This window comes from Rhyacophila brunnea, unplaced genomic scaffold (assembly GCF_057557595.1).
Source record: "Rhyacophila brunnea isolate RB1 unplaced genomic scaffold, BYU_Rbru_1.0 scaffold_10, whole genome shotgun sequence".
In the NCBI taxonomy this organism is placed as follows: domain Eukaryota; kingdom Metazoa; phylum Arthropoda; class Insecta; order Trichoptera; family Rhyacophilidae; genus Rhyacophila; species Rhyacophila brunnea.
Window position 1 is genome coordinate 5,680,548 of NW_028232752.1, and position 520,110 is coordinate 6,200,657.

At 33.8% G+C, this 520,110-nt stretch overlaps 1 protein-coding gene across 2 annotated transcripts; it reads right to left on the reverse strand.

The window, feature by feature from the left end:
- Positions 1-10,229: 10,229 nt before the first annotated feature.
- LOC147078842 (acetylcholine receptor subunit alpha-like) lies at positions 10,230-314,022 on the reverse strand. Of its 2 annotated transcripts, XM_085950067.1 has the most exons (12): positions 313,989-314,022; positions 312,644-312,801; positions 189,614-189,658; positions 166,801-166,910; positions 146,158-146,338; positions 98,909-99,024; positions 94,050-94,218; positions 63,615-63,751; positions 17,809-17,955; positions 15,983-16,058; positions 13,778-14,050; positions 10,230-10,618 (listed from the first exon to the last, which is right to left on the reverse strand). In XM_085950067.1, exons 1-12 carry the CDS (start codon positions 314,020-314,022, stop codon positions 10,421-10,423), a joined length of 1,644 nt encoding a protein of 547 aa, XP_085806193.1. In that variant the 3' UTR covers positions 10,230-10,420. The 2 variants fall into 2 exon arrangements, with proteins under 2 accessions (XP_085806193.1, XP_085806185.1); XM_085950059.1 differs by lacking the exons at positions 312,644-312,801; positions 313,989-314,022 and adding an exon at positions 14,702-14,735 and having other exon boundaries at positions 13,778-13,973; positions 15,988-16,058; positions 189,614-189,655.
- Between the last annotated feature and the right edge of the window lie 206,088 nt (positions 314,023-520,110).

Sequence of the window (520,110 nt, forward strand, 5' to 3'; positions counted from 1 at the left end):
AGAAACGTATCAAAAAATTCAATGGATAAAAGATAAGTCAATATAATTATATCTCCTGCAAACACTTTCTTATTAATGTCTGTGGAATGTAAATTTACTTGTGTTTGGGGTCTCCTGTAAAGTAGAGAAAAATGAAATACTTACGTTTCTTTGACTCTAAGGGGCCGAATTAAGGCTATGATTTTACTGACAAAATTTTACGATGGCGTCATGTTTGTTAAAACAAAATTTGCGAATATATCGAAATAAACATTTATGGAGATAATTGACTTTGCAACCAATACCCAATAATAATTAATACGAAAACAATAATGAAGATTATGAATCTCATTAAGTACTTCATTCATGTTGTGTTTTTTTTTTAAATAAAATCGCATGGGTAAATTAATTATCAATAATTAATTATTATTTTTTTTAAACATTTCGAAACTTCAGTTAACTTTAACGCTTCTAGAATAATTTCCGCTATAATGTATATTAAATTTACTATTTTTTTTTACATATGTTACATATGGAAAGGAGTTATGTCGATTTTTTTTTTATAATAATAATTAATAAATAGTTTTATTCATATATTATCTATATGATATTAAATTTGAAACGTGGACCCCGAAATGAACATCTCAATAAGAAACATGACAACTAAAATACATAGGTACCTACACGATGTTTTTTTTAAATATTATTAATAATAATTGAATACGTGTATTAATTAAGGCGCTAAGTACCAAAATAATAAAAACTGACATTTTTATAGAAAAATGTTCTACATACCAACGCCAATAACTTCAACTATAGTCTAAGTGCCTCAAGCAAGTCAAAAAAATACAGCAAAATAATTAAACCTGTCGACGTTGTAAGTCCGTTGGCGTGTTTTATTTATAATGGTGTAAGTAGCACTGCAGTGGTCAACGGCATTCAATATAAAATAGCTGACAATGGTATGTTGACACTTGCGAGTTCTTAATACCTAAAACTATATAGAAGCTGCCGTGATTGCTTCACACTATAAAACTACATTTTTCAAAAGGTCTGCTTCATGAAATTTTACTGCAATGACTCGGTATTTTATAACTACAGGCAATACTACTTTTTGGTACTTAGAGCCTTATTTAATACACGTATTCAATTATTAACGATGGTGACCAGTTCTTGTACTTTCTTATAGAAAACGAATACGATTGCAATAAGATACCTACGATTTTTTATTTCATTTATTTATTCATAATAATAATAATTGTAATCGACTAAGTATCTAAAATCACATTATCGAATTTTTTATTCTCGTTTTTCCATTAATATTATACAATACTTAATAGATAAATAATAGTTTTTTTTTCATATTTATCTGGACGCTTACTAGTTTAATAATAATATATTATTATTATTTTAAATTTTATTTCTAAGAATTTACAAATTTAATAATAATATACAAGATAAATACTATTTTAATTCCTTAGTAATTCAGTAAAATATTTCGTAGCCGTTCGGTATAAATTCGATACCTACTTACTAATATTTTTTTATAATCTTACACCTACCTATTTTTTTTTTAATATAAATTATCTAAAGCTGAGCAAATAGTTAAGGATTCATCGGTTTCTAATTTGTTATTAATAGATAAACAGTTAAAATTATTATTTATCAAACATTTTTCGAAATGGAATTAGGTACGTCACCAATCACTCAGTAATAATTTCCAAAAAAGTAATACATGCATCAAAATTGCGTACAAATAAATAAATATATGGAATGAAAAATTATAATACTGCGTAGACAAAAAAATCCTTGCTAGTAAATAGTAGGTTTAAACCAGTAAAACTCTCAAAGGTGTGGGGAAAAAAACTGCGTTTCGGTGACCATGTTATGTGTATAAATCGTGAGATTTCCACCACGTTTCTTTTGCTGAGTTCTGTCAGGATTACACTCATTGATAAAGTAGTCTTAAATTCATAAATTCTGACTGAATTGGCTAAAAATTTCACATACGCTCATCAACGACTCGTAAATTATCTTGAAAACGCTTCGCGTTGCGTTGGTCTATTTAACATGTACCTACCATTAATTTTTCTGCCTAAAATTTTTCATATTACCATACCTAAAGCTTGTGATTTTACGCCTTTTACGTTTCTCGAGAATTCGAGATTAGTTTACTGATTTCTCGAGAAATAATATTTTTATATCTTTATTTTTAACTCATTCGGCCCAATTTTCTGCCGATCGAATCCATTTAAAATCAAATTCGAGACCCTTTTTTGGCTTTTCTTATACTTATCTTTTACCGGTGAATTTGGAAAATTCTATTCATTAGCCAAAAAAAAATTACAAAGCGCGAATGTATACAGAAACATCCGTTCCGCTTCAAAATCCTTTTTCTTCTTCCTCGGGGAATCCTATTTCTGATAAAAGTCGGCGGCTTTCTATTTCCTATTCAAGGTTCATTTGCTTATTAGATTTCTCGATCATAAGATTTAATCATTCATATTCCTCTTTTCCATTCTCGATAACTCACTATACCAATAATAATTGATCATACAACTTCGAATTAGCAATCATTATATTATTATTGGAATGCATAATATTTTGAATTTATTCCAACTAGGTATATATATTATAGTTGTATCTAGGCCCATCACTTTGAAAGAAAATTTATTGATTCCCGGTACCTAGTATTGTATCGAAAGAAAATATTGACGCTCCTATGACGAACTAGTTGTACCTACATACATCTTTGACTGATTAAATAATATAACATATATATGAAACCCATTGGCGAAGGGTGGAGATAAGCTGTTAAAATCCGACATTAATAATAGTGCACACTAAGCTATGTCACTCAAACGTTTTTATTTTCATTGAACTAAGACTACAATGTGTACAGTGTGTTTGTCTATTTTTAACTTCAATTAAACCCTGCGTAATCCAAGCCATAGTAGATAATAGTAAAAAAATATTCATTTATCTATAAAATATCTAAAATTCTGCCATTAAAACATACACAATGTTGGATATTTAGAGATAGAAGAATGTTTTTTTATTTAATATAGGCAGGGCATAATGGATTTAAAACAATTAACCAACGCCATCTAGTATTATTAATTCAACGAAAACAAAATAAGTATGACGGAAAAAGTATGCACTATTTTTGTCGGATGGACCATAGCATACCCAAACTTTTATGGTTTGCTTTAGGAAGGGTTTAGTTGATTTTTAAAAACTTACCAGCACGATCTGTAAACTATTCTTAGCTCAATGAACACAAATAAATATGACTGACAAAGTTTAGCGTGCACTTTTTATGTCAAATCTTAACAGCCTGCCTTCACTCTTCGCCACTGCTGTGAAACTAAGACTTTAAGTGCTGTAAGCGACGACTGCAGCTTTTTCAGCCACGGACATACAATATGAATTCGTTTGAAACCATTTGTTTTTAATTAGGAACTATAGCTATCAATATTGGGTATATGAGTTTTTAATGTACAGATAACAAGGTATGCATATTGCATAAAAGAATTAATGTTTTTAAATGAGTTACTGAAAAGGTTGTGTTTTTCAGATACGACACTTAGGCTTTGTCCATATGACGGGATTTGACTCGCGCGTAAAAACTCGCGCGCATTCCAGGCACATGCCATATCATTGAGCCGTCCACGTGCATCTGTAGTGCATGTACTCGCTGGATTCTTGACAACGCGCCGTTTTTATAGCCATTCCAAAATGAATTATGACCACCTAGCGTTCGAAACGACAGTTTTAATGACCATTTCAAAATAAATTACGCCACCTAGTTGTACTCCTACAAGAATATTTCGCGAAATATTCTTCTCGCACTTGATCTTGTTTGTTATGCCCATTTTAAAAGTGAATTATGTTACTTAGCTTGTTGACTGCCGAAATTAAACTATGGGCGCAGGGCAGGCATTGCCGACTCAAGTAGAAAGCCGATACATTCACAACCACTGATCCTACTTTTCCGCCCCTCCCGTTGTTGTATTTGTATGAACTGTCATTGTTCTATAGAGTGCTCATGCAGACGCGTCTGTCGTGTTCACACAGGGAATGGTTTGATTTGAATAGATAAGTTACATGATAAATAATACACTAGTTTTAACACACCTTCTACAAATGTAATGCATAGACCAATGCTACATTTTTTTTAGAAATCGATATTACCACCGGTTTTTTGTGTGAAGGACTAGTCTGACTTTGACAGTGCTGATGAATAGCAGGAAAGTATAATATTTATTAATAACACCGATAATTAATATATTTGATTTGAGAATTTTTTATAATTCAATTTGAAACGAGAAAGGGCGAATCAATATGTCAAGCAATCTGGGATCTGATTTTGACAGCTGAAAAGTGGACCACTAGTTGCTTGTGCAAAAATTTATGCTCAGGCTTTAATTAATCTAAAGATGTGGCGGTGGCGCAGGACATTTTTGGTACTAAAGCGCGGTAAGACACGCGCCATCTGGACAAGGCCTTATACTTCTGAGAATATGACCAAAGACTACTTATGTCGTCAAAACATACCTTGACAATAAAAAAAAATCTTTCACACAATTCAAATTACATAATATTATATTGAAATTTTCAGTTAAAGCAGAATTACATAGTGACTTTAATAAATATACATACGTGTATTTTTGACACTAACACACATTCTATATTTTATCAATTCCATACTTAAGATGAAAATTATAATATTACACAATAGTTATTACTTACTTGAAATATTTTGTGAAATTCTGTGTGTGAGTACTTAAATCTATCGTTTTACGAATTAATGGAATAGGTGTGATCGACATGAATGATAATTATTTAAATATACTAATTTATAATTATAAGGAGCAGTTTATAACTATTTTTCGGCAGTATTACAGTACACTGGAAGAATCGTTAAATTGTTTTTTTATTTATTAATATCGTTAATAAATTATTAAACACTCCTGCATTGAGTAAGAGACATTCAGTGTAAACAAACATTTGGTTTTACTTAGTTATAATATCGCACCCCTAGTTTTAAAGTATGACAAGTCAAAAAACAGCATTCTGAGATAATTGGATTCAAAGATTCAAACCCTCTCAACTAAATCTAAAAATGTATGTACCAAACTGATTTTCTTGCTCGATGTGTATCAGGGCTTATATTTTTGTATGAACTTATTATTATATTGAAAAATTATACAGAACACATATTTTTGGTAGTTTTTTTGAAATGTCATAGTCTAAAATTGGACTATTTTGATAAATTTTGAAATAACCCATCATGCACACAATACAAACTAATATGAAACAACATAAAATCTCTTCAATATATTATGCATATCAAGTAAAATAATAAACGAAATGGTTATTTGAAATTTTTATTTCAAAATAAAATAACTGGAACAGGTAAACCATCACATACCTACCGAATTTTTAAAATATATAATTGTATAAGATTATGATTACCTATTCAAGATTCTTGCACATTACGTAATGAAAATTATTATATAATTTAGAATTAATCAGAGTAATTTCCATCACTTTCTTCGTAAACCAAGTCATTTCTTGCCACTTGAGTACTTCTAGCGACTTTCAAATTATTGTAAAAATTGTGGTATGTCATCGGTATCATTTTTTTTGCATATGGTTAAAAGATCTTGCCTTTTCTGCATGGTTATTCCTGGTGGTTCATTATAAGCTTTCTGTAAAATTATCATATTCATGTGAACCGGACGACCCGTCATGCGATGCCTTATATTAATTTAGTCGTAGGAAGTATCAATAAAATTGGTTTTAATGAAAAAACTATACGGTGATTCTCTTTTCAAATGCATGACTTTGATTGCTTGCCATGTTACCTTTGTACCTACGGTAGTTATAACATAATTTTGTTCCAGCTCATCGGACAGCAATTTCAGGTCAAATATATCATCAGTTGCCATTGCATTAACTCTATAAGGTTCACCATTCTTTTCAGCCATGGCTATAATGGGTATCTATATTGAGCTGGTATGAATACTGAAGCACTTTTAGCATTCCCTTTTTTTCTTTTTCAATGAGTGAGTGCATCGCAATCCACTGATCTTGGGTGTGACCCATCAAATATTTTAGCTTTATAGACTTTATATTTTCTGTTTCCAATGATAAATACATCGCAACTAAATATTTATTCTTATTCTGTCTAGCACAGTTATCGGACCAAAAATGCACATTCTTATTTAGATTTTTTTTCAAGTAATGGTATGTAAATATAACTACCAATTTCATTAGAACCTCTTTTCGCAGTCACTTCGTCCCAGATACAACAAAACCCTTTTTCTCAGCAATATCAAAGATGGTGAAATATGTTGCAAGTTTTCTGGTGTAATAGAAGTTTGAGACTTCACCACAAGGTTATGAGAGAACTGCTTGCAAATCTAAACATGAAACTATCATAATAATACCTGGATCAGGGATAGCTCCATTTTTCACGCCATTTTTAGGATATGACATTGAACGAAATTAATTGTTTTGCTTTTTGTGTATCATTTAAATTTGTATATTATGCTGTGCTGACCATTGATATTTTTTGACTGAAAGCGCCCAATATTAAATTCTGTATTAAAGATCGTAGAATACTGAGATAACTTCACGAAAGGTCGATCATTTTGTTGACACTTTCCTTTGTATAGCCTATAGTGTTGCTAAATTTAAAGAGCCATCAATAAATTGTCTGGTAGTTCGTCTGGTGTAAGCGTCGTGGGTCATAGGTTCAAATCCTGGGTCTGGCAAGTACACATATTGTTTTTCAATATGTGTATGAGTCAGATTATGGACCTAATAGGTTGAGCAAGTGGCTTATATCCATATCTCGAAAAAAAAACAAAAATCTGTTAATACAAACCACACCGTGGAGGCCCATATTATGATCTTATTAGATCGGACATGGTTGAAAGTTTGAGCTCTCAGGAAGTGGGATTCTACCCTAGGAATGCAATTGATGTGATCTCTAAAATATTGTTTTAATTCGGTATCAATTTTCTTATGGTTTTCATGTGTTCCTCTGAGATCCTTTTCTATGATTCCATCACTGTTTGTTTTATTTATTATTGTATTTATTAACAAAGTACTGTTCAATTTTCAGAATGGCTAGTCAACAGTGTGACCACAACACAAGTTTTATTTACTTTGTCCATTCCTGACCTATGATAATTCAAGATGTCATAGTTTTAAACTCGCTAAAATTTTGAATCCTAATTTAAGACCATAACAACTCAAAATAGCATAGTCTTTAAATATCACACAATACTATTTATAAAAATGATAGACTATTCTTTCTGTCCTGTATTTCCGTAGAATTTATTTAGACTTGTGATAGTCTTTGACCAGATAAATAATGATATTTTCAACCTTTCTGCATTAATAACTCAAAATGTCAGTTTTTTGACTTGTAATAGTTTAAAACTAGGGGTGCGATATGTTTTAGTTTTTAGTAGATATTTAGAAAATCCTTTGTGAAAGATAAGTAAGTATTGCATTTGTTTTCATTCACTTAGTCTAAAATCAAGACTTGCAACATTGTGTTATAATATTATAATACTTAGTGAGATGTACCTTTTAGACATCACCCAGTGTAATAATGCTTCAAATACACTCTATGACGATCGGTCATATATATGTCGAAAAACCCGTTTCTTATGTTGGCGTCCTGTGTCACAGGGTGTCACAGAGTGTAAATAGGATGTCACAGCTGTCATACAATATGTATGTATAATATGTTGGAATGGCATAGATTTGATCATAGACACTAAAACGCTCTTAGCATATATGTGCCCGATCGTCATATAGTCTATATGAACCTTAAGGAATTGAATTCTGGTAATGAGAAATGATCATAGTATAATACAAGCTTATTTTCTTAACGGTAAAATTACGATTGCGTCCATACGAAGAAGTTTCATCAAAATGACAATGAAAAAATATTCAATAACGTATGTAAAAACGTATTGCTGCCAATAAAAGTAATTACAAAATTCGACTTTCTTTAAAAGAGCCAGAATATTTTTTGTGAGTATGTTAGGGTTGGTAATCATATACATAATAATATTCTATATTTTGGTAACATTGCTTGTAAATAATAAAGAAAATGTAATGTTATTTACTATTTTAAGTGTTTTTTTTATTCTAAATAATGTTGGCTCATTAGAATAGTATATCAAACGTCTTTTAGACTTGTTATACTAATGCGAGAAGTTTTTTTTTAAATCTCTACGCCATAATATTAATTACAATAAAACACAATAATGTTGTACCAATTCCAAATATTTTTTTTAAACTATTTAACTATGTAGAATAAGAATTCTACTACATACTGTATTTTATTTTAATTAATTCAATGTTTTTCTAACAAAAATTGATAGTTAAATCCACCAAAGAGAAAAATGTCATAATATTATTGACAATAAAACACAATAATGCATATTCCAAATATTTTTTTAAACTTTTTAACTATGTGGAATAAATACCGACTACGTGTGTTTTATTTTAATTAAAATAATATCTTTCCAACTAGAATTTTATTATTATTGACAGTTATAATCGTCAAAGACAAAAATGTCATATATATTTTTAGACCAAAATATTGTGCATGACTAGTTAAGCTAACTTAGTCATCAGGTTTAGTAACCTTTCAGTTTAACTTTCTTCTATTTCGTTTTGAGAATATATTTGATATTTGAAGATGGGTTTTTTTATCTTTTTTAAGTGTAAGTTTCTAATATCAGATACATTATATAATAATTACAAGATAAAAAAAACTTTTTTAATACAACGTTTTTAAATTTTCTGTTGAATAATTATGCTCAAACTTGTACTTGATATGAAGTAAATAAAAAGAAAACAAATATAGAATACTGAAATGTCATTTTGACATTTCATTTTGATTTCCATAGTAACGCACGTATATATTAATAATTTAGTTGCTAGGACCCCAGACCGCTAGCAACCAATAATAGTGGATTGGATTGCGGATTTATTCCGAAATAACTTTTCATACAAAACAGAATTAACTGAAAATGAATTCAATTCTACTTAAAGATGGCTAAAAGTATTAAAAGAATGCACTGGGACCGTGTTATGATATGGTCTAAAAGTTTCAAATGTCTAGCTAGTCGGGAAGTTAGTTAGAAATCGATTGCAAGATTTGTACTGGACAAACAAGAATACGAGCTAATAAAAACGTTGTAAAAATACAAAATTATAGCAAGAGTGATGGCTGAATATTTCTTCATTGTCTATTTGTTAAAAAAAAAACACAAGATGCCAGTACCGGATTCAGACAGAAAATAATCCATGATTCGGTCTACGCATTGCAGATACTGTCATTTTTTACAGACGTTAATTATTTCATAAAATTACGTGACTACGTCTAATACGTCTTAATATTATATAAATTCCTTTTTATAATGAGAACTGTCAATTCACGGCGGAAATAAATTGTATTATTAATTTAAATAAAACGCTATTTTATAGTACTAATTCTAGAGAGACATTTTCTGAAGCGAACGAAACCGGTCCAGTTAATATTTAGTATAAGTGGAAATGGTACTCCAGAGTAATAATGTAAAGAGAGAGTGTATTGTTCTGCTGTATTAAGCCATTTTTCTTGCGTATAATGCACAGTAGAACTTCAATTTTATTTTTCTTAACTTGACTTAACTATAGAACGTTATACAATCATGTTGCTTCTTGTGCGGCTACCAAATTTAAATACATTACATAGTTAACCACATTTTCTACAAAATTAACTAAAAATAATGACCACTTTCTTTATATTTAACACACAACAAAAAAAATGGCAATACGTGCTCGCAGTTTTTAAATGAGTGTAATCCTTTAAATCAATATTTACCGACGAGGCAACGTGTACACAATATATTTATTTCAGTCGTAGAAATTCTATCTTACTCTAACGCATATTGCGGAGAACACAAGCGTGCCGAATGATTTCTCATTCGTACTTATGGTTCGTTTTGTTCAGGCCTTGAATTAGTACTATAAATTTGCATTTTATTAAAATTAATAATATATATTATTTATAATTTATTGACATTTATCTGGGTTCAACATTTAAGAATAAAAACAAAAATGTAACGGAAGTGGTTAGCGCTAGACGCTCATGCGTTAGCATATGCTTACCTGCGCAAACCGGTTTGTATCGGGAAGCCCGCGTGTATGGACGGGAAAACTGTAGCTCGCGCAAACCGAAAAGCGATGTAAAAGTGTTTCGTATTTTCATCGTCGCTGCCGTCTAGCCGGAGCATAACGTGAGAAAGAAATGGTAGTTTTACTTCGAGAATATTAAAACGCAAATGTCGTCTACTTTAAATCTCTTCCTCAATGCAGAGTACAGTATCTAGTTATTCTAGTGCCTATGAACTAGAACGAGGTCTTAGCGCGGAGGAGGCGGCCTAGGCTTGGCGGTGGCTGACGCGATCTCGGAAAGGCGCACGTCGATCGGCGCCCTGTCGTCGTATAGCGTCGGAGCCTGCAGGATGATGCCGGCCGTCCCCACCACCACCGCCAGCGTGAAGATCCATAGGAATAATCTGTCCAGCACCATGGCTACGTACTTCCAATCTTCCTTCACCTGAAACGAAAATATCAAATTATTGATACATAATATTATACAGTCCGTAGGGTTTTCCACGAAAATAAATAACACAAAAAAATCAACACGCGTATATTCCATGTTACGGCAGCCATCTTAGAATATGGCAATCGTTGCAAATACGATTAAAATTATCTCTGAAAAAGTGTAATAATTATTGGAAAGACAATTTATACAAAAATAGACTTAATATAGAAATAAAACCAGTAAAACAAAATAAATTGGACAATATTAATAAAATATTAATACCAAGTAAAATATGACATTATAATATTAACGAAAATATCTACAATTAAGTCAATATATGAAATTATTATAAAAGACAAGTTGAGTAAGTACCTACCCAAAAAAATTGTATTTACTGTTAGTACTTTAGCGCTTGAACTGAGGTGTCTATTGAACATGTAAATGGAAGAACTATTAGAAATGCTTTTTAACATTTATTTGAAAGATGTCTATATATTTATAGTGAGATAAAGCTGAAAAATTAAAAAATGTCCGCTATTTTCCAAGATGGCGGCCGTATGATAGTTTATATTATAAGTGTTAATTTTCGGTAATAACGGGGCATTAGCCTCGTTGCATTGCATCTTCTTTTGGTGAATTATTTTCAGGGAAGGGGTTATTTTCACCTAATAGGTATGCCTGGTCCTAATATAGAAAGACCTTCCCACGCGTTGTTTCACACGTAGTAAGTAGGGATTAGAATCCCTTATAGTATTTTTAATTCTGGTACATCGGGATGGTGACAATGAATTTCCTTGAATGATCATTTTGGTCCGATCCCAAAATACCTCGAATGTCTAAATTTAATATGAATAAGTATATAGTAGTAATATAGTAGTAATAACTATTATTATAATAATATATTTTTATAATAATATATTTCTAGTAAATATTTTGGTTGTTAAAAAATAACGAATGTATCGTACTTGTGTGGGGATGGGATCTATGATAGAAAGAGGAATGGAGCGCTGTAGACGATGACCGTAAATAAAAACAAAAAAACACCATTCATTTTCTCAATTCAAAATGAGTAATGATGTTCATAATGAATGAATTACCTGTGACAGGATCTCGTTGTTTAATGTTTATGCAATAACCGTCTTGTCCCTTCCAGAAAATTAGCGGATATTGGAGAGCGTCGTATGAACAGTGTATGTCAGCGATGAACTCCAGATTATTGTTTCTTCTTCGAATCACGATTTCTCGCGTCGATGTGCGGTCGCCAACCATGATTCCAGCAATGTCGTCAACAACAGGTGCATTGAATCGACGCACGTGCTCTCCAGCTGGTGTTTTATCAGGATTGATGACAATAGCGTGATTGTCACTTTGCAATTCATGCATGTGTGCTTTGAAGAATTTCAATAATTCATTGTGCTCATTCAATAGGGCGTCCAGTATGCCGACAATGCGCCTGGCATTAGGTGAATTAAGGTTATTGTAGCCGCAGCGTGCATCCACACGATTGATGTCCTCACCGCCCATGAAGTAGATTTGTAAAAATGTATGTGGTTCGATTGGCATTGGCAGCAATGAGCCTACTTTGTGGTATACTTGGCCTTTGATTTTGAACGTAGAATGGAATTGTTGACCATTTGCCGCAGTATTGTGAACTATTTCTGTTGCTCCGAACGAAGTAATTTGGAAGCATGAATTGAATGTGCGAATGGACTTCAGGAACAGGTTTGAATCTGGAACCGTGCCGATGAGCAAGCCGTTCAATGGTTCTGGTGGTATCTCAATTTCTGGTAGTTGCACTTTTCCTGATGCGCAACACATCCCGGCTGACTCATGTTTGAATTTGAGCGCATGACAATGGGGACATTATTTGTCCATAGCACCAATCAGCATTTTCGGATGAGCGGAATATTCAATATCTGGCTCGTACTCGAATGCGAGATGAAGGAACGAAGCGGATGTAAATACTCGATATACTTGTTGGCGTTGTCGCTCATTTGCTCTGCGTGTGTTAACTATGAACCGGCGCGCTTGGCTCCGTTCTAATTGTCGTTGTTGATTTCGTTCAGCTCGTGCCTCTTGTGGTTGAGATGCACGCAATTGCGACATGCTCACACGCACGTTTTTGTTATTTGTTGGATTTGTTCGTCTGTTCTTTCTGCTCCACTATTTTGCATGTTTGTTGCTTTATTCGTTCGACGGCCCAAATGGCCCCCCTTGCGTCTTGCTGGTATTTTGCACTGTAATACACGCACACAAAAATAGATAAATTAAAATAAATCGTACAAAATTTTGCACGCACTGCGTTGTGATATGCCGAATGAAATGTCAAAATGACGTGACGATTTTCTTGAATTCTTCTTGGACGTAGCGCCATCTGTCATTCAACAACATAAATAATTTCGTTCTGTTTGAAATACGATCGACGGTTAAATTTGTTCATAGAAAAATAATAAAATCGCGATTTAAAAATGGGAGGGTGGGGGTAGGAGAGTGAAAATTTGGGGTTATAGGTATTTTTTAATGCCAAATAATAAAAAAAATACAAAAAGAGAAAAACAAAAAAATAAAAGAAAAATTTTTCTGGATAGAGATACCCTAATTACCTAGCGGTATAAAATATACTTGTTGACCTATTCTCATACCTATCAAATATACATAAAAAAAAATCATAAAAATCGGTCGAGCCATTTTGGAGGAGTGCGACCACAAACACCGTGACACGAGATTTTGATATATATAGAGATACGAGTATTATATAGGCAGAGACATTTTATTAGAAAATATAATACTGTGTTTTTTCCTCTTATATAAATGAGCCTTTTTTTCTATTCTAAGAATCCGACTGAAACATTTTCCCTTCAAAGAGCTTTTGACGTTTACAATATTTTCAATAAATTTAATAAAAAACATGTCGTATGAATATATATATATATATATATATTGAATATTCACAAGATTAAAAAAATGTTAGACTTTATTAAATAAAATATATTATTTTGAAAAGCCTCAGAAACATACCTGTCCTATCCTAGAAAATAAGATAAACCGAGTGGGGTTAAAACTCACATCTTTCACTTTTTTCTATGATATAGAATCTAATATTTGTAAATCTTTTGTGTATTCGCTTCCTATTGAATTATTAAAAATAGGTAATATTGTTAGTTAGTTTACCCTCGTTGATTCCTCTTCTTTCTTCGTTTGGTCTGCGATGTAGCGCACTCCGTCGATGGCCTTGTGAAGCTCGGGACACTGGTGCCAGTGCTGGATCCTGGGGCAGAGGTTCTCCAAGTTGAGGGGGTCCGTCAACGTAGGAGGAGGCGAGCCGTGTATACGGCACGAGCTTCCCAAGACGCTCGGATCTAGTTCTCTGAAAAATTGAGATACAAAATTGAATTTTACGATAATTACGGACAAAAACTTAAGCAGAGAATTTAGTATCCATTTCTGATAAAGCGGTTACGTTGTTTCCAATAAAAATGTTTTGATTATGGTATTCGTTATTTTTTTATAAATGAAATATTTTTACGAAAAACAAATCCAATTAGGTACATAGTAATGCAGTGTTGAAAGTAAAATTTATATTTTTTAACTTAATTTATTAAATAATTACAAGATAAAAAGAACTTTTTGTATACAACGTTTTTAAATTTTCTGTTGAATCATATAAACATGACTTGACTAACATAAACGTTCACAAAAAATGTATTTGATAGAAATAATACTAAAATGTCATTTTGACACTCGTATTGATTTCCATAGTAACGCACGTATATATTAATAATTTCCTAGCAACCAATAATAATAGTGGATTGGATTACGGATTTCTTCCGAAATAACTTTTCATACAAAACAGAATTAACTGCAAATGAATTTAATTCTATTTAGAGATGGCTAAAAGTATTTAAAAAATGCATTGGCATCGTGTTCTGATATATTCTAAAAGTTTCAAATGTCTAGCTAGTCGGGAAGTTAATTAAAAAGCGAATGCAAGATTTGTACCGGACAAACAACTACCGGACAAATAAGAATACGACCTAATAAAAACGTTGTAAAAAGGCCAATATTGGATCTCGGGTAGAGTGTACTTTTTATAACTTTGCACTTTTTACTACACTGATTAGCTGATTACCTCACATAAAATTAGATCAAATGATATTCACTTGTATTAATATAATAATATATAGTAATAAGAAAATAAATAGATAATAGGTAGGTATATGTAAAATAAATATTTTTAGAATATTTTACATTTTTAACTTAGAGTGCAAAGTTATGCAGTAGCAACTCTACCTAATTAATTTACTGACATTTAGAGAATTCTTATTTTTCAAAAATTCATCAATGATATTCTAGACTCTGGAGAAATCGGGATATTGTCACTACGCTAAGCTGCCCAAGAAAATTTGATATTATCTCGGTTATATTTACCGAAAAAAGTTCTTGATTGTTTCTGAATGGAATTTAAAAAAAATCATGACCGATAACGCTTAAGAATGGTAGATATTATGTAATTTGCAGAATTTATCAAGAATCTTTAAAATTCTCGGGAAATAAAATAAAAAAACAATTTTAAATCTCGAAAAATTGTCAATACGCTAAGCTGCCCAAGTTTTCTTCAAGAATCTTGAGAACTCTCGAGAAATCAAATGAACCAATTTCAAATCTCGAAAAAAAAAGTCGAGTTCACACAATCTCTGTGTGCAGTGTCTTTCTTCGGTACAGGCTTACCATTTTATAAATATGATATAAACTTACATAATCATAATAAATGGACTGTAGTTACTCAAAAGCCATCCATCTCAAAATAAGGTGTATACATAATATATGTATAGGTATATGACAACTTCACGGCTCCCTGTTTGTGTGTAGTGGGTTAAAATCCAGCAGCCAGGTCGAATTGAATTGCTATTTTTTTGCGAGTTGCCAAAACCAAAATAGTGAAAAACAATCATAATGTCACTTACCTATACCCGATTGGAAAAATTGGAGGCGCAACACTACCTACTGCATGATTAGTATTAATTTTAACTATGCAACAATATATTAGGTATTGCGTTTCACTTCCCAATTATTATTCATGGCACACCGGTATGGAGGCTCCAATTAAAAGCACATACCCATCGAATTTTCAATAGGTAATAATAATTATCAATTTATTAATCTTGATGGAGAAACATGACGTGTACATCACAAATGGCTGCTACAACATTGATGTGTCCTTGTAGTTTGGTAAATGCTAATCCATAGAGATACCAAGGTCTACAGATGACATACGTAGTCACAGTTGTATTCGATTTAAAAGTCGAGCTTCCGTTGATGATTTTCAAGATCAGATAATAGTGATGGTTTCCGTTACCTTGTGAGGGTTGGTGGTGCCATGCAGGGAGGTGGCGCTCTTAGCTCGAGCCCGTTACAGGTCCGCACCAGTACTCTTTGCCTTGCCGAATTTATTCTAGAAACAAATCATACAGATTATAAGTAATTACTAAGTGAAAATAGAAAAGGTTACCCAATAATATTATTAATTATTAAGCGCTTAATTGAGAACTATTTAATATAGGCTAAACTCTAGAAAACGAGCACATTAATAGCCAAAAATGGGATGGAGCAGCGCTTTCTAACTGGCGGCCCGCGAGCTGTACTGAAATTTTTTCATAAAACATTGGGAAGCAAAACTTTGTCAGAATTAATATTTGACATGAAATGTCCGGTGAAAGAAAATATAAAATTGTGTTCAGAATTACCCATCATACATTAAAATATGAAAACATTTCATTAAAATACTAAATATTAAGAATTCTTTTTCAAAACAAAGAAATATACTGCTTAATTTTACCTCAATTAGATACCCTGATTGAAGATTTTAATACAAGATTTTCTCAATTTGATGACCTTAAGCTGAGTATTAATTTATTCAGTGATCTATTCAATAGCATTCAAACTATAATTAGACTTGCCACAACAAATGTTGATATTGACATAAAAGAAATTGTTGCTCAACAACTAAGGCCACAATGCTACCATTAAATAACTTATAAGTACGTATAAGTATAATCTTTGTTTTGTAAACGTAATTAATTTATGATGAATATTTTTTTTTACAAAAAAAAAAATAGCTAACTTAATAATATTATTGTTTTTATTATTTCTCGTTATGTGTTATTTTTGATTTTTTTTTTGTATAAAAAAATTACTTTTGAGTTGACATTAACTGAGTTTTTAAAACGTTTTTCTTAGCTCGTATTCTTATTTGTCCGGTGGTTCTTTGTCCGGTACAAATCTTGCAATCGATTTTTAACTAACTTCCCGACTAGCTAGACATTTGGAACTTTTAGAATATATTAGAACACGATGCCAATGCATTTTTTAATACTTTTAGCCATATTTAAGTGGAATTGAATTAATTTTCAGTTAATTCTGTTTTGTATAAAAAGTTATTTCGACACCATTATTGGTTGCTTGGGGGTCTGGGGTCCTAGCAACTAAATTATTAATATATACGTGCGTTACTATGGAAATCAATATGACATAATATTAAAATGACATTTCAGTATTATTTCTATCAAGTACAAATTTTTTGATCGTTTAAGTTAGTCAAGTCAAGTTTATATGACTCAACAGAAAATTTAAAAACGTTGTATATAAATAAATCTTTTTATCTTGTTATTATTATTTACCTATCCTCTTTGGTCCCGAAATGTTTGCTAAAGAAAAAATGGCCCGCGGCTTAAAAGAAGTTGGACAGCGCTGGGATGGAGGACACATTTTTTTAATGTAACTTACATAACTTAGACATAATATATTTGACAAATGGTATTAGTTATATTTTTTAACAATTCATGGTCCGCAGAATTTTTCTTGTCGTACGTAAATTTTTGGCGTCCAAATGTCTATGCGTATAATTACAATAAAATCTTCAAAACCCGTGCACTTGCAAGTATTTGTGCATTGTATTTTTGTTCTTAAAATAGATCAATGTTTTTACTTGATGAAATCAACCGCGATCAGGTGTTATTACACGTTATTGTATAAACAATGTTTTTTATTTGTGCGTTAGAGGTCCACAAAACGTTTCTCCTATTTTTAGTGGTCCGCAGGTGGCTTAACTTTAAGCTTTAAACTTTGGTATTCCATCACGAAAAATATAAATGTACACAATATTATTGAGGTAATAGGTTAAAATATATATTTTTACAACTCACGCTCGTCTGTCGAACTGGTAATGCGGCCTCCGCATGACTAACATCCTCGGCAGAATATGGATGAAGACTCGCTTAACCCAGGGAGCCATAGTGTGCGTCTGAGGCGATCGGAAGTGGACGTTCAGCACCACTACCGTCACGCATATGCTGAAAAATAAAGCCACACAACATCAGTAGGTAATAATATAAAGTAAAACATATAAGGTTTAATAAACAGCTGATATAGCATGGTCATATCTTCATACAGAATATAACACAGCGCGATTGTTGCAGTATAATATCTACCTACATAATTGAGTTGCCTAGAGTCAGAACTCACATATTCCAAAAGTCGCGTTTTAAGATAATCGGAGAAAACCACCAGAGCACTGTTTTTTTGTAATTAAAAGAATGGTATTGAACTCCCTTGAATATTAATGAGTGAATAAAATATAATATATAATTCTCCAAGGCTGCAGACACACTATGAGAAATATAATAGCTTCCTGATTGGTTAAAAAGGTTTAATTAGAACTCACATTATTCATTTTATGACACACACAACCAACTTTATCAACGATTTTCACATGGTTTAAAATGAATTTTGAAATATGAAAAATGTAACTATTTTTCTTTATATAGATTAATGCATTTAGAATCAATTGGTATATTTAACTCAAAAATGCATAATGTGAGTTATGAGTTATGACTCTAGACGACTCATAGATGCGCTGTGTCATTTTGTTCGTTCAAACACAGGCTGTAAAAGGCCAATACTCATGGGTTCAAAGACTGTAGCAATCCTTACGTGTGCATCTTGTTTTATATAAAATACCATGATAGCTACGGGAAAATTGTCGTGACAAATAGGAAAATTGCACTAAAGTTTGAAGGCACATTTAAAATATTAAAATTTATTTAATCTCTTATGGAAAAAAAACTCCAACTTTTTGTCTGACAGTATTGTGACTCACATAATACTAACCACATCTTCTTAGAAAGTCTTGAAATGTATATTCAAATGAAAGAGCTACTCAAGTTCGCCACATCGTTGGCCCCAACGGATGGTCCAGAATCCGGATTGCTTGCCACAAGCGATCAAGTTGCCTCAACTTGTGAAGAACTATTCTCCTTGTCAGGACCACTTTTCGTACATCTAATTTATTTTTTCTTTGCATTTCTCCCATAGTGTTTTAAACAACAAGACAACAGAACAGAGGTACTTAAAAAATAATAGTTTAATGTTTTATTTATGGATTATGTAATTTTAATAATAGGTAAAATATCTGGAGGACAATGCCGGTATTTTCCTTCATGTTATATTCAATTGTTTTTGGTTACTATGGTTTCCAACTCTAATATTTTCTGCCTGTCGCCGGTGTTGCCATATCTGCTGCCTCGTTACTTTAATTTTTCATTGGAAAATTAATGTTCGAAATTTAAATAAAAGTATTTATGACAGCTGTAAATAAATGGAACGTATATGTACTATTATATTATGTCGATTTGTTGTTTCGTCGATAATATAACCACTATTAAAGTCGGTAATTTTAATGTGATAAATTATTTGTTGTATTTAATGAATGTATTATACATTTTTAAAATATTTTATTTATTTACTTTAAAAATTACTCTCTTTGCGATCTGTTTCCCTACAATAAAGTGTGAACCAAATCGATTTATGATGGCGATGATTTTTACCCCACTAAAGGTGATAAAATTGAGAAGAAAAAAAATTGGAAATGTAAAGGTTCAAAGAACTTATTTTTTTAGTTTTCCATAAGAATAACTAGTAAAATTCTGTAAAATATGTATTTTTATAGACTCTTTCTCATGCTAGTTTTTTCCAATATAAAATCTTTGTAATAAATGTTCATTTTTTAATAGCTTAAGCCTAGCTCACATCAACATAATATATACACATATACGAGTACGTAACTAAATTAACATTGTATAGTCGTATAAGTATCATTTTTATGCTCAAACATTTAAAATACGTTTACACAAATGGCCATGATTTTATTATATTTTATGGAAAATGCATTGGCCATATTTGGAGGAAAATTTTTATTATTTCATCGGAAGTAGTGATGCGTTTAGTTTAACTCGATACCATTGTTTGTAGGATTTGACATGTGTTGAATTTAAAACAATTAATGATTATGCCGTTCAATATTGTCTCACGTTAAAATTTATTATTCCTAGGTACATTACCTATGTAATTAATTATTTGCGGGGATATGTAGGTATTTTTGTCTTGATTATGCTTTAGAATTATAGACATTTTACCACCTTTTTATTAGCTCGTTTTCTTGTTTGTCCGGTATAAATCTTGCAATCGATTTTTAACTAACTTCCCGAAGATATCAGAACACGATGACAATGCATTCTTTTAATACTTTCAGCCATCTTTAAGCAGAATTGAATTAATTTTCGGTTAATTCTGTTTTGTATGAAAAGTTATTTCGGAAGAAATCCATAATCCAATCCAATATTATTATTGGTTTCTAGGAAATTATTAATATATACGTGCGTTACTATAGAAATCAATATAAGTGTCAAAATGAGATTTCAGTATTATTTCTATCAAATACAATTTTTTGTGATCGCTTATTCTTTTAATACTTTCAGCCATCTTTAAGCAGAATTGAATTCATTCTCGGTGAATTATTCTGTGTTGTATGGAAAGTTAGCTCGGAAAAAATCCGCAAGGTGGAGCTTCGATCGAATTCAATGCTTGCACTTTTGCGTAACGGCGTTCGACGCTTTTGAAAAAAGAATTAACTCGCTTTCTTGTTTTTTGTTTGTTTGTTTTTTACTTCATATCAAGTACAAGTTTTAAAAATGTCATATATGTTATTCAATTAATAAATGTTTGAAAATTTCTTATAATTGCTCTCTTTATTACGCATTACACAATACACTATGCACCTGGTGCATATCTTATCTCGTGGGATTTTGAATGAATATATTATATGAATAGCTATATGAAATACTCTCATTATGTAGATACTCTACAATACTATACTGCCCTTTTAAGGAAGAAGGCAGTAACTGAGTCACACACTTTCGAGATAAATGACATAATGTGTTTTTTCTCAAACTTTAGTACTGTGAATTAATAAAAAATGGTGATAATTTTTATTAGTAGGATGTTAAAATACAAACAAAGTAATAATAAACAAGCAGTTACTGCAATGAATAGGTGCAATTACTGCATTTTTGCTAAAAAAATGTATTATTTTTTAAGATTTCTATTTTTTCGCTAAGGATTTTAACGGTATTTTAGTGATAATACTGATTTTAAAGTGAACAAAATATATAGCTTTCAAAATTACCTAGCGGATGGCATTCATAACTAAATTTCACAAATTTCGCCAGTTACCTTCTTCCTTAGAAGGACAGTATAGGATAGGAAATAAACTTTTTGTCATATTCAATGAAAACATTGGTGATGAAATACTTGTTATTTTGGACTGTTGTAGAGTATATTATAACAAATGTATTTCGGATAGCTATTCAATTTCTTCACTCAAAATTCCACGTACAATTTAATTATAATTTATTAGGTATTTAGTATACATTATTTTGCTGTTATCTTTTTGTTGTAAGACTTATACGTCAAAAGCGTAAAGATATTATTATTATCATATTATAATCGCGCCGTCTTATTTGTATCCTGATTACCAAAGTGACATGTATATACGTAAACATCTACAAACTTGTGCTGTAAAGTTGGTATCACGTCTAACAAAATTTGTGTCGTAGGGTTGGTATCGTTATCAGGGTTCCGGTTATGTGTGATGCGTCGTACTGATGTATCACGCGCGTTACAACACATCACCTGCCGTAAAAGCCTCGGGTAGGTGGGCGTCAAATCACTCGTAAATTATGTTCAGTTTGAGTAGAAGGGGGCCATCCGATCTGACGTAATGGTGGATGTTTGCTATCAACCGACGGTATCGTTGCGAAAACTTCTCGTGAGGATATAGACGCGTGGTAGGTACTAACTTGAACTGGGGGTCGTGAATATTAATAATAATTAATATTATCAACTGAGGGTACTACGACTGAAACTAGGTAATGTGTTGGAAACTGAAGGGCGGACGTGCTCAGCGTGGGTAAAAATGGAGCTTTTATTCTATTTTCAAAGCATGATCCTGGACATTCCTTAAACGTTGTAGATAATCTATTTATATAATTTTGAAGCCTTATTATCTTTTATAATTATTTTAAACATTTGATGACTGCATAAAGTATTTTTATTACATAAAATAGTATTCTTTTAAACCTCTCGCTCTAATGTTTTAGAATATAGTCATATTTCAGTACGTCCATGTAAAGTGGTGTCAAGATTTTTTATATTTAATAATTTCTAAAAGCATTTATAAAACCATTAGTATAATTTATGTCGACATTATTATAGTGAAATATTTACGATAAAAAATTATATTGATAATCTCTGTGATCCCAAATTTGACAAGAATTAGGCATTTTATTATTCAAAAAATGGGCAAGATTAACACATTTGAAGATATTTCTAAAGATATTTATTATAAGCTATGTTTTTGACCATTCAAGTGTAATAAACATCCTATGAATAATGATTGTTTTATAATAATTATTGACCTAAGAAAAAGGTAGTGTTTTTTTGAAATACGCCATTTCTTTTGGCATTCCCCAGTGGTTAAGCTACAACATACGGCCGTAGCCATAAATTGATAAACTATAATTGAAGTAGGGAGTAAAATGATGTTAAAACGCGTGTTTGAACATTTACTGTTTTCATTCGTTTTCCATTTTATTCGTGTCTATCACCGCTCTAAATTCAGCTCAAAACAATATTTGAGGTTCTTGAATCATAACGTTATTCCTAAAATCTAAGAAGCAGACGTTGATATTATCTCTCGGGATTAGAGTATCCAAACCGGTTTAAACCGAAACCGGTTAATCGAAAAACCGAAAATTTCTAAACTAAAACCGGTTATTAAATAACGGTAACCGACAAAATTCGTAAGTATTTTTACGAACAAAATAATAGAATTCTGTGAAAGGAAACATCAACAACAGTATAGATTCACATGATTAAACATAATAAAACATGAACTACTTATACTAAACTCTTACTGCATACTGCTTAACTGACAGTCATAATTACTGAGATCTAGTCTTCCGCAGTAGTCACTAATTAAACTTTTTTAGAAAATCTCACGTACATCATTTTTTTTTTAATTCTGACGGTTTAAACCGGTTATTTTTGAAATAACCGCTAACCGGATAATATTTTCCCCTGGTTAATTGGATGCAAAGTAGTACCACATTTAGATGAAGGGCAGCAGTGTTACAAGCATACATGTAGTTTTTTTTCCATAGAAAGACCCTGGTTGTGCATGGCGTGTACTGTGCAATATTATAAAATTATTATTATTAACGTTAACATTATTTAGATGACTAATTGCATCTAAACCTAAGAAGTAGGTGTTGTAAAACTCATAAATCTGTTAAGAATCATGGTTTACACCTGGCATATCCAAAGAAATGATTACACCATATACCTGTAGGTATTGAGTGGTAAAAATGTCAAGAGGTCAAGGGTAAATCTAGTGCGTACTTGCTTTTCATGCGTGATTTTCTCGAAGTCTGGTTGCCTGTGATTGTTTCACTTCTATTACTAAATGCACTACTGTCATTGGGCCTCACGACCAGAGTTGTAGTGTTAAAAAAATAATATATATCTGTACATAATAATTGAATACGTGTATTAATTAAGGCGCTAAGTACCAAAAACAAAAAAACTGACATTTTTATAGAAAAGTGTTCTACATACTAACGCCAATAACTTCAACTATGGTCTAAGTGCCTCAAGCAAGTTAAAAAAAATACAGCAAAATATTTAAACCTGTCGACGTTGTAAGTCCGTTGGCGTGTTTTATTTATAATGGTGTAAGTAGCACTGCAGTGGTCAACCTCATTCAATATAAAATGGCTGACGATGGTGTGTTGACACTTGCGAGTTCTTAATACCTAAAATTATAGAAGCTGCCGTGATTGCTTCACACTGTAAAACCACATTTTTCAAAAGGTCTGCTTCATGAAATTTTACTGCAATGACTCGGTATTTTGTAACTACAGGCAATACTACTTTTTGGTACTTAGAGCCTTAATTAATATACGTATTCAATTATATATAAATTGAAATCATTAAGTTTTTGAAGAAAACCATCTTAATTGAAAGTAATTTTCAAATTAACCATGAAGAAAACCACGCGACCTCATTGTATTACTTAATTCGTTTTGCACAACTCACGTCTTGCCACAGGATTGAGAGAAAAAGAAGATGGGAACCTCCGCGCTTTAAATGCATATTTTCCTCTTACCGCCGCGCAGCAGACTCTTTGCATTGTAGGAGATATTTTGACGATGAGCGCCCAAAAAAGATCAAGACCTATAATATAGTATAATATGTGACCTGTTGTTCCATTTATAACGCCTCACTTTTCCAAGCCAAATATAATACGTTTAATATTAATACTATCGACCGAAGGCACTTGATGGAATTTGAATTTAAATTCTAATGGATTTAGGTCTATTACTATTCCATTTGAATCGTTTTTGGCGACCAGGGTTTCGTCTTTAGCTATCTTCCGGCTCTGTGTATACTCACCAAAGGCAAAGTTAATGTCGTTTTTACCTACTTTATTGTATTGATTTATTATATAAATTAGAGTTAAGAGTGTTCGTTGTCAGTGTGTGTTTGCCTTTGGTGAGCATAAGCGCCTGAAAATGCCGAAAGGCGAAACCCGGGTCGCCAAAAACGACTCAATTGTAATAGTACAAGACTTAAATCCATCAGAATTTATAATACGTTTGTTTAATTTCTTTTATTTTGTTAACTGTCAATTGCATTGGAACTGCATTGTATTGTTGTTTTTATTTAATAAAACGCAATTTTTTTGTAGTACTTATTTCACTTTTAATCAATAGATTAGGACCGGTTTCGTCCGCCTCAGTGTCACATTTTCAACTGAATACATTTTTTTTAAAACAATTTTTATCAAACAAAATCCAAAGCGATAGAAATAATATAGCAATAGGTACATAACGTTTGTTTAAATTAAAGAATGACAATAAAAATTGATAGTATGATAGATCATTGCCGTTTTTTGTATTGAATAGTAATTGTTGATCACTGCCTACATAAAGTTGAACATCCCAGTTTACACTATCGGCACGAACAATATTGTATTGTAGAAAAGGATTCGGTTTTAAAAAACGTTTGAGAATCTGTGATATACATAGATAACGCATACCTACTTATTGAACTTCTTATTAATATGGGAATTGATGGCGTGTAATAAAAATAGGGTGCCGAGAAAGTGTGTAAAAAATTACTACGCCATACAAAAATGGAATGACGTACTTACATAATACATCAATCCTAAATCATTGACGCCTTCATAATTTACGTATTTAAAGGTAATGTAAACATTCTGAAAGTCATTTCATTAAGCTTGTGTAACGAATGAGAAGGAGCAGTGTTGCCGACAATGTGGTGGAAAATTGCTATCAAATGGGGAAGCCCCGAACGATGACGTCGTAAAAAAAACCGATAGAAAATCACTGTGGAAAATAAAAAGACGATCAAGTTTTCTTTGCAGTGGGGAAAATTTCAAGTGTAGAAAAATCATTAGCATTTCGCATCAACAACGCATATTCGTTCCTAACTACCAGAATCAATAACGAATTAAGTCGGTAGGTATTTCAGAATACATTAATATAATGTATTTAAAAGTCAACAATAAAAACTGAAAGAAATTATTTCGTCACATCAATACTACAACTAAATAACTTAATTTTCACTGTTTTTGAGATAGCTATTTAATAGGATTCTACATCTACGAAATGAAGCGCCTAGTTTCAAAAGCCCCTAAAACGGTTTTTGAAAATTTTTGAGTTAGATATTGTGTATTTTGATGGATATTTTTGCTACCTATATGATGGCCAAAGATTGAACTTAAAAAAACGCCAAAAACCGTCAATACGAATGATCAAAAATTAGGGTAAATTTCAAAACCCACTAAAATGGTTGGGTGTGCTTTTCAAATACCCCTAAAATTGATAATCCAAAATTCTCTTTAGAATGTACGTATTAAATAATAAATACATAAAGTTCACAGATCTCAAAACTACCTAAAATCGTTTTTCTCATTCTTCTCCGAACTACCCAAAATCGCTTCAAATGATAAAACTAGGTATGTGCTTAAGTCAGAAGCTAATGGGAGCTGTATTAATTTTGTGTTTGAAAATATTAAATAACTTTAAAACCATAAATGCATTAAATAAATACAACAAAATATCTACAATATTTTTTTCATTTAATTGAATATTATTTAATTGTTTCCATTAGACAAAGCACAATTTTCCATTTTTATTTTAAACAACAATTTATGTTAATCAAGTAAAGTTTAAATTTCATTTTCCTAACAGTGACCAAATCAGACTAGTTGTAGTATTGAGGTGACGAGATATTATAATATATTGTTATAATAGCATTATTTTATATTATTTACATAATATTTCTGGTCGTCCAGCCCCCTCCCACACTTTGTCAAAAAAATCTTTTACCCTCCTACCTCTTAATTTCATCACATTTTTGAACTCACTGAATTCATTGAAAATTATCGATTTCGAATATTTCATTCTTAGAAAAAATGAGTTTATATTTTGTTGGTTTTGGGACGTCACATTACCAACAACCCTCGCCCCGTACTATTTTGTCTAAAATCATTACATTAATTATATCAGACACCCTCCCTGTAATAGATACAGGGTAGTCCCAGAAGTACCCGACCTGACGTATAGATGACAGTTGTTGTTTGAAAATAATGACCATAATAGAAAGTACCAACCTTTTAAGGCTCAAGCTTGAAGTTTGACGATGCTACGTTATTCACTAATTGAGCGTAGTTATGCACAAAGCAGCCAAGCTGCTGTCATACAAAAATGTCATATAAATGCGTTCTAAAAATATGCCATGTTCGTTCTGCAAAAAGCAGCCAAATGATAATATTATGTACTTACCTTATTTTTAAAATCGTGACTGTAAGGTGTGTTTTTCTACATTCAATTAATAAACATTATTTTATCAATTACATTATATGTTTTTCATTTTATTATATATAATATAATATACAGATTTTTCATATAAAAAATAGTGCCAGGCAGCTAAATATTGATGTATAATTTACAAGTTTTTCGAATTATTTTGAGAATTTTGCAATTCCCATAATAATTTAAATTTAAAAAACTTTCTTACAAAAATAAGATATGGCTGCATTCTGCAGAATGAACATTCTAAAAAAACACCCTGGACTGCTAAAACACCAAAATTTTATAGATTATATGCTTTTATCTCTTCAAAAGTTATACAAAATCATATATATATATATAATATATATCATTCAAAAAGTATAAACAGTATACAGAGGCTTTGCTGATTTAAAAAAAAACACAATTTACATAAAAGTGCTTCTATCTCTGTTTGAAGTTTGTGTGGCTCGGCTGCTTTGTGCATAACTACGCTCAATTATTTGTCAGCCATCAACAGTGAACGCTCTCAGTGAATTTGTAAATATGAATAAAATTTGTCATCGTTATGTGATACAATACTTTCATTTGAAAGGCTTCAGTCCAACCAATATCAAAGTGGCCCTAGATTCTACTTAAGGGGTGTCTGCTCCTTTGTTTACAACAGTAAACTATTTATAATATTAATACTTTCGACCGAAGGTACTTGATGGAATTTGAATTTAAATTCTAATGGATTCAAGCTTGTACAGAGCAAGCCCTGCCTAAACCAAGCTATAATAATATATAAAAGTATTATTATATCTATAAAATATCCAAAATTATGTATGATTATTTATTGTCATAATTATAAATAGTTTATAGATAGACGAGTATTTTTTTACTATTATCTATTATGGCTTGGTTTAAGCAGGGTTTAACTGAATTTTAAAACCAATACCATTTGTAAATAATTTGTAGTCTTAGTTGAAAGCAAATACGTATGACTGACAATGCTTAGTGTGCACTTTATATTGGATCTTAACAGCCTACCTCCACCCTTCACCACTGGAATTTTCTGGAAATGGCTGGAGATATTGAAGATCGATTGATAACGTTGGCAAACGTTATTTCGGATGGCAGCTTTTAACGCATTTGCTGCTGAGCAGATAATGAGTTTTTAATTAGCACCTTTAAAATGCCCGTTAATTACATCGATCGGCCGCCTGGTCATTACGCGCATGTGCGTCTTCAGCGTCCAAAGTATTAATTAATTGTGAATTATATTAAACGAATATTTTACCACAAGTGGATATAAAGGTTGTAACCCCGTAGAAAAAAATAACTTTATATAACATATTAATGTCCTATACATTGTCACTAGGGAATCCATTTTCGAGCCAAAATTCTGATCCCGGGATTTCGGGATTACACTTTGACAATAACGGGATCCCGGGACCAGTCCCGGGATTGGCATTTTTTTCCATTGTTAATATATTTTTTTTATATTTACACATAACATTGATAAAATCGGTCAAAAATAAATCTAGTATAATTTATACTATTTAAGTAATATATGTATTGTTAATATTGTATATCTACGTTCAATCTTGGAAACACATAAGTTTAATGGAGTAAATAATATTATATAATATATATATATATAAATAATAATGTGAATTTAATATGAGATTGCTGTTTCTGATAGTAAAGACTTAATGAATGGGTTAGCGAGATTTAAAATAGTAAAGCAAATAATCATGGTGTACTTATGGCCTTTCCGCTTCATAAATCTAATTAGACAGCCAAATATGAAACTGCTGTAAAACGTATGAGGCCATGGTGGAATTACTTTGTTAAAAGTGCAAAGTATTGTTTTTTCCCAATCTTTCTCATTTTTAATAATTTACGTGGAAAAATAAAATGAATCGGCAACTTACACGTGGGTATAAATCAAACTTCATTCAAACTCAGTTTATTTCAAATGTAGTTATTTTTTATTAAAAGTATTTTTTCTGTTATATTTTCGCTTTTATTTTATTCTCCATAAAAATTGATAAAAAAATCAATCCCGAAATCCCAGGATTATGTTTATCAATCCCGAGATTCATAGGTATCGAAAATAGCTCGGGATCCCGGGATTGGAATCCCTAGTAGGTACCTATTCCTATATATATTTATTGATTCTCCTCGATTTGCCGCCCTTTGAGTGACTGCCGCCCCCAAGCGTCGTTCAATCTGCCTACCTCCACGGGAAGTCATTGTTTATTAATATTAGCAAATTAATGTTAGAAAATATCTCTTTATACTGCTGAAGGAACTGTCAAAATGGACATGATTCATATTCAATTTGATGTCTTATCAATACTAGTATGGTCATTTATGCAGAGAATTGTAGAGCTACGATTGTAATATTAACACACAATATAGAAATCTGTTTTATCTAGACATTGAAATAAAAAAAATCGAATTATTTGAAAATTGGACTTGATCCATAATAATTATTGTGAACCACCGATTTATTGGTTTTTACGATAAATGGATGTTAGACACTTGCTCAACTTATTAGATCCATACTCTGGGTCCAAACACATATTGTTGCCAGGTCCGGCATACAATAATAAAGCAATGATATATCTAGTGTTGTGGTTACATATTATACTCGAATAAATACTAAAATTCTATGTTTGACTATATTGGGGTAAGCGGAAATAATTATGTGAATCTGCAAGTGACATGTGATTAAAATTAATAACACCCGTCCGCAAATTTGCCTATTACCTACTAGAATTTCCGACTAAAAAATATTCACAAGGACAAAATAAATTATTTTAGAAAACATATTGATAATCATGCCTATAGATAGACAAGAAAAAAATGTAAAACATTCACAAAATAATGAAAGAAATTTAAATGAGTAGATCGGCGGCTGGGAACTGAAATGCCTAACGGGGAAGGAAAAGCAGGCAACCGATCTCGAGTAAGGAAGAATACGGTATAAATTTAAACACGTGTCAAGAATATGTCATACGTCGAATACTGACAACTGCTCTCAGTTTATGCATTGACGCTCATTTAATATTGGTGTATTACATAGACTATTGCACGTCTATAATGCGTGGCTCATTTTCGCAGGACACTCACACATTCAAAACCCTGCGTCAAAATTTACTATATTGGTATATAGCCTATCGGAAATCTATTTATTATCTGTTCGGTGATCGGCGGTTTCAACGTGTACGCCGCGTTGCCCTGGGTAGTTCACTGAAATGAGACACGTAGTTTTTAACCGTAAGGGGGGACATGCTCAGCGTAGGTCAAAACGGAGCTTTTGTTCTATTTTCAAAGCATGATCCTGGACATACCTTAAACGTTGTAGATAATCTATTTATATAATTTTGAAGCCTTATTATCCTTTATATTTATTTTAAACATTTGATGACTGCATAAAGTATTTTTATTACATAAAGTAGTATTCTTTCAAACCTCTCGCTCTAATGTTTTAGAATATAGTCATAGTCAAAAAAAAAATCGATTAGGTACATGTTCAAACACGCGCGTTAACATCATTTTACTCCCTACTTCAATTATAGTTTGTCAATTTATGGCTACGGCCGTATGTTGTAGCTTAACCACTGGGGAATGCCAAAAGGAATGGCGTATTTCAAAAAAACACTACCTTATTCTTAGGTCAATAATTATTATAAAGCAATCATTATTCGTAGGATGTTTATCACACTTGAATGGTCAAAGACATAGCTTATCATTAGTATCTTTAGAATTATCTTCAAATGTGTTAATCTTGCCCATTTTTTGAATAATAAAATGCCTAATTCTTGTCAAATTTGAGATCACAGAGATTATCAATATAATTTTTTATCGTAAATATGTCACTATATAATGTTAAGATTAATTTTACTAATGGTTTTGTAAATGCGTTTAAAAATTACTAAATATAAAAAAATCCTAACATGGATGTACTGAAATATGACTATATTCTAAAACATTAGAGCGAGAGGTTTAAAAGAATACTATTTTATATAATAAAAATACTTTATGCAGTCATCAAACGTTCAAAATAAATATAACGGATAATAAGGCTTCAAAATTATATAAATAGATTATCTACAACGTTTAAGGTTTGTCGAGGACCATGCATTAAAAATAGAAAAAAAGCTCCATTTTGACCCACGCTGAGCTGACTTGTAAGAGAGAAGAAAGCAAGTTCTGCGAAAATTAATTTAATAAATTAATTGAAGGTGGATTTATGTATTTTTTTGCGATTTCTAATGCACTAAACAAAGCGCTGTGAAGCGCTGGGAGTCTCTGGATTAGACCATTTTATTCCTTACATGCTGATTTCATTAGAAAATCAATGGTATATATATTATTATGAAAGTAGATCACTTTTATAATATAATTAGTGCACAAATGACGCACGTCCAATTTTGTTAGGAGATCGAATGTGAAATGGACATGACGTAATATTATGTAGTAAAATGGGATAATATTTTATATTCGTAGAATATTTTTTACAGGAAGGCAAAAAATAAAGCATGACGTATAAATCACAAGAATTGCGAAGGATGGGGGTAGAATGTTAAAATCCGACATAAATAGTGCACGTTAAACTTTGTCAGTCATACTTGTTTGTTTTCATTTAACTAATAATACAAATTACAGATGGTGCTGGTTAGTTTTTAAAATTCAATTAAAGCCTGCCTAAACCAAGCCATAATATAGTGGAGGTAAGCTGTGGAGATCCGACAAAAATAGTGCACACTTTGTCAGTAATACTTAATTAATTTCATTGAATTGAATGTATAAATTGCAGATGGTGTTGGTTAGTTTTTTAAAATTCATGTTACCCCACCCTCTAAACCAAACCACAAAGATTAAAAATATTCTCCTATCATTAAAATATCTAAAAATTATGTATGATTTAATGGCATAATTTTAGATATTTTATAAATATACGATTTTTTTACTATTATCTATTATGACATGGGTACGCAGGGTTTAATTGAATTTTAATAACTAAGCAACACTATCTACAACGTGTAGTCTTAGTTCAATGAAAACAAATAAGTATAACTGTCAAAGCTTAGTATGCACTATTTATGTCGGATCTTGACAGCCTACCTTCACCCTTCGCTACTGCATCACAGACACAAATTCTACGAGGTATTTGAGGAATTTAACATAATTCAAAGCATCAACATATCCTAAATATGATGCCCAACGAATTGAGGTAAACCAGCGCCATCTTTAGATTAATAAAGCCTGAGCATATATTTTTGCACGAGCAACGAGTGGTCTACTTTTCAGCTGTCAAAATCAGATCCCAGATTGATTTGCCCATTCTCATTTCAAATTGAATTATAAAAATTCTCAAATGAAATATATGAACTATCAGTGTTATTTATAAATAATATACATTCCTGTTATTCATCACCTGTCAAAGTCAGACTAGTCCTTCACACAAAAACCGGTGGTAATATCGATTTCCAAAACATAATATGTAGCATTGACCTAAGCATTTAATTTGTAGAAGGTGTGTATCAACATTAGTGTATTATTTATCATGTAACTCATCTATCGAATCATCATTAAATCAAACCATTCCCTGTGTGAACACGACAGACGTGTCAGTATGAGCTCTCTATAGAACGATGACAGGTCATCTATATTGACAACAACGGGATGGGCGGAAAAAGTAAACTTGAGTCGGCAATGGTTAAACCGATCAGGTCGGAAATATTTTGATGCAAAGCAATCAGAACTCGGTCTGGCCGTAATTCGTCTTATTAGTATCATTAAATGGATTAGAGGAGATTAAATGTGATGCTACAAATCAAACGTAGTTATCTCCAGACAGTGATTTTTTTTGAGATGTTTGGTTTGTCTTATTAAATTATGTTATTTTACATAATAATATTCAGTTCAAACATGGCCCCAGTTTCTGCTACAAAAATTAATTCAAATAATAGATGTGATTTTTTTCAAACTTAGTCATTCATACCCATTGATTTTACCGCGTTTTTCTTAGCTCGTATCCTTGTTTGTCCGGTGGTTGTTTATCCAGTACAAATCTTGCAATCGATTTTTAACCAAGTTCCCTAGCTAGACATTTGAAACTTTAAAAATATATCAGAACACGATGAAAATGCATTCTTTTAATACTTTTAGTCATCTTTAAGTAGAATTGAATTCATTTTCAGTTAATTCTGTTTTGTATGTAAAGTTATTTCGGAAGAAATCCGTAATCCAATCCACTATTTGATTTAGTTGCTAGGTGGTCCTAGTAACTAAATTATTAATATATTCGTGCGTTACTATGGAAATCAAAATGATATTTCAGTATTCTATATTTGTTTGTTTGTTGCAAAATAGCAAAAAAATGATTTGTTGACAATTGCCTTATTTGTCCTAAATTATTAATACATAGAATTGTCAAGTTTATAATATGATTCAACAGAAAATTTAAAAACGTGGTACCTATATAAAAAGTTCTTTTTATCTTGTAATTATTTTATATCAAAAAATGGTCACATTCCTCTTAGCCAATCACGATGTAGCACTTTCTGAAAATAGCCGTAGTATTTTATCAAGATGGCTCCCGTTAGAAAAAAGTTAGCTATGTATGTAAACGGTGTGCGGTTAGCTTAATAATTATTTAACAATAGAAAATAATACAAATAAAGTTGAAATAGTCTTAGTGGTTGTGTAATAAAAAAACTGAGTGTATTTATTTCAAACCTAGTCAAATCCAGATGACACAATATAACAAAAATGGCCATCTCCAAAATTAAAATTTTTAAATTTCTTCATGAAAGATTTGTAAAATTATTGAGCATTGCTTCAATCTACCGTCTGCCTATAGCGTTGTGGGTCCCAGGTTCGAATCCTGGGTCTGGCAAAGTACAAATATTGTTTTTCAATTTGTGTAATAGTCAGAGTATGGACCTCATAGGTAAGTTGAGAAGTGGCTCACATCCATTTCTCGTAAAAACAAAATCTGTTAATACAAACCTCCACTCTGTAGAGGCCCATATGATTTTATTAGGATCGGACATGGTCGGAAAAAAAATTACGCATATAAATTAACCCCAAAAAGAAAAAAGATGATTTAATCAGTTTCACTTATGATGGAGATGGCCACCTTTGTTTTTCAGCGTTGCAAGTAATGACTTGAGGAAACTAGATTCCACCCAATATGTGAAGGGTATGACGCAGAATATGTAGAAATCCGCCTTATCTCCGGGAATAAATGCTGGCATGCCTGCAAGCGACTGGTGGGGTCGAAAATTCTAGGCCGAAGTAGTAAACTTCTATTATATAAAACAATTATAAGGCCAGTGGTCACTTATGGCTGTGAGACTTGGTGCTTGACTCAAAATGAGGAAAATAAATTAGCTGTCTTTGAGCGCAAAATACTCCGAAAAATCTTTGGACCCACGTTGGAAAATGGGAACAACAGAATAAAAATGAACCACGAGCTGGAAAAGCTGATTGAACAGCAAACAATCGTAAGATATTGTAAGTCCCAAAGACTACTGGGCGGGACATGTGGAGAGAATGCCTGAAGTTAGATCGCCAAGGATGAAGTGGCTACCCCAACGGAAGAGACCCAGAGGCCGACCAAGAAGGAGATGGGCTGACGCCGTAGAAGTGGACTGGCTTCATATAGGAAGACTCGGTAACTGGAGAAGTGTGGCGAGAAACCGGAGTGAGTAATAGCGGTTGTGTAGGAGGCCAAATCCCATCCCGGGATGTAGCGCCGTGGAAGAAAAGAGAGAGATGACGCAGAATAAATTCCAGTAAAAGATGGACATACAATTTATATCTCTTCGACGTATTTTCGTAAAACTTACTTAACAACTCTACTTCATAAAAAACCGTCTCACCCAGTTCCACAAAGAAACCTTGATTCTTCCAATAAATCACTTTTCTTTCGGAAAAGCACGTCCTTTTCAATGGTGACGTCACGGCCAAAAAGTCGTTTTAGATTCGCGGTTTAATTCTTTCCGAGCCCTCGCGGAAGTTTTCAATCGAAACCGATAGCCGATGAAATGAACAATGCAAATTGAAAATCAACGAAGCGTCGATCGCTCAGACAATAGACCTTGGCCCAACACCACCCTCGCGTATACACAATGATTTCAATGTTTGGCTGTGAACGGGAAAAGACTGCCTCAACTAAGGATTCCAGTCATTCGCTACCATCAAATTGAAAAGATACCACGCAAATGGCCGTTTTAACTCAAGTTTGACGAACAATAACTGTGCACAAATAGGTCATCAATATTTTGATTATTTTTTATTTAAAATAAGACAGATTCAATCTTGACTTCTTCTTTCTTTCTTTCGACCATGTCCGATCCTAGTAGGATCATATGGGCCTCCACAAAGTAGAGGTTTGTATTAATAGATTTTTTTTTGTTTTTTTACGAGAAATGGATGTTAGCCACTTGCTCAACCTATTAGGTCCATACCCTGACACACACAAATTGAAAAACAATATGTGTACTCGCCAGCCCCAGGATTCGAACCTGGGACCCACGGCGTTATAGTCCAACGCTTAAGCCGCGCTGCCACCGTGGGTGTGACTTGACTGCCTGATCTTAAATAAACAACATTTATCAATGAGTGATTGCACATAATTCGTCACTGTACAGGCCAAGTAGTGTAACCCTCAAATGCCAAATTGTTGAGAAAGTGAAAAAAACTGTGGGCATTGGATTTACTTATTATTTATATCATCATCAGCCGGGGTCAATCCACTGCTGGATGAAGGCCTCCCCAAGCTTCTTCCAACTCTCTCGTTCCTGTGTCGTTCGCTGCCACATATTTCCGCCGAACTTTATCAGTTCGTCAATCCAGTGGCTTTTAAGGCAACCCTGTGGCCGTTTCGTGTCCCTTGGGTACCATTGTGCTTCGTGTTCGGTTCCGCTAGCAATGTGCCCCGCCCATCTCCATTTCAGCTGTTTGGCAACGTCTATTACATCGCGTACTCATGTCGGCTTCCTAACCCATTCATTTCTCTTACGGTCCTCTTGCGTGATGCCCAACATACACCTCTCCATGCCTCGCTGTGCGACTCTTAGGCTTTAGACATCCCTCGTGTTGAGGGTCCACGTCTCGCAGCCATACGTGAGCACGGGCATAATATGTATATATTATTTTATTACAAATTAAGTGGCTTACTCTGTACGTACCCCATGGCTTATGTTTAGAGAGGGTTACAGCATTTGGCTAGAATATTTTTCGTCAAGTTCCAAATGGTTTAAAAAATAGTTTTGAATTATTTTGATATGAAATATTTTTTTGGGATTTATGATACTTGGCCAGTTCATGTAAGAGTGTGCAATAAGTCCATTGCCATAAAAATATCACTTTGATCAAAAGTAAGGGTTACGGCAATTGGACTGTAAAGTGACGATATTATATTATTATTATTGTCCTGTTTATTATATCATAATAATTCATTTTAACAATTCTGTGTTCCCTGATTTCAATATATAATTTGAATACGTGTATTAACTAAGGAGCTAAGTACCAAAATAATAAAAACTGTCATTTTTATAGAAAAATGTTCTACATACCAACGCCAATAACTTCAACTATAGTCTAAGTGCCTCAAGCAAGTCAAAAAAATACAGAAAAATAATTAAACCTGTCGACGTTGTAAGTCCGTTGGCGTGTTTTATTTATAATGGTTTAAGTAGCACTGCAGTGGTCAACGGCATTCAATATAAAATAGCTGGCGATGGTGTGTTGACACTTGCGAGTTCTTAATACCTAAAATTATAGAAGCTGCCGTGATTGCTTCATACTGTAAAACTACATTTTTCAAAAGGTCTGCTTCATGAAATTTTATTGCAATGACTCGGTATTTTGTAACTACAGGCAATACTACATTTTGGTACTTAGAGACTTATTTAATACACGTATTAATTTATATTTTCTTAACATAACCGAATGTTTGTTTGTGTTTCGTGGACGTCTTGGAGTTGGTCATAACATAAAAATATTAAAAATTTGTGAGCTAATACTATAAATGAAACACATTAGATTGTACAAAAAATCTTTATTAAAAAAAAAATCAACTAGAGAGCTGCTTAAAAATGCTTGAAATATACTAAAATGATAACATTAATTTTACCTACATATCTTGAACAAATACTTTTATTATCATTTTTAATAAATTTGATAACACATTTAATCTAAAACTTCGATTTCGTGTCTTTCTTCACTTTCTGTTGTTTTCCAGTTGATTATTTCATTATAAAAATCAAGTGCTGTTGGACCAATATATTTTATCAAGCCTTTTAAATCATTATTTTTTTCTTGTTTATTGGTACATAACCTTGAGAATAGACCTTAGAAGTAGGCATTGTTACTGAAATTCTGCCATCCCTATCTCACCCCTCTCATCTCATCCTACACTCTACAGGACTTCCAATGAATGGTCGAGTCTAGGACTTGTGTTGTTTTAAAAGTCAACAGTTTTTTTTCGCTTGGTTTTATACCAAAGATATATTTGGCTGCAGTTGTTTTGATGTGGAATGGTAGATATTTATTGAAAATATTTTTTTAGAATATAATTCGTAATTTTTAATTTTGTGAATTATGTTCTTTTCATTATAAGTGATTCAATTATAACGATCGTTCTTATACTTGCTGTAGTCAATTAATATAGTTACTATATTATTTCTATATCGGAATGCCTCAGTGATCTACTTCTGTTATATTATAGAATATCACCGAGATATTAGTGCACTATGTGGAATATTGTAGTTGTGTGAAACGGACTTTAGTTTCAGTGATATACGAGGGTGGGTCAATAAGTCCTTAGAAAAGCCGACAGGTGGCGCGACTAGTACTGTAAGCGGTTTGTTTTCATGCAGCGGCACTACCGATTCAGTATGCTGCGAAGTTTCAATCAGATTGGTCGGGTTGTTGTGTGTTTCTCGTACATTTAAAAAAAAATGTGGAAAATGGAAAAATGGAAAATGGAGAAAATTGAGTTTAGAGCTGTTATTAAACATTTTAATATAAAAGGGTTAACAGCAAAGGAAATAAAAAATGAGTTGGATTTAGTTCACGGCATATCTGCTCCTTCACTTGCAACTATTTATAACTGGTTAAATAAATTTAAACGTGGTCGTACATCAACAAAGGATGAACCACGCTCAGGACGTCCTGTAGAGGTGACTACACCAGAAATGATCAATAAAATCCACGATATGGTGTTAAGTGACCGAAGATTAAAGTTGAGTGAGATAATTGAGGTTACAGGGATCTCAAAAGGTAGCGTCATTTCTATTTTACATGACAAATTGGGCATGAAAAAAATTTCTGCAAGATGGGTGCCGCGTTTGCTCACAGTCGACAATAAACGCAATAGGGTGGTGGCCTCTAAAGCCCTGTTGTCGCTCATGCAACGCAATCCGGATGAATTTTTTCGTCGCTTTGTGACTGTAGATGAAACATGGATACACCACTATACTCCCGAGACGAAAGAACAGTCAAAGCAGTGGATTGCGAAAGGCGAACCATGTCCAAAGAAGGCGAAAACCGTAAAATCAGCTGGTAAGGTTATGGCTACTGTATTTTGGGATGCACGTGGAATTATTTTCGTTGACTATTTGGAAAAAGGAAAAACAATAACAGGGGATTATTATGCATCTTTATTGGACCAGCTAAAAAACAAAATTGAAGAAAAACGGCCTCATTTAAACAGGAAAAAAATCCTCTTTCATCATTACAATGCCCGTGTTCACACATGTTTACGATCAATGGCTAAAATTGAAGAATTGAAGTTCGAATTGGTCGACCACCCACCGTATTCGCCAGATTTCCCCCAGTGACTTTTTCCTTTTCCCAAACTTAAAAAAATGGCTAAGTGGACAACGTTTTTTTTCAAATGAAGAAGTCATCGATCGGACAAATGCTTATTTTGAGGACCTTCCGAAAACTTATTTTTCTGACGGTTTAAAAAAAATTGAGAAACGTCTAACCAAGTGTATTGAGCTCCAAGGAGATTATGTTGAGAAATAAAAAAAAAATACAAAAATAAAAACTGTTTTAATGCTTTTTTCTAAGGAATTATTGACCCACCCTCGTAGCACACATTTACTTACGAAGGTTGAATTCTTAAGAAGAATGTCTGGATTGCAAAAGGGACTTCGGCCACATTGTTCGTAAGAACTGCAAAGCAAGAGTTCATTACATAGATAAGAGTGGAGGTGAAATATATACTATTAGTAGGAACCCCGTATAATATACTACAAGTTTATATAACATAAAACGTATAATTATGACTGATTTGGTGACGGTTGAAAATGCTTGTTTGACAAATCTTAAAAATATTGGTAGGTACCTCAGAATAATAATATAAAGAGAGTGGCTATTGTTCGGCAAAATGATGCCGTGTTTCTTGCATATAACGCACAGTAGAACCTTAATTTTATTATTGCTTCTCAGTACGGCTACCTAATTTAAACACAACATTTTCGGACGATGTACATTCCTAATACAATCATATGGGCCTCCACAGAGTGGAGGTTTGTATTAACATATTTTGTTTTTACGAAAAATAGATGTCAACCACTTGCTCAACCTATTAGGTCCATACTCTGACTCATACACAAATTGAAAAACATTATGTGTACTTGTCAGATGCCGGATTCGAACCTGGGACGCTATAGGCCGCAACTTAAGAGCATATTTCAGTGAAACGGCAAATAATTTTCAACTATAGGTGCGATGAAATTTTGGAATCGCTGCCAACCGGAGAGCGAAAGTCGAGCTGTGAACACGTCAATTTGTTTTATGATGGCGTTGGGGGAATTAATTCTTAAATCGTGTAAAGATGACTAAAAAACGTTACCAATTTACTTGAAAAAGAAAACAAGTCAATGAATATATTATTATTATTACCAATAGAACAATAAACATAACATTAAATGGACGCATGTTGAATTTTTATGACAAATTATGTTTTGTTCTACACGTGTCGTTTGCACAATCTTCGCGTCGCGTAGTCACGATCGTTTTAGACCGTGCCCCAGCTGAAGTATAGCCTTAAACTAAGGGACCCATGAATGATGGTGGAGAGTGGAAAATTAGGTACAACACGGAACTATACAGCTAATACCAAGATTCAAAACTCTCCACCTTCATAAAACTTCAGAGGCTAAGCTGGGCAGGCCATGTCCAGCGCATGCCTGAGTCACGGATACCGAAGAAGATCCTCGAAGGAAACCCAGGGGGGGAAAGGCCAGTGGGAAAGCCACGCACACGATGGGGTGATAACATTACAAAAGATGCCAACCAGCTGCTAAAAATCAAGAACTGGAAAAGACGTGCGGAGGACCGTTCCGACTGAAGGACGGCGGTGGAGGAGGCCAGGTCTCGGCTGTAGCGCCATCGAAGAAGAATAAGAAAGAGTCCTTGGCGGCCAAAGTCTTGGTCACTTCTGAGACATTGTTATGCAGGAACAAACTGGTGGTGCTTCACATAAAAACGTAGAGCCTCGTGCTACGCTTAATTAAGACATAGTGTGGTGCGGAGCGGCTTGATTTGGAGTTAACTATTAGGTAGTTACTTTACTCTGTTACTTTATTTAAATATATACCCAATGGTTATATTTCCACGCATTTAGCCTTTATGGAGTTTTCATACTTGCTTTTCCCTCCACCACCCGCCACGTCTCCACACCCGTTATGCAGGCGTATACCGTGGCGTAACGAACGATATACTTTCTTCAAGTTTGTGCCGAAAGTGTCCCAGGAGCAACTTCCCAAGACCTCGGTTGGCGTGCACTAGAGTGTGCGTGATCCCTACTTCGATATAATGTATTATGGTCAATTATTATCGATGAGAAAAGACCTTCTTGCTCGCCGTAAAACGCCGCAATTTTTTTAAAAGCTGAGAAATTTTCCAAGTCGCAATGGCCGACCGGTCCAACTGAGGGTCGGACAGACTTGAGAAGCTCTTCATTTTCAACCGAAATATGGGGACACTCCCAGAGGATGTGATCGGCATCCTGGAATTCGCCACATAAGCAAGTCGGAGATTCTATTTCTAGTTTTCATACTGATTATCTGAAGTAATTTTAAACCGCTATCGGAATCACTACGTGAAATGGATTCTGCCAATATTTATTTAGGAGCAAATTAAAAGCCACCTTTCAGTAATTCTTCATTCGTTACGAATAAGCTATATTAAGTATTATATATCTATTCAAGATAAGCTAATAACTCAGTAGAATTAAACCAGCGACACTTCTCTGATTTTAGCATATTAATCATCGGAAATTGTCGTGTTCATTTCATCCCCTTTGCTCTCTTTGAGATGTACCTAGATAATTACCTATTCTTGAATTGAGTGGCAAAAACTACTCTGCAAATTTTGTATAATCATCTCTGGATTTTTTTTATAATTTACATATTATTTCCTTGCTATTTTTAGTATTTGACGTCATAATCGTTTTATGTCAGTACTTATAAGATATGACGCCTACGACAGTCGAAAGGATAACGTGTTGGCCTGTAATGTCATGGGTCTGGCAACAAAAAAATAACATTTTAGTTTGAGCAAGTGGCTAACATCAATATCTCGTAAAAAAATATCTGTTCATACAACCTTCACTCAGTGTATGTTAAAGTTCCGATGCTAAGAAGATCAATATAGATATGGATATACATAATTTGAAAACACTTCTGAGAAAAGTATCATATAACCAATGGAAAATATTTTTTTTTTAAATACGACACCCAGCAGGAATCGAACCAGCGTCTCTCGGGATTCGCGGCCACGTTCTAAAATCTTGTGAATTATTCATCTTAATATAATAATCTGGATATATTGATCGTCTTAGCATCGGAAATGGTTAAAGAAATATGTGAAAATAAAATTAACACGTAGTAAGCATGAAGACCCGACGTGTTATGTTACCTTTTTCTTAAGAGCGTACATAAGTGAAACGGCAAATAATTTTCAACTGTATGTGGAATGAAATTTCGGCCGCGTTGCCATTCGGAGAGCGATAGTCGACCTGTTTGCAAGTCAATTTGTTTTGTGATGACGTCGGGGGAATTAATTCTTAAATCATGTAAAGATGACTAAAAAACGTTACCCGTTTACTTGAAAAAGAAAACATGTCAATGAATATATTATTATTATTACAAATAGAACAATAAACATAACACTAAATGGACGCATGTTGAATTTTTATGACAAATTATGTTTTGTTCTGCACGCGTTGTTTGCACAATCTTCGCGTCGTGCAGTCACGATAGTTTTCGACCGTGCCCCAGCTGAAGTATGGCCTTAACCATTTCCGATGCTAATAAGATCAATATAAATATGGATATACATAATATATATACATAAACAGCAGGATTCGAACCAGCGTCTCTCGGGATTCGCGCCCACGCGCATCGAACACAATGCTATGGGCATCTTATCTAATTTTATTCAATAAAAAGAATGTTACATTCTTAAATATTGTAAATTTTATTAATCGTTATTATTATTATATGGATATATTGATCTTCTTAGCATCGGAAACTGTTAAAAATTATTATAATATAAAATGTTATATATTTACGTAATAATCTTGAAGACCCGAGTTATGTCACCTTTTTCTTAAGTAAAAAAGTCACCTGAGTGGATTTTGTGACACGACGACTATATTATTCGCTTCTTTGATGTATCTTACCTAACCCAGTGGGTATTTTGATTACTATTCAGACATAATATGTATGTAATATTCACATTGATTTGAATGCTGTTCCTGCAAGCCGAATGCTATCGAGATGATTGTAACTTTGACAGTTTATCAGTGGCGAAGGGTGGATGTAAGCTGTTAAGATTCTACATAAATAGAGCACATTAAACTTTTTCAGTCATACGCTCAGAGTAATGTAATACGTATTTGTTTGTATGTAACTAAGAGCGGAATGCAGAAACATTTGTCATAACTAAAATTTCCTTAGCAGAAAACACTACGCAGAAACATTGTCCTTAGTTAAGATCATTTCTATTGAAAATAATACCATATTTAAAAATTCTCTTTCCTATAGTTTAGGTAAATTATTTTATTATTGTTAAACGATAACAAAACTATGACAACTGCATTTTATAAATGCAATAACTATAAATACATATTAATATTTAATTATAATTTCGTTATAAGTCATTGTACGTGATTCCACAAGCACCGCAAATTTTTTTTTAACATGGTAACACTAGCGTCTAGTGTCATTCTATCATCTGGCATCTTGTATTTCTGCGGGCTGGCGTATAAAAGTAAAATAATATTCTGCAAGTAGGGAATCCAATCCCGGGATCCCGAATCCCGGGATCCCGGGATCCCGAGCTATTTTCGATACCTATGAATCCCGGGATTGATAAACATAATCCCGGGATTTCGGGATTGATTTTTTTATCAATTTTTATGAAAAATATAACAGAAAAAATACTTTTAATACAAAATAACTACATTAGAAATAAACTGAGTTTGAATGAAGTTTGATGTGTAGGTTGCCGATTCATTTTATTTTTTCACATAGATTATTAAAAATGAGAAAGATTGGTAAAAAAACAATGCTTCGCACTTTTAACAAAGTAATTCCACCATGATATCATACGTTTTACGGCAGTTTCATATTTGGCTGACTAATTAGATTTATGAAGCGGAAAGGCCATAAGTACGCCATGATTATTTGCTTTACTATATTAAATCTCGCTGATCTATTCATTATGTCTTTACTATCAGAAATAACAATCTCATATTAAATTCAAATTATTATTTATATTACAATATTATTTACTCCATTAAACTTGTGTATTTCCAAGATTTAACGTATACAATATTAACAATAAATGTCTTCAATAGTATAAATTATACTAGATTTATTTTTGACCGATTTTAGCAATGTTATTTGTAAATATAAAAATTTTATATTAACAATGGAAAAAAATCCCAATCCCGGGACCAGTCCCGGGATCCCGGGATTGTCAAATTGTAATCCCGAAATCCCGGGATCAGAATTTTGGCTCGGGATTGGATTCCCTATCTGCAAGTACATGCCAAACGAATTAACACTATCAATATCCATATTGAGATACATTGTTAAATGTATTTGAGTGTATGGACTGTTTTATAGACATGCGAATTTATTTTGACAGCAGCTGTCAGTGGTAAATGGTAATACAGAAGGGGGCGTGTTCATAATAAAAGTAGTCTATGGTTAATACTTTGGACGCGGAAGACGCACACGGTGCGTAATGACCAGGCGGCCGATCGATGTAATTAACGTACATTTTAAAGGGGGTAATTAAAATCTCATTATCTATTCAGCAGCGAAAGCGTTAAGGATTCCTTAACTCTATACTCAGTATAGTCTATAGTTAAGTCATGCTATTCGGAAACTTATCCTTAGGATCGAAATCTTGGATTCTGCATAGGGCTCTAAACTACAATTTACGGATGGAGTTGGTTAATTAAAAAAAAATCAATTAAACCCTGCCTAAACTGAACAATAATAGTTTTGATATGCTTTGGGCGATTCGACAAAATTGAATACACTTTTAACTTCATACTAATTATTTGTTTTCGTTGAATTAAGAATACATATTACACAATATGTTGTTGGTAAGTTTTTTACATTCAAGCCCTGCCTAAACCAATCTATAATAATATATAAAAGTATTATTATATCTATAAAGTATCCAAAATTATGTATGATTATTTATTGTCATAATTATAAATAGTTTATAGATAGACGAGTATTTTTTTACTATTATCTAGTATGGCTTGGTTAAGCAGGGTTTAACTGAATTTTAAAAACTAACCAACACCATCTGTAAATAACTTATAGTCTTAGTTGAAAGCAAATACGTATAACTGACGAAGTTTGGTGTGCACTATTTATATCTGATCTTAACAGCCTACCTCCACCCTTCGCCACTGAAATTTGCTGGAAATGGCTGGAAATATTGAAAATCGATTGATAACCTTAGCAAAAGTTATTTCGGATGGCAGCTTTTGAATAATTGTGAATTATATTCAACGAATATTTTACCACAAGTGGATCTAAAGGTTGTATGTAACCCCGTAGAATAATATAACTTTATATAACATATTAATGTCCTATACATTGTCACTAGGGAATCCAATCCCGAACCAAAATTCTGATCCCGGGATTTCGGGATTACAATTTGACAATCCCGGGACTGGTCATGGGATTGGCATTTTTTTCCATTGTTCATATAAAAATTTTATATTTACAAATAGCATTGATAAAATCGCTCAAAAAAAAATCTAGTATAATTTATACTATTTAAGACATTTATTGTTAATATTGTATACATTCAATCTTAGAAATACATAAGTTTAATGGAGTAAATAATATTGTAATTTAAATAATAATGTGAATTTAATATGGGATTGCTGTTTTTGATAGTAAAGACTTAATGAATGGGTTAGCGAGATTTAAAATAGTAATGCAAATCATGGTGTACTTATGGCCTTTCCGCTTCATAAATCTAATTAGTCAGGCAAATATGAAACTGCCGTAAAACGTAAGAGATCATGGTGGAATTACTTTGTTAATAGTGCGAAGCATTGTTTTTTTCTAATCTTTGTCATTTTTATTAATTTATGTGAAAATATAAAATGAGTCGGCAACTTACACATGGGTATAAATCAAACTTCATTCAAACTCAGTTTATTTCTAATGTAGTTATTTGTTATTAAAGGTATTTTTTCTGTTATATTTTCGTTTTTATTTTATTTTCCATAAAAATTGATAAAAAAATCAATCCCGAAAGTTTCGGGATTATGTTTATCAATCCCGGGATTCTTAGGTATCGAAAATAGTTCGGGATCCCGGGATTCAGGATCCCTAATTGTCACCATATCAGTTTGCCGCAGTCCCCAATCGTTTAAAAATTCTCCTTCAAGTAAATAACCCAAAAAAGAAGTTTCATTCTCAAATGTCAAAAGTAATGAGAAAAAGTAACATTCAAATTCCTTGTCTCCACTATAAATGTTGTAACTTCTAATACAAAGGCACATTTTCAAATAGATACTTTTCTCGAAAATGTTGGAAAAACGTTTTATTTTTGTTTTCCTATTGTTTGTGAATTACATTTTCAAATTTAATGGACCCTCACCTTTTACATTCTATGGATTCTTTTCTAAGGAACATTTTTTATTATTCGTTTAGTGTTATCTTATATCGGGAATGGGACAACTGGACGCCAGGACAATTGGACGCCGCACTGTCATAGACACGTAAACAGAACGCAGACGATGAATTTTAATCAGTTTCTATCTACTACTTGCTTTTTATTGCGGATTGAGAATTACCATGCCTAAGGCTTTATATAAAAATAAAAACTCTCTTTTCGTTGGTACTTAAACATAAATGGACGATTAAAACATTATTTACGAGTACATATTTAAATTATCATCAACTATTAAATCATAATATAATAATTTAAATATAAATAATAATATTAAATATATATTTAAGTGACGTATAAGTACCTAACGTCTATTAATTTTCGAATTGCGTGGCGTCCAGTTTTCCGGCGCCAAATCGTCCTAGACACTTTATATCGAAGGTAGAAAACCAAATTTCAGTATAGTATCAGTGCAACTATTCTTAACAGTTAACACGTTTCCATTATTTTCATTAGTTCAGATTAACACGGAAGCCATTCCATACACTTAGCGGTTATCTACAATAAATCTTCTTCTTCTTCTTTTACCCCGTTACGACCCATCGTTGGGGCATAGGGCAAGCAGAAGTTCGCGCCTCTTCCCTCGATCCATCGCCAACTCTTGCGCCTCCCGCCATTCCAGACCTGCCGGACGGAACACTTGAGGCTGTGCCACAAGGGTACGAAGTGTCACACTCTTTGACAGCATCCGGAACACATGTTCCAGCCATTTTTACGTATTGAACTCACTTGAATATTAATGAGTAAGAGAGTCGATTACTTTTTTTTTTTTTTTTTAAATATAATACTCCGAAGACCTCAGACATACAGCACACTATGAGAAATAGAGCTGGTTAGGTAAGGTTATTCATTGAAAAATGTGAGTTATGACACCAATAGTCAACTTTGTCAACGATTTTCCCATGGGTTAAAGTGACTTTTGATAGCCAACTATTCCTATCACCTGGTATATTTAAGGGGGGACATGCTCAGCGCAGGTCAAAATGGAGCTTTTGTTCTATTTTCAAAGCATGATCCTGGACATTCCTTAAATGTTGTAGATAATCTATTTATATAACACGCACGTTAACATCATTTTACTCCCTACTTCAATTATAGTTTGTCAATTTATGGCTACGGCCATATGTTGTAGCTTAACTACTGGGGGATGCCAAAAGAAATCAAAAAAACACTACCTTATACTTAGGTCAATAATTATTATAAAGCAATCATTATTCGTAGGATGTTTATCACGCTTGAATGGTCAAACACATAGCTTATAATTAGTATCTTTACAATTATCTTCAAATGTGTGAATCTTGCCCATTTTTTGAATAATAAAATGCCTAATTCTTGTCAAATTTGGGATCACAGAGATTATCAATATAATTTTTTATCGTAAATATTTCACTATAATAATGTCGACATAAATTATACTGATGGTTTTATAAATGCGTTTAAAAATTAATAAATTTAAAAAATCTTAACACCACTGCACATTTATGTACTGAAATATGACTATATTCTAAAACATTAGAGCAAGAGGTTTAAAGGAATACTATTTTATGTAATAAAAATACTTTATGCAGTTATCAAATGTTTAAAATAAATATAAAGGATAATAAGGCTTCAAAATTATATAAATAGATTATCTACAACGTTTAAGGAATGTCCTGGATCATGCTTTGAATATAGAAAAAAGCTCCATTTTGACCCACGCTGAGCACGTCCGCCCTTAACTCTACATGACTCTTTTGTCTATTACTATTTCAATCATACTTCAATGATTAGATCAACTGATAATCTATAATGATTTTGTGAACAAAATTATTTTAGTGATAGTATGTGGTTTGCTTTTACTGAAGTTATTACTTGGGCGGATTCTGAAAGAGCCCAAAAATAACAATGAATTCTCTTGGCACGAAATCAACAAAACGCGTCCATGTCTAATAAACGACACCTGAGGCAAACGGCGTTACAGCTTACATCATACTATGGATAGTTTTGGGCGTACCTCCATTTATAGTGGGGATTTCATGTCCTATACCAGTGATACTCAAACTATCTCGACGGCACACTCATTAAGCGCACAAAAAAGTAAAAATTAATATAAAAGTAAATAATGACAGTGATTTTGTTACACTTTATCTAGGTAGGAGTAATGATGCTCTGCGAATGCATTTTTTGAAATTTTAAAATGGCGGACATTATAATTAATGAAATATCTAAAAACGACCATTTACGAAACGAACGAAAATTAACCATTTTAAACGTGTTAAAATACCATTGTATGGTTTACCTGTGACTGATTGGTTGTAAAGACTCCGTTTCATTTAAAAACTATTGAAAGAATTTTCTCCTCACATTTTATTAAGCGTAAGGTATCTATTTTTAGCCCTTAATAGCACTTCATTTTGTTTGAATGAAATACGGAATATGTAAATACAAGATGGCGAAATAGATCGGTTCAAATTAATTAGATTGACAATATTTGGACGTAGGTGCGCGTTATTCTTCTCGCACCTCACCTCACCTCACCACTCCACCGATGCTATCTTACAACTTTATTTACTAATGATCAATAATTGATAATTGAAGAAGGTTGTTTCAAAGAACTTCCTTGTGAAATATTTCAAATGTGACTTTGTTATAGGTCGTTTTTTTCTATAATATTTGTCTTAAATTCAAAATATTTGGAGACAGGTATGAAGATTTCCACTAAATTGGCAATAAAATTGTAGTAAGTATACAAATAATAATTATCATTTGACTTATAACGGACTGACTACAAATGATTTAACATAGATACACGGAGTTAACCTACTTTGAAACTAATTAACTCATAATCTTGTGTAACTGTTTTGCATCGCGCACCACACTTTGAACAGGACTTTTCTATCTCATTTTCGTGCCCAACATTTCCACACGTCTTCCCCGAATTTAGTTTCGTCTTTTTTGCATTTCCTTTCCCTCGAGGAACGTTACTGACTACTACACAACGACTCCCAAAGCTGAAAAATGCCAAGTCGTATCATAAAATAATAAATCTGTATTTTTTACATTGTCTCGTATTTTAAACTTTCTATACGCGTTGCGACATATTGCATAATATAAGTTAATATAAAATAGGTTACTAGCTACTATTTAACTTTTTTTTCCGACCATGTCCGATCCTAATAGGATCATATGGGCCATAGAGTGGAGGTTTGTATTTACAGATTTTTTTGTTTTTACGATAAATAGATGTCAGCCACTTGCTCAACCTATTAGGTCCATACCCTGACTCACACACAAACTGAAAAACAATATGTGTACTTACCAGACCCAGGATTCGAACCTGGGACCCACGGCGTGATAGTCCAATGCTTAAGCCGCGCGGCCACCGTGGGTGTCAACTTTTACTGTACAGTAACTTCTCGACATATGACGGTGTTCTGTTCCACAACTATAGACGTACACCATATCCTCTTTTTGTACGTCTTATTTTGGCACGGTTTCAAATAATACGGTTTAAAAAAAGTATCGATTATTTTTTATTTATACTGATTTTTTTGCTTTGACACGATTAAAAAAAAAACAAAAGAACAAAAATACGTATGTGTGTACATATTTGATCAAAAAATTGCGTTGCAATGGACCGCACACCACTGGTGCATACTTATGTTGTCACCGGATACCGCCTAGGCATACATACGTACATAAATGGCGCTACTAGTCAGTCACTTCGGGTTCGATACGAGAGTCGCGCCGCGTGCTTCGGCGTCAGCATAATTAAATATTTCCAGCGAAAAACCGCAGTAAACGGGCACGTTTATTGTCAAATAGCGACACTAAATGAATATATATTTTCTCTATGCTAAATTTAATTTAAATCGAAAACTATGTATTTTTATGTATAAATAATAAATAAATTCGATTTATTTTTGAGTTCAATTATTTCGTATTTTGAGTTGATTTTAAGTAATGGAACCTATCTACCATTTTTGTATGGGCACCTTATCTTTTTTTACACGGATTTTTTTTGCACTGTAATCTTTGGAACGTATCTCCCGTGCAAAAAAAGTGGATCGGGTGTACATCGAAATGGTCGTAAGTCAAATTTCATACTGTATAAAAAAAAACATTATAACCTTCAATCTATAATATCATTTTATTTTAATTTGGCTAGGAACTGTAGCCATTTCTATCAGCGCATTTCTTTTGGGTGAATATTTGTATTCATCTATTTCAACGTTTCTAAACCTATGGGTCGCGACCCAAAATTGAGTCGATTGGTATATTTAGTGCGTTGCGAAATATTCCCAATGAAACAATATTTTTGGCAGCATTAAAATTTATGGTAAACATGCTGGCAAGATTGTATTGAATACAATATTCTGGCAACACTGATAACGTTGGCGTTACACGCGATCGCAGTGATAAAAACTATTAATTTCTTTCGATACGGCGTTCTCTTCTCTGTTTATCTGTTGTTATTATATAATCTGTTAATATTAAAGTTGTTAATAAATATGGTTTGGTGGGAATGGGACAACTGGACGCCAGGACAATTGGACACTGCAGTAGACACGTAAACAGAACGTAGACGATGAATTTAAATCAGTTTCTATCTATTACTTAGTAGTTTTAATTCATTTTACCCTTAACATAATGTTTTTTATTAAGGATTGAGAATTACCATAAGCTTTATATAAAAAGAAAAAACCCTTTTTTCGTTGGAACTTAAACATATGCACGTTATTCATTATTTACGTGTGAATATTTAAAACGAACTATTAATCATAATATAATAATTTAAATATAAATAATAATATTTTTTTATAACGTCTTTTTATGTTTGAATTGCGTGGCGTCCAGTTATCCCGGCGCCAAATTGTCCTAGACCCGGTTTGGTTAGGTAGAGTTTAATTGATTTTTTAAAACTAGCCACCACTGTCTGCTGTTTGTATTCTTAGTTAAATAAAATCAAATGAGTATCACTGAAAAAAAAATGTGTGCACTATTTATGACGGATCTTAACTGCCTACCTCTACCCTTCGCCACTGGTATCATGACAATACTTTATATATTAATATAAACGTTGTTTAAGTACATTTCCACATATTTTAAATACTTGTAAAATTGTAGATCCCGGAACCTTTTTCATTCAAAACGTAACATCGTGCAAACTTGTGATGTTATATCCCTCCTCACTATTTTCATTTATTTCTTTTCTGCTTACAACTTTGCTAATCTTCGTAAAAAAGATACTTCCATATTAAACGTGCACATGCTCTGTCTCTGAAAGCGTATAAAAATGAAAAAAACACAAAGGATAAATTTTGTTGTTAATGACGGTAGGTATAGTACAGCGGTGGCAAAGCTTTGGCATGCGCGGAAATTCGGCTGCCACGCAAAATAATTATAAATCTTCATGTAAGGTTTCCAAACATCCCGGTTTGGCTAGGATTTACCAGGAAAAGAATACCCAGCTCCAAAACCTCAATGTCCTGGACAGTTAGAAATAATAGGAACTGAAATACGAGTACCTAACGGGTGTGAAGTAACGGGCAACCGATCTTGAGTGTGGAAGAATATGGTATAAACTTAAGCACGTGTCAAAAACACGCTTGTCTTTTGTTCTCACAACTGCTCTCGGTTTATGAACCGACGCTCATTCAATATTGTTGTGTTTTTAGGTTTCAACACACACTATTGCACATCTATACTAACTGATTCTTTTTCGTAGGACACGCACACATTCAAAGCCCTGCGTTAAAATGTATATTGGAGGTTTAGCCTATCGGAATAATATTTATTAATCTCGGAGTATACCTATTTTTTCAAAACAAGTTTGTTTGAACGAAACGTAACGTAACATTTTTTGTGTTAAATTAAAACAGACAAGGAAATTTATTTTAAGTGTCTGAGAGGAAAACTGCACGATCATGAATTTTAGACGTTTTTTTTTAAAGGGGATTGGGCTGAGAGTTTTATAGTAACTAATGAAATAATTGAGAACATTGATTTAAGAAGAAGAGTTAAAATGCTTTCATTTAAAAATAAATCTATTGGAACGCCACCCACTACAAAGACTTTTTTAGTTTGTGACGCCCAAGTATAAAAAGGTTCGCTACTTCTGGTAATATATTATAGTATGTATATTGGATGATACTTATTGAAATAAAGCAATTTATTATTAATAATAATTATGATAATAGTTCACTTAAGGTTTATTCATTTATTGTCTATAATGTATGTATAGTATATAAATAAAAATGTAAATAATAGTTATGACACGGCATTTGTATGTAGGAATTACAATACCGAATGAAAATATCAATTGATATATCAATATATTGAATACCATGATATTATATTCAATATATTGAATATAATATCAATATATTGAATACCGGTATTCGTAAAATACTTGGAAAAAGCAGAAGTATTTTATACCAACAAATAATAGTAAATTTTTTTCTAAAATATTAATATTTACACGGTGGCCGCGCGGCTTAAGCGTTGAACTATCATGCCGTGGGTCCCAGGTTCGAATCCTGGGTCTGGCAAGTACACATATTGTTTTTCAATTTGTGTCTGTCAGGGTATGGACCTAATAGGTTGAGCAAGTGGCTGACATCCATTTCTCGTAAAAAAACAAAATTTGTTAATACAAACCTCTACTCTGTGGAGGCCCATATGATCATATTAGGATCGGACATGGTCAAAAAAAAAATGTGTCATGTCTTGTCAAAAAAGACGACAAAGGGCCACGGAAGTATACCAAACATCGCGTAATACCACAAATTGCAGTTCTATTTTTAATTCATTTTGTTTCCATTGTCAATATCGAATATATCGGTATTGTCCGATTTTTAAAACCGGTATTCCGGTATCGAAAAATACTGAGATATCGGTTTCGAAATACTGGTATTGCAATCCCTATTTTTATGAATACACTTGTACGAATTTTTACTTTTTGGTCACACCGTTACATAGAAAATATTAATATGAGTGAGCGTGGACACGGTAGCGGAATTGGTCAAAGACGTCCATGAAAGCGAATTTAAAATATGCGAACTTATTGCAGTGAATCTGTAATCACTTATTTAAACGTGAATTGTTTGCGGCATTATTAAAGCTAGAAGTGCTGTAAACATATGAACGTGAATTTGCAATGTGCATACATATTGTAAAATATGTAGATAAAGGTTTTTTTTTCGAAAATCATTCTGAATTCTTTTAGAATGATTTCATTTATTTCGAAAAGGGGGACATGCTCAGCGTACGTCAAAATGGAGCTTTTATGGTATTTTTAAAGCATGACCCTGGACATTCATTAAACGTTGTAGATAATCTATTTACATAATTTTGAAGCCTTATTATCCTTTATATTTATTTTAAACATTTCATGACTGCATAAAGTATTTGTATTACATAAAATAGTATTCTTTTGAACCTCTCGCTCTAATGTTTTAGAATATAGTCATATTTCAGTATGTCCATGTGAAGTGGTGTTAAGATTTTTTATGTTTAGTAATTTTTAAAAGCATTTAAAAAAACAATAGTAAAATTTATGTCAACATTATTATAGTGAAATATTTACAATAAAAAATTATATTGATAATCTCTGTGATCGCAAATTTGACAAGAATTAGGCATTATATTATTCAAAAAATGGGCAAGATTTACACATTTAAAGATAATTTTAAAGATACTGATTATAAGCTATGTCTTTGACCATTCAAATGTGATAATCATTCTACGAATAATGTTTGCTTCATAATAATTATTGACCTAACAATAAGGTAGTATTTTTTTGAAATAAGCCATTTCTATTGGCATTTCCCAGTGGCTAAGCTACAACATACGGCCGTAGCCATAAATTGACAAACGATAAATGAAGTAGGGAGTGGGCCGTTAAGTATGATGAGACCCAAATGTATGAGAACAGGGTCGTTTGACAGAAACCGTTTATAATGTAGACGCCACATCCGTTAAAAAACCGATAAGTACGAAAGTCAATTGATTGAAACCATTTGGTCGATTGATGAAAAAACTGTAGAAAAGCATTCAAGCCGAATGCAATTAGTTTCTTCAATCTGCTCTATGATAAAATGGTTATTTTCAAAATAATTACGATGGCTACTTGTTTACATATTATCTAGTAATTTATATGAATCAACATGAAATGACGTTTAATAAAGATGATATTAAAACGTGAGTACCTTCCACAAGCATTCACAATGACTAAAGGGAAATGAAGTCAGTCAGACAATGTTAATCATCTCCTATATATTATTATCCTAAGAGATTTTGGAAAATACGTCAACTTTTTTATTTAAATACCACTTTGTTGATTATTAAAGGAATTCACTTCAATTTTTGGAGTCCCGAATCTACTTCCATTTGAATCGGGCACAATCTGATAAAACTCGACACAATCACAGATACTATCGTTTTTAAATCGCGTTTTACATCCGTCACCATACATTTTCGCATCTTGCCTTTCGTCTACCGCAAATCGATTATAATGTCGCTTAATTCTTTCTATATAATCAATATTGCAAAATATCTAAATTAATATTCCACAAAATTATTCAAATCTGTAAGTAGCACATTGGCGTACGAACAAGAAATAAATACATATTTCCTCACTAATTACTACGAAAATATAATCTAAAACCATGTCACTGCTTTTTATCTGTCAAACTAATAGACTTCGATTGTCATTTGTATTCTTTCGCAAAACAAGTTCATTTGACGTGTCAGAATTCAAATTTAGAATTTGCAGAAAATTTCAATCAAGACATTTTTATTGTAAGATGAGTTTTCTATTAATTAATAACAAATTTGATTTTTTTTAAATACTTCTTTGTGGCTGTTTACGCACTATTTTTTTATTGAATAATTACCTAGGCTACTAATTTTCATAGATATGGTCATATCAAGTTGCCATTGCAAACAATGAAATAAATTAATACGAATTGTTATAATTAACAAAATGTGTGATATTGTATAATATCTACCTATTTTTACCATCCTTATCTTCATCAATCTGGACCTATCCACTGCTGGATGAAGGCCTCCTGAGCTTTATTCTACTCCTTACTTACACATGGAAATCAGTGATATTATACTATCTATATTTATAATGCCATTTTTATCACGAGCCTTAATAAATCCACTGCTGAATGACGGCCTCTCTACGTTCATTGTATTCTTGATAGTCTTGAATTTCATCATCATCAATCCACTGCTGGATGAAGGGTTCCGTAACGTGATTCTACGACTATCGGTTTAACGAATTTGTGATATTATACCTATTTCTATCATCCTTATCATCATCGACCTGAACCTATCCACTGCTGGATAAAGGCCTCCCATAGCCTGATTATACTCCTTTCTGTCATATGAATTGCTGTATTTATCAAAATCGGTGATGTTATATTTATCTACATACTCATATCGTCATCATCATCAACCACGATCAATCCACTGCTGGATGAAGGGTTCCGCAATCTGACTCTACTACTATATAGGTTTACCGAATTTGTGATATTATACCTATTTCTATCGTCCTTATCATCATCGACCTGAACTAATCCACTGTTGGATAAAGGCCTCCCATGCCTGATTCTACTCCTTTATATCATTTGAATCGCTGTATTTATCAAAATTGGTGATATTATATCTATTTATATTGCCATTACCATCATGAGCCTGAATCAATCCACTGGTGGATGAACGCCTTTCTAAGTTGTTTGTATTTCTGTTGATCATATGAATTGCTATATTTATCAAAATTGCTGATACTATATTTACCCATTCATAATATCGTCATTATCATCATCAACCATGATCAATCCACTGCTGGATGAAGGTTATGCCAACCTAATTCTACTTTTCTTAGTCATACAAACTGCTATATTTTTTTTAAATTTGTGACTTTATATACCAACCTATTTATATCGTCATTAATCCACTGCTGGATGAAGGCCTCTTTAAGCTGATTCCACATTTTTAGGTTTTATTAATTAAATTAATAATTCCTATTATTATCAAAATTGGTCTATTCCTCTCAGATATAATATGTATTGCTTTCTTATTTATCAACATTTGTCTCGATATAAATGTCCCGCACAGGGAAACTATATTGGTTAAGGTTAATTTTGAATTCAAAATTTGATTTTTAAACATTATTCTATGGCTGCAAGCATTTATTTTTTATAGACAATGAAACAAAACAATGTTTAAATTTGTTTTTAATGCTACTAATCTTTTTCTATTATGTAAATGGGACCCGAAAGAGATTAATATTGGGATATATTGGATCGCTTTTAATGATAATCACATAATATTGCTGTATATTCGAATGAATGAGATGTATAATTATTATTTTATCATATTTAAATGCACATACCTACACATATAATGTATTAAAATTAAAATGTCAATGGTAGCAATCGTTGATTGCCAGCTGTTCTGCTAGGCCTAGCAGCCTGAAGTGGTGTCAGGTAATATTGTGAAGGCCTGACTCCAGAATAGACTACGCATATGACTCCAAATTTGAATTGGCAGTGACGACATGCAAATCGCAAAACTAACAAATCAGGGAAATGTCAAAATGTCTGACGTAAAACTATAAGGGAAAACTATGGCGCCGTCTATACATACTTTACAATTATATTAAAATCCAACACCATGCCATTATGACGAAAAGCTGTCTGCAAGACCTAGCGAGACAGACTGGCGAGAGCCAGCTGGCTCAGCTAGTTATCATAAATATACGTAATATTATTCTATTTTCAAAATTAATCTAAGTGCAATATATATAATGAATGGGTCTAGGACGATACGGCGCCGAGACAACTGGGCGCCAAGCAATCGAATGAAATTTGAAGATATAGACGTCCGTTAATTATAGGTACTTTTAAAATATGTATTTAATATTATTATTTATATTTAAATTATTATATTATTATTTAATACCTACTTGGTGAGAATTTAAACAAGCACACGTAAATAATGATTTAATTATTGTGCATTATGTTTAAGTTTCAACGAGAAAAGAGTTCTATTATTTTCATATAAAGCCTCAGGCATGGTAATTCTCAATTCGCTATAAAAAAAGCATGATCAAAATTAATTAAAACTAGGGAATCCAATCCCGAGCCAAAATTCTGATCCCGGGATTTCGGGATTACAATTTGACAATCCTGGGATCCCGAGACTGGTCCCGGGATTGGCATTTTTTCCCATTGTTAATATAAAATTTTTATATTTACAAATAACATTGATAAAATCGGTCAAAAATAAATGTAGTATAATTTATACTATTTAAGACATTTATTGGAATATCTTGGAAATACACAAGTTTAATGGAGTAAATAATATTGTAATATAAATAATAATGTGAATTTAATAGGAGATTGCTGTTTCTGATAGTAAAGACATAATGAATGGATTAGCGATATTTCAAATAGTAAAGGAAATAATCATGGCGTACTTATGGCCTTTCCGCATCATAAATCTAATTAGTCAGTCAAATATGAAACTGCCGTAAAACGTATGATATCATGGTAGAATTTCTTTGTTAAAAGTGCGAAGCATTGTTTTTTCCCAATCTTTCTCATTTTTAATAATTCATGTGAAAAAATAAAATGAATCGGCAACCTACACATGGGTATAAATCAAACTTCATTCAAACTCAGTTTATTTCTAATGTAGTTATTTTTTATTAAAAGTATTTTTTCTGTTTTATTTTCGCTTTTATTTTATTTTCCATAAAAATTGATAAAAAAATCAATCCCGAAAACCCGGGATTATGTTTATCAATCCCGGGATTCATAGGTATCGAAAATAGCTCGGGATCCCGGGATTGGAATCCCTAATTAAAACTACTAAGTTGTAGATAGAAACTAATTAAAATTCCTCGTCTACTTTCGGTATTCGACAGTGCAGAGCCAAATTGTCACGGCACCCAGTTGTCCGATTCCCTCGTGAATGTATTGTCTTAAATATTTTATAAAAATCGTACAAATTACGTTTAATAATAGGTACAATTCGGCATAAATACTTATCAGCTATTTTGAATGGTTCTGATGGTTTCGGAAAATTGTCTTTCGTACAAATGTTTTCGTATACAATACTAGTTACGAAAAGATCTGTATAAAATATACTAAAGTACTTGTACATTTTTTTTACTACCATAATTTATTATATTCAACGTGTTTGGTAAGCTACGCGTAAGTAGCTTTATCAAATAATATACTAAACGTATAAATTGGTTTGTTTGCTACAACTATTAACTGTATGTATAAGTATAACATACTTGTAAATAACATCATTATGAATGAGTTGTGGGAAATTACCACACGTCACATGAATGTTTGTGGATTGTGTTAATTTGTTTCCAACTGTCCTCTGCAATTAAACAGTATTAACAAAACAAAACAATTTCAACAAATTCAGACATCCGTGTGGATCCCTATTAATTTCATCTTTCATTAAGGATCAAAAAACGATAGCTCACATAATATTCATATTATGTACCTACGTATATTATTATATTATAACAGTGGCGAAGGGTGGAGGTTGGCTGTTACGATCCGCCATAAATAGTGCACACTAAACTTTGTCAGTCACAACGCACCCTCGCAACTAAACTGCCACAATCCAAAAAAACGTCAAACAGAAAAAATCAGCTTTGAAGTTTTTACCTTTTGCATTTTTGTACTGTGTTTTTGAAATATGTTTAGATATTGAATGAAGTTTTGACTTGAATTTGATGACTTAGAGATATGAAATTTTCGGTGCATATACTATGAACGATAGACAAAGATAGACTATCGTAGCAATTAACTCAAAACACGTAAATTTGGACTTGTGGCGGTTTAGTTGCGAGGATGCGATTAGTTTTTGTTTTCATTGGAATAAGACTACAATTATTTACAAATGGTGATGGTTAGTTTTTAAAATTCAATTAATCCCTGGGAAACCCAAGCCATAATAGATAATAGTAAAAAAATACTCGTTTATGTATAAACTATTAAAATCATGCCATTAAACAATACATAACTTTGGATATTTATAGATAGAATAATATTTTTATCTATTATAGTTTAGTTTAGATAGGGTTAAATGAATTTAAAAAATGAACCAACAATAAAAAATTGTAAAATAATATGTATTCTTAGTCTAACGAAAATTTTCAATGAAAAGGTGTGCACAATTTCGTCGTATTGTCCAAAGTATACCAAAACTATTATGTTTTGGTTAGGCAGGGTTTAATTGATTTTTAAAAACTAACCAACACCATCTGTAAATTGTTGTCTTAGTTCAATAAAAACAAATATGTATGACTAACACAGTTTAATCTGCACTTATTATGGCGGATCTTAACAGCCTACCTACACCTTTCGCTACTGTTATACAATAATATATAAATGTGTGTCATTAGTATTCCTGTTTAGATACTAAACAGGTAGGTAGTTATGTTTCAATTTAGAATACGTTTATTGGCATGACCCACCTCAAAAAATCATAACGTGTCAAACACGTCACGTTTTTTTGTCGACATCTAAAACAGTTAAAATAAACATAAAACTTTGTTGCAGTTACCGAATGATAGAGTACTTACAGCAAGTACAATTACGTAGCGGCGCTTTATCATTCGGCTATTGGCGTAGTTCAGGTGAATACTTCACTTACCAGAGTCACCTAGCGGAAAAATATGAAGCTTGCAATTTGAGGCATTTTCTTGAGAAAGTGTTTTTAATTAATAAATACGTATATAAAAACATTTTTTTTATTTATTTAAAGTCAAATATAAGCTTACAATTATTTAAAAAAAAAAATGTTACAAAATGTGACTTCGTTAAATGCCATCATAATATTATTATTTTGGGATCATGTTTACTATTGCTTTCTGTAATGTACAGAACATATTTTTGATACATAATATAACGTTTAACAAGTATAGCATGAATTCTTTCAATTTATAACAAATCGAGCTTCAATATTGTAATGGTACCAAAATTAGTAATTTGTCTCAAATTGCAAGCGTCGTATTTTTTTCCACTAGGTGCCTCTGGTAGGTGGATTATTGTAAAGTATCTATTCTAGTTCGGACGCAAGCCAAAACACGTGTAATAATAATTGTTCGTACCTACATATTTTACGAATGACTTTTTCGTGTAGGCTGTATTATAAATATAATAAAAATATGTATGTATAATATATTTAGAATAATTCGGGCCTAAACACCAATAGTTCCGTTTGTTACAGAATCATAATTTGACTTTTTTTTAAACAACAAAGTAGGTATTTAAATAATTACAAGATAAAAGGAACTTTTTATTTACCACGTTTTTAAATTTTCTGTTGAATCATTTATACTTGACAATCCTATATATTAATAATTTAGGACAAATAAGGCAATTTGTCCACAAATCATTTTTCTGCTATTTTGCAACAAACAAATTTTTATTTTTTTTTCCATTTTTCTGAAATAACTTTCCATACATACAAAACAGAATTAACTGAAAATAAATTCAATTCTACTTAAAGATAGCTAAACGTATTAAAAGAATGCATTGGCATCGTGTTCTGATATATTCTAAAAGTTTCAAATGTCTAGCTAGTCGGGACGTTAGTTAAAAATCGATTACAAGATTTGTACTGGATAAACAACTACCGGAAAAACAAGAATACGAGCTAAGAAAAACGTGGTAAAATGGAAAAGGTTCAACTAAGTGGAGAAGTTTAACTGTACGTACTTCAGGTTAATCTCTGTAATTGCGGTTCAACAGGCATTGAGATTAATGAGGACCTACGTGATATTTCCAGGTGACAATATAAAAATCAGTATTTTTTAAAAATTGTACCTAAGTTTGCGTTTTGAAAATAGCCGATAAACTGGATTATTTGTTAGTTAGGGTTAGTTAAGGTTAGGTTAGGTTGGGTTAAGTTAGGTTAGGTTAGGTTTGGTTAGGTTAATCTAACAAATAATCCAGTTTATCGGCTATTTTCAAAATGTGATTTCCGCTGTATTCCGTATAACCGAACAGTACCTTATTTTTTATGAAAAAAATGGGGAAAATCATTTTAATGCTCTTAGATACACATTAATTATTTAAAATGAAAATTCGGAGTAAAATACCATACATATGTAACAGTGATAATTTAACGTTTTTAGCAATAACTGTAACTTTAACACGTTTTACATTTTGATACTAATTATCAAAACTGAAGATCTTGGCATAAAAACATCAAATTTAATGTCACATACAGTGGCGGCTCTAGTATATTTTAGTAAGTGGGGTCAGATGGCGTGAAATATCTTATACATATATACATAATTAATATCAATCAAAACGTATATTATATTTTTATTAATAATTTGAATTATAACATTACTTGTATGTAAGTCATTTATTTTTGAGTATAGCTGTTGCTTTAGATTCTATGCAAGGCTCGAAATGGAACGGAACGCACCGGAGCGCCGTTCCGGCTCGTGAAATTTGTAAAATTATCGCTCCGTCTCGTGGAAAAAATATGTTGACCGTCTGAGCTAGATATGCCATAGAATAAAAAATCTGACACACTTATTTTTATAAAATACACATACAATTTGATGACTATGTAAATAACTTCAGAAAATTTGTCGAGCTCTCCGGTTCGTAAACTTTTCCATTTCGAGCGCTGATTCTATGTCAATGTACTAAACTTATATTTCAATAAATAATCCACCTCATTCATCATACCTAGTACCTAATATTATTTATCAAATTTATTTTACTAACGTGAGATGAAAACTTAGTACTTTAAAATACTAATAAAGAGTAGGTATTAACCATTGATCAATGGTATTAACAAATAATATAATTTAAAACGTATTTAATAGATAGATGACCGTTGATCACTGTTGTCTGACTGGCAAACTAAAGCGGTGTGTAGCAGGACATGCCCCGACCGACAAGATAATATAATATAATATAATAATAATATGTACCTACGTCAACTCTTACCTAGGTACTCACATTTATGCAAGACTGTGTATTTTGAATCGCATCACCGAACCATCACCAATACATGTAGGGCTAAACGTGCATATGACGTGCTTAATGTTCTACACAGTTACGCGATACAGAATTTTGAGAATCATAACTGACAATCGCATATAGCATCTCATAATATAAACATTGCTTTGATTTGAAAGGGTCCATCTCCCAAGTCCCCGCCACAGAGAACTATGTAGTCAGAAATCTGTTCCCAGAAGTTCTGTGATCCGCCGGTATCGTTGTAAATACGTATTTGCTATGTAGGTAGACTGTAGTGTAGTAGCATTAACAGGGTTGCGCCAAGAAACAAGAATCAAGGATGGAGAAACGGTGCAAATAAATATATAATTAATTTATACTTAAAAAAATAAATGTATTGTCCCCCGCCCCTGATTACACATATAATTTTTTCAGGAGAGGATAAAAGCATAATAATTATCTTGGTTGTAAAATGCATTTTTATTAATTTGACAATGAGAAATCATGGAGAAGCATAATATGCACTAGGTATAGGGTGCATTTATTTCGGTTAAATAGATATTAAAAAAAATGAGAGTGACGATTGCTGTCAGTTACTGACTTTGAATAAAGGTTAATAGATTGAAAGCAAAAAACACTAGGTACATGCAGCGCTTGAAATGGATATTTTTACGAATTGGAGTGCTCGATAATTTTACAAAAGTATTAAGAGCATACTTCAGTGAAACGGCAAATAATTTTCAACTATAGGTGCGACGAAATTTTGGACTGGCTGCCAATCGGAGATTGAAAGCACGTCAATTTGTTTTGTGATGGTGTCAGGGGAATTAATTCTTAAATCGTGTAAAGATGATTAGAATACGTTACCCATTTACTTGAAAAAGAAAACATGTCAATGAATATATTATTATTACAAAATAGAACAATAAACAACACTAAATGGATGCATGTTGAATTTTTATGACAAATTATGTTTTGTTCTGCACGCGTCGTTTGCACTAACTTCGTGTCGCGCAGTCACGATCGTCTTAGACCGTGCCCCAGCTGAAGTATAACTGCTGAAGCCTTAACCTATTTATCTAATTGTATTGGTATTTTATAGAAATGTGACCGAAACTGCGCTCCGGTACGCTTCGGTCCATTTCGAGCCCTGGGTACATATACTTATACATTAGAGTTACTGGTATACGTATATTAATCAATTACCTAAGTATACTTTGTCCGTGTTTATGACAGTCTTGACATATTTCTCAATTCTAACATGTTCGTTAAACCTCGTGAAAGTTAAGTGTTAAAATACAGTAGTGGATTTGTGCTGCAAATTTTTTTAAAGCACCAGCTTCTGAAGAATACGCACCTGTTTCACCTTTTTAAACATTCTGACGAAACGAACATCTAATATAATATATTCCTCAAGCAAAACAGATACCTGATCGACGACTCTACGAGTAGGAAAGAATAACATGGTTAAATGACAAAAATGTTGGTAAATACCTGAACGTGTCCAGTATCATAGTGAAGAGCACAAATTTTCCTAGCAGTGGCACAACAAGGGATGTCGGAGGGATGATCTCAGCAAGCAGCAAGAAGAACACAGTGAGAGACAGCAGGATGGAGATGGATAAGCTCACCTGGATCAAAATAAATGTTTATCATTAACACTATTGATACCACTGTGTTGACACCAAATATACATCTTAATTGTGCCTAAATTCCCCAATAAAAACCTAAACATAAACATAACCAGCTTGAAAGTATCTATAAAATAAAATCAAATTAATGTAATTGCACATCGCATAGGTGCGGGATATCTTGTGTCAAAAAAAAGAAGTGAGAAAACACTAGTGACATTTCTAATAGGGATTACAATACCGGTATTTAAAAACCGGTACTCAATTATTAATCGATACCAAAATACCGGTTTAAAAATCCAAAATACCGGTATTTTCGTATAGGTATTAAGATATCAAATAGGTGTATGTTTTTCAAAAATGAATTTAATGTTCCTTTTTCATTACTATTATATTGTATCGTATACTTATAAATCCTATAATATGTTTTATGCTACCAAAACCCAAATAATATATCGACTGAAATCAAAAAAGTTAAATAATATTAAATCAAAATCCCTCAAATATATTTACAGAATTGTCGCAATGAATTAAACATTTCGAAAAAGAAAACATCCGTGACAAATGTTCAATTATTCAATAATAAAATTATTGATGACTGTACAAGCCTTTAATTGAAGAAACTTTTCCTGCAGCCATACTATTTGTACTTAATGAACTAGTCTTTTTGAGGGCTTTAGTTAAATTTATCAATATATTCAAATTATTTTTAAAAATCACAAGTTCCACAATATTATGATTAATACAATGACATGTTTTTTAATGCCAACATAATAAATGTAGGTAGGTAGGTTTTTGATATAAAATAATATTTTAAAAAGATTTTAATATCTATATTATTGCTGATAAGTAACCTACTTCTTTTTTTATGTTTTAGTGAATACCGGTATTTACAAATTTAAGAAATACCAAAAAACCGTTATTGATATTTTCATTTGGTATTGTAAGCTATACTTTTGAGAGCGTGACATTAAACCGACTTTTACCAACCAACTGATTCAATAAGTTAAGAAATGAGACCAGGTCACCACGGCCTGGTTGAAAAACACTGGTCTAACGTATTTATTTGTGGTAATGTGAAAACTCCACTTTACTTATTTTTTAAATCTTTGTTGTCAATTATAATCCTTGAGATCTGAGTCAATTTAATAATAAAACACTACATAAGACTAAGCCTTGCAATACCGTTAGTTTGTTCAAAAAGTGCACGTGCATTTTATAATAGCTCTACGCGAAGAGCGTCTGTATTTCTGTTTGTAAGCCTTACTTGTTAACTGACTTATTAAGTATGAATGAACCAATTTCAAGGTACGAAATGAACCAAAGGCTTAGAAAACTTGGCATGGACTGCGCTTTGAACTCAAACTCGATTAACTTTCTCTCAAATAATTCTATTTCACTCAGAATCTTACTTATTTCACTTCCAGGGATTTGGCCATACTGGGTAAAATACCGGAAATGAAAAAAAAATATGATGCATTTCCTCTTTTTTTCGTAACATGTTGTTTTGGATAATACCTCACTAATTTCTCCGGAACATTAAAAGCCATAGGCAGTAGTTTCATCCCCTCAAATCTTCTCAAATCAGTTCGATAGTCAGTACTAGAGATCCTGAGCTATTTTAGATGCCTATGAATCCCGGGATTGATAAACATAATCCCGAAACTTTCGGGATTGATTCTTTTATCAATTTTTATGGAAAATAAAATAAAAACGAAATTATAACAGAAAAAATACTTTTAATAACAAATAACTACATTAGAAATAAACTGAGTTTGAATGGCAACTTACATATTATACCCATGTGTAAGTTGCCGATTCATTTTATTTTTTCACATAAATTAATAAAAATAAGAAAGATTGGAAAAAAACAATGCTTCGCACTATTAACAAAGTAATTCCACCATGATCTCATACGTTTTATGGCAGTTTCATATTTGGCTGAGTAATTAGATTTATGAAGCGGAAAGGCCATAAGTACACCATGATTTGCTTTACTATTTTAAATCTCGCTAACCCATCCAATAAATCTTTACTATCAGAAACAGCAATCTCATATTAAATTCACATTATCACAATTTTATTTACTCCATTAAACTTATGTATTTCCAAGATTGAACGTACACAATATTAACAATAAATGTCTTAAATAGTATAAATTATACTAGATATATTTTTGACCGATTTGTAAACATAATTTTTTTATATAAACAATGGAAAAAAATGCCAATTCCGGGATTGTCAAATTGTAATCCCGAAATCCCGGGATCAGAATTTTGGCTCGGGATTGGATTCCCTAGTCAGTACCTACTGTCAGTAGAATTATTTCATCGATATTAAAACGTAATATTATAATTATCAGAATTAGAATCACGTATAATATACCGCACGTTAAACAACGTCGCTGTTCCTCTTCTTCACGATTGTCGTGTGAATCCGGCCTAAAAATAGGAATTGTTCCAATTTGGTCAACACTCCAGGGAACGACTCAAAAGTGATTTTTTACGATATGACTGAAAATCTACCAATGCAATTAAGCATTAGACAAGTAACCTTTTCTTACCGTGAGTAAAAACCAAGGCATCTGCAAATTTTTGAATTTCGAGATTAAATGCAAAACAACTGCAAAAGTCGTGAACTTGATAATGTAAAACTGAAGTAATTGAAAGAACATGCAATATAATGTAGATATAAACCAAATATTATGTTTTTTTTTTTGAAACTCTATTTGTCCTAACAAAACGAAGACTTCAAACCCTAATATATCCAAAATATGTCTTTTGCAGATGCCTTGGTTTTACACTCACGGTGCGTTTTGTTGTTGAAAATATTATATGACTTGGTTTCCTATATATAAAAATAATTACAATATAAAAAGAACTTTTTATAAACACTACCACGTTTTTAAATTTTCTCTTGAATCATATAAACTTGACAATTCTATGTATTAATAAAAACTTTTTATTGTACTTGATGGAAATACTGAATAAATATAGAATACTGAAACGTCATTTTGACATTTCATATTAATTTCCATAGTAACGTGCGTATACATTAATAATTTAGTTGCTAGGACCCCCTTAGTAACCAACAATAATAACTTTCCATACAAAACAAAATTAACTGAAAATGAATTCAATTCTGCTTAAAAATGGCTAAAAGTATTAAAAGAATGCATTGTCGTCGTGTTCTGATATATTCTAAAAGTTTCAAGCTAGTCGGGAAGTTAGTTAAAAATCTTCAATCGTCCAATACAAATCTTGGACAAACAAGAAAAATGTATACTGGACACACAATAAGAATACGAGCTAATGAAAACGTGGTAAAATATTACCTATCAGTTATTTGTTTGTTACTTTCGAGATTAACGCTATATCATTATCGCGATGACAAAATCACGTAGCGGAGTACACGTGTCTAATAACATTATGAACAGTTTTCCGTGAAAATTTTTGTAACGCTATCCAAACAGCTGATGTTATTTGATACTAATCTACCTTCAATGGATACGATAGGAACAATTATTGACTATTTGAAGAAAGGGTTACCTCTGACCTTTGTATTTAATTCCTATAAATACCGACATACTGCTTTCGAAACGGAAATGTCACGAACAGAAACTTTTAGGCTTCGGCCACATGGGTAGGTGCTTCGCTAGTGCTAAGCTAGGTGCTATACTTGTCTACTAAAAACACTACTGCCGCATTGCACGTATAGCTGGGAGTATGCGAGGAGAGTATGGTTAACTTAAATGAATTAACAGGTTGGCGTGTGAAAATTAATCCCCAATTAATTTACTGCCTACTATTAAAAATTGATTAATTCTACAGGACGATGAGTATTGAAAGTTACCGATTCTAAATTATAATAATTAATAATTATGAATATCGTGGCTGAGATGAATGACGGCTCGATGGACGTTATGACGTTGCAAGAGATTTGAATTGAATGTTTATTGGTAGGTAAAAATACCTCCGTTTTAAATTGATTTAATAAAATGGAAGGGCGTTAGATAGGGCTGCGGTCAGCACCTTCTTAAAGGGAATGGGACGACTGGCCTCCGGACAATTGGACGCCGCACTGTCATAGACACCTGTAGACGAGGTATTTTAATCAGTTTCTATCTACTACTTAGTAATTTGAATTCATTTTACTCTTAACATAATGTATTATTTATCGCGGATTGAGAATTACCATGCCAAAGGCTTTATATAAAATAAAAAACTCTTTTTTCGTTGGAACTTAAACATATGCACGATTAAATCATTGTTTACGTCTGCATATTTACATTCTCACCAACTATTAAATCATAATATATTCATTGAAAATATAAATAATATATTATATAATAATATTGAATATTTTATCCTAACGTCTATTTATTATCACTATTATAAAAAGATAACAATCACCACTTATTATTAACGTCTATCTATATAAGTACCTAACGTCTATTTATTTTCAAATTCCGTGGCGTCCAGTTGTCCGGTGCCAAATCGTCCTAGACCCTTCTTGAACGTAGCGGTCATTCGTCTCGCCGTTGTGTGCATCTTTCTTTCGAAAGAATTCGCTTACAATGTGCAATTTGATTTTGTTCCGTATTACAATGTAACCAGAACTCGCGAATTTAGCGATTTAACAAATAATATTGCTGGTTTGTGTCTGAATCAAATGTCACTTAGTCTAGATGTCGAGAAAGGTGACTTTGATTGAGTACGTGTTGAAACATGATTTTGATGAATAGGAAATACATGATATCGTTTACATTGTAAGTTCACTTATGAAGTCTCAAATTCGAACTTGTTAGGTGCATAATGTCAATTCATCTCGAAGTACTCTTGGAGAGTTTCAACTTCTCTACAAAGAATTTCGGAAATACGCTGAAAAGTTTTTTAGTTATTTGAGGATGAACCAGGAAACATTTGTCTTATTGTTAGGAAAATTAAAAGAGACATTACAAAAGGTTGATACCTAGGGGCGGCAGGTTATATGAAAGTATGGTGAGGCAGGCTGGTAATCAATTTGCGGCAAAATTTCCACGTTAACATTATACTATATGAGTACGTTATAATGACCAAAGTAAATCCTCCGTGATGCCCTGCATTTTTTTTATCGCGTCGCTAATTATTGTAAGTTGTTGGTTTGTTTCATTCAGTTGTGTGAGAAAGCCGATTCCTTGCTCCTCTTTTTATTTAATACCTCTATGGTTGATACGTATTTCAGATGTTCTATAACACCCGAGGAACAACTTGTTGTAACATTAAAGTATGTTAAATCATTTTGCATCTCTCTGCCTCGCAATATTTTTCGTCTATGGGCACACTACGGCCCATGACGTCATTATTCATAACCTCAAAATATACGATGTTTGACGTTTGTCATACTGAAGAAATATTCTAACAACTCTACTTTCTACTGTTATTTTATTCAAAGTGACATAGTGGGTTCCACAAAGGCTCTCTTTTATAAACCGCTACTATCAAAACATCCTCCATCTTGTAAAATCACTAGGTGACACAATAAAATTAACCAACACGTTTGTTTGCCGGGAGACTCACTAGTAATAATCACGTAGCGAGGCGCGAAGCGTGCAGTGTGGCCATTGCGATAGTATAGTGTGCGTCCGTTTGCTAGGATATGTCGCCTAGCACGTAGCCACCAAGCAAGGTACCTAACTATGTGGCCTTAGCGTTACAGATATTTAAAAGTAGTTTAGTAGTTTAATAATGTATTCATATACATAGTGTGATGGTACAGTTTATGGATTAATATATTACTTTCAGTATATCGCAGTGTCAAAACGGAAAACATATTATTGGTAGGAAATTAAGGTAGGTAAGTACCTACCTATAATAATAAATCGTACTTCTCATTGCTGCCCATATTCAAATCCAGAAATGTCTACAGAAAAACTAAGATCCGGCTCTATAAAAACGCCATACGCACAGTTGTTGCATACGGGTGCGAGTCATGGACGCTAAATGTGAAAGCAGCTGATATAGTGTATTGCTTTGGGACAAAGATCCTGAGGCGGATATACGGACCCATGAATGATGGCGGGGAGTGGAGAATTAGGTACAACACGAAACTATACCGCGATTCCGCGAACCAAGATTCAAAACTCTCCACCTTCATAAAACTCCAGAGGCTGAACTGGGCAGGGCATGTCCACCGCATGCCTGAGTCACGGATACCGAAGAAGATCCTCGAAGGAAACCCAGGGAGGAAAAGGCCAGTGGAAAAGCCACGCACACGATGGGGTGACAACATTACAAAAGATGCCAACCAGCTGCTAAAAATCATGAACTGGAAGGTGCGGAGGACCGTTCCGGCTGGAGGACAGCGGTGGAGAAGGCCAGGTCTCGACTTGAGCTGTAGCGCCATCGAAGAAGAAGAAGAAAGAGTCCTTGGCGGCCAAAGTCTTGTCAAATCTGTTAATACAAACCTCTACTCTGTGGAGGCCCATATGATGCTATTAGGATCGGACATGGTCGAAGAAGAAGAAAACTTCATACTAGGGTTATTATCTATTATTTTTCATTAACCATTTTTTTTATTCAGCGAATAATTCACAAGATTTAAGGATGTAACGTTCCAATTATTCTTCTATTCTCGTGTTCTGATATATTCTAAAAGTTTCAAATGTCTAGCTTGTCGGGAAGTTAGTTAAAAATCGATTGATAGATTTGTACTGGATAAACAACCACCGTACAAACAAGAATACGAGCTAAGAAAAACGTGGTAAAGTAATACAAGTTTTAAAAAGGTGAACATGCGGCACATCCCCGCGTATTTACAGAAAAAAGCACTGGTTATAATAATATAGACTTAACTACCATCCGATGCCTAAAATAATATACAATACACAAATTTATAAAAAAATCTTTTGTTTAGCGTTTTTATTCGCGCGGTAAAAATCAGAAACATCGCAAAACGTGTAGTACATCAACCGCCATTTCGACTAAACGAATAAAGGAAACATTTTCAACAAAAAAAAAGAGATTCCATTGTTAGCCAATACAAGAGAATAATATCACAATAGTTGAAACCTTACTTATATGAAGCTGGTGGTATGTGTAGTAATATACTTACCAATTTGCTAACATTGCGAGTTAGCCAATATAATACCTATTATATGAATGAATAGAAACTATTATTCTATTCGCATTAATAACTAATTTACGATGGCATATAGCACAGATGATAATATAAACTAAATTTTCGTATTATTTATTGTCAGTGAGTTTTGTGTGGCAATTTAGTGTAATAGTAGAAAACTGTTTGTTCTTAATTGTTATAAGCAGCGCTCGAAATGGAAAAAATTTACGAACCGGAGCGCTCAAGAGTTTTCTGAAGATTTTTACATAGTAAAGTTATCAAAGTTTATGTGTTTTTTTTTTCATAAAATAAGTGTGTTAGATTTTCTATTATATGGCATATCCAGCTCAGACGGTCAAATTATTTATTCCATGAGACGGAGCGATAATTTTACCGATTTCACGAACAGGAACGGCACTCCGGTGCATTCCGGTTCATTTCGAGCCCTGGTTATAAGCCAGTGGTGGTGAACTTATGGTACGCGAGATGATTTTGCATGGCACGCGAATGTTTTAGTTTGAAGAGAGAAAAATAATAAGTACCTACTATAATTTTTTAAATACAAAAAGTTTTACACTCTGATTTTGATTGATTTACAGTGATTGAGACCAATCGGGCAATTATGAATAAAAATATTCATCTAACAAACCTGATGAAATTTATCGACAGACATTCAAATATAACAAAACATAAACACTGAAAATGGAAAAAATGGAAGTTATGGGGAATATAATAATATGAAAGAAGCTAAAATGCTTCCACGATCTCTTTGAAAATTAAAAAAACGAGGAAAAAATATTCAAATAATAAAAGATATGCCTTCGGCTAGAAACACGGTAAAAATAGAATCTCTAGAACTCAACAGTATTTTTTAAACTTTTAAAATAGCATTTTTAATGACTATTTTTTCCTCATGAAAAACTGCTCGGAATGTCAGACAGTCAAAAAATAATATTTGGGAAATTTTGGCAAGCGTAGGTACGTAAAAAGGTTCGCCAACCCTACTACAGACCGATATATATAAACATTGTTAATAAATGAACACTAATTAGCCGTTATTCGTGTAATTCATGTTTAATGAGGAACGAATGAGCGAATGGATTCAATCTTGAAATAGCTATCTAAAAAAACTTTGAGACGAGACATTTTGATTATTTAACCTCTACTTACCAACTCCTAGTAAACGACAAACATAAAGAATATGATTTTAAACGAACAATTTTGTTGTCCGCTCAGTCTCCGTTTCAGTCGGCTGTCAGTTAAACTTGCGTGTAAATGCTAAGCTCACGCGGCCGACTGAAACAGAAACGGAGAGGAGACAGGATGGATTTTTCATCAGTTATCTTATTCGTTTTTACAGTTGCCAGTTAAATTTACGTGTAAATTACTATGTTGCCGTCTTTTTTATACTACTTTTCTAATTTCCATATTACTTCTTCAAATATAGGTACTATGGTTTGAGTTACCCCATCTCCACCCGCCATGTATATGCAGCCGCGATTTGTGTACAGCCGCTTTCCATGACGCTATAAACGTGTCAGAACGAAAAGATTTTAGTGCCACACTTCGTTGTCCCGAAATGAAACAAAGCTGTACGGGACTGATACAACAACCATGCACCTTCGTGCTTAAATAAAGAGTTTAGAAAATAAAAAAGAATCCTGACTTGCTCTGCCGTCATTTATTTTTAATGACATGAAGTGTACTCTGTACCCGTGTACTGAAACTCTGCCGAAACAGAGCTCCTCATGAATACAAACCTTTTAAGAAATAAAATACAAACCATGAATTCAAACTTTTTTTATTATTTGTATAAGTATCAAAAATTAATACCATTGACTGAATGTACTTGGTGGAATTTAACTATAGTTCGTATTTTTGTACTATTCCTATTCTACTGTACTGTACCTATTCTTAATACTTTGGACGCGGAAGACGCACACGGCGCGTAATGACCAGGCGGCCGATCGATGTAATTAACGGGCATTTCAAAGGGGGCAATTAAAATCTCATTATATAGTCAGCAGCGAATGCGTTAATGGCCAGTTGACCTTGCCCAATATTGCAAAATGGGCATTACTATATCGAATCTGAGATTTAACATACATTTATTTTACATAATGGTAATGATATGGACGGGGAAAAATGCGTATAAAAGTACGTATGTTTAACTAATCTACAAATGATTTTCGTAGTTTAGTGCAGCGGTCCCCAACCTTTTGAACCTCGCGGAACACTAAACTCAAAATCTTGAATCCCGTGGACCACTACCACGTATTTTTTCCACTCTTGTCAAAAATTCGATATGTCAATATAATGATAAAAGAATTTAAATAAATAAACTTATTAACACAAATATTCATTACGAAAAATGCAAAAGAAACATTTTATATTTCATTTTTATTAAAAAAGAATCATTAAAATTATTAAAATAATTTGAATTCTACGTCGACATAGAGGTGCATGAAGGATTAATTACAAGTAACAGAAAGGTAATCAGTGTGACCTTTGTTGCAGCTTGTTTAAAATAAGCTGTTGGATTCTTGGTTCCAATGACTTTTTAATAAATACGAAAATTGCAAATATATTCAAATTACTCTGCGGACCACCAAAATCCTCTCACGGACCACTGGTCGTCTACGGAACACCGGTTGGGGTTCGATGGTTTAGTCCGTGAGGCGCTGACCTTTCAAACGGGGGTTCCTCGTTCGATTTCCGGCGAGGTCATAATAATATTATATTTATGTGATTTCCTCAAAGCCTTGTTTTTGATTGTTTCACTTATATTACTAATTACACTAGTATTTCATAACATTATAAACTGCCATTGTGTCCTCATGGCATGTTGTAGTGTTAAAAATAATATATATTTATTAAAAAAAATAAAGTCTTTCATTTTGGTGCCACAGTTGTTGCATTTTGTGATAATTCCCATAAGGTAATTTTATTAAAATCCTAACAAGTTACCTAGTTCCATTTTTTATGAGCAATGAAAATTTAAACCGTTTACTGAATGAATTAATAGTGAATATTATCTAATGTATCAACTACGGGTTTTTACAAACAGTTCCAATTTCCAAAATTAGTTTTTATACTTTTCTGTTACTTTGTAGCATGCTATTAATGTTTCACGTTGTTTTATTGTATTGACTTGTACAGCTGTATTTGTTACCCGTCTTAAATTACCATTGGTGAGTGCGCATAGTACCTGAAGATGCTAAAAGGCGAAACCCGGTTTACGTTTTGTAATGCGTCAATCAATATTTCACGCTCAACTTGTGATAATAACGTTTAAGATTTTGTGTTTCATTTAATAATTTTCCAACATTTGAACTGTTTTGAGGCCCCCTTTTTTTTAAATAAAACCGCTGCTGCTTTCACATTACAAATATTCAACAGTGTCATGCGGTGACGGCTGATAACATTCGTCACCGTTCAGGCAAAAGTCACCAACCCTAAAAACATGGTTTTGAGATATCGCAATTTTAAAGTTTGAAAATGCAGGAAAAATCAGATTTTATTGTTTTTAAGGTTTTATCTACAATAAATTATTTTCTCATGTCTTCTTAATAATTTCTTTAAGATAATTTTACTTTTTGATGCTAATTAAAACATCTGGAAGGTTTTGAAGGAAGCAAGGTAGCTCAATTATGGTTTGGTGACTTTTGCTTGTTAATAATCTGAACAATGTTAGCCAAAAGAAGGATCAGTAAAACTCACCATCCATAGTATAGTGACTTTTGCTTGTATATTTATAACGAAGGATTTTTTTTATATAGTCAATAATGTCTATTCACCTATAATGACTTTTGCTTGTTAAGTTTTTATCGAAAGTCATTTAGTGAAAAATAAATAATTCGGATTTAAGCAAAATTTTACTAACTAATGTACCGTGGTGAGTTTTGCATCTTAAAGAACATAATTTTATGCTTCGGGTGACATACTCAACTCAAAACTGCCATTTTCAGGGTTGGCGACTTTTGCCTGAACGGTGATGCATTTAAAATGATTTCCAAATTTACATTAGTATAAGATTATTATTGGGTACCTCCTACACCAGCCAGTCAATTACGAGTTCCGATATAAACTATCGCGGTATTGATCCATTAATTCTGGGTAACCTTCTACTTGTGGGTGGGTATGTGCTCTACTATTCAATTCACACACGAAAATCCACTTATGGCAACGGTTCGTTATCGGAATTCACAATCATTATTGATGGTTCCATGCGAAAATTGAATAATTTTGAAGTACAGTTTGCTGTTTTTGTTAGTATAAGTGCTATTTATTCGCCTTGTCAATGTACCAATAACTAATATAGTATACATTGACAATTCGTATCTGACATTCAACATTTTTAGCAGTGGACATACAAAATTTTGAAAAACACTTTCTGAGAAATATAGAATACTGAAATGTCATTTTGATTTCCATAGTAACGCACGTATATATTAATAATTTAGTTGCTAGGACCACCCCCTTAGCAACCAATAATAGTAGATTTGATTACGGATTTCTTCCGAAATAACTTTTCATACAAAAAGAATTATTAACTGAAAATGAATTCAATTCTGCTTAAAGATGGCTAAAAGTATTATAATTCAATTCAATTCAATTTTAATTTATTTTACATATTGTGGACATTACAAATTATAAGTTTAAGACGTTCACAACATGGCATTTAGAAACAAATAAATATTATTAAAAAAGTATTATGTAATATTGTAATTATGCAATATTAAGTTATTCTATAGTATAAATGTGTAAATACAAAAAATATGAAGTATATAGGTACAAGGAAGTACAACGGATGAGTTAAGCAGACCCTATTTTAAGAATTTATAAATAACATCCACCTATACTCATTCTCACGTAGATGGAATATATCAACATCCGAAGCAATTTGGTTGAACAGAGTTATTGCTCTACCAATTGGCATCACCAATGGCAGGTTAGTTCTGCTCCTCGGGAGAACAAACAACTGATGCTCCCGATTTCTAAGATAGTTATCAGGGACACACAAGTCAATATTACCAAGAATGGCAGAGTTCTCATTCACACCACGTATTAGTCGAAAAAAATACGTGGTAATAATGCATTGGCATCGTGTTATGATATATTCTAAAAGTTTCAAACGTCTAGCTAGTCGGGAAGTTAGTTAAAAATAGATTTCAAGATTTGTATTAGATAAACAACCACCGGACAAACAAGAATACGAGAACAAGAAAACGTGGTAAAAATAGAATAGAAAAAAGATATTGCAACCAGCAAAGTTTCCATATGGGTGTCCAAGTTCAACTGCTTACTGATGTACATCTCGTAAAAAAAAGAAAATCGTGGTAAAATTGAATAAACGTTCATATTGAATCTAATAAAATTGAAGACCGTATAGTATACGATCAACTCTTTTCGATAAGGAAGCTTATGGCGGACTGTGCCATGGTGAAATGTTTTACGTAGAATTTACATGTAACCATGGAACTTTATCACGTCGTGGTATAGGGGAGCAGCTTTAACCAAGTATTATTTGAAATATCCCTAATGCATTATTGCTGTTAAGAAATCTCGGTATGGGTCACATTAATTAATTTTATTAATAAACCTTCTTGCCTGGGTCTCGATATACGTGGTTTTAAGTTCCAATCGGATATGTTTTTTGCAAAGGCAAAGATGTGGTGCAGATGTGGTAATTACGGATGCCTTAAAACTAGGGATTGATATACCGGTATTTCAAAACCGGTATTCAATTATTTATCGATACCGAAATACCGGTTTCAAAAATCGAAAATACCGGTATTTTCGGTATTAAGAAAGCATACACTTATTGTATATTGTATACTATATTGTATATTAAATTTAGTGTATAAGTTTTATGCTGCCAAAACCAATAAAACAAAATCCTTCAAATTGTCGCGATGAATTAACATATTTCGAAAAAGAAAACATTCGTGGCGAATATTTCCAATTAGGTGCTTATTCTATTTTACTATTGATCGAACGTTGATAGTAACATCTAACAAAAGTTGAATTTTAGAGAGATTTTTCTGTACCTGGACTTTTTTAAAAATTAGCAGTTCTAAAATATTATGATTTTTATATATTTACAAAGGTCAACATAATAAATATAGGAAGGTACTTCAGGTTGCTATACAATCGTGTTTTAATTAGAATTTAATTGTTTTATTTAGTATTGATTATTTATTTAAGTAGTTTGTTTCTACAATATGTTTTACCGAATACCGGTATTAATACGGAGACGGAGACTGACGGACTGACCGGGTGACAAATATTGAAGTTCTCAATCGAATGGGGAAGGACCGAAAAATTCTACGCAGTATCAAAACCAGGAAACTACAGTACCTCGGCCACATTATGAGCGGATAAAAATACAGCATTCCCCAACTTGTCATTCAAGGAAAGATCAATGGGAAGCGTAGCAGAGGACGGCGCCGCATTTCGTGGCTTAAGAACCTCCGTGATTGGGACGAATGCAGCTCCACTGAACTGTTCCGGGTAGCAGACGACAAAGATAAGATCGCCTTGATGGTGGCCGACCTCCGCTAGGGGATGGCACAATAAGAAATACCGAATTGCCGTTATTGCAATCCCTATTTAAATCTGACTAAACTACCTTTTGTAGTAATAAAACAAATTTCTTATCACTCTAGCTTATTAGTCCAAACTTCTTTTTACACACCCTGTAAGTAAACTACCCTAGATGTTGCGTAGTTATATTAATTTATTGTTTCTAAAAAAACACGACTACTTCTGCACGACTCCCAAATGTGTTTTAGAGTGGAGTCAACAAAATATGGCGAGCGAAATTTCGGTCAATCTGTTTTTCTTTTAAGGCATTTAAGGAGTCTAATGTTGCTGTTATAAAACGATAAGAGAGGGAGAAAGAAAAAAAAAGTGAGTAAGCAGATGCCGCCCGAAAACTTTTCAATTTTTTATATTCATTTTCATGTTTACTGACTAAAATAAGGGATGTTTATATATTTTGAAAATGCCGTAATATTTCGTAAATATTATTTCTTTGCTTGTTTTGCATATTACGTAATGGGTGATATTCTTTAAAATACTGATAAATTTATTATGCATATAATCGTATATAATATCAAGCATGTCCAACTTTAAGTAGGACAGTATCAAAACTGGAAGTGAACAACTATAATCTTTTATTGTCATTATTCAACTTGATAAAACGTATTATACATGGCTATCAGTGACGTCCCAAGACAAAATTCCGCCCCTAAGCAGCGCCAGAATGCCGCCCCATTTTTTTATACCATACTTTTTATCATCCTTTCATGACTTCAATATCTAAGAAATACATTATTAACAAAATATATACCACAAAATTTTATTTAAATGTCATCTCTGCTTCAATAGACAATATTGCGAGTCCACGGTTTCAGATACATTTAAAAATACACCTGACAACTTCCAAAACTCGCGAGTGAATCTCAAAAATATTTGGATAAATTTTAAATTAAGTATGTAGGTACCTACCTGTAATTCAATTATAATTCGCAAATCTCCACATGTCATTGTTGATCACCAAGGACGCGACGTTCAAGAATAAGTAAGTAAACTAGACATCGCGAAACCGACAAAAAACTACAGTCCTGTTAAACCTTTTATAGTAATTGATGCAATTTGGTTCCAACCAGTGAGCAGATATTTTTGATGGACAGATATTTCTGTTATTACTAAGCTGTTTAGGTATCTATTGCTGTATATACCTAATGATTCTCCTCGATTTGCCTTTTGGGTAACTGCCGCTCCCAAGCGACGCTCAATCTGCATACCCCTACGGGACGTCACTATTTGTGAGAGATACTAAGTCATTACAAATTAAATAACAGCACTAACTATTCTCTTTGCTATTCTAGCACGATTTGGAGTATGCAGATGACGCATCGTGTTTGACTTGTCGATCGAACGGTTGGAGATAACCGTGAACAGGCTCGCCGTGAACTCGAAACGTGTGGGTCTTCATCTGAATGCGACTAAAACCAAATCCATAGGCTGTGCTGCATAGATTGAAGCCGACAATCCTCCTAAGAGACGTTTTCCATGGCTGGGACATGTGTTCCGGATGCTGCCAAAGGGTGCGATACTTCGTACTCTTACCTACCTACTTTCTCATACTATACAATATGTACCAGGCAATTTATAATAATATGATTTTATTAATGAGGAAATGAGTAACTTAGCAGAATAAATTATATGATTATCTGAGTCGTTACTTAAAAATATTAACTTAATTAATATCTAATAATAATTATTATAGACTTATCATTAACACTTTTGAACAACGATATACAGCGAGCATTTTTACCTATGGGGTCATTTGATTCGCATCCCCAGTATACATATACTAACACTAACCCATTCACTTGTAAAACGAGATTTGTACCGCGGCGACGGGATGAGAATGAGTGACCCGGTCAGCGAAAATAGACACCATAGATTTCATAATTTGTACATAGGTATCACCGTGAAAGATGACGTATTTAATTAAATTAATTATTTTCATACCGCGTAATCATCATTATGTTATTACATAATTAAATTTACAATCATTGCTTTATTTATTTGTATAATAATAATAAATATTTCTATAAAGTTGCAATGGGTTTAGATCATGGGTGGCCAACCCGTGGCCCGTGGAGCAGTGCGAAAATAAAAATAATATTAAATGCTGCCGTTAGATGTGCTAATTTCGCAAATTGAGATTCGATATTGGATCAGGATTTTAAAAAGCACGGTGTGGTTTTTGCTGCATTTGCAACGCCATTCTCCGTAGACGTGAATTTATTGCCGGGAAATTTACAAATGGAACATTATGAAATATGTTGCGATGAACAGTTAAAGGAGAAATTCCATCAGGTTGGTTTGGAAGAGTTTTACAAAACATATTTGGACAAGGAGAAATATTCTGCATTTTACAAAACATGCTCTAATAATGACTTCGCTATTTGGAAATACTTACACGTGTGAACAGCTTTTTAGTCGGATGAAGCATATCAAATCCCGAGTGAGAACACGAATCACTGATGTACATTTGGAAAACTGTTTGCGTGTAGGAACAACCTCCCCCGATATCGATATTAATGCAGTTAGTTCTGCCACACAAAATCAAACTTATCACTAAAATTTATTATTTTTATATTACCTATTTTGTTTAATTTTTATTATTTAAAAAAAGTATCTAATAAATATGCTTGATTCTAATTTTTGTTTTATTTTATTAATATATAGGTAATATATATTTCTTCTTTGTTTGGTATAATAAAAAAATCGGTTATGCGGCCCGGTAGGAAATCTCATTTTTAGAAACTGGCCCGGCTGCTGAAAAGGTTGGCCACCCATGGTTTAGATGGATACAATAAATTAAATATTTCATTTAATCATGTAATTACGTAGGTATATTGTGACAATGATAAAAATATCGGATGTGTATTTTTGGCATGATAACGATGTGGGGATGGTACCTACGAACCCTTAAGCTAGAGCCGTCCCTGTTTTATACTGTCACACTTGTTTTTATCTTTTATGCTGGACGATAGATAGACGGTGACGATAGTCACAATATTATTGAACGTCTGACTCTATATAAATATCTAAAGATTTAGGTCAATGATAAATGGGGTCAGTCCCAGTAAATTAATACAAACATTAAGATAACAATGGATGCATTTCTTAAACACCTTATTATCAGTAACAGACTAACAACGACATCTGTATGTTATATGATAATTCGATGCTCGTTGCAATGTTGGCGTCGCATAGTTACGCGGTTACACTAATAACAGCTATGCATTCAAAGGCGTTTGTACTCTTTATGTACTACTTTGTTTTCCCACCACCACCCGTTATGTATGTACAGCCGTGGATATACACGGCCGCCATCCATGACGCTATAAACGTGTCTGAAAGAAGTGCTCATTAAGTCCCGAAACGGAGCCGCACGGGACTGATGCAACAACCATACACCGTATCAAGTTTGTAGATAGGTAGGTACAATACGTTGTGCCATCATAGAATCAGCGCATGTATTCTATATACAAGAATGCTTTCGGCCGCTATTTAGGGTAGAAAAGTATCCAAGTATCAGCACTTATTCTAAAAGTTACAATATGTTAGTTGTAATTGTTACAATAAGTGCTATGTTTTAACAGCACCTCTCTTAGCTGTGATAAATTTTAGAGTGAGATAGACAGTTTTGACAGTTCAGCGGGTCTATTCTATACAAAAGGCGACTATCGACTTCTAACGTGCTAACGTGATAATGTGTTAGTATTTGTTACATACATTTTATATTGAAATATTATAATTGTAATTGTATTGTAATCAGTTAATCAGTCGAAACTGACTCTCTCTCGCTCTCTCTCTATCGCTCATGCTCTAAATTTTAGCACAGGCAGGGGGCATGCCGTTAAAGTATATCATTTATTGCAACAATTAATACCGGCTAATTATAATTGTTACAATACGTGTTATTAATTTGATACAAACACACCCTAGTTAGCGGTTTTAGCGGACGAAAGCAGCCTTTTGTATAGAATAGACCCTCAGACGGCTAACTTATTTTAATTGTTACAATAAGTGTTAATTGTCAATACTTTCCTACCCTAGTTAACTACCGTTAAGGCTGAAAGCTGTCTAGAATGACTGTGTATAGAATAGATGCGCAGATCGGAAAATTCTATGGAATGACACGCTCATGGCATAATGAGGAGCTGAACACACTTTTTGGGGTGAAAAGATCACGTGGCATATGAAAATGCATTGAATGCCGAAGAATATATCGGTGAGGCGGGCTACGTACGCAACCCCCGATGACAAGAGAAGACCAGTGGGTCTATTCTATGCTTATCGATCGCTAAAGTGATAAATATTATCAAACTTAGGGTAGGTTTGTATCAAAATATTAGCACTTATTGTAACAATTACACGAAGTTGGTTTTTATTGTTGCAATAAGTGCTATATTTTAACAGCATCTATCTTGCTGCTGTTAAAATATCGCACTTATTGCAACAATAAAAACCAGCTTCGTGTAATTGTTACAATAAGTGCTAATATTTTGATACAAACCTACCCTAAGTTTGATACTATTTATAGATTTAGTGTTCGATAAGTATAGAATAGACCCACTGGACGGTCGAAATTGAGATGGGTAGACTGCGCCACGGGAGATTTAAAAATGCTCCGTCAAAGCAACTGGAGAGTGTTGATGCTGGATCGTCCAGAATGGAGGAAGTTTTTGAAGGAGTAGTAGTGCCATAAATGATGATGATATATGGTTATCAAATAAAGGATTTAATATAATATTACACAGAACTTTTCTCTCAATAAGTTGATTGTGTCATGAGCTGTAGGAAAAATATTGCACCATCTTGTTGGAGACACATATCTTCCAGATCGAAATCATTTAATTCATGCCAAAAAAAATATCTGTAATGTTCACTATTAACAGTACCTATTTGCCATTTTCGTTTTTAAAAAAATACGATCAAATTACACCTCCAGATTGTGGCAGCAAAGATGGCAATACCGGCGGAAGATAGGAGAAGGAAACCATAGCAACCAAAAATAATAAAATATAACACGAAGGAAAAAGTTGGCCAGATATTTTACCCATATTACTTAATTACATAATCGATAAATAAAACATTAAACTGTTATTTTAAAAGATCATAAAACACACCGAACTGTTATTATTTGTGGATGTAAAGGTGTTTCAAGAATAAAATGTGGGGTTTCATTACTACAAAATGCGACAAGTGTGCTTATTTACGAAGCGATTTAACCAAAAACTCGCTGAAGAAGATTGTTTATGAAATAATGGGTCTGTTTCAAGTTTCTCTAAAGCTCGACCAGCAAAATTTTGATGCGTCAAATGGACATTCGGCTTAAGTTATTGTATTAACTGTATTTTCTATGCCTTCAAATGTAAATGTTTATGAAGAATATTCCATCTAGTGCCATAAGAAAATCCAAGTTCTTGAGAACGACGTGTAATCGGGGGGTGAAAGTTCCATACAACGAACGTGACCACCTAATACATCAGAAATACTCAGTTTTCAGAATAGATGGCAGCACGGTCACACACGAAGTCGCATGATACAAGGCCATTTCAATGACCAATCAGAGCTTACCCATGGTCCAGCCAATCAACATTCGAGCTTTCGATCAGTCTTTTTAAATTGCATGTCAATTCTACATGATATTTTCAAAACAAAAGCAGTCGCGCAATATTTTTCGAGTTGACATAATGTCAAGTGTCAGAATAATATTGCTGTTCGGCGTTTTTAAACCATATTGATAAAAAGGTTTTGCAACCCGATAGCTGATAAAATAAGTAATGGGTAAGTCTACTTTTATTATATTATGTTTATAGGTATATTATACACTTGTATGCCCCTGGCATCGAAATAATGATAGTAGCTACCTATTGTAATTTTCACGTTTACAAATCTACCAAGGCAAACATAAAAAATAGGTAGGTATATAAATAAGATTATGTTTGAGTAAATTACGTACCCACCTATATAAAATGTATATATTATATTTTTGCGCATCCTTACAAAAGTGTAAATGGCGACCATTGTCATTTTATATTTTGACATTAAAGTAGATTTAAAAATTATTGTTTCAGAATCTACATCAATATGTTGTCGATCGTTGGGGTTTTGACTGCGAGAATAACAGCAAGCGATGAAAATTTATAATGAAACACAATATGAAATAATTAAGAAGTCATCAATCTGACATGAAGTGCTGACAAATAATTTCCATGGTGGGAGTGCGTTACTATTATTATTATTACATAATTCTGTCCTCATAAATTTATGTTGTTATTCATAATTTGTCAATATGATTATCATTGCCTGTACCAACGTGTACCTATCTGAATTGAAATATCGACTTTTATTCATTTTTGTCACAATTTCGTTTTAATAATTTTAAATACTTTTTTGGGTTCGGATCTATGGTTCTGTCATAGTCAAAACTTCTAGTCTCGCCAATAGATGGTGCCAATTATAGGGGCATCTTCTTGCATGGAACTTACGAATCTATTTATATATATATATACATACGTCTGTTATCTATGCGCGTAATTGATTGTTCTGAATTTACGTCTTTTTTGACCGGTTGAATTCTTAACATCACAAATATTACCATCTAACTCGAATTTTCCAATTAAATGACAAACAGTATGCAAGCTCTGTACATCGATTATTTTGACCATGGTTTTCACGTAATACCCGAAACTTAGCACGAATAGATTCATTACTATTGTATAGCAACTCATGAGAGGAGCATTGATAAACTCCCCATACCGCATACAGACTTTTTGAAACATTCAAGAAAATAGCCAAAACTGAAACAGATAATTTATTAAAAGAACAAGGTCTAACAAAAGGGAAAAAGTACTTTCAAAATTATTACAATTCTGAAACCAAACCATGGTATACCAATAAAATGTTAAATAGGGAAACAATTGTCACAATCAATCGCTATAGAGCGGACCATTATAATCTTGCCTCATCCCTGGCTCGCTTGGGTATAATAAATGACCCTGGGTGCCAGTGCGGAAGTGAGATTGAAGATGTTAATCACGCTGTTTGGCAATGTCCTCTGTATGATACCCAGAGACAGCGGCTTCTTAAAGATCTAAGTAAACAAAAGTTCCAATTGCCACTGGATCTTGCGATATTTTTGGCTCGGCCGAATATCAAGGCGTTCCAGTGTGTCCAAGTGTTTCTGAGTGAGTGTGGCCTACAAGTTTAAATTGTTTTTGTTTTTCTTTCCTCTTCTTTAAATTTGTATTGTAATAACTGTATGATTAATTATTGTAATACTATGTATTAACAGTGTATGTTTAAAAGTAAAGCTAAACAAGACTCAATTGAGACTTCGTAGCTTATTAAAAAAACCAATTACCTTCGTATGATTATTTTATCCAAGACTGGATGGATTAAAAAATATAACTAATTATTACTGGGATCAAGTGGGTATTGGATATTATTTTATAATAATAGTTTCATTTAATTTTTATATTTTCACTGTTCTTTCGTATCCCTATAGTCTACCCTACCTCCTTCAAAAAGAACGAATAAAGACACACTTACCTAAAAATTGAATATACATAATTTTGAAAACATTCATGAGAAAATTTAACCAATAGAAAAAATAATTTTTGAAAAAAGTAAGACACCCGGAAGGTATCGAATCTGCGTCTCTTGGGTATAGCGCCCTGTTCATTACCACTATGCTACGACTACCATGCTTAATTGCGACAAATTTTAACTATTGGCCTTTTTAATACCTGCTCATAAGCGCTCTCCAAATTGAGTTACGGTAGGCGATCGGTTTCTGTATTCTGAATTAAAGTTTTTATTACTTTAATTACTAACCGACGTCACGGATCCCTCCAATATTTTCTGTTATAACTAACTTGAACTTGATAATAATTTTAATAAATTATTTCTTTTATCCAACGAATAATTCTCAAGATTTTAAGAATGTACCATTCTAATTATTAAACATACATATTATATAATTTTGAAAATACTTTTGAGAAAATAATATGTTATAAACAAAAGAAAAAAACTTTTTGAAAAAAGTAAGACACCCCACTGGAATCGAACCTGCATCTCTCGGGTATCGTGCCCATGCATAAAGTTAATTAAATAGTTATTAATGATAATAAAAAGTAGTTAATTATAACCTGATTAATTTATAGCAAACTATAGGCACAGTATTATCAACTGACTCGCATATATTTCAACATTTTTTTGATACATTCAATCGGTTAATTTTATTCTATAATTATTTATGAAATGTCGTCGGAATTCCTAAAGGTCAAATAATACTGATATAGTCCTATGCCGATCATCTGCACTGCCCCCATAAGCAAAAACACAGCTAATGGGAAAAAGTCAATTTTGAGAAAAGAGAGGTTATCATGTTTTTCATTGCTGCTTAATCAATTTTAATAAATGTTTCGGTTTATAATAGATTATTTAAAAATTGATATTTTGATTACAAAAAAATGGCAAAATTACAAAAATATTGATTATAAAACTTCACTATTGTCTTTTTATTTATGATTTTGAATAGGATAATGTCAGTTTCATAAGGAAAAAAACAGTAAATATGTTTTTTTGCTTATAATTTAAATTGTAATGGATATTTTTGTAAAATTAAATACTTTTTTTTTAATTTAATGGTATTTTATTTATTAAATTATATTGGAATGACAATATATATTTTTAAATATACAAAAATTCGTCAGTTTTGGTGGGAAGACTCCCAAAACGTCATCCTATTTGTAGGCAAAACTCTTCCTTATTTTTGAATTATGTATTTCTTATTTTCCTTTGTTACTCCACATGGTGCAACGTACACTTGAGGTTTTGGTATATTAAGGAGAGAAGTTTTAGTCAAAAACCTCATATCGTGCTACGCAGAAGCGATATCAAACGAAGTTTTGTATTTTAAATGTATTGCCTCTGACGGCTTTGACAATCATAATGTCCTTCATGTAGGGTCTACACCAGTGGTTTTCATGTGTGGCCGTGGTGGCCACCACGGCCACACATGATAATATTTCAAAAATGTATTTTTTAAATTATGAAATTGGTTGATTACACATGACTTGTCTTAAATTTCTTTCCACGCTCAAAAATGATCCATAAACTGCTGACCTATTAATAAATATTTAATTACCACATTTAAATATCATGGTAATTATATCTAATGGCCAGTCGCGCCAAACGCGCCTGTCGCAGTGTCAGCACTAAATGAGTTAATATTGTCAATTTTTCCTACTACTGTATACTGTGAAAGATTATTCAGTGAAATGCACTTCATAAAAAACAAATATCGAAGCCAGTTGACAGATTTAAACTTAGAAGCAGCCATGCGGCTCGCATTGGAAAAAAGGGATATTGAGGAATTTCCTTTTGCATTATTTTTAAATATCAAATGTTCAGAGACATAAGTACAAATATCATTAATTTAATAAGACTAGATAGTTAGAAATGTGTTTTATGATAGATTAAGATTAAAATTAATAAATCTCATTTAGTGCTAACAACGGGCTGGAGTGTTTTCAGTAGTTGGCCATTAGATATAATTAACATGATATTTAAATATGGTAATTAAAAAGTAATTAACCGGTCATTAAAATTTTATTTGCCATTATAATTTCATTGGATTTTGCAGCATTTTGATCAAGTTTATCCAATTGCACACTCTCCAAAAAAAGGTTGAGAATCTTTTTTTCACGATTCTTAGTCCAATTTCTAACTTAATCACTTTTGAGTCTTAAAATATCATTAAAAATGTAGGGCGATATGAAGTTAGTGAATGATTAATTTGAGGTTATCTTATTATTACCAGTTACATGCGGTATTACGTTTATGTAAAAATTCTAGAATCATAAACAAGAAAACAGTAGGCCAGCGTTTTTAAGCAAAAAACACAGCAAATCGATAGATGTGCTGTGTTTTTGCTTATGAATCATTATTTACTGTTTTGTTGCATCGAAAAGCCTAACATTTTTGCAAAAGTAATGAACACATTATGATGATTTCTATATTAAAATAAATGATTTGCAGTTTGTTTTGTTATGCAATTATGTTCAGAATTTTATCTAGTATGTCACCTCATACTTACTTTAATTTTTCATTTTTTCCCATTAGCTGTGTTTTTGCTTATGGGGGCAGTGCACCGATCGCCCTAAGCCCAGCCAATAGAAAAAATCTTTTTTGAAAACAGTTAGATACCCAAGATGTTTTCTATTGGCTATATTTTCTCATCTCTTTATCCAACTGACTTTCTCTTAGGCATGCTTACATACTGCAGTCTGCATTTAGAAGAAATCTTTATTTAGCTATGTATTTTTTTCGACTTATACGAGGTATAAATGAGAACTCTGCCATTCTGGGCAGTGTTGATCCGTGTGTCCCTGATAACTATCTTAGAAATAGAGAGCATCAGTTGTTTATTCTCCCAAGGTGCAGAACCAACCTGCCACTGGTAATGCCAATTGGAAGGGCGATAACTATGTTCAACGAAATTGCTCCGGTTGTTGATATATTCCACCTACGTGAGGATGAGTATAGGTGGACGTTTTTTTATAAATTCTTAAAATAGGGTCTGCTTAACTCATCCGGCGTACTTCCTTGTACCTATCTAATTTATATTTTTTGTATGTACACATTTCTACTTTTTAATAACTTACTATATAATATGTATATTCTTATCTATCTCTTTTTTATGTAATACTGTTTTATATTTCTTTATTTATAAATGTCATGTTGTGAACGTCTTGAACTTATAATTTGTAATGTCCACAATATGTTTAAAATAAAAATTGAAATTGAAATGAGTTTTCAAAATTATGTATATTCAATAATTAGAATGGTACATTCTTAAAATCTTTTGAATTATTCGTCGAATAAAAGAAATAGTTACTTAATTATACTTAAATATGCTAAAAACTGTTATTATTACTTAGGGTTGCGTATTAAGGGGGAGACGCATGCCAGCAGAGAACCTAGCGGAAATATACGAAGCTTGCAATTTGAGATTTTTTTTTGATAATTTACAATTTCAACTGTATCAATTAATAAATATGTATCCGAAAACATTAAAAAGATTTTATATTTTTTTTTAAACTTAAAGATAAACTTACAATTGTAAAAAAATGTGAATTCGTTGCAGGATCAAATCTTATTATTGCATTATATTTTATGGTCATAATTATCATTAAAATTTAGTTTATTAAGTTTTAGATTTTATATCGTTTAGATTTTTGACTAATTCATCGTTTTAATATGTTTTATATTTATTTTTAAAAAACATCGATTTTTATAAAAATATAAATATATTTATATCAACTCGAGCTTCAATATTGTGACCATGCCTAAAATAAAATTTGATATAAATAAAAACGATTTCAAGTTATGCACATTTATAATTTTATAAAAATCGATGTTTTTTAAAATATATATAAAAAATATTAAAACGATGAATTAGTCAAAAATCTAAACGACAAAAAATCTAAAACTTAATAAACTTAATTTTAATAATAAATATGGCCATAAAATATAATGTAATAATAAGATTTGACCCTGCAACGAATTCACATTTTATTACATTTTTTTACAATTGCCAGTTTATCTTTAAATTAAAAAAAAATTAAAAATCTTTTTAGTGTTTTCAGATACATATTTATTAATTACTACAGTTGAAATTGTAAATTATTATCAAAAAAAATCTCAAATTGCAAGCTTCGTATTTTTCCGTTAGGTGCCTCTTTTCGCCTCTGATAGTATAAGCATCCCCCTTAAGCATTATTTAATTTACAGGGGTATCGATTTCTGGCCAAGTTATAAAATATAGTATTTATTAACGATAAAATGATCAGCAAGCATCACTCAATCAAACTCTGTTTTCGGGATCAGGCAGCACATCTCTCAAATCAAGGATAACGCTTCTTCTGAGTTTCTCCAACGTCCGGCGGATACGCTGAAAAAGTGGATGTTCAAACAATTGTGCCGACAGAGAAACGAAGCCGATGCTAATGAAGATAAATGATGAATAATGTATTCGGCAGAGTCAGCCGGAGCCTGAGACACGAAAAGTTTTCTTTCTCTTGTAAAAGCTTGCACTTAATTAAAAATGGAAATTACCGAGAGCTTTTAATTATTTGGGCATTTTCGCCAAAGTTTGTACATTGCGTTTTTGGCATGTCCCATGACTTTGATTGATTTTTTCATAGTTATTATATTATAAAATGTTGGAAAGTTATGTACTTTTAACATGCAAATTTATTAATTTACTCTATTCAATCAGTTAAATACAACTATCTGACCTGTATATATTTTTAATTGATTATTTAGATCGAAAGGTAGTGCGTTTTTACCATGTCCCACCCATAAATTCAAATAAACAAAGTCTGATTTCGTCATTAATTTTGAGTGTGTAAAATTAAATTCGTAGTGTTTTCAACAGCTTACATTATATATTTTTGGAAAATATATAGTTTTTTCGTAAATTTGTACCAATATTGAAAAAAATCACGTTTAAAGTGTGTCCCAGGATATTTGAAAAAGTGGAACTCCACATTCCGTTACCACGATTTTAGCATGAAGGCGAAAAATTTTCACTATAAATATGTTTTTTTTTAATGTAGCAACATTTTTGTATAACACTGATCGCCATGTACACTTTAAATTGTTGGTGTGTGTCGGTATCGCTATCGGAACAGGTTGCTTTCTGGGTTGGTCATTTAAGAAGTTCCACTACTGTTACCACGATTTATAAGGTAAGAAAACACATATTTCTATTTCACATACTACACATATGGAGCTTATCTTTCATACTACAGATATAATAAAACATATCGCAGGTTTAACAATAAAACTAAGCTAAATTTTGGCTTCAAACACTTCTGAAACAGAATCCGTTACTTCCACTCCGAAACTATATTGGTGGTAACGTATATGTGGAATGTAAAAGTAACGAAATGGCATGCATAAAGTTGGGTTTACAGTGTGTGTTTAGTTCTTCATAGATTATAAAAAAAATTATTTTGTCTGTTCGTATGAAAAACAAAAATATTTTCATTAAAAAATATAAAAAATAACCTGACTATAATATAATAATATAATAAAGATTAAAAAAGTATGTGATATGTCTGAATACGCAAAAATAGCGCACATAAAAGTATGGAGATAAAAAAAAACAACAGAAGGAAAAGAAAAAACACCAGACTGAAATAATTGCGAGACAGGCACTGGCTCTGTCATACTCTTTCTGTTATACGCCACCAAAATTTTAAAACTTCTCCATACATTTTAGGCATAGAAATTTATAAAAATGTATGAAAAAGTATTTTTTTGTCACGTTTAACAGAAATGTGTACTCGATTAGATTTAATACCTAGAACTGTAGGTATTCACGAAATGTCAGAAAAGTACGTCTTGATTACAATCAACCTGTATAGCTACATTTTATGTTGATGAATACAATTAAATTTCAAGACAACATAAAGTCGAACTTGGTTATTACGAGGAAGATGGGACCGACTGAATTTGCTTGTTATAAGCGTTACTCGTTATATCAGAGAATAGGTATTTTTAAATGAGCATGTCACATTACACAAAAAGCCGAAAATAAAAAATTTGGAAACCATCGTAAAAATCCCCGAAACGAGCATGGCATTCATAAACTACAAAAGAAGTTGTTTATTGTAATTAACGCTGGTAGGTACCTACGGACTTCACAAACCTTGGATTTTTCAACCATATGCGTGGATACTTTTTTATTATTGTCGGTGAAACACCAATAAGGTAGGTACTTAGACACTTTACTAGTGTCATAAACGTAATCCGACCCCGGCGGCATCCTGTCCAATCGGATTTTATTGCTTAGGGTCGAAATGTTTTAAAACGGTCGACACATTAACAGTATTTTAGCTCGGTATATCCGATAAGTTGCTCGTTATAACAGTGAAAGAATTAAATGTATGGCGAAAATCATAAACCAATTGTCAACAAATGTTTCGTTATTACATCCGAGATCTCGCTATGTCAGAGATCGTAATAACCGAGTTTGACTATAATTATTTTCGTAAAAGTTATATACTCCGTGCCGCGCTAGGAACTCGCGTCTGAATCCCTTGCTGATTTTTTTTTTCATATATTGTTAATTTGCTTAAAAATATTTTTTATCTGAGTTACAAATAATATAAATGCCAAATAAAGTTATGGTAATGTATAGTGTGTCAAAATTATTACCTACCTTATTTTATAAGTATTGTGAAATTTATTATAAAATATGTCTATTTTAGTGATTAAGTTTGATTTGTTTTGTTATTTTGACGCACGTTGAATATTTATCTGTCTATCAAAAAATTCAAATAAATTTCATAAAACAAAAATTTGTTTTTATGGTAACATGTAACTTAAGCTTTACAAATTACACTCCGTTACCATTTCGTTCCATTCCGAAAATGTCCCCAAAAAAGTTGAACGTTAACTATTTTTCATTTGATTATTAAATAACGAAACTTATTTATTTTTCCAATAAAATTTAGTAAAAGTGATTATTGTCTTTAAAAAAATAGCAGAACGAACATTGATTGGTTTTTTCAAATACTAAAGGAAAAATGCTCTGCCATTATAGACATAGGGTAACGGAGGGGAACGAAATGTGCCCAAGAATTAAAATTCAATAATATTTTTTGACTATTTGTAGTTTTATTTTGAAGTGTATGGTTTTTTTAATCTAATAGAGCTCTTTTAAGTGATAAAAAGTGTTTCATTCATGTTTTAAAAGCTAAGTTTCGTAGTCACGGAACGGAAACTTATTATGCCCAATTTCATAATAAAAATGATATAAATATTGTATTAATCAATATTTTGCTGAAAAATTGCTATCACCAATTCAGCAATAGAACAAGGAATCTGCTAGCTATATAAAAATGGTTAATTTGAGTGAAAAAATAATATTACCCAAATTTCAAACATGTACAAACTTTGGCGAAAATGCCCATTTCGTTTATTTTTCCAAAGAGTTACCGGATTTATTATATCAAGCGTTTCTTACCTGCTTGTAGAAATATCGTTTAAGCTTTGATCATACTTCATGACTCGCTATAACTGAACATCAGTGACACTTGATTAAAAGCACGGATATTGAAAAAAAAACATTCTTATAAGTATCTACTAATATTATAAAATTGTATTCAAACTATATGAAAGTGTTACTGAAAAAAAATGTTAATAATAGCCCGTTTACAACTCTTTACATGGCCTCCATATCCTGAAGCGGGCCCTTAGGCTACGATCTATGACGGCCCCCTTACCTATCTCTAAGGTTAAATACAGTGTGACAAACAATAGTAGCATTATCCAAATAGTGTTCGAGGTAAAATTAAGTATATTCAATGTACTTTTCGCAATCTTTTAAAAATGTATCTACTTGAATTAAAGAGTTGTCGAGTATCAACACAAAAAATCCAAAATTGCATCGCACAACCATATATTTAAAAATGTTGATAAACTTGGAGCGAAATAGCGCCGCAGCGACTTTTAGAGAAAATTTGTGATATGTGCGTTTATTTCATGTATCTGGTTGACCTGCCACGACGGGCCCCCAGGCTAGAGTCCTGCCAGCCCTCCCCATGTGGGGGCCATGACTATACATTTAAAAAAATATAGTTATTGTAAGCAAGATAAAATCTTTTTGAAAAAGATCAGGATTCAAATCCGCGCCCTTTACGATTCGCGCTTATGTGCTCTACCTACTAAGCTATGTGTGTCCTATCTAATTGCGACGAATTTAACTAGTGATTTTTACAATTTTCACTAAAGTAAGCTAATTTGCTTACTAAACCAGCTGGGTGTCATTTTTTCTAGTAGTTATATATTTCTCTGACATGTTTTCAAATTATGTATGTTAAATAAAGAATGTTACATTCTTAAATCTTGTGAATTATTCGTTGAATAAAAAAATAGTTTATTAAAAGAATATACGTAGTTACATATTTTCTACAAGGCATGCTTACTTTTCACTCTCTTGAATCTCGTCGGTCTCTCCTTCTCTTGCAACACTTTTGCTTGTTAGCGCGAGGGATGATTTTCAATCCTGATGTCCTAATAAATTTGAATTTACATGCGCCTGCCAATTACCTACGTGGTCGCATCCATGATTTATTCTGCATTGGAACCGTTTCCTCGTGTCAAGCCTATCAGGCACCATTAGCGAGGGGTGCAAGATTAGTAAATGCGCTCCCTAAAGACATTTTTGATTTAATTTGTTTTTCTGTTATTATTATTATTATTATTATATTCTATATTGTAATATTTGTTATAATGTCAATCTCATGTTGTGTACGTCTTGAATTTAGATTTGTTATGCCCACAATGTTTTGTATTCTTAAATAAATAAATATTTGTATTGAATAGTATGACGTTTACAAAGGATGAATCATCAATTTATTGAGTGAAGTCCAGGGGTCATGGTGGGGTCTGCCTGACTAAAGGGTGATAGAACGAACGAGGATCGAGAGAAGAATACAACAAACTAATGCATTGTACAACCAAACTTCAACACAAACACAATCTATTTGTCAACAGAATCGTAATAGAGATAGTATTGTATGTTTACCTTTTCTCCGCTGTCTGATGGCAGATAGAACACGAGGACGGTAAGAAACGATATCCCCATGCAGGGTATGATGAGGTTCACCGTATAGAATAAGGTTTTCCGCCGCATTGTGATGTTGAAGGTGATATCCAAGTAAGGCTCGTCACAGCAGGTATAGTATTTTTCGTTCCTGGAAATAACACCAAACTATTTAATATTGGAAAAAATATTTGAAAATAGAATATTAGTTGTACTGTACGAAAACATCTTTTTGGCTACGCTTCCAGGCGCTGTTGTTTACTAAATGCGGGGAACTTATTATGGAATTCCGGTTAAAAATGGGCGGAGCTAACAAGTTTTAACACGTAGCCAAGAAAATGTTTTCGTACCAGTTCGTTTCAGTTTCGTGTCAGTTACCTACGTCTAATTCATTTTGTTTTGTCGTTTCGTTACTCTATTTATGTGGATCAGAACCAGACTTGTCTAAAGCGCAAACCAAATTGGGGTGCATTTCGCCTACTGTCGCGGTGACAAATTTAGTCTATGGTTTCGTCATATTACAGAATATTTTGAACGATCACCATCTCCCTAAATTCACTGAAGAATGACGGTGATGAAGAGTGCCAACTATAATGTATTTTTAATTTGAATTATGATTAATTATTCATGCTAATTACAATTTATTTTAACAGTTTTTACGTGTGCGTGCGTTAAAATTACTTTCGACATGACTTCCATAGATAATATTTTGAACTGCAGACCATAGAATATAATATACAATATTCTTATCGAAAATACACAGTGCCAACCGCTAAAAGTGAAGTGCAGTTCAATCTGATGTGACCTCATTGTTGTTTTAGTGATATCGGCAGATTTTGCCAACTGACAATGTCCGTTTAAAGGTTCAAAATGTGCCACGGAATGGGAGCATCAGCCTGATAACATTTTAAACACCAAGCACAGCAACATAACAAACCTTTTTCTGTAGCGGCAGCTTACTGGATGTTACGTGATAGTCCGCGACATGCACCTCAATTTGGTTCGCGCTTTACGTCCAATTTGTTTTGTTTTATTTTGTAGTTTCGTTACCCTATTTGTGTGGATCAGAACCAGGCTTGTCCAACTCACAAAAACGAAAAACCTGAGCTAGACATCTCATCGCTATTAAATATTCATTTTTTATCAGGTTCAAGTATGACTATAACTAAAAATTATCGTCTTATGATACTACCATCTACAGCAGGGGGGGGGGGGGGCAAACTGCGGCCCGCGGGCCGCATGTAGCCCGCCGGGATTTTTTTTGCGGCCCGCCATCATTAATTGTACTTCTAATTACGAATAACTTTTTTATATATTTTTTAAAAAATATTGACAATAGATTAAAAATTGTTTAGCAATAGTACGCGATCCATTTTCAATAGATATTGATAGTGTGCCGACAGAGGTGCAACTTGAGATTATTGATCTGCAGTGTGACACTGATTTAAGAGAATTGCATCGTCGTGAAGAAATCTCCAAATTTTACAATGCCCTTAATTCAGACAAATTCGACCTAACTTAAAGATTATGCAAGAAAAATGTTCGTTATTTTTGGATCAACCTATATATGTGAACAAACATTTTCGATCATGAACCTCAATAAAAATTCTTAATGATCAAATATCTCTGATGCCCATTTACAAGCAGTTTTGAGAATATCAACTACAAAATCAACACCTGAATTTTAAAAAAAATGTTAAAAAATGTACAACAGTTTCATTTTTCTCATTTATTTTTTTGTAATGTTTATTTTTCGTGATAATAAATAGTGTTTATCTAAAAATGGTATTTTACTTGCGGCCCGCCGCTCATTTTGAATTCTTGAATTTGGCCCTCCATCCAAAAAGTTTGCCACCCCCTGATCTACAGTCATTTCTTGCAATCACATAAAATAATTCATTATTAGTGCCATATTTATCTAATCCACATAAAAATGGCGGACAAGTCTGACATTCGTGGAATGCTGAAAGAAACAGATAGAAGGTTTTTTAACAGATAACAGTAAATACCTGTAAAACAAAAAACATATTAAAACACTAATTATCTCAGAACTGAATAATTGTGGGTTAGACAAGTCTGGTTCTAGTCCATGTATTTGTCATCCCAAAAATTAAAAAAAAATACTTTTTTGAATATTTTCAATACATTGAGAACACAGAATTACTGGAAACTGAAATACTTAACGGGTGTGGAATAACAGATAACCGATCTCGAGTGTGGAAGAATATTGTGTAAACTTAAACACCTGTCAAGAATACGTAATTCTAAGCTTGTCCTTCGTTTTGACAATCGCTCTCGGTTTATGCACTGACACTCATTCAATATTGGTGTACTAAGTACTTGAAGGTTGCAACTCACATTATTGCACGTCTATAATGTATGTTTCATTTTTGTAACACTATCACGTTCAAAACCCTGCTTCAAAATGTAGTGTATTCGGGTATAGGCTACGTTAAAGTTCTCACCACCATCCGTCATATATGCACAGCAGTGGATATGCACGGCCGCTTTCCATGACGCTTTAAACGTGTCTGAAAGAAGTGATTTTAAGTGCTCATTCCGTCCCGAGACGGAGCCGCATGTGACTGATGCTGCAACCATGCACCGTAGTGCTTATAGAAGAAAGCCATCTGAATTTTATTTATTAATCTATTCTGTGACAAATCTCAACGGGGAACTATTCTAACTATCGAATTGCTAATTGACCAGAAGAGCTTTTAAAAAATACAGTTTTCATTATCAATCTCAATACCTACTTGACGGAATATGAATTTAAATTTTAATGGATTTAAGTTATGTACTAGGTATTCCATACGAGTTGTTTTTTGCGACCCGGATTTCGCCTTTTATATAGTATCATAGTGCCTTAAGATGCCGATAGGTGAAATTCAGATCGCAATAAACGATTCAAATAGAATTAGTACAAAACCTAAATCCATTAGATTTTTTATTCGTTACGAAATTCTGTCATATTTTAGGTAAGTGTTAATAAATTAATAATTCGAAAATGTTAAATTAAAAAAAAAAATTGACGACGGAGAGGACAATCACATTATCCGGAATCTGTATAAAGCAGGTTCGACTGCTGTCCGGTATCAAATTTTTTCATTTTTTTTTAAATCTTAATTGGAGGATAGTAATCAAGAAAATGAACAAGATGATATAAATATCTAAATCTTTCTTATTTTACCGCAATGTGGTGTTAGTGTTTTTTTTATACATTTAGCTGTATTGTGTGAATATATTCATACAGTGCCCAGTGGCGAGGGGTTGAGGTAGGTTGTTTAGATCCGACATAAATAGTCCACATTAAAGTTTGTCAGTCATATTTATTTGCTTTCATTGAACAAATAATACAAATTGCAGTTGGTGCTGGTTAGTTTTTAAATTACCCTGCCTAACCAAACCATAATAGTTTAGGTACGATATAATATTGACGATACGATAAAAATAGTGTATACTTTTAAGTCATACTTATATTTTATTTTCGTTGAATTAAGAATACATATTATTACATAATATGATGTAGGTTGGGTTAGGTTAGGTTGCCTAAACCAAATCATAATAGATAAAAAAATATTCTTAATTCTTAAAAAACCTAACTGAAAAAAAAACTTTTTTTTAAACGGTACATGTTCAAACACGCGCGTTATCATGATCTTACTCCTTACTTCAGTTTAAGTTTGTCAATTTATGGCTACGGCCGTATGCTGTAGCTTAACCACTGGGGAATGCCAAAAGAAATGGCGTATTTAAAAAAAACACTACCTTATTCTTAGGTCAATAATTATTATAAAGCAATCATTATTCGTAAGATGTTTATCACATTTGAATGGTCAAAGACATAGCTTATAATTAGTATCTTTATAATTATCTTCAAATGTGTTAATCTTGCACATTTTTTGAATAATAAAATGCTTAATTCTTGTCAAATTTGGGAACACAGAGATTATCAATATATTTTTTTATTGTAAATATTTCACTATAATAATGTCGGCATAAATTATAAGTACTGATGGTTTTATAAATACGTTTAAAAATTAATAAATGTAAACAATCTTAACACCACTGCACATTTATGTACTGAAATATGAATATATTATAAAACATTCGAGCGAGAGGTTTAAAAGAATACTATTTTATGTAATAAAAATACTTTATGCAGTCATCAAATGTTTAAAATAAATATAAAGGATAATAAGGCTTCAAAATTATATAAATATATTATCTACAGCGTTTAAGGAATGTCCAGGATCATGCTTTGAAAATAGCATAAAAGCTCCATTTTGACCCACGCTGAGCACATCCGCCCTTAATTTTAGATATTTTATAGATATACAATTTTTTTGACTATTATCTATTATGGCTTGGTAATCCAGGGTTTAACTGAAATTAAAAAAACTAACCATCGCTATCTGCAATTTATAGTCTAAGTTCAATGAAAACAAATACGTATGACTGAAAAAGTATAGTGTGCACAATTTATGTCGGATTTTAACAGTCTATCTCCACCCTTTGCCACTAACTCTGTAGATTCAATCATTATCACTGATTAAATACTTAATTATTTTTCAATAACTGTGAGAATTATTTTTAATAATAATGTTTAGAAGTTAAATAATCGTTTAGTATTCACCACTGCTACGCGTACAATACAGATACGGTAATGAGGTACTTAAGTCGACCCCACATTTCTATTTTTCACCATGATACTGTCAATATTTAAATGACTTTTTTGCCGTATCTTCTTTTGTTATAAATGCCGCACGCCCTACGTTTGGGCGCCAACTTAAGGCCGCAATATATTTTATAAGCTTGAAAGTGACATCGGCATTACTCACCGAACTGCTGGCACTTCCAAGATGTCCCATTCGACCGAAGTGTAGAACTCTGACAGGTCGACGCCGATGTCAACCACGTTTGAACCCTTCACTTCGTCTATATGCCGCAGGTCAACCTGTGAACAAAAATATTCATTACTAGATTATACATAGGTACTATTACCAACATGATTAATTAATTAATTATTTTATGACGATATTTATCTTCCCAATGATATTATACCTCGTTTACATGTTTCCATATTTACTGCTGACAGTACATATTATCCGTATCCGGAAACTTGTACGGAAGCCAGCAGCAAACAAATTTTGAAAATATGTAGCTGATATACTGGATTATTATTTATTAGGTTAGGTTAGGTTTTCATTCTTGAATTCATGAATTTTGCCAAAATCAGATATGAAAATTGGATTAATGTTCATATTGATTCTTTCCGATTAGAAAGCTCTCGTCGAACTGTGCCACGGTGAAATGTTTTACGTACAATTTACATGTAACCCGTATTTTCGCGGCTATAACAAGACTATGCACGTGTAAATACGTTACTATTATCGTGCAAGTTGCAAGATTGCATACACGAACCAATGCAATAATAATTGGTACTTGCATGGCGGTGCTCATGCGCAGTAGAACGATAGTGGCGAACCTGTCGGAAGAAATACTAACTACACCGCACAGAATATTATGACGTTTAGGATGCAAATGGTTATTGGAAAAGCACATTGGCGCGAATCCAGTGGATACGAGTACATGTCCCGTCGGGTGTCGTATGTTTTTCGAAGATTATTTATAGTAGGTATCAACTATACCTATAGGTATTTTCAAATGATGTATGATCAATATAAGGAATTATTCTATGTTTACCATGATTCCGGTGATATTGTACGATCTGGGGCGATCGGTGCAGACGATCGGCATAGGATTATATCAGTATTATTTTTTGACCTTTAATAATTCCGGTGACATTTTATAAATAATTATGCAATAAAAATGAACGATTTAATATATAAAAAAAAATGTTGAAATATATGCGAGTCAGTTGATAATACTATATCTATAGTTTGCCATAAATTAATCAGCACTAATTAACTATTTTTTTATTATTATTATAACTATTTTCTATGTGCATGGGCGCGATTTTCGAGAAATGCAGGTTCGATTTCTGTGGGGTGTCTTACTTTTTTCAAAAATATTTTTTCTATTGGTTTTTTTTGTGATGTTACCGAAGCTTTGACTGCGACTCGCTGTCATTCGCCTCTTCTCTTCTAGAAGGAAGATCCGCCGATCAGGTCCTCATTCCAATTCTGTTAAATAACTTTACAATTTTGCCAAGCTCTTCCATCTTACCCACCGCCAGGGCACCTTTCAATTCGTTGATATTCTCAAAGATATCCGCAATTCGCAGCTGTACTCTGTGTCGTTCATATTAAGGGCATTGTACTGCTATATATACAATGTCCTCGAAAACATCACATTCATCTCAGAGCTGCGAATCGTTTCTTCCGATGAGGACATCATATCTTTTACCCATTGTGTGCCCTGTTCTTAACCTCAGTATCAGCTTAATCTCGTTCCTCTTCAAAGGAGACTCTACAAACTTTTCTATTGGTTATAATATATTTTATCAGAAGTGTTTTCAAAATTATGTATGTTCAATAATTAGAATGTTACATTCTTAAATCTTGTGAATTATTTGTTGAATAAGAAAAGTAGTTAAAAATTATTAGCAAGGTCAAGTAAGTTACAACAAAAAATTTGGGGTGATCCCTGACGTCGGTTAGTAAAATTAAAGTAAAACCTACTTTGATTTAAAAAATACAAAAGCCGATCGCCAATAGTACCTAGCTCAATAATTCAATAATTAGAATGTTACGTTCATTGAATAAAAAAAGTAGTTAAAAATTATTCAAGTCAGTTACAACAAATTTTTTTGGAGTGATCCGTGACGTCGGTTAGTAATTAAAGTAATACCTACTTTGATTTAAAATACAAAAGCCGATCGCCAATAGTAGCTAAATTTGAAAAGCGCTTCCGAGAGTATTAAAAGCCATTAGTTAAAATTTGTCGCAATCAAGTATGACGCCTTTAGCATAGTGGTCTATGTGCATGGTCGCGATACCCGAGAGATATCATATATATATATATATTATTTTCCAGAAGTATTTTCAAAATTATGTATGTTCAATTAGTAATAACTTTAATCTATTGTTTATAATCTACAGTTAAAGATAAGGATATTTTTTAATTTGTTTATAATGTTCGTGTACCTATTTTGTCCTTTCCACACCACATTAGATGTGTCATTGTTTCACTTACAAAAACGATGTACTGAGTGCTCACTCTAGACCAGCATTTGACGTAAGTGGACCTCTTTTGTGACACTACTTCCCTTGAGGACTTTCAGTAAGCCCTGAAATTAACTACAGACCTCTCTAAATTACATGATATTACATACATCCTAAGCTATTGTTCGAATAAGTGTCCTTGGCGGGTAAAGTACTCCAAGTTAGCAGCGAGAAAAGTTTTTCATAATGTATGACATATCTTAAGTGTTTGAAAAAACAACCCCCTTTTTATAAAAGTAGAAAATTGCCTTGGCTTATAAATCACAAGATCGTGAGAAATGATGAATAACAAGTATTTTTTCGTTTGGCGTTATATTACCTGATGATATTTCTTTTAACATAATATTTTATATGTATATAATATATAACTATTTTACTTTCGATAATAATTCTTCAAACGAATATTTTCAACTACCTTTCTTAAAGGCATGTTCACTTTTCATTCACTTGAAGGTCGTAAATCACTCCAGCTTTTTAGGGTGAGTGTAACGCTTTTAGCAAAAAAAAATGCAGATTCAAATCGACATGTATATAAGAGCATCAAAAAGTACTTCTTCTTCTAGGTCGTACCCTCGTGGCTGAGGATCGTGACCATCTTTGAATATTGAATAACAAAACTTTCCATCCCTCTCGATCTTCTGTTTCTCCCAGGTTGAAATGAGTCAGCGAATGGCTGCGTCACTGTCAGTCCAGCGCGCCGACATACAAAAAGTATTCAGTAATTTAAAAATACAATATAAATGTTTGAAAAAATACGACTTCCGACGGGACTCAAATTAAACTTGTATCTACTGGATTCGTACCAATGTTCTATGCCAATCAAACCACATTTGTCCAGTCTAATTACGACGAAATTAACAGGTAGTTTTTAAACATACATCATTTTGAAAAACATTTTCTGAGAAAATATATTATAACCAATAGAAAAAAGTAAGCCACCCCGGCAGGGAATCGAGCCCTGCATCTTCTGAGTTTACGCTCCGTCCGTCGCATTTACCTATATGCTACGCAATGACATACTAATTGCGACAAATTTTACCTATTGGCCTTTTTAATACCTACTCATTAGCGTTCTTCTAAATCAAGCTACTTTGGAAATCGGTTTTTGTTTTTATTAAATCAAAGTAGATTGTGAAACGCTTTACAAATTAGATATTTTAATTTTTTTTCTAGTAGCTACGTATTTGAGTATGTATCCGAGGTATTTTCAAACGATGTGTGTTTAATAAAAACTATGTATGTTACATTTACAAATCTTGTGAATTATTCGTTGAATAGGAAAAAAATACGATTTTTATTAAAATTTAGTTTGATAAGTTTTTTATATATAAATATAGATAAGATATTTTTTTAAAAATCGAATCGAGCTTTGATGCAGTCAAAATATCAAAGCTTGAAATGATATATTTTTTCTTCAACTATACAAAATATACTAAACTATGATTATTTACATGTAGCTACCTAGTATAGACCAAGATTCATCAATTGTTCGTGAACAAATAATTAAAATATTCTGCTAACACAATAAATGTTCTAACGCAAATTTTCCTGTACCTACGGTCGGGTCCATTTTTTGAATATTTTGAAACTCAATGCACGTCCACACTAGTAAACATTGCGATCAAATGAAATATAGTTTGGATAGATGTTATTATTAATTATAAATGATTACAAGATAAAAATAACTTTTTATATACAACGTTTTTAAATTTTCTGTTGAACCATATAAACTTGACTTGACTAGCTTAAACGATCAAAAAAATTTGTACTTGACATGTCATATTGATTTCTATAGTAACGCACGTATATATTATTAATAATTTAGTTGCTAGGACCCCAGACCCCTAGCAACCAATAATGATGTCGAAATAACTTTTCATACAAAACAGAATTAACTGAAAATGAATTGAATTCTACTTAAAGATGGCTAAAAGTATTTAAAAAATGCATTGGCATCGTGTTATGATATATTCTTAAAGTTTCAAATGTTTAGATAGTCGGGAAGTTGGTTCAAGATTTTTACCGGACAAAGAACCACCGGACAAATAAGAATACGAGTTAAGAAAAACGTTGTAATAAAATACACTTGGCAATAATAGTCCATGGGATCACGCAACGACACTTTCGATTAAGCCCACAAAATCCCCAAATATAGTAACTTGGTATGGTACATGACATACGATAGCCGCGCGGTTTAAGCCATGGCTAATAGCCGGGTTGGAGAACCTTTTTACGTACGGGTGCCAAAATTTCGCAAATATTATTTTTTGACTGTCTGACATGCCGACCAGTTTTAGAGGAAAAAAAGTTTTTAAAAATCCTTGATGTTCATCCAAAAACATGATGTTCTAGATACCACTCACAGAACATCTTCTTTGCCCATATCCGCCCCTTAGCTGGAGCATATGGACACCACGCGGCGCCTCCAAGAATCCCTGTCGCTCGCCAGTCTTCTTGCTTCGTTCCAGGTCAAACCAGCATCCCGTAGCTCCGCCGTATACACTCTCTAGATTGTATTTAGCGGCCTTCCAGGACGCCGGAATCCGGTCGGCTTGAAGAACAGGCAAGCCAGGTTAAAGTTCTCTTCTGGGATCCGCAGCACGTGGCCGAGCCAGGTCCAACGTCGCCTCTTCACTTTCAGCGTGATGAGAGGCTGCTTGGTACGTTCTCTTATCTCCTCGTTGCTCCTAAAGTCATACCACCGCACACCCAGTATTCGTCGCAAACATCTGTTTTCGAAGCTCAGTATACGGTTGCTCTGAGCATTCGTAAGGTGCCATGATTCGCTACCGTTAAGCAGCACCGTCAGAATGCAAGCGTCGAAAAGGCGGCATTTGGTTTTGACCGAGTACAATCGTGAGTCCCAGACATTTCGCATCGAGTTGAATGTTGCTCTAGCCATTCCCATTCGGATAGCGAGCTCTTTCTGAAAAATGCCATCTCCCGTGATGTGTACCCCCAGGTACTTGAAGCTGTCGACGCTCTCGATGCTTTGTCCATCGCTAATCAGAGGAAAATCTGGATCAGGACAGGTACTATTCCACTACTCACAGAACATAGCACACGTATAATAGCTGCCAGAAGTACCACTACTAGCTTCACCAAGTTTTTATTTCTTATTTGTCATCATGTATGGGTAAAAATTAAATTGTTTGTTAATTTATTTATTATTTTGGTTTTTACGCACAAATTGACATCAGAATTGCTCCGATCAAATGTGGCATTCTCCCACTGCAGTTCAAGCGTTGTGAATCAATCAAAATTAGAGGTTAGCGGCGCGGTATCCTCCGCCGCCTTATGAGGTTAGTGCGATAATATTATATGTGACGAATAAAGCCTACGGATCAACCTATGCCAATATTTATTTATATTAAACGTAATGCTTATTATTGAAGAGTATTTGACTGTTTTTTTTTTATACAATGCGATCTGTCATTTATTATTATTATATTTCAAATAATTATTATATTCTTTTCAAACGCGTGCCATAGGTTCGCCACCACTGTACTATACAGTATACAGGGTTCCTAATTTTATTTGGCTTAATTGGTTGAGAAGAGACATTCTATTGCTCCAAATAACTATACCACAATATGGTTATCGTTATACAATAGTGCAAGAACCTAAGTAACACTAATGGAAATTAGATTAGTCCTACTAAAGGTAGGGTGGTTCAAGTTATTCTTCCCGTTCAACCGACATACGGTGATACTCCCAAAGGATGTGATTGGTGTCCTGCTATTTACCACTTATTATGTGTGAGTGTTTATTAATTAGTCTAAGCTGAAACAGAGAACCTTCGAGATCGATTAATTTGTGACCATTGGCGTATATGTACCAGGGCACTCCGACGTAGGGATTCCAATTCCGGGATCCCGAGCTATTTTCGATACCTATCCAGGATACGAAATCCAGGGATCAGAATTTTGGTTCAGGATTGGATTCCCTACTCCGTCGTATATAAATATATATTCACGTCACTACGTTAGTAGAATAGATCGATAGTGTCGCTTAATTTTTTCTCGTGCTGCGTTAGTAACTCAGTCATATGGTAGTCACTGAACAATTTTACTAAAAAAAAGATATTGATTATTTAATAAAACGCAAATTTGTTAAGTACATAGTTATTCCACTTTTAATAAATAAATCTGGACCAGTTTCGTCCGTTACAGAGGGACATTTTCAACTTCTGTTGAAAATTTGTGTTTTATTAAATTATTAATCAATATATTATCAATCAATAATACAATGCAGTTCCACCATGAATTGACAGTTAACACAATAAAATAAATAAAAAAGATAACTTTGCAAATATTTAATATTAAAATGCCTGCGTCTCTATTCTATAAACAAGGCTGCTATCGGAGGGTATCGGCGGCTATCGAAGGTAGTTTATCATATTTATGTATTGAGGAGGTAAATTGTTACAATAAGTTAACCGTCTGAACTATCAAAAAGTGTTTTAAGATCACATCTCTTGGCTGTGCTAACTTTTAGAGCGAGATAGACATCCGATTAGATCCGTTAGATGCGTAACTTATCGTAATAATTATAATACCTACCCCAATACATACATGTAATAAACTACCCTCGATAGCCGCCGATAGTAGCCTTGTGGATTTAATAGCTGAATAGATTGTATTTTTCGGACGTTTTTAGTGTTGTTGATTTGATGACTACAGCAAAATCAATATTTTTTTTAGTTGGAGGATTGGAATACAAGATACGAATAACATGGGTGATTACGATTCGTAATTTGAATTCTTATAAATTTCTTGGCAAGATCTACATAATATTATAACGCCTGTATCTACACATGCATGTGTGTATTTTAAACTATCGCGATAATAACCGTTTACACGTAAGCCGGCTCTCACATCGAAACTCGTCCGTCTTCAACGTGTCGAATACGTCGATGTGACGTCATTGCTATTACATATTTTTCCGACTTATACGTGGCGTAAATGGAAACTCTGCCATTCTTGGTGGTGTTGGCTTTTGTGTCTCTGATAATTATATTAGGAATCGAGAGCTTCCATTGTTTATTCTCCCAAGGTGCAGAACTAACCTGCCACTAGTAATGCCAATTAGGAAGGTAATAACCATGTTTAATGAAATCGCTTCGGATATTGATATATTCCACTTACATGAGGGTGAATTTAGGTGGACGTTGTTTTATACGTTTTTAAGATAGGGTCTATCAAATAGTTCACTCTGTGTGCTTCCATCTACTTTTATTTTTGTAATTTTATTTTATTTCTTTTCTTATTTTATTACTTATTGTATTGTTAACTCACATTGCTCTGTATTTTTATTTGAAAATTGTTTACTCTTATTTTATGTCATGTCATGAACGCTTTAAATTTATAATTTGTTATGTTCATTAGGTATATGTAAAAAAAAAATGAATTGAATTGAATTCCCAAAACACACGTTGCCAAATGGAGCTCCGCAGATTGGTCGAATGCGACCAAGGCCTGAACAAAAACGATGCATGAGTGCGAGTGAGAAAGTATTCGGCACCCTTATAATCTCTGCGACACGCGCTAGAGTAAGATAAAAGCTCTACATATGTTTTAGTTAGTTTCCAAAAGTATTGCTGACAAATCGCGGTGAATCGCTTCACGTAGCGTCGTAGCTCGTGTTGTTAAATTGCTATTTTTTGTGTTAAAAATAAAGTCAGTGGTAAATATTTTTAGTTAATTAAGTAGGAAAGATGGTTTTGTGTGTTGTATTAAAATATAGTAGCCGTACTGATAAGCAAGAAGATGGTATTACGTTTCATAGGTAAGTTGATACATGTTCGTGATAATTTATTTGTATATTATTATATATTTTAATATCAGTGACCTAGTGTTTCTTTAAAATAACTTAAATTATGGATATCTTTACCTAATGGTTGCATTTTGACCGCTTAAAAATACTATATAACGTAAAAAAAATAGAAAATTATATTTTAATTCTGAGCGTCTAGTACGAGCACTTTGGGCGAGCACTACCGAAATGGTCTATGGTCTCGAACATTTGTAGACGAATGCGTTCGCTCGCTCACAAACCAAATGCATGGCACGCAGCTTCATTTAGCAATGCAACGGGTGGCGTCTAGATGTATCTATAGTCTATGAATGCGACTGTTTAGTTTGGAAAAAAAAGTCTGCTGTTGCAATCGACAAGTTGCATGCTTCTCGGGCTCCTAGTCGACGGCACCTACGAATTGGTCATTCCTATACCGGCTCGCCGATCGCCGCATTCAAATATCTATACGTTTTGAAGGCTACGTGCGACTGTCGCTAGGTAGATCTACACGGTCTTCATATGCAACACCGGATTGCCGTTCTTAGAAGGTATGATTTATGGTTGTGCGGCAGACAAGGCGAGTTTAGATGTTAGAGCCGGCTTAAAGTGCTGATTGTCTTGCTAATCTCATTATTGAAGAGTGAGCGAGACGTGATGTTTTCATGTTATCGTACTAATTCATTTTTAAAAGTTATTATTTTCTCTGTCATATTATAATTATTTAGGTTTTAGTGTGGAAGGTTTTCTTCAACGTATTCAACAGAATATTATTATGCAGAGGAACTACCTAAATTGAGAAAATTGGCTGTGGTGTCTAGCTCTTAATGAGATAGCGAACAAAAAGAAGAAGGATATACGGTTAAGTTAGAAAAGCAAATAGCTGGATTATAAGTTCTCGACAGCAGGTTTTTTGTTTAGTAAAGAGAGGAGACGATTTGATAGGCCTGCGTCCGGTGTATAGAAATTACAGTAAAGAAAAATAAATCACAGAGATTTCACGTTGTTTCTGTTCGCAATGTTTTTATTGTGTACAGGACGGGGGTGAATTTAATTCGGTGAATCAATCATTCTCGCTTCCGAGCGCGGCCTGCTACGCCATGCTACGCCGTAGCACCAATATAATCGTAGCGCTCGTAGCTCGGCAGCGCTCTCTTATCCGGATACATTTAATGTGTTTATTTTATAATATTTTTTTCCTGCGCCACCCGTGCGCTAGTATACATTGAACCACGCGTGCATGTGGCCGGTTGCCTGTGTATTTGTGATTCATAATTCAATGTAAGAATTACATCGTACATACTATTACATAATTTAAGAGTTGATGCCTACGACATAGACAGACTTATACTTTCATCCTATGCGGAACACGAAAATAAAAGAGATTGCAAGGTATTCGAGAGAAACAGAACGAAGGTAAATATTTTTATTGTTGAATTGAATTCTTCTTCTTCGTCCCTATCCGCTCCTTAGTTGGATCATATGGACACCACGCGGCGCCTCTAAGAATCCATGTCACTCGCCGGTCATCTTATTTCGTTTCAGGTCAAACCAGCATCCTGTAGCTCTGCCGTATACACTCTATAGATAGTATTTAGCGGCCTTTCAGGACGCCGGAATCCGGTAAGCTTGAAGAACAGGTAGGCCATGCTGAGGTTCTCTTCTGTCATCCGCAGCACGTAGCTGCGCCAGGTCCAATGACGCCTCTTCATTATCAGCGTGGTGAGAGGCTGCTTGGTGCGTTCTCATATCCTCTTTGCTCTTAAAGTCAAGAGTCGACAAGAGTAAGTCGCAAATATCTATTTTTGAAACTCAGTATACGGTTACTCTAAGCCTTCGTAAGGTGCTATGATTCGCTACCATAAAGCAGCACCGTCAGTATGCAAGCGTCGAATAGGTGGTATTTGGTTTTGACCGAGTACAATCGTGAGTCCCAGACACTGCATCGCGTTAAGTGTTGCTCCAGCCATACCCATTCGGATAGCGAGCTCTTTCTGCAAAGTGCCATCTCCCGTGATGTATACCCCCAGGTACTTGAAGCTGTCGACGCTCCCGATGTTTTGGCTGTCGCTAATCAGATGGAAATCTGGATCAGGACAGGTGCTATTACACAAAACATTGGTTTTCTTCGCGTTGATTTTCAAATCAGAATTGAATACACGTGATCTAAATTGGGTAACATAGCCCACCTATATAGAGACATGATTTAATTATACTTTAAAACATTTATCAAGATTAAACATTTTAAACATACATAATTTTGAAAACACTTATTACCAATAGAATAGAAAATATATTATTACCAATAGAATTTTCTTTATGAATAAGAAATCGAACCTGCATCTCTCGGGTATCATGCCCATACACATAGGCCACTGTGCTAAAGGCATCATACTTAAATGCGACAAACTTTAACTAATGGCTTTTAATACTCCCTGAAGCGCTTCCCAAATTGAGTTACTCCTGGTTACTATCTGGTTACAATATATTTTCTCAAAAGTGTTTTCAAAATGACGTATGTTCAATAATTCGAATGTTACATTCTTAAATCTTGTCAAATATTCGTTGAATTAAAAAAAAATATTAGTTAAACATTTTACATGGCGATTATTACCATAGTCTAGGGTACGACAGTCTCGACAGGTGTAACAAATTTTCCCTAAAGTGACAAATAACTTCGGGTATCTGGAGAAACAAGGATGGGTCATTATGGTAAAAAATAATCACGTTTAAATCTTAATCTTAGGTACTATTTGTGTACACTTAACATATTCAAACCGATATCACTGTTTAAACTGGGTAAAATTGAAATTTTACAGTGATATCAAACTGCTGTCTTCACCTGGTGACAGAATTATAAATATTACCATCCTCAATCGAATGGGAAAAGATCGAAACTTTCTGCTATATGGGTATCAAAACCACAAAAATACTTCAACTTGGTCATAATAGGAAAAGATAATATAACATTTTTGTCCAAGTAATTATCAAATAAAAAATTAACTGTAAACGCATCGGAGAGATACTTTTGATACGGTAAGTTTGTGGCATGAAAACTTCTGCGATTCATATGAGTGTAGTTTCTCCTAACTGTTCCAGGCAGCAAACGATTAGGTAAAAATCGTAAAAGGATTGCAGGGAAAAGATGCACAATTTGAATCAATCACAGATGCATACATAATATGAAAAAAAATCGTAGGATTTTTTATCAAATTTTCGCACAATTCAACAAACACGAACCGGGAATAGTTAAATTTAAAAGAACTCTCGACGAGACAACTGCATTTTAACAAATTTCATATATAAGACGAGAAAAGACGAAAGATTTGATAAACTTACTTCCATACATTTCACCGTATTATAGAGAATTTTATGAGTCACTTGAGACATCTGAGATAGTCAACGATATTTAACCTGATACCATTGAAGAAATCCGTACTGAAGTTTAATGATAACGACGAACCTTTATAATATTCAGGTTTGTGTCCCTTTTCACTACTTAAATAACATTAAAGTAAAAAAAAAAGTTATAAAAATGCTACATTTAAATTTATATAATATTTTGTTCAATAAACCAATAAGATTTATGTCTAAAAAGTGTGTTTTATTGCTAATATTAGTCGGATTAACGTGAAAAAATAACATTATTACTTTGTGCGTAGTAAGGTAAGTCAATCATTTCTTGTGCAAATCCAGTTAAGTCAATTCCCTTTTTTTTAAACCAATTAAGTTTTAATGAAACAAAATAGTTATAATACTTCTAGGACTTATAATTGAAAGCCAATTACATGTACTTTGATTTGTTACCCGTAAAAAAATATAACTATAATTAGGGGAATGTGGGAATTTGCTATATCTCAAAATGACAATTTGTGACTTATCTGACTTCACATCCCGACCCACGAATTATGGATATTAAAAGTTAAATTAATTCAATAAGTTCACAACCAGACATATTTTTTTTTTATAAATTAGAATTCCTAATACCTTTAATAAGCTGGGAAAATTCTTTCAAATAGCAATAATTCCATTGACATCAAAACGTAATTTCGATGAAAAGTGAGAGATACGACAATAAATTGGCCTGGTGGCGAAATTATAAAACAACGTTCATAGAGTTGAATGCAGAATTCAATATTTCGATCTTAAGGATAAGTTGCCGAAAAGGATGACTTAACTATAGACTATTCTGACTATAGAGTTAAGGAATCCTTAACCATATACTACTTTTGTTATGAACACGCCCCCTTCTGTATTACCATTTACCACTGACAGCTGCTGTCAAAATAAATTCGCGTGTCTATAAAACAGTCCATACACTCAAATTCATTTAACAATTTATCTCAATATGGATATTGATAGTGTTAATTCGTTTGACATGTAATTGCAGAATATTATCTTACTTTTTATACGTCAGTCCGCAGCAATACAAGACGCCAGACAGACTGACACTTGACGCTAGTGTTACCATGATAAAAAAATATCTTGCGGTGCATGTGAAATCACGTATAATGACTGATAACGGAAACATAAGAGTATTATAATAATACTAGCTGACCAGGCAAACGTTGTTCTGCCATATAAATTATTTCTAGTGAATATTTTGGTTGTTAAATAAAAAGTAACGAATGTATCGTAAGTGTGTGGGGATGGGATCTATGACAGAAAAAGGAATAGAGAACTGTAGACGATGACCGCCGATAAAAACAAAAAAACATCAACCATTCATTTTCTCAATTCAAAATGTGTAATGATGTTCATAATGAATGAATTACCTGTGACAGGATCTCGTTGTTTAATGTTTATGCAATGTCCGTCTTGTCCCTTCCAGAAAATTAGCGGATATTGGAGAGCGTCGTATGAACGGTGTGTGTCAGCGATGAACTCCACATTATTGTTTCTTCTTCGAATCACGATTTCTCGCGTCGATGTGCGGTCGCCAACCATGATTCCAGCAATGTCGTCAACAAAGGTGCATTTAATCGATGCACGTGCTCTCCAGCTGGTGTTTTATCAGGATTCATGACAATAGCGTGATTGTCACTTTGCAATTCGTGCATGTGTGCTTTGAAGAATTTCAATAATTCATTGTGCTCATTCAACAGGGCGTCCAGTTCGCCGACGATGCGCCTGAAAATAGGCGAATTGAGGCCATTGTAGCCGCAACGTGCATCCACATGATTGATGTCCTCACCGCCCATGAAGTAGATTTGTAAAAAATTATGTGGTTCCTTTGGCATTGGCAGCAATGAGCCTACTTTGTGGTATACTTGGCCTTTGATTTTGAACGTAGAATGGAATTGTTGACCATTTGCCGCAGTATTGTGAACTATTTCTGTTGCTCCGAACGAAGTCATTTGGAAGCATGAATTGAATGTACGAATGGACCTCAGGAACAGGTTTGAATCTGGAACCGTGCCGATGAGCAAGCCGTTAAATGGTTCTGGTGGTATCTTAATTTCTGGTAGTTGCACTTTTCCTGATGCGCAACACATCCCGACTGACTCATGTTTGAATTTGAGAGCATGACAATGGGGACATTCTTTGTCCATAGCACCAATCAGCACTTTCGGATGAGCGGAATATTCAATATCTGGCTCGTACTCGAATGCGAGACGAAGGAACGAAGCGGATGTAAATGCTCGATGTACTTGTTGGCATTGTCGGTCATTTTCTCTGCATGTGTTAACTACGAACCGGCGCGCTTGGCTCCGTTCCAATTGTCGTTGTTGATTTCGTTCAGCTCGTGCCTCTTATGATTGAGATGCACGCAATTGCGACATGCTTACACGCACGTTTTTGTTCTTTTGTTGGATTTGTTCGTCTGTTCTTTCTGCTCTACTATTTCGCATGTTTGTTGCTTTATTCGTTCGACGGCCTAAATGGCCCCCCTTGCGTCTTGCTGGCATTGTGCACTGTAATACACGCACATAAAAATAGATAAATTAAAATAAATCGTACAAATTTTTGCACGCACTGCGTTGTGATATGCCGAATGAATTTCAAAATGACGCGACGCTTCTCTTGAATTCTTCTCGGACGTAGCGCCATCTCTCATTCAACAACATAAATAATTTCGTTCCGTTTGAAATACGAATTACGGTTAAACTTGTTCATTCAAAAATAATAAAATCGCGATTAAAAATGGGAGGGTGGGGGTAGGAGGGTTAAAATTTGAGGTTATAGGTATTTTTTATACTAAATAATAAAAAAAATACAAAAAAAAAATTGTCAAAAAAATAAAAGAATTTTTTTTTGGATAGAGATACCCTAATCACCTAGCGGTATGAAATATACTTGTTGACCTATTCTCATACCTAAAAAATATACATAAAAAAATTCATAAAAATCGGTCGAGCCATTTCGGAGGAGTTCGACCACAAACATCGTGACACGAGATTTTTATATATATAGAGATTAATTATGTATTTATAGTTATTGAATTTATACAGTGCAGTTGTCATATTTTTGTCATCGTTCAACAATTACAAAATAATTTTCTTAAACTATAGGAAAGAGAATTTTTAAATATGGTATTATTTTCAATAGAAAAAACGAACAAAGCTTTAAGACGAGGTGAACCATAGACAACATAATCTTAATTAAGGACAATGTTTCTGCATAGTGTTTTCTGCTAAGGAAATTTTAGTTATGACAAATGTTTCTGCATTCCGCTCATAGAAGTTAAATAATATATTTATTTAAATCCGGAGAAATTTTGTTAAACCCAGTTGGTTTTGTAATCAATGGTTTTACTTAAGCCTCGACGAAATTTAGCTACTTTACAAGGTGCTTGTTGGCGAATTCACAATCTGCTTGTAAACTCGCCCAGTGTCCTCATCGAACAAGCTAACAAGCAGATTGTAAACAATCTATCAAGAAAAATTGAAAGCCGGGCTACTTTACACACTACTCACTGGCGTGTGGGCCGGTCTGCGTCTGTGAAATAGAGCGATAGTGGCGACCTCCCGGTAAAAAGACGAACTACGTCCTGTCAAAATAGTCGCTAGCTTGTGGCTTCTCAGCGAGTGGAAAGTTTTGTTTGTCATCATCACAATTGCACTAGCTGACTCGCCCCTTTTTAAATTCGCCAACAAGCACAAGCTTAATGTCATCGAGGCTTTATACACCTTTGGAGAATTAACAACTGATGTTTTTGATTTATTAAATAAATAAAATGAAACTTCTATAATGTAGCATATCCGACACGCTTTAGCGCTGAATGTATAACAAGAAGAATGCAGGAGGGCAAAAGTGTAGAGATGTACATACGTAAAACAGTGTGAGAATTAATAAATATTATAGAATGCGTAAAAAACAATTTCATGTCACATCTGCTCTTTTCATTTTGTATTTGTTTACAGCTGGTGATAAAACAAGAGTAAACATACAGAAACGAGTATTTAAACACAATTAAACTAGACTACGTGCCAACTAAATCAATAGAGAAATTCACGAACACTGCATTTGTTTTGCATAAAAAATAAACAAGAAAAATAGAAAAAAAATAATGCAACACTGCAGGAAAATGTTATGATACCAAATACCAAAGCGTTGTTCACAACAATAATTGTTGCTATTTCTACATATTTTTATTTGCCTGTTTCCATTTCATAAAAGATGTTTTCCTTTAAAACTTTTCAGAATGAATATGTGATTTTATTTATTGTTTTCATACAAACTACATAATATTCACTATAATGCACTAGGTCCTATGGGGAATGGGACGACTGGATTCCGGACAATTGGACGCCGCACTGTTGTAGATACGTATACAGAACGTAGACGAGGTATTTTAATCAGTTTCTATCTACTACTTAGTAGTTTTAATTCATTTTACTCTTAACATAATGTATTCTTTATTGCGGATTGAGAATTACCATGCCTAAGGCTTTATATAAAATAAAATAAACTCTTTTTTCGTTGGAAATTAAACATATGCACGATTAAATCATTATTTACGTCTGCATATTTACATTCTCACCAACTATTAAATCATAATATAATCATTTAAATATAAATAATATTATTAAATATTTTTCAAAGTACCTATAAATACCTAACGTCTATTTATTTTTGAATTCCGTGGCGGCCAGTTGTCCCCGTGCCAAATCGTCCTAAACCCGTCCTATGTATAGTCATAATTTTATTGTATAAATAAAAGCGGACAATTCATCATCAGCCTGAATCTATCAAGTGCTGAATGAAGGCCTCTCCAAGCTGATTCCACTTCTCTCGGTCCTGTGCGTTGCCACATACTCAATGCAATCCCTGTCTACCCGAAGAGTGATTGTTCTTTTAAAGCATTTCTTTTTACTTCTTCGTGGGTTCATTTACAATCCGCATATACTGGCAAATATTAATTTTCATGTTCCCACCAATATCACTCGCAGCTCCACGGTCTTCAAGATACCTCGTCGCAGGACAGATGTTATGTTTCATGATGCTGTGTATCGTGCAATTAGCTTATTCGATGGCACCATAAAGGTTGATTTGTTTTTTATTAATTATATAATGTTTGTAGACGTTTTAAATAGGATAAATTTATAATTGTATATATTATCATATTTCTTTAATATTTACACATGCTGTCTTTCCACTTTCTTGTCATATTAGTTGTTATTTGTAATTAAGATATTTTTATATATTTGTATGTATTATGTATTATGGCGCATTGGCCAAAAGCTGTAATGCCGTAATACTCTTTTTTATAAATAAATAAATAAATAAATAAATAAATACTTCCTCAGAACTTCATCGATCCAGCCGCCTTTAGGTCTACCTTGCGGACGCTGTGTACCTCTTGGGTATCACTGGGTGACTAGATTTGCCCAGCAATTGTCCCTTCTTCAAGCTATGGGTCCAGCCCATTTCTATTTGAGGTTTTTTTAGCAAACTCTATTACATCAAAAACCCTAGTCTGTTTCCTTGTTAATGTGACAATTATTTGCCAATAATTATTGTACCTACTAAATATTTTACTTTGTTTTGTTATGATACACTAAATTTTAAATGTCAAGCTACAAAAAAAAATTAAATGTCAGGCTACAATTCGCATATTTTTACAACGTTTTTATTAGCTCGTATTCTTGTTTGTCCGGTGGTTGCTTGTCCAGTACAAATCTTGCAATCGATTTTTAGCTAACTTCCTGACTAGCTAGTGAACTTTTAGAATATATCAAAACACGATGCCAATGCCTTCTTTTAATATGTTTTGCAATCTTTAAGCAGAATTGAATTCATTTTCAGTTACTTCTGTTTTGTATGGAAAGTTTGTTCAGAAAAATCTATTAAAAAAGACTATTAAGACCACACCCTTAGCAACTAAATTATTAATATATACTTAATATATAATATACATTATACATAAATCAAAATAAAAATAACATTTCAGTATTCTATATTTGTTTGTTTGTTTGTTATTTATTTACTTCATATCAGTACAAGTTGGAGCATATTGAACATAATAATTCAACAGAAAATTTAAAAACGTTGTATATAAAAAGTATTCTTTTTATCTTGTAATTATTTAATTTAAATTTGTTCCTATCTATTTGAAAGATCTTGCAGTGTTCCTAGTTCAGTCAAAAATTGTACTTAAAATCATTATAAACAATCGTAAAATAATATGTTCCTTGTATCAATATGAGTAATGTTTGTATTAATATTTTTAATTTTTGAAAATCAAAGATTTAGCATTTGCCTCTCGCAAATGCATTCCGATCCCAAGTAACGCATAATGCATAGTATGCCTATTTGTGTCGCTAGATTCAAAATCAGCCAATTCCATACTAGATGAATAGAAGAAAAACAGCTTTTTGTTTTCTCAAATACATACAAGGGTGAAAGTTTATATTATTTCGAGTATAGAATATTTAAAATTAATAAATTCCATATTTTGATAATGCAGAAATGTTAGAAAGCAGTAGTTCTTCAGCAATTCACAAAAAAAGTCAAAAATACCTAAAGGTGGACTTGGCTGATTTTGAAATGTAGCGAAACATTTATTTATATTCCCAGTGTGTTTTAGGCCCTCCTCCCACGGCGCAACTGAAATCTGACAGAACTGGTTTGTGAAGGAACTCATAAACTGGCCAATGTGATGCTTCGCACACGGCGCTACTGAAACCACTTGAAATAATAATCACATAACCTCAAACTGTCAAACTCAACCATCAGCTGTTTTGTACAAAAACCGACAACACGCACGCTGCTGCGTTTATTCGATTAGAATTAAGCTATTTCAATTTTTCTTATCTTGTACTTTTTACGTTTTGGGTTGTTAATGATTTTTATAGCATGACACATGTTCGCAGTGTGACCAATTTTGGTAAAAAATATGATTTTTCACCGAATCTAATGATGTTGGTACCACTGTTTTACGGTGACTGGAAACTTCAAAGACCGCGCGACTAGCATGTCGCGTCTCTTTGCGACCGTTTTGAAGCTGAGAGATTCCAGTCTCGCCGTCAGCGAGCCGCCATTGAAATACATTAGCTAGATACTGGCTGGAATTTTAGTTTCAGTTCCGACGGACATAAGTTGCGCCGTGGGAGGATGGCCTTAAGCGTAAAGTAACCAATATAAATTGTTACTAACATATTATTATGCGTCTAAGACGGGTCTTGTGGTACAGTGCGTAAGGCGCTTGCCTTCCACCCGAGAGTTCCTGGGTTCGATTCCCGGTCAGGACATACAATATTTATGTGTTTTTCTAAAAGCCTGGGTGTTTGTGATTGTTCAAAATTACTAAAAACCATCTTGTACGAAAAAGCAAAGACATGGTTATTGATTATTCTAAAAAAAAAACAAGCGTCTGAAACATGGACTCTTAATGTAAAAAAAATCCAAAAATTCCGAGTCAACGCAGCATGGCATGGAAAAGTGCATGTTAGGTATAACGTGGAAAGATCACAAAATAAACCAATGGATAAGGAACCAGACAAGATTACGTGATGTGATAGAAGTCTCTAAGCAGATGAAATACCAAGGGCTTCTAAACGTCCACAGGGACGCCTTAAAATCTGCTGAATGAACGTACTCATAAAGTTCGGTGGATGTACGTGGCAGCGAAGAACTAAGTACTGAGAAGTGTGGAGGGAGCTAGGGGAAGCTAAGGAGCTGATGATGATGATATATAATATCATCATCAGCCGGGGTCAATCCACTGCTGGATGAAGCCCCCCCAAGCTTCTTCCAACTCGCTCAGTCCTGTGTCGTTCGCTGCCACGTATTTCCGCAAAAATTTACCAGTTCGTTCCGTATGCTTCCTAACCCATTCGTTTCTCTTACAGTCCTTTCGCGTGATGCCCAAAATACACCTCTCCATGCCTCGCTGTGCAACTCTTAGCCTTTGGACATCTCTCGTATTGAGGGTCCCGTCTCGCAGCCATACGTGAGCACGGGTAGCACACATCGAGCGATTCTTCGAGCAATTTCATCGTGCATGCTTCCGTCTATGGACACCTACTGTCCGAGATAGACGTCGCTGCTGGCTTGCTCGAGTTGGGTGCCATTAATACAGATAATCGCAGGGTCCGAAAAACAGTTCCTCATTACTTTTGTCTTTGAGACGTTTATATTTAGGCCGATCGTTTGACTGATATGATGCAGGATATATAATATATATATATTTATAATATGAAGCTTTTATGGCGTCTCTGTGGGCATTAAACATCCACAGGAATGCCTTAAAACACACCCATTGGAAAAATAATTTCGATGGTTTGAGCTAAGCTTTGGACATTATTGTCATCTAGCGAAACCAATCTGTCCCACGACCGTGATATTATTTTTTTTCATGCATGGTTGTAAATTTAAAATATATTATTTTCAAAATAATTGGTATCGACCGGTTAGAACCCTTGTACTAGTACAGGGATGGAAAACCTATGGCACGCGAGATGATTTTGCAAGGCAAACGAATGTTTTATTTTGAAGAGGAAAAAAAAACGTATTAAAAATACAAAAGATTTTTACAAATAAATATATAAGTAGATACGTAATATTAAAAAAATAATGACGATATAGCCGTGCGTATTTTCTTATTATATCGATATTATTATTCTTATATATTATTTTTACGAATAATATTTACCAACGAACGACGAAATGCATAAATGACATATCGCATTGCATAAAAAATAACAAGCAAATACTAAAAAAATCAAGAATATGCATTACGTTAGTACAATAAATGTAAAAATATAATTTTATTGGTCGATCCTTAGGTTTTGTGCGTCACACTATTGCACTGACCTCATTAGGCGGCGGAAAAAGCCGTGACGTCAACCTCTGATTTTGATCGATTTGCCAATCAGGCAATTACAAATAAAATTATACAATCAACAAACTTGATGAAATTTATCGGCAGTCATTTAAATATAAACAGATGTTTGTTATTTTGCCTCAAACATAATCGCTAAAAATGGAAGAAGTAAAAAAGAGTAGGTATATGAAGGAAGCGTGGTTAAAATGCTTCCACGATCTTTTTAAACATGGAAAAAAATATTCAAAAAATAAAATATATACGTAAAGGCTAGAAACACATTGAAAGATAGAATCTCAAGGACTCAATTGTAATATTCAAACTTTTTTTAATAGAATTTAAAAAAAAATATTTTTCATTGTCCCCCATGAAAAATTGTTCAATTTTCTGTTGAATCATATAAACTTGACTTGACTAGCTTAAACGATCAAACAATTTATACTTGATAGCAATAATACTGAAATGTAATTTAGACATTCATATTGATTTCCATAGTAACGCACGTATATATTAATAATTTAGTTGATAGGACTCCAGACAGCAACCAATTATGGTATCGAAATAACTTTTCATACAAAACAGAATTAACTGAAAATGAATTCAATTCTACTTAAAGATGGCTAAAAGTATTAAAAAAAATGCATTGGCATCGTGTTCTGATAATATATTCTAAAAGTTTAAAATGTCTAGCTAATCGGGAAGTTAGTTAACAATCGATTGAAAGATTTGTACCAGACAAAGAACCACCGGACAAATAAGAATCACGTCATCAAATCAATCAGTTCATGCACGTCAGACAGTCGAAAAATAATATTTGAGAAATTTTGGCACGCGTACGTAAAAAGGTTCGCAAACCCTGTGCCAGTAGATACTATTAAAACGGACAATATCAGAAGAACCTTTTCGGACTGCCTTGGATGAATCACAAGACTTGACGTAGTGGACCAGCGTAGATGTTCAGTAGCGGACTTTTACAAGTGTTAAGAAGAAGAAATAAAAAAAATGCTGTGACTGGTAAGAGTTTTTCGGTGGGTACTCATAAATAATTACATTACATTAAAAAAACATTTCATTACGCAAATAGAATAAAATTAAATTTCCTAAATGAAGACAGTCTTCCAAATATTTATTTATATTTCATGGGACTACTCAAATGAAACAGAATTATTTAATTTGTTTGAATTGTAAAGTATAAAAAATATGGAGGTACGTGATATATTTGATTTACAATAAATTATTTATTTTATTCAGTATTTTTTTCTAAAAATATTTTTTCTAGTGGGCACATTAGAAATTATGTATGTCCAATGTATGTATATTTGGGGGTTGAGGTGGATGATGAATAAGTCGAAGATGTATGCAGGAGCGAGTTTTATTTGCAGCGTAATGGTTGGTACAATAGTATGTTACAGCAGTTCATGTTACAATACCTATGATACGGGTCCGAGGTCCGCATCTCGGTACAATCAGATGTTGGCGAAGCGATATAGAGACTGCGATGGTAACAGACTGAAAACGTATCTTCGAGTGACATTTGATAAATTATTCTTCGTAATTTATATAGTCGAAAGTAATACATAAACATTATATTCTAGTACATAATTATCTTGAACGAGTCAGCGGCTTAAATTCGAGTAGCTTGTGAATATTATTTATTATTACAGTCATAATATAATATGATACTATGGGAAAGGATTATTCGAGTAATTTTCCATTGCGATACCGTATTTCATATCGCCAATCAATCTGCTGATCCAGCTAAACAGTAAACTTGTTTACCGTTATATGAGTCGCTGAGAAATTATTATTGATACATTAAAAAATAGATATTTGATCGCTAATATACTGACAGCTACATATATAATGTTACATTATCAAATCTTGTGTATTGCAAGTACGTTATAAAAACTAAATAATGGAGTGATCAGTGACGTCGGTTAGTAATTAAGGAATTAATTGATTACTACCTTAATTTAATATACAATAACCGATAGCCAATATTATAAAGCAATTCAATTAGCATTAAAATTATCGTAATTAAGTAGGATGCCCGTAGCTAAATTGAAAAAGCATACTGACGTGAATCCTGTCAACTGTCGTATTTTTTCTATTTTGTTTCTAGTGGGTATATGCATGATATGTTTTCAAATTATGTATGTTCAATAAATTATAACATAAAAATCTACCAAGATAAAGTCAAATTTAGTAAGCGGCAAAAGTTTATTTATTTAAGAAAACAAAACATTGTGGAGATATGAAATCAAAATTCAAGACGTTAGCAACATGAGATTTACATTATAACAAAATATTACTCTCACAAGAGAGAAGAAGGAAAAAAACCAATTTTATACGATAGAATAAAGTTTCAAAAACAAAATGCAAAGTACATCATTGAAAATGTCTACTAATTATGTCTTTAAGGAGCGCATTTACTAGTCTTGCACCCCTCGCTAATGATGCCTGATAGGCTTGACTCGATGAAACAGTTCTGACCCAGAATAGGTCATGGCTACGACCACGTAGGTAATTGACAGGCGCATATAAATTTCAATTCTATAGGATGCCAGGATTGGAAACCATCCCTCGTGATAGCAGGCCAAAAAATTTTAAGAGCATAAGTGACCTACGAGATTCAAGAGAGAGAAAGTGATGATGTCTTGAAGAAAGGCAGTCGGAAAGTAATCGTTTGACGAATTATTAAAATAAAGATTAATATGTCTTATAATAAAGATATCAAAGAAATTTCTTCTGGACGCGCTCTAAAATAAGCTTAAAAGTTCGCTGGCCTGTGTTATTAATAATTAATGAATTTAATATATTTTCTTTATTTTTTTAGGATGACAATAATTAAATAAAATCGAGATAACTTTAAACAAATACATGCTAATTTGACTAACAGTTAAATATTGTTTCAGTATTTACGTTGTGCATAGTGCAGACACACCAGAGCTTTGGAATTATCGCGCTTCGAAAGACGCTCGCGTTTGGCGGCTTATTTAAAAATTCTAAAAGCTTTGTTAGCTGCAACAAAGCTTTGCGATGCACTTGCATGGAAAAATTTAGTAGCAGGAAAGAAAAGAAAACTTATATAAATACTGCAAAGTTTTCAGAGGTGAGATGGGGTTATAGAGACGTGAATCTTTAGGTTAAGCAGCTATCTCAATTCGAAAGCAACTTACTAAGAATGCAAATTAATAATTAATACTTAATCTGATTTGTATTGCTTTTCGTTAATCAGGCGTAATTAGGGATTGCAATACCGATACTGTACCTCGGTATTTCCTATTGAATACCGGTATTAAAACCGATATTCGTAAAATAGCTGGAAAAAAACGTAAGTACTGTTACACTCCCAAATGGTCCCCACTTGGGGATGTCTCTGTGAATCTGGAGAAACCCGAATTGGTACCAAGCCGACAAATACTAAGGGTTGATTACAAAAATAAATAATAATAAACTGGCAACGTTGTCCATGTTTGGCGTCAAAATTTAATATTGGCAACGCCGCATTGGTACGTTTTTTTTTGGCGCGACAGAACGCTGCAGACAGTCAAAGAGTTAACATTATTAACTCGTGCTACGCATAAAAGAAATTATAAAAATGTTACCATTAGTAGATATTAACGTCAATAAATCTCGTCGTTTCTAACCACAATTCCAGTGTGTTATTTGTTCACCTCCAAGTCCAGTCCGAATCCAGACGAAAAATCATCAAAAAATAATAGTGACAGCATCTTTTCACTTTCGCAAATGGAGGGAGATGACAGTACCTATATACCAATACACTCGCTAGATCAATGCAACAGTAGGACATTCTGGAAAAAATGTATTTTGAGTTATGAATGCAATTTCAAGCAAAAAATTATGATAACAGTCGGATATTTTATATCATTCTTCAAAATTCAACCTGTATGGACACCAAACTTATAAGCCATCCATGGACTGAAACCGTATGCGGTTTTGAACCATGTGCCATACTAAGCTTATCTTTTCTGTTCACGGAAATATATTTTCACAAAGTATATTTAGTTTCTGTCCATGGATGGCCTCTTACTGTTTCACTTGGGGAAATAGTAAAATAAAACAATCTGTATTACTGTTGTACAAATTTATTGTGTTGTGTTCAAAGAAACGTCAAGATAAAACGTCACTTTGTCCTAGTGTAGCATAAACTATTTATTAGAATCATAGATAATAAATAATGAGAATACCAATCCGATATTAATTTTTTGGAAGATTTTGGAAGGCACAGACGTAAAATATCTTTGTCCAGGACCCAAAAAGAGGCTGACAAACTATTGTGCCTTCGAAAAGAAGATAGTGTTATATGCTCATTTGATTTACAAGCGATGATACCTCTGCCATGCGGAAATATTTCTACATTGTATTACTAAGTAAATTAAATGTGTTGAATTTTTCAATTTTTGATATCTAAAACAAACAATGCTATATTATTAATACTATCGACCGAAGGTACTTGATGGAATTTGAATTTAAATTCTAATGGATTCAAGCTCTGTACTATTCCATTTTTTATATCAATCGTTTTTTGCGACCCGGGTTTCGCCTTTCGGCATTTTCAGGCGTCGTGTACACTCACCAAAGGCAAACACACACTGACAACGAATACTCTTGACTCTACTTTATATAGTAAATCAATACAATAAAGTAGGTAAAAACTCCATTACCTACCTATCTAGTCAGAGGTCACAAAAAATATTAGGCGACTAATATATTAGGTGAGTTATATATATTATATTAAGCGAGTTTATATGTATAGTTTTTTTATGGAATGTTTTTATGAATGGAATAGTTTTAAATGGAATAGTACAGAGCTTGAATCCATTAGAAACAATGTTATTGTTACGTTTGGCATGAAGAAACTGGTAAATCTCTTTAAAATATTAATATTTTAAAGCATGTGTCATTGCTGGTCACTAAGGACAATGGAGGACCACGGAGGTAAACCACGCATCGCGTCATTGGCGCACCCAGGATTTAATATTGGGGGGGGCAAGGAGGAGAATGTAAATTAGTCCTATAGGATCCTTTTCTTCTTCACAGCCTAATTTCTCGTTTATTGGTCTTTTGTCTATTGCCCTCGGTGTACCTACACCATGGTCCCCACATCCTGAAACGGGCCCTCGCTAGGGCCAGGCTAGGATATTTGGCGGGCCCACTACCTACCGCTAAGATTAAAGGCATTGTGAAACACTATATTAACGTTCTTAAAATTATGTTTCAGTTCAAATTAAGAGTACTTATACAGTGAATTATTGGCGATTTTTAATACATCTACTTTAATAATGGAGCTGTCGAGTATCGACACATAATAATCAAAAAATATATAGCACAATTATATAAGTAATTGAAAATGTTCATGGCCATGAAGTATAATAGCGCCGCAGGCGACTTTTTTTACTATTAATGCTAATTTATGATGTGTGTTTATTTCACTTATCTGGTCAACTAGACACGCCGGGCCCCCCACAGCCCGGGCCCCCAGGCTAGATCCCTGTCAGCCCTCCCCAGCCATGACCTACACCACTCCCGAATTCGGTTGGACACCGAGAGTTTTTTGACAGTTCTATTAGGGATTGTGTTTCTAAAAAAACCTGACATTAGTGTTTCGAAATTTTTGTGTTAGAAATTAAAATCTAAGAAATTTTTCTAAAAGGGTGCTGGAGAATTATTACAAATCATTTTTTGCCGTGTTTTTATTTGTCTAAGCCCAAAGGTATAGTTTATTGGCTTTCAATTTCAATGTTTAAAATCATTCTGATAATTTTCATATTTGGGGGGTGCCAGGGCCCCTTGGCCCCCCCCCTGGGTGCGCCACTGCATCACGTAGCCCTACAAAAAATACAGTCCTGTTAAGCCTTTTATCGAAACGAATTCTTTAATGGATTCATATTCTATAACGTTTTATTAAAATTGTGAGTTTATCTTTGACTCTAAATAAAATATATATATAAAAAAATTAGGATAGGCATTGATTATTTAAAACACGTAAAGAGTAAATTAATAGTTAATTGTCTCAAATCAAAAGCTTCATATTTTTCCGCTAGATGTTTCTGGTGGGGCGTAGGCGGAGCATTCAAATTGGTGTCTCCACAAAGCAGTGACGAAGGGTGGAGGTAGGCTGTTAAGATCTGACATAAATAGTGCACATTAAACTTTGTTAGTCATACGTATGTGTTTTTATTGAACTAAGACTACAATTTATTTGCAGATGGTGTTGGTTAATTTTTTTAAAATCCATTTAGCCCATCCTAAACCAAACCATAATAGATTGGTACCTATATTTTAGGCGACCAAAAAAAATGTACACACTTTTTCATTCATACTTTTTGTTTTCGAATTAGAAATACATAATATTAGGTACACGTCATGTTGGTGGTTATTTTTCATTAGCCCTGCTTAAAAAAAATATAATAGATACGAAATTATGTATGATTTAATGGCATAATTGTAGATATTTTATAGATATACGACTATTTTTTGACTATTATCTATTATGGTTTAATTTTCGCAGGGTTGAATTGAATTTAAAAAACTAACCAATACCATCTATAAATTGTAGTTATTGTTCAATGAAAACAAAAACGTACGACTGACAAAGTTTAGTGTGCACTATTTATGGCAGATCTTTACAGCCTACCTCCACTCTTCGCCACTACCACTAAAATTTGATAGAATACGGCACCAAAAGAAGACGAAGAACTACTGACAAAACAACTAGCAAATACCTACATATTAATATTATATTTTCAAAAACGGCATTCCTATTTTAAAATATTGTCAGATCAAGAAACTAGTTCCGGAACGCAAAATGACGGCACACGGCGGAAACTTGGATTTCTACTGCCAATTTCTTGGCTCCGTCTTTCAGATAGTTTTGCAATAAAAGTATGATTTTTATTTGATTTCTTCCACGCAATGCAAGGCGGGATCAATTTTTATGATTGCTTCAAGCTGTTGCATTTCATATAAAGAAATATATTTGTGGACACATACAAACGTTTGATAGCTTTCTCGAAATGACGGCACGTCGCAAATACTCGTACAAAGATAATATATCGGTTCACAGAATATTGCCCACAGACGATATCTTTTGAAACATCGGTGTTTCCGAAATCCGGTTTCCGGTGTCAAATTACTATCAAATAATGGAAAAGGCACTAATTATGATGTTTCCAAAAAAGCTATTAAAATACTATTCTAATGGATTTAAGTTTTATACTATTCCATTTGAGTCGTTTTTTGCGACTTCAGGCGGTGTGTATACTCACCAAAGGCAAACACACACTGACAACGAATACTATTAACTCTAACTTATATAATAAATCAATACGATAAAGTAGGTAAAAACTTCATTACCTACCTATCAAGTCAAAGGTCACAATAAAAAATATAACAAACAAATTATGAATACTTGAAGTGTTGGTAAAAAAACCCCTATCTTATTAATAATATAATAATAATACACATGATAAGCATATTATAATAAATCGTCAAAACCTAATAATAGATCATTAGCAAGTTGGTACCTACTTATAAACAATAAAAGTACTACACTCGAGAGGTGTAAAATCGTCAATTCTAGGAACAATGGTAACGTATTGGAAATTAATGGATTAAAAATTTTATGTTTCAATAAAATTCCATCATGCATTCTTCATATTCGCCTTTTTATTCGGCAGCATTTGAGTACTTCAGATAGCATCGTTATTAATAATAAGTTGGTATAACTTATAGATGGATCGACACCTCAAATAAGCACTTATTCGGCTATGGATTATAGCTATGGATTTTTTTTAAATCACTTCCATAATAATAAAAACCTCAGAAACATACATATTAGAAAAAAATCACAAAAAAGTAAGTCAAATCGAGTGGAATATAAACTCAAATCTCATTTTATCAGTGATTTCTCTGTCCTTTAAGCTATCGATTTGTCCAAAACTCTGACTCTAAAATATATGTACGAATGATGTTAAACTATTTAAAATATATAACTATATGTATACATATAACTTTTTTTTTTAATGCTACAATAGGCCATGTGGCCCAATGTCATAAGTGTAGTGAAACAGTGATAGAAGAGAAATAATCACAAATACCGAGGCTTTGAGAAAATCACATAAATATATTGTGATCTCGCTGAGAATCTAGCACTCTTAACCCTTAATTGCATGGTATTGCTTATCAGTGACAAACTGTATTATTCTTTATATTTTGTTGTGTGAATGACATTTCTCGGTAGGTACACCGGCAGATATCGAAGAACGATTTTTTAAAATACGTACCAAATAACGTACCGAATAATACGTACCAAATGACAATTCAAGGGCGCGATTGTATTGCCATTTATGGAAATGTTTACTAGGAATACTTTATCCTTTCGTGCATTGGAATTTAAAAAAAAATGTGATTAAGTAACTGATAAATTATTTAAAGTTAATAATAATTATTCATTTATAATTCAGTATTAAATTTATATGGTAACGTTCGCATACTTTCATACCTATTGACAATTTCAAAAATTTTAATTAATTATCGGGGAATCAAAATTAATAATTACAAGATAAAAAGAACTTTTTATATATAACTTTTTTAAATTTTCTGTCAAATCATATAAACTTTACTAGCTTAAACGATCATAGAATACTGAAATGTCATATTGACATTTCATTTTGATTTCCACAGTAACGCACGTATATATTAATAATTTAGTTGCTAGGACCATCCGCTTAGCAACCAATAATGGTGTCGAAATAACTTTTCATACGAAACAGAATTAACTGAAAATGAATTCAATTCTACTTAAAGATGGCTAAAAGTATTAAAAAAAGGCATCGTGTTTTGATATAATCTAAAAGTTTCAAATATCTAGCTAGTCGGGAAGTTAGTTAAAAATCGATTGCAAGATTTGTACCGGACAAATCAGAATACGAGCTAAGAAAAACGTTGTAAAAACGTTGGCCAAAATAATACGAAGTCATGGCGCGATATGACGTCACTAAATCTATGATTATGTTAACATGCATCCCGCGCACTGTCACCTTGTCACGGTGACAAATTTAGACTATAATTTCGTCATTTTGCAGAATATTTTAAACGAACGTGACCTCTGTAAATTCAATGATGGAGTAATCTAGTAACGAGTCTCTGTAAATTCAATAATATTTTGAACGGAACCCAACCCGCAGACCATAGATAATAGACAATATTATTATAGAAAATACATGGTGCCAACCGCTAAAAATATAACACACGCGATATTGACATGATTCGAAAATGTATAGGCATGTAGAAAATGATAAAAAAAACCTTCAAGACGTCATGCAGGTGTCGATGTAGTGCGGTTCAACACGAGGTAACCTCACTGTTCGGCAGATTTTGCCAACTGACAATGTTCGTTTAAAGGTTCAAAATATGCTACGGGATGGGAGCATCAGTTTGATAACATTTTAAGCACCAAGAAAAACGACATTACACACTTTTTCCCGTAGCGGCACCTTAGTGTGAAGTCACGTGATGTAGGTACGCGACATGCACCATAAGATATTTCGCGCTTAACTAACAGTTTAGCGACTGTCAATGTATTTTCGTGCATGCATATAAATTGATGTTATTAAGATTGAAATTAATTTGACGTTCTATGCATGCTCTTCTAAATCTTATGTTTATTCATCAAAAGCTGTAATTATTTTGTGTGTGTGTTATTTTATTAAAATTTTCTTTGGGTCACATAACCAAAACTTTTACCTTATATGGTGTGGCTTAAAAAGGTTAAGAAACACCTATATAAAGCCTCACATCTCAGTTGTATTACTATAAATACTAGTATACCCAATAGTATGGATATGTTTAAACATGCAGCAATATTAAATCTCACAAGCCTGTTCATCGGATTTCCGACGTCTGTACATATTTTCAATATTAAATTTAGATACTAGGCAACCTAAGAATTTCCAATATAGCGTACAACAATGCGAAGCAGTCATGAATTGTTGTTTTGATAGAGGTATCTATCTTTAATATTGCGAAGACATTTGGACATTTATATTAAAATATAATATACTAAAATACCTAACACTTAGTACCCCCTTTAATGGATTCAGCATTTTCTTGTTGCTAATAATTAATGAAACATTAATAATTAATGTAGTGTTGTTGAATCATTAATTAAAACAATCAGTACAAAGTATTTCCGTCAAGAATATTTGAAATTTATAGTAAAGGCTATATATACCTCAGCTGATGCATATTCTAAAAATACCGTGACTAGGCGATGCGCGGATTGCGGGTCGCGGGTGCAAATGACGCAAGCCGAACGAAATATAATTTGTCATAAATGTTCAACATGCGTCCTTTTTATGTTATGTTTATTATTATATTCGTAGGGACTGGCTTTGCCACAAACTCTCGAGTAAGACGTACATCGTGTAGCTCCCGGGTCTTTTGTGCTTTAAAAATCGAAAAGTCATCCGATTTTGAAAAAAAAAAGGTTTCTCTGTTTTGGCTCATGAATGTCAACCTGGTGATACAAAACTTTTCCGAGAGATTCCTCCGGAAAGCCGTAAAGCCGGAAAATCTTTTTGAATGTCAGTTTTTTGATAAAGTGTCGCGAGAAAGTGTTTCAGAAAAGTCGGTTTTTGCTCCCAGGCGTCGACGGGAGCCCCCTTGCATTCGAAGTCGTCGGAAAGTTTTCGGAAAATCTCAAGGTTCTTCGTGAATCGAGTGAAAACCATTTTTTTTTGTCTTTTTTGTGCTATTTGTGACATTGTGAAGGCCCCCTTTGGGCTATAGTGATAAATTGTTTGTGGAATACAGGCGTATGTGCCCTCAACGTTTTGGTGTTTGTCCGAAGAAATTCGGTTCAGACCAACCGATTCTAGCTCCAAAAAACCATAATTTGTATTGTACCATTCCCCGAACACGTGCAAATTATTCATGTTTTGATTTGAACGATTTCCAGAACTTTCTCGAATGATCTGGAAGAATCGAATTTCGAAATCCGCATAGCAATTACACTTAACTGCAAATCCTTCTAGAAGTTTCTCGAAACTACTGGAGGAAATCGAAAACTTCGAGGGACTTTTTTATTAATAATATTACTTGCATATATATTTTAAGTTTAAATTTAATTTAGATTATTTTATTGAATTGAATATTATCATTTACCTAGTTTCTTTAATAAAGAATATATATTTTATATATATTTTTTAGAAATATTTTTTAATTTTTTTTTTATAATTCTAAAAAAGGATTTTTTAAATAGTTTTTTAATATTTTTTTTAAATAACATTTTTTTTTTTTTTTTAAATATTTTTTTCAATAATTTGAAAAATATATAATTTTTTTTTTAATTTTTTTAAATTTTTTTTTTTTACTTTTTCTTTTACTTTAGTCATTTACTTATGCCACTAATCTTATATATATATATATTATATAATAAGCTTCTCCACAGCAACTCCACAAGAAAAGCAACGGCATGGGAAAACCTGCAGTCGATCCGCCCCCGGGAGGGGATAAGCCAATAGTTCCCGAGGACTGGTACAATACGCAATCCGACCCCTCCTCCGAGGACTCTGACACAGATGCAGTGCTTGACACCACCAAATCCGAAAAGGAAACGGTGAGAACTAGGGCGGAGGCTGCCACAAAGGCGAAAATCCTTGCTCGAAAGGCTGCGGATCTGAAAGCGGAAAAAATCCTAGCGGAAGCTGCCGTGAAAGCCAAAGCATCCGAACGCCAAGCGGCCACAGAAAGAAAAGAGAGGGAAGAGGCGGCAGCCACCAAGGCCAACAAGAAGGTCAAAAAGGTCAGGAAGGAAAGACGTTCCCTGGCTGAGGAAATACCACAGGACTCCGAGGAAACCCCGAGGCCAAACGCCAAGAATCCAAAGAGCGTTGCCCCTCCCGGGGATAGGATAGCCGACTCGGATGTTACGGACTCACAAAACGGGGCTACTAAGGTTGCTCAAGCAATCCAAAGAGTGAAAGAATTACTCTCCGGCGACGGAAATATCCCCGCATCGACAATTAAGGCGATAACAATAGAACTGGAGGCAGTCGTCGCGGAGACTTGGTCTCTCGCAATCAAGCTTGAATCCAGCAAAGCCATACTGGAAGATCGTGCCTCCTACATAAACGCGGTTGCCGCTGCCACTGGTGACGCAGTCAGTGAAGGAACCAAGTATTCTTGGAGCGACGTCACTCGAAAAGGCGCCAAGCCGGTCAAACAGACTTCTCCGGAATGGCCAATTGTGCCACCAACAACCGCCGCAAGGCCCGGCGTGTTCTTTTTTCCTACACAAGAAGGAATGGAGTCTCCGGCCACTAAAGAAGTCGTCAAGAAAGCCATCGTGCCCGCGGAACTAAAAGTCCAAATAACGGGCTTGAGAATGGTACGTGGAGGTGGGGTAATCATTCACCCCAGAACCGAGGAAGAGGCCAAACGACTGGCCGCCGCTCCTGGTCTAAAGGAGGCCGGTCTCCGGGCTGAAATCGCAGGAAAAAGGCTCCCGCGGATAATTGTATTCAACGTGCCGGTCAAGACGACGGAGGACGACCTTAAGGAAGCCATTAAGGCCAACACTCAAGAGGTCACGGGTCTCCCCTCGGAGGCATACCGCCATGTTAAACTGAGCCACAGGGCAGGCCCCAGAATCGGAAAATGTCACATGGTGATATCGGTCCCGGCAAAGGTGAGGGAAGCGCTCATCAATGACGGGCGCATATATATGGGATGGGAATCCTTCCCAACTAAAGACTTTTGTGGCGTCGTCAAGTGCACAAGGTGTCACTTATACGGCCACATGGCAAAGAATTGTTCGGCGAGAAGCGCCACATGCGGCCATTGCACCGAGGAAGGACACGATAGGGCTGAATGCCCTAATATTAAGGCCCCCGGAAAGTGCCCGGCCTGCGCCAGGCACAAGAAGCCGCATCAACATGCAGCGATCGACCCTGATTGCCCAGCGCGCAAGTACGCAATGGCACAGGAGCGGAACCGAACGGATTATTCGATTCAATGATTCGGTTCGGTCAGTTAAATGCGGGCAAAGGGAAGGCTATAACGGCGGAGCTGATCAAGACGGTTCGGGAAATGGACATCGATTTGGTCCTGGTGCAGGAGCCTTACTCCTACGGCCCCAACCTGGGTTTCAGTGGGGGTCGGGTAATGCACCACGGCCTGGGGTCCATGGCCTGCATCTTCGTTGCGAATCCTACCCTAGTGGTGCTACACCTTGCCCACTTGTCGAGCGAACTCTTTGCCGTAGCGGAGGTCTCCGACCGATCGGGGAACTCCATTGTGGTGGTCTCTTCTTACTTTAAATTCAGCGTAAACATCCTGAAATGCGTCGAGCAGCTCGATAAAATTCTGGTTGCATGCCGCGGCAAACAGATTATAGTGGGAGCGGACGTCAATGTTCAATCATGGCTGTGGGCCCCCCGGGGGCCGCGGTCTGGCCGGGACAATCCGGCGCCCCTCGAGGAACTCGTGGCAACTCACGACCTGACGGTGCTGAATAACTCTAATGGTCCAGCCACATTCTCTACCAACAATGGGGAATCTCACATTGATGTCACTTTGATATCCAATGGTTCTGCCGGACGCGTCGTGAACTGGACTGTCCATTTGGAAGCGTCAGCAAGCGACCACCGTCTGATCACGTTCGCCTACAGGACCGAGAGGGGCCACGCGTCTCTCGCTCCACTTGTGAGCGAGTCACTGCCGAGGCGTTTCAGGACCAAGGGAACCGACTGTGTACGTTTTGACCGCGAGTTTGCTGAGGGTCTGGACAGGATGGCCTCGCACCCTCCGCCAAAGGACATGCACGCTGCGGCTGAGGACCTCACGAATCTCATTATTGAAAAAGCGGAAGGCACTATCGGAAGGACGACCCCGAGACCGCCGAACCTCGCACCCTGGTGGAAGCCGAGACTGACAAGACTGAGAGACACGATGAGGAGGGCCAGAAGGGCCTTACAAGCAGCGCGAAGATCGCTGGAGGGGCCGCTGCACGCGGACCATCCGCTTGCGGTCACCTACAGGACCACTAGACTCAAGTTCAAAAAGGCAATCAGTAAGGCTAAGAAGGTGTACTGGAGAGAGTTCGTCACTGAAATGGGTGGCAATGATCCGTGGGGCCCCCCCTTCCGCGTGATGAAGCTGGGCTTACGGCCCGGAAAAGTCATGTCGGCGGTACGGCGCCCCGACGGATCGTTCACCAATAGCTCTGAAGAGTCCGCCACAGTCCTGTTGGATGCTCTTATCCCGCAGGACAACGAGTCGCTCGACATTGACAACGACCGATTTCAGCAGCTTCGCGTCTATGCGCTGCTCCCCTTAAACACTCCGCGATCCGCAGCCACTACCATGTCCGAGCTAGGGATCCTGTTTGCCAGCCTCCCGATTGGCAAAGCCCCGGGGCTTGACTGCATAGATAACGCGCTAGCGAGAAGGGCGTGGTCTCTTGCCTCACACGAGATCACGCAACTCTACAAAGAATGCATGAGTAGTGGCATATTCCCCGACTGCTGGAAAAAGGGTCATCTCACGGTGATCCCCAAAGCCGGCAGTCGCCCTCCTTGTGACCCGAAAGCGTATAGACCGATTACGCTCCTTCCCGTCTTCGGGAAGATATTGGAAAGATTGATAAACAGCAGGATTGAGTCCCACCTGTCGGAAAACTGTCCAATCTCGCAAAGACAATTTGGGTTTAGACCCGGAAAGTCCACCGAGGATGCGATTCGCTTTGTGATCGATTCTGTGGAGAGCTCTGGCAAGGACCTCGTTGCCGGGATTTTTCTCGACATAGCGGGCGCGTTTGATACTGCGTGGTGGCCCTTGGTTCTGGCAAAGCTTAGGCTGAAACAGATCCCCGGGGACCTCTTTGCCTTAGTTCAAAGCTACTTCAGCAATAGGGAGATAACCTACGACTCCGGCCCCAGCCTGATTCACAGGAGGACCACCATGGGGTGTCCCCAGGGCTCCGTCCTGGGACCCCTTCTGTGGAACATTCTGTTTGACGACGTTCTGTCCCTGCCACTGCCTCCGGGCTGCACGCTCGTTGCGTACGCCGACGACTTGCTCCTGCTTGTTGGGGCGACCAGCCAACCGGCACTTGAGCGTGCAGCCACGGACGCCTTGGGCAGAATCCTTAATTGGGGGTTGCTGAACAAGCTGACCTTTGCCCCGAGCAAAACGGAAGCTGTCCTCCTCAGGGGTAGTTCTCGGGTCAACATAACTCGACGGCCGCCCACGGTTCGTTTTGGCCAGACCTCAGTGCGTTTCTCCGAAAGGGTTACGAATCTGGGAGTAATTCTTGATGACAAGCTGTCTTTCGTTCACCACGCCAAGACGGCCGTCTCTAAGGCCAATTCGGCCTATCAGAGAATGGCCCGAATGGCGGGCAGCAATTGGGGACTTAAGCCTAGAGCCCTTAAGGTTGCATACGGCGCGATTTTCATGGGAATTGCCGGTTACGCCTCCAGCATTTGGCATTCTCGAGTAAACTCCTTAACTCTCGTGAGACGCGCACTATTAAGCGGGCAGCGACTTGCGCTGATCTCGCTTACCAAAGCCTACCGCACAACTTCTACTGACGCGCTTGCCGCACTCGCGGGGGTGCTACCCCTCGATCTGCACGTCCAAGTCAGAGGATCGATCACCCTCCTCTTGAGGGGGATCAGCACAATACTCGCCGGTGTCCATCTGACACCACCGCAGAGATCCGAGGACGTTCCTTACAGGAAGACTGTAAGTGACATTGTGTACAAGACCGCATTTGCGGCATGGCAGGCGAGGTGGACCGCCTCCCCCAAGGGGCGGCACACTTACCGTTTTTTTCCAGACGTATTCTGCAGGCACCAAACTAGAAGACTCCAACCTTCGCACTGGATTAGCCAGTTCCTCACCGGCCATGGCAACTTCGCCGCCAGACTCCACGAGTTTGGCTTGATAGTAGATGGGCCGGGTTGTACCTGCGGGCATGACCACCAAGATGTTGAACACATCCTCTGGGATTGCCCGCTTATGGAATTCAAACGAGCGGAGCTGTTTGCCAGGGTCCGTCCTCACACGGGCCCAATTGGTCATGGAGATCTGGTAGCAACCGAGGCCAACTTTGCGGCATTTGAGAAATTTGCAGCGTCGTATGGGGAGCGGGATAGTCCCGACTCTTCTGTAGACTCATCCATTTCAATTCGTGACACTCAGTATGCGGGTACACAAAGCGCTTAACGTCAGCGGACAGCAGAGCCAGTCCAAAAACAAACATTTTCTTTCTTAACTTTCTTCTTTCAGCACTACGGTGCATGGTTGCAGCATCAGTCCCGTGCGGCTCCGTCTCGGGACGGAATGAGCACTTAAAATCACTTCTTTCAGACACGTTTAAAGCGTCATAGAAAGCGGCCGTGCATATCCACGGTTGTGCATATATGACGGGTGGTGGTGGGCACTTATTTATTTATTATATTCGTAATAATAATAGTATATTCATTGACATGTTTTCTTTTCCAAGTACATGCGGAACGTTTTTTAGTCATCCCGACTCGTTTTCTTCTGTCTACCCGAAGAGTGATTTTTATTTTAAAGCATTTCTTTTTACTTCTTCGTGGGTTCATTTACTATCCGTATATACTGGCAAATATTAATTTTCATGTTCCCACCAATATCACTCGTAGCTCCACGGTCTTCAAGATACCTCGTCGCAGGACAGATGTTATGTTTCATGATGCTGTGTATCGTGCAATTAGCTTATTTGATGGCACCATAAAGGTTGATTTGTTTTTTATTAACTATATAATGTTTGTGGACGTATTAAATAGGCTAAATTTATAATTGTATAAATTATCATATTTCATTAATATTAACACATGCTGTCTTTTTATTGTTATTTGTAATTAAGATATTTTTATACATTTGTATTTATTAAATATTATGGCGCATTGGCCAATAGCTGTAATGCCGTAATACTCTTTTTATAAATAAATAAATAAATAAATCTTTACACGATTTAAGAATATATTCATCCGACTCCATCACAAAAGAAATTGACGTGCGAACAGGTCGACTATCCCTCTCCGAATGGCAACGCGGCCAAAATTTTGTTCCACATAGTGTTGAAAATTATTTGCCGTTTCACTTATGTACGCTCTTAACACTAAAGTTGTATTATTTTGTATTTACCACATATTTGAGAGCCCAATGTAACAAAGCGATATTTCGAATTTAGCTTATTATATCGTCTATTTAAAGAATGACAAAAAAGTGTGAACAAGCACTTAATGCCTTGTCCAGATGGCGTGATTTGACTCGCGCGCATTCCAGGTATCAGTGCCCTCACACTCGCGGCGAGTCATCTCTAACTGCGACAAGCGCAAGTGATCGCCAGACTCTCGAGTACGCGTGTGATGCGCCTCGAGCAGCCTGTGATGTTGACCGCGCTTAAGGCGACGTTTTTTACGCCCATCGGACCGTCCGAACAAGTCGCCACTAAAGCCAATTTTGCTGCATCATACTGTCAACGTGAAGATCTCTTCACTTAGAATGTTCGGCAGTTTTGTATTAGTTTTTGTTACTTATTACTATTTTTAATATTGCCTCGACGTGCTCATCTCTCTCGTGGATACTCTTAACTCAAAGTCATGTAAATTCAGTCAAAGCACATGTAAGAGGCCATAGAGTTTAGTTAGACTATGTCGTTTTCATACGCCGGGTAACCTAAATGTATTATAAATAGTTTGCGTGTCATTTACTTGTTCGGGTACAAGAAAATCACAAATTAAGTAGGTATTGATTCATTGCTATAATTGATCTGTCGACGATCATATTATGGGATTTCACAGAGTATAGGTTGTAAGCTTTTAATTTTTACTCTAAATGGATGTTAGCTCCTCGCTCAGCTTATAGATCCATACACTGGGTTACATAAACAACATGTGAATTTGGCAGACCAAGCATTTCAATATGTAAAAACTAATAGTTTATTTCGTGGTAATTAGACAGAATTTCCGTGACTTAAGGGAGAGAGGCACGCCAGCAGAGAACCTAGCGGAAAAATACGAAGCTTGCAATTTGAATTTTTTTTTTTGACAATTTACAATTTCAACTGTATCAATTAATAAATATGTATCTGAAAACATTAAAAAGATTTTTTATTTTTTTTAAATTTAAATATAAACTTACAACTGTAAAAAAATGTAAATTCGTTGCAGGGTCACATCTTATTATTACATTATATTTTATGGTCATATTTATTATTAAAATTTAGATTACTAAGTTTTAGATTTTTTGTCGTTTAGATTTTTGACTAATTCATCGTTTTAATATTTTTTTATATTTTTTTTAAAAATATCGATTATTATAAAAATATAAATGTGTATAACTTGAAATCCTTTTTATTTATATCGAATCGAGCTTCAATATTGGGACCACGCCTAAAATAAAATTTGATTAAAATAAATATAAAAAATATTAAAACGATGAATTAGTCAAAAATCTAAACGACAAAAAATCTAAAACTTTATAAACTAAATTTTAATAATAAATATGACCATAAAATATAATGTAATAATAAGATGTGACCCTGCAACGAATTCACATTTTTTTACAGTTGTAAGTTTATCTTTATCTTTAAATTTAAAAAAAATAAAAAATCTTTTTAATGTTTTCAGATACATATTTATTAATTAATACAGTTGAAATTGTAAATTATCAAAAAAAAAATCTCAAATTGCAAGCTTCGTATTTTTCCACTAGGTTCTCTGCTGGCATGCCTCTCTCCCTTAATTGGCGCGAATACAGTGGATACGGGATAAGTCCTGTTACACGTAGAGTTGGGTATTTCCCGAGAAAATCCCAATCTCGAGATTCGGGATTTCCAGAAAAGAATCCTGGAGAATTCTTGAGAAATCGGGCAATTTAAAAAAAACCTGTAAAAATACAAAATAACAACAATTAAAACAATTTTCAAAAAATATGATTTTTTTATACATGTAAGAAGACAAACAAAATAGAAGTAGGAAAACAAAAATAATTCAAAACATTACTTATTAAAATAGGATTTCAAAAAACACAGACTGTCAATCGCTGCGTCTGATAATCGCGTACGCTTTTGGGAACAAAATTCCCTGATGTAGCAAAAATTGCGTTCATTTTGAGTCGACGTTTGAGTTTTTGAGTCGACGACATGTTTTCTTTTTTAAGTACATACGTAAAGTTTTTTAATCATCTTAACACGATTTAAGAATATTTTCATCTGACGCCATGACAAAAAAAATCAACGTGCGCACACCTCGTCCTATCCATCTCCGATTGGCGACGCGTGAGAAATTTCGTCGCACCTACTGTTGAAAATTATTTGCCGTTTCACTGAAGTACGCTCTTAAGGAAATCTAGAGGGGCGACGGCATAAAAATCCGACGGAATTTAGACACGACACCACTTGAGATGCGATTTACTACTCGAATGCTTGGAGTTCCATATAATATATGGTTAAATTAGAGTCGCTTATTAAGTAATAATAACTAACTAAATAAAAGTTATAATAATTAACTAGATAAAATTGTCTGTGATTTCCGATATTTTTTTGTCATGTAAAAATTTTCGGTCGATCGCGGCGATTTTATCCCTATCCGAAATTCTTGAGATACGATTTTAGGGTTGAATACTTGGAGACCCGTATAGACGAAAAAAACTACGCAACAGATGGTAGTGTAAAAAAGTAAGTTAAAAAATAAGGGGGGCACTAGATTTTTTTTAAATCTCAAAGTGGGCGGTGGTCGAAATAAGTTTGAGAACCTGTGATTTAAACTTTCATAATGTGCGGTGACTCATTATCATAAAATAGCACCGCCAGATTGAAATCATTGCACTGACTGTATTTAATCCTAACTGAGTCCCAGATATTCCGGATCGAGTCGAATGTTGAGCCCGCCATTCCCTTTCGGATAGTTACCTGTCTTTGCGAAGTGCCATCTCTCGTGATGTACATCCCTAGCAATTTAAAATCGACCCTCTTGATGGTTATCGTATTGCTAATCAGTGGGAATTCTGGATTGGACAGGTGCTATTGTACACAACGGTGATTTGCAAACCAACGCGAGACTAATTGCTATGCAGCCCGTCTATCGCCCCTTGAATACCTTTGATAGATTTAGTAGATAATTAGCTATTCGAGAAATCCATTAAACTACGATGTGTGTTTTATCGTGTCCGGAAATTTGTACGTGTGCAGTTCGCCGTATCACACTTCACCGTGAAATATTGTATCGGGAATATATATGGTCGAATATTAAAGACTGTCCAACCTCTTTGGGTAGTATAGTTATTTGTTAGGTTAGGTTATTTTTTCATTATTGAATTCATGAATTTTGATGATTTTTATGAAAATAGGCGCGGTTCCCGTCTGGCTTTCTTTAAACCGACTTGCACCTAAAACACTTGAACCTAACCGATTTTTTTTAAACGGTACATGTTCAAACACGCGCGTTAACATGATCATACTCCCTACTTCAGTTTAAGTTTGTTAATTTATGGCTACGACCGTATGTTGTAGCTTAACCACTGGGGAATGCCAAAAGAAATGGCGTATTTCAAAAAAACACTACCTCATTCTTAGGTCAATAATTATTATAAAGCAATCATTATTCGTAGGATGTTAATCACACTTGAATAATCAAAAATATAGCTTATAATTAGTATCTTTAGAATTATCTTCAAATGTGTTAATCGTGCCCATTTTTTGAATAATAAAATGCCTAATTCTTGTAAAATTTTAGATCAAAGAGATTATCAATATAATTTTTTATCGTAAATATTTCACTATAATAATGTCGACATAAATTATACTAATGGTTTTATAAATGTGTTTAAAAATTAATAAATGTAAAAAATCTCAACACCACTGCATATGTATGTACTGAAATGAACGAAAATATTAGAGCGAGAGGTTTAAAAGAATACTAATTTATGTAATAAAAATACTTTATGCAGTCACCAAATGTTTAAAATAAATATAAAGGATAATAAGGCTTCAAAATTATATAAATAGATTATCTACAACGTTTAAGAAATATCCAGGATCATGCTTTGAAAAAACAATAAAAGCTCTATTTTGACCAACGCTGAGCATGTCCGCCCTTAAGTAGGCGAAAAATCTGTACCATTACAAACCCTAAGCATAAGTTCCAAAACTAATTTAGTTTTAGATAATAATACTTCAAAATTTCAACGGTTCAAAATAATTAATTGTCCTATGTATCAGTGGTTTTCAACCGGCAAACAATTCAAACAGAGAAAATCAATGAATATGAGTGCATTGCTTTGTCTTTATGAAACAAGTCTGCAACCGTGGTTATCAAATATTCTAGCAAATTTATTTTCATAATTATTATTAAGGTCATTTGAATTAAATAATATTGCTTTCTCAAAAGTTCAATAACATTTTTTGAATTCTAGTTATTATAAATTGAAATAAATATATACAGTGTTTTCATTTTATATGATAATTATTTTTAAATAAATACACATAATAAACATTTTATATTTTCACCGGTCCGCAGGTGTAAAAATGTTGAAACTACCTATTCTTTAATGAATTACCCATACTTCGTTACCGTACTCATATAGTTTATCGTAGTATGAAAACAAGAATATATCTTTATCAGTTTATCATTTTCATCCGAGGTCTTTGGGTTTAATTTCCGGTGAGGTTACATTATTATTTAAGTCTGCGTGTTTGTTTTTCTTGTAACTATTACACACTACATTACTGTTTCAGTACACTGCTATCGTTAGACCTCACGGCCTATTGTAGTCTTAAGAAAGCATATATATTATGTATGTCTTCTATTCTCACCGGTCTGCAGGTTGTTTGCAGGTAAAAATGTTAAAATCTACTGTCATAATGACTTCTTACTGGTCTACAGTGGATTCTCTGCCAAGATCTTTGATCTTGGACCACATTTTTTGGGAATGTCCGACAATGTTCTTTGAAAGGGAGGATATACTCAAGTTGGTCCAATCAGCTGTTGGGCCTATCGGGCAGTCCGACTTGCTTGCCACAAAGGCCATTTTTTTTGCGTTTAAAAAAAATGTGGCGTCGTATTGTGGACTTGAAGATCTCTTCACATAGTTTCAAATGTCTGTATTGTTTTTTTAAGTACTGTACATTCATTAATTCAAATCTTTGTTGGTTCACCCTCCTCTCATCCATGGGCACTCTTCATTAGAAAGTCTCTGTAAACTCAGTCAAAGCACACTTAAGTGTGTGGTGATATTAGTCTTGGGCATCTGTTCCTGAGACATTCTTCTTATTATTTGTGCCATCCCCTAGCGAAGGTCGGCCACCATCAAGCCAATCTCAGCTTTGTCATCTTCTACCCGGAACACTTCATCGAAGCCGAACTCGTACTAATCATGGAGATTCTTAAGCCACGAAATGCAGCCTCGTCCTCTGCTACGCTTACCATTGAGTTTTCCTTGAATCACAAGTTGGGGAATGCTGTAATTTTCTTCTCTCATAATGTGACCGAGATACTGTAGTTTCCTGTTTTTGATACTACGCAGAACTTCTCGGTCCTTTCCCATTCGATTGAGAACTTCAACATGTTTGTCATCCGGTCAGTCCATGGAATTTTGAAGATGCGTCTACAGCCACATCTCGAAAGCTTAAACTCTCCGAGACATCTCTTTCTCTTTGTTTAGCGTTCATACTTCCATACCATAGACGTTACCAAGCTTAAAAAAATGCCGATGCTTCACATCAGACGTAGGGTCTCATGATACGCTTAGTTAAGACCTAGTGTACTTCAGGGTGAGTTGGTTAGGAGGGGTGAATGTCTGTGTTGTCATACATATTATATACCTATTACATAATTTCGCAGTAGTAAAATTAATATAATTATAATTAATGTCCATTATTACAACGTTTTTATTAGCTCATATTCTTGTTTGTCCGGTGGTTGTTTGACCAGAACAAATCTTGCAATCGATTTTTAACTAACTTCCCGACTAGCTAGATATTTGAAACTTTTAGAATATATCAGAACACGATGCCAATGCATTCTTTTAATACTTTTAGCCATCTTTAAGCAGAATTGAATTCATTTTCAGTTAATTCCGTTTTGTATGGAAAATTATTTCAGAAAAATCCGTAAAAATGAAAGACTATTATTGGTTACTCGAGGGGTGGTCCTAGCAACTTAAATATTAATATATACGTGCTTTACTATGGAAATCAAAATGAAATGTCATGATGACATTTCAGTATTCTATATGTATTTGTTTGTTTGTTTTTTATTTACTTCATATCAAGTACAAGTTTGAGCATATTGAGCATAATAATTCAACAGAAAATTTAAGAACGTTGTATATAAAAAGTTCTTTTTATCTGGTAATTATTAATTCTGCTTTAGTGGTCCATAAAATATGTGTCTTATTTTACCGATACGCAGATATAAAAAAGTTGACACTTTCTGATAACAAAATATATTACGTATAGTCAACGTGATTATAAAGTTTATCATATTAATATGAAGACACGTATATATTATAATGTAGCAGTGTGTCGTGGTTATTGAATTTGTGTAAGTACCTTTAATGTTTAATCTATACATGGTGTTATATTAGGGTACACCGGTTTGTGAAGTAGTTATATCATGTGACGTCGCTTACAAAGCCGGTAAGTTGATTAGTCACTCGAGACGAGGGCTTCGGCAAACGAAGACAGGGACTCATTACTGCGAGTGGTTGAATAATTTGCATCCTTCACCTGCCACAGCTCAGCTCTTGTAATAATTATATTATTTATCAAATATGCATACTATCAAAGTTGCTGAGGAACTAGAAATGTTATATAATTCTTTTTGAAGTTATACTTCTTTTGGCGCGTTTGAAAAATCAGATCAGAGTGTATTTTTGGCGTGTGACATGTAACACATAATTTATTTTTTCACACGAAAAAAAACGCATTCGATTGGATTCAAACAACCGATTGTTCAGCTATCAGCCGAACGCACTACCTTTACGCTACCGTATGATACTGCAATCGGTACGATTATACAGTATAATATTATAGTGTAGAATTGTTTCGTTGCCTAGACAGCGAATTTATTATTGTCGGCCATTTGCAATTCCTTACGTAAACAAACGATTAAACGTCAAATAGACAGTTGGTACTTTAAAAATAAAAACAACGAGAAACCATTATATAATCTAGTAATATAAGTTTAAAGTGTATAGAAATAAACCAACGGCGTTCCAGTAAGCGGTCCTTTTTCTTGAGTGTGTAATTTAACAAGACAATTAAGATCTAGACAAAGAATCTTGTTTATCAAAAGTTTTGTTTATGTTTTGTTACGCCAAAGAAGTATAACTTCTAACGCGCGTACACAAGTACACAAACAGATTTTTTAAAATTTAATTTAATTTTTAATTATTAAGGAAAACAATCACTTATTATTACAAATATGTATAAAAATAGAATCTTCTTCTTATTGTGCCATCCCCTAGCGGAGGTCGGCCACCATCAAGACGATCTTAGAATAATAGAATAATAAAAAATAGAATAGAAAAAAGATATTGCAACCAGCAAAGTTTCCGTATGGGTGTCCAAGTTCAACTGCTTACTGATGTACATATCTTTTGTAATTTAGACCTCTTGTCAAACTTTCAATCTAAATTTAACCAAAACCGGGAAACGCGCGTTTCGTAAACAACCGAAAACCGGGTATTTTTACTAGGCTAACCGCCCAAAATCTTAGTAGGTATTTGAATTAATGATTCGATAGAATATAATAGATTAACGACCAATAAATTAGGTATACCGTATATGCTTGTATATTAAGCAAACCAATATGCTAGGTCAGTTCAAATCAAATCAAATCAAACTTATTTATTTTACATATTATAATGAACCTAACAAATTATAAATTCAAAGCGTTCACGACATGACATAAAATAAGTGTTAATATATTTTTTTTTAAATACAGAGAATAAGTAATAAAACAAGAAATAAAATAAGTAACAAAATAAAAGTAGATGGAAGCACACAGAGTGAACTTTGATAGACCCTATCTTAAAAACTTATAAAACAACGTCCATCTAAATTCACACTCACGTAAGTGGAATATATCAATATCTGAAGCGATTTCATTAAACATGGTTACTGCCCTCCCAATTGGCATTACTAATGGCAGGTTAGTTCTGCACCGTGGGAGAACAAACAACGGATGCCCTCGATTCCTAAGGTAATTATCAGAGACACACAAGCCAACACCACCAAGAATGGTAGAGTTCACATTTACGCCGCGTATAAGTCTGAAAAAATATGTAGGTAAATAAAGATCCCTTCTAAATTTTAAGCTACAGTATGTAAGCATCCCTAAGAGAAAATCAGTCGGATAGAGCCACGGATAATATCCATACAGCCGAAAATAAAGGAGTCTTAAAAAATTCTTTTGGACTCTCTCCACCATAAGGCCGTACTTCAACTGATGCGGGGCCCAAACGATAGACCCACTCTCAAGTCTGCTTCTAACTAAGTTGTCTTGCATCTCGTCTTTGCAAAGTAGCTCAATTTACGGCAATGTAATAAATCATTTCAATACTCTATTTTGCGCTAAGTATATGAATCCATGCTATTTTAATCTCATTTAAACTAATAAAAGCTGTGAGTTACTAATTTATATTTTTAAACAATTTAAATCTGACGGTTTAAACCGGTTACTTAATCCTAAATAAACCGAAAACCGAGTAGTAATTTTACCCCGGTTAATTAGATGCCCTATCCCTCTTGACCTCAATGTTTCAACTAGATTTTTTTGGCATTTAATAAAAAACCTCCAATAGTTCCAACAATTAAAAATGGTGGAAAGTCACTGCTCTACAGAAACAACCACAGATATACTTGGATGTCTCCGGACTCGTGTCCAGAAACTTGTACGTATGCAGTTCACCGTGAAATGTTGTATCGGAAATATATGGCCGTAGGTATATTAAAGACCGTCCAACCTATTTAGGTCATTTCGTACTTACAATGTCTAAATAAAACACGGTTCTTGTCGGTTCAGGAAGCCAGCAGCAAACAAATTTTGAAAATACCCAATATACCTACTGGATTATTTGTTATGTTAGGTTAGGTTTTCATTTTTGAATTTATTGATGAATTTTGCCAAACTCAGCTATGAAAATTGAATTATTAATGTTCATATTGAATCTAATAAAATTCGAGACCGTATAGTATACGGTTATCTCTTTCCGATAAGAAAGCTCACGACGAACTGTGTCACTGTGAAATGTTTTACGTACAATTTACATGTAACCCTCTGGACTTGGTCGACCACTTCGTGTACAGCACTTGAGCACAAGGTACCGAAAGCAAATTCTAGACGCGCATACTTACAAAGGTTGCAATATCTAATGACCATGAGTAACTCGTCGGAAGTATTTTGGTTAAACTTTGTCTCCCGGCGAGACTTCTGGTACGCGAAAGAATTTATGTCCAAAAGCTCTGAGGTCGCAGGGAGCGACTTAACTTCGAAACTTCTCGACGAGAAGGAGTAGATCGTATCCACGAGCGGCGACCTCATCATGCGGATTGATGCCTCATAAAGAGTGCCATTGCTCGTGCCGTCCTCGGTAGGTACTAGAATGAAGAAACCAAAGTGGATATCTGAGGAACCATGTGGTGAAATTGAGCGAGCCATAACAAATCCACTGAGAGACGAAGAAACATATCCTAACCAAACCGAAAGCGGCTAGATGGACATGCATACCATATTATAGTGTATGAAACTTTCTATAATGAAAATAAACGTCATACCTGGAAGCCATCGTAGGTCCAGGATCCAAACTTCATGACGCAGGTTTGCTCGTCGAACGGGAAGTACTCGACGTCGATCTCGCAGGAAGACTTGTAGATGGCTGGAGGGCGCCAGTCCACCCGCCCCGTGAAGTTCAGCGTGGCCTTCGTCGCCAGCGTCACTTCGAAGTTTCCATCAGCGCTGCAAAACAATGACAGTATTAGATGGACGTTTTAAAGTCAAAAGTATCATGTGGCAATTGACGAGAAATCAAATTACATTCTCATATTGCCATTCATATATGATACGTATTAGCTAAATTCGGATAAACTTGACGCGTACATACTTTTTGACAATTTAGATTTCGTAATTAAATTATTGTTGCCGTTTATTGGTCGGCCTATTTGTATTAGGTGGATGCAGCTAATGATGTGTCGAACCATTGATAAAGGTTTTATATCGCCAATGTCTAGATAAATCAAAACTTGAAGTGGACTATTGGATTTAAACAGATTCATGCAGATTTAAAGTACAAAAGCCGATTGCCAATAGTAACTCAATTTGGAAAGCGCTTCAGGGAGTATTATGAGCCATTAGTTAAAATTTGTCGCAATTAAGTATGGCGCCTATTATCATTGTGGTCTATGTGCACGGGTGCGAAACACGAGAGATGCATGTTTGATTCCTGCTGGGTGTCTTACTTTTTTTTAAAAAGATTTTTTCTATTGGTTACAATATATTTTCTCAGAAGTGTTTTCAGAATAATTATGTACCTACTTATGTATGTACATTTTCAATCAGTTTTTCAGCCTGTTTTCTTTAAAGCTATACTTCAGCTGAGGCACAGTCTAAAACGATCGTAACTATGCAACGCACAGATTGTGCAAACGACGCGTGACGAACAAAACATAATTTGTCAAAAAAAAATTCAACATGCGCCCATTTAATGTTATGTTTATTGTTATTTAAGTAATAATAATAATATATTCATTGGCATGTTTTGTTTTTCGAGTAAATACGTAACATTTTTTAGTCATCTTTACACGATTTAAGAATTAGTTTCGCCGACGCTATTACAAAACAAATTGACGTGCGAACAGGTCGACTATCGCTCTCCGACTGGCAACGCATGCAAAATTACGTCCCACCTATTGCAAAAAAATATTTGCCGTTTCACTGAAGTATGCTCTTAATATTCATACTAAACTTAAAATCTTCACAATACCAATTTTATTTTTCATTATTTATTTATTTATTTATTTATTTATAAAAAGAGTATTACGGCATTACAGCTATTGGACAATGCGCCATAATACTTAATAAATACAAATGTATAAAAATATCTTAATTACAAATAACAATAAAAAGACAGCATGTGTAAATATTAATGAAATATGATAATTTATACAATTATAAATTTAGCCTATTTAATACGTCCACAAACATTATTTAGTTAATAAAAAACAAATCAACCTTTATCAAATAGAAAATCTTATACGACACCACATTTGCTTTTGAGAAAGTTGTTCCGAGCAGTTAGTTTTAAATTAACCTAATAAAACATTGTTATTTGCGTACTGCGATTAAAATTGCGGGAGAGTATTAATTCTGCGTTACGTTTCTTCACTTATCATACAAATAAATGTTATGCATTTTCATTCGATGGATGCAGTCCATTAAATTCTACTGGGCGATTCAGGTGGAAATTGTAAGTAATAAAAATAACTTCACACTCCACTCCGACTAAGTGAACACACTTGGGAAAATGTGGTCGATTTGCAACCGTAAACTGACCATAACACTAAGCAGTTTCCACTAAACCATCATTGTCATACAATACTATTTTTCTTTTTGAACGTTTTGGGATTCGTCGTCAGTTCGATAATGTTTGTATAAACATACCACATAAGCGTGAAGTTCGATAGTTTTGACGGAAAATATAACGCAGTTAGAGCGACGCAGAGCGAGAGAAAACTATACAATAGGCTTTATGTAAGGGCAATTGAAAATAGGGATTGCAATACCGGTATTTAAAAACCGGTATTCCAGTATTTATCAATGCCAAAATACCAGTTCTAAAAATCTAAAATACCGGATTTTTTGGTATTAAGAAAACACACTCGTTTACGTTTTTGAAAATAAGTTATGTGCTGCTAAAATGCAAATATATTGAGTGAATCCGACAGAGGTGAAAAAACAATTAAACAAATTTCATCAAATATATTTATATAAGTAATTGTTGCGATGAATTATCATAATATTATTTTGAAATAGAAAAAATCCGTGACAAACATGTTCAATTATTCTATAATTATTGATGGCTGTAAAAAAGTTGAATTTAAGAAGCTTTTCCTGCAGCCGAGACTTATTAGTTAAACTTATTTTTATTTATTTTAGTTAAAATTACCAATATATTCAAATTATTCTTAAAAAATCACTAGTTCTACAATTATGATCAACACATATTTAAAATAAATTTAAGTATGTAGGTTTTTGCTATAAAATAATATTTTAAAAAGCTTTTAATAACTATATTTATTGATAAGCACGTACTACTGTTTTTGTAATGTTTAAAAAAATACCGGTATTAATACCGATATTCAATAAGAAATACCGAAAAACCGGTATTAACATATTCATTCGGTATTGCAATCCATAATTGCAAATAATAATGGTAACAATAATAAAGTTTACCATACGTAAAAGACACCATTGCATCTATTCTATAGACAATAATGGTATCGGCCGCTATCAGCGGCTATCTAGGGTAGTTTTATACCAGTTAAGTATTAGCACTTATTGTAACAATTACAATAATGTAGTTGTAATTATTACAATAAGTACTATGTTTTAATAGCAACTCTCTTGGGTGTGATAAATTTTAGAGCGAGATAGACAATTTTGACTGTTTTTAGACGGCTAACTTATTGTAACAATTATAATACTTCGATACAAACATATAAAAATAGCCCTCGATCGCTGCCGATAGCAGTCTTGTGTAAATAATATAATATGCGCATAGACCAGGGGTCGGCAAACTGCGGCTTGCGAGTCGCATGTGGCTCTTTGGGTATTGGGGTGCGGCTCTTTGCCAAATTCCCAATTCCCAATTTTTACAAAAACTCTTGCAAAATTCACAATTTTTATTTTTGGCATTGATTTATACACTTATGTCGATACTTACGTACAACACAGAACAGATTAATAAATAGAAATGTAAGAGCCATCGCCATGGACCAAAGTTTTGAATCAGGGTTGTTTATGGCCTGACCGCCATGAAACCTAAGTTAAAAAAACCGCATAAACTGTCTCAAATATTGAAAGCACGTTAAATTGACGTGAACAACTAAAATGCATATTATTATGATACAATACAAAATAGGACATTATTTAACACGTGTTTAAGTGTATCCCATTTTTTCCATATTCGAGATCTATAACCTGTTATACCACACCCCCCCAGTAGAGTAAGTTAGTTTCCATTAATTTTGTCTTCCCTGACAAACACTATAGCGTTTTCAGAACTACTATAACTTGTACCCACTTTGCGTAAAATGTATTATACTTCTATGAAAACCAGATGGCAGCACAGGTTGAAGCCATAGACTAAATATAAATGTCAAAGTGACAGACGAAAGAATGTTCAATGATCAGCACAATATCGCCTGTATACGTGCATGGATTTACTTGCACCAATGGTGTGTATTTTAAACTATCGCGATAATAACTGTTTGCACATAAAAGTGCTGACTGTCTCGCCAATGTCACATTACTTACTTACATTTCTAATTTTAAATTTTGTATCATTTCCTACGTACAAAGTGAGCCTATCGATTTTCAAATAACAAACATGGGTTTTTGAAAGAACTATAAATGTAGCAATTATACCACTCAGCATTACACGGATGACACATTTTAATATGTATGTTTTGTTTTCAAAACAAAACAAAGGACGGAAGCGATTGCAAGCATTTTCTCAATCATAACTAAATCTATTTTATTTTGGTAACTGTTGATTCATGGTGGAACTGCATTGTATTGTTATTTGATTTAATAAAACACAATTTTTTTGTAGTAGTTTTGAAAATGTTTCTTTGAGGCGGACGAAACCGGTCCAAATGTATTTATTTAAGTGGAATAATTACTAAAAAAAATTAAAAAAATGCGTTTTATTAAATCAAACAACATAACTAAATCAATAGGTTCTATTATGATTTGTTTAATTGCGACAATATTATAATGTATTAAGTGCATTTGTATAAATAGCAAGGACAATCACTCGGCTTACTACTCACACCGAGTCCGGTCACTTGACACAGTCAACCGTCATTCCACTCAAGTACAGTCTCTCAGTTATATTAACATATCGGTACTTCTCTCGTGAGTTCAATAGTATAGTCAATCTCATCAGTAGATCCGTACACGCGATTATAACATTACTCTGACATCTTTATCATTGTATTTATTTATTCTTGAAACGACAATTAAACTCTCTCATTGAGACTTCAAGCAACCACAACTTTTATCTCCTCCACACAATGACATTAATATGGACGAAGCATCTGGAAAATAAAATGACACTCACTTTGTGTCGTGTCTGCCGGATGGCGAAATTCATATTTTAATATCGGTATCCTACGCTCAAATAAACATTCTGCTTGCAAGCGGTCTGGCGACACCGCTGGGTCTGCCCATACAAAATTTCTGACTGTTAGGTTTCGATTCCGCCGTTATTATTGTGTTACAAAATGCCAATGTGCCTAGTTAAAATTGTAAAAAAAATCTACTTAACACTCCAAAAAAGATGGGATATCACTTTTCATGTGTTTGTATTATTTATTATTGTTAAAATGCCATTTTAAGATATTGATGAATGTTTATTCAATGCAATTGAATGACAGAAACCATTGGACAGACGCCTGTGATGCGCTGGGCTCACTTGCGTCTAATCTCCGAGAAGTCGTAAGTAACCGATAATCTGTTTCTAACGCAATGACACTAATACGCCATTACAATAAAGGTTATATTACTATTATATTCTCGAAGATTGTATCGCATAATGGAAATGGTACGTCATATGGTCACGTGACGTCTACCTATACATCTGTGAATGACTTTCATGCACAATTTCTCGTGCGCGCCGATATGAAGTGAGTTGTCTATTTAATATGTCATTGCCTCCACACCTCATCATCCCCAAATAAATCTAAAATAATTACAAGACAAAAAGAACTTTTTATATACAACGTTTTTAAATTTTCTGTTAAATTATTAATGCTCAATATGCTCAAACTTGTACTTGATATGAAGTAAATAAAAAACAAACATACAAACAAATATAGAATACTGAAATGTCATTTTGATTTCCATAGTAACGCACTTATATATTAATAATTTAGTTGCTATGACCACCCCCTTAGCAACTAATACTAGACTTTTACTTTTTACGGATTTTCCTGAAATAACTTTCCATACAAAACAGAATTAACTGAAAATGAATTCAATTCTGCTTAAAGACGGCTAAAAGTATTAAAATAATGCATTGGCACCGTGTTCTGATACATTATAAAAGTTTCAAATGTCTAACTAGTCGGGAAGTTAGTTAAAAATCGATTGCAAGATTTATACTGGACAAACAACCACCGGACAAACAAGAATACGAGCTAATAAAAACGTTGTAATAAAAATAAGAAGTCCTCTAAAGTAAAGGACGAATGGTCATCGTACTTGTCACATAGTCTTACGCTGTAGAATTTAAGTTCACAACGTTTATTTTCCTCAGTTTATTTTTTCAAAGTTTCGCAAAAATAAAATTGCCTAAACTAAACTTACATACAACAAGACGACAAAGTGGTAACAGTTTATAAGTTTCTAGATTTCGCCCTTAGGTGACGTTTTCAATTTGCCTGACTACAGTTTTTATATAATAATATTCTCTTAACTTTCATTTTCAGTCATATGATTAAAATTGCGGACGGGAAGAAAAATGTAGGTAGGTACTACAAATTATAAGTAATACAACTTTCTGATTCAGCATTGTTTTATATAACTATTTTTTTTTTTTAAATATTTGGTACATAGTTAGTTACAACGTAGGTTAGTTACAACAAAAAATCTTAGTAAAAAGTACTTAATTAAACCCTTTGGCTGCTACGATGTTTTTCAAAATCCGGGCGAGGATTGCTACCAATAATTGTCGATAAATTAAAGTAAGTATTGTATTATTTTTAGACACCTTACCACTCTAATTGATTCTGCGAAATCGGAATATTATGAAAACACGTTTCGAAATTAATTTATCGTTTTGAATAGATACTCAGGCAATTAGATATCCTGCGCTGCATGTACTGTTAAAAGTAATTGACATATCTCTTTCTCGCTCCATCATACGGACGATCGCGATCCGCGCACAGAGTTTTCATTTTTACCCGGCTGAAAAGAAAAATTTTTCATGGTGGCCTCGTTAAAAGATCGCGCACAATATGCGTGATTTGTTGATAAAGGTCTTTATGGTGTTTGTTTATTGGAACATTTAAAATATGTTTTGCAAATGATTCCATTTAATTTTTTTCTTCTTCTTATTGTGCCATCTCCTAGCGGAGGTCGGCCACCATCAAGGCGATCTTATCTTTGTCGTCTGCTACCCGGAACAGTTCGGTGGAGCTGCACTCGTACCAATCACGGAGGTTCTTAAGCCACGAAATGTGGCGCCGTCCTCTGCTACGCTTCCCATTGATCTTTCCTTGAATGCTGTATTTTTGTCCTCTCATAATGTGGCCGAGGTATTGTAGTTTCCTGGTTTTGATACTACGTTGTTCATTTCATTATTTTTTTATAAATGAAACTGTTTTTATATAGCACAAATCCACTTTACTTTAAACACTGAGTTGAGTTAAAGACTTTTCCATTGTTTCAAATCCATAAAATAGAATATAACATTGTCCTTCCACCAAGAATTTGAATGTAAACAAAATTTTATATTGTAAACTGAAATTTGTATTTTTAATTGTTTTTATTGTAAAAAGGGTGATTCATGAAAAAAATATACAATAGTTATAAGTTCTAAAACTACACAGTCACAAAACATATATGAATCGGGTTATATTACACAACAATAAAACTAAATAGATAAAACAATGTTTCGTACCACTGGTGCAGTAGTATGTTCCCAAATTAACTTAACATTTTAAGCATCAAAAGCAAAACGACGATAGTTGTTTGCATTTCTGGCCATTATCAAAAACAACGATATTTATATCGTTGCGTAGCATTCTAAGTGTTTAATACGCTCATGAGAATATAATAACCTCGTATGCCACAAAACACTAGATGAAGAAAACTCTCTAGTCAGTGTTAATGGATAAAAATTCTTCATTTTTGTGTTTCAGTATTAAGGTAAATAGTAGAATACGAAAAATACGTGATAAATTTGATGGAATCATAGAGTTATATAGATTTTTTTATCTCATGTACAAAAAGTGCCATGTGGCATACGAGGTATTGTTTTATCATGAGCGAATACCTAGTTTGATTTAAAATACAAAAGTCGATCGACAATGTAGCTCAATTTAGAAAGCGCTTCAGTGAGTATGAAAATCTATTAGTTAAAATTTGTCGTAATTAAGTATGACTCCTTTAGCATTGTGGTCAACGTGCGTTAACGCGATACGCGAGAGATGCAGACTCGATTCCTGCGGGGTGGGGTTCTTACTTTTTTCAAAAAGATTTTACTCTATTGGTTTTAATATATTTTCTCAGAAGAGTTTTCAAAATTAAGAATGTTCGATAGTTAGAATGTTACATTCATAAGTTTTGTGAATTATTCGTTGAATAAAAAAAACAGTTAATTAAAAATTATTAGTTAAGTTAATTATTAGCAAGTTCAAGTAAGTTACAACAGAAAATATTGGAGTGATCCGTGACGTAGTTTAGTAATTAAAGTAATACCTACTTTGATTTAAAAAAAAATACAAAAGCCGATCGCCAATAGTAGCTCAATTTGGAAAGCGTTTCAAAGAGTATTAAAAGCCATTAGTTAAAATTTGTCGCAATTAAGTATTTTCTATTGGTTATAATATATTTTCTAAGAAGTGTTCAAAATTATATAATGTTACATATCCTCCTATTTTCATATGAGACAAAAGCTCCGCACACACAGCGACCTATAATAGCAGGATGTCGCAAATTTTATGTTCAATGCATGGACCGTTTAACCACATATATTATGGTAGTAACCAAAGGGTCGTACAGACGTTGTGATACTTTTAGTGTGAACAACAGCGCTTTCAAAAGGGTTAATAATTGTGTGTACCTGTACTTTTTCCATTAATAGTTAGGGTAGTCTAGAAATCAAAATTAAAAGAAGAATCATGATAGGCAAATTTCGATCAAATGAAAGTACTACTTTGCAAGGCGTTCAACTGACACTTGAAATGCATCTTTCAGAAAACACTAATAAAACCAGTTGTCGGGTATGTCTCACAAGCTTGGTGCATAGTTAAAAACATGAAAGAGTATTGGGCTCATTTGACCGGTGCGTGCTGTGCTGTATCTTCGTGAGAGTCCGCACATCGTATAGTAGGTGTATCAGATGGGATACCAAGTTCCTAGTAAACCCATCTAGTAAATTCATTTTTAATTGGCACTTCTCGTCTAGTTTCGATGTTTGATTGGCGAAAATTGTCCGTTGTCGGGTGGAGTTTCATATTTATATTTATCTATTTTGTATAAAATATAATTATGTATGTGTAACCTACTATTGATAATACCAATTAGGAGGGCAACAACTGTATTCAACGAAATTGTTTTGGGAATTAATAATAATATATTCTTTTTAATTATAGATTTTTCTATTTATTCATATATTTCTTGTATTCCTAGGACGTGTCACGCATGGTAATGAAACTGATATTCTAGATGCCGGAAGGTAAGCAAAGAACTGGCCAAACTCGTATAGTATGGAAGGATAGTGTCGACTTGTTATCGTCCCTCGTAGTACAGTGCGTAAGGTGCTGAACTTTCACGAGGGAGCTTCGGGTTCAATTGGCATGTATGTTATCGTTTAGCTTCTACTACTGAACTACTGATTTACTACACTACTGTCATTGGGCCTCATGGACTGTCGTAGTTCGCCTATTTAATTCTAAACAATGCTAAACGCCAAACCATAAAATGTGCAGGAAAGCGAAATTTAGACATTACAAACCTGTAGGTATTTAATTCGATTTTAGTTCTGTAATATCGAAATATTAAAAGAATCATTTTTTTGTGTTTCAAATTACAATTAATTTTGGGGAATTTTTTCCAATTTTAAATTTATGAAAAATTCAATATATTGGCAAATAATGTCACTTAGGATACTTAAGAAGTAGCATGAAAATAATTGTTTAATCCTATGCACTTAGGCTTACACAGAAATGTTGGAAATTTCATAGAGAATCGATTGCTGTAAAAAAAACGTATTTCGAAAAATTGGTGAAAAAGTGTTTAAAAATATAATATTTACATGAACATATAAATACCTCGAGAGAACAACTTTGGACTGGACTCAAAACCGAAACCCATGACTTTAATAATGAACACTTTACCTCTGGTCTACCGAGGAAAATGGACTCAAATTTAAAAATAGATAATCGGTTTTCATATTTTCACGCTGGTAAAATCTTGACATAAACTGTAGAAAACTTTTCGTGCACAAATTTATATAACTTAAGATATTTAGATAACGCAGATGGGGTAGGTATCTAGATGTTTTGAATAATAAAGGGGAAGATTATTTAAAACGTGAGAAAAAATATTTTAAATACCAGATCTGCGTTTAATGTTTTAGGAGCAAAGTTTTTTAGCGGACAAAGAACTAATCACGGAAAGGATTTTCTTAATTTTTAGACTCACTAATGAAGGCTGTTAAAATGAACTCACTCTATAAATTATATTATCCAACATTGTTTGAGGTTTTTCTTAAGTACTATGGGACGATTCAAGGAAACTTTTTTTATTAATTAATTAATTACTTAATTAATTGAATTTGCATTTACCTGGTAGTAATTCAATGTTATGGTCTTAATAAAACAAGGTTTGTTGTTAATTCTACGATAATTGAGATAGTTATGTTGACATTTATTATTTTTATATATTTTTGATTTTCAAAAAAGTTTTAAGAGAGGTTGTTATATAGGTTTACAATATCTACACTAATATTAGGTCAGCTCTGGTTTAATTACATTTAAGGTGAAGCCTTTACTGAGCCGCTTTTAAAGAGGCACCTAGTGGAAAAATACGAAGCTTGCAATTTAAGATTTTTTTTTTTGATAATTTACAAATTCAACTGTATTAATGAATAAATAATAATTATGACCATAAACTATATGTAATAATAGGGTGATTTGACTTAAAATAAAAAATATTCTTCTTTTTAATGTTTTCAGATACATATTTATTAATTAATAGTTAAAATTGTAATTTATCAAAAAAATATCTTAAATTGCAAGCTTCGTCTTTTTCCGCTAGGTACCTCTTTAAAAAAGGCTCAGTAAAGACTTCACCTTAACGGAAAAGACGAAGCTAGGTTTGATATTATCAAAAAAAAACGGAAGTAACCGACTTTGAAAATAATAACGTTAATTATGTACATGGGTTTATAGAATATAGTTGATGGGTTACGTGAGTTACGTGAGCAACCTACTCTATTAGCCATCCACCATTTACAACCAGGGTCTTGGAGAGCTCTTCTGAAGGTGTCAATATGTGGCAGGTGTCGGAAGGGAAGCATGTGTTTATGACACACCTCAAGGAATCACACTTAAATTTAACATACATAATATTAATTACAAGTTTCATGATTCATTGTAAGTTTTCTTTACATTGGCTTTCTCCTTTGAACTGAAATACTGATATCACAGATGAAATTGGCAAAATAATTATGTCAACGAATAAATGATATCAAATAATAAATCTTTTACAAGACAGTTGTAAAGGATGTGTTCAACCACGTCTCGGAAACCTGTACAAAACTCTATTGGTAGGAAGAAAGAGTGGAGAGGTAGGTTTGGTTGACTCCAAGAATGAGAAAGCTTGGTTGCGTGATTACAAATTATATCCCCATTTATTAATCCCCAACAATAAATAATATTTACAGAGAGTATTACAAGTACAATTCAATGATGTTATTTCTAGGAAGTTACTAGACCGGGTAGAGCAATTACCCGATCGTCGTGGTTACGTTGATTGACTGTGAGGGCTGAGTGATAAGTGAGTGATAAAGTAGGTAGAAATACCTCCTTTATTATATTAATCGAATGCAATGGCATGTATCGAGGTGACACTGTTGTCAGCAAATTCATTTTGTCGCCCGGAACCAACTTGTCAAAGGTCTGAGTCTAGACAGCCTCTTCATATTGCTTCCGAAAGAATTTGTTTACGAGGCAACATTTGATTTGTTCAATTGTTTTAAATTCAGATTTGTTTTAAAGATACATTGTAATGGGAAATCACGAGTTAAGCGATTTGATAAAAAAATATGCAGACTTGCGTCTGAAGCAATTGTCACTTTGTCTAGGTAGATGAAGACAAAATAATGTGACTTCTGGCGTACGTGTTCAAACATGATTTTGATGAAGGGTACATAAATGATATAGTTTATATTGTAAGTTCAACTTAATGCTATATAGGTATTACTTAAATAAATTAGGCATGTTTGAGATTCACGATGGGCAGCCACAGCTCTGTTAAATCAACGAACCACCATTTAATTAATCTGGGAAGGCAAAGAGAGTAAAACATCAATCAATCCAATAGGACACAGAAGAAGAGGCAGGTCAAAAATTGGCGATGTATGGAACTGAAAAGAGGCCAATATAGCTAGTAACATCCACTAAATTGAGTACCAATTCGTAGATTATGGTAGAACCTGCTTCTGATAGTCTTATAGGTACTAGAAGTTATCTTAAATTTAGTTCGAAATACTGATATTAAGATAGATTTTTTTGGTGTATGTGCGAATTTGATTAACTTCAAGAACTGTATTATGTAACCTAAATTTTATCTGGTCCCAAATTCTGAGAAATCTAAATCAAGTATGACGCAAGATTTAATTTTACATTCGTAATTTAAGTAACAATAATTTATAATTCGCTGTAATAGTACTTTTAAAAATAAAAATAAAACCTTTCTTCGTCAAGTTGTATTTAGTGGACACATCCCCTTTGTTTTACTACTAGTATATAAATAGAGAAAGTTTCTAGAGGAAGCGTTAACCCACTCCAAGTTGTCACAACCCTGATGGTCGCAATATTATTTAATATTGAACTGATCATTAATTCAATCAGTGACGTCCCTAGACAAAATGACTCCCCTGGGCAGCACCATAATGCCGCCGCATTTTTTTATACAATATTTTTTATCATCCGTGCTCGTGTCGTTTCTAGTCACCAACGACGTCGAATGGCAACGAAAGTAAACTAGACATCGCGAATCCGACAAAAAATTGAAGTCTTGTTAAACCTTTTATGCTAATTAATACATTTTGTTTCCAACCAATGAGCTTAATTTTTGAAAGGAAAGATATTTTCATTATTAAGTAGGTACTCAGTTTATGTAATTAGTTCTGTATATAACAAATGATTTTACTCGATTTGCCGCCCTTCGAGTAACTGCCGCCCCCAAGCGACGCTCAATCTGCCTACCCCCCCGGGACGTCACTGAATTCAATGTGAGCCTTTATTACAAACATGTAGCTAATTCGGCGTTGGATTATCAACTTATTATGTGAAATTTTAATAAGGTTGCGTATGAAGGGTTTTCTTTCCTTTTATCCTTTACAACCCCTTCCATCTACCGAAGACTAAATAAATAAACTATGAAGAGAATCTTTCACATTTATAATTAAATTTATTTACTGTCAATCCGCTTTCATACGGATAATATAATAATTGCACATTTTTAGTTAGTAAGTTAGTAGTTAGTAACATTAGGAACCTACCTTCTTAAGTTTAAACTTACCGTCAATAAATTGACCTCGTTAAAATATTTTCCGTTTATTCTTATTTAAAGAAATAGGTATATTAATTTATTTAGGTAAACAGTTCAAGTACAACAATCATTTTGAATTACTCGTAAGAACAAAATCTCTACGATTTTTGAAGTTATACTTCTTTAGGCGCGTTTGGAAAATCAGATCAGAGACAAAGCCTGAACAAAAATGATGCATGAGTGCGAGTGAGAAAGTATTCGGCACCCTTGCAATCTCTGCGACACGCGCTAGAGTAAGATAAAAGGTCTACATAATTGTGAGCTAGTTTCCAAAAGTATCGCCATCAAATCGGGGCGAAACGCTTCACATAGCGTCGATAACTTGCGAGCTCGTGTTGCTAAAATTGATATTTTTTGTGTTAAACATAAAGTCAGTGGTAAATATTTTTAGTTAATTAGGTAGAAAAGATGGTTCTGTGTGTTGTCTTAAAATGTGGTAGCCGTACTGATAAGCAAGAAGATGGTATTACGTTTCATAGGTACGTTGATACATGTTCGTGATAATTGATTTGTATTTTATTATATATTTTAATATCAGTGATCTAGTGTTTCTTTAAAATAACTTAAATTATGGATATCTTTATCTAATGGTTGCATTTTGACCGCTTAAAAATACTATATAACGTAAAATAATAGAAAACTATATTTTAATTCTGAGCGTCTAGTGCGAGCACTTTGGGCGAGCACTAGCGAAATGGTCTATGGTCTCGAACATTTGTAGACGAATGCGTTTGTTCGCCCACAAACCAAACGCAAGGCACGCGGCTTCATTTAGCAATGCAACGGGTGGCGTCTAGATGTATCTATAGTCTAAGGATCAGAGTGTATTTTTGGCGTGTGACATGTAACACATTCAGACGAAAAATATCGCACTCGATTGGATTCGAGCCACCGATTGTTCGGTTATCAGGCGAACGCACTACCTTTACGCTACAGTATGATACTGCAATTGTGACGATTATACAGTATAATATTATAGTTTAAAATTGTTCCGTTGCCTAGGCAGCGAATTTATTATTGTCGGCCATGTACAATTCCTTAAGTAAACAAACTATTATACGTCAGAGTGACAGTTGGTACTTTAAAAATAAAAACAACGAGAAACCATTAAATAATTTAGTAATATAAGTTAAAGTTTATAGAAATAAACCAACGGCGCTTCAATAAGCGGCCCGTTTTCTTACGTGTGTAATTTAACTAATGTAATGTAATTTTAAGATAATTCAGAGCTAGTCAAAAAATCTATTTTATCACAAGTTTGGTTTTTGTTTTGTTACGCCAAAGAAGTATAACTTCTAACGCGCGTACATAAATACACACCATTTTTTTTTGTAGGAAACAAACATATGAAAAAAACATCACATTTAAATGTGTTTTCGCTATTATGTGTCATTTTAAATGGCGGTAATATGTTCTGTAATACGAACAAATAATGCATTTTAAATATTTTAATTAAACTTTAATTTCCAATATACGAGTACCTAACATTATTGACTAATTTTATAATTGGCAGTTTGACGACTACAAAGAAAAAAGAAGAAGACGTCTACTGAAATATTATCATAATAAATTAATATCAAGGTTTTAGTTGTTTTTTTTTTTGTTCGTTTTACGCCGAATTTACTATCACTTTTATGTTCGCATATATTATTATAACATTCCAAAATCTTTTTGTCGAAAAACACAGTTTCTATAGGATGTCGTAAAATATTCGCATCAAAGCGTGTGTTAAAAATTTACGTGATTTTTTCCATCTCTCGTGCACATATAATTTTGTAATATACTAACTGTACCGCATATATACTATAATATAGGTTACAGCAGCTTGCAAATTAATGAAAGTCAGAGAGTAGATTCAAAGATAAAGGTGTCAAAGGCATATGTAATGCACTGCTTTGATGATCCCAGGATATCCTTTTCAATGGAATAGCATCTTCGTGTAATCTTGGATAACACATGTCCTTCAATACACAAACTGATTTTGAGGAAAATACAAAATTTAAAAAACAGTAGAATAAATAAAACTGGGACGGAGTGCATTCAAATGTCTTGTCTGCCTTCTTAATGATGCACTCGAGGGTAAAATAAGATTAGTAAAGTTTTTATCAAAAACTGTAATTCAACACAATAAACTCTCCCGTCTCTACATATTATATATATACTAGCTGACCCGGCAAACGTTGTTCTGCCATATAAATTATTTCTAGTGAATATTTTGGTTGTTAAATAAAAAATAACGAATGTATCGTAAGTGTGTGGGGATGGGATCTATGGCAGAAAGAGAAATGGAGCGCTGTAGACAATGACCGCCGATAAAAACAAAAAAAAACACCAACCATTCATTTTCTCAATTCAAAATGAGTAAAGATGTTCATAATGAATGAATTACCTGTGACAGGATCTCGTTGTTTAATGTTTATGCAATATCCGTCTTGTCCCTTCCAGAAAATTAGCGGATATTGGAGAGCGTCGTATGAACGGTGTGTGTCAGCGATGAACTCCAGATTATTGTTTCTTCTTCGAATCACGATTTATCGCGTCGATGTGCGCTCGCCAACCATGATTCCAGCAATGTCGTCAACAACAGGCGCATTGAATCGACGCACGTGCTCTCCAGCTGGTGTTTTATCAGGATTGATGACAATAGCGTGATTGTCACTTTGCAATTCGTGCATATGTGCTTTAAAGAATTTCAATAATTCATTGTGCTCATTCAATAGGGCGTCCAGTTCGCCGACGATGCGCCTGGCATTAGGCGAATTGAGGTTATTGTAGCCGCAACGTGAATCCACACGATTGATGTCCTCACCGCCCATGAAGTAGATTTGTAAAAAATTATGTGGTTCGTTTGGCATTGGCAGCAATGAGCCTACTTTGTGGTATACTTGGCCCTTTATTTTGAACGTAGAATGGAATTGTGACCATTTGCCGCAGTATTGTGAACTATTTCTGTTGCTCCGAACGAAGTCATTTGGAAGCATGAATTGATTGTGCGAATGGACTTCAGGAACAGGTTTGAATCTGGAATCGTGCCGATGAGCAAGCCGTTCAATGGTTCTGGTGGTATCTCAATTTCTGGTAGTTGCACTTTTCCTGATGCGCAACACATCCCGGCTGACTAATGTTTGAATTTGAACGCATGACAATGGGGACATTCTTTGCACCAATCAGTACTTTCGGATGAGCGAAATATTCAATATCTGGCTCGTACTCGAATGTAAGACGAAGGAACCAAGCGGATGTAAATGCTCGATGTATTTGTTGGCGTTGTCAGTCATTTGCTCTGAGTGTGTTAACTACGAACCGGCGCGCTTGGCTCCGTTCTAATTGTCGTTGTTGATTTCCTTCAGCTCGTGCCTCTTGTTATTGAGATGCATGCAATTGCGACATGCTCACACGCACTTTTTTGTTATCTTGTTGGATTTTTTCGTCTGTTCTTTTTGCTCTACTATTTCGCATGTTTGTTGCTTTATTCGTTCGACGGCCCAAATGGCCCCCCTTGCGTCTTGCTGGCATTACACGGTAATACACGCACACAAAAATAGATACTTAAATTAAAATAAACCGTACAAAATTTTACACGCACTGCGTTGTGATATGCCGAATGAAATGTCTAAATGACGCTTCTCTTGAATTTTTCTCGGACGTAGCGCCATCTGTCATTCAACAATATAAATAATTTTGTTCTGTTTGAAATATGAACGACGGTTAAATTTGTTCATACAAAAATAATAAAATCGCGATTAAAAAATGGGAGGGTGGGGATAGGAGGGTGAAAATTTGGGGTTATAGGTATTTTTTGATGCCAAATAATAAAAAAAAATACAAAAAAAAATTGTCAAAAAAATAAAAGAAAAATTTTTCTGGATAGAGATACCCTAATCACCTAGCGGTATGAAATATACTTGTTGACCTATTCTCATACCTAACAAATATACATAAAAAAAATCATAAACGTCGGTGAAGCTATTTCGGAGGAGTGCGACCACAAACATCGTGACACGAGATTTTTATATACGAGTATATAGAGATTTTAATTATTAATAACCATGTCCTCGCTTTTTCGTGCATTGTGGTTGTTAGTAATTTTGAACAATTACAAACACCCAGGCTTTGAGAAACCTTACTATTAAGACCTCGTAAGTCCGATATTATGAAACAATTAAGTTTGTTTGACAAAATTTAAACATCAAAGCATAACTTTACTGTCTCACCATATTTTGAAAATTTTCACAATATGAGAATAACGACAATTCTATAAGAATGAAAAAGATATTTTTCTTATTTCTTTGTCCTTCAAAATATTATTTTTATTAAGTAGGTACTTTATTTCCTCCCTCTCAACATATTTCTCAAACAGACTTACGAGGTTCTTACGACATTCACTGCTGACCAGATAATTACTAATTAATTAACACATTTAAATATCATGCTTATTATATCTCATGGCCAACTAATTGTTACGCGCCTAGCGCGTCTTTAGCACTGAAAGACTTAATAGAATTATGATGATAAATATATTGTGTCCTCACTGGGAATCGAACCCAGAGCTTCTGGATGGAAGGCCAGCGCTTTGCGCACTGCACCACGAGAGCTGCCTCTCTACATCATTAGATGTAATGTCTCTGAGTTTTTTTTTTGGTGCAGTCTCTGACACAACTTCTGTTGTTTTTGCGGACTCTAAGACCAGCTGGATAGACGAACTCACAATTTTCGGTGGATGTACATGGCAGCGAAGAACTAGGGACCGAAAGAGTGGAGGAAGCCAGTGACGTCCCGTGGGGGTAGGCAGATTGAGCGTAGCTTGGGGGCGGCAGTTACTCGAAGGGCGGCAAATCGATGATAGTCATTGTGTATATACCTATATAGAAATAGCTATCTAAACTTAGTAAAAACGAAAATATCTTTTCATTAAAAAAATCAGCTCACTAACTGGAAACAAAATGTATTAATTAACAGACAAGATTTAAGGTGATTCATCAGTGAAACGGCAAATAATTTTCAACCATAGGCGCGATGAAATTTTGCACTCGCTCTCATTCAGAGAGAGAATGTAGAGATGGAAACACGTCATTTTGCTTCGTGATGGCGACGGCCGTAATAATTCTTAAATCGTGTAAAGATGACTTAAAACGTTACCCATTTACTTTAAAATGAAAACTTGTCAATGAATATATTATTATTGTTACTGATAAAACAACCAACAGAACATTAAATGGACACATGTTGGATTTATAAGACAAATTATATTTTGTTTGACATGCCTCATTTTCACCCGCGACCCGCAATCCGCGCATCGCCTAGCGACGATCTTTTTAGACCGTGTCTCAACTGAGGTATGGCCTTAACAGGACTGTATATTTTTATCGGGTTCGCGATGTCTAGTATACTTCCGTTGCCCTTCGACGTCCTGGGTGACATGTGCACGTGATGATAAAAATACTGAATAAAAAATGGGGCGGCATTTTGTCTAGCGACGTCACTGGAGGAATCTATTGGACGCCTTTATCTAATAGTGGATCGACCCCAGTTGATGATGATGAAACGAAAATTGTTTTATTCAACGAATAATTCACAAAATTTAATTATGACTCATTCTCTACTACTGCTGGAAAAAATCTTTGAACAAATACTTATTAAGGGGGGACATGCTCAGCGTAGTTCAAAATGAAGCTTTTGTTCTATTTTCAAAGCATGATCCTGGACATACCACGTTGTAGATAATCTATTTATATAATTTTGAAGCCTTACTATCCTTAATATAATATAAAGGATAGTAAGGCTTCAAAATTATATAAAAAGATTATCTACAACGTTTAAGGTATGTCCAGGATCATGCTTTGAAAATAGAACAAAAGCTCCATTTTGACCCACGATGAGCACGTCCGCCCTTAAGTGTTTCAGATTTGTATGAATTCAGCTAATTTCATCGTAATTAGATAAGGTGGCGCACATTAGTGTGAATCCAGTGGGTGCAAGTCTCTATTCAAGTCAAGTGACGTATTTTTGGGTATATGTTTGAAGTGCTTTGAAATTCAATACATATCTAAGACATGTTCATACGATAGTTTAGTGATTAATTTCATTTTAAATTATCAATACGTATTTAAAAACACTAACAAGATGTTTTTAGTTAAAAAATATTTTTGTGATTAATTAAATGATTCGAATGAACAATAATGATTTTTGAATAATTTATAGTTTTATATTACATATATTATATTTTTTTTTATATAAAAATATCGATTTTTATAAAAAATGTTTTTGTTTTATTTACATAATAATATCGAATCAAGTTTGTCATTCAAGGGATCAAGGAATTCTATTTATTAATCTGTTATGTGCTCCGACCCATCAATGACATATTTATTTGGGATGAAAACAAGGCCCACTATTTAATATCTTGTTGGTGGTTATAACTAGGGAACACAGAATTAATGGTAACCGCAATACATAACGGGTGTGACCTAACAGCCAACGGATCTCGAGTGTGGAAGAATATGGGATAAACACGTGTAAAGAATACGTAATTATAAGCTTCGTTCTGACAACTGCTCTCGGTTTATGCACTGATGCTCATTCAATATTGGTGTACTTGAAGGTTGCAACACACACTATTGCACTTCTATAACGTTTGTGACACTCACACATCGCCCATTGGGAGGGCGATAACTATGTTCAACCAAATTGCTTCGGGTGTTGATATATTCCACTTGCGTGAGATGATTTTAGGTGGACGTTATTTTATAAATTCTTAAAATAGGGTCTCCTTAGCAAACTCGGTGTACTTCTTTGAACTTTTGTAGATGTGTTGGGTCACTACTGTGGTATTCGATGTGTGGTTTGAGGATGATGATAATGAAGTCTACGATGTAGCAGGGTGAGATTTATCGGTATAATAGTATATTATACAATGATAGTACATATAATATACTGAGATAGTTACGAGCTAGGTACTTGGATTCGAGTGACATTTAGATAAATTATTCTTCGTTATTTATACAAAAAAAAGTAATACATTAACATTAAATTCTGTTACACAATCATATTGGACTAATTATAGAGTCAGCGTTTTAAATCGAGTAGCGAAATGAAATATTATTTATTATTACAATCGTAAGAAAATATAATACCATGAAAAATGATTATTCGGCTAATACACCGTAATGATATAATGTGCTGTGATATGATGTAATAATATACCGTATCTAATATTGTCAATCAACTTGATGATCTAGCTAAGAGTTGTTTGCTGGAAAATGATTCGCTGGGAATATATTACTGCAGAATAATTTGATACATTAAACAATAGATATCTGATCGCTACTTTTCTGCAGCTACTGATGTATAATTATATTTTCACTGCTTTTGTATGTTTATATTATGTTATATTTTTATATTTTAATTTATAATGCGGTCACAATACCTAAGCTCGAATTGATATAAAAATAATTTTAATTATTAATTTACATTGTATTTTGTTAGTGCACTACCGGAAGCGCTCGGTGGAATTGTGTCTACTCTATATTAAGGAATGCTTTCTAATAATACTCGAGAAGCTCCACTGAAAGCCGATCCGCTGGTCTGCATAATTAACCAGTTAATGGGAATACACGTGAAAAGTTGGTACTCACTTGTTGTAGAGCACTATGTCGGGACGCCATATGTGGTCTGAGGGTACGTGGAGCATTTCCACGCCACCGTACTCCTTAGGGTCCCACTTCAGCTTGTAGTCGAACCAACTCTGCAAAAACCATAACGAAACATTAAATTTCTTAATTTAACCTGCTAATGCAGAATATTTTTATTTATTACTTTACATACTCCTGTTGTTGAATAATTAATACCATCGATCGGTAGCAGAGTTAACAGTAGCAGTGGCGAAGGGTAGAGGTAGGCTATTGAGATCCCACATAAATAGTGCATAAATGTCTTTACCTACCAGAGGTAGGTAATTAGGAAGAGGTAGGTAGGTAATTTTTTGATAATTTACAATTTAAACTGTGTTAATTAATTAATAAATATGTATCTGAAAACATTAAAAATATGGAATCCTGCAACAAATTCACATGTGATTACATTTTTTTTACAATAACTGTAAGTTTATCTTTGACTTAAAATAAAAAATATTTTTCTTTTTAATGTTGTCAGATGCTTTTACAGTTGAAATTGTAAATTATAAAAAAAATGTCTCAAATTGCATGCACTATTTTTCCGCTCGGTGCCTCTGTGGGTCTATTCTATACTTATCGACCGCTAAAGTGATAAAGTGATAAATATTATCAAACTTAGGGTAGGTTTGTATCATGGTATTAGCACTTATTGTAACAATTACAATAAAATGTTTGTAATTGTTACAATAAGTGCTAATACTTTGATACAAACCCTAAGTTTGATAATATTTATCACTTTATCACTTTAGAGGTCGATAAGTATAGAATAGACCCAATGGCAGGTAAAGACATCGCTTTATTCTAAAATATAAAAATATATAAACAATTACTAATATTAGAACCGAAAATTTTCGATAAAAATTCTATGCGATTAATTTCGAAAATAAATAACGCGGTCATAATTGATTGCCGAAAAAGTCGTTCACGTTCAAAATGAATAAGTGAATTGTTAGAACGACAAACATTATTTGGCTGTGGCTAACATTACCAGGACAGAGAGCATCCGGTTCAAACCGCAATAAATAATAAGCCTCGCTGGGCAACAAAACCAGCGCACCGGCCATGTACAGCTTATGACAGGGATTGTGAACATATAGCACGCGTGCCACTAGTAGCACGCGAGAAGATTTTGCATGGCACGCGAATGTTTCATTTTGACAAGAAAAGAAATTACTATTTTATATATATATTTAAAAAATGTTTTTTTATAAAAAAAAATACAAATAAATATATAAGTAGGTACTTAATATATATTATAATATTATGATTTTATAGCCATGCGTATTTTTGTATATGCTGGTAAAAATCATGAACTGGAAAAGACGTGCGGAGGACCGTTCCGACTGGAAGACGGCAGTGGAGGAGGCCAGGGCTCGACTTGAGCTGTAGCGCCATCGAAGAAGAAGAAGCCATGCGTATTTTCTGCGATTTTTCATTATTATGTTTACGCATTACGATGCGCAAACGGAAACGACGACCGAATTCATCCATAAATAAATTAATGACTAATCGCATTGTATAAAAAATAGCAGAAAAATCGGTACAGTTCGGTTATGAGGAATACAGCGGAAAACACATTTTGAAAATACCCGATATACTGGATTATTTGTTAGTTTTGGTTAGTTTAGGTTAGGTTAGGTTAGGTTAGGTTTGGTTAGGTTAACCTAACAAATAATCCAGTATATAGGGTATTTTCTAAATGTGTTTTCCGCTGTATTCCTCATAACCGAAATGTACCGAAAATCCTTTACAAGAATTATCATTATGTTTAATAATACAAATATTCAATCTACAAACCTTATGAAATTAATAATTATCGACAGTCATTCGTAATATAATAACTGCTTGTTATTTTGCCTCAAACATAATCCATAGAAATTGAAAACCGTTCAGTGATAGAGAATATATTATAATAAAAGAATGGCTTAAATGTTACCACGATATCTTTGAGAATTTTGAAAGTAATGAAAAATATCCAAGGAATAAAAGATATGCCTTCGGCTAGATATACGGTGAAAGAACTGAATTAAAAAAAAAATAGAATTCTTAAAACTGTTTTTTTAGTAAACTTCAAAAAACTTTTTTTTTCGCCATGAAACACTGCTTGGTACATCAGACAGTTGAAAAATAGTATTTGGGAAATTTTGGCATGCATACGTAAAAAGGTTCGCCAACCCTGGTTTATGATACGTTCACACTGCGAATGCTACACCGGGTCGCTAAATGGACCGTTGATGTGGTGCAAGTTCATTTAATTTGGACGGAACCAAGTCAAATAATCCTTGTTCTAAAATAATGACGTTTTAATCTAAAAACCTTATTTTTTATGAAGTATCAGCTAAGGCTTATTTAGCTGTTACATTCCATATACACATTACACAGTATTAATGAGTAAGTATAATATTATTATATTTAAAATATATATATATACTTTAAACTATGTGGAATTATATTTTATACTTTCTGGTTATATTAGCTAAACCTTGATTATTGAAGAAAATATGTTTTATTTTCTTCAGCGTAATAAAAGTTATAAATATTTAATGACATTTAATTATCGCCCACGATAGCTGAGCAGGTAACGTATCGGCCTATAATGTCGTCGGTCTCGGATTGGAATTCAGCGTCTGGCAATAACACTCAAGTGTTGTTTTACAATATCTCTTTAGACCCAGAGTAGCTATTGACGTAATAAGTTGAGCAGGTGGATAACATCCATCTATCGTAAAAACGAATATTTGTTAATATAACCTCCACTCTCTGGGGTGCCATATTATGATGGTTTTAGGATAGAACAGAGGTCGGAAAACTGCGGCTCGTGGCAGCCGCATGTGGCTTTTTGGGGATTGGCGTGCGGCTCTTTGCCAAATTCCCAATTTCCAATTTTCACAAAAACTTGCAAAATTCACAATTTTTATTTTTTGTCATTGATTTGTACACTTGTTATATAATATAATGACATTATCGCGAGCCTTATTTTTCCTCCGTGCTGGTTGATGCAAAAATGTATGATTGTTGTTGTTTTAAATCCGCCAATTGCAAAAGTCGACAAATTAAAATTTTCTCCATTTATTAATGACACGAGCACTTTTAAAATATAATTTTATTGGTGGATTTAACAAGCAAAGAGTTCTGGAACTTGGATTTAGAGAGATAAATGTAATTTAATTTCACAACACATGTGGAGCGCTTTAAAAGATCTACATAAGGTAGATACTACGATTTTTAATACATAGAATAGCTTTTCGAAATCATATTCGAGTCTACATAATAATAATATATATGTGAACAATCATTTTCAAACATGAACAATATAAATAGAGAAGCCAAATAACCGATGAGAATTTGGAGTCGCGCCAAAAATTAAAAACTACAAGTTACATACCAAACATACAGAAAATCTCCAAAGAAATGCAAGGAAGGTCATTGTTCACATTAGTTTTAAGGAATGCGTAAAAATTGTATGTAATTCATATACTGTAACAATTATATTTATAATTTCAACAATAAAAACATATATTTACGTTAGTTTTATTCGGGAAATCTTCATCACTTAATAAATAAACAATTATAAAATGTAATTAATTCATTTAAATAAATCATATTTATAAAAATATACGTATGGCTCTCAAATTTTTTTTAACCGTTGTGCCACTCATATTTGGCTCCTTTGGTACAAGAGTTTGCCGACCCTTGGGATAGGACATGGTAAAAAAAATGTTGAATATGGAATCAACCCAAAGATTCTAGTAAGTATAGAATATAATGAATCACTGCAAAAAGGGTTTATTCGATGTGACTACAGATTCAAGAAATTTTGACTTATTTCAATGATAAATAACTAACCTATTTTTTATTAAATCTTTAGAACACGTTAAGACTAAAATTTGGAAAGATTCCGATGGAGGCTAGTAATCACCTAAGTAGATAGTATTGGTATCTTAATTCAAACCATAACATCCGGTTCTCAATATATTGGTTAGTTAATTTAGTCGTAATTAGATAGGGTGCATGTTAAGCACATTACCACCCATTACTATATTTATTAAAGATTTTATATATTGTTTCTAATGTGTTTCCAAACTATCTATGTTCACATTTAATGTTACATTCTTAAATCTTCAGAATTATTCGTTATTTATTATCAATATATTTATATTACTATCGTGTCTGTCATCGGATTCCTGTAACCCAGATCTCAATAATAATATTATTTAAATTCCAATGGATTCAAGCTCTGTACTATTCCATTTAAGTCGTTTTTTGCGACCCGGGTTTCGCCTGTATATTATGTGAGTTTATATATATATTATATTAGGGGAGTTTATATGTATTTTTTTAAAATATGTTATAAAAAAGTAGGTAGGTACCATGTAAGAGTATTATTAAAGACTAATATCTCATTAGTTAACCCCATTAATTATTTTTCTTAGAATTGACGATTTACACCTCTTGAATGTAGTATTTTATTAGTTCATAAAGAATAATGATCTAAAAACATTTTTGACGATTTATTATAATAATATATGCTATCTATCGAGGGTGTTGTTATTAATAATATAGGGTTTTTACTAATTAGGTTTTTTTTTTAATGACACTTCAACTATTCATAAGTTCTTTATTGTATTTTTTGTAACCTTTGACTTGATAGGTAGGTAATGGAGTTTTTACCTACTCTATTGTATTGATTTACTATATAAGGTAGAGTTCAAAGTTTTCGATGTCAGTGTGTGTTTGCCTTTGGTAAGTGTACACGGCACCTGAAGATGCCAAAAGGTGAAACCTGGGTCGCAAAAAACGACTTAAATGGAATAATACAGAGATTGAATCCATTAGAATTTAAATTCAAATTCCATCAAGTACCTTCGGTCGATAGTATTAATAATATAATATTATTTTTTCACGTATAATCAGTCAGCAGGTACCTATATATTATAATATGATTTCGTAATGTTATAAGATAGCGGATCTGCAATTTCATAACATTCCAAAATAATATTATTTCATAATAATTTCAATATATTATTTCGTTCAATAAGTAGCGGCCATCCTTGATTATAAGTTTCCGTTAAAGACACATCACACCGAATTACCATTATATTATGTATTATATTGCATCGATTGTACCATTGTAGTTATTTGAAACAGTGAATAAATTCTGGCCTCCTACATCATCATGAACAACTACTACAGTCTTTCATCTGCAATACCTGTCCTCCGCCGAACCATAAAATACAACATGTATAAAAGAATATGACACTATAAAGATATCCTATATCAGTTTCTCCATCGACTCACAGATGTCGTTTCGTAAAATAAAAAAAAAACTGAAATATACTGACTCTCGGCTATGTCAAGATTGGAAAACCCTGGTATATGTACCTATGGCTCTCGATTCAATTAAGTGAACAGGCAGGGACGGCGTAATTGCACGCGGCACCCGTAAACTGCAATCGTATAAATCCGCTAGTAACTAGTGGTGGGAATAGTAGTTATAATTTTAAATTCGATTAGAAACTGTGTAGAAATTAAAAATGTGAGTATCCGTTGAAGGTTTTTTTCTTCCACGCTATTGTATTAATAAATTAAAAAAGTGTTCATTTTTTATATCAAAATCGGTCATTGTTTCTTAGATAAAAGCATTGATAAACGGCAACCATTGTGTCGTGATCCAAAATTGTAATATTGCGTGAGTTGCGAAATACTTTTAACAATAACAATATTATCATGGCGGCTCTCGTGGTGCAGTGCGCAAGGCGCTTGCCTTCGGCCCGAGAGTTCTGGGTTCGATTGCCGGTCAGGACACAATATTTATGTGAGTTTTCTCAAAGCCTGGGCGTTTGTGATTGTTCAAAATTACTAATAACAATCTTGTACGAAAAAGCAAGGACATGGTTATTAATAATTCTAAAAAAAAACAATATTATCATACGATATGTTACAAATAATTAATATACATCAGTGGCGAAGGGTGGAGGTAGGCTGTTAAGACCCGACATAAATAGTACACAATAAACATAGTCAAGTAGTCTTAGTAAACTTAATAAAGTTAGTCCAATGTATTTGTTTTCATTGAAGTAAAACTACAATGTGGAGAAGATGGTTGTTAGTTCTTAAAATTCAATTTAAAAACAGTCAAAAACTATTCGTTTATCTTTAAAATATCTAAAATTATGCCATCAAACCATACATAATTTGACTGAAAAGGCATACCTAAACTATTATAGCTTGGTTTTCGCAGGGTTTAATTTAATTTTGAAAACTAACCAACACCATCTGTAGATTGTAGTCTTATTTCAATGAAAACAAATAAGTATGACTGACAAAGTTAGTGTGCACTCTTTATGTCGAATTTCAACAGCCTATATATACCCTTTGCCACCTCATTAGACCATGGCCCCCACAAAGGGGGGATGACAGGGCTCTAGCCTTAGAGCCCGGGCTCAGGAAGGGCCCGGTGTGGTGAGTCGACCAGATAAGTGATATAAATACACATCACAAAGTCTCTCTAATATTATTATTTAAGATTATCTGTGTGTACGACAGTTTTATTTGTGTATCGATAAACGACAACTCCATAATTCAAATAGATGTAAGTATTAAAATATAAACAAACACTAAAAATATACACACTAATTTTACCGTGTACACCATTTGGAAAACGCTACTATAGAGCGTCATACTGTTTTTTATCCTTAGCGATAGGTAGGAGGGCGCCAAAGATCCTAGCCTGGGAGCCCGCTTCAGGATGTGGGGGCCATGCATTAGACCATTCCTTCTTTGTATCACCCAAAACACTTTTAGCAAATAAAATAAATCAAAATCTATGGTCCGTTCTCCAATTAAATCTTTATTAAGTCATCAGTGATCTATCGAATGCCCAACACTATTGAATACCTACTAGTTGTGGCGTTATATCGATGCTTGTGTGACGCCTTTCGAGAGCTAGGTGCAAAAAAATGTTAAAGTACCAATCCACTAAGGAACTCTTTACCAAAGGGTTCTTTTGCAGTAGACCTCCATCAACAAGAGAAAAGCGACCGGCAATAAGTTTTTAATTAGCATACAGTAGATTTGATTAGATTGTATTATTAAACATTGTATTTAATTAAACTTTTTTTTTATTCAACGAACAAGATTTAAGAATGTAACATTCTTTTTATTGAACATACATAGCATTGATTATACATCATTAAACTTTGTTATTATTATTTTAATATTGGTTACATATAAAATACATTACATAATATACAATTACAAACAAATTAGTTAGTTACATTAATTGGTTCAATTAATAGATTATTGGATGGTGAGTTGATTACGTTATATATGTTACGCCGAATGTGCGAAATTAAATATTACATGAAATGGGCAAAATTTTGCCTAAATCATGAAAAATGCAAGCCCGTTGCCTTATTCATGAATTAGATAAAATATCTGGAGAGTGCGTGAATTCGGCAGTAATTTTTCTGCCTAGTTCATGTATTGGACAAATTAGATAGTAGCGCTATGGTGGTATTTTTTGCAACTAAACTAAATGTATCAAAAATGCTCATGCATTGGTCAAAATGTACATATATTATCTATGGTCAAAATAGATGATCGCGCTCCGGTGGTGTTTTTTGCAACTAATCAAACTAAACAAATGTGTCAAATGTCATTGATTATAATATAAAAATATACCAATCAATACCTACAATGACGTTCATATCAATTTACTATGCGCAAAAAAATCTAGAACTATAATAATATGATAACGGAAGAATTTTATTGAAAAGTATTTTCGCGATTTGATTCGTGCTTGGGTATCAATCGTGCAATGGTCGATTGAATGTTTTTTATAGTTTGTTGACACTTGATAGCTAACCTCAAAATGGACATTCAGTTGAATAGTTTAATTCAGAATTACAAAACCTAACCTAACCTAACCCAATAATAATAATATTATATTATGTCCAATTATAACTAATAAAACAATCCGTATTAAATTTACTTTTTCTTCTGTCATGTTGACAGTTCAAGAATTCCATACCCTGGCGAATTCATGTACTCAGCAGAAAATTTACCTAATTCATGAATAAGGTAACAGGCTTGACTATTACATGAATTAGCCAAAATTTTGCCCATTTCATGTAATAGTCAATTTCGCACATTCGGTGTAACATATAAATATGAGTGATTCACAACCATAGTGAACCAAGTCCATTCTGGTTATTTTTGAGTAAGCTATGTTCAAACATAATATTTGAGTATTTCTAATTCTGTAAGGGTATGATTACAATTATAAAGTGTTATTTTGAGTACATTTAAGTTATTGTGTAAGAGAAATCATGCCCTTAGAGAAACGGAAATACTCAAATTATATGTTTGAACCTAGCTTACTCAAAAATAACCAGAATGAACTTGGTTCACTATGCTTGTAAAACACTCATATATTTGTACTGAATTGTCTGTAACGCATGAGAGAAAACATATGAAAGTGTGTAAAAGAGAGCGAGATATGGAAAAGACGTGCTATGCTATGGCTATGTATATATTTGTTGGGTCGATGCTTGAAAGAGATATTCGCAATGATCTTTTTGAATTCTTGATAATGATCATCGATTGGCCATCATTAATTGAATGCAATACTTATGTAATATACTGCGATATATTTTTCAATTGCTCGCGGCACACATGTTAGGAAGCTCTGATCAATTGTAGTGTATTGGGGTGACGAATATTGAATGTCCTCCATCCGCAGTTATAATTGGACAATGGTCACGGTTGCGGAAGTTCCGCTATTGTGAGAGCGAGCGCGTCAAACCAACAACGTCATACAGTGCCGCTGTGCCAAAGTGGCACTTAGCATCGATAGGTATTGGAATTGTTTTTAGTGCCGGAAAACAGAGGTACCTACAAGGCGCAACGTTTTCACGTCATCCGACATTACAATTTTATATGTCTAACTTTATATTATACATTGGCGTAGTATTCAAAGTTTGTTTTAAATATCCAAATATAATATGAATTACAATCAAAGAATGAAGTTACTAAAATTAAACATTAATTAATTTAACTGCAAGTTAGTCCGCATTGCAGATTCATCTGTAGCAAACGATATACCTTCAGTAAAACATTTTTTTTCAAAAAAAAATTACACTTTTATTACTCTAATATAGAGAAATAAAATTTCAAAATATTAGTGTAGTGAAAAAATCAAAGAAACACCCTGGCTTTAGTGACCTAGCCGAGAATCGACCCAGGAATCATTTATACTTATTTTATTGCTTGTATTTATTTGTTTTTTTTTTTTTAATATCATGGTGTGAACGTCTTGAATTTATAATTTATAAAGTTGACTATATGTAAATAAACATATTATTTTAATTTGATAACGTCAGTGTTTTCTGCATACTACGAAGGACGCCTTAGCTTAGATACTGATTCTAATAATTATAATGTGAAAGAAAAGCTATTTTTTTCTGATGACAATGAATAAATTAACTGTAAATTATTTCGCATTGCTGATTAATTTGCAGCAAATAACACACTTTTTTTAAAGATTTATTTTTCGGGCATTCATGTTAAAACTGAATATTTAAATCCATTTAACCATTAAAAAAACATTTATTAACTATTATTATATTGCCATATTATTTTGTGTGACAGTAATTATGGAGAGTTATAATATACACATTAAAAAAAACCGTTTCTGACCTTAAGAAGATGATAATATGGGGCTCTATAGAAGACCCAGAATGCGGCTTAAGCGTCGGCCTATAACGCCGTGGGTCCCAGGTTCGAATCCTGGGTCTGGCATGTGCACATATTGATTTTCAATTTGTGTATCAGTGAGAGTATGGACCCAATAGGTTGAGCAACTGGCTGACATACATTTTTCGTAAAATACAAATCTCCACTCTGTCGAGGCCCATATTTCATCTTATTAGGATCGGATATAGTCGAAAAAAAAATAGAGTGGAGGTTTTGTTTTACGAGATATGTATGTAAGCCTTATTCACAACCTATTAAATGCATACCTTAGTTCCAAATACACTAAGAACCCACTGCATTATAAGCAGACACGCCACCGCCTAGACATTGTGGACACAATAATAACAATAAAAAGAGTAAAACAAAATAACAATGAGCAAAGTACATATATATTAACTAAAAAACTTTTAATATCCTAGGTTTCCTTTAGTAGGTACCTATATAAAATATATCTTCTAGTCTCCTGGATACCTCAATAGTACTAAAAACAGCGTCTGCAATGTCTTTCGCAGTCTCGAGTAATCAGTTGAACGGCATTCTCCTATTATATCAGTCAAGTGACGACTAATCTCAACCACGTCTTCAAAGCAGAAGGTTCCCAACGTCAATGTCTCGAAACACTGGGAATCGACGACATACTTTGGTGTTTTGGTATTTTTTTTCCTTGTTAGACACTGCTGGACTGAAGTACTTTTGGCCTTCAAAAGTGACCTCCCACTGTGCCTAAAGCGCAAAGTGTTCAAACAGTGATCACATATGCGTGTGAAACATGGACCATAAGTAAAAAAGAGATCCAACAACTTAGAGAAGAAGGGACAATCGTTGGGGAAATCTAGTCATCCAGTGGTACCCAAGAGGTATAAAACGTCCGCAATGTAGACCTAGAGAGGCCGCTGGATCGATGAAATGGGTACTGCTCGGGTTATCAGGAATACAGCGGAAAACACATTTTGAAAATGGCCGATAAACTGGATTATTTGTTAGGTTAACCTAACCTAACCTCACCTAACCTAACCTAACCTAACCTAACCTAACCTAACCTAACCTAACCTAACCTAACCTAACCCAACCTAAACTAACCCAAACTAACAAATAATCCAGTATATCGGGTATTTTCAGATGTGTTTTCCGCTATATTCCTGATAACCGAACAGTACCATGAAATGATTTTCTGCGGAAGTGTGTGGTAACGTAACACACAGGACCGAGAGAAGTGTAATCAGCTTGGAGAGGCCTTCATCCAGCAGCGGATAAATTCAGGCTGATGTTAATGAGTAGGCTTACCATAATTATGAAACTGGGAAACCGGGACAGGGACGGGGTATAGGTCAAAGAAACAAATTTAATGACCAAAAATTGTTTTATTACCTTTTAAAAGTATGTAGGTACAAAAGATGAATGCATAAGGTCTTCTGCAGTAGATATTTAAATTATTTTATTTATTTATTGTACCAGTCGTACTTCTCGCTGGAATGAACTATTTTCGCACCCTTCCCCGCTATCTCATCACATAATACGCTATTACGGCCAATCATGACAATTTATTATTGACAATCATTCATACGCAGAACAACAGCCGGGACAAAATGCCAAACCGGCCGGGACGCCGGGACCAATGTGTGAACCAGGACAATCCCGGTCAAACCGGGACGTATAGTAAGCACAATATATTTACATAGTTTCTATTTTGGAAGACTGTTTTGGTCGTAACCTTTGTGAATATAGCCTAAATTATATAATTTTGAGGTGCTTTGTATTCTATTTTAAAATTTTATTTATTGATAACTGTACATCTCATAATATGTATTTAACCGAATGGAGACAATCGGTTCCACTTTGACGCCGCTTGTCGTTGGTTAGATGAGACACTGCGAAAATATGTTGACTGTTCAACTGATTTATAAAATTGATTTTAAATAGGTATCTACGGATGTATTTCACTTAGCTTTATTTATATGTACAGTAAAATTAATTGCATCTAAACTAAAATATATAATATACATCAAAGTTCCGTCATCCGGACTTGATATTTTCGCAATAATGTAAAGTCTCATAAATCCAATAAAATATAGTCTATGTAGGTACATCCGGAAATAAATAACATTGCATCATAATATATTTCATATATATATTTCTCATTTCTTCAATATACTCACGCACTAAACTAAGCTCCACTTATATAATGACGTTGTAGGGTTGGAGGGGGGGATGAATGGCCAGGAATTTATGTAGATATGAGCTTATCTTGCGTCCGCCACTGGAATACTTTATTTGGTGGAAGTAACGCAGCAATTTTCACAAGTTTTCCATGTATTCAGCTGACAATAAAAATAATGTACTCACTGAATATTTTTGTGCTATGTGGGTATACTTATTTTTTATACAAGAAATAACAATTTGTTTATCAATGTGCCTATATATAAATTACGGCGAAATGTACGAGCTTTCTATAATATTATCATAATTCTGAAATTGACCATTTACAACATTAAAAAATAGTAGTTTATACTTGTAGTTTTTACAGATGCGGTTTTCGTAATGAGAAATGACTTACAGTTTATTTAATCATTAGTCTTATAACTAGTGACATCCCTAGGCAAAGTGCTGCCCTTAAGCAGACCCCTTTTATATTTAGATTTTTAAAATATCTGAAAAATTGTTAGATACCTACCTGTCTATTTACTTATTTTATTATTTATTTTCGGCTATTTTAAACGGACAAATATTCAAAAAAATCTTAAATTTAACACCATCTACAGCTGAAAATTGAAGCATTTCCACGAAATATTCTCTCAAACAGCGGTGGTTTCAGACAAATGGAGGTTTTTGGCGCTGACAGGTTTAGAGGCACCTTGTAAAGATTCTGCCCGTGCGATAAACCGCCATAACAACATTATATTGCAATACAATGATGTTTGTTGTGCATACATGAAAACACTTCTGTGAAAATATATTATAACCAATAGAAAACATCTTTCATGAAAAAAGTAAGACACCCAGCAAAAATCGAGCCTGCATCTCTCGGGTTTCATGCCCATGCACATTAACCACTATGCTATAGGCGCCATACTTGATTGCGACAAATTTTAACTAATGGCTCTTAATACTCTCTGAAGCGCTTTTCGAATTGAGTTACGATTGGCGATCGGCTTATGTAATTTAAATCAAAGTTGGTATTACTTTAATTACTAACCGACATCAGTCCAAGATTTTTTGTTGTAACTTGCCAATATTTTTTGAAATAGTACCTTATTAAAAATAATGTTTAAAATAGTTAATGTTTTATGCTTCGACTAGTTGATAGGTAAACCCATTTTTTAAACAAAAATATTTTCTAACGATTCAACCGCATTGTCTGTTTCACAGAAAATCGCTACTTTTCTCAAAAATTATTATAATATCATTTGTATTCGTTCCTTCATTAGCCGCCCTTTATAATGTGTCGCCCCTATGCAACACATAACCTGCCTACCCCCCCATCGGACATCACTGTTTATTACAGTTATGAGCATGGCCCCCACATATTGAAGCAGGTACCCAGACCAGGATCTTTTCCGGGCCCCTTACTCATCGCTAGGGTTTAAAGCAATGGGACGCTTTACAGATTAGTTAGGTAAAATTAAGACGGTACTTCAGTGAAACGGCAAATAATTTTTAACTATAGGTGCGACGAAATTTTGGACTCACTGGCAATCGGAGAGCGAACGTCGAGCTGTGAACACGTCAATTTGTTTCGTGATGGCGACGGGGGTATTAATTCTTAAATCGTATAAAGATGACTAAAAAATGTTACCCATTTATTTGAAAAAGAAAATATGTCTATGAATATATTATTATTGTTACTAATAGAACAATGAACAGAACATTAAATGGACGCATGTTGGATTTATATGACAAATTATATTTCGTTCGGCACGCGTCATTTGCACAATCGGCGCATCGCCTAGCCACGATCTTTTTAGACTATGCCTCAACTGAGGTATAGCCAGGTATTCGGTGTGTGTTTTAGCGATTTTTTTTGTATTGTTGAATAAATCCACTTGAATAATTATAGAATTGTCGAATATCGTCACATAATCAAAAATTGCATCACAAAACTCGACAATTTAAAATGTTAATACTTTTCAAGTAAAATAGAACTGCAGCAACTTTTTTCTCATTAGAACAAATTTGTGATGTGTGTTCATCTCACTTATCAGGTCGACACACCACGCCGCCCTCCCCAGAGCCTGGGCCCCCAGACTAGAGCGATGTCAACCCCCCCTTGTGGGGGGCATGGTTATGAGTAGGGATTCCAATCCCGGGATCCCGATTTATTTTCGATATCTATGAATCCCGGGATTGGTAAACATAATCCCGACACTTTCGGGATTGATTTTTTATCAATTTTTATTGAAAATAAAGTAAAAACGAAAATATAACAGAAAAAATACTTTTAATGACAAATAACTACATTAGAAATAAACTGAGTTTGAATGAAGTTTGTTTTATTACCCATGTGTAAGTTGCCAATTCATTTTATTTTTTCACATAAATTAATAAAAATGAGAAAGATTGGAAAAAAAATGCTTCGCACTTTTAACAAATTAATTCCACCACGATCTCTTACGTTTTACGGCAGTTTCATATTTGGCTGAGTAATTAGATTTATGAAGCAGAAAGGCCATACACCATGTTAAATCTCGCTAACCCACTCATTAAGTCTTTACTATCAGAAACAGCAATCTCGTATAATATAAACACAATATTGATTTTACGAAATTTTATGAATGAAGATTTATTTTTGACCAATTTTTTCAATGTTATTTGTAGATATATATAAAAAAAATATATTAAAAATGGGAAAAAATGCCAATCCCGGGATTGGCTTCCCTAGTTATGAGTCACTTTCATATGTCTATTTATTTAAGCTCTGTCATGTTTATGTAAAAAAAGACTTTTATCAACGTTTTTGATTCATATAAAAATATATATACCTGTATATTATTATCGTTGCAAGACCGCTTTCACTGTGATTTCCGATAAATCTCAAATTATTCACGTCGTAATATAAAGTAGATACTTACTGTCCAAAAAGCTTTTGTGTGTTCTAATTTCTTTCAGTTGAACCGGATGGAACCCGCAATGTCTATTATATGAAATATATCCTATTACCTATAATACTATTTACGGGATTATTAACCATTCAGTTCGCTCTTATCTAGAGAAAGGAAGAGAGTAGGAATAATAATTGAAATACCCATATAATTTATCTAATTGGCAAAGAGCATAGAGCCACTATGGCTCTATTCTATACACAAGGCGGTTATCAAGGGTAGTTTACCAAATTTAACAGTCTAAACCTATACGGTAAAACATTCTTTTAGGAGTAATTAAACAATCACATTTTAAAAAGAAATGCTATTTATAATAAATTGTCAAATTAAATGACATTAAGGGGGGACATGCTCAGAGTAGGTCAAAATGGAGCTTTTATTCTATTTTCAAAGCATGACTCTGGACATTCCTTAAACGTTGTAGATAATCGATTTATATAATTTTGAAGCCTTATTATCCTTTATAATTATTTTAAACATTTGATGGCTGCATACAGTATTTTTATTACATAAAATAGTATTCTTTTAAATCTCTCGCTATAATGTTTTAGAATATAGTCATATTTCAGTCCATAAAAGTGCAATGGTGTATAAATTATACTGATGGTTATATAAATGCGTTTAAAAAAATTAATAAATGTAAAAAATCTTAACACCACTCCACAATTATTATGTACTGAAATATGACTATATTCTAAAACATTAGAGCAAGAGGTTTAAAAGAATACTATTTTATGTAATAAAAATACTTTGTGCAGTCATCAAATGTTTAAAATAAATATAAAGGATAATAAGGCTTCAAAGTTATACCTATAAATAGATTATCTACAACGTTTAAGGAAAATCCAGCATCATGCTTTGAAAATAGAATAAAAGCTCTATTTTGACGTACACTGAGCACGTCCGCCCTTAAGAAAGATCATTTTTTACCACGTTTTTCTTAGCTCGTATTCTTGTGTCCGGTGGTTATTTATCCAGTACAAATCTTGCAATCGATTTTAAACTAACTTCCCGACTAGCTAGACATTTGAAACTTTTAGAACATATCAGAACACGATGCCAATGCATTCTTTTAATACTTTTAGCCATCTTTAAGTAGAATTGAATTCATTTTCAGTTAATTCTATTTTGTATGAAAAGTCATTTCGGAAGAAATCCGTAATCCAATCCACTATTATTGGCTGCTAAGGCGGTGGTCCTAGCAACTAAATTATTAATATATACGTGCGTTACTATGGAAATCAAAATGATATTTCAGTATTCTATATTTTTGTTTGTTGCAAAATAGCAAAAAAATGAATTGTTGACAATTGCCTTATCTTTCCTAAATTATTAATACATAGAATTGTCAAGTTTATATGATTCAACAGAAAATTTAAAAACGTGGTATATAAAAAGTTCTTTTTATCTTGTAATTATTTTGTTATTAAATTGAACACTTATATACTTACAGTAGATCGGCCGTCTTTGTACCCATGAAAACTGACATCTATTTTTCATGAAAGAGTATGATAATATTTATAACCTTCACTATATGTACCCTTATGTAGTCATTTACTTTTGTTTTTCAAAAACAATTTGTAAATGTTACGTGAAACGTCCCTTTTGAAATTTGTGTTTTCAAGTGGTGAGAAATCGCTCATGGAGTTTTTCAGCCTTATTAAAAGAAATAATCATTCTACTCACAAAATGGTTTAGTCGAGCACCTGTCTATGGAGCTGTGAGTTGCGGCATTCTGGCATTCTTCATCCTCGTGCTGATCAATGTTCTTTTAGTGTGTGTTTAATCCAGTATGACAGCCTAATGAGTTAGGTAAACTAACAATCATTTCGCGTGAAAAATTCTGTTTATATAAACCAATGGCGTAGACTGCACACTTGGCGATTATTTAAAGCCTACCTTCTTATTTTTTAATTGCCAATTAACGTATTTAAATAATATCTTTATTATTTTATATTCTACAAAAAAAACAATTTGCCAACGATATCATTCTGTCTGTAGGTATGTACTTGGTCAACCAGATGCACACTTAGCAATGCCACTAATACGTAACCAGCCAAAAAAACATAATCAAAGTAATGCTCTAAGTAAGGCGGTAAATATCACGCATACAACACATACAAATGATTACACATAAATTGTAAATAAACACCTACACACGATGTCGAAACCTGAGGATGTACGTATATTAGCCTAACATGTTTATAGCGATGTAATTTTGGTATTATATCAATTAATTTTTGCGCATTAGATTCGGCGCCAAATTGTCCCTTCGAAAACACGCTGAACTACGAAGAAAGTAATATTTTCTACTCCGTTTTCGAATCGCGGATAGGTATAAAATATTTAAAATCTATTTTTTCGTGAATTAGGTACACATCTAACTTAAAAACGTGAAATATTTTTTAATATTTTTTTTTCAGTAAAATACTGATAATTGACAAAAACCTGTAAATGTAGCTGTACCAGTGCATTCTTCAGTTACCTACTTTCAACAGGCACCCTTCACTACTGATATTACCCTTAATATAACACTGTCTAGGCCCAAAATATGACGACCTTAAGGTGAAGCCTGAGCCGTTTTTAAAGAGGTACCTAGCGGAAAAATACGAAGCTTGAAATTTGAGATTTTTTTTTTGATAATTCACAATTTCAACTGTATTAATTAATAAATATGTATCTGAAAACATTAAAAAGAAAAATATGTTTGGTTTTAAGTCAAAGATAAACTTACAATTATTTAAAAAAAAATGTAATAAAATGTGAATTTATTGAATCAGACCGTATCTTATTATTACATATATTTTATGGTCATATTTATTATTAAAATTTAGTTTATTAAATTTTCTAAGCATCGCCTAAGAGATTTTTGACTAATTCATAGTTTCAATATTTTTTATATCTATTTTCAAAAACATTGATTTTTATAAAAAATATAAATGTGTATAACTTGAAATCCTTTTTATTTATATCAAATCAAGCTTCAATATTGGGACCATACATAAATAAACTACACCTTAAGATCTAAATTTGTCAAATGTCTTTTTGAAAAATATTTTATAGTCTAAATTTTATAAAATATGCCTTTTATAAAGTTTAATAGTATGACATCATATTTTACCAAAGCTTACTTCATGATACTGGCGTATTGAATGTCTCGCAGTGTTGTTAGATCAAAATTTCGAAATTCAGTTGATTGACCAAATGTATAATAATTACAAGATAAAAAGATCTTTTTATATACCTACCACGTTTTTAAATTTTTTGTTGAATCATATAAACTTGACAATTCTATGTATTAATAAAAACTTTTTATTGTACTTGATAGAAATACTGAATAAATATAGAACACAGAAATGTCATTTTGACATTTCATATTGATTTTCATATTAACGCACGTATATATTAATAATTTAGTTGCTAGGACCCACTTAGCAACCAATAATAGTGAGTAGTAAATATTACTTTTAACAATTTTTTTCCGAAACATACAAAACAGAATTAACTGAAAATGAATTCAATTCTGCTTAAAGATGGCCAAAAGTATTAAAAGAATGCATTGTCGTCGTGTTCTGATATATTCAAAAAATAATTTCAAATGTCTTGCTAGTCGGGAATAGGGAATCCAATCCCGAGCCAAAATCTTGATCCTGGGATTTCGGAATTACAATATGATGATCCCGGGACTGGTCCCGGGATTGGCACTTTTTTCAATAGTTAATATTTAATTTTTATATATACAAATAACGTTGATAAAATCGGTCAAAAATAAATCTAGTATAATTTATACTATTTAAGACATTGTTAATATTGTGCGAAGCATTGTTTTTTCCAATCTTTCTCATTTATATTAATTTATGTGAAAAAATAAAATAAATTGGCAATACATGGGTAATAAATCAAACGAAATTCATACTCGTTTAGGTCTAATGTAGTTATATATTATTAAAAGTATTTTTTCTGTTATATTTTCATTTTTATTTTATTTTCCATAAAAATTGATAAAAAAAAATCAATCCCGAAAGATTCGGGTATCATAGGTATCGAAAATAGATCGGGATCCCGGGATTAGAATCCCTAGTCGGGAAGTTAGTTAAAAATCCTGGACAAACAAGAAAAAAATTGTACTGCACAAGAAAAAATCTGTACCGGACAAACAAGAATATGAGCTAATAAAAACGTGATAAAAATCAAAGATATTAATAACTTGATCAAAATTAATGAGTGGTCTTTAAAATGTTCTATTGTTATAATCTTACAAGATTCTTTTTTTTAAATACGTAAATATGACAATTTAATAATTCTACTTAACTTTCAGTAAACATGACAATACTGAGGCACTGTTTAATAGCTCGTTTCAAAATGGAAGACGGCTAGAAATTTACCAACAAAATTATTAATTGTAAAAGATTTAAAAAAAATACTATATACCTAATACCAGTAGCGAAGGGTGGAAGTAGGCTGTTAAGATCCGTCAGAAATACTACACTATTTATGTGTATATACTTATTAATGATATTACAGAAGAAATCAACAAGAGATTCATGTCTGCGAATAAATGCTACTTTGGCCTGTTAAGACATTTTAAGTCCCGCATACTATCTCGCCGAACTAAAAGCACTCTTTACAAGACACTTGTAAATCCAGTGCTCAACAACGCATCGGAAACCTGGACATTAACTCTGCGAAATTAACGAGCCCTGAACATTTTTGAAAGAAAAGTTCTCCGCCGTATATATGGACCGATCAGGGACGGCACCAATTGGAGGAGAAGATATAATGCTGAGCTCTACGGACTATACAAAGATTGCAGCGCAGTTCAATCAATTAAGATTGGGAGACTGCGATGGCTAGGTCATGTGAACCGTATGAATGACAATGAACCCGCAAAGAGAGTGATGTCCAGCAATCCAATGTAGAAGAAGAGGCAGACCAAAGATAAGCTAGTTGGATGGAGCTGCCAGTGACTGCTGTATTCTGGGGGTAACAAATTGGAAAGCGGCCACACTGGATAGAGACAGGTTGTCCTGTCCAAGTTGTCGCGCCCCTGATGATAAATATTACACATTAAACTTTGTTAGTTATACGTATATGTTTTTATTTAACTAAGACTACAACGTAGGTACAGATGGTGAAGGTTAGTTTTAAAAATTAAATAAATCAAACCATAATAGTTTTGGTATATTTTGAGCGATACGACAAAATTGTGCACACTTTTTTATTCATACTTATTCGTTTACACACATTGTTGGTTCATTTTTTTAAATTCATTAAGCCTTGCCTAAACCAAACTATAATATTATATAAAAAATATTATTTTATCTATAAAATATCAAAAGTTATGTATGATTTGATATTTTTAGATATTTTATAAATATATATTTATATACATATATCTATTGAAGTTTAATTTAATTTTGAAAACTAACCAACACCATCTGTAAATTGTAGTCTTATTTCAATGAAAACAAATACGTACGACCGACAAAATTTAATGTGCACTATTTATGGAGCATATTAACAGCCTACCTCCACCCTTCGCCACTCCCTGATACATTACAAGAATAAAACACTGGAGATATTTAAACGTATAAATAAGCCAACGTTAATTGTCCATTTTTTTTATTTTTGATGACATCTTTTGGGGCGAGAGTGAAATTGAGTGAGCTGCGAATCAGTCAGCTGTATACAAACCCAAGTTTGATAGTAGAATTGTTACGTTGCCTAGGAAATGAATTTATTATTGTCGGCCATTTGCAATTTCTTATGTAAACAACCGATTAAATGTCAGAGTGACAGTTATTATTTTAAAAATAAAAACAACGATAAATAACTAGATAATTAAAAGCTAGTCGAAGAATCTAGGTTTTTGTTTTGTTACGCCAAAGAAGTATAACTTCTAACGCGCGTACATAAGTACACGCACTGATGTTTTTTATATATAATGTTAGGTCTCTTGTATTTTATAAAATAATGCTATTAAACATAGAAAGTATAAATTTTCTTGGTATTGAATGTAATAATTGTCAGATTGGAAATAGCTCACATGTTATAAACGTAACTAAATGCAGATTTATTTTCAGGTGTTTCCATGTGACGGCGATATGACGGTGGTAAATTGCCAGTGCATACGAGAGGGTGCAGATAACGAATGCCATTCAGAGGATCATGCCGCTTAAACACGCTTCTGCAGATAACTGTGTGCTCTATATAAATACAATTTTGTTTGTGCCGTAAAGTGTATCTACAATCTACATTATGATGTGTTAGTTCACAGATTGATAAACATTTTTTTTACCCGCGGGATAAAAGAGTCGCGAATGTATCAGTGTGACCTTACAGTGGAAGGTACACAATATATAATATAATATATTATATATTGTGTACCTTCCATGTTACCAAAGTTTATTAAATGCCACTAAATTTTGTCATATTATATTGCATTATAATACACATCGCGACAAGAAATTGATAAAATGTTTTACATAATATATTATTATTAGATTTTGCGGTATCCCAGTTCAACGTGAGTTGTCATACATGAAAGAGACGTTATTCCAAAAATATCACAATAAAATAATTAATAAAAATACAACGATGTGTAAAATATCTAAAATTATGCAATTAAATCATAACTTTGGATATTTTATGGCTAGAGTAATATTTTTTTATTATAGTTTAATTTAGGCAAGGCTTAAAGAATTTATAATAATTATGCATTCTTTATCCAACGAAAACAAACAAGTATGAATGAAAAATTGTGCACAATTTTGTCGTATCACCCAAAGTATACCAAAACTATTATGGTTTGGCTTAGGCAGGGCTTAATTGATTTTTAAAAACTAACCAACACCATCTGTCAATAAAATTGTAGTCTTAGTTCAATAAAAACAGATACGCATGACTAACAAAGTTTAATATGCACTATTTATGGCAGATCTTAACACCCAACAACTTCCACCCTCCGCTACTGAAATATCATCATCATCATCGACATGAAAGCTTCCTTTAGCTCTCTCCACTCTTCTCGGTCCCTAATTCTTTGCTGCCACTTCACAACGATGAAATTTTGAATAATCGAGATTCGGGATTTCCAGAAAAAAATTCTCGATAATTGTCGATATATCCTAAAACCACTGTAAAAACAGAGAAATTCCAAAAAAATATGTTTATTTTTATTTATGTAAGAAGACAAACAAAAGAGAAGTAGGAAAACAAAAGTAATTCAAAACATTAGGGACTTATTAAAATAGAATTTCAAAAAACACAGACTCAATTGCTGCGTCTGACAATCGCGTACGCTTTTGAGACACAAAATTCCCTGATGTTGCAAAAACTGCGCTTATTTTGAGTCGATGTTAAGCTTAATTGGGTTAAATGCCCCGATCAGTCTTTGAACGTTTTGTGTTTTCTGTCCACTTTTTTCATAATATAAAAAAATCGTTTTTTTTTCAATTAATATTAATTTGATAATAAAGAAATCCCGAATCCCGAGAAACGATTCTCGTGGTCCGGGATTTCCCGAAATGTTAAAAATTTCAATTTTCGAGATTCGGGATGGAAAATTCCCGAAACCCAACTCTACTCTTGTCTGCTTCCTTATCTTTTCGATTTTTTGCGATTTTTACGCGTTATGCATAACATGCACCTTTCCATCCCACGTCGCGCTACTCGTAAATTTCTCTTAAATAAAGAGTCTATGTTTCACATGCCGAGCACATATTGGTTGAAAACTTTACACTTAAGAAACAGTGGGAGGTCACTTTTGAAGATAGTATTCATGCGCCCAAATGCACTCTCCAGCTTGGTTTTGCGACCAATCTCGTCATACGTACAACCCTCAATTACAAAATAATTCTGGGTTTATAATAATATTATAGTCTATATTAATTAACCTAGTAAATAATTAAAAATATATTTACCTGTTCCACCCACAAATTGGTCGTCATAATTTGGTTCTTAAGATTCTGAAAAAAAAAGAAAAACATATCATTAATAATTAGATTTAAATTAATATTATTACAATTTATGGCACTATATGATTAGGCGAGTAGTGGGATCCACTACCACTCGTAGCTGGCACCATCAGTTCTCATGTATACTATTGTCTCAGGTAGACGGATTATGAAAAAAACCACGTCTATCGTATTATGGAGACGAATCCAAGGCGCGCGCGCGGTTCCCGTCAAGTACCAAGTTACGGAAATAAGGAGTGAGAGCCGCAACCACTTACGGGTTAGACCACTGAAATTTTTAGATTAATAAATCCTGAGCATAACTTTTCGCACAAGCAACGAGTGGTCCACTTTTTAGCTGTCAAAATCAGATCCCAGATTGCTTGACATATTGATTCGCCCTTTCTCGTTTCAAATTGAATTATAAAATAATCTCAAATCAAATATATTAACTATCAGTGTTATTTATAAATAATATACAATCCTGTTATTCATCAGCTGTCAAAGTCCGACTAGTCCTTCTCACAAAAACCGGTGGTAATATTGATTTCCAAAAAATATGTAACATCGATCTATACATTAAGTACATTTGTAGACGGTGTGCTAATGCTAGTGTATCATTTATCATGTAACTTATCTATTCAAATCAAACCATTTCCTCTGTGAACACGACAGACGCGTCAGTATAGAACAATGACAGTTCATACATAGACAACAATGGGAGGGGCGGAAAAAATAGGACCACTCGTTGTGAATGTATCGGCTTTCTACTTTAGTCGGCAATGGTTAGACTCAATGTCATGACGTTTAGTGTATAGTGTCGACTCGTGTAGACGAATCACAAAAAAACTGCATCTCTCATATCATAATGTATACGAAAAAGGTTTCAGCATCTGGACTATTATAGAAATTACCCAGTTATCGTAGAACACAGCAGATCTAGACTGGGCAGCAGGAATTACCAGCACTGAATATATGTATATTCCCTAAGTTAATTATTGTAATTACCATTTTATTTACTCGCTATCCGCCCTGTCTAAATTCATGTATTATTTTTATCGCTAGATGAATGCATCGCAGTGCATGCGTAGCCTGCGCATTGCATGCCTCAAGCCGGTTTCAAAATAGATCACGTCAGTGTTTTCAACCGAATGATACCGCGAAAAATGTATATTTGCATATTATTTTAAAATAGTTTTCCGCAAAATAAGCCAAAAATGCTATAATTTTGAAGGATTCCAAATGAAAAATAATGTTCTATGTATAGATATTCTTCTTCTTGGTCGAGCACTTATGGCTGAGGATCGTGATCACATTTAAATTTCGCCATCCTTTGAGCGACCAAGACTTTACATCCTTCTGGATCTTCCGCTTCTCTCAGGGCAGAATGGATGGTGCCCCCAGTCAGTTCTTTCACTCGGTCGCTCCATCGCGTAGACGCTCTTCCTCTGCTTCGCCTTCCCTGGAGGCTACCCAAAACTACCAGTCTCTTGAGGTTGTCCGGTCCGCGCCTGACAATATGTCCAAAAAACTGCAGAATTCTTCTCAGACATATCGTCGAGAGCCGTTCCTTTATCTTCAGTCTCTGGATGATTGACTGGTTCGGCTGGGTAACGCTGGGGTGGCCTTCCAGAGGATCGGCCGCATGGCTGGTGAAGGATGAGGCTTAAAAGTAAGGGCGCTCAAGATCGCCTACGGTGCCATTTTTATGGGAATCGCGGCTTATGCCGCCAGTGCTTGGTGCCCGCGCATTCCCAAAAGTGTCAAACTTAGAATCTCTCTTTTAAGAGGACAGCGCATCGCGCTTCTGTCCATTACCAAGGCCTACCGTACTACCTCAACTGACGCGCTCCCGGTCCTGGCCGGCATTCTCCCACTTGACCTGCATATTCAGGTCAGCGGCGCTTCAATATTGCTCCTCAAGGGCGAGGAGGCCGACGTTGGTGATTTTCACCTCGTCCCTCCCCCTCGGCTAGCTGGCGAAGGAGTAGCATTATTGAGGCGTAGAATTAGACTCATGTCGCTCAACGCGGCCATTACGACCTGGCAGCGAAAGTGGGACGAATCGACCAAGGGCCGGCACACATATACGTTTTTTCCAAACATACAGTGGCGAATGGAGATAACCAAATATCTGACTCCAGACCATTACACCAGTCAATTTGTGACTGGTCATGGTGGATTCGCTGGCAAGCTCTTCGAGCTTGGACTTGTAAGCCGTCCGACATGTCCATGCGGAGGGGAAATACAGGATGCCAACCACATCCTATGGGAGTGTCTGAGTATGTGCTCCGAACGGGAGGAAATGCTCAGGTCGGTCCAACCAGCTGTTGGACCCATCGGCCCGTCCGACCTGGTTGCTACTAAGGCCAATTATCTTGCTTTCAAAAAATTTGCGGCGTCTTACTACGGGCGTGAAGATCTCTTCACATAAATTTTGCTGCCTGTATGATTAGCTTCGTTCTTTAATTTAATAAACAAGTAGGTTCATTTTCTTTTTAGTAATTTCCATGTGCTTTTTCTCTCCCTGGCACTTTGCATTAGAGTAAACTCAGTAAACTCAGTCAGAGCTCACTTTGAGCGTAGCAATCTAAGTCTTGGGCATCTTCTCCTAGGACACTCCCAGGCCAATTCTTAGATGCTTCACATCACCAATTGATGGGTCCCGTGATACTCTCGATTAAGACCGAGGGTGGTACGGGGCGGGTTTGGTGGAGGGACTTTAACTTCAATATGACTGGTTCGTCCTGTGCTCCGTCCAAGAAATGCGAAGCATTTGGCACAACACCACATCTCAAAGGCATCAATTGCCTTCCGTTCTCTTGCCTTTAGGGTCCACGACTCGGCTCCGTATAGAAATATCGAGAACACTAATGTTTGCATAAGCATCATTTTTGTAGCAATCGAAATTCCCTGATCCTTCCATTTATAGTGGTAAGGCGTGTCATCGCATTTTTTGCAATCTGTGTGCGCCTTCTTATTTCCGCTTCGCATCCGCCCTTTCCACTGATGGTCGATCCCAGATATACAAACCCGTCGACTGTTTCGAGGTTTTGGAGTGTACTTGGTGTTGGTAGAAGGTTGACCCGATCAACAACCATTAACTTGGTCTTATTCCTATTAATAAGGAGTCTGTATTTGCGACTCTCTTCCTCTACCCGGTGTAGCAGCTCTGTGAGTTCTCTTTCATCAGCAACGATTAGTGTGGTATCATCTGCGAATCTTAAGTTGTTTATTTTCTGGCCACCAATTGTTATTTCGCCTTTATAGATATAAATCATCATAAATTGCCCGGTGTTCGAATTTAGAACTAAGCTCATCGCGATATAAAAATTATTGAATGGTATATAAAATTTTAGCATGTGGCGCCCTCACTCAGTGAATAACTTATACTGGTGGATTAAAGTACTTATATTTTTTTCAAAATACTATAATGTTTACATCATTGTATTGAAATCAGCATTGTAAAAATATAACAACACTGCTTCCTGTGAAACATTGAAAACTATTTGACGTACACGTGTAGACAGTTGACGCGGTGCACGTAACATGCTTTCCACATAAAGCATACACAAAACTACGTGGTGTTATAAATGAATTAAAAAGTGAACTGGAAGATGAAGTGATCAATAATGTTGTAGACGTAAACAGGCATTCGTCAATGTACAGGCCAATCCCCGTGACCCTCACTTTTCACCAAATTGACATTTTGATGGTAATGGACACAGAACAGATAATAAATAGAATACCGATAGGCTATATTCAATAGGCCGCGTGTTGATGCCGGGTTTTGAATGTGTGAGTGTCCTACGAAAATTAAGCACGCATTATGCACGTCCAATAGTGTGTGTAATACACCAACATTAAATGAGCGTAAATGCATAAACAGAGAGCAGTTTTCAGTATTCGACGTAAAACGTATTATTGACACGTGTGGAAATTTAACCCGTATTCTTCCTTGCTCGAGTGGGTTACCTGCTATCGCCTTACCCGTTATGTATTTCAGTTTCCATTATTTCTGAGTTCCCTGGTAATGGACTTATTGCATACTCTTACACGAACTGGCCAAGTATCATAAATCCCAAAAAAATATTTCATATCAAAATAATTCAAAATTAATTTGAACGTATGTATTTATAACGCGACAAAAAATAATATAGACGAATGCTGTAACCCACTAAACGTAAGCCACGGGGTAGGGACAAAGTAAGCCACTCAATTTGTAATAAAATAATATATATATAATAATAAATAAATCCAATGCCCACAGTTTTTTTTTACTTCCTGAACAATTTGATATTTGAGAGTTACGACAATTATTGGTATGCACAGTGACGACATAATGAACATAGATAATCGTTCTTGTATTAAGTAAGTAATTCAAATAAAGACATATTCAGTGATTTTCCAATTTTAAAAAACAAAAAAAGCAACATCCGTAAACTCTCAACACGCGCTCTGAAAAAAAACACGCGTCACGTGCAAAATAAACAAAACACGGAAACGAAGGAAAACGTGATCTAAGTTACGTCACGTTGTTATGTCATGCGCCCGACCAACCGAAGGAAATGAATCTCTCATAATAGCATTATTAATATTATTATTTACAAATCTGAAAGCACTGCGATTCAATTATTTTATACATATTAATCTCACATGGTTACATCACAAAACATAATTGAAACCAGCCGCCATTTACCTGTCGAGATTTTGAAGCAGAATATTATTTTATTCCTTGATATTTCGGACAGGCAGTAAAGACATACAAAGTCTACAGAATGTCCTTAAATATATTGCCAGTACATATCTAGAGGGCTGAGAAGCAGATGACGGTAAGTTCACTTTTTTTCGAAAATGATTTTTTGATGCCAATTTTTAAATGAGACTAATATCTACGAGAAGCAGATTGCAACAAGTCCAAAAATGTTATCCTTCTTTTAAAGGTAAATATAAAAAGAACTTTTGTATATACCACGTTTTTAAATTTTCTGACAAATAAAGTTATTAATTGTCAAAAAATCCTTTTTTTGCTATTTTGCAACAAACAAACAAACAAATAAATATAGAATACTGAAATGTGATTTTGATTTCCATATTAACGCAAATATATAATATTAATAATCTAGTTGCTAGGACCACCCTCTTAGCAACCAATAATAGTGGATTGGATTACGGACTTCTTCCGAAATAACTTTTCATACAAAACAGAATTAACTGAAAATTAATTCAATTCTACTTAACGATGGCTAAAAGTATTAAAAGAATGCATTGGCATTGTGTTCCGATATAATCTAAAAGTTTCAAATGTCTAGCTAGTCAGGAAGCTAGTTAAAAATCAATTGCAAGATTTATACTGGATAAACTACCACCGGACAAACAAGAATACGACCTAAGAAAAACGTGGTAAAATAGATCATAAATTTGTGCGGCAAGTCCTAACCGAAAAAAAAATTTTTTTTTTATACGCTACATGTTCAAACACGCGCGTTAACATGTTCTTACTCCCTACTTCAGTTTTCGTTTGTCAATTTATGGCTACGGCCGTATGTTGTAGCTTAACTACTGGGGAATGCCAAAAGAAATGGCGTATTTCAAAAAAACACTACCTTATCCTTAGGTCAATAATTATTATAAAGCAATCATTATTCGTAGGATGTTTATCATACTTCAATGGTCGAAGACATAGCTTATAATAAATATCTTTAGAATTATCTTCAAATGTGTTAATCTTGCCCATTTTTTGAATAATAAAATGCCTAATTCTTGTCAAATTTGGGATCACAGAAATTATCAATATAATTTTTTATCGTAAATATATCACTATAATAATGTCGACATAAATTATACTGATGGTTTTATAAATGCGTATAAAAATTAATAAATGTAAAAAATCTTAACACCACTGCACATTTATGTACTGAAATATGACTATATTCTAAAACATTAGAGCGAGAGGTTCAAAAGAATACTATTTTATTTAATAAAAATACTTTATGCAGTCATCAAATATTTAAAATAAATATAAAGGATAATAAGGCTACAAAATTATATAAATCGATTATCTACAACGTTTAAGGAATGTCCAGGAGCATGCTTTGATAATAGAATAAAAGCTCCATTTTGGCCTACGCTGAGCGGGGGACATGCAAGCTTAAGAACTTAAGAGCAAAATTAATTAAAACGACTCAGAAGTATATAGAAACTGAATAAAATTCCTCGTCTACTTTCTGTATAAAATCGTAACGAGCGTCCATTTATTTCATTCGACAGTGCGGCGCCCAATTGTCCTGGGGTCCAGTTGTCCCATTTCCCACCTGATTGCTAATACCACACATAGAAGATAGATACCATCACTTTTTACTCTTCTTCTTTTTCACTCAATACAGTAGCTAGCAAGTAAATTCGCGCGTAGCGACATTCTCACATGTATAGGTAGACGTCACGCAATTTCCATTATGCGATATCACGCATCGGGAATTCATAGAAATATCACCTTTATTGTAATGGCGTTAGAACAGTGTTTTTAGTGTCAATGTTCATTTGAGCGAACCCGTTCGAATCGAACCATTCGGCAGACCCGACAAAAAGCATCGGGAATTTAGAACAATATCACCTTTATTGTAATGGCGTTAGAACAGATTATGCCATTCGGCAGACCCGACAAGAAAGTGGGTGTCATTTTTTTTCCAGATGCTTCGTCCATATTAATGTCATTGATCCACCCCTTTCGATTCTCTGCTTCCCTCAGGGCTCAGGCTGTCCTCAGAGAACGCCTCTACTTGGCCACTTCAGCGCGTCATCGCTCTTCTTCTGCTTCGATTTCCTCGCCTTACCCGACTTTTCCTGAGGATATTCTGGTGCATTATTATGGTCGAAAAGATTATTTAACTTGTACATAGTACTGAATTTAATTTGATAGATTTCAAATTAATCGCGCTGTCGGGACAAGCAGGATTCAAAAATAAAATGAATAGAGGCTTACTAATCTCAAGAAGTAAAAGTTTTTGCCGCTTACCTGACTAAAAAGATCATTTTAGGGTTGCCAGTCGAGAAAGAACGGCAGACAACAGACCTGTGTTATATTTTCCCCGTAACGTCAATTTTATGTTTTAAAAAAATGTAATTAAGCAATTTTTTTGGCGGGTGGCATGGCGTAACGCTAAACAGACCTCCACCCCTTCCATTATGATGTTTTATGTAATGGCGTGTAAGATTGTATATTACGTAATGTTTTATACACAGTTTAAATTCCATTATTTGAATAAAAAACCTTGTGATCACGTGGTAAATTCAGTTTTGAAATACACTTAACCACCCTCAAACATTCACCACCGCTAGATCTTCTGTCATATGAAGATAACGCAATATCATTAGGTTACAATATATTATTATATAATGATTTTTTATTTATTAAAGAAACAAACAGTTACATTTTTAATACAAATGTGTTTAAAAAAGAACATTGAAATTATATTGCAACCAACAAAGTTTTCATGTATAAATTAAAATATAGTTAAGCCTAAACAAGAATAAAAAGTGAAAAAGTATGAAGAGCATAAATATAACGAAATTACATATTATAAAAAATGAGGAATAAGAATTATAGACAAAAAAAAAGTTATATTTAAAATATATACATACATTTTAAATTTGGTTAATATCCATTATACAAAATTTTGGAGATAGCGCGTTTAAACGAAGCAGACGTATTATTGAAAGGATCAACGGTGGAGAAAGACATATTGTAATTTAAAGAAGAGCGCCGAATAAAGGAGTTTTCTGCATAATTTGAATCACTATGACTAACATGGTACAAAGCTTGGTTTTGCGTAAAGCTTGATGGACAGTGGAAACCCACCCTTTGGAATAGGTTTGGCGAGTCAACAAAATCATTGATAATTTTGTAAAGAAAATACTGATCAGAAAGATAACGTCGACTTTCCAAAGATGGTACCATGAAAGATGCAGTGGTCTAGATAGAAGCTTCGTCGTTTCTGTCATTATATAAATCATAACAGTAGGTTTTATGATTATGGTTTATGATTAGAACGACATTTTACAACGGTTCATAAAAAAATATGGTACTGAGTATCCTATTAACAGCAGTTTAAGAAAATCTAAACTGAAAGAATTGAAAGCCACATTAGTTGCCCAACAATCTATATTATTGACTAAGGGCCGTATGTATGAGATTCCGAAATTCTTTATAAGCTATTTAACCGATAGCCATATAGCGTATAGCACTGTTTGTGACGTAAGCAATCTGACGTCACCCGTCATTCAAAATGGCTGCTTTATATGTCACTTTCAAATTTCATTTTAATAATGCATTCATTACAACAAACGTTTGCTTGAGGCCCTCGTTCATTTTGTAGACTCTGTAAAACATTTGCGAACTTTAAAAACAGTTCCTAGTCGTGCTGTTTATTCATATTATCATTCATTCATTTATTCTTATTCCGTTTTGACATCTCATAATAGAAGTGATTGAAGTGAAGTTAGTCACAATATAACTGTATGTATTGCCACCAAATAGAAATGTGTACTGGGAATACTCTATCCTTTCGTACAGTAGAATTATAAAATAAATGTAATAAAATAACTGATGAATTATTTAAAGTTCATAATAATTATTCATTTATAATTATTAAATTTATATGGTACCGTTCGCACACTGTCAGACACATTTACAATATCAAAATTTTAAATTAATCATCGGGGAATGAAATTTTATAAGTTTGCTATTATATGGACGCAATGACACATTATGACGTCACATCATGACGTCGCTAACCAACGGATTACATTTTCACTCATGCATATAAATGAGCAGCATTTAGCCGATAAAGTATTTGGGAATCTCATGCATACGACCCAAAGTCCGTAACTAAATCAAGAGGTGCTACAATTGATTCATTTAAGTTTGCACATAATACTTGCAATGCATAAAAAACCCTTTGACGACGGCAACAGGCACAATAAGTTTTGTTTGTCCTGTATTGTTTTTTACTTGTAGTAAATTAGAAGTAGTAATAAACAGTATCTAGTAGTAATATTATTGTGTTTTCTTTTACCCATTGTGATGATTTATTATTATTGTGGCTCGCATACAATTTTTAAATTCTTAATTTGCTAGAGATATACTAACGGGTTGGGCACTGATATAATCAATTGACGATAGCAAGATAAAAATGTATAAGAAATAGAACAAAAACAAAATCATAAAATTAAATTAGTGATATAAAAAGTTACAATGGAACCGGTAAACCATAAATCCTCTCATCAACTTCGGTTAAATTTGGTATTTGGCTGAAACTCCTATGTAATATGTAAGTCGCAAGACTACATGATGTGCTCCGTGATATGGATCCAGGGCCGCTACAAGGGGTACAGCCGCATGTGTTCAAATGCCGTCCCAAATTATAATAGTCTTATAAAAAATAAAAAAATTAGTTATCAGAGACACGTCAGGGCTTAAAGACGGCTTTACACGCTCAGGTATTTTACTTCAGTACATCTGCGTAGACTTGCGTGCACAGTAAAGCAAAGTTTCTGGATAATTGCTAATCTGAGTCATTATAATATACTACAGACTAGATGACGTGCAAATCGTATGTGCTACATTAATATCAGTTAAACGTCTGTTGACTACAAATGGTGAAGTTCTCAATCGAATGGGAAAGGACGAGAAGTTCTGCGTAGTATCAAAACCAGGAAACTACAGTATCTCGGCCACATTATGAGAGGACAAAGGTACAGCATTTCCCAAATTAAAGGAAAGATCAATGGTAATCGTAACAGAGGATGATGCTGCATTTTGTGGCTTAAGGGCCCGCTGAAGAGCCCGCCGTTCAAATATAATTCAGTATACAAAGGACCTCGGCGTCGTAACTACGTCAATTTAAATCGATCTTTTCGCAAAAATCACTAATCATCGGAGATTTTATTTCAAGAAATATTATTATTATTACTGATAATTTCTGCCGCGCGGAGAATTATTATTATTTTATGAACACCTGCGAGATGAAGCCGATCAGAAAACAGGGCTGTCAAAATAATATTAAGCATTCATTTTTTTTAAATGTTAATTTCATCATGGTTTTTAATCAAACCTGTGCAAGTACGTACTGATAACTTGGGTGGATTTTGTAGCAAACATACTATTGATATATATACGGGTATATTATTATTATAACCCAATTCAAATTGAACATAGGTTGATACTCAAATACTATTATAGTATGTTTATGATTTCGAGAAAATAATACGATGGTATAATTAATCCATATCAATTATTTGAAAACATTACATTCGCACTTTGCACAAAATTACAAACACATTCGAAGTTTGCCGCACACGTACAGACCACGTGATATTTGTTTACGCAAAATCGTCGCTTTTCAAAATGGCGAATTTGATTACCAGATTTTACTGCGATGAATCAGTATGTTCCTTTTTGTCTTTTTTTATTCGTAGGTTTGTTTACTATGTACACCGAGAAATTTCCATTTATAAACTCGGAAACGATTTTTACAGAAGAGTTTTGGAATATAATGCAACCAAAACTGGAAAAAATTCTATCATGAGTGTTGACTTCCTGAATTAGCTAACCCCAGGTCCATGCCACTACGTGAACCACAGTGGATATTAAGCCATTTCCACACTGGCAACAAGTTGCTGGCAACCTCATTAAATTTTACGATACTTACCGTAATTGCTTAAGAAATTTTACAATAATTATCGTAAAATCTAACGAGGTTGCCAGCAAATTAACTTGTTGCCAGTGTGGACCCGGCATTAGGTGCACAAAACTTAAATAATATATATTATAAATAAAAATTTAAAATTATAAATATATATTATGATTTATGTCTTCGACAGCCCTGATGAAATAAATGTGAAATATGAGTCGGATCAGTCACAGAGCAAATTTATTAACACAAACAACTTTGACACGACCTTTTTATATTAACTAGTAGACCAGATATTATGGACCACATGTTAAAAAATCATATTTTCAATTCTCAAGGCCAATTCTGTAGAACGTCCTCTTAAGAACCTCCGTGATTGATACGAGTGCAGCTTCACTGAACTATTCCGGGTAGCACATGGCAAAGCTAAGTTTGCCTTGTTGGTGGCCGACCTCCGCTAGGGGATGGCACAATAAGAAGAAATGTCTGAGCGTGTAAATTAGTTCATTCATCGTTACTTGTCTCGAGTTGATAAATCAGATCGATTCACGTCGTTAATTAAAATCGTGTTTATATTCAGACTGGCGTCATTCTTTCCACCAGACATTTTTTTTAAATCTTAATTGATTAAAATTTTGCACAATTCATTTTTTTACGACTAGGACATCTTCAGGTTACTATGTATAATTATCGATACACACTTGTACAGACAATAGTTAATTTGCGTTTATATACTAAATTAATACATTAAATACCGTAGAAAACATTATTAAATAATGAAATTAGTTGAAGGTCTGAGATATTATTTGAAGTGTTTGCAAATATCGAACACTTTCATTTTTTTACCGTTTCAGATCCTAAGAAGATCAGGTCTTCACGATTCTCTCTTGCAAGACGGATGTTATGTTTCATGATGCTGTGTATTGTACAATTTACATGGTTTATGGCATCATAAAGGTTGATTTTTTTAAACTATATAACATTCGTGGTTGTGTTAAATAGGTTAAATTTATATATTTTTTTATCATTTTACTTTATTATTTACATAAGAACATACTTTATTGTTGTCATTTTTATATTTTATATTTATCATATTATGGGCCTCCACAAAGCAGAAGTTTGTATCAACATATGTTTGTTTTTACAAGAAATGGATGTCAGCCACTTGCTCAGTCTATTAAGTTATTTCCTCTCATAAATACTCTATGTTAATATATAATTTAACAAGACTATTTAAATACAATTAAGACAGGTAGAATTTAAATTCAAATTCCATCAAGTACCCTCAATTTATAGCATTATTTTTCTGAAATTAATCGTGATTAATGAATCGCTCGTGAAGACCGTTAAATCAATGTTCGGCTGGTGCAGAGAGACAAATTAATGAAATGTTAGCCTGCGACCGCCCCTTGGTTCGGCTGCCAATATGCGTTGTACACATTACACATTGACTGTAGAAAGGAAAACACAAAGGACACAATCCACACAAATCAAATTTTACAGGAGACACATAAACATTTTTGTTATGGCTTTAGGTCAAAGTTAAAATACAAAATAAACATAACCTTGAAGTGCATGATAATTAATAAATTAGTTTTTATATTCTTAATCTGATAATAGTTACTATCGAGCTAATTAAAGAAAAACCAACAAAAGTATGGTTAAGTCGTTTATCCTACTTCACTTCCTTCTTTTTTTTTTTAAAAAAATGTCAGCTAAATTTAAATAATAAATCGGTATTTGCATGGACACAACGTGTATTATAGTCGTGTACAACTAGAGATTCCAATCCCTGGATCCCGAGCTATTTTCGATACCTATGAATCCCGGGATTGGTAAACATAATCCCGTGATTTCGGAATTGATTTTTGTCTTGATTGATTGATTGATCAATTTTTATGGAAAATAAAATAAAAGCGAAATATAACAGAAAAAATACTTTTGATAAAAAAAAAACTACATTAGAAATAAACTGAGTTTGAATGAAGTTTGATTTATACCCATGTGTAGGTTGCCGATTCATTTTATTTTTTCACATAAATTATTAAAAATGGAAAGATTGGAAAAAACAATGCTTTGCACTTTTAACAAAGTAATTCCACCATGATATCATACGTTTTACGGCAGTTTCATATTTGGCTGACTAATTAGATTTATGAAGCGGAAAGGCCATAAGTACGCCATGATTATTTACTTTACTATTATAAATCTCGCTAATCCATTCATTAAGTCTTTACTATCAGAAACAGCAATCTCCTATTAAATTTACATTATTATTTATTTTACAATATTATTTACTCCATTAAACTTGTGTATTTCCAAGATTGAACGTAAACAATAAATGTCTTAAATAGTATAAATTATACTAGATTTATTTTTGACCGATTTTATCAATGTTATTTGTAAATATAAAAAATTTATATTAACAATTGAAAAAATGCCAATCCCGGGACAAGTCCCGGGATCCCGGGATTGTCAAATTGTAATTCCGAAATCCCGGGATCAGAATTTTGGCTCGGGATTGGATTCCCTATGTACAATGTTATTATCCAATAAAAATATGAAACGTCCTTTTTCCTTCCTACAGTCGATATTATAAGAATGTGGCACCTCTGTCTGCATCTCGTCGCACCCACAAAATAAAATCTGTTTCAAGCCCCAATAATGCATATTAATTATTATAATATTACTAGCTGACCCGGCTAACGTTGTTCTGCCATATAAATTATTTCTAGTGAATATTTTGGTTGTTAAATAAAAAATAACGAATGTATCGTAAGTGTGTGGGGATGGGATATATGACAGAAAGAGGAATAGAGCGCTGTAGTTGATGACCGCCGATAAAAACAAAAAAACATCAACCATTCATTTTGTCAATTCAAAATGAGTAAAGATGTTCATAATGAATGAATTACCTGTGGCAGGATCTCGTTGTTTAATGTTTATGCAATATCCGTCTTGTCCCTTCCAGAAAATTAGCGGATATTGGAGAGCGTCGTATGAACGGTGTGTGTCAGCGATGAACTCCAGATTATTGTTTCTTCTTCGAATCACGATTTCTCGCGTCGATGTGCGGTCGCCAACCATGATTCCAGCAATGTCGTCAACAACAGGCGCATTGAATCGACGCACGTGCTCTCCAGCTGGTGTTTTATCAGGATTGATGACAATAGCGTGATTGTCACTTTGCAATTCGTGCATGTGTGCTTTAAAGAATTTCAATAATTCATTGTGCTCATTCAATAGGGCGTCCAGTTTGCCGACGATGCGCCTGGTATTATGCGAATTGAGGTTATTGTAGCCGCAACGTGCATCCACACGATTGATGTCCTCACCGCTCATGAAGTAGATTTGTAAAAAATTATGTGGTTCGTTTGGCATTGGCAGCAATGAGCCTACTTTGTGGTATACTTGGCCTTTGATTTTGAACGTAGAATGGAATTATGACCATTTGCCGCAGTATTGTGAACTATTTCTGTTGCTCCGGATGAAGTCATTTGGAAGCATGAATTGAATGTGCGAATGGACTTCAGGAACAGGTTTGAATCTGGAACCGTGCCGATAAGCAAACCGTTCAATGGTTCTGGTGGTATCTCAATTTCTGGTAGTTGCACTTTTCCTGATGCGCAACACATCCCGGCTGACTCATGTTTGAATTTGAGCGCATGACAATGGGGACATTCTTTGTCCATAGCACCAATCAGCACTTTAGGATGAGCGGAATATTCAATATCTGGCTCGTACTCGAATGCGAGACGAAGGAACGAAGCGGATGTAAATGTTCGATGTACTTGTTGGCATTGTCGGTCATTTGCTCTGCGTGTGTTAACTACGAACCGGCGCGCTTGGCTCCAATTGTCGTTGTTGATTTCGTTCAGCTCGTGCTTCTTATGATCGAGATGCACGCAATTGCGACATGCTTACACGCACGTTTTTGTTCTCTTGTTGGATTTGTTCGTCTGTTCTTTCTGCTCTACTATTTCGCATGTTTGTTGCTTTATTCGTTCGACGGCCTAAATGGCCCCCCTTGTGTCTTGCTGGCATTGTGAAATGTAATACACGCACATAAAAATAGATAAATTAAAATAAATCGTACAAAATTTTGCACGCACTGCGTTGTGATATGCCGAATGAAATATCAAAATGACGCAACACTTCTCTTGAATTCTTCTCGGACGTAGCGCCATCTGTCATTCAACAACATAAATAATTTCGTTCTGTTTGAAATACGAACGACGGTTAAATTTGTTCATACAAAAATAATAAAATCGCGATTAAAAAATGGGAGGGTGGGGATAGGACGGTTAAAATTTGAGGTTATAGGTATTTTTTTATGCCAAATAATAAAAAAAATACAAAAAAAAAATTGTCAAAAAAATAAAAGAAAATTTTTCTGGATAGAGATACCCTAATCACCTAGCGGTATGAAATATACTTGTTGACCTATTCTCATACCTAACAAATATACATAAAAAAAACATAAAAATCGGTCGAGCCATTTCGGAGGAGTTCGACCACAAACATCGTGACACGAGATTTTTATATATATAGAGATTATCTACAACGTTTAAGGAGTGTCCAGGATCATGGTTTGAAAATACAATAAAAACTCAATTTTGACCTACGACGAGCATGTGGGCCGTTAAGGCGATACATCAGTGAAACGGCAAATAATTTTCAACTATAGGCACGACGAAATTTTGGACTCGCTGCCATTCGGAGAGAGAACATCGAGGTGGGAACACGTCAATTTGTTTCGTGATGGCGACGGGGGTATTAATTCTTAAATTGTGTAAAGATGACTAAAAACGTTACTCATTTACTCTAAAAAGAAAACATGTCAATGAAAATGTTTTTTTTGTTTCTGATAGAACAATAAACAGAACATTAAATGGACGCAAGTTGGATTTATACGACAAATTATATTTCGTTTGGCATGCGTCATTTGCACCCGCGACCTGCAATCCGTGCATCGCCTAGCCACGATCTTTTTAGACCATGCCTCAACTGAGGTATAGCCTTAAACGAAAAAGACACAAGATTTGAGAATACAACATTCTTATATATTGAATATACATAATTTGTAAAGACATCATGCATATACATACTAGAAAAAACATTTTATAGAAAAAATACGACACCCGGCGGACGGAACTTGAACCTGTAATTTGGTGGATTCGCGCCAGTATGCTTTTCCAATTAAGCTACGGGCATTTCATTAAATTACGACGATTTTAACTTACTGTTATAATATGAAATGCTTATCGAATTGCGTTACAATGTTGTTCATGGTTATCGGTTTTGGCATATTAAATTAAAGTAGGTATCAATTAGTTCCTTAATTACTAACCGACGTCATGGTCTCTATCTTGTTAATCTGATATGTGAATGGAACAAATCGATATATAGAAAGACTTAAATTTGTATACCTACGACGCATCCAACGCGTGCGCGCTACATGTACTCCTGTATTATAGCTGTTGTGAGACATTGTATCTTTCCACGCTTCAAATGTCTCAACTTTTGAGCTTTGAGAATCGAATTGAGAATCGTCTCCGTCGAATTTTATGCGGACATTCTTACGACCGCGTTACAAACACTCGAGTTAATGAACGGATACGGCAGCCTTCGGTAATTGAAGTAATCAAGAAGAAACTCTTCACATTTTGGGATGCCGCCAGCCAGATGGTGCATTACTACGTACCCTTGAGATACATGGTGTGTAAAACTCTCACCTCCGCTCCCGTTATGTATATGCAGCCACGTTATACGCGGCCGGCTAACATAACCCTTACGTGTGCCAGATCAAAGAATTTAAGCCCTCATTTTGTCCCGAGCAGAGCCGCACGGGACTGGTGATGCAACCCTGCACCGAAGTGCGAATGCATGATGTTAATTTATATGGCAACCATCAAAGTAGTAAAGGCCGCAAAATTGGTCTCGGTTTCCACCATGTCTGCGTGTCCTATTGGGCCCGAATGGGGTCGGACCCGGGCAAACAACTCCGCTCGTTCGGGGCCCATAAGTGAACAGTCCCACAGGACGTGCTCTGCGTCCTGCTGGTCGTGTCCACATGAGCAACCCGACCCATGTCTTGCCAAACCAAACCCCTGCAGTTTGGCCGCAAAGTTTCCATGGCCAGTCATGAATTGACTAGTCCAGTGGGTCGGCACCAGTCTCCTCGTCATGTGTCTCATCGAGACATCTGGAAAGTATATAAAAGTCTGGCGGCCCTTAGGGGAGGCCACCCATCTCGCCTGCCATGCCGCATATGCGGTCTTGTAGACCAGCTCAGATACAGTCTTTCTGTAGCTCACGCCCTCCACTCTCGATGGCGGTGTCAGAGGGACACCGTCGAGAGTTGTATTGATACTCCTCATAAGGAGAGTGATCGATCCTCTAATTTGAACGAGCAAGTCATGGTTCCGTCGCCATGACCAACTCTCCATCCTCCATGGTGTGTGGTACCGTCGGCATGGCGAGATTTCGTATTTATAAATGAACGCGACACTCGTGTGTCCCCGTCTGAACGCGCCTATTCAGTTATGTGTAAATGCAGAATCTCGGCGCCACACAGGTGTCCCGTGTGTAACGGGTCTACTTCTCCCTGCAGCGGTGCTACAAAAGTGATCTACACGCTACAAGCGTAAGACGTGACGTTGGACCGTAGGAGGTTGTGCAACATTGTGCTTTATAAAATATCTCTTATGTATCGTGAAAATACTGAACAAAAATGAAATGTTTCCAAATAGAAAATAGACACTTGAATCTTGTTATTAGTAAAGATACCTAATGCATATTACACCAATGGGTATATTCTATACACAAGGCGATTATCAACAGTAATTTATGACATTCATGTATTATAATTTTATTGTTTCAATAAGTTAGCCGTCTAAACTGTCAAAACTGTCTATCTCGCTCTAAAAGTAAACACAGCCAAGAGAGGGGCTATTAAAACATAGCACTCTTTGACAGTTTAGAGTGTTTAGACGGTTAACTTATTGTAATAATTAACCGCCGATGGTCGCCTTTTGTATAGAATAGACCCAAAAGAATCATTAAAACAAGCATACGAGGCATTTATTATGTTGGTACGTTTTTTTTTTTAAATATTGTTAAATAATATTGATTGTATTTTTATAATATTTTTGAATAGATACTAATTAATAAATTCTACATAATTATAAGAAAAAAATTAAATAGTTTTTCCAACATTTTTCGAAAGTGGAAACTGCCGTTTTTGTTTCCAGTCCCCTCATATTAAAGAGAATGAATAACAGTACCTATTTTGATGTATTATATTATAAGGTCTGGTTGCTTTAGATTGCCGTCTCACATCTACTGTTGCCTATACTAACAATATGTAATTATTTATTGTTGGAGACAAGTGGAGACTTGGTATTATATTGTATTTGCGAGAGAGAGTCTGTGAGATTCTCTCTTCTCTGCTTCATCGCTCTATACGACAACGTTACTCGAGCTTTGCTGCAAAAACAAGCTAACGAGCTTTACGAAGATGTCTATTCGCGTATAAGTAGATGGATGTGAGATTATAATGTATTATGATGAGGCTTTGTGCTTATGTAAATCACTTTACTGTCCTTACAAAGGCATGGTGCGGAAATCATGACTTTCATTAATAGAGGACTCTCAGAAATTAACGTCTACTAAGATAAGATGTACCTACAAGCTAAATAAATTCATCATAATCATCAGCCTGAATCTATCCACTGCTGGATGAAAGCGTCTTCAAGCTGCTTCCACTTCTCTTGGTCCTGTACATTGAGTTTCCACGTACTTCCGCAGAACTTTATCATTTCATCGATCCAGCGGCCTCTAGGTCTACCTTGCGGAAGTTTTGTACTTCTTGGATACCACTGCATGACTAGATTTGTCCAACGATTGTCTCTTCTTCGAGCTATGTATCCAGCCCATCTTCATTTAAGGCTTTTAATAAACTCTTTTACATCGCAAACCCTTGTCTGCTTCCTTATCCACTCATTCCTCTTTTTATTCTTTCGTGTTATGCCCAGCATGCACCTCTCCATACCGCGTTATGCTACTCTAAGGCCATCCTCCCACGGCGCAATTGAAGTCTGATGGAACTGAAACTAAAATTTCAGCCAGTATTTAGCTAATGTATTTCAATGGCGGCTCGCTGACGGCGAGACCGGAATCTCTCAGCTTCAAAACGGTCGCGAAGAGATGCGACATGCTAGTCGCGCGGTCTCTGAAGTTTCCAGTCACCGTAAAACAGTGGTACCAACATCATTAGATTCGGTGAAAAATCATATTTTCTTACCAAAATTGGTCGCACTGCGAACATGTGTCATGCTATAAAAATCATTAACAACCCAAAACGTAAAAAGTACAAGATAAGCAAAATTGAAATAAATTAATTCTATTCGAATAAACGCAGCAGCGTGCGTGTTGTCGGTTTTTGTACAAAACAGCTGATGGTTCAGTTTGACAGTTTGAGGTTATGTGATTATTATTTCAAGTGGTTTTAGTAGCGCCGTGTGCGAAGCATCACATTGGCCAGTTTATGAGTTCCTTCACAAACCAGTTCTGTCAGATTTCAGTTGCGCCGTGGGAGGAGGGCCTAAGTTTCTGAATTTCTCTTTTACTTAGGGTCCATTTTTCACACGCATATGTCTCACCGTGAGTATAAAACCAAGGCATCTGCAAATTTTTCAATTTCGAGATTAAATGCAAAACAACTGCAAAAGTCGTGAACTTGATAATGTAAAAGTGAAGTAACTAAAAGAACATGCAATATAATTGTAGATATAAACTAAATATTATGTTTTTTTTAGAAACTCTATTTGTCCTAACAAAACGAAGACTTCAAACCCTAATATATCCAAAATATGTCTTTTGCACTTGCCTTGGTTTTACACTCACAGTGCGAGTGATCGCGGGATCACGATTTATTAAAAGTGGTAAAATTTACAAAGTATATAAATGTCATCAATAATTATTAATAAAAAAATTAATACATTTTATCAAAATCCCTAGATCTTAATTCATTTATATTTTACTAGTATGGCCACTTGGTTAGGTTAGGTTAGGTTAGGTTTTAATTCTTGAATTCATGAATTTTGCCGAAATCGGCTATGGAAATTGGTGCGGGTTCCGCCTGGCTTCCTGTAAACAGTGTAAACCTAGAGGCAGCAGGTTATGGTGAAAAAGTATGGTAAGGCAGGCTGGTAATCAATTTGCGGCAAAATTTCCACGTTAACATTATATTATATGGGTACATTATTATGACCAAAGTAAATTCTCCGTGATGCCCTGCATTTTTTTTTATCGCGTCGCTATTTCTCGTAAATTGTCGGCTATTGTTGGCCTGCTTCATTCAGTTGTATGAGAAAGGCGATTCCTTGCCCCTCTTTTTATTTAATACCTCTATGGTGTAAACTGACGTGTACCTAAAACACTTACAAAATATGTAATAAAACTACCGAAATACAAAGAAAAAACATCCGAAAATAGGTATGTAATTGAATTAGAAATACAGAGCAACGCGTATTTTGACATCTCGGTGCAATACTATACGGTCATCTCTTTCCGATGAGAAAGCTGCTGACGGCAAACTGTGCTATGGTGAAATGTTATACGTACAATTTACATGTAACCGTCTGACATTGGTATTTTTGATATTAAACTTTATAAAACTATTGTTTCACTAACTAGTAGATTAAATTATAAAAACATTGTTATAATATCTATAAAAATACTTTTGTTTTTACTATCTGGATACTGATTTTGAGGAATCCATAATATTTAGTCAGGTTTCAAATTGATGTCAAAATTAGTATTTTTAAAGAAAGTCGTACAGGAACCAATGTTTTAAGCATCATAAAAAGGCGAAACTTCACTTAATTTGTACCAGTAATGTAGGCATGTAAAACCTGTGGATATTTCATCAATATTAGAATGATAGTTTTTTAGTTATTTTATTAGACAGTTATTTTATTAAGTAACTAGTATCAGTAGCTCTTTTTCTTCTTCGCAGCCTAATTTCTCGTTGTCTATTGCACTCGGTGTACCTACACCATGGTCCCCACATCCTGAAACGGGCCCTCAGGCTAGAATATTTGGCGGGCCCCTACCTACCGCTAAGATTAAAGGCAGTGTGAAACACTACATTAACGTTTTTCAAATTGTGTTTTAGTTCAAATTAAGGGTACTTATACAGTGAATTATCGGCGATTTTCAATACATCCACTTTAATAATGGACCTGTCGAATATTGACACATGATAATCAAAAAATATATTGCACAATTATATAAGTAATTGAAAATGTTCATGGCCATGGACTTTTTTTACTATTAAAGCTAATTTATGATGTGTGTTTATCTCACTTATCTGGTCAACCCGACACGCCGGGCCCCTCTCAGACCGAGCCCTCAGGCTAGAGCCCTGTCAGCCATCCCCATACATGGCCTACACCACTCCGGAATTCGGGTGGACACCGAGAATTTTTTGACAGTTCCATTAGGGATTGAGTTTCTAAAAAAATCTGACATTAGTGTTTCGAAATTTTTATGTTAGAAATTAAAATCTAAGAAATGGTTCTAAAAAGCGTGCTGGAAAATTACAAATCATTTTTTTGCCAGTGTTTTTATTTGTCTAAGCCCAAAGGTATAGTTTATTGGCTTTCAATTTCAATGGTTAAAATCATTCTGATAATTTTCATGTTTGGGGGGTGCCAGGGCCCCTTGCCCCCCCCCTCCTGGGTGCGCCACTGACTAGTATAGATAAAAAAATGAAACAATACACACGTATGTTTATCTGTTAATGAAAATTAATAACTGCAAGAAATAACTATGTTATAATTGAACATAGATTATACATAGATATAGATAGACATTAGTGTTTTTGAACTAAAATATTGATCAGTTTAATTCATATCGTATGTGGCCTCGCAGTGACGTCCCTAGACAAAATGCCGCCCTTAGGCAGCGCTAAAATGCCACCCCATTTTTTATACAATATTTTTTATCAGCCTTCCATGACTCCAATATCTAATAAATGTGTTGTATGGATACAATACTAACATAATATTATATAGGTCTAATTTAAATGCCATCTCTACTTCAAAAATTACTTCAAAATACAATATTGCGAGTCCACAGTTTTCAGATACAATTCAATATACACCTGACAACTTTCAAAACTCTCGAGTGACTGGCAAAAATATTTGGATAAATTAATTAGGTACTCTCCAACAAGAAGATTTAGGCAAACGCTGGAAGGCGCTGTTGTCGACTAAATGGGAGGAGCTTGTAGTTCGCAGTTTTAACAATTAGCCAAGAAGATGTTGTTCGAGTATAAGTACGAGTATGTACTTACCTATAATTCAAATATAATTCTCAAATATGCACGTGTCATTGCTCGTCATCAAGTATGTGACGTCCAAAGACAACGGAAGTAAGCTAGACATCGCATACTCGACAAAAAAATACACTCCGGTTAAACATTCCATATCAATTTATACATTTTGTTTCTAACTAGTTATATTTCCGTAATTACTAAGTTAGGTACATATTTATATATGAACCTAATGATTGTTCTCGATTTGCCGCCCTTTGAGTAACTGCCACCCCCAAACGACGCCCAATCTGTCTACCCCCACGGGACGTCACTTTAGCCTCGACATTAGTCCACGCCTGCGGAGTTTACGTATTTTAAACCACCACTTCTGATGATCGTGACATTAAAAAAATATACTCTACTTCACCGGACATTCGTACATATCGAGGACGATACAGGGAACAAAAAAATACAATAATTAAAACACAGTTGACAGCGCAGTAAATCAACCGCAAAGGGTTGTCAAAATATCGGACAGCCGAAAAAGCAATTATCAGTCGGCATGAGAGGATCTCGACCACCTCCCACGACTGATGTTTGGACAATTGCGAACGGCTCGACTGTCAAAACGGATTTCTAATTCGAGCCGTAACTTTACACTGAACGATCCGAATCGGTTAAATTCTACCTATAAAATTATAATTGTATTTACAGTCACTTCTTTTTGGAACGACATTATAAAGGTTTATCTATAATATACTGAATTTTTCTCTCAATCAGTCGATTGTGTCACGGGCTTTATGGAATGTTGTACCATCTTGTTGGAACAACATATCGTCCAGATCAAAATCATCTTATCGTTTAAGAAAAAAATTAGTAATCATTTCTTTTATTGTGTTAACTGTCAATACATGGTGGAACTGCATTGTATTATTGATTAATATTAATAAAACGCATTTTTTTATACCTATTCCACTTTTATATTTAATAAATTTGGAGCGGTTTCGTCCACCTCATATACAACATGATCTTACTCCCTACTTGATTTATCGTTCTCTATTTATGGCTACGGCCGTATGTTGTAGCTTAACTACTGGAAAGTGCCAATAGAAATGGCGTATTTCTAAAAAATACTACCTTATTCTTAGGTCAATAATTATTATAAAGCAATCATTATTCGTAAGATTTTTATCACATTTGAATGGTCAAAAACATAGCTTATAATCAGTATCTTTAGAATTATCTTCAAATATGTTAATCGTGCCCATGCCTAATTCTTGTCAAATTTGGGATCACAAAGATTATAAAATATAATTATTTGTCGTAAATATGTCACTATACAATGTTAACATTAATTTTATTAATGGTTTTTTAAATGCGTTTAAAAAATAATAAACCTGAAAATTTTAACACAACTGCACATGGACGTACTGAAATATGACTGTATTCTAAAACATTAGATCGAGAGGACTTTATATAGTCATCAAATGTTTAAAATAATAAGGCTTCAAAATTATATAAATAGATTATCTACAACGTTTAAGAAATGTCCAGGGTTATGCTCTGAAAATACCATAAAAGCTCGATTTTGACCTACGCTGAGCATGTGGGCCGTATTCTTAAACTCTGTGTTTATCACACTAAGCTAGAGTGCACATTTAATAAAGCTAATTTCTTAGATTTATTGGCCAAAATACAATCAATTAAAAGTGTGCCATAACCATTATTAAAAGCAATTTGCTTATCGTCTTTAACTCTAAATCAAAACTATTTTCAGACGTAAGAACCATTAATAAGCGATGTATGTAAGCATGGAAAACTGATAATTTATGTCAAATATGATGTCTAGAAGTAAAAGGTTTATCCAATACTTTTTAACTTCTGCTGACAATTTTAATTAAATATAAACCGGAATCACATCGTCCAGTGTAATATGGAAATTAATTGAACATGAACGACATTTTTTTTAAATCTGGACGGGCGCTTTGTACACATTTCCACCTCATCCAAATACCGGCCCCGCAAAGAGAAGGTAAATTTTCACCGTAATGAAAATGAATTGTGGATTTTACGAGCGATTTCATATATTATGTTACACCCCTTCATAATTTGACATATCAACAAACTGTCTTATTTAATTTATTTTATAATAATATATATTTTTAATAATATGACATACATAATAATATGTTATTTACATAAAGATTATTTACAACTTTTTTACATGACCATTATGTATTTTACAAGGTTTTTATTAGCTCGTAGTCTTGTAAATAATAGGAAAAATAGTAGGAATAATAATTGAAATACCCATACATTTTGTCTAATTGGCAAAGAGCATATAGCCACTGTGGCTCTATTCTATACACAAGGCGGCTATCAAGGGTAGTTTATCAAATATAACAGTCTAAACCTATACGATAAAACATTCTTTAAAAAGCAATTGAATAATCATATTTTAAAAATAAATGCTATTTATAATAAATTGTCAAATTAAATGACATTAAAACAGATCAATTTTTACCACGTTTTTCTTAGCTCGTATTCTTGTTTTTCCGGTGGTTGTTTGTCCAGTACAAATCTTGCAATCGATTTTTAACTAACTTCCCGACTAGCTAAACATTTGAAACTTTTAGAATATATCAGAACACGATGCCAATGCATTTTTTAAATACTTTTAGCCATCTTTAAGTAGAATTGATTTCATCTTCAGTTAATTCTGTTTTGTATGAAAAGTTATTTCGACACCATTATTGGTTGCTAGGGGTCTGGGGTCCTAGCAACTAAATTATTAATAATATATACGTGCGTCACTATCGAAATCAATTATTTCTATTAAGTACATTTTTTTGATCGCTTAAGCTAGTCAAGTCAAGTTTATATAATTCAACAGAAATTTAAAAACGTTGTATATAAAAAGTTCTTTTTATCTTGTAATTATTTTTAATATATTAGGTACATGAGATGTTTTCGAATTATTTATATTCATAAAGTCTAATTAATCGATTTTAGTTGTAGAGTGGCTGCCACCTATAAACCAATCAAGTGCTTGGAATTTACTAGTATAATTATGCGGCGTAGGTGAGTAAGCCAAGCAAGTGCCTTTTTTTTACTAAAACAATTATACAGTTGCGTACACACACAAATCCTTGTCACTGTGTACAATGGCAACGTTAACTGGAGGATACTCTACCTACTCGTAATATGGATAGATACCTATTCATATTTTGTCTCATTGGAGAAAGAACTTTTACTTTCACGTAGCGGTATCTAAAACGTCCTTAAGGCTTGCTATAAAAACAATAAATGAAAGTAGTTGTACACGTGATAGCTTATTATAAAAAGTGCCTACGTTGATGGCCATATTTATTTACTGTGAAAATTTGTCTTGCCAAATATATTATGTTAATTTTATAAAAATATTATGTGCCCACATCAAATCGAATAAATACATCCGTAAAATAATTTTGGCATACTAGTATATCGGTGGACACGTTTATTTAAATAGTCTGAATGACTGCGTATAAATTTGCGTTAGGTTTTATAACAATTTGATAAAAAGCTTATTTTCATATTATTTTCAAAAACATGTGCGTAAATAAATGAAAAAAATCCGTAGCTCAATAAAATTATTAGTATTGGCCATATTCGCAGCCATGATTTTTTTACTCTGAATATTGTGAGAGTACGTAGCTCCGTCTATTGGTGTTGATTTTATTTTATCAAAACAACATTCCGCGAGACAACGTTTCGCTATTTCCAATGTAATACTAAAAAAAATCTCAAACATGGCGGCATTTGCTAGTCTGTCGGTATATTAATATACCTATAAAGGTATGTAAAAAAAACATGGTATCAAAACATTTCAAATGTTCTTTTACAATCATCTGCAACTCGTTTTTAATCATGTGTTCACGGCACGCACGCACAGAGAAAATTGGTTTGGGAGGGGGTCCATTTTAAAAAATTATCCTTAAAATTTTTTATTGGTTTTTAAGACGACGGGTGGAGGCGGAATTAATAAAATCTGGCAGGTGTCATCGTCTTCTATATTTACCCCACCTGCTCTTTATAGATTTTTGTCGCTTTAACCCAAAAATATTGCACTTTTCCGTGTAGGTACTCTCTTCATACCCAGACACTCCACACTTTGACTCTAGCGATAAATACAGGGCCTGTAGGTTCATTTACATGGTATTGCGAGTTGTCGCATTCACAAGATGTGGCTATAAAATTCGCATGGCTTCACAATCATAATTATTAGGATTGTTAGTGAATATTTGACAGGAGGTGTCATCAAAGCTGTCTTATCTTTTAGACATGTGACATTGGAATTTTAAAGCAAAAATTGGATGCCCCAGATAGTTGCACCAATTTATTAGTGAAACGGGTCTTCAAATGATCAGAGGCCTTGCGTGCCGTAGAATGCCGAGAGGAGTGAGGCCACCCCTTGAAAAGCTGTTTGATAGTCAAATCGTACGGGTCATGATTCTCAGTCATGAGGTCGTGACGAAGATTGTAATTTGAGTCGCTTGGAGTCATAACTCACATATTGCAATGTTGTCATTTTTGAGTTAAATAATATGCCAATGCATTAATTTATATACAGAAAAATATCAAAAGTCACTTTAAGCCATATGAAAATTGCTGAGGAAGTTCATTGTTGGTATCATAACTCACATATTTCAAAGAATAATATGAGTTTTGTCACCAACGCCTTTTTAACCAATCAGGAAGGTCTATTTATCATAGTAGGTATGCTGTATGTCTGCAGCGTTAGGAATATATATTAAAAAAAAAATGTAAATCGACTCAATCTGCACTCACCAATGACATTATTAATGGACAACGCACACAATACAGTAGCTAGCAAGTAAATTCGCGAATAGCGATATTCGCACATGTATAGGTAGACGTCACACAATTTCCATTATGCGATATCACGCATCGGGGATTTATAGCAATATCACCTTTATTGTAATGGCGTTAGAACAGTGTTTCTAGAGTCAATGTTCATTTGAACGAACCCGTTCGAACCGAACCATTTGGCAGACCCAACAAAAAGCACGGGGAATTTACAGCAATATCACCTTTATTGTAATGGCGTTAGAACAGATTATGCCATTCGGCAGACCCGACAAAAAAGTGAGTGTCATTTTTTTCCCAGATGCCATATTAATATCATTGGCACTCACTCATTAATATTTAAGTGAGTTCAATACTTGTCTTCTAATTACAAAAAAATAGTGGCTCTTGTGGTTTTTTGCGACTATCTCAAAACTTAATTTTTGGAATATGTGAGTTATGACTCTAAGCCTACGCGACTCATTTACCTAGTAATTTGTATTTTTTTCCGTTTCTGTGGAGGGCGGACCGGACCCCCCCCCCCCAAATAGTTTTTTCAATATATGCTGCCCTGTTGTTTCAAAATAATATCACGTATGAGGCCTTACTGACATCGGTGTTAGTGATCAATTTTATTCTTTACGATTAAAATATTTAAATTAAATAAAATGCAGATGTCTTTTTATAAGTTCACAGATCATTAACTTATTAAAAAAAACCTCAATCGATAAAATTCGTCATTCGCTGGGTCAGCGTATCAGAGTTTCAAGAGATCGCGAGGCGAAATAAAATGGCGCTGGGTGGCTGTAAATAATAAATCCGATGAGAAATTTGTCGGAAGAAGCTGTCTGTGGGCGAGAAAGTAGGACGAGGCCTTGAGTCCACCCAGAACTGGGTCATCACACATGCACATCTACAATAGCCTTTCCTATCCCATATCATATTGTATTTACCTACTTCTCAGCCGTTTCATAGTTCCTAATATAGTAGAGTAGTACGCTGAAAAAAAACCCTCTTCATAGAAACGGAACCCAAATACAAGTACGTGAAACTGGGAAAGGTTATTAATGTATTGTGTACGGTTTAACTTTAACAAAGCAGTTATAATTATTCAAAATTAGTAACTAACGAGTTTATATTATTAAAACACTTGGATTCAATTAATTGACAATTTATTGTAAAATCATGTATTTAACATAGCTTATCAGCATGGAGTCTGATATGAAAGTTTACCTTACATTGGCTACAATATATAAATAGGTTAAAAAATAGTGAATAAGGACTCATTGTTACTTGGAATCTTTCCACGGACAAGGGTCACCGTGAGAATACCTACCTAGATCCCTTATACAGCATAATGTGTTACACAAAAACATAATAAACTATGGATTTTTTGATGTGAACATTACAATTCATGATACTACACTATATACAACATTGTGAGAATAATATAGCTAGTTCTTAAATTTACACAATAAATATTAACTTCGTCTATTAAATGTACCTCTTATTTAGTTATATAAAAATATTCCTTGGAATAAATTTGACAATATAATAACACAATACTAAGGAAATTCGTTCAGTTATAAACTTACTAATTGATTTATGTCTTATATCTAATAATATTTTATAACAATTTGTTAAATTAACTTACTGTAAGTCATTTTGTTCATTTTTTGTAGTGGATACTTGGACCAGTTAAAAAAAATCAAACGTGGCGCATTCATATTGACGGTGAAGTATTCGAACAATTTAGTCCCGATATAGATTTCTCACTCTTTTTTTAAACTCTACAATAGGCCATTTGTCCCAATGACAGTAGTGTGACAATAATTTTATTAGTGTAGTAGTTAGTATCAGTAAAACAATAATTGAAATGCTTTGAGAAAATTATATACATGTAGGTATATACATAATTTGGAAACACCTCATGGCGCCAGATAGATTTTTTTGGGTCTAGGACGATTTGGCGCCGGGACAACTGGACGCCACGCAGTTCGAAATTAAATAGACGTTAGGTACATAAATGTGCTTTTAAAAAAAATATTTAATATCATTATTTATATTTAAATTATTATATTATGATTTAATAGTTGGTGAGAATTTAAAATATGCACACGTAAATAATGATTTAATCGTGCATATGTTTAAATTCCAACGAAAAAAGAGTTTTTTATTTTATATAAAGCCTTAGGCATGGTAATTCTCAATCCGCAATAAAAAAAAATATATTTTAAGAGTAAAATGAATTAAAACTACTAAGTAATAGATAGTAACTGATTAAAATTCTTCGTCTACGTTCTGTATACGTGCCTACAACAGTGCGGCATCCAATTATTGTTCCGGCGTCCAGTTGTCCCATTCCAATTTTTTTCTATATGTTTTTCTAATTATTATAATGTATGTTTATCAGGTGTTTCCAAATTATGTAACTATGTTCAATAAAATTTAATGTTATATTGTTAAATCTTTTGAATTATTCGTTGAATAAAAAATATTTTATAACATAAAATGTATTATGACCTCACTCGAATACAGACCCCCGGTTGAGAAACCAGTGTCATACGTATCTGACTGTAAGAGCCACCTTGCGATGGATCGAGCTATACATAACGTTTGTGAAGAAACCTCGGAGAAGGTGGATGGAGAATGTTAAGAGAAAAGCAAAGAGGTTGGGTGTAACAGATTGAGAGGGAGCTCGAGATAGAGATCTGGGAGGACGGTTACGTATTTATCCATGAACCTAAAATTATCTCGAACGTAAGTAAGTACAATATAGTAGAATCTCCAACCCGTCGCCAAGCCGTTGAAAAGACGGTATTGTCCAAATCATTTGGGTCACGTTCCCAGTCATGAAACCCAGACGAAGAATAATATAGTAGTTAATCAAATATGTTGAAAAAACCCTGTGAATCCGATGCTTTAAACAGAGGCGTAGTTCCCTTTACCGCCACGCAGTAGACGCTTAGCATATTAGGAGAATAGCTGTTTTACGACCAATGTTATTATTAAATTTGTAACAACTCAGTGTCGTTTGTAGTAGTTTGTTATATTACTTATATTTTAATTTTGTATTACGTAATAAAAACACAGAACTATTTTATGGTTATTTATTATTGTTTATTGTTGTTTATGGTTGTTTATTGTTTGACATGATAGTATGGCTTTATTATTTTGATATATTGCGGACAAGCACAATACGCGAGGAATGGTTATTCAATTTAGAGGTTATTTGTAAACTGCTTCATTGAAAGGTTTGATATCGTCTTCTGTTTATGTCAACTGGTTTTGTGACGAGTACTTCATTATTTACTGAGATCATTAGTTATATTTTATATCGATAGATGTTACCATACGTCAGGTAAATATATTATACAGGCTACTTAAAGTTGGATATGTCTGTTTTATAAGATGAATGGATAGTACGGAAATTGATTTAATGCTTAGACTATAGATATATCTAGACGCCACCCATTGCATTGCTAAATGAAGCTGCGTGCCTTGCGTTTGGTTTGTGGGCGAGCGAACGCATTCATACACATAATATGTTTGAGACCATAGACCATTTCGCTAGTGCTCGCCCAAAGTGCTCGCACTAGATGCTCAGAATTAAAATATACTTTTTTTATTTTTTTACGTTATATAGTATTTTTAAGCGTTAAAAATGCAACCATTACGTAAAAATATCCATAATTTAAGTTACTTTAAAGAAACACTAGGTCACTGATATTAAAATATATAATAATATACAAATAAATTATCACAAACATGTATCAACTTACCTACGAAACGTAATACCATCTTCTTGCTTATCAGTACGGCTACTAAATTTTAATACAACACACAGAACCATCTTTTCTACTTAATTAACTAAAAATATTTACCACTGACTTTGTATAACACAATAAATATCAATTTTAGCAACACGCGCTCGCAGGTTATCGACGCTTAGTTAAACAACAAACTAAGATTTGGCGGCGACACCACAGCAAATCATCTCACACATCTGTAAACCTTGTATCTTACTCTAGCGCGTGTCGCAGAGATTATAAGGGTGCGGAATACTTTCTCACTCGCACTTGTGCATCGTTTTGGTTCAGGCCTTGATTTAATGTTAAACGTCAAAAAGACAAACTAGAATGCAGTTGCTGGAGAAAAACCCACAGACTACTAATAATAATTATTGTCATTACTCATTATAATGCTACTGTTGCTTGCTTTTAAAATACATAACATGACCCATTATGTTATGTATTTTAATAAAAGTTTGTAGATAACACTATAAAGCTTTTTGCACTATCATGATAAAGCTATTAGTGGTAATATATATTTTATTTTTAGAGCCGCGTCACATTTTTGCCTGCACACGCATACCCCCAAATTAATTACATCACCACTCGAATTACGTAAAATTTGTATTTCCACAATGTGTGTTACGAAATTTTAACAACATTTTGGCTGGCTACATTTTCAAAATGCGGAGCTTTTTACAAAATCAAATTTGTTCACAGGCATGGAATATAGTAAGTAGTTAGTAGACAAAGAGCTTTTTGAAATAAATTTGATTGGAAAAGCTTTCAGTTTACTAACATATTTTCTAATTACAACCTATGCGATGAGAATATTCTTCGTCTTCTTATTCCATCGTATATGAGAACGTATACTTATTTTCAATCTACTGTATTTGCTATTAAAGGGTACTATGTAGCCCGCGCGCTTGCGATTCAACTAGCATTTAATTGACACTTACCTCAGATGCATTTGAATGTCATTCCACCTCAATTGATAGTGTTTTAGTATTTTTTGAGTATCTGCCTTAATATCGTGAGAGTAAGATACGTTCTTAACCCAATACTTTTCTCCTGTGAACGGATTGTAAAGTAAAAAATAATATTTGAGATAACAAGAAGATACAGATTACAGATAAGAAGTCACTTAAGTTTGTAGAGGCTACGCATATAAACCTACAAACTGTTATGTTGTTGTCTATGGTCATTGCTAGACCATAGACAACTACGCAAAAACGGAAAAGGAAACGGATGCATCTCGACCTTCCTAAAACAGTTGCATTTTGGCCGTTTAACAATGTTGTCAATATGCGCGCAACTCCGCGTAACATTCAACCTATATTCAAATTATAATGTAAACACTCAAACTCAGCATTAAACCAATGTAATAATCCTTTATTAGTGTCGTGTTTATCCCAACTTTATTTCTACAATATGAAACCAAGAAAATACCAACACCGTGTATTATTCAACTGTGTCCCGAATATGCCATATCACGCACACCCAACGCAATCTTCTAAACAAGATATTATTAACATCGGGGGTAAGAACAGCACATACGTTCACCCCCCGATAAATTCTTATTAATTATTGGATTCGTTCAGGGCTCAAAGCTAGTGGCTTCTTTGAAAATTGCGTTCCGTTTCATGTTATTGAGCTAATATTGCATGTAGGTATGTAGTTTTTAAAGTTGTTAGAACTGATTCGTGGGAAAAAATTCGCCTGCGGCGCTGACAAAGTATGTATATTATTTATTAATGATTAGTCCTACAAGGTCTATAATATAATATAGACTGTTCGCACTTCAGATGTGTTTACAAAAAGGGCTAAAGGGGCTACAGGTCCAGGACTTTAAATTAGTAGGTCTCCGGAACGTGAAAAATAATTTGAAATCACAAAAGAACCTTGCAGCGAAGGAATACACAAATGTACGATCTTCTAGAATTTTGAATTTGAATTTTGAATTCTAAGAAAATTGACGAAAAATAAGTGATTTTGCAAAAATGAGTAGGTACTCATTTAAAAAAAAGGCTACATTTTAATGTTGTATTGGGGGGGGGGGTAATGTTTATTAGCGCAGAGCCCCTTCAAGTATAAATGAAACCCTGATAATTAGGTATATCGCCCTTATGATATCCGAAAAATATTTAACATAATTTGATATTTTTGAATGATTATTCAGCGCTCCGGTTCGTAAGATTTTCTATTTCGAGCACTGGATTCGTTCACCTCCAATTGTAACAATATTTAATGTTTTTCTTTGATTTATTTTTATACTAATAGTAACGTCACAATTCTATAGTATAGCGTCCCCCCTTGTTAAATAGCACCCAAGTGTGTACTTTAGTTGTCTCGAGTGCTGTTTGATGTTTCGTTTTTTCCAGGCTCTTTCCGTCGCCGGAAAATGCGTCCGGTTCCCTTAAATGTCTTTTTAAACATTGTTTATTTCAGAGCGAGGGTGACGTCAGCATCCGAAACACATTATGCTGTATAATGCATATTGTCTGGGCTTGTAACTTTCAAGCGTCGACATTAACTAACCTTTGAAAGTCTTGTGTCTTGTGTCTTTGAATGTCTTCAATGGAAAATACGAAGTATTTATGTACTTGGTCCAAAGTATATTTTAATGATAAATACAATGTAGGTACATACTAATAAAAATTGGAATACTTCAAGTTTTTTTTTTTTTTTAAATAACAACGTATTTTTATTGTTTTTAAATGATTAAATCAGAGGGGGGCAAACTTTTTGGATGGAGGGCCAAATTCAAAAATTCAAAATTAGCGGCGGGCCGCAAGTCAAATACCATTTTTAGATATACACTATTTATTATCACGAAAACTAAACATTACAAAAAAATTAATGAGAAGAATGAAACTGTTGTACATTTTTTTTAAATCCAGGTGTTAATTTTGTAGTTAATATTCTCAAAACTACTTCTAAATGGGCATCGGAGATATTTGACCGTAAAGAATTTTTATTGAGGTTCATGATCGAAAATGTTTGTTCACATATATAGATTGATCCAAAAATAATGAACATTTTTCTTTCATAATCATTAAGTTGGTCGAATTTGTCTGAATTAAGGGCATTGTAAAATTTGGAGATTTCTCCACGACGATGCAATTCTCTTAAATCAGTGTCACACTGCAGAGCAATAATCTCAAGTTGTAGCTCTGTCGGTATACTATCAATATCTATTGTAAATGGATCGCGTACTATTGCTAAACTTGTCTCAATTTTTCGGAAGTCACCAATCTTTGTGAAAAACTGTCATTCAGAGCTTTAATAATTTTACCGTATTCTTCAAATTTATATTCTGGTATATTCAGCAACTTCAACGTTGGAAAGTGGTCCACGTTGTTATTTGATATTTTTCGAAGGAATAAATTGAGTTTTAATTGTAATCCATTCAAACTTTTTACCATACCATGGGCATATATTTTTTTTCCTCGCAACGCGGAGTTAAAAGTATTTAAATGTATCACGATGTTCAACGTAAAAAATAGAGGTTACATAGTGTGAGACGAGACGCAAGGAAGACGTACCTACTGAGATAATACATTTACGAAACAACAAATTCTTCAAATTTTAATCTATTGTCAATATTTTTTAAAAAAATATATAAAAAAGTTATTTGTAATCAGAAGTATAATTAATGATGGCGGGCCGCAATAAAATACCCGGCGGGCCGCAGTTTGCCCCCCCCCCCTGGATTAAATGATTATATAAATAATGTAGATTATTATTCCACTAATATAATATATTAGTTTTAGACATCGTGGAGTAATTTCCAAAAGTTGGTTTTTTCGAAATCATGTTATGGAGTAGGTAATTAGAATTTGAAGTTTGACATGCCCTCTAAAATCAGGTATTAATGCCTGTGCACGTGCATGGATTTACTTGCACCAATAGTGAGTATTTTAAACTACCGCGATAATAACTGTTCACACGTAAAAGTACTGACTGTCTCGTCAATCTCATTCTTCAAGAGTAAGCGACGCGATGTTGTCATTTTATGGTACTATTCGACAGGTCTTGAAAATCGGTCTCAAAACGAGTCTATGCGCGGTGTAGTTCGTTTTTTTACCGGCAGGTTCGCTACTATTAGTTTTACTGCGCAGCCACAGATAGTGCACTGTCCTATTGTCGCGTGAAAAATCAGAAGCTTATGAACTTTTTAAATATATGCATGCAATCTTGCAATTTGCACGATAAAACGTATTTACATGTGCATTTTGTGTTATGGTCGTGAATCGCGACGGTCTAGCTTTAACAAGCCTAGGCACGTCCGCTGTCTTGATGTAACTAAGTGTTCTACAATCGCCGTCGACTGATGACCCGTAACTGAGTTATACATGGACTTGTGACAATAAATAGGGATTTGAGATAGGAGGGAATATAGGACGAGGACGACCATAATTGGCCCAACCACTATTAAAAAAATATTTGTTAATACGAAACTTCAGTGAAACGGAAAATAATTTTCAACTATAGGCGCAACGAAATTTTGGACTCGCTGGCAGTCGGAGAGCGAACGTCGAGGTGTGAATACGTCAATTTGTTTCGTAATGGCGACGGGGGTATTGATTCTTAAATCGTGTAAAGATGACTAAAAACGTTACCCATTTACTTGAAAAAGAAAACATGTCAATGAATATATTATTATTGTTACTTATCGAACAATAAACAGAACATTAAATGGACGCATTTGATTTATATGACAAATTATATTTCGTTCGGCACGCGTCATTTGCACAATCCGCGCATCGCCTAGCCACGATCTTTTTAGATCATGCCTCAAATGAGGTATAGCCTTAATATAGGTAGTGGTAGTATTAAATAGTAAGTCATACACTATACCAGATTTGCTTTCATAGAGGGTAGTACCGGACAGGTTGTATGTTATTAGACAACTAAACCAAGAGATGTCACGGATACTTGAAGCTTTTGAGATGTGGCTGTATAGACGCATCCTCAAAATTCCTTGGACTGACCGGGTGACAAATGTTGAACCGAGAAGTTCTACGTAGTATCAAAACCCGGAAATTACAGTACCTCGGCCACATTATGAGAGGACAAAAATACACCATTCCCCAACTTGTCATTCAAGGAAAGATCAATGGGAAACGTAACAGAGGACGGCACCGCATTTCGTGGATTAAGAACCTCCGTGATTGGTACGAGTGCAGCTCCACTGAACTGTTCCGGGTAGCAGACGACAAAGATAAGATCACCTTGATGGTGGCTGACCTCCGCTAAGGGATGGCACAATAATAAGAAGAAGACATACAAATAGTTGTATAGATTTTAAAATTAAATATTATGAAAACGACAAAAATACTGTTCGCTTTTAAAACAAACGACATTTGGGAAGAAGGATTTTTCTATTTTTAAGATCCTGAAAATGAAGATACAGAAACCGCTTGAATACCAAAAACATTCTCCAAGTTACTCTGGCATACAAAAAGTCTTGATATATCATTTTTTCATAACCTGAAGTAGAGACATTTTGAAAGAAATGTTTAGGTCCTTCAATTATTACAACGTTTTTCTTAGCTCGTATTCTTATTTGCCCGGTGGTTTTTTGTCCGGTACAAATCTTGCAATTGATTTTTAACTAACTTCCCGACTAACTAGACATTTGAAACTTTTAGAATATATCATAACACGATGCCAATGCATTTTTTTATTACTTTTAGCCATCTTTAAGTAGAATTGAATTCATTTTCAGTTAATTCTGTTTTGTATGAAAAGTTATTTCGACACCATCATTGGTTGCTACTCTGGGGTCCTAGCAACTAAATTATTAATATATACGTGCGTTGCTATGGAAATCAATATGGCATTTCAGTATTATTTCTATCAATTTTTTTTTTTGATCGTTTAAGTTAGTCAAGTCAAGTTTATATGATTAAACAGAAAATTTAAAAACGTTGTAAGTATATAAAAAGTACTTTTTATCTTGTAATTATTTAAATATCAATTAACCATTGCTTAAACCAAACCACAATAGTTTAGGTATGCTAAGGGCGATCCGATAAAAACAGAGCACATTTTTTTTATCTTGTAATATTGCATTTATGGCAAATATTTTATTATTTCTTGACCATCTGGAAAGTTTATTCTTCGTGTAATTGACAATTACTTACTTTTGTATCCTAGTATTCCAATACGTAAGGCATTGACTTTTTATACCAGGAGTTTTGTTTTGAATTCCCTGTGAGGTCACAATACATTTATGTGGTTTTAATATCAGGTGTTTCTGTGGTTTGTTTTACTACCAAATGTCATGTTATGTCCTCGTCGCCTGTTATAGTGTTAACACAAAAATCTGGAGTCGTAGAATTGTTTAGTAAAAAAAAATCTAAAACAGTTTCCCGATCCTTGCTTTGAGAGAAAAGTAAATTGATTTTCCTTCATGAATAGGTGTATACACAATAAACAAAATTGTTCAAAGAAGAAATTCCCAGTACTGTGGAAAACAAAATTTGATTGAGTACTTGATACCGGGAACTGAACAGGGTAGCGTTCCTTTCTCGATTGAAATATAACTTCGAATCAATTTTAATATAATTTTCGAATTGAATATACGCTCCATTCGAAACAGATGTGATGAAATTAGGGTTTCCAACCGTCCCGAATTTACTGGAACTATCTTGGAATGGTATTGATTAGAATGCGGGTACACTAGCCATCATATCAATGGTAAATAAAGCAAGAACAGAAACAGAATGTAATATGGTAATTTGGTAAAAACAGAATCGTAAGTCAGATTAAATTAATATTACTTAAGTATGTAGGTACTTAATTATATACTTACGAAACTTGAAAATTTCACTTAGTTAGTAAGAACTACCAAAAACCGAAAAGGAGAAATAGAAAGAGAGTTTTATACGATTCTCACGTAAGAGGTAAGTGACGGACATCCTCTTCCTGATTTATTTTTTTACCTGAAGCCCTCACTAACTTAGGTGCTGTGTGACATTCTCATAATTTTTGTTCATGAACGTTTGACTAAGCAGGTATTTGGTTATACTTATTCTTAACCGGACGTATACAACAAGCGCGTTTACACGCTCTACCATTTCGTGCGGTCACAAAAAATAATCCTGTATAATACACGCTGTACTTTACACTCACACAGCGCTGGTCGATTGGTTTAAATAATTTAATATATTACACTATAATATATACTTCTTAAATTATTAATTTATATTTTAACTAAATATATGTTAATGAGTGAATACTAGACTAAATTGACGATAAAACATATTCTTCTATTTATAAAATATCTAAAATTGTGTATGGTCTAATGGCACAATTTTATATATTTAATAAATAAATGAATATTTTTTGACTTTTATCTAATATGATTTGGATTTAGGGTTTAATATAAATATAAAATAATATAAAAAGTAACAAACACTATCTACATCAGTGGTCGGTAACCTTTTGAGAGACTGGGTAAATGTGTCTGGGGTGAGACTGAGACTGGTGATATGTGTCTTCAATCGCTCTCAGACATATACATGTTCTTATGTACTTCCGTGTAGCGGAGGTACTCATCATCAGGCAACTGATGATTTTACATAATTTACTTTTTTAAGTATTTTATTTTTGTACATCAATGACCTATGGAGAATATTATGAAATTACATATATTTTTATTTTATTAATTAATTTATTTATTTATTAAGGAAACAAACAGTTACGTTTTGAATACAAAAATATGTTTAAAAAAGAATAGTAAAATTATATTGCAACCAACACAGTTTCCATGTATAAATTATGATATAGTTAAGCCTAACAAGAATAAAAAGTGAGAAAGTAAGAATAGCATAAATATAACGAAATTACATATGAAAAATGAGGAATAATTATAGACAAAATTAAGTTTATATTATATAATATATACATACATTTTAAATTTGGTTAATATCCATTATAAAAAATTTTGGAGATAGCGCGTTTAAAGAAACATAATATGTATTATTGAAAGGATCAACGGTGGAGAAAGACATATTGTAATTTGAAGAACTATTTAAATATTACACTGGTTACACGAGTTACTCGTACATGCCCCAATTTTTTAAGCGGTTGGCAACCCTAGATAAAATATATCATTTCAAATTTTCATACAGTATGATAAATAAGGCATAATATTTATTTTTTGGAATGTCTCCGAATGACATTTAAATTGGTATTTTGAAAAAGCGCCTCACGTCACGTAGTAAGCGAAGACTGTTTTTTATTATATCATATCAGGAAAACATAGCATCGGCAAGGAGGTAAGCGAAAAGTGTAAATTTTCGCGGCAGATGAAAATCTGAAAACAAAACATCGCCCCGCGCGCGGGAGGGAGACGGGAACTGGTCGACCGGAAATTTCGCGACTCCTCTCTCCTCTGCGACCCTGAGAAATATAAACACAGAGGTTTACAGTAGCGACCGTTTCACCAAAAGTTAATAGGTCAAAAAAAAAAGATTTATTTCAAACATTTATCTGCGTTTGTTCTACAATTTACGTTATTAGAAAAGGGGGTTGACTGAAATTTTTCATGATACTTGGGTTGATTACGCAATAACCAAAAGAGTTTGGACTGTACCTAGAAGGAATAATTAATATAATACTTATAAACTTTTCGCAGGTACAACATTTTATTGTTAAAAATGTTAGAATACAAAAATCATTTTTTTTTATATTGGCAGATTTATTAGTAAACTTGCAATGCCACTCAAAGAAAGAAATTGTTTGTTATTTCAGATACACAATATGTTTTATTTTTCCTTCTGGTGCATACACGAATAAATCAGAAGCTTTTCCAACGCGTGAGCAGGCCACATACAGCTGTTCATGTGAGAAGCATGAATTTTCCAAATTTCTTATAGGAACGCATACGAATAGAAGATAGAATATAAGAAGAAGATGGTTGTACTAATTCAGAAACCTTTGCGGGCGTGCGCACAACAACTGACGAAAGTTTCATCGCAATCAGATGAATGGTATAGGAACGCATACGAATAAAAGATAGAATGAAGAAGAAGATTGTTTTTTTTAATTCAGAAACCTTTGCGGGTGTGCATACAACAACTCACCAAAGCAATCGGATGAATGGTATAAGAATGCATACTGGACAGACAGACAAACAAACTAACATTCATAATTATATATAGATAAAAAATAAAATAGTAAGTAATAATTGTAAATTTTGACGTTTTGGTTTTTCCCTTACAATGAGTTAGACACTGGTTAACCCACGATATCCGATCGGTTACGCGTCAGGCTTATAATTTCGTGTGTACCAAGTTCAAATACCGGGTCAGGAAAAAATTCACATGTTGTTTTTCAACGTGTCTTTGGATCTAATAGGTCGAGCAAATAGTTAACATCAATTTCACATAAAAAATCTTTTTATGCAACCTTATGGCCCACAATTCGTGGGGTTACTGCCATTTTTTTTAAAATTATATATAAGTACATTGACACATAATCCGTACCAACTTTTGGCAGCAAGGAAATCCAATCCCGAGATCTCGGTATCCTGGGCAATTTTCGATACCTTTGTATCCCGGGATTAGTAAACATAATCCCGAAACCTTCGGGATTGATTTTTTTACCAACCACAATCAATTAGTATGTGTATAAAATTATCTTGGTAAATAATAAATAATCACTTTTGTTACCATACGCAATCGTAAGAATATTAGAACGGCTACCAGAATCTATCAGAACCAGCTAGACGCCACTGACGTTCTGGCACGCGAACGGCGTCTAACCGCTAGTGCCACGGACGTGCAAGCAGGCACTTGTTTCTATGCCGAATTTTATGAATGTTATCTTTTCTTAAATAAATTAAAAAAAAAATACCTTTTTTTTCACACAAGAATGGGGTGACTTTCATCTGGCAGTAGATCGACCCCAGTTGATGATGATAGAAGACAATATAAGTTTAGTAATAATAAAAATGTATTGAACATTGAAAATCGGCAGTGATACCCTTTTGCAGAAGTTTTGAATTAATTTATGACCCTTTGTAATTCGGATTCACTTATGCCTACGTAAATTTCTGGAGTCAATTATTTCTCATCCGCAAGGGTTGCCAATGCCGGAACATTTAACCTTCGTTAGTAATAGTTACTAATCGAAATGACCTGTATCCCTAATTGTATCGTTTACCCACGCAGGAAAATTTTACATTCGACGTATTATCGACATTGGAAAATTAAATTATTTATCTATCTACTTAATGTGTAGATAGGTACTTAACATAATGTATTTTTAGTAAGGGGTAGGCAATGACATTAATATATGGACGAACATCTGGGGAAAAAATGACACTCACTTTTTTATCGGGTCTGCCGAATGGCATAATCTGTTCTAACGCCATTACAATAAACGTGATATTGCTATAAATTCCCGATGCTTTTCGTCGGGTCTGCCGAATGGTTCGGTTTGAACGGGTTCGCTCAAATGAACATTGACTATAGAAACACTGTTCTAACGCCATTACAATAAAGGTCATATTGCTATAAATTCCCGATGCGTGATATCGCATAATGGAAATTGCGTGACGTCTACCTATACATGTGTGAATGTCACTATGCGCGAATTCACTTGCTAGCTACTATATTGAGTGCGTTATCCATTAATAATGTCATTGGGGGTAGGTTTTTGACATTTGTCGATTTAAATCAAATCAAATCAAATTTATTTATTTTACATACAATGAACATAACAAATTACAAATTCAAAGCGTTCGACATGACACAAAATAAGTGTTAACAATTTTTAAAATAAAAATAATTACAAGATATAAAGAACTTTTTGTATACCACGTTCTTTAATTTTCTGTTGAATCATATAAACTTGACAATTCTATGCATTAATAAAAACTCTTTATTGTACTTGATAGAAATACTGAATAAATATTATAGAACGTTGGAATGTCATTTTGACATTTCATATTGATTTTTATAGTAACGCATGTATAGATATATTAATAATTAAGTTGCTAGGACCCCCTTAGCAACCGATAATAATAACTTTCCATACAAAAAAGAATTAACTGAAAATGAATTCAATTCTGCTTAAAAATGGCTAAAAGTATTAAAAGAATGCATTGTCGACGTGTTCTGATATATTTTAAAAGTTTCAAATGTCTAGCTAGTCGGGAAGTTAGTTAAAAATCTTCAATCGTCCAATACAAATCTTGGACAAACAAGAAAAAAATGTACTGGACACACAAGAGTACGAGTTAATAAAAACGTGGTAAAAATATAGAGTAATGTGACTTAATAATATAATAAGTAATAAAATAAGAAAAGAAATAAAATAAAGCAACAAAAATAATAGTAGATGGAAGTACTCAGGGTGAACTATCGATAGACCCTATCTTAAAAATTAAATTTATAAAACAGCGTCCGCCTAAATTCACCCTCAAGTAAGTGGAATATATCAATATCCGAAGCGATTTCATTAAACATGGTTATTGCCCTCCCAATTAGCATCACTAATGGCAGGTTAGTTTTGCACCTTGGGAGAACAAACAACGGATGCCCTCGATTCCTAAGGTAATTATCAGAGACACACAAGCCAACACCACCAATAATGGCAGAGTTCACATTTACGCCGCGTATAAGTCGGAAAAAATATGTAGCTAAATAAAGATCCCTTCTAAATTTTAAGCTACAGAATAATATAAGCATACCTAAGAGAAAGTCAGTCAGATAGAGCCACGGTTAATATCCATACAGCCGAAAGTAAAGGAGTTAACTCAGATAACACAGAATTAATGGAAACTGAAATACGCGTGTGGAGTAACCCGCAACCGATCTCTGTGGAAGAATATGTTATAAACTTAAACACGTGTCAAGAATACGTTATTCCTTCGTTCCGACAAATGCTCTCGGTTTATGCACTAGTGCTCATTCAATATTGGTGTATTTCAAGGTTGCAACACACCAATGGCGAAGGATGGAGGTAGGCTATTAAGATCCGCTATAAACAGTGCACATTAAACTTTATCAGTCGTACGTATGTGTTTTCGTTGAAGTAAGACTACAAATTTTAGATGGTGATGGTTAGTTTTGAAAATACAATTAAACCCTGCGAAAACCAAGCCATAATAGATAATAGTCAAAAAATTACATAAGTATATATTTTATTTGTAGAAAAATATTTTTTATCTATTATAGTTTGGTTTAGGCAGGGCTTAATGAATTTAAATAAATAAACCAATAATATATTATGTAATATGTATTCTTAATCCAACAAAAACAAAGTATGAATGAAAAAGTGTGCACAATGTTGTTGTATCGCTCAGCATATACCAAAACTATTATGGTTTGGTTTAGGCAGGGCTTGATATTAGTTCAATAAAAACAAATACGTAAAGTTTAATGTGCACTATTTATAGGGTATCTTTACAGCCTACCTCCACACTGCACCACTGCAACACACACTATTTCACGTCTATAATGTGAGGTTAATTTTCGTAGGACACTCACATATTCAAAACCCTGCCTTAAAATGTAGTGTATTGGGGGTATAATAGCCTATCGGGATTCTATTTATTAATCTGTTCTGTAATTTAACTGTTAAGCTTATTTATTCTAATTGATTTAATTTTGGACTTATATCCCAGTCAATTTAGGGGCTTACGTGGAAATAATCCTCATAAAAGGGAGGTGCCCAGTTACTTTTACTAATCTTTACTTCACCATGTTCGAATTCCTGAGAGGATTATTATATAGTCCTCTACCGAATGGAGGTTGTATTAACAGACTTTTTTTAAACGAGAAATGGATGTTAGCCACTTGCTCAACCTATTGGGTCTATACTCTGATTCCATACACAAATTGAAAAACAATATGTGTATTTGCCAGACCCAGGATTCTAACCTGAGACCCACAACTTTGTGAACCGACGCTTCAGCCGCTCGTGCATCGTGGGCGTCAGTTGGCCAAGTAACAACATAATACGAAAAATCAACACTCGTACATGCCTATACGGCCGCCATCTTGGAAAATGGTGGAACATTTTCTATATTTCAGCTACATTTCACTAATGGCTGAATGCAGCCAAACCACCAAAATACCAAAATTAGATTTGATATAAATAAAAAGATTTCATATTACACACATTTTTTTTAAATTTAATATAGAATAAAACTATGAATCTGTACTAGTCAAAAAGCTCTTCAATATTATCAAATTAGAGAAAACTTAATAAACTAAATTTTAGTAATAAACGTAACCATAAATTAATTAGATTATCTGTCTGTCTGTAACGCACGATAGAAAACATATGTAAAGGAGAGAACGAGACGGGGGGGGGGGGGTATTTATATGTGTACATAGAAACGTAAATTTTAAATTTGAAAAATAAACTGACACGCGTATAAAGGAATTGTTTATTTTAATCGGGTCGTAAAGAAAAGTGATTAGATACTCTCATAATAATTAACTATTTCTTTTATTCAACGAATAATTCACAAGATTTAAGAATGTACCATTCTAATTATTGAACATACATAATTTAGAAAAACACTTTCTGAGAAAATATATTATAACCAAAAGAAAAAATCTTTTTTGAATCAAAATGAATGAAATAGGAAATCAATTTGAATGAATGAAATAGGGAATCGAGCCCTGCATCTCCAGGGTTTACGTCCCATCCGCGCATTACCTCTATGCTATGCAGTGACATACTAATTGCGAAAAACTTTAACTATTGGCCACTTTTAATACCGACTAATCAGCGCTCTTCCAAATCAAGCTACTTTGGCAATCGATTTTTGTTTATTAAATCAAAGTAGATACCTATTACTTCAATTGCTAACCGGCGTCGTGGATTTCTCCAATATTTTTTATGATGTAGGATGGTGTTATGATTTAGGATGGGACGTAAACCCGGGTGATGCAGGGTTCGATTCCCTCCCGGGATGGCTTACTTTTTTTTAAAAAAGATTTTTTCTATTGGTTATAATATATTTTCTCAGAAAGTGTTTTTGAAAATTATGAATTTACTTGCATAATAGTTTAACAGATGCTTGTAGTGTAGTACTAGCATTTCGCCACATCCAAGAATGTTGTCAGACGGCACTGCCACCTGATATTTTTTTTAACGAATTCACATTTATATATTTTTTTTTGATTATAACGCTATCTTATTTATTTGATGTTTTTAGATACATACTGATTTATTAATTAAAATAATGTAGATTATCAAGAAAATGTCTCAAATTACAATCTTCGCATTTCCCGCTAGTTGTCTCTGTCCATTCAACTTAAGAGATAAATGATTTTATAATTCGAACGATGTACTAAACAACTTAATATTTTTGGTATTTTAATTCGAAACTGGAAATATTTTATGATAAATTGAATAGAATAGTAGATAATATGTAACAGAGGTGGAAAATATTAATCAAATACGATATAAATTATATTTTACATTAATTAAAAAAAAAATACGGTGCTCTATGAAATAAGTTATTGATTTCTTTCTGATAAAATACGGATAAAATAAAATCAAAGTTTATTAAACAGAATATCAGCTTTATTTTTCATCAGACAATGGATTAAAAAACACTTCTTTTAATATTAATACTTCATGCAAAAAAAGAATGCTGGGCATAACGCGGATAAATAAGTTTTTTTTTAGGAAACCGCGCAAGGCACGAGCTGGACACTTTTCTTTAAATAGTATTGCAATATTTTTAGATGGAAATGTTACCCGGAAAGACTCATGAAGGCATTTAAATTGAACTGTCAGTCATATTGAAAAAGGATTCATGGCCACATGTAAATTGGTCAGGTCTTAAATGGCGTCGCTCATTTTATTCGGCTTTCAGTATTTTTTAATCGTGAAAGAGATAATGGGAAAGTGAGAAAACGCCGCTAGTGAGAGGTACCTGCATTAAACTTATGTACCTAACTATTGAATATACATAATCAATTGTAAATACCTCAGATATTATGTTAACAGGGCTCGAAATGAACCGGAACCAAAGTTATGTCAATGGGAAGGATGTATTTGTTTCTTATTTTTTCTTCATTACAGTTTTAGCATCAACTTCAACTTTAGTTACTTTTAATCGCAGTGAGTTTGATATATCCAATTTATTTCGGTATTTAGTTTTAATGTTAACCATAGCCAAAAATCCGACCTCACATAGATATGAGGTAGTAAAGATGAGGAAGATTTTCATAGCTTTATCGAACAGGCAAGGATAATTACCAGCAACTGAGAGCCAGAATTTCGTTAACTGTTTACGATTGAAAGTATTTTTCAGTGATGTATCTTCTGTTAAATCAATGAGTTCTTCACTTGCTTTTGTTGACATACTAGTTGGTAAGTCGTCTTGAAATGGGTTACAAATCCAACGCAACGAATCAAGCCATCTGTAGTGCATTCATTGTCAATTCAAATTATTCTTATTTTATCACAATATTTTCCGTAACTTAAGTTTATTTCAATTTTTAAGAATTTTAAATAGCTGAATGAAATATCAAATTTATCACTTTCTATTTTTTTAAATTCATCTATACAGTGGCGAGGGTCCACTCAATATTCGCTCGCGACCCACTGGTGGGTCGCGATTCATAGTTTGGGAAACCATGCTCTAAAGTCTAAATTCACAGCTTCGTGCCCCGGTCTGAATATAGTCGGCCTTAGGCTCTATATAAAATAATAATGCTATTTCTATACAGTGAGAGTTCAATTTCCATAAAAAAATATTGTTACATTCATGGTGTTACTGCCAAAAGTTGGTGAGTCTCAAAATCATGTTATAGAGTAGGTAATTGAAGTTTGACATGCTCTCTAAATTAGGCATAATGCTAATTTCTCTGTGCTTTATGTACTTAATATATTCTATACATCGGATGACCTTGATTTTTTTCTAGCATATATTATATTTATACAAAAACAGAAGAACATGCCATATGCCGTGTGGCTCATAATCGTATATGATTTTTATGGATGGATAAGACCCCTTAAACAGGCGTTAACTTCAATGTTGTTAAGAATAGTATAATTTTGATGTCAAAACTAATTTTAGGAACTATTTAACTAACATTTTTCCTACAGTTAGTGTTCGCCTAATGAGTGGACTATTTCCAAAAAGATCATATCAGGCGCCTCCGTCAGCGATGACTTTGTGTGAAAGATAAATGCACCGATGAGAGAGAAAGGAAGACGATTACACGCCGGTTACCTGTGACTAGGGATTCCAATCCCGGGATCCCGAGCTATTTTCGATATCTATGAATCCCGGGATTATGTTTATCAATTGTTTTTTTTATCAATTTTTATGGAAAATAAAATAAAAAAGAAGCAAACTGAGTTTGAATGAAGTTTAATTAATTTATACCCATGTGTAAGTTGCTGATTCATTTTATTTTTTCACATAAATTAATAAAAATGAAATGAAAAGATTGGAAAAAACAATGCTTCGTACTATTAACAATGTAATTCCACCATGATCTCATACGTTTTACGGCAGACTAATTAGATTTATGAAGCGGAAAGGCCATAAGTACATCATGATTTGCTTTACTGTTTTAAATCTCGCTAACCCATTGATTAAGTCTTTACTGTAAGAAACAGCAATCTCATATTAAATTCACATTATTATTTATATTACAATATTATTTACTCCATTAAACTTATGTATTTCCAAGGTTGAACGTATACAATATTAACAATTAATGTCTTAAATAGTATAAATTATACTACATTTATTTTTGACCGATTTTTTCAATGTTATTTGTAAATATAAAATTTTTATATTAACAATTGAAAAAATGCCAATCCCGGGATCAGAATTTTGTCTCGGAATTGGATTCCCTAGTCCATATTATCATTACTATATGTAAAATTAATGTTTTGTATGTTAAATCTCAGATTCTATATAGTGTCAATTCTATATTGTCAAATTGTAATCCCGAAATCCCGGGATCATAATTTAGGCTCGGGATTAGATTCCCTACCTGTGACAGTAGGTCCGTGTACTTCAGTCAGCTGTATTCTGAATAAACTGTAATGTAGGCTACTTATATCCTTTTTGTCAAATAAAAACTGTTCTCTGCAACATGTTGTTAATAATTGATACCAACATTACTACAGTCTCATTACCCAAGATACGTCATTCGGCTAGGCCCCCTTTAAAAGACTAAGAAGCCATCCATAGACAGAAATCGTATGCGGTTTAGAATCGTGTGCCATACTAAACTTATGATCTCTGTATATTTTCTTATATTTTCACAAAATATAATTTATAATCACCTGATCGTATCCGTTTATATCATATACTTACACTTACAGATATCATAAGTTTAGTATGGCACACGGTTCTAAACTGCATACAGTTTCAGTCTATGAATGGCCTCTTATCAGTTTCTACTGGGCATTTTTGTGAAATTATAATTTTTTACGACAGGGTGTTGTACATTTTTTTTAAACTCACAATTGAGGCGTCTAATCACAAAAAGCGACAAGTCCACAATTCAATATTTTCGGGAAATAACGATTTTATGTTTCAAGCTTCAATTATTTGTTTTAACCTGAGATATTTTTTTCCGTTGTATTCTATGTCGAAATTAGAACCAAATAATGGCAATCTGTTTCAGCCGATAAACTCTTTAATGTAATAAATATAGGCAAAATAAAATTGGACGTAGCGCTAATTGTACCTCACTTTTTAATTTATTCCGCATTTATAAGGCACATATTTTCGTGGCAATGTCATGAGTTTACCATATGCTACAGTATGGGAGACGCCCTTTTCAATATTGAACGTTCCCTCATTGGTTGACTTAAACACGCGCGAAATCGACCAAGCTATAGATCAATACATATTGTGTAAAATTATACAAAGAATACTTGTGTATTTTTTTCTCGATTTTTACCAGATGTGGACTTATCGCTTTTTGGAATTAGACTCCCCAATTATTCTAAACACTTAATTTTCTTACATTATAATCTATCCAATCTATATAGCTTCAAATTCGTTATATATTTAGGCTACATCGCAATAGACAAATCTTTGTGTTGAACGTACCTATATTGAAATAAAAATAACGATAATGGTGATTTGGCTATGCTGATTGCCTTTCTACGCCCATGAAACGGCCCAAAAATGTCTCGTGATGCGAATTCCGTCAAAAACTTTCGAATAAGTATCGATTTTTTTTTATTCCCCGCCTCTGGCTGTATGCTAATTAGAGTGCCACTGTTCAAACTAAGTACCTACTCTACAGTAGTGATTTTCAACCTTTTTACATCCCCAAAGAACTATGTTTTTATTTTTGTTTGAGTACTTTTTATACATCATTGCACTTTTGAAAATGGAAAACTTTAAACTCGCGTGTTTTGTGTTTCTTGACAAATTGTGACGTATTTTTTAATTCAATGGAAATAAATGGTAACACCATTTTATACATCGCGAATAAATATTATACTTTGATTCGAGTGACATAAAGCTATTAATACATATTAAGCTTATTCAAATAATTTAAATTGGTAATTCCATTTTGACTTTCTTTCATTCTGATTTTTTTAAGGCTATACTTCAGTTGAGGCATGGTCTAAAACGATCGTGACTACGCTACGCGCATATTGTGAAAACGACGTGTGACGTACAAATCATAATTTGTCATACAAATTCAACATGCGTCCATTTAATGTTGTTTATTGTTATTTAAGTAATAATAATAATATATTCATTAACCTTTTTTGTTTTTCGAGTAAATACGAAACGTTTTTTAGTCATCTTTACACGATTTAAGAATTAATTCCTCCGACGCCATCACAAAACAATTTGACGTACTCACAGGTCGATTATCGCTCTCCGAATGGCAACGTGGGTGAAATAACGTCCCACCTATTGCTGAAAATTATTTGCAGTTTCACTGAAGTATGCTCTTAAGATTTTGAAAACGGAAAGAAACGAAATGAAAACTAATAACATATCGAGGCTAAAACAGACAGAATAAAAATTAAATAATTCGCTACCCGAAAGCAACAGTGAGATGAAGTGAATAAAGTCGATTTATAAATGAATATGCTAATCGATTGCTGAAAACTATACCTATATAATGAATCACTGAGATTTTTTTTAATGCCACATTTACATTATTGAAGATGTTGCTGAGGCATTGATATACTTCTAGATGAGGAGTTTCCATACAAATGTCATTTTAAAAATGTACCACAAAAGAAGATATTACGAATATATTTCGTTGTAGGTATAATGCGTTAAGACCGTTAACATGGATTCCCGAATTTCATCCGTATTTCCCTGGCTGTAAAACTAAATTTGCGTTCTTGGAATAGTGACCCTAAGGGTTTCTGCAACCCAAAGCTTGCAAGCTACCAAAAATTCTTGTCTGAACGGACAGAGCAAGTCGTCATGCGCTGACTATTAGTTAGAGTAAGATGCAAGCTAGATCGGACTTACTCATAATTATTGCCAGGTCGTATTCAAGACAAATATTAAGTGAGCTTATATCGAGTTAAGTCTGCTGATATTAAAACAGTAAGTTTTAACACTGGCCGAGTCGCTGAAAATCGGGCGTCATTTTAAGAAGCACATGATTCATCCAGTAGTATATCAATGTGCTGAGGTCACCATTTTAGCAGTGGCTGAGATGGGTGAGCGATGGAGGAGTGAACAACTGATGTCGGAGGATGATGTAGATTGCATGTTTATTAAGTTGTACAGAAGTTAAGTGATACAGTGATACAATGGCAAAAAATAACAACGAGATAATAATTATAGAGTGATAGTTCTCAGAGCAAGATACAATGTAGAGTGAGTTTACGAAGTGAGACGATCGATTGAGAATATCGAGAGAGCTATTTGTTCGATTGTTCTAGCTTTTTTATTTAACCTAACACGGTTAAAATAAATGCTTACACAAATATCCCAGGCTTTTGGTGAGAAAAATCTTTTTAATATAATAAACATTTTTTTTAGCCTTTCTCACCAAGTCTGCGATATTCAAAACTGCTGACGGCCTGTGAAATATTAAATAAATAAATCATATTAATTTGAAAACAATTCGTCTGTATTGGTTCAAGCAAATCCGTTGACAGCCACGCATTTATTAAAATTGTCCTGTCACTTCAAAGCAACTATATAGGATAACTGAGAAAATTCACTGTTAATAATAGTATGTATACAAAAATCCTAATATTATCATCCTACTTATTATTAACCGCAAAAAATAAAATAAACATTTAGTTTGTATGACACAAACATTAATCTTTAATTATATCGAAACTAGTAAGTATTTTTTACTTACCCCGCTGTTAATTTGAGGTAGTGATTGATATGTCATCATGAAAACTGGAAAATTGAAGAAACCCAGATGCATCGCAAGGAATCCCCTCAATATTTTCATGAATATTAAAAGATCCAAGAACTTTGCGAATAAAACAAAGAAAAAATCCGTAATGCTCACGTGGAAAGGATGTGCAAAAACCGGATCCTACACATCCTGTGACATACACACCAGCTGACCGTCGTCTTTTTATCGGAGATCTCAAAGGAAAGAAAGATAACTGAAATATGTAAATATTTGAACAAAACAGAACTAACGGTATTTTATCGAAATAAGAAGAATAATGTTCTATTATATAAACCGTTTTCAATCTGAATTTTAATTGTTTTTTTTTATATGAATTTGTTTGTGAAACTTAATATAATGTATAGAGTCAAAAATCTCTCATTAAAACGGGCCGGTCAGGTCGAAAGAAAGGACATGTATCACCAAGCCCAGAAAGTTTTTGATATCACTGGTCGGAGGAGTGTTGAAAGACCTATGTTATAGTGGTTGTATGACGCGACCCTGGATGCAAAAACATTTCTGATTGGAAAAGATAACAGAGGATAGACAGGAATATAAAGAGAACTTGCGCCATGAGTAATGATGACGATGTTAATCTCTCGCGTGCCCTTGGTTGAATGACTCTGGTCGACAGTACAAAAAAACTTTTCCGTGAGCCCAGAATCTTCGTTGAATAAATAAACGCGATACAATATCAACGTTTCGAAGCGTCTGTGATGGCACGATGGCTTTATTGACTAATTCATTAAAAAGTTTCAAAGTAAATACAATATACCAAAGATGATGAAGAAACCTTCTTTATTTAAACGGACCCTAAATTATGTATATTTAAATGAAGCCGAAAAAAGTTACAATGACTAATGCTGAAGTTAGGTGCAAGTCGTTTCGCATGCAAATTCAAGTGCTGTCATCGCCATGCTACAATTACAAGCATTTTAATACAATCTTAAACCGATTCAATCAGTCAAATCCATAATGTAGGTATTATTTGCAGATATTGTCAATATAAATCCGACCACCAATATCCATTATGAATTAGTGGTAATATTTTTTTAATTACTAAATACTTTGACCATTGTAAATACGAAACATGGTGGACTTTATAAGTGTAATGTTATAACTACTTGTAAAAGGACATATAACTACAAATATTTTTTAGCTGTTATTAAATTATGTGGAATAAGTACCTAATATATACTATGTTTTATTCTAATTAATATGTAACCAAGTATGACGGCTATAAACAATAATTATTGATTATATTCGCGATCTTTTAATGCGGCAAATCCAGAATATTATAGATTATATCAATTAATATAATTAACTATTTCTTTTATTCAACGAATAATTCACAAGATTTGAAGAATGTACCATTCTAATTATTGAACATACGTAATTTTGAAAACGCTCATGAAACAGTAAGACACCCGGCATGAACTCCTAACTCAATCGTAGGAACCGTAACTCAATTTGGAGAGTGTTTATGAGCAGGTATTAAAAAGGCAAATAGTTAAAATGTGTTCCAAGCACGGCAGTCGTAGTATAGTGGTAATGCACAGGGCGCGACACCCAAGACACGCAAATTCGTTTCCTGCCGGGTGTCTTACTTTTTTCATTTTTTTTTTCTATTGGCTATATTTATTTTTCTCATCAGTGTTTTCAAAATTATGTTTGTTCATCAATTAAAATACATTAAAAACGTTATGAAATCATTGACTTTATCCAGATAAAGTCTTAGGGCCTGATGCATAGAATATCAACGTTATGTAAAGCTAACTAGTTAATAATGTTATGCATAGAAGGAAATGGAATAACAGTTAATCAAAACAGTGGTTAATATGGCAACGTTGCTTCCCGTGATTAGAGATGTAATTTCTAGAATTATGATTTACGTAAAAATTATATAAAATTGTTTTTTAATTGACATGCAGTGATAAACGAATGAAAACTACAGAATATAATTTGAACAATTATTAATTAAAACTCATTTAAACTACTGATATGCAATGTAATGGATACTGAAACAATGGTTTAACTATAAATACACGTACCGCATATAAAATACAAATAAAAATAATAATTTCAATCCATTATTAAAATGGCAACACGTTCCCGGTGTTCAAAATCTATAACCATTATTTACAAAACTTACAAATTAGTTACCTACTCGATATATTGAATTTAACCAACACAATAATTATAACTCATCAAACCACAGTCACTTCGTGCCAGTGGCGGAGGGTGACTTTTGGAAATAGGAAGGCTGTGGAGAAAGCACACTTGTTAGATGTATTTACGGGAAATAAGCAGATAATCCGACATACCTACTGATGAATAGGTAGGTACACAAAAACCGATGAAATTTCAAAAGCTCACTGATGGTATAAAATTAAGCAATTAATTTGAATTATGTATTTTCTTAAATATAAATGCAAGATACGCTCAAAATATATTGAAAATATCCGTTGTTGTGAATCTGTTCCATAACAATTTATAATTTAACCTGTAAACTAGACATTTTAAAATACTTCTATATTTAAAACACAGACTTAGATACAATATCAGATTTCAACTTACCTAATTGGCTGAATAAATTGTCTTAGTCTATGAATAATCTAACTAACAAATAAAAATCACGAGATAAATTATTTATTACTTATTTTTAACAACAATCAATATTTATATGTGATTGAATCCTTAGAAATTATCTTATAAATTATTTTGAATAAATGTGCACTTACGTAATATGTAAGCGTAAGCGCTTCTTAAATAGCTTACCAATTTATATCGGCCGCCGCAGACGTCTTGAAATTATGAGAAACAAACTTCATATAAAAAAAGTTTTCGATTCACGCGGACGTAATCCATACAATATGTAAAGCGAAACGACATGTCGCTTATTTTTTTAAACCTTCGAGACATGCCATACATGGTGCTTATTGAAATAGTGGAAAAGATCGTAAAATTATTATGACAATTATACGATAGATGTCGTTGGGCATATTGAATATATTATTATGTGATTATATTATTTAATATGTCAATATAAAATTAAAAAATATTTTTCTTAAGAAGGTAGGCTTTAAATAATCGCCTAGTATGGAGTCTTCGCCACTGCTTCGTGCCATACCCGGTCTTAATCGGGCGTATCACGTGACCCTACGTGGATTTGAATTATAGTATTTTTTATGACGGGAAATGTTTCAGGAGCAGTTACCCAAGACTGAGGTCACAATTAACTCAAACTCAAGTGTGCTCTAACTGAGTTTAAAAATACTTTTCACTAAGTTTGTCCTATAGATAAACAGATACCTACGCAATATACAACATTCCTTTGTCCGAAACTGAATTCTCTATTTTAAAAAAAGTTAAAAAAAAAAAAAAAAAAAAAAAACGTTATTATTTTACGGCTAGGTATCAGTTTTATTTAAATTTTTCGCCATCAGCGCTGCCACCTTTACGCGTACCTAACCTGTTAAACATTGATCATTAGTTACTGTATATCAGAAAACCGTGATTAGAACCAGACTTATTTAAATATGTACTATGCATACTAGAGATGGTAAAACTGGTCGATTTTGAAGACTAAGTATACTTACAACCAGTATAAAAAAATACTTAGTATAGTAACTTGTTCCAAAATACTTACTAGTATTTGGAATACTATATAGAGTGTTTGGCGTGCGTATGCGACAAAAGTTTCATACTCAACTGAAACTAATACCAACTCCATATTAGTATTTGAAATCCGTATCGGCTCAGGGAACTCAGACTGTTTATCGGCTTCAATAGAATCGCTAAAAATACGCTGAGCTTCGCTTGTCGAAAAGTCCCATTTATTATAAAATTTTAAACACATTTTAAATTTATGAGTTGTTTTTCTGTTAGGTTACAATATTCTTGTTGACAAAAATGAATAACAGTGATATTTTTTTTAAATTTTAATCATGTTTTGAGCGGTCATATAACAAGCCTAAGCCTGTGCGTCATCACACCACTGTGCTGCGACACAAAATTTATGACCTATTATTCATACATTCGAACGCAATAGACTAATAAATTAAAATATACCTATATTTAAGTGCTATCTCGTTCACGCGCATTTAATGTCAATAGTGTTAAAAGTCTACCAACTGGCGAGTGCACAGAACAGCGACTCGCGATGATATCATCACAATTTTTTTGGAATAAGTTTATCGGGCCACACATACTGAGTATGGGTAGTTTCATCCGAAACTTGAGTACACAAACTGGTGACAGTATTTCCAACTCACCTCTAATGCATAAGCCCCTTAGGTACCAAAGCTTCCAACCGTCTATGACGTCGCCGTGGTTTTATTGACTAATTCATTAAAAAGTTTCAAAGTAGGTAAGTGGGCACCTTACAAATATTTAATCATTTTCAAGACACCGGGGAATAATGAAACCTGAAATATCATACTTACTTCTTTAACAGTTTTTACACCTTTCCATTATAATTTTATCATATTATTTTTAAATACCACTTATATTGTATTACCAACAAAGAAAAATATACTTAAATGGAAATATAGCTTTTAAATGCAGAATGAAGTTGATATTAAGCTCATTGGTCTAATGATTAAATTATGCGCTTGTCATTTCGCATTACTAGTTTATAATATGTAACAAAATCCACACTTTTTTTTGAGATCAATTAATTAGTACCCACTATTTTTATCAGGCTACTTTCTTATATTTCTATGTAGCTATTATTTTACTGTTTTAATTTTTAAATAATTACAAGATAAAAAAAACTTTTTATATACTTAAAACGTTTTTAAATTTTCTGTTGAATTATTATGCTCAATATGCTCAAACTTGTACTTGATATGAAGTAAATAAAAAACAAACAAATATAGAAAACTGAAATGTCATTTTGATTTCCATAGTGACGCACGTATATATTAATAATTTAGTTGCTAGGACCACCCCCTTAGCAACCAATAATAGTCTTTTACTTTTTACGGATTTTTCTGAAATAACTTTCCATACAAAACAGAATTAATTGTAAATGAATTCAATTCTGCTTAAAGATGGCTAAAAGTATCAAAAGAATGAATTGGCATCGTGTTCTAATATATTCTAAAAGTTTTAAATGTCTAACAGGTCGGGAAGTTAGTTAAAAATCGATTGCAAGGTTTTTACTGGATAAACAACCACCGGACAAACAAGAATACGAGCTAATAAAAACGTTGTAATAAAATAAAAATATATAACAAATAAGGTATGTTGTTTCGTTTTCAAATTCTGTAGTTTCCATGTGTTATATTGTTAGTACTGTCGAAGTTCACATATTTTGAAGTTTCAGTCTCAGACTACCTACAGACTTTTGATTACTCTAGTGCCAACGTATAGTGAAATAGTCTGTTACTCCATATGTGACAGTACGCTATCCTGCGACATCTTTACGATTTACGCCATGTTACGTAACTCGTGAAATCGTCACAACAATAAGGGACATGATTGTAGAAGGGGCAGCTTTACCCTTCCACTCGTGCCACCTGCATCTCATTTTCTGAAAGCTCACGCGATAAAGTTTTGTGAGAGGGATTTTTGTTCTGATGAACACCTCAGATTTAGAAAAAGCTCTGACAAAAGTTCTCGAGCACTTTTTGTGTGAAAAACATTTAATATTTTGTACATACATAGACTTTCATGAATATTATTATTTTTTAAATTTAAATTCAATCAAAAATTCATTGAAATATTCAAGAAATCAGACTAGAAAGTTATCGTAATAACATAGTTATGAAATATCTGACTAGAGGGTCTATTCTGTACTTATCGACCGCTAAAGTGATAAAGTAATAGATATTATCAAACTTAGGGTAGGCTTGTATCAAAGTATTAGCACTTATTGTAACAATTACAATACGTTGGTTGTAATTGTTGCAATAGGCGTTACATTTCGCGAGTGGAGAACTACAAGGTTCTAAGTGTTTGTCCTTGGAGAAACAAAAGTAACAATGAGGCAGCTTAGAATACTACTTCATTGTTGGGTTTGTTTTTTCAAGGACGAACACTTAGAACCTTATAGTATTCGGCTCGCGATTTTAACAGCGCTTAATAAAATATAGCACTTTTATTGCAACAATACAACCAACTCGTTGTAATTGTCACAATAAGTGCTAATACTTTGATACAAACCTACCCTAAGTTTGATAATATCTATCACTTTATCACTTTAGCGCTCGATACGTATAGAATAGACCCACTGATCGTGGTAAAGTAAAATTTTATTGCTTTAAAAAAACACGGAATCATACTCGTACTTCAAATGTGACAATTTCTTCAATAAGATTGTTTGGCAGTTTTTAATTGTTTTATGCTCTTCTCTTCTATGAGCAGTCGTAGTTTACAATCACACTTGAGTGCGTGGAAGCCTCTGTAGATAACTGCTTCTGATAGCCCTTAAAAACTGATGTTTAACATTCAAACATAGGGCCTCGTGATATGTCCGATTTAGACTGGATGTTTTGTTGAACTGGTTAATTTGTAAATGTATATTTTAATGTTGTACAATATAAATATAATCCACTGTATATTATATGGGTAAATATTTTAAATAATTTGGCATGATAAGCTGTTGTTCAATAATTCAATTTTTTACATACTCATATTTAACTTTACGAATTACAAATTCAAGACGTTCACAACATAGCATGGAAAACAATTAATAAATAAAAGCATTATTTAAATACACAAATTATAAAGTACACCGGGGTGCGCCGAATGAGCTGAGTAGACCTTATCTCAAGAATTTATAAAACAACGTCAACATATTTATACTCATCCGCATGTACGTGGAATATATCAACATTCAAAGCGATTTGGTTGAAAAGAGTCATTGCCCTCCCAATTGGCATCACCAATGGTAGGTTAGTTATACACCTTGGGAGAATAAACATCTGATGCTTCCGATTTCTAAGGTATCAGGGATACACATTTAAATACTACCATTCTTTTCATTCATTCCATTTTTTCGTTTACTCCGCGTATAAGTCGGAACAAATACATGAACAAATATATAATAATACATATCTACCAAAATTCCCACCCTAATCCTTCAAAGTTTATATTACTCCCGAGCACCTATTAATTTATTGTAGAATCGACTGCCACCAGATAAAAATCAACATTCAATTACAAACCTATAATTAATTTTAATAACACTAGCACAAGATGAACAGTGGACGACTGAACTAGTAACTCAACCATATAACCAGATAACCTGGAATCTATGAGTGCTTCAAGAGTCTCGTATGACTTATTCTGCTCAACAAACCCTAAAGGCTAATTCCCGGCATCTCAAAGTTCACCCTACCCATAAAAAATCGACACCAAAATATACAGTCCATTAGAAATATCGCCAACTGTTTTTGCTTTACTCAAATAAAATTAAAACTATAAAGGGGCCCGTAAACGAGCCACTTTTTACGGCAATTTGATACGGCAATTGTGTCGCCGTTATTAGTTCCCCAAAACACGACAATTAATAGTAGTCTACGTTGCCGAAACCTTACATAATATATTGCCTTTGTTTCTGGCAGCATGGGTAGGTCGATATATCGAATATCGAACTCAATCGAAAATACGGCAATAATTGCTAGATAAATCTATTTCATTCTCGCTCTGCTGTATATGTGCGTCTCTGTTTTTGATCTCACCCCTAGCAACAATAAAAACATTGGTGACAGCCGATTTGACAATCCATTGTTATAATTTTTCGCCATGTCGTTATTAATATTATCATGGTGTTATTACTAATTGTTAATTCACACTACCTACGTACAATTAATAAATGGACAAACGACAGGATATTGGAGCTTATTAATGAGGTGTATTTACGTCCGGAGCTATGGAACATCGAATCCAAACTATATAATGATCCTAATATGAAAAGGCCAACTACTAAGCTGCACAAATGTCAAATTTCATTAAACGTAAAATTTTGACATTCTTTTAAAGTTTTTAAATGAATACTTATCAATAGCTAATCCATGGTTTATATTACTTATTGTTTCACGTTTGTTTAAAAGTAGGACCCGATCCTAATCCTTTTTTCATTTTGGATTAATTTGTTTATGTGATTATTTATACGGTGCAGAAACTTCATTGCCGGCCGTTGTTGTCGCGTGTACGCACAAACACATTGCCCTCATACATTGCCTAGCAATAGGGCAATTAATAGTTGCATCATTTTTTTGATAATTGTATCGGCATTCTGCAATTTTTGATGCTCGTTTACGGGCCCCTTAACAAAGCGAATACTGATCTACTACTGATCTGACACTAATTAACATTAAATTCTATTTCGTGCATTAATTATCACAAGTCCATCTTTAAAGAATTACTTTGTTCTTAATTAAACGTTGGGGTCATACATATTTTAAATCCAATTATATCAGTATAACAAAAGCCGTCACTTGATCCATAAATGAATTTCGACGTACAATTCAAGTAGACGTTGAAATGTGTGAGGTTTATTACATTTTTTTCCCGGAAGATGCGTAAAATAGCTCGCCTATGCATAGCTGTGGCGAAATGTTATTTCCAATGAAGCAAAAGGTTGAAAGTAGATACTTGCGACCCCTCGTCCGGCCCTTTTGACAGGGCCACCGCCTGTCTTTTGGAACATGCCCTTAAACGCTGAGGGCTGTCAGCAAGGGTCAACCGTTCTACGTCGAGAGATTTTGACGCCCTCTACTTCAACTAAGAAAAGAAAAGGCTGCTTTGAAGTGCTTCCCTATAACATAGCTACTTATATACTGCAACTTATATGTACATTGATCGTACATACTTCGATTTCAGCGGGGTGGGGGAAACTTATTGAGGCTGTACGGATACTATCTGTGGTATCATTCGACCGATTTTATTTTTGGCATCCTTACAATATAGTGTAGTTCAAAAGTTATAAGCAGTGACGCCCCGTGAGTAGAGGAGCACCAAGCACTCCTTGTTGGCGGAAATATAGAAATAGTATAACACAGGAACACAAAATTAATGGGAACTGGGTGTGTTATATAACAGGCTAATGATCTCTAACATGTGGGATAAATTTAAACACGTGTTAAAGCCTATTTTGCTATTTTCAATAGTAAGTAAGTAAGTGGCGAAGGGTGGAGGTAGGCTGCTAAGATTCGACATATATAGTGCACATAAAACGTTGTTGGTCTTTCGTATTTGTTTTTATCAGTGACGTCCCGTGGGGGTAGGCAGATTGAGCGTCACTTGGGGGCGGCAGTTACTCGAAGGGCGGCAAATCGAGGAAAATCATTTGGAATATATAGAAATAGCCACCTAAACTTAGTAATAACGAAAATATATTTTCATTAAAAAATCAGCTGACTGGTTTGTTTTCTCGGGTTCGCGATATATAGTTTACTTCTGTTGCCCTTCGACGTCCTTGGTGACCAGAAACGACACGTGCAGATTTGCGAATAATTAGTCTGATATTTTGTTAGTAATTTATCCATACAACACATTTTGTAGATATTGGACTCATGAAATGATGATAAAAATACTGTATAAAAAATGAGGCGGCATTTTGGCGCTGCCTAGGGGCGGCATTTTATCTAGGGACGTCACTGGTTTTTATTGAATTAAGACTACAATTTTCAGATAGTGTTGGTTAGTTTTTTAAAAATCAATTAAATCTTGCCTAAATAAAACCATAATAGTTTTGGTATTTTATGGGTGTTTCGACAAAATAGAGCACAGTTTTTTCATTCATACTTATTTGTTTTCGTTGGATTAAGAATACATATTACTGATATTTGTGATTCATTTTTTTAAACTATAATAGATAAAAAATATTATTCTTTCTATAAAATATCCAAAAATATGTATCATTAAATGGCATAATTTTAGATATTTTATAGATAGACGGATATTTTTTGACTATTATCTATTATGGCGTAGTTTCGCAGGACTTTGAATTTTAAAAACTAACCATCTGTTAATTGTAGTCTTACTTCAATGAAAACAAATACGTATGACTGATTGAATTTAATTTGCATTATTTATGGCGGATCTAAACAGCCTACCTCCACCCTTTGCCACTGATTATAATAATATGGATTTTAGTTTGTCACGTTAATGTAACATGCAGGGAACTCATAAATAATGGGAAGTGAAATACCTAACGGGTAAGAAGAAGCAGGCAACCGATCTCGAGTAAGGAAGAATACGGAATAAATTTAAACACGTGTCAAGAATACGTCATACGTCGAATACTGACAACTGCTCTCGGTTTATGCATTGACGCTCATTTAATATTGGTGTATTACACATACTATTAATTGCACGTATATAAATGCGTGGTCCATTTTCGTAGGACACTCACGCATTCGGAACCATGCGTCAAAATTTACTGTATTAGTTTTATAGCCTATCGGATTTCTAGTTATTATCTGTTCTGTGCCCAAACTCCTACGCTATTTCTGTCTTGCTCACATGTCTGCTTCTTTTCTAAATGTGTCCCAATTAAACTCATTTACTAAGTAATTTTGGTGCCCGTTTTAAGAGGATTCGCTAAGACGTATTTTTCGATCTCAATTACCCTCGGATAACGAGAACCCTTGCACTCATAAATATGTAGGTACATTGCATTTCGTCTCTGTTCTGGCAGAACACACTAACTGGAGAATACTAGTTTTGAGTAATTAGACTTTGAAGTTGTTAAAATGTTTAAAATGGTCTATCATGTGAGTTTATTAAGGGGGGACATGCTCGTCGAAGGTCAAAATTGAGTTTTTATTGTATTTTCAAACCATGATCCTGGACACTCCTTAAACGTTGTAGATAATTTATTTATATAATTTTGAAGCCTTATTATCTTTTATAGTTATTTTAAACATTTGATGACTGCATGAAGTATTTTTGTTACATAAAATAGTATTCTTTTAAACCTCTCGCTCTAATGTTTCAGAATATAGTCATATTTCGGTACATAACTGTGCAGTGGTGTTAAGATTTTTTACATTTATTAATTTTTAAACGCATTTATAAAACCATTAGTATAATTTATTACGAGATAATTTTTGTAAAATATTCACGATAAAAAATTATTTTGATAATCAATGTGATCCCAAATTTGACAAGAATAAGGCATTTTATTATTCAAAAAATCGGCAAGATTAACACATTTGAAGATAATTCTAAAGACACTTATTATAAGCTATGTTTTTGACCATTCAAGTGTGATAAACATCTTATGAATAATGATTGCTTTATAATAATTATTGACCTAAGAATAAGGTACTGTTTTTTTGAAATACGCCATTTCTTTTGTCATTACCTAGTGGTTTAGCTACAATATACGGCCGTAGCCATAAAATGACAAACTATAATTAAAGTAGGGAGTAAAATTATGTTAACGCGCGTGTTTGAACATGTACCTAACCGATTTATTTTTTATTTTTTTTTAAACGGTACATGTTCAAACACGCGCGTCAATATCACTTTACTTCCTACTTCAATTATAGTTTGTCAATTTATGGCTACGGCCGTATGTTGTAGCTTAACCACTGGGGAATGACAAAAGAAATGGCGTATTTCAAAAAAACACTACCTTATTCTTAGGTCAATAATTATTATAAAGCAATCATTATTCATAAGATGTTTATCACATTTGAATGGTCAAAGACATAGCTTATAATAAATATCTTTAGAATTATCTTCAAATATGTTAATCTTGCCTATTTTTTGAATAATAAAATGCCTAATTCTTGTCAAATTTGGGATCACAGAGATTATCAATATAATTTTTTATCGTGAATATTTTACAAAAATTATCTCGTAATAAATTATGCTAATGGTTTTATAAATGCGTTTAAAAATTAATAAATGTAAAAAATCTTAACACCACTGCACAGTTATGTACCGAAATATGACTATATTCTAAAACATTAGAGCGAGAGGTTTAAAAGAATACTATTTTATGTAACAAAAATACTTTATGCAGTCATCAAATGTTTAAAATAACTATAAAGGATAATTAGGCTTTTAAAATATATAAATAGATCATCTACAACGTTTAAGGAGTGTCCAGGATCATGGTTTGAAAATACGATAAAAACTCAATTTTGACCTTCAACGAGCATGTACCCCCTTAAGTAATCGTAAAAAGGATGACTTTAAAATAAAGACTGTTTATTTATTAAGAAGGTTTCCAGACGGTAAAGTTTTAAATAAGGAACATTTTGGTATAACTAACTCAATGTGTCATTTTTTCGAATTAGTGTCTTCTACCGAAGGCCAATTCTTGAATGAAGCAGTATTACCGGTTGCACAACCTAAGCGCAAACCTACTACAACGAAGTATATTAAAAGTCGACCGGTGGTGTCGAGTACAGTATGCAATTTTAACTATACACGCTTTGCCGCTAGAGGCGCTAGTAACTCTCCATTTGACTTTGACATATTATTAAACGTCAAAAATTTCTACGTAGTGAGCAGGCTGTTATTCTATTTTTTCTATCTTTTACACAACTATTACCGCTGAAAGTATTAGTTTGTGTTTAAATTCTCACTTAAATATTTATTGTGATTTTGTAATACAGAAACACACATGTTTGTTTGCAAAATACAACGGAAATTCCGTGTTGTAATATTGTTATATTGGAGACGTAACTGATTAATTGGCTACGTACTTCAACAATTCACAAACGGTTCGTTTTGGCATGTTTACTTTCTATCTTACTCTAACGCATGGATATAAGGTATAAGCATGCTGAATGCTTTCTCACTCGCACGAATGCATTTCGTTCGAAGCTTTATACACACAATATCTCCTGTAAAACTAAAAATTTTACGTGCTTCATTAATGCTTCATTAAAGCGGTGTTTTTTACTGCTTCATTCAAGAATTAGCTTTCAGAACAGAGACGATTTGTCCATTTGAGCACGTCTGAACACGTCCTCTGGGACTGCCCGCTGATGAGACCCGACCGAACGGAGCTGTTTGCCAGGGTCCGTCCACATACAATTGGCCACGCCGACTTGATATCAACCAAGGCCAACTTTGAAGCATTTGAAAAACTTGCTGCGTCATATGGAGGACGGAATAATTTCAAAATTTTCAGTAAACGGGTACATGTCATTAAGGCTATACCTCAGTTGAGGCATGGTCTAAAAAGATCGTGGCTAGGCGATGCGCGAATTGTGCAAATGACGCGTGCCGAACGAAATATAATTTGTCATCTAAATCCAACATGCGTCCATTTAATGTTCTGTTTATTGTTCTTTTAGTAACAATAATAATATATTCATTGACATGTTTTCTTTTTCTATTAAATGGGTTTATCTTTACACGATTTAAGAATTAATACCCCCGTCGCCATCATGAAACAAATTGACGTGTTCACAGCTCTACGTTCGATCTCCGATTGCCAGCGAGTCCGAAATTTCGTCGCACCTATAGTTGCAAATTATTTGCCGTTTCACTGAAGTACCGTCTTAAAGATAAATGACGGCAGAGCAATAGAGCAAGTCAAGATTCTTTTTTATTTTCTAAAACTCTTTCTTTTAAGCACTAATGTGCATGGTTGCTACATCAGTCCCGTGCAGCTTCGTTTCGGTCTTTTCATTCTGACGCGTTTATAGCATAATGGCAGACGACCGTGCACAAATATATGGCGGGTGGAGATGGAGCGACTCAAAGAATGTCCGTTTGAGATGGCAAAAAAGAAATAATAAAAAATATTAGGTTATAAATTCACATATTATAATTTGATTAAAATGGAATATAGTGGTATTTTCCAGGGGACGTCACTGGTAAAAGGAGGATCTTTATTTAACTGAGACTTTTTCTAGCTTATTCGTGATGTAAACGAGAACGGTGACAATTCTTTCTAGTGTGTCCTTGACCTTATATAATAAAGATACCAATTGAAAGAGCATTCACTAACTTATTTCGATACGTCATTATTATGACGTGTATATTAAATTTATCATAACCAATATGTCCATAAGGGACGTTTTCGTGTTTCAAGAGGAAAATGATTTGTTTTATATTTAGTTTATTTTTCTCCATCATATCGTATGTTTAAATAACAACAATAGTATGCAGATTGTTTTTCCAATATTAATTTGTAAACTAATCGAATTATTTTTACACCGTTTTTATTAGGTCGTATTCTTGTTTGCCCAGTGGTCGTTTGTCCAGTACAAATCTTGCAATCGATTTTTAACTAACTTATCGACTAGCTAGACATTTGAAACTTTTAGAATATATCAGAACACGATGCCAATGCATTTTTTAAATACTTTTTTTTAGCCATCTCTAAATAGAATTAAATTCATTTGCAGTTAATTCTGTTTTGTATGAAAAGTTATTTCGGAGGAAATCCGTAATCCAATCCACTATTATTATTATTGGTTGCTAGGAAATTATTAATATATAGACTAGCTAGACATTTGAAACTTTTACAAAATATCAGAACACGATGCCAATGCATTCTTTAAATACTTTTAGCCATCTTTAAGCAGAATTGAATTAATTTTCAGTTAATTCTGTTTTGTATGGAAAGTTATTTCAGAAAAATCCGTAAAAAGTAAAAGACTATTATTGGTTGCTAAGGGGGTAGTCCTATCAACTAAATTATTAATATACACGTGCGTTACTATAGAAATAAAAATGAAATATCAAAATGACATTTCAGTATTCTATATTTGTTTATTTTTTTATTTACTTCATATCAAGTACAAATTTGAGCAAATTGAGCATAATAATTCAACAGAAAATTTTAAAACGTTGTATACAAAAAGTTATTTTTATATTGCAATTATTTTATATATATAGGTACACGTCATTTAAACTCCTGCGGCTCGAGTGAATAGAATATGTCCACAACATGATATTTATGTCACATATTATTTTAATCATATATCTCAAAATTAGGAATTCCAATACCGAATGAAAATCCATATACCGGTATTTCGGTATTTCCTATTGAATACCGGTGTTAATACCGGTATTCATGAAATATATGGAAAAAGTATCTATCTACCAATAAATATAGATATATAAAAATCTCTTAAAACATTAATGTTTCATTTGAAAAATAGCTAAATGCCTACTTACATATTATATGTAAACCTTTAAAAATAGGTAAAAGTAAAATATGGTAAACATGTTGATGTTTAAAAATACTTGGTACCTAGTTGAATGATTGGCACTTTCTTCTTCGAGCGATCTTTCAATAAATTTATATTATGAAGTGATCTTAGATTTGTATGTGCCCTACTGATAATTCCACCTAATATGTTATTAGTTTATTGCACTTTTTACACTTCCACGTCGAATGGCAACGGAAGTAAACCAGACATCGCGTAATCTGACAAAAAATGTACAGTCCTGTAAAACCTTTTATGTCAGTTAATACATTTTGTTTCCACTATCAATACCGAATATATCGGTATTTCGGTGTCGAAAAATACTGAGATACCGGTTTTGAAACACCGGTATTGCAAACCTTACTCAAAATACTCCCTACGATTTTAACAAACCTATACGTCATTATGATTGATCGAAAATTTAGAAATCAGCTGCCATTTTGACATATTATTAAATCTCCGTGATCAGTGCTGCCAATCGTTACTTGCCCCAAAACGAAATTATTTTAAAATATTACCTAGGGGTTACTTAATTCTTAGTCATACAAGAATATAATTAGGTTTTCATTAATTGTGTATGCATACATTGTAATAATATTGTTATTGCTGTGTATTTTAAATTAAATTGATCGTGCTCATCCCAAGAGGCGTGCGTTAAGTTGACTATAACCTATACAAAATGTTTAATTTTAATTCGCATCGCTTATCTAATAATTGTCCGTATTTTACATGTTAGATTCTGATATGCCAAAATTTCTGACCGTACTCTTCCTAAGAGGATAGTTAAAGGTCGGTCATATTTGTATAGGTAGGTGTTTAATTAGTTTTGTTTACCATCAATCCCTTTTGAAGTATCATTAACAGCAATCACACAAGTTTATTAAAAATAAACATTTTGGGGTTGTCCAAAAATGACGTCACATAATTTTAATTCATAAAAACTTCGTCACTAAATCTTATATATTATCCATCTCTAAATTACGTTACATTTTAACTCCCTTCTCTATCGTTTTATTGGTTGTGTTACGTCACGTTTTCTACAACCTGTACTTCGGCTCGACTGCAGCACCCAAAAGCAAATTGAGAAAATATGAAAATATCAATATTATTTAAGCTCGCCTTCGCACCGATACATCCAATAATTATCATACACCACCGTACTAATATCGGAAAATGATCATCTTTAAGATTTTATGCAGTACAGTTTGCAATGGAATATGCTCGAGTAGGGGAAGGAGTGGCGCGGGGAGTAGGGCTCGCAGCTGGAAAATGGATTGGTACTGCCGGTCCGACAATATTTTTCCGTTTCTGCATTCGTACGCGAGCACACGCGCGATAGCGAGGAAAGAATTATAGCTTTAATGATTTATTAACATTGTTAAAATTTATTTCTGCAAAGCAATTTATGCAATATTCTTTATTTTAATTAATATTTAATTTTGATGTTAAATATCATCAGCCGGGGTCAATCCATTGCTGGATGAAGGCCTCCCCAAGCTTCATCCAACTCTCTCGGTCCTGTGTCGTTCGCTGCCACGTATTTTTTTGGCAACGTCTATTACATCGCGTACTCCTGTCTGCTTCCTAGCCCATTCGTTTCTCTTACGGTCCTTTCGCGTGATGCCCGACATACACCTATCCGTGCCTCGATGTGCGACTCTTTTAGATGTTAATAGTAAAATATAATTCAAGCACCCCCAGATATCTTATCTACGAGCCGCCACTGTCCACAATATGTAAAAATAAATAAATTGATAATTGAAATTGAATTATGCTATGTTTACGTTACGATTTTAATTGTTCTTATAAATTATGTATTGGTCAATAATTGATTCGATTAAAAACACTAATGTATCCAATCTTTTGAGTAGTTACTGAATAGGTAGTCGTTCTACTTAATCCTACGATGAACTACCGATATTGATCGGATATTGCCGTAAGAACTTTTTTGCCCATTCATTCCGTTGGCATTGGACTGACTTTGACGTGTTAATCTACTGGAAGATGAAAGTTCTCCCAGCGAGCAGTATCACGAGGATAAACGGAAGATATTTTTTTTAATTCACGTAAAAAGGACAAACAAAACCGAGTTGATCTTATCGGGAACTTCTGGTTTTTTTTTGTTTGTTTTCTGGTGAAACTTTCGCATAATACCACACCCATTAGCATAAAAAAATTAGTTTCTGCATTAGGGGGTTGGAGCAGTCAGTGACTTTGAGATTTACGGTATTTTAAAACCTTTAACGATCGACGCAAACGACCCCACGCGTCCGTTTTCAAAAACGCTACACCCCGTGAATACTAAGTGACGAATTTTTTCACGTGAATAAATAAAACTCGATGCATTTTTCGCTGAGAATTGAACCGTTTTAATTTATTTTTCTGTGTAATAAGAATATTACTTAGGAACTCCAAATATTCCCACGCAATCTAACCTAACCTAACGTAGTGATATTTCAATGTTTAAGCAAACTGAGTTAACTTTGTGTTACTAGTTTTCAAAATATAAAATAAATATCTCCTTAATAAACTTTTTTTTTATTCATCGAAGTATTACTATTGAATATATTATATAATTTTAAAAAAAATCTCATGCATATACACACCAGAAAAATCATTTTGTTGAAAAATAAAAGATAAAGATAAAAAGAACTTGTTATATACAATGTTTATATACAAAATTCTGTTGAACTTGACTTGACTAAATTAAACGATCAAAAAAATGTGTACTTGACATGTCATATTGATTTCTATAGTAACGCACGTAGATATATTAATAATTTATTTGCTAGGACTCCAGACCCCTAGCAACCAATAATGGCGTCGAAATAACTTTTCATAAAAAAATAGAATTAACTGAAAATGAATTCAATTCTACTTAAAGATGGCTAAAAGTTGTAAAAGAATGCATTGGCATTGTGTTCTGATATATTCTAAAAGTTTAAATGTCTAGCTAGTCGGGAAGTTAATTAAGTACCGGATAAAGAACCACCGGACAAATAAGAATACGAGCTAAGAAAAACGTGGTAAAATACGACACCCGACGGGACTTGAACCTGTATCTGCTGGATTCGCTGTATTCGGAGTATGCTTTTCCAATTAAGCTACGGGTACTTTACTAAATTACGACGATTTAAACTAGTAGTTGATATTATATGTAATTACTCGTTGAATAATAAATAAATTCTTAAATTATTAGCAAGTTCAAGTACGCTAATACTAAAATTTTAAAAGATGTTGACGCTGGCTATTAATTATGTACCTAGTATTGGTACATTGATTCAAACCACAAAAGCCAGTCGCAACGTCATGTTGGCAAAATTTAAGAAGCGGTCCAGTTGCATTACCTACTATTAGCTAATTTCGTATTAATTATGTATGGTGCAGGTGGCTATATTTTGTAGAGAGCGATTGGTTGGCCGGTAAACGCAAGTTCATATAATATATAAAATGTATTTGGATATTATTGAGCTTGGTATGGTGGGTACCATGGCCCCATATTTTGAAATGGGCACCCATGCTAGGATTTTTGGCGCCCCCCTCTACCCATCGCTAAGTATAAGGGCGGTATGACGGTCTACAGTAGCTTTTTCCAAGTGGTGTATGCGGTAAAATTAATGTGTTTATTTAGTGTTATTTTGTATAACATACAATTAAGAATTGGATTTTTAATAATAATATTGGAAGGAAAATAGTGCCGCAGGTGACTTTTTTACTATTAAAGCAAATTGATGATGTGTGTTTATCTCAGTTATCTGGTCGACTCGCCTCACCGGGCCCCTCCTGAGCTCGGGCCCCAGGCTAGAGCCCTGTCAACCCCCCTTGTGAGGGCCATGGTGGGTACTATACCCGTAACTTTATGGTTTATGTATTTAAAATTTAATAAATTCTAATATAGACGAGATAAGTGGATGGAGCAAGTGAAGGCGTTCATCCCACAGTGGCTGATTATTTTAGCAAAGACAACACTATGACATGCATTATTTGAAAAATGCTGACTGTTAAAAAGTAATATGTTATCGCGGAGTTAGTTCAGTTACCCTAAAGTATTAAGGTTCGAAATTTGAAAAAATAAAAAAACGTTTTTGATGTATTTTTTTTTTTAAAGAAAGTTCCAAGTATACAATATTAAATAATATTACAGTTTTTTTTATATTTTCCGTTGTTATGAGTATGACTATACCAGAAATAAAATCATTCTTTACCCATTACATTATTCAAATTTTTAGTAGATAACAAGGAGTTTTAGTTATGTTATAGAAATAATAAATCTTCAATATTTTACGAGAAAATATTGAAATAAATCATCTGATTTCGCGAGCATGCCAACAGATTATTCAACACGATATGACAGGATAAATATAGTAATTGTATTACAACCATAAATAAAATTACTTTGTAAATACAAATTTGTGTAATATTCTACATACCGTGGTAATAAAATAATATGAAAAATAAACACAATCCTTTTCTCTTTGGGAAACCAATATAATATATTTCTTGCACAAAAATATAATATATTATAAATTTTCCTTAATAGTACGGAACGAAACATGTGCAGTGTGGTAGATTTCCTGTTAATTCAGATGAGTGAAGTAGTCGCGAATGCTCCATAAGGCTGATCTAAATGCATGACTGTAAGACATGGCCCCCACACCCTGTAGAGGGCCCCAGGCCAGGATCTCTGGTAGGCCCCTCTACCTATCACTGGGATTTTTTATATTTTTAGTAAGTAGTTTTAGGAGTACTTATCGAGTATATTTTTTAGCGTTTTTTTTTTGTATTTCTAATACATCCACTTCAATCATTGAATTGTCGAGTATCGACACACATAAAAAATTTCATCGCATAACTACATGTTTAAAACCATAATGAATTTGAAGTAAATTAGCGCCGCAGGCGACTTTTTTTACTATTAGGGTCAATTTGTGATGTGTGTTTATCTCACTTATCTAGTTGACCAACCACGCCAGGCCCCCCGTAGCCCGGGCCCCCAGGATAGAGCCCTGTCATGCTGTAAGACGTTAGATAATCGTTATAATGTTATCAATAACGGGTTTTTTAATTCTAAACTAAACGTAGATTTTATCGTCACTTTCATGATGGAACAACTATTGACAAAAATATTAATTACTTTTTCAAATGCATTTTATCGAAATTTAGTACCTTTTATGGTACAGAAATATATTTATTTTTAATGTAATATTATTGGTTGGGCCATTTATGTTCCCAGTCCACTCCTTATCTCCTCACCCACCTCCTAATCCCCAGTGTTATTGTTACCAGACATTCAATAAGCAATTAGGGTGATAAGAAACGGTGTTATAAAGAACATTCAGTTGCATCTCGATAGCGGACGCGTGCGGGCTTCTAATAGCTTTCCGTCGCTTAAGTGTTTGACTCAATAGATACAGACTCATTCATAATCTATCATCATCATGTATACACCCTCACATATAATCCATAAAACTGTGACACAAAGTGCGTGAGTGTATGAACCGGGTGACCCAAAACAACGACACCGCGCGAGTGAAAGTTGAAACCGGACCACGGAGCCATCATACATCATCACAATGGTCAGTGTCTGGCATTCTGTTCCATCGCCCTCACGCCTAGATCCGACATCCTCATCATCCCTTAAAATAATTACAGTCCACTTGAAAAGCTCAACCAATTATTTTAATACTACAACGTACCATGCGATCCAATGACAGTAGTGTAGTGAAACAGTAGTGTAGTAATCAGTAATATAAGTGAAACAATCAAAATACCCAGGCTTTTAGAAAATCACATAAATCTATTGTAACATCACCGGGAATTGAACACGGAACTTCCGGTTGAAAGGCCAGCGCCTTATGCACTGGATTACGAGGGACTTGATTTGACTCCGTAATTACGGCATCATTTTTGCAAAGAAGGAAATATTTGGGTCATATTGTAGTTGTATATCAACTGTTTAATTTCTATATGAATTAAAAAAATATATCTAAATAGTTAAATATTATTACAATAAAATAAGTATAAAAACATTCATTACCGCTTTTATTATTTCAATATTTTGAGGCAAACATTTGTTATTTCGTTTGACATGGCTTTAAAAATACTTGAGCGTTTGATTGGAAAATCGAATGCAAGATCCGTTTAATTCATTAGTTAATATTATGTGATATGCATAAAAGTATCTCGAAACCCTGCATTTCTTAACATTTATATTTATATATAAAAAATATATTTTTAATCTCTGTGATCCCAAATTAGACAAGAATTAGACATTTTATTATTCAAAAAATGGGCACGATTAACACATTTTAAGATAATTCAAAAGATACTGATTATAAGCTATGTCTTTGACCATTCAAATGTGATAAAACATTCTACGAATAATCACTGTTTTATAATAATTATTGACCTAAGAATAAGGTAGTATTTTTTTTGAAATACGCCATTTCTATTAGCATTTCATTCCAGCAAAAGTATAATTCTTGTATAAAAACAAATACGTATGACTAACAAAGTTTAATGTGTATTATTTATGGCGGATCTTCACAGCCTACCTCTACCCTTCGCTACTGTACGTCATAGTATCTAAAATAAGATTATGGTCATTATCTACCTGTTGACTATAACTGGCAAACAACATCATTATTTAACTTATTTGTCACAAAATAGGTTATTTTCCTATCACTATTTTTATTGAAACGACGCAAAATCGAGACTTCTTTGAATTTCCAACTTTACTGCGTGGCATCTTCTTTGAAAAACTGTTTTAGCTTTCATTGTGTTTAATATTCAATTATATACTGCCAGGGGGAGTTTTGCTAATTAAAGGAGATACCATTATAAATTAAATGGAAAGGTTGCCCCGCGAGCGATTTTTTTAATAAATAAACTGGAAAATTCTGCGATAAAACAAATTGAAAATATCTTTAAAAACAAACAGCACCATTTCATTATAGCAGGGTGCCTTGCGAATCGAAGCAAAATTTACACGTTTTTCCACTTGGCTCCATCGAGTTGATTCGGTATTGACAGATTTTCAGGTCGCAAACTCGTATTCTACAATTTCAACGAAATAATCATAAAAATACATTAGTTATTTTATAAAATGGCAATCGACTACGACGTAATCCGTGTAAAATACAGAAAAAAAGTACTCCGATTTACAAATTGAAAAATAAACTGATTCACATTCACCTCATAGTGTTATAAATTATTGACACCGAATTGATTCGATTTATAGGCACACGCTTTAAAAACCCCGCCTCACCTTTTTATTTTTTATTAAGGGCGGACGTGCTCAGCGTGGGTCAAAATGGAGCTTTTTTCTATTTTCAAAGCATGATCCTGGACATACCTTTAACGTTGTAGATAATCTATTTATATAATTTGAAGCCTTATTATGCGTTATATCTATTTTAAACATTTGATGACTGCATAAAGTATTTTCATTACATAAAATAGTATTCTTTTAAACCTCTCGCTCTAATGTTTAAGAATATAGTCATATTTCAGTACATAAATCTGCAGTGGTGTTAAGATTTTTTACATTTATTAATTTTTAAACGCATTTATAAAACCATCAGTATTATTTATGTCGACATTATTATAGTGAAATATTTACGATAAAAAATTATATTGATAATCTCTGTGAGCCCAAATTTGACAAGAATTAGGCATTTTATTATTCAAAAAATGGGCAAGATTAACACATTGCTGGAGCCAGTGTTCATTCACGCACGCACTCACGAAACGGACGGTACACTTTTGATGGATGATATATGAGGTTGATGAATGATGATGACAAGTTCAGGATGGATGATAGACGCGACGTTCGCTCAAACCTTATCAGATTTAGCGCAACGAAAGTCAAACAGATGCATTTTGTAAGAATCACTCTGTAGTTCAACAGATAGAGCGCTATAGCTTGAACAAGCCTACGCGCTCAGCTGTTTTGGAGTAACTAACTTAACTTTTATCACGGTTACCCATGACTGGTGGTCTTGTGATAATTATTGGGAATTTGAGGTTGGTGGAAAGAAAGGATGAATGCGAATATTGGCCCAACCAATACATATTATACAGAATGGGTAAGTAAGTACATAATATTACTCATCTGTGTGATATTATAATATATATTAAAACTTGAATATTCTTCATTGGATATATATTTTAATTCTGAATAACCCGATAAATAAGTAAGTATATTATAAAATCGCTCAAATTATATATACATATATTAATAAAAATAAAATAAAGTATATTTTACTGGGAAGTGCAATAAAATTTAATCGAATCAGGCCGTTCATAGTGTAGATATCCCGAACCATTCCTCCTTATCGGTTGACCCATAGACATAGACAATCCGAACCCTGCGTGTTATCTAGAATATTAGCGAAAGAAATAAAGCTTTGCACAGTCACGCATGTATAAAATGGTGGCACGCGTGTTTACCTCGCCATCCCAGCGCCCCTTCGTATCAAGCAGTAATTATTCGAAATCGTTTCGAGGCCTCCTTAATGTCGCTGCTAATCGGGATGTTCTGTCGAGTCTGCTCTTTGTGTCGTCTTAATTCTCCCAACCCTCACTCAACACTCGAAAAACTAATCTCTTACTAATTATCATCTTCTCTTATTACCCATGTATTAACTTCTATTGTACCAGCGGCGATTTTATTTGACGCATATTATACTATCGATTCGTCAGATGATTTAAAAATGGGCATTAAACCAATTCAAACAGTGATGCAATAATTCATATACCATGATAAAACAAATGAAAATATAATTAATATTAAATTCTACAGGTTTTTTAAAAAGGTTTGTCGATAGCTATTTCGGTTGTAACACCATTATCAAGACTAGTCACTATCTCTAGATCTAGTCTTGATAATGGTGTTACAACCGAAATAGCTATCGACAAACCTTTTTTAAAAAACCTGTAGAATTTAATATTAATTATATTTTCATTTCGTTTAAAATGGAATTCTACCAAGTAAATGCTAACTCAATTAATACATATACCATAATTACTAAGGTTATTAGTTTTAAATTCGAAAGCCTCCTTTTTTACTTACTATTAATTTTATTCAAAAATTATCAAATTCAGCTGGATTGTTAGTTAAATAGAATTCAGAGTGTCGGAGTAGTAGTAGGAGCACGGAGCAGTGGAGCAGTGGAGTTATGGGGTTTTAACCGGAGCACCGAACATTCATAGTGCTCCACTGCTCCGGACTTTTTTTTTAATTACTAAATTTTCGTCCTAAAATCCAATGAAAATATTATATTTGACACTTTATAACACTGGAATTATTTTAAATACGGCAACACTTGCAAAACACTAGTTGCTATCAGCAATTTTGTTTAATAGAATTAATAATGAAAATGGCGATTATTTTAAAACTACTTATTTTTTTATTTTTTAACATTTTTATACATATAATTACACAAATAATAATCCGTTCTGCCCTGAGAGAAGCAGAAGATCGAGAAGGATGGAAAGTCTTGGTCGCTCAAAGGATGACGAAATTCAAATGTGGTCACGATCCTCGGCCATGAGTGTACGACCAAGAAGAGATACATATAATACATACATCGTCATGGGTCCCAGGTTTGAATCCTGGGTCTGTCAAGTGCACATTTTTTTTTCAACTTGTGTATGAGTCAGAGTATGGACCTAATAGGTTGAGCAAGTGGCTGACATCCATTTCTCGTAAAAATAAAATCTGGTAATACACTCTGTGGAGGCCCATATGATCTTATTATGTCGGACATGGTCAAAAAAAAAACTTTTTACCTGGAGCGGAGCTGGAGTGGAGCAACTTAAAAAAGGGTCCGCTCCAACCCCCTGATTAATCCGTAGATAGGCCCGATTAAAATAAACGATTTCCCACTCCGATTTTTCAAATTTAGAATTTGTTTAAAAATGTCTTCTCCCTTTGCCGCTTTCTGTTATACCTAGATTTTAATATCATGTCTTCTCTCATGCATTAATAGATAATCTAATGGGCGCGAGTTCAAATCACTCTGAGAGTAGTATTTTTTTTTAAAGATTATTTTTGGAGGATATATATCTCTCTGAGGTATTATCAAAATATGTATAAAGTATAATTGACATCAGTGGCGAAGGGTGACCTTTGGAAAGAGGTAGGCTGTGGAGATCTGATAAAAAGAGCACACTTGTCAGGTATACTTACGAGAATAGTACGATATTTACTACTAATGAATAGGTACACACAAGTAAATGACAACGACACACTAATTCAATAAAACTTCAAAAACTCATTGACAACATAAAAATGAGCCATGTGTTTAAATTACGTATTTTTCAAAACATGTATACCCATCAAAAATCATTAGATAAAATTTATTTTTATTTATAAAAACAATCTATACTTAATTATTTATTAATATTCGATTAAACGCCGTTGAAATTATTTTTTTAATTATCTAATTATTAATGATTTTGGACAAAGTTCGCAGTCGTGACAACATTATTATGCGCGAATGTTTTAGGCTCTGCGATAGGAGCTTACCTTATTTCGTACAAATCAGCAGACTTGCTGAGGTTACGAGACGTAAAGTCCATACGAAAAAAATTCAGAATTATTTCACACATAATCGGAGATTTATTTACGTCGAGACGTCGCGGCGTTTATTATTTATTTACGGCGCGCTGTGGTATATTTTTTAATACCTTTGCAGTTGTTTTGTAAACTGTGTAATACTGTAATACATTCCTACATATACGACATCTCTCGTTGGCAACATAAAATAATGAAGTGATTAAGTATATAAATATGTCAATATGCAATTAAAAAATATTTTTCTTAAGAAGGTAGGCTTTAAATAATCGCCTAGTATGGAGTCTTTGCCACCGGTATAAGGTATAATTATTGACATAACGTTAGTTATTAGTAGGGCCCGGATTTGTATGCAACAAAAAATATGATTATATGCATGCACGTATGCACTTAAAATCAATAAAATATGCACTAAAACCGAAGAAATATGCAGTTAAAAATTGTCATTTTTTGTGGGAAAAAATTGTAAATACCCACTTTACCCAATATTACTTACGAAAAAATCGAATAACTAGTTAATAATTTTTCAACATAATACGATATCAGAACAAAAAACACAAACAAAGAATATAAAGTTAATCAATTACAATTTTCAAAATACTCGTAGTTTTTTCACAAGTACCTACAAACAATTGAATAATAAATGCAATGTAAACCAAACTTAAAAAACTTAAAAAACAAAAACGACACGCTTAACTTTTCCTAAATATTATTTTCTGTTTTTTGTCCGAAAAAAAAATTCATTATTTTTTTCAATATTATGCTCTGGCATTAAATTTTTCCGCATATTCCGGTATCTGTCAGTATTTTGTTTATATGCGGAAAACTACCTCTCAACGTCCACTTGGGCAAACTTTAAATAATAGTGCCCGAGTTAACTTCACTTTTTTCACTGATAAATCCACAGCTCGGAGATGGCATTAAAAATGCAAGTGCATCTAAACTATCTTCCTTCCTAACTTAGTTATATTTAGATAAAATAATTTAAAAAACTAAAATTATAAATTCAAAAGCTCTAAAATATGCATTTATTTATGAAATATGCACTAATGTCTCAAATATGCTTTAACGTCTCAAATATGCATTTATATCCACAATAAAATTTTATTTATGGATTCTGTGTCTTTCAAAACAGATTTCTGTGCGATTCTCATAGCTGTGCATACACCCTAACAAAACATGCACTAGCATATAAATCCGGGCCCTAGTTATTAGAAGTGAATAATGCGTACAAAGTTAGGCTTTACCCGATGTATTTGAACTTAAGTCATATTATTACGATGCATAGAGAAATAATTTCTGAATAATCCGAGCATCAAAGAGTTAACAGTTTCGCGAATTATTTAAGTTTATACGCGGGATGTTAGTGTTCATTTTAATATAATACTATCACTAATCCCCATGTCTTATGCCTTATTTAACTGCAATGAAAAGTGTGTTCGCAGATTTAACGGGACATTTCACATAACTGTTTTTTTTAATACCGCTACTAGCTGGCTTGTATTGCTTCCTATGTGAGCAAATGCGATGTGGTGTGGATCTTATTATCATATTATATTGTAACTTATTCAAATTACTATTTGGATCTGCTTGATGGAATAACATGGTATTATAAAAACAAGCTTGAGCTTCTGAGCAAACTGAGTTTTAAAAACAAATATTTGCGACGGATACTGAGTGTGCATGAATTTAGGAGCAACGAGGAGATAAGAGAACGCACCAAGCAGCCTCTCATCACGCTGAGAGTGAAGAGGCAACGTTGGACTTGGCTCGGCCATGTGCTGCGGATGCCAGAAAAGAACCTCAACCTGGCTTGCCTGTTCTTCAAGCCAACCGGATTCCGGTCACCTGGAAGGCCGCTAAATACTATCTATATAGTGTATACGGTGGAGCTACGGGATGCTGGTTTCACCTGAAACGAAGCAAAAAGACTGGCGAAGAAAACAAATACTGTAATAATATGAAATTAAGTATATTTAATATCTTAAATTTTTTCCACATATTTTAAATAAACACGAGACCAGTTTCATCCTAAGCCCGGCTCTCACATCAAATCTCGTCTCGCCTGCAACGTGTCGAATACGTCGATGTGACGTCATCATTATTCACAAAGCACACATTGCCAAATGCAGCTCTGCAGATTAATCGAATGCGACTTTTTAGTTTGAAAAAAACATCTAGTGTTGCAATCGACAAGTTGCATGCTTCTCGGGGTGCGAGTCGAAGACGCCAGGACACATACAAACACCTACAAATTGATCATTCCTATACCGGCTCGCCGATCACCGCATCCAAATATCTATACGTTTCGAAGGTTACATGCGACTGTCGCTAGGTAGATGTGCTTCATATGCAGCACCGGATCGACGTTCTTGGAAGGCTTGATTTATGTCTGTGCGGCAAACGAGGCGAGTTTAGATAAAAGAGCCTGCTAACGGACATTTTCAATCGGTCTAATCCTTTTATAAGTAGTGGTTATAATTGTTATAATCACCAGTTTTTCTTCATTTATTTGACACAAATGAAGCAACTAATTCTTTCGATTTTTATTAATTGGGCCTCGAAACAGTTTAAACCAGTCATAAAATTAATAAACTAGGTATCTAAAATTATAAAAATTATAATTAATAAAAATAAACAATGCGTGGATTTATTTGGAAAATTAAAATTCGATTATTATTTTTGTATAGCAGTTGACCTCAAAATCAGACAGCCTCTACGTCACTATTTATAATAATTCATTAATATGTAAATGTTTATAATGTGTACTTGTCTCACTACGCCAATGCATAATGCGTAAATACTACCTATGGTCATTTTTTCAAATAAATAATTTCAATATTCACATTATCCGGCTTGATAATTTTTTTTTAGATATAATTAATATTATAAACATAATGAAAATATATAAAAATACCCCTTATTTATTTGTAGACTTCTAGAAATATCAAAAATAGTTTCGTTTTAACACTCCCGTTACTGTAATGTCACCTTAGGTTACCTAGCACATTGAATTGACAGTATTTCAGCTAATATTCACTTTGTCATCTTAATATTTGTAATTATTTTCAAAATCGATAGCACTATCCAGTAAATACATATAATTGATAGATATCTGCCAGATTTCATTTCCCTGTCATAAATTATAAATGCACAATGAAAAAAGAGTGTCGCATTCCATTACAAACAAAAGAGATAACGACAAAAAGAAACATACTCCATTGTGAGAAAGATATAGGTATGTATTATACACATCATGTATCACGGTATGCAGGGGCGGCTCTACCTTAAGGGTTCATAGGGACCATCCCCACATCGTTTATCATGTCGAAAATGCGTAAAAAACGCCCGATATTTTTATTATTGGCATAATATACCTACTTTATTTAATGAATTATTTCATTTATTTCATTTATCCAAACCCGTCGCAATTTTAGAGAAATATTTATTATTATTATACAAATAAATAAAGCAATACTTGTAAATTATTTGATTACGCGGTATTAAAATAACTTATTAAATTAAATACACCCTATTTCACGGTGACACACATTATGGTACAAATTAAGAAAGCTATGGCGTCTATTTTTCGCTGATTGGGTCACTCAGTCCCATCCCGTCGCTGTAGTACAAATCTCTTTCTATAAAGTATGTGAATGCGTAAGCGTCACTATACGCATACTAGGGACCGAATCAAATGACCCCATAGGTTAGTAATAACGCTCGTTGTATGTTGTTGTTCAAAACTGATAATGGTAAATCTATAATATTTTTTTTTATAAATAAGTTATTATTTTTAACACGACTTTTTAGATGTGATTAAGTAACGACTCACATAATCATATTATTTATTCTGAAAAATTACTCATTTCCTCATTAATAAAATCATATCATTATAAGTTAATGTATAATATTATGAGAATGTAGGTAGGTATGTATATTTGATAATAATTAATGGCTAAACCCCACCACCTAGAAAGTCGTCGAGCCGCCACTGACGGTATGTATCATGCACACCCACGATGACCGCGTGGATTAAGCGCCGGTCTATAGTGTCGAGGGTCCCAGGTTCGAATCCTGGGTCTGGCAAGTTCACATATTGTTTTTCAATTTATGCATGAGTCAGAGTATGGTCCTAATAGGTTGAGAAAGTAGCTGACATCCATTTCTCGTAAAAATAAAATCTGTTAATACAAGCCTCCACTCTGTGGAGGCCCATATGATCCAATTAGGATCGGACATGGTCAAAAGAAGAAAAATAATGTATTATAAAAGTAGTGTGAGATCAAGAAATTATAATATAAAGCATACATAACTTGAAAATACCTCAGATATACCCACTAGAAAAATCATATTTGAAAAAAAATACGGTGCTCGACGGGATATGAACCCGTGTCGCGCCACTGTGCATTAACCAATAGTTATGCTACGAGCCTCTTATCTAATTGCGACAATTTAAACTTGTAGGGCCTACATAAAATGCTTTGCGTTATTATTGACTATCGGTTTCTGTGTATTAAATCAAGGAATATTAATTACCTTAATTAATAACCACGCCCGGCTCTCGCCAAATATTTTAGTTATAACGTCTACTTGAACTTGCTAACAATTTTTAATAATACTATAAATAATAATAAATATTATATAGATATAAGATATTATGACTTTTAAGCTGTAAGAATGTATTCTTCTTGGTCGTACACTCATGGCTGAGGATCGTGACCACATTTGAAATTTGTCATCCTTTGAGCGACCAAGACTGTCCATCCTTCTCGAACTTCCGTTTCTCTCAGGGAAGAATGAATCAGTCAGATCTAAGAATGTATACTAGTATTCGTATGATTATAATTAAGTTTTTATGGCTTATTGATCATTTTGTACACAAAACAAATAGCAAATAATGATGATGAAACCTTATCAGAGTTAAGTATGTATGTTGGAAAAATAGGGATTTCATTTTTACTTACTTTAATATTGTCAATCTCGTACGGTGAACTAAGGTGACATCAGCAAAATAGACGGGTTTTAATAGCATCGTAAAGAGAATGTTAAGACATGTTTATTTGATAACGACACAGTTACAATATTATAATACCATATGTATATTATTATTCTATTATAATATATCAATATATATATAGTAAAGATCTTCCTAGATTATTTAATTTTCGGGTCAGGAAAATTCAAATCCGCGTCTCTCAAACTTCAACATTGAAAGTTTTGACGCCATTGTGTTGCGGTCTATTGAAATTTGAATTTTGTATAAACCTATACAAATCATACCGAATCTTTTGGTTGAGATTTACCTTAACACTACTATGGGAATTATGCCTAATATGTGAGAATAAGATACCTTAAACAAATAGGTTTATGTAGCAAACGTTACATAGAATTATTATTTTAAGTCCTGTTAGAATTCTCAATAGGATTTTCCCTAATGCCCAGAGTGTTCCTTTATCATACAAATGTGTATCTATAAACTATATTAATATAATATTCACTATTCTATTAAATGATTTAATCAGTTACATATCATATTACCATTTAATCACAACTTTATTTTATATTTCACAATTCTACGTAATGTCCATACATAATATTTTGAAAACAATATATACAAAATAAAATAAATAAAATATAAAATATCTCTCTTCTCTTCTTGGTCGTGCACTTATGGCTGAGGATCGTGACCACATTTAAATTTCGCCAATCCTTTGAGCGACCAAGACTTTCCATCCTTCTCGATCTTCCGCTTCTCTCAGAGTCAGCTCTTTCACTTGGTCGCTCCATCGCGCAGACGTTCTTCCTCTGCTTCGCCTTCCCTGGAGGCTACCCAAAACTACCGGTCCCTCCAGATTGTCCGGTCCGCGCCTGACAATATATCCAAAAAACTGCAGAATTCTTCTCAGACATATCGACGAGAGCCGTTCTTTTATCGTCAGTCTCTGGATGATTGACTGGTCCGTCCTGTGCCCCGTCCAAGATATGCGAAACATTCGTCGCCAACACCACATCTCAAAAGCATCAATTGCTTTCCGTTCCCTTGCCTTCAGGCTCCACGACTCGACTCCGTATAGAAATATCGAGAACACTAATGTTTGCACAAGCATCATTTTTGTGGCAATCGAAATTCCCCGATCCTTCCATATAGTGGTTGGGCGTGTCATCGCATTATTTGCAATCTGTGTGCGCCTTCTTATTTCCGCTTCGCATCCGCCCTTTCCACTGATGGTCGATCCCAGATATATAAACTCTAGACTGTTTCGAGGTTTTGGAGTGTCCCGGTTGGCCCGATCAACAACTATTAACTTGGTCTTATTCTTATTATTAAAAATATATACCTACTAAAAAAAATCTTTATTGAAAAAAATACGACGCCCAGTGGGACTCGCACCCACATCCACTGGATTTGCGCCAATGTGATTTGTCAATTGAGCCATGTACGTTCTATATAATGAAGACAACATTAACTAGTAGCTTTTACATCAATTAATCAAGTAACCTAATAACTTGACTGTGACCACCTCTCATTGTTTTATTTATATCGTACGCGCACTTGCAAATAATTTATTAAACTTGTTTTTATTCAATTAATAATTAACAAGATTCGAGAATGTAACATTTTTTTTCAAATAGAATGTTATATTAAAATATATATATATATATATATATCGTCACCTCAATACTACTACTTTAGTAGTTTTCAGTGTTGGGAAAATGAAATTTAAACTTTACTTGAGTAACATAAAGCTAGGCTGTGGGGGGACATGCTCGTCGTAGGTCAAAATTGAGTTTTTATTGTATTTTCAAACCATGATCCTGGACACTCCTTAAACGTTGCAGATAATCTATTTATATAATTTGAAGCTTTATTATCCCTCATATTTATTTTAAACATTTGATGACTGCATAAAGTATTTTTGTTACATAAAATAGTATTCTTCTAAACCTCTCGCTCTTATGTTTTAGAATATAGTCATATTTCGGTACAAAACTGTGCAGTGGTGTTAAGATTTTTTACATTTATTAATTTTTAAACGCATTTATAAAACCATAAGTATAATTTATGACGAGATAATTTTAGTTAAATATTCACGATAAAAAATATATTGATAATCTCTGTGATCCCAAATTTGACAAGAATTAGGCATTTTATTATTCAAAAATAGGCAAGATTAACACATTTCAAGATAATTCTAAAGATACTCATTATAAGCTATATTTTTGAACATTCAAGTATGATAAACATTCTACGAATAATGATTGCTTTATAATAATTATTGACCTAAGAATAAGGTAGTGTTTTTTTGAAATATGCCATTTCTTTTGGCATTCCCCAGTAGTTAAGCTACAACATACGGCCGTAGCCATAAATTGACAAACTATAATTAAAATAGGGAGTAAAATTATGTTAACGCGCGTGTTTAGTATAAGTATCTTCAGAATCATCTTCAAATGTGTTAATCTTGCCGATTTTTTGAATAATAAAATGCCTAATTCTTGTCAAATTTGGGATCACAGAGATTATCAATATAATTTTTTATCGTGAATATTTTACAAAAATTATCTCGTCATAAATTATACTAATGGTTTTATAAATGCGTTTAAAAATTAATAAATGTAAAAAATCTTAACACCACTTCACATGTACGTATTGAAATATGACTATATTCTAAAACATTAGAGCGAGAGGTTTAAAAGAATACTATTTTATGTAATAAAAATATTTTATGCAGTCATCAAATGTTTAAAATAAATATAAAATAAATAAGGCTTTAAAATTATGTAAATAGATTATCTACAACGTTTAATGAGTGTCCAGGAACATGCTTTGAAAATAGCATAAAGCTCTATTTTGACGTACTCTGAGCGTCTGAGCATGTCCCCCCCTTAAAGTTATCTGATATTTTGATGATAACACAAAATCAATACAGTTCCCATTAACTTCTTACATAGTTTTATAATTTTGTTGATAAGGAAATGTAGAATCATATATACTATCTATCTCAAAAACAGTGAAAACCAAGTTATCTAGTTAATATATAATATATGTATATATCTGAGGGTTTACAAATTATAAACTTTAAATACAAACATTTGTTTATATTTGCATAATGAGATAATCCACCGGACTACGTAAAAAAAATTATATAGCAATTTTTCACTATCTGTGTGAGTATTATTTTTAAACCCGCAAGTAAACATAATAAATGAAAAATATTATTTTAATTTTTGCCTCTGGTAATTAAAAGTTTCCTGATATCGAGATTTTTGAAATCTGATATTAGTTTTGAATAATTTGTAAAATACAAACATAAATATTTTAATATAATAAATATAATAATTAAAAAATAATAATAAATATATAATAATTTAATATGATTTTTAATTTAACGTAGGTGTAACGAGAATATATACGGAAAATTAGAGCAGTGGTACATATCTTTTGGTATGTCATCCCATTTGTATGCGAAGAAATATGCGAAAAAAATCTTTACATTCTCAAAATTAAAAATTTAGACTAAGTTTTATTATTATTGTGAAATAAATATAATTCACCGTTGGTATATAATTAATCTTGGTACGTGGCGCATATAACAATGAATGTCTGTCAAATTGTAAATATATTATAATAATATGCTTGCTTACTTCCTGCTGTGAATTGATGTACGTTTGTAGAAGATTTTAGGGAAAATATTTTATTACTTACGATACTTTCGATGCAATCATTATACAATCAATAAATTATTGGCCATATAGTTTAAATGCTGTAAATCACCGAATTATAGCGATTTTTCTTTACGGAACATCTGCGCATCATAAAATATCCAAACAAAGTTAACTTTAACGGTTAATTGTAAATTGTATGTAAAACATTTCACTGTGGCGCAGTTCGCCGTGAGCTTTCTTATCGGAGGAAAGAGATGACCGTATGCTATACGGTCTCCAGTTTTATTAGATTCAATATGAAAATTAATTCAATGTTCAAGCTGATTTTGGCAAAATTTATGAATTCAAGAATGAAAATCTAAGCTAACAAATAATCCAGTATATCAGCTTTTTTCAAAATGTATTTGCTGCTGACTTCCTGTAAAGTTTAAACCGACAAGAATCGTGTTTTATTTAGATATGAAATTTATGTCAGTAAGTACTATACAACCCAAAAAGATTGGACGTGCTCAGCGTGGGTTAAAAATTGAGCTTTTTTTCTATTTTCAAAGCATGATCCTGGACATACCATAAACGTTGTAGATAATCTATTTATATAATTTTGAAGCCTTATTATCTTTTATATTTATTTTGAACATTTGATGACTCCATAAAGTATTTTTATTACATAAAATAGTATTCTTTTAAACCTCTCGCTCTAATGTTTTAGAATATAGTCATATTTCAGTACATAAATTTGTAGTGGTGTTAAGATTTTTTACATTTATTAATTTTTAAACGCATTTATAAAACCATCAGTATAATTTACATCGACATTATTATAGTTAAATATTTACGATAAAAAAATATATTGATAATCTCTGTGATCCCAAATTTGACAAGAATTAGGCATTTTATTATTCAAAAAATGGGCAAGATTAATACATTTGAAGATAATTCTAAAGATATTAATTATAAGCTATATCTTTGATCATTCAAGTGTAATTAACATCCTACGAATAATGATTGCTTTATAATAATTATTGACCTAAGAATGAGGTAGTGTTTTTTTGAAATACGCCATTTCTTTTGGCATTCCCCAGTGGTTAAGCTACAATATACGGCCGTAGCCATAAATTGACAAACTATAATTGAAGTAGGGTGTAAAATAATGTTAACGCGCGTGTTTGAACATGTACCTAACCGATTTTTTTTAAACGGCACATGTTCAAACACGCGCGTTAACATCATAACCAAATTCTTATAATTGCGCTTTTTATTACGCATTTGATCATTTTCTTTCAAGTTGATGGGATAATTCATCAAAAAATTTAAAAAAAAAAGTATTTATTAATACATAAAATTTTCAAGTTTATATGATTCAACAGAATTTAAAAACGTGGTATATAAAAAGTTATTTTTATCTTGTAATTATTTATAGTTAAATTAATCTAGATTGGCAATTAACACGTTCTACACTGTGGCTATGTTGGTAAACGCCTTTCTCTACGTACCTAATTACCTTCTTTTATATATTTTTAAAACATAACGTTTTTAATCCCTCTTTTCGACGCTTCGTAAAATCATAATCGGCATTGTTGGGACAGTCGGGCACTTAGGGCTTTTCATGTGAAAAGATTTAACTCACATTAATACGTCGGCTCTCAATGGCTGTGTCGCGAAATGGAGTGATACTCGGGTATCTCGCCGATAATGGAGGGATTTAAAGGGCTCACGCTTTTCGTCCTCCATTGTTCCTATTATTCTCTGTATTTTCGAAGAAAATCGTATAAAATAAACATGCATATTTAAAAATTCGCCTGCGATGCTTAGGCTTCGGTCACATAGGCAGGAGCTTCGCTAGTCCTGAGCTAGATGCTATGCTTGTCTACTAAAAACAATACTGCCACATTGCACGCTACGTGCTTAAGTACAAATTCATTTGACATTTGGAAGCGCTCTAGTCAACAACGATATGTCACTCTCAAAACTAACCAGAAAGCAACTTCTCACAGAGAATTTAAGTTTAAAATTTCGAATGTCGCAAATTCGAACTTGTTGTGTGCATAATGTCAATTCATCCCATACGTCATTATTCATAACCTCAAAATATACGGTGCTTGACGTTTGTTATACTGAAGAAACATCCGCCATCTTGCAAAATCCATAGACAATGGCAAAATCACTAGGTGACACAATAAAAATTGCGAGGCGCGAAGCGTGCAGTGTGGCCATTGCGATAGAATAGTGTGCGTTCGTTCGCTAGGATATGTCACCAGCACCTAGCACGTAGCCACCAAGTAATGCACCTACTTATATGGCCTTAGCCTTACTGATACCGTTTTGTTGTAAGTATCATTGAAGTTAAATCCCCACCAACACACACCGATATTTAAGCGGGCGTATCAAGCGACCAAACGTTTGGATGTGACGCATATTTTTATATGACTAGAAATGTCTCAGAAGCAGTTATCCAAGACTAAGGTCGCCATGCACTCAAATGTGTTTGACTGAATTTACATGACTTTAAGTTGAGAGTACTCATGGGAGAGAGGAGCACGTAGAGGTTAAATTAAAATTTGTAGTAAGTAACAAAAAGCAAATACAAAATTACCGAACAATTTAGGTGAAGAGATCTTCACGTTGCAATATGAAACTGCAAAATTTCTGAATGCAACAAAATTGGCCTTTGTGCCATCCAGGTCGGACGGTCCGATTTATAAACACGATTAATGAATGAAATATACATAATTTGTAACACCGGAAGAAAAATAAATTGTACCAAGCGAGACTAAAACTTACATTTATTGGGTTCCTGTCAATATAACATACCAATTGACATACATTGATAGACGTATATATACCTCAATATAGGTAAATTAAATAATTATAAATTAATAGACAATATATTCCTCCATTTTTTAGACTCTTTCACTTTCGGATGTATGGATATTATCTATGGCTTTATCCGACTGACTTTCTCTTACGTATGCTTACATACTGTAGCTTAAAGTTTAGAAGGGATCTTTATTTTGCTACATATTTTATCCGACTTATACGTGGCGTAATAACTTCAATCACCGAAGGCTGTTGTGTCTGCTCACAAACTCGGGTGTTTGTAACGCGGTCGTACCAATGTACCCCTAAGATTCGTGATTGAAGTTATCACGAAGAGACGCTTTACGTGGCTGGGACACGTATTCCGGATGCCGCCAAAGAGTGCGGCACTTCGTACACTTGTGGCATAGCCTCAAGGGTTCCGTCGCTGTGGCCGGCCCTCCCTCACCCTGCAGCGGTGCTACAAGAGCGACCTACGTGCTGCAGGTCTGACATGGCGGGAGGCGCAAGAGTTGGCGATGTACCGAGGGAAGTGGCGCCAACTTGTGCTTGCCCTATGCCCCAATGTTGGGACGTGACAGGGTGGAAGAAAAGAAGATACGTGAGGTAAATGGAAACTCTGCCATTATTGGTAGTATTGGCTTGTGTGTCTCTGATAATTATCTTAGTAACCGGGGGCATCCGTTGTTTATTTTCCCAAGGTGCAGAACTAACCTGCCACTGGTAATGTCAATTGGGAGGGCGATAACTATGTCCAACCAAATTGCTTCGGGTGTTGATATATTCCACTTGCATGAGGGTGAGTTTAGGTGGACGCTATTTTATAAATTCTTAAAATAGGGTCTAACTATTTTTAATCAAATCGCTTCGGATATTGATATATTCCACTAACGCGAGGGTGAATTTAGGTAGATATTGTTTTATAAGTTTTTAGGATAGGGTCTATCAACCTAGTTCACTCTGTGTGCTTCCATGTACTTTTATTTTTCTTATTTTATTATTGTATTATTTACTCACATTACCCTGTATTTTTATTTCAAAATTATTAACACTTACTTTATGTCATGTCCTGAACGCATTGAATTTATTAATTGTCATGTTCAATATTATGTAATATAAATAATTTTGAATTATTAAAGACACTATGCGCACGAAAAATGGTAAAATGGTTTTAATGGGTTCAATTTTATAATACTGTTTACTGGTTAAAAGCCAATCGTGTTTGCGTAGATAATCGGTACTTTTATTTTGTTAGGTTGGAAATGAATAGACAGTCAAAATTAAATTTATTTGATTTCTGTTATTATTTAAGTGTATTGTTATATGTTATATATTATATACGTATATTGTTTTCCGTTGTTTATAAGGCGCCCAATAATCGAAAACATACATAAGCCCTTTTATTTACATAAGTCTGATAATACATAGGGCGCTGGGTGTGTTACTAAAACGAAAAAGTTGAGAACCCTTACATTAATCGGCGCGTGAGTAATTATTTAATGGAAAATGAAAAAGTATGAAACAATTTCTAATATTCAAAAAGACTTTTTATTTCATAATGCCACACAGATTTTATAAATCTACAGTCATGGTCATAAAAATTTGCAAAGAATTAATTCGATCTTGAAAATCCAAAAGGGTGTAAGTAAATCTCTCTGGGTTCTGTAAGGTCTCTATAGAGTGTTAGTTATATATAACCAGACTTTGTAAAAATGAATAATGGTTAGTCATTCATTCGATCATTTGGATCCTTGCACTGGATCGAACAAATTTTAAAAAAAATACACTTATACGCTTTACTGGAAGCCATGAAATGCAGGTTCTTTAGTAACTACACCACCACAGTTGCAATCTTAAGAATTTATTATTAATTAAACAATACTGATGTTTATAGCTGTGGCTTGTGACTATGTTGTTGACAGTCACAAGGCTTGTTACGGACTGACTGAGCCGGGCTGCTTCATAGCTTTACCTTAGACCAGTGGTTCTTAGCCTGGGTTCGGTGAGTCAGTCTCAGGAGTTCGGCGGAGGTCATTTTTGAACTGGTCTCTGAAAGACAACAGCAGAAGTCACACTGATTTGCAGTAAATATTCATTATTATGTTTTTGTTTTGTGTGAAAATCATGTATTAATGGTTTTGTTCTTTGAACACAGTGATGTTGATGCACGGTTCATTTTGTGCACCAGTAAAATATATCCTACTTACCTATGTTTTGAATTTGAAAAAAAATCTTATTTTATTTTTCCAATTAAGAAGGGTTCGATGAATTCGCATATGAAACTGGTGGAGGTCAGTACCTTCAACAAGGTTAAGAACCACTGCCTTAGACCCAGTGTGTGAGTTAAGTACAGATTTGTAACCTAACATAACGTGTGTTACGGATGCCGCCGAAGAGTACGACACTTCGTATCCTTGTGGCACAGCCTCAAGGGTTCCGTCGTCGTGGCCGGGCCGCCCTCACCCTGCAGCGGTGCTACCACACGCTGCAGGTCTGGAATGGCGGGAAGCGCAAGAGCTGGCGATAAATCGAGGAAAGTGGCGCGAACTTGTGCTTGCCCTATGCCCCAATGTTGGGTCATAACAGGGTAAAAGAAGAAAGAAGATTTCATCTTTTAGAGCCAATTAATTAAATGTGTATTCATAACAGAAACTTGATATTACCAAAACTAAACAGTTAAAAGTCCAACGCATTAAGTGGTTGAAAAATCTTAAATTGCGATTTTGATACATTGACTCTCAGCCCATCTATTCTATACACAAGACTGCTATCGGTCGCTATCGGTCTATAACAGTCTTGTGTAGCAGGTATAGATATTCAAACCTGTTTTTGCATGTGAAATATCATTTTACAACGTTTTTCTTATTTTCTTATTATTTGTCCGGTGGTTGTTTGTCCGGTACAGATCTTGCAATCGATTTTTAACTAACTTCCCGACTAGCTAGACATTTGAAACTTTTAGAATATATCAGAACACGATGCCAATGCATTTTTTAATACTTTTAGCCATCTTTAATTAGAATTGATTTCATTTTCAGTTAATTCTTTTTTGTATGAAAAGTTATTTCGGAAGAAATCCGTAATCCGATCCACTGTTATTGGTTGCTAAGTGCGTCGTAGCAACTAAATTATTAATATTAATATATACGTGCGTTACTATGGAAATCAATATGATATTTCAGTATTATTTCTATCAAGTGCAAATTTTTTTGATCGTTTAAGCTAGTCAAGTCAAGTTTATATGATTCAACAGAAAATTTTAAAACGTTGTACATAAAAAGTTCTTTTTATCTTGTAATTATTTCATTCTAATTTAATTTTAGATTGCGTAACATTATAGTTTATATTTCATAATATTGTTGGTAACAAGTAAATTGCAATTATAAAATCAAATGAAACCGGAAGCCCAAGTTTCTCTAAAACATCTTACCTTACATAAAAGCCCATTACCTGTACCTAATACTATACATATTATATTAGAATGGGGTCGGAATTTTCACCTCAACACGGAAATTCTCGCGTAATATTTAATTTCTTCCATCCGCGATAGACCATTAGATTCCATCCACGTCTAACGTATCCCACATTAATTTCATCAGCTTGTATTAATAATTATTATTAATAATCTAAAAATTTACTAATAAATGTAATTTTATATGATATCTACGATTAGAGGCTTTCATATAATTGAATATTACTGAAACCAGTGGCGTTCTCTTTAATGAACACAAATACAATGTAAACTATAAATTAAAATACCTATAATACTTTTGTGTAAATCACTAAAATTATTTCGGTGTTCTACGACATAAATAAAATATCAGTGGCGAATGGTGGAGATAGGCTGTTAAGATCTGACATAAATAGTGCACACTAAACTTTTTCAGTTATACGTTTTTGTTTTTATTGAACTAAGACTACAATTTACAGATGGTACTGTTTAGTTATTAAAATCAATTAAATCCTGCCTAAACCAAACCATAATAGCTTTGGTATACTATGGGCTATCCGACAAAATAGTGCACACTTTTTCATTCATACTTATTTCTTTTCGTTGAATTAATAATAGATACACATTACACTTGATTGTTGGTGGGTTTATTTAAAATTAATTAAACCCTGTCAGAACCAAACCATCATAGAAAAAATATTATGTTCTATCTATAAAATATCCAAAAGTATGTATGATTTAGTGGCATAATTTTAGATATTTTATAGATAGACGAGTATTTTTTCACCGTTTTTCGCTTCTCGGCGATACGATTTAATGAAAATACAAAGAAGTCCATTCATTGAACACGGCTACCAAAATCACGCTGCTCGAGCGTCGTCGTTCGACGGGCGAGAAGTCATTATTTAATAACAGAGAAGTCATTGTTTAATTTTATTCCGTGTCCTATATTTCGCTGGTTGAATAATGTCGTCGTAAATATTAATTACAAGCCCCGAAATAATATAATATTTTTATTGCTTTGTTATGAGAGACGCTGTAATAATAATTATTTTGTGCTGCTTGGGCCGCTTATTACATAGGTGAAGGGTAATGCGCGGCACGAGACGTGTGATTATGGTTATGAATAAACGCTTCATACGCCGACTTCGCCCGCTCGACGCGTTCTATGGGCACTATCGCTAACCAACACCATCTGTAAATTTATTGTAGTATTAGTTCAATGAAAACAAATACGTATCACTGTTAAAGTTTAGTGTGCTCTATTTATGTCGGATCTTAACAGCCTACCTCCACCCTTTGCCAGTGTAAAATACATAATATTATGGCTTAATAATTAAACCAGAATAAATAAAAATTGACAATAATATCCAGATTGGCGTCAACAAACGATAGTTTTTTTTAATTAAAGGACAACCAATATAAATATAATATATGTAAGGACACCCATCAATCTTCTTATTTCTCTTTGAGCATATTATGTAATTTTCAATTAAAACATAATATTATAGACTGTATCCGGAAACTTGTACGTATGTAGTTCGCCGTATCACACTTCACCGTGAAATGTTGTATCGGAAATATATGACCGTATATTAAAGACCGTCCAACCTCTTTGGGTTGTATAGTACTGACATAAAATTCATGTCTAAATAAAACACGGTTCTTGTCGGTTTACACTTTACAGGAAGCCAGCGGCCATTGACCCGAGACCTGCTCCAACCATACAGCCAAACGACACCAAGGCTAGTGCCTGGATTGACTCCCGTTTAAACCGCTCTACCCCAGCATTCACATCCACAATCACCCCAAATTACAGTCCACAAAAGCGCAGCCATATTCTTTAATGTGCCAAGGTTCATATTAGATTAAGGCTATACTTCAGTTGAGGGATGCTCTAAAAAGATCGTGACTAGGCGATGCGCGGATTGTGCAAATGACGTGAGCCAAACGAAATATAATTTTTCGTAAAAATTCAACACGCGTCCATTTAATGTTATGTTATTGTTATATTAGTAATAATAATAGTATATTCATTGACATGTTTTCTTTTTCAAGTAAATGGGTAACGTTTTTTAGTCATCTTTACACGATTTAAGAATTTATTCCTCCGATGCCATCACAAAACAAATTGACGTGCTTACACCTCGACTTTCGGTCTCCGATTGGCGACGAGTGAAAAATTTCGTCCCACGTACTGTTGAAAATTATTTGACGTTTCACTTATGTATGCTCTTAACAAATCCAATTTAAAAAAAAAAAAAACAGCATATTATAAATATTAAAGTCTTGTCAGTAAATTAGGATACAATTTTAAATAATAATTTACCTCCGAGTGTTTCGAGGCGATTCGAGCCACTGGACTGTAAAATATTTTTCTATCGTCATCTTTTAATAAATAAGGAATTTGTAAAGTCATATAAATTGTTAGAGAAATACCTGATACGCAGTTAGTTAGTACGCCAATGTGCCCGCACTGAAGTTTACACATAAATACACACCTACCGGCGGTACACATAACCCGAGGAATTCTACCGAGAGAGCTTTTAATTGAACATACCGACCTCATTCTGACCACATCGCCTCACCACACTGCACTCGCGTTAGAGCTGTACCACCTGCTTTCAAAATCATTTACCGCACAAACGTTTCACCCTGCGTCCTGGAGCATTATGTATTACAGTGAATCCCAACCTTTGTTTATGAAAGAGAACCTTCAAGAGTATCGTTAAGGAAAATTTATAATTCGATTTATACTTCTATACACGTTATGTGATGTCAAGTTATATTACAAAGATTCTTATTTTTCATTTATTTACTTAGAGCGGCATGCACAATCTAAGATTTCGATCCTAAGGATAAGTCACCGAAAAGGATGACTTAACTATAGACTATACTGAGTATAGAGTTAAGATATCCTTAACCTTAGACAACTTTTGTTATGAACACGCCCCTTTCCGTATTACCATTTTACCACTGACAGCTGCTGTCAAAATAAATTCGCGTGCTACAAAACAGTCCATACACTCATATTCATTTAACAATTTATCTCAATATGGATATTGATAGTGTTAATTCGTTTGGCATGTACTTGCAGAATATTATTTTACTTGTATACGCCAGCCCGCAGAAATACAAAATGCCAGATGATAGAATGACACTTGCCGCTAGTGTTACCATGTTAAAAAACTATCTCGCGGTGCCTGTGGAATCACGTATAATGACTTATAATGGAAACATAAGAGTATTATAATTAAACATTAATATGTATTTATAGTTATTGCATTTAGAAAATGCAGTTGTCATATTTTTGTCATCGTTTAACAATTAAAAAATAATTTACCTAAACTATAGGAAAGAGAATTTTTAAATATGGTGTTATTTTCAATAGAAATGATCTTAACTGAGGACAATGTTTCTGCATAGTGTTTTCTGCTAAGGAAATTTTAGTTATGACAAATGTTTCTGCATTCCGCTCTAAGTTACTTATTTTTGATTCTAAACTTAACTAAAAACGGTATTCTAAATTCTCTAACTCTATTCTAAATTCAATTTATTTTTTACACATTTCTTTATTTATTTTAATTTAAATTAAATACTTGAAGATCTATCTTTTTCTTATAAGGTAGGCTTTAAATAATCGCCTAGTATAGAGCCTTTGCCACTGATATTCCCACACGAAGACATAATATGATACTAATTCCAGTGATTTTTTTTAAAAACAATATAATCAGATACCCGTCGTCCAGTTGGCAGCGTCAACTGTCCGTTTCCTGATTATTTACCTTATTGCTGTATCCACAAAAATCCTTCATTGAAAGACATGGATCGACGTTTTCATTCAATTTCGCTCTGCCGCGCTCTAATCAAAGTGAAATTCCGTCAAAAGAATTTTTCGTGTTTGATATTTTGAAAGTTTATTGTCAATATTGCGAGACACGTTTATTTCCGATAGCTTTTATTAAAAAAAAAACCGTATATCGTTTACGAAATAGATCCGGTTATCATTCACATCGCGCTATAATTTTTTATTAATATACGATACAATTTTCCGCACGATGAATATTTTCCTGTTATATATTACGCGTATGTCACGTTTAAATACAATACTGTAATGCAGCATATAAATAAATAGTACACACTAAACTTTGTCAGTTATACGCATTTGTTTTCATTGAAATAAGACTACAATTTACAGATGGTATTGGTTAGTTTTTAAAATTCAATTAAACCCAGCGAAAACCATGTCATAATAGATAATAGTCAAAAAATACTTATTCATATATAAAATTATGCAATTCTATCATTCATAACTTTGGATATTGTATGGATAGAATAATATTTTTTATCTATTATAGTTTGGTTTAGGCAGGGCTTACTGAATTTAATAAAAATAAACCAACAATAATATATGTAATAGTATGTATTCTTAATCCAACGTAAACAAATAAGTATGAATGAAAAAAGTGCACACAATTTTGTCGTATCGCCCAAAGTATAGCAAAACTATTATGGTTTAGTCTAGGCAGGGTTTAATTGATTTTTAAAACTTAACCAACACCATCTGTATATTGTAGTCTTAGTTCAATAAAAACAAATACGTATGACTAACAAAGTTTAATATGCACTATCATAATATTTATGGCGGATCTTAACAGCCTACTTCCACCCTTTGCTACTGCCATTTAAGGTATTAATATAAATATAAAGAGCCTTTTTATTTCTTACAAAAAAAGTAAATTACTATATCTAATGAATATATATATAACCTATGAATATATCTATCTATGGTTGTATTATCTACTTATTTTCTTGTTTATATAATATTAATTATTATTATTTTTTATATGTATTTTGTATAATACATATTATATATAATAAGATTTTTCATTTTTGTATATAATACTATTAGATAGTGTTTATAAATTGAACAATGGTATCTAATTAGTTTGTTTGGTTTGGAAGAACCCCTCTTCGGGTGAAGGCCTCCTCCAAAGTGTTAATCTCTGGCCTCTCTGGCTTCTTTCCCATACCCGTTTGATTTCGTATCTAAGGTAACCTTGGCTAAATATGTATTTGGCGTCGAGCGGTTAAGCATCAGACTTATAATGTCGTGGGTAACTGGAAAATTCAATGTGTGTTTGGATCCAGAATGTGGAACTAATACATTGAGCAAGTGGCTAATATCCGTTTAAAAATAAAAATCTGTCAATACAACATCCACCCTGTGGAAGTTTATATGATCTTCTTAGGATCGAACATAATTAATATAAGTATATATATATATATATTGATACAAGTAACACAATAAATGCCTAACCCCCCCCCCCCCCCCCAATCAATAATCCTATAATCGACAGAATTGGGAAAAATATCATTCTAACTCGTGTTGTAGAATTTTAAATAAATTAAACAAAATTAGAAAGTGAAATAGAAATAGTGAATTAAAGTAGTAAAGAATTTTTTGACTCGTTGAGGCTCAAAGGATACAGGTTAGCTAGAGTAGCTGGCAGTCAGGAAGCGCCCTTCGAAACCGCCTAACTAACCTACTAGCCGCCTATTATTTCGCGCCAAATTTTCGTTACTTTAACTTAACCTATGCCAGTGAAAAGCCTAATACTTAAAATATTTAATTTTTCCGAATCTTTGGTTTTAATTATAAGTGTAAATAAACTCCCAAACATTTATACCCTTACATATCAATATAACATAGTATTATAGGTGTTATTATGTACCTGGATTAAAATAATACAATATATGGCGTTTTAGGATTCAAATTATCGATAATTTTACATAATACATAATATAAAATACATACTATAACAAATCTGGACGTATGATTAGCCTAAGTGTATGTATATATATCGTCGGTGTTTTGTAAAAAGGGAGAATCAACCATTTTGGCGAAATCGAGATTTTAATGAAAATTTTTATCTCCACAGGAAAGTACTTAAAAACGATAATCGACTAAAATTAAATTAATTAAAATTACGAAATAAAAAGCAAATGTGACATATTAGGCCTTTTAAAATATTATATAATAATACCTATTATAATGACAGTATTCTTTCTAAGCTTTATTATAAACTTATTAGATATTTATAATCATCTACAGGTAAAAAACAAATAAATGTCAAAAGTTAAAAATCCTCCTCCTGTAAAGTAGCATTTTGGTTAATTCGCCCTTTTTACAAAACACCGACGATATATTTTAAATGAGTAGGTAGAAATGAAAACTTTTTATCTTTCAAAATCTAGGTATGCAAAGATACGAATTTTTGTAGAGGCAGAAAGGAAAAAACCAGAATAGATCATTTATTAATATATGGCACGACAGTTCCTTGTATTGATGTTAGGTATAAAACAGCTGCAAAGAACTTTAGTTACTAACCAGCTAAGTCTAAGGGGCTTTTTTATTTATTTATAAGCTCAAAAGAATCCTAGGAGCTTTTTTTTCATTATAAAGTATACTAAACTTGCGCAGGGCATATAAGAATAAAATATATAAATCCGGTTAAGAAAGCGTGATGCTTCCGGGATAAGTTTTCCTGGTAAATAAGTTTCCGGCTCAGCATAAGTAAGTTGTTTTTATTACATCCACCATCGTAATATAACATATTGTTCCAAATGACGTGAACAACCGCACAGCAAAAAGATGTCGACACCTTGTTATATTAAAGTCTTACAAATTACTTGGTTTGATATGTCGCCACACTGTAACAGTGAAAGATAAAAGTTTAATATTATCTCCTCCTGCACTTACACTAGTAGCGAAGGGTGGAGGTAGGCTGACAAGATCCACCATAAATAGTGCATATTAAACATTGTTAGTCATACGTATTTGTTTTTATTTAACCAAGACTACAATTTACAGATCGTGTTGATTAGTTTTTAAAAAATTAATTAAACCCTGTCTAAACCAAACCATGATAGTTTTGGTATATTTCAAGCGATACGACAAAATTGTGCACACTTTTTCACTCATATTTATTTGTTTTCGTTGGATTCAGAATACATATTTAACATATTGTTGGTTTATTTTTTATACTTTAATAAAGCCCTGCCTAAACCAAACTATAATATATGAATAAGATTATTATATTTATCTTTATCTATTCTATCTAGACGGAAGCATGCACGATGAAATTGCTCGAAGAACAAAGCTGGGATGGAGTGCTTTCGGATGTCTGAATAGTATCTTCAAGAGTGACCTACCATTATGTCTTAAGCGTAGGGTGTTCAACCAATGTGTGCTACCCGTGCTCACGTATGGCTGCGAGACGTGGACACTCAACACGAGAGATGTCCAAAAGTTAAGAGTCACACAGCGAGGCATGGAGAGGTGCATATTGGGCATCACGCGAAAGGACCGTAAGAGAAACGAATGGGTTAGGAAGCAGACAAGAGTACGCGATGTAATAGACGTTGCCAAACAGCTGAAATGGAGATGGGCGGGGCACATTGCTCGCCGAAAGGACGGCCGCTGGACAAATGCCGTCATCCAATGGTACCCAAGGGGTACGAAACGGCCACAGGGTCGCCCTAAAAGCCGCTGGATTGACGAACTGGTAACGTTCGGCGGAAATACGTGGCAGCGAACGACACAGGACCGAGAGAGTTGGAGAAAGCTTGGGGAGGCCTTCATCCAGCAGTGGATTGACCCCGGCTGATGATGATGATGATGATGATTCTATCTATAAAATATCCAAAGTTATGTATGACTTAATTGCATAATTTTAGATGTTTTATAGATAGACGAGTATTTTTTGACTATTATTATTATGGCTCGGTTTCGCAGGGTTTAATTGAATTTTAAAAACTTACCAACACCATCCGTAAATTGTAGTATTATTTCAATGAAAACAAATACGTATGACTGACAAAGTTTGATGTGCACCATTTACTTATGACGGATCTTAACGGCCTACCTCCACCCTTCGCCACTGACTTACACTAAGTGGCCATAGCAATATGAGAAGAAAAATTCGATGACACTTCGTCTTACCACGATGTCGATGGGTTAAGGAAGAGAGTAAAGTTTCTAATAAAACCTGAAATTTGGTACATTTTTATGATAACTTTCATTTTCAATAATTAATTAATACGCATATAATATATGAATAATATATTATTTTTAAAGAAGGGTAGGTCATTTAAAATGTGCATTTTTTGAAACATTGTTTTTATTAGTAAATTAAAAAAATTAAAAGTACCTTAAAAGGTTACAAAACTATTTATTTTTAGTTTTCATGTATTATTTTAATATTTTTAATTATAATATATAATAATATATCATAATATTTGAGTATATATTATCTCATTCATAATATTATGTATTTGATCAGTAAAAAAGTGTAAATCCAATTTTGGTAGAAATGAGTATAAAACTATCTAAAGCCTATCACAAAACTTTATAATTCGAGTTCATATAACGGAAAATTGAGATTAAGTACGAAAGGGTAAAAAGCGATGGCGTTTGCCGTTGTTTGACCACTCTTATGTCATCTTTTTCACCGAAGCACGAAGTACACTGAAATGCACATAATTCCAACATGAATTATTAAACTGGCTCAGCTTTGGTGAAACGTCTTACGGATATATTACTGCACGATATAACAGTAGCGAGGGGCGGAAGTAGGCTGCTAAGATTCGACATAAATAGTGCACCCCAAACTTTGTCAATCATACTTATTTGTTTTCATTGAACTAAGAATACAATTTGCAGATGCTGCCGGTGATTTTTTTTTAAATTCAATTAAGCCCTGCCTTTAGCTAAGCCATAATAGTTTTGGTGTGCTATGGGCGATCTCACAAAACTAGTGCACACTTTTTCAGACATACTTGTTTGTTTCCGTTGAATTAAGAATACATATTACGTTGTTGATTAGTTTTTTTTTAAATTCATTAAGCCTTGCCTACTCCAAATCAAAATCGATACAAAATATTCATTTAACTATAAACGAGTATTTATTATCTACAATGGTTTGGAATTGGCAGGGTTTAATTGAATTTTAGTCTTTGTTCAATGAAAACAAATACGCTTGACTGACAAAGTTTTGCGTGTATATGATGGCTCAGAGAAACCGTATACTGAGCTTCGAAAACAGACGTTTGCGACGGATACTGGGTATGCGGTGGTACGACTTTAGGAGCAACGAAGAGATAAGGTAACGCACCAAGCAGCCTCTCATTACGCTGAGAGTAAAGAGGCGACGTTGAACCTGGATCGGCCACGTGCTGTGGATGCCAGAAGAGAACCTCAACCTGGCTTGCCTGTTCTTCAAGCTGACCGGATTCCGGTGTCCTGGAAGGCCGCTAAATACTATCTATAGAGTGTATACGGCGGATCTACGAGATGGTTTGACCTGGAACGAAGTAAAAAGACTGGCGAGGGACAAGGATTCTTGGAGGCGCCGCGTGGTGTCCATATGTTACGACTAAGGGGCGGATATGGCGGAAGAAGAAAGATGATGAAACTATAAAGTTTTAAAACCAATGATTTAAATCTATTTAAAGGTACCTACCTAAATGTATACATATAGTATACATATTATATACCAGTGGCAAAGGGTAGAGGTAGGCTGTTATGATCTGACATAAATAGTGCACGTTAACCTTTGTTAGTCGTATTTTGTTAATGTTATTGAAGTAAGACTACAATTTACAGGTGATGTCGGTTAGTTTTTGAAACTTTCTAAGCCAAACCATATTAGTTTTGGTATATTTTGGGCGATCACACATTTTAATTCATACTTATTGGTTTTCGTTGAATTAGAAATACATATTACACAGATGTTGTTCGTTATTTACTTAAAAATCATTAAGCCCTGCCTAAACCAAACTATAATAGATACAAAATATTATTATATGTCCAAAATCATGTATGATTTATGGCAAAATTTTAGATATTTTATAGATAGGCGACTATTTTTTGACTATTATCTATTATGGTTTTGTTTTCGTAGGGTTTAATTGAATTTTAAAAACTAACCAACACCATCTGTAAAATTGTAGTCTTAGGTAAATGAAAAAAAAAACGTATGACTGAAAAAGTTTATTGTGCACTATTTATGGCAAATCTTAACAGCTTACCTCCACCCTTCGCCACTGTTATATACATGTATACATATAGTACTTATGGCGATCATCTTCAGTGCGTCCAATCGTCCGCGAAAGAATCACCCCAGACCACATCCTTTGGCCAAAAATATTCTCTGTGGAAACAGCCCCAATTCAATTCACCCCTAGATTTTGAGATTAAGGAGACAAAGAGCAAATCATTTGAACTGTAAGCTTGAAATCCGCAAGCCAAGAATGTCTTGTATTATATAAGTACTGATAATTAATTAGCGGCCGAAGCATTTCGAAGTGTATTGTGTAGCATGGATGCTTAACCGGGCGATCGCGAACCAATAAATCATCCCCCTATTTTAAATAGGTACTTTACCAACTTCATAAAAAGAATACTTACATTAAAACAAATACCAAGTTACTTAAATATACAGTCGAACTTGGCTATTACGATCACGGTAATAGCGAGATCTCGGATGTAATGAGGAAACATTCGTTGACATTTTAGTTTATGATTTTCTTCATACATTTATTCACGTTAATGCGTCAATCGTTTAAAAACAACATTTTCGACCCTAAGCAATAAAATCTGAGACCGGGCAGTTAACTAGACCGATGCCGCCGGGATCGGATTACGTTTATGACACTGGTTAAGTATCTAAGTACCTAATTGGTGTTTTCGCTGACAACATTCAAAAAGTATCCACGCATATTGTTGAAATTTCATGTAAAAAATCTAAGCATTGTGAAGTTAGTAGGTACCTACAAGCGCCGGCAGCTTAGCACCTCATTACAATAAACAACTTCTTTTGTAGTATATAAATAATGTCATGCTTGTTTCGGGGATTTTTACGATAGTTTTCAGATTTTTTATATTCTATGTTTAAATAGAACGTGGCGCGAAAAATGTTATATAACGATATAACGAGTAATGCTTATAACGAGCAAATTTAGTCGGTCCCATTTTTCCCGTAATAACTAAGTTCGACTGAAAACTGTGCCCTTAAGACTTCAGTGCTTCTTATAAATGGGAGAAAGCCGAGAGTTGGGATTTCATTGTGAATAGATTAGTTTACTTGCACGATCGGATTATATAGAAATACATCACAATTACTAAAATAACATATTATGCGAATAGTGCCATCTATAAATTTAATACTCATGTCAGTACCTAATATCATTCCACTGGTGATTTAAATGACGTGGTAATTAGAATTATTTCGAATATTAATACTATCGGTACTTTATGGAATTCGAATTTAAATTCTAATGGATTGATAAATTGGTGTTTACCACAGAACAGATAATAAATAGAATACCGATAGGCTATATTCAATACGCCGCATGTTGATGCAGGCTTTTGAATGTGTGAGTGTCCTACTAAAATGAAGCACGCATTATGCACGTGCAATAGTGTGTTTAATACACCAACATTAAATGAGCGTAAATGCATAAACCGAGAGCAGTTTTCACTACTCGACGTAAAACGTATTCTTGACACGTGTGCAGGTTTTACACGGATTCTTCCTTACTCGAGTCGGTTACCTGCTATCGTCTTACCCGTTATGTATTTCAGTTCCCATTATTTCCGAGTTTCCTGGTGTTTACCCACTATATTTATTAATTTATAATATAAGTTAGAATTATTGACTGTCTTCGTTGTCTGAAAATGCCGAAAGTCGAAACCCGTCTCGTAAAAAACTACCTTAATGGAATAGTACAAAACTTAAATTCATTATAATTTAGAATTATTTCGCATAAATCATGGGCAATCGGTAGCTTAAGGCTTAAAGGATAACAGCACTCACCCGGACAGTGAAAAATGTGAGTTAGAATCCCACTCGGTCCAACTATATTCTACATTTTTTTCTAATATGTACCTATGTCTTTGAGGTTTATCAAAATTTATTTAATTTCTTGTAAACGTGTTCATGTGGCTGGTACATATTGTGTTCCAGATGCCGCCAGAGATAGCTACGCTTCGTACCAACAACAAGGGTTGCCAACCTCATGGATTCCGTCACTGTGGCCGGCCTCCGTCACCCTGCAGCGGTTCTACAAAAGCGATCTACGCGCTACAAGTCTGGTATGTCGGGAGGTGTGAGAGATGGCGATGGACCGAGGGAAGTGGCGCGATCTTATGCTTGCCTTACGCCCCAATGTTGCGGCGTGAGAGTGTGAAAGAAATAAAGAAGAATTTGTGTAAAAATCATGATTAATAATCCCATAATATTATGGGTCACTTATGAGGTTGTCTTTTATTAGTACGTTAAGTCGTTTGTATGCGTACTACCCGAAGTGTGACTTTAGCATTGCCATGTAGATAGTGAAAAATATGTATATAATAAAATATTGTCGTTTTTTTATTCAATGTAATATTATTTGACCATATCCGAGTCAGTCCAAAGCCAGTGCTCACCTACGCATCGGAAACCTGGACATTAACTCTGCGAAATGAACGTGGAACATCTTTGAAAGAAAAATTCTACGCCGTATATATGGACCGATTAAGGATGACACCAATTGGAGGAAAAGATATAATGCTGAGCTCTACGGGCTGTACGAAAATTGCAGCGCAGTTCAATTAATTAAGATTGGGAGACTGCGATGGCTAGGTCATGTGCACCATATGAATGGCAATGAACCGGCAAAGAGAGTGATGTTAAGCAATCCAATAGGACGTAGAAGAAGAGGGATTCCAAAAATTCGCTAGTTGGATGGAGCTGCCAGTAACTGCCGTATTCTGAGGGTACCGAAACGGAAAGCGGCCACACTGGATAGGGACAGGTGGAGGGAGCTGTTGAAGGAGACCAGGACCCACACCGGGTTGTCGCGCCCCTGATGATGATGATATCCGATTCAAATACGATCATATGGGCCTCCACAGAGTGGAGGTTTGTATTAACAGCTTTTGTTTTTACGAGAAATGGATGTCAGTCACTAATATCAAATATTGTCAAACAAGTAATATTATTAAAGTTTAAAACATATTATTAAATAATATTTATTGTCAGCTGAAAATATGACACTAAAAATTTTCAATACAAAATATGTTTTGAAGTATGATTTATATAAGTGTTTGGTACCATAAATTTTGTGTTCTAAAAAGAAAGAGATAGTGCCAATAATAATTACTGATGGCTGAGATCTCTTTCCTTTTTGTGTCACATTAGATAAGTAATTGAACAAGAGATATTATATGTTATCAGTGATTCTCAATCAGCAACCGAGAGCTTTTTCAAAAGCTTGTGAAAATAAGTACCTACCTACAGCTTGCCACCTCTTTCATAATTGAGTACTTATACAAATATAAAAGATAAGAAAATTCTGTACATATTTGAAATGTGAAACATAGCCTTGTTACTGTAGAAACGGAGTATCAGTGTCTTCTGTGAACCAACGTCGTTCTATAGAATTCTTCTGATGCACTGTTCGTAGAGGCCTATAAACACTTGAAATTAATTATTTGTAGTAGTTATTGTGCCAGGTAAAAGGAGTAGAGGGCAACGACTGACACGATGGAGTTAACAGGTAAAAGAGTTACATTGAATCAGCCCATTGTCCACTGAAGAAGGAAGCTGATACATTACACGACTAGTCCTACTTTTCGCCCCTCACGTTGTCTATGGATGACCTGTCGTTGTCTATAGAGTGCTCATACTGACGCGTCTGTCGTGTTCACTTGTCGGAGTATTCTTAGTTTCAGATTTCTTTCAGATTATTTTAACGTATCTTGGAGACCTTGGAGTTCATCTGATGTAGTGGTTTTAATAATTAGAAGCGACGATCAAAGTAAGTAAACTTATTCTGTGTATAATAATATCATAATACAATAGGACGTTTGTCAATGTGACAATCGATTCTAAATGACAATAACTAATAACTTATTTACACTCTTCAGTCATTATAGGATACCAAACTCTGCTTGCAAGTACGTTATCAATAAATAGTATGGCAGTGGACCACTTGTTACTTGCGCAAAAAGTTATGCTCAGGCTTTATTAATCTAAAGATGGCGGTGATCAGCCACAAATCTTGGAGATATTAGGAAACATTGAGAGATTTAATTTAGAATAATCTGGTGGTATAATTGTATCGAATATGGGATACGATCTCAACATTTGCTACTCAACTTTAACAATAAGTGTTCATTATGTAACTGGATGTAAAATAATGGACTGTATTGATAGTAGGAGCGGCAGAAGTGGGGTTTTATGGGAACAGATCTTCGGTTGACACAATTGGGACTGCAACCATGCGTGCACACGCACTTTACAGACACATTCATATTATACACACACACGAAGTGTTTTTAATACAGTCAGTAGGTTTTTCCAAGGAAGATTGTATTAAAAATGAGTCACAAGCTCGGTGGGTGCATACTCAATGAATGTATACTAAAATTTGGAGAGATGCTGACATTGGCTATGAATCAAAGTTTGTACCTGTTATTGATACTTTGATCCATTGTCAAAATAAACAAAATTTGAAAAGAATTTTAGATATAATTATGATTATTAGCTAATTTCTCCGTAGCAGGGAAAGCACATTTCAATAGATGTGGGTACGATTCCCGCCTGGCGTCATATTTTTTTTTAAAGATTTTTTATAGTTTTAAAATTATGTATATTCAATAAAGAATGCTACAATCTCAACTATTGTGAATTATTCATTGAAAAAAAGGTTATTATATTTCTAACAATGTTGAATAATACTTAGGAACTATATTTTTTCACAAATGCCTTTAAAATTAAAGAAAAATCTAAGCTTCTTATTTACACTTTGATAAAATTCCTTCCGCGTATGAAAAATTTTAACGTTGAATAACATATTACTATTTTAATAATATATATTTTTGAAGCATCCAGTAATCGGTACAGTTCTCTTAAGGCGATACTTGCAGTGAATCGGCAAATAATTTTCAACAATAGGCGCGACGAAATTTTGGACTCGCTGGCAGTCTGAGAGCGAACGTTAAGGTGTCAATACGTCATTTTATTTCGTAATGGCGATGGGGGTATTAATTCTTAAATCGTGTAAAGATGACTATAAACGTTACCCATTTACTTCAAAAAGAAAACATGTCAATGAATACATTATTATTGTTACTAATAGAACAATAAACAAAACATTAAATGGACGCATGTTGGATTTATATGACAAATTATATTTCGTTCGGCATGCGTCATTTACACAATCCGCGCATCGCCTAGCCACGATCTTTTTAGACCATGCCTCAACTGAGGTATAGCCTTAATTCAGAGTTTTGAATCATGAATATGAAGATAAAAAACACACAGATTTAAATGAATTTTATTTTTTTTGAGTACCTACATATTATTTTTTTGTAACCATTAAACCAGGCGTAAAATGAAATTGTCTCTCATTTTTACCCCTGTCAAAATTTACATTTATCCAGGTGAGATTTCAACAAAAAAAAGCGTTCTTCGAAACAAAAAGGTTGAGAATATTGTTGGATTAAATTGTAATTGAGACAGAGGAAAAAGTATTTTGGACGCATGTCATACCTAAGTACTAAATAAATATATTACTTTGACATTATTTTATCGTGATTTTGACCATTCTCTCTTATTATCAATCTGTTTAACTGTTTTTTTTTGATAAGCCTCTCGCAGGATTATTTAATCCACATAATAATCCGTCACTAAGGGATGATTCAGGATGAGGAAAGACCGAGAAGTTCTACGTAGTATCAAAACCAGGAAACTACAGTACCTCGGCCACATTATGAGAGGACAAAAATACAGCATTCCCCAACTTGTCATTCAAGGAAAGATCAATGGGAAGCGTAGCAGAGGACGGCGCCGCATTTCGTGGCTTAAGAACCTCCGTGATTGGTACGAGTGCAGCTCCACTGAACTGTTTCGGGTAGCAGACGACAAAGATAAGATCGCCTTGATGGTGGCCGACCTCAATAAGAATTGACGATGGCATGAAAATTCATTTATTATTCATCACTGGCATTCCACCCCTATGTAGGACGCAGTAGCGAAGGGTGGAGGTATGCTGTAAGATCCGCCATAAATAGTGCACATTAAACTTTGTAAGTCGGACATATTTGTTTTTATTAAACAAAAACTACAATTTACAGATGGTGTTGGTTAGTTTTTAAAAATCAATTAAAACCTAGCTAAACCAAAACATAATAGTTTTGGTATACTTTGGGCGATACGACAAAATTGTGCACACTTTTTCATTCATACTTATTTGTTTTCGTTGGAGTAAGAATACAATATAATATATGGTTCCTAGTTTCCTAATTTTTTTTTAAATCATTAAGCACTGCCTAAACAAAATTAGATAAAAATATTATTCTATCTATAAAATATCCAAAGATATGTATGATATAATTGCATAATTTTAGATATTTTATAGACAAACGACTATTTTTTGACTATTATTTATTATGGCTTGGTTTCGCAGGGTTTACTTCAAATCAAATCAAATCAAATTAATTTATTTTACATATAATGAACATAACAAATTATAAATACAAAGCGTTCACGACATGACATAAAATAAGTGTTAATAATTTTAAAAATAAAAATACAGAGCTTAAGTAATAAAATAAGAAAATAAATAAAATAAGTAACAAAATAAAAGTAATGGAAGCACACAGAGTGAACCTTGATAGACCCTATCTTAAAAAATAAAACAACGTCCACCCAAATTCACCCTCACGTAAGTGGAATATATCAATATCCGTAGCGATTTCATTAAACATGGTTACTGCCCTCCCAATTGGCATTACTAATGGCAGGTTAGTTCTGCGCCGTGGAAGAACAAACAACGGATGCCCTCGATTCCTAAGGTAATTATCAGAGACACACAAGCCAACACCACCAAGAATGGCAGAGTTCACATTGAATCTTAAAAACTAACCAACACCGTTTTTAAATTTTAGTCTTATTTTAATGGATAAAAAAACGTATGACAGACAAAGTTTAGTATGCACTATTTATGGCTACCTCCAAACTTCGCCACTGATAGGACGTCTTCATCGCTTTCAAGAAACATTTCCATTTTATCAGCCGTTTCACCGCCTTACCCATTAGAATGCTGTATATCTTTTTAAATAATCCAATCACGGAAGTCTACAGATCTAGATCTCCCGATGCCCTTTTTTCTTCTAATAATTTAATAAGAAGCCTCTTGGTTAGCTGGGAACCTTCTATCATTGAGATACGCCCTGACTAACTACATCAACCCACTTTTATGTCTAAGACGATGGAGAGATTAGTTGTAGGTACATCACGTATAGTTTAATTTTATCTTTCTCACCTAATACCATTTTTTAGGTCAACCACCATTATCACGGAAATACAAGATATATTAATTAATGATAGTCCCAATAACAAGCGGACACAGAGAGCATAATTAAACCCAATTAAATTTAAAATTAAATACAGCTATGGACAATACATTGGAGAAAGCTAAAATTTAAGCTTTGAATGATTTAAATCATTAAAATCATTAAAATTTAAAAAATTAAAAAGCTTTAAATGATTAGAGGAAAAAAATTAAATCGTCACTGTTCTGGCAGAAGACACTAATTCGAAAAAATGACATATTGAGTTAGTTATACTAAAATGTTCCTTATTTCAAACTTTACCGTCTGGAAACTTTCTTCATAAATAAACAGTCTTTATTTTAAAGTCATTCTTTTTACGATTACTTAATAAACTCACATGATAGACCATTTCAAACATTTTAACAACTTCAAAGTCAAATTACTCAAAACTAGTATTCTCCAGTTAGTGTGTTCTGCCAGAACAGAGACGAAATATACTGAACACGATAAGTACATGATTATAATGAGAAGAAAGGCAATATAAGAAAAAATACAATAAAAAATACCGTCGTCCAGTTTGAGTAGTAAGCTTTGGATCAAATTAATTTAAAAGAGGCAAGAGAACAAAACAGATCCTGTGATGGTAAATAGTTCTGAAGAGTCAACCCACTGGACAATATAGTAACGAAGATTGGTTTTATATTATGATTCAATTTTCGATTTCAATTTCAATTTTAATTTATTTTACATATTGTGGACATTACAAATTATAAGTTTAAGACGTTCACAACATGACATTTAGAAACAAAGAAATATTATTAAAACAGTATTATATAATACTGTAATTATGCAATATTAAGTTATTCTACAGTATAAATGTGTAAATACAAAAAAAAAATAAGTATATAGGTACAAGGAAGTACACCGAATGAGTTAAGCAGACCCTATTTTAAGAATTTATAAAACAACATCCACCTATACTTATTCTCACGTAGATGGAATATATCAACATCCGAAGCAATTTGGTTGAACAGAGTTATTGTCCTCCCAATTGGCATCACCAATGGCAGGTTAGTTCTGCTCCTCGGGAGAACAAACAACAGATGCTCTCTCTTTCTCTGATTTCTCGCATACGGCACCAAAACTCATTTCAATATAACTTACAATATTTATTGATGGTACAGGGTAATTTATTAGTTGATATGGATATACGGGTGCAAATCCCGTCGCGTGTCGTATTTTGTTCAAATGTGATTTTTCTAGTAGGTATATATCTGAGGTGTTTTCAATTTATGTATGTTAAATATGTGTCCCTACATTTCAAAATCAGCCAAGTCCACCTTAAGGTATTTTTGACTTTTTTTGTGAATTGCTAAAGAACTACTGCTTTCTAACATTTCTGCATTATCAAAATGTGGAATTTATTAATTTTAAATATTCTATACTAGAAATAATATAAACTTTCACCCTTCTGACTGTGTATTTGAGAAAACAAAAAGCTGTATTTTTTCTCCTATTAATCTATCATGGAGTTGGCTGATTTTGAAATCTAGCGACACATAATATATATTGACTGTTACATTCTGAAAACGTGTGAATTATTCGTTGAATAAAAAAAATGGTTTGAAAACAATATATCCATCCAAACTCATTTAGTGCTAACACCGCGACTGGCGCAGTTTGGAGCAATTGGCCATTCGATATAATAAACTTGTTTTTTAATTAATGTGGTAATTAAAACTTCAGCAGTGATTGGTGTACCTACCCATTAAACTAAAGACCTAAGTTTTCTTCTTGCGAGCGATAAATGTGTCGTTGAATTCTACTCCGTTAAATTTTTGTCGGATTTGTCTAATATGTATGTTTCTGTGCTTTTTCCAACTTATGTAATATCAAAAGTTTGTCTCGCAAGCTTTCTTGTTATATGAAATATGTCTTTCTAAAAATAAGCAACCGCTTAAATTGTGGCAGAAGAAAAGATAAAAACGTAAAAAAAAACACAATGACATAATCTATCTGTATCCGTTTGGGAATAAAATTAAATGAATTGGGAAAACACAGAAGCCGTACATCATTTTGCGTGAAAACTCGAGTGGGCTTAAGATACGGTTAATACTCTTGCCATTTCAAAATTTTAGACATTTTGTTCGGGCGAATCCCATCTCAATGTGACATTGTCTGAATTGCAAATAATTATTATCATTATACGGCATCAGAGAATTTCGGTTATACGTGAAGTGAGTTACGCATCATATCAAAACATTAATTAATATTGTTAGAGTGTTGTACATTGGGGAAATAACGATTGACGTATTAACTTCATTCTTGAAATAGAAGTTATGTATACAAAATATTCTCATAACAACATTATTATATTATAATATTACATATTTAACGAGTATGAGGTATTTTTACCACGTTTTCTTAGCTCGTATTCTTGTTTGTCCGGTGGTTTGTTATACAGTATAAATCTTGCAATCAATTTTTAACTAACTTCTCAACTAGCTAGACATATGAAACTTTTAGAATATATCAGAACACGATGCCAATGCATTCTTTTAATACTTTTAGCCATCTTTAAGTAGAATTGTTTGTATGAAAAGTTATTTCGGAAGAAATCCGTAATCCAATCCACTATTATTGGTTGCTAGGGGTCTGGGGTCCTAGCAACCAAATTATTAAGGTGACGCATCAGTGAAACGCCAAATAATTTTCAACTGTACGCGCGACGAAATTTTGGACTCGCTGCCATTCAGTGAGAGAATGTTGACCCAGAAACACGTCACTTTGCTGCGTGATGGCGACGGTCAATTAATTCTAAAATCGTGTAAAGATGACTAAAAACGTTACCCATTTACTTTAAAAAGAAAACATGTCAAAGAATATATTATTATTGTTACTAATAGAACAATAAACAGAACATAAAATGGACGTATGTTGGATTTATATGACAAATAATATTTCGTTTGACAGGCGTCATTTTCACCCGGCACCCGCAATCCGCGCATCGCCTAGCAACGATCTTTTTAGACCGTGCCTCAACTAATGCATGGCCTTAATATATACGTGCGTTACTATGGAAATCAAAATGACATTTCAGTATTCTATATTTGTTTGTTTTTTGCAAAATAGCAAAAAAATGATTTGTTGACAATTATTGTCTTATTTGTCCTAAATTATTAATACATAGAATTGTCAAGTTTATATTATGATTCAACTGAAAATTTAAAAACGTGGCATATAAAAAGTTCTTTTTATCTTATAATTATTTCGATATTTATATGAAACCACTTCCGTTTCCGTAATTCCAATTTTTAAATTCATTATTCCGAAAATCTGATACCTTCTCATTGTATGCAAGCTTTAAAAAAAACAATAGAACGTTCCATTATAAACCGTGGAAATGTCGATAATATGGTTATTTTATTTATTTATTTACATATTTAGAAAAAGAGTATTACGGCATAACAGCGATTGGCCAATACGCCATAATACATAATAAATACAAAATTATAAAAATATCCTAATTACAAATAACAACTAATATAACAAGAAAGTAGAAAAGACAGCATGTGTTTATGTAAATATTAAAGAAACATGATAATATATACAATTATAAATTTAACCTATTTAACACGTCCACAAACATTATATAGTTAATAAAAAATAAATCAACCTTTATGGTGCCATCCAATAAGTTAATCGCACGATACACAGCATCATGAAACATAACATCTGCCCTGCGACGAGGTATCTTGAAGACCGTAGAGTTGCGAGTGATTTTGGTGGAAATATGAAAATTAATATTTGCCAGTATTTACGGATTGTAAATTAACCCACGAAGAAGTAAAAAGAAATGCTTTAAAAGAGCAATCACTCTTCGGGTGGACAAGGATTCCATTGATAGCATCTAGATTTAGCATCTAACTAGATAGCATCTAGCATTTTAGAGTTAAGAAATAACAATAAATATGTATGCTAGAAAGAAATTCAAAGTCATCCGATATAAAGATGGAACTGAGCGAATAGTACGATAAATTAAAAATTTCAAGTTTTTATTCTAAACTCATTATATTCGTATATTGCTCGTCTTCAGTTCCACAAAATTACAATTCCAAAAAATTACTAGTTGTCCTCGTAGGGCCAATATTTTTGTCACTTTACTACAGTCAGTGTAGGTGAGTCAACACTTTGGTCAGTCATTACTCAAAACTACTTATTCCTAGTTGATGTACTATGAAACCGAGCCATCGATATATTATATAACGTGCACATAGAGCACAAACAAAAATAAGCTTTGTACCTGATTTTAGAGGGCATGTCAAATTTTCAAATTGCAAATACTCCATGATTTCGAAACTACCAAACCAATGTGTGGCAGTAAGTAACCCTTGGATTTAATCCACCACTGGAATCCAATCTACTTTTCTGTGATAATTGAAGGCGTCCCCCGAAAAGGGGTCTATATAATACATCATGTCAAAAAATGATTTTATTGACTAAAACGGGTCTATCATTGCTCATGTTATTGGAAAGTTTTATTATTTCATCTGCCATAGTTTTTGAGATATTAGCAATACTAAAATGCTTACCGTAGAAAAGGGGTCTATATGATTTATTTTATTATCCAAAATAAAAAATAAAATTTTGTCAATGATAAAGAGTGCTTTCATGAACATAATTATTATCACAAATATACTCCAAAAGTCCGCATGATCGAATAAAACGTTTTTTTCCTCTTCTGAATAATTTTGTTTTTGCATAATATAGACCCCTTTTCGGGGGACGCCTTCTATTATTATTCTCTAATGTCAGTAAGTGTCATTTTTAAAAAAAGTATTTTTGATTATTACTTCCTACGAATATTAAAACCTATCGGGCTTGACCGTAGACATGTGATGGTAATATAAATTAAAATTTTGCAATAAACCAGTTATATTTTTCACTATAAAATTGTAAAATTATTCTTTTTCGACTTATGATAAATTTTTCTTTGTTTTTTTCCGAGCATAGGAGAGATATGAGAATTATTTCTCATGTATCAAATCTGCGTGTAGAGTGAGCAAGCTAAACATTATTAACGTATTATTTACTAAATATTTTTGAAGTTATACTTCTTTAGGCGCGTTTGGAAAATCAGATCAGAGTGTATTTTTGGCGTGTAACATGTAACACATAATTAATTTTTTCACACTAAAAAAATCGCACTCGGATTCGAACCACGGTTATCAGCCGAACGCACTGCCTTTACGCCACAGTATGATAATACAATCGTGACGATGATACAGTATAATATTATAGTTTATTCCGTTGCCTAGGCAGCGAATTTATTATTATATAAACGAAGAATTGTTCCGTTGCCTAGGAAACGAATTTATTATTATATGTGATTAGCTGTCAAAACTAAGCTTAATATTTTAAATGTGATAGGTACATTATCTTTGTTTGGTATTACATATTTAATTTATGTGAAAACTATTTTCTTACTGTTTGAATATTTTTGGTTGATGTGAATTTTGACTAACGCGGTGTGCGATTATTTTATTTCGTTACGCCAAAGAAGTATAACTTCTAACGTGCACAGCGATTTTTTTAAATAGATAAGTATATTATAATTATTCCACTTTTATGTAGGTAATATTAAAAACCAAATTTAAAATTTCCACTTTATTTTCCAACCAATTTATTTTTTTACGACCAAATAGAAAATTTCACACCATACCATATTTGCTCCCATAAGAAGTAGTTCTGGGTAGTTAGTATTATATTATTTCAACACGTCAACTCTACTATGACACATTTTCATTATACTTCTTGATCAAAAATAACTCCTAAATATTACAAATGAATTCTGTATTCAAGGCGCTAATCTCACGACGTTTGATAAACCTAAAAATAGTCCTCTCAATAGATCTGAAATCGTGTATAAATATGCTATATCGTCGTAAGTTTTGGAGAGAGTTATGCCGTGGAGATTAAAGAAAAAGAGCACACTTATCAGGCAATGTTCCCTGTAAGGTATGCGCGCGCACATCTTCCAAAAGGTGTCCGCACACATGTTTTCATCCCCCGCACAGATCTCACACAAAAATATTGTAAAAGAAAATTTCCTTTGCCAGATTTTAGTTTTACTCGAATGCACGAAACCATCACATGCACAATTCTTAAAGTGAGACTACACCGGACACTTTTGTCGCCAACCTCATAAAATTTAACGACTATGTCTCGGAATAGGGTAATAAAATCGAAGGTGTTGCTACTTGTCGACGTTGCTCATTTGTCCACACAGAGAGGCAACGTGTCGCGCAACATCATTTTTTCTTGTAAGCCACGGAACGTTCGCCTGATTATTATTATTTATTCGCATTTGACACCTGCTATACCTACCTATCAAAAGGCGCTCGATATTTGCGGCTGGGATCATGCACTCTTTAAACTGTAGGTACCTATTACAGTGGGTAGGTTTAAGTCGCCCAAATAAATATATGTACTTATAGCTACCTATATTGCAATCTCAAAGGCGTTGGTGATCTGACACGGCTAACCGAAAATAGGTGGATGTAGGTTAGTACCTACTTCAATTTGGTCGATATAAACCTTAGAGAAAAAAACGACATCCAAATTATTATTTTACTTTACTATAAATTCTTAATAAAAAGATAAACCATACCAATACGATAATAATCGATATCATTGTCTTATTTTAAATCAAAGCTCGATGCAGATGTAGGTAGGTACATGTAACATGACTCAGAGTACAGGAAAGAGTCAGTAATCGTAATCATTCTTACCCAATGTCATTGTTCTTACCTATCAAAGAATTATCGTTATATTTTTATTGCTCGCGCGCAGTGTTGCCATGTCTACTGAAATTTTGGTCAGGAAAAGAAGAAATTATTGTATTTGTGAAGAATAAAAGTCACTTTTTACATGATTTTTTAAAAGACACTAATTGTGAGCTTCTGTCAATATGCACGAAAGAAAACATTCCTGGAAAATTTCAAATTATTCTATAACTATTGGTCCAATGTTAATAGTACATACAACTAACGTTGAATTTGAGATGGATTTTGCTGTGCTCAGATTAATAGTATTTTTGTAAAAAATAGCAGTTCTTAAATATCATGATCTATGTATATATATTTATAAATTAATGTCAACATAATAAATGTAGGTAGGTACTTTGGTTGTAATAAAATAGATTTTTGAAATAGATTTTAAATTTATGGGTAAGTACTTCTTTTTTTTCTATAATATTATGTTTTGACGAATACCGGAATATATTAATATTCATCCGGTATTGCAATCCCTAATTACCACCACCATCTTAATATTAAGTAATTATATCTTATATGCACACTAAAGGTAACACAACTACAAGTCGTTTTACGTTAATATCAATCTCCAATTAGCGAACTAACAAAGAGTGTAATTATAATTGAATTATATTTATGGAATATTAATAATTCCTAAAACAAGCTATTATGACTCACATGTGGCCGCACCGCAGCGTTGTATTTGAAAACCATTTCCCTACAAGCTATATTATGATAAAATGTGTTTATAACTTTACTACTGTTTTTGATTTATAAGTTATCATTATTAACCATTGTTGAATGTTAAATACGTATGAATAAGATAATAAATAACCTACCACCCAATACTACCCGGACTATATGTAAAACTCGCTCCCTCATATGGTAATTGTGCCGCAGAGGTGGACATGAGCTATTATATATTTTTTTACGACACACACACAGTATACAGTTTATTCCGTGTAGACAATTATAATAAATACTTTTTTCTGCCGGCGCATCGGCTTTTCGATCCAATAATCGTTAATTGAAAATTTGAAATTTTCATACATTTTGATACACCATTATCACAAACTAAGATTATAAGTATGATGTAATATAAGGTTGGGGTAGGTTAGGTTAGGTTTAGTTTGGTCTAAAAATAAAGTTGTAAAATCTGATGTCCACCTCTGCGGCACATTTACCGAGAATATTTTTGTCAATCCCCGTAAAAATAATAACTAGGTACAATTTTGTTAAAGATATACCTATTATAAGTATTATTATCTTACCTCAGTCCCGAGTCCGCCTTCTTTAAATGGTTGGACGTTATTTTTGTCTTTCAGAAACAGTAAATAGTCATAGGCAAACCACTTTGAAACATTTGTAGTTGCGGCGCCAGATTTCTTTAAATCGCCAATTTTTTTTCTCTCCCTGTAGAATTGCGAGCACAAATTTTTTATTTTTCTTTTTACTTCTAATGTATTTTCAATTCCAACCGCATTGGATATATTTACCCAAGCGTCGTGGTTGGAATTGCGGCACTTGTGATTGGGATGTTTTGGGTCCCATACACACCTTTCTTCTCTGTAACGTTCAATAGCTGTAATAATTTTATCATTGTCCCAATGTGCCATGATTGCCACGACTAATATGTAATAACAAAAAAACAAAAGAACCACCGCCGTTGTTTCACGTGTTCACTCAATGAAATATATAAAATGAATGACACTACAATAAAATTAAATCCGTCCAAAAAATATAGATACCTACTTTGTGTACCGATATCGATATATTGCCGGTATCAATACTTTCTTTCGATGCCAATATTGATTGATATTCGATTGTTTGGACAAACATCATTTGATAATTTATGATAATTGGTACCGATATTTGCGAGTATTAATTTTTTGACCGCATTGACAGGTACCTACTGTTTCTTTTCTCTAATACTCCAATGGTATCTGTATTATTTAATGAAATAAAGGGCTGGGGCGCCAAGATTAGATTTTTTTTAAAGGGAGGCGTAGTAATATGAAGTTTGGAAACCACTGCTTTATAATACGTACGCGTTGTTTCTCAGATTTTTTTTTTCGAGATTTCGGAGAGTAAAATACTATTATTTTGATTCTGTAAAAAATGTCACAAAATGCGTAATAAATAAGTAATCAAAATAAGTGCTAGACATATGCTCCAATTGATTGGCAATCGCTACCTACACGGGAAAATAAAGAGTAAAAAATACATAGTCGATATGTATCACTAAATTCCTGTACCTACCTACTTACGTAGCACTTCATATTAAAATCAACTGGTATGCGAATTTTATTAACAATAAATTATTAATGATCATTCATTAAAGTGTGTTGCTAACTCGTTTGATTTTTTACCGCACGCCTCGAAACAAGTGGTGACTCGAGTCGCGCGACAGAAATTCGATCCTCAATACGATAAAAGCAATTAAAACTTACGGACTAAAGTGATTATTTTTATGATGGCTGACCTCATTTTATAATGTCGCCACAAGTTTCTTTCAGTGAGGACGATGTTGTCAACCCCAACATTTGTCAACTTAGTTCAACAAACGATTAATGTAATTTATGGTCCAATAAAATATGATAATTATCGTTAAATTTTATGAGGTTGACAACACAAGTTTCTGGTCAGGATGGGCCTTTAGACTCATCTCTCGGAAGGCGAAGGTCAAGTACGACTAAAGCAAGCACGCAGTGAAATTTTACGTCGAGCGGGATCACTTTATCCGCCCCGTTCTATCGCGTGCCAAAGTATACGAAAAGAACATACGTATTTTAGTGTTTATCAATGACCACCTATGTGCCGGGTCCTCTACATTTCTTAGTCTTTGACATGTTTTTTTTATATTTTTTATTTACCTTGTCCGGTACACTCACTTTACTATTGTTATTATATAAAATCACTGAAATTAATAAATATCTAAAAAATATTGTATATGTGTGTTTGTGGGAGGGAGGGGGGGTGTATATTTACCGCACCGGGTGACGGCCCGTCACTGACGGGTGACATCAACCCTAGTTACGCCACTGCTCAGATGCGTTGATGATTCGCACACACAATAGAAAAATTAAAGGGAACGTTGTTGTCCGGTACACTTACGGGACATAAGACGATACTACGATATTACAACTGATGAATAGGTACACACTAATATCAACATCGTGCTTAATCGATGAAATTTCAATAGCTCACTGACGATATACAATTGAGCGATGAATATAAATTATGTCCTGTACCTACACGTAACATACGACTAAAAATCATCGGTAAAATATAGCAGTATCAACAGCTCAAAATGATAAATAACTAACCAAAAAAAAAAAAAGTACACAATAATGTTAGTCTATGACTGAATTAACTGATAAATAATAATCACGAGATAAAATAATTATTTATTTTTAAAAATATTATATCTTTATATGACGTAATTATCGCATTATTAATTATTAATTGAATAAAGCGGCAGTCATCGACACTTAATATATGCGGAGATAGGCTTTGCCTTATAAGCTTATAGATTCGTATGAACAAAACCAGACTACCACGATGCTACGTAACACGCACTTCAAACAAAAAGCACGCAAAATTCATCTCGAGTGAATTGATATTTCAATACTCGCTAAATGCGCTGCTTTGTCACTTATTTTCCATTTATTCTAAATTCTGACTATAGATGGCTCTCATTTATATTAATTAATTATTCTGACGATATATTCAATTGGTTGCCGCATATTTTTTTAATTTATTTAAATACTCGTTATCTATTTTTCTTAGAAGGTAGGCTTCAAATAATCGCCTACTATGGAGCCTTCGCCATTGCTACATTGTATACACGTACATAGTCTTTGCAGTTTGTCGATAATTTTTCACGTAATCATTGATATTTTTGACAGCTTGTAGGCGTGTTGCTATACCTCAAATTTATTGTAATATTATTGATGTCCTTTATTCCGCGTCTGCTTTTGACATTTTCACAATATGACGAGATAGTTCGCTCATGGAATGCGTATTAGCATTTTTATTACTTTTTTAACGATTTTGTTATGTTATAATAGACCTACTGATACATAAAACACTCCTGAGGTCAGTCTTGACATATCGATAACAATTTTGGACTATCGGTAACATGAATCATCGAATTTCAAAAAGCACTCTGGAAGGTTTTTCAAGTTTCGAGTAAATCACGAAAAACGATTGTGCATACATACTATGAAGCACTAGATGTATTCTTTTTTTTGTAACTGTCTTCAAATGTGTTACTAAATGTGATATAACTTTTTAATTTGTATGCAGATAACTTGTAACACAAAATATATTCGTTTAAATACTGTGCAGAGTGGATTCTGAATCTCACTTTTATGAAAAGAGTTGTTTTTGACACTCACTTTGCTAAAATCACACATTGTTAAAATTCAAGTGGTGCATCATGTGATTTTAATGAATATAAATTCATGTTGACTACTTTTCTCATGAAATTGTCGCTCGTGAAGCATTTTATGAAATTAAACACCAATAATATTTGAAATTAAATTTAATTATACGTTTCGAATTTTTAAAACATATTGTATGGAATTATTTATTTAAAAAGAACCAAATCGATGATTTTTTGGCAAAAAACGCTTGGGAGTTTTCTCGTAATATGCTAGACTAAATCAGGCGGGAGTAAAAGGGTTGTTTTTATAGATCAGAAAATAACCCAAAAAATTAAAGTATCTAACTTAATGAAAAAAGCCAGGGACGCCAATGGACTATTTACCAAAAATGCCGCAGAAACATGGATTGAAGTGTCAAATTGTGTTTACCTTTCTTTGCATTGCAGGCTGCGTATCCATGCATCTGGGTTCCTTGAACGCTTCCTTGAGGTTCCAGGAAGAGAATTTGTAAAACTTATCAAATAATCATCCGTTATATACGATTGGAAACGACAAAATATCAACAGCTAACTAGAGCGATTTACCTCACCGAGTATAGATCCAGTACTGCGGCCATATTGCATTTTTGTATGAATCGCGACTCCTGATTGGCCGAAATCATTTTGAATGCTTTTTAAAACTCAGTTGGCATACGGAGTGGTTTTTGTTAGGGATATTTAAAATGATTTCCTGACGAGATTGAATTCAAATTGAAACTCTTATCCGGATAACTAGATAGATTTTAAATCGCGGTATTAAAATGTATAACCAATAATGAAGGTAGAGAGAGTCTGGTGTATGTACACCGCGATTAATAATAATTCTTAGATGCTACATAGAATATTGTAATACTTCCAGGAAATAATAATTCAATGCGCTGATCAACACAATTTCAACGCAATATACTACTCTTTTCTTGCCGCAGACATTAAATAGAGTTAAAATTTTGACTTCCTTCCATTTGTCTTATTATGATCAGGACTTTTCTTTTTCTTCTTTCTTCTTGTATTCTTTTTTTTTGTGTTAACTGTCAATGAATGGAGAAAATGCATTGTTTTAATAATTCAATTTAATAAAACGCAAATTTTTATCGTACTTACACCACTTTTATTTAATATCTGGACAGGTTTTGATCGATTAGAGAGACATTTTTAACTTTTATTACTAAATGCATGTCGTGTTAAATATTCTTTAGTTGAAAATGTCTTTTTGACGCGGACGAAACCGATCCAGGAATTAAATAAAAGTGGAATAAGTACGATAAAAATTGCGTTTTATTAAATTAATATAATAATATAAAAGTATTTATACAACTTAATATTAAAGTTGCGCAGATTGCGATTTCTTCTACTGCGCACGAATTACGGAGGGCAAACTTAATAATTATTTCCGACTGCTCTTACATGAAGCCTATTGCATCATTTTATCTCACTCAGAATTGCTCTAACTACGTCATATTTTCAGTCAAAACTATCGAACTTCACGCTTATGTGGTGTATTTATAGCCAGTGTCAGGACACAAACTGCATTATTACAGCCGCGTTGACACGGTCCAAGTACGTTCCAAGTCTACTTGGATAGGAATAATTAGTATGAAGATGTCTCATCCAAGTGACAGCTTCATACTATTTATTCCTATCCAAGTGCACTCGTATGTGACATCTTCGTACTAATTATTCCTATCCAAGCTACTTGGACCGCGTCCTACTCATCCAAGTTAACTTGGATAGGAATAAATAGTATGGAGCTGTCACTTGGATAGGAATAAATAGTATTAAGCTGTCACTTAGATGAGACATCTTCATACTAATTATTCCTGTCCAAGTCTACTTGGATCGTACTTGGACCGTGTCAACGCGGCTTAAGAATGGTTGGACCCAGAGTTAAGTCAACCATCTATTCAGAGTCACTGTGTTATATAAATGAAGGGTTGAAATTTTATAGGGTCTGAGTGCCAAAAAATCTATAACCAGTTTTTTACTTCAACACAATATATGCCAAGCCTAATGTATTCTGAAGGGTCTAAGTTCTTAACTCTACCATTTATGTCACACAAAATATAGGCAGGGTGGGGTCTATGTGCTCCTACATACCCCTCAATAATGTCCATTTTTAAATATTTCTTCTTTTGCTTATTTTATCTTTAGAATTATGTTAACTTATCATATTATTATACTGATGTTAGTCTGTAACTTTGTAAAAATAAAAATGTAAGTTTTCTTCTTTTTTTGTTAAATCTCAGTTTCATATTGTTGGCACTTAGACCCTATAGACTTTCAACCATTCAAATTATCACACAGTGACTCTTAAGAGTTTATAGCGCAGACGCCAACCAAAATATGTGTTATATTGTACATACTAACTAAAAGACTACGATGGGCGGGACATGTGGAGAGAATGCCTGAAGTTAGAGCGCCAAGGATCATGACGAAGTGGCTACCCCAACGGAAGAGACCCAGAGGTCGTCCAAGAAGGAGATGGGCTGACGCCGTAGAAGTGGACTAGCGTCATATATGAACTCGGTAACTGGAGAAGTGTGGCGAGAGACCGGAGTGAGTGGAGAGCGGTTGTGGAGGAGGCCAAATCCCACCCCGGGATGCAGCGCCGTGGAAGAAGAAGAAGAAGAAGATTGTTCATACTAAAAACGTATTCTACGCATAATGTTTTCGTGAAAACTATATTTCTTTGGGAGATAATAATAATATTGTACTCACCACGTCTATAAGTTGCGATAGTTTAAGCTTGATTTTGACAGTGAGAGCGTCAGTGACGTTGACTACAGGCCTCACTAATTTGTTGTAGTTACTTAGTAGATCGTCATAAAGCCTCTTCGCGTCAGGATTTCCGGAACACCCTGCGAAAGATAACAAAAACAGTATGAATAATTATTGAGAGACTGGGATTTAAATTAGTACAACTAAAATATAAATCAAAATAGTTAGTAGTAGTGTTCACATTACCAAAAACATATTTATGTATATAACAGACTATGAGTATTTATAATATAAGTATATATTATTTATTACTTAAATTTGAAGTTTTCGAGGAGAGAGTTTTTGAAACAACTTGATTGATGAAAAAAATGGTGCATACACTATATACGTAGGTATATATTAAAAATAAATAACTGAAGTAGGCTGTTTCAAAAAACTCTTATGAAAAATATTTGAAATGTGAGAATAGTTCTGTTATAATGTAAATCTCATGTTGTAAACGTCTTGAATTTTGATGTATGATGCCCACAATGTTTAGTTTTCTTAATGTAAGTTAAAATAGTTCTGCATTCAGCTGACGAAATATTACCCTCAAAAGAGAGGGGAAAATATTTAAAAAAAATCGGTGTGTGTACTTATGTACGTGTGTTAAAAGTTATACTTCTTTGGCGTAACACAACACAAACAAAAAAAAAATATCATTCTGTGTTGGACTAATATGAGCTTGCTGACGTGATGGTCCGGGAGTCACTACACATATGTCTGGATTCTTGTCTGTGATCACGGATACTCGCGAAGTCGGGATATTGATAATATAGTTATTTAGGCGGCTCTCGTGGTGTAGTGTGTAAGGCACTGGCCTTTCATCCGGGAGCTCTGGGTTCAATTTCCGGTGAGGATACAATATATTTATGTGATTTTCTCAAATCCTGGGTGTTTGTGATTGTTCAAAATTACTAACAACTGCCTTGTACGAAAAAAATGGCCACAGAAGGAGGTATTTCCTACCAAAAAATGAAAGTTATACCTCTAAGTAGCATAATATGAAAGAAAATAATGGTTTTTTTATCTGGTGTATCCAGATTTACCTAAAATTTGACGTTATGTTGACTAGTATTACCAAACGAAACCCCTAGCACGAAAACGTTTCAAATTCCAAATCAGTAATCTAACCACAAATTAAAAAAAAAACAACATTAACATACCCCGATAATTATTGTAAAATAATATTGTTATCGCAAAACGCATTTCGTCAGCTAGACGACGCGCTTTCGAGGACAGGGTACTATACCTGATACGGCTGATACCGAGGCCACTTACAGATCCTAAGTAAAAATCCCGTTAGTTAGCCAAATCCTCCCTTTGCCCCGCGCCCGCATATTTCGCCTCCCGCGAGAAGGGATGTATTTTCAAAAATAAGATATAAGAAGGCCAGTACTAAAATGACTACGAAGTCGATATAACCAATGACATTAATATGGACGAAGCATCTGGAAAAAAAATGACACTCACTTTTTTGTTGGGTCTGCCGAATGGCATAATCTGTTCTAACGCCATTACAATAAAGGTGATATTGCTATAAATTCTCGAAGCTTCTTGTCGGGTCTGCCGAATGGTTCGGTTCGAACGGGTTCGCTCAAACGAACATTGATACTAGAAACACTGTTCTAACGCTGTTATAATAAAGGTGATATTGCTATAAATTCCCGATGCGTGATATCGCATAATGGATATTGCGTGACGTCTACCTATGCACGTGCAAATGTTACGTTTGAATTTACTTGCTAGCTACTGTACTGAGTGAGTCGTCCATTAATAATGTCATTGGATATAACCAAACGATCTCTCGCCCGCCATGCGGCAGGGGTGACGCCTCGGACAATGGATTTTATAAATCTTGACATCTAGGCGCGTCGCCTCGCCGTGCAAATAAATCCTCTTAATTAATAAATAACAAGTGCCCGTGAAACTTAATAAATAGTGATCAGCCCAAAAAAATATCGTCAGTGTAGTGGCTAATCTAAGACCTCTTTTAATGTAATTGTAATAAGACCCCTGCTTGTCCATGTTTTAGTGTAATAAATCGTAATTCTACGCGGAAATATAAATTAAATTTCTGTATTATAACTATTTGTGCCCGTTATAATGTCCCTCACTTCCAAAACATTAATAATGCTCGAAAATAGAACTCCACGACACACAAGTGAGTGCCTTATGGTATTACTATATATATATTTCGGAATATAACTCGTCAATTTTATCCTTGTGTATATAAAATAATGTTGGTTACAGATATGTGATACACAAAGAAGCCATGTTGGTAGTGATATTGATTTGAATTTGTTATAAGTGTTTCATGTAGTTTGATGGAATGTATATAATATTTACGATATACCGTACGTAAACTTTCCTTTTCCCTGAACATTGAGATAAACGCCACTCGCTGATGGATCCGCCGTGGATACATCCGTTTCCGTAGTTATTCCGGTGACTTCATCGGCACCCTGCTATTACAGGCGGTATCACTATAGGCATAAACTTACCCTGAATTCTAGCATCATTAGGGTGGTTCCAACATATTGATCTCATAGAAATAGAAGACAAAATTTAATATAGTTTTTAGTATTCTAAATTTGAACTTTTATCATTTGTATATATTATTTATATATAATGAATCTTAACTTTATCGGGAAAATTTCACTAATATACAAACTCCATACCAATATAATAGTGAATTTTAGTATTCTAAATTTGAATACCTATATCCATTTATATACTGAACCAACTGACCACATACTTCAAATATTTATACATGTATAAATAATATACATAAGTCAAAAATTAATTTGTTTAGTATTCTATTTAGCACCCACGATGGCCGCACGGCTTAAGCGTTGGCCTATGGCGTCGTGGGTCCTAGGTTCGAATCCTGGGTCTGGTAAGTACGCATATTATTTTTCAATTTGAATCAGAGTATAGACCTAATACCTAGTAGTTTTGGGTAACCTACAGGGAAGGCGAAGCAGAGGAAGAGCGTCTGCGCTATGGAGCGACCAAGTGAAAGAGCTGACTGGGGGCACCATCCATTCTGTCCTGAGAGAAGCGGAAGATCGAGAAGGATGGAAAGTCTTGGTCGCTCAAAGGATGGCGAAATTTAAATGTGGTCACGATCCTCAGCCATGAGTGCACGACCAAGAAGATAGACCTAATAGGTTGAACAAGTGGCTGACATCCATTTCAAATGGTCAAAAAAAATTTTTTTTTTTAAATATGAACTTTGTCCATAATACCGAATATTTACATAATTATACTAAGTTATAACTTTATCAAGAAAGTTCCAATAATTTCATACAACGCCCACGATGACCGAGTGACTTACACGACGGCTTATAATGTCGTGGGTCTCAGGTACAAATTCTGGTTCTGGAAAATCTACACATTGGTTTTCTATTGTATTGAGTAGAGTAGTACAGAGCTTGATGCGGCCATTAAGACCTGGCAGCGAAAGTGGGACGAATCGACCAAGGGCCGGTACACATATACGTTTTTTCCAGACATACAGTGGCGAATGGAGATAACCAAATACCTGACTCCAGACCATTACACCAGTCAATTTGTGACTGGTCATGGTGGATTCGCTGGCAAGCTCTTCGAGCTTGGACTTGCAAGCCGTCCGACATGTCCATGCGGAGGGGAAATACAGGATGCCAACCACATCCTATGGGAGTGTCTGAGTATGTGCTCCGAACGGGAGGAAATGCTCAGGTCGGTCCAACCAGCTGTTGGACCCATCGTCCCGTCCGACCTGGTTGCTACTAAGGCCAATTATCTTGCTTTCAAAAAAATTGCGGCGTCTTACTACGGGCGTGAAGATCTCTTCACATAAATTTTGCTGCCTGTATGATTAGCTTCGTTCTTTAATTTAATAAACAAGTAGTTTCATTTTCTTTTTAGTAATTTCCATGTGCTTTTTCTCTCCCTGGCACTTTGCATTAGAGTAAACTCAGTAAACTCAGTCAGAGTTCACTTTGAGCGTAGCAATCTAAGTCTTGGGCATCTTCTCCCAGGACACTCCCAGGCCAATTCTTAGATGCTTCACATCACCAATTGACGGGTCCCGTGATACTCTCGATTAAAACCGAGGGTGGTACGGGGCGGGTTTGGTGGAGGGACTTTAACTTCATTGTATTGAGTATATAAATCTAACAGGTCGAGTAAGTGGCTAATATCCATTTCTCGTAAAGGTAAAGGCCCATAAATGATCTTCTTAGTATATGAAATATAAAAAATAACATAAAAATATAACCTATAATAATTATTAATTATTTACCGACACAGAAAGCAAACTATAGGTAAATATTATTAAATTTTACTGAATTTCGGTTTATACAATAATCATTGGTGTCTTAACTTTCAAACAGAGGCGGATTTAATCGGAGTGACTGCAAACATATCAGTCACGCTCCTGGAGATGGATGTTTGTTTTCCTTTAGCATTTCCACGTGAGATAAAGCAAGCTGTGACTAAGATATAGCCGTATGTGATGTGTATGCACTATTTACTTTACAACATAGAACAGCGTTTCCTAAACGAGGAGACGCTACTCTTTGAAAGATCGCGAGAGTTTGACATTAAATGATTCCTAAGTTTCTCTTACGAAGCTCCTAATATTTCATTCATATCTACGTCAAACTTGGTTATTACGAGGAAGATGGGACCGACTGAATTTGCTCGTTATAAGCATTACTCGTTATACCTATCATAGAATAGGTATTTTTAAATGTGCGGTCACATAACACAAAAAGTCGCAATTCAAATAAAAATACACAATTATAATTTTTCCCCGTAACAAGCAGGACATTCATAAACTACAAGAGAAGTTGTTTAGTGTAATGAGCGCTGGTAGGTACCTATTGACTTCAGATTGGATTTTTTACATGTAATTTCAACCATATGTGTGTGGATACTTTTTCAATGTTGTCGGCGAAAACACCAATTAGGTACTTAGACACTTGTGTCATAAACGTAATCCAATCCAAGCGGCATCGGTCTACGGTCGCATTTTATTGCTTAGGGTCGAATTTTTTTTTTAAAACGATCGACACATTAAGGCTATACCTCAGTTGAGGCATGGTCTAAAAAAATCGTGGCTAGGCGATGCGCGGATTGTGCAAATGACGCATGCCGAACTAAATATAATTTTTCATATAAATCCAACATGCGTCCATTAAATGTTCTGTTTATTGTTCTATAAGTAACAACAATAATATATTCATTGACATGTTTTCTTTTTCAAGTAAATGGGTAACGTTTTTAGTCATCTTTACACGTCCAAAATTTCGTCGCGCCTATAGTTGAAAATTATTTGCCGTTTCACTGAAGTATTGTCACGTTTTAAGAATTTTTTTGACGATATTTTTGCTCGGTATATCCGATAAGTAGCTCGTTATAAAAGTGGATAAATGTATGGAGAAAATCATAAACTAAAGTGTCTACGAATGTTTCCTCATTACATCTCGGAGTTCGACTGTTAAATTATCTTTTTAAAATTATATACCTACTCCGTTTTTTACTATGTAAGTATTAATTAATTGATAACTGTAATTAGGGATTGAAAAATCGATATTCCAAAAACCGGGATTCCGCTATCAATCGATAACGAAATACCAGTTCTTAAAATCTAAAACACCGGTATTTTACAACGTTTTTCTTAGCTCGTATTCTTATTTGTCCGGTGGTTCTTTGTCCGGTACAAATCGTGCAATCGATTTTTAACTAACTTTTCGACTTGAAACTTTTAAAATATATCAGAACACGATGCCGATGCATTCTTTTAACTTTTTGCCATCTTTAAGTAGAATTGAATTCATTTTCAGTTAATTATGTTTACCTTCTTTACGGCAAGCTTACCTGCGCAAACCGGTTTGTATCGGGAAGCCCGTGTGTATGGATGGGAAAACTGTAGCTCGCGCAAACCGAAAAGTGTATTTTTCGCACAAACTATACCGCGTAGGCAAGTCGCTGTTGTCTAGCCGCGGGCATTAGGTCTCAAAAATATAAGTAGGTACAAATCTATTATGTAAGTGCATATTCACAAGATTAACATTTAGAGCCTGAACAATATTAAATTTCATTTTCCGAACTGTTTTCTTTTTGACATGAGACTCATCGGTTGTTGGGTACAGATATTACGAGGCACACAAATTATTATCAGTGATTTAATTTTATTGTTTGTTTGTATAATACAATGGGTGGCGAGTATCAAATAAGTTTCGAATACGCTGGATCAAACGGGTTTTCGTAGATATATACAATACAAGAGACTTAGCGGGTTCTGGGAGTTACACGGTTCGCCGTTGGGAGTAATTAGATCTGTTGGTTGAACGGTTTAGTAAATAAGGGAGAGACTTTACATTGAATACGTGACGGGTACGTGCATTTGCATGTCTGATGGAAGATAAAGTCGTAATAATTTGTCTTCGAGGAATACGTACGCGATGTAAATACAAATAGAATTTCAAGGAAACATCATCGCTAAACCATTGGCGAAAATTATTGAATGTTCATTGACAGTCCTTAAGTTTAATACTATTCTAACGATATGTTGTGAATTTGGAAATGAAATAGGTACAACGTGGTGGAAGCCAAATTAATGCAGAAGAAAATTTCGAAAAAACTATTCGTACATGTTTTTGAAGTTATACTTCTTTTGGCGTGCTTGGGAAATCAGATCAGAGTGTATTTTTGGCGTGTGACATGTAACAAATAATTTATTTTTTCACACGAAAAAAAACACACTCTATTAGATTCGAACCACCGATTGTTCGGTTATCAGCCGAAGTTAGTTAAAAATCGATTGCAAGATTTTTACCGGACAAAGAACCACCGGACAAATAAGAATACGAGCTATGAACAACGTTGTAAAATTGATATTTACGACGAATTGTACAGCGGTTTGCGTTCGAAATTTGAAACGAAAAATTCCACTAAGCCATGGGTGGCCAACCTTTTCAGCAGCCGGGCCAGATTCTAAAAATGAGATTTCCTACCGGGCCGCAAAACCGATTTTTTTTATAATACAAAACAAAAAAGAAATATATATATTATATACATATATTAATAAAATAAAACAAAAATCAGAATCAAACATATTTATTAGATTAGACTTTTTTTAAATAATAAAAAATAAACAAAAAAATATAAAAATAAAAAATTTTAGTGAGAAGTTTGATTTTGTGTGGCAGAACTAAGTGCATCAATATCGATATCGAGTGAGGTGGTTCCTACACGCAAACAGTTTTCCAAATGCACATCAGTGATTCGTGTTCTCACTTGGGATTTGATATGCTTCATCCGACTAAAAAGCTGTTCACACGTGTAAGTGTTTCCAAATATCGAAGTCATCATTACAGCATGTTTGTAAAATGCAGGATATTTCTCCTTGTCCAAATATATTTTGTAAAACTCTTCCAAACCAACCTGATGGGATTTCTTCTTTAACTGTTCATCGCAAAATAGTCCACAATGTTCCATTTGTAAATTTCCTGGTAATAAACTCACGTCTACAGAGAATGGCGTAACAAATGCAGCATAAAGCACACGGTGCTTTTTAAAATCTTGAGCCAATATCGAATCCCAATTTGCGAAATTAACACATTTAGCGGTAGCATTTGATATTATTTTTATTTTCTCACTGCTCCAAGGGCCACAAGTTGACACCCAGCAGTCCACATGCGGCCCGCGGGCCGCGGGTTTGCCACCCATGCACTTAACAAACGGAAATACCATCGAAATGCGCTATTCTACACCCAGTGACGTCCCCAGCGAAAGTACCGCCCTTAAACAGGCTTAGAATATCATCCCCTAACATTTTTAGTTTCAAAATCATTAGATACTTACTTACTTACATATTGTTTTATTATTTATTTTCGGCTGCCTTAAACAGACTAATACACATACTATATAAATTGCATACCCACCATCTACTGAGAATTCGATCATTTCTACGAAATCCACTCTCAAATAGTGGTAGTTATAGGTACGGGGATGTATGCGACGCTGACGGGTTTGGAGGCACCCTTGTAAAAATATGCGATAAACTGCCATTACAATATGTATACCTAATATTACAATACAGCACTGGTTATTTTGTCAGAATATTGTATGCTACTATTATTTTTTTTAACTAAGATATTGATATATATTTTAAAATAAAGCGACAGCATCGTCGCCGCCCATGTGCAATGCATGACCTGCCTACCCCGACAGGACGTCTGGCCTGTTACCCTAGCCAGTATATGACCAATTTTGTGTGAAAGCTGTTTCCTCATGTCAGGCTCAAAAGTCACCAATAGCGAGGGCTGTGCGGCTGGTCAATGCACTCCCTAGAGATGTAGACATTTTTAGCGACGCATTTTGTATTTTGTTTTTAAAATTCTATTTTATTGTTTAATTCGTATTTTTCTTGAATTATTTTGTATTTTTTTATTTTATTTCTTTGCTATAAAATTATTTTTTGCTTTTTTTCTCTACTAAGTTGATTTACCTGTACTTTTTATTGTAAATGTCATGTTGTTGTGAACGGCTTGAATTAATAATTTGTTATGTGCTCAATGTGTCTTTTTTAAATAAATAAATATTATAATCACACAGGTGAGGTCCTTTTTATTCTTCAATATCTACATTCATTAGGTAATAGGTTAATCCTGCCACTACAGTATGCGTTAAAAAAGCAGTTGAAAAATATATTATTTTTTTTATCTACTTTTAAGATCTCTTATAAACTTTTGCTAGTGATAGAAAATTCGGTACTGTTCGGTTATACCGGAGACAGCGGAAAACGCATTTTGAAAATAGCCGATAAACTGGATTATTTGTTAGTTTGGGTTAGTTTAGGTTCGGTTAGGTTGGGTTAGGTTAGGTTAGGTTAGGTTAGGTTAGGTTTGGTTAGGTTAACCTAACAAATAATCCAGTTTATCGGCTATTTTCAAAATGCGTTTTCCGCTGTCTCCGGTATAACCGAACAGTACCGAAAATTCTAATACCAACTGGTTTGCTTATGAAAATAATTTTATATATGTCTCTATAATTAGGTATATATAATGTAAGTAGTTGGGTAGATATTTTATACGAGGAAAGTTTTTATTGAGTATTACATGTCCTTGTCGACGATGTGCTGTTTTGAAATTAATTTTAGTAATCAACATAATGTGTCTCATAACCTTTCATGTCTGACATGTTGAGTTAGTTTTAAATAACTATACTTTATGGTTATAATAAAATTTATAATACCCGAAAACACAATTTTCTTTTAAAAGCTTTTTCGTAGCAGAGATTAGTTAAATTATCTTCAGATCTTGTTTTATCTTATCACTATACACACAATGATTGTTTTATTGGGTTGGTTTTCGTTCGTAATAATTATAATATTATATAATAATATTTTTTAATACTACAACATGCCATAGGGTCCAATTACAGTAGTGTAGTTATTAATAGAAGACAAACAATTACAAACAGGTTTTAGAAAATCCCATTAATATATTGTGACCTCGCCGGGATCAAACTCGGAGCTTCAGGATGAAAACATGCATTCTTCTTGGATAATCGTAATATCTCTGCGAGTGAATTTTAACATTTAAATTTAATAAATTTTATTAATAATTTTCATGTTAAATGATCAGTACAAACATTGTTAATTTTTTTTAAATTTAATATTAAAAAAAATACATAAAATATGCATGTTTGAAGTCGGCTAATAGTATCGTTGGTCCTAGATTCAAATCCCGGATCTGGAAAATTCACATAATAGTATTTTTAATTTGTATTTGGAGTCAGAGTATGGACCTAATAGGTTGAGCAAGTGGCTAATATCCATTCCTCGTAAAAACAAAAAAAATCTGTTAATACAAACCTTCACTCTGTGAAGGCTCATTATTGATCTTATTAGGATCGGACAAAAGAAAGAATAATTCGGAAGGCCTCAAAATGATTCTTGAAAACATCATAGTTTTAACGTATCTTTTTTCTAATTGAAAACATATAGTTTTCTATAATATATAACGTAAATTAAAATCCTTTTTGTTTATATCAATTCAAGCTTTGGTGTTGTAGTTGCACCAAAGCTCGATTTAATATAAATCAAAAAAAAAAAGTTAAAACTATGAAATTGTCAAAAATTGTTTCGTAACTTTATAAAAAAACTTATCAAACTACATTGTTAATGCTAATAAAATTTATAAAATACAGTATTCTAATAAAAAATAGGGTTTCTTTTTGATTTTTTAAATTGCTTTTTTTCAATTATTAAAAAAAACTATTTTAATATCCTTAGTGGCTTTTGATTATTTGAAGTAAAATTTATCAGTTAAATGTATTAAATTGCCGGTTTTGCTAAACATGTTACTGTCAGCCTTAAGGTAAAATACAATATCTAACTTTCGTTCTAAACACCAACGTAACTTTAAAAGATTGACGGAAGGGGGAAAGTTGAGATAAAATGGCGCCCAAGAGTGTGGGGTATGAGAGAGTGAACGTAAGGTGAGATGGCGACCACACTGTTTACGATGCTCAAGAACCGTAATAAGTAGAAAGAGGTGACTTTCTAATCTTCAGTAAGTATAGAAGAGGGTGTTTAAGTCTTTTATTAATCGAGCTATATTATACATTCTTAATCATCAGCATGGAATAATCCACTACTGGGTTAAGGTCTCTCTGACTTGATTCCAGTCGCTCCTATGCACTTCATCGCCATGTACTTAACTATCGATTCAAAAGGGCTATTCTAACGTCATATTCGACCATGTCTGATCCTGGCTGATCACCGTGACTACGTGCAACTCTTGCAAACAACTGGGGGATTATTTTAATTGAGTTATGGGTATACAACGAAATCAATCCAAAACCCTATTCTTATTTCCATATCATCATCATCATCAGTCTGACTCTATCCAGTGCTGGATGAAGGCCTCTTCAAGCTGCTTCCACTTCTTTAAACTTGAACTTTATCATTTCATCGATCCAGCGGCCTCTAGATCTACCTTGCGGACGTTTTGTACTTCTTGGATACCACTGGATGACTAGATTTGTCCAACGATTGTCTCTTATTCGAGCTATGTGTCCAGCCCATCTCCATTTAAGGCTTTTAATAAACTATATTACATCGCAAACCCTTGTCTGCCTCCACTCATTCCTCTTTTTGTCCTTTCGCGTTATGCCCAGCATGCACCTCTTCCTACCACGTTGTGCTACTCTAAGTTTCTGGATCTATCCTTTACTTAGAGTCCATGTTTCGCACGCATATGTGATCACAGAAAGCACACACTGGTTGAACACTTTGCACTTAAGGCACAGTTACATTCCCATATAACTATTCTTAAATCATTTTAAATTGTTTTTGTATAATATTTCCAATGGGGTATATTTTTTTTTAACTATCCGTAAAATATTTATAGTAAAGAGGGGCTATTGATTTTTATCTGGAGGGTCCAGACTTTGATGTTCCGCCACTGATAACTCTATTCTCATGTCACGCCTAACATATATTGTACAGATATTTTGAGCATTCTGGAGAAGCTTCTCATTTCAAATACCTCAATTCTCTTAGCGGTTTCCTGTGTCAATGTCGACATTTCAAAGCCATATAGAAATACTAAGAAAATAGCATGCAATACTCGTTTACAAAATAAATATCTAAAACAGCAATAAATATAGACCCTTGTTGCCTAGAGTGTTTATGATTAAAAAGAAACTATTAATATTACATAATTATAATATTATATAATATAAAACAAGAATTAATAGTCAATTAACGGGCGGCTCCCACCCGAGAGTTCTGGGTTCGATTCCCGGTCATGACAAAAACATTTATGTGTTTTTCTCAAAGCCTGGGTGTTTGTGATTATTCAAAATTACTAACAACCACCTTGTACGAAAAATCAAGGACATGGATATTAATAATTCTAAAAATAAAAAAAAGTCAATTATCTTTGATTCCCAAAACCAATACTTGATTTATCATTCGGCCAAATTCACACCCGAAGGGACCAGCATCCACTGGATTCACGCAAGTGTGCTTTTCCAATTAAGCTACTGGTATCCTACTTAATTACGATACTTTTAACTAATATTTATTAAATTAAATGCTTTAATGTTGGCTATCGGTTTTAGTGTATTAAATTAAGGTAGGTATCAATTTATTAAATGTGCTTATCTACGCATCGGAAACCTGGACATTAACTTTGCGAAATAAACGAGCCTTGAACATTTTTGAAAGAAAAATTCTCCGCCGTATATATGGACCGATCAGGGACGGCACCAATTGGAGAAGATAATATAATGCTGAGCTCTACGGGCTATACGAAGATTGCCGCGCAGTTCAATCAATTAAGATTGGGAAACTGCGATGGCTAGGTCATGTGCACCGTATGAATGACAATAAACCGGCTAAGAGAGTGATGTCCGGCAATCCAATCTTGCGTAGAATAAGATGCAGGCCAAAGATTTGCCGGTTGGATGGAGCTGCCAATGACTGCAGTGTTCTAGCGGTACCAAATTGGAAAGCGGTCACACTAGATAGAGACAGGCGGAGTGAGCTGTTGGAGGAGGCCAAAACCCACACCGGGTTGTCGCGCCCCTGATGAAGATGATGATTAATTTATTAAATGCGTCAATTACTAACCGGCATCACGGATTACTCCGTGTATTTAGTTTTTATAACGTACTTGCACTTGCTAATAAGTTAATAAATCACGAGTTTTATTCAACGAATAATTCACAAGATTTGTGAAGGTATATTCAAATAATAAGCCTTTCAAAAAAGTCTTTTAGACTAAATATATTAAGTTATGTTTTTAATTTATTTACAGCATTGTTAAGGGGCACTTCATTTTGGTATATCACTGCCAACTGCTTTACACGTACCTATATTTTGTATTTTTCCTATGTTTACCCTAACACGTGTCGACCAGGTAGGTGTTCCTCGAGATTCTAGAAAATTTCTCAAGCATTTTTGATTCGTAGTAGATTTTTGGGTTTCCACCGTGTGTCCTTCTTCCTTCATTACTCGACGTTTCGGGCTCATTGCAGAGGCCATTATCAAGAGATGATTATTATGTTTTATGATGAAAATGTAGTGTAAGTATGTGAATGTAAACGTTGCTCTAAGAATGTCATAAAAAATCCGATTAGCTAAGAGCAAACGTTGCTCAGAGTAATCTGTCAATCGTTACGACCAGGGATACCGGCTCGAATATTGGATTTTGCTGATAGTGCAAACCAAAAAAACAACCGTGAAAGCCTCCAATATTACATATTTGACTCAAGTAAAAAGGTAGAGATTAACTGTCTTCTATCAAGATTATAAAACAATACGTATATTATACTCGTAACATACGTTTAATATTTAGAATGTTACATTCCTAAACCTTGTGAATTATTCGTTGAATAAAAAAAATAGTTGATTAAAAATATGTATATAGTATCAATCAGTCTAAAGTTTTACAGTCGATATGCTACATCTAATATCTATCATCTATAAGAGATCTTGGAATTACGTTTGACAGTAAACTGACGTTTAGTGGTCATATAGATACCATTTGTAAAAAGGCGCTAAAGATGTTGGGCTTTGTCTTGCGTACTTACCGGGTCTTTTCGGATGTTACGGTACTAAAAATTCTCCATAACTCCTTAGTTAGAAGCAGACTTGAGAGTGGGTCTATCGTTTGGGCCCCGCATAATTTGAAGTACGGCCTTATGGTGGAGAGAGTCGAAAAGAAAATTTTAAGACTCCTTTACTCTCGGCTGTATGGATATTATTCGTGGCTCTATCCGACTGATTTTCTCTTAGGGATGCTTACATACTGTAGCTTAAAATTTAGAAGAGATCTTTATTTAGCTACATATTTTTTCAGAATTATACGCGGCGTAAATGTGAACTCTGCCATTCTTGGTGGTGTTGGCTTGTGTCTTTGATAATTACCTTAGGAATCGAGGGCATCCGTTATTTGTCCTCCCACGGTGCAAAACTAACCTGCACATTAGTAATGCCAATTGGGAGGGCAGTAACCATGTTTAATGAAATCGCTTCGAATATTGATATATTCCACTTACGTGAGGTGAATTGAGGTGGACGTTGTTTTATAAGTTTTTAAGATAGGGTCTATCAAAGTTCACTATGTGTGCTTCCATCTACTTTTATTTTGTTATTTTATTTCTTATTGTATTACCTACTTATTGTATTATTAACTCACACTTCTCTGTATTTTCATTTTTAAAAATTATTAATACTTATTTTATGTCATGCCGTGAACGCTTTGAATTTATAACTTGTTATGTTCATTATAATGTAAAATAAATAAATTTGATTTGTTACTATCTATTATTAGAATTATTAGTATCTATTATCTACATCTGGTATCTATCTATCTATCTATGGTCATCTTTCACTATAACCATGAGAAAGTCACTTAAATAATGTGAATATGTGATTCCGTCAATTAAATCTGACAGTTCGGTCACTACAGTCAGACAAAAAGCGACTTGCAATAATTATAAGGGTTGCCAACTTTTCCGGTACAAATATATAACAAATAAATAAACTTCGTATTGAATTTAAATTTAAAACTTTTTTAACTTTTGTTCCGAAAACAAAATATCCGATACTATCCTCTTCTCCACCAAAAATTAATTCCAGAATCCAATTCCAATCCAATCCAAACATTTTTTTTTTCGAATAAATTTCAGGATATTATGCACCCGGTTGATGTTAGCTATAAATTGACGGTTAACAATACTGCTTGCAATGTGGCTCACGAACGAAGTGAGTCATTCTTCAAATCTCTCATTATTCTACACAAAAAAGTGCAATGAATCAGGACCGATATTTTTGACTTTGAGTCAGTGAGTGAATGAGAAATACTTCTCTCAAATGTAACCCTATTACAACTATCTACCATCCCTCATTTGTAAGCCGTGACGATTATTGTATTCATATCGTACGGTTGAACGACTTCATCTTTAATTAGTGAATGAACTATTTGTATTGTATCCATTCTATAGATAATTAAGATTCTTTCGTTCACAAACGACGTACATATATCTAAAAATTCTTTCTTGCTTCCAAGCCGTCGTTTCAGCTAAAAGTGTATATTTAATCATTATTATCTAAGCCAATCAAATTACTATATCACCCTAAACTACTATATTTGCTAGTCGCTAGTCCAACACAGCTATGGGGATAAACAACTCAAGCCGTGTTAGCATATTGATCGGCGATATTAAATAACTGACCGCAATTACGAATTCCTTAATATCCGTTTACCGACTGCAATTATAATTTCAGCAATATCCATTTTTCCACATAGTCAGCCATATCCAATGACCATATAGAGAAGCTCACTCAATTATAAAAGTTATTTCCTAAATATTCTTCTAGACATGTCACTCGATTATAAGTTCCCAGTCTGTTAGTACCTATCTCAGTTTCTGTATCGCTCCGCACAGCATCTCATTCTACCGAGACTTGGACCTCGGAATAATATCATAAGTATTGTAACATACTTTTGTACCGAATGTTTACGGTGCAAATAAAACTCGCGCTCGGAGCAATCACCAAATCACGACTCTCCATCTACAACTGGCCATCGTTGTAAAGAAACGAGATCGCCAAACAGTTGTTTATCCTAAACTAAAATATTGGAGATTTTTGACAGTAGGCATCCGAGGTACCAACAGATTTGGAAGCCTCCCTGTAAAAAAAATCTCATTCGCTAAACCACCATAATGTTTTTAAAAATATTGTAACAATTGTCATTGTTTCCTTTTATTATTAATCTGGTTCTCATAGTCCAGTACGTAAGACGCTGGCCTTCCATCCGGGTGCCCCGAGTTCGATCCTCGGTGAGGTCACAATAGTATATTTTTGAGATTGTTTCCCTTTTCTTACTAAATGCATTACTGTTTCACTACACTACTGTAATTGACCCTCATGGCCAGCTGTAGTGTTAAAAAAAAAATAATATACTTTGACCTGAAATAATGTGATATACATGTTGAGGTCATCGCTGTGGGAGGTCATCACTGTGGGTAGTCTTGGCGTTGTGGATGAAGAAGTCGGGATTTGGTGGTTGCTCCGATGAATGTTCGAGCGAGTTTTATTTGCAGCGTAAACAGTCGGTACAAGAGTATGTCACAATACTTATGATACTGTTCCGAGGTCCGAATCTCGTTAAAATGAGATGTTGTGCGGAGCGATATAGAGATTGAGATCACTCGAGTGACATATCCAATGGATTATAATCCGCTATTTATCGATGTACGCAAAATGAAAATAATATCTTGAAAAGAATCTTTAGGATAATAATTATTATAATTGAGTCACCTACTGTATGGAGTTTGCGTCATCGGATATAGCTGACTATGTGGAAATGGATATCGCGGAAACAATCATTGCAATCAGCTATCTACTGAGTTTGCCATAATTGGACACGACAGGAAATGTATATTTAATATATCAATATGCTGAGACGGATTGAGTTGTTTATCCCCATATAGCAATAAGCATATTTTTATAATGTTGGTACTTTCTGATGAATAAAAAACTGTAACTAAGTTGATGCATTCGCCTTAGATAGATTAACAGCCAAAAACCACACATCAGTGACTTATGTACTTAGTAATCATGTAAATGTGTTCGGTTACTTGGTCTCAAAGTTAATGTAGGTACCCACTGTCTAAATTATTCGTGATTTATGTTCAAAGTTGTAATCTCTCAGTTCACCTGATTTGAATGATTAATTTTAATCCAAAATATCGAATCTGCTAATGACTGGATCACTATACAATCTATCATCTTATTCCGCGAAATTACTGCCAAACTAACTCCTAACTGCTTATCGTCTCGACTTTACATGCGGACACAGGTGATTAACTTTCTCATTAATATCCTATTTAATGTATATAATATATTAGGCAGTGGTGATTTTCTTTGGCGCAGATGAAGCAATATACCCGTCAAAAGATTTAAAAGGGGCCTCGAAACAGTTTAACCCAGTAATACATTTTTTAAATATTAATACTATTAACCGAAGGTATTTGATGGAATTTTAATTTTAATTCTAATGGATTTAAGTTTTGTACTATTCCATTTCGTCAGCTGAATGCAGAACTATTCTAACTTACAATTGAAATTTTTGAGGAGAGAGTTTTTTGAAACAACTTACTGAAATTATTTATTATATTTATGGATAAATGTATGCATCATATTTTAGTAGGATTATTGATGAAAAAAATGATGCATACACTACTTGTCTATATAAATAATAAATAACTGAAGAAGGCTGTGTCAAAAAAACTCTTCTGCAAAACATTTTTAAATGTGAGTTCTGCATTCAGCTGACGATTTGAATTCATCCATGGAATCCATGGAACAGTACGAAACATTTTTTTTCTTTAATTTAACTGACAATTCACGGTGGAAATCTAATAATAATTTTAATAACACAATTTTTTCTACTGAATCCACTTTTTTATTATTAAATAATTGCACCTGTTTCGTCCGCCTCAGGACATTTTCAACTGAAAATAAAACAAACGTACATATATTTTATTATATCATCATCATTATCGGCCGGCGTCGATCCACTCCTGGATGAAGGCCTCCCCTAGTTGGTCATTACGCGTTATGCCGAAAATGCACATTTCCACGCTACGTTGCGCTACTCGTCATTTTTGGATTTCTGTTACATTAAGAGTCTATGTTTCACATGCATAATTGAGCGATAATAGCACACATTGGTTGAATACTTTACGCTTAAGACACAATGGGAGTTCACTGTTGAAGATACTATTCAGGCGCCCAAATGGACTCCATGCCAGTTAGGTTCTGCGAGCAATCTCCTCATACATACTACTGACAATTAATATATATAGGTATATCTATATGGTTGATCCAATTGTGGTGGCCGTCATCCCTTATTTCCCCACCTACCTTACATAGTTATTTATTATTGTCACAAGACCAGGCAACCAGCAATTACAGGTCATCAATCGACCGTGATTGAACAACAGCCAGTTAGCTCAAGTGACATCAAGAAAGTGTTTCTGATAGTTTATACGTTATTAGGTAACTACCGAGCTTCGTTGCACTAAATCTGTTACGGTTTGAGTGAACGTCGCGTCTATATCATCCATCTTGAACTTATCATCATCATTCATCAACCTCATATAATATCATCCATCCAAAATGTACCGTCCATTTACCAGAGCGTGAGTGTGCGAACACCGAACCGGTCCAGAGCGCGCCAGCCCTCTCAACATAAAGGTCAGTATCTGATATTCTGTGTAAACCCCCCCCCCCCTAAATCCGTAATCCACCAATCCAGCATCACCTTCAAATAATTACAGTCCACTGATAAAAAGCGACACTAATATATTATATAATAGTACACGTCTAAAATTAAAAACAAATCGAGTATCTATCTATATTGTTATCGACCGCAACGCGAATACAGATTGTATGACTGTCAGAGGCGTCTACGTGGGAATCGAATCCACACATATACTGCGTACACATACATAAATATATCCTGCGTCCCAAAAAGAAAATGTTTCGCTCAATCAGAATGCCCCACTAAAAGTCAAACACCATTCAAACTCCTTAAATTTTTAAGTGCCAGTAGTGAATGGGTTAAGACCATATTACGCTGGACGACGACGAGTATTCCAGTTGAATATAATTTAAAAATAGATATATTATAAATATCTGAGCGTATATTTTCAAAAACCGATAAGTTTATTGATGCTCAAAATTATGCTACATTTATTATTAGATTTGTAATTTCACAGAATATATTGTAATTTATTTATTTTTAAAATAAATAAAAAATCAAAATTCAAAACGTTCACAACATGAGATTTACATTATAAAAAATGTTACTCTCTCAAGAGAGAAGAAAAATAATTATAATAATAATAAACATAAACAATTTTATACAATTTCATAAACAAAATGCAAACTACATCATTAAAAATTTCTATGTCTTTAGGGAGCACATTTACCAGTCTTGCACCCCTCGCTAATGGTACGTGATAGGCTTGACTCGAGGAAACAGTTCTGACCCAGAATAGGTCTTGGCTGCGAGCTGCGACCAAGTAGGTAATTGAGAGGCGCATATAAATGTTAATTCTTTAGGACGCCAGGATTAGAAACCATCCCTCGTGATAGCAGGCGAAAATGTTTAAAAGAGCAGAAGTGACCTACGAGAGTCAAGAGAGTGAAAAGTGAGCATGCCTTGTAAAAAAGCAATCGGAAAGCAATCGTTTGACGAATTATTAAAAGGAAAATGGAAATAATCTGTACCTATCTTACAAATACCCGTCAAAATCATATGACAATAAACTTACAACTTAAAAAAAAATAAAAACAAATGCCGATAAGTATAATTTTATTTTGTTTATATTCATTGTAATAAATTGAGGATGGATTAACTGATATTATAAATCGCCATATTAGTATAATTTTTTTTTTGCCTCAAAATCTCAATATTTGAAGACTTTTCAATTAACAGCCTGATTTTACTAGGATTTGATATTAGCTATTTGCATAACCATTTGAATGAAATGATGGAAAACAAAAAGTTAAATTTGCCATGCGAGATATTCGAACCCGTGACCCACGGCTAGAGTTGGGTATTTCCCGAGAAAATCTCAAACTCGAGATTCGGAATTTTTCGGGAATTTTGAATTCTCGAGATTCGGGATTGCTAGAAAAGAATTCCCAGGAATTCTCGAGATATCGGGAAAATTAAAAAAAACTATAAAAATCCTAAAATTAGTGTAAAAACAGACAAATTCCAAAAAATATGATTTTTTTTTTAAGTAAGAAGATAAACAAAATAGATGTAGGAAAACAAAATAATTTAAAACATTACTTATTAAAATAGAATTTCAAAAAACACAGACTGTCAATGACTACGTCTGACAATCGCGTACGCTTTTGAGACACAAAATTATTCCCTGATGTTAAAAAAAATGCTCTCATTTGAGTCGATGTTAGATTAATTGTGTTAAATGCCCCGATCACTCTTTGAACGTTTTGTATTTTCTGTCCACTTTTTTCAAATAGAAAAATCATTTTTTCAATTAATATTTGATAATAAAGAAATCCCGAATCCCGAGAAAAGATTCTTGAAATCCGGGATATCAATTCTCGATATTCGGGATGGAGAATCTCGAAAATTTCTCAAGAATTCTCGAAACCCAACTCTAGCCACGGCTACTTTACCACTGCTCTATCGTAAGAATCTAACTGCGTGATTTTATATGACTAAAATATCGTCACTGTTCTGGCAGAAGACACTAATTCGAAAAAATGACATATTGAGATAGTTATACCAAAATGTTCCTTATTTCAAACTTTACCGTCTGGAAACCTTCTTAATAAATAAACAGTCTTTATTTTAAAGTCATCCTTTTCACGATTACTTAATAAACTCACATGATAGACGATTTGAAACATTTTAATAACTTCAAAGTCAAATTACTTAAAACTACTACTCTCCAGTTAGTGTGTTCTGCCAGAACAGAGACGATATACAACACGACTGTATACTACAATAACGACGTCGTGTGAATCGATTATATCGAGTTATATTAAAACGATAATATAAAATGGCTTTGTTTATCAATCCGTATAAGAGAGTGATAAAAAACTGATATTTTATAATAATTTGATAGTATATAATAATATGCTCACCTCAGAGTAATAATATAAAGAGAGTGGTTGTTGTTTGGCAAAATGAAGCCGTGTTTCTTGCATATGACGCACAATAGAACCACAATTTTATTATTATTAACCTAACTATGAAACATTATATCATCATGTTGCTTCTCAGTACGGATACCGAATGTAACCACAACCTAGTTAACAATGTTTTCTATTAAATTAACTAAAAATAATTACCATTAACTTTAAATTTAACACAAAAACAATAAATTTCAGCAACACGTGCTCACAGTTTTTAAATGACTGTAGTCATCCAAATCAATATTTACCGACGACGTGTACAAAAAATATTTAATTCAGCCATAGAAGATAATATAAGCGTGCCGAATGATTTCTCACTCGCACTTGTGGTTCGTTTATGTCAAGCCTTGATCCTCACCCATCACAGCCGAGGATTGCCGATGCCCGCACGTTGATTTCCGAAAACACACTAGTCCCTGGAATAAAAGCAGCTCATTCTTAAAGTTTTGAATAATTCAAGTGATATTTAGTAGGATTGGTCTATGTAATATGACCAATCTAGGATTCACTGCACGTCGTATTTATTTAATGAGCGTAGTTTTGTGCTTTAGTTTTAAGTGCACTCGGTTTTGCTAAAAAAGGTTTGATTTCACTGTTTTCTCAATAGTCATTTCAATATTATCGCACTCATCTCGTTTATCTAGTTTAATATTATATACTTAGTGTTTTTTTTTTATAATTCAATAAAATGTAGGGTACAAGTCGGCTATCGGGAAGCCACGCGAGAACCGCGCTAATTGTCATAGCCGATTTTGGGCAAAATTCATGAATTCAAGAATGAAAACCTAACCTAACCTAACCTAAACTAACCCAACCGAACAAATAATCCAGTAAATTGGCTATTTTCTGTTATGTTATTATTTTAGAGCTGTCTTCTATCAAAGGCCGCCGACCAAATTTGAGAAGGTTAAGGTGATACATCAGTGAAACGGCAAATAATTTTCAACTATAGGCGCGACGAAATTTTGGACTCGCTCGCATTCTGAGAGAGAACGTTGAGCTGGGAACACGTCACTTCGTTTCGTGATGGCGACGGGCATATTAACTCTTAAATCATGTAAAGATGACTAAAAACGTTACCCATTTACTTAAAAAAAAAAACATGTCAATGAATATATTATTATTGTTACTAAAAGAACAATAAACAGAACATGAAATGGACGTATGTTGGATTTATATGACAAATTATATTTCGTTTGGCATGCGTCATTTGCACCCGCGACCCGCAATCCGCGCATCGCCTAGCCACGATATTTTTAGACCGTGCCTCAACTGAGGTACAACCTTAATCAATCTCATACAGTAAGACGGATATAATAAGACGGCGTATTAAAAGGGGAGGGGCGGGGTATGGTGAAAAAATGCTCTGAAAATATAATATAATATGAATGTGTGTGAGAGAGGGATAAAGAAAGATGGCAATTTTTTCTAGTCTTATAAAAATAAACATGAATAAGTACCTAGGTACCTAGATACATAACTATATTCTTCTATGGAATTTACTAACTTGTCAATTTTTTCATAGAAGAATAGAAATTGCTTTTTTAAATGAGTATTCGTATACACGTGGAGTGGTAAAGAAGCTGCTTTTAGTCCTGAGACCATAGTCCATTTACCCAACCACAAAAACACATTATTTAAATGCATGATGGCAACCCTTTAATTTACAATTATTATTTTACTTATCGATCACATTTAATGTTCAATATTATTAATATAAATAAATTAACAGTGGCACCTGTGAATAAACACTATAACTATTTTATCAACACAGTTTTTAGATAATTTTTCATTCACATAACAAAATATAAAGAATAATACAGTTTGTTGCTGAAAGGTAATACATACCATGCAATTACGAGTTTAAAAAAAACAATATTATGGCTTTTTTCCAGACGCAGAATTCAAATCCGCATCCATAACTTCAGAAACGCGCACTCTGGCACTTCAACACGGGAATGGGACAACTGGACGCCAGGACAATTGGACCCCACACTGTCGTAGACACGTATACAGAACGTAGACGAGGAATATTAATAAGTTTCTATCTTCTACTTCTTAGAAGTTTTAATTCATTTTACTCTTAACATATTATTAATTATTTATAATGCGGATTGAGAATTACCATACCTAAGGCTTTACATAAAAATAAAAAAACTCTTTTTTCGTTTGAACTTAAACATATGCACGATTAAATCATTATTTACATGTGCCTATTTAAATGCTCATTAACTATTAAATCCTAAGAGCGGAATGCAGAAACATTTGTCATAACTAAAATTTCCTTAGCAGAAAACACTATGCAGAAACATTGTCCTAAGTTAAGATCATTTCTTATACCATATTTAAAAATTCTCTTTCCTATAGTTTAGGTAAAATTATTTTATAATTGTTAAACGATGACAAAAATATGACAACTGCATTTTATAAATGCAATAACTATAAATACATATTAATATTTAATTATAATACTCTTATGTTTCCGTTATAAGTCATTATACGTATTTTTTTAACATGGTAACACTAGCGTCAAGTATAATTTTATCATCTGGCATCTTGTATTTCTGCGGGCTGGCGTATACAAGTAAAATAATATTCTGCAAGTACATGCCATACGAATTAACACTATTAATATCCATATTGAGATAAATTGTTAAATAAATATGAGTGTATGGACTGTTTTATAGCACGCGAATTTATTTTGACAGCAGCTGTCAGTGGTAAAATAGTAATACGGAAAGAGGCGTGTTCATAAAAAAAGTTGTCTATGGTTAAGGATTCCTTAACTCTATACTCAGTATAGTCTATAGTTAAGTCATCCTTTTCGGCGACTTACCCTTAGGACCGAAATCTTAAATTGTGCATGCCGCTCTAATATAATAATTTAAATACAAATAATAATATTAAATATTTTTTAAAGGTACCTACCTATAAGTACCTAACGTCTATTTATTTTCGAATTGCGTGGCGTCCAGTTGTCCCGGCGCCATATCGTCCTAGACCCCTTCTACACAAATAATGCGCCCATAAAAATAAATCCCTATTATATCTAACGAGTAGACCGCTGTAAATAGACATTATTGATTAAGTGGAGTTTAGTGTTGGTCTTCATACAATACAAAATAAATCTTTTCAAGCAAGATAGATTTTCTACAGGTAACCCGTATTTCTTGGAAAGTTTAAATAATTAATTTACTTCATATACGGTATCCATAGATACTATGAACATATTATCTCACAGGATAAAGGTTTATAGATAAAAAAAATTATATTGTTCTCCATAAATTTAATAGTTGGTCGAGTATAGAACAGGGGTTCTCATGTGCGGCCACCAGAGGAAAAAATTATTTATAATATTATTATGAAATTGGTTTAATACACATGACAGTATTTAATTTAATTAACTGGGCTACACAACGTTAAATATGCATTATTGGAAATGAGTCATGACCAAGTACTTAAAAACCATTTTAATAATACCACAGTTTAATAATTTTGGTTGAAGTTATACGTTGACCAAGAATCAAGTCAATTCAAAGAATTGGCAACAATTGCTTTATTAATTTTGTCGATTTTTCCTACTACTGTATACTGTAGAAGGTCATTCAGTGTAATTCACTTCATAAAAAACAAATACGGACGCCAGTTGACAGATGTAAACTTAGAAGCAGCCATGCGGCTCGCATTGGAAAAAAGGGGTATTGAGGAATTTCCATTTGCATTATATTTAAATAAATAGATATAGACTAAAATGTTCAAATGTTTTTTTATTAAATTGACCTGTCTGTAGGTGTTGTCCTTCTGATAATGGAGAGGTCACTACTGTTGTGTTCGATGTGTGGGTTATCACTTTGGGAGTCGTCGATGTGTCGTAGGTTATGGTGTTTAGGATGATGATGAAGAAGTCGAAGTCGAAGATGTATGCAGGAGCGAGTTTTATTATGCGAAACGGTTGGTACATTAGTATATTACAGCAGTTATGTTACTATACTAAACGTATGATAGGTACGGATCCGAGGTCCGCATCTTGGTACAATCAGATGTCGGGCGAAGCGATAATATAGAGACTGCGATGGTAACAGACTGGAAACGTATATTCGAGTGACATTGTGATAAATCATTATTCGTAATTATTATACAGTCGAAAGTAATACCTAAACAATATATTCTAGTACATAATTATATTGAACTAGTCAGCGGTTGAAATACGAGTAGCTGTGAATTTTATTTATTATTACCGTCATAATATAATATGATACTATATCGGAATGGATATTAGACTAATTTTCCATTGCGATACCGTATTTAATATCGCGAATCAATCTGCTGACACAGGTAAATAGTTGTTTACCGGTATATGAGTCGCTGGGAATTTATTATTGCGGTCGAATAATTTGATACAATAAAATAGATATTTGATCAATAATATACTGACAGCTACATGTCTATAAATAAATTGATCCATTTTTTTAGTACTTAAAAAAAATTTAGCTTTCATTTTTTCAATCACAGTAAAAGTGAAATTTAGTGCGGCCACCAGACGTTTCCATAGAACTGTCAATATCAATTGTGCGGCCACAGTTAAATTTCACGTGAGAACTACTGGTATAGAATCAGTGTGTTAAGCACCTTCTGTGTGTGGTTGTAACAAGGTTTAATTCTTGAGTGATGAGAAATATGGAATAAACTATTTATGTTATTTTCAATAATCACGTAGGTATGTATTAAATTTTCTCATGTAAACGAAACACGCAATCAATTATATTTCTCTGGATTTATATATAATACATAAGAGAAAACCCATATAAATGTGTAGGAGAGAGCGAGACAGGGATAAGACGTTTTAAATGGGGTACGGTAAATAAAAAGATACACGTAAACGCTAATTCCAAATTTTAAAAATAAACTTACGAAAATAAAGAATTCCTTTATTTTAATCGGATCGTGAAAGAAAACAAATGATATTATTATGATAATCACTCAAAATAGTTTGTTATTTTAACCAAAAAAAATATTTTGCAGAACTAAGCCATATCTAAGAATGTTGACAGGTGGCACTGCCACCTAGTAATATTTTCTAGTATTGGTAATATTTGAAGACGTTTCGGTGGCTTTGTTTTTCTTCCATATTCATGGCCTGGCCGTCATTGACAAAATTCGGCTTTAGTATTAGTATGGCTTCGCATTTTTATCTTATTCATCATTTCATGGGTAACAACAAAACAATATACAGGTATATTTATATCTAGTAAAATGCATTAAAGTGATTAGTCAGTTCAATTCCGAAGTGATTATGGAAAAAATATTGGCTTTTTTACTTTATGTCACGTGCACATGAAAAGTCGCAGTAGCGACTGTTCAGGGTGTGACAGGATTTAATGCCTTCTTCCCAGTGACGTCCCGTGGGGGTAGGCAGATTGAACGTCATTTGGGGGCGGCAGTTACGCGAAGGGCAGCAAATTGAGGAGAAACATTTGGAATACCTATATAGAAATAACTACCTAAACTTAGTAATAACGAAAATACCTTTCCATTAAAAAATTCAGCTCACTGGTTTTGTCGGGTTCGCGTTATCTATCTAGTTTACTTCCGTTTCCCTTCGATGTCCTTGGTGACCAGAAACGACACGTCGTGTAGATTTGCAAATAATTACAGTATGCTATTTTGTCAGTAATGTAGCCATACAACACATTTCTTACATATTGGACTCATGAAATGATGATAAAAATACTGTATAAAAAATGGGACGGCATTTTGGCGCTGTTTAGGAGCGGCATTTTATCTAGGAACGTAACTGCTTCTTCCCTGAGGGACATAACAGTACAGTAGGCTTTAATATCGTCTGAAAAAAATACAATATAATTCTGATTACGCCAATTAATTTATTTGACATGTCTTTTTCAAAACTCCATATTCATTTCCTAAGTGTTATACGGAAAAATAAACTTTCGAAATAAAATCAGTAGGTACTCCACTAGCGCGAATATTCAAATATTTTCAACATTCTATTATTTTCAAAGTGTTTTTTATCACATGTACATGAGCATAACGTTTTAGATAACGAGCACATAGCTTGTCATTATATTATGATAACATGTCCAATTAAATGTTGAGCTTTTGTATATAATGGCAACATCTATTATAATAAGCGAACAGGGTGCGTAAATCGCATGCGTTGAACGCATCAACAAATTTAATTCAGTACAGTAGTTCATTGTCAAAGGTAATGCAATGTCTTTTCACATAATTTTCTTTTCTCTTCGTAGTTTTTAGCAGAATTTACCTTACTTTTATTTTTTAGATACTGTCCGTATAAACAACAAGAAGGTGTTCTATTAGACTGACATCTTTTTAAATATTTAAATATTAAGGCTAGGCATGGTCTAAAAAGATCGTGACTAGGCGATGTGTGGATTGTGCAAATGACGCAGGCCGAACGAAATATATGTTGTCATAAAAATTCAACATGGGTCCTTTTAATGTTATGTTTATTATTATATTCGTAATAATAATAGTATATTCATTGACATGCTTTCTTTTTCAAGTACATTCGGAACGTTTTTTAGTCATCTTTACACGATTTAAGAATATATTCCTCCGACGCCATCACAAAACAAATTAACGTGCTCACACCTCGACTTTCAATCTCTGACTGGCGACGACTGCGTAATTTCGCTCCACATACTGTTGAAAATTATTTGCCGTTTCACTTATGTACGCTCTTAATTGTTATTGATTGAAATGGTATTCTGAATTACTTATTATTGCAAACAAAATAATTGTCTCTAAATATTTGCATTTACATCTAGCAAATATCTTAACATTTATCTACCTTTTCCATCTCATATTATATTATACTATATTAAACACACATAATTTTGAAACATCTCATAAACACCATTTGTCTTTCCCTCCAACACCCGCCACCGTCTACAGGCGTATACCGTGGCGTAGCAAACGTTAGGCGCTCTTCAAAGTTGTACCGAAAATGTCCCAGGAGCTACTTCCCTTGACATTGGTTGGTGTGCTCTAGAGTGTGCGTGATTCCTACTTCGATATAATGTAGTACGTTCAATTCTCGGTGAGAAAAGAACTTCTTACTCGCCGTAAAATGCCACAAACTTCCAGTAGCACCACTATAAATAAAATTATTGAACAAAATATAGGTTCCGTACGGGACTCCATCGAGGTCCAGCAAAAAATCTGTTTTACCAATTTAGTCACATGCACCATTTCTAATTGCGACGAAATCAACTTAAAGCTATGCGGCTAAAGCAGTTAAGTATCAAATTTTGTTTATATTGGTGACTGGCTGTTGTGGTAGTAATCAGGGTATCAAAATTCGGCACTTACTTTGATTCCTAGCCGACGTCAGTCTCTCAAAATTACTAATAAATTATGTTACATTTTGACTGCCTAATCTGCAAACCGGCTAACTCTTCTTAGGCAAGTTTTTCAGGAAGGGAAAAAAAATTAACTATGGAGCGAAATTTGACAATTCCATAAGTACACTTTAAGATTTTTTTTTTACAAATAAGCTGCACTATGAATAAAATTAATACACTATTTCAGCTTCCCTTATATATATATATATATATGTTACGCCGATTGTGCGAAATTGAATATTACATGAAATGGGCAAAATTTTGCCTAAATCATGAAAAATGCAAGCCCGTTACCTTATTCATGAATTAGACAAAATATCTGGAGAGTGCGTGAATTCGGCAGTAATTTTTCTGTCTAGTTCATGTCTTGGACAAATTAAATAGTAGCGCTACGGTGGTATTTTTTGCAACTAAACTAAATGTATCAAAATGCTCGTGCATTGGTCAAAATGTACATATATTATCTATGGTCAAAATAGATGATCGCGCTCCGGTGGTATTTTTTGCAACTAATCAAACTAAACAAATGTCATTGATTATAATATAAAAATATACCAATCAATATGTAACTGCAATGACTTTCATATCTATTTACTATGCGCAAAGAAATCTAGAACTATAATATGATAACGGAAGAATTTTATTGAAAAGTATTTTCGTGATTTGATTCGTGCTTGTTCGATTGAATGTTTGTGATAGTTTGTTGACACTTGATAGCTAACCTCAAAATGGACATTCAGTTGAATACTTTAATTCAGAATTACAAAACCAAACCTAACCTAACCTAACCTAATAATAATAATATTATATTATGTCCAATTATAACTAATAAAACCATCCGTATTAAATTTACTTTTTCTTCTGTCATGTTGACAGTTCAAGAATTCCATACCCTGGCGAATTCATGTACCCAGCAGAAAATTTACCTAATTCATGAATAAGGCAACAGGTTTGACTGTTACATGAATTAGCCAAAATTTTGGCCATTTCATGTAATAGTCAATTTCGCACATTCGGTAAAGAGCGGAGTTGTTACATTTACGATATTGGAAATTTGGCACCTGCAGTTGGTTGTTTTGTGTGAAGGACGATAACGCATTATAGGTTTAGGAGTTTAAAATTTTGTGTGAGCATAGAAAACATGCTTTATAACCAAATCTCATTTTTGGTCAAAAGTGCAGTTAGCTGGTTTGCGGATTAAGCAGTTGATCATGTGAATTATTCATTGAATAGTTTAATTTTACACTGTATTTATTAAATATTGGACAGCGAATGTACGTCATAAATCCATTAATACCTCCACATCATAAAATATACGTATTTCGTCTAAAACAAATGTGCTAAAAAAGAAAAACTTTTGATTGTCATCAAAATAAAAAGTATACGATATTTACGATTTTGGTACCTATAATAATATGAAGTTTTAAATAAATAATAACGCAAAGAGCCAAATTTCCTATTTGGAGTAAATCACGTTTAAAATACATCATTCATTATGTAAGAAATGGTCTGACACAAAACAATCGCTCTATTTTGTATGAAATATCTGTTCATGCGACAAAACATATTATTGAACCTTTTACGCTCCAACAGGCCACGAGACCCATTTATTATAACATGTACAGACTGTGACCTTACCGGGAATTAAACTCGGAACCCCCTGTATTAGGACATTGCGAATTAGATGACGAAGGTTGTCTAGTATCCTACTTTATGACTAAGAGGAGCACGCATAAAACCTCAAATTACCTTCAAACTAAATAAGGCCAATTTGCATGCATGAACGTAAATATTAGTGACGTTACATCATCATCAGTTAGTGACGTCACATCGCGTCACGCGTTAGTATTATGAACATTTTTTTGACTAGGCCCAAAGCTCATTTCTCACGCGCACGCCTGTACGCAGATAGTGACGTATACATTTTTATAGCTTTCTTGTCAGGCCGTTCAACTACTGATTACCTTCAATGTGGTTTGAGATTTCATGCATACGTCTCTAAGAGAATAATGTAAAATCAAAAGATAGATTTCTAACTTACGATGTCGAAATCGGTGGCCTAGATTAAGTAAGAAAAACAATATATATAGTATTCTTATTATAACTCCTCGTGACAAAAAATATGCAACGTGTCATTAAAAAACAGTATAGTATAGTTCAGCCTTATCTTTTAACTGCTATTATATTTTTTTCATATTCAACTGCTTTGCGGGCCAAAAAGAGATCCTCATCAATGGCACTCAGTTCGAACAGGTGAAAAGCTACATCTATCTGGGACAATAAGTGTCTATAGAGGAATGTATATTTCATGACATTTTTCGCAGAGTAAAACTAGGCTGGAGTGCTTTTGACCACCTGAATAATGTCTTCAAAAGTGACCTTCCACTGTGCCTAAAGCGCAAAGTGTTCAACCAGTGTGTGCTTTCCGTGATCACATATGCGTGTGAAACATGGACCCTAAGTAAAAGAGAGATCCAGAAACTTAGAGTAGCACAACGTGGTATGGAGAGGTGCATGCTGGGCATAACGCGAAAGGACAAAAAGAGGAATGAGTGGAGGCAGACAAGGGTTTGCGATGTAATAGAGTTTATTAAAAGCCTTAAATGGAGATGGGCTGGACACATAGCTCGAAGAACAGACAATTGTTGGACAGATCTAGTCATCCAGTGGTATCCAAGAAGTACAAAACGTCCGCAAGGTAGACCTAGAGGCCGCTGGATCGATGAAATGATAAAGTTGTGCGGAAGTACGTGGCAACGCAATGCACAGGACCGAGAGAAGTGGAAGCAGCTTGAAGAAGCCTTCATCCAGCAGTGGATAGATTCAGGCTGATGATGATGATTATATTTTTTTAGAGTTATATAGGTAAAACCTGAAATTTAGCTCAGTTTTAGATTTTTTGGAGTTTGAGCCTTTATTTAACTCCACACTTTATACAAACCACTCAAGTTTTTAAAAGAACGTACGTAGTTATGTAAAAATATAATAAATCGTATACCTAAGCATAGACGTACTATATACTATACTATATTGTAATACAGGTATCTACAAAAGCACCGCGCTGGGACTCTAAACAATTCTCAGGGGTCTGCTAAGCTAAAGAAAAACAAATAGGCATGCCTTATATTTGAGGAAAATCCAAAAAGGAAAACATATAAAAACCTCCCTTGTTTGTGACATTTTTTTTTATTATTTTAAATAGCTGAACACGGTTCGCTATAATAAAGAACTTAGGAATTCTTTTAATGTCACCACTGCAGAGAAAGAGTTGGAGCTTCTGATCATTGTGTCACGGATTCCAATCTCACTGACTGCATGCTAATACCTCACGGAATTTAATGAGTTAATATTAAGTCTCATACTACACCACATTTACTCTCATATGAGGCTGTACCGAGCAACTAGTAATTTATAATATCACTACCTACTTAAAAACAACAGTGGGATAAGTCAAAAATTCTTGTTTCTAGATAATTGAACTTTAATGTTTGTTTCCTACAAATCAAATCGTTAACAATATAATATACATACTAATGGATTTATGTTTTGAATTATTCCATTTGAGTGACTTTTTTCGACCCTGGTTTCGCCTTTTGGCATCTTCAGGCACTATGTGCACTCACCAAAAGGTAAATACACACTGACAACGAATACAATTAATTCTAACTTATATTATAATCTATTAATACAATAGAGTAGGTAAAAACTTTATCACCCACCTATGAAGGCAACAAATTATGAATAGTTGAAGTGTTTTTAAAAAACCTCTATTACTAACAATACAATCAATTGGCGTATCCATTGCCAAACTCTGATAATCTATCATTAAATAATAATAATCAATACCTGCATACTACATTCCAAGGTCTACAATTGTCAATACTAGGATTTATTATGTAGGTATCTCTATGTCCCTGATAACTATCTTAGAAATAGAGAGCATCAGTTGTTTATTCTCCTAAGGCGCAGAACCAACCTGCCACTGGTAATGCCAATTGGGAGGGCGATAACTATGTTCAACCAAATTGCTTCAGGTGTTGATATATTCCACTTGCGAGAGAGTGAGTTTAGGTGGACGCTATTTTATAAATTCCTAAAATAGGGCCTCCTTAAAAAACTAAAAGTATTTCTTTGAACTTCTATATATGTATAATTGTATTGTCAGTATTGTCACTGCTTTTGTATGTATATTATGTTGTCTTTTTATATTTTCATTTTTATCGCTTTCATTCACGACGACGCACTCAGTACAGTAGCTAGCAAGTAAATTCGCCCATAGTGACATTCGCACGTGCATAGGTAGACGTCACGCAATATCCATTATGCGATATCACATATCGCGAATTTATAGCAATATCACCTTTATTATAACGGCGTTAGAACAGTGTTTCTAGTACCAATGTTCGTTTGAGCGAACCTGTTCGAACCGAACCATTCGGCAGACCCGACAAAAAGTTTCGGGAATTTATAGCAATATCACCTTTATTGTAATGTCGTTAGAACAGATTATGCCATTCGGCAGACCCGACAAAAAAAGTGAGTGTCATTTTTTTTTCCAGATGCTTCGTTCATATTAATGTCATTGCTTTTATTACTTCTTTTCTTCTTCTTTATAATAATGTTTCATGTCATGTTGTGAACGTCTTTAACTTATAATTTGTAATGTCCACAATATGGTAAAAATAAATTGAAATCGAAATTGAAAAAAAAATGAAAATTTCAGTTGAAATTGAAATTGAAAAATTCAGCAATCGATGGGCATACTTACATGAAAATCGACTTTTTCCACTTTATATAGCGATATTTAAAGGCGATTTGACATAGTCAATACGCCTTTAAAGTTAGTTGTAAGGAAGCCCTTACCGTATGCTTTCAAATCGATAACAACACTTTATAGTACCTAAATCGAAATCTTTAAATTATATCACTGGCTGAAACTTTTTGGAAAGCATGTTTCTAATCTCCGGTGTGTTTCTTCGAATTCAATTTTCTACAAGTTGGAGGACAAAGGAGTAGGCCTTAAAAGTAAACCAATTAAAACAACTTCCCTGAATCTGTGTTTTGGGGCTTATGTCTAGGAGGCAAGATAATATGATCTGAAATTGTTTTTTTTCTGCTTACGCTTGGTAAATATTTTAATCAAAATAATTAAATACTTGATCGTATTCGTCAGATTGTTAATAAATTTTATAATATCTCGCTTTAAAATGGTAATCCATTTAGAGTTGATTCCGTGAATAATTGTTAAAATTCCGCAATTGAGATAAAATAAATGCAGCACACTCCGTCACTATTATAACTTCATAAAATAATTAATATTTTATTAGATAATTAAGCTGGCATTTACATAACAGAACTCTATTACGATGATTTACATCATCATCATTATAAGTGACCCATCAACCCAGAGCGGATTCTAGAATCTTCCAAGAACGTCATCCATCACCCCATATCCTGTGTCTGTGATAGTGTTCTCTATGTCATGGTTTCCCAAACTATGGGTCCCGACCCACCAGTGGGTCATGAGCAAATACTGAGTGGGCCCTCGCCACTGTATATATAAATTTAAAAAAATAGGAAGTGATAAATTTGATATTTCATTCAGCTATTTATAATTCCTAAAAATTGAAATAAACTTAAGTTACGGAAAATATTGTGATAAAATAATGAATGTTCGATGAAGCTATGAAAGTCCTCCTCCTCTTTACTACCTCATATCTATATGAGGTCAGATTTTTGGCTATGGTTAACATTAAAACTAAATACCGAAATAAATTGGATATATCAAACTCACTGCGATTAAAAGTACCTAAAGTTGAAGTTGATGCTAAAACTGTAATGAAGAAAAATAAGAAACAAATACATCCTTCCCATTGAAATAACTTTGTAAAAAAACCTTGCAGGTGTAGGTATTTAAGTAATATTTTTTTTATTTAAGTTGTTTCTTATTTCAACAGTCTTTCATTCATATTGGTAACACTTATAAAAAATATTTTTTTTATTTCAATTAGAACAAATAAGACAGCATTAAGTAGTTCCACGACTCGCCACTAGGGAATCTGAGCATTACCAATATGTATGCCCTCTTTTCTCTAAGACAGCTAAGAAGTGGGTCCCAAGATTGGAAATTTTTGTTAGATGGGTCGGAGCCCAGTCAACTTTGGGAACCACTGCTCTATGTGACTAGCATCTTTATTTCTAGCAGTTTCTTCTAGGTGTATGCCAATCGACCTCTCACCGTTCGGTCTGGTTTCCAGGATTCCCCTTGGTGGTTGGGCACTATCCAAACTTGCTAATTGCATTAACGAATGCGGAGATACTAAGCGATTCTTATTACATCGCGTACTCGTACCTGCATCGAAGTGCACTCGATGCTAGTTTGGTTCTCCGAATAATATTGCAATATATAAATAATATGTATGAAAACCAGAAGTTAGACATTTAAACGCGTATCTCTCAATACCATAAAGATTCATTGCTTTCATTCCCTGCTCCATGATTTGGAAAATACATCCTTATTATCTAATGTTTGAGACTTTCACTTTCACGGATGTTTTTTATGGTAATAGATTTTTGGCGGCTTTCCTCGGCGTTTATAGTATATAGGCAAAACTTCTCGAACGGTAGAGAAGCGTGTGAGTGACCACGAGAGAACATACCGACTTAAACACTACACGATATCAACAATTGGCTAGCACTCTATGAATACAGGACACAAATTTGACTTCGAAACCAAGACACTGGGTCGGAATAAAGGATATTTCGTACGAGTGGTAAATGAGGCCATCGAAATCCACAGAAACCCTGAAAATATTAATAGGGATGATAGGTTATGGTTAAAAACGTCATGGCTTCCGGTACTTTCAGCAAAATTCAATATTCGATCCGGTATCTCTGGTCGTAACGATTGACACATTACTCTGAGCAACGTTTGCTTTTCATTTGCGTTTGGCATTCTTAGAGCGAAGTTTGGATTCATACACCTACACTTACTACATCATAACACAATACATCTCTTGATAATGGCCTCTGCAACAAAAACCCATAAATTTATTACGATAACCTTAGTATCGCATATTTTGTGAGGAGCCGAAATGTCACGTCTTCTAGAAAACGATATATAAAGATAATAAATAATATGGGGAAATTCACCAGACCTGACACGAGAATAAGCAGAATCCACATGGTAACGAGGAGACTCTTCATCCTCACGTGCCGATGTCACGAACGCACGGCTTCCATTTTGATATTCCACCGGAGTGAGGGCGTGATACCTGTAATCAAAATAATTAAAATAAGTGTTCGTTCAAATCATGTGTCGCCTGTAATCTCTGAGAGCAGCGTTTATTATGTATTTATATATATCGATATGATCTCTCCGCTCATAAGTCGGCTAAAATCAAATGAGCTTTTCTGAGTGGAAGAAGAGAGCTGGTTAAACGGAACAAAAAGCATGAGAGTTGAAAGTTTGGCACCGTGAATGGCAGGTATGTGAGGTAAGGACATCGTTAAGATAGGACATCATAAGGTTTGAATACCGAAGAAGATCCTCGAAGGAAACCCAGGGGGGAAAAGGCCAGTGGGAAAGCCACATACACGATGGGGTGATAACATTACAAAAGATGCCAACCAGCTGCTAAAAATCAGGAACTAGAAAAGACGTGCGGAGGACCCTTCCGGCTGGAGGACGGCGGTGGAGGAGGCCAGGGCTTGACTTGTAGCGCCATCGAAGAAGAAGAAGTGAGGTAAGGACATAACCGATATCCCTGTAATTAATCCCTGTCCTTTACGTGAATGCGGAGAAATCCAAACCGCTGAGCTTATTCAAATTCAAATTTATTTATTTTTACAAGCGGTGAACATTACAAATTATAAATTTAAGACGTTCACAACATGACATTTAAAAAAAAAAAAAGAAATACAGTCGAACTTGGTTATTACGAGGAAGATGGGACCGACTGAATTTTATCGTTATAAGCATTACTCGTTATATCAGAAAATAGGATTTTTTAAATGAGCGGTCACATTACACAAAAAGTCGAAAATAAAAAATCTGAAAACCATCGTAAAAATCCCCGAAACAAGCATGGCATTCATAAACTACAAAAGAAGTTGTTTATTGTCATGATCCCTGGTAGGTACTTATGGACTTCACAAACCTTGGATTTTTCAACCATATGCGTGGATACTTTTTTATTATTGTCGGCGAAACACCAATTAGGTAGGTACTTAGATGCTTAACTAGTGTCATAAACGCAATCCGATCCTGGCGGCATCCTGTCCGATCGGATTTTATTGCTTAGGGTCGAAATGTTTTTAAACGATCGATACATTAACAGTATTTTAGCTCGGTATATCCAATAAGTTTCTCGTTATAACAGTGAATGTATGGAGAAAATCATAAACCAAAATGTCAACGAATGTTTCCTCATTACATCCGAAATCTCGCTATGTCCGAGATCGTAATAACTGAGTTCGACTGTAGTATTAAAACAGTTTAAAGAAGAAATATAATTATAATATATATACCTATGCAGTATCACAAAAAACAGTATGAAAATTAAAGTAAAATGTACAAAAATTGCAAAAATTATAAGGTTATTCCATGCACACCGAATGAGATAAGTGGGCCCTATTTTAAGAATTTATAAAACAACACCCACCACTTATACTCATCCTCACGTAGGTGGAATATATAAACATACGATCAACAGTGATGTGGTTCAACAGAGTTATTGCTCTCCCAATTGGCATCACTAATGGCAGGTCAGTTCTGTACCTCGGGAGAACAAACAACTGATGCAACCGATTTCTAAGACAGTTATCAGGCACACACAAGTCAATACCACCAAGAATGGCAGAGTTCTCATTTACACTTATTGTTGAGACCTGCGTCCTATATGCCATTTCTAGAGAACTCTCTGCCATCTACCAAGCTGACGTAAACGCCTTGGTATGGATTAGGCTTTACCGGTATCTAGGTAGTGCGAACAATGTAATCTTGTGTTACTGCAACTATGCTTCTGTTTATTTATATCTCGATTATATTGACGACACCCTACCGCCATGCGAGTAATTTTTTTTTAATATAGTCATCCATTTGTTATCCTAAGGTGCAGAACTAATATGTCAATGATATTTCCAATAAAATTGGGAGGGCAATAACTTTGTTCAATCAAATCGCTTTGGCTATTGATACAATCCACTTACGTGAGGGTCTATTTAGCTAACTAAGATTTAACTAAGAAGCTAACTGGGTCACCATTCATTCTGCCCTGAGACAAACGGAAGATCGAGAGAGATGGAAAGTCTTGCTCGCCCAAAGGATGGCAGAATTCAAAGCTTGGTCACGAACACGATCTTCAGCCATGAGGGTACGACCATGGTGTGTAAAACTCCCACATCCGCTCCCGTTATGTATATGCAGCCACGTCATACGCGGCCGGCTAACATAACCCTTACGTGTGCCAGATCAAAGAATTTAAGCCCTCATTTTGCCTCGAGCAGAGCCGCACGGGACTGGTGATGCAACCTTGCAACGAAGTGCGAATGCATGATGTTAATTTATATGGCAACTATCAGAGTGACTTTAATTTGAAGAGTCGCAAGGGGAGTCGAGAGTGTCCCGCTCCCCGTACGCTCTGTCTTGATTATCTACAACGTTTAAGGAGTGTCCATGATCATGGTTTGAAAATACAATAAAAACTCAATTTCGACCTTCGACGAGCATGTCCCCCATTCATAGTGTAGCTTATTTCAAAAAAGTGTACTTTTGGAATTGTTAAATTCCGCTCGATAGTCAAATTATTAAGTTTTTCTCCTTCCTGAACAATTTTCCGAAGTGGAGATTTGCAGATTAAGGAGTCGATATGTAAATAAATAAATTTAATTTAAATCTGATAAAAACCCCTGGACAGCAGTGGCGAAGGGTGGAGGTAGGCTGTTATGGTTTGACATAAATAGTGCACACTAAACTTTGTCAGTCAAACGTATTTGCTTTCATTAAACTAAGATTACAATGTGTAGATAGTGTTTGTTAGTTTTTAAAATTAAATTAAGCCCTGCCTAATCCAACCCATAGATAATTAATCCTTTCCATGCCGCAATTAGTTAACTGATAGTAATTAACATAAGAATAGGTGTAATTAGGGCGTCCAAAGACCCTTTGGGCACTTAACCGGTTAAAACATGCATTATTGTAGATATTTTATAGATAGACGAATATTTTTTATCAATTATGGTTTGGTAGGCAGGCTTTAATGAATTTAAAAAAAACTAACCCAACACCATCTGTAATATGTATTTTTTAATTCAAAGAAAACGAATAGGTATGTATGAATAAAAAAATGTGCTCTGTTTTTATCGGGTTGCCCTTAGCATACCTAAACTATTGTGGTTTGGTTTAGACAAGGGTTAATTGATATTTAAATAATTACTAGATAAAAAGAACTTTTTATATTCTCCTTCTTCGATGGCACTACAGCTCAAGTCGAGCCCTGGCCTCCTCCACCGCTGTCCTCCAGCCGGAACGGTCCTCCGCACGTCTTTTCCAGTTCCTGATTTTTAGTATCTGATTGGCATCTTTTGTAACATTATCACCCCATCGTGTGCGTGGCTTTCCCACTGGCCTTTTCCCTCCTGGGTTTCCTTCGAGGATCTTCTTCGGTATCCGTGACTCAGGTATGCGCTGGACATGGCCTGCCCAGTTTAGCCTCTGTAGTTTTATGAAGTTGGAGAGTTTTGAATCTTGGTATAAGCGGTATAGTTCCGTGTTGTACCTAATTCTCCACTCCCCACCATCATTCATGGGTCCGTATATCCGCCTAAGGATTTTTCTCTCAAAGCAATCCACCATTTCAGCTGCTTTCACATTTAGCGTCCATGACTCGCACCCGTATGCAACGACTGTGCGTATGACGGTTTTATAGAGCCGCGTCTTAGTTTTTCTGTGGATATTTCTGGATTTGAATATGGGCAGCAATGAGAAGTACGATTTATTTGCAGCGGTTAGAACTTTTTATATACAACGTTTTAAAATTTTCCGTTGAATCATATAAACTTGACTGGACTAGCTTAAACGATCAAAAAATTTGTATTTGATAGAAATAATACTGAAATGTCATATTGATGTCCATAATAACGCACGTATATATTAATAATTTAGTTGCTAGGACCCCAGACCCCTAGCAACCAATAATGGTGTCGAAATAACTTTTCATGCAAAACAGAATTAACTGAAAATGAATTCAATTCTACTTAAAGATGGCTAAAAGTATTAAAAAAATGCATTGGCATCGTGTTCTGATATATTCTAAAAGTTTTAAATGTCTAACTAGTCGGGAAGTTAGTTAAAAATCGATTGCAAGATTTGTACCGGACAAATAAGAATACGAGCTAAGAAAAACGTTGTAATAATAAAATGAGCCGACACTATCTGCAAATTGTAGTATTAGTTCAACGAAAACAAATATTTATGATTGAAAAAGTTTACTGTACACTATTTATGTCGGATCTTAACAGCCTACCTCCACCCTTCGCCACTGCTAGACAGTATGGTATCCAGCATCCAATTCACACCCATATTACCTGTAAATAAGATGAACTATTAAGCCAGAACCATTATTATAAAATTGACTATAAAACCACTCTCTATAGATACTAACCAATTCAAAGCCGAGGTGGCGATGCCGTAAATATGTACTACCTGTGTAGTACTTCTGATATTAATTATGTAAAACCACCTGATTTATGGAACCATTGGGCTTTATGTGTTGAACATTATAAAGGTAAAATATTATCATTTTGAGATATTTACAGCGTAGACAGCACTTACAATACAGTACGAGGTTTACTTTAACACTTAATGTTTATACACCTGTCTGGTATATCCTTTACATTCAGTTTTTATGTTATTATTTCTCCGGCGGATATAATACCAAAACACGATATAACTAAGACTTAAAATTCGCGCCTTACTTAGGTACTAAGGCAGTTTGATACACACAAGTAAAATCACCACTGGCAATATTATCATTCTTCAGACGACTTCTGTCAAAATTTCAGTCAGATTTGACACGTAGATAATATTGTATTGACATCTGAATCGTACACTTTCGCATTTGCCGCAGCAATGCCAAGAAATACAGTTTTTTTTTTGATAAACGAGTTTAAAAGTGGCCATGCTAGCTCATAAGACTTTTCCAATGATTAATCCAAACTTTTTGTTATTTCTTTCGACCATGTCCGATCCGAAAAGGATCATTCACATGGGCCTCCGCAGAGTGGAAGTTTGTATTAACAGATTTGTTTTAACGATAAATGGATGTCAGCCACTTGCTCAACCTATTAGGTCCATACTCTGACTCATACACAAATTATTGAAAAATAATATATGTGTACTTTCCAGACCCAGAATTTGAACTTGACTCACGACAGGCCAGGGATGGCGAACCTTTTTAGATACGAGTGCCAAAATTTCCCAAATAATATGTTTCAACTGTCTGACGTGCCATGCAGATTTTTTTATGGCGAAAAAATTTTTTTTTAAAGTTTTATAAAAAAAAATAGTTAATAATTCTATTAAAATGGTTTAAAATTACAATTGAGTTATTTCTATTCCATCTTTCACCGTATTTCTAGCCGGAGGCATATATTTTATTCATTGAATATTTTTTTCTTTGTTTTAAAATTACTCAAAGTGATCGTGGAAGCATTTAAACCACTCTTCTTTATATTATATTCTCCATCACTGAGCGGTTTTCCATTTTTAGAGATTATGTTTGAGGTAAAATAACAAGCAGTTACATATTAATTATATTTGAATGACTCCCGATAATTAATTTCATTAAGTTTGTTGATTGTATATTTTTATTTTTAACTCCCCGATCCTAAGGACCGACCTATGCAATCGTATAATTACATTAAACGTAATGATTTGCCTGTATTTTTTTATACAATGCGATTTGTCATTATGTATGCATGGATTTCATTGTTTCCGTTTGCGCATCGATCGGTACCTGAACATAATATTTTGAAAAACCGAAGAAAATACGAATGGCTATGAATGTCGTCATTATTTTTTAATATTATAAGTAAGTACTTACTTATTTATATTATTTTAGTAATTATATTAGTAAATAAGTACTTACTTATATAACTATTTATTTGTGAAACTTTTTTTATAAAAAAGATATTTTTTAAATATATATAAAATAGTAATATTTATTTTCTCTTCAAAATGAAACATTCGCGTGCCATCCAAAATCATCTCGCGTACCACCGGTGGCACGCGTGCCATAGTTTCGCAATCCCAGTTATAGGCCAATGCTTAACCCGCGCGGCCATCGTGGGTATACAACTCACTAAAAGTAATGTCTTCAAATATCGTTTTTTGTTAATATGATAATATATGACGTACATCTTGCATTACCGGTTTTCGATAAATCAGTTTTCCGGTAAATTTACATAGAGCTCATTTCGGTATTTTTATTTTTACATGTATTTCGGTAAATTGAAATTAATCGTATTTTTTATTAATTATATATGTATAATTCGGTACTAATTACAGAAATACACTAATTTCATGTAAAGACGTTATTCAATATTACAACGAAAGGGTTGGAGAGTGTTAGTTTACCTTTAAATCCTTCACAAACTGCTTCTAGCAAAGGGACAAATATTAGGAGCTATTTCACGCCCGCAGGAGATAATATTACAAGTTAATTGTCAAGCTTAGACATTTACTACTATATTCGCAATTATTAATATATATTATGTTATATATTATGTACAATAATTTGCACCAAAATTTATTGCTCATTCTATCAATGCGTATTTAGAAAGAGAAGCATTTCAGCGCATCTATTCTATACACTAGACTGCTATCGGCAGCTATCGAGGGTAGTTTTGTATCGAAGTATTAACACTTACTATAACACTTACAATAAGTAAGTTGTAATTGTCACAATAAGTGCTATGTCTCAACAGGGTGTGCTAAATTTTAGAGCGAGATAGACAGTTTTGACTGGTTAGATGGTTAACTTATTGTAACAATTATAATACTTTGATACAAACATATGAAAAACTACCCTCGGTAGCTGCGGATAGCAGCCTTGCCCATTAGATGGCCATTAGATATAATTAGCATGTTATTTAAATGTGGTATTAATTAGTAATTAACAGGTCTGCACTCATAAATTATAAACAGCCAGAGAATCAAGTTATTAACGTCAGAAAATAAATTTATACATGATGTATGATAGTGTAATATTCTTCATATTGTTAAAATCGCACTGTTAAAATTTGTTGTTCCAAGGATTTTTAATACATTAATGAAAACCGGTATATAACCGGTAAACTGGTAACGACATTTTTTTCTACTTTACCGGTTTACCGATAATGCATTTTTTCGGTAATTTAGGATGCAATAATACAATCATGGTAGTAGCAATAATGTTACCATTACTCCAAATAGTTCGCTGCCTGATTTCCAGCTTGTTCTATATCACATTTTTAAGCAAAATGACTTTTTAATGACATTTTGTTTTATTATGTCCAGAACTCTGTTTAACCTATTAGTCAGAATACAAAAGTTATGAACGGATTTGTCGATAATGTTTACAATTTATTATTCTTTATAAATGCAGAACACTGTTTTTAATATGGGTGGTTCACAATAGTTATTATGGATCAAGTCCATCAAAATAGAACCTGAGTTATTTGGAGCTACAGTTAAAACTCCTTTTGTAAAATTACTGTATATACGTACTTACCATATTTTGATAGTATATGTATCAATTTAAATGAATAGACAAAACGTAAAGTATATTCAGGCTTTATTAATATTAGTAAATACTATTCGCAAATACGTCTTTATACTGCTGAAGTCGAAAATGTCCCACTGAAGCGGACGAAACCGGTCCTAATATATTAATTAAAAGTGGAATAAGTACTATAAAAAAAATTGCGTTTTATTAAATAAAAACAACAATAAAATAGACATGATTCACATTCAATTTGATGTTTTATTAATACTAGTATTCCCATTGTAGAGCTACGATTGTAATATTATTAACACACAATATGTGCTTTATCTAGCCACTGAAATAAAAAAAATCTAATTTTATGAAAATCGGACTTGATCCATAATTAAATTGTGAACCACCCATTTATATATATATTATATTGGTTGTGCAATTAATTCAATGTGAATTTTCAAATTGCTCTCCTGAAAATTTTACTGAATGTGACATAGAACAACCTGGAAATCACGCAGCGAGTTAATATCCTACATTTTTCTTCAATGGAAAACCTCACTGGGAAAAGTCATTTGATAACCACTGCAGTCTAAATACCGATCGATACAATATCCGAATAAGAGACCGATTCGGTCACCTCAGTCAATACAGCTCAGTGCTACTTATCGGAACCGACAAAAGTTCGTTCCGGCGTTTCGAAAGAGGTCGCTTAGCACAGCCGTAAATGAAGAATGAATGGCTGCCAAATCCTAAGGGGGATCTCAAGTATTGTCGTACTTTTACGCTATGTCACCCGATTCGGCTGTAACTCGCCTCGAATCGATATCCAAGTACTATTGGTTGGTTATATGAAAGACGTGCATTGTTGCAATATACTGTCATATTAGGAAAAGGGTAGATATGATTGTATGGATAGGAAGGGAATTGGATGGGATATATGTAGGCAGGTGCGCCTGGGTACGGAGAGCATGGAGATGGGATAGGAACGCGGCAGCGCATGAGACTGGGGGAATGCAGGGTCGTGGGTAGATTGACAATACCTCCAAAACCTCAGTTACCTGTCCGGTTACTTCACTCATTCTTATAACTGTAATAATTAAAGACATAAAAATGCAATTATAAATATCTCGGTTTTGAGCGCCACTCTATGAAATGCATAGAGAAAATAGTGATAAAAGGTAATTCAAATAAAACGCGTGTAAAGAACTTTAACAGATGTATAATTAATATATAAAGTTTACTAGCGGGCGATAGTGTTTAAAGGTGTAAATCAATCAAATTAATTACGAGCGTCTAACGTAATATAATATTCAGACAATTTAGAAAACAAATAAATGCTAGTTCGGTGGACCGCAACGTAATGAAATAATATAACAAATACCACATAACAAATATGCTCTCAGCTCATCTGCTGTCTTCAAACGTGTCGGGACCATGGGCTTCATTCGATCTCCTGGCGTGAGGGGAACGTCCTTCGGATGGCCATTATCATCGTCTCCAAAACGTCAGGGAACCAAAGCCATGTGCCCCTCGAGGCTCGGAACTGAGCAAGACGTCTGCTTCGTTCGAACGATAAACACTGAGAGAGTGATTCCCACTCCGCCTTCATGTTAAAAAGCCGCTTTGCTTTTTTTAGCGCCGGAAATAGCTTACAAACTCCTTGAAACTAACGTATTGCGCATGCGTACTCTGGTTGTCTTTTGCCATTTTGTTGCCATATGAATAAAGTGTGTCATGTCATCAAATAACATGACAATACGTAAACAGTGACGTCGCGTGGGGGTAGGCAGATTGAGCATCGCTTGGGGCGGCAGTTACTTGAATGGCGGCAAATCGAAGAGAATCATTTAGAATATACTTTTAAAAATAGCTGAAATTGTTTTGTTAATATAGTAAAAATGATAAATTTACTAATCTATTTATTGCCAAATGGTACAATCCAAATAACGTGTGTCTGATGATTTGTGTGTCTAACATAATTACCTATCTACCTATTATTATTTATTTATTTATAAAAAGAGTATTACGGCATTACAGCTATTGGCCAATGCGCCATAATACATAATAAACACAAATGTATAAAAATATCTTAATTACAAATAACAATAAAAAGACAGCATGTGTAAATATTAATGAAATATGATAATTTATACAGTTATAAATTTAACCTATTTAATACGTCCACAAACATTATATAGTTAATAAAAAACAAATCAACCTTTATGGTGCCATCAAATAAGCTAATTGCCCGATACACAGCATCATGAAACATAACATCTGTTGTGATATGCGTTAAAATGGATTATAAATATGTGAATAAAATAGAGGAGAGAATGTGTGAATAAAAATATAAATTGGATAAATTGCAAGTTAAGGGTAGAGCATGATTAGATTTAAGCGTAAATAGTAAAATCGGATAATTGAATTATTCAGGGCCATGAGATCGCGCTGACAAATGTATGCGATTATCAGAGAACTAGCGTCTATAGAATATAATAAAAAAAGGAATTTAAATGGACTAAGAGAACTACGTATAAAAGAGACTTGTAAGTGTATGATAAAATTGACTGATAAAAAGGGCGCCAAGTGCTTCCTAAGTGTGTACATAATGAAATACCATATAAATAAAGAAAACACTAGATTTAGAGATAACAATAATTGTTTATTATAGTCTAAAAAACATAGAATTTATTTTGACAAGTATAATAATTATAGAGACATGAAATTATTAAGGAGACTCGGTGATCTTTTTTATGCGAAGACATGCTATTCTACAAAAAACATTATAAACAAAAATAATAGGGTACTCATCTGCTCTGCATCCCTTCAAATTGTAGACACTGAATTTTGGTAATTAATGTTAATAAAAGTTCAATAAAAGTGAAAGAAAAGCTGGTTTTTAGGTGGCCGACGTCCGACCGGCCATGAACCAAAAGTAGGTTAAGTTGAAAGATCCATCCAGTTGAGAAGTCAGGGTAAAAGTGAACGAGATCGATAAAGGTGCAACCCTCCTGTCCGCCAAAGTACAAGTAGGTATCAGCTCCGGCCGCAGGGTGGGGGTTTGTGTGAAAGAGAATCGATCTTGCTTCCTCTTCTATCGGTGAGAATTTACCTACTCTCAAATTACGTATAGGTACGTATCCACAACGTGACACTGTCCTGCGACGAGGTATCTTGAAGACCGTGGAGCTAGTAGTGATATTAGTGGGAACATGAAAATTAATACTTGCCAGTATATACGGATTGTAAATGAACCCACGAAGAACTAAAAAGAAATGCTTTAAAAGAACAATCACTCTTCGGGTAGACAGGGATTGCATTGATAGCATACCCAGAAGAATTATATTATATTTATTCGCTTTTTATATCGAAATTTAATTTTATAGATTTTAGTAGTATTTATTTTGTTAGTAATGTATCCATACAACATATTTCTTAGATATTGGAGTCATGAAAGGATTATAAAAATACCGTTTTTTTTTAAATGGGGCGGCATTAATGCGCTGGCTAAGGGCGGCATTTTGTCTAGGGATGCCACTGAACGTAAACACAACCCTATTATCCACACAATAGTGCAAAAACGTATCTATCACTTGGTATTGATCAAAAATCAATTCAAATAGATTTCTGTTTTGTACTATTTTATTTAAGTCGTTTTTTGCGACCCGGGTTTCGCCTTTCGGCATCTTCAGGCACTGTGTACACTCACTAAAAGGCAAATAAATACTGACAACGAATACTATCAACTCCAACTTATATAACAAATCAATGCAATGAAGTAAGTTTAATAAAAAGAAATACCTATGACTAACAAAGTTTAATGTGCACTATTTATGGTGGATTTTAACAGCCTACCTCCACCCTTCCCTACTGATATATCAGTGACGAAGGGTGGAGATAGGCTGTTAAGATCCACCATAAATAGTGCACATTAAACTTTGTTAGTCATACGTATTTGTTTTTATTGAACTAAGACTACAATAATTTAAAGATGGTATTGGATAGTTTTTAAAAATCAAATAGACTCCGCCTAACCAAACCATAATAGTTTTGGTAGATGTTGGCGATACGACAAAATTGTGTACACATTTTCATTCATACTTATTTGTTTTCGTTGGATTAAGAATACATATTACACATGTTGTTGGTTCATTCTTTTGAAATTGATTAAGCCCTGCCTAAACCAACCTGTAATAATAGATACAAGTATTATGCTATCCAAAAAATATTCAAAGTAATGTATGATTAAATTGCATAATTTTAGATATTATTTTATAGATAATCGAGGAATTTATACTATTATCTATTATGGCTTGGTTTTCGCAGGGCTTAACTGAATTTTAAAAAGTAACAAACATCAACTCTGTGGAGGCCCATACGATCTTATTAGGATCGGACATGGTCGAAAAAAAACCAACACCATCTGTAAATATTTGCAGTCTTATTTCAATTAAAAGAAATACGTAAAGTTTAGTGTGCACTATTTATGGCGGATCCAACCTACTTCCACCCTTCGCTACTGATATATAATATTAATTAATATGTTTTTTTACTGCGTACTGCGAATGATAGCAACATTTTTGTGTTCGTCTGTCATTGACTATGTAAAAATAATGTTTTGTTACAAAAAAATCGGTGTGTGTGCGCTAAACTAGATTTTTTTTACTAGCTCTTAATTATCTTGTTAAATTACACACTCAAGAAAAAGGACCGCTTATTGGTACGCCGCTGCAGCGTTGCCATGTCTACTGAAATTTCAGTAGATCTACTGATATTTTTGGCAATATACTGAATCTACTGATATTTTCTGAAATCTACTGATATTTCTTCATTTTACAAAATTCCCACCAGCCGGGGAAAAAACTAGCCATTTTTGAAAACTTAGGAATCTGCGGCCAGCGGCGAAATTTTTTCTCCTAAAAAAACGAGCCGACCATGAAAAATAGGGAACCTGCGGCCGGCGGCGAAATATTATTTTTCCTAAAAAAAACAAGCCGACTATGAAAATCCGGGAACCTGCGGCCCGCGGCGAAATATTTTTCCTAAAAAAACAAGCCGACTATGAAAATCCGGGAACCTGCGGCCCGCGGCGAAATTTTTTTCCTAAAACAGAAATCTACTGATATTTTGTCGAATCTACTGAATTTTTTTTACACATTCTACTGAAATTAAAAATTTTGACTTGGCAACACTGCGCCGCTGGTTTATTTCTATACACTTTAACTTATATTACTAAATTATATAATGGTTTCTGGTTGTTTTTATTTTTAAAGTACCATTCGTCAGTCTGACGTTTAATCGTTTGTTTACGTAAGGAATCGCAAATGGCCGACAATAATAAATTCGCTGCCTAGGCAACGGAACAATTCTAAACTATAATAATTTACTGTATAATCGTCATGATTGGAGTATCATACTGTGGCGTAATGGTAGCGCTTCCGGCTGATAACCGAACAATCGGTGGTTCGAATCCAATCGAGTGGTGTGAAAAAATAAATTATGTGTTACATGTCACGCCAAAAATACACACTGATCTGATTTTCCAAACGCGCCTAAAGAAGTATAACTTCAAAAAATGTTTTGTTAGAAAATAATATTTTAAAATTAGAACAGCACAGAAGACCCGTGTGAATTTCTGGCTTCATGTTTTGGAAAATGTAAGATTAAATCATTATATAAGATTAATACTAGTGCTATTTTTAAATTTCGCGCTGGTTTTCAGTACACCTCTTCGCGTATCTCTTGTACTCTGTGTAGATAGGACAACAATATTGGCTTGACGGAAAGGTAAAAAATCAACTCATAATGGCCCGCTTACTAAATAATATTACATTATTAATTTTCTGTTCTTTTGTAATATTAGTATTTTTTAAATTTAAAGTTTTTATACAAATTGTAGACGTATCGTCATAACACAAAAACTCTGACAGGGCTAGGTACTAATTTTGACGTTCTCAATGGAATTGGATATAACTGAGAAATTATGCGTATCATCAAAACTAGAAATCTACATTACCTATGCCACATTATGAAAAGACAAGACAAATGAAGAGTGTCGTATTATAAGTATATATAGAGTACAGCACCATCTGTTAAAGATTATTCGCCGGGAATGCTGATGTTTTTTTTGTATGAACTTCATGTCACGTGACCTCATCATGTCTATCGCAATGTATGCAAAACGATAGGATCTGATATGTAAGCCTAAAATCTTTGCGTATAATATTATTGTCTATGGCTGCAGCTTTGTCCGCAATAATTAATAATTTAAAAAATAATTTCTATGACATTCAATCACAGCAATTAATTTCAATGGCATATAAATAAATATAGATTTTTTAAAATTAAAAATATTTTTTTGTAATGATTTTTATGTGTATAAATATTTAGGAAAATACATAATTTAAATTCATCTCTCAATTTTATGTCGTCAGTGAGGTAGTGAAATTCCATCGAATTAGTGTGTTTTTAGTAGTAATATCGTATTATCTTCTTATTTCCCGAAGTATTTTTACTTGATAACTGTGTTCTTTTTATCTGAACTCCACAGCCTACCTCTTTCCAGCAGTCACCCTTCACCACTTATACCTATGATATTCTTAGTTACAATAACAACGTAGCGTCAACATTGTGAGGTAGGTACCGAGAATCCGTTACGATATTGTGACACTAATCTTAATGCTAGATCTGATAATATATGCTATCGATATAACAGAGCTTAATTTTTTTGTTAGTGTGGTTCTTGGGGTGTTTAAAATAGGTCAAGGTTTCATTCACCGCGATCCATTGTTGGAGAAATGATTGATGACTTTGGGATATTATGGAAAATGAAAACGATCACCATGATTGAGGATGCTATTTTTCTCTGGCTGTCTGAGAACCCAGTGTGATACAAATGTACCCCCATCATAGCAATGCCTGCTGAAAAAATACAATAATAACGTTATGTTGAAACGTGTAAACATTAGAAGTGGGTAGGCCTTTGCATATACTCAAAGTGGTGCTTGAAATCAAAAGGATGTGTTATTTCCAAATTGATAATGATATTTACTTTGATTTTAAATTATATATTATATTGTCGTCATACAAGTAAAAGTGTCTGACATCGTTGCAGTTGTCTGAAAAAAATGCCTAGCTGATTTACAGCCTGGAAACATACTAACCCGAGTTTGTCAAAATGACTATCTGCTTTAAGACACATTTTTTTTACCTGGAAAAATTGACCAAGTCACAATTTTACAGGGAACGTTTGACGTATCAATTTTTGTCTCGCAATAATGTTACAAAATTCGTTTATAAAACGACTCATAGATGTAGATCAATAGAAATAATTAGAAGATAAAAAGAACTTTTTATATACAACGTTTTTAAATTTTCTATTGAATTATTATGCTCAAACTTGTACTTGATATGAAGTAAATACAAAACAAACAAACAAATATAGAATACTGAAATGTCATTTTGACATTTCATTTTGATTTACATAGTAACGCACGTATATATTAATAATTTAGTTGCTAGGACCACCCCCTTAGCAACCAATAATAGTCTTTTAGTACACTACTCAAGTAGTGTAGCGAAACAGTAGTGTATTTAGTAATATAAGTAAAACAATTACAAACACCAAAGCTTTGATAAAAAAACACATAAATAAATCATTGTGACCGCACCGGAACCGAATTCGGAGCTCCCGGATGAAAGACCAGCGCCTTACGCACTGCGCCACGAGAGTTATTGACTAAATAACATTATACATATACGGTAGAGGCATTTATATTAATTTCTGAATTATCAAATATTTTACTGCCGAGGAATCGTTGGAGAAGGATTGAATCGCTAACAAAAAAAATATTTTAGTTGAAAGCATTGACATCGCATTATTTGCACTCGCGAACAGAATTTCGCGTATTTTAGTTATATCGAAAATAAATGAAAAATGCAAGAAAACTGATGTGAAATACGTTTTAAATTTAGTGAAAAATACACAATAAATAGTAGTATTATTTAATGTTACGAAATTATTTGGATATTATAATATTATATAGCATTGTTAAATGTTTTTTAAAACAAAATATAAATCACACTCGTTTTGATAGAAGACGTAGAATCCCGGTGCTTTACGCGGTGCGAGCTATGCTCTCACCTCTTCAGTTACTCGAGTTAGGAAATCAATCACTTTTCTTATACTGACAATAAAACCGATATTAAATCCATCTAGGATTTATATATGGTATAATACACACTTTATTTTCATATTTTTATTAGTAATTTTATATTAATGACATGCTGGCTGGGTAGTCTGATAAAAAAAAACAAATTAACTGATTTCAATTTCAATTTTCAATTTCAATTTTCAATTTCAATTTATCTATTTTTTAACATATTGTGGGCATTACAAATTATACGGTTAAGACGTTCACAACATGACATGAAACATTATTATAAAGAAGAAGAAAAAAGTAATAAAAGCGATAAAAATGAAATTATTTTGTTATATGACTCATCTACGCTCGCTATCTACATGCAAGCCTACGTAGCTCAAATGGTCAAATATTTTTTTCCACGAGACGGAGCGATACTTTCGGAGATTTTACGAACCGGAACGGCGCTCCGGTCCATTTCGAGCGATGTTGATACCATCCAAACACCAGGGTCTGGACCTGCCAACCGACCTCCGATCGCGGATATAGTGTATCTTGTATTGATACAATATCAATTATTGAATTGCAAAGTATTGCAAGAATACATCAGTTGTTGCACGCATATACAAATCCAAAATTGATTTCATAGTTTGAATAATAATATTATAATAAAACATTTTGATATTGACATTGTTTGTGTTTGTGTAGATAATCGGTAGGTGCTCAATGAAATTTTTATTTTTGTCGAAAATGACTTAATTAGGTATATTTATTTGATTTATTTTGATTTCTTCGATCAAAGGATGGCGAAATTCAAATGTGGTCACAATCCTCAGCCATGAAGTGTACGACCAAGAAGATTTGATTTCTAATTAAAAGGTGATAAAAGTGATAAAAATGAAAATATAAAAAGAGAAAACAATACATACATACAAATGCAGTGAAAATACAATTATACATCTATAGAAGTTCAAAGAAGTAGGTATACCGAGTTTGCTAAGGAGACCCTATTTTAAGAATTTATAAAATAACGTCTACCTAAACTCACCCTCACGTAAGTAGAATATATAAACACCCGAAGCAATGTTTTTTGCACTCCCAATTGGCATAACCAGTGGCAGGTTGGTTCTGTACCTTGGAAGAATAATCAACTGATGCTGTCTTTTTCTAAGAATTAGTCGAATGCGACTGTTAAGTTTGAAAAAAACATCTGCTGTTGCAATCGACAAGTTGCATGCTTCTCGGGCTACGAGTCAAAGATGCCAGATCGCATACAAATACCTACGAATTGGTCATTCCTATACCAGCTCGCCGATCACCGTATACAAATATCTACACGTTACAAAGGTTACGTGCAACTGTCACTAGGTAGATCTGCGCGATCTTCATATGCAGCACCGGATCGACGTTCTTGGAAGGCTTGATTTATGGCTGTGCGGCAGACGAGGCGAGTTAAGATAAAAGAGCCGGCTAACGGAAATTTTCAATCGGTCTAATCCTTTTATAAGTAGTGGTTATAATTATTGTTATAATCAACACTGGATCGCCGTTCTTGGAAGGTTTTATTTACGGCTGTGCGGAAGACAAGGCGAGTTTAGATGTGAGAGCTGGCTTAGAGGTACTATAGTGCAGTGTAGTATTGGGATGTTGTAGACAGAAGTTGTATATGTATTTTTTCGCTCAGTTAATTCATCTGTGTGGCGCTCAGATGTCTGTCGTTCAATTGGCGGTGCCAAATCGTCTCATTCACAAGGGGCGTAAATGATTTTTGAACATATTGAACGAGAATTAAATCCACGAACTAGACGGGTATAATAACTAATATTCTGTTTATTTATAATCGATTAATCTCAAGGCAATTTTATAACTGCAAACATTGACCCAATTGAAAATAAACTCAATTAAATTTCTGATCAATTTCCAACAAAGGATAGAGTAAATATTTTTTGGAAAGTCTAAAAATGCGGGGTCAGAGGAAGTTCAAACAAATAATATTGAATTAGCGAAGCGATACAAAGCACTCGGAGCATTCGATACCGACACTAAATTTAATCTTAGTAAGCCGTGCTCTTATCTTTAAGACACTGTAAGCAGTTAAATGTTATAGTAAGGTCTGTCATAGACAACGCATTTATTTTAATTCTATGTTTTGTTTTATTATTATTAAGCTTTCCGAAATCCTCTATCATGAAAAATAGACAATAATATTACTAATACTTCTCCCATTTAAATATAGAATACTATGACGCCATGATAAAGTATAATATTATATGGGTGGCTGACAATAATTATGGATCAAGTCCAATTTTCATAAAATTCAATTTTTTTGTTTAAGTCTAGATAAAACAGATTTCTATAGGTTTTGTGTGTTAATATCACATATATCACATTCGTAACTCTACAATTTCCCGCATAAATGACAATACTAGTATTGATAAGACATCAAATTGAATATGAATCATGTCCATTTTGTTGGCAGTTCTTTCAATAGTATAAAGAGGTAGGTTTTGCTAATATTAAAAAAACCTGATTATACTTTGTTTCAATTATTTATTTAAATTGATCCATGTACTATCAAAATATGGTAAGTATGTACAGTAAAAACATTCCTGAATTTTACAAAAGGAGAACTTTAGGCCCAAATATCTCAGGATCCATTTTGATAGACTTGATCTATAATTATTGTGAATCACCCATATGTAGGAACCTACGTCATGGCCCTCATAAGGGGGGGGACTGATAGGCCTCTAGCCTTGGGCCCCGAGCTCAAGAGGGGCCCGGCGTGGCGAGTCGACAGATAATAATTGAGATAAACGCACAAATTTGATTTAACAGGAATATAATTTCGCCTGCGGTGCTATTTAAATTCGAGGTTAATAAAATTTCAAAATATACTATTTTGATTGTTTTGTGTTGATACTCTTCGACAGCTCCATAATTAACAACATGGGTACTTAAATATATTAAAAAACCGCTAAAAATACACGGAATACTCATATTTTACATCGGACACTATTTTTTAAACGCTACTATTGAGCGATGCATCGTAATTTAACCTTAGCGATAGGTAGGGGGGCCGCCAAATATCCTGTCCTGGTGTACGGCTTTAGGATGTAGTGGCCATGACCTGTGTGTAGTATTTTAGTACAGACAGAAATATAATGGACAAAAACAAATCTCTAAATATATATCTAACTCAAAATGTTATGAAAACCGTTTTAGGGGCTTTTGAAACTAGGCACGTCATATATTATTATAACCGTGACTACTAGATATTTTATTATTGCCACAGCACTTATCCAAATGGACTGCGACAGAGTGCAGAGAAACGCCTTCATTTATATGCGTGAGCTGTTTGATTAATATAAATTGTCTGTGATGACGTTTCACTTACGATGACGTTACAGATATTCGACAAAAGATGACAGACGTGCTATCACTGTGAAAGGAATATTTTAATAGACTTTTGAATTGATGGTGCTAGGGATTGCAATACTGAATGAAAATGTCAATACCGGTTTTTCGGTATTTCTTATTGAATACCGGTATTAATAACGGTATTTCTTAAACATTAAAAAAACAGAAGTAGGTGCTCATCAATAAACATAGCTATTAAAATCTTTTTAAAATATTATTTTATAAAAAAAATCTATATACTTACCTACATTTATTATGTTGACATTTAAAAATATGGGTACTGTTCGGTTAAAGCGGATACAGCGGAAAACGCATTTTGAAAATAGCCGATAAACTGGATTATTTGTTAGGTTAACCTAACCAAACCTAACCTAACCTAACCTCACCTTACCCAATCTAACCTAACCTAAACTAACCCAAACTAACAAATAATCCAGTTTATCGGCTATTTTCAAAATGCGTTTTCCGCTGTATCCGCTTTAACCGAACAGTACCAAAATATGTATTGATCATAATTGTATAACTAGTGATTTTTTACAAATAATTTAACCATATTGATAATTTTAACTAAAGCCCTCGAAAGTTCATCAAGTGCAAATAAGTACGGTTGCAGGAAAAGCTTCTTAAATTCAACGCTTGTACAGTCATCAATAATTATAGAATAGTTGAACATTTTTGTCACGGATGTTTTCTATTTCGAAATAGTATTATGATAATTATTCATCGTGACTAGAGAATCCAATCCCGAGCCGAAATTCTGATCCCGGGATTTCGGGATTACAATTTGACAATCCCGGGATCCCGGGACTGGTCCCGGGATTGGCATTTTTTTCCATTGTTAATATACAATTTTTATATTTACACATAACATTGATAAAATCGGTCAAAAATAAATCTAGTATAATTTATAATATTTAAGACATTTATTGTTAATATTGTATATCTACATTCAATCTTGGAAATACATAAGTTTAATGGAGTAAATAATATTAAATATATATATATTATATATAAATAATAATGTGAATTTAATACGAGATTGCTGTTTCTGATAGTAAAGACTTAACGAATGGATTAGCGAGATTTAAAATAGAAAGCAAATAAGCATGGCGTACTTATGGCCTTTCCGCTTCATAAATCTAATTAGTCAGCCAAATATGAAATTGCCGTAAAACGTATGAGGTCACGGTGGAATTACTTTGTTAAAAGTGCGAAGCATTGCTTTTTTCCAATCTTTCTCATTTTTAATAATTTATGTGAAAAAATAAAATGAATCGACAACTTACACATGGGTATAAATCAAACTTCACTCAAACTCAGTTTATTTCTAATGTAGTTATTTTTTATTAAAAGTATTTTTTCTGTTATATTTTCGCTTTTTTTTTATGTTCCATAAAAATTGATAAAAAAAATCAATCCCGAAATCCCGGGATTATGTTTATCAATCCCGGGATTCATAGGTATCGAAAATAGCTTGGGATCCCGGGATCCTGGGATTCGGGATCCCGGGATTGGAATCTCTAATCGTGACAATTACTTATATAAATAAAATATATTTGTTTATATGATATTTGTGTTATTATTTTTTCACGTCTGTTAGATTCACACAACATATTTGAATTTTAGCAACACGTAACTTAGAATTCATTTTCAAAAACGTAAACGAGTGTGCTTTCTTAATACCGAAAATTCCGGTATTTTAGATTTTTAAAACCGGTATTTCGGTATTGATAAATACTGGAATACCGGTTTTGAAATACCGGTATTGCAATCCCTAGATGCTGCGTTGACTGTGTGCGGGCCGCCTAAGTGTGTGGGTCGTTATAAAGTAGGTATCACTATGGGTGTCAAAGGTCAATGGGGGTAGACGAATTCATTAATGTTAAGTTGCCAGGACGAATGGGCGAAACTTATCATAGTTGACGAATTGCCTTGCTGATTGCTCGGAAATGAAACAGACAGAAGGTACTTTCGTCATATAACATAATACAGTCCTCCAAATGAGAGTTTTGGTATTATATCAAGCAGTTAATAAACATCTTCGTTAATAATATCTTATTTTTACAACGTTTTTATTAGCTCGTATTCTTGTTTGTCCGGTGGTTGTTTGTCCAGTACAAATCTTGCAATCCATTTTTAACTAACTTCCCGACTGGCTAGACATTTGAAACTTTTAGAATATATCTATTTAGAATATATTATTAATAACCATGTCCTTGCTTTTTCGTACAAGGTGGTTGTTGTTAGTAATTTTGAACAATCACAAACACCCAGGCTTTGAGAAAAACACATAAATGTTTTTTTTTGTCACGACCGGGAATCGTACCCAGGAACTCTCGGGTGGAAGGCGAGCGCCTTACCAACTTCACCACGAGAGCCGCCCTTGCTCTACCTATTAGTTCCATACCCTGACTCACACACAAATTGAAAAACAATATGTGTACTTGCCAGGCCCAGCATTCGAACCTGGGACCTACGGCGTGATAGTCTAACGCTTAAGCCGCGCAGCCACCGTAGGTATACGTTTAGCAGAATTGAATTCATTTTCAGTTAATTCTGTTTTGTATGGAAAGTTATTTCAGAAAAATCCGTAAAAAGTAAAAGACTATTATTGGTTGCTAAGGGGGTGGTCCTTTTTCGACAAAAATAAAAATTTCATTGAGTATCTACCGATTATCTACACAAACACAAACAATATCAGTATTAAAATGGTTTATTAAAATATTATTATTCAAACTATGAAACCAGTTTTAGATTTGCGTGCAACAACTGATGTATTCTATTGATATTGTATCAATACAAGATACACTATATCCGCGATCGGAGGTCGTTGGCGGGTCCAGACTCTGGTGGTTGGACGGTGTCAACAAACATGTTAAAGCGGCCAACACAGAAACCTGGAGGATAGGGGAAAATTTTGGATGAGGCTATGATCTGCCCTGAGTTATTGGGCATCTTAAGATGATGATATTTGATTTTTTAGTGAGCGACATATTATGACAGAGAGGTTGCGTACCGTCACCTCAATACTACAACTAGATAACTTGATTTTCACTGTTTTTGAGTCAGCTATTGAATATTATTCTACTTGTCCTTCTCTACAATATTATGATAAAACTAAGTAACTCAGAGAATATTGGGAACTGTACTAATTTTGTGTTTAAAAATATTAGATAACTTTAAAACCATAAATGCATTAAATAAATAAAATAATATATCTACAATATTTTTTCATACAATTGTACATAATCATGATCGAGCTCCATTATTGGGACCATACTTAAATAAAATTTGATATAAATAAAAAGGATTTCAAGTTGTACACATTTATATTTTTATAAAAATCGATGTTTTTTTAAATAAATATAAAAGATAATAATACCATGAATCAGTCAAAAATCTCTTAGGCGATGCTTACAAAACTTAATAAACTAAATTTTAATAATAAATATGACTATAAAATATATAAGATGTGGTCCAATACAACAAATTCACATTTTATTACATTTTTACAATAATTGTAAGTTTATCTTTGACTTAAAATAAAAAAAATCTTTTATTTTAATGTTTTCTGATACATATTTATTAATTAACACAGTTGAAATTGTAAATTATCAAACAAATATCTCAAATTGCTAGCTTCGTATTTTTCCGCGAGATGCCTCTGGTAGGTACAGACATCGCCTCAATTGTTCCCAATCAGATGACTACAATTTTCCATTTTTATTTTAAATAATAATTTTAGGCTAGATTTAAATTAATCAGTAAAGTTTAAATTTCATTTTCCTAACAATGACAAAATCAGAGTTATCTAGTTGTGGTATGTATCGAGGTGACGATATGGTACACGGGCCACAAATTGTACACCACCGAATACGAACGAATTTTACAACCAAAAGTAAAATGAAAATTTTATAAAATTTTATCTTGTTTAGTTATTATACAAATATAATGTTATTTGATCGTCATATTGCTAACAAGAGCAAAATAATGACATAGGTTCATTTTGTATAGAGCTACAGATCTATTCATGCATTTTACATATAATGACATAACTAATCACGGAAAGCCCAATAGAGTAACAATATATACGCTTTTTCTTGTGATTTTTCTTGAGATATAAAAATTAAATGGCTTTAAGACTGGTAAAGGACTGACTATAGAAATCGCTTCGGTAACCTTTCTTTCTTCCGCGGAATAATTGCTTCATAAAGTCAGAACTGCGAACCTTTCGATATCCTCGTCTTGAGCACGCTCTCTCAAAATGTATTCGATGGAATATAAAACGAACGTAAAAATAACACATCGACTAGGGAATTTTTAAAAGCGATCTTCAAAGTATCATATATGTCAAAACGGATGCCATTTGTACTATAAAACGCAGAACTGATATTATCAGTAGAATTTTTGAAACACTTCAAATGACCACGAACATCATTTTTAATGCTGAATTTTCGATCTCAATAACACCATAAATAAACTAACATATTATATATATGGTTGGGTCAATTATAGTGGCTTTCATTATTTATTTTCCCACCAACCTCGAATCCATATTTAGTGATGAGTAGAATCCATATCTAGACATCTGACGTGCCTAGGCTTGTTAAAGCTAAGCCGTTGCTAACTGGCACTTGTGAATTGTTTGTAGATCGCTGCGCGTATAGAGTGATTCGTCCATCGAGTACCCTTTTGACGTTACAAGCAGTTACATCAAGGCAGCGGGCGTGCCTAGGCTTGTTAAAGTTAAGCCATCGCTAACTACAGACTGATTCAGCCAGAACGCATATGTTTGATCTTCGTTGCGCTAAATCTGATACGGTTTGAGCGAACGTTGCATCTATCATCCATCCTGAACTTTCATAATCATTTATCCCAAAACAAAAGTGAAACCGTGAGAGTGACATTACGAACCATCCGTTTACTAGTGTGTGAGTGCGTGAACACGGAACCAACTCCAGCGCGCGACAGCCCTCTCAACATAAAAGATCAGTGTTTGGCATCCTATTACCCCCCCCCCCCCTCCTAGATCCGTAATCTACCAACCAGCATCTTCAAATTGCAGTCCACTGAAAAAGCACGACCAATATATATATATATATATATTGCATCCCCACGCAACATCTAGATGTTAGAAAGAACGGTCACTAATATTAACGTAATTTTAAATAACACCGCAGATGCACATATAGTTATATATTTTCAGGTTGATTAAGCATTATATCGATAGATTAATCAACACAAATATAGAAACGCTTTGTTGCTTATAAATTGTACGTATGAAGTTCACAGTATCACAGTTAAGTGTGAGGTGTTTTATCAGAAATAGATGGATGTATAACAATGAAATTAAATTTAAGCCAAGGGTAAAAAACATTCATATACACAGCCACATCTCGAAAGCCTCAAATCTCCATGATAACTCCGGTTTAGCGTCCATACATAAATACCATAAAAAAGCATTAATAGAATATAACAGCGAATCATAAACTGTCTCATATGAAGGTTTAGGTCTCGATTGTTAAGGACGCGTCTCATTTTGATTAAAGCACTCCTTGTTTGCACAAATCTTGTTTTTTTTAATATCATGAGACTGTACTCATTTCTCATTAAGAGCATACTTCAGTGAAACGGCAAATAATTTTCAACTATAGGTGCGACGAAATTTTGGAATCGCTGCCAATCGGAGAGCGATAGTCGAGCTGTGAACACGTCAATTTGTTTTGTGATGTCGTCGGGGGAATTAATTCTTAAATATGACTAAAAAACGTTACCCATTTACTTGAAAAAGAAAACATGTCAATGAATATACTACTATTATTACTAATAGAACAATATACATAACATTAAATGGACGCATGTTGAATTTTTATGACATGTTATGTTTTGTTCTGCATGCGTCGTTTGCACAATCTTCGCTTCGCTTAGTCACGATCGTTTTAGACCATGCCCCAACTGAAGTATAGCCTTAACTCACGTTTCTAAATATGTATAGTAGGTTATAGTTCAATAAGTTTGCTGTTAATAACAAAACTTCTGTTTGGTGTCGTTATTTTTGCTACCGTTAATAATTTTAATTTCCTATGGTTCATTTTTAAACCATTTATAACCTCATTACCCTGTATACTGTTTAATTTATTTAGAAAAAATAATATTACGGCATTGTAGAAATTTTCCAATGCACCATGTCATAATAAATACAAAAATGATTTAATTACAAATAACAACCAACAAAACAATAGTGTAAAAGTGAATGTAGGATTGTTATGTAAATGTTAAATTAAAATGATAAAAACAATTACAAATTTAACTGATTTAACACGTCCACGAATATTATAATATACTTAGTTTAAAAAAAATCAAGTTTTGTGGTGCCATCAAACAGATTAATTATTGCACGATATACAGCATATTGTTCGCAGATTAAAGCTAGGCTGGAGTGCTTTTGGCGGCCTCAATAATGTCTTTAAAAGTGACCTTCCACTGTGCCTAAAGCGCAAAGTGTTCAACCAGCCTGTGCTTCCCATGATCACATATGCGTGTGAAACATGAACCCTAAGTAAAGGAGAGATCCAGAAACTTAGAGTAGCACAACGCGGTATGGAGAGGTGGATGCTGGGCATAACGCGAAAGGACAAAAAGAGGAATTAGTGGATAAGGAAGCAGACAAAGGTTTGCGATGTAATAGAGTTCATCAAAAGCCTCAAATGGAGATGGACTTGACACATAGCTCAAAGAAGAGACAATCATTGGACAAATTTAGTCATTCAGTGGTATCTAAGAGGTACAAAACGTCCGCAAGGTAGACCTAGACGCCGCTGGATCGATGAAATGATAAAGTTCTGCGGAAGTACATGGCAATGCAACGCACAGAACCTAGAGAAGTGGAAGCAGCTTGAAGAGACCTTCATCCAGCAGTGGATAGAATCAGGCTGATGATGATGATGATGATGACACAGCATCATAAAACATCACATCCGTCCTGCGACGGGGTATCGTGAAAACCTCAGAGTTACGAGTGATATTGGTGGAAACATGAAAATTAATATTTAATATTAATGCAAGTAATTGAATTGAAACAATCCATCTCTCTACAATTTTTCTGTGGCCCTACATCCCGCGTGAGAATAATAATTAACCAAAGGATTAGTAAAATATTAAAAAAGTTTTTTAATTACTTCAAAATGTGTCAAAAATGCTTAATTAAAAAAACTCATCAACTTTTACATAACTGTATGTATAGATTTTGACGCGTTGATATCGCTAGGAAATTGCTTTTTATCTCTTGCATTGAGTTAGCCATCCATTTCACAGATTGACAAACTAGCGTAACGTGAAAAAGCAATCTGGGTTTTTAGAATAGCGAGGGTCCCCCCGATCGATTCGCCAGTCATAAACCATAGCAGACCAAGTTATTTTCGTATTTCATTCAAGAGTACATCTCTTCTTTACAATAAATAATATCTATGGATTCGAATTGTATACATTATTCTATCATAATATCATTCGAAATTTGAAATATATTTTTCTCATCGTCATTGACATTTGGGGTGGGAAATTGTAATGCAGGGACAAATTGAAGTTTCCTATTAGTGAATAATTATGGACAGCGGTTCAGTTTCAACAAAATATATTTAAATCAAAAGAAAATAATTACAAGATAAAAAGAACTTTTTATATACAACGTTTTTAAATTCTGTTGAACCATATAAACTTGACTAGACTAGCTTAAACGATCAAAAAAATTTGTACTTGACATGTCATATTGATGTCCATAGTAACGCACGTATATATTAATAATTTAGTTGCTAGTACTCCAGACCCCTAGCAACCAATAATGGTGTCGAAATAATATTTCATACAAAACAGAATTAACTGAAAATGAATTCAATTCTACTTAAAGATGGCTAAAAGTATTAAAAAAATGTATTGGCATCGTGTTCTGGTATATTCTAAAAGTTTCAAATGTCTAGCTAGTCGGGAAGTTAGTTAAAAATCGATTACAAGATTTCTACCGGACAAATAAGAATACGAGCTAAGAAAAACGTTGTAAAATACACAGTATTACATTAAAAAAACGGTACAAAATCTAATATTCTATACGAATTATTAATAAATCTGTAAAGACGTGTGGTAGTGCCGCTTGTCAACATTTTTGTCGATGCGTTCAATAATATTATGTAGCTAACAATAATACCATAAGCAAAGAAATATGTGGTACCAATATTCATAACAAAGAACGCGTCGATTGAATACCTTTGGTGAGTATCTATTTCGATATAGACGGTGTATTTCACGTAAGTTTCACGAATATAATACATTATTATCTTTTACCCCCTCAAAATTACAGCTTTCGATTATGTCAGACGGTCGATACGAGTCATCGATCCGGCAAGTCTGCTTGTTTGGTTACATGTAAGTTGTACGTATGCAGTACATCGTGGACACTTATTCGTGCGCCGCAGTACGTGAAACATGAGTTCGTATAACATTTTATCAAATGACGAGTTGAAGCGCCTAGTTTCAAAAGCCCCTAAATCGTATTTACGGTTTTTAGCGTTTTATAAAGTTCAATCTTTGGCCATAATATAGGTAACAGAAATATCCATCTAAATACATATCTAACTCAAAAAATTTTAAAAACCGTTTTAGGGGCTTTTGAAAGTAGGAGCTAGAACTGTTCTACGTTGAACATTTCACCGTGGAATACATTTGTACGTATCTTACAAAATGCGGCAATAGTTTGCAAATAGTACTGCTCCAATTAGATTAACCCTAACCTAACCTAACCTAGTAAAGACATCTCATAAAATTCACCACTTGTTGTAGAATACGTACAAATATACTCCACGGTGAAATGTTCAACGAAGAACTCGTCATTTGATTAATTTATGTTACATGAACTCATGTTTCACGTATTGCTGCGCACGAATAAGTGTCCTGCGGTGGACTGTTTACGTACAAATTTCCGGATACGTGCTCGTTAAATTTCTGCTTAAAAACCATAGACAACGAAAAGGGTATTATGTTAAAAGATCCAGTCTTGTATACTTAAAATATCGTAGAAAGCCAAGATACAAATGACACGGTATTACAGAAAAGAAAGAAAAACAACTTGAACTAATATGAATCTATTTTGATAAACAACTCATTACCTGTGTCAGCAGATTAATCGGCGATATTAAATTAAATACTGTACCTCAATTACAAATTCGTTAATATGCATTTCAGTAGTGTCAAATTATAGTACAATAAGTAAATAGCTTACGGCAAAGGTTGTTTCCGCGATATCTATACTTTATACAATAGTCACAAACAAAAGGATCCCCATAAATGGAGAATACCTGAGTCATCTGCGCTTTGCCGATGACATAGTAATTTTCTAACGAGATTCAGAAGACCTCCAAAGCAGAATGCAGGAACTCGCTGAAGTAAGCAACAAAGTAGGTTTGAAAATAAATATAACAAAGACGAAAGTCATGTTCAACTGCTTTGCAGGTCAAAAAGAGATGCTCATCAATGGCACTCAGCTCGAACGGGTGAAAAACTACATCTATCTTGGACAAGAAGTGTCTATAGATGGATGTATATTTGATGAAATTGTTCGCAGAGTAAAGCTAGGCTGGAGTGCTTTTGGCCGCCTGAATAATATCTTCAAAAGTGACCTTCCACTGTGCCTAAAGCGCAAAGTGATCAAATATGCGTATGAAACATGGACCCTAAGTAAAAGAGAGATCCAGAAACTTCAAGTAGCACAACTTGGTATGGAAAGGTGCATGCTGGGCATAACGCGAAAGGACAAAAATAGGAATGAGTGGATAAGGAAGCAGACAAGGGTTTGCGATGTAATATAGTTTATTAAAAGCCTTAAATGGAGATGGGCTGGACACATAGCTCGAAGAAGAGACATTCGTTGGACAAATCTGGTCATCCAGTGGTATCCAAGAAGTACAAAACGTCCGCAAGGTAGACCTAGAGGCCGCTGGATCGATGAAATGATAAAGTTCTGCGGAAGTACGTGGCAACGCAATGCACAGAACCGAGAGAAGTGGAAGCAGCTTGAAGAGGCCTTCATCCAGCAGTGGATAGATTCAGGCTGATGATGATGATGATGATGACACAGCATCATAAAACATCACATCCATCCTGCGACGGGGTATCGTGAAAACCTCAGAGTTACGAGTGATATTGGTGGAAACATGAAAATTAATATTTAATATTAATGCAAGTAATTGAATTGAAACAATCCATCTCTCTACAATTTTTCTGTGGCCCTACATCCCGCGTGAGAATAATAATTAACCAAAGGATTAGTAAAATATTAAAAAAGTTTTTTAATTACTTCAAAATGTGTCAAAAATGCTTAATTAAAAAAACTCATCAACTTTTACATAACTGTATGTATAGATTTTGACGCGTTGATATCGCTAGGAAATTGCTTTTTATCTCTTGCATTGAGTTAGCCATCCATTTCACAGATTGACAAACTAGCGTAACGTGAAAAAGCAATCTGGGTTTTTAGAATAGCGAGGGTCCCTCCGATCGAAGAGTACATCTCTTCTTTACAAGAAATAATATCTATGGATTCGAATTGTATACATTATTCTATCATATCATTCGAAATTTGAAATATATTTTTCTCACCGTCATTGACATATGATGATGATGATACAATAGTCAGCTACTCGTATGTCCATTGACACAAATGACAATACGTAGCTGACTCGATTAATATAGTTATGTCTTAAACTATAATGGATAGCTATTATTTTGACTGTATAAATAGCGAATAATAATTCATCGGACATGTCACTCGAATATAAGTCCCCGGTCTGTTAGAATCACAGTCTCTATATCACCCCGCACAGTATCTCATCCTACCGAGATTCGAACCTCGGAACCGTATTGTAACATACTACTGTGCCTTGCGCTACAAAGAGTTTTCCAGGATTTTTGCAAGGCGGTTTCATAGGCCCTGGCCGAATTCAAATTAGCAATACTCAATGCGGGTAGAAGAATAGTTTTCAATAGGCCATATTCTCTCAGCCGGCATAATTTTCATTTGAATTTGAATCAAGTAGAGTAGTTTGCGTGCCAAAGTCCTTAAAAAGACCTCGATAGTTAATGCGAGGTATCCATAAAGGCATCTAGAAAAAAAAACATAACTACTGTAACAGGGTTTGGGTCGAAATCCCGAAGGCCGAAATCCCGAATGCTGAAATCCCGAATGGCCGAAATCCCGAAAGCCGAAATCCCGAAGGCCGAAATCCCGAATGCCGAAATCCGGGATTTAGCATTCGGGATTTCGACCTTCGGGATTTCGGCCTTTGGGATTTCGTCTGGCACCCACTGCAACATATACTTGTACCGACTGTTTACGCTTCAAATAAAACTCGCTCCTGCATTTATCTTCGACTTCTTCATCAGCATTACACAACACCATCGACCCTCACATCGACGACCCCCACATACCTATATAACTAACTATTATTCAAAAAAGTCAAATTCAGTGGTGTTAAAGTTCGGCGGAAATACGTGGCAGCGAACGACACAGGACCGAAAGAGTTGGAGAAAGCTCGGGGAGGCCTTCATCCAGCAGTGGATTGACCCCGGCTGATGATGATGACATGAGCATAGCCTCAGTATACACGAATCAGGAGAGTAACAACTCTATTTGAGGAGATAGCATTTAAGTATTAAAAAAAGAATCTCTGATTTCCCGCCACTTTTCTCGGCGCTTTTCCGTCTGACTCTGTTTCATTCCCGTACTCAAAAATTAGTTTCAAATTCAAAATGAAATTACGCAGATTTTTTTTCCTGAAAATAAGTGATAAAGTTTTAATGGTCGAAAATACTTCTCCGTGCAAAAGTTTTTCCCTCGACGATTGTGAGCGACGCAATATTTCTATAATGATACTATTTTAAGGAAAGTTGAATTCATCATTATTTTTGTTTTTATTTTTTTATTGTGTCCTTCATTTCCAATGAATACGAATTTTAAAAAGTCGACAAACTCGAAATGTATCTAAAGCCGCTTTTAGATCAAGCTAGCAACTGTTTGTTCTTCCCCCACTCCAGCGAAATTCTTATGCTCGTTCAACGAAAAGTGTTTACGTCAAGAGAATTTCGCTGGAGTGGGGGAAGAACATTCTCTCGTTTGGTCTAAATGCGACTTGAGATCAAGCATAACTCTTCATAAGTGCATAGTGGCATCAGCCCAAAAGGTAGTAAAATAATTACACAAGATTCTGATCTATGGGCGAAAGGAAGAGGGCGATAAGTCTTAAAAATTGAACAATGCCTTAAATATTCCTAACACGATTATCTGAAAGCAACAGTGAGATAAGTCAAAAATACTAGTTTCGAGAATTATAATTCAACTTTAATGTTTGCCATATATAAAACAAACCATTAACTATAAATGTTTATATTGTATTTTCTGCGGTTGATAATATAGATGATAATGGTAAGATATTGTATATAACATTATTAACATTGGGTTAATAAAGTTATTCCGCCGTTTGTAAATGCAAAATTTATATTTTTCAATGAAATAGCATAACAATAATATAATGAATATGATACAATAAAAACAAGTAATATTTTTTTATACACTGGCAATAAATTTTTTGCTATAAAATATATTTATTTTAACAAAAAATAACAAATACAAAAATTAATTCATTTATTTACTTAAGCATTTGTGTGGGCAATCACATGAATAATTATAAGTTTAAGACGTTAAATTACGAAAAAAACAAACAGCATTCTTTATAAAAACACAATAAGATACAAATAATATAATACTATCTACGCAGAGCAATTCCCTACAAGGGTGGTGTGATGTAAGATTTGCTATTCGTAGTTCATAAAATTTAAATTTCTTTGATTTTCTTCGTGTTTTATACCTGCCTAGGATTAGTGAATGAAGAGTTTATAAAATATAAGCCCGGTCGCACACACTTGAGCTCGACATGGTCTTAAATCAAAACAACCGGAAATGTTACAACCCTCTCAAAAAGCAGCATCTGTGCATGTACTGAGTCAATTGAAATGGAATTGATGGAAGTCATTTTCTGCCAAATATGTCGCATCGACGCGACGCTATGTGCTTCATAGCTCTGCACTCCGGTTCTAGGATGAAAACGATGTCATGTATTCTAAAAATATATTATCTATTTATTATTTGATATGGTAATTTGATGCGAGATAATCAGGCAAAGAGGCGTATCAGTGTAGTAGAAACTCCAAAAAAGTTCAATGTTATAAAACGTATACCCTAGTTCTAGTACATTAAGTTACGTGTGTTTTGTGAATGGCAACAAAATCACATCGACAACTTCGACGTCTTGATGTCGAGACGAGTTTGTATTTGCGACCGGGCTAAGAGTTAGAGCTTCTTACGTGAAAGTGATCTTAAATCCTATTTGTAATGTTTTATGGTCCATAATAGTTTCAAGTCGTTACGTTTACGCAGCAAGGAAATAAATTTAATACGAACTGAAGTTTTCTAGAAAGTTCAAACATGGTGGAATATATCGCATAATCCACGGGTATAAATCTCACCGCCTTGAAAGGAAACAAAAGGTTTCAACAAAATAATTAAGTATCTCCAAAGGCCTGCGTTAACAAATTTGCATACAATTATTCAAAGCCGTTTGTCTTCCGGTAAAATAGCCGCCTTATTTTAGCGGCTATAGAAGTTGGTCACAAAAATAATGACAATTACATTAAAACTAAGCGACCAAAAATAATAATCGTGTAATATTCTCAGAGATTAAACACGAAAACTTCTGCACGAAAACTTCTGCCCGAAAACATACGAACATAAAGTGCTGTCGTGAACTATTTAGAAGTGTGGTTATTATTGTGTTAGAAAGAAAACGTGTAAATGACCCAACACAACACGAAATATGAACGATGTTTGTTTACTGAGAGTGTATTTAAGCCAATAATGTCGAAAAAAACTTTCGGTACAAGTCGGTTGTGGGAAAGCCAGCGGCAAACACATTTTGAAAATATCTGATAATATACTGGATTATTTGTTAGGTTGGGTTAGTTTAGGTTAGGTTAAGTTAGGTTTGATTACGTTAGGTTAGGTTAGCTTTTCATTCTTGAATTCATGAATTTTGCAAAAATTGGCTATGACAATTAGCACGATTCCCGCCTGGCTTCCCCATAACCCAGTGCTCCGCAACCTTTTCTCACCCATGGCACACCAAAGGTATACCTAGAATTCCGCGGCACACCACACGTAAAACAATTTATACACCAAAACATGGACCCCATATCCTGAAGGGGGACCCCAGGCCAGGATCTTTGGTGGGACCCTCTACCTATCACTAAGGTTAAAGACAGTATGATACTCTAAACTAGCGTTTTTCAAATGGTGTTCGAGGTAAAATTAATCATATTGATTCTATTGTTACCGATTTTTTGTATTTATTAATACATCTACGTGAATTATGGTTAGTTGTCAGGTTAAAAATAATTATTTGTCGAGTATTGAAATAATAATAAATTAAAATATTAATACCAGCGTAGTAAAATAGCGCTTTATTTAGAGAAAAATTTTAATTTGTGTTTATCTCACTTATCTGGATGACACGCCATCAATAAACAAAATTATGTGTGTTTTTTTTTAGAGCAATGCACCGCGGCACACCTAGCATCATTTTGCGGCACACCGGTTGCGGAGCACTACCATAACCGACTTGTACCAAACTTTCTTATATAAAGAAGGAGAAAAAGGATGGTTTATTGACCAACAACAGTCAATGTATCGAGTAACAATGTATTGCAGTATCAATTGGAGAATACTTCACACTTTTACCAGTTTTACCATAGCATTTTACTATAATTTCAGCGAATTAGTTTTGATTCCATAATAAATATTTCCAGTACTACAACCAGTTGAGTGTTGCCAACTGTCGTTGACAAAAACATGCCAGACGGGGCATGAAAATAAGCTATCTGGCAGGAAAAAACGCTAGATTTTGTGAAAATAAAATTAATTTACTTATTCTACGAAGAAAAAAGTCAATAAGTGCAAATATTCTGATACAAACCTACCCTAAGTTTGATAATATTTATCACTTTATCACTTTATCACTTTAGCGGTAAGTATAGAATAGACCCACTGATGTCAATAAGACTACTATTGACAAGATTTTGACAGAACATTTGCATTATCACAAGGTGTGTGCAAGGTGGGTCCCAAAATACTCACCGAAGAACACCAACGGCAACGAGTTAAAGTGCAACAACCGGCCTCATCAACAAATTATTAAAATTATTAGATAGATTATGTAGAAATACCATAAGGAATTAAAATATAATTGAAATAACGAACAAATACCGTTTTAATAAGCTAAAAATATCTAAGATGTTCCGTTATATTGTAAATAATTTCAAGATAAAAAGAACTTTTTATATACTACGTTTTTAAATTTTCTGTTGAATCATATAAACTTGACAATTCTATGTAAGTATTAATAAATACTTTTTTTGTGCTTGATAGAAATACTGAATAAACATTTTGACATTTCATATTTATTTCCATAGTAACGCACGTATATATTAATAATTTAGTTGCTAGGACCCATGGAAACACCTAGGAAAATGAACTCAATTCTGCTGAAAGATGGCCAAAAGTATTAAAAAATGCATTCCCGTCGTGTTTTGATATATTCTAAAAGTTTCAAATATCTAGCTAGTCGGGAAGTTAGTTAAAAATCTGTACGGGACAAATAAAAATATGAGCTAATAAAAACATGGTAAAAATAGTAGAAAGTCCAGGCTTTCCGACAATGTATAATTTATTGCAAATAAATTTGTTTTTCTTTGTGAAAAAAAATTGGAGACTTTATTTTACGGACAACCCTAGTAGAATAGAATAATTTCTGATATCATATTTATTAGAAATTACTTTTTCACCTGCGACGCCGAAATACGCTCATCAAAATCTAAAAATGTTTAAAAGCTCTTTTTATTACGTAGGTATAAGTAAAAAAAAATAACAACTATACATTTCACATTATCACAGCCTGCGGTTAGTAAAATTGTCGAGCGCTGGATCGACCACAGAAGATGATGATGATTGTGGTGACGCTAAGGAAGAGAAGAAAAACATATTGGAACGCTGTAAGCTTCCAGAGCTTTTTTGGTTAAGGCATAATATTTAAGAACCATTTTAGAACGGTGAACACAGGGGAAAGTCTTCCATCAATGGCAAGTCCGAGCTTAAAGTCTTTGAGGACGGATACATATCGCCGCTTCGTCGCCACCTTACTATTTTATAGGATATTTTGAAAATTGTGACCGAGAAATAAAATGTATAATAATAATATATTTTTATAAAAGACGACGACAGAAAGCTTTCAGCTGAAAGCTCACTTGTCTTATCGATAAGACATACTCTTTCATAAAATGTTCGACGAAGCTTTATGAACTTGCATTCGAAACTGTATGTAAAAATTATAAATAATAAAATAAATCACTGATGTTCTGTTCTATGCACGACTTTAGCCGTACTTATACCATATTGCATCAATTTATTATTGTTTTGGACTAATATTAGGCGAATGGTGGAGGTAGGCTGTTCAGATCCGACATAAATAGTTCATACTAAACTTTGTCAGTCAAACATATTTGTTTTCATTGAACTAAACTTTAATAGTAAAAAAATATTCGTTTATCAATAAAATATCCATAATTATTTCATTAAACTATACATAATTTTATATATTTTATATATAGAAGAATATTTTGTATCAATCATGGTTTGGAGTAGACAGGGCTTAATTAATTTTAAAAAACTCACCAACACTATCTGTCATAACATGTATCCTGAATTCAACGAAAATAAATAAGTATGACCGAAAAAGTGTGAAATATTTTTGGCGGATAGCCCATTGCATACCTAAACAATTATGGTTTGGTTTAGGCAGAGTTTAATTGTATTTTAAAAATTAACCAATACCATCTGCAAACTTTATTCTTAATTCACTGAAAATAAATAAGTATGACTGATAAAGCTTAGTGTGCACCATTTATGTCGAATATTAACAGCCCACCTTCACTCCTCATCACTGGTTGTATTAACAGAGTTTTGTGTTACAATAATTGGATGCCATGTAAACTTATTAGATCCATACTCTTACTTCAAACACACATTGAAAAACAACATGTGTATTTTCTAGACCCAGGTTTCGAATCTGGAACCCCCGACATTATAAGCCGACACGTTAACCGCTCGGCCGTCGTGGGCATATTCATAATACATACTTTAAATATGATTTTTTTTTAATAGGTTGAGCAAGTCGCTAACATCCATTTATCATTTAAAAAACTGTTACACACCTACAAATATATCTCAAAACTACCCAATCAAGACTCGCAACTGGATAGAATCTGACATTCGAATGACGTTTTCAAAATGGCGTCCATACGGTAGTTCTTAGTTGCATTTTTTAACGTTCTTCAAATAAGTTTGTAGGACTGTAATACTGTTTTACCACTACTTCTTTGTCTTTCCATGTCATGTTGTGAATGTCTTAAATTTTTTACCACGTTTTTATTAGCTCGTATTCTTGTTTGTCCGGTACAGATTTTTCTTGTGCAGTACAAATTTTTTCTTGTTTGTCCAAGATTTTTAACTAACTTCCCGACTAGCTAGACATTTGAAACTTTTAGAATATATCAGAACACGGCGACAATGCATTCTTTTAATACTTTTAGCCATTTTAAAGCAGAATTGAATTCATTTTAAGTTAATTCTGTTTTGTATGGAAAGTTATTATTGTCGGTTGCTAAGGGGGTCTTAGCAACTAAATTATTATTATATACGTTCTTTACTATGGAAATCAATATGAAATGTAAAAATGACATTTCAGTATTCTATAATATTTATTCAGTATTTTATCAAGTACAAAAAAAGTATTTATTAATATATAAAATTGTCAAGTTTACATGATTCAACAGAAAATTTAAAAACGTGGTATATAAAAAGTTCTTTTAATCTTGTAATTATCGATTATAATATTCACTACATGTATGTAAAATAATTAACTAATTTGAATTTTAAATTTATACACGTATTTATATTAACAGTTTTAAACGAAACCTAACCAAAATGTCGCTTGGTAAATATATTAAAATATTTGACTTCTCGTTAATCATTACTGACATCAGCAAAAGATTGGCTAAAATATTAAGTAGATAAGTACCTAATTCTATGATCACTTTTTCCACTACAAAATAAAATGTCTTGCGTACATATGTAAAAGTATTATATGTATACCCATTTGATAATTATTATTGAAGTCATCCAAATGGTCAGAATATCTTTTAAATCCTTTCAATAATTAATCTTTTCAATGATTTGCAAACCTATGTTAAGAAACCACCACAATTTGTAATATCCACGTATAATTTAATAACTACCTCAACGACAAAAACTAGGCAGAATAATGTTTTTGAAATTGGAACTGCGCAAAAGACCCATGCGCATGATCGTATCCGGAAATTTGTACGTAAACAGTTCACCGCAGGACACTTATTCGTGCGCCGCAGTACATGAAACATGAGTTCGTGTAACATTTAATCAAATGACGAGCTCTTCGTTGAACGTTTCACCGTGGAGTATATTTGTACGTATGCTACAACATGTGGAGATGTCTTTACTAGGTTAGGTTAGGTTAGAGTTAATCTGATTGGAACAGTACTATTTGCAAACTATCGCCGCATTTTGTAAGATACGTACAAATGTATTCCACGGTGAAATGTTCAACGAAGAACTCGTCATTTGATAAAATATTATACGAACTCATGTTTCACGTACTGCGGCGCACGATGAACTGCATACGTACAACTTACACGTAACCGCTCATAATGGGCTTATTTTTTTAGAAAATATTGTACCAGTGAAAGATGTTTTATATACAAAAGTTGATCTAACATGGCAAACCAGTGAATGACTGTAAATAATTATTTTTCCACTACAAGTTTTATCGCACCAGGTCAACTAGACATACAAAGTGTGTTTATAATTTGTTTGAAGCAGTTATGTAGTAACGTTATGCGACCAAGTTATTTCTTGCTAAACAACAAGTTAAATGCACATAAGACACCACCAGAGCGTGGCTCACTTCAGACTCTACCAACTACATTATGTAAATTTACGTACATAGATAACAACAGCACTTGAACATTATTGAAACTTTCAAATTTACAAGTCTAATTATACATGCATTCTCCGGTAAGTAAACACCCTTGTCAACTTTATCATCAACACTATAATGCAAAATACTAAATTCATTCTTATGAAACGTTAATGAATAAGTTGAACTCGCACCATGAGTACTTTAGTGTATTACTTAACGGCCCACATCCTCAGCGTAGGTCAAAATGGAGCTTTTATGGTATTTTCAGAGCATAACCCTGGACATTCATTAAACGTTGTAGATAATCTATTTATATAATTTTGAAGCCTTATTATCCTTTATATTTATTTTAAATATTTGATGACTACATAAAGTATTTTTATTACATAAACTAGTATTATTTTAAACATCTCGCTCTAATGTTTTATGTCATATTTCAGTAAGTACATCAATGTGCAGTGGTATTAAGATTTTTTAGATTTGTTAATTTTTAAACGCATTTACAAAACCATTGGTAAAATTAATGTTAACATTATATAGTGACATATTTACGGTAAAAAATTATATTTGATAATCTTTTTCATCCCAAATTTGACAAGTTAGAATTAGGCATTTTATTATTCAAAAAATCGGCAAGATTAACACATTTGAAGATAATTCTAAAGATACTGATTATAATTTATGTCTTTGGCCATTCAAACGTGATAAACATTCAACGAATAATGTTTGCTTTATAATAATTATTGACCTAAGAATATGGTAGTATTTTTTTGAAATACGCCATTTCTATTGGCATTTCCCAGTGGCTAAGCTACAACATACGGCCGTAACCATAAATTTACAAACGATAAATGAAGTAGGGAGTAAGATTATATTAAAGCGCGTGTTTGAACATGCACCTAACCGAAAAATATATATTTTTTTAAAAACGGTCGTAAAAGGAACATCGTCTATGACGATGACGATGATTTTAAATTCATTTACATTTAAGTTTACCGTAGTATTGATTAAAACGTATTCCGAGACTCACCTCTTAGTTGATTTTGACACATTTTTACAACGTTTTTATTAGCTCGTATTCTTGTTTGTCCGGTGGTTGTTTATCCAGTACAAATCTTGCAATCGATTTTCAACTAACTTCCCGACTAGCTAGACATAATATGAAACTTTTAGAATATATCAGAACACGATGCCAATGCATTCTTTTAATACTTTTAGCCATCTTTAAGTAGAATTGAATTCATTTTCAGTTAATTCTGTTTTGTATGAAAAGTTATTTCGGAAGAAATCCGTAATCCAATCCACTATTATTGGTTGCTAAGGCGGTGGTCCTAGTAACTAAATAATTAATATATATGTGCGTTACTATGGAAATCAAAATGACATTTCAGTATTCTATATTATTGTTTGTTGCAAAATAGCAAAAAATATGAATTGTTGACAATTACACCTTATTTGTTCTAAATTATTAATACATGGAATTGTCAAGTTTATATGATTCAACAGAAAATTTAAAAACGTGGTATATAAAAAGTTCTTTTTATCTTGTAATTATTTTAGTTAATAATGCAGTTTTATTCAGCGATTTTTTGTATTTTTATTGCTTTAATGTAGTAACACAAATAAAATGTGAAATGCGTCGTAATTGAGTTACTTCACTATTAGTAAGTACTTAACAAGTATTTTCAAAATATTTTAAGAAGTTGACTGCTTTACTATATTATTAAGATATACTATGGTAATGCATCCATGTGATGTATATTTTTGGTGCATTAGTGTATTATTTTACTATTTTCAAAATATTCAGTTTGGCAGTATTGAAAGTTGATTAGTAATAAATGTCTGTCTCGCGTCTTTTTATAATATTGTGTAAAATCATTGCCGACTGAAGAGGAAAGCCGATATATTTCATGACTGGTCCTACCTTTCCGCTCGTCCCGTTCTCTATGGATGACCTGTCATTGTCTATATAGTGCTCAAACTGACGCATCTGTCGTGTTCACTTGTCGGAGTATTCTTAGTTTCAGATTTTTTTAAGATTATTTTAACGTATCTTGGAGACCTTGTAGACCTTGGAGTTCATCTTATTTAGTGGTTCTGTGTTATTAATAATTATAAGTGACGATCGACGATATATTAATATCATAATACACTAGGACGTTTGTCAATGTGACAGTCGATTCTAAACGACAATAACTAATAACTTATTTATACTCTTCAGTCATTATAGAATACCAAACTCTGCTTACAAGTTTTTTTATCAATAAATAGTATGGCGGTGGACCACACGTTGCTTGTGCAAAAAATTATGCTCAGGCTTTATTAAACTAAAGATGGCGGTGTTAAAATGCATATTTTGAAAATAATTATTAGGCATTGATAAAAAATAATGGTGGGAGAGACAAATCGTGCACTGCTTATATGCGGCAGACAAAAGTAAAATAATCATACCATTTCTGTCAGCATATTTCGAAAAAAATAGTTTTTTTCGCCTGCGGCGCTTAGAGATCCTTTTTGCATTTTTAAGTCTAAAATAGGTGGGTATTACATTTTAACAAAAAAAAAAAACTCGCGTTCCGGTTCATAAAATTATCTATTTCGAGCGCTGCGTGATTGTATGTGTTCCTTATAAATGATAATAAAACTTCTGGTACCTAATAAATGCTACGTACACATTGCTTATTGCAAAAGCGGAAAGCTTTTAACTACAATGAGCGCACCCTTTTCCTTTAGTAAAGTAATTAATTAACACCGATCTAATCAAAAGATTACTCTTATTATTAGAATCGATCGCTTAGTTATGTACAAGCGTTGATTATTTTTTTAAGTAATTGCTCTCATCTAGAGGAAAACTTGAGCGATTTATCTGCGAAATAAATCCGACTGATGTACCTACAAGTTTTATGCTTCGACTCGCTGCCGAGGGGGAGTTTCGTTTTATGGAATATTAAAAAAAGATATTAAAAGGAATTATACTTTTATTGAATACGCGATTCGTCTACGATCGTCAAACACATTTGAACTCGTAAAAATTCGATATCTTTTTTAAACAACATGATTAGCAATCGAAGAAATCTGTCATTTCGAATGATTTTATTGCTAAACATCATTAATATAGACGGTATTTATCAGTTGTCTACAATATGACGTGATAACAATTATAATACTGTCAATTATCAAGTATTATTAATCCATTATTTATTATGTTATATACTTAAGGGGGGACATGCTCATCGTAGGTCAAAATGGAGCTTTTATTCTATTTTAAAAGCATGATCCTGGACATTCCTTAAACGTTGTAGATAATCTATTTATATAATTTTCAAGCCTTATTATCTTTTATATTTATTTTAAACATTTGATGACTGCATAAAGTATTTTTATTACATAAAATACGTAGTATTCTATTAAACCTCTCGCTCTAATGTTTTATAATAGTCATATTTCAGTACATAAATGTGCAGTGGTGTTAAGATTTTTTACATATATTATTTTTTAAACGCATTTATAAAACCATCAGTATAATTTATGGCGACATTATTATAGTGAAATATTTACGATAAAAAATTATATTGATAATCTCTGTGATCCCAAATTTGACAAGAATTAGGTATTTTATTATTCAAAAAATGGGCAAGATTAACACATTTGAAGATAATTCCAAAGATACTGATTATAAGCTATGTTTTTGACCATTTAAATGTGATAAACATCCTACGAATAATGATTGTTTTATAATAATTATTGACCTAAGAATAAGGTGGTGTTTTTTTGAAATACGCCATTTCTTTTGGCATTCCCCAGTGGTTAAGCTACAACATATGGCCGTAGCCATAAATTGCCCAACTATAATTGAAGTAGGGAGTAAAATGACATTAACGCGCGTGTTTGAACATGTACCGTTTAAAAAAAGATTTTTTTTCGGTTAGGTACATGTTTAAACACGCGCGTCAACATGTTCTTACTCCCTACTTCATGCTTTGAAAATAGAATAAAAGTTCCATTTTGACCCACGCTGAGCACGTCCGCCCATGTACCATTCTAATTATTGAGCATACATAATTTTGAAAAACACTTTCTGAGAAAATATATTATAACCAATAGAAAAAATCTTTTTTGAAAAAAGTAAGCCACCCATCGATTGCCAAAGTAGCTTGATTTAGAAGAGCGCTGATGAATGGGTATTAAAAGAGGCCAATAGTTAAAATTTGTCGCAATTAGTATGTCACCGCGTAGCATAGAGGTAATGCGCGGATGGGGCGTAAACCCGGGAGATGCAGGGTTCGATTCCCTGCCGGGGTGGCTTACTTTTTATATACATTTGTAAACACTTATGGACCACACAGAAAGATAGAGGAATCTATTGAAAATAACACAATAGGTACTGCTGTGGCGAAGGGTGGAGGTAGGGTGTTAAGATCCGCTATAAATAATGCACATCATACTTTGTCAGTCATACGTATTTCTTTACATTGAAATAAGACTACAATTTATAGATGCTGTTGGTTAGTTTTTAAAATTCAATTAAACCCTGCGAAACCAAGCCTTAATAAATAATAGAGCACTTTAGATAGTGTATAGATAGAAAAATATTTTATATTTGTTATAGTTTGGTTAGGCAGGGCTTAAAGAATTAAAAAAATATGTGTAATATGTATTCTTAATCCAACGAAAACAAATAAGTACGAATGAAAAGGTGTGCACAATTTTGTCGTATCACCCACAGTATACCAAAACTATTATGGCTTGGTTTTGCAGGTTGATTGAATTTTAAAAACTAACCAAAACCATCAGCTGTAAATTGTAGTCTTAGTACAATAAAAACAAATACGTATGACTAACAAAGTTTAATGTACACTTTTTATGGCGGATATTGATAGCCTACATCCACTCTTCGCTACTAAATTGTCAGAACACAGGTTCTTCAGTATTTCTTCGTACTTTCCAGTTATAATATTCATATTATGTAGGTACCCTAACATTCTCCTGAACATACCTATTATTGACCATCTATTACAAGTATAAACAGTTTAATAATTAGGCTCCTTGGAAAAACTACAGTTTCAATAGCTATTGTATCGTAGTACCCGGTTACATTTGTGTGTTAGTGGCAAGGAGTGGAGGTAGGCTGCTAATATTCGACATAAATAGTGCACACTAAACTTTGTCAGGTTGGGTAGAGGAAGAGAGTCGCAAATACGGCCTCCTTATTAATAGGAATAAGACCAAGTTAATGGTTGTTGATCGGGCCAACCTTCTACCAACACCAAGCACACTCCAAAACCTCGAAACAGTCGACGAGTTTGTATATCTGGGATCGACCATCAGTGGAAAGGGCGGATGCGAAGCGGAAACAAGGAGGCGCACACAGATTGCAAAAAATGCGATGACACGCCTTACCACTTATATGGAAGGATCGGGGAATTTCGATTGCCACAAAAATGATGCTTGTGCAAACATTAGTGTTCTCGATATTTCTATACGGAGTCGAGTCGTGGACCCTGAAGGCAAGAGAACGGAAGGCAATTGATGCCTTTGAGATGTGGTGTTGGCATCGAATGCTTCGCATTTCTTGGACGGAGCACAGGACGAACCAGTCAATCATCCAGATACTGAAGATAAAGGAACGGCTCTCAACGATGTGTCTGAGAAGAATTCTGCAGGTTTTTGGACATATTGTCAGGCGCGGACCGGACAACCTGGAGAGACTGGTAGTTTTAGGTAGCCTCCAGGGAAGGCGAAGCAGAGGAAGAGCGTATGCGCGATGGAGCGACCAAGTGAAAGAGCTGACTGGGGGCACCATCCATTCTGCCCTGAGAGAAGCGGAAGATCGAGAAGGATGGAAAGTCTAAAGGATGGCGAAATTTTAATGTGGTCACGATCCTCAGCCATGAGTGCATGACCAAGAAGAAGAAACTTTGTCAGTCATACTTATCATTTTGTTTTCATTTAACTAAGAACACAATTTTCAGATGGTGCTGGTTAATTTTTTAAATTCAATTAAACCCTGCAAACCAAACCATAATAGTTTGCCTATGCTCTGAGTAATCCGACAAAAATGGTGCCCACCTTTTTAGTCATTAATTATTTGTTATATTAATACTATCGAAGGTACTTGATGGAATTTTTATTTAATTTCTAATGGATTTAAGTGTTGTACAATTCTATTTGAGTCATTTTTTGCGACCCATGTTTCGCTTTTAGGCACCTTCAGGCACTATGTGCTATCACCAAAAGGTAAATACATACTGACAACGAATACAATTAATTCTAACTTATATAATAATTATTACAGTAAAGTAGGTAAAAACTTTATCACCTACCTATTACGTAAAGGATCACAATAAAAAAATTAATAAACAAATTATGAATAGTTGAAGTCTTTGTAAAAAAAAAACCCTATCACTAAAATACAATCAATAAGCGCATACATCGTCAAAACCCTAATAATAGATCATTAAATCCATTAGAATTCATACTTATTTGTTTGCGTTGAATTAAGAATACGTTTATTACAAACGGCGTTGGTTAGTCTTTTTTAATTCATCCATTTCTATTCTAATTATTCCATTATCGATAAAAAATATTCTTAATACTTTTTTGATGATCCCACTAATATTAACAGATTCTAAATAAATTAATCACTTTTGTCACTATGTCGATCCAAAAAGACAAAAATGGACTTTACTTTTTAAATACTTACAGATATTATTATGAGACTATCAAGCTTAGCGGAAGTAAGTACCTGCATGTCAACGGAAAATGAAGAAACTAGAGGGTAACTGAAACACCCCCTAGACCAGGGGAGGGCAAACTGCGGCCCGCCGGATATTTTTTTGCGGCCCGCCATCATTAATATTGTACTTCTGATTACGAATAACTTTTTTATAATTTTTTAAAAAATTTTGAAATAGATAAAAAATTGAAGAATTTATTGTTTCGTAAATGTATTATCTCAATACGTCTTCCTTGCGTCTCGTCTTACACTATGTAACCACTATTTTCTACGTTGAACATCGATTTCAATAGATATTGATAGTGTACCGACAGAGCTACAACTTGAGATTATTGATCTGCAGTGTGACACTGATTTAAGAGAATTGCATCGTCGTGAAGAAATCTCCAAATTTTATAATGCCATTAATTCAAACAAATTCGACCAACTTAAAGATTATGCAAGAAAAATGTTCGTTGTTTTTGGATCAACCTATATATGTGAACAAACATTTTCGATCATGAACCTCAATAAAAATTCTTTACGATCAAATATCTCCGATGCCCATTTAGAAGCAGCTTTGAGAATATCAATACAAAATTAACACCTGAATTTAAAAAAATGTTAAAAAAGGTACATCAGTTTCATTCTTCTCATTAATTTTTTGTAATGTTTATTTTTCGTGATAATAAATAGTGTATATCTAAAAATGGTATTTTACTTGCGGCCCGCCGCTCATTTTGAATTCTTGAATTTGGCCCTCCATCCAAAAAGTTTGCCCTCCCCTGCCCTAGACAAACCTCCCTCCTGACATTTGTAGTTGCTCGTTGTTGCAATTACATTAAATTTTAATTCGCTACTACGCACAACTACTAATTTTAGTTTTCATAACATGGATACATAATTTATTAACAAACAGGGAAATGTTTTTGAAGTTACACTTCTTTAGGCGCGTTTGGAAAATCAAATCAGAGTGTATTTTTGGCGTGTGACATGTAACACATAATTTATTTTTAATATATTCACACGAAAAAAGTCGCAATCGATTGGATTCGAACCACGATTGTCCGCTTATCAGCCGAACACACTGCCTTTACGCCACAGTATGATATTGCAATCGTGACGATTATGCAGTATAATATTATAATTTAGAATTGTTCCGTTGTCTAGGCAGCGAATTTATTATACAGTATAATATTATAGTTTAAAATTGTTCCGCTGCCTAGGCAGCGAATTTATTAATGTCAGCCATTTTCAATTCCTTACGTAAACAAACTATTAAATGTCATAGTGGCAGTTGTTACTTTAAAAATAAAAACAACGATAAATAATTATATAATTCAGTAATATATGTTAACGTGTATAGAAATAAACCAACGGCGTTCCAATAAGCGGTCCTTTTTCTTGAGTGTGTAATTTAACAAGATAATTAAGAGCTAGTCGAAGAATCTAGGTTATCACAAGTTTTGTTTTTGTTTTGTTACGCCAAAGAAGTATAACTTCTATCGCGCGTACATAAGTACACACACCGATTTTTTTTATTGTTTATTGTTTCATTAGTATGACTCAACTACACATTATAACACATAATAATATATAAGTACCTACATATGTTTTACATTGTAATCTTATAATCTATAATGTCAGTTTATTATCTCAACTGTTTTGGGGCGAGTGTTTCATTATCGACTGAGACAGTTAGTTTTCTTTTATGTCGATAGATGTTACTATACATATATTAACCAACCTCTCTGTATAAAATAAAAGCTAAAAAATTGTCGTATGCATGAGATTCCCAAAATCCCTATAGGCTATATACTGCACATTTGTATGCATGAGTACAAACGTAATTCGTTGTTTAGTGACGTCACGAATGTGACGTCATCATGTGTCATGGTGTCCGTATAATGGCAATCTTATAAATTTTTACTCCCCGATCAATAATTCAAAATTTTGAAATTGTAAATGTGTCTGAAAGTGTGCGAACGGTACCATATAAATTTAATAATTATAAATGAATTATTATTATGAACTTTAAATAATTTATCAGTTATTTTATCACATTTATTTTATAATTCTACTGTACGAAAAGATAAAGTATTGCCAGTAAACGGTTCCATTTGGTGGCAATACTGAATACATACATATTATTATGACTAACTTCACTTCAATTATGAGATGTCAAAACAGAATAAGAATAAATGACAGAAATGTAAATGGATTTAGATAATAATATGTAATGATTTCTGTATAATATTATCATTTATACCAATCACCGTATGACACTAATGATGTATCCAGTGTATTTGAGAGTTGTGCCTTGTTTATTACAGTTTTCTTACAATAATTAACTAAGTAGGTAGGTACCATAATATTCTGAAGAATGCAGAATGCTTCCAATTGCATATTTTAATGCCAGATACAGCAGTAATTACCTATTTTTGCGGTCGTTTAGTGGAGATATTTTATCGTAATCTTACGTAAATCCATCTTATCTCTCAATGAGGAATATTGCGCTTTGTAAGCGAAATAGGTACGAGGAATTATATCAGTTATCTATAAAATGACATTTCAAAGTGATAGATGAAGTAGCCATTTTGAATGGCGTGTGATGTCAGATTGCTTACGTCATAAACAGTGCTATACGCTATATAATGGAAAATCGGTTAAATAGCTTATAAAGAATTTGGGAATCTCATACATACGGCCCTTAAGTGCCACAGGTTTATTCGCCAAAGTTTTTATGTACCGCCAGGCCATAAGTGAATTAACTCGCGAAATTATGTCGACGTCATACCAAGGTTAGTGGTAGGTCGTGTATATTTTCAAACTAATAGTGTAAAAATGTCGACGAAAAAATAGAAACATGTCAGTAATCCTATGCGTATTTCATTATTCGCACGTGATAAGGCCTGAACAAAAACGATACATAAGTGCGAGTGAGAAAGTATTCGGCACCCTTATAATCTCTGCGACACGTGCTAGAGTAAGATAAAAGATTTACAGATAAGTGAGATGATTTGCTGTGGTGTCGCCGCCAAATCTTAGTTTGTTGCATAGCTAAACGTCAATAACCTGCGAGCGCGTGTTGCTAAAATTTACATTTTTTGTGTTAAACATAAAGTCAGTAGTAAATATTTTTAGTTAATTAAGTAGAAAAGATGGTTTTGTGTGTTGTATTAGAATGTGGTAGCTGTACTGATAAGCAAGAAGATGGTATTACGTTTCATAGGTAAGTTTATACATGTTCGTGATAATTTATTTGTATATTATTATATATTTTAATATCAGTGACCTAGTGTTGCTTTAAAATAACTTAAATTATGGATATCGTTACCTAATGGTTGCATTTTGACCGCTTAAAAATACTATATGACGTAAAAAACGACGCTCGCCCACAAACCAAACGCACGGCACGCAGCTTCATTTAGCAATGCAATGGGTGGCGTCTAGATGTATCTATAGTCTAAGCACGTGATTTATTTTATTACAAAAATAGCTGGCCTAAAGATATTCACCTAGTAATATTTGGCTGACAGTGAAAAGATTAATTACAACGTTCCATGATACCATAAACAATTGATACAAAAATTTATTTTGAAAAAATAATATTTCTCGGTAGATTTAAATTTTTTGAATCAATCAAAATTTTCTCCCTTAAGTGTGTACATACAATATTATCGGTATAATTTTAAATAATAATATTAAACTATATTTTCTATTAGATATGGGTTTTATTTTTTTTTGTTTTAATTGTTTGTAATGTATCTATTGTTTATTATATCGATGAATTTTTAATTAAATATTATATTCTATTTTTATAGAGGGGGTTGATGTTTTGGGGTTTTCTTACCAAACGAACCAAATAAGGGTAGATATACAACAAAAAAAATAATGTTAAGAGACGAAGTGCGAGAGTGAATAATTATATAAACACAAATTATTTTAATGTTTAATGTAAAACATGACAAAGTTTAGTGTAGGATGCCCATTATAAAAATCATACTATTCAAACATACACATTTCGCTTTATGAACAAATTTAAGCAAATAACCTTCCAAACTTTTTAACATGGCTGTCAGAATTATCTCCATTTTGACATGTTATATACTTATCTAGATACAGATATTTTAATATTAAAAAATGTAATTAATATATTTTAATAAACTATTTTTCTGTTATTCAACGAACTGAATTAGGGCATTTAATTGATACCAACCTTGATTTAAAACACCAAAACCGATAGCCAACAATACAAACGCATTTTGATATGCATTTCACGTAAGAACTGCTAAACTAGTTAAATTCGTCGTAATTAAGGATTCCAATCCCGGGACCTCAAATTATTTTCGATACCTATGAATCCCGTTATTGGTAAACATAATCACGAAACTTTCGGGATTGATTTTTTTATCAATTTTTATAGAAAATAAAATAAAAACGAAAATATAACAGAAAAAATACTTTTATTAACATATAAATACGTTATATTATTATCTTTTCATAAATAAATAAAACTGCTCTACTTTCACATTATTATTTATATATCAATATTATTTACTTCATTAAACCTACGTATTTCCAAGATTGGACTTATTTTTTTCTTTTGACCATGTCCTATCCTAATAGGATCATATGGGCCTCCACAAAGTAGAGGTTTGTATTGACAGATTTTGTTTTTTACGAGAAATGGATGTCAGCCACTTGGACTATAACGCCGTGCGTCCCAGATTCGAATCCTGGGTCTGCCAAGTACACACAGATTGAACTTACATAATATTAACAATAAATGTCTTTAATAGTATAAATTATACTAGATTTATTTTTGACCGATTTTGTCAACGTTATTTGTGTAAGTATATAAAAAAATTATATTAACTATTGAAAAAAAAACCAATCCCGGGATTGTCAAACTGTAATCCCGAAATCCCGGGATCAAAATTTTGGCTCAGGATTGGATTCCCTAGTCGTAATTAAGTAAAATTCCCGTAGCTTAATTAGAAAATTACATTGTCGCAAATCCAGTGGTTAGAGTAGCAACCCGTCGGGTGTAGTATTTTTTCAAAAAGATTTTTTTCTAGTGGGTATATCAGTAACGTCCCGTGGGGGTAGGCAAGCCATGCGTTACATAGGGGTGGCACATTATAAAGGACTGTAAATGAAGAAACGAATACAAATATTACAACTTTTGAGATCATTCTTCGTTTTTTTGAAAGCAGACAAATTGGAACCTTATTTTAAAAATTAACCGAAGCATTAAAATTCTGACAACAGAACTACAATAGATACTTTAATGTCGGTTTATTAATAATACTTGATAATTGATAGTAGAATAATTGTTGTCACATAAAAAAGCAGTGTAAAGAGACATACTTGAAGAACAGAGACTTGAAGCTTTCGAGATCTGGCTGTATAGACGCATCCTCAAAATTCCTTGGACTGACCGGGTGACAAATGTTGAAGTTCTCAATCGAATAGGTAAGGACCGAAAAGTTCTACGTAGTATCAAAACCAGGAAACACGGTACCTCGGCCACATTATGAGAGGACAAAAATACAGCATTCCCCAACTTGTCATTCAAGGAAAGATCAATGGGAAGCATAGCAGAGGACGGCGCCGCATTTCGTGGCTTAAGAACCTCCGTGATTGGTACGAGTGCAACTCCACTGAACTGTTCCAGGTAGCAGACGACAAAGATAAGATCGCCTTGATGGTGGCCGACCTCCGCTAGGGGATGACACAATAAGGAGAAAGAGACATAAATTGCATAGCGATAAAAATTTAACAATTTTACCCATTCAAAAGAATCAATAATATTATTATTACTTTCTATAAATTATTGTATTTTAAATTTCTATATTACTTCTCGGTGTCATTCATAGATGTCTAATTTTGACATTATTGTGGGCTCCATGAAATATCCCATAATGTCCAAAATAGGTCAATTACTTCATAGAGGAGAGGGTTGTTGTGAAACCCCTTTAATTAAAGACCGCAAGATTTACTAAGGGCGGTATTAAATATTTACCATAGAAAGGATGAGTTTCACTAAATTATAATTTAGGTATGTATTTATTTAGGGTTCAAAGCTTAGACAGGAAAAAACAGCGAAGCGAGAATTTACACGTGCAGGTTTATTTTCACAAGAAAACATCTTACGATTTTGTTGTTTGAAGTAATAAGATTGCGAAATATATTATGTACACACTTAAAAACTTTGTAAGGGTTATTTACCTCTGCTTGTATCATAATATTATTCCCAAATGATAACGCGAGATGAATATTATTATTTTTACAAATTGTTTTCACTAAATTCATAGAAATCGTATATTAGGTATATACATAACTTTATAATTATCTCTTTTTGGTCGTACACTTATCGCTGAGGACCGTGACCACATTTGAATTTCGCCATCCTTTGAGCGACCAAGACTTTTCATCCTTCTCGATCTTCCGCTGCCGCCCCCAGTCAGCTCTTTCACTTGGTCGCTCCAGCGCGTAGAATAGAAAAAATCTTTTTTGAAAAAAGTAAGCCAGATTTCGAAGAACGCTAATGAGTAGGTATTCAAATGACCAATAGTTTAAATTTGTCGCTATTAGTATGTCACACCGTAGCATATTGGATAAAATGCGCCGGTTGGGGCGTTTACCCGTAGGAGATGCAGGGTTCGATTCCCGGCCGGGTGGCTTACTTTTTTCAAAAAAGATTTTTTCTATTGGTTATAACATACTCTCTCAGAAAGTGTTTTTCTAAATTATATAATGTTCAATAATCAGAATGATATATTCTTAAAATCCTGTGAATTATTCGTTTGAATAAAAAAAATAGTTAATTATAAATAATAAGTATATCTAATAACTCTCTTATTTTTATTTAAAAACTTTAACAGCCATTTTCTCTTAACAGGTTTTTGTCAAATAGTCTTCCCTTGTACTGAGGCAGCGACATGCTGTTTTTTGCGCCTTATATCTTACTGGAAACCAGGTGGCAGTACCACTTGTCAACATTATTTTACATGCAGAGACATCGTGTGTATGTGTGCTATTGTACAGGGTACACTGCGTTACAGACAGGTAAATCAAGACATATTATATCCTGTAATTAATAAACTAAATATTACCTAAGTACATACGAAACGACGACTATTTTTTTTTTACTTAAAATCATTTTATTAATTTTATGACATTAGGTAGTTGTAAAAAACTAAATTCTTTTTCGATTGCTGTTCTTGTAAAAACAATGTTTATTATAATTATGATACATTTTTTTTGAACTGCTAGTTTCTGTACACTTTGTCATTTTTTTTAATCTAGCATTTTTGCTGACGTGAAAGACAGTTGTTGGCAACACTGCTTACAACTAGGGAATCCAATCCCGAGCCAAAATTCTGATCCCGGGATTTCGGGATTACAATTTGACAATCCCGGGACCGGTCCCTGGATTAGAATTTTATTCCGTTGTTAATATAAAAATTGTATATTTACAAATAACATTGATAAAATCGGTCAAAATAATTCTAATATAATTTATACTATTTAAGACATTTGTTGTTAATATTGTATATCTACGTTCAATCTTGGGAATACATAAGTTTAATGGAGTAAATAATATTGCAATATAAATAATAATGTAAATTTAATATGAGATTGCTGTTTTTTATAGTAAAGACTTCATGAATGGGTTAGCGAGATTTAAAATAGTAAAGCAAATCATAATGTACTTATGGCCTTTCCGCTTCATAAATCTAATTAGTCAGCCAAATATGAAACTGCCGTAAAACGTATGAGATCATGGTGGAGTTACTTTGCTAATAGTGCGAAGCATTGTTTTTTCCAATCATTCTCATTTTTATTAATTTAAGTAAGTATGTGAAAAAATAAAATGAATCGGCAACTTACACATGGGTATAAATCAAACTTCATTCAAACTCAGTTTATTTCTAATGTAGTTATTTGTTATTAAAAGTATTTTTTCTGTTATATTTTCGGTTTTATTTTATTTTCCATAAAAATTGATAAAAAAATCAATCCCGACAGTTTCGGGGTTATGTTTATCAATCCCGGGATTCATAGGTATCGAAAATAGCTCGGGATCCCGGCATTGGAATCCCTACTCACAACCCACTCCTAACAAAAATTGTATTCTTAATTTCACTTCATAAAACTATTGTCAATATTGTGTAATTCCATGCTACTGAATATAATCTCGATTATAAAATTAATATTATTTTTAATATCCGCATCCCCATAAAATCATAGACAAGCGCACCAAATCTACTATTGACATTATGTACCCATAGATAGGTGCACTATACGGATTGGGTTTCCTTGGAATCTAATAACAAGGGACTTGAACGAACATAACAACAAAAGAGATCTCCAAAAACAGTCCATGAAAATGGAAAGAATATTGCCATTTTACTAAATTGTTGTGATATTCTTGTTGTTTTGCCATGCCGTGTAAGGAAAGGAATTCAGCCTACTCTTTTATCTTCAAACTTATAACGATTCTATTATGCAACAATGTGTTGATTGAATGCTGTATTTTGAAAACGTTACATGTCACATTTAAAAAAAGAATGACATAAGTTGCAAAACTCTTCATGTTACCTAAATATACAAATTTGAGTTATTTTTTTGCAGTTTTTTGAAGACAACAAGTGTTAACACTTACTATAAAATAATTTTATATTTTACATAAAAACTTTTCACTTTTAGTTATTTTTATTTTGGATTATTTTCACTAATTTGATTAAAACACAATAGTGACATTATTAATTCCAACTTGATAATTTTGATTCTACGTCATGGGATTGAAACCCATCAAATATGTAATCATAAATCAGTTGAAAATGACCCTCTGAGGCAGACGAAACCAGTTTAGTTATATTTTAATAAAAGTAGAATGAGTACACAGGCCCAACGGGTTGGATGAACGGCTAACAACTATTTCTAGTAAAAAGTATGTTGTGCCGAGCTACGGTCATTTACTTTTTTTTAAAAAATACATTGGCCAAAAATCTTTTGAAAAAAGTTGGCCTGAGTGCGATTTGAACTCACATCTTTCACATTCCGGAAGAGTGCTCTATCCTTTAAGCTACTGATTTGTGTATGATTCATATCTCATTTCTAATAACTGACTTAATTTAAGGCACTTCAAATTCGGCCAATCAAAAGCAAAATTTTACTATAGACGTTGTTACACTCGCGAATAATAAATAATAATAAAAAGCCTTTTTATTTCTTACAAACAAAAGTAAATTACTATATCTAATGAATATATATATTATGTATATATATCTATCTATGGTTGTATTATCTACTTATTTTCTAGTTGATATAATATTAATTATTATTATTTTTATATATATTTTTTGTATAATACATATATATATTAAGATTTTTTATTTTTGTATAAAATACTATTAGATAGTGTTTATAAATTGAACAATGGTATCTAATTAGTTTGTTTGGTTTGTAAGAACCCCTCTTCGGGTGAAGGCCTCCTCCAAAGTGTTAATCTCTGGCCTCTCTGGCTTCTTTCTCCACTAGTGAATAATGATTTTTTATTCCATTCTGAATATAGAATTTAAGATTTTTGACGTCAACTAGATAGAATATAATATATTATTTACTTAAATTGTTCGGCAGTTTTGTATTGGCTTTTGTTAAATACATTTTTTTTTAAATTTTATATGACGTATCTGCTCCTCTCTTCGATGGGTATTTTTACCACGTTGTTCTTAGCTCGTGTTTTTGTTTGTCCGGTGGTTGTTTATCCACTACAAATCTTGCAATCGATTTTTAACTAACTTCCCGACTAGCTAGACATTTGAAACTTTTAGAATATATCAGAACACGGTGCCAATGCATTCTTTTAATACTTTTAGCCACCTTTAAGTAGAATTGAATTCATTTTCAGTTACTTCTGTTTTGTATGAAAAGTTATTTCCGAAGAAATACGTAATCCAATCCACTATTATTGGTTGCTAAGGGGGTGATCCTAGCAACTAAATTATTAATATATACGTGCATTACTATGTAAATCAAAATGACATTTCAGTATTCTATATTTGTTTGTTTGTTACAAAACAGCAAAAAAATGATTTGTTGACAATTGCCTTATTTTTCCTAAATTATTAATACATAAAATTGTCAAGTTTATATGATTCAACAGAAAATTTAAAAACGTGGTATATTAAAAGTCGGTCAAAACATACTTGAGTGCGTGGTGAACTATGTATTTGATAACTGCTCGTGCGCAACTATTCTATACACAGGGCTGCCATTGGCCGCTATCTGCAGCTATCGAGGGTAGTTTATCAAATTTGTGAATTGAGGTATTTTAACTGTCACAATAAGTTAGTTGTACATAATTGTTACAATAAGTGCTATGTTTTAACAGTACCTCTCTTGGCTGTGCTAACTTTTAGAGCGAGATATATAGTTTTGAAATTTTAGACGGCTAACTTATTGTAACAATTATAACCTCAATACATAAATATTATCAACTACGCTTGATAGCCGCCGATAGCAGCTTTTTGTATGAATAGATGCGCAGTCATAAAAAAATACTGATGCTTCACAATATCAAAACGTGTCGTACCGTAATACGTCCGATTAAGACCGGGTATCGTGAGGAGTGGTGTGGTTTGGCGAAGCCATTAGCTTTAATGTAACATACAGCATTATAGAAAATACGTAATATTGAAAAATGTTAAATTCCCCAACGTGTTTTTCAAAATAAAGTATTTTCTAAAATAAGATTTTTACATTGCTAAATATTTGGCGGTGGCCGCGCGGCTTAAGCGTTGGACTATCACGACGTGGGGCCCAGGTTCGAATCCTGGGTCTAGCAAGTACATTATATTGTTTTTCAATTTGTGTCTGTCAGGGTATGGACCTAATTGGTTGAGCAAGTGGGTGACATCCATTTCACGTAAAAAACAAAATCTGTTAATACAAACCTCTACTCTGTAGAGGCCCATATGATCCTATTAGGATCGGGTATGGTCGAAAGAAGAAGAAATATTTTTTAAAAATACAATTGTTTACTTACACAAATGAGAAATATTGGATCATTGAATCGATAATAATGACAGAAAAGTTAAATAAAAAATATTTAATGTTAAATATTTTTTTAACATGATTTTTTTTTTACATTTGGGATGTTTTTGCGTAACTGTGAAATTTGTGAAATTTCTCCAGAGTACAGTCTCGTTAAATTTAATACAGAGTACTTATCATGTATATACATTGTTATTATTGAGTACCAGTGTATGTAAGCTCACTGTCTGTTTTTATAGAGTGCGATTAAAAGTCAAAGTGTCACCAGGGGCATACGAAACGCGCGTATTCATTTTTTTGAATTGTTCACGCATTGAAAACAGCATTAGGCGAATATCTTTCTCATACATCTACCTACATTCTCCATTACTGCTTTGGTTTTAGTGACTATTTTAATAAGTACCACAATTTATATAATATGATTCAGTGTAGGGATTCTAATCCTGGGATCCCGAGCTATTGTCGATACCTATGAATCCCGGGATTGATAAACATAATCCCGAATAAACTGAGTTTGAATGAAATTTGATTTATACCCATGTGTAAGTTGCTGATTCATTTTATTTTGTCACATAAATTATTAAAAATAATAAAGATTGGAAAATATAATGTTTCACACTATTAACAAAGTAATTCCACCACGATCTCATACGTTTTACGGCAGTTTCATATTTGGCTGACCAATAAGATTTATGAAGCGGATTTGCTTTCCTATTTTAAGTCTCGCTGACCCATTCATTAAGTCTTTACTATCAGAATCAGCGATCTCATATTAAATTCACATTGTTATTTATATTACAATATTATTTACTCCATTAAACTTATATATTTCCAAGATTGAACGTACAATATTAACAATAAATGTCTTAAATAGTATAATTAATTATACTAGATTTATTTTTGACCGATTTCATCAATGCTATTTGTAAATATAAAAATTTTATATTAACAATGGAAAAAAATGCCAATCCCGGGACCAGTCCCGGGATTGTCAAATTTTAATCCCGAAATCCCGGGATCATAATTTTGGCTCGGGATTGGATTCCCTAATTCAGTGTTTCCCACACCACAGAACGCGTACCGCGGTTATGGTTACATATAAATTATACGTAACACGTTGTCTATGATTTTATGGGGTTGCGGATATTAAAAAAAATATTATTTTATAATCAAAATTATACTTTGTGATCCACTAGTTAATAGCATATAATCACAACAATTTTATAAAATTAACAACACTTTACATGTAAATTGTACTTCACCGTGCCACAGTTCGCCGTGAGCTTTCTATCGGAAATAGATTAGCGTATACTATATACGGACCAGTGTTGCCATCTTTTTCTATGCTGATTATAGTACAAAGGCGTAAAAATTACAGTATTTCTGTTAAAAAAAATATAGTACAGGAACATTTCATTAGTATTTAGGCATATTTGGCGTAAAAGTATAGTATTTCACATTTTTTGCAGAATCAAAATTATAGTATTGTACTATAATAATTGTAGTACGGTTGGCAATACTGATACGGACTCCAATTTTGTTAGATTCAATATTAACATTAATTCAATTTTCATAGTTGATTTTCGCAAAATTCATGAATTCAAAAATGAAAACCTAACCCAACCTAATCTAATCGAACCTAAACTAACAAAATAATAATCATATTAATAATAATCCAGTATATCGACAATTCATTTTTTTTTGCTGCAGGCTTAAAGCTGTAAAGTGTAAACCGACAAGAATCGTGTTTATTTGGACATTAATTTTATATCAGTACTATACGACCCAAAGAGGTTAGACGGTCTTTAATATATGGCCATATTTCTGAAACAACATTTCGCGGTGAAGTGTAATACGTCGAACTGCATACTTACAAGTTTCCAGAGACGTGGGGTTATAAATGTGTTAAAATAATCAACGAGTAAAATTTCTAATTTGAAAACAAATAATATATAAGATTTCAGAATATAGTTATCATTAATAATTTAAACAACTCAAAAACGTACCTATTAGAAAAAATATTTTTGAAAAACCGATCGGGACTTAAACCTACATCCATCGACTACTGGCCAATGTGCCAACGAATTTACAAACTATTGTTTTTTGTGATTTTACCGAGGCTTTGACTGCGACTCGCTGTCATATCGCCTCTTCTCTTCTAGAAGGGGATCCGTCGATCAGGTCCTCACTCCTATTCTGTTAAATAACAGTACAATTTTGCCTAGCTCTTCCGTCTTACCCACCGCCAGGACACCTTTCAATTCATCGACATTCTCATAGATATCCGCAATTCGCAGCTGTACTCTGTGAAGTTCATATTTAGGGCATTGTAGTGCTATATGTACAATGTCCTCTAAAACATGACATTCATCGCATCGCTGAGGACATCAAATCTTTTGCCCATGGTGTGCCCTGTTCTTAGCCTCAGTATTAACTTAAGCTCATTCCTCGTCAAAGAAGACTCTACAAACTAGGGCACCTCTTTGGTAGAATAGACTTACTCCATTTCCCCTTTTCTAATGATGCCCTATGGTGAAAATCTATCCACATACTTTGGCACATTTTCTTTATAGCCTCATTCCAGTCCAGGTTTTCTGGTATCAATTTACCAACTATTACTTAGTGAGTATTATTCCAAACTCATCAGCAACCATATTTTTTAACTTTGTATCAGATAAGCTGACTCTCTTAGACGCATGTAAATTTGCATGTGAAACAGTTTGAATCTTTGTTGCGCGATCGCATAAATAGAACAATCACATTTCATCCCTCTAATGCGCGCTGCACTTAGTCACGTATACGCATTTCACTCACACGCTTCTAATCTTACTCACTTTTGAAATACACCGGCTTTATTGTAATAGATAACTACCAATATTGGCATTCAAATCGACGCGTACTTTAGCTATGAATATTGTAACTAGGGAACTCAGAAATAATGGGAACTGAAATAACTAACGGATTAGGAGTAGCAAGCAACCGATCTCGAGTGCGGAAGAATACGGTATAAACTTAAACATGTGTCAAGAATACGTCATACGTCGAATATTGACAATTGCTCTCGCTTTATGCATTGACGCTCATTTAATATTGGTGTATTGCACACACTATTTCACGTCCATAATGCGTGGTTCATTTTCGTAGGACACTCACATATTAAAAACCCTGCGTCAAAATGTAGTGTATTGAATATAGCCTATCGGAATTATATTTATTAACTGTTCTGTGATTGTTACCCTACATTGCTTTTATTATGATACGAGTATTATTGTAAGAGCACACCGACAATAACGTTGACAGGTGACACTGCCACCTGGTATTTTTTTCTAATATCGTATATTTTTACATAGAATTCTCAATGATTCGAAATTAGGCTAGCAAGTATGTAGGTGCTCGTGAAATGTTACACGAAAAACGTGTCTTTTTTATCTCAATGGTATACGGCCGTTTCCGGTACAATAGCTCACCAATTTACTCATAATTATAATTAGATAATCGTACCATGTACTATATTATATAGTAAGTCTATGTATATAATAAATAGTACACCAAAAATACTATAATATTGCTTATTATCCATATTATAATATAATATCGTCTCTGTTCTGGCAGAACACACTAACTGGAGAATACTAGTTTTGAGTAATTTGACTTTGAAGTTGTTAAAGTATTTGAAATGGTCTATCATGTGAGTTTATTAAGTAATCGTAAGAAGGATGACTTTAAAATAAAGACTGTTTATTTATTAAGAAGGTTTCCAGACGGTAATGTTTGAAATAAGGAACATTTTGGTATAACTAAGTCAACAAATTAGTGTCTTCTGCCGGAACAGTGACGATATTAACTTAATTTAAAAAATCAGGAAAGATAAATGATATTGCGTATAAAAAATGTCCCTGCCATTTGATACTGAAAGGAAAATTCTCAATTGGCAGGTCAGAAAAGACTTCAAAAAAAGGTCTTGAACCTGTCGACTCTGAAGGTATATTTTTCAATTGGCTTTCACAACATAAAAAAGGACTCATAATTCGTCGTCAAAAGTGAGCCGTGGGGTATGCCCTTAGACTATAGATACAGGTATGCCGGTACAAGCTATGTATCTAACTCTAAAGGGTTAGGTAGAGACATGTTATAAATTTGGATATACTGATATTATAGGTCACACATTGATACAACAATATTGTCACCTGCAGTAGAGTAGTGGACTGAAATCGCACATCTAAATTATTAATGGCTGGAATCCCACGGTTGGATTAAAGTCATTTGGATCATGGATTCGTGAATGAATTCATTACAATAACATTTGAAGCCCCAAATGCCTTCAAGCGAATTGTTGTATACTGAAATTATTTAATCTTGAACATGCGCAAATGCGATTTATTTTAGTGCGCAGAATTTGGCAGAGAACTGTGATTATTATTACAGTTGCTATTCTCGACTGTATTTTTTTCAAAACTATCTAACTACATAATTTTCCATTATATTGTCAATCGACTACTGAATAAAATCCTTCAATACCTTACCAAACTTTCTTGAAACTCATAACTACAGATTGCATATTTAGTTAGTTCAAACGAAAACTCTGATACAAACTTTCAGAAATATCTTTTTATATGCTGATTAAATAAAAAGTTCTTTAATCCTGAAAGTTCATTAATTTGGAATGCCGTCAGATTACTTGTGGTGAAATAAAACCTTTTCAACACTAAGATTGTGTATCAATAATAAATATAGAATTACAGCTATATAAGATTACATTTAAAATATTTTAAATAATTTTTCAAAGGACACCCAGATCGCTAGATGTAATCGAGTTGTTAAGTTGTTGAACTGGTAATACGGAAACAAGGCAGGATTAATAAATTATTAAAATCTTGATTAATTTACTTCAGTTTAGTCTTGATTGTGATCATTGAAATATTAGAATAGATTTTAACTGACCAAAAAATGACATGAATCTAATTACATGTTGCTGGTTTGACTTCTGGACTACGAGTAATTAATATATAATTCGGCTAATGTCATAATCTCACCGGTGACTTTTATATTGGTGCTTTGTTGAGTTTGTAAATTATGTTAATGTTATACACAACTATACAATGACAAAATGGTTTATATATTTGTATAAGTAAGTAGTGTTTCCATAATACTGTGCTACAAATCAGGCCTTTCTCATTTTCCCAAAAATTCTTTTCTATAAAAGAATTAAAATTGTCAAAGGATTATGAATATCCTTTTACAAAGATATTCTCCCTGACGATCAGAGAAAATAATGCACTTTACTTAAAACATAATAATATGTCATTGCAGTCATTTCATAGTAAATATTATATTCTAGAAACATTTTAAATTACTGGTTTTAGATTAGTATATTAAATAAACTAAGTAGTGCTGCCACCTATATTAATATTTTACTTTGGAACTACACGTCTTCACAATACCATTCATATTACTTTAAGCACGAGGATATGCACACATATACTAAATTATTCTGGATCATATGGACACCACACGGTACTTTCAAGAATCCCTGTCGCTCGTCAGTAGTCTTCTTGCGTCATTCCTGGTCATGCCAATATCACGTATCCACTCTATAGATGGTATTTAGCGGCCTTCCAGGACGCTGGAATTCGGTTGGCTTGAGTAACAGGCAAGCCAGGTTTAATTTTTCTGCAGGTGTTTGCAGTCAGGTCGTGTCTATGTCGCCTCTTCACTCTCAGGATGATGAGAGGCTGTATAGCCGGCTCTCTTATCTCCTCGTTACTCCAAAAGTCATACCAACGCACACCCAGTATTCGTCACAAACCATCTAAACCTTCGTAAGATACTTATTTATATAAATGTTTTAAAATTCGATTGTCTGTTGTTGAAAATTTTGTATGACGGTAGGTACCTATTTTTTTCAGATCCAGATTTCCTTCTGATTAGCAACGAGCAAAACATCGAGAGCGTTGATAGCTTCAAATACCTGGGGGTTACACATCATGTAATATGGCATTTTGCAGAGCTCGCTATTAGAATGGGAATGTCCGGTGCAATACTCAACTCGATGCGGAGTGTCTGGGACTCACGATTGTACTCAGTCAAAATCAAATGCCGCCTATTCGACGCTTGCATTCTGACGGTGCTGCTTTACGGTAACGAATCATGGCACCTTACGAAAACTCATAGCAACCTTATACTGAGCTTTTAAAACAGAAGTATGCGACTGACACTGGTTGTGTGGTGGTATGGCTTTAAAAATAACGAGGAGATAAGAGAACGCACCAAGCAGCCTCTCATCACGATGAGAGTGAAGAGGCGATGTTGGCTCGGCCACGTGCTGCGGATGCCAGAAGAGAACTTCAACTTGGATTGCCTGTTCTTCAAACCAACATATTCCGGCGTCCTGGAAGGTAGCTAAATATCGTCACTGTTCTGGCAGAAGACACTAATTCGAAAAAATGACATAAATTGAGTTAGTTATACCAAAATGTTCCTTATTTCAAACTTTACCGTCTGGAAACCTTCTTAATAAATAAACATTCTTTATTTTAAAGTCATCCTTTTTACGATTACTTAATAAACTCACATGATAGACCATTTCAAACATTTTAGCAACTTCAAAGTCAAATTACTCAAAACTAGTATTCTCCAGTTAGTGTGTTCTGCCAGAACAGAGACGATATTATATAGGTATATAGTGAATACGGCTGAGCTACGGGATGCTGGTTTGACCTGAAACGATGCAAGAAGACTAGCAAGCAACAGGGATTCTTGGAGGCGCCGCGTGGTATCCTGTCGCCTTAGTCGCTCTTAGTCGCTCTTAGTCGACAGATATGACCGAAAAAGTAGTTTTTTTTTTTATTTATTTAATTAGAGTAGCATTTAAGTTTACGCACAAGAGCAGCTGATACCCAAATGGCAGGCCTATTTTGAATATATTGAAGAACAATTAAGTTATATGACTTAAAATCATACTAACGCCTTTACCAAACTCCGACGTGTCGTCTGAAACCGTCTTCATCACGGTTACAATAAATTTCCAACGCTGGTAAATGCGTAAGTGTAGGTCCATGTAGGCATTAAATGTTTCCATCCGATGTCGATACAAGCTAAAAGGTTTTACAGCTGACTAAAAATATCGCCCTGGGTGCCTACAACCTTATTTATACTTCCCCTCGCGGCTCTCTCGAACACGTTTTTCTCCACTCCGCAGCAATGGAGTATAATCCAAGAGACTTACGAATGTGTATCTCGAGCGAAATCCACTCGCACATATACAAAATATATTCATTGATGTACTTGCTACTCTGTCGTGCGGAAGAAAAAATGCGAAAAATGTGTATTCAGTTTCAGTAAATGGCTATACACTAACAGTTTTAACTGTAGCATTAGACTACCGCAGGCAAACACACTGCGGACAAAACTGTCTCATGAAATGCAGCAACTATGATGTATCATATTATTTACTTTAATTTTATTAACTGACAATTATTATTATGGTTGATATTATTAAAATATAACTTAAAACACACAAGTCAATATAACCAAGACTAGTTTCGTTCGCCTGTATTTAAATTGTTCTAAATCTAATTGACTACACTGGTTTAAACTCTTTATATTATAGGTTATTAATTTATATTAGATTAAACGATAACAATAAATTGTATTTATTCAATATTACGAAACTATTCTGTGTTAAAAAAATATTTAATATTTTATCTTACTAGATTCAACATTTTTTTTAATTTGTGTATCACTTGAAAATATGAGTCTAAGCAGACGAAATTTGTCTTAATCGTATTGAATTATATAATATTATGTTATGTAGTGTCTGGTATGCCTTTCCTGCATGATTGTCTGCCACAGGTCTCAAAATGGTCAGGAGCGCACCGGAACGCCGTTCCGGTTCATGAAATCGCTAAAATTATCGCTCCGTCTCGTGGAATACTTAATTTGACCATCGGAGCTAGATAGGTCATAATATAACAAAAAATCTAGTTCTAATCTACCATATATCTAAATCTAGATCTAATCTACCTTTAAGTGTGCTTAAAGGTAGATAACTATGTTAATACTTTCGGAAATTATTAAGCGCTCCGGTTCGTAAAATTTGCCGTTTTGAGCGCTGGTCTGCCATCCACCAAGCTGATGAATACGCTTTGACGTGGACTAGGCGCGCACATAAACGAAAAAAATACAAATTATTTAGGTAAATCGCATATTAATTGTTTTTCTCCTTCATCAGGACCTAATGACTGACTACCGCGACCAGGTTGATTTGCTTTCAAAAAGCCTTCTCAACGAGTTTACTCCATGGTTCAATTATCTGGGGCATCCAATGTTAACTATTTTCCACTTCACCAGGACTTCATGATTGATAATCGTGACCCGGATGATTCGGCTGGCGAAAAGCCGTCTCAATGAGTTGACTCTACTCCTTTCGGCGTTCTACGACAAAGTATGTGGTGTCTGGAAAACCCGTGATGAAATATTGCGTGCACCCATTTGAGCCTTCCAATGTTTTCTTGAGTATTCTGATACGGTATATTTCAAAGACAAAATAGCTTGGACGAAACAAACGGACACTAACAACCTTAATAATTATTATGACCGAGGCCACGCGCATTATATCTCGTACTATATCTCACAGATGAGCACCCATAGTTATAACTGCCGACCAGGTGTTCATCGCCAGACTCAAAATGCGTGTCTGGGAATGGAGAATGTACTGGTTAAAGTACGGAGGGTTTACGGTTGAAGCGATGAGAAGGTATAAGTAATAAGAGAGGGGTAAATGTGAATATTTGGTTAATTACGCCCCTCTCGCCGCCATAAAAATCAATAATAGATTATAATAGATATTTTTTTTCGAAATAGACCCCCCCACTAAACCATTTTTCTGTATGCGCGCCTGCAGAACCGGTATTCGAACCCGTGACTTACGACATCATAATATACGGTAGCCGCTCGGCCATCGCAGCCGTTTACGTTTGTTAATTCGGTACTGTGATGGCAGTCGGTTATAACTGCAGTTTTTTTTTCACTTTTTAAGTTTTCTTCCATAATATGTTCTAAATTATACATTCTTTGATGTGGTAAAATATTAGAGCTGCAACTTTATTGGTCACGAAGTAACGTTAAATGATATCTGCATCTGACCAAATCTAAAAAAAGTGGATATGGCAAAAAATTTACCTGCTTAAAATGCAAGATAGAGGTAAATCATTCTACAGTGGCACCATGGGTATGGAAAAAGCGACTTGCAGTTGTAGTAGTTTTGTTTGTTAGCATTAAATCAGGCATTGCAGCAAACAATTCCAATACATATGCGAAACGCCTATGGTGCCACTGTAGAATGATTTACCTATAACTACCTAAAACTTCAATCCTTTTAAAAGAAATGATTTATGGTTTGTGTTGGAATGCTAATTCCACTTATTTTGATATAAAATACTTCAAAATATCTTATAAACTAACTCTTGTCAGACTGATTTCAAAGCTTTGTTTTTTCTCTCCTGTAAAATTGTGTAAACAGTAGTTATAACGGTTTGCCATCACACTACCTAATTATTCTCCGCTTTCAAAATTCCATTTCATTGCAAATATTCTGTAGCGAAAACCTTGCTAATATTATGCAAATGTTTTGAATGTGGTTTCATGACCACAATAGAAGTCACCAACTTGAAACAATAAAATGAAGAAAATTTACAATTCAAATGTATTCAAGCTTTGTACATTATTCTACAAAGACCGGTTTTGGATGGAAAAGTGCTAAGTATTAATAAATTTAATTTTCATCAAGTATCTTCGGACGATAATTTAATTTAAATCAGGTATACCTAAAACGTCAATCGTGGGATAGATTTTGGTCGATCGCACTGTTATACATTATCCTAAGTTTCAGAGTAGGTTATACCTACCAAACTTTGCAAGTTTATAAGGGTTAATAAACAATAGCCTACGTGATATGATTCAGTACCTACAGAATATTCTAACTTGATAAACACCAGTGGCGAAGGGTGACTTTTGGAAAGAGGTAGGCTGTGGAGATCTGATAAAAAGAACACACTTGTCAGGTATACTTACGAGATATAAGAGGATAATACGATATTACTACTAATGAATAGGTTCACACTAATGACAACGATTGAAACTTCAAAAACTCACTGACAACATAAAATTAAGCGATCAGCTGTTTAAATTACGTATTTTTTCAAAACATTTATACACATCAAAAATCATTAGATAAAGTTCTTTTTATTTTTAAAAACAATCTATATTTATTAATATTCGAATAAACAACATAGAAATTATTTTTTTAAATTATCTAATTTAGTTTTAGGCCCTGCGATCGAAGCTTACCTTAGTTCATACAATTCAATAGACTGGGCGGGGCTACGTGACGCAAAGTCCATATGAAAAAAATTGAGAATTATTTAAGATATAATCCGACCTTTATTTACTTCAAGACAGATGGCGCGCTGTGGTGCCTTTGCAACCTTTGCAGATTGTTTTGTAATTAGTGTGCAATATATTCCTACACATACCGAGCAAAATAAATTATATTATAGAATATAATCAAGTGATTATATAAATAAGTCAATATTCAATTAAAAAATATTTTTCTTAAGAAGGTAGGCATCAAATGATCGCCTAGTATGGAGTCTTCGCCACTGATAAACACAAGTGTAGGGCATCAGACAGTCATTGGAGTATGGAGCTACGCCGGATATGACACAAAAGACGTCAATAAACTAATTAAAATGATATAACCAAAAATGTATAAAAGGGACACGCACCTCGCGCCCTTTGTCTGTTATTTTTAAATCATTGTACGCGTATAATATCTTGTCCGCTGTATATGTACTTGCATTTTCGTTGAATAAACATTAATGTTGTAAGTTTCGTAAAAGCTTATTGTTTCCTGATCATCTGTTTGCCATCTAGTGTAAAGACATACTTAAAGGTAAATCACCTGATAATTATCTTCAAGACGACGGTTTTTCAACGTAACAGCTGTGAATATGTACTACTCAGGAGTTGCACATAAGTCCAGTCTTTGGTAAGGAGACGAAAGATGGATAACACCATCAAAACACATCAGGTTCCTGTCAACCCAAGCTACCTGTTTCCTTTGCCTTCCTACCTGAGAAACATAACAATACCGTAGGAATCGAGTTGTGAAAATGCTAAAGCGTATAATATCTACATTCAGTTTGGATATAATATGAATTTATTGAGTTTTTGAAGGGTAAGCATTAATCATTCTTCTTCTTCCACGGCGCTACATCCCGGGGTGGGATTTGGCCTCCTCCACAACCGCTCTCCACTCACTCCGGTCTCTCGCCACACTTATCCAGTTACCGGGTCTTCCTATATGAAGCCAGTCCACTTCTACGGCGTCAGCCCATCTCCTTCTTGGACGGCCTTTGGGTCTCTTCCGTTAGGGTAGCCACTTCGTCATGATCCTTGGCGCTCTAACTTCAGGCATTCTCTCCACATGTCCCGCCCATCGTAGTCTTTGGGACTTACAGTATCTTATGATTGTTTGCTGTTCAATCAGCTCTCATTAATCATTCATATGTTTTTAACTTACGTAAAAGTCGTTTTAAAATTAACCATGAAAAAGCTAACGTGATCTATTCCTATCACTTGATTCGTATTGCATAGCTTTAGTCTGCTGTATGAGTGAGAGAAAGATAAGATATGAATCCTCGTGTTGTAAACAGAGGCACAGTTTCCGCTTACCGTCGCGCAGTAGGCTCTTTGCACAGTAGTTGGCGGCATATTATTAAGGGCGGCAAATCAAGTAACGAATGCAAATACTACAACTTTTGAGAACTGTGGCAGTTTTCAATGAAGCAGACAATGGGGTCGCTTTATTAGAAAATAGCGATCTTAGTAAAATATAATCGAAGCATGAAAATTTTGACAACACAATTCTTCGTGTATTAAAATTGCGGTTTATCGCACATATAAAACCTGTCAGCGTCACATACCTCCACGTGCCTAAATTTTTTGGGAGTATGTTTTGTGGATATGGTGTATATGTTAATTTAAAGATTTTTAGTGTATTTTTGTCTGCTTAAGTTAACCGAAAATAAATAATGAAAAGGTTAAGTAGAAGTGGCGAATGCTGGAAGTAGACTGTTAAGATTCGACATTAATTGCATGCACACTAAACTTTGTCAGTCAAAAGTATTTGTTTTCATTGAACTAATACTAAAAAGTGTAGATAATGTTTGTTAGTTTTGAAAATTCAATTAACCCCTGACTAAGCCAAGCCGTAATAGCTGATAATAGTCAAAAAAATATTCGTTAATCTATAAAATATCTAAAATTATGCCATTAAAAACCATACATAATTTTAGATATTTTATAGATAGAAGAATTTTATCGGTTATAGTTTGGTAAGGCAGGGCTTAATGATTTATTTAAATTTAACCAACACCATTTATAATAATATGGATTCTTAATTCAATTAAAACAAATGAATATGACTAAAAAAGTGTGCTCGATTTTTGTCGGTCGGTTTAATTGTATTTTAAAAACTAACCAGCGCCATCTGCAAATAATTGTATTCCTAGTTAAATGAAAACAAATATCTATGACTGACAAAGTTTATTGTGTACTACTTATGTCGAGTCTTAATAACCTACCTCCATCTCTCGCCACTGGTGAGTGGATAACTAACGAATTTTTAGGAACGTCACTGATATTGAGATATATTAATTATTATATCAGTAGTTTTGTTTGTAAAGTCCAAACGGAGCGATTTATATATTTCTCGTTGACTACTTTCGAGTCATTTTATAATTGTATGTGGTAATTTTATTTATTTCACTCCAGAGTAGGATGGAAGGGTGAATTTATTATAAGACATGTTATCGTCACAATGTGTGTAACATTCCATGAATTTTCTAGTCGAATTCTACCTTTCAATATCACGGACTTAAAAGAACGCGGCTGTATTGAATCCGAATAAGTTACGTCGTGAAAAGATGGATGTTATCCCTTTCAACCACCTCCGGGCATGCTTCAGGAAGCGTTTCACATTTTGGAGTATTTCACATGTGGAGTATTTCACATCTGGTGCCACTTCACATGCGAACAAAGGCGAGTCACATTCGATAAGGCGTTCCAGGGTGAGATGACATACCGATAACTTTGTAAAATTCCGCGCGACAAATTCAATTTCGCTCACAACTTTGAATTATTTAAATACTCGCGGCTCTGTGCGGGAAGTTTTTATTCTGATTCTATAGTCTGTCACATACAGTGGCAGTTTTTCTTGAAGCGTGAGAGACGCTGGCATCTTCAAAATTTTCCGAAAACTCAGATGGGTATTTTTCACAATCAGAAAGTTTCTTAGTTTAAACTTTGTAGTTTATACCATCATAGCAACAAAACTCTAATGGGTACTATATTTTTTAACATACTATTTATTTAATCTATGGTGGAAGCTTTTCGATGAAGCTTTTAAAAGGAACCACTACGCAACTTTAAAATTATTGACATTTGAATTAACCATGAATTCGGTTAGTTGGTTAGGTTAGGTGACGAACACATTATTACTACTTTTTTTCACAAACACAGCAATAAATCAAGGAAACAGATTAAATGCAGCTGAATCTAGAGAAGTGATTGAAAGAAAAAAGAGAAATCTTCGACCATGTCCGATCCTAATAGGATCATATGGGCCTCCACAGAGTAGAGGTTTGTATTAACAGATTTTGTTTTTACGAGAAATGGATGTCAGCCACTTGCTCAACCTATTAGGTCCATATCCTGACTCACACACATATTGAAAAACAATATGTGTACTTGCCAGACCCAGGATTCGAACCTGGGACCCACGGCATGATAGTCCAACGCTTATGCCGCGCAGCCAGAGAAATATCCGATTCAAACCAATCTTCTCCTCAACACTTATAATATTATGATAGTTATACCATATTTTAGTATCTATCGACATAAAATCAAACTAACGATCTCAGTCGATAATGAAGTAGAAGTAGAGTGTCACAAAAACAGTTGACATAAACTAACGTTAACAGAACTTATATATTAAAAGTAGTAGTCAATATCAAACCTTTCAATCAAGCGGTTCACAAATAATCTCCCAATAATTGAGTAATCGTTCCGGCATTCTGTGTTTGTCCTTAATAGACGTAAAAATACTAAAATATCACACCCATGCTAAAATGATACGAAACAATAAGCCACCATAAAAACAGTTAAGTATTTATTAATGAAACATGTATCCATATACAAAACTTAACTTAGGAGTTGGATGTAATACCAAACTAAAATATAATTGAAATAACGAACAAATACTGTTTTAATAAGCTAATAATTTCAAGATAAAAAGAATTTTTTATATAACACAATTTTAAATTTTCTATTGAATCATATAAACTTGACAATCCTATGTATTAATAATTTAGGACAAATAAGGCAACAAATCATTTTTGCTATTTTGCAACAAACAAACAAAATATTGAATACTGAAATGTCATTTTGATTTCCATAGTAACGCACGTATATATTAATAATTTTGTTGCTAGGACTATCCCTTAGCAACCAATAATAGTATTCTACTTTTTACGGATTTCTTCCGAAATAACTTTTCATACAAAACAGAATTAACTGAAAATGAATTCAATTCTACTTAAAGATGGCTAAAGGTATTAAAAGAATGCATTGGCATCGTGTTCTGGTATATTCTAAAAGTTTCAAATGTCTAGTTAGTCGGGAAGTTAGTTAAAAATCGATTGCAAGATTTGTACCGGACAAAGAACCACCGGACAAATATGAATACTAGCTAAGAAAAACGTTGTAAAAATATCTAAGATATTCCGATATATTGTAAAAATATAAAATTGTTCGATATTTAAATTTAATTGGAAAAACCTGATGTAGTCTAACTATGCTATAACCCTTTGATTCCCGAAATCACATTGTCCCGAGGCGGCAAATACTAGCATAGATAACCGCTACGAATATGACATTATAATACTTCGTGATAGAGGGTCTTGCGGTTTCTAGATGAGTGACATTCACGTTCGCGTAGTCTGTTTGTCGACATGGGCCGCTATGCAGATCTCATATACCAGCGATTGTCAAGCACAGTGTGACTGCGGCCCCGATCTATTTATAAAATTTTAATTAATTTATATAAATTAAAATTTGATTAACTGTCGGTATTTTTTTGTAGTTTCTATACGCATATCATCACTGCTGGATAAAGGTATCCCATTCCTATGTACACTCATGTCGGTCCCTAGATATTCGCTGCTAAGTATTGCGGCCGAACTTAATGAGTTCAAGAGTTTAGAGCGTCCTAGTAGTCGTTTAGTGCCCTTTAGCAATATATGCTTTAGCTTTAGCAATATATGGCTTTATCCAGCAGTTACCTACTGGCCAAACGCTTTAGTTATACTCAAAGTTTGGAGTGTCTGGGTATGAGAAATATATCCGGAAAGTTATTGGGCTCTCACATCTAAACTCGCCTCGTCTGCCGTACAGCCATAAATCAAACTTTCCAAGAACGTCAATCCGGCGTTGCATATAATGACCGCGCAGATCTACCTAGCGACAGTCCCACGTATCCTTCGAAACGTATAGATATTTGAGATAGAGCCGGTATAGGAATGACCAATTCGTAGGTGTTTGTATGCGTCCTGGCATCTTCGACTCGCAGCCCAAGAAGTGTGCAACTTGTCGATTATAACAGCAGATGTTTTCTTTCAAACTAAACAGTCCCATTCGACCAATCTGCGGAGCTCCATTTGACAGCGTGTTTTTTGCGAATAGCGATGACGTCACATCGACGTATTCGTCACGTTGCAGGCGAGACAAGTTTTGATATGAGATTCGGCTTAAGTATAATGCAGAGTAAATGCGGACGTCAGTGTCACTTGCTAGATTTTGTTAACCCAGCCCCTTCCTGACGCTTTAAAAAAAATGGGACCCTCCCCAAACTGATTTCTATGTGTAACCGTGGTCCGCAGATTATCAAATGAATATCACTGACATGGAGTAACCAGTCTTTGGGGATAGACGGCAAACGAAATTTGCCGGTTATTGAAATTCCACCAGCGCTCGATCTAACCTGCAAAGCTTTCCGGGCCGACTCTCAGACGCCAAAATTCGTACACTTCAAAGAATTTGTTATTCGCATGTAACTATGCAATATGCAAGCATAATATCAGTACAGTGTATGCACGTTATGTGGTTTTAAGACCACCACACACAATTGACTTTAGTAGGTTATGGTAACCGAGATTTTGAGAATTTTATTAAACTTACCACAAACTGTTGGAAAAACGGTCTTCTAGTGGTGATCCCCAAAGCTGGCAGTCGACCTTCTTGCCATCCTAAAACATATCATCCTATTACTGCCCTTCTAAGGAAGAAGGCAGTAACTCGCAAATTTAACTATGTAATTTTGAAACCTATATATTGTTCTGTTCACTTAAAAATAATCACTAAAATACCGTTAAAATCCTTAGTTAAAAAATTGACATCTTCTAAAATAATACATTTTTTTTAGCAAAAATGCAGTAATTGCACCTATTCATTGCAGTTACTGCTTGTTTATTATTACTTTGTTTGTATTTTAATATCTTACTAATAAAAATTACCACCGTTTTTTATTAATTTACAGTACCTACTCAAGTTTGAGAAAAAACACATTATGGCATTTATCTCGAAAGTGTGTGAGAGTCAGTTACTGCCTTCTTCCTAAGAAGGGCAGATTACGCTTCTCCATATAATTGGAAAAAATGGAGAGATTGATGAGCAGCAGGAAAGAGTCTCACCTTTCGGAGAACTGCCCTATCTCAGATAAACAATTTGGGCTTAGACCCCGGAAATCTACTGAGGATGCGATCCATTTTGTCAGTGGAAAATTCTAATATTAATCTCATTGCCGGGATCTTTCTTGACATCGCGGGCGTATTTGATAGCGCTTGGTGGCCTTTGGTTGTAGCAAAGCTTCGGCCGAGACAGATCCTTGGGACCTTTTTAGAGCTATTTTAGTAACAGGGAAATATTCTTTCCATATTGATTCGCAGGAGGACCACCATGGGGTACCACCAAGGTTAGGTTAGGTTAGGTTAGGTTAGGTTTTCATTCTTGAATTCATGAATTGTGCCAAAATCGGCTATGATTTTTTGAATTAATGTTCATATTGAATCTAATAAAATTAGGATACGATAAACTACGATAGAAAGATCACGGCAAACCTGTGCTACGATGAAATATTTTACGTACAATTTACGGTAACATGTAAGTTGTACGTATGCATTTCATCGTGGGACACTTATTCGTGCGCCGCAGTAGGTGAAACATTATTTCATCAAATGACGAGTTCTTCGTTGAACATTTCACCGTGGAATACATTTGTACGTATCTTACAAAACGCGGCTATAGTTTGCAAATAGTACTGTTCCAATTAGATTAACCCTAACCTAACCTAACCTAGTAAAGACATCTTCACATGTTGTAGCATACGTACAAATGTATTCCACGGTGAAATTTTCAACGAAGAACTCGTCATTTGATTAAATGTTACACGAACTCATGTTTCACGTACTGCGGCGCTCGAATAAGTGTCCTGCGGTGAACTGTTTACGTACAAATTTCCAGATACGATAATTCACATGTAACCCTCCATATTCCCACCCGATAAATTAAACTATTGCAGTATCCGATAGCCCTCAGCTATCAAAATGTATGCCACAGAGTTCAACGGGAATTGCATATTATCGTTTGAATTAGTTTCAGTTAGTACATGCTTTGGATTTCAATTCAAGCATTGAATCGTATTATAAGGGAACAATATGCATACCCCAGGGCGATATTGTCTCGGTTGTCGATAGTCCTAGTAAAGTAGTTATTTCTACTTTCTATGTTTTTTTATAATATTATGAGAACAATCGCGCACCGTAGTTAAACATGTTTTCAGTGAGGATAGCAGTGGCGAATGGTGCAGGTGGTCTGTGGAGATTCTACATAAATAGAGCACACTACACCATACCTACAAATTCATAGAATCGTAACGTGACGTGACGTCAGTTAGTAATTAAAGTAATACCTACTTTTTTATTATTATTAATAACCATGCCCTTGCTTTTTCGTACAAGGTGGTTGGGTGGGTTAGTTGGGTCTAGGACGATTTGGCACCGGACAACTGGACGCCACGGAATTCGAAAATAAATAGACGTTAGATACGAGTACTTTTACCCATATATATGACAGAACGTGCACAGTGAATGGAGTCTCATTAGAGAGAACACATTCCATTATATACTTGGGTTGCACTCTGGATGATGACTGGAACCATACGACGGAATTGAGATGCCGAATCGTCTAAAAAAAGTATTATGTAGCCATGATATACACCTGGGAATCAGAACTAGAATGATGAGATGCTACGTCTTCTCGGTCCGCTTATATGGAGTAGAGGCTTGGACGCTCACAGAAACGATTCTCAAAAAACTTGAAGCTTTTGAAATGTGGGTGTATAGGCGCATGCTTCGTATCAGCTGGAAGGACAAAGTTACAAATGTCGAGGACCAAAGAAATAGTCAAACTAATAAAAACCAGGAAACTGGCATACTTTGGCCACATTATGCGGCATCCCGAGAAGTATCGCGTTTTACATCTCATCATTCAAGGGAAGATCTCCGGTAAGCAAGGCCCTGGTAGAAGAAGAATGTCCTGGCTCAAAAACCTCAGGGACTGGTTTGAGCTCAGCACTCCATCCTTATTCAGAGCAGCGATGGACAGGGGCCAAATGTCCAAATACATCGCCGACGTCTGATAACAGATATGGCACACAAAGAAGAAGGTACTTTTAGGTAAATATTCAATATTATTATTTATATTTCAATGATTATATTATGAAAATGTAAATATGCAGACGTAAACAATGATTTAATCGTGCATATGTTTAAATTCCAACGAAAAAAAGAGTTTTTTATTTTATATAAAGCCTTAGGCATGGTAATTCTCAATCCGCGATAAAGAATACATTATGTTAAGAGTAAATTGAATTCAAACTACTAAGTAGTAGATAGAAACTGATTAAAATACCTCGTCTACACCGCCTACGACAGTGCGGCGTCCAATTGTCCGGAGGCCAGTCGTCCCATTCCTGGTTAGTTGCATTGATGTGGAGCTAATTAGGTTCCTCCATTTATATCTTTAATTTTCTTTATGGCCAGGATTAAATATTTTGTATAGTATTCTTGTGTAGTTCTATTGCTAAGTACTTCGTGAGGCTTTTGGAGGTCAATTTCATGATTACGCTGTCTACACCGAGTCTTGAGAGTCCATCGCTCCCTTTCTAGTATAGGGCAGTCGTTGATGACATACCACACAGTTTGAGATGTGTTGCCGTCACATGGACAACAGTCACCATCCCTCAATTTAAATCTTTTTAGATAAGCTTGCAGCGCTCCGTGGACTGTTAGTATATGTGTGAGTTCGTGTGATATTTTTATGTTCCTGGCAAGAGTGATGGCAGAGTTTATGTTTTGAATAAATTTCTGTGTTATTGATCCTGTGGCGGATGTTGTGTATCTGTGTCCATTAAAATCCATTAGTTAAAATTTGGCGGAATCAAGTATGACGGCTTTAGCATAGTGGTCTATGTTCATGGGCGCGATACCCAAGAGATGCAGGTTCGATTTCTGCGGGGTGTCTTACTTTTTTCAAAAAGATTTTTCTATTGGTTATACTATATTTTCTCAGAAGTGTTTTCAAAATTATAATTATTAATTATTTTTGATAAAGCTGCAGAAATAGGCAATAATATTAAATGCAAGGATTTTTGGCTTAACCATTAAAGCCTATCATATTGCATACGTTGCGATAGACATGCTGAGGTCACGTGACATAAAGTTCATACAAAGAAACATCACCATTCCTCGGCAAATAATCTAATAAATACGTTAAGGTGAAGTCTTTACTAAGCCTTTCGACCAGAGGCACCTAGCGGAAAAATACGAAGCTTGCAATTTGAGACATTTTTTTGATAATTTACAATTTCAACTATATTAATAATTAATAAATATGTATCTGAAAAAAATAAAAAGAATTTTATTTTTATCTTAAGTCAAAGATAAACTTATAATTGTAAAAAATGTAATAAAATGTGAATTTGTTGAATTGGACCCCATCTTATTATTACATATATTTTATTTTCATATTTATTATTAGAATTTAGTTTATTAAGTTTTATCAGCATCGCCTAAGGGATTTTTGACTAATTCATAGTTTTATAATTTTTATATTTATTTCACAAAAGATTGATTTTTATAAAAATATAAATATGTTTAACTTGATGACTTTTCCTATGATGGTAGGTTTCAAATAATCGCCACTGGTTAATACGGTGCAATTACGGAATGCTGCCATGAACTGAGCCGGCGCGGAGATTCTCCCGTCACGGTCCCATGTGAATTTCCAAAAGGTTGCGGACAAAACCATCTATATCACTAGTCTAGACTAAGCCTTTCGAAATATAGTATACTTCAGTACATACAATTTTAAATTATTAATCTCTTCTCATGACCTCTGAATAAAAACAGTGAAGCTTTTTGAAAGTTTATCTACAAAAAAACATTTATAATGTTACCAGTAGTGGTTTTTCTTGAACATAATAAGGTAGTTGCTTCTTCACATAAATAAAAATGGTTCAGCCAGATATGGTAGCCATCATCCCTTATTCCCCCACCTACATCACATCCTTATTTATTATTGTCACATGACCAGACGACGAGCAATTATGGGTCATCAAGCGACTGTGATTAAATAACATGCAGTTAGCTCAATATAACTGGTGCGTGTAGGCCTGTTACCGCTAAACCATAGTTTATTGATTAATTCAATTAAACAGACTGCTTCAAAAGTTAGCTCGAGTGACATCAAGAAAGCGGTCGTGTCCGGGCCTGTTATAGCTAAGCCGTCGTTAAATACCGAGTGACTCAAAACACATATGTTTGACCTTCGTTCCGCTAAAATCTGATACGGTTTGAGCGAACGTCGCGTCTATCATCCATCCTGAAATTATCATGATTCATCAACCTCATATATTATCCATCAAAAGTGTACCGTCCATTTAGCAGTGCGTGAGTGCGTGAACACCGAAGCGGTTTCAGCACGCGCCAGCCCACTCAACATAAAGGTCAGTGTCTGGCATCTTTTGCTACCCCCCCCCCCCCCATTCTAAATCCATAATCCACCACCACCATCAGCCTAAAATTACAGTCCACTACAAAAAGCGCCACCAAACAATTATTTAAGGGTATGAAAAATGTTGTTAAACCTAGCAAAACCTACGCGTACGCCGGGATTTCACGTACTTTATGGGGGGGGGTCATGATCCAGACCATCTATGCAATGAACATCTGGCCTGTATCTATTTCAACCACAAATGGTTATCATGAGCGCACGACTTATAATATCACTTAATATTGTATTATAGTAAAATGAAATTCTCCTAAAATCTTTCATTTAAAATGCTTTGAGAAAATCACATAAATATATTGTGTCCTCACCGGGATCGAACCCGTAGTTCCCAGACGAAAGACCGGCACCTTACGCACTGCACCACGAGAGCCGTAATAGGAGGATAGCGAGAGGTACAATACCATTTTTCAATTAATATAAATACACGATTTACGAATATACCTACATAATTAAATTTGTAACACCGGAAGAAAAATAAGGATACCGAACGGGGCTTGAAACTACATTTATCGGATTCCTGTCCATATGCTATACCAGTGCTTGCCAAAGTTTTTCATAGCACGGCCCCCAAAATTTGTTCCACTATAAATGAAAAATTTTAAAAGTTGCCTGGAATTAACTACTAATTAATTTAGTATTTTTTTCCAGGACAAATTTTGCTTATTGCATTATACTGTAAAACAGCCTAATCTGACAGTTCAATAGAGTGTGATTTGCATTTAGATCAGGGCTCGAAATGGACCAGAACGCACCGGAGCGGCGTTCTGGTTCATGCAACCGGTAAAATTATCGCTTCGTCTCGTGGAAAATTCTATTTCGAGCGCTGAATTAGATAGGTATTGGTTTTAATTAAGTATCAAAATCTTTTTATTTGTTTATTGTTTTTAAATCAATATTGTCTACAACCAAACGTAGTAATATGTTGTTTACGTTACAAAACGCATCATAACAGCTAACGTGTGCATATATATATCGTTTGCTTAATATGCAAACCGGCTAACTCCATTTGGGGAAATTGTTCAGGAAGGAAAAAAAAGTTAATAATTTAAATATCAAGCGGAATTTAACAACTCCAAAAACACAATTGGATTTTTTTTGGAAATAAGCTGCACTATGAATTAATACACTATTTTAGATCCCTTTTATATAAAGAAAATTTATATAAAGAGCAGAGCTATTTACGATATTAGAAATTTGGTACCTGCAGTTGGCTGTTTTGTGTGATGAATTATAACGCATTTATTTATAGGTTTAATGGCCCACATGCTCAGCATAGGTCAAAATGGAGCTTTTATGGTATTTTCAGAGCATAACCCTGGACGTTCCTTAAATGTTGTAGATAATCTATTTATATAATTTTGAAGCCTTGTTATCCTTTATATTTATTTTAAACATTTGATGACTGCATAAAGTATTTTTATTACATAAAATAATATTCTTTTAAACCTCTCGCTCTAATGTTTTAGAATATAGTAATATTTCAGTACACGTTTTTAGTTTTATTAATTTTTAAACGCATTTACAAAACCATTAGTAAAATTAATGTTAACATTATATAGTGACATATTTACGATAAAAAAATATATTTTATAATCTTTGTGATCCCAAATTTGACAAGAATTAGGCATTTTATTATTTAAAAAAAATAATTTTACTAATGGTTTTGTAAATGCGTTTAAAATTTATTAAATCTAAAGAATCTTAACACCACTGCACATGGATGTACTGAAATATGACTATATTCTAAAACATTAGAGCGAGAGGTTTAAAAGAATACTATTTTATGTTATAAAAATACGTTATGCAGTCATCAAATGTTTAAAATAAATATAAAGGTTAATAAGGCTTCAAAATTATATAAATAGATTATCTACAACGTTTAAGGAATGTCCAGGGTTATGCTCTGAAAATACCATAAAAGCTCCATTTTGACATACGCTGAGCATGTGGGCCGTTAAGAGTTTGAAATTGAATTTGAAGTGAACATAGAAAACAATGTGCTTTATAACAAAATGCTATCAAAATTTCATTTTTGGTCAAAAGTGCAGTTAGCTGGTTTGCGGATTAAGCAGTCGACATAATATGTATTATGTATCCCTTTGTATTTAGTACGGCAGTATAAATACCAATCTAAAGCAATTGAAATTACGTAGTAGTAGTACGTAGTAATACCTATTTAGTAAAATTCTAACTACCTAATACCAAACATACGTATTATATAAACACATAACTAGTAATATACACATAATGAATAATATTATTATTTATTCATTCAATCTCTACTTTACGTAAAGTGCATTTTGTGGTTTTATTGCAATTTTATGATTATTAACTTAACTAAGAAATTTTATACAACCACGTTGCTTCTCAGTACGGCTGCCAAATTTAAACACTATATGAAGGCTTCCCCCGAAAAGGGGTCTATATAATACATCATGTCAAAAAGTAATTTTATTGACTAAAACGGGTCTATATTATAGCATTGCTCACGTTATTGGAAAGTTTTATTATATTTTTATCTGCCACAATTTTTGAGATATTAGCAATATAAAAATGCATACCGTAGAAGAGGGGTCTATATGATTTATTTTATTATCCAAAATAAAAAATAAAAATTTGTCAATGATAAAGAGTGCTTTCATGAACATTATTATTATTATCACAAGATATACTCCAAAAGTCCGCATGATCGAATAAAACGTTTTTTCCTCTCCTGAAAAATTTTGTTTTTGCATATAGACCCCTTTTCGGGGGACGCCTTCATATAGTTAACCATATTTTCTACTAAATTAACAAAAAATAATTAAGTACCGCTAACTTTATATTTAAAACAAAAACAATAAATCTCAGTAACACGTGCACGCAGTATTTTAAATGAATGACTGTAGTCATTCAAATTAATATTCAACGGCGACGTGTCGAAAAAATATTTAATTCAGCGGTAGAAATTCTATCTTACTCTAACGCATACAAAGTAGATATAAGCGTGCCGAATGCTTTTCACTCACACTTATCGTTCGTTTTTGTTCAGGCCTTCAGTTCTAACTAGATTATCATCGTACAGCTGTTAAAAACTCAGTTTTGTCACAGAACAGATAATAAATAGAATTCCGATAGGCAACATTCAATACACTACATTTTGATGCAGGGTTTTGAATGTGGGAGCGTTCTACGAAAATGAAACACGCATTATGCACGTGCAATGGTGTGTGTAATACGCCACTATTAAATGAGCATCAATGCATAAACCGAGGGCAGTTGTCAGTATTCGACATTTATGGCGTATTCTTGACACGCGTTTAACTTTATCCCGGATCATTCCTTACGAGAGATCGGTTACCTGCCACTCTGTCATTTCCCTCCATTTAAGAAAGTGGAAAGATGCTGTCATTTTGTTTCTTTGTATGATTTTTCGTCTGGATTCGGGATTTGGAGGTGGACAAATAACACACCGGAATTGTGATCTGAAACGACGAGTTTTATTTAGGTTAATATATACTGGTTACATTTTTTATAATTTCTTTTATACGTAGCGCGAGTTAACAATGTTTACTGTCTGACAGTCGGCCGCGTATTGTCCGCCATTTTGTTTTGCTTTCAACGGAAAGCGCTGTCAGCTGAAACGGCGACAATGGCGTCGTTGCATATATTTTTAAACGGCTGCAATTTACAGCATTGCCGGCTTTATTATTATTTATTTTCTTAATCAACCCTTACTATTTGTCGGTTTGGTAACAATTTGGGCCTCTCCAGATTCACAGAGACATCCCCAAATGGGGACCATTTGGGAATGTAACAACTCCTTACCCGTTAGGTATCTCAGTTCCCAGTTCCAATAATAGTAAGGTTTGGCTAAATGTAACCCTGCTTATAATATGTACAATATACGCTTAAAGTAACTATAGAACATGGTCCTAGGTCAAAATGACCAAAATAATATACTAAAACTCCATGTGATTTCATATTGCAGCGAATCACAAATCACTATAAACGAAGTCTCATTATCAGATTATCACTATTTTCCTCCTTGTTATCAGCGGCCCCCTAATTAGGCGCCAAATGTTTTCCTGATTGCTACGTGGAGGGGGATGGGGAACAAAGTGGGTCACAAAACGCATGCCAAAAATATTATTTACCGAATATGAAATCGGCCAAATCTACCCCGAAAATAATGGTTCAATTATTCTATCGTCGAATATTTTTTTTCGCGTTTAACAAGTCCCTCTTGAATCCGAAATAAACCTTAACAATATTTACCAATTGGAAATCGCTTAGTAAATAAAACTGGAATTGTTATTTAAAATAATGTTAATAATGGAAAACATAATGCCAAGTAAGTATTTGAAAATGTGGAGTTTAATTCAATAAAAATGTATTTATATATAGTAATACTTCTCATCCCTTGGTAGTCTAAGAGAGGACGGGAGAGGGTAGTTACTAGAGTGGCGGTACCTCATTGCTAATTAACAAATATTTTATAACACAGTTTTTACGTTATTCTATAATCAGCAGGTCTATTCTTAATGGTTATCACTTTAGCACGTTTCCGTTACTTTCATTCTTACAAATTAGCGCGGAACGGAATGGGACGAATGGCCTCCGGACAATTGGACACCGCACTGTCGTAGACACGTGTAGACGAGGTATTTTAATCAGTTTTTATCTACCACTTAGTAATTTGAATTCATTTTACTCTTAAAATAATGTATTCTTTATCGCGGATTGAGAATTACCGCGCCTAAAGCTTTATATTAAATAAAAAACTCTTTTTTCGTTGGAACTTAAACATATGCACGATTAAATCATTGTTTACGTCTGCATATTTACATTCTTACCGACTATTAAATCATAATATAATCATTGAAGTATAAATAATAATATTGAATATTTTTTTTAAAGTACCTATTAGTACCTAACGTCTATTTATTTTCGAATTCCGTGGCGTCCAGTTGTCCGGTACCAAATCGTCCTAGACCCGCGCGAAAGGTATTCTTTACACTAAATGATGGTTAGCGGCGGCTATCTTTAGTTTATAATACGGCAAAAATTTAGATTAGTAGACATGTCGGTCAAATTTTGATATGTTCGTAATGCCGAACCCAAGCGGATAAGACCGAACACAAGCGGATAAAGCCGAACGAACGCCATCTAGTTGTTAATGAACCGAACATGAGATTGTTGTATCGACACGTCAGACGTATCAACATAACCTACAATTTTCTTAATTATGTTATTACGATTTCAGCAAAACAGTCGGATCTTGCGTTTCAATTCTCAATATTAAATAAAATTGACACATTACTCTGTCTCGTTTTCAAAATTAGCACGACTAAACGAGGTGCTGTTAAAAAATATCATCTTTTGACAGTTCAGAGTCCAGAGGTAGTCAACATTTTTTTTCCTAGCGCCCACTTTTGTGTCTCTGTTAGTAGTAAAATTTTCTAACCGCCACCGGTTCCACAGTCATGGTGATTTATAAAGTATGCAAGTAAATTTACTCTATAAATTTTATAAAGCAGAGTTTCAGCAAGCTAAAACATATAATAATAACTTTCGTTAAGTTTGGCAGAATAAATCTTTATAAAACAACTTACTGTAGCTAAATCTATCTTTTTATTTATACTTTGCATACATATAAGCATGAAGTCTGATGAAATTACATTTAATTAATTTAATATTTGGATATAAGACAGGCATTTTTTTTATTTTGCCATCGGATTTCAAACCCCTACCTCCTACCATGAAAGCTGGAATGCCCACTAGTGGGCGGTAGGGACCAGGTTGACTACTCCTGGCCTTCAGACCGTTAACTTTTTTACATAATTAACCGCCAGAATACGTAAAGTGATAAATGTGATACATTTATCACAATTAACTCTTCGTTTTTGTTAGTATAGGCCTGCAGGGCGTCTACGAGTCGTCATCCAGTAGAGAGCGCCGAATCATCCAATTTCCGCTAACAGAGCTTTCATACAAAGCTTCCGTTACCAAAATTAAAAGACATAGTGTTGACCCTACCTTAAATAACTTTCTAAAAAAATGGCCATAACTATGAAAAAGAAACTTCTGTTAACGAAGTCAACTTGCGACAGTAGAATCGGCAAAAAATTGATTCCTACATCGGCATAATATTACGAACAATTGAAGATAGTCGTTCAATGAGAACCGTAGAGAGAAAACACCATAAAGTTAACCTTTTGTCTCACGGTCGCAATTTTAATCCGAAAGCACACTCAAATCATTAATTTGGTGAAAAACACATCGTTTGTGTGTTTTAGACTTTTTCCAACAAACGCCGGAGGATTATTCCTTTGAGGATATTCATTTTAATCGCATGGTATTGTTATCAAATGCCAATTGTGTGTGGCGATTAACAAACTTGAATTATTTCGGCATTTATTTATGAGGATAGTAATTATTTATATACATATTATTTTTGGTCTGGTTCAAAAAGCAATGTCAATTTAATTAATTGTTAATTAATTTTCATTAAGATATTCAACAATTCCTAATAGGTACCTTGACTGCAGTGGTGAAGAGTGACTTTTGAAAGAAGCTATGGGGGTCATGACAAGACTTAAAAAGATAATAATAAAAGTTTGATATAACTAGTGACACGAATATTAACGTAATAGCACATGCGCACGTGCATGGATTTACTGGCAGCAATAGTGTGTATTTTAAACTATCGTGATAATAACTGTTTATATACGTAAAAGTGCTGACTGTCCCTACAATCTCATTTTTTTTAAAGTAACAAAAGGCCCGTTTGAGATGGGACTCCGGTGTCGCGCTTGATATAATATAGGAAGCCTTTGTATTCGAATAAAGGGGCCTTTGTATTATGTTTATGAACGTCCCAGAGCTAATGAGCCAACGCGTGTCTGGTACACTTTTCCGTCGGCCACTACATTCTCAAGCCGCCGATACATTTGTTTCTATTACCGCAGCCAGTTTTATGTTCTAATTTATAACGCGAAATTATGCGTTGACTCATTAGCCCTGGGGCGTTCATAAACATAATACAAATGACCCTTTATTCGAATACAAAGGCCTCCTATATTATATCTATCGCGACACCGGTGTCCCGTCTGAAACGGGCCTAAGCGAGGCGCGATGTTGTCATTTTATGGTACTATTTGACATATTGTCAGAAATAATCGGTTAACCTCAAAGTGAGTCTCTCCTCGGTGTAGTTTGTTTTTTTGCCGGCAGGTTCGTCACTATCGTTCTACTGTGCAGGGGCAGATCGAAAAAATCCCACATGTCGCATAAAAATTAATACATGTTTACGCGTATATTTTCTTGTTATGGCCGCGATAATACCTACTGTCAGCAGTAAATCGATGCACGTGTAATCGGGATATAACGTATGCATAATACTGATATTGGGGAGATTCATTATGAAGAATTATCCATAATAATTTATTGTTATTGAGCGGGGTAAAAATATCTAGCTGCCACTGACTTCCTCATTTACTCCGCCTTCCACGTATAGCTTCTCATCGCTTCAACCAAGATCCTTCCCATTTTGCAGGTACACACTCTATATTTAGACACTCCGCACTTTAAGCCTGACCTGTGGCTATAACTACGAGTCCTCACCTACCAGTAGCCAAAGTAATGGTCAACGTTGAGGGACCTGAGCATCTATTCTATACATAAGTCTGCTTTCGGCCGCTATCTAGGGTAGGAAAGTATCCAAGTATTAGCACATATTGTAACAATTACAATAAGTTAGTTGTAATTGTTACAATAAGTGCTATGTTTTAACAGCGCCTCTCTTGACTGTGATAAATTTTAGAGTGAGATAGACAGTTTTAACCGTTCAGACAGCTAAATTATTGTAATTTAAAACAATAAGTGTTAAAAGCATACATATGTGAAACGGAAAATAATTTTCAACAATAGGTGGGATAAAATTTTGCATTTGTCGCCAATCGCCTAGTGGCATTCGAGGTGGGAGCACGTCGATTTTTTTTTTTTTGTGATGGCGTCATAAGAATATATTTTTATATCGTGTAAAGATGACTAAAAAACGTTATGCCTGTACTCTAAAAAAAAAACATGCAATGAATATATCATTATTATTACTAACATAACACTAAATAGACGCATGTTGAATTTTTATGACAAATTATGTTCCGTTCGGCACGCGTCATTAGCACAATCAGCGCGTCGCATAGTTACGATATTTTTAGACCATGCCTCAGCTAAGGTATAGCCTTAATATTTCGATACTTTCCTATCCAATTTAGCTGCCGTAAAGGCCGAAAGCAGTCTTCTGTATAGAATGGATGTGCTGATATAGCACTTAAAGATAAACATCATGTATCCATTTTTAAATAATATAAAATGGAATAACTAATATGTTTTTAAAATTCCTAAGTGTATTATTTTCAATGATTATTTCATTGCGTACCTATGTAGTTACTTCTTGTGTGTTCAAGTTTTCTTTGAATTTCTTTCTACAAGGAAGAAAAAATGTTAATTACACTTGCCATTCAAACTGTAGAAATTGTGTAGGTATTAAAGAAAATATACGAAATCAATACAATGTTTAATTCATTTTCTATTACATGGCATTGGATATATTTACACAAAAAAAACACCAAAGGAAATATAAAGGTTTATCAAAGTTTTTCTGCAGCTTTCATTGTGAACGAAAGAAACGCTACCTTCGTCAAAGCTTTTTTGTGCTTTCTGGAATGGAAGCATGATTGAGTCAAAATCAAAAGAAATCATTTTTTTGTCATCTCTATCGCCAGAATGGGGTAAATAATACGATTGATTTTTACTCTAAAAAGAAGCATGAAACGACAGCAATTTTTGTTTTCTGATTTATTTATCCTCGATGCTAATGGTCGCGATCCTCCGCTACAAAATTCCGCACGACAGGTTCAAGTCCCGTCGGGTATCGTATTTTTTTTCTTGTTGGTATTGTTGGGAATAGTGGATCGTTTAAGGATCTTAAATTATCAACGTAGTTTTATATATATGATTAACTTTATTTATTATCAACTTCATGAATAATAATATACAGAGTTATTATAACAGATTACATTTTATATGCGCGCGTTACAATTGACCTTCGAGTACTAACTGGTGTCACGCCGTACACACAAGTTAACATAAAACAGTCATTAGTATTTAGCAGCGTCGCGCAGCGAGTGCTAGAGTTAAACACGTATTTATTTTATTCTTATATTATTAATTATAATATTTAATTATGTTGTTATATTAGACGGCTATATATCAACAGGTATATATATGCATGAGATGTTTTCAAATTATGCATGCTCAATAATATATAAAATGTTATATTCTCAAATCTTGTGTTTTATTCGTTGAATAAAAATTATAATTTATTAAACCAATATAGTGGAACAATATTTATAGCCAAAGAACGCGTCAATTTAAATACCAATATATATCGTAAGGTATCTATTTCAATACAGCCCGTGTATTTTACGTGATAATCGTAAGTTTACGTGAGCAAAATGCATTTATATACATGAATAAGCGATTAAGTACTAACAGCGCATATGGGAGGTATACAAAGTGTGTTATATTTATTCTATCGCTCAACAAAGACGCAAACTCATGCAAATTTACGTGCGTTGGAAACACACAGCTTATGCGTTACAGACAGATATTTTTTTTTTAATACTTCCAATATGCCCCAATATCGTTTCTAAGGACATGATGTTATCTCGGAAACAATAAAGTTTAAAAATGTAAAATTACATATTATAATTGTATGAATTATATAAAACTATTTTTGGCTTTAGCATTATTAAATTGTTTATGGTAATCTAATAAAATATTTTCTTTTATTCAACGAATAAGACACAAGATTTGAGAATGTAACAGTCTAGTCGGAAACGAGGAAGCTGATAAATACGCTAAACAAGCCACAACAGATAAAAGACCTTTACACACTTCCCTCTAAGTTACTCAAAACAAAAACTAAACAAAAACACAATAGAGCTATGGAACCACAGATACACAACATCCGCCACAGGATCAATAACGCAGAAATTTATTCCAAACATAAACTGTGCCATCACTCTTGCCAGGAACTTAAAAATATCACACGAACTCACACAGATACTAACAGGCCACGGAGCGGTGCGAGCTTGTCTAAAAAGATTTAAATTGAGGGATGATGACTGTTGTCCATGTGACGGCAACACATCTCAAACTGTGTGGCATGTCATCAACGACTGCCCTATACTAGAAAGGGAGCGATGGACTCTCAGGACTCGATGTAGACAGCATAATTATGAAATTGACCTCTAAAAGCCTCACGAAGTACTAAGCAATAGAACAACTCAAGAACACTACACAAAATATTTAATCCTGGCCATAAAGAAAATTAAAGACATAAATGGAGGAACCAAATTAGCTCCACATCAATGCAACTAACCCACCCAACCACCTTGTACGAAAAAGCAAGGGCATGGTTATTAATATTAAAAAAAAAACAGTCTATATACATTATTTTAAAACATTTCATACATATACACACTAGAAAAAAAATTATGTAGAGAAAAATACGACAACCGACGGGACTTGAACCTGTATCTGCAGGATTCGCGGTTAGTAATTAAGGAATAAATTGATTCATACCTTAATTTAATATACTAAAACAGATAGCCAACATTATAACGTAATTCGATAAGCATTCCATGTAGCAACTACTAGTTTAAATCGTCGTAAATAAGTAAAATGCCGGTAGCTTAATTGGAAAGGCATACTGGCGCGACAGCGCGAATCCAGCAGGTACAGGCTCAAGCCCGTCGGGTGTCGTATTTTTTTTTTCTTCTATACAATTATGTTTTTCTAGTGTGTATATGCATGAGATGTTTTCAATTTATGTATGTTTATTTATTTATTTATTTAAGAATACAAATTATTGTGGACATAACAAATCTAAATTCAAGACGTACACAAGATGAGATTTACATTATAAGTCAAACATTACCCTCACAAGAGAGAAGAAGAGAATATAGAAATATATATATAATAATAATAATAACAAAAAAAAATAGTCAAAACATACTTAAGTACAATTTAATACAGAAAAATATAATTTTTGAGAACAAAAAACATACAATTTTATACAGAAAAATACAGTTTCAAAAACAAAGTACATCATTGAAAATGTCTATGTCTTTAGGGAGCGCTTTACTAATCTTGCACCCCTTTCTAATGGTGCCTGATAGGCTTGACACGAGGAAACGGTTCCAATCCAGAATAAATCATGACTGCGACCACGTAGGTAATTGACAGGCGCATGTAAATTCAAATTCATTAGGACACCAGGATAGGAAACCATCCCTCGCGATAACAGGCAAAAGTGTTTCAACAGCAGAAGAGACCGACGAGATTCAAGACAGTGAAAAGTAAGCATGCCTTGTAGAAAGGCAGTCGGAAAATAAACATCTGATGAATTATCGAAAGGAAAATAGTTAAATGTTTTAAAATAAAGACATCGAAGAAATTTCTTCTGAACGCGTTCTAAAATAAGCTTATAGGAAACCTCATAAGGACACCAGATAATCGACCCATATTCAAGATTGCTACGCACTAATGAGACGTAGAGTGTACGTAATACATTTGGATTCTTGAATGGTTTGGATTGTCGCATGATGAATCCTAGAAGCTTACTCGCACGTAGAGCCGTAGAAGTTATATGCGAGTGAAAAGATAATGAAGAATCAAAAATTATCCCAAGATCTTTCGCCTCAGATTGACGTTTTAATGATTTTTTATGTGGTAATTATATTATATTTGTATATGGTTTTTTTCTGGGAGTAGTTTACATTCTTAATGTTACATTACTAAGTAGGTATGTGTAGCTAAGCAATATGTAAATTTGATGGTTTAAAAATAATTTATACAGAAGATGTGTAGTACTAAGATTTTGCTTTAGTATTAAACTACCATCCACTGAAAAAACAATTTGAATTCGCAATAATTCCATTGGCTTATTTAATTACGACTTGCAAAGAGTGAATTTTTTTCACAAAACGTTTGAACAAATGTTGCGGCTAGAAAGTTCGACATTAGTTTTCATTAATTGCAGTTGAAAATTTTTAATTACTTCTAAAATAATGATCGCTTCGTCATTTGACTGGATAGGTATTTGAAAACTTTTACCTAACTGGGTGAGGACTTTGAAATATTACATTTTAATAAGATGGACTCTTATAATTTTATTATTATGATAATTTCATCGTGATTTCTTTTACTGATTCTATAACACATTCAGCACATTAATAATATGATACCTTCTGTTCACACTGATTTAATCAACAAGTAGGTATATAACTATGGAAACTACATATTAAAATAAAGTAGAAAAATGTAACCTTATTAAGGGAGTACTTCAGTGAAACGGCAAATAATTTTCAACAATAGGTGCGACGAAATTTCTCACTAGTCGCCAATCGGAGACGGACAGTCGAGGTGTCCGCACGTCGATTTGTTTTGTCATGGCGTCGGATGAAAATATTTTTAAATCGTGTAAAGATGACTAAAAAACTTTACGTATGTACTTTAAAATGAAAACATGTCAATGAATATACTATTATTATTAATAATATAACAATAAACATAGCATTAAATGGACGCATGTTGGATTTTTATAACAAATTATATTTCGTTCGGCATGCGTCATTTGCACAATCCGTGCATCGCCTAGCCACGATCGTTAAAGACCATGCCTCAACTGAAGTATAGCCTTAAACAAGCACAAATACGATGTCTTCTAATGTGCACGAATTATGAAGGGCGAACGTATTTATTTGTATGTATACATTTCGCCGTATCACACTTCACCGTGAAATGTTGTATTGGAAATATATGATTGTATATTAAACACCGTCCAACATCTTCTGGGTCGTATAGTATTGAAATAAAATTCATGTCTTTATAAAACACAGTTTTGGCGGTTTACAGGAATCCAGCGGCAAACAAATTTAAAAAATAGCCGATATACTGAATTATTTGTTAGGTTAGGTTAGGTTTTCATTCTTGAAATCATGAATTTTGCGATAATCAGCGGTTCCTGCCTGGCTTCCTGTAAACCGACTGTAAAACTATCGAAATACACAGTATAAATTAGATAGATAATTAAATTATAAATACAGAACATCGCGTATATATGGTCATCTCTTTCCGATAAGAAATCTCACAGCAAACTGTGCTACGGTGAAATGAAATACGTGCAATTTACATGTAAACATTTATTTTTACGCTTGCTATTCTGGACTACACTTAAATCAAGCAAACTACATCATTCTCTCTCTCGTTTGGCGTCGCTCCGATTATGTCTTATTTTCTATCAAAACTATCGAACTTTACGTTACGTAAACTTTGAGTTTTTTCACATTGCATATTCATTTTCTGCAAGCTTTACAGCAATTGCACGTGCTATTCAAGAATAAAAAAATAACGCCTTGCATTAAGGAGAAATTCTATATAATAATATTGATAATTACTATCAATATTTAAATAAAATTATATACAATCGCAAATCACAAAATTGTCAAAATCACTGTCATGATAATATTCTAAGTCATACAGTGTATTTGCTAGGTTCAGAACTCAAACCTGAGACCCACGACATTATAAGTCGACGCGTTAGCTGCTCGGCCATCGTGGTCGTATAACGTGAAATTCCACGTAATTTTCTTCTCAATTAAATTACACTAAATCTTGGTTATGAGTCTGACTGAAGCTGATCATAGCTTCTTTTTATTACAACGTTTTTATTAGGTCGTATTCTTGTTTGAACGGTGGTTGTTTATCCAGTACAAATCTTGCAATCGATTTTTAACTAACTTCCCGACTAGCTAGACATTTGAAACTTTTACCGCTCACGAACTCGGATATTTGTAACGCGGTCGTACCAATGTACCCCTAAAATTCGGCAGAGAAAGCCAGACCTTTGAAGCTTAGTAAGATGCCTTGTCTCACAGCCATACAGGAGCACAGGTAGCACGCACGCGATAAACAAACGACATTTTTACAACGTTTTTATTAGCTCGTATTCTTATTTCTCCGGTGGTTGTTTGTCCGGTAAAAATCTTGCAATCGATTTTTAACTAACTTCCCGATTAGCTAGACATTTGAAACTTTTAGAATATATCAGAACACGATGCCAATGCATTTTTAGCCATCTTTAAATAGAAATGAATTCATTTTCAGTTAATTCTGTTTCGTATGGAAAGTTATTTCAGAAAAATCCGTAAAAAGTAAAAGACTTCTATTGGTTGCTAAAGGGGTGGTCCTAGCAACTAAATTATTAATATATACGTGCGTTACTATGGAAATCAAAATGACATTTCAGTATTCTATATTTGTTTGTTTTTTATTTACTTCATACCAAGTACAAGTTTGAGCATAGTGAGCATAATAATTCAACAGAAAATTTAAAAACGTTGTATATAGAAAGTTTTTTTTATCTTGTAATTATTTAAATTAAATTACACGTGCATAATATTATATTTTTGTTTTGGCAGTCCCTTAAAATAATGGCGAACGTTTTGCAAAATGTGAAAAATATTTATTGGAAAGTGGAAGGACATTGTAATACTTCATTACTTATATTGCTATGTTTAGTGATGATCTTAATTGGAATTGATGTGAAATGCGAAAAACTTGACTCACGTGTTATTAATTAAAATAAGAAAATTTATTACATTTTCATATCCCATGCCATGGACAGTTTATCATGTCGACGTTTGGCGCATTCGCAGTGAAAAACTGAGACGGAAGAAAAACCTTTTCCAACGTTTTACGGAAGAAAAGTTTCCTAACTTTATCACTGGAAATTTTAGCTAGATACACTCCGTTTCACGTAAGGATTCCAATGGTGTTTATCGTTAATTCGATATGTATGTATATATTACGCCGAATGTGCGAAATTGACTATTACATGAAATGGGCAAAATTTTGCCTAATTCATGTAATAGTCAAGCACGTTGCCTTATTCATGAATTAGGTAAATTAAAATTAAAAAAGGTATGGAATTCTTAAGCCTTCAACATGACAGTAGAAAAAGTAAATTTAATACGGATGGTTTTATTAGTTATAATATTATATTATTATTATTATTATTATTAGGTTAGGTTAGGTTTTGTAATTCTGAATACAACTGAATGTCCATTTTGAGGTTAGCTAACAAACTATCAAATCATACTATCACAAACAAACAATCGACCATTGCACGATTGATACGCAAGCACGAATCGAATCGCGAAAATACCATTTAATAAAATTCTTCCGTTATCATATTATAGTTCTAGATTTTTTTGGGCATAGTAAATGGATATGAACGTCATTGTAGTTATTGATTGGTATATTTTTTATATTATAATCAATGACATTTGACACATTTGGTTAGTTTGATTAGTTGCAAAAAACACCACCGGAGCGCGACCATCTATTTTGACCAATGCATGAGCATTTGACACATTTGGTTTAGTTGCAAAAAACATCACTGTAGCGCTGTCCAATTTGCCCAATTCATGAACTAGGCAGAAAAATTACTGCCGAATTCACGCACTTGGCAGATATTTTGCCTAATTCATGAATAAGGCAACGGGCTTGCATTTTTCATGATTTAGGCAAAATTTTGCCCATTTCATGTAATAGTCAATTTCGCACATTCGGCGTAACATAATATATACTAGTGGCGAAGGGTGGAGGTAAGCTGTTAAGATCCGACATAAATATACGACATGGCTTCGTTTTCTCTCGCTAGGCGTTGCTCCAACTACATCATAATCATTTAGGTAAATGGAATGTTACGTCGTCAGGGCGTCATGACTGAGAATCATCACCCGGATGATTTGACTGTCAAACAACCTATGTACGGCTTGGCCCCACTCCAGCTGTGGCCACTGGAAAACCCATGGCACATATAAATTGGTGAATTGGGCATCCTGTGAATGCTTTAATATTCCGTTTCGAGAAACGAGAGGGGTAAAATGCCTTGGTTGCTCAGAGGATAACTGAATTTAAGGATGATCACAATCCTCAGCCATAAGGAAACGACCAAAAAGAAGAAAAGACAAGTGTTGGAGAGTGCGGTAGGTACCTATCTGCTATGTGTGGTATTAGCAAGCAGGCGGGTATACAATGGTATGGGGAGTTTCAGGTCCAAACTTCCCAGGAAAAAAATACAAATTACTTCGGTGCATGGAATAATTCTTCTTTTTCTTCTTCGTCAAGACCTCATAATTGACTTGGATTATTTGACTGTCGAACAGTCATCTCAATGTATTAACCCCCCTTTCTTTCCTTCGACAAGGTCTGTGTCAGTGTAATTCATGAATTATTGTTGAAACCATCTGAGGCACCCAACGTTTGTTTCGATTCGATAACCACTTGTGGATGTGACATCTTGCAAAATATCGTGGGTCTTTAATTACACCTATGGGCCAGGTGTTTATTGCTAAATGCAAGGTGTGGTATTCTGGCGTTGAAGCGACGAAAAGTCATACGTAGTATGGAGTATAAATGAGGAAGTCGAGGACAGCTGCTAGATTTTGTTAATCCCAACCAATGACATTAATATGGACGAAGCGTCTGGAAAAAAATGACACACATTTTTTTGTCGGGTCTGCCGAATGGCATAATCTGTTCTAACGCCATTACAATAAAGGTGATATTGCTATAAATTCCCGATGCTTTTTGTCGGGTCTGCCGAATGGGATAATTCATATTTTAATATCAAAATCGAAAAAAAAAAATATAATAAACATTTACACTAAAAACACTGTTTTAACGCCATTACAATAAAGGTGATATTGCTATAAATTCCCGATGCGTGATATCGCATAATGGAAATTGCGAAATTTTGTCACGTGACGTCTACCTATACATGTGCAAATATCGCTATGCACGAATTTACTTGCTAGCTACTGCACTGAGTGCTTTGTCCATTAAAACCTGATCCGTGCCACGGACGAATTAACTCGCCAAAGCATGTACGTCGCGTCAGGCCACGGACGAATATATTCGCGGGTTCTTGTAAACGTCATAACTTCTGAATAAACATTATGTGTATATTTTCTAAACAATATTTATCATTTTAGTGTGAAAATATTCGCGATAAACTTGATAAACATGTTGTGTTGCTAAGTTTTCACAAATATTTATCATTCCGTTCCTATTTCATATTTTTTAAAGGATTTATTTTATTCCGAAAATAGCTTGCCTACAAGTGTCCACCTAGTAAAAATTGGCTGGCAGTGATAAGGTTAATAATGGAATTGATCCCAACCCCTCCTACCGCCTTCATAATAAATAAAAAATATTATAGATACTTCTTAAAATGAATGTACTCCCTAAACCATGTTCTATGTGCGCGCCTGCTTTACAGTCACTGTGTTAGGCATAAATCCCACCAAAAGAGCGTTCGGTGCGCTCGCTACTGAGTAGGCCCCCTCCCATCCGCGCATTACCCTTCACCTATGTAATAAGGGGCTCAAGGAGCACAAAATATTTATTATTATCAGCGTCTCTCATAACAAAGCAATAAAAATATTATTCAATTTCTCGGGGCTTGTAATTAATATCGGACACGCAATAACTAAACAAAGAGTTCACTGTTCTTAAATAATGGCTTCTCGCCCGTCTTATCGACGACGCTTCGAGGAGAGTGATTTTGCTTGCCGTGTTCAATGAATGGACTACTTGTATTTTCGTTAATTCGTATCGCCGAGAAGCCAAAAAACGATGACTCATGGGGCAGGCAGGCACAATGCGTCGTCAAATCCAGTGTGCGCTGGCGTATTTGATTACGTTGTATTTTCGATGATTTACGCGCCACTTGTGAAATTTTGCGCGAGAGCCCCACTTGCTGCGTTAAGTGGGTTTTACGCCTTATATAACTTAACGTGGCTACGTTTGTGCAACCGGGAGGAATAGGAATCCTTATTTGAAACGGTCTCAAACGTGTTTTTATTGCCGACGATTTACGATGGACGTTAATCATCTCCATAAAAATTACTTGCCGCTTATGCAATTTGCGTTTCCTCTTTCCACGCAAGTTCATAATAATTTTATTTCAAAGTGTGACTGGCAGGTCGTCAATTTTGAGTCAAGGAAAAAAACTCACTCGGTCATGAAAATATAAATTTTCAAATTATTACCGACAACTTTATGTTCAAGATTATTGCCAATAATAGATACCTGCATCTGGCGTAGATATAACATTAGTTTTACACAGACCATTTACGTATTGTGTGAAAAATAAAATAGATACTATAAGATTAAACAGGGTTCAATTGAATTTTAAAAACTCACAAACACTATCTACACATTGTAGTAGTCTTTATTCAATGAAAACAAATACGTTTGACTGACAAAGTTTAGTATGCACTATTTATGTCAAATCTTAACAGCCTACCTCCACCCTTCGCCACTACTGTATACTATATATATACCCATGGCCCCTACAAAGGGGGGGCTGACAGGGCTCTAGCCTGGGGGCCCAACGTGGCAGATCAACTAGTTAAATGAGATAAACACACCGTAAAGTTATAAGATCTAATGTTAAAAAGTCGCCTGCGGCGCTATAGGACGAGTAGAATTTTACTTCGAAGGGTCGGATGTAACTTGGCTATCATAAGAGAGGGTCGCGCTCAGTGCCGACAATTCAAGCTGATTTATTTAAAAATACGAAAAATCGCTAAAAAATACACGGAATACCAGGGAACTCAGAAATAATGGGAACTGAAATACACAACGGGTAAGGCGATAGCAGGTAACCGACTCGAGTAAGGAAGAACACTTACACACGTGTTAAGAATACGTTTTACGTCGAATACTAAGAACTGCTCTCGGTTTATGCATTTACGCTCATTTAATGTTGGTGTATTACACACACTATTGCACGTGCATAATGCATGCTTCATTTACGTAGGACACTCACACATTCAAAAGCCTGCTTCACCATGCGGCGTATTGAATATTGCCTATCGGTATTCTATTTGTTATCTGTTATGTGCGGAATCCTGGAGTTCCACGGAATATCATTTGGGAAACACTACTATAGAACATTACACTGCCCTTAACCTTGGCGATAGGTTGGGGGGGCCGCCAAATATCGTGGCCTTGGGGCCCGCTACAGGATGTGGGGGCCATGGATATACCCATCATAAATCGTCAGGTGTTCGAATTTAGAACTAAGCTCATCATAGTATACAAAGTTTTGAACACTATGTAAAATGTTATCATGTCGTCAGCTGAATGCAGAACTGTTCTAACTTACATATGAAATTTTTGAGGAGAGAGTTTTTTGAAACAACTTACTGAAATTATTTGCCAATTGTGGTGGCTGTCATCCTTATTTCCCACCTGCTCAAATCCCCTTATTTATTATTGTCACAAGACCAAACGACGAGCAATTACGGGTCATGAGTAGACCGTGACTGCAATGTACATTCAGTAACTTCAAGACAGCCGACTCTCGTAGACTTGTTAAAGTTATCGCCCTTTATATGATACGATACGAACGAGGCAGAGTTACTCAAAACACATATGAGGCGTCTAATTACAAAAAGCGACAAGTCCACAATTCAATATTTTCGGGAAACAACGTTTTTATGTTTCTAGCTTCAATTATTTGTTTTAACGTGAGATATTTTCCCCGTTGTATTCTATATCGAAATTAGAATCAAATGGCAATTTGTTTCAGCCGATAAACTCTTAAATGTAATAAATATAGGCAAAATAAAATTGGACTTGGCGCTACTTGTACTTCACTTTTTAATTTATCCCGCATAAGGCACATATTTCCGTGGCACTGTCATAAGTTTAAAAGATGCTACAGCATGGGAGACGCCCTTTTCAATATTGAACGTTCCCTTATTGGTTGACTTAAACACGCGCGAAATCAACCAGGCTTTAAATAATATGAAAAACGGACTTTTTGTAATAAATCGAGACTTAAAATATTTTGTTTCGTAGGGTTATGTCGCGTTTCGGAATTTATAAATCAATATCGGGTCAGCTTGATATAGTGTGACCGTCGTCAAGCGATACTTCCGAACACCTAGTGATACCGGCTCACGTCATTCATACAATTTATCATCATCATTCATCAACCTCATATATTATCCATCAACAGTATATCGTCAAGTGCCGCGCACAGGGTAACCGAAACAAACAATACCGCGCGAGTGACAGTGCAACCAGACCACGGAGCCATCATCAACATCATAAAAGGTCAGTATCTGGCATCCTGTTAACTAACCCTCCCCCCCTAGATGTGTAATCTACCAATCCATCATCACCTTAAAATATACAGTACACTGCTAAAAGCGCCATCAACTATTTTTATGGATAAATAATTGTACGCATCATATTTTAGTAGAATTATTGATGAAGAAAATGGTGCATACACTTGTATATAAAAATAATAAATAACTGAAGTAGGCTGTTTCAAAAAACTTTTCTGCAAAATATTTCATAATATGTGAGTTAGAATAGTTCTGCATTCAGCTGACGAAATGTGATGCCCTCACTCAGCGGACAACTTATACTAATATATCAAATTTGCAGTATTTTAGTTTAACTAAACTATATACGATACTATTTTGATATACTTACTTACATTACAATTCATATTTGATTTCTGTACCTATATTGTATATAAGTATACTAAAACAGTTAATTCCTATATGTGCTCATTCGCGTTAGCCTTAGTTTAAATTCACGTTCCGAGAGAAATAATTGACCTCTCCACGTTGAACTATCCAGCAAAGTTTAACAAAGTAATATACTGGCGCTGGTTTCCAGCAAACTGTAGAAACTTTTCGGCAGAAACGAAAAAAGAATGTCAGTTTCAGAATTTACAAAACTATGCTCTCAGGTAACCATGGCAGCTTCACTTTATTTGACGTGATAGTAACTACTTTGTAGATTTATCAAAGTGAAATTCTGTACAACACTACCTATATAGGTACTCTATTTTTAATAATCGGCTGTGTTTGAGTCAAAATATACCTTTTTTCTACTTATATAGGTTTTTCGCGTCTCGTGGTTGAAGGATGAGACCGCTGTGATTGGGGATGACCAGGAGGTATAGATGGAGAGTCGTCAGAAGGAGAGATGAGAAGGCGAGGTTTGGTGATTGTTGCACCGTTGGATGCAGGAGCGAGTTTTATTTGCAGCCTAAACAGTCGGTACAAGAATATGTTACAAGAGCGTTATGTTACAATATTTATGATATTGACCCGAGGTCCAAACAGAACTTAAGGGGGGGGGTTTACACAGGATTCCAGACACTGACCCTTATGTTGAGAGGACTGGCGCGCGCTGGGGCCGTTTCTGTGTTCACGCACGCACGCGCTGGTAAACGGACGGTACACTGTTAATGGATGATATATGAGGTTGATAAATATGAGGTATGATATATGGATATATGAGGTCTATCTCTCTACATGAATGATAAGTTCATGTAGAGAGATAGACGCGACGTTTGCTCAAACTGTATCAGATTTAACGCAACGAAGGTCAAACAAATGCATTTTTTATGAATCACTCTATTGTTGACGCGGCCTCGTTCGTATCGTATCAATTTAACGCGATAACTTTAACAAGCCTGTGAGCTCGGCTGTCTTGGAGCAACTGAATGTTATTCGCAATCGCGCTACTCTCATGACCCGTTATTTCTGGTTGCCTTGTCTTGTGGCAATGAATAATAATGGTGTGAGGTAGGTGGGGAAATAGGGGATGATGGCTACCATATTTGGCCCAACCAATGTGTATTTTATAAAAATAAGTGTGTTAGATTTTTTGTTATCTAGCTCAGACGGTCAAATTATTTTGTCCACGAGACGGAGTGATAATTTTAACGGCGTTTCGGTGCGCTCCAGTCCATTTCGAGCATTGGAACGTGTGTTTGGAGTCGGACTATTAGGTTGAGTAAGTGGCTAACATCCATTTCTCGTAAATACAAATATCTGTTAATACAAAACCACCACTCTCTGGAGACACATAATATTATGATCTTATTACAAAAAAAAAAATGTTGATCACTATACTATACGGCCATTAAATTTTATTTCCGATACAATATCTCGCGGTAAACTGTGATACAATCAACTGCATACGTAGAAATTTCTCTCCCTCGATAAATCAGAGTACGAGTATAATATATAAAATTAATAACAATACTCAAATAAAGGACGATTTTGCTGACGTCAACAACGGTACATTATGTAAGGATCACACAACTTTGAGAATTCTCATCATATGGTTGATTTGATTTGATGCCGCAAAGGCAAACGTGATCGCAATGCTAATGCCATACCTACAGTCCATCTACAAACCCCCGACATTAAATTCAGTCATAAAACATACTCGCAGATGCACGCTTGGCAGTAACGACGCCGAGTAAGGGGAATTTCAATAAATAATATCATCGTCAGCAGTCGTCGAAGATCCACTACTGCATGACGAGTCACCAAGTTTTCTAAATTATTCTCAATTCAATTTCAATTTATTAATTTCAATTTCAATTTATTATTTTTTTTAACATATTGTGGACATTACAAATTATAAGTTTAAGGCATAAAGCCCATTGACGCAGCGAGTGCGGCGCTCGCGCAAAATTTCTACAAGTGGCGCGTAAATCATCGAAAATACAACGTAATCAAATACGCCAGCGCACACTGGACTTGACGATGCCTTGTGCCCCGCCTGCCGCATGAGTCACCGTTTTTCGCTTCTCGGCGATACGATTTAATGAAAATACAAAGAAGTCCATTCATTGAACACGGCTACCAAAATCACACTGCTCGAGGCGTCGTCGATCGACGGGCGAGAAGCAATTATTTAATAACAGAGATCTCTTTGTTTAATTTTATTCCGTGTCCTATATTTCGCTGGTTGAATAATGTCGTCGTAAATATTAATTACAAGCCCCGAAATAATATAATATTTTTATTGCTTTGTTATGAGAGACGCTGTAATAATAATTATTTTGTGCTGCTTGGGCCGCTTATTACATAGGTGAAAGGTAATGCGCGGCAAGAGACGTGTGATTATGGTTATGAATAAACGCTTCATATGCCGACTTCGCCCGCTCGACGCGTTCTATGGGCACTATCGCTAAGACGTTCACAACATGACATTTAGAAACAAAGATATATAAATATAACAGTATTACATAAAAAAGAGATAGATCAGTAGATAAATTAGACAGATACAAGGAAGTACACCGGATGAGTTAAGCAGACCCTATTTTAAGGATTTATAAAACAGCATCCACCTAAACTCATTCTCACGTAGGTGAAATATATCAACACCCGAAGCAATTTCATTGAACATAGTTATCGCCGTCCCAATTGGCATTACCTGTGGCAGGTTGGTTCTGCTCCTTGGGAGAATAAACTACTGATAGTCTCTATTTCTATAAATATCAGGGACACACAGGTCAACACTACCCAGAATGGCAAAGTTGTCATTTATACCTCGTATAAGTCGAAAAAAGTCTAAATAAAGATGTCTTCTAAATTGCAGACTGCAGTATGTAAGCATGCCTAAGAGAAAGTCAGTTGGATAAAGCCACGGATAGTATCCATACAACCTCAAGTAAAGGAGTCTTAAGAATTTCTTCTGTACCCTCTCCACCATAAGGCCATACTTCAACTGATGCGGTGCCCAAACAATAGACCCACTCTCAAGTCTGCTTCGAACTCAATCTATTCTCTTGCATAGTCACGTATTATAATTAAGTACTGTATTTATGTAATTATGATTTCTTTTGGATGACTTTTCTCACCATGTCAATCAACATTTGAGTCGCCTAGAGCAGTGTTCCCCATCATTTTTACCCCTGCGGACCGGTAAAAAAGGGAAAAAATTTTCGCGGACCACTAATACTGAAATAAAAGTGGTTTTTTACGTAATATTTTTTTAATCTTATATTGTGACAGATAGACATAACTATAACTAACAAATATACATATAACAGTCTGGTACAATTATAATTTAACAAAAACAATGGGTTTTTTTCAACAAGCTAATGGTAAACCTGCTGTTGAATCTTTGCTAATATATTGGATATTCTTGGCTGCAGCGCTGTCTCTGATAGACATCCACGTCCAGTTTATTCCTTTGTTTCGATTTTATTGACGACATAGACGAAAATGATTTTTCGCATGAATAGGTTGTTGAAAATGATATTAATAAATTTATAGCTTTACAGCTTAAATATGGATATTCATCTTCCACTGATATCCAAAACTATGGAAATAATTTAATGTTCCTTGGGCGGGCCGGTACCATTTGATCCACGGACCGGGGATTGGAGACCATTGGCCTAGAGTCATAACTCACATTTTTCAATTTTGTCATTGTTGAGTTAAATATACTAAGTGATTCTAAATGCATTAATATATATAGAAAAAATAGTTGGGTATCAAAAGTCACTTTAAATCTTGTGAAAATCGTTGACAAAGTTGACTGTTGGTGTCATAACTCACATTTTTCAATTAATAATAACCTAACCTAACCAAACAGGGAGCTCTGTGTCTCTTAGAATGCTGTGTGTTAATTAATATTCAAGGGAGTTCAATACTTTACTTAAAAGACAGTGCTCTGGTGGTTTTTGCGATTATCTCAAAACTCTACTTTTGGAATATTTGAATTATGACTCTAAGCGACTCATTTAACCTATGCACCCTCTAGATGGCCAGCCGGTGCAACTAAAGGCTCATTCATCCCTCTCGCCTCTGTACGTACCTTACCATGATGTACGAGTATTACTCCCGCATTACTCCACTTCATCTCTGTCCATACCCGGGCACTCCATAATCTACACGGACCTCGTGTGGTTATACTCAGCCACCGGCCGTCGATTCAAGTTGCACCGACCGGCCGTCTAATGGGCGCAAAGGCTTAATTATCACGTGATATATTTATATATCACGTGACAACAAGTGTCTATAGATGGATGTATATTAAATTTGATGAAAGTGAAAGAGAAAATTTGAGTGCTTTTGGCCGCCTGAATAATGTCTTCAAAAGTGACCTTCCACTGTGCCTAAAGCGCGAAGTGTTCAACCAGTGTGTGCTTCCCGTAATCACATATGCGTGTGAAACATGGACCCTAAGTAAAAGAGAGATCCAGAAACTTAGAGTAGCACAACGTGGTATGTAGAGGTGCATGCTGGGCATAACGCGAAAGGACAAAAAGAGGAATGAGTGGATAAGGAAGCAGACAAGGGTTTGCGATGTAATAGAGTTTATTAAAAGCCTTAAATGGAGATGGGCTGGACACATAGCTCGAAGAAGAGACAATCGTTGGACAAATCTAGTCATCCAGTGGTATCCAAGAAGTACAAAACGTTCGCAAGGTAGACCTAGAGGCCGCTGTATCGATGAAATGATAATGTTATGCGGAAGTACGTGGCAACGCAATGCACAGGACCAAGAGAAGTGGAAGCAGCTTGAAGAGGCCTTCATCCAGCAGTGGATAGATTCAGGCTGATGATGATATTTATATTAATATTTTTTAAATACGTATTAATTATTTAAAATGAAAGTTATCAGTTAAAGTAAGTTACTTTCCGGGTGTGGTTGTAACAAGGATCAGCCCTCAATAATATGGGATAAATTAGCACATGTGTTTAAAGACTATGATATGTTTAACAGTTACGTGTGTATCACAGTTATAGTATATGCATTAAAATATGTCACGTAATGACGGCACTAAGCGCGCTTTGTATTTTTAAGTTTTATGGTCTGACCGTCATTAAGTCATAAACCAAAAGTGACTTCGAAGCCTTGGTCTATGTAAATTGGCTTTCGCATTTCTATCTTCTTAATCTGTTATGTGGCTAATACGTTAGTCTCACCCTTCGCTTGGTATGGGGTGGTCACTCACAGGTACGGGGCCCAATCAATCGACCCATTCTTTAATCTGCTTCTAAGTAATGAATTATAAAGTCGTTTTAATACTGTAATACGCCGAAAGTACATAGCTGTCATTATTACTAACTGTACCTGACGTTATGTATACTGACTTTATGTCAAAACTGTCTTATTCTAAAAGTGGTACCGATAAGCAGTCAGAATTCATTGTTTATATAACACTGAACAGGTATCTCTTAAAAATAATAATGGGTAGGTACTAACTTCAATCAATTATTAACTTTCATATTAAAAAGCACTAACGCGCCGTGGCTTTAAAGTGAATTATAAAGTAGAAAAGCACCTGCCTCTTACTGTAAGTTTAATTGTCGAGAAAACAACTCACCCCTTTGTTTACATTCTGGTGAATTTTGAAAACGTCTTTCGGAGATAATAATATAAACATTATTGTAAACGTTTAAATTAATAAGTTCTAATTTTGATTACTAAAATAAAACGTAAAGAAAATATTCACCTACCAGATCAGGGGTAGGGAACTTACTGTACTTTGAATGAATCCAAGCCTTGCAAAACGAAAATCCTTTTATGTAAGTATATTAATAGGTTTCGCAAGTGGCTAACATATTTTTTTCATTGGTACGAAACCTCTTCGGCAGGTGGCCCAAATTGTAGACCGAATGAAAAACAAATAAGTAATCGACTAATCAACTTACTATCATAATATTGTCTTTCCGCCAAGAAATAACAGTAAAAAAAATTGATTAGATTCCTTCCGTTTTGTCTTTTTTTTAGCGTGTCCGATCCTAATAAGAACAAATTATGGGCATCCACAGAGTGGAGGTTTATATTGATAGATTTTTGTTTTTTCGAGAAATGGATGTTAGCCATTTGGTCAACCTATCAGGTTCATATTCTGACTCAAGCACAAAATTGAAAACCTAGACTAGACCCTGGATTCAAAATTGGGACCCACGACGTTATAGGCCGACGCCATCGTGGGCGTTATCATGGGAACTAATCTAATACCTAACAACCAATTATCGTAAAAAATAAAATTATGTTAGCAGTCATATAGTGAAAAAAATCGTACTTACACTTTTCTTAGTTTTAATGGGCTCGCACATACAAACTCGACACAACCGCATTTCGTCAATTACTGTATATTATATGGAATTTAGGTGACATTCATAAAACATAATATGTAAAAAAATGTACTCACAGCTCATTCAACATGCGCGTGCATCAAAATGTGCGTGCAACTAAAATGGTATCGACGCGACATGCTTGTCGCTCTCTACTGAAGTTGACACCATTGTCATAGGAAACCATTTATAAAACGCTCAACACAATAATAGTGGAAGATCAACAATATAAACACCCCCTCCAAACCAAATCCGCCCTGCACCACACTCGGTCTTAATCGAGCGTATCACGAGGCACTACGTTTGATATGAAACATCTGTGCAGTTTTTTACGCCTGGTAATGTCCCCGGAGCAGTTACCCGAGACTGAGGTCGCCACGCTCTCAAGTGAGCTTTGACTGAGTTTACTGATTTTACTATAATGCAAAGTGCCGAGGAGAGAAAAGGAACAAACAAATTAACAAAAAATAAAAGAATTTAATAAATATAATATAAAAAAACGAAGTTAATCATATGGACAGCAAAAATTATGTGAAGAGTTCTTCACGCCCACAGTAAGACGCCGCAGTGGAAGATCAACAACATATTTATTGTCCATGAGGGTAAAAAATTCTCTTACACAATGACATACTGTACTTCAATACAGGGCTCGAAATGTACCAGAGCGCCGTTCCGGTTTATAAAATCCCCAAAATTATCGCCCCGTCTCATGGAAAAAAATAATTTGACCGTCTGAGCTAGATAGGCATAAAAATCTAACATACTTATTTTTATAAAAAAATATACAAAATTAGATAGTTATATTGATTTTTTTGTAAAAATATCAACCGCTCCGTTTCGTAAAATTTTCCATTTCGAGCGCTGCATCTGTAATTGCCGAACGTCGATTCGTCTGGTGGCATATTGTTAAAGCACACTTATAGGTATGTTATGTAGAGTATTACCTATTTGACAGTTGAGTCGATATTGACATTTTGTCGTCCGTAGCACAAATCAGTAACTTTTAATATATCATTGGCATAGTTATAATATGACGTTGGACAGTTTGTCAGTTTTAAAAAAAATGAAAGTATTAAGTAGCAAAATTTCTTAGTAATAGCATAAATTTCCCATATTTTTTGTAGTATTTCTGTTTATAAACACTACATGTATTTATTTACTACATCTATTGCTCTGTGAAAGAAATCATCGCAGTGTATGAGATTGAGAAATCAATTTTATTGGTTAATATTAATTGTAGAAAACTATTTAGTATTTTTTCTGTTTCAAAACACCACAGTTATTTACTTACTAAATCTATTGACTGTTCAAATCAATTTCATCGGTTTTATCTGAGTTAAGATTTAAGTTGAAGTCGTGTCCGTTTCCTGTGTGCGGACGTCCTTATAAAATAATATAAAACACTTTGTTTTATATTTACTACAGTTTAATACTTGGGGCGCGATATTAACCTAAATCTACCTGCCTCTCTTTATTCCAACCCCCTTTTGGTTTTAGCCCCCCTCTGGGTTATCTCATAACCGCCGCAGGTATGGAGATAACTCTGGCTATGAAAAATGCAGACAGTCGAGCTTATCATAAACAAGAAAACAGGAAGGATACCGGATAAAGAAATGTTTGTTTTCATCAAAGAATAATCCATAATATAGTATGGGGCCACGATTTCCGGGTGCTTTTTATTGTTGTCCTTTTGTATTAGGTACATATTTATTTGAAATCGAAATTAATCTCTAAAAATGTGACATTTCAAGTGAAAAGTAAGCATTTCTCTTCCATTGCATATTATGATTTATTCCTCATATTATATTCTTCCATTGCAATTTTATCATTTTTGAGTTAAATATACCAACTGATTCTAACGGCATTGATATATATAAAGAAAAATAGTTGATTATCAAAAGTCACTTTAAACTAGCGGTTTCCAAACTTTATGTTACTACGCCTCCCTTTTAGAAAAAAAATCTAATCTTGGCGCCTCCCCCCCTTTATTTAATTAAATAATACAGACATCTTTTTAAATAGTCAACAATGTATCTACTAATACAAAAATGAAAAAAAATACAAATAAACAAGTTTTCACTACTTATATTATGCCTATTCATTTTTTTCATGCGACGAATGTGCTTGTTTATTAGCAAAATCAATTTCAATAGTAGTCAATCCAAATTCATATATATTCAAATAATAAGTATGGAAGTGACGTATTATAAAATTAGTCTCCATATTGTCAGACAGTTTGCAAACAACCTTTTATAGGACTGCCTTTTGTGCAGTTTATAACTAGCGGCCGTTTTATAAACTATGCATTTGCAAACTGCAAACTTGTGGCTACATTAATTGTGTTAAACTTTTCGCGCCTCCCTTTGCAACACTCCGCGCCTTCCAGTTTGGAAATCGCTGCTTTAAACCATGTAAAAATCGTTGACAAAGTTGATTTTTCATTGAATAATGTGAGTTCTATCATCAACAAGGCCTTTCTAACCAATCAGGGAGCATGTGCTGTGTGTCTTCAGCTTTAGGAGTATTATATATAATATTAAAAAAAAAATGGAAAACGACTCACTCACTAACTCATTAATTATTCAAGGGAGCTCAATACTTTTCTTTTATTTACAAAAAAACAGTGCTCAGGTGGTGTTTTTGCAATTATCTCAGACCTCGATTTTTAGAATAATATGTGAGTTATGACTCTAGACATCTCATATATTGAACATACATAACTTGAAAAACACCTCAGATATATACCCACTAGGGAAAATCACGTTTGAAAAAAATACGATGCTCGACAGGATTTGAACCCATATATCCACTGGTATCGCGCCAATATGCGTTAACCAGTTAAGCTACGAGCCTCATACCTAACTGCGATACTTTAAACGAGTAGGAGTAGACCCTACATGAAATTCAAATTAGCTCAGTACACTCAATGCAGATAATTATAATAAAACTTATAATGTCCTTAAAACCCCTTCAAAATGGTGTCATTATTTTTATGCGCATTTCTCAACGTCTAAGTGATGGAGAGACATTTTTTTTTTGCTTTTACCCTACTCAATGATTATAATAAATACCTCGTATTGGTACATTAATTCAAACCACTAAAGCCAATTGCCAAAATTATTACAAATTTTAAATCGATTAATATTTATATGTTACTAATTAATTTCGTCGTAATTAGATAGGACCCACGTAGCTAATTTGGTAAAGATTCCAGTGGATGTGGTTTCGAAGTGAAGATTGATACTGGTCTCTTAATTAAAATGAGCTATGCAGATGGTGGACTATATCGTCGGTGTTTTGTAAAAAGGGCGAATTAACCAAAATGCTACTTTACAGGAGGAGGGTTTTTAACTTTTGACATTTATTTGTTTTTTACCTGTAGATGATTATAAATATTTAACAAGTTTATAATAAAGCTTAGAAAGAGTACTGACATTATAATAGGTATTATTATATAATATTTTAAAAGGCCTAATATGTCACATTTGCTTTTTATTTCGTAATTTTAATTAATTTAATTTTAGTCGATTATCGTTTTTAAGTACTTTCCTGTGGAGATAAAAATTCGCCGTTTTTACACAACAAAGCTAGTGGGGTACATATTGTATTTTCATTATAATCTCGATTTTGCCAAAATGGTTGATTCGCCCTTTTTACAAAACACCGACGATATATAGGGATCGTTGGAAAGACATGTATTTTAAAATGAGTTAATATACATAGCGTGACTGACACTAAAATGAAGTATATCATATTATAATATCGTCACTGTACAGGCCAATTGCCGTAAGGCGTAAAACTCACTCATTCAAATACGCCAGCGCACACTGGATTTGATGACGCATTGTGCCTGCGTGCCCCATGGTTCACCGTTGTGTGGCTTCTCAGCGGCACGAATTAACGAAAATACAACGTAGTCCATTCATTGAACACGGCAAGCAAAATTACGCTCCTGGAAGCGTCGTCGATAGACGGGCGAGAAGGCATTATTTAATAACAGTGAACCCATTGTTTAGTTTGCTGCATGTCCAATATTTCGCTGGTAGAATGATGTCATCGTGAATATTAATTACAAGCCCCGAGAAATAATATAATATTTTTATTGCTTTGCTATGAGAGACGCTGAAAATAATAATTATTTTGTGCTTCTTGGGCCCCTTATTACATAGGTGAAGGGTAATACGCGGGTGGGAGGGGGTGGGAGGGGGCCTACTCAGTAGTGAGCGCACCGAGCGCTTTTTTGGTGGGCTTTATGCCTAACCCTCACTTTTCACTAAAGTGATATTTTGATGGTAATGGACTTATTGCATACTCTTACACGAACTGGCCAAGTATCATATATCCTAAAAAAATATTAGGTACATGGTACAGGTACTTAAAAACTATTTTAAGCCATTTGTAACTTGCCAAAAAATATTCCAGCCAAATGCTGTAACCCTCTCTAAACGTAAGCCACAGGGTACGTACAGAGTAATCCACTCAATTTGTAATAAAATAATATATATATAAAATAATAAATAAATATTATATTATAAAATAATAAGTAAATCTACTGCCCACAGTTTTTTTTTTCACTTCCTGAACAATTTGATATTTGAGGGTTACGACAATAAAATTGGCCTGTACAGTGACAATATTAAAACTCCGGAACCTATGAATATGCGCAGGATTATTTCTTACCATGTTTTTATTAGCCCGTATTCTTGTTTGTCCAGTACAGATTTTTTCTTGCGTGTCCAGTACAATTTGTTTCTTGTTTGTCCAAGATTTGTATTGGACGATTGAAGATTTTTAACTAACTTCCCGACTAGCTAGACATTTGAAACTTTTAGAATATATCAAAACACGACGACAATGCATTCTTTTAATACGTTTAGCCATCTTTAAGCAGAATTTAATTCCTTTTCAGTTAATTCTGTTTTGTATGTTTCGGAAAAAATTCGTTAAAAGTAAAAAATATTTACTACTCACTATTATTGGTTGCTAAGGGGATCCTAGCAACTAAAATATTAATATATACGTGTGTTACTATGTAAATTAATATGAAATATCAAAATGACATTTCAGTGTTCTATAATATTTATTCAGTATTTCTATCAAGTACAAAATAAAGTATTTATTAATACATAGAATTGTCAAGTTTATATGATTCAACAGAAAATTTAAAAACGTGGTATATAAAGTGTTCTTTTTACCTTGTAATTATTAATTTAATTTTAAAAGAGATTATGAAATTCCAAGGTGACATTAACAATGTTAATAATATAATATGATGGCTGTGTTGGCTCGCTTTGGTACGACACGTGGCTGATGCGGTTTTTGATTTGAACAGATGCTAACGGTGAAACCGCGGTCTGTGACCAGAACCCGGATCCTGAAACCGGCGCAGCATACAAAAACCCACAAGTTTGGTACCTAATACGAGGGAATGCAAATATTTCAATTCATTATTTATTTTAACATGTTCAGGGACATTACAAATTATTAATTCAGTGCGATACCATAATGAAATTTATTTTTTTAATATAGGTAATATCACATACATAATATCTGAATAGTATTAACAGTGAGAAGTGTGCTCAGTATTTATAAGGGTAGTTTGAAAAGTTAGTAAAATTTTGATGAGATTATTTCATAATTAGTGGCGTGTTTGAAGTCCTGAAGTCCTCCACTATAAAAATGAAAATAAAACTACTGAATTCCAATATCAATGTACCTAATAAAAATACAAATGTACCTCTTTCTTAGAATTACGTCATCATGTGACCAAAAATAATAATTATTATTAAACACATAATAATATTGGTGTTTTTTTCTGTAAAATTAGGATTTTATAATGCTTCGGGTAGTATTGTATGCTGAATTTGTTAGAAATATGCATCGATATTGGTATAATTTAATTCTTAATTGTATGACTGGTTTGAACTGTTTTGAGGCCCTTTTTAAATCTTCTGACGAATCGATCGCATCATATGTGTCAAATAAAATTGCAGGTGGATGCAATTCATAATGTAAAATCCCTGCTGTACTGAAAGTATATTAGATGTGTGTTGAAAAAATAAGTTTCATTAAAAAAAAAAAAGGAACTTTTCAAGCTATCCTCGTAAATGAATAATAAAATGTAAGGCACACAGAAAAGATTAATATGATATAAATGTGAGACCAAGAAACAAAGTTTTTTGAATTCGAATTCGTTTTCTTCCTTAAAGACGTAGTCAGGCCATTAAATGTAAGAAACATACAGTGTTCTAAAATATTTCCAATATTGAATGCGCGTCACGTTTTCGTGACAAACTTTAATGTATCTTATGACAGAGACGTAACTGTTAAAAACAAAACATACTTTAACACGAAGTTTTTGAGTTTATTGAATACGTGTATTAATTAAGGCTCTAAGTACCAAAAAGTAGTAATGCCTGTAGTTACAAAATACCGAGTCATTGCAGTAAAATTTCATGAAGCAGACCTTTTGAAAAATGTGGTTTTACAGTATGAAGCAATTACGGCAGCTTCTATAATTTGAAGTATTAAGAACTCGCAAGTGTCAACACACCATCGTCAGCCATTTTATATTGAATGAGGTTGACCACTGTAGTGCTATTTACACCATTATAAATAAAACAGACCAACGGACTTACAACGTCGACAGGTTTAAATATTTTGCTGTATTTTTTTGACTTGCTTGAGGCACTTAGACCATAGTTGAAGTTATTGGCGTTAGTATGTAGAACACTTTTCTATAAAAATGTCAGTTTTTTGTTTTTGGTACTTAGCGCCTTAATTAATACACGTATTCACTTTATTTATCCATGTTCGATAATATGTAAACATTGTAACCTCACCCAGTAAACAACTCACTTTCCATTATTTTTGTGTTCCCTAAATGTAGGTGAGTGAGTTTCTTTATCCGCGCTAAAATTAGTGTTTGCTATCACCGACAGATCGTCCATGGAAAAACTATATTATTTTAAACATTCATTACAATATAATCCCTGTTTTAAATTACTAATTTTATGCATTACATCTATGTATAAATTCCACGCTAATAATCTGGCGCCTAAAACCTCTATTAATTAAAACATTTCTGAAATTTTCAGGCAGTATCGTCGATCGTATTTTTAACAGATAAGAAAAACGCCACCAAACGATAAAAATAAAAAGTATTCACATGCTAAAACATGAAAGCTCGCTTAAGCGGTGGATGCTTACCTATTCAAGTAGTGGTGTCCCCCTCGCACTGGTTCGCACGAACCTATTGATAAAAATGACAGGCAGGCACCGAACCGTTTGTTAACAATAATCTTACAAATAAAAATAGAATACGAAATGAAATTTGACAGTTGTATTAGCATCTACACTAATTTTCTTTCTTTGGTATACATAATAATATATAACATATAAGCAATATCCTAAAAAACTAAAGTATATAAAATATTGTTCAATGTGCTGTGGGATATTACTAAACTTCAAAGGTCTCGGTTTTTAAGCTTTAAGAATCTTAGAGGTACATTGGTACGACCGCGTTACAAACACTAGAGAACACTAAACACCAAACACAATTGTGAAGGTTTCTTAACGTTTTCGTAACCGTACCGCTGAATTCGTGCCCCTGTACTTTTTTCTAGTGGGTATATGCATGAGATGTTTTCAAATTATATATATTATATATAAATTGTTTTTAGGTTTTATTTTTATATGTAAGTGTTTAATAACTGTACGAATGACAATGAACCGGCAAAGAGAGTGATGTCCAGCAATCCAATAGAACGTAGAAGAAGAGGAAGGCCAAAGATTCGCTGGTTGGATGGAGCTGCCAGTGACTGCCGTATTCTGGGGGTACCAAATTGGAAAGCGGCCACACTGGATAGGGACAGGTGGAGGGAGCTGTTGGACACACACCGGGTTGTCGCGCACCCGATGATGATGTTATAATAACTGTTACTTTGTTTTCAAAATAAAAAACAAAACTAAAACACTTTCGATGGTTTTCAATAAAAACATCTCTAAAAGTATTTTTATAAATATATTTTAGCGAACTGGTTGCTAGTTGTTATCGGATACATCACTAATATTCAAAGGTAATAAATTAAGTTTACGCTTACCAAAGTCGCCGATAAAATATATTACCCATGGGCTGCCTTAGTTCCTCCTCCATCCTATCGTACTACTGCTCCAGTTATCTATGGTTGCTCTCTATGGAAGTTTTTCTATTCCCTTTTTAATAAGGTCAACATCAAACTGTTTGAATAATAAAAATATGGAACAGTCATTTTGCTATTGAATCAATAGAACAATATAATATATACATTCAACAACGTTTCAGTGTTAGTTAAAAACGATTGAAAGTCAAGCCGCGTGTTTGAACATGTACCGTTTAAAAAATCGGTTAGGTACATGTTCAAACACGCACGTTAACATCATTTTACTCCCTACTTCAATTATAGTTTGTCAATTTATGGCTACGGCCGTATGTTGTAGCTTAACCACTGGGGAATGCCAAAATATATGGCGTATTTCAAAAAAACACTACCTTATTCTTAGGTCAATAATTATTATAAAGCAATCATTATTCGTAGGATGTTTATCACACTTAAATGGTCAAAGACATATCTTATAATTAATATCTTTATAATTATCTTCAAATGTGTTAATCTTGCCCGTTTTTTAAATAATAAAATGCCTACTTCTTGTCAAATTTGGGATCACAGAGATTATCAATATAATTTTTTATCGTAATTTTTTTACTATAATAATGTCGATATAAATTATACTGATGGTTTTATAAATGCGTTTAAAGATTAATAAAGGTAAAAAATCTTAACACCACTGCACATTTATGTACTGAAATATGACTATATTCTAAAACATTAGAGCGAGAGGTTTAAAAGAATACTATTTTATGTAATAAAAATACTTTATGCAGTTATCAAATGTTTAAAATAAATATAACGAGTAATAAAGCTTTAAAATTATATAAATAGATTATCTACAACATTTAAGGTATGTCCAGGATCATGCTTTGAAAATAGAAAAAAAGCTCCATTTTGACCCACGCTGAGCACGTCCGCCCTTAAATTACGATATATATAGTGCACAATAAACTTCGTCAGTCAAACGTGTTTGTTTTCTTTGAATAAAGATTACAAGGTGTAGATATTGTTTGTTAATGTTTAAAACTCAATTAAAAAGTGCCTAATCCAATCCATACTAGATAATAGTAAAAAAATATTCGTTTATCTATAAAAACATCTAAAATTATGCCATTAAACAATACATCATTTTAAATATTTTGTAGATAGAAGAATATTTATTTTTGTATCGAATATGGTTTGTTTTAGAAGAGCTTAAGGGCCCACATGCTCAGCGTAGATCAAAATGGAGCTTTTATAGTATTTTCAGAATATAACCCTGGACATTCCTTAAATGTTGTACATAATATATTTATATAATTTTGAAGCCTTATTATCCTTTATATTTATTTTAAACATTTTATGACTATATAAAGTATTCTTTTAAACCTCTCGATCTAATGTTTTAGAATACAGTCATATTTCAGTACGTCCATGTGAAGTGGTGTTAAGATTTTCAGATTTATTAATTTTTAAACGTATTTACAAAACCATTAGTGAAATTAATGTTAACATTATATGCTCTGAAAATACCATAAAAGCTCCATTTTGACCTACGCTGAGCATGTGGGCCGTTAATGATTTTAAATTAATCTAACCAATGCCATCTGTAATAGTATGTATTCTTAATTCAACGAAAACAATATGACTGAAAAATATGCACTATTTTTGTCAGATTGCACATCATCATACCTAAACTATTATGGTTTGGTTTAGGCAGGGTTTAATTTACTTTTAAAAACTAATTAATACCACTTGCAAATTGTATTCTTAGTTCAATGAAAACAAATGATTGACAGTATTTAGTGTGCACTATTTATGTCTACTCTTAACAACCTACTTCCACCCCTCGCCACTACTGAAAGCAGTGAAACTTTAAAAGTTCATAGGTAGGCAATTTATCGTACTGTGAATAGTCTAATGAATAAAATTGTTGAATGATAATCATCTATATATAGCTATCAACTATTTAATCAATTTCTCCTTTAGTTATGATATAACAATTCAGATTGCTATTTAATGCTTATAACTTATGCTTGCCCTCGAAAAAAAAATCATTAGGTACCATCAATTTATCATTTTTCCAGCACGAAAATAATGATAAAACGTATGTTTAGTTTGGATTTAATACACAAAAAATATATTGACGACATTACAATATGAAGTATTATCATTTCATTCACTAGTTGAAAACATGGGTTACATGTAAGTTGTACGTATACAGTTCATCATGGGACACTTATTCGTGCGCCGCAGTACGTGAAACATGAGTTCGTATAACATTTTATCAAATGAAGCGCCTAGTTTCAAAAGCCCCTAAAACGATTTTAGGTTGTTCTGAGAAAAATGATAAAAAAACATATCTATTAAATCCGTGAACTTTATGTATTTAGTTTTTAATTAGTAACATTCTAAAAAGTATTTTGGCTTTCCATTTTAGCGGGTTTTGAAATTTACCGTAATTTTTGATCATACGTATTGACGGTTTTTGGCGTTTTTAAGTTCAATTTTTGGCCATCATATAGGTAACAAAAATAACCACATAAATACATATCTAACTCAAAAAACGTTTTAGGGGCTTTTGAAACTAGGCACTTCAAATGACAAGTTCTTCGTTGAACATGTCACCGTGGAATACATTTGTACGTATGTTGTTGCATACGTACAAATATACTCCACGGTGAAATGTTCAACGACGAACTCGTCATTTGATTAAATGTTACACGAACTCATGTTTCACATACTGCGGCGCACGAATACGTGTCCCACGATGAACTGTTTACGTACAATTTTCCGGATACGGAAAACATGACATGTAGATAATAATTATGTTCCAAAATATGTAGGATAGAACGCAGAAAATAACCTATTCATGAAATATTTCTGGGGGGGGGGGAACTGGAACAAAGTTTACATATAAATCTAGAACAAAACCACTCTATTAGAAACAACTTCTAATCACTACTTTGATATATTATAATGTAACTATAACCAGATAATCAAATATACTAAAAGAACTTTGTGAAAATAATACTTTCATTGTCTAGAACAGGGTTTCCCAAACTTTTTCTGCAATGGAACACTTCGCAAACTCGGAAATTTTAACGGGAACACTTAGTTTATTTTGTAGGTTATTTATTAGCGCAGCTAAACGTTCTGCCAATTTTGGCAACTGTCGTTAAACTGGCAAGACTTGTCAGCCGGTCAGTTAAAAACAATATACCCCATCTTTTTCATACGCAAGGTGTGAGAAAAGATGGTCCTCCGTCTGTACCTAGATCATGGCCCCCACATCCCGAAGCGGGCCCCCAGGCTAGGATCTTTGGCGGCCCCCCTACTTATCGCTCAGGTTAAAGGCAATGTGATGATCTACAGTTGCATATTCCAAATGGTGTTTGAGATAAAATTAAGGGTATTTTTAGCGACTTTTTGTATTTTTAATACACCCACTTGTATGTTGATATGCACAATTATGGACATGTCAAATATAACAATAATCAAAAATTGTAAGTATACCAACATTTTTTTACTATAAGTGCATGTTTGTAATGTGTGTTTATCTCACTTGGCTGGTCGATCTCTCACGCCGGGCCCCCCGTAAACCCATGATCTATCTAGATACTTGACGTCATAAACATCAGTGGAGATTGATCATCACTTGCCTTTCAATATGAAGTAGATTCTTTAATTATTTTAGTTTTACTTATTTTACTTCTACTTAGTAGAAGATCTTTAATTGTGTTGCAGTGTATAAAACCTTTCCAAATGGTCGCGGAACACCTATTCATGTTCGGCGGAACATAGTTTGGGAAACCCTGGTCTAGAATATTGAAATAATATATCATGGTTTTTTCGTTTATTTGTACAAAGGGTTTGCAAGACAGGTATTCAATTATTTATCGATACCGAAATATTCAAAAATCCGAAATACTGGTATTAAGAAGGTATACACGCATATGTTTTTATTGAAATGAATTTCATGGTATTTTTCCATTACTTACTACTAAATTGTAAATTATTAAATTTATTGTATTAGTTTTATGCTACAAAATGCAAACATATTAATTGAAACCTTAAAAAAATATCAAAACAAAAACCCACAAATATGTACTTATAGAATTGTCGCGATGAATTATTAATTATTTCGAAAAAGAAAACATCTGTGGCAAATATATCCAATTATTCTATAACTATTGATCCAACGTTGATCTTAACTTTCTTTTTTAAGCACTACGGTGCATGGTTGCAGCATCAGTCCCGTGCGGCTCTGTCTCGGGACGGAATGAGCACTTAAAATCACTTCTTTCATATACGTTTAAAGCGTAATAGAAAGCGGCCGTGCATATCCACGGTTGTGCATATATGACGGGTGGTGGTGGGCACTTTAACGTAGTACATCCAACAAACGTTGAATTTCAGTATTTGTAAAAATTGGCAGTTCTAAAACTATGAACAATACATAATATTCACAAAGTTCAACGTCATAATAAATGTAAGTAAGTACGTTAGGCTGCTATAAAATAGTTTTTTTTGAAATAGATTTTAATAGTTATGTTTATTGATAGGTACTTCATTTTTTTCTATAATATGTTTTGACGAATACCGGTATTCAATAATAAATACTGAAATATCAGTATTGATGTATTCATTCATTATAGCAATCCTTATTTGTACACTCTATCACATACAACATTTTAATATTAACGTGGACAATACGTTATAAACTGTACCACGTTAAATGACTACCTAACAGTTCCCTCCAAACCAACACACACCACACTCGGTCTTAATCGAGCGTATCACGAGGCCCTTCGTTTGGATGTGAAGCATCAGCAGTTGTTCACACCTAAGAATGTCTCACGAGTAGATTTCTAAACACTCAAGTGTACTTTGACTGAGTTTACTGAGACATGATTTAATTAAAGTGCCAATTGGAGAGAGAAACACAGAGAATTAACAAAAATAAATGATTAAATTAATTAATTTACATACCCCCCCCCCCAACCATGTCCGATCCTAATAGGATCATATGGACCTCCACAGAGTGGAGGTTTGTATTGACAGATTTTGTTTTTACGAGAAACGGATGTCAGCCACTTACTTGCTCAACCTATCAGGTCCATATTCTGACTCATACACAAATTGAAAAACGTTATGTGTACTTGCCAGACCCAGGATTCGAGCTTGGGACTCACGACGAAATAGGCCAACGCTTAAGCCGCGCGGCCATCGTGGGTGTCATATAATAATAAATGTAAAAGCAGGGCTAAAACAGTACGGACATACTAAACTATAAACGTCTTCTTGGTTACGTGTTAAAACTGTGAACTAACATGCTCCGCCCATTTTTAACAGCACTTCCATTATAAACTAACAAGCTCCTCCCATTTAGTAAACAATAGCGCCTAGAAGCGTAGCCAAGAAGACGTTTTCGCACAATATGTGAAGAGATCTTCACGTGCGCAATAAGGCGCATCATTTTTATATTTGCATTATATTTGGCCTTTGTGGCAACCATTTCGGATGGCCCGACGGACCCCAAATGCCGGTTGGACCGACTTGAGCATCTCTTCCCATTTGTAGCACATTCTTAGGCATTCCCAGAGGATGTGATTTGCATCCTTTAGTTCTCCGCCACATGTGCATGTTGGTCAGGTGCCAAGTGTAAACTCAAATAGTTTGGCAGCAAATCCACCGTGCACAGTCAATAATTGACAGGTGTGATGATCAGGAGTCAAACGAGGTGAAGGCGTCCCACTTTCGCTGCCTGGTCTTCGACGCCACATCCAGCGTCATTTGATGTTTTGTCTATTAGGTACATGACTGTAAGATTCGAAAGTTTGGACAGAAAACAAGAATGAATAATGAGAGGGACGCTGATACGATATAACTAGTGCGATCTAAAAACAGACGACAATAGAAATCATACACAATTGACAGATTAACCCTGCTTACTTCTTGCGCACAAGAAAGACACATCCGTGCAGTTAGATAAACTGTAAATAATAGTGGCAATGAAACAATCACATAAATGCCAAGAGTTTCACAAAATTTCATGGATGTATATTGTGATCTTACAAGAAATTGAGCCCAGAGCCCCCGGATGAAAAACCAGTGCATTATGCATTGGACTACGAGGGAAACAAAAAGTTTACCGGAAATTTGCAATAATTTCCCAGTTTACAATATCGGTAGAGTTCAATTTTCGATAACACATAATGTATTATACCACAGAACATACGAACATCTATAGATTTAAAAAAATGCATTGCTCTACAATCCAGTGTCTCACATAAACTAGACTTGGTTTAAACACACATTGAAAAACAACATTTGAATTTGGCCAGATTTGGGATTCGAACATGAGACCCTTGACTTACCAAGCGGATACGTTAACAGTCGACCATCACGGGCGCACATTTGCAGATATAAAAAATATTTCTTAACATTCATAAAATACATTTCAGAGAAATATATATAATATAATATGAATACTTAAATGAAAAATATTTACATCAAATTAGCGTTGAATCCATGACCTTCGCATTACACTACTACACAAAATCACGATCAAAATGTCTGAAAATGTGCAAATGTGCTATTTCAAATTCCGTTAATACTAAAGCAATAAAACTTCCTATTAAGGAAATCTTTTGAAGAAAACCCTATTCTTTTTAATTAGAATTAGAAATCTATGCTAATAAACATTGTTTCCTAGGCACCATCAATAACTTTCCAAACTTTAGTTTAAACCATGGGTGGCCAACCTTTTCAGCAGCCGGGCCAGATTGTAAAAATGAGACTTCCTACCGGGCCACACAACCGATTTTTTTAATTATGCAAAACAAAAAATAAATATATATTATATATTAATAAAATAAAACAAAAATGAGAATCCAACATATTTATTAGATTAGACTTTTTTTAAATAATAAAAAATAAATAAAATAATAAATTTTAGTGAGATGTTTGATTTTGTGTGGCAGAACTAAGTGCATCAATATTGATATCGAGTGAGGTTATTCCTACACGCAAACAGTTTTCCAAATGCACATCAGTGATTTGTCATCAGTGATCTCACTCGGGATTCGAAATGGTATCCGAATAAAAAAGCTGTTCACACGTGTAAGTGTTTCCAAATAGCGAAGTCATCATTAGAGCATGTTTGTAAAATGTAGGATATTTCTTCTTGTCCAAATATGTTTTGTAAAACTCTTCCAAACCAACCTGATGAAATTTCTCCTTCAACTGTTCATCGCAACATATGTCACAATGTTACATTTGTAAATTTCCTGGTAATAAATTCACGTCTACGGAGAATGGCGTTGCAAATTCAGCAAAAAGCACACGGTGCTTTTTAAAATCTTGAGCCAATATCGAATCTCAATTTGCGAAATTAGCACATCTAGCGGCAGCATTTGATACTATTTTTATTTTCTCACAGCTCCGCGGGCCACAAGTAGCCAGTGGGCCGCGGTTTGGCCACCCATGGTTTAAACGTACTTTACACGTCTTGCTTATCTTTTTAAATTAAACTGTGCCTCTTTATTCAAATGAATGACAGACCAGATTAAAAATAACAATGCAGTCAACACATTAATACTGTGAAAACATAAATATTATCACAATGTGGGTAGTATTCATAATTAACTATTTCTTTTATTCAACAAATAATTCACAAGATTTAAGAATATACCATTCTAATTATTGAACATACATCATTTTGAAAAACACTTCTGAGAAAATATATAACAACCAATAGAAAAAATCTTTTTGTAAAAAGTAAGACACCGCAGACATGCAGGGAATCGAACCCTGCATCTCCTGGGTTTACATTCTTAAATGTTGTGAATAATTCGTTGAATAAAAGAAATAGTTAATTATACATTATTAGCAAATTCAACATCATAAAAAATATTGGAGAAATCCACGACGTCGGTTAATAATTGAAGTAATAGGTATCTACTTTAATTTAATAAACAAAAACCGGTTGCCAAAGTAGCTTGATTTAGAAGGGCGCTGATGAGTAGGTATTAAAAAGGCCAATAGTTAAAGTTTGTCGCAATTAGTATGTCACCTTGTAGCATAGAGGTAATACGGAGCGTAAACCCAGGAGATGCAGGGTTCGATTTCCTGCGGGGTGTCTTACTTTTTTCAAAAAGATTTTTTCTATTGGTTATATTATATTTTCTCAGAAGTGTTTTTCAAAATTATGGGTAGTATTTATTTTTCAACCCTATTCATCTGTATTTATCCGTTTACAAAAGACTGCAATGTATTTAAGCATATTCACCAATCTATGAGCAGGCTCATTTAAGAAGACCATTTTATTATTCACAGTACATTAGTAAGTCAATGGTGAAAGCATGTATTTCGTTAGAAGATAATGCAACATTCTAACGATAAGAGACAGTCAAAGTGTGTAATAAATTACTTGGATGAATGAAATCAGCTGAGAGTAATTATTTGTGGTTGTTAATCCATATGATATAACTGATCAGCTTATCGTATTATGTAGTATAAGTACGGTGACCATACATCAATCATTATAGAAAATAGTAATTATTAAGTACTATTTCAGCTTCGTTTTTGTATTATAGTATGTAAATCAATAGAATCATTCATTTTTGTTAATTTTCTGTTGTTTTCAAGTAAAAAAAATATAACACCCGACGAGACTTGATCTTGTAAGCGCTAGATTCGCGCCAGTGTGTTTTTCCAATTAAGCTACGGGCATCTTACTTAATTATGACAACTTGAACTAGTAGTTCTTACATTAAGTGCTTATCAAGTATATTAAACTATTAACAAGTCTAAGTATGTTATAAAAACTAAATAATGGAGTGATCCGTGACATCGGTCAGTAATTAAAGAATTAATTTATACTTACCTTCATAATTTAATGTACAAAAAACCGATAGCCAACATAGTAACGAAATTTGATAAGCATTTCATGTAAGAAATACTAGTTAAAATAAATTGTCTTAATTAAGTAGGATGCTCGTAGCTTAATAGAAAAAGTACACTGGCGCGAATCCAGTGGTTACAGGTTAAAGTCCCGTCAGATGTTGTATTTTTTTCTAAAAAAGATTTTTTCTAGTGGGTAAATGCATGAGATGTTTTCAACTTATGTATATTACATACAATTACGTAAGTTACGTACAAACATTGCTTTTAAGTGGATAATATTCCACCTTAAGCTATCAATTTATTTTTAATTTTATTTAATAAAACACAATTTTTATAGTACTTTTTCCACTTTTAATAAATAAATCTGGACCAATTTCGTCCGCCTTTAAATGGTCATTTTCAACTAAAAAATTTTTTTCTTGAAAATGTCCCTCTGAGGCGGATGAAATTTAAATTAAATTAATAATAGAATGCATTTCCACCATGAATTGACAGTTAACACAATAAGAGAAATTAAAGCTATCGTTATGTTACGTTAGGCTTATGTATATTAATATATACATCACATTTAAAAGATTTTTTCATCAGTAGGCATATCATATTAATATTTCAATTCTGTTTAATCCTCTGCTTACATCATATTAAGACGGTACTTCAGTGAAACGGTAAATAATTTTCAACTATAGGTGCGACAAAATTTTGGACTAGCTGGCAATCGGAGAGCGAACGTCGAGCTGTGAACACGTCAATTTGTTTCGTGATGGCGACGGGGGTATTAATTCTAAAATCGTGTAAAGATGAAAAAAAAACGTTACCCATTTACTTGAAAAAGAAAACATGTCAATGAATATATTATTATTGTTACTAATAGAATAATAAACAGAACTTTAAATGGACGCATCTTGGATTTATATGACAAATTATATTTCGTTCGGCACACCTCATTTGCACAATCCGTGCATGAGCCACGATCTCTTTAGACCATGCCTCAACTGAGGTATAGCCTTAACCCAATCAATACCGGCAAGTTTTCCAGTCGATAGTAGTAGTATCTACTAACAAACGATGCAGAAGAGTGATTTAAATCTTTGCTTACTTGACTGCATCAAAAGTTTTTCGAAAAAGTTAATAGATGGCTGAAAATATTACATTAATTACGGCCTGGAAATAAACCGGAAATTTCCGGGTCCGGTATTAAAAGGAATAAACATTAATCACGGAACACATACAAATCACCTACAAAGCGATATACATTATGTACAATAATAATCGTAAGTATACTTAGATACATTTTTATTCAAATAATAATAAATGGTCACCTTAATTAAACGTAACCATAACTAACTTAGATAAGTACATTCTCCGAGCCGCGACAATTTAAGTAAATACGATATTTCTAACTTAATATTCCTGCCTCAATTTTCAACGAACACCTCCAGTGTTTTAATGAGGGGTTTTAGCGTTCATTTGAAAAGTTCGACAAGTAACTAAAATTACAAAGATGGACGCCACTTTATTTTACTTTCCTAATTGGATTCTAACCCGCGACCCACGCGTCAAGAAGAGGGCATTATAACGTCTACTCTATCTACGGATATCGAATGAATAGTCCAATGACATGAAAAATTTACAAAAATAATTTTACATATATTTTTAATACGAGTATAAACTTCTGAATCTTTCTCATTTCAGCAAAGAGTGTTTTTAGTTATTTTGATACAAATAGAAGTTAGGAATACAGACAAAATATTCCATACTATTTAAAGATGTCGCTGTATGTCACATTATACTATCATTATTTACGTACATATAACCTTGACACCCACGGTGGCCGCGCGGCTTAAGCGTTGGACTATCACGCCGTGGGTCTCAGGTTCGAATCCTGAGTCTGGCAAGTACACATATTGTTTTTCAATTTGTGTGTGAGTCAGGGTATGGACCTAGTAGGTTGAGCAAGTGACTGACATCCATTTCTCGTAAAAAACAAAATCTGTTAATACAAACCTCTACTCTGTGGAGGCCCATATGATCCTATTAGGATCGGACATGGTCGGAAGAAAAAAACCTTGACCTATTTTGAGTGAAAGCTGTTTCCTCATCTCAGACTCACCAGTCACCAGGCACCAATAGCAAAGGCTGTGCGGCTGATAAATGCACTCCAAAGAGATGTAGACATTTTTAGCGATGCAATATGTATTTTGTATTTAAAATTCTATTTTATTGTTTTATTTTTCTTGAATTATTGTTATTTTTTATTTTATTTCTTTTGCAATAAAAATATTTTTAGCTTTATTTTTTTCTCTGCTAAGTTGAGTTACCTGTACTTTTTATTCTAAATGTCATGTTGTGAACGTCTTGAATTAATAATTTGTTATGTGCTCAATGTATCTTTTTTAAATAATATATCTGCTCGGCCAGCAACTCCGTGCCCCCCCCCCATAAGCCCGGGCCCCCAAGCTAGAGCCCTGTTAGCTCGCCCCCTTGTGGGGAACATGGCGACATATATATACGAATCAGGACTTTATTATTATACTGCAATGAAGTCAAAGTCCAGGAACAGGCCTGACGCCACACCAGATATAACAATTCAACTCTCTGAATTGTGCCCGATATCGAATTCAAGGACCCAAAATCATCGAAGTCATTGAGAACTTCATTGACCTATATTTTTATGCGTATGTTGTAAAAAAAATTACTAAATAAATAATTATTGTTTTTTTTCTAATCTTTGATTATGTATTGTTACGTAAGTATGTGTAAGTGTTCTATCGCAGGAAAAGTTTGGGATACCCTCTATATCTCTATACCTTATACTTTGATAAAAGGGTAATATCGTGAAATTATCTTTCAAAAAAAATTAGACTATCACATTGTAAAAGATTTTCTTTTTAAACATTTAAACATTATTCACAAAATATATTTGATATTCTAATATCGGCCTATGTAATAGTTTAGTTAGTATCTCATCTTCTGAACTAGTTATATATTAAAAGAAGTAGTGGATTATATCCATTGTAGTATATTATTATGAAATATATTGTCATATATATATGCTTGGGAGAATATAATTAAATATTATCATGGCGGATTAGTTTTGCCGTGCACAAGCTGGGATGAGCATAAACTTTATTATTATGAAACACGAACGCAGCAGCGGCGCTAGAACAAACTATTTTATTATAATATCATTAGACTTGGTCTAGAAACACATCGCAGAATATTATTATAACATTATTACACTTGTTCTAGAAACAGATTTCATAATTTTATTATTACGCGTCTGGCAAATAGTCATAACTTCATAACATACGTATAAAATGTATTTAAAAACTTATTCCATTAAATCTACGAGTAACCGATGTCAACGTTAGACTGTATAATGCAAAGTTCACTCTATACACATTCTATATATTTTTATAAAAATCGATGTTTTTTAAAATAAATATTAAAAATATTAAAACTGTTAACGACCCACATGCTCGTCGTAGGTCAAAATTGAGTTTTATTGTATTTTCAAACCATTATCCTGGACACTCCTTAAACGTTGTAGATAATCTATTTTTTAATTTTGAAGCCTTATTATCCCTTATATTTATTTTAAACATTTGATGACTACATAAAGTATTTTTGTTACATAAAATAGTATTCTTTTAAACCTCTCGCTCTAATGTTTTAGATTATAGTCATATTTCGGTACATGAATGTGCAGTGGTGTTAAGATTTTTTACATTTATTAATTTTTAATCGCATTTATAAAACCATTAGTAAAATTTATGACGAGATAATTTTAGTAAAATATTTACGATAATAAATTATATTGATAATCTCTGTGATCCCAAATTTGACAAGAATTAGGCATTTTATTATTCAAAAAATTGGCAAGATTAACACATTTGAAGATGATTCTAAAGATACTTATTATAAGCTATGTCTTTGACCATTCAAGTGTGATAAACATCTTATGAATAATGATTGCTTTATAATAATTATTTACCTAAGAATAAGGTAGTGTTTTTTTGAAATACGTTATTTCTTTTGTCATTCCCCAGTGGTTAAGCTACAACATACGACCGTAGCCATAAATTGACAAACTATAATTGAAGTAGGGAGTAAAATGATATTGACGCGCGTGTTTGAAAAACCGTTTAAAAAAAATAAAAATAAATTCGGTTAGGTACATGTTCAAACATAATTTTACTCCCTACTTTAATTATAGTTTGTCAATTTATGGCTATGGCCGTATGTTGTAGCTTAACCACTGGGGAATTCCAAAATAAATGGCGTATTCCAAAAAAACACTACCTTATTCTTAGTTCAATAATTATTATAAAGTAAGCATTATTCTTAGGATGTTTATCACACTTGAATGGTCAAAGACATAGCTTATAATGAGTATCTTTAGAATTATCTTCAAATGTGTTAATCTTGCCGATTTTTTGAATAATAAAATGCCTTATTCTTGTCAAATTTGTCAAAAATCTCTTAGACAAAACATAGAAAACTTAATAAACAAAATTTTAATAATAAATATGACCATAAAATATATGTAAAAATAAGATGAGATCTTTTGACAAATTCACATTTATAATATTTTTTTACAATTATAATTGTAAGTTTATCTTTGACTTAAAATTAAAAAAATATTTTTCTTTTTAGTGTTTTCAAATACATATTTATTAATTAATACAACACAAACATAGACCCCTCCAAACAAACCGGCCGCGCACCACACTCGGTCTTAATAGAGCGTATCACGAGGCACTACGTCTGATGTGAAGCATCTGTTTAGTTGTTTACGCCTGGTAATTTTCCAGGAGCAGTTACCCGAGACTGGGGTCACCACGCTCTCAAGTGAGCTTTGACTGAGTTTACTCTAATGCAAAATACCGGGGAGAGAAAAGGCACAAGGAAATTAATAAAAAAGAAAGGAATTTAATAAGTATAACAAAAAACGAAGCTAATCATACGGACAGCAAAAATTATGTGAAGAGATCTTCACGCCCGCAGTATAAGCCGCAAATTTTTTCAATGCAAGATAATTGGCCTTTGTGGCGACAAGGTCGGACGGCCCGATGGGCCCAACAGCTGGTTGGACCGTCTCGAGTAACTCTTTCGACTCGGAACACATTCTCGGACATTAATTTATACAATGATTTGAGTTTCCCCATCTCCACATGCAGTCACGTTTTGCGCACGGCCGCCTTCCATGATGCTATAAACGTGTCAGAATGAAAGGATTTTAATGCCATACTTCCTTGTCCCAAAGCGGTGCTGCACGGGACTGATGTAACAACCATGCACCTTAGTGCTTAAAGAAAGAGTTTTAGAAAATAAAAAGAATCTTGACTCACTCTGCCGTCATTTATCTTTAATGACTTAACATTTCCTCTGTACCCGTGTACTGAAACTCTGCTGAAACAAAGGAGTCAGGAGTTGAAAGTGATGAATCTAAGGAGGGATCGGAATTATTCCGTCCCCCATATGACACAGAAAATTTTTCAAATGCCTCAAAGTTGACCTTTGTAGATATAAAGTCAGCATGGCCAATCGGGCCCCTGTGTGGACGGACCCTGGCAAACAGATCCGCTCGTTCGGATCCCAACGGGCATTCCTATAGGGCGTGTTCAGCGTCTTTATGATCGTGCCCGCATGTGCGTTCTGGCCCATGTCCTATCAAACCATTGATATACTACTAGATGAGGAGTTCCCATACAAGTGTCATTTTAAAAATGTACCACAAAAGAAGATAATATAATATCGTCTTATAATATTTCCTTGTAGGTATAATGCGTTAAGACCGTTAACATGGATTCCCGAATTTCACCCGTATTGCCCTGGCTGTAAAACTAAATTTGTGTTCTTAAGTTACCCTAAGGGTGTCTGCAACCCAAAGCTTGCAAGCTACCAAAAATTCATGTCTGAGCGGACAGAGCAAGTCGTCATGCGCTGACTATTAGTAAGATGCAAGCTAGATCGGGCTTACTCATAATTATTTCCAGGTCGTTTTCGAGACAAATATTAAGTGAGCTTATATCGAGTTAAGTCCGCTGATATTAAAACAGTAAGTTTTAACACTGGCCGAGTCGCTGAAAATCGGGTGTCATTTTAAGAAGCATATGATTCATCCAGTAGTATATCAATGTATCAAACGAACATTAATAATGATTACAGTTTAAATTGTAAATTATCAATAAAATGTCTCCAAATGCAAGCTTCGTATTTTTCCGCTATGTGCCTCTGGTAGGTAGAGGTATCGCCTTAATGACCATTGTATTATTCTCAACATCAGTACTACGTAGACATGTCAAAAAATGCCTGTTTTTTGTATGAAGGTTTCAATCAAAAATTCCTATGTACATTATACGTATCATTTTATGTTAACTTGCGAAGCCAGCTGATGGCGAATAAATATGCATTTTTTTAGGCTGAAACATATTGTACGCCTCTGCCACGATTCAATTTTTGAATGTTTTTATTTCTATAATAATGGACCATATGTAACTATATAGAAAGTATTAATTTATTATATAATCGATGAATTAACTGTATTCGATGTCAGTGTGTTAATTACGATTGGTGACTGCGCATATTGCCTGAAGATGCAGAAAGGCGAAACTCAGGTCGCGAAAAACGATTAAATGAAATAGTACATAACATAAATATATTAGAATTTTAATTAAATTTCCATCAAGTTCCTTGATCGATAGTATGTTTATTGATATTACAATTAATTTGTGACATATTGACGGAAGAGTATAAAGAATCTGTCATCTCTGAAAATGTAAATTTCATAAGTAATATGCTCGATTCAAATTGAATACATTTAGGAAGTACATAAATCGAATTAAGAATGCTATGAAATCAACAAATCGGTGTTCAGATGAGAAATTAGTGTATTATACTTATAATAAAGATTATTCTCGAGTATGTCATTATTATTTTTGAGTCCTCACCACTCACAAGTTCGTTCACATAATGAAACTGAATCGAATCTACAATCATTGAAGTCAATGTCCCCACCAAAACACAACCGCCCCGCACCTCACCCGGTGTTAATCGAGCGTATCACGGGAGTCTACGTTTGATGTCTCAAATTTGCTTTGACTAAATTTGCACACCCACGGTGGCCGCGCGGCTTAAGGGCGGACGTGCTCAGCGTGGGTCAAAATAGAGCTTTTATTCTATTTTCAAGGCATGATCCTGGACATTCCTTAAACGTTGCAGATAATCTATTTATATAATTTTGAAGCCTTATTATCTTTTATACTTATTTTTAACATTTAATGACTGCATAAAGTATTTTTATTACATAAAATAGTATTCTTTTAAACTTCTCGCTCTAATGTTTTAGAATATAGTCATATTTCAGTACATGCATGTGCAGTGGTGTTAAGATTTTTTAGATTTATTAATTTTTAAGCGCATTTATAAAACCATTAGTAACTTTATAAGAGATATAGAATTACAAATTAAATATATATTTTTCGTAGTGTCAAATTATGGCCAACTCGGTAAGGAGCTGACCTCAATAATAAATAATTCTGCATATCCGTTTTTCACTTAGTCAGTCATCCATTGATGCAAACGCCAGATAATAGCTGATTCGATTATTTCAATAAAAATATATTATTTTGATTGTATAAATAGCGAATAATAATTCATCGGAAATGTCACTCGAATATACGTTTCCGGCCTGTTACTATTTCAATCTCCGTATCGTCCTGCATAACATCTCATTGTACCGAGATTCGGACCTCGGAATATTATCATAAGTATTGTGACATACTATTGTACCGACCATTACACCGCAAATAAAACTAGCTCCTGCATCCATCTTCGACTTCTTCATCATCATCCTCAACACCATAACCTACTACACGTCAACGACTACCACAGTGGTAACACACATCGAACTTTGATAAACCATCCAAACTACGATCCCAACCGTCGACTTCTCAATATAAATCCACCCCGTACACCCTTATAAATTTATATTTAAACACAAAACCTTAAAATGTTTACGCTGACATAAGGACAATAGGCGTTCATTATTATATTAATAAAATATGTACTTATATATAAAAATAAAAAAGGCTACAATATCTATGATAAGCATAATACGTAGGTATATATATGCCGCCAAAAGTTACAACGATTTCGAATTACTTGCGCCTTTGTGAATTTCTCATTTTGAGTTTTTTTCTTTTCGTTTTCCTCCGGGGAGAAGTGGAAAGACAAGAGCGCAGCGAGAAAAGAAAAACCGGTTTCACTAAGAAAAGAAAAGTGGTTCGCATAATGCCAAAATGCGTTCCTTCACGGTGGCCATTCTCTGTAGCGCTATTGATAATGTTGTGCGATTTCTATAGGCATTTTAGCTGCCAATATATGATTGATTGCAGACATACTATACATTATGCACTCATACAAACAGGATGCACACTCCTATACAAAATCACATTTCTAAAGTAGTCATTGATATACTACTAGATGAGCAGTTCCCATACAAGTGTCATTTTAAAAATGTACCACAAAATATATTATGAATATCGTCTTATAATATTTCCTTGTAGGTATAATGCGTTAAGACCGATAATATGGATTCCCGAATTTCACCCGTATTGCCCTGGCTGTAAAACTAAATTTGCGTTCTTGGAATAGTGAACCTAAGGGTGGCTGCAACGCAAAGCAGACAGAGCAAGTCGTCATGCGCTGACTATTAGTTAGAGTAAATGCAAGCTAGATCGGGCTTACCCAGTAAGTTTTAACAAAGGCCGAGTCGCTGAAAATCAGGCGTCATTTTAAGAAGCATATGATTCATCCAGTAGTATATCAATGAAAGTAGTACATTTTTTATAGAGTTTGTCAAAAACTGGCGTTAAGTTTCAGGTTTATATTATTAAGTGCATGAATGACTATGAGTATTTTTTATTTATTTTTTTGGCATTTTTATTATTATGTAGAATATTTTCTTGTATTTAATTAGGTATATAATAAGATTCAAAGCTTATATATGTAGTACTCTGGTATATTATGATATAATTATATGATAATACAAAGTAAAATTATGCTAAAAATGCTGTATTGTAACCATTACCGAGACCATTGAAATATGCTCTATATCAGTGTTTCATTACTGATGGTCCGCGAGTTTTTGGCCTAAAAATTGCAGTAATATCTTCAAAATCCATACACCTGCAAGTGTTTGTGTATTGTGTTTTTGTTCTTAGAATAGATTAATAGTTTTACGTGACGAAATCACCCGGGATCAAAAGTCATTATACGTTAACATCAACGTTTCCTCTAATTTTTCTATCGTGTGTGCGGATCATCAACGCATCTGTGCAGGGTTGATGTCATCCGGTGTGGTAAATTTACACCCCCCCCCCCCCATAAACACACACATACAATTTCTTTTTTAATGACAAAGTTTAAAATTTAAGTCAAAGTTCGACGAGTTTGAACGCATAATATTCAGGAATATCTAAGGCAGTGGTTGTTAACCTGGGTTCGGTGAGTCAGTCTCAGGGGTTCGGCGGAGGTCAAGACACACACCCGACTCATATGATTCGTGATGACACATCACAGAAAAGGAACAGACTTTGTTGCGAAAATGACATGAGAGTAGCACTTGTGAAGCCGCATATTTCTGAACTGGTCTCTGAAAGGCAACAGCAGAAATCACACTGATTTGCACTAAATATTCATTATTATGTTTTTGTGTGAAAATTATGTTTTAATGGTTTGTTCTTTAAACACGGTGATGTTGATGCACGGTTCATTCTGTGCACCAGTGAAATATATACCTATGTTTTGAATTTGAAAAAAATCATAATATTTTATTTTTCCAATTAAGAAGGGTTCGGTGAATACGCATATGAAACTGGTGGGGGTCAGTACCTCCAACAAGGTTAAGAACCACTGATCTAAGGTGTGCACACGCGCACACCTTAGAGGGAACATTGGTTAGCATATAAATAATATTTTTTTTTCTGTGTTAGCGGTTCGCAAAAAGTTTCTCCTATTTTCAGTGGTTCGTATGTGTAAAAATGTTGAGTATCTACTGAGTACATTCTGAGAACTCATAGAATTTCGGCGTATTCATATTGGTAACGTAAAGATCCATCTCTTCACTAAGATTATTCGGCAGTTTTGTATTAGCTTTTGTTAATTAGAACAATTTTTAACAAATCACCCAACTATGTCTGTGCACATACATATAATATCATCACTCAACAGGGGCGGTACGTCAGCCGGTCCACCGGCGACTGCTCACACATGCGGTAGGATAAGTTACGGCAAAGTTATTCGCTATTTTCATTGCCCTTACAGTGGCATTGCCCCTCTGAGACCTTCGAAGGTCTCTCTTAGAACTAGACGAGCCGAGGGAGTGGTGTACCAGGCATGAACATACAATATTTATTTAGGCCATTTAGTTATGTGCAGTAATAAAATGACTGATCCTTTTTATAAGACAACTATAATAATAGTAAAACATCTCGAAAAACTGTATACGACATTTTTTTAGCCATTCAGTTAAAAGCCTAGTTGGTCTATAGACGCCAGTAATACGGACTTCGGTATAAGAGTATATTAGGGATCTTTATACTTTGTAGGAAAGATATCTATTACTTTTTTTCTTATCATGCGAGTAAACAGTGCGAAGGGTGGAGGTAAGCTGTGAAGATTCGACATCAATAGTGCACACTAAACTTTGTCAGTCATACTTATTTGTTTTCATTCAACTAAGAATACAATTTGCAGATGGTGCTGGTTAGTTTTAAAAATTCAATTAAGCCATGTCTAAACCAAACCATAATAATTTTGGTATTCAATGGGCGATCCGGTAAAAATAGTGCACACTTTTTCAGTTATACTTATTTGTTTTTGTTGAATTAAGAATAAATATTACAGATGGTGTTGGTTAGTTTTTTTTTTAATTCATCAAGCCATTGCCTAAAGCAAACCACAATCGATAAAATTATAGGTACTTTTATCTATAAAATATCTAAAATTATGTATGGTTTAATGGCATCCTTTTAGATATAATAATAGATAGATGAATAATTTTTTGACAATAATTATCTACTATGACTTGGAATAGGCAGGGTTCAATCGATTTTAAAAAAACTAAAACAAACAAATACTACGTACACATTATAGTCTCAATTCAATGAAAACAAATACGCTTGGCTGACAACGTTTAGTGTACAATATTTAATTCGGATTTTAACAGCCTACTTCCACTCTTCGCCACTGCGAGTATATTGGAATGAATAATATCATAAAATGCGTAGTATATTATGCTGTCTTCTCACAGAGACAGATATTAATTACTAAATGATTATATCGTCACCTTACTGTTAAAACCTCGTAAGTCCGATATTATGGAAAATTGAGGTTTGTTCGACAAAATTTAAACAAAAAAAAAACATTTTAAATCATGTTAAAACCTCAGTTCTTTAGACAAGTATGCTGTCCATCTATTGAAAAAAATTTAAAACTCGTAGGTCTCGTGGTTTCAAACATGGAATTAAAACCTCGTATTTCACAACAATTGTTAGCAGATTCATCGATTAGAGAGGTGCTTAAAATATTGTTTTTATTACGTTTTTTTTCCTTCCCCTCAATATTCTACTCAAACAGACTTACGAGGTTTTAATAGTAAGGTGACGATATGGGGGTCAATGCAACATATTTATTTTTATCATCTATTCGAATTGTCTCCATAAAAACATAATATTTTGATTAATAAACTGAATAATATCACAGGCAAAGAAATATACATTAAAAAGGCTCACGACATGACACTTCTTTTTTTTAAATTACAAAATAATTATGAAGTACCCATCAAAACACCACTCACATAAGTGGAATATATCGATATCTTAAGCAATTTAGTAGAACACTATTATTGCACTTACAAATTGTCTTACAATATTGGCCAATGTTGGGGAAGTTATACATATTAGAAGAACAAAAAATAGTAGCGAGGGGTGGAGGTAGACGGTTAAGATTCAACATAAACAGTGCACACTAAACTTTGTTAGTCATAATTATTTGTTTTCATTGAACTAAGAATACAATTTGCAGATGGTGTTGGTTAGTTTTTTAAAATTCATTAAGCCCTGCCTAACCAAACCATAATTGAAATAAAATATTCTTCTATTTATAAAATATCTAAAATTACGTATAGTTTAATGGCATAATTTCAGAAATTTTATAGATAGACGAATACTTTTGGACTATTATCTACTATGGCTTGGATTGACCACTGACAAACAACCTACTCCAGATTTCTAAGACTAAGTTTTGTACTCTTTATCATTATTATTTTTTTTTATATTTTCTACAAAGTGACGTTGGTTAATATACGCGAATGACCAAATTCATGGTGTATCATTTACATAAATTCGCAAATGCGAGCCTTATGCAAAAAAAAAATAGAAAAAAAATCATACGGACTAGGAGCATCAGTCTAAAAGGATTTTTCCTGAAGAAAATACGTGGTACAAAAATGCCAGTAAAATATTCTAATGTCACAACGGCGCTGGCAGATTTTTCCAACTGACAAAATTCGCTTCGCAAAGAAGTGTCACAATATCAGAATTTAATTAATACAATTATGAAAATAATAATACGTATGTAGGGAAGGTCAATACCCTACCATCCGCATGACTTAATTTATATTTACAATGTATCTTGCAAAATAATATTATTGAAATAGCAAAACAAGCGATTTTTAACAGAAAGCTAATTTAGCAAAAATAATTCAATAATTATTTTAATCAATTATTTATAATTTACAAAACGATTTATCATGATATGCACAAAAATTGTTTATATGAAAATCAATCTTGCCCAATTATTAAAAACTGCTTTATTGTTCAAATTAAAATCAATTATTTATAAACGAGCTAAGCATTACACAACAAAGCATGATTATCAAAATATTCAAGTAGTGATAGCAGCATTTTCTATTGTATCGAATCACTATAAAAACACTAAGTACATGAAAACAATATGTCAGTCAGTTAACAGAGATTTAACCGTAAGGTTATCGTTCTGCTCCGCCCGATCGCACTTCGTAATTCACCAGAACGCATACTCATGATTTCACTCATTAATTTAAAATCGTTCAACTCTTCATACGCATTCCACGATCCAACGCCAGTAATTTTTCTCGCAACACAATCTCCGTAACTATAATTGTAAAATTCTCATTGTACGAATCTGTATTAACGATTGTATCTTTTTGTTGGTTAAGGGAAAATAAATTGGGCTACTTTATCACGCACAAATCCTTCTACTCATTGGAACATACCTACCCAATCACAGCACCCTTAACTTCACGTAGAATAGCAATTTTAATATTTAAAAACACACACACATACATGTATATGGCTTATAGTGGTATAAACGAATATCGGCTTTTCATTTACAATTCCAAAATAGCTAATTACAACCCTAGTAATAAGAACCACATTTCAACCCTAGCTTGAATGGATTTTTGCTTACATAATAATATAATATATACATATATGTAATTGAATTCTTGTATCCAATAAGCTTTGGGTACAAGGCTGGTAAAACTCAAATTAAATGTTACGCCACTGTGTATGTAGATATTATTTTATTACTTTTGAATCGCAGAAACTAATTTCTTGGCCTATTAAAGGAGATACTAAATTTTCTAGCAGTGACACATTTTAACACTTTACGACATTTTAGACTACATTATTCAGCTCTATTTTCATAGTGATATAAAGAATTCTGACCCAGGGGCCTTATGTTATGACTTGCGAGTTGAAGTCGCCCGGTCTACATGACGTCATATGACATCATTGTGACGTACTACCGGAGTGATAATAGCATTCGAGAAATTTAAGCTACTCAAATACTGGCGTTATCCATTGTCCCCATACACAAATAGGTGTTTCAGCATAATAATATCTATGGTGAGCCGTGTTCGTCGGGCGGCTTGCCTCGAGCATGTATTGGCTTACGTTACAATTACGTCATGTCGTCGGGTGACTTCATATCACAAGTTATAACATAGGGCTGCAGGTCCCAATTACAAGATCAAAATTGAAATTTAAATTGATATTTAACACAATGCTTACGGACCCTTTTAATTAATTTTGTAATTAACGTGTTAATTTGCATTTGAAAAGTAATTAGCAAAAACACAATTTTGTGCGGCCCGTAAGGTACGGGTGAAAATGAAAATTTAAATGAAAATAAAGATGAAAATGAAAATGAAATGAAATTGAAATTGAAAATTGAAATGAAAATGAAAATGAAAATGAAAATTGAATTGAATTTGAAAATGAAAATGAAAATAGAAATAGAAATAGAAATGGAAATGGAAATGAAATTGAAAGTTAAAATGAAATTGAAATTAATTAATGGCAATTGCCTTCTTTTTACATTTATTTTCACGAAACGTAAAATAGTCAGTTGGTATAAAAAGTGTTTCTTTCCGGAAAGAAAAGAGATTTTCAAATGTCTTAGTGGACGTTAATAATAAGTATCCATAATATTTATTATAGCTCTTTGAAAAAAATGCGTCAGTCACGGCACATTTTCGTATTATAAAATTTATATTTAATAAGTTAATTAATTATTAACATACTTTCCAATCGACAAGCAATTATATAAGAATAAGAAAACTGGCTGTAATCATAGCTATTGTAATAAAAAACAATTACTTTCCGGCTTCAAAATCGACTTTGCGCCATTAATAACAACTTGTATGATGAATCGAAGTCAGCGGGCTCGGCTTTAGCTGTCCAAACAGACAGAGACAAATACTCAGTAACAGACTAACCGTCTTAAATAACTCTTATGTCACCGTTTTCATTTCACCTTTATTGTATCTAAGAATAAGATTCATACACTCACATATCATAATATTATGTTCACTCACTCTGTGAAGTGAAAATACTATGACTTCATGCTGGCAAATGAGATGACAAGTGAACATTTAACTTTTTTGTCAATGGATTTGATACAGTGCTACCAACATAATAATACCTTATACCTAACCTACCTAAGGGATGAAAATTAATGCAATATTATGGTGAGAAATACAGTAGTTTTTTTGACATAATATTAATATCATATTTATTAATCATTTCAAGGCTGAAATAAAACTTTGTATTTGCATGGGTATCATTCTTCTCCTATCAGTTTCCGTTTCCGCCCAAACAAGTCGCTCCTACCTCTATGTCACAACGTATTTTGTTAATTATACAATTATTCTAATATACTTTTTAAAGTTCAAGTTGAAATCCTTATGCCGCATGTGGCCCGCCGGGTATTTTTTGCGGCCCACCATCATTAATTGTACTTCTGATTACGAATAACTTTTTTATATATATTTTTTTTAAATATTGACAATACATAAAATTTGAAGAATATGTTGTTTTGTAAATAATGTATTATCTCAGTACGTCTTCCTTGCGTCTCGTCTCACACTATGTAACCACTATTTTCTACGTTGAACATCGTAACACATTTAAATACTTTTAACTCCGCGTTGCAAGGAAAAAAAAATATATGCCCATGATATGGTAAAAAGTTTGAATGGATTTCAATTAAAACTCAAGTTATTCCTTCGACAATTATCGAATAACAACGTGGACCACTTTCCAACTTTGAAGTTGCTGAATATACCAGAATATAAATTTGAAGAATATGGCAAAATTATTAAAGCTCTGAATGACGATTTTTCACAAAGATTTTGTGACTTCCGAAAAATTGAGACAAGTTTAGCAATAGTACGCGATCCATTTTCAATAGATATTGATAGTGTACCGACAGATCTACAACGTGAGATTATTGATCTGCAGTGTGACACTGATTTAAGAGAATTGCATCGTCGTGAAGAAATCTCCAAATTTTACAATGCCCTTAATTCAAACAAATTCTACCAACTTAAGATTATGCAAGAAAAATGTTCGTTATTTTTGGCTCAATATATATGAACAAACATTATTTCGATCATGAACCTCAATAAAAATTCTTTACGATAAAATTTCTCTGATTCCCATTTACAAGCAGTTTTGAGAATATCAACTACAAAATTAACACCTGAATTTTAAAAAATTGTTAAAAAATGTAAAACAGTTTAATTCTTCTCATTATTTTTTTTAATGTTTATTTTTCGTGATAATAAATAGTGTATATCTAAAATGGTATTTCACTTGCGGCCCGCCGCTCATTTTGAATTCTTGAATTTGGCCCTCCATCCAAAAAGTTTGCCTCCCCCTGGTCTAAACTAGTGTTATTGTTAGTCCCAATTAAACAAAATTTATATGTATTTATAAGCAAAATTGTAACTCGACTTAAGCGATTTTCGTCAAACCCACCTATCGCGTATCTTCGGTGTAAACTGTGCCCTAGATAATAATATAAGACCGGTTCCGTAGGTTTTGAGTTATAAAGGAACAAACAGGAAATTCACTACAAATATTAATACTGACGTTTTTATATAAAGAAATACGATTTACATTGTAAATACAAATTGTGCTAGTATTCATTTTCAAATTGTTTTTCCTGCCTGCTACCAGTTATGGATTGCAATACCGGTATTTCAAAACCGGTATTCAATTATTTACCGGTTTCAAAAATCCAAAATACCGGTATTTTCGGTATAAAGATTTTTTTTTTCGAAAATGAATTTAATGTTATGTTTCATTACTTATTGTGTTTATATTAAATTTAGTGTACAAGTTTTATGCTCCCAGAACGCAAATATATTGACTTAAATCCACAAATGTTAAATAATATGAAAACAAAATCCCTCAAATATACTTATGGAAGGCGGCTCTCGTGGTGCAGTGGGTAAGGCGATGGCCTTCCGCCCGATAGTTCTGGGTTCGATTCCCGGTGAGGACACAATATTTATGTGTATTTCTCAAAGCCTGGGTGTTTGTAATTATTCAAAATTACTAACAACCACGTTGTACGAAAAAGCAAGGACATGGTTATTATTAATTCTAAAAAATATATATATACTTATGGAACTGTCATGATGAATTAATATATTTCGAAAAAGAAAATATTCGTAGCTAACATTTCCAATTATTCTCTAACTTACTATTGATCCAAAGTTAGTAGTACATACATCCAACAAACGTTGAATTTGAGAGAGATTTTCTGAACCCGAACATATAGTATTTGTAAAAATTAGCAGTTCTAAAATATTATGATCAATACATATTTGTATTTATAAAGGTCAAAATAATAAATGTAGGTATGTACTTTAAGTTGCCATAAAATAGTGTTTTTAATAGATTGTAATCATCATCATCATCATCATCACTGAATCTATCCACTGCTGGATGAAGACCTCTCCAAGCTGATTCCACTTCTTTCAGTCATGTGCGTTGCGTTGTCACATACTTCCGCAGAACGTTATCATTTTATCGATCCCGCAGCCTCCAGGTCTACCTTGTGGACGTTATGTATCTCTTAGGTACTACTGGATGACTAGATTTTTCCAAAGATTGTCGCTTTTTTGAGCTATTTGTCCAGCCCATTGAGGCCTTTAGCGAACTCTATTACATCGCAAGCCTTTGTCTTATCCACTCATTCTTTCTTTTGTTATATCGCGTTATGTTCAGCATGCGCCTCTCCATACCACGTTGTGCTACTCTAAGTTTCTAGATCTCTCTTTTTCTTAGAGTCCATGTTTCACATGCATATCGTCACTGTTCTGGCAGAAGACACTAATTCGAAAAAATAACATATTGAGTTAGTTATACCAAAATGTTCCTTATTTCAAACTTTACCCTCTGGAAACCTTCTTAATAAATAAACAGTCTTTATTTTAAAGTCATCCTTTTCACGATTATTTAATAAACTCACATGATAGACCATTTAAAACATTTTAACAAGTTCAAAGTCAAATTAGTCATAACTAGTATTCTCCAATTAGTGTGTTCTGCCAGAACAGAGACGATATGTGATTACGGGAAGCACACACTGGTTGAACACTTTACGCTTTGAGCACAGTGAGAGGTCACTTTTTAAGACATTATTCAGGCAGCCAAAAGCACTCTAGCTTTGATGAAATTGTTCGCAGAGTAAAGCTAGGCTGGAGATTTTAATAGTTATATTTATTGATAGGTACATACTTCTTTTTTATTACCACGTTTTTCTTAGCTCGTATTGTTGTTTTCCGGTGGTTGTTTATCCAGTTCAAATCTTGCAATCGATTTTTAACTAACTTCCCGATGCCAATGCATTCTTTTAATACTTTTAGCCATCTTTAAGTAGAATTGAATTCATTTTCAAGTAATTCTGTTTTGTATGGAAAGTTATTTCTGAAAAATCCGTAAAAAGTAAAAGACTATTATTGGTTGCTAAGGGCGTGGTCCTAGCAACAAAATTATTAATATATACGTGCGTTACTATGGAAATCAAAATGAAAAGTCAAAATGACATTTCAGTATTCTATATTTGTTTGTTTGTTTGTTTTTTTATTTACTTCATATCAAGTACAATTTTGAGCATATTGAGCATAATAATTCAACGGAAAATTTAAAAACGTTGTAAGTATATAAAAAGTTTTTGTTATATTGTAATTATTCTGAAATATGTTTTAACGAATACCGGTATTTATATATTCGTTCGGTATTGCAATCCCTACTGCCAGTATTGGTCACTGAAAGCATTCAATAATACTGATTCCCGTGTACCCTCACAATCAATTTAAAACGACGGCAAACCGTAATTTATTATTTCTTATACGCCGGCTGGCTCTTGTGGTTAATGATAGCGCCTTGAAACCAGACGCGATATTTTTCCAGGGATTTTCGAACTGAAGCATATGAAACGTTAAATACGAGAACAATTTGAAATAATGGCATCCGACGTATTTAAACTTTTCCCCTCTTGTCTTTGTGAACAGTTCCACGTTAAATTTTGCGACTAATTAAGACAGAGATAGTAATATATTGACTTTTCAAAGTTTCTTTAATTACTTATCTATCAAACACAAACTTTCACTAAAGTCTGCAGATGATAAATATCATTAGAGTTATTGTTCGTTTGCTTTTGCAAAGTACGAGTTTTCATTTAAGATCCTCTAACAGTCTAACACAACTACTATCCCTAAATCCGGCGTAGCGAAGGGTGGAGGTAGGCTGTGAAGATCCGCCAAAAATAGTGCACATTAAACTTTGTTAGTCATAATACTCATACGTATTTGTTTTTATTGAACTAAGACTATGACTAGGGATTCCAATTCCGGGATCCCGAGCTATTTTCGATACCTATGAATCCCAGGATTGATAAACATAATCCCGAAACTTTCGGGATTGATTTTTTTATCAATGTTTATGGAAAATAAAATAAAAACGAAAATATAGCAGAAAAAATACTTTTAATAACAAAATCCTACATTAGAAATAAACTGAGTTTGAATGAAGTTTGATTTATACCCATGTGTAAGTTGCCGATACATTTTATTTTTTTACATAAATTAATAAAAATGAGAAAGATTGGAAAAAAACAATGCTTAGCACTATATAACGAGTAACAAAGTAATTCCACCATGATCTCATACGTTTTACGGCAGTTTCATATTTGGCTGACTAATTAGATTTATGAAGAGGAAAGGCCATAAATACACCATGATTTGCTTTACTATTTTAAATCTCGTTAACCCATTCATTAAGTCTTTACTATCAGAAACAGCAATCTCATATTAAATTCACATTATTATTTATATTAGAATATTATTTACTCCATTAAACTTATGTATTTCCAAGATTGAACGTATACAATATTAACAATAAATGTCTTAAATAGTATAAATTATACTAGATTTATTTTTGACCGATTTTATCAATGCTATTTGTAAATATATAAATTTTATATTAACAATGGAAAAAAATGCCAATCCCGGGATTGGCAAATTGTAATCCCGAAATCCCGGGATCAGAATTTTGGTTCGGGATTGGATCCCCTAACTACGACCACCTACGGTGGCCGCGCGGCTTAAGCGTTGGACTATAACGCCGTGGGTCCCAGGTTCAAATCCTGGGTCTGGCAAGTACACATATTGTTTTTCAATTCGTGTCTGTCAGGATGGACCTAATAGGTTGAGCAAGTGGCTGACATCCATTTCTCGTAAAAAAAAAACAAAATCTGTTAATACAAACCTCTACTCTGTGGAGGCCCATATTATCCTATTAGGATCGGACATGGTCGATAGAAGAAGACTACAATTTACAGACGGTGTTGATTAGTTTTTAAAAATCAATTAAACACTGCCTAACCAACCCATAATAGTTTTGGTTTATTTTGGGCGATATGACAAAATTGTGCACACTTTTTCATTCATACTTATTTGTTTTCGTTGGATTATGAATATATATTACACATATTGTTGGTTCATTTTTTTAACTCTTTAAGTTCTGCCTAAACCAAACTATAATAGATAAAACATAATAATATTATTACATCTATAAAATATCCAAAGTTATGTATGATTCAATTGCATAATTATAGATATTTTATAGATAGACGAGTATTTTTAGACTATTATCTATTATGGCTTAGTTTTCGCCGGGCTTAATCGAATTTTAAAATCGAACCAACACCATCATCTGTAAATTATAGTTTTATTTCAACGGAAAGAAAAACGTATGACTGACAAGGTTTAGTGTGCACTATTTATGGCGGATATTTACAGCCTACCTCCACCCATCGCCACTTACTTAATTACAATTTTATAAAAATCCAAAATACTATTATTCTATTTTACACGTTTATATTCTTGAACATACATAATTTTGAAAACACTTCTGAGAATAGTACAATTTTATACAGAAAAATAAAATTTCGAATACAAGAGAAATAGCACATCACCGAAAATGTTTACGTCTTTGGGGAGCGCATTGACTAGTCTTGCGCCCTTCGCTAATGGTGGCTGATAGGCTTGATACGAGGAAACGGTTCCGATCCAGAATAAAGCATGGCTGCGATCACGTAGGTAATTGACAGGCGCATGTAAATTCAAATTCATTAGAACACAAGGATTAGAAACCATCCCTCGCGATGACAGGCAAAAGTGTTTCAAGAGCAGAAGAGACCTACGATATTCAAGAGAGTGAAAATTAAGCATGCCTTGTAGAATGGCAGTCGGAAAATAATCATTTGACGAATTATCGAAAGAAAAATAGTTATATGTCTTAAAATAAAGACATCGAAGAAATTTCTTCTAGACGACTTCTAAAATATGCTTATAGGAAACTTCATAAGGATGCCAGATAATCGACCCATATTCAAGAATGCTACGCACTAATGAGACGTAGAGTGTACGTAAAACATTTGGATTCTTGAACGGTTTGGATTGTCGCATGATGAATCCTAGAAGCTTACTCGCACGTAGAGCCATATAAGTTATATACGAGCACTGGCGGCTCCTTGCTTAGGTCATTCGGTCATTGACCTGCCAAAATAAATACCTTACAATCGACATAATAATATTAATAATATGTGCAATGTCATATATAATAATATTAATAATAATCGGTGGATTTGAAATTATAGGGCGCGCGATATTGTGTCGACCCAGTCTATGGGGCTTTTTTTTGTTTGGGCGATAATTCCCCGAACAAAAATATTGTGTTCGCCGGCAGTCTGAAAATTGACCCAAATTGAATATTTTTATAAAATTTTCTCTCACGTTTCTCATACATAAGACAGAGATCGATATAACACAAAATACGAGATCGAAGCTTGTAACGGTGCGTGAATTACTGTAATATCGGCAATGCCCGAGTGTGAGACAAAAGATTTTTTCACCTAATTAAATGAAACAGAATGATAACACTGACTAGATAATTGGTCTCAAGACGCAACTGTGTATGCGGTTCGGATTCGTTGACAGGTTTTGATGAATGCCTTTGGTTATTTTAATCATATGTAAGGAGTTTTTGGTGCAGTTACTGCATATACACACAACGTTTGGTTTTTAGTGATTTATAACATTTTTGTGAAGCAGTTAGTACGCACGCAGTAGCAATTGAAGTCTGTGATACAATTATAATGGAAATGGAAGCACGATTCGCATCCAACGATCATTCCATTATATCCGATTTGTTCAATAAAGAAAATTACACTGATTTTAAAAATAATTTTCCCACACGTCAAGTAAATTTGGTAAAACTGTTAGAAGAAATAAACATAATCAAGTTAAAAAATGAATTATTGGTGTTTTATCAACGAGATGATTTGCATGGCGCTAATAGTGCAGTTTCTCTTCTACATTTTTTACTCAGCAATAATTTCAACGAAACATTTTCCGAGTCGATCAAAGTTCTCCAATTTATTTGCGTCATACCAATGACAACAGTTGAGAGTGAAAGATGTTTTTCCACTCTCAAAAGAATAAAAACCTTTCTACGCAATAGGGCCAGGATAGACTGACCGCTCTTGCAATGCTCAGTATTGAAAAAAAATATGTGGGAAAAATAGACAATTTTTATAATCGTGTGATTGATGATTTTTCAAAAAGCAAAGAAAGAAAAGTGGACCTAATTTACAAAAAATTATAACGCGTTGTGTGCAATTTCGGTTAACGATGGGTTGGCGTTATGAAAAACGGACATTTTTTGAAGGGTAAGTAGGTACCTACCTATAACAATTTCTAGCACTTATTCTATAATGTATAAAAAGTCAATTTGCAATACGTCTTTTCAGTATACAACGAAAAGGCAAATTAAAATAATATATTCAAAATTGACCTGCTAGTTTATTCCGGATTAAGCCGCCAATGTATACGAGTGACAAGATAATGAAGAATCAAAAATTATCCCAAGATCTTTCGCCTCAGATTGACGCTTTAATGAACTTTTTGACATAATATAATTATATTTAATCGGTGCTCTTGACCTAAAAAAAGTAATACAGAAACGTTACATTTGTCAGTATTAAATTGTATTTTATTCTTTATTGACCAACTTTCAAGTGAAGAGCGATTTTACTATTATATGCAACAGTCAAACTTATTGCGAATTGGTGCATATAATTTCAAATCATCTGCAAAAAGTAAAAGCAATTAGCACGTGGAGCTGTTATTTGAGGATCCCTCTGTCGCAAGCATTATGTAGTACCTACATTCTGACTAAATTTGCTGTCGGTCGTAAACTATAATTTTCTAGTAATTAACAAAAAAGAAACCAACCCACAATTGAAATTTTCCACAGCCCATTGTAGTGGGGTGGCCCATTGTGCATTTTACGTGTAGTTGTTTTCTCGTTTAATGTGAATGGAATTGGATTTCTGTTGCGGATATATTTCGAACCGCAAACAGCGGGATTTTTGATCGAAAGCCGCTGTTTTTGGTTTACGCCTATCCTAAGCCGAACGACATAAAAAAACTGTCGCAATGCTTTTTTGCGGAAGGAAATTTTTCACCGAAGACGACAGAAAGATTTTACGCGAGCTTTAGACACTGCGAAACTACACCGAGATTTATAAGTCAAAGTGGTGTAATGGGTATTTTTGCGAAAATGAGTTAGGTATTCGTGGAGTTATAATGTCTAGAACAGGGTTTCCTAAACTATGTTCCGCGGAACACCAGTGTCCCGCCGGACCTGAATAGGTGTTCCGCGACAATTTGGAAAGGTTTTATACACTTTTGCAATATTTTCTGAAAAATAGTAAGGACGATTCCTGAGTTCGGAATCCATTTTCCGTGACAGCTAAACCAGTAGGCTTAAGCGCAGATAAGTAAAATAAACACACATCACAAATTTGCTTTAATAGTTAAAAAAACAAGTCGCGTGCGGGGCTATTAAACTTAATGACTATTAACATTTATTAATTTTATATTATATAATTGAACGATGTAATTTTTGATTATTGCGTATTGATCACAGAACAGATAATAAATAGAATACCGATAGGCAATATTCAATACGCCGCATGGTGAAGCAAGCTTTTGAATGTGTGAGTGTCCTACGAAAATGAAGCACGCATTATGCACGCGCAATAGTGTGTGTAATACACCAACATTAAATGAGCGTATATGCATAAACCGGGAGCAGTTCTTAGTATTCGACGTAAAACGTATTCTTAACACGTGTGTAAGTTTAACCCGGATTCTTCCTTACTCGAGTCGGTTACCTGCTATCGCCTTACCCGTTGTGTATTTCATTTCCCATTATTTCTGAGTTCCCTGGTATTGATACTCGACAACTCCATGATGAAAGTAGATGTATTAAAAATAGAAAAAAAAATAGTTTATAATACACTGAATAAGGGCCCTTAATTTGAGCTGTAACAAAATTTGAAAAATGTTAATGTGATTTGTCACACTGCCTTTAATATTAGAGATAGGCAGGGGGGCCGCCAAAGATCCTAGCCTGAGGGCCCACTTCAGAATGTGGGGGCCATGATTATTTTACTTCCGTTTTCTACTACCTATTTATCCGAAGCGGGATTTTCTATTTATGCTGCAACGAAGTCAAAGTGCAAGAATAGGCTCGACGTCACACCAGATATTAGAATGCAACTTACCAATATTGTGCTTGATATCAAGAAAATGCTATTCAAGTTCTCAAAATTATTAAAGTCAATACCTAAGTGCTTTATTTATTCATATTTTCATGTCGTATATTTAAAAATATGTAATTACTAAATAAATAATGTATACATTATACATATTAAACATTATACATCTACATATTTCTAAGTACATGTTCTAAGTTATATTATAACATGGTTCTGGCTATTGTGTTCCATTGCATTTTGCACCAGAATTATTTGCAATTTTCCCATTCGATCGAGTTGATTATATTCAAATCAGGTGTACAATGCGGCGCCATATTAATGCAGGCGTTGCAAACTTCACCTCGGCTGACTAATGGTTCGACAGAACAGATTGGAGGGGGGCGATAGCGTACAACAGCGATCGACTACCCTTGGCGCGGTGGGAATCTACACACGTATCCATACAACAATCTAAAAGCTTTACATCGCTACGAGTTACAATATGTAACCAAATGGAAATGTTTGTATGAGAAAGAAGAAAATGGAGTTATGAGAGTCTAAATAATTTAAAAGAATAAATGTGTAGGTATCAGTGGCGAAGGGTGGAGGTAGGCTGTTAATATTCGACATAAATATTGCACACTAAACTTTGTCAATCATACTTATTTGTTTTCATTGAACTAATAATACAATTTGGAGATGGTGCTGGTTAGTTTTTAAAATTCAATTAAACCCTGCCTAAACAAAAGCATAATAATTTAGGTATGCTATGGGTGATCTGACCAAAATATTGCACACTTTTTTAGTCATATTTATTTGTTTTCGTGGATTTTAGAATACATAATATTACAGATGGTGTTGGTTAGTTTATTAAATTCATTAAGGCCTAACTAAACCAGATAAAATATTTTTCTATCTATAAAATATCTAAAATGATGTGTGGTTTAATGGCATACATTTAAATATTTTTTTTAACTAGATAATAGTCAAACAATCCAAACCATACATACCTCATACCAATGACATTATTAATGGACGACGCACTCAATACAGTAGCTAGCAAGTAAATTCGCGCATTCGCATGTATAGGTAGACGTCACGCAATTTCCATTATGCGATATCACGCATCGGGAATTTATAGCAATATGACCTTTATTGTAATGGCGTTAGAACAGTTTTTCTAATGTCAATGTTCATTTGAGCGAACCCGTTCGAACCGAACCATTCGGCAAACCCAACAAAAAGCATCAGGAATTTATAGCAATATCACCTTTATTGTAATGGCGTTAGAACAGATTATGCCATTCGGCAGACCCGACAATAAAGTGAGTGTCATCTTCTTTTCCAGATGATTCGTCCATATTAATGTCATTGCCTCATACCCATATAGTCCACATTTTCAGCCTAGCGAAGAACTCCTTACAACTATAACTCACTTAAGAGTAATTGCGACTTATCACATCAACAATTGGTTATCGAATGTGTATTCAATAATAGTCATAATAATTAGGATTATTAGTGTCCGTTTGTGTCATGCCAGCCGTCTTGGTTTTTAGACATTCCACGTGACAATATTAAAGGAAACATTAAATACCCCAGATAGTGTATCAAATCATGAGTTCCACGGATCTTCTACTGACACGGGCCTTGCGTGTCGTAGGATACCGAGAGGAGTGAGGCCAACCCTTTGAGAAGGCTGTTCGACAGTCAAATCTTTCAGGTCTCGATCCTCAGTCATGAATTATTGATGAAGTACGTCTCACACATTGATGCGTCAGAGTTTCGCCTTTCACCCTTTTCTATTAGATACAAATGGGTTATACTGTCCTAAGACACACGCCATCTCCATTTCCCGGAAACGTCGCGTTAAGGCTGGAGATAGGATTTGATGGTATCCAATATATGGCGTCTCAACATTTTATAGAATTATACCTATTGGCATAAATTTAAGAACCGAGAAGCGTTTAGGTAGCTAGGAAAAGCTTTCATTCAGCAGTTGATTGACCCCATCTGATGATTAATAATACTTCCTTATCAATAAGCGTCTTAAACAATGTTTAAAATATTATTACTAATTAAAATTTAAGCGATTGGTAGAAATATGTATCTAATTAATTTTTATTAAACACAAACAAAAAATATTAACATATTAATTTATATTATAACTGTGGCAATCGTGTTTTTTTAATATTGCATAGCAGATATGTCATGTCCGGAAACGTGTACGTATGCAGTGCGCCGTATCACACTTCACCATGAAATTTTGTATCGGAAATATATGGCCGTATACTAAAGACCGTCCAACCTCTTTGGGTTGTATAGTACTGACATAAAATTCATGTCTAAATAAAACACAGTTCTTGTCGGTTTAAACTTTATAGGAAGCCATCAGCAAACAAATTTTGAAAATAGCCGATATACTGGATTATTTGTTAGGTTAGGTTAGGTTTGTTTTTTTATAGAACCAAGAATACAATTTACAAATGGTGTTGGTTAGTTTAACATAATAGTTTTGGTATAATTTGGACATCGACAAAATGGTGCACACTTTTTCATTCATACTTATTTGTTTTCGTTAAATTAGAAATACATAATATTATTACACATGTTTTTGATTATTTTTTTTTAATTAATTACGCCCTGCCTAAACCAAACTATAATAGACAAAAAATATTAATCCAGCCATAAAATATCCAAAATTATGTATGATTTAATGGCATAATTTTAGATATATCATAGATAAACGAGTGTTTTTTTACTATTATCTAACTTAAATAAATTTTAAAAAGTCACCAACACCATCTGTAAATTGTAGTCTCTGTACAATTTAAAACAAATACGTATGACTGACAAAGTTTAGTCTGCACTATCTATGGCGGATCTTAACAGCCTACCTCCACCCTTCGCCACTGGTATACGGCCATCTCTTTCTGATAAGAAATCTTATGGCAAACTGTGCCACGGTGAAATGCTTTCGTACAATTTACATGTAACCCAGAAACGTACGCTGATATTCGTATTTATTCCGATTCCATACAATATGTGTATGTGACATTCGGTAACGAGATTGATATACGACAATTCAAATAAACATGCAGGAATATGGCAATACTATATTAAACGTATTATAAAAAATGAGTTTTTTTCTGCATAAAAAAATCCATCGCAGGATTGGTCTACGTTGACTAAGTGCTACGCCATAGCAATATACTCGTAGAAGGTCTACGCTAGTAAAAGCTCACCCTATCAAATTCAGTAAAAAGCTGTAACAATCTGCCATGTGATTGCCGCAATATATAACATATTCGCATAAGTGATTACGTGATCGGACGTGGGCTTTTGCAACAAAAAAATGTAGTGTTGTTAGCCCCTTTGGTTTATATAATATACTCAAGAAAATAAATAGTTTCATTTAATAACGTGATTGATTAATTGGCTTACAATTAGCTCGGTTGATTCAATCGTATGGTCCCCTGAGTTTTGAGATATTTTAACCCTAAACAACCTCTTCTTTGAATACAGCGACAGTAGGGTTAACAACCTCGAGATACAGCTTGATTTCTTCATCCCGATATCACGAATTTGAAAAAAATTTCTCCGAGTTTTCCTTATTAACTTGTATATTATAATTGATTTTTTGTAAGTGACAAGCACGCTTTCACTTTTATGTTTGTGGTTTTTCGTCTGGATTCGGGACTTGGAGGTGAACAAATAACACACCGGAATTATTGTGATGGAAACGACGAGATGTATTTACGTTAATATATTCTAAATGGTTACATTTTAATACAAATTCTTTTCAATTTAATTTTGACGGATAGCGAGGTTAACACTGCTTACTGCGTTGCTGTCAAAAATGCTTCTCCCGCTAAAATAAACGGTTGCTTACGAGCCGTACAAATGCGTCGTTGCCATTCGTATTTTTTAACGGCATTCAGACAATGTTGCCGGTCAGATATTTAATTATTTTCGCAATCAACCCTTACTATTTTATGGATTCGATACCGACTCGGGCCTCTCCAGATACACAGAGACATCCCCAAATGGGGACCATTCGGGGATGTAACAATACATAATACAGTTAAATGAAGCCTCTCCCTCAATAATGATTTTTGTATATCACATTGCCTCTGTTTTGGCATATTTATTTTTTTGATCTTGCAACATTAAGTCACTTGTTTTTGATCCGTTATGTTGGCCTCCCTACAATAATGATCTATGCATCTGTCAAAAACACAAAATGGAGATGACACAAGAGTTTTTGTTAACCCCACGGATGTAAAAAGACTTCAAAGAGAAAAAATCACATGGAAAATTGAAAGAGGAATAAAAAAAAATAAGTGATTAAAGACTTCAGGAGAGGCCTTTTTATTATAAATAATTTCTTGTCAATAGTTCTATTTGATTATCTCAAAATGCCCAAATGTAACATAGATCATTATTGGCGGGGAGGCTTCAATTATTCTCGTTTATATATCTATTCAATGCAATATACAAACGTGATAATCTTATTACTATATATATTATATAAGCAAATATAAACACTAATGTTGTAAATTTGTAAGTATTTGGAAAAACCCCGTAGTAGATACATTAGATACATAATCACTACTAAGACATTCACTATTAACACAATGCTTACGGGCCCTTTGTAATTAACGTGTTAATTTGCATTTGAAAAGTAATTAGCAAAAACACAATTTTGTGCGGCCCGTAAGCTATGGGTTAAGACATAATGCACTTACTGAATGTATAAACTTATTATTAGTGAGCTAATAGCTATTTTATGTGTCTACTACTGATTTTTATTACACTTCGAATTTAAATTCCATCAAGTACCCCGAATAGTATTAATTTTCTGTAATAAACTGAACAGTTGTCTATTTCTATATCTCAAAATGGTAACCGGACAAAACAGAACTTGACAAAACAAAACAGCCAGGGGAAAATGAAACATTAATTTTTGTGGAATCTATTTAGGTTAGGTTAGGTTGGGTTAGGTTAGGTCATAATTTCGTTTTACCTAGTCAGCCAATCATTTTGAATACATTATATTGATTAAAATGAGATATCCTAAGCTTGCCGGCAACACCGAGTTAAGTCCCGTTTATTTGAGGCTTTCTAGCGATTAGAAATTCAAAAATTAGTTATATAATTTGATTTATTATGGCGTACTGAAAATCTGTGCTATTAAAAATCTATCAACATAATAGAGATAAGACAATTTCAATATTAAATTTATATTTTTCCTAAAAGGTCATAGTTTTAATTATCGTTGTTTTGTTTTGTCACTGTTCTGTTTTATTATGTTCTGTTTTGTCATGTTCTGTTTTGTCATGTTCTGTTTTGTCACTATTCTGTTTTATCATGAAACCCTCAAAATATGGTCGAATTTAAAAAAACAAAAAAGTTTGTTTCAAAACCAATAAGTACAATATTGTATAATATACAGCAGTTGTGTGGGGAGTAAAACTGTAGGAGAGTGATTAAAAAGCATTGAAATGTAAAAAATATTAAAATTTTACCATTTTCTAAAGTATTTTTACTTAGGTTTGAATTGATTGTGAAAAGAGTTTTTTTTTAATTTATGTGGTCAAAAGCCGACAAATAATACAAACAATAACAAACAATAGATAATTCATCAATCATCTCTTCCCGCAGTTCGTGAATACATACATTTTGATTTTCTCATAATACGAAAGCACTAGTAGAATTTTTCCTCAGGAGCACCTTGATTTAAACATGAAATTTTAATATTTATTTCGATTTACATAATCAATATCGGGGAATCGTTCCTGAGATGAGCGTTCCAAAGACTTTTTTTCTCTACAAAAGTGTACGCACGTTCAAAAAAGGATTTTTTTGAATAATAAATTCGGTATACGAATAAAAACAAAACATTTTTTTATGTGGCCTGTGATTAATAAATCATTCTGAGTATCTTTGATTTCTTTTAAAGCGAAATACATCGGAATCGATTTAAATATATTAATTCTAAGGACCGGCCATGGAAATCAAATCAAAGTGTTGATTTTTCATTTATTTTGATAAATAGAAGATGTTTATAAAAAAATATAATAAAAAATATTATTTCAATACCTACCTCAACATAACTCTCTATTACTTACGTCATCTTCTTTGTGGCTAATATATTATCAATAAAATTGTACCTCATAACAGAAATTCTATTCAATAAACTTGATAAACAACATTTAAGCGCGAATTATATTATGGTGCATGTCGTCTACTATCACGTGACGTCACAGTAAGCTTTCCGCTACGGGAGAAAGATGTGTAATATCGTTTTTATTGGTGTTTAAAATGTTATCAGACTAATGCACCCATCCCGTAGTACATTTTTAACATTTAAACGAACATTGTCAGTTAGCAAAATCTGCCGAAATCACCAGAAAAACAATGAGATTTATCGTAGTATATTCTTGGGTTTTCACCGTGTCTCCTTCTTCCTTCTTTACTCGACGTTTCGGGCTCGTTGCAGACCGAGAAAACAACCGTGAAAGCCTCAAACATTATAATGAGATTTATATTTACAAAGACAATTTTAAAAATTACTCTCTGAGTAACTACGTCTATTGATTTTGTCAAAAGTTCATGGTTTTATTCATTAGTTGGCATTGACTATTAAATTAAAAAGTAGTGATATTTTTATAAAATTTTGTAACAAATTGTTTGATAAAGTACATTTTTAAAATATGTAAAACCTTGATTTTATTGCCGTGTCTAAATCCAGTGATGTAGTTTAGAGGTTTGAAGTTTCTTTATCGTATACTACCCAGCTGCTGGCATAACTGTGTATTATTTTGTATCAATCAAAAGCATTGATACGTGTTTTACTATTTTCAAGACTTATAAAGCTTTACTATAGTAAATCTCTGTACTTAACTGTACGCGGTGTATTGTAATTAACGTTTCCCGCATAAAACTCAACTCGAATTTGTATTTCGAATGCCCCGCGTGCCAAAATATATATCCGTCGGAAACCGTAGAACCACAAACCAGACCTCTACGTCATGCTACGGGAGTCTCTTTGCTCAGAAGTAGGTTTGTCTAATTTAGGAATATTAAACGGAAAGTTGTTTGTCTTTGAAATGCTAATTAATTTCAAAGTACCTATACAAGTAGGTAAACCATATACCTAAGTAGTGGAAGAAATAATATAGTATTTAATCAAATACACGTTTGTCAAATAAGGGTCCTTGATGGCGGCTGGTTGTAAATTAACAACATTAAGAGTATATTATGTTTGTTAAACTTTCACATGTGTACTTAACAATGCTCGCGGTCCGAGTATCGTATGTTGACATCTCTAAGCTTTATACCTACTAAAGATATCCAACTGAGTATTCTATACCAGGCATGTCCGTCTTCAAACAGGGTTCATCCAGTATCAAAACTGGCAGTAATCTACTGCCCTCAGCCGCACACAAGGGTCGGGTTTTAGGTCCAGAAACCCCTCCATAAACGGGACAAAAATACAAATTATTTTGGTAAATGGAATATGACTTTATTTGCTTGCTTTTTTTTCGACCATGTTCGATCCTAATAATATCAAATCGGCGTTCACAGAGTGGAAGTTTCGTATTAAAAAATTATGTTTTTACGAGAAATAGATGTCAGCCACTTGTTCAACCTATTAGGTCCATACTCTGACGAATACACAAACTGAAAAACAATACATTGTGTACTTGCCAGACCCACGATTCGAAACAGAGACCCATGATGCTTTAGGCCGACGCTTAAGCTGCGCGGCCATCGTGGGTTATTTACTTAAATCTTTTTTAGAACCTCAGAACAGAGAATCGCGACCTGGATGCTTTGACTGTCGCTTATGAACGGGTTGACTTTACTCTTCTTGGCATTTTATGTCAAAAAGACAAGACAGCGCGGATGACACAAATGGACACTAATGATACTAATAATTATTATGACCGTTGAGGATGCGACAGGTCGTAATATCAAGTAGGTGAACACCCTTAGTTATACCTGCAGGGCAGGTGTTTATCGTTAACCTCAAAGTGAAGAGTATCTTGGTATGGAGAATGTATCTATTCTGCTGTTAAAGCGACGAGAAGCTATACGTTATGCGCGTGTACTCATTAGCAAGCCGTAACTGTGACCGTTGTAGATACAGTAACCTGTATGGACGCCAAATGATTAGTTCGCGAGCCTAATAAATAATTATTTTGCATCTAGAGTTGGTTACAGTATCTGAAACGGTTACATTTACGGCTCGCTAATGTATACCCGGCTTAAGAGAAGCTAGGCGGAGTAAATGTGGAAGTCAGTGACACCTGCTAAAGTTTCTTAGCCCTGCCCCCTTCTGCCACTTTAAAAATCAATAAAATATATTATGGATATTTTTTTAAGATGGGCAAACTATTTTTCTGCCTGACTACCTCTTCCCATTGACATTCTTCAACTTGAACAAACGTATTATATTTTTTTTATTATTTAAACTATTTATTCCCGATTCACACTCAAACTTTGACTAAAATGTTATAGTAGAATTTTCTTACATAATATTGAGTAATATATTATTATATCCGTTCATAGTTTCCCCATGCAAGTCATTTTCAAATTCAGAGCGCGAAACGAAAACATCAAGTGGATTTCGGTTTATCGAATCGGCCAAATTTATATGACAGTTTACTTTATCGCTTCAGGCTTTCCATAATAAAAACGTTTTCTTCCGACAAAAAAAATAGCCGCGAAATTTGCATTCAAATGTATAAGTTTTTTTCTATTAACATAAAACACTTACATATAAAAAATACTGTTCCAGAAATTCGTAATAATATCGTTCTGTGACTTGATAAATAAGTTTTTGAATCAGTAACATGTATTTATTTTTCGGTCTTTTGATCAATTTCATTGGAACAGTTGTTTAAACATTTAATTTATCCACGTAATCTAAAAAAAATACTGCATTATAATATTTCAATTCAAAACGAAACAAACACGAAATTTAGTAAAACTATATTCCTATCTTAAAGTCACAAGCTTTTATAACGTTTAATTACTTTTATACGTGGTCGCTGCAGCCATGATGTATTGTGGATCGGAACCGTTTCCTCGTGGCAAGCCTATCAGGCACCATAAGGGAGAGGTGCAAGATTATTAAATGCGCTCCCTAAAGACATAGACATTTTCAATGATGTACTTTTGCATTTTGTTTTTGAAACTTTATTTTTCTATATAAAATTGTATGTTTTTTGTTTTCAAAATTTTATTTTTCTGTATTAAATTGTATTTAAGTATGTTTTGATTTTATTTTATATTTTTTGTTATTATTATGTATTATAATTATTTTCAATATTCTCTTCTTCTCTCTTGTGAAGTTAATATTTGTTATAATGTAAATCTCATGTTGTGTACGTCTTGAATTTAGATTTTTTATGTCCACAATGTTATGTTTTCTTAAATAAAAAAATAAATATGATTACTTCCCTTATATTTTCCAAATACTTCTTATTGGTTGAATTATATGTACCTATATTATATATATATATATATATATTATGTAAACATAAACACACTATTTAATGTAGATTTTTAATATTTCAGCTAAAATTCAAATATAATACAATCTTATTATAATTTAATATAAATAAAGGTAAATATGCCACAGATGCATCATGAGATTTTATAACACTCTTTTTAGACCAAACCAAACCTAACCTAACCTTACCTACCCCAACCTAATATTACCTAATAAATAATCTTAGTTTGTGATAATGATGCATCAAAATGTATGAAAAATTCAAATTTTAAATTAACAATTATTGTATCGAAAAGCCTATGCGCCGACAGAAAAATGTATTTATTATAATTGTCTATATTATGGAATAAACTGTGTTCGTAAAAAATATTACCAAAAACATACTGCATTATAATATTTCAATTCAAAACGAAACAATTCACACTTTTATGAATGTAATATAAATACCTAATATTTTCCGAATATTTCTTATTAATTTAATTATATTAAATGTACCTATTATGTTAAAATAAACGTAGATTTTCTCTAATATTGTGAAAGTAATAATTTATTATCATTAACAGATAATTACTTTTTCAGCTAAAATTCAGACAAAATACAACCTTAGTATAATATTATATACCTAACATAAATAAATCATTTTTTATTCTCTTGCTTACCGTAAGATTTATTGGTTATAATTTTTAATATTGTCATTCAAAATAATTAATTAATGTATGTATGCTTTTTATTTTAGTATTTATTGTTTTGACATATTTTATTTTATTTATTTTATTTTAATTATTAAGGAAACAAACAGTTACATATTGATTACAAAAATTTTAAATATAATAATGAAAAGTTATTGCAACCAGCAAAGTTTCCATAAATATAGATATAAACATAAATATAGACATATTTTTAAATGGTTTAAAAAAATGATTTAGATATTTATTTCAATTGTTATTCGTTCATAATGGGTAATAGGCATTGTCAAAAGGGTGTATGTTTACCTTGAATACCTCGCCCACTTTGCGTTGTCATACAACACACAGCACGTTGGTTCGGCTTGCGAAACAACCAACTCACGCCGTTCCCACTCCACTGTCGGCTGTCATTCTTTACCACTAATAACATTACAGAAAAATTATCAATATCCTCTCGCCGCCACAAAAAGGAACCAATCACCAATTCACCGACTTTAATATTATTCGAATCAGTCAATTCGTTTGAATCGAGTCATTTGAAAAATAAAGAATCACATCAATGTCTCGCCTCGCGCGGCACTACTAGCATGGCGTTCCAATTTTGAAAATATTCAAACCGTTCGGCGAGCGCGCGTTCAATGTGGCTACCGGTAATTTGGTCGGTGACAGTTCGCGGATGTCATTTTAAAAATTAATATGCCACACATCGGTGGATATGTCAGGCTTATCGCATCGCAGTATGGCCGCTTTGCACACGACTTGTCCCGGCCGCCGCGCGCACACAACTAACGCCACCCGATTTCCCTCTGAATTTTCCGCCCTTCTTGTGACACCACCGCGCCGGTGCTTCTCAGACCTACTTTCTCGAATTGTACCCTTGCGAAAAGTACTTCAAATAAACATAACTACCAAATATTTGAAAGGGAACGATTGGTGAAAATGTTTTTTATTTTAAGGCATGGTCTAAAAAGATCGTGACTAGGCGATGCGCGGATTGTGCAAATGACGCGTGCCGAACGAAATATAATTTGTCATATAAATCCAACATGCGTCCATTTAATGTTCTGTTTATTGTTCTATTAGTAACAATAATAATACATTCATTGACATGTTTTCTTTTTCAAGTAAATGGGTAACGTTTTTAGTCATCTTTACACGATTTAAGAATTAATACCCCCGTCGCCATCACGAAACAAATTGACGTGTTCACAGCTCGACGTTCGCTCTCCGATTGCCAGCGAGTCCAAAATTTCGTCGCACCTATAGTTGAAAATGATGTGCCGTTTCACTGAAGTACCGTCTTATGGCTATACCTCAGCTGAGGAATGGTCTAAAAAGATCGTGACTAGGCGATGCGCGGATTGTGCAAATGACGCGAGCCGAACGAAATATAATTTGTCATAAAAATTAAACATGCAACCTTTTTATGTTATGTTTATTTATTATTATATTGGTATTGGTTTTCTTTTTCAAGTACGTGCGGAACGTTTTTTAGTCATCTTTACACGATTTGAGAATATATTCCCCCGACGCCATCACAAAACAAATTGACGTGCAAACAGATCTACTATCGCTCTCCGAATGGCAACGCGGCCGAAATTTCGTTCCACATACAGTTGAAAATTATTTGCCGTTTAACTTATGTAGCCGCGTTGATACGGTCCAAGTACGATCCAAGTACACTTGGACCGAGTGCCATCCAAGTGCACTCGTATGAGACATCTTCATACTAATTATTCCTATCCAAGCTAACTTGGATGAGTAGGACGCGGTCCGAGTAGCTTGGATAGGAATAATTAGTATGAAGCTGTCGCTTGGATGGCACTCAGTCCAAGTGTACTTGGATCATACTTGGACCGTGTCAACGCGCTTTCAGGATTCTTAGGTATTTAAATATTTTTTTTGAGTGGCCCCAAACAAAATATCAAAAATATTTATCTGTTTCAGACAATTTTGAAACATTTAAGCCCTACTTGTTAGCACCTATTTTTAAATATTTTTGGATAATTACATATTTTTACATATTTTAGGTTTAAGCATATATTTTCACATAAACACAAAAATAATTCACACAATAACACTAGTAAACACAATTGAAATGTTAGAATCATCTACAAAGTCACTAGTGCAGCAAATTAAGGCTATACTTCAGCTGAGGCATGGTCTAAAAAGATCGTGACTACGCGACGCGCAGATTGTGCAAACGAAGCGTGACGAACGAAACATAATTTGTCATAAAAATTCAACATGCGTCCATTTAATGTTATGTTTATTGTTATTTAAGTAATAATAATAATAATACTATATTCATTGACATGTTTTGTTTTTCGAGTAAATACGTAACGTTTTTTAATCATCTTTACATGATTTAAGAATGAATTCCTCCGACGCCATCACAAAACAAATTGACGTGCTCACAGGTCGGCTATCGCTCCCCGATTGGCAACGCGTGCGAAATTACGTCCCACCTTATTGTTGAAAATTATTTGCCGTTTCACTGAAATATGCTCTTAATATTTTAAACAATACTGCTGCTAAAATTAGAAAATATTCCTGGACCAATTATTGGAATAAAAATAAGTACAAAATTAAATAGTGTTTTAAATAAAAATACTGGATTTCAAACGCTGCAGAATATTAAAGCTCTTTTGGAAAATCCATCAGATGCCTCAGATGTCTCATTTTTTTCTACTTCTTACATCTGTAGAAGTGGAAAGAAGTTTTTCCATGAAAAAAATTTGCTCGGATCAAATCGTCAAAGTTTCACTTTCGAAAATTTGAAGCATTATTTTATTATTTATTGTAATAAAGCATTTTCTGTTTGTGAATAAATAATAAATTTAACTGTTGAAATATATATATTATGATTTATTTTGATACTTACTTAAATTTTTAGCACCTATTTTTGTTTTTTAGCAAATAATTATGAAATTTTAATAACATATTTTCCAATAATATCTACATATTTTGGGTACCTATTATTCAATTTTTCGCACCTAAAAATTTTAAGCCTATTTATAACACACAAAAAAACTTAGCTCAAAAATAGAATTTATGATGATTAATATAAATAATATCATAAATTGAAATTATTAGTTAAAAAAAAACAATATTAAAATATTTTTCGTAATTGTTTATCAATGGTACTTGTTAATTCAGACGTCACCACTTGGCGGACACCGGTTTGGAATCTTGAAAAAAAGCAAAACCCCTATTACTAATACACTACATTATAAAAATGTATCTATTATCCTATTACCCCGTTCACACGTGCATGTATTCACTGCTGACAGTTCGTATTATCGCGGCCATAACAAGAAAATACACTCGTAAATACGTATTATCATGCTAGTTGCAAGATTGCATGCATGGATCAAAAAAGTTGAGAAGCTTCTGAATCTTCACGCGATAGTTGGAACTTGCATGACGTATACGCATGCGTTGTAGAACTACGCCACACAGAGCATTTTTGACGTTTACTGATTTTCACAACCAGTCAAATACTTAGTACCATAAAATAACAATAGTGATAGTCAGCACTTTTACAATGTGTAAACAGTTATTATCGCAATAGTCGAATTTACACACTATTAGTGTCAATAAATCCATGCACGTGTACGTGCGCTATTAGAATTGATAGTTTGGAAAGGGACCAAGAAGAGTTAAATGAGTTAAACACCGTGCAAGAAAAAGCAATACATCATGTCGGCAACAACGACCATATACGATAAACATATTAGCTCTGCCTACTTTCTTGATAAAGCCCATATTTTTAAGTAGTACCACTACTTATAACAGGTCAGGTTGTGTTAGGTTTTGATTTGTTTTTAAGTTTCAAATAATTCCATGGGCCTATACTAAAATTGACCGTGCTGATATTATTATCAAGTGCCGTAGTTAATATCATTTTAATCTCGTGGTTATAGAGTTATAGACAATTCATTCAGTGGAGGATTTTATATAACACAAATGACGCAATAAATAAAATTCGTCATAAGATTTAAAAGAGGGTTTCTAACATTAGAATAAATTATTAATGTATACCAAAATCTTAAATTTATCTACATTATTTAGTCAAATAAAATACATCAACTAGATGGGTCGTAGCAATGACATTATTAATGGACGACGCACTCAGTACAGTAGCTAGCAAGTAAATTCACTCATAGCGACATTCGCACGTGCATAGGTAGACGTCACGCAATATCCATTATGCGATATCACGCATCGGGAATTTATAGCAATATCACCTTTATTTTAATGGCGTTAGAACAGTGTTTCTAGTATCAATGTTCGTTTGAGCGAACCCGTTCGAACCGAACCATTCGGCAGACCCAACAAAAAGCATCGGGAATTTATAGCAATATCACCTTTATTATAACGGCGTTAGAACAGATTATGCCATTCGGCAGACCCGACAAAAAAGTGAGTGTCATTGAATACTTATGTAAACAGTAAAAAAATATTTATTTACTTATGTGTTTATGTAATTTGGCAATGTTCGTGTTAGTATATAAATGTTTAACTTGTAGAAAAACAGTACTTATATTTACGAAAAAACAATACACATAGGACTACTTATATTTTATACAAATAATACATATTTGGAATTTATTGTTTTAATTTAATTTTTTCTCCTCACAATCAGTCAATGCGTTGGGCCTCCACCACCCTAAATACGCCACTGATTAGATTAGTCGTCGATCTAACTACGTCCATATCGCCTAACTTACTATATAAGATGTAAACATAATAATATTATTAAGAACGCCAACAAAATATTCAGAAAACGATGTTTTCATTATTATTCTCTTCGAACAAAATACATTATTAATCTGGAGGGATTATCACAATTTGAGAACCATTTTCTAAACCGCCCCTTTGGGCTCTCCGCCCCCGCTTTCCCCAGGGGCTCTTAATGCCGGCTACTACAATTTTCCCGAAGCAACGTTCACACTACACGAGAAAACCAAACATTTCCTATTTACTTACCGAACCTAATGTGATAAATCAAATCCGTCCCTAGCCCAAAAATTTATTGCTTGTTATTATTTTGCAGTTTATTGTATTGGCATACAAATAATAAAACGTCCCGTCACTATAAATTGGTTAGAGAGATGAACAGCATATTCGGCAACTTTTCACAGAATGATTGTTAGTGTAAATAAAATATAGATAAGAAAATAATAGAAAAATAAATTACAAGATAAAAAGAACTTTTTATACACAACGTTTTTAAAGTTTCTATTGAATCATAGAAACTTGACTTGGCTAGTTTAAGCGATCAAACAAAATTGTACTTGACATATTGTCATATTGATTTCCATAGTAACGCTCGTATATATTAATAATTTAGTTGCTAGGACCCCAGACCCCTAGCAACCAATAATGGTGTCGTTTCATACAAAACAGAATTAACTGAAATTGAATTCAATTCTACTTAAAGATGGCTAAAAGTATTTTTTTTTAAATGCATTGACATCGTGTTCTGATATATTCTAAAAGTTTCAAATGTCTAGCTAGTCGGGAAGTTAGTTAGAAATCGATTGCAATATTTGTACTGGACAAATAAGAATACGAGCTAAGAAAAACGTTGTAAAATAATATAGAGTAAGGTCATGTATTCAAACAGAAAATAACAGTTGATTGTCTCATTGGTTTTCCCTCCGTTCTTGCTCATAAATTCATAATATTAGCCAATCACTGCTTAGCTTACATATCATATCTTTGATTTAAAATACAAAAGCCGATAGCCAATAGCAGCTCAATTTGGAAAGCGCTTAGAGAGTTCTATAAGGGCCAAATTTGTCGTAATTTAGTGTGGTACCTTTAGCATAGTGGCCTACGAGTATGTGCGTGCGCGCGAACCCCGAGAGATGTAGGTTCGCTTCCTGCGGGGTGTCTTTTTTCAAAAAGATTTTTTCTATTGGTTATAATGTATTTTCTCAGAAGTGTTTACAAAATTATGTAGGTATGTTAATATTATCATATACAATTAATTATAGAAAAATATTTCCTGTGACATTGGTACTGGTATGTGGTGACGAATCCAAATGGTGTCTCGAAAGGTGTCTCAAAAAACACAAAATAAATAGTGTCTCGGGGGTTAACTTTGTTCACGTTGCCGGTTGACTAACTGAAGTTGACTTACAGTGAGTCCAACCGGAAATGCACAAACTGGCATACTAAAAAATCTATCGATTAAAATCAGTTGTGCTTCTTATTTGATTACAACATTTTGGTTAGTGAGGTCACAATAATAATAATATATTATGTATGTGTTTTTCTCAAAGCCTGTGTGTTTCTGATCTTTATTAATACTACTATTACCGGGCCTCATTGCCTGTTGAGGAATTATAAAATGCATTTTGTTATTTACGGTATTTTATAATAACAAAAACTTTTCAGAATTATTTCACACCTGCAAATTTAGCAATTAAGTCGGAATAATCGAAAACACGTGCAATCTCGCCAGTCTGTTTAGTCGCTATTTCTTCATTGTTGATCGTTGAGGCTAAGGTCACATATGCAGTTGCCTTCCTTGGTGGCTACGTGCTAGGCAATGACATTAATATGGACGAATCATCTGGAAAAGAAAATGACACTCACTTTATTGTCGGGTCTGCCGAATGGCATAATCTGTTCTAACGACATTACAATAAAGGTGATATTGCTATAAATTCCTGATGCTTTTTGTTGGGTCTGCCGAATGGTTCGGTTCGAACGGGTTCGCTCAAATGAACATTGACATTAGAAACACTGCTCTAACGTCATTACAATAAAGGTCATATTGCTATAAATTCCCGATGCGTGATATCGCATAATGAAATTACGTGACGTCTACCTATACATGCTAATGCGCGAATTTGCTTGCTAGCTACTGTATTGAGTGCGTCGTCCATTAATAATGTCATTGGTGCTAGCTGACATATCCTAGCGAACGGACGCTCACTATACTATCGCAATGACCACACTGCACGCTTCGCGCCTCGCTACGTGATTATTGAGTCAATTACATTGAGCTACTTTAGGAGCTGTTTGTTGGCGAATTTAAAAGCGGGCGATTCAGCTACTGCGATTGTGATGATGAGACACAAAACTTTCCATTCGCTGAGAAGCCAACAAGCTAGCGACTATTTTGACAGAACGTAGTTCGTTTTTTACCGGGAGTTCACTACCACGCGCTACTACGCAGACGCAGTGGGCCCACACGTTGGCGTGTATCGTGTAAAGTTGACCGGCTTTCAACTTTTCTCAGTAGATTGTTTACAATCTGCTTGTTAGCTTGTTCGACGATGACACTGTGCGACTTTACAGGCAGATTGTAAATTCGCCAATAAGCAGCTCGTAAAGTAGATCAATGTAATTGACGCATGTTAGTCACCTCGTGAGTCTCCCGGCGAACAAAAATGTGTTGGTTAATTTTATTGTGTCACCTAGTGATTTTGCAAGATGGCGGATGTTTCTTCAGTATGACAAACGTCAAACACTGTATTTTTTTTGGTTATGTAAAGTGACGCATGGGAGGAATTGATATTGTGCACCCAACAAGTTCGAATTTGAGACTTTCGAAATTTTAAACTTAAATTCTTTGTGAGAAGCAGCTTCCTGGATAGTTTTGAGAGTGACATATCGTTGTTGACTTGAGCGCTCCCAAATGTCAAATGAATTTGTACCTAAGCACGTAGCGTGAAATGTGGCAGTAGTGTTTTTAGTAGACAAGCATAGCACCTAGCTCAGCACTAGCGAAGCGCCTACCTATGTGGCCGAAGCCTGAAGGTTTTTAATCTTTTTCAGTGGGTAGTTAACTAAATGATATCTCTCTTTCTTACATGCTCACAGCCATGGTAAAAAAATCTAAGCTCGATAATTAGATTCGAGATTTTTTATATGCATTGAGTACAAATTATGCATTTTTGTAACAGAGATGAACATGAGATACGGAGAAACCTGTCACTGCTACCCCCCCCCCCTCCATACAGATAAAGTCATTTAAAAAAAAATTAAAACTACTGCAGGTTACTACAAAACACTACACACTAAATTATTTACAGTCAAAGTATGAAATCACTGGTCTCAGGTTCCATTAATATATAACCTCACACACTAAAGGGGGAGGATCTATGATCTATTATAATATTGGAATATTAGCAGACGATAGAGCACCAAAGATCCTGATCAGATGGATACCTCAACGAAAGTGATTTAGAGGTAGACTGCGAACGGGGTGAATTGACACTGTGTGCTGTTGGGTAGCGGTAGGTTGGAAAGAATGGTAAACTGGAGAATGTTAATGAGAGATATGGACCAGTAGATGACACAATTATGGAGGAAACTAAATCCGACGTCTGAATGTAGTGAGAAGAAAGAAGAAGAAGAAAATACGTACAGTTTGAATAGAGTTTAATCAAATATTAACAGTACGAGTGGAATCTTAAAACAAAGTTTTAATGAAGAAGAAAAACAATTCTCATTGTATATTTTAATAGTATATTTACACCTCTGAATTGTGGTATATTTAAAAAATATACGAACACACGAATAGAAATAAATAATGATTTTTTTTAAATTAAAACATAGTTTGAAAACTAACCATGTGAGCAGGGGCGTAGCAATGTATTTTAACGCCAGGAGCAGTAACGAAAAATGCGCCCCTTACGTAATGCAAAATTTGTAAGTGACTATGCACACTTACTACCAATCCATAAAATTAAGTTCGTTGGTGTCCAGTTATCATAAACAGAATTAAACAACTACTGATAAAAGGAATTTCAAAAATTGTACTGCTGCCCAAAAATAAAATTATAAGATCCCCAATTTTTTGGTAAGTATAATCATAGAACTTTTCATAATCTTGGGATTACTGCCAAAAGTCTCGAAATCATGTTATGGAGTAATTGCAATTTTAAAGTGTGGCATGCCCTATAAAATCAGGCATAATGATAATTTCCATGTGCTTTATGTTCATGTTCTATATATCGGATGGCCTTGATTTTTTTTCTTGGATACATATTGATAACTTTAAATACTTAAATTATCGACTTACCAACTTTCGGGCAGCAGCCCCACGGTATATAGTTAATTATCGAAGAAAAATAATGAATTTTCGATAATAACCTACAAAGAAACCGTTTGTATTACTTATATAAATACATATTGTAAGATCTGCGCCGCAGGCGATTATTTACGATAATGCATTATTTTTTTTATCATGATCACAAGAAGGTTCTTTCCACCATAATTTAATCATTTTAGGATGATATTTTCCGTTCATTTTTTATTCATGCACGTTCGACGAAGCTTCACTTCAGCGCCCCTACCCAAACTGCGCCCGGGGCAACTGTCCCACTTGCACACCCTTTGTTACGGCACTGCATATAAATACGTCAATTATTTCACAGAGCACGTATTTTATTTTGGCGATGCGTCTTTTAGATTAGGGTTTCTTTAAAAAAAACCAAGTATTTTATTTGAAATAAAAATGCATTTTTATGCGTATTCTTGTTTGTCCGGTACAAATTTTATTTTTGTTTGTCCAAGATTTGTATTGGACGACTGAAGATTTTTAACTAACTTCCCGACTAGCTAGACATTTGAAACTTTTAGAATATATCAGAACACGACGATAATGCATTCTTTTAATACTTTTGGCCATCTTTAAGCAGAATTGAATTCATTTTCAGTTAATTCTGTTTTGTATGTTTCGGAAAAAAATCGTTAAAAAAATATTTACTACTCACTATTATTGGTTGCTAAGGGGTCCTAGCAACTAAATTATTAATATATACGTGCGTTACTATGGAAATCAATATGAAATGTCAAAATGACATTTCAGTATTCTATAATATTTATTCAGTATTTCTACCAAGTACAAAAAAGTATTTATTAATACATAGAATTGTCAAGTTTATATGATTCAACAGAAAATTTAAAAACGTGGTATATAAAAAGTTCTTTTTATCTTGTAATTATTAATTAGTATTCTTTTAAATTAGGATATAGATTGATATGGATAAAAATGTCTTATGACGGATTTTGCTGGGAAATCTTTCAATTTGCAGGTTGGAAAACTTTCACGTATGATTCTGAAAGAAAAAATAAATTGTCACTAATTTGAACGCTTAAATATTGATTTTAAATCTGACTCTGAGAACATTCAAAAATATAGTAAATAATTTATTGGTCATATAAGAAAAGTTGAAAACATTAATAATTATTATTAATAAAAAAAATATCCGGAGTAGTGGAGTAGTACAAATTTTCGGTGCTCCGAATCCGCTCCGAGCAACCCCATTGCTCCACTGCTCCGTGCTACTGCTACAAGCTCCGCTCAAACGCTCTGTTCGTTACGTATTTTTAAAGTGTATTACGGTTCCATGACAAAACAGAACAGTGACAAACCAGAACATGACAAAACAGAACATGACAAAACATGAAATGACATAACAGAACATGACAAAACAGAACAGTTACAAAACAGAACAACGATAAATATAACTATGACCTTTCAGGAAAAATATAAATTTAATATTGAAATTGTCCTATCTCTATTATGTTGATAGATTTTTAATAGCACATATTTTCAATACGCCATAATAAATCAAATTATATACCTACTTTCTGCATTCCTAATCGCTAGAAAGCCTCAAATAAACGGGACTTAACTCGGTGTTGCCGACAATCTTAGGATATCTCATCTTAATCAATATAATATGTTCAAAATGATTGGGTGACTAGGTACAACGAAATAATGACCTAACCTAACCTAACCTAAATAGATTCCACAAAAATTAATGTTTCATTTTTCCCCTGGCTGTTCTGTTTTGTCACTGTTTTGTTTTTTCATGTTCTGTTGTGTCCGGTTACCGAAAATATTGTATCTGACACTTTGAAACACTGGAATTATTTGAAATACAGCAACACTGACAAGTGATAGATAACCTCACACATACTACATATCGATACATATCGATAACAGACACTTTAATAATGAAAATGACTAATAATAAACCTTATTTTAAAACTTCGTATATTTTTAATTTTTTAACATTTGTATACATATAATATAATACATATTAAAACCCATTTACCCAGAGCGGAGCAAACCCTGGAGTGGAGCTGGAGCAAATATTAGGTCCCGGAGCGGAGCAACTCAAAAAAGAGTACGCTCAAACCTCTGATTATAAAAACTACGGGAATACAAGGGAAAGATAGAATAAAATAAGTAGGTAAGTAAGTAAATAAGAAATACAATCACATCGTACCTGTATAAAATTTATATAGAATTCTGAACGATCGAAAAGTATAGGTATTGTTAGTAAGTAGGTACGTACTCGTGAAATGCTCCATGAACAACGCGTCATTTTTTGATCTCAATTATATACGGATAAGTATATATTTCTGGTACGACAGCTTACAGTAAATAATTGTAATATGGCGAACTGCATTCTTGTATAGTATAGGTCAGCGATACTCAACCTGCGGCCCGCGGGCCACATGCGGCCCTTTAAGCTTTTATGTGCGGCCCGAAACACATTTATTATCAGGAATTTCGTATATCTTGAGATTCGTTCCGACTTTTTCGACACCCGAAGAGGATTGTCATTATGGTCCACATCAGATCTGGTATCTGCACACGATTAATTTAAAAAACACGCATAATTTTTAAAATCTCAAAAATGTTTTGTAAAAAGGGGGGAGTTTCATGATTTTTTTCGTCAAAGCAGTAGTGATGCGGCCCGCGTTACTTTACAAATATATTATTATGTATTTGGCCCGAAGAAAAAATAGGTTGAGTATCATTGGTATAGGACAATTTTTTCTAAGTCAAGTGTATTTAACTCGTCAGGCCTGTCTTGAAAATGTAAATTCGTAAAAATAAGTAGGTAATTACTTATTTTTGTGATCTTTCCAGTATGTAAGCATAGTTTTCGAAAGATTATTTGGTACTGTTCGGTTATCAGGAATACAGCGGAAAACACATTTTGAAAATAGCCGATAAACTGGATTATTTATTTATTTATAAAAAGAGTATTACGGCATTACAGCTATTGGCCAATGCGCCATAATACATAATAAATACAAATGTATAAAAATATCTTGATTACAAATAACAATAAAAAGACAGCATGTCTAAATATTAATGAAATATGATAATTTATACAATTATAAATTTAGCCTATTTAATACGTCCACAAACATTATATAGTTAATAAAAAACAAATCAACTTTATCGTGCCATCAAATAAGCTAATTGCACGATACACAGCATCATGAAACATAACATCTGTCCTGCGACGAGGTATCTTGAAGACCGTGGAGCTACGAGTGATATTGGTGGGAACATGAAAATTAATATTTGCCAGTGTTAGGTTAACCTAACCAAACCTAACCTAACCTAAACTAACCCAAACTAACAAATAATCCAGTATATCGGGTATTTTCAAAATGTGTGTTCCGCTGTATTCCTGATAACCGAACAGTACCGATTATTTTGTCAAACGGCAGTGTTTATTATAGGTATTTTAGTTCTTGCTAAATTGTTACCTGAGCAGCAAACCACCACTGCATGATACCTACAACTGTAGATACCTATATATTATTTATGTTGCCAGGATTTTTTTACACTTTGGTTGATTGTGTTACGGTATTTTTATTAATTGTTTTACAGGCCTCGAAATGGACCTGAACGCACCGGAGCCCAGCTCCAGTTCGTAACATCCTCCGAGATTATCGCTCCGTATCGTGGAAAAATTAAATATTGCGAAGCAATTACATCGTACATTTTTTATTTATACCTACGAAACTTGTCAAAATCATGGTAAACTTGTAATATTATATGAGGTATTGTAAACCCTGATTTTCGCCTGTGGCGCTGACAGTATTTGAGTGTCCTAATCTTGCATAGCACGAGTTTATAAACTGTTATACCATTTTGACCGAATTATATTGGCAGGTTACAAAAAATATCTACCCTACCTACTTACATAAATATGTTAATATTTTCGGAAAATTATCGAGCGCTCCAGTGCGTAAAATTTTCCATTTCGAAGTTTCACACTTCCGATGAAGTTACCAACTCACCTGCTTCATAAACAATCGCCACTACTTAGTACCTACATATTATGACATTTTGTCACCAGACACGTTAAGGTTTTTAGAAGCGCCACAAACTCCCACCACACGCCGACTTCATATAATTTAGATAGGTAGGTACCTAAATTTAGATGTGGCGCAAACATACTTACACACTTGTCACACGTATGCCGGTGTTTTGGCGTTTGTGGTGCTTTTAAAAAACACTAATGTAATATGACGCTATGACACTATTCCATACCACGTTGATATAAGATTAATATTTTACCATTCAGAACATTAGAAGGTTCGTTTTAGACTATGTATCTATGTTATAAATTCTAGAGAAATTACTGTATTATAACTTATTGAAACGTATATTGAGAGTGACCCAAATAACCCATTCTATTTTTTGATAATTATATTTAAAATTTAGGTTATTAAAATGTAGCAATACACCGTGATGTATAGCCCTTACTTCAAAATAAATACAGTACCTACGTTCGGAAATCTGAGATATTCAGAAAGATACAATATACTGTAATATTACATCGAAAGGTCCAAATAAACCACCACAAGAAATCGACAACAATTTTATTTATTTCATGAAATAAAGCTATTTTAAAAATTAGGTGGGGGCCATATTTTTTCATTCAAATGGGCAGAGTATGAAGTGTTGTAGGTTCCTACCTAGGGGCGGCAGGTTATATGAAAGTATGGTGAAGCCGGCTAGTATGGCGAAAAAGTATGGTGTGGCGGGCTGGTAATCAATTTGTGGCAAAATTTGAATGTTAACATTATATTATATGGGTACATTATAATGACCAAAGTAAATCCTCTGTGATGCCCTGAATTTTTTTTATCGCGTCGCTATTTTTCGTAAGTTATCGGCTATTGTTGGCCTGCTTCATTCAGCTGTATGAGAAAGCAGATTGCTTGCCCCTCTTTTAATTTAATACCTCTATGGTTCCTACTGATTACTTTATTGGTGAGATGTGCGATGACCCTTGTAAACATAAATACCACAAGCCATGAGCTACGACCTGTACTTCTGCTGATAGCTGATTGCTGATAGAAAACCATGGCCTTGATGTCTTCTGACGTAGGTAGGTATTTAGGTACTGGAAATCGCTATGAGTAAACATTGGTCGTTGTTATTTGATGGGAGGTTGCCAATCATTCTAGACTTCCCAATACCTGTTCAAAGCACAATTTCATAGCAAATAATGAACATTTTGGGCCACAGTGACTTGGTCGTGGTCATGGCCGCACTAGTGCATCTGTACCGTAATACCCCGTTTACTCTTGCATGGATTTACTACTACTGACAATACGTATTATCGTACAAGTTGCAAGATTTCATGCATGGATCAAAAAAGTTCGGCAGCTTCTGAATTTTTACGCGACATTTGGAATTTGTGCGATATCTGCGCCTGTGCTACTGCAGACAGTAGCGAACCGGCCGTAAAAAACTAACCACACCGCGCAGAGCATTTTTACGTAGACCAATTTTTACAACCAGTGAAATAGCACCATAGAATGATAACAACGCGTCTCGCTTACGCTTGAAGAATAAGATTGGCGAGTCATTCAGCACTTTTACGTGAAAACAGTTTTTATCGCGATACCTGGTTTAATTTACTGTCCAACATGAAGATTTAGGCACGAACCAAAGGCGCATTCGTCGACCAAATGGGAGGAGCTTGTTAGTTCACAGTTTTAACACGTAGCCAAGAAGTTCTTGTTGGACAGTACACACTATTGGTGCTAGTAAATCCGTGCATGTGTACAGGCGCTATAATACGACAATTTCGTTGCCAATTATTATTCAAAGTGCAGCCTACGTGCGAGCAGTAGCGCACCCAGGGGGGGGCAGGAGGCCTTGGCCCCCCCCAAAATATGAAAATCATCAGAATGATTTTACACATTGAAATCGAAAGCCAATAAACTATACCTTGGGCTTAGACAAACAACACGGCAAAAAAATGATTTGTAATTCTCCAGCACCCTTTTTTGTAAAATTTCTTAGATTTTAATTTCTAACACAAAAATTTCGAAACACTAATGACAGGTTTTTTTAGAAACCCGTTCCCTAATGAAATTCTCCGTGTCCAACCGAATTCCGGAGTGGTATAGGTCATGGCTGGGGAGGGTTGACAGGGTTCTAACCTGGGGGCCCGGGCTGTGGGGGGGGCGTGTCGGGTTGACCAGATAAGTGAGATAAACACACATCATAAATTAGCTTTAATAGTAAAAGAAGTCGCCTGCGGCGCTATTATCCTTCATGACTATGAACATTTTAATTTATATAATTGTCCAATATATTTTCTTATTATTATGTGTCGATACTCGACAGCTCCATTATTAAAGTAGATGTATTGAAAATCGCCAATAATTCACTGTATAAGTACCCTCAATTTGAACTAAAATACAATTTGAAAAACGTTAATGTAGTATTTCACACTGCCTTTAATCTAAGCGGTGGATAGGGGGCCCGTCAAATACCCTAGCCCAGTGGTCGGCAAACTCATTAGTCGATAGAGCCAAATATCAACAGTACAATGATTGAGATTTCTTTTGAGAGCCAAATTTCTTAAACTTAAATTACATACGTAGGTAGTAAGTAGGTACACTGCTAATTTACTTAATAAACTTTAGTTAAAGTTTTAAGTCCTAATTAAATTATAGGTAGGTACACTGAATAAAACTGAATATCATACGTAATAATGATCTTATTTATTAATAAAAATTAAATTGTAAGTCAGGTATCCATAAAATTGAATCATGACACTGACTGACAAACTCAATGTGAATAATGGCCTTGCATCTCCTTGTAAAGTTTGGGTAAGTCAGGTTCGTATGTTGTTGATTTAATTTTAAGCACGATTCCAGGTTCTCATC

Bases quoted from the DNA above. Each gene is read 5' to 3' on its own strand.
- LOC147078842 (XM_085950067.1), bottom strand. From the start codon at position 314,022: ATGCGGGCGCGGGGCAAAGGGAGGATTTGGCTAA. The intron at 99,025-146,157 runs GTATGACGTTTA...TTTTGTTCACAG, and splicing joins GGACCTACGATGGCTTCCAG to GTTGACCTGCGGCATATAGA. The intron at 10,619-13,777 runs GTAAACTAACTA...TTTTCGTTTCAG, and splicing joins AAGAAGAGGAATCAACGAGG to GTGAAGGAAGATTGGAAGTA.